Raw genomic sequence first — 541,523 nt, 5'->3', positions numbered from 1 at the left:
AGTTTCATCACACTGAATTTCAGCTAACAGACATACTGCCTGGAGCCCCACATATACTGTATCTATGAGAAACCACTTACTTCTTGTCCATTTAATTTTCAAAAAGGTCAATATGTGTGTCTTCTTATTTAATTAAACATTTAAACTGTTTAAATTAAACATTTAAAATGTTTTTTCTGTCTTACTGAGAAAACTGGGCTGGCTAGCGACCCCCTAAAAGTCAAGAAAACCCATTAAAAATCTGAAGAAAAAAGCAAAACTTACATATAGAATCAATCACAAAACAAAATACACAAGCAGCAACAACATGCAATGTCAGCCATTAATAAATAATTCAAAACAGTTGATGTCTATAGTCATTTTGTCCACTGAAATGGTGAGACACATAGCAGGTCATCAGCCAATTATCTTCCTTTGGTTCCTTTCTAATACGTGCAACTAAAGCTTAGTGTATAACTTCCCAGTGCATGGTTGTAGATACAACAAGCTTATCATCCATTCTTCCTGTTGTTCCAGCCAGTTGTTCTCAAAAAGAGGAGTCATTCAAATTATTGAGCTGAATGATTTATTTCCATTTGGAAATTCTCTCTTGGATATATTTCCACAAGCAATGAAGGAAAAACATTTCCAATGTTGTCTACAGGCTACCTGATTCAAGAAGTCTTGTGAACTCTTATGACCTATATCAGGGCTGTCAAACTCAAGGCCTGGGGGCTAGATCCGGCCTGTGGAGTACTTAGATCTGGCCCGCGGGGCCACCCTGGAAACAGTGAAGGACTGGCCTGTGGTGTTTCTGCAAGCAAAAAACGGGCTCCTGAGCTCCATTTTTGGCTGCCATGGCTTCCTGCAACCCTCTGCAAGTGGAAACAGAGCTTGGGAGGGCCAGTTGCGGCAGGCCGTGGCAGCTGAAATGGAGTTCAGGAGCCCGTTTTTTCTGGCAAAAGCACCACGGGCTACCACAGGTGCCCCCAACATGAGTGTCGTCGAGCTAGCCATGCTCACCTGGCCCCCAGAGGTCAAACACAACCCTGATGCGGCCCTCAATGAAATCAAGTTTGACACCCCTGACCTATATACTTTAGCTTCAGCCTCCTTTCTAGGAACTTTCAAATTACTTATTTCATTTTTGACCATTACTTCACTGGGTATGCTATATCTGTTCTGTTTAAGCATAAGCCTTAAAATCAGAGATATCTATATCCTTTGACTCTAGCTATGCCCCAGGCTCCACTGGTTTCTCCCTACCAGTAAAAGAACAGGATTCTTAATCTGAGTTTTATCACTGGGATTGAAAGAACTTCCTATGCTTCTGTTCCCATAGGTCAGGGAGGTCATCCATCTAAGCAGAATATTGCATAAGTCTTAGAACATCACCCTAAAATGTTCTACTCTGAATCTGGACTGCTTAGATGACCATATGAAAGATACTATATAAACATAAGAACTACCAACATGTGGAGGAGTTTATTTGTTTCCTTTTCAACTCTTCAAAAACAGGAAGTTTCTTCCTGTCTAGACTGGGCAAGTCTTCAAGACAAGACCGTTAAATAATTTGAAATTATATATGTATGCATGAATATACATTTACATTAGTTTAAAAGGCATTAACTCACCATAATCAACTATAAGAAATAAGATAATTAAACCTACTGAATCAAGTTGCATACAAAATCAGTATTAATCCAGAATCTGTAAGATAAGAAAGGATCTTGCTTAAAATACAGAAAATAAATGCCACGTTGCCACTGTACAGACACGAGGACAAAGCATTTGAAAGAAAAATCATAATCATCTCCTACTGTGCACACTTTTTTCATTCCTCTGACCTAATATCATGCAGCTTTTTAAAGCTCAGCTCTGTCTGCCACTGATAAATCAACAATCCCCTTAGCAGCAATTTAGTAGAGCTCAGAAACTGTAAAAATAATAAGAATAATAAAGAAAATAATAGGGGCCTGATAAGAACAAATTAGACTCTCTCAGATAAAACTCGTTCAAAAAGGAAGAGCTACCTACATTTTGCCTCTTTGGCTTAGGGATAATCATTGTCAGGGTTAGCATCAGCCTGAAGACACCTGTCCTCTCTCAAGCCATCCCCTAACCTTTCTCAGATACAAGTACAAAATTAGGTGAAATCTGGCTCAAAAACAGTAACAGTGAGAGGGACCTTGGAGTCCTAGGGAACAATCACTTAAACATGAGCCAGCAGCGTGCAGCAGCAGCCAAAAAAGCTAATACAATCCTTGGTTGCATAAACAGCAACATAGAATCAAAATAGTTAGTACCATTTTATAAAGCTTTAGTAAGACCACATCTGGAATACTGCATCCAGTTTTGGTCACCACATTACAAAGTTGAGACTTTGGAAAAAGGGCAAAGAAGATCAACTAAGATGATTAAGGACCTGGAGACAGCATGAAGAACGGTTACAGGAAGTGGGTATGGCCAGTCTAGAGAAAAAGGGATGGCTCAGTGGCTAAGACGCTGAGCTTGTCAATCAGAAAGGTCGGCAGGTTGGCAGTTCGAATCCCTAGCACCACATAATGGGGTGAGCTCCCGTTACTTGCCCCAGCTTCTGCCAACCTAGCAGTTCGAAAGCACGTAAAAAATGCAAGTAGAAAAATAGGGACCACCTTTGGTGGGAAGGTAACAGCATTCTGTGCACCTTTGCCGTTTAGTTATGCTGCCACATGACCATGGAGATGTCTTTGGACAGCGCTGGCTCTTTTGCTTTGAAACAGAGATAAGCACCACCCCCTAGAGTTGGGAACGACTAGCACATATGAGCAAGGGGAACCTTTACCTTTACTTTTACTTAGTCTAGAGAAAAGAAGGATTGGGAGTGACATGATAGCAGTATTCCAATATTTGATGGCTGCCAGAATGAAGAGGGGGTCAACTTATTTTCCAAAGCACCAAAAGGCAAGACAAGAAACAATGGATGAAAACTAATCAAGGAGAAAAGCAACCTGGAATTAAGGAGAAACTTCCTAAAATGAGGACAATTAACCAATGGAACAGCCTGCCTTCAGAAGCTGTAGGTGCTTCATCACTGGAGGTTTTTAAGAAAAGATTGGACAGTCACCTATCTGAAATGGTATAGGGTCTCCTGAGCAGGGAATTGGACTAGAAGACCTCAAAGGTCCCTTCCAAATCTATTCTGACTGATTGATATTTTTCCCAGGCAATGGGAACCTTGTTACCTTAGCCTTCAGAATGGGGATAGGATCAAGGCTGTGGACTCAGTCCTTCTCCTAGGACCTTTCTCAAATATCTAGAAGGCTTGAAAGCTTATAAAAATCTCCCAAGAACAAACTGAACATCCAGGCATTCTGATTACCTGCCTATGATCCTCCCTCCTACAGCAAATAATTTATGACAATAATGTAGCAAGGAGAATGAAGTGTGCAGCTGTGTTCAGAAATTAATATGACAGTTTTCCCAGGCTTGGTATGCATTTGGTGTTTGGTGCTTAATATTTATCTTAAATAAATAAAAACCAAGAGTAATATATTAATAATATATCTTTTCATGTTTATATATGTGTAACATTAATATATTGTATCAATATTGTGAGGATAAATGAATGCTCACTTTTTCATAAATACAAGATACATATTAGTGCTTATTTATATTTAATAGATAGGTGCCAATAGAAATCTATATTTGAATATATAATATATAATTATATTTTGATTGATCAAAAGTTGTATTAAATATAAATATTAAATATAGTGTGTGTGCGTGCATGTGTGTGTGTGCACGTGCCTTTCAAATTCCAACCTGGTTAATATATTGCAAAATAAGGCAAATCCCAAAGTCTATTTGACAGTATAGAAAGTTAGCACCCAGCCCCTGTCCTAGAAAAATGAAATATTCTAGGAAATATTTAAAAGGCAAAATATTATATTTTCCCTAAAGCAGAAACATGTTTCTAAAGACATAAAATCAGAACCTCAGCTCCCTGTAGGACTGTCAAATACCACCTCTGGCTGGCCCCAGGGTGGGGAGGGAATGGGGATTTTGCAATATTCTTCCCCTGCCACACCAGCCAAGCCACACCCACCAAACCACACCACGCCCACCAAGCCATGCCCACAGAACCGGTAGTAAAAAAAAATTGGATTTCACCACTGATATGTTTCCAGCCTTCATGTTTCCAGTGTTTTTCTCCCCACTTGGAACTGAACCCAGATGGACATTTCTTCCAACAACAGCATTGGGCCCATCTCCCAATAACCAGGACTGAGCAAAATGTTGGAGCCTACTATGTTGGGAAAAAGAGGAAACAGACGGTAGATACCATCCTGCCAGAGTGTTTGATTAAGACCTACCCATAATGTATGACTGTAACTTTGTTGCTGGCAATCCTTATGATTTATATTGATATATTGACCATCAATTGTGTTGTAAATGTTGTACCTTGATGAACGTATCTTTTCTTTTATGTACACTGAGAGCATATGCACCAAGACAAATTCTTTGTGTGTCCAATCACACTTGGCCAATAAAAATTCTATTCTATTCTATTCTATTTTAATCTTTTTTCCAGGATTACTGGCATAGGTACCTTTTATAAATGAACTTTTAAAAAAGTTTGCTTAACCTCTTTTTTTTTTTTTTTGCTGATATCTATCTCTATTTTTAATATATGTCTTAAGTTTGTATTCAACCCTTATAAAAGTTGGTCTAGTGATTGGCTCAGTTGATTGGGGTTCTTTCCTCTGCACGATCTGTTTCTTCATCTGAAAAGAAAAGGATGGAATAAAGCCATCCTATGGAATTGTTACTTGTTTTTCAGAATTGAAATTGGACACTACGAAGCTCTTGAATATGCTACTTGGCTTGAGTACAAGCTGAGCTCAATATTGAACTTAACTCAGATATTCGTTTTTTTTAAACTGAGGAATAAATTTCAGAAAAAGAATTCAGGATTGGTCTGTGAATGTTCCTATGTATTTCGTTCTTCTTGATCTGACTTTTTCAGTTTATTTTGGACTTTATTTTTTGTTTGTCCCCATTTTGTTGGACCCCAATCCCCCTCAGTCTTAAAAATTTACCACACTAGTGAGGTCATTCTAGTTCCAAAGCAACCGCTAAAGCATGCGTTCATAAAGATAAAATAATGTGAATTCTAGCAAAACAAGCAGCTGCTGAAATAAAATGAACAGTGCAGCCTGGCAGGAATGCAAGGCTGTAAAAAGCTTCAGTAATTTTAAGATGAAAAAAGTCTAAAAAGCTTAAGTGACTAAACATGGCTTCCCCTGGCTTCCCTCTCTCTCTGCTATAGAGGGAGCATTCTATTATGGACTGTCAGTCCAGGTAAGACTTGGGCTAATGTAATGTAGTTTAGGTAGGAAACTCTCTTGGTTTGTTATTTGTATTCCCATTTTAAGTATTTATTTCTCAATTATTAATTAATTGTAATTATGAAAACATCAGCCAGTTTCTTTTATGTACAGTGTAAAATCTTTTCTGTGTTGTTCTTATAGGCCAGTAATGGCTAACCTTTTTGCCATTGCGTGCCAGGAGCAGGAGGGGGTGGTCGCACACGTGCATACCCACACCCACAATTCTATGTGCCATGCTCCCGTGCACTTCTGGTGAAGTTGGCAAATGGGCTGCTTTTGGCCTCCAGGGTGGGGGAGACCATTTTCACTCTCCCCAGACTCCTAGAGGGGCTCTGGAGCCTGGGGCAGCAAAAAACAGCCCTTCCCCACCACCACCACCACCACTCCGAGGCCCTCTGGAGGCAGGAAGCAGCCTGTTTCCCTACTTCTGGTGCACCCAGAAGGGCTGAAAATTAGCTGGCTGGCGCACGCATGCGCACTGGAGCTGAGCTCACGTGCCCACCAATATGGCTATGTGTGCCACCTGTGGCACGCATGGCATAGGTTCGCCATCACGGTTATAAGCTGTCATTTTTAAATCCAATTTCAGCTCAGTCTCAGTCTTGTCTGGTGAAACTTGTTCCTCTTCCATAACATCTTTTAAACACAGACTATCTACAGAGTCAGATGCTCTTAAAAGTAACTAAATATTTTGAACTATATAATGAGTCCATTGTTCATAAATAACCTACAATATGCCCATTGTTAAAATATTTTGCTCCATTCTTTATTAGTAAATCAAAGTAAATGCTCTCCTTTAATTTTAATTTTTAGTTCCTTCTAGTTCCCTCTAGTGTCCAATCTTCAAAGTTCCTCCCTATGATGTTTTGCTAAAATAATGGAATTATTTCTACAATAATTCAAAATAAAAGCATTTTTATAGGAAGGATTCTTACAATTTATTCCAAAACTTTATTTCGAATCCATTTGGATCTTTAGTCAGTTTTCAACTTTCCAAAATCAGAATTCTAATCACCCTTTTGTTATTTATTTTTTAAAAAGCCTTTAAATTGTATTTAAAGCTTCTTTCACTAAGCATTACAAAAAAATCGCTTCGGTTTTCAGACTTGTTGATTCAAAGGTGCCTAGTAGCTGAAAAGCAGTCAACGAGCAATGTCTGAAACTGATTAAAAAAGGAAGGAGAGTTCACAAATTCCCTCTGAAGGCACCAACTGCGGTTGGACAAGGATGGCTATTCTCTCATCTCTCAGTCCCTTATTTCCCATTGCCTGGGAAATTACAAAGAGCTGGTCTACTTGACAGGTCTTCATTCTACTATAACTGTCAGCTGGAGTTCTGTTGAGTCATCTTTAGTTCATTTCTTTTTCACAGCTTCACAAAAACTTGCTGATGGTCTGGAAATCAACAAGGACATATATATAAGACAATGATGGCTAACCTTTTCCACACTGAGTGCCCAAAGCATGTGTGTGTGCGTGAATGCACGTGCGTGCCCCCAAACCCCCAAAATGCAATATATGTGTGTGGCCTCCCACATGCATCCCCTCCTATATATGCACACGCGGGGCCTCTTGCACGTGCCCCACCCCCTTGTGCATGCGTGGCAGAGATCTGATGACCAGCTGGCCTGCAGGACGTGCCCGCGTATGCGCAACAGAGTTGAACTGAGGTGACAGCTCATATACAGATAGAGAGGGCATTTCATGCCACCTGTGGCACGCGTGCCATAGGTTCGCCATTACAGATATAGGAGATAGAAAAGGAGTCAAGGCACCAATGAAAATGTATAGACAGGCATATAAGAATTGTAAGCTGTTGTCTAGAAAAGCTAAGCCTCAAACCAATTTGAGGTTAGTTAAAAAACAATAAAAGCATCACTATAGCAGCTGTTCAGTGAAAATAGTAAAATTTTAGCTGATAACAAAGAGGAAAGGGGTTAAACTCTTGTTTAATTAATCTTCTTCAACAAGAAATTATATAGTCCACCAAGGAACTATGACGAACAAAATGAAATGGTACGACTGAATCTTGAGAATACCATGGTCAACATGAAGAAGTATCTTTTTACTTTGCATACATTTAACTTTCCAGAACAGGGCTGTCAAACCTGAGGTCCACGGGCCAGATGTGTCACGCACTGGCCACGCCCACACCTGGTTTAGTGAAGGGGGGGGGAAATCACAATATGTGATGTGACAACTCTATGACAACGTGAGTTTGACACACCTGTTCTAGAACAATGTTTCTCAACCTTGGCAATTTGAAGATGTCCGGACTTCAACTTCCAGAATTTCCCAGCCAGCTCAGCTGGGGAATTCTGGGAGTTGAAGTCCGGACATCTTCAAGCTGCCATGGTTGAGAAACACCGTTGAAGAATAGCTTATATCCTATGTTATAGGGGAAAGAAACTGATGAGCTGATTGAATTGTCATATATTCTCTTTGAGGAACCTTGGAGAGGTGCAAATGTTCTTCAAAAAGGAAAGAAAGACCTAAGAACAACCTATCAGTCTAACATTTACAGGAATTCTAGAGTAGAGCATAATGAGATGAATCTGTAAATACCTGGAAAACAATTAAGCAATTACTAGAAGTCAGCATAGATTTGCCAGGAACAGGGCTTGTCAAATTGGGCTTATCTCTATTGTTTTTTAATTGCATAACTTCCTTATCAGATAGGTCTACTTTTTTCTTGCATAAATCAGACCTTCCCTAACACCTGCACACCCACACACATACAGAAACGCAAACACACAGAGAGACACTACTAAGTCCTGTTCCAAGCACCATATTTTAAGAAAGATTCAAAGAACCCGAAACAGCCCAAAATCACATGAAGAGATAGCAAAGGAACTGAGAATAATAATAATAAATAATAATAATTTAATTTGTATACCGCCCTTCTCCCGAAGGACTCAGGGCGGTTCACAGCCAAATAAAATCGACAATAAATAGGTACAATACAAGTAAAAACAGTAATAAAAAACTTATTAAATTTGGCCCATAATTAAAATAAAACCATAAAACCCCAATTAAAATACAAATGATAAAACTAATTCTATGCCAGTCCTGCGTGGAAGAATAGATACGTCTTCACCTCGCGGCAGAAGGTCCGGAGATCAGGAAGTTGACGAAGTCCTGGGGGAAGCTCGTTTCAGAGGGTAGAGGCCCCCACAGAGAAGGCCCTCCCCCTGGGGGCCGCCAGCCGACATTGTTTGGCTGATGGCACCCTGAGGAGGCCCTCTCTGTGGGAGTGCACGGGTTGGTGGGAGGCAAATGGTGGCAGAAGGCGATCCCATAAATACCCCGGTCCTAAGCCATGGAGTGCTTTAATGGTGGTAACCAGCACCTTGAAGTGCACCTGGAAGACCATAGGCAGCCAGTGCAGCCTGCGCAGGAGAGGTGTTATATGGGAGCCACGCGTGGATCCCTCTATCATCCGCGCAGCCGCATTCTGGACCAACTGAATCTTTAACCCTGAGAATAAAAGGCAGAAGTGGGATATGAAAGTACTCTTCTAATATCTTTAAAATATTATAGAGAAGAAAATCAAGGTCTGTTTTCCATCACTACAGAGTATAGGACATAAAATATTAGATTTATATTACAGGGAGGCAAAATCTGGTTCAAAGTTTAAAAACTTCCTATTAGTAAAAATAGCTTGCTAGACCAGTGGTGGATTTCCTCTTCCATGAGTATGGTCAAATCGCAGTTAATTATTCCTTTCTGGGACATTAATTATATTTATTAAACCAATCTATATAGCCGCCTATCTCACAAACAGGCAATTTTAGGCAGTGTACAAAAGAGCTAAAAACAGAATAAAGGCAGGATACAAATAAAAATAAATAAATACATTAAGAAGTATAAAATCTGAACTAAAACAAAGAATAGTAATAGGAGGGATGTTAAAAACCACACTAATTCATCCGTGCACTGGGGTCCCCAGGTCTGCTGGTTGAGAAACCTCCAAAAGTTCAATAGTGACAAGGCCAACCTCACTTCATGTGGAATATTCCACAGCAGGGGCACCATAGCAGAAAGCCACCCCTACCTAGGGCCTGCCTAACCTCGGGTTGGTTAGTTTCCAAGCAATGGAACATATAACATGCTCTGTCTGCTGGATCTGGCAAGACAGGCCAATGAAATCAGGGTGAGGTGCAGGGGTGAAATGTAAGATTTGTTACTACTGGTTCTGTGAGTGTGGCTTGGTGAGAGGATAATGTGACCGGGTGGGCGTGGCCAATTTTTTTTTTTTTACTTTTAGAAGCATTTTTTCTACAACCTCTTCAGCCGAAGAGGTTGTTAAAAATGCTTTTAAAATCCTGTGATGATCAGGCAACTCAGCTGGGATCACCAGAGGAACCTTTTAAAAGCTTTTTTTACAGCCTCTGTAGAAAAAATGCTTTGAAAGGGTTCTGATGATCCCAGCTGAGTTGCCTGATCGCCAGAACCCTTTAAAAGCTTTTTTTTACAGCCTCTTCAGCTGAAGAAGTTGTAGAAAAAATGCTTTGAAAAGGTTCTGACAATCCCAGCTGAGCCGCGCGATAATCAGAGGCTTTTTTTTACTTTTAAAAGCATTTTTTTGGCCAAAGATAAAATGCTTTTAAAAGTAAAAAAAAACCTCTGATGATCGCGTGGCTCAGCTGGGCATGCAGGGGGAAGTGGGGAAGGGATTTTTGCTACCTGTTCTCCGAACCACCCACCGCCATCGCTACTGGATTAGGCGATCCGGTCTGAACCGGGAGCATTTCACCCCTGGTGAGGTGGTGATGTCAGGATTCCATGCCATGAAGGCTCTTTAAAGCAGATTAACATATTTTAATTTGGGTTCCTACACTGAGCACTTTGGCCTAAACGTCTCCTTCCAACTCTATCATTCTGTGGTTCTAAATAGAGACCAGTTTTGAATGAGACAATAGTTGCTTTTGTCTGCTTCATGATGTAAGTTGTTTTCTGTGCTGCTAGTGGTTTGAGTTGATTGAGTTGAGTTGACTCTGCTATTATTTTAATTTTTGGAATAAGTATTGACTTGAATAATCAATTTTATTGATACTACTAACATTACTTGGAAATATTTCTTCCTCATAAGCCTAATATCCACTACCATCACTATCACCCTTATAGTTAAATCTACAAAAACAGAAAGGGACAATAACTGTCAATGAACTGCAAAGCTTTATGTTCCCACAGGTTTCTTACTACTTTCCTCCACTTGCAAGTACAGATTTGCAGCTAGCTAGAACTTTTAACAGCTGACCAAAATTGAACTGGATTAAAATTACTCAGATTATTTTCAAACTTTTAGATTTTTTTTAAATTGGGAGCTGTCCATAGTTATAAGACAAGTGGCTTTATAAATCTTCGGAATTAAGAAAAATAAACAAAATAAAATGTTCAACCCCCAGATGAGACATTTGCAGCCTGAAACAGGTTGAAGAATTTTATATATTGCTCTGGGTCCAAATTGGTATATTTTAATAGTGCAATGGGCATGATTCCTCTTCTTTCCTCCTCCCTTAGCCCATACCTACAACTATTGTATTGGAAACTGAAGTTGAGGCTGAATTAGGAAGCACAGCTTTTCAGGTGGGTCACAGCTTCAGTCTTCACAATCTAAAGGTGATTTCTAACCTTGGACAGCCTCTATCAGTCAGTGTTGGCAGTATAGACAGGAACAATCAAAGGTCTGATCTGGTCAGCTTTCATTCCATTTCTGTAGAGTTATATTCAGTACAGATACTATATAATTTCATTCAGTATTAATCAAGTCCAATGTTTTTCCAATGAGAATTTTCTTCCTATTTCCTTTCCCTTTCAAATTATTGAGACATTCTTTATTTTCATAGAGCAAATTAAGCAATATGCTGCCATATGTTTGCTCATCTTCAGATATAGTAATAATAGTTGAGAAGTCACATTTTTTTCTTCCAAATTGCCTCAAGTCAACACCTAGCTCACCACTGAGTACCGCTGACAAAAGATAGACTCTGAATAGTTCTTTCTTTCCATCTGATTTAAAGTCCACACTTCTCCCAACTCCAGCCTGGAATTAAAACTATACAATAAGCATGAAGAGGTAAGGCATGGTGGGGTTTTTTTTTAAAAAAAGGCAATCAACTGCTTCCTCCCAGCCCAATACTTGATTGACCTTCTTCATACAGTATATAGGTGATTATTTAGGACTAAATTCTTCATCTATAGTAAATTTTGTGTCACTCAGACTAAAAATGTTCAGAAAGGAGATCCTGAAGAGTATATAAAGAAGTAAACCTGAATTACATAAAGTGGATGAGGTGCTTATAAGGTACCCAGATCTATTGAAAACTTAGCTTTCTTTGTTGTTCAGTGCCAATACTTGACATAAACGTAGGTTTGGAGTGGTTTGCTTTGAGAAAATTTAGGACTGATGAGAGATTACAACTTGTTTTCTTTGCCTAGATTGCTAAGAACTTGAGTTGCTCAGAAGAACCCACTTTGTTTGTTTCAACATCTCTGCATTTTCATCTTTCATAAAATGGTTTTTCTCATGGCATAAAACTTTTATGAACAGAGCCAGAAATCACAAGTATTCAGCTCAGGGCCTCTTCAAATATTACCCATGTAAAGACCTGCTCTTACTTGTCTACAATACCTCTTTTCTCTTTATGAGCTTCATAACCTGTGCATCCTTGCAGCTGCCAGTCCTGAATTTATTAAAACTTTCTAGGAGTATGATCTTTTCTTCCCATGTTGTCAGATCTTTGAGGTTATCCAGAATAGGAAAGAGTTACCATGTATTATTGCCTTTATGTTATTAAAATATAAATGATGTTAGAATATAAAATAATCTCACTTGGGGGGGACGACTGGGATTCCCCTTAAGGACTACTGAAAAGTCATCTTGCATGCCTAGATAGTTTTACAGCCAAATCACAGTTAATTAGTGCTATCTAAGGGTGAAGCAGTCATAGCCTTCAGTAATATCTATTGGGTGTTGTGGTTTCAGGTTGTGAATTAAATAACTTGTTACTTTTGCACTATTAAATTTGGCTGTCTGACAAACTTTGTTGTATTCTAACTCTTTGCCTGGATTGAGATCCTTCTTCTCTGACTGATTGATTGACTGTCTTTCTTATTTATTTTACCTCATCCTGGTGCTTGAATGAAATAAGAAAACTACATAAATACTGCTTTTAAATTATTTGATATTCACCAGATGGATGGACTTGGGGAGAGATTATTCCATAAATAGAAGCCACATCCAAGAAACATTGCTTTTGAGCTCAGTCCAGCTAACCTCCTCAAATTGGAGGATTGCTAATATCTATCTATCTATCTATCTATCTATCTATCTATCTATCTATCTATCTATCTATCTATCTATCTATCTATATCTATCTATCTCTCTATCTAGAATAGAATAGAATAGAATAGAATAGAATAGAATAGAATAGAATAGAATAGAATAGAATAGAATAGAATAGAATTTTTTTATTGGCCAAGTGTGATTGGACATAAAAGGAATTTGTCTTGGTGCATATGCTCTCAGTGTACATAAAAGAAAAGATACCTTCATCAAGGTACAACATTGACACACGCTTCGCTGCCCACCCGATCCAAACTCCTCAGCTGGCCGTGCTTTAATCGCTGGCTAGAGAGATGCTTGGATGCAGGCAGGCTTCTGTCGGATCGGATCTATGCACCTTGTTGCCCACCCAATCCAAGTGTCACGTGATCCAAGCAGCCACCGACCGAAGCCTGCCTGCATCCAAGCGTCTCTCTAGCCAGCGACAGCGCCTCACTGGCCACGTGGCCAGCGAGGTGCTTTAATCGCTGGCTAGAGAGACGCTTGGATGCAGGCAGGCTTCAGTCAGTGGCCTCACTGCCCACCTGATCCAAGCGCCACGCGGCCGCCGACAGACACCAGTACGTAATGGTGGGGAGGGGAGGGGCAAGGGGTGGGGAGAACCAGCAATTTAACAAACGGTTCAGTCGAACCGCCTAGAACCAGCAGAATCCCACCACTGGATATAGGGAGTAGTGGTTGGTAAGATACTTTGTCAACCCAGCCCTGCTTCATAGTAAAGCAGAAGTCAAAATCCCCACCAGCTGTGAACTGGTCCCTGAAAGGTAGTTAAACCACTGCTGTAACCATCTGCCAAAACTTGCCTTCTCCCCCAAACTCACCCCACATTACTTGTTATGTCTTGCCCCACAGTAGACTGTTAGGTCAGTCCTATTTTGTTACTCAGACAGAATTTAAAGTGGTTATGGGGGCTGAACAAATCACTGCTGGCTTAATGTCTATGGAGATTCTCAGTCTTTCTTTCTTTCTTTCTTTCTTTCTTTCTTTCTTCTTCTTCTTCTTCTTCTTCTTCTTCTTCTTCTTCTTCTTCTTCTTCTTCTTCTTCTTCTTCTTCTTCTTCTTCTTCTTCCTGGAGAAGCTTCTTGGATGAGAAATGAAACATCTTCAAGAAAAAGCAAAGAAAGTCCTTTGGAAAAAGCACCTTTGGGACACTGCTGGCTTACTTTGTTGCCTGGTAGACTGGAGAAAAGGCATTAAATTGGCTGTCTGGAGAAGCCCTAAGACTTCAGAAGGTGCCTCCCAACCCTTTTCCACTTTCAGTTCTCATTTCCCATCATGACTCCTTCACCACTTTCTCTCCTCCTGAATATTACCTCCCCCTTCTTGTGCATTACTTGGCTGTACAATTATTAATTCCTTTCTCTGAGAGCTTTTACTGTTCACCTTTTATATTAACTGCTTAGTCACATCCTTGCATGATTTACACCCTTAACCTCCTAAAATAGTGGAAACGGTACATCAGTGCTATTTTACCCAGACGACGCTGTGTGCTTTATTACAGTCACCAATTGGTCTCAGGAGAATATTGAGTACTGTGCTGTTAAAAATAATCTTCTGATTAATTATCAAAAGACAAAGACTGTAATATTTGCAAAAGACCCTAGGACACTATCACTGAGTAAGTTAATTGCTTGAAATATCTGTGAGTAGCATTCATGATTCAGGCAAGGAGGCTAAAAAGGCCATGGAGGCAGCCTAGAGAAGGGCTACAGGTACCTTCAGACTCAAAGGAAGCCAGGTTCCTGCTTATTGTCATCAAACTGTTTCATGCCATTTTTAAAATCATCTCTTATGTGGAGTATAATTTGGTCCCTATCCAAATAATTCTTCTCTAGAAGCCGTACAATCCAAATGGCAGATTTCCAGGTGCATCTTTAATGTTGCCATTATATAAAAGGGAGACTTGGGAACAACTTTCATTTTTGATTGAAGCTGAACTGCTCTTCCATAGACCTGGCTCCTCTAATAATTTCTGCTGAAGTTCAATATTGCTGACTTAATTCTCACTTCAGTTGTTGTATTTTTTTTCTGTTTCTGTTAACTTTTTTCTCTCAAGACTCCATATTTTTAAAAGGTATGGAAGCCCCCAAAAGAATTACCGTATATACTCGAATATAAGCCGATCCGAGTATAAGCCGAGGCCCCCAATTTTACCCCAAAAAACTGGGGTAAACTGGGGACTCGAGTATAAGCCGAGGGAGGGAAATGAGGCAGCTACCGGTCAGGGAAAGCCTTCCTCCCTCAGCCGAGAAGGCTGGCGGCTCCCCCGCCCCGCCCTCTCACTGCACCGGCAGGGCTTCCCCGCGCTAATGCAAAAGCCCGCCAAGTTTGCACCATCCGGTATAATGTGAAAAAAAGAAGAAAAAAAACAACTCGAGTATAAGCCGTATATACTCGAGTATAAGCCGAGGGGACGTTTTTCAGCACAAAAAACATGCTGAAAAACTCGGCTTATACTCGAGTATATACGGTATTGTGTGTATTGGTTATATTTATCAATAGTTACCATGTTAAATTTTTAAATTGATTCAATTGCTTCTCACAATTAATTGAAAAGGTTTTAATATTAGAATAGAATAGAATAGAATAGAATAGAATAGAATAGAATAGAATAGAATAGAATAGAATAGAATAGAATAGAATAGAATAGAATAGAATTTTTTATTGGCCAAGTGTGATTGGACACACAAGGAATTTGTCCTGGTGCATATGCTCTCAGTGTACATAAAAGAAAAGATATGTTCATCAAGATATGTTCATATGTTCATCATATTATATCACTTTTCAACATAGGCTGGTAAATAATTTTGATTTTGAGACACACACACACACACACACACACACACACACATACACACACACCAGGATGGAAATCCTAGAGACACACTTTAAGAAACACTAGTTTCTTAAGAAGAAACACCAGAAACACTTTAAGAACACTATGATCGGGGCCAGGTACCCCTTAAATGATACATTCTGGACCCTGAATGGCAAAATACTGTAAGTGAAACCTTTTCGCTAATCCTGGAGACTGAATCTAAGCCTACTCCCAGCTAAATATCTTACTTCATTGATACTGTCTAATCATCAAAGAATCTTTTTTCAGTTTAATATTCTTTCATTTGCTCTGGTAGAGGGCAAATCTAATAGTACCTACCTCTGTGGCTTAATGGGGAATGAAAATGTTGGACATGCTCAGCTATAAAATGGAAGAGCCAGAGTGGCACCATGGTTAAAATGTGTTCGATCGTCACTGGCTCAAGGTTGACTCAGCCTTCCGTCCTTCCAAGGTTGGTAAAATTGAGGACCCAGATTGTTAGGGGTAATATTCTGACTCTGTGAACTGCTTGAGAGTGTCTGTAGCACAAGAGACTTTCTGTGCTCCTTTTAGTAAAGTTTCCAGCCACCAAGGTTGTTTCTCACTGATGTGAATGAGGACAGGCAGCCTGCTGTAATGTGACAAAATTGTGCACATACATACATACATACATACATGTAAGTTGTAATCACATGATTCTTATCTGGAAATAAATCCCATTACACTGAATAGACCTTATTTTTTTCACACTAACATCTATAGGAAATTGGGTCATTTTCCTGATTACGGATTACAAATTTTTGGGACCATGTTTTGCTTGCTTGCTTATTTATTTATTTATTTTACAGTATTTGTAATCACCACAATTGCAACCCACAAAACAACAAAGCAAATAATATAATAAAATATGTCTGATAAAAAGTGTCCCATGCTTTGATGGAGATCATCATCCATCTGTATATTTTACTGGCCCTAAACTGGTTTCAATTACAATATATTGTTGATAGGTTGACCTGCTATGGCAAGTGTAGAAATAGAATATTAAACCTGAAATCAAAATTGCAGATTAAGAATTGTTCTCACATCCATCAGATCCTTTTGTGGTTGAATGATGTAATTGTCTATGTCCTTTAAATATCTGGTTCTAATCAGAAGGGAGAAGCTTGAATTACTCCTTTTTAAAAAAATGCTCATGTAGGAATCCTTACAAAGGACTGCTTTAATAGTTTTCTATAGCAAACTTTTCCTATTATTAGATGCTTAAGCAAAATTGCATAATCAGGTTTAATCTCATTTTCACAGATAAAGTTGTTTATACATGATCCATCTGTAACAAACGACTGAATATGGTCACCTGCAAATCACCAGGCTATGCCATATTTCTAATAAAAAATAAACAATTGGAGGAGTGGGAGGAAACAAGAGTGTAGTTGATCTGTGAATAAAACAAGTAAAAATTAGTCACAAACATGACTAGAAAATAGATATAATTGTATTACAATATCCATTACTTCAATCTTCCAGGATTTCATGCAGTTCTTGAAAATCTTGGGTATGGTCTCCAAAGCTAAATTTTACTGTGACAGGAGGAAGAAATTATGTAAAACAGAGAAGAATCATCCATTAATTGAATGTAATTTTGCCATGGCTTTGCCTTGAATATTGTGCTTAAGTGTAATATTTAGCATGCTACTTATCAGCTGAATAAGGTTCTCAATACAAAACAGGAATTTACTTCCAAAAAAGATACTTCTTGATGAAGGAAAACAGAGCAGGTATCTGGGTATACTCTGAATCCCACCTTGGGAGAAGAAATGGGTAAAGCATTAAATGGGTAAAGGTTTTTCATGAATATGCATATAAGCACATATATTGTCTGGAATCCATTTAAAGTTGGGGCCTATTTCTGACAATCAGATACAAGTACATTAAACTCTCTGAGATGGCAAAGTCTTTCCTCTAAACACATTTGGAAGCTTAATGGCAGGCAGAAGCATGAGAATCTCTTTTTGAGATCATGACTTCAAGAACTTCCAAGATTCTTGGGATGAGTTGCACTCTGGATTTAAAACTCTTCTGATGGAGCGAGGGATCGAGACCTCATAGCCAGTGGTGGGTTGCCCCTGGTTCGGACCAGTTTTATAGAACCGGTAGTAAAACTGGCAGGACGCTTCGGCCACTGACCTGAATGTCATCAAAAGTGATCTGCGCATGCGCAGAAGAGTGTGTGTGCGGGTGAGTGGAGCAAGCGCACATGCACGGGCACGATGCCAACTGGTAGTAAAGATAAGTAGAACCCACCCCTGCTCATAGGTTAAGAGTCTCTCCACAGAATACAGTTCTTTCTCTCAAACCCAGACTTAGTGCTATGATTCCCTCTTTTGAAAGTGGGAGGTAATTATTTGATGTTTAGTTGAAGCTTTACTTGTAAATATTTGTAGAAAATGTGCCGGGCAAGCTGTGCAAAGAATTGGGGGGAAGCAACAATTAAAACAATTCAATCATTTTTTTAAAAAAATTGCATCACAAATATTATTAATATTTTTAAGTATGCATTACTTGGACCAATCATGTTGCTTGACTTTTATTGTTGACCGCCCAATGTATTTCGGGATCTAATTTATGAGATGATTTCTTCTGTCTAGAAAATGTTCAGCCGTAATGAGGGTATTTTACCTTGTCAAAAAATGATTTGGCTAAAACTGCTTTAAACTACTCAATAACATCAGAAATGGAAGAAGCGTAAAGTGATCCAGTTACTTGGAAAACTTCTGGATTTAGTAGTAAGTGTCTTATTTTATGCTTGAATGAGTAATCAAAACTGTCTCATTTTCTGCAGTATTGATAATAAGCATAAAGGCAGGCTCCAGCTGTATAAGAAAGGATAATAGTTTATTACTTCCCCCTTATTGTCAGAAAATCAACAGCATTGCACAGATTATCTAAGGGGATACCCTCCCTTAATTTGTTGTTTTAATACATGGTTCTTGAGCTCAGTGTTTAGGGGGGAAATTATGTAATTTCTCTTATGCACAGCTAGTTCTTGATAGAAGAAAAAGTGTCCGTTGACATTCTCTGAAATCACAACAGCTACATCCAAGCAGTCTAAGGTAATTCAGATGTTATCTCTCGTTCAATTATTTTTTTCCCTATTACATGTGCAAAGATAGTAACCTGCAAAAAAATATCTGACCTTAAGAATTGCAATCATGCCCATATTGTAACTCTGCTCTTAGAACTCCTCAGTTCCAGAATATATTAGCGCTGAATCATGTTGATTATGGGAGAAATTTCTAAGAAAACTTGGTTTTCTTTCCTGCCGTCTTTTGAAGACAAGACAACCATACCAAATATTCTCAACCCCAATCACACAACAGCAAGAAGACTTTGGTTCACCATTACTTCCAGGCTGGTAACAGCTAGTTTATTTGACTTCTGGACCTCCTTATCTGACATAATAACTATGAGAAAATCCTGTCATTGCCATACTGCTTCTCTAAAGTCACCAATCTGTTAAAAAAAAAAAAAGCAGTAGTAATGGTAAAAATGACACTTATCCTGATGAAACCTCCTAATTGTAATCAAGGAGTGAAAGTGATAGAATCAGGGAGAAATAGTTACTACATCAAGTCTGTATTTTAACTAAAGGCTCAGAAAAACATTACTTTTTTTTTTAGCTTTAATCCACCTTTATTTTTTTTCCTCTTCATTTTTTGGTCAACTGTAGATAAGTGAAGCTGTACTTCTTGCGATGTATTTCTTCTGAAGAGTCTGCCTTTGTTCTTTTCTCTTTTCTCCCTATGCAGTTCTCAGATATCTTTAGGGTATGAATAGCTTTTTTCAGTTTGTTAAATACGGTGCCAGTCCTCAATTTCACGAAGTGTTTTTATGGAGCACTTGGTGGTTCACACTCCTTCTGTGCCCCACCCCATCCTCAAGCTGTCCCTCTGTGAGCATATTTAATTAGTTTTTAAGAGCTGCTAAAAAAAGAAGCTAATGATATACTTTGGCAGAGGAGAGAAACAGGAGCAAATGCGAAAGGAAGAAGTGTCTCTTTTCTTCGCACTCTTCTTGCTTCTTGAAGTGATATTTTCTTCTTCGGTGTGCAAAACCTATTAGTATCCATCTGCAATATTTGTTGGAACTTTTTTCTCTATATTCAAAAAAGTTTTATTTTCAAATCAGCATAACCTGGATTTATTACGTGGCTGTTTATTGTAAATATTTATATGGTACCTCTTACTTTAAAATTTATGAAGCCGTTGATAAAACATTCTATATGTTTTAGATGCGTATGGTGGTTATATATATTTGGTGGTTGTGCCTGTTCTATGAACACCATATTTATTTATTTATTTAATTTTGTCATAACAATATACACAAGCATAACAAGCATAACACAAAGGATTATATAATATATAAACATATATATGAGGAGAAATAGGGTAGTATAAGCATATATATAGGGGAAGAAACAATAGGACAGGAACGGTAGGCACATTTGTGCTCTTATGCACGCCCCTTAGAGACCTCCTAGAAATGTGGTGAGGTCAACAGTGGATAGATTTTTAATAAAGCTTTTGAGGTTATGAGAAGAGACCACAAAGTCAGGTAATGCATTCCAAGCATAGACAATTCTGTTACAGAAATCGTGTTTTCTGCAATCTAAACTGGTGTGGTTGACATTAAGTTTAAATCTGTTGGTAGCTCTTGTGTTATTGTAGTTGAAACTGAAGTAGTCATTGGCAGGAAGGACATTACAACGGATGATTCTATGAGCTAAACCCAGGTCCTGTCGAAGGCAACGAAGTTCCAAGTTTTCTAGACCCAGGGTATCAAGTCTGGTGGAATAAGGTATTTTATTGGTTATTATATCACTGAATTTGGATAGCTCCAATTTACTGGCCTTGGCCAAGGCTTGAAAAGCAGGTTCTTCACCCAGACATTGGCCCAAGGTGTGGATGAACCCATCCTGTCAAGCTTTAAGAGAATAATTGTGGCTGGCCTCTGTTGTGACATGTCTTTTATTTGTGGTTTTGGTGATCTTTTGTTTACTTGTTTTTAATCTGATGTTAGCTGTCCAGAGTTGCAAATAAGATTTGGGCAGCATATAGATAGATTGATTGATTGATCAAACAAACAAACAATTAAATGCTTACCAAAGCAGAATTAAAATGAAATAAATAGAAATAAAAACAAAATGAATTCAAGTAGACTACAAACATATAATAAGATATTAAAGATTGGGGAAGGTCTCAAATGTGTAAAGGAACCTTTTCCTTGTTACGTTGCTTGTTGCTTGTTTATAACTTTCAGCTCCTAATACAAGTACTTGTAATTGTTATATATTTTTATTATTTTAAATACCATATTTGGCATTTAAGTTTTAAAGCATATAAAAAATGCAAGTAGAAAAATAGGGACCACAGCGTAACAGCGTTCCATGTGCCTTTGGTGTTTAGTCATGCTGGCCACATGACCATGGAGATGTCTTCGGACAGCCCTGGCTCTTCGGCTTTGAAACAGAGATTAGTACCGCCCCCTAGAGTCGGGAATGACTAGCACATATGTGCAAGGGGAACCTTCACCTTTACCTTTTTAAGTACTTGTAATTGCTATATATTTTTATTATTTTAAATGCCATATTTGAGTCATATAACTGAAAGATGGTTCTAAGATTTGATAGAGATAAAATAGATAAATAGTGTTCGGGTCTGGAATATCACATTTTCTATTTATGTTTCCAAGGATTCAATTTATTTACAATAGCTTACCAGCCTGATGCTTCTGAGTGGGAAAATCTCTATAATGGGAGCTTCAGTCCAACACATACAATGGAAAAATTGAATCTACAGCTTTGTTTTAAAAGGGTTGAAATATACCTTACCATTTCTGGATTTCAACCAATAGGGAATCTGTACTTCCAATGAAATAGAACAGCTTAAAGCAGTTATAAATGAGTAAATCACATTTTACCTCTATGAAGAACATTCATTATATTGTTGCTGTTTTTTATGTCACCTTTGCTTATAGGAAGAGATGTGAATTAAATTTGTGAAGATCTACCCTTGTAAATCTACCCGTATTGTATGGGGAACACTTGGTTAAGCAATTCACAAAGAAGCAAATGTTGTTTGTCCATAGGCCACCCTATTATGGCAATCCTTATGATTTATATTGATATATTGACCATCAATTGTGTTGTAAATGTTGTACCTTGATGAACGTATCTTTTCTTTTATGCATACTGAGAGCATATGCACCAAGACAAATTCCTTGTGTGTCCAATCACACTTGGCCAATAAAAAATTCTATTCTATTCTATTCTATTCTATTCTATTCTATTCTATTCTATTCTATTCTATTCTATTCTATTCTATTCTATTCTTTACCATATATTTTCCCACCCTATATTTTCCCTAATAGATTGTTGACATGGGTGTGTTCTTTTTTTGTTAGTGATGCCGTCTAGTTCATGAGTTTCATTTGTTAGCCTTTGACCCAGCTGGTTGGAGACTATGAGAGCTGTTCTTCATCATATCTGAAGCACATCACTTTGGGGAAGCTACCATACAGCTGTGTATTTGAAATTATTCAAGTTTGTTTTTAAAACTTATTTCCCCTTGTACCAGCTATGACTCCCACAGCTGAATGTGTAGGGATTGATAGACACAGTTGGCTGCATGTAGTCCAATCCTGAGTGCTCAAATCTATTGATTAGGTCACTAATCCAACAATGAACATCACTGGTTCCAAAATTGCAATGGGAAATAGAACAAGGCTTCTTCAGCCCATTTGGAAGGGCAAGGAAAATAAGAATGAGCCTGGTTTCAATCAGTGAAGAATCTTTCAAATCTAGGATCTTAGCTACAGGGAGAGGAAATTCTTCATCTGTTTCAGGATGCTGTATTTTCTTGGACCACTGCACTCCCCAGATGGTGTATAGATGGTAAACCAACTTCCTCCATGCTTTGATCTTGCATTAGTACTGTTCTGAGCAGTGAACTTTTTTAGATCTCTAAACAAACTGAAATAGATTTGGAGGAAAGGAATGAGAATATTTAGTGGTATGGAAACACAAATCTAATGAAAAAAAGGAAGTGATATGTTTAGCCATGAGAAGAGAACATTGCAGGAGAGAGATTAGTTTTCTTCAGGTGACATATATTCTATCTCTGTGTGGAAAAAAAAACTAATTTCAGGGGGTGGGTTTTGGATAGATAAGATTAAGTGATGTGTAATCCAAGCCAAACTGATGGTTATGACAATGAAAAAAAAATACTTTAGAAGCAAGTAATAGTTACAATTTTGGATTTAATTCTTTGTTAAATTAAACCATGACTTATTTAACCTTGATTTGTTGAATAAGCTACCACAGATGGGTTCACACATAAAGCTAATCCATAAACAATGGCTGACAAGCCCCAGATGCTTGATTTACAGATATACTGTAGTAAAACAAAGTGTAGTTTAGTTTTGGCTCGGGGTGTTAAATTAGCCACACCCATTGGATCAACAATCCAGTACTATACCACATATAAAGGAAAATGCTTGCAATGTAAATGTTCAGTTGTCTTTCCATGCCGGTAAAGAAAAAAGGAAAATAAAAGAATTATACCCAAGAATTTATTCAGATTGATTTAGACGTCCATCACTTCAAGAAACAACTAAAATGGCATAGCCATATTTCATACATAGTTCATTCTTGTATAAATTCACACAACACCCTATTTAAAACCACTACTATTCTAAAAGTTGCCTTTCCTGTTGAGTTTGCTTTGCATCCGTATATCTGTATAGGGGGGGAAGGGAATAGACATATTGAAAAGAACACCGAGGCAGAGCTTTGACCATTAAAATCTTAAATAAAACTGTTCTAATCAAATACTTCGTTCAGATTTCCTATTAGCCTGAATGGGATATAACTTCATTCTTCTGAGCCAACAGGAAAGAAAATTTGATGTTACTTGACATAAGTAAAGGCACATTTGCTTTATGACCACCAAAAGGTCAGGAACATTTTGTGATTGCAAGAAATTGCATCTATTACAAGCTGTAGATTCTCTAACTGCAAATGTGACATGCGCTCAGAAGATCACTAGAGATTTTTTTTTTTGATTTTTTTTTGCTACTGGGACTTTTTGAAGCTGGGAGCAGTAAGCTTTTCAACAGGTTTCAAGAAGTATTGAAGGACAATAATATTTGGTGAGAAAAACCATGAAGGTGCCTTTCAATGCCTCAATATATAGGAAAAAGGCTTGCCTTTTTAGTTTTCCCAAGAATTTGGGAGAGTAGGAGGCTAATAACAATATCAGAGTTGGAGACCTTGGAGGTCTTCTAGTCCAACCCCCTGCCCAGGCAGGAAACCCTACACCACTTCAGACAAATGGTTATCCAACATTTTCTTAAAAATTTCCAGTGTTGGAATATTCACAACTTCTGTAGGCAAGTTGTTCCACTTATTAATTGTTCTGTCAGGAAATTTCTCCTTAGTTCTAAGTTGCTTCTCTCCTTGATTAGTTTCCACCCATTGCTTCTTGTTCTACCCTCAGGTGCTTTGGAGAATAGTTTGACTCCCTTTTCTTTATGGCAGCCCCTGAGATATTGGAACACTGCTATCATGTCTCCCCTAGTCCTTCTTTTCATTAAACTAGGCATACTGAGTTCCCGCAACCATTCTTCATATGTTTTAGCTTCCAGTCCCCTAATCAACTTTGTTGCTTTTCTCTGCACTCTTTCTAGAGTCTCAACATCTTTTTTACATCATGGTGACCAAAACTGAATACTGTGCAGAGCTGTCCCTTTGTCCATTAAGTTTATCTCATCAGAGCAGTGCTTCTCGACCTTAGTGATTTGAAGACGTGTGGATTCCAACTCCCAGAATTCCCGCACCACTCATGCTAAACTGGGGAATTCTGGGAGCTGAAGTCCACCCATCTTCAGGTTGCCAAAATTGAGGAACACTGCAATAGGATTTAGTCTGACAATGTTGGTTTTCTATGATGTCTTCCATCATCTCCTACCAGAACATAAAGATTCCAGAGATTACACTTGGAACTTTCCGCATATTCACCTCTACCACTGAGGTGAAAGTTCTAATCCAGCGCAGAACCTAGGTTTTTTTTTTCAATATGTATCAAGCCACTAAGTACTCAAGGCTAACAAAAGTTTAAAAAATAGAATCCAAAAAAAAAAATCAATGTCAAAAACAATTAAGAATTAAAAAAAAAATTCTGATGAAAGAGATGTATTTTTCATTTTTTCATTATGTAGCACGGATAGTCCAAGTCAAAGGATTTACAATGGCTGAGAGAGGGTGTATCGAAGACATAATATAAAACTATTGGTAAAAAAGCAAGTATTGTAGTGTAATATATTGTTATATCATTATATCATTATATTATATTCACAGAACAGTGTATATTAATTGTAGAGTTTTCTAAAAGTTTGTTGAGTATTTAGCTACCATTTGCCTCCTATTCTTTACAGAACTACAATTTCCACATTTCTTAGAGGGAGAAAATTACTCTTGAATCAAGATGGACAGATCCTTGGTATGTATCTTTGGGACTGGCTCTCTTTTTCTGCCCAGATCACTTTAACAATTGCTTCCTTTCACAATTTTTGGAATAAGAAAATGGCCACCAGAAGATAAGTAGACCAGGTACATCAGCATGCCCTCCCCACCAAAGGGGCAGAGAACAGAATCAAAAATACCATTAAAAACCTCAACATTGCTAAACAATCAAATCAGACAGTCAAACCAGATAGTCATAAATTAAAAGGTAAGCCCCACAAACTCAAGAAAGAAAACCTACTGGTGGAGGGCAGGGACTAATCTTAAAAGTTAGTCCTTCATTATTGCATAATTTTCACATGCATCTGATGAGTGATCCATGAAAGTTTATGCAACAGTAAATTGATTGTTTTTTTCAAAAGACACATTCCCCATGAGGAACTTTCTAAAGTTAAGCGGGACACTTTTCTCTTCTCAAACATTTATTTCACTGTGGTACTTGGTGGAATCAAGTACTGAAGCTTTTTGGGGATTGCCCTAATTTAAACCACAGTGGGGAAATTAAATGTTGAAATTATTCCCTAAACAGAGTTTCTCATCCCAGAAAGTAAGATTTCTTTCACTTTATGTTCTATTTTCTTACATGTACAGTTCTATTTTGTCTCTATTTACAAAGGTTTCTTTTCACATTAAAATACATATCAATATGCAGCCTGAATTTATAACATCCCAGAAAGGTATTGCACTTGATTTGCAGAATATATAATCTGGTCTGTACATATTTCAATGAACCATCTGATTCAGTTTCCTTTGTCATATTACAGTATTTCATCTCTTTGCATCAGCAACTTTCAATTTAGCATCTAGGCCCAGCTCCCGTTCTCATGGAAACAGTTTTCAGCAATAGGGCTTCAAATCAAAGGCAGATATTTTTTAAAAAAGAAAAATGATTTAGACATTAGCACTGGTCATCTTTTCTTGGAAATCCAATCCCTGTCAGATGTTTTCCTGGCTCTCATTTATTTGCCCTCTTAATTAGTGATGCAAAATTTGATGAAAGAAGTGGGTGAGCAGAAAATAAACAGTGCAGTTCAGTATTCCTAACCTGGCAGATCCCAAGTATATTAAACTATAGTCATGTTAGCTGGGAATGATCATCCTTCTAGACCAGCACACTCAGAGTGCCCCCAGTTGAGGAAAGCTGTTCTCCTTCATAAAGATCTACTACTATCCTTAAGCCATTGTTTAAAGTGGTGGAGCGGTGAATGTGTTAGACAAGGATAGGAGTAAGCCAATTCGTCTTCAGCCACGGAGGTTGCCTTAGTGACTTGATGTCAACTCGTTGACTTGTTACTGTCTCAACCCAACCCACCTCACAAGATTGTGGCTGAACGGTTAGAACTGGAAGATGGAGTGCTGTGACCCTTATCTCTCAGAGGAATTTGGGACCATAAATGCTAAACTTTCTAAAATATGGAAGACATATGTAAAGAAAGGGTAACTGCAAAAAAAAAATCGTTCTGTATAATAATAAGGTATATATTTGAACATATGCATTGGGAAGCATACATTATGCTCTGTTTCATGTGATCAGAAGTGGGGCTTAGCATAGGACAGATAGACACACATACATACACACATAGATATGTGTATGTATAAGCAAACACACACATATTACACACATACATATATATGTATACACACATAATACATACACACAAAACACACAGAGACATAAATTGTTCCATTCAACATTGCCCAGGTAAAAATAATAATAATTAGTATATTGGTAGAACATATAGTTGTAAAAGTAGTAAAAAAAACCAAGCAGATTAAAATATTGTGGGATTTCCAAATACAAACTGATCAAGTCTTGGCTCATAAAACATTAGATTTAAGTTTCAGCTGAAAAGAAAAATGTGTGGATAATTGATGTGGCAATTTCATGGGATAGTAGTAGAGAAGACCATGAATTGGAGAAAATCAAAAAGTATCAAGATCTTAAAATTGAAGTTGAAAAATTATGGCAAAAATCAGCTCTGATGGTCCCAGTGGTTATCAGCACACTGGATGCCATAGCCAAAAAGCCTGAATGGCATTGAGAGAATCTGCACATTGAAAAACTTTTCATCAATCAATTGCAAACATTGCTTGGAACCTCAGATATACTACTCGGACCGGATCAGCCGAGCTGGTAGTGATGGCGGCGGGTGGTTCGGAGAACCAGTAGCAAAAATCCCTCCCCTCCAACCTGCCCATCCAATGACCGGTCACCCGCTTCCCTGCTTGGCGCTTCTTTTAAAAAATGCTTTTAAAAGGTAAAAAAATGGGCTCTGACGATCACAGCTGAGCCGTGCGATCATCCGAGCCTTTTTTTTTTTTTCTTTTAAAAGCATTTTTTTACAACCTATTTGGCCGAATAGGTTGTTAAAAAATGCTTTTAAAAATAAAAAAGATGATTGCGTGCCACAGCTGATCACACACACACCCCTCGCTGTTCTACTTACCCCATGCCTCCTTTTGGCATGCACTGCGTGCGTGCTTGCACCTTGCATTTGGTGCGTGATGTGCACTGCTTATGCGTGCATGCAGCGTGCATGCTGCAACCAACGAACTAAACCGGTTCAGATTTCACCACTTACTACAGGGATACATTAAGACATCCCAGGTTCTTGGGGATAATTTGATGCATAGAAACACCAACACCAAGCTAAAATATTGGCAGCTGTGGCTTCACATTGTTGTGATCCAATAATAACAATAACAATAATAATAACAATAACAACAACAACAACAACAACAACAACAATAACAATAATAATAATAATAATAATAATAATAATAATACCAAAGAACTGGTGGGATCATAAGCCTGAAAAAGTGATTGAAAAAGAGCATGCAAAACTACTGTGGGATTTCCGAATACAGACTGATAAAGTTTTGGAACACAATACCTCGGATATCACGATTGTGGAAAAGAAAAAAGTGTGGATAGTTGACATTGCTATAACTGGTGACAGCAGAATCGATGAGAAACAACTTGAAAAAGTCACCAGATATCAAGATTTGAGAATCGAATTGCAGAGACTCTGGCATAAACCAGTGCAGGTGGCTCCAGTCGTACTCGGCACACTGGGAGCTGTGCCTAAAGACCTAGGCAAGCACTTAAAAGCAATTGGCGCTGACAAGATCACCATTGGTCAATTGCAGAAGGCCACCTCACTGGGATCTGCCTGCATAATTCACCAGTACATCACACAGTGGGAACACTTGGGAAGTGTTCAGAAAATATGACTTCTGTAACAGAGTTGTTAATGCTTGGAATGCACTACCTGACTCTGTGGTCTCTTCTCAAAATCCCAAAAACTTCAACCAAAAACTGTCTACTATTGACCTCACCCCATTCCTAAGAGGACTATAAGGGCGTGCATAAGAGCACAAACGTGCCTACTGTTCCTGTCCTATTGTTCCCTTTCATTATATCAAATTAATATAGTTGTTGCATACTTTTGCTTATATATATGCTTATATATAATATACGAATCCGCATATAGACGAGAGGTCGAACGACTAACCTTGTGGTGCAACCAAAACAATCTGGAACTGAACACACTCAAAACCGTAGAAATGGTAGTGGACTTTAGGAGAAACCCTTCCATACTTCCACCTCTCACAATACTAGACAACACAGTATCAACAGTAGAAACCTTCAAATTTCTAGGTTCTATCATATCGCAAGATCTAAAATGGACAGCTAACATCAAAAACATCATTAAAAAAGGACAGCAAAGAATGTTCTTTCTGCGCCAACTCAGTAAGCTCAAACTGCCCAAGGAGCTGCTGATTCAGTTCTACAGAGGAATCATTGAGTCTGTCATTTGCACCTCTATAACTGTCTGGTTCGGTTCTGCAACCCAACAAGAAAAACACAGACTTCAGAGGATAATTAGAACTGCAGAAAAAATAATTGCTACCAACCTGCCTTCCATTGAGGACCTGTATACTGCACGAATCAAGAAGAGGGCCGTGAAAATATTTACAGACTCCTCGCATCCAGCACATAAACTGTTTCAACTCCTACCCTCAAAACGACACTATAGAGCACTGCACACCAGAACAACTAGACACAAGAACAGTTTTTCCCCGAAGGCCATCACTCTGCTAAACAAATAATTCCATCAACACTGTCAAACTATTTACTAAATCTGCACTACTATTAATCTTCTCATAGTTCCCATCACCAATCTCTTTCCATTTATGACTGTATGACTATAACTTGTTGCTGGCAATCCTTATGATTTATATTGATATATTGACCATCAATTGTGTTGTAAATGTTGTACCTTGATGAATGTATCTTTTTTTTTTTTATGTACACTGAGAGCATATGCACCAAGACAAATTCCTTGTGTGTCCAATCACACTTGGCCAATAAAAATTCTATTCTATTCTATTCTATATGATGTGTTGTTGTTTTATGTTGATGTTTGTGTATGCTGTTGTGACAAAATAAAATAAATAAATAAATAGTGATCTGTTATCCGAAATCCAGCATAGTTATCTCGTTTGCTGTGTATATTGTCATTTTGTGTAAATAAAATAATAATAATAATAATATATTCCAGGCAATACTAGGATTAAGAAAAAAAAAAACAATTGCATGACAAAGAAGCAACAAAAGTCCATCAGAATATCTGCAAGAAATTCCATTTGCCTGCAAGCAAATATTGGTGGGATCACAAATAGATAAAGTATTAAAAAACAAAGAAGCTAAAGTGGTTCTGGGACTTTAGAATTCAAACAGACAAACACCTGCCACATAACATCCCAGACTTAACAACTCTTGATAAGAAAGACAAAAAGATCTGGAATGGACATTGCAGTAACTGGAGACAGCAGAACAGACCTGGAAAAAAATCACAAAATATGAGGACCAGCAAATAGAAGAGAATGATTGTGTGAAAGATAACAGTAATAGGTCCTTTGGGTGCAATTGAGAATTACATGAAGTGCCACTTGAACTCCATTGACATTAATAAAATCACCATCAGTCAATTGAAAAAAGCAGCTTTATTTATTCCAAAGACCTGGGATAGGCAGATGTTGTTTGATGATATTAAAGATATTGTCACAATATGTAGCAGTTTGTCTTAATATCATCAAACAACATCTGCTTATCCCAAGTCCTTGGAAACTCGATGGATGGACAAAAATGGCAAATCCAGTCTAATCACCTGGCAGACTATACAACCAAACATGCTAATAATAATATTCAGAGAGATCTCCTTCAGGCAGACACACAAATGTTTTTTACAAAATTGCTTTTCAGTATTCTTTGGGCTGGAAAGAATAGTGTTCATGGTGCTTCTGGAAGTTCAGAATGTTCTCCATGCATTCTTTTAAAAATCCTGACTATAAAGCTGTAAAGAGTTATTAGCAGATGGCTACATGTGTAGACTCTGGGGGTAAGATTTTATGTGAATCCCTTGAAATGTGAACTGTCAACATTTGTATTTCATTTGGAATAAACCCTATTGTCTTTAGTGGCACTCCCTCTTATATGATCGTGCCCAGGAATGTGGTGTGAAACACTAGTATATCTATACCTATTCATCCAATACAGTCAGGTGTTACAAAAAAAGAAAAAGAAAAAGTACATGGGGGCTACAATGCTGGTATGATTCACTCCCTCCACTGAGCAATAGATGGCTAATCAGAGAACTGTTGCTTTTTTTTAATGTGATTTTTAAAAGCCCATGCAATCAATTGCTTATGACTGGACACCGATCTTAACATTTGCAGAGTATTTGCTCTGCGTTTGAAGATGTTAAATGGGGAAAAGCACAGTCATGCAGAGGAAATGCTAGACGTGAAAGGGTAATGTAACTTTTCCTTGGCATGGGTAGGCGAATTGCATGAAGCACTAGCCATACTGGGGGTGCATTCACGCTGCATTTCTAGTGTGCCTCTAGAGCTGCATTTAGAACTGGAAACTGTCCAAGTCCTGGAGAGCTTGCATGTGTCCAGTTTTGAGTGAGTTCAGTATTTAAACCCTTTCTGAAGTAGTCCTGGAAGACTATTTGCTGCTGGCTTTTTTGCTCTTTTAATTCTTATTATAATCAGTAAATCTATACTCTGAATGTAATCAATAAATAGTGAACTTTCCAAGAAAGATAAGTATTTGTAAGGAAAAAGAACCTGCAAGAAAACATTTGCATTTTTTTTTCTCTTAAGAATTTCAATCAAACCAACTCTCCCCTCCTTTCTTTCTTTCCTTCTTGACCGGCGTAATTTGTCCTCATTGACTGTTCCATGGTAGTTTCCTTCTCCTTTAGCTCTCTCCTCTTATATGGAGAGGCTTTAATAGTTCTGGAAAGCTTGCTCACTAATATATAATCAAAGATTGAATGAAAGGCAATTTTTAAAAGAGATTGGACAATCATTTACCTGAAGTGGTATAGGGTCTCCTGCTTAAGCAAGAGGTTGGATTAAAGCTCCCTTCCAACTCTGTGATTCTGTTTTTCTCTCATGAGATCCAACAGGATTTCTCAGTGTTTATAGCCCTCTCTCCTCCACTCCCAATATTAAAGTGAAATGAGGCAGGGATTTTAATCCGACAGTGCTTAACGCTCCTTTTATCTTGCTCTCACTATATCAAATTTCTAATTGCTGCCACTGGATATAGATGCTGAACTTTTGTTCCAGAATTCTCAGCTTTATTATTTTAGATTGTATTTCATGCAGTTGTTGTTTTTTTATTTGCATTTATATCCCGCCCTTCTCTGAAGACTCAGGGTGGCTTACACTATGTTAGCAATAGTCTTCATTCTATTTGTATATTTATATACAAAGTCAACTTATTGCCCCCAACAATCTGGGTCCTCATTTTACCTACCTTATAAAGGATGGAAGGCTGAGTCAACCTTGGGCCTGGTGGGACTAGAACCTGCAGTAATTGCAGGCAGCTGCTGTTAATAACAGACTGCATTAGCAGCCTGAGCCACAGAGGCCACGGAGCCACAGAGGCCCCTTTTTAGCCCTAAAAAGTTTAATGGCTTTGTGTAAGTTGCCTTGAAACCAAGTGAGGAAGAATACTACCGTGTTTCCCCCAAAATAGGACCCTGTCTTATATTTTTTTAACCCCGAAATAAGCGCTTGGCCTTATTTTCGAGGAGGTCTTATTATTTTGGGGCGCGTGGAGCAAGACGGGGCTCCCCTTGCCATCTTACCTGATTTCCAGCTCTGTCTCTCTAATCCTAATCAGAGGAAATGGTGAGGACCAGCTGCTCATGCATTTAAATATTTTCAGGGGAGGCTTATTTTGTGGGGGGCTTATTTTAGCGCATGCACTCAAAAGCCCAATTGGGCTTATTATCTGGGGAGGTCTTATTTTCAGGAAAACAGTATTTACATCTTAAAATAACATCAACTGTGGGGGTGAAATGCAGAAAATGCACAGATTAGTAGGTCGCAAATTAGTGGATTTCAGGAATACAAAGAATACATATCAAAGAATCCTTGATGCTCTCTACATTTGGTTGGTTGCTTGCAGATATTTCATTACTCAACTAGGTAACATCATCAGTGCTGCCATGTCTCTCGAAAATAAGTTCGGGTCTTATATTAATTTTTGCTCCAAATTAATTAGGGCTTATTTTCTGGTTAGGTCTTATTTGCAGGGAAATACGATACTAAATGTGGTCCATCTGACTGACAATCTTAGCGGACTTATTTTGGGGGTAGGGCTTATATTACAATTATCCTGAAAATCATGCTTAGGGCTTATTTTCCAGTTGGGTCTTATTTTAGGGGAAACATGGTAGTAAGTGTGGGATTGCTCCCTGTTTGCAGTATATACAATAGCCTGCCCTTGGTGATGGTGTAGTTTTCTCCTTGGTAGTTCCTTGATTAGGATATTGTTTTCTGTTTACATGTCTGGTGTTAATCTCTGCTTATGGAAAAATGGTGTGTTGAAGAGGATGTATTCTGGTCCTTTTTCTTTCCTTCCTTTATTCCCATAAATGAAAAAAAATAGTATCAAGCAACTGGAAAGAGCTTTCAGGTACTCAGGCAAATCAGCCATCAATAGACTCATAGAAGAAAAATCACATTTACGGACCATTCAACCCAGTTCAGAGAACATCAAGGATTCTGTAATGTATCTTTAAAGTTTTGGAGGGAAATTTGGGCGGGAACAAGCACGTTGCTGATTGGTTGAAGCCTCAGCCAAAACTGTATATAAAGAGGGGTTTTGCCGGATGTCTTTTGCTGGGTTCACTATAAACTAAAGAGCTGTTGTCACTCACTGGTCTCCTGCCTCTTTATTGCCCGAATCTAACATTGGCGACGAAGGTGGGATATTGAGGTAGTGAGATCGGAAAAAGAGCTGAAGGAGCAAAAGAAGGCGCGAACCCAGCCAGTCTCGAGGGCGGATAGTTAGCGATGTCCAGCTACACGCCGCCAGCGCCATTCGACCCAGCCAAGGAGAAATGGGGGTCGTACATGGCTCGCTTCGAGTGTTTCCTCGAAGCAAACGAACTACAAGGGGTTTCGGATAATAGGAAGCGAGCGTACTTCCTGAGGCACTGCGGTCCAGAGGTTTTCGATACCGTGGAGTCACTTTCAGAGCCAACGCCGGTACAGTCGGTACCGTGGCAAACACTACAAACGGCACTTCGAGCGCACTACGCACCGGTACCCTCAAAGTTCGTCCAACGGTTCGAGTTGAGGCAGCGGGTACAGCGTGAGGGCGAATCGATAAGTGTGTACATGGCGGGGTTGAGAAAAGCCGCGAACCACTGTGAGTACAGAGATTTGGAGGACTCCTTACTCGAACAACTCATTTGTGGGGTCAGGGACATCCGATTGCAAAGGCGGCTGCTGTCTAAAAGCAACCTGACTTTGGCAATAGCCTTGGACGAGGCCAGGGCTCACGAGATGTCTACCAAAGCGGCAGAAACCTTGCAAAAGCCAAACGCACCAGGGGCCGGAGCGAAAACAACACCGGTCCACAATGAGGAAGTCCAGGCCGAGTCGGAAGGTGAGGAAGAGGAAGAGATTTTCCACACCGGGAGGCCGGAGAGAGGGGACCGGAGCAAATGCGTGAGTTGCGGGGGCCAACACCAACGACAACACTGCAAGTTTAAGGACGCGATTTGTCGGTGGTGTGAAAAGAAAGGTCACATAGCGCAGGCCTGTCGAGCCCCCCAACCTTCCCGCCAAAAATTCAAACCGACCAATCAGAGCGCGGGAACAGTGAAGCGGCCCGGGATTGGTCCATTCAAAAAGGGCGCGAAGTTAAACCAGACCACTGTGAGAGTGGGCCTCGCATCGACGCGACTAGAAAAAAAGATTTTTACCAAGACATACATTGAAGGGGTGCCGTACAAAATGGAAGTGGACACCGGCTCATCAATCACAATTATGTCCTGGGACACCCTCGTGAGAGACTTGCCAGCCATCGCGAAGCGCCAGCTACAAACCCAGAAGCTGAGAGTGCAAGACTACCAAGGAAATCGAATCCCTGTTCGAGGGGTAACGTCAGTCCAAGTCAAGTATGGACAGTTCAAGAAAACCCTGCCAATCACCATAGTAGATGGAACTTTACCGAGTTTGCTAGGACTGGACTGGTTCCGAGCTTTGGGCATGGGAGTGACCGGGGTCTTCAGAAGTGAAGTCGACCTAAAGGGTGAACTGCTGAAGGAGTTTGAGGACGTTTTCAAAGATTGTCTGGGCAAGTACGAGGGGACCCCTATTTCTTTCAATCTAGACCCACAAGTTGCCCCTATCAGGTTAAAGGCTAGGAGGGTTCCATTCGCCCTAAAGCCCAAGATTGACCAGGAATTGGACAAACTAGTAAGCCAGGGAATACTAGTGCCCGTTGACCATGCAAAATGGGAGACACCTATAGTCACCCCAGTCAAACCGGACGGATCGGTCCGGATTTGCGCTGACTACAAGGCAACGCTCAACAAAGCATTGCAGAAGAGTGCATACCCCGTCCCAGTAGTGCAACACTTGCTGCACTCGTTAGGACAAGGGCAGGTTTTCGCCAAACTCGATTTGGCTCAAGCCTATCAGCAGTTACCCGTAGATAGCAGCACAGCCGAGGAGCAGACAATTGTCACGCACCGGGGTGCTTTTAAATGCACCCGGCTACAGTTCGGAGTTAGTGTGGCTCCGGGGTTATTTCAGAACCTAATGGAGCGACTATTGCAGGGTCTACCCGGGGTGGTACCATATTTCGACGATGTATTGGTATCAGCTGAAAATTTAGAGGAACTGGGGGTAAGACTAAGGAAGATTTTGGGCATTTTCAGGTCTGCCGGGCTTAAAGTTAAGCTGAACAAATGCCAAATCGGAGTAGGATCCGTAGAATTCCTGGGCTACCGAATAGACAGGGAAGGGATTCACCCCACTGAGAGCAAGGTACGGGCCATCGGGAAGGCCCCAGCTCCCAAAAATAAAACGGAGTTACAGGCATTCTTAGGTCTTGTCAACTTCTATGCGGTATTCTTAAAGAACAAGGCAACAATAGCCGAACCGCTACACAAATTGCTAGCAAAGAAAGCTGTGTGGTCCTGGGGGAAAGTGGAAACTAAGGCATTTGAAGGGGTAAAAAACCTTTTGTCCAGTGATAGCCTCCTTATTCAATACAATGGTACGTTGCCATTAGTACTAGTCTGTGATGCATCTCCCTACGGGGTGGGGGCTGTGCTCAGCCATAGGTTACCGAATGGAACAGAAGCCCCTATAGCGTATTACTCCCGAACAATGTCCTCGGCCGAAAGGAATTACAGCCAGCTGGATAGGGAGGCATTGGCTATAGTCTCAGGGGTAAAGAAATTTCACGAATATGTATTCGGACGAGATTTCGAGATAGTAATGGACCATAGACCCCTACTGGGACTCTTAGCGGGCGACCGCCCAACACCCGTTGCACTTTCACCCAGGCTGACCCGATGGACTATCTTCCTGGCGGCATATTCTTACAGATTGCTCCACCGCCCTGGAAAAGAACTGGGGCATGCGGACGCTCTGAGTAGATGCCCATTACCAGAGACTATCAAGACCCAACCCGGGACACCCGTCCTGCTAATTGACTCTTTGGACTCTGGCCCAGTCACATCCAAGGAAGTGGCTAGGCATCTTACAAGGACATTACAATAAGGACTGTAATTGGTTGGGTGCAAGGGATGGCCGCTGCGCGGGCGGCGTTCAAAGACTTTCTTGAAAAACGAGCGGAACTATCGGTTCAAGGGGGGTGTCTGTTATGGGGGGATAGGGTGGTTATCCCGGAGAAATTACGAAAAAATGTGTTGGAGCTTTTGCATGTGGGCCACCCGGGGATCGTGAGAATGAAGAGTTTAGCGAGGAGTTATGTGTGGTGGCCCTTGATGGACAAGGAAATTAGCGACAGGGTAGGGAAATGCCAATCCTGCCAAGAGTCAAGGCCACTACCCCCTACGGCCCCAATTAGAGAATGGGAGAAACCCCAGGGGCCATGGTCTAGGATTCACATAGCTTTTGCCAGGCCATTCCATGGGCAAACCTTTTTAATTGTAGTAGATGCCTACTCAAAATGGTTAGAAATCATCCTCATGAGAACCACGATGGCAGAGGCAGTTATCTCAGTCCTGAGGCACCTATTTGTAACCCATGGTTTGCCCGACACCGTAGTTTCCGACAACGGCCCGCAATTCACGGCAACCCAGTTTGAGGGGTACTTGGCGGAGGAGAGCATCAGACATGTCCTCTCGGCGCCTTTCCACCCAGCGACGAACGGACTTGCAGAACGTTTCGTGCGGAGCGGCAAAGAAGCGCTATCTAGGATAAGGCCAGGCGATTGGCAAACAAAAATCGATACCTTTTTAGCAGTCCAACATAGAACCCCCTGTGTGACCACTGGCTGCAGCCCGGCGGAACTATTGATGGGTAGGAAGCTGAGGTGCCCGTTAGACCGACTAAACCCAACCTACACCCCAGATGGGTACAAGGGGGCACACGGTAAAACTAGGGAAATGACAGTGGGTGACCCAGTGTGGGCGCACAACTATAGCGAGGGCCCAACATGGTTAAAAGGGACAATTCTTGGAATAACCGGGCCGAAATCATATCTAGTAGATATGGAGGATGGCCGGGTTTGGAGACGCCACATAGACCAAATAAGAAAACGAATATCAAGTAAAACAGAAACAAATCAGCCAGGCCCTGACTACCAAATGTTTGAATTCACAGCTGACTCAAACCCGGGGCGAACGGGGGACTTATCTGAGTCCGATGAAGTCCAGCGACACCAACCGGTTCCTCCTGAAGACAGCAGGGACGACTCTGCCAATAATCCAGGGCCGGATGGCCCAGAGGAGGAGCTGGGAGGAACTAACAGTCCCTCTGGCCAGCTCGACTCACTCCCAGAAAATGAATTACGCAGGTCCGAAAGAGTTAGGAGACGCCCTGTCTACCTGCGTGACTACGTAGAGAAATAAGATGCTAATTTTATGTAAATATGGGTACAATGCGTTCTGGGAGGGAAGGAGTGTAATGTATCTTTAAAGTTTTGGAGGAAAATTTGGGCGGGAACAAGCACGTTGCTGATTGGTTGAAGCCTCAGCCAAAACTGTATATAAAGAGGGGTTTTGCTGGATGTCTTTTGCTGGGTTCACTATAAACTAAAGAGCTGTTGTCACTCACTGGTCTCCTGCCTCTTTATTGCCCGAATCTAACAGATTCCATCAAAAAGAGATCCTCTTTGCCTGAAACCCAAGGCACCTTATCCCAACCTGGTATCCAATGGACATGTATCCAGCATATCTGCAGTGCATGGGGAAGGAAGTGTGTGTTGGCTAGTGGATATCAAGTAAAGCATCCGATCTGGATTTGTTTTCCAGATTCTTGCAAGATTATCTACGAAGCACTTGTAGAGTTATTTGAACTATCATCTCCAAAATGAAGGGAGGCTGCAGTTCTTCCACTGCAGCAGCCATCAACCTTGGATTTGTGATTTCCATGGATTTCCTATGCCTGAATGAATGAAGCTAGGTGTTTGTCAGGAGTAAAAGAAGTTTGTTTTCACACACACACACCCTTTCCCGCCCCTTCCACTGTTAGACAGAAGGCCAGGTGTCAGCTCGTATTTCAACCTATTTTCAGGTGCTCGGGATTTATCACAGGCCGTTCCCAAGGAGCTATTTCTTTTGCTTGATTATGTTCTAAAGATCAAGGGCAGGAGCCCAGCCTCACCAGCTGTCCCCCGATTTCTGTTCCATGGATTCTTTTGCTCAGCGCTATAACTATCCAAAGATGGTGCTTGTCTTTCTTATTACAAGAGCACCCTCTACTGTTATCACTTTGACAGATTAACATTATTCCAATATTTTTTTAAAAAAGCAAGATTAAGTATATTCCAAAGCAACTCTCAGTTATTGAACCATTGAAGAGGCAGGATAGAAGTTTGCCATGCCTGTCTAAAAGGTCCAAGATAATCCTAAAAGTTCTGGGAACAAGACAGGAGTCACAATTGTCCTGCATGTGCAGTAAAATATCATTTCTATATCATTCTGAAAATCAACCAACCATTTTTTTCATTATACTATCTGTTAGCATTCTGTCATTTTCACTGAACGTGTTTATAACTCCAGTTATCTGTATATATTTTTCTTTGATGGCCCCTCCCTCTTTCTATCTCCTATTATTATTTTTAAAAAAATACTGAGAAAAATGTAGGGAGCTGGACTAAGGATTCCCCAGATACCTTCCAATATATATGTTCCATCTGTCTATATTTCTCCTGTCCTTGATTATTTTTTCCTTCACTTGAATTGTTAATTTTATTATTTCCTCAGCTATTAGAGTTACTTGAACTCCTTTCCTCACTAGTTTCTCCTGCCATGGGTTCCTGCTTATGACTGCTCTGAGTTGATTAATGTCTGCTTTCTTGAAGTGCAGAATGTGCATTAGCTATATTCGCCTTGAATTTCTTTTAAAATCAAGGAAATGATATTGCCCTTTCCACCCAATGTTGTGCTAAATTCCACTTCTTTAAAACGGTTTTCCCTATTGTCTAGCATCTGTTTAAAAACAGTTAATCCAGAATATTACCAACAATACAAATTTGGAATTTTCTGGAAAGAAGATACTTTGCAGACATTTGTTTCTCTAGTGATATTAGAATCTCTAACATCCCTCCCCTCCGCCCACCAATCCAAATGACTTCATGCCTTTTTGGAAGATATGAAGTTTGGTTTTATTTATTTATTAAATTTTTATATTAAGTATTCAGTTTATATATTTTGGAAAACAAATCATTACTTACATTTTCACTTGGTTGGATATCCCAAAGGTACTTTTTCAGGAGGCAACCGGACTTTCTTTTTTTTTCTTTTGAATATTAGATTGGACGAGCATTAGTCACTAATTAGCATTAGAAAAACAGGACTATTTTTCTTCATTCTTCCGTTTACTCTATACCTTTCACAACTTCAGCAAATTTAAGATTGGTCGACTTCAGCTCCCAGAATTCCCTGAACCTCTCAAAATTTGTCTCGATATCAAATAGAAATACTATTAGCATATAGTACAACACTATTTCCTTTCTGTTTTATCTGTTCTTTTTGAATAAATGTATTCATTCAGATGTATTAAATGTATTCTTCAGTTGCTACACTCCAGTTGTAAAAACCATCCCATAAGTCTCCCTTATAGCTGTAAGTCAGAGGTGGGTTTCAGCAGGTTCTGACCAGTTCTGGAGAACCAGTAGCAGAAATTTTGAGTAGTTTGGAGAACCGGTAGTAAAAATTCTGACTGGCTCCACCCCATCTATTCTCTGCCTGTTAAGTCCCAGCTGATCGGGAGGAAATGGGGATTTTGCAGTAACCTTCCCCTGGAGTGGGGAGGGAATGGAGATTTTACAGTATCCTTCCCCTGCCATGCCCACCAAGCCACGCCCACCAAGCCACACCCACAGAACCGGTAGTAAAAAAATTTGGAACCCATCACTGGTGTAGGTGATGGAGCCTGTTTCCTAGTTGTATTAATGGCCGTTTTTACTATTTTTTCCCTGGCTGCTGAGGGCTTCATTTGTATTTTTTGTATACGTATACTGTGTCTTTTACTTATTAATCAATAGTCATAATGATCAAAGTCCGGGCATATTTATTCATATTTATTCATATTTTTTATTCATATTTTTATACCGCCCTATCTCCCTAGGGACTCAGGGCGGTGTACAGCCATCTAAAAACAACATAAATATACAAAGTAAAACATTAGTCTAAAAAACTTATTAAATAGGCCGAATATTTAAAATAGACATATAAATAATAAAACCCCAATTTAAAACCAAATCTAAAATTTAAACAATTAAAATTTAAAAAATCTAGCCCAGTCCTGCGCAGATAAATAGATGTGTCTTAAGCTCGCGGCGGAAGGTCCGAAGGTCGGGAAGTTGACGAAGTCCTGGGGGAAGCTCGTTCCAGAGGGTGGGAGCCCCCACAGAAAAGGCCCTTCCCCTGGGCGTCACCAGTCGGCACTGCCTAGCTGACGGCACCCTGAGGAGTCTCTCCCTGTGGGAGCGCATAGGTCGGTGGGAGGCATTCGGTGGCAGCAGACGGTCCCGTAAGTAACCCGGCCCTATGCCATGGAGCGCTTTAAAGATCATTACCAAAACCTTGAAGCGCACCCGGAAAACCACAGGCAGCCAGTGCAGTCTGCGCAGGAGAGGTTTTACATGGGAGCCACGAGGGGCTCCCTCTATCACCCGCGCAGCCGCATTCTGAACTACCTGGAGTCTCTGGGTGCTCCTCAAGGGGAGCCCCATGTAGAGAGCATTGCAGTAGTCCAGACGAGATGTCACGCGAGCATGAGTGACCGTGCATAAGGCATCCCGGTCTAGAAAGGGGCACAACTGGCGGACCAGGCGAACCTGGTAAAAAGCTCTCCTGGAGACGGCCGTCAAATGATCTTCGAAAGACAGCCGTCCATCCAGGAGAACGCCCAAGTTGCGTACCCTCTCCATTGGGGCCAATGACTCGCCCCCAACAGTCAGCCGAGGCTGCAGCTGACTGTACCGGGATGCCGGCATCCACAGCCACTCCGTCTTTGAGGGATTGAGCTTGACCCTGTTTCTCCCCATCCAGACCCGTACGGCTTCCAGACACCGGGACAACACCTCGATAGCTTCGCTGGGGTGGTCCGGTGTGGAAAAGTACAGCTGGGTGTCATCAGCGTACAGCTGGTACCTCACACCGAAACCACTGATGATCTCACCCAGCGGCTTCATATAGATGTTGAACAAGAGGGGCGAGAGGATCGACCCCTGAGGCACCCCACAAGTGAGGCGCCTTGGGGCCGACCTCTGCCCCCCCGTCAACACCGTCTGCGACCGATCGGAGAGATAGGAGGAGAACCACCGATAAACGGTGCCTCCCACTCCCAATCCCTCCAACCGGTGCAGCAGGATACCATGGTCGATGGTATCAAAAGCCGCTGAGAGGTCTAATAGGACCAAGGCAGAGGAACAACCCCTATCCCTGGCCCTCCAGAGATCATCCACCAACGCGACCAAAGCCGTCTCAGTGCTGTAACCGGGTCGGAAACCGGACTGGAACGGGTCTAGATAGACGGTTTCCTCCAGGTACCGGGGTAGCTGACATGCCACCACACTCTCTACAACCTTCGCGCGGGCGGGTTGGAGACCGACGATAGTTACCTAACACAGCTGGGTCCAGGGAAGGCTTCTTGAGGAGAGGCCTCACCACCGCCTCTTTCAAGGCGGCCGGAAAGACCCCCTCCTGCAAAGAAGCATTTGTAAGCCCCTGGAGCCAGCCTCGTGTCACATCCTGTGTGGCCAGCACCAACCAGGAGGGACACGGGTCCAGTAAACATGTGGTGGCATTCAACCTACCCAGTAACCTGTCCATGTCCTCGGGAGCCACAGGGTCAAACTCATCCCAAACAGTCTCAACAAGACGGGTCTCAGACATCCCACCCGGATCTACCCAATTTTGGTCCAGACCGTCCCGAAGCTGAACGATTTTGTCGTATAGATAACCACTAAACTCCTCAGCACATCCCTGCAACGGGTCATCCCGCTCTCCCTGTTGAAGGAGAGAGCGAGTTACCCGAAACAGGGCGGCCGGGCGGTTATCTGCCGACGCAATGAGGGAGGAGACGTAGCAACGTCTCGCTTCCCTCATTGCCACTAGGTAGGTCCTAGTATAGGACCTAACTGGTGTCCGATCAGCCTCTGAACGACTAGACCTCCTTAGGTTATCCTTCTAATTAATTAAATAAATAAGAAGGAAGAAGGAAGTGTGAAATGGCAAGTAAGAATGTCTCTTTTCCCTTTCTCAAGATTTATGCTACATTTGGATATCCCATTTTAAGCAGAGTAATTATTTATTATAAAAATTAGACATTAAATCATAAAAAATTATACCAACAAAAGCAATAGTCTTTAGGGAATTAAGCACATTTTCCTTGTTTAGAAGGTAGTCCTTGGCTTACAACAATTTGTTTAGTGACCCAAAGTCACTAAAGAGCATTGAAAAAAGTGACTTATGACCATTTTTCACATCTATGACCATTGCAGCATCCCCATGGTCACATGATTAAAATTATGCAATAGGCTTGGCAACTGACTCATATTTATGATGGTTGCAAGGTTTGGGGTCATGTGATCACCTTTTCCATCCTTCTGACAAGCAAAATCAATTCACTTAACAATCATGTACTAATTTAACAACTCCAGTGATTCACTTAACAACTGTGGCAAGAAAGGCCATAAAATGGGGCAAAATTTACTTAACAAATTTCTTGCTTAGCAACAGAAATTCAGGGCTCCATTGTGATCGTAAGTCGAGGACTACTTGTACAGGCTTTTATTCCTTCCATGATTGTAGAATCATACCCATCTTCTATGATATGGGAAGGTAACATGAATTCTCTCTGCCATCTTTATAAATTCTTGTAGTTTAAAAAATAGATTACAATAATCAAAATAATTCTAATTTATTTTATTTCACAATTAATAATTAAACACTGTCCTAATGTTAAATCAAGAAGCAAAAAGTTAACTACGATTGGAGCAATGCTTTTAAAAGACATGGAGCTCTGCCTCTGTTTTTCTTGGCTGTGTCCCCCTTCCCCTTTTGTGTTATGCAAAAACAAAACAAACGTTTCGAATGATTGCAACAGCCTGCTGATAATGTTGGTTATTGACCCAAAGGTATGCATTGATGGAAACTACTCAAAAATGTAACACGGTTGCATCAGGACATTACTTGATGACACAATATTAGATTCTAGTATCATGGTAGACTTTGGACTTGCTTTTTCATGAATAAAACATAACTTAAAGCTGAGGAATTTAGGGCAGTCGGACAATCAGCACCCTCGAATCAGCCTGAAATTTTGACCGAGCACACTACTTTCTCTACATGAGCACAGAAGAAGTAGGAGAGCTTATTGGGTGTGTCAGATCTTAAGTTCTTTCCTGAAGGCTAGAGGATCAAGGCCATACAGACTTTGAGGGTGATACTGTAGCATAGTTGGGTAACAAGTCAACATCTTACCTGAAATTGGACTCTTTTGAAAATAAAACCTGCTGTGGTTCATCTGAAATGGAATAACAACTTTTGAAGTAAACATCATGGAGTCTGCAGTGAAGGAGGAAGAATTTTGCTTGAGCTCATATCTGTAATATAAATTATGATTTAACACTCCACCTGAAATGGTCTGTAGAGATAATTGATTTGGTGAATGTTTGCCTATATCCATCCAGTGACAGATAATCACTGTCCTTCCACATACCCACACTTTTCAGTCAACTAATTCAGGTTGTATCAAAACTACCTAATGCTTCATTGAGAACTAGATTGCACACAAACTTCCATTTCAGCTGAAAACTTCTAATTATTCAAATACTCAAAGCTGCCTTTTAATCATTTAGCTGGATAAGATTGGACTAAATGTCCCTCATCTATCCAATCATCACTCTGAGAAAGATTAGAGTAAAATACTGTAATGCAGGTGTAAGTAACCAGCCTCACCTCAATTCAAATATAAGTACCCAACTCAAATCAAATCAAATCAAATCAAGTTTATTACAGTCAAAGACCAGCTACCCAACTGCTGATATTCCTTTTCTGTTGAAATGTCAATTTGTAAATTTACCTGCTCTTTTTGAATCATTTCCGGTCCTTTAAAAGAGTCAAGATGACCTCAAATTTAGTCTTTCCTGAGCTTGGCTCCTGAATTGTTAAAATGCATTTTATATTAATAGATAGCTTTGTTCATTCAGCTATCCTCAGATGCTCATCGGTAAAATAATTATACTTTACTGCATGCCTAGTCATTGTAAAGATAATTTGAGGGTGCAAAGTGGGAGAGGCAGATATGGATTTCTGACAAAGCATGGCATTTGTATCCATCTTTCATACACAATGAATATATTATATTCATGTAGGACTAATCCACAGAATTCAAACATTTTGGCCCAATATTTTTATCATAATCAAGCCTGGAATTCTTGCTTATTAAACTGTGATATGCACATAGATCATCTGTTTATTTTCTTTTATCTCCCTCTGATAAACAGATGAACAAATATAATGTGAATAACTCAACATAATATTTAAGCTTTAGTCCTTTCCCAAAGAAATAAAGCATTTTTATCAAACTTATATCAATACTTGAATTAGTTACTTATTTAGACCTTTCTAGCCATATGAAAACCAAGATTCTATGTATATCTGTTTTAGGCTACTCAACCTGATGTATTTCTCTGATCTTAATGAGAAGAAGCAAATAAAACAAATTCTCTGTCAGCTTTGGAAGTCTTATTAGGCCAGATGCTTCCGTGCTGTCACTTTCTCTTGTGTGGGAAAGTGTGGGGGGGGATTTAGTAGAGGGGTTGTCTTTAGACATAATAGCATTCTTCCTGTTGGTCAAGGTCAGGCCGATCCTGCATGTGGAGGAGGAGTGGTCGGAGTGCTGTCTCGAGATGGGACGGATGGTGATTGGAGCATGTGATGGACTGAGGAGTGAGGGGATGGTTTTGGGGGTTTTGATTTACTGTGGGAAAACCCCGACCTCTCAGATTCAGGTTTTCCCAGATGTGCCAGTTTACCTATTCTAGTAAATAGAACTTTGAAAAATGCTTGCTTCAGAGTTTTTACTTGGAGTTGGGGTTTTTTTAGCCTTTTTCTGGAATGCTGACATTCTTCCTCATACTAGTTTAATAAAGCAGACTTCTTAACTTAAATATGCAAACACGGATTTTAAGTGCAATTCTGCAATAATCATTGCTGTCTAGGAGCTTTCCCCAGATTACTGGTCTACAAGTGCTATCTTCATCATCCACGTGGTCAATGGTCATTCTACTTGGGGTAGACAGGAGTCTAGGAAAATTGTCTTTCCTCCCATATAGATAAGTTATTAATGCCTGGGGTTACACATTATGCTAAACGACTAGGCGGCTTGTAATTTTTTTAAAAATGTGTAGCATCATACTAGCCACAGTGGTTGGTAAAGTTTTATTAACATCTGTGTGGATACACTGGAGTTTATTTAATAAACCTGGATAAACCAATGGTTTATTATATTTATGGGCTAGCCTATTTCTCTGATCAGAGATAGGATACAATCTTCCAGTCAGAACCAAAAACAAAGTATCAGAGTGCCAAAAAAGAAAAGAAAAGGCAAAGAAAGCACAAGTATCAACCAAGTAAATTTTGTTTCATTATTTCCCCCCTCAAATACTGTTTGAAATATCCAAAATGCCATTTAGAAACTCTGTTCCTAAGGAGAAAGCTCACAAACTGAGTAACAGATTGTAGATCAAAGCTACAGGTCTGTCACCCTCAGAATAAATTATCCTCATTTGGTAGAATAACTCCACTTATGTTTACATATGATTAAAATCTGTTTGAAGGCCTTCCTGTAGAGTCATTATGGTGTTGTGGAAGATCCATAAAGATTCTGACTTTCAATATTAGAATTCTCAAAATACTTGTTTGCAGAAGAGAGAACATTTTACAAACCCTGTCTTATTAGGTTCAACTTAAGGAGTTTCAGCTTCAAACTAAACTAAAATGGAGCCTTCCCCATCTTGTATGTTGTCACTGCAAAAGATTTAGTTGTTACGTTTCTATTTGCGAACTCCTTAAAGCACAGGCTTCTAGCTCCCAGACCACTAATTAGTCCCAAACAAGGAAAACAGGCACATAGAAATGGGTACAAAACATTCAGGGGATGTAGATCATAAAACGAGCAGAACCAGTGTGATCCTTCTTTCAGCAACAGTTACAGCAATGAGCCCAACCAAGGACTGACAGTAGAAACCACTGAAAGGCCAAGAGTACATGTAGAGGTAGTCCTCAATTTACAACCGTTTGTTTAGTGACCATTTGAAGTTACAATTGCACTGAAAAAAGTGATTTATGTCCATTTTTCATACTTAGGATTGTTGCAGCATTCCCAAGGTCACTGTTGTGTCCCACTCCCACTCTGACACACGAGTCAAGGAAGTCCGTGGCAAACTTGGCAACAAAGCCTCTGCAGCTTGCCAAGTCCCTTCAAGGTTTATCAGGGCAGGCAGGAGTCCAAGTTGTGACTTCAGCGATAGGGTCCGGTATCAGCAAACTTTGCTTGACTCAAGGTTGGAATGCCAAAAGCAGGTCCTTTATATAGGCTGTGGGGTGTGGCTCCATGACTCAGCATTTATCCAGGCCTGCCCCACCCTTCCTTCTGCTGGCGTCGCCTCTCAGATCTTCGGAAGAGAGGGTCCTCACACTGAATTGTCTTCAGCTGGATCTGCTGTCAGTAATTCCAGCACCTGGCTGGCTTCCTCCAACGGCTGAGCCAAAGGAACACACACCGTATGAGTGAGGTTTATCGGGCTTGTTCGTTCACTCCTGGCATTCTCTCCAGGCATGGGGCCAGGGCCGGGGGCAGGAGGCATGACAGGCTGTTCATCTTCATTATCAGACTTGGAGTCTGATAACAGGCCCGGTTGGAGACGGGAGGGGCCCAGCTGAAGAGAGGAGAGAGGACGAGTCACAACACTCACATAATCAAAATTTGATTGTCACTTGGCAACTGGCACGTATTATGATGGTTGCAGTGTGCTGCCTAAGCAGGGGGTTGGACTAGAAGACCTTCAAGGTCCCTTCCAACTCTTATTTTATTTATTTATTTATTTTAATCTATTCTGTTCCTAGGGTAATATATCACCTTTTGTGTCCTTCTGAGAAGCAAAGTCAGCGAGGAAGCCAGATTCATTTAACAGCCACGCTACTAACTTAACAACTGCAGTGATTTGCTTAAGAACTATGACAGGAACGGTCATAAAAGGGGACAAAACTCACTGAACAACTGTCTTGCTTAGCTGAATTTGGACTCAATTGTAGTCATAAATTGAAGATTACCTGTATGTGTCCAGGCTTAATAGGGTTTTTTAAACATGGATTTTATTGGGGTTTATTTTTATATCTTGTATTGTATTTTAAATTTAGGCTTTATTGAATTAAGTTTTTTAAATAGTGTTTTTATTGTAATGTATTGTATTATTATTTTATCTGCCTGTTCACTGCCCTGAGTCCTTCGGGAGAAGGGCGGTATAAAAATTAAATAATAATAATAATAATAATAATAATAATAATAATAATTATTATTATTATTATTATTATTATTATTATTATTATTATTATTATTATTATCCACTGCAGCCTGATTGCTTTTAGGAAGAAACTTAACAGCCATCATCAAATCATGCTGCCGAGAGCAGTTCCCCCCCCCCTAAAATGTAGATAGACTTGACAACTGCCATGGGTGTTATTATCACATCTGGTTCATGCCCAGCACTTTCCTCTTGCTTGTACCCTGAAAAAATGTCAAGTAGATGCTTAAAGAAGCCTGTCTAAGTGACCCTGACTGATCATGAAACTCTGAGTAGGGTTCCACCTGCTTAATTGATTAATATCCTTATTCTCAAGAAGCTGAAAGTGATTTACACAGAGATCTATTCTTTTTCATTTATCCCCATAAAAGACTGGTGGTCAGCAGCAGGATGGGATGTGTGTTTCAGACAGACAAAATGGCAATAATCAATAAGGAAGCTTGCTCCTTTTGTACTTGTGTTGTTGCACACCTGTAGAAAGGAATGGGAGCTTCCATCTTGCCCAATTCACCCCCACTGATACTGCTGCCTGTGGTACAGGTTAGACGGACAGTGTGTTTGTTCAAAGTCACCCAGTGAAATTCCTTGGTTAAGTGCATTCAAATCTGGTTATGCCCAGTCCTGGTCCAACAACTTATCCATTACTAGAGCATAAAGTCCTGACTTTCCTTACTGCTTAAAATGGGAGACCACTAGGAAATCACAGGGCTGTAAACTAGGCTGGGTAATTAAAAATGACACTGTACTGTAACTGCAAAAGGCAGTATAATACCAAAACCTATGTTTGCCATTACAGTACCTCCTCCTGGGATATTGCCAAAGGAAGTTATATACAGAAATCAATACCAATCACCAGTAATTAAACCAATAATTAAACTCAAAGGAGGCTTTATTTTTTAAGTGAAGGTAAGTTTCCCCTAGTGTTTTCAAATATCGATTACACACACACACACACACACACAAGAGAGAGAGAGAGAAAGAAAGAGAGAGGGGGAGGGAGGAGAGAGACAGAGAGAGAGACAGAGACAGACAGACAGCATGAATTCTGGGAAATTCTAAAAGTCCTTTTTCTGCAAAACAAGTTGTGCAATTTGATTCCCCCCCCCCAAGTGGTGAATTTTATGCAATCTGCTCCTGAAGAACTGAATCCTGTCTGCTTTCAAATGATGCCCCCGAAGCATCTGCACCCAGCTCATTTACTTCTGTTAAAAAAAGGTGCACAAGAGACAAATAGACCCTATAGAATAGAATAGAATAGAATAGAATAGAATAGAATTTTTTATTGGCCAAATGTGACCGCACACACAAGGAATTTGTCTTGGTGCATATGCTCTCAGTGTACATAAAAGAAAAGATACCTTCATCAAGGTACAACACTTACACTTAATGATGGTCATAGGGTACAAATTTAACACTTAATGCTACAACACTTAATGATAGTCATAGGCTACAAATAAGCAATCAGGAAAATATCAGTATAAATCGTAAGGATACAAGCAACAAAGTTACAGTCATAAGTGGCAGGAGATGGGTACGATGAGAAGATTAATAGTAGAGCAGATTTAGTAAATAGTAAAATGTTGAGGGAATTATTTGTTTAGCAGAGTGATGGCTTGGGGTTCTTGTGTCTAGTTGTTCCGCTGTAAAGTGCTCTATAGCGTCGTTTTGAGAGTAGGAGTTGAAACACTTTATGTCCAGGATGTGAGGGGTCTGTAAATATTTTCACAGCCCTCTTTTTGATTCGTGCACTATACAGGTCCTCAATGGAAGGCAGGTTGGGAGCAATTGTTTTTTCTGCAGTTCTGTAGGGAAGAATCAAAGCTTTCTTCCCTGAGCGGTGCTTTTCTCAGCCCGCTTTTTCAACGAGGGGAAACGATCGCTCCACCTTCTCAGGAGGAGCGGGAGGCGGCGGGACGACGCCTCCTGGATCGCTCCTCGAAAGGGGTGGTCCGAGACCTTCGTGTGCGCGCGCGTCGAAAGAAGTGAGTTCCTGTTAGTCTGGGTCCATCGCCTCCTCCTCTTTCTCCTCACTCCCCCCCCCCGGCGGAAGGCGGGGAAGTGGGGGAGGGGAGAGACCGCGGAGGGCGGCCCGGGTTGGCTGTCCGAGGGAGCTCGCGCCCCGGGAGTGTCGTGCAAAGTTTGGAGCCACGTGGGTAGCACGCGGAAGGAGGAGGGTCCCGGGGGTTTTTGAACTCCTTCCTGACACCATCGGAGCCTCTCTTAGCGCAAGAGCTGCTGCTGTCCGGAGAGTCGCCATGCCTTCCGCGGAGATCATCAGTGGGAAAACCGTTTCTGCGTAAGTTCCCGCCATCGTCCCGGGGCGCGGATTTGAGGTTGGAGATTTCACGCTGCTATCTGTTATCTTTTTCTGCAAAGAAAAAAATAAAATAAAAATAAAAGATGAGGGGGTGGGCAGCTGGAGACTTTCCAGATTCGGGAGAGGGGCAACACCGTAAGCGCGTCATGTGGTATACGTGGGCTGTTATCTAGTACAGGGGTCTCCAACTTTGGCAACTTTAAGCCTGGTGGACTTCAACTCCCAGAATTCCCCCAGCCAGCAAAGCTGGCTGGGGAATCCTGGGAATTGAAGTCCGCCAGGCTTAAAGTTGCCAAGATTGGAGACTCCTGTACTAGTACATAGGTATAATGTGCTTATCAGAACAATCAAATAAATCCTAAGATTCCTAACATTACAGGCCAGTCTAATGGAGTGTGAATCTTATGTTGATCTCTAATTAAGAGGTAAATCCCACTGAATTCAATGAGATTGCCTGCAGATGGTTCTCAAAAAGAGGGATGTGGGGAGCAGCACTTGCTTGGAGCCCTTGCATTAACTCTGCTTTATCAAGTTGGCTTGTGTTTTGCTATGCTCATCCCAACAGCCAGCCTGTTTGCAATTTTATTTTGTGGATGGCTTTCTCGAAGGCACATTAAGAGATTTGTTTGTCCCTATGGAACAGTTTGTTGGGAGGAAGCTCAACTAGTCACATTGACTTTTTGTGCATATCATGTCACTGTTTGCTTAATTGTGGCCTGTTGAATAACTATTAGAGTTGTCACAGTGCTGTACACCAGCACCAAACCACATTACGGCTTACAACAATGAGTGACCCCAACCCACATTGCCTTTGGGAAAATGTGGGTCAGGCTTGGCTTCTTTTCCTACTGAGGCATACGCATATGGCACAGGAACATGAAAAGTTGTTTTTCTTACCTTAACCATCTTTAGCCTAGCATTAGCTCTTCCAACCTTAGTAAATTTGAATTATTCACTCTCTTGAGCTCAGACTCTAGAATGCTAGACAGCTCTTTTTTCTCACCTGCTCTTTGCAAACAGAATCATGCTGGATCTTTTATGTACAGAATTTGAGAAGGCAAAGTATTAGAGCACCCACCTATCTATGAAATTTGTTAGAGGACCCTCACATAGTTGGCTGTGTTCTCACAAAACACTGAACCATATAACTAGGCAACCACATTTAAGTTGACGTATCAACCTAGCCTGCTTTGAATTAATGATTCAGTATGTTGACATTTGATAAAATTGTGAGTGTGGAAAGGGGGGGTGTTGTGCATTACTCTAGTATATGGTCTTTCAAAATCACAGTATATCTCTTTGATTATACAAGTGATTTCTCTAAGAATTCCTCCTTTTTTTCCCTGTGTAAAAATGCCCTAGAAAGAAAGGTAACTGAAGCAGTATTGAAATTACAAGGTAGCTAATTTGCTACTCCTTTCTCTCCTTAGGGTAGAACTGTACCCCCTAACCACAGCAAGGGAGGCATGATTTCAACAGGCTCTTGAATATTGGTGTTTGGAACAGTTGCATCCAGTTTGTATTAAAGGCACACCACCTCTAATAAGAAAGGGGTGGAGTGAAAGTGTCATGGGATTAAAGGAAAAATTGGTAATAAATCAGGCCTAGATTTGCATATTAACTTATAGAGTTCTAATAAGAAAGCACTTAAGTATGTGTGTGTGTTTATGTGTGTGTGCGCAGTGTAATCGGGGCCATCTTGGAAGAGTTGTTTGGGAGCTGAGGTGGTTTCTTCTAGGATGGGACCTGTCATCGGCAGTAATTGGTTGTGCAAAAGGGTTTGATAGAAAATCACAGCACAAGATTTTAGTATTAAATTATCCCTAAATCCAGAAAAATTTGCACAGAAGATATGAACTGATAGATGACCTGCCAAGAAGTGGAAGCAGGCCTGTTTTTTCTGTCTCACCAGTTCCTGTGCTTTTAATGGTTGGGCAGTTAGTCATTGCCTACTGTCTGAGTCCAAATTGTGATTCTGCCCCTCCTCTGTTTCTTGGAAGAGAACTTCTAATTATTGTGCAAGTTTGTTCTATTACACTGATTTGGTTGGGAGGTTGCTTGCATAAGCAGCTTCTGGCAGGAGTTAACCTATATAGGTTTTGCTATGGTGCTAAACTGCCAGGTTCACAGAATTTTGATACTATAATTGCCAGAAAATGCAGAACAAGGCCCATTTTAAAAAAGAAAACTGCAGCTGTCCAAGTTGGATGTCAAGGATGCACAGCTTATTTCATCTGGATGCTACACTTGATCTTTGAATAACAAAATGAATATACCTGGTGGTAGATATCACATTGTAGGTGGCAATTCTTGGCAGACTTTAGTTGATCTCAAAAAAGCTAAACTAAACAAGTTAGTATATAGGTGGAAGAGTACCAGGAAGTCCCAGGACTATGGCCTGGATTGGAAGTTGGAAAACCATCTGGAAGAAGATAGTAGCAACTTCTCCTGCTTTCTTGCCAAAAAACAAAAGGGCATGTGACAGGGTTGTTGTTTTTTTCATCCAGTAGAGAGTATATGTTGCTATATGCATACAGGTTGTTTTGTTTTTGTGCCTTCAGTATCGATTCCTGGTTGAATGCCTGAACAAGTCCATGCAGTGTTCCTGGCAAGATCTTTCGGAAATAGTTTGCCATTGCCTCCTTCCTAGGGCTGAGAGAGGGGACTGGCTCAAGGATACCCAGCTGACCTCAGACTAAGGCAGGACTAGTTCGTTCAGATTCCTTCCTCAGTTATCCACTGCACAGAATGGCTCTCAGATATGTATATAAACAAACTGGACTTTTAAGAGAATGTTTTCTGCACTCTCTCAAAATGTCTCAACAGCACACTTCTAAATAAAGCTATGCATAGTAGGTATATAATTTTTTATTGTTTTCAGAAGGCTAATGGTAGCCTTTCCAAATCAATTCCCATAAAGATGGTGCTTAATTTCTAGATAGATGCCATATAATCATGGGCATCAAGAGAGGTCTCCATATGTGTTATCATACGGGTGCCGTTTTGAGGATACACCCACCCAACTTTGGTCTAAGTTTTAAAACCGTAGGAAGGGGGAGCCTATCAAGTCTTTTTCTGAATGTTATCTTTGTTTTGCTATCTTTCTTTATTGCTTATTAACTCAGAGTTCCATGATTGATTAACATTGTATATCTTGATCCTGAAATTATACATATGATGCAAAATGTTTGCTGTCTTTTGAAATCCATTCACTGTTTTAATGCAGAGGTAGGGAATCTTTACTACTTTATGTGATGTTCAACTCCCAAGTCTGTTGGCTGCATTGGCTTGGGCCAAGAGAATTCAGACCAGAAACATCAGGAAGGCTGCAAATTTCAGCTCACTGCTTTTAAAATCGTCTGTATAGGTGTCTGGTTGGCAAAGGTTCCAGTTTTGTTTTAAATAAATCACACTAAGAAACATATCAAGAGAAGCTTTATCACTTCAGGCAGCACATTTTGTGCACACAAACAGAAATAGTGTTAAGAAAACCGATTCTGCTACTTTAGGGCTTCTTGGATTTTAACTACTGATAGGATGACCAAGTTTTCGCAGTATTTTTCTGTCTGACAGAAGTATAAGGACTACAGTTTTGCACAATTGGGAAAAAAACTATAGTTATCTCATTTCAGTATAATTTAAAATGGAATCATCTTTATAATGTAAAGCCTACATGTCAATGTGATGTTGTTTGGTGATTTTATTTGTTTGTTTATATTCTGCCTTCATTATTTTTACAAATAATTAATACTCAATTATATTTCCTTTTCCTCACCTGGCTCTCTTGTAGATTCATTTATTTATTCAAAACTGGAAGCTAACATGCCCCACCAGCTGCATGCATACTGTCAGAGAAAACAAAAGATGATGGGTTGAGTGCAGTTCAGTGCTTTGTGTAGAAGCGTGCTTGCCTTTTCATTGAAAAAACAAAGATAAATTGAGCTAATAAAGAACATTCTCAGAGACCAGAAAAATGGTGCATTTTGCCTTCTGGTAAAATGGGCAACTCCAATCAGGTTGCCAATAACATATTCTCAGCATTCCAGATATGCTCACAATCCTATAAATTTGGGTCTGTTTTCCCACAATGCATAAATTATAGGAACTCCTATTGTTTTCCAATATTATATTACTGGAAAACTAAGACTGAGTCCACCTATTGTGCTAAACCAGTGGTGTCAAACTTAAGGCCCGGGGGCCAGATTTGGCCCACGGGATGTTTAGATCTGACCCGCAGGGGCCCCCTGGAAATAGCAGGGGGCCCCTGGAAATAGCAAACGACGGGCCCATGGTGCCTCTGCCAGCAAAAACAGAGCTCCATTTTCAATGGCAAAGGGTTGCAGGAGGCCATCACAGCTGAAAATGGAGCTCAGGAGCCCATTTTTGCTGGCAGAGCACTCATGCCACCACAGGCACCCTGACACAAGTGATGTCAAGATGGCCACACCCACCACGTCCCACGCCCCCGAGGTCAAACACAACCCTGATGCAGCCCTCAATGAAATCGAATTTGACATCCCTGTGCTAAACCATAATTTGTTTTTGATTTATTAAATAATATATTGTAATGGGCTAAAATCACATACCCAGCAAACCTTAAATTATTCTTTGCAATATTTTGATTAGTCCAAATCAGTCCATAGTCATATGAATAATATGAAGCCGTTAGTTCTGTTGCCTTATTTGTTTGAATGGCTTTCATTGATCAAACGTAGTCAATAGAACTTTACTATTGCCCCATGCTGCATCAAATCCAGCTGTTTTTCTCATAGGAATTGTAGGGTGAAAACATCACATGTGGTCCCCCGCGGGCCAGATGCATCACGTGCTGGCCCGCCCGGTTTGGCAAAGGGGGGGAAAGTCCCTATATGTCACATGACGACACTGTGATACTGCGAGTTTGACACCCCGGACTGCAGCTTCTTCATTCTAACTCACTGGTTCTGTTGCCTGAAGTTTAGTATATCTGGGGTCTTAAATGACCCATCCCTACTGTAGGAAAAAAGAGTGACCAGTAAATGATTGACAAATCCAAGAAATGCAGCTGTGTTAGTCTGTTGCAAGAAATGACTGGTTGCACCCCAAAGAGAAGCTGTTTTATTATGACAAACTTTTCTGAACTGTCTATGTTGCCAGGCTATAATTTAGTAGCTGTTTTTAAAGCTTCCAAATTGTGTTGATATGGGAGTTGAACCTAAAAGAGGAAGTTGGAGAACAAAAATAAATATTCTCCTTCTTTTAGGCCTCAAGAGGGTGTTGAAGAACAACAGAATTGGAAAAGTTACTGTATGAGCTTGTTTCAGATAGATTTCGTAAAGATATACCGGTATATCTATCCTTCCCAAGCTTTTGGGGGGAGGATATCACAAGTTTAGAATTCGAAAGGCTCATGTGCAACTGATTAAACAGCACTTAACATGTGACCAGGCTATCTGTGAAATTTAAGGGAAGTTTCTGTTCTTTACATCTTCCGTGGAATTTTCCTTTCTAGCTGAATTGGCACATGAAGCAACTACATGAATCTGCTCTCTCAATGACCTTTGGAATTGAAAGCTGTTGCCAACATTTAACATGGCCCATACTGGAAAAAACAGAATGAATTTCAGCTGAATTGTGGTATAGTGGATTGCTTTGTTCTTGGGCTTGGGATGAGTGAAGAACAAATCCTTTCTCAGCCCCAGAACTCACTGGGCAATCTTCAAGCAACATTGTCTTAAGTCACAGATTGTGCTAAATCATGATTTGTTTAGCCACAGATTTTTCAATAAGCCACATTTGGCTGCATTCTGGCATACTTTAACAAAAAAATGTATCTATGTTGCTCTTTATTATAGAAAACTACACAACTCAATGATTGTTGGGTCTTTGAGACCCATTACCTAAATAGAGAAACAGAATGACTATGGGTGAGCAAAAACCAATGAGAGTGGAAATGACTTCTGACTTCCTGCCAGCTTTTCCATTGATGTTGAGTGTAGGAAACTGGCAGAAAACACTAGAAATCACAAACGTGGCATGCAATGTGGCAATACTTGAAGCAGCCCCAAATTTGCTATGGGTTCCAAATTTGGGACACCTTTCTGTAAGTTACCCCATTTGAGGTATGTTGATTCAAAAATTGTTGCCCCGTGATACACCATTTTGTCCAATTGAAGATTGCAATCAAACAAGACAATAGTAGTAGTATACAGATTGCAAGATAGTGTAGTAACCTGAGCCCTGTCCCTACCGGGCTCCCTATCCCAGTTAGATTTTCTTTCTTTCCTTTTTATGTTAGGAAGGGAATCTGGCACTATTAGTGCCAGCCAACCTCTGTTTTCAAGATCTCTTATGGGCCAGGGGTCTCCAACCTTGGCAACTTTAAGACTTGTGGACTTCAACTCCCAAAATTCCTGAGCCAGCAAAACTGAGTCCACAAATCTTAAAGTTGCCAAGGTTGGAGATCCCTGTTATGGGCACCATAGGTTTTTTTTTTTAGGACATGAAAGTGATAAGTGGCTTGTAAGCATTGCTTAGTTTGGATGGGAACCTACCTGCCCAGGAAAAGAACAAAGGTAAGTGGAATCAGAAGAAATTGTCCTAAAAGAGGAGAACTGGAGAGAATGGCACCTCGAATTGTGATAATTTCTCACTTTTATTTATTTATTTATTTATTTATTAGATTTTTATACCGCCCTTCTCCCGAAGGACTCAGGGCGGTGTACAGCCAAAAAGATAAAAACTCAAAATATATATAATTAAAACAAAAAATTTAAAACAGAGCATATTAGAAAAAGGCCGACATTAAAAATTTAAAAACCCTAACACAATAAAACCCCAATTAAAATTAATAAAACTATTAAGCCAGTTTTAACTTCTTAGGAAAAGCCATGCAAGATCCACAGCAATTATTTGGAAGAGAATTCAAAATTCTAAAAGTGTCCAGTGGTCAGAAAGTTTGGGGTTCCCTGTCATCAATCATATTGGCGATGTTCTAGCAATTTGCTAAACTGAAATTAAACTAACCTATTGTGGCTTATTGTGATGTGTGAATCCCATCACTGAACTTGTTAACATTCTTGTAAGAAGAAAAGAGTAATTGCAGGTGGAATAAATTATTTAAATTAGGAGTTTAAGATGTAATAAACCCATTGGGCAAAATTGCATTAACTACATTTATTTCATTGTGAATCTGGGCTTCTTAAACTAAAGTCTATCTATTTAAATAACTAAACAGTTATTTTACTTGCCACTTAACAGGAATTCTGTGGCAAACATCTCATACCCTTTCCCTTTCTGTTCATTTGGGAATATAAATTAGGGATGTTAAATTAATTTTCCCACCTAAGATGGCACCGACGAAGGCTGCCTCGGTGAAATGCTCTCCATTTTCCTAACAAATATACGCTCACTTGCAAATAAGATGGATGAAATACTCCTCTTAAACAAATACTATTCTGATTTTCGCAATTCAGCAGTCCTATGCTTCTCTGAAACCTGGTTAAATGAATCCATTGAAAATAGCAGCCTGAACATTCCAGGATTTCAAATTGAACGATCAGACAGGGTTCCAGAAACATCTGGTAAAAAGAAAGGAGGAGGCTTATGCCTATATATTAATTCAACCTGGTGTCAAGATTTTAACATAATTTACAAATTCTGTGACAACAATTTAGAGACTCTAATTATCAATTGCAAACCTTACTATTCGCCTCGTGAATTTTCCTCATTTCTTCTAATTGCTGTTTATGTCCCACCACAAGCCTGTGTAAACGAGGCATTACGAACTCTAGCTGACCAAATCATGGAGGCTGAAGCCAAACACCCTGATTCACTGGCCATTGTTTTGGGAGATCTAAACAAGGCAAACTTAAGGAAAGAACTACCAAAATACTTTCAGCATGTCAATTGTCCCACCAGAGGCAAGAATACTCTAGACCACTGCTACACAACACTAAAAGATGCCTATCGGTCTTTACCACGTGCAGCTGTAGGACACTCTGATCATTGCATGATTCACCTTGTACCTGCTTACAGGCAAAGACTTAAAGCCATAAAACCAATAATTAAATCAGTGAAAACCTGGACGGAGGAATCAGAATTAAAGCTACAGGCATGTTTTGACTGCACTGATTGGAATATTTTAAAGATACCTCTGCAGACCTGGATGAACTCACAGATACTGTAACATCATATGTCAGCTTCTGTGAAGACCTATGTGTACCTACAAGGAACTTGCGAATACACAGTAATAACAAACCTTGGTTTACACCTAAACTTAAGCAGCTACGACATTCCAAAGAGGAAGCCTACAGAAAAGGTGATAAAATGCTGTACAATCAGGCCAGAAATGCACTAACAAGGGAGATAAGAGCAGCAAAAAGATGCTACTCTGAAAAGCTAAAGAATCAATTTTCAGCAAATGAACCAGCAAACATGTGGAAAACTCTTAAAAATATCACCGGCTATGGCAAACCTCCTTCCCAGGCTGAAGGTAATCAACAACTGGCAGATGACCTGAATGAGTTTTACTGCAGGTTTGAAAGGAAACTACAGCCACCTATCTCCACAACCCCCATCTCAGACACAGCAACAACAGCCAAGCCTCCTACAACTGACCCCATTTCATTGGGTTCACAACCCCTAGTGATCACAGAAAAGGAAGTGCAGGACCTATTTCACAGACAAAAGCCAGGAAAAGCTCCAGGTCCAGACAAGATAACTCCTTCTTGCTTAAAAGTCTGTGCTGACCAATTGGCCCCCATCTTCACCCATATTTTCAATAAATCACTAGAGATGTGCTATGTTCCTTCTTGCTTCAAACGCCTACCATCATCCCAGTGCCAAGAAGCCCACCATCAAGGAACTGAATGACTACAGACCAGTTGCTCTAACATCTGTAGTCATGAAAACCTTTGAAAGGCTAGTGCTTTCCTACCTGAAAACCATCACGAATCCGCTTTTAGACCCCTTGCAATTTGCATACCGAGCAAATAGATCAACAGATGATGCTGTTAATATGGCTCTGCACTACATCCTACAACATCTTGAGTCTCCAAAGACCTATGCAAGGGTCCTTTTGTAGACTTTAGTTCAGCATTCAATACCATCATTCCAGACATTCTTCTAACTAAGCTAAACCAGCTACAGGTACCGGAACAGACTTGTAAGTGGATCACAAGCTTCCTAACAAACAGGAAGCAGCAGGTGAAGCTAAGCAAGATCACATCAAATACCTGTACAATTAGCACAGGGGCCCCCAAGGCTGTGTGCTCTCCCCACTTCTCTTCTCTCTGTATACCAATGACTGCATCTCCAATGATCCATTTGTTAAGCTACTGAAGTTCGCAGATGACACAACAGTGATTGGTCTCATTCGAGACAATGACGAATCCGCATATAGACGAGAGGTCGAACGACTAGCCTTGTGGTGCAACCAAAACAATCTGGAACTGAACACACTCAAAACCGTAGAAATGGTGGTAGATTTTAGGAAAACCCTTCCATACTTCCACCTCTCACAATACTTGACAACACAGTATCAACAGTAGAAACCTTCAAATTTCTGGGTTCTATCATATCGCAAGATCTCAAATGGACAGCTAACATCAAAAACATCATTAAAAAGGACAACAAAGAATGTTCTTTCTGTGCCAACTCAGTAAGCTCAAACTGCCCAAGGAGCTGCTGATCCAGTTCTACAGAGGAATTATTGAGTCTGTCATTTGCACCTCTATAACTGTCTGGTTCGGTTCTGCAACCCAACAAGAAAAACACAGACTTCAGAGGATAATTAGAACTGCAGAAAAATAATTGCTACCAACTTGCCTTCCATTGAGGACCTGTATACTGCACGAATCAAGAAGAGGGCCGTGAAAATATTTACAGACCCTCGCATCCTGGACATAAACTGTTTCAACTCCTACCCTCAAAACGACGCTATAGAGCACTGCACACCAGAACAACTAGACACAAGAACAGTTTTTTCCCGAAGGCCATCACTCTGCTAAACAAATAATTCCCTCAACACTGTCAGACTATTTACTGAATCTGCACTACTATTAATCGTTTCATAGTTCCCATCACCAATCTCTTTCCACTTATGACTGTATGACTATAACTTGTTGCTGGCAATCCTTATGATTTATATTGATATATTGATCATCAATTGTGTTGTAAATGTTGTACCTTGATGAACGTATCTTTTCTTTTATGTACACTGAGAGCATATGCACCAAGACAAATTCCTTGTGTGTCCAATCACACTTGGCCAATAAAATTCTATTCTATTCTATTCTATTCCCTTTCCCTTTCTGTTCATTTGGGAATATAAATTAGGGATGTTAAATTAATTTGCTTGATTTGCAAATTAATTTCATCAGGCCCTTTTATAGCCAGTTTAGGATTTCAATTTAAAGTTGTCTTACATTTATGAAGCAGAAGCAGTAATATAAATTTTGTTATTTCGTACATATGAGAAAAAAACAGTTGGGTGGCAAAAAGTATTCTATAATCTGCAGTACAGGTAGTCCTCAACTTATGATCACAATGGAGGCCAAAATTTCAGTTGCTAAGCAAGACATTTGTTAAGTGAGTTTTGCCCCACTTTACGACCTTTCTTGCCATGGCTGTTAAGTGAATCATTGCAGTTGTTAAGTTAGTAACTTATTAAGTGAATTTGACTTTCCCATTGACTTCGCTTTTAGAAGGTCACAAAAGGTGATCACATGACACTGCAATAGTCATAAATATGAACCAGTTGCCAAACATCCAAAATTTGATTACTTGATCATGGGGATCCTGCAGTGGTCGTAAGTGTGAAAAATGGTTTCTTTTCTCAGTGATGTTGTAACTTTCAACAGTCACTAAATGAATGGTTGTGAGTCATGGACTACCAATGTTAGAAGTAGCTGGGAATTAGCTCTTGGCAAGGTGAAATGGATGTGATGGAATTAATAGAGTGGGATTTGGTGAAATATTAACTGATAGAAGAGATGTCCATGCCACTCAGCTCTTTTATCCAGTGGAAATTACTAAATCTATTTGGTCAGTAAGAGTTGAAACTGGTTTGATGACACATAATCAATAAACTAAATATTGTGACATTAAAGCTAACAGAGATGTTAATTTCTTATAGGGCTATCTCAAATGTTACCTTGAAAAACAAGTATTTGTAATATTAGGGAAGGTTTAAGGAGATCATAGGTAAAATACCTTCCTTTGGTTCACCCAAAATCACCCCTTCTGTCAGTTGATACTGCATTTTCTCCTTCTGACCTTTGTTCTCGGTTTATTTTACATACATACATACATACATACATATTAGCCTGTGACTTAATATTAGCCTGTGACTTTCATCAGTGAAAAGCAAGAGAAAATGCCACAGTATCATTATAGACTCACTGGAGAATAGCCTAATGCTGGGAAAGACTGAGGGTAAAAGAAGAATGGGACAACAGAGAATGAGGTGGCTGGATGGAGTCACTGAAGCAATAGGTGTGAGCTTAAATGGACTCCAGAGAATGGTAGAGGACAGGAAAGCCTGGAGGAACGTTGTCCATGGAGTCGCGATGGGTTGGACATGACTTCGCAACTAACAACAACAATAACAATCATTACAGACATTATGGGAGATTAGAAGGATGACTGGCATTGTTTTGAATGCCAGCCTGTAGAGAAAATTAAGACAAAGATAACTAAAAATCAAGTCCTTCCAGGAAAAAGTGAGGAAATTAGGTAAATTTAGCTTTGGGGAAAAAATCACCAAAGGAGTATCATGTGGAAAGATCAAGAATCAAGGAGATCTACTGTGTGAGCCCTGAACTGCTGCTTCTCACTCAAAGCTGAGAAAAGAATGGCCAAAAGTCCATTGACTCCAAAGAGTGAGGAGGAAAAGTATTAGGAATTCAAGCCCAGGCTATCGTTCATATTGGGTTTAATTTTTGTGTTCTCGAGCAGGTAAATATATGTATAAACAGGATTTATTTTGTGACTGTAATTATGCAGCTTCCTTTATTGTGTCAAGGCTCTGAAATTTCCGCTTTCTGGGTGCAGGATGCAATTTTACGAATGCAGATTTAACTTATTGTTGTACTTGTGTGAAGTCTGACATAAGCCTTGTTTAAGCAGCATCAACCATCTCAGAACTTTCTCGAATCCCTGTTAATAATATTTTATGATGTCTAGAAAGCTGCTTTCTCACATCTTGACAACTATTTAATCAAATAGTAACTTGTTTCGTGTGTTGTATTAATGCGAAGTGATTTTGGGGGGGATGATATTAGATACGATGCAGTCCTTGTATTTTGCAAAACATGGTTTATGATTTTGCATCACAAATAAACTCAGCCAATTCTAGTTCAGGAAAAAATAATGGTTAAGCAGAACCTGGCTTAATGCAATGTCTGTAGCAGGTAATTATTAAGTTCTACTGGTCTTTCAAACAATGTTAAGAAAAAAATGTCATTTGCAGTTGCACTCTGGGTTCACCAGGTGGCAATGCATGGTGCGATTGTTAATTTTACTAGAGTACAGTGTATAGTAGTAAATGATGTACAGTAGCAACTGGTTTGTCAATTTCATTTTCTTCTTCAATTTGACTTTTCTCTAAACCAGACCTGGGCATTTTACAGCACCTGGGTTATATCTGACCCTTTGGCTGTCCCTGTCCAGCCTGTTGGATGGCAATCAGAAATTAGAATAAGACATAACATTTATTCTTACCAGTAGCAGGTAATCAAAACCATATAGTTTACAATTTTTTATAATGCAATAAAATCAATATCGAGCAGAATTAAGTTTAGCATATAGGTTTGGCCTTTCACAACAATCCCAGTTTTTCATGTGGCCCCTTGGAAAAATCAGTTGCCCACCCCTGCTATAAACTAAATATTTCCACCTAATAATTAAACATAAGAAATACTGTTGCATAATATTTTGTACAAGAAAAATATTGATGGTTGGAGAGTGAAATGAGGCCTGCAAGGCATAGACTCAAATCCCAGTTTTTGTTAAAAGTTTAAAAGTCATTTGGGTCTGTCACTTACCACACTTACTTCGTATTGAATTCTTTGACAGTGACAAAATTAGTGGATCAGAGGAATGCTGTCAATAAAAGTTACTTGGACTTCAATAATAGCAATAGCACTTAGACTTATATAGTGCTTTACAGCCCTCTCTAAGCGGTTTATAGCATCAGCATATTGCTCCCAATACTCTGGGTCCTCATTTTACCGACCTGGGAAGGATGCAAGGCTGAGTCAACCTTGAGCCTGGTGAGATTCAACCTGTCAAACTGCTGGGAGCCAGTGATCAGCAGAAGTAGGCTGCCATACTGCACTCTAACCACTGTGCCACCGCAGCATTTAAGGCAGTAAGGTATTTGATGAAGTAGATCAGTGGTAGTCAACCTGGTCCCTACAGCCCACTAGTGGGCGTTCCAGCTTTCATGGTGGGCGGTAGGGGTTTTGTCCGATACTGAAGCACTTTCCTTTCTTTTAATTTAATTGACTTTTGAAAAAATTTTCATAGCATTATTTAAAAACATTTTCCCCCTAGGTCTTCATAAAATTCCTCGTGACAATTAAAATTTCTGAAAATATACTATTTGTATCGCCTGTGCATAAGTTTAGTTCACGTTATGTAAGTGAAACTAAATGGCGCTATAGTGCAACCGCAAACAAAAGAGCCTCGTCCCAGAATAGCTCGCGCATCTCCTCCCACACCACCCAGCTGTAACAGACAAGCAGAGCTGGTAGCCGGTGCCCCCCCCAACCCAATCCATGATGCGAGAGGCATGCGCAGACAACGATACACGGAGCATTACTGTGGAACCAGTGGGAGGTTAGAAAATTTTACTATTAACAGAGATACAAAAGTGGGCGGTAGGTATAAAAAGGTTGACTACTCCTGAAGTAGACCATAACCTACTACTAGATAAAATAGAAAAATCTGGGTTAGACAGCATTACCACCAGATGGATTCGCAACTGGCTGACCAACCGCACTCAACATGTAGTCCTCAATGGAACTTCATCTACATGGAGGGAGTATCCCAAGGCTCTGTTTTAGGCCCAGTACACTTCAACATCTTCATCAATGATTTGGATGAGGAGATAGATGGGGAGACATGATAGCAGAGTTCCAATATCTCAGGGGCTGCCACAAAGAAGAGGGAGTCAAACTATTCTCCAAAGCACCTGGGGGTAGATAAAAAAGCAATGGGTGGAAACTAATCAAGGAGAGAAGCAAGTTAGAACTAAGGAGAAATTTCCTGACAGACAGAACAATTAATCAGTGGAACAACTTGCCTCCAGAAGTTGTGAATGTTCCAACACTGGAAGTTTTAAAGAAGATATTGGAAAACCATTTGTCTGTAGTGCTGTAGGGTTTCCTGCCTAAGCAGGGGGTTGGACTAGAAGACCTCCAAGGTCCCTTCCAACTCTGTTATTCTGTGTTTTTTTTCCATAGGATATAACTTTGTAAAATCAACAGACATATTGTAAATCATAAATAGTGACAGTGACAGTTTGTTGATGTTTCTTGTCAAACTGTCTCAGATCCAGGTCATACATTGTTCATGAGAGGTCCTAGGTGCTCTCTGAACTTGTTTTTTTCTTGCAGATGTTTCATTACTCAAATTAGGTAACATCATCACTGCTAGTAAGGAGTGGGTTTTTCTTTCAGTTTATATTCTACTGGCTTGTCTGACAGTGTTGGTGGGGATGGTCTTAGAGATTTTTTGGGCTGTTTGCTTGTTTGCCAGGTCCTTGATTGGGGTATTGGTTACTTGATTGGTGTTACTCTTGAAATTAATCTATGCTGATCTGGGTGCTGATTGCTGGTGGGGAGGTTGTGTTCCCTTTTTGGCTTGTTAATTGTCTCTTTTGTAATATGTAGTTTACTACATACAACAAACCCCACTCCTTACTAGCACTGATGATGTTACCCATGTTGGGTAATTAAATATCTGCAAGAAAACAACCAAGCTCAGAGAACACCAAGGAATCCCTCATTTCAACCCTGAGCTACAAATATTATCCTTTATTGATACATTTGTCAGTTTGGTCGCTACACACATCAGTTTTTAAAACTGCCTTTAATAATTTTCCTTGTTAGACTTCACCTCATTTTAGGCACCTGCATACCTTCACAACTGCACTGTTGACTTACACCATTGATGAGTGACACTTCTTGACATTTTATGAGCAAAGAAAAGAAAGTTGTTCAATCATCTTTACTTGGGCAGTTGATGGATTTCTTCCCCTTTCTTCATTCTGGTCAGCAGCACAGTCTTCCACATTTCTGGAATTGGGAATTAGAAACGGGGAAAACTACATGGTGCAAATTTAAATCTTGGGGATGTCTTTGGAACTAGATCCCACTTTCAATTTTTTAATCTACTACAATTGTTAAATGTTTGCTTTCTCTTTCCCACCTGTTCTTTCTAGCCAAGTAAGGGAGCGACTGAAGAATCAAGTTGCAGAAATGAAAGCAAAAGTTCCTGGTTTTAGGCCAGGCCTTGCTATTCTGCAGGTAAGGACTATATATATATTATCACCCATAGAGTTAAGCCAGGCATATGCAAGTAATCTTTGACTTATGACCACAATTGGGAGTGCAACATCTGCCCCTAAGTGAGGTGGTTAAGTGAGTCATACCCAATATTGCAATCTTTTTGTTGGAGTTGTTAAGCAGATCACCAGGGTCGTTAAGCAAACCACATGGTTGTTAAGTGAGTCTGGTTTCCCCCATTGACTTTGTTTGCCAAACCCTGGCTAGGAAAGTCACAATTTGCAATCAAGTGAACCTAGGATACTGTAACCATTGCAAATACATGCCAAGCAGTGGTGGGTTTCAAAACTGTTTGCTATCAGTTTGGTGGATATGGCTAAGTGGGGCCATGTGATTGAGTGGGCATGGCCAACTTGACATCACTCACACCATGCCCACTCAATCACATGACCCCCTCCACCTAGTCACACCCACAGGAAAATTTTGATCATGTGATGGTGCAACAGTCATAACTGTGAGGACCAGTTATAAGTCACTTTTTTCCATTGTAACATGGACAGTAAGTGAATAGTTGTAAGTCAAGGACTATCTCTAATAGTTTTGGTGCATTGTTGTTTTATAGCACCTTAGTTAGAGCTGTCTCATTCATTTCCATAGTCCTTACAGTCAATAATAACTCAAATGAATCTTTTTTGTACTGTGAAGAGTTTACATAACAGCAAATTGTTGACAACACAATTCAATATGGCTGTGAACTATGAAAACTTTATAAGGAATGGCAGCTGCATCCAGAGAGAATTTTTCTGGAAGTATGCAAACTGGAAGAATTCAAAGGAAAAAAAGAAACTTCAGAGCACGCAGGGTTTTTCATGTAGTATCTGTCAGCAAGTGCTTAAATTTATGGGATTATACTGTAGACACAAAAATAGTGACATGATTCCAGAAAAAGCTGCATCTATTTTAAAAGTTGCCAAGAGATGCTACGTGAATGCTCCAAAGTGCCTTTTCCCCCTTTGAATTCAATGTTGTGCACAACCTTGGTGGCATCTCTTGAATTTTAGATGCCATTTAAAAAAGGAGAAAGTATCCAAAAAGCCTTTCATGATGCCAAACATTTTATTTCTGTTGCTTTTATCTTGTATTTATGCTACTTAGATGTGTCTGTAAAGTCAGTAAGCTCAGTTTGAGGAAGACATTGTGTTATACATTACTAGCACACTTGTAAAATTCCATATTAGCTTAAAAGGCAGATTAAATATGAATATATTCATATTTAGAGTGAAGGTTTTAAAGTCTGCCAGATTCCAGCTAAGCACACTAAAGTTCTCCCCTGTTGACTGGGAGGAATTATGTAAGAAAGAACTAAGTCTGTATCTTTGGAGGCAGATAGAAGATCCCAGTTGAGCTAGTGCAGCAGTGAAAATATAACTTGGCTTTACTCAAAAAGACTATTAATGTATTAAATCTGATTGACAGAAAACTTTAGGCTGTCAAACTCATGGCTCGCAGGCCGGATGTGTCATATGCTGGCCACGCCCACACCCGGTTTAGCGAAGGGGGGGATTCTCAATAGATCACGTGATGTCACCGTGACAACATGAGTTTGACACTCCTGCTTTAGGCAATAAGTGTAGTGGCTGAGGCACTGGCCTAGAAATCAGGAGACTGTGAGTTCTAGTCCCACTTTAGGCATGAAGACAACTGAGTGACTTTGGGCCACTCTTTTTCTCACTCTCTCAGCCCAATCCACCTTATAGGATTGTGGTTGTGTGAAAAATAGGAAGAAGGAGAAGTATTAGCTATGCTCACTGCCTTGTTACTGATAAAGGGTTAAAGGTAGAATAAAAATGTAATAAATCTTTTGTGTACACTGAGAGCATATGCACCAAGACAAATTCCTTGTGTGTCCAATCACACTTGGCCAATAAAAAATTCTGTTCTGTTCTGTTCTATTCTATTCTATTCTATTCTATTCTAAATAGATAACCAATAAATTTGCTTATGTAGAAACATTACCATTTTTATGAGATTAATAACACATGTTATTTGTTACATTGTACTGTACACAAAATTGCTTTCCAGTCGCCACTAAAGTAACAGATGAAGATGAAAAAGTACTTCAGAGCATTACAACATATTATTAGTATCATTTTGTTCTGTTTTGGCAATATCTAACTTCTTGGAAAAGTAAACAATTATCTAGGATAAAGAAATATATTTTAGAATTGTGCAAAAGATTTTGAAGTCATGATCAGAACCCTTCAACTTTGAAATGCTTTCTGTATATTTAGTCTTCAATAGCATGGATAAAAGGATGAAAGGCCGATAACAGTGTTCCCCAACCTTTGAGGCTTGGTGGCCCAGTGGAGGGGGGGGAAGAGTCGTGTGGCCCTATACCATACAGGCCATGGCCCGCTAGTGGGGCCAGGGGTTGGCGAACACTGGCCTATTAAATAATCTGATTTATTTCCCCCAAAGGTTGGTGACCGGGATGATTCAAATCTCTACATTAGCATGAAACTGAAGGCTGCTGCTGAGGTAATTCTGCTTTTCATAACTTTAGATTCAATGCAACATTTTGTTCCTATCGGTGAATTTAGCTTCAGATAGAGAAAAGGAGATGCATAGCGTTCCATGGCATCGGACCGGGATATTTACGGGACCGCCTGCTGCCGCCAGTTACCTCCCATTGTCCGGTGTGTCCAGTGCGCTCTCACAGGGAGGGCCTCCTTAGGGTGCCGTCAGCCAACCAATGTCGGCTGGCGACCCCCAGGGGAAGAGCGTTCTCTGTGGGGGCCCCGGCTCTGTGGAACGAGCTGCCGGTGGGACTCCGTCTTCTCCCTGATCTTAGGACCTTTAAACGCGAGCTCAAGACTTTCTTTTTTCACCAAGCGGGGCTGGCCTGATTGATTGATTTTAATATTTGGGGATTTTAGCAAGTTTCTTAACAGGGGTTTTTATCTTTTGTATTTTTACCTAATAGTTTTAAGCATAAAGCAGTCTAATTAGATTTTTAACTTTGTTATGATATTTTAAATGGTTTTGGATTATTGTCGTTTTACTTGCTGTACACCACCCTGAGTCTTCAGAGAAGGGCGGTATAAAAATGTGAATGAATAAATAAATAAATAAATAGTTTCCAATTGTAAAGTGTAATTGTAACCATAATTTTTCTTGTGAGGATTAATGGATATAGTCAATTACAAAACAGCAGTGGAAGATTAGTTTTATGTATGATTGCTGCTACCCACAATGGAGGAACGGTTGGCAAAGATGACGGAACTGGCAGAGATGGCAACATTGTTTGATTAGAGAAAGATCAATAACTACATTTATTAGTTTTGTTTTGTTTTTTGTTTACATTTATACCCCGCCCTTCTCCGAAGACTCAGGGCGGCTTACAATGTATAAGGCAATAGTCTCATTCTATTTGTATATATTTTTTTACAAAGTCAACTTATTGCCCCCCCAACAATCTGGGTCCTCATTTTACCTACCTTATAAAGGGTGGAAGGCTGAGTCAACCTTGGGCCGGGCTCGAACCTGCAGTAATTGCAGGCTCTGTGTTCTAATAACAGGCTTCTCTACTGCCTGAGCTATCCCGGCCCCTAATAAATCACATTTATTAGTGACTGGAAACCTTTTCTGCGGAAACAAAGGAGAAAAATTATGGATTTGAAGATTAGAAAGGGTAGTTTATAGAAAGAAGGAATATGTAATGTAAATTTAGATAGATGGTAAAATATAATTATAACCACTATCAAGGAGTTTGGAAACTGTTTCTGTGAAGTAGAAACTGCAGGATCTTCCCTTCTGGTGGAAAGACCTTGTGACAAAGGTCTTCTTCAGCTGTACAAAGTTAGGATAAGTAGCACGTTATGGAGGACTGTGGTGGTAACCAAGGATAATTTGCCAATTTGCACAGGGGCAATTGCTAAAACAAATGCTTAATTAAAGCTATAGTAAAGAAGTACACACACATATACAGATAGATATGGATGTACATATAAATATAAAAACTTGTTTTTTATTTCTGTTTCAAGAACAAAATTGAACATGTGATTAGTTCTTATTTTCCCACACTCTGCTGCAATGACAGATGATGAAACTCTTGCTTTGCAGTGTGACAAAGTTTTCTGGTTGCCTAGACAACCTAGGAATACATTTCCTGCCTTCGCCCAATGAACATTTTAACCTCCTGTTATATACTTTTTTCGAACTCTTTATGAGGAACGTTATAAAGCTTGCAAAATGAGACTGTTGAACCTTCATCTGAACACGTCTCAGTTCATAAACTCTGTCATTTATTTGGCATTTTGTTTTCTCAGATCGGGATCAATGCCAATCACATCAAGCTGCCAGGCACTGCTACAGAAGCTGAGGTAATCCAGTTCACTTTAAGACATGTATGCATTAGCTGTATGTGATCAGATCAGTCTCGCCTGATAGTATGTCTTCTGTTGCCCCTTGGAAATCGGTATCCTGAACCACTACTGAAGTAATTGTTTTCTTTCTCACATTAGCTACCTTTGGTGTCTATAATTTAACATTTTTAATTTGGGAACGTCTTTAAAAATTACCAGGCAGAAACAATGGCTAAAAATAGCATGTCATGTCAAATCATGATTTTTTTACTTATATACTCTTGAATAAACCATGGTTGGCTATGTGGACACATTGAACTCAGTCATGAAGCTTATGTGTGCTGCTTCATTTTTAAATGATTCAGTTAATTAAAAATAATAAATGAAAAGCATACAATACCAACCTAAAGAACTCTAATAGATTCCAGAATTATCATTAGGTGGATGGCTACAAGTCTGGATATTGTTCAGAAGTATACTCTTTTCTTTTTTAGGGAAAAAAGAAAAAGCTAACTAGCTAACTTTCTAGAACTTTTTAGAAAAAGCTAAAAAAGATAAGCTAAAATGACAGATTACATAATAGGCAAGAGCTGTTGGCAAGGAATAAGTCATTTATAATCTCATTAATGATTCTGCTCTCCATAACAACCATATTTCAAGAGATTCCAAATGTGAGCTGGGAAGGTTGGGATCACTATCATAAACTGTGAAATGTTTACACACCGTAGCTGGGTTGACATAAGCTACTAAGTTTTTGTTTGACTTTGGTTTAGTGCAGGAACATCCAACCCATGGTCCACAGGCTGCCTGTGACCCTGGACAGCTAGTAGTCTGGCCCCACAAAATCATAAATGTTTAAAATTATGTGATTTATATACATTAACTATGGTATATATTTTATAAGAGGCCCAAAACTATTCCTCTTCATCTAACGCAGCCCAGGTAAGCCTAAAGTTTGGACACCCATGGTTTAGCAGGTTGTATGATTAGTCCTAACATTGCATTTGGATCCATTCATAATTATGAGGTAACATTGAGAATAATTCCAGTTTGTTAGAGCTGGTAAGTATTTCTGTGCCCCCTACACAATCACTCATGCTTGATGCCTCCTGACAGCAGGAGTGGTTGAAGAAATCAGGAAGCCTTTTTTCTGGTTTGTCAGCATTGCCTCTGAACCGGCTGGTTGCCCTTCTTTTCACCATTCTTATTAACTTGCAGGTGCTCAAATGCATTAACAATTTGAATGAAGACCCTGCCATCCATGGGTTTATAGTGCAGTTGCCTCTGGATACAAACAAGCCCATCAACACAGAGAAAATTACCAATGCTGTGGCACCTGAGAAAGACGTTGATGGGTATGATTCTTATAAGATTTATTATATATTTATATAATAAATTTGATATTAAATTATTGTTAATTTATTTGGGGGTAAAACTCTCTTGTTGGGAATTATAGTCCCAAAACATCTGGAGAGCCAGTTGGGGAAGGAATATATTAAAGCAGTGTTTTTCAAACTTGGCAACTTTAAGATATGTGGACTTCAACATCAAAAGTCAGCTGGGAAATTGTGGGAGTTGAAGTCCACACATCTTAACGTTGTCAAGTCGGGAAAACATTATACTAAAGGAAAGCGAAATAATTTTCTTTAGAAGTGGCTGCTTTTAAAAGTGTCCAGTCGCTAGTATATATGTTAGGTTTCCATTTTGCTTTTATTCTCACATGAAGAAAATTTCACTAGTATAAGTAAATATTCAGGCAGAAGATCACCAAAAGTTAAGCTTTAATAATTTCTGTTTACCGTTGCCTTCTTCCTTGAGCTGAAAGAGAATGATTGACCCAATATGACTGGCTTTGTGCCTTTGTGCGTAAGGTGGGACTAGAAATATCTCCCCTAGTTTCTAGCCTGGTACCTTAATCACTACGGCAAACTGACTGTTATTAAATTGCAAGGAAGGTAGTTAAAAAAAATCACCATATTTTGATATAAATATGGAGCAAAAAAAGTTGCATTAAACTAAGTTAGACGATCAGTCTATCTAATTCAGTGATATGAGTATTTAGTATAGTTGACATACGACCACAAATGAGTGCACAATTTCTGTTGCTAAGTGATATGTTTGTTAAGTGAGTTTTGCCCCATTTTATGACCTTTCTTGCCCCTGTTGTTAAGTGAATCACTGCAGTTGTTAAGTTAGTAACGTGATTTTTAAGTGAATCTGGCTTCCCCATTGACTTTGCTTGCCAGAAGGTTGTAAAGGAGGATCATATGATCCCAAGACACAGCAACCGTTATAAATACAAGTCAGTTGCCAAGTGTCTGAATTTTGATCATGGCACCATAGTGATGCCACAATGGTTGTAAATGTGAAAAAGGGTCAAAAGTCACTTTTTTCATTGCCGTTGTAACTTTGAAAGTTCGCTAAGCAAACTATTTTAAGTCAAGGAAGATAAAATTTCCAGGATTGCTAATTCAGGTTTTTGTTTTCTTTTTGTTTTCTTTTTTTCTTTTTAGCTTGAGCAGTATAAACGCAGGGAAGCTGTCACGTGGGGACCTCAGCAACTGCTTCATTCCTTGCACACCCAAAGGATGCATGGAACTTATCAGGCAAACAGGTGAGCAAGGAAAGGGTGAGCCAGGGATACACGTTAGGTACCATGAGTGATTATGGGGAAGCTGGAAAAGGAATGAAAGAAAACACAGACATAAACACTTGAGTGGCAACTCAGTTGGTGCCTTATCATAAATGGCAACTTAGCTCAAGTTAAGAGAAATATTCCCTCTTTGAGGGGGGTAGACAGTTCAGAAATGTGAAAATTAAATAAAATGTTGGAAGAAGTACGTCAAAGCATTCAAAGACACACTGCCTTAATTAATTCATATAAACGGGGCTGGAAAAACTGTATTGCACTTTTCAAGGTTCTGTATTTACCCCAGAGTAGCGTCAAAGAGACCTTAGTGAAATCTCTGTAGTTCTTGTTTCTTTGATCTTGCCCAACTGCATGGAGCTTAACAGATAACAAGCCTTAATAAAAGCATGGTTTGGGGGCTTTGGGGTTGCCTTTTGCATGCCAGAAATGGGTCATAAACTGAACAGAGCACAGCTTTTGTGATTTGAATGCGAATTCTGCATTTCAGGTGTTCAAGTAGCAGGCAAAAAAGCAGTAGTGATTGGGCGCAGTAAGATCGTTGGGGCTCCTATGCATGACCTGCTGCTTTGGAACCATGCAACTGTGACCACTTGCCATTCCAAGACTGCATCGCTGGCTGACGAAGTAAGGCAGGGAAACTGTGGCTATAGTGATTCTGGGTTTAGCCTATGCAAAGTGTGTGTTCTGCCAGGAAATGCATCAGTCTTCTCTCCCCAATAGGTTCCTTTTGCCAGATGGTTATAGTTCAGCAAATTAATAGGATAGATGATCATGGGAAGTAAATGTATACTAAAGTATATGTCTCTATATGGAAAAATCCCAGGAAAATCTGTAATTTCCTCTTGGAAAGAATACTGGGAAGTAGGAGACCTCAGTTTGCAATATAGGATTCCTTCTTTAAGTCCATGTTCAAGTAGGCACTTGACCAAAACTAGTACTTTATATTTGGATAGTGATTTTCCGACTCGACATAGAAACAGGAAGAAGAGTCTGCAAAAACAAATACAACCATGTTGAGCCACTATTCGTTGATTCACAAGAAGTTTTTCATGAACAATTATTAAGATATCTAGTCAAAGACTATAGAATTGGGAGGGGGAGACATATGTACACTGTGTGCACAATTATTAGGCAAGTTGTATTTTGGAAAGTTAATTTTATTATTGAACAACTACAGTGCTTTCGGTCAATCCAAAATGTTAATAAACCTCAAACTTGGATATTTAAGAAAGTAAAGGTGATGTTTTGGCTTTTTTAGGAGAATATGTGTGCATAATTATTTGGCAACTATTAGTGTGCACAATTATTATGCGACTAAATGGAAAAAAATTGCCCATTTCACTTATTTATTTGCATCTATTTAAATGAGAATAATAAACAACTCAAAATGTATAAATAAACGTTTCTGACATTTCAAACAAAAAATTTTTATGGAAAGATAGCCTGTCAAAAACCAGTATTCAAGGTTATGCTATAATTTTTTTTAGACAGGGAGGGATAGGGTTGTTGATTTGGATGTGTGTTCCAAAAAGATGAACTCTTGCTGATAGGTGAAATATCTGATAATTGCAAAATGTTGGGGAAATGATTTTCATATTGATGTTTATGTCTAAGAAGGGATCCACATGTTGCTCAACACAAATATATATATTTACATGTATGTATATATGTATATATTCCTATTTTAATTAACCAAAAGAATTTATATTCATATTATACAAAATTGTTAAATAGATAAATCACTTTAAAGAAGGGGAGGCACAGCAGGAAAGAAAGAGACCAAATTTAATGACCAAAGTTTCTTTATGGAACGAGGTTAATACAAATTGTGTTTGCAGGTCAGTAAAGCAGATATCCTGGTGGTTGCAGCTGGCAAAGCTGAAATGGTAAAAGGTGAATGGATCAAACCAGGTTCAGTAGTGATCGACTGTGGAATCAATCACATTCCAGGTAACGTTGAAAAATGACTTCAAAAAACTTTAGTAAACATATGTTAATTAGCATAGAAGTTTATGTGGAGATAGGTTGGAGAAAATGGTTACATTCATTAGTGGTTCAGTCAGGCATATGATTATGTATGACAGAAAGATCTTAATTTGGAAGTAGATCCCACTGTCTCTGAAGTCTGGGTGGGGGGAGACAATGGAGAGATTAGGGATTAGAAAATGAAGAAGAGGAAATAAAATTATGCTATAGAAATTTGAATATAGTGATGTTTAATATATATAGCCATTTGATCTCTTACAAATGGAGATTGTTATATTGTCAATTTGTCCTGATAAATATCCCTGTAGTGTTTAATTTGTTGTCTCCCAGTCAAATACAGAAATACTAGGTCAGGCATAGCAATGGTGCCTTCCAGACTTTGGAAGTATTCTGAACTCCAGATGGATCAGATTTTATGTAAGATGTAATTGGAAACATCCAAAAGATACTAGGTTGCCAGACCCTTTGTTTCAGTGGTAGATAAAGCAGTTTACATACATACATACAGTAATATAATCTCTAAAGCAGGGGTGTCCAAACTTGGCCCTTTGGAGAGTGGTGGACTTCAACTCCCAGAATTCTCCAACTAGCAACTTGCTTAAATTTATAGCTCATGCTGGCTGGGGAATTCTGGGAGTTGAAGTCCACCACTCTCCAAAGGGCCAAGTTTGGACACCCCTGCTCTAAAGGAATTCCAGCATCAACGTACTAGCAACAATACAAGCAACTTGTATTGGCACTCTGCTTCTAAATGCCAGTTATTAAAAAAGATAAAAACTGCAGCACATCTCTTCCAGAAGAATACCTCTCCGTCTATCCATCTGTCTCCTGAAAGTCTGTTCAAAGTGTTTGTGTGTGTGTGGATGGATGGATGGATGGATGGATGGATAGATAGATAGATAGATAGATAGATAGATAGATAGATAGATAGATAGATAGATAGATATAGACAGACAGACAGACAGACAGACAGACAGACGGGAAGAAATGCAATGCTAGCAATAAATGTATATATTAATCTTTTCTGTATCATCGCAAAATGAGATCCAAGGAAGAACAAACAGCAACTTTTAGTGTGACTCTCATAGTATTTCTATTTATGTATGATTTTTATACCCTGCCATTTCTCCAAGGAACTCTACAACTGTATTCACAAATGGTTTATTGAAAAATTCATATTTAGACAATGCATTAAGCAAGCTAAAACCAAACAATGAATAACTTTTAGCCAAGGGTTTGTTCAGTTGGATAGACAATCTCGTTAGGATTTTGGATGAAATCATTACTTCCTTACTGAGAAATTAATTAATAAACCAGAGAGTGATTGCATAAGGTTCCTCTTTAGTAAAGTGGAGCTTCTCTACCCATCTGCTCTCCAGTTTAAGAAACTAAGAGAATTAGTCACACCTGTCAAACAATTGCTATCCTCCTACTTGCTGCATTTCTAGAAAGGTTGCTTTTATAAGTGATCTATCATTAATTGCACTTAACTAATCAAAGGGTTAAATAAAGATACTCATTTTCTTCATGTTTCTTAGCAATTGTGGCTCACTTCATCACCTGCCTTTGAGGATGAGGAAAAAGCCCATAAAGTACAACACTAGCTAGCTGAGTCATTTCTCAAGAAGAAGAGAAGAGCCCAGTTGGCTCATTGGGGGGGCGGGAAGATGTTGAATTTGAGTTTGCAGTAAGATAAGGCTCATAGGTCACACATGGCTCTTCATGATGATGAAGACCAGCCTGATAAAGAAAATGCTTAGGGAACATCAGGAACCCAGCAAGCCCAAAATGTTTTACCCATTTTTGAGGAGGAGGATGTGAGGTTTTAAGACAGTCTTTTTCAAACTTTAAGATGTATATCCCAAAGGTGCTTTTTTGAGAGGCAACTGGACTTTCTGGTTTTTCTTTGAAGATGTTTCATTTCTCATCCAAGAAGCTTCTTCAGCTCTGACTGGATCCTTCTGTTCCCCACCATCCAGTCAGAGCTGAAGAAGCTTCTTGGATGAGAAGCGAAACGTCTTCAAAGAAAAACTAGAAAGTCCAGTTGCTTCTTGGAAAAAAACACCTTTGGGATAACCATGCCCTGGATGACTAAGAATCTCCATAGACATTTAAGATGTCCCCTCCAAAACAGGTGTAGACCAGTTTTAGGGCCTTAAAAATGTACACGTTGGTTCCTCAGACCATTTTCAACCCCTCTCCCCCCCCCCCAAATAAATATGACTAAAGATGTAGGCTCCTCTCATTCCCTGGAGCACAAAACCTTTGCTTTGTCTGCTTCAGACTTCCCAACGACAGTTGCTGTATCTTGCAGCTCTCAATGTTCCCGCAATACCTTGATGTCAAAGGAAAATGTTTTGGTGGGAGTGATGGTGACAGGCAGAATGGCAATCACACCAGCCATTAGGGTATGATTCTTAAATATGTGGTAAGCAGCTAGCAACCTGGTTGTGAGAAAATTGAGGCTCCCATTAAATCCCTGCCATTAGTTTGATAACTGCTGCTATGGAGATCCAGGCTGCTTTTGTGAAGCTTCAAGAGGCAGCTATAATTATTTAGAGCCTTTTGTTTGGTGCCTTATTGCGGTAACCATATAAAAGAATCCCATGCCAGGACTAAAACCATAATTAAAAACAATAGAAAAAGTGCTTTGTGGTGAAGTCATTTATGTAGATCTGGTATGAAATTATGATAATATTAAAATCTATTTATTCTATGTGCTTGTGAATATTTTTTTAGAGTGCTTTAGCTCTCTGCTAACTATCTTCTAAGAAAGGAGAAAACCACCTCCAACATTTTAATTTGCCTTGCCTTGCCATTAGAGACTTGTTTCTAATTTGTATTCCTTTTCTTTCCTTAAATGAAATCTGAGAATCCTGTGGAATCCAGGATATTTCATTACATGTCTTTGTAATGTGCAGTGAAGAAATGCTGCTCTCTGCTGCACAATATTTTTTGCAGGATGCAATCTGGGTTTGTCACTGGGACCAAAAGTTTAGTCTTCCAAGTTTTTGGATTTCTACTGAAGCCCATCCTCAAGGAACTTCTATCTACTGGAATCTGTAAGGATGGGCTTCAGCATGAATACAAAAGCTCGGATGATTAAACCTCTGGTCCTAGTGACCGACCCATACTTGGATCCTGTAACATTATACTGGGACACACCTTCAGTCATATTTTTTTCTATTCTCATTCTTTTCTTTCTTATTCTTCTTTAGCAACTGAGGAGCAAGTAAAAGTGCCAAGAGTATCTCTTCCCATCTTAGTGCAATAACAAAACAGCTAATCTTCCAAACAATTGCCTCCAGTTGCCTGAAGCAGTAAGGATGTTTTTAATAAATGAAAAAGTTGCCTTCTGTACTGCTGAAACTAAAAAGTTCCTTTTAAAAACCTGCTGAAATCCTGAGTTAAACATTATTTTGAAATGCCAATTCCACCATGTTAGAGCATGATTATTGTTCCTCTCCCATCTTTTCCTTCCTTCAGTAATCTGGAAACTTTTAGTTTTCTGGCAGATACTTAAGTATCTCCATTTGCAATGATGAGACATGCATGACATTGAGAGCAAATCTTGCTTCTTGAAGAAAGCTACTGTTTTCCAGAATTCTGCCCTCAAGCCTTGGATCAGTCATGTTTATTCACAAGCATGCTAACAAAGCAGTTTTTAAACAAATCTGAAAGAGGAGGACTAGCTGAGAATGTGTTAACTCAGCAATGCCAAGAGGAATATTGGTGTAGATGAAGATTTTGTCATTATGAGCTAACCTAAAGATTTATTTTCTGTTTCCTCTCATAGGATTGATACGTTTTGATGGTATCCTTTTTCCTCCAATGTGTTCTTATCTCTCCTTCACAGATAACACAAAGGCCAGTGGGAAAAGGGTTGTTGGAGATGTAGCTTATGCTTCAGCAAAGGAGAGAGCAGCCTATATCACCCCTGTACCCGGTGGGGTTGGACCAATGACTGTTGCAATGCTGATGCAAGTGAGTACCTCACTTTGGGGAAGAGCCTTTTTTCATTTTCCACCGAGTTTCTGTGTAGTACAGATGCCTAGCAGTGCTCTCCGTTTCATCCCACACAGCTTTAAATCCTCTAATTTTCCCAGAATACCTTTAGATCATGGCCAATCTTTCTCATAGGGTTCTACATGCAGTATAATTAGGGATAATAATAATAATCCTCCAGTGAGACATTAACTTGGCATGGTGGAGTGGGGGCTTGCAAACTCCAAGGAGCATGAGAACTATGCCAGAGGTTTAACTAAATTGCATCATCAGAGGAGCTAGATGAAGAGTTTCTGTCCCATAAATGATACCGTGAGACATAATTTACAAAAATCTTATTGGATGAATCGTTACCCAGGTCAACAAGGACCACAATAGGTGTTTCTGGATATCTGGTGATAAATAAGCCCAGGCTGTTGCTGAACAACTAGTGCCAGCAGCAGCAGGATTAATTGAATAAAAGTTGTTACCCATCCCAAATATGCAAACACTGAAAACAAAGAAATAATGATCTCCTATTACAAATGAAATCCAGTGAGAAAGGATATTTGAAAAGAATCCACCAGTTCTGCAAAGAACAATAGCCAGAATCAGAAGTAAACAAACCAACTAATGTACAGCACTGCTGTGGTTATAATTGAATAGCTTTGATGCAAAATCAACAAACAAGAATAAAAGCCAAACAGTGCATCACCAAAATGAAAATCAGGCTGGAAAATAAGACAGCCTGCTAAAGATCAGATGCAAGCAAGCTAGAATGGATGAAAGAAAAGTTGAAGAACATGAAGAATAAGTCATACCTGATCAAGCAATATCACCTAGAAACAAGGACAATTGTGGCTCATTGCACAATCAGCCAGATGTTCAGACTGGATTTAGCATTTTTTGTCTCTATCAAGTCTCTCTCAGAGACCTGGGATAGGCAAATATGGATGTTTGTGATGTTAAAGGTATCATCTCAGGATGTAAAGCTGCCTTCTGCAATTGACTGTTGGTGATTTTGCCAATGCTGGTGGTGTTCAACTGGGTGATCCTATATGGAAAAACACACCTGAAATAGAATTGCTGCTCAACACTGTCCATATGTTCAGCCAAGATGAGTTTGGAAAATTGAAAGAGAAGGAAGACCAACTTGCATGTAGCTTGATTGATTACATTAAAGCAGAGGTCTTCAAACTTGGCAGCTTTAAGACTTGCAGACTTCAATTCCCAGAATTCTCCAGCCAGCGTAGCTGGAGAATTCTGGGAGTTGAAGTCCACAAGTCTTAAAGCTGCCAAGTTTGAAGACCTCTGCATTAAAGCATTCAGTTCCATGCCACATGATTGGATAAGGCACTTGATGCCTGGCTTGCAATAATGACATCACAGTAAACTGCAGCTTCAGAATCACAATTTCTGACATTCCCTGCTGGCTTCCCATAAACAAAATCAATGGAGAAGCCAGAAATTGCTCTCACTTCTGCCTTTTTTCCCCCTCTCGCCAGCACTTTTCTTGGAATGATTAAAAAAAAATACTCTCTATTTTCTGCTTTTTTAAAACAATAATTAAAGGCATCTCAATAAAACTTTAATAATTATTATTATTCTCTTTTTTCCCCCCAGGTTATAAGTAGAATGCAGAATATTTTTTCTGCTCATTTTATTTACAAGCCATCTTTTGAATATATTTGGTTTTTTGGATGAGTTTGACTGACCTGAAGTTAGTTAGGGAATTTTGAGACTGAGTAAGAATTTGAATCCAGAGGTTCAATGCAATAATATTAAAAGAAAATAAAAACAGTGAATAATATAACCCACTGTATCTCAGATAAACAATGAAAAGCATTTATATTACATTAAGCTGGTGCCTTCCAGATTTATTTATTTTCCAAATGTAAAACATATAGCAGCCCCACCTGCTAAAATGCCCAGCTAGCACAGGGCACCAAAAGTCTTCTTAAAACTTACCACTGTAACACATCTGGAGGACACAAACTGTGAAAGTTTGGGTTAAATTGAGAAAAAGAAGGTAACAAGGCCACTTTGCAGTGTGTATCACAGCAAATTAAAGCCCTGGACAAGGAACATAGATAGAATCTTGATGTGTATTGAAGTGTTTAGGAAGTTATGCAGAAGTAGGTCTCTGAAGAGTAAATATAAATTGTGCACCAAAAATGCAAATGAGGTACACATATTTACTTAATTCTGTATTTAAAGGTTATAGAGTGCTTCCTGCCTTTTGCAGATTATATTGTACAATTTAAATTTTCTAAACAAGACAAAGCAGATAGATTATTGGTTACAGTAATTAATTTTTATTTTGTTTTCTTTTTTAAAACACCAATTCAGAGTACAGTAGAAAGTGCTCAACGTTTTCTTGAGAAGTATCAACCTGGCAAGTGGAATATTCAGTATAAACTGCTCACTCCTGTAACTCCTGTTCCAAGGTAAGAAAGAAGTAATAAAAATTAGTCTAGAAAGGGTATGAATGGATGTCTATATTTGTGCCTTGCTATGTGCTGGTGAGACAGAGAGCAGGGGAAAACATTTATAGCCTCTATTTGAGTTTTAGAGAAAATGGACAGGAGGGAAAGGAAAAGCAATAAATAGTATGTTCGTTCAAGTGTTACAACATCGAATATTTCTTTTCATATCATGCCTTTCTTATGCCTCCTTTGGAGCACTCTATTCTGTGCTCATTTTCTTCTCTTTTATCCAACATACTCTCTCAACTACTGGAAAATTCTGGGAATGTCAGCTGTCTTTGGGTTTTTGTTTTGTTTTTTTGTGGCCTCGTGTTTTTCCTAAATGCATTTTTGTGCTTCAGTTGCCACTGCTGATTATACAGTTATTGATATTTGGAGGAAGAGTAGCTGTGGATTGCAGGGCTACAGAAGTAGGAGTAGCTGTGGGCTGCAGAAAGCTGGACTTGTTGGTTGAAATGCGTAGGAAAGCAAGCATATCCAGAAAAAAAATGTTCACCCATCCTTCTTCCTGCTATATTATTTTCCAAACTTTGGGAAAGTTTTCACATAGAAGAGCATTCAGAAAGCCTGCACTTTCAAGGTCCAATGAGAAAGGGCAAATTTAGGTGTGACTTGTTGTATATTCCCAATATTTAATGAGAGCTTAGAATGCTATCTTCTCCTTTCTTGATATAACTATTATTTTTCAGTGACATCAAAGTTTCACGGTCATGTACTCCTAAGCCCATTGGTGAGCTGGCCAGAGAAATTGGCTTGATTTCAGATGAAGTAGAGTTGTATGGTCAATGCAAAGCCAAAATCTCATTGTCAACACTGAAGCGTCTCAAAGATCAACCAGATGGAAAATACATTGTAGTAACAGGGTAAATTGCCTTAAATTATTTCTACACCCTGGTAAGCTAGCAAGTTTGGGTTGTTGTTTTTAACCAACTTGGGGAAAGAATAACTGGTCCCCATGAAAAGTCTATAAAAGCATTTACAATTATTGAAAGTCTTTAGCACTCAAAGGAAAATTTCCTAAATAGCTAACGTAGTTTTAAAATACTGTACACCAAAGCATAGCCCTGGTATATACCAAGGGTGAAACTGGGCCCCAAGGAGATAAATATAAAAAATATCAATTTGTCAACCCCAGAATACAATCTGAACATAAATCAACAAAAGTTTTCCCAAAATGTTGAGAAGGGCAAATTTAGGAGAACGCCCATCTGATGTTTAATTAAACATTCATAATTATACCATTACAGAAAATGTCCTGTCCCTTTAAACTGAGCAAGCATGTACAAAAAGAGCTTTTAATGTCCAAGTTGCTCTCTCTTAACATATTGCTACATATTGCAATTAAGTGAATTGTGCCTTTATCTGTTTTGTAAAAGTATTCTATTCTCTCTTTCTAGCATAACTCCCACGCCACTGGGGGAAGGGAAGAGTACTACAACTGTAGGTCTGGTTCAAGCTTTGGGTGCGCACCTTGGTCAGAATGCCTTTGCTTGTGTCCGTCAGCCTTCTCAAGGGCCTACTTTTGGAATTAAAGGTACGGATTGCAACATTCCATGCCAGAGGCAAAGCTGTAGCTTGCCAGTTGTACACAATTTATGTGCAGTGGATCCAAATTCAGTCCAAGGCATCTCCATTGAAGCAGCTAGCAGATGATAAGAAAAACTTGACTTGTGTTTTTGAATAGAATAGAATAGAATAGAATTTTATTGGCCAAGTGTGATTGGACACACAAGGAATTTGTCTTGGTGCATATGCTCTCAGTGTACATAAAAGAAAAGATACGTTCATCAAGGTACAACATTTACAACACAATTGATGATCAATATATCAATATAAATCATAAGGATTGCCAGCAACAAGTTATAGTCATACAGTCATAAGTGGAAGGAGATTGGTGATGGGAGCTATGAAACAATTAATAGTAGTGCAGATTCAGTAAATAGTCTGACAGTGTTGAGGGAATTATTTGTTTAGCAGAGTGATGGCCTTCGGGAAAAAACTGTTCTTGTGTCTAGTTGTTCTGGTGTGCAGTGCTCTATAGCGTCGTTTTGAGGGTAGGAGTTGAAACAGTTTATGTCCAGGATGCGAGGGATCTGCAAATATTTTCACGGCCCTCTTCTTGATTCGTGCAGTATACAGGTCCTCAATGGAAGGCAAGTTGGTAGCAATTATTTTTTCTGCAGTTCTAATTATCCTCTGAAGTCTGTGTTTTTCTTGTTGGGTTGCAGAACCGAACCAGACAGTTATAGAGGTGCAAATGACAGACTCAATAATTCCTCTGTAGAAGATAGCCATTGCAATATTGTGCTGTGAGGTTAATTGGTGGAATGAAGAAAGATCAAGTTGTTGTCCTACTCAGAAACAAACAGCAAATGTATTCAGCCTTGTCTCTCTGACATCCCGTGTTTCTACAGATTGGTAGACTTTGTTTGTTTACTCATCCCCATCGCCCCAAGAAGCATTTGACCTGGTAATCTCCAATCTTTGGTAAACTCCAACAAAAAGTTTGCCTACTTTTATTCTGCTGGTTCTATAAACTTTGGAAGGGTCACAGGGAAATATTGATAATCTTCATTGAATGACTGCCTCTTTTAGCAACCATTCAGTTACGATGTTGATAGAAAAAATAACTTTACATTTAAGACCTTTGCAGGTCTGTAAAGCCAAGGAAAGCTGAAGTAAGATCATAGGCGCAGTCATAGTTTCACTTAATGACCACTTCACATAACAGCTAAATGAGGACTACCTGTAAGGCATTGGCTAGAATACACAAGCAGAGGATACCAGCAGAAACATCTGTTAATACTGCTAATAGAATGCAAGAATGTACGATCACTTGACTTTGGTCCTTGATAATGCATAAATTTAAAAATAAGTAGGGTTTTTTCTTCCAATGAATAGCTGTTAAACTGTTTAATATTCACAATTTGATGCATGGCATTATGTTTTATATCCCCCATTATATAGGTGGTGCAGCTGGAGGTGGCTATTCTCAAGTTATTCCTATGGAAGAGGTAAACTTCAAATTTATTCCTTTATAATTACACTGGGTGTTTGTTTCTCATATGTGTATTCTAGGATGTCAAGACCTACTTGTTCAGAAATTTAGAGTGATGGGAGTTCTTTTCCCTGATATTAGATGGAGAGAATCTGTGTGATTTGATCCTGAGGTATGATTCGCAATAGTCATAGACATTCAGCTTGGGGATAGAAATTATTTCCAGTCCTTGTCAGTTCTGCACGCATTTAATCGTAAATCCATTCGACTATGAACATCATTTTTAAACTGATGCATTTTTGAACAGATTGCAAAATTTAGAGAAATGTGCAATCAGGATAATTGTTCCAGTCTCTGTGTGCATTCAGATATTAGAAATTAAATTAGTTTGTTTAAACATGTGGAACAAATTAAATTCTCATATATCAGCTTTGCTGTAGATGAACAATTTTGAGGCTTATTAGAGAAATGCTTTTTATATTATATGTATTGTGAATTATAATATTGAAGTTCTTTTTCCCCCAAACATTTGGACCACAAGTTAAGGAACTGCAGTAATCCTCACTTTATAAAGCACTAACACTTTTTTAACATTTACCACTTAAAGTATTGGCAAGTCAGGTAAAGTAGTCTGGCATATCTAAGGGAAAGTCATTCTTTGTATATTGAAACACACTTATAGAATTGGTTGTCACAAGGCACCTGACTTAGAAAACTGGCAGATTCAGGGAGTATCTGCAGGGTGTGATTTCAGAAGTCAAGATAGTAGCCATCGTGGTGTGATTGAAGTTCTCTGCCTGTTTTTATGTACTTTGGGAGATGCATCAACATCATCTTCACAATCATCTTAGATTAGATTAACGCAGTTGGAAGGGACCTTGTAGGTCATCTAGCCCAACCTCCCACCCAAGCAGAAGACCCTACACCATTTCTGACAAATGGCGGTCCAATCTCTTCTTGAAAGCCTCCAGTGATGAAGCTCCCAAAACTTCAGAAGGCAAGGTGTTCCATTGATTGATTGTTCTCACTGTCAGAAAATTTCTCCTTATTCCTAGGTTGAATCTCTCCTTGATCAGTTTCAAGCCATTATTCCTTGTCTGGCCTTTGGGTGCCTTGGAAAATAGCTTGACTCTTCCTCTTTGTGGCAGCCCCTCAAATATTGAAACACTGTTATCATGTCTCCCCCTGATCCTTCTCTTCACTAGACTAGCCATGCCCAGTTCCTGTAACCGTTCTTCATATCATATAAATATGATAAATATGATAAATAAATATGTTTTAGTCTCCAGTCCCCTAATTATCCCGGTTGCTCTTCTCTGCACTTTTTCTACATCTTTTTAGAGTGTGGTGACCAAAACTGGATGCAGTATTCTAGGTGTGGTCTTACTAAGGCTTGATAGAGTGGTATTAGTACCTCACTTGATCTTGATTGTATCCCTCTGTTAATGCAATTTAGGATTGCATTGGCTTTTTTGGCTGCCGCTGTTGGCTCATATTTAACTGGTTGTCCACTAACACTCCAAGATCCCTCTCACAGTTACTGCTATTAAGCCTGGTTTCACCCAATCTAAATGTGTATTTTTTGGATTTTCTTGCCTAAGTGTAAGACTTTATTTTTATCTATACTGAATTTCATTCTGTTAGATAGGGCCCAGTGTTCAAGTTTGTCAAGATCCATCTGGATCTTGAGCCTATCTTCTAGAGTGTTAGCTAATCCTGCCAGCTTAGTATCATCTGCAAATATGGTAAGTTCCCCTTCCATTTCATCATCTAACTCGTTAATGAAGATATTGAAGAGTATTGGGCCTAAGATGGAACCTTGTGGTACCCCACTGCTTATTTTCCTCCAAGTAGACGTAGACCCATTAAGGACTACTTGTTGAGTTCAGTTTGTCAGCCAGTTATGAATCCATCTGGTGGTGATGCTATCTATCCCACTTTTTTCTAGCTTACCAAGAAGTAGGTTGTGGTCTACTTTGTCAAATGCCTTTCTGAAGTCTAAATATATTATGTCCACAGTATTTTGCTGATCTACTAATTTAGTCACTATGTTGAAGAATGAAATAAGATTGGTTTGGCATGATCTGTTTTTAACAAACCCGTCTCAACTTCTTTGACCATACCTTGAGAACAACTCTGGAAAATTGAAGGGAAAAAAAGGCTTATCTGCCTCCTAGCTATGACAATAAAAAGAAGCCTTAGCATGTCTGCTGATTTAGGGAAGAAACCAAATTTATAACTAATTCTCTTAATGCTTTATCTGTTCCTAAATAATCAAACTCCAAATGTCTTAAATAACAACCACAAGAATTTCCTGCCAGGCGCTTGAGAGGTTGACAAGTTTTGGTGGCAACAATTTCATTGTGTATTATAATTTAAAATGTTTAGTCTCTTAATTGTAATATTTTTTTGAATTGTAAGCTGTTCAGATTCATTAATTGAGATAGGTGGCTATAAAAATTGAAGGAGTGAATGATTAAATCTCAGTAACTTAGAAGCAACTGAAGGTTGGATATCATGCTAGGGTGGAAAAAGTGTTCGGTGGGTGGGAGAAATTTATTTTTCTCCCTTCAGAAAGTTCTACAAAAAATTGCAGGAGAAGGCCTTGCTTTTTCTTTGAGAAGGCATTCACATATTGGAGAACTACCTTCTGTCATGCCTCTACAGACAGCACTGAATCTTGTAGTCTTGATCTGGGGACTTAATTAGATTTAGCCGAAGGTTTGAGATAATGGTTGGGATATTTTCCGTGCTTTCTTTTTGCCTGCAGTTTAATCTCCATCTCACGGGTGACATCCATGCTATTACTGCTGCCAATAACTTGGTTGCTGCTGCTATTGATGCCCGCATCTTCCATGAGGCTACACAGTCCGATCAGGTAATTTGATGCAATTAATGATTCTCTCTTCTAGTGTGCTTTGTGCACAGTCTGTTTAGCTGAGATTTGTTGTGTGCTGATAACTCCTTAATTACATGCTTTGTTCTTTTAGGCACTCTATTCACGATTGGTTCCTTCAGTTGATGGTGTTAGGAATTTCTCTGATGTCCAGATTCGGAGACTACAGGTGAGCTTGCTTGTAATTCCCAACCTGTTTGTACTCCTCAAACTATCCTTGATGTTCACAAGCATAGAATTTGATATATAGAGCAACTGTCAGTAGTCTGTCCCATTACCTTTTTGATCCTTACCAATTTTTGAATATACACAGGTATCTTTCTGTGTGAACCTTTTTAAATTTGACGTTCTATTGGTACCAGCTTTATTAAAAAGGGGGTTGTGAGCACTGCATACTGCAAAATACTCAGAATTTTAATACATTATTTTCTCGTAAAATATAAGCAAGTTAATATAAAAATATAATAAGTTAGAAAGGAATATGTATCATTTCCCAACACTTTTTGAATAATCATAGCAATATCTTCACTTCCTTTCCTTCAAAGGAATACTGCCGCCTCTGTCGAAATAATTCAGAGTTTTATGGTTTTGCATACAGAAAAATGTGCCCTAGTTTAATATGTCTTCTTTGAGGCAGAACAAGGTCTTCCCAAAGTATGAGGCAAAAGCAAAGTGATGTTAAACAATCATAATTCATATCAGACGGTAACATTGATTTCATAAGAAATCAAGCTTTACAAGGATTACACCATATTTTATCCTTCGGGTATTTCCAATTTCAGTTTTGCTCATATTGTAGTTGCCTGGGATCTATAATACTATTTTTCCCAGTATTGCTGATTTCTCCTTATAATGTTCCTCCAAGTTCTTCTTGATAAATTGATAATGATGACTTCCCCATTCCAGTTGCCCATCATAAGTGCCCAAAGATTGCTAGTATGATGGCCAATGCCTCTGGGCTTGAATATGGCATGATCTAAATAAGCTGTGATAGATGCATAGCTACAACCCTGACCTTTTCTGGATGCTTTACCCAGGGATACACATCCTTTCCTGATGTGTAAGGATGCATTTGGCCTTTAAATGGCATGCTGGGCATAGTTTTATAAAACACAATTGGTGGATAAAAACTAAAGCTGATTTAATTTAGTTTACATTTCATTAAAATAAATATAGTTAATTCAATTACTCTTCAGTCACCTATTTCATTCTTTTCTCCTTTTCTCTCATTTAAAAGCTACAATTTGATAACAATTTTGAAGGTTCTATGCAGGCGATACCCAAGCCTTTTGGATATTCAGGTTGGGTTCCATTGTTGTAGCTTTTCTTCTTTTAACTTTGCATTGTGTTATAGAAAGTGCAAGATACCTGGATTCATTAAAAGAATGTTAGAGGAGGGTGGGTTTTCTCTGCTTATGTATTTTGCTAATACTGAGGGAGCAAAATAAAAATTGAGAATTCTGTTCATTGATATCTTGAAGATAGTGCTGTTTTCTTAAAAAAATTTCTGGTTTTAGTGAATCATTGCACTAAAAATAATTATTGAATTCTACTTTTAAGACTATGAGATAGTTTTTTGCATTTCAGCTGCATCCCTTTATGTTACTTGTAAAAATTAGTATGATTTGATTGCTTATTTGTACCCTATGACTATCATTAAGTGTTGTACCTTACAATTCTTGACGAATGTATCTTGTCTTTTTATGTACACTGAGAGCATATGCACTGAAGACAAATTCCTTGTGTGTCCAATCACACTTGGCCAATAAAGAATTCTATTCTATTCTATTCTATTCTATTCTATTCTATTCTATTCTATTCCTATTTCTACTCTACTCTACTCTACTCTACTCTACTCTACTCTACTCTACTCTACTCTACTCTACTCTACTCTATTCTAAAAAGGGTTTTTTAACTACTTTGCTTAAAAATTAGTTTGTGTAATTTGTCAATTTCTTCCTCTCTCTTTCTCTTTCTCATTTCCTTCCTCAGAAATTACATATTATGAAAATGGACCCAGCAACGTTGACAAATGATGAAATAAGCAAATTCGTGAGATTGGATATCGATCCAGATAGCATAACATGGCAACGAGGTATTGAAGCACAAGTAACCTCCAGAAGAAAAAGAGAAAATCTGTTTGGAATAAAGATAATTCTGTCTATGTGGATACAAATTAAAGTCTAAGCAAGGAATAAATACCTTCACTCTTCATTTTTAGGATCCATTTAGTTTCAGACAATTTTAATAATTAAGAGGCAGGTACTGTGTTTGCCCTGGAAAAAGCTTTTGCAACTGTATTGCCAGCAGTAGGAATTTCTTTCTCCAGAGTAAAAGACTTCAGTCATTGTTTCCTACCCCATAGCTGATCTGTCAGTACCATTTTTCTCTTTCGGGCAGGAAATTCTGGTTTTTATGCATTAGTGGGAAGATTTGCATTTAACTTAATGCAGTCAGAATTTCCTTTTGAAAGAAGCCTGTGCTGAATATTCCAGCATAGAAACAGGAGTTATGCAGCTAGTTGCCTGTTTTCCTTCATTTTGTTATCCTCCTCTTATGAGTTCATGAGTTCATTGTGTTATCTATATTATTGTTAGAGTAGTTATCTAAATGTTCACTTGGTATGAATTATGTGTTGGCTATTTGGATTTTTGGTCGAAATGAACAACTTTTTTGTTCAAGGCATATAACTAAGGGGGTTGGTTATTTCATTTTTACTTATATATGTAATCAGCTTGGACAGCTTACATTATCAGATAGATTTTAAAAAATTAAAATATAATAAATTCCTTAACTTATTAATCATCAGAGAATTCATTTATAGACTTTCTCATAAGTTGAACTATTACAGCAGAATAGTTCAATTTATTTTGTGTATTTCTGTTCAGGTCCTCAGTGTACGGTCTTTGTTCTCTGAACATGTTGAGTTTTCATTGGGCTGTTTTTGGAATGTAAAATTATCTTTGACAGTCATTATGACTCAAATTCACCTTCCCTGACCAGAATTCTAGTACTGTTACACAATTCTACAAAGTGTAGAAAATTATGCAGGTAGAGGTCTTGGTGCTCCATGAGCTTGGCTGTTTGCTTGCAGATGTTTTATTACTTAACTAGGTAACATCATTAGTGCTGCACTGAACTATTAATAGTTTTAAATGTAGATGTATAAAAAGTTGCTAAGTTTCCCATGATCACCCTTTTGTCTTCCCACCTTCTTTTATGTAGTACTGGATACAAATGACAGGTTTCTGCGAACCATTACAATTGGGCAGTCTCCATCTGAGAAGGGATACACACGCACAGTAAGTGTTCTTTCTCTTTCAATCAGTGTGATGACCCAGGGCATGACACAAAGGCAACACAGCCAGAGAACTGATATGAGTCCCTTTATTATCACCAACTGTGCCCCCAATGTCCCTTTCAACTCTCCGGACTGGAGAGAGCTCTTCCACCAACCTGTAATAGTCTTTGGCTGGCAATACTTCAGTCCCAAACATTGTAAGCAGAAAACTTCTAACAAAAAATCCAAAGGCAAGACAAGGTAATTAATCTGGCAGGGCAAGCAAAATAACATTGTAAGCAGAAAACTTCTAACAAAAAATCCAAAGGCAAGACAAGGTAATTAATCTGGCAGGGCAAGCAAAATAAGGAATTCCACAAGTAAAGTAGCACAGCAATAAATCAAACCAGATGGGAAGATGCCAGGATTCAAAGAAACATCAGATAAACTCAGTGTTTGTTCCTGACACGCCCCTCCCATTTGCCTTTCCTTTTAAACTCCATCAGCACTTGTGCCTTGTAAAAAGGATCAGGTCCCTTTTCTTCCTTGTAAGCCACGCAACCCATGTTGCTCTCTTCTCCGTTCCTCCCTGCTCTGCCTAGGATGAAGAGGGGGTGGGCCTTGGTCTTCATCTGAACCCCCTTGTTCTACCTCTCCCCTGCTCTGCCCATCCTGACTTTGCACTTCACCAGTTTCTTTCACAGCCAGTGGATCCACTCTTTCACTCTCTGTCAGCTGTTCCTTCGGATTCAGACTCTGACAGGGGTATGAACACTCAGATTCTTTTAGAATAGCAGGCATTTTTATCCCAACCAAGAGCTGATTTTGAGATAAGGGTTTGTGCATCTTTCTCTGTTTTCCAGATGTACCCATCCCCAATTTGCTTCCATTTTGAGGGCTGCTACCACCAATGATAGTGATTGTGTGAAGAAACTTGGCATATTTGAGATTTTCTCTTTGAGTTTTTGCCGTCTTCTGTGTACAGAATGACACCATTCTTAAAATGCTCTAATCTGTCATTGCTCAAAAGGCTGCCATACAGCTGGTGCTGTTCAGATGACCAATGACTGCTAATTAGAAGATCCGGGAAATGTACTTCTGAGCATCCAGACAGCATCAGATTTGGAAAAGACTACCACAGATACTTAGAACTGATTCTGTTTCTAGATTATTGTGACTCCATAATTATAGGCGTTATGATCTGTCCAAGTCTTTTTAAATCAAATACTCCAGCTGTGTTCAGTTATGTCTATTTTTGACCTTGTTATCTTTTTGCCTTCCTTGCAGGCCCAGTTTGACATTACAGTAGCTAGTGAGATCATGGCAGTTTTAGCACTCACAAATAGCCTGGAGGAAATGAGAGAGCGCCTGGGCAAAATGGTGGTCGCCTCCAGCAAGAAAGGAGTTCCAATCACCACAGAAGATCTGGTAACTGAACATAATTCTGTTTGGAAGAAAATGCAACTCTGGAAGACTCGGTTCACTCATTTTCTGAGATTATATGTACTTTAACTATGACAGAAGAAGCCAGCTTCAGTCATATCAAGCAGTGTATGTTGATTCCTGCAAAGCTACATTCAGTGGTCCTTGTTTGATTCAGGATTTCTAAATGTGTATCTATTAAATAATTTTAAATATTGATTACCTTCTCCTAAATTTCTGGCAATAAAATTTGAAAGCATAGAGAAAACTGATTCTAAGTAAAGCTTAAGCATGGCCAGCTGAATTTGCCTTTCATGACCTACTTTTATACAAAAACAGAGAAAATGGCTTGTCATGATTATAAAAAGTAGGTTTATTAGCTTGAAATGCCACAACCTAAAAAATGTGCAAGAACTGCTACTTAAATATTTTTTTTCTACTTATTTCCTTAGGGAGTGAGTGGTGCCCTGGCAGTTTTGATGAAAGATGCTATTAAGCCCAATCTCATGCAGACTTTGGAAGTAAGTATAGTTTGTGCAGATGCTTTTTTACTGAAAATAGGAGCGTACATTAAAATACAGTATATTCCAGTGGTTTACATGGATTACTGTATCATCACCATTGTCATTAGATGTTTCTGCTGATTATCAGATAAAAGGGAAGACAGCAATATGATATCCATAGGAAGTATGACACATAAGATATCCCCAGCAGTATCCATAGGTTCCCAAAAGTAAATGTAAAATAAAGTTGAATATTTTGGGGGGGAATTAAATAGGCTTTTTTAGTGTTTTTACAGAAATGCATTTTTTTAAAAAAAACTAGTAAGTTTGTGACATTTCACATAATTCTTCCTCCAAATTTCAGATGCCAGCATCTCACAGGTTTTTTGAGACATTGAAGTTTATAAGATGGAGTGTTCTCTTGAGATTTGAGAATTTATTGTTAGAATTTTGGATTAAATCATTGGTTTATTTATAACCCCAGCTATATCGGCTTCTAGAATTCTGTGTAGCATAGGGAATGATGATTTGTATCTTGTGGCCTTCCTTTTGGAGTTTTCTTTGTAATTTAAGGGAATGATTTTTATTATTTATTATGAATGCTGTTCATTTTTAAAGAGTAAAAGAGGTCAATATTTTTTTTGATTTCTTTTTTTAAAAAAATCTTCTATATCTCATACAATTGGCTGCTCAGTCCTGTTTCTTCTCTACTCCTCCCACATTGCCATCCACTGTGGAATTCATTATCATTGATTACTTGAATGGATTTCAAAGGGATTAGATAAATTTATGGAGGGTGGGTTTTTCAAAGCTTGTTTGTCTTGAAGTGTTATCTCTGGATTGGGGCCTGCTTGCCTCCAAATACCAATTGCAGAGGGGAAATGAGATGAAAAACTTTCCTGCATTTTCTACTTGTGAGCACACTTGAGGCATTTGATTTGCCATTTTGAGAAAAGTGTGAACTAGGATTGGTGTTACTCTTTTCCTGCAGCATTGTTTTTATGTTGCTGTATTTGCTCCTCTCATAATTACTCCATTCTGCTTACTCACCATCTTTTAGTGGTTTTCTTTCTTTCACATAAACTACCTTGGGAAGCATTTATCTGAGGGGCTTACATAAAATGAGCCTGTTTTCTTCAAGCCTGCAAAAGTCACACTCTTGCACAGGTTTGTTTTTTTCTGACTTACTAGTTCTTTCACAAAGCTGTTGTCTTTGTGTGCCAAACAGACCACTTGTTTTCCATGGCAGTGCAGTCAGGGATTTTTCCCACTTCTGTTAGACTTTCTGCAGCTTTTTGCATCTCCTCCTAATTTCAGTGTCAGTGTCTTCTGTCTCTTGCGCCAATAAACCAAAAATATACATGCATGCACCAACATCTTTTGCTTGTCAATGAACTGCTACTCATTTTCATGCATCGGCGCCTCAGGGCTTTGCCCTCGTTCTTTCGCCCACCCCTCTAAAATTATTTATGGCACAACTCTAACATTTCATCCCTCTTTCATCACAAAAATAGTATTATTGTTTCTTCTGTCCTGCTCTCCCTTCTCTGTTTTTTCCTGTTGGCTTTTTAATATTTTGGATGAGTGAGACATGTATTAAAAAGAGACTGAGCGAGCAAGAGCTGCCTATTCCTGCAAAGAGCTGCAAAATTCAGATATGCTTCAACACTTTCTTTTAGATACCACTGGTCTCTTTTTTTTAAAAAGGAAGACCATATAAATGCAGAGGGTTTATAGACTTGCAAAGTAGGTATCATTTGGGGAGTCCCTGAAGACTTCCTCCCCAGAAACATTGGAGAACTTGTTGGAGAAATATTGGAGAAGATTTCACTAGCCTGAGTGTATTTTGCTGGAATGTCCACTTATAGTATTTCCTTGTGATACTTTTTTTTTTTTTGCCTTCCAGATGCTGAAAAACTTTATAGTGCTATGTATGCTTACCTATATGAGGAACTTTTACTGAGTGCAGCAATATGTCCTTCTAAATACTGGAAGGATATTTTGGTTTGGCGTGGTTTAGATGACAAGGTGCTAATTTTCCTTCCTTCCTTCCTTTCTTTCTTTTCCCTTTGTTTCTATTCATATCTCTCAGGGTAATCCAGTGTTTGTTCATGCTGGTCCATTTGCTAACATTGCTCATGGCAACTCATCTGTCCTGGCAGACAAGATTGCCCTGAAAGTCGTTGGCAAGGATGGGTATGTTGGTAAGTCTCTTTTCATCTTCAGGCCTGGGTTTTTTTATAAAATACATGGTATACAATGTAGTGAAGTGCTTTTAAAGATTGGGAAGGCAAATGCATGAAAAACCACTCTCTCAAGAGCCATTAGTCACAAGGGTTGTAGAGTTCTCCATGTTCAGAAGTTTCATGTCTATGAGGCACAGCAGGAAATTGTTACTCCTGTTATGCCTTGTTGGTGGACTCTCTAGGAGCTGACCACTAAGGGAGAAGGTGTTATTAAATCCAGCAGCCAGGCTCTTCTGATATTCTTACCACCTATTTTTAAAGAAAGAAATGGGATTGGATGTGCAAAATAACTGAATTAGAGATTTAAAAAGAGACATTAATTTCCTCAGCTAAAGAAATTACATGAACTACAATAGGTACTGTGAATAAAAGTAAAAGAACACTCATAAGTTAATTATGGGTTAACAAAAGATTTTCTGAGAGAAATAAAATGACATGAAGTCTGTCCTACCTTTTTTTTTTCTGGAACACCAGCTTTTTTTATTATTATTATTATTCCTTTGGCTGGAGAAAGTGTTATCTAATTATTGACATGTTTTGCACAATTATTACTTAGCATGGTATTGTTCAGTTACCATCTTGGAAGGATTCTTGCTATACTATTCACTCTAGATATACCCACAATTCAGACAAAAGGAAGTTATGACAGGAGATCTGCAGAGATGCAAACTTATCTATTAGCATTGCTGTTTCCTTAGCTGTTCCAATGCATAGATTGTTGCTAGACCTGTGCAATTAGGAGGAAGAAGAAGGAGAGACATTTTTGTTCCTAGACTTTCTTTGGTTCTCTTGAGCGTTTTGCTAATCTGCTGCTGCTCTTTGTTTTTAAATTGTAAACTTCCAGTCATGTCATATTAATCATTTAAGTAATTCCAAAAGTAATTTATAAGAATAATGCTATGCAAAAAAAAAAGAAAGCAGATTGTACTTAATAATGAATTTCATTATTCTGCATGCAGTGACTGAAGCTGGCTTCGGAGCTGATATTGGCATGGAAAAATTCTTTGACATCAAGTGTCGGTATTCCGGTTTGCAGCCTCATGTGGTAGTCTTGGTTGCCACCATCCGAGCTCTGAAAATGCATGGTGGAGGACCTACGGTAAGTGCTGAACCTGGTCTTAGAGAATTCAGGATGCCATGATTGATGCTGAGCTCAACTAATAGTACCAAATTCTATTGGCTAGATTTGCCATCAGCAACTTTGAAAGACTTACTCCCCATTATTTCTTTGATAGATGAGGATAATAACTGCCAGATTTCTTGGCATCTTGTCCTATTACTTGATAACCTGAGTGAGCCTTGCAGTCTATCTTCGGAGGCCCTTTGGAGGCACAGCCAAGTATCGCAGCCAAATGAAGTGGCTGGAATGGAGGAAAAAAAAATTAGTTTTAGGGATCTCCTTTGAAATGCTTTCTCCAATGATTTGTGGTGCCTGGATTTGTGCTGAGGGGGGGAATTATCTTTTCCAGATATTATAATTCTGCATTTAGTTGGAATTTTAACCCAGTTCTATATTGGAATATTTAATTTTATGTTTTCTGTGCTATGTGATTGTCCTATTAGTTATTTTTTTGTAGTAGTTTTAGAAACGTGTAATGGTTTAATAGTGTTGTCTTCACCCCAGAGAACTTCAGTTATTTTGGAGGATTAGAAGCCATAACCATTGCTTGATAGTGATAATGCTCCCAGATCATCTTAGTAATTTTTTAAACCCCATATTTTCACCCTCTTTCTTCTCACTGGTTATTTGTCATGTGTAAAATTAAAAAGCAGCTTTCACCAGTGTATTCTGATAATGGCAAATTGCACTTGTACTGCATATTTTGATCCCCATTTTTTCCATCCTCTTTCTGTTCTTGGAGCCTGCCAAACAGGCGGATTAAACTGCAGCAGGGGAGCGTATCATGATATGACAGAGGATACAACCATGGTCTTCTATTGCTGTGATGGGAAAGACTATGTACATGTGTATGCTTTTATTTGTAAGATAATTTCTATAGCCTAACAACTGGAATAAATTGTATTGGGGGGGCCAAAAAGCTATCTAGCATAATGTACAGAAACAGAAAGGAATCATAATGAAACTTGATGTCATGTGGTTCCTCCTCTTCCACAAGGAGATGCTTTCATGCTCTTCTCCAGACAGGATAGAACTTCAGAGTTGCTTACTCCTTTTCCAGTGTGACTTGCTTTGTGCATAAAAGAGAACTTGTGTTTAATACCAGCGATGGTTGGATGAAATAAGCATTTTTAAAATTTGACCAGAATAACTTTTCCATATCATGATTCCCAGTTCAAAAGATACTACACACTATTTTTAAGGGAAACAGAAAGTGACATTTTTTTCTAGCCCATAGCAAGAAGGAGGGAAAGATTTCATATAATGAATACTAAATTTGGGGATCCTGTGGTAGATTTGCTTAGAAAATGGTTGCCATGGGAGATTTGCCTATTCACAAAATGGCTGCCACAATCACAAAACACCCACTTACCAGAAGCAAATTAACCTCCTAGTATGCGCTCTACTGTCCCAGTGGGACCTTTTGCAGACCAGATGCATTCCTATAAATAATAGTAAGGCTGCAGCTGGTGTTTTGCTTTGCTCTTTATTCTCAATCGCTAGAAATGAAGCCTACAGGAAAAGTTTTCTGTCTCTTCTAAGTGGCAAATTAGCAATCAGTTTCAGAGACCAGATGGCCACAGACACCAGGCTAAAAGTGTAGTGTGTCATGCACAAATAACCAGGAACAGTATTTGAGTTCAAAGCATTAAGAGTTTATTCTGCCACCTATACACAAGAATCTGAGCAACTAACACCCAAGCTAAAATGGTGCTAGATGAGGGTCAGCAGGATTCAGTGGGCTGGACTTGGGTCTCTTGTGGCTATTATTCCAAAATAATGACACATTTAACCCCACCCTTCAGCTCAGTCTGCTCATTTCCTACAAGAGAGCCCACCAACTTCTGCAAAGAGCTGGCATTACAACAAAATCCATTTAAATTATTAGAACAGATTGAATGGCCTTCAGAGACCATAGCCTTCTGTTTATGTCAGCATAATATACCAAGCAGGATATACCAAGAAGGGCACTGAACAGTTGGTGTTCTGCTGTCCGAGTGATATAAGAGAGCAACACACCTGATCCTCCTGTCTTGAAGTTCAATACATACCAATCCAGAATTGCTATCAGTGTGGCCTAGAAATTGAATTGGGCAATTCCTGAATATGGATATTCCAGATTTGGCAGTAGAGATCAACTTGGACCCAAGGTGACCTGCCACATTAATATATATTAGTCAGTTTGAAGAAAAGAGAGAAACGTGTGACACCAACAATAGGGATCCCGGTACCCTCGAACTTCCAACAAGCAAGACTAAAGAGAGGGCTAGCAGTAAATATGACAGATAAACAGACAACTTCCTTAGTTTCCATTTGACTGAATAGACAAATGGCGCTATTTCCTTTGGAAAACTTCCTCTCAGATCTAGCAATTCACGATTTCCCTGCATGGGACTTATCATTAGCACTTAAGACTTTAATAGCTAACTCCTTCAAGCCCATTAGACAACTTTCCATTACTATTCTTATCTTGAAAACAGCCTTTTAGTAATCCTAACTTTTTATATGATGTTTGGGAATTAAGGTTGATCTCAGAAAGGATCTATATATTTTCTAACAAATCAAGATGGTTCTAAGACTAGTTCCCTGCTTCAGGCTCATAGTCATTTCATTTAGCATAATTTCTCAACTATTTCCTAGTCAGCCCAGGGAAGATATCTGGTTCCAGCTGGACATGTTCAGGACTTAGAGAATTTACCTCAAATTCATTAGAGAAGCAAAAGACAACAGTCTGTTTCTTCCACAAAGCAGAGAATCAGGCAAGATGAATTTCTGCTCCACAATATATGAATGGATTGAAGAACACTTTGCCTTGTCACATTGGCCCACTGTGGAAATACTGTTAGAGTGTTTCTGTTGGCTTTATCTATGGTGACTGAGAATGGTAATTTGTTTTAATTGTGAAATATCTTTCTGCTTATCAGAGGTGGATATAACATTCCATTTTTAGAAAGAGGGAAACAGATGGCCCTAGGGCTAAGATGAGAGTTAGTTAATTGTATTCTTATGCTAACTATTACACTCTGATGATTTTTAATTTGAGGGGAGAGGATTTTGCTACATCCAAACTCTTTTCTTGGCCATATATTGCATTGAAATTAGAGGTGGGTTTCAGCAGGTTCTGACCAATTCTGGAGAACTGGTAGCAGAAATGTTGAGTAGCTCGGAAAACCGGTAGTAAAAATTCTATTCTCTGCCTCCCAAGTCCCAGTTGATTGGGAGGAAATGGAGACTTTGCAGTAACTTTCCCCTGGAGTGGGGAGGGAATGGAGATTTTGCAGTATCCTTCCCCTGGAGTGGGGTGGGAATGGATCTTTCCCCTGCCATGCCCACCAAGCCACGCCACACCCACAGAACCCGTAGTAAAAAAATTTGAAACCTATCACTGATTTAAATTATACATTATAAATTGGTATATAAATTCAAACAAGAAACAATGGTAATTTGAATACATATAAAGCAAATGGGAAAGATATTCAGTTAGAATTATAGGTATGTGACGAATTTCATAATTCTTTCCCAAACTCCATTCATGAAAAAATCAGCTAATAGATTTAAGTCTGGAATACAAAAATATAAAATCGAGATACCAGGAGAATATCTTTTTGTTCCTTGATTGTCTTGTTCTTAATCTTTTCAGGTTATGGCTGGAGTCCCCTTGCCCAAAGAATACATTGTGGAGGTAATAATTGTGCTTTGATTGTGTTTTGAATGTATATTTTATTTTTTTAGTTTATTTTTCTAGATTCTTGTCTTCAGTTTCATTGTCAGATATTATTTCAATAACGATAACAAATCAATCTTTCAGATAGCTCCTGGCAAAAAAAAAAAATTGCAAACCAATCTCAATACAATCTCCTATTATTTGTTCTCTCTCTCTCCCCCTCTCCCTCCCCTCGGTCTCTCACACACACAAAATTCAGTTTGGTCTAGTTGTTAGGGCATCAGGCTAGAAACCAGAAGACCATGAGTTCCAGTCCCATGCTAGGCATAAAACCAGATGACTGACTTTGGACCAGTCATATTATGGGAATTAAGTTCTGTGCTTGCACAAATAAGTGTGCTAGCACAGAACTCATTATTTATTTATTTATTTATTTATTTATTTATTTGATTTTTATACCGCCCTTCTCCCGAAGGACTCAGGGCGGTGTACAGGCAAAATAAAACAAGCAATACAAAATACAATTAAAATGCAATTTAAAAAACTTATTAAATTAGCCTGAGGATTTAAAAAATTACCTTACTCTAAAAACCCCATTTAAAATTAATAAAAATTTACCATTTAAAATTCAATTCAAGCCAGCCCCGCGCGAATAAAAAGGTGTGTCTTCAGTTCGCGGCGGAAAGTCCGAAGGTCAGGTATTTGGCGTAAGCCTGGGGGAAGCTCGTTCCAGAGTGTGGGAGCCCCCACAGAGAAGGCCCTTCCCCTGGAGGCCGCCAGCCGACATTGTTTGGCGGACGGCACCCTGAGAAGTCCCTCTCTGTGAGAGCGTACGGGTCGGTGGGAGGCATGTGGTAACAGCAGGCGGTCCCGTAAGTACCCGGGCCCTAAGCCATGGAGCTTAGTTAGTTATACAACTAGCATGGCTTTTCTGACTGGTCTTTGGAGACTGGCATCTATATTTTACTTCCCATATAATCAATAGCAGGTGATTATTTATTTTAATTATTTGTGGTTTTTTTTAAAAAAAAACTTACTGTTTTGATTTGATTTGGAAAGCATCTTGAGATGTGCAGTTGTGGTGGTATAAAAAGTTGAACAACTTATTGATTCAATATATGGTTTACTGATGTGAAATTATGGCTCAGAATTGTCTATTTTGTAGTTTCCAGATCATCCCTCAATTGTGCTGGCAACATTCAGCAGCAAACTTTTTTCATAGGAGATGTTTGTAACTTTGACAGCCTGTTTCTTCTATCTTTCCATTCCCCTGAAACTGGATTCAGGTTATCTATGAAAGTTCATGCCACTGTAACCTATGTAGCACTAATCCAGATAGATAAGTATATGTGGCCTTTTCAGCTACCTAGATTTCCTTCCTGACTTGAACTGATAATTTGCATTTGCTTCATTTGTATAATAACCCTGTGATTTGATCAGCCTTTAAGTCTACTTTCCTTCCACATATTAGTTCAAGGGCTTCGTTTTTCATGCTAATATCTCTTCCTTTTGTAACCCCTTTCCTGCTGTATTTGTGCACTTAAAGTATTTGGAGAGGAATGAATTTCAAACAGTAGACTGAAACCAAGGCTAAAGCTTTATCCAGGGGTGAAATCTACTTACCTTTCCTACCAGTTCAGAAGTGCGTGCGCCACGCGTACATGTCACATGCACACGTGGGCCCTCTGCGCATGTGCAAACCCTTCTGCCCGTGCACGAAGGATAAGAAATAGGTTACTTCTTGGTTAAAAACAGGAAGTAATGATGACCGGGCAGGCAGGCGGAACCTCGCGCTGCCATTGCTACCAGTTCTCCAAACCACTTGCTGCCATTGCTACCGGTTCAGCTGAACCGGTCCGAACCGGTAGCATTTCACCCCTGGCTTTATCTCTCTACAGTTAAAATTTTGAGCAGGGAAAAAGACAACATAAACTAAGCTTTTCTTTTTTTTTGCAAAAACAATCATGCCATTGGTAGCATAGAAAAAGTAAGGCTTTGGCAAGTAGCCTTTGGTAGAGAAACTCAGGGAAGAAGGCTTAAATTGCAATAAGTATCACAATAAGGAATGAACTTGTCCAACTAGACCCCTGCCAGATTAGTGGGATTAAAGTCTCCACTGTTGTCAAGGTAGAATTTCTTAGCTAGTATCTACAGGTAATCCTTGACAAATATAATGGAGCCAAAAAGTTCTGTTCATATGTGAGACATCTATTAAGTGAGTTTTGCCCCATTTTATGACCTTTCTTGTCACAGTTGTTAAGTGACTCACTGCAGTTAAGTTACTAGTGTAATTTAACAACTGCAGTGCTAAGTGATTCTGGCTTCCCCATTGACTTTGCTTGTCAGAAAGTCACAAAAGGGGATCCCATAACCCTAGGACATTGCAACCATCACAAATATGAATCAGTTCCCAAGTGTCCAAATTTTGATCATGACATGGGGATGCTACAACAGTCATATGTGTGAAAAACAGTCATTCCTTTTCAGTGCTGTTGTAACTTTAAGCAGTCACTAAACAAGCTATTGTAAGTCAAGGACTATTTATACAAACACTTAGTGACTGTGGGGTGGAGAACAGAGTTTAAAATAGCAGTCCATGTATAAGTGGCTATTCTACAAAGCACTATAAGGAGCGCATGAAACAGGATGCATGGATCCTGATCCCAGCTTCTTGCTGCCCCCAAAACCCCCTCAGTTTGCCCCACTGATTTCTTGGAGGCATAGTTTTCTGCTATTTTGCCATTCAAAAGCAAAGAACCTAAGAATTACATACTTGTAATTACGTACTTGTAATGATGTTTTTCTTCATAGGAAGCTAAGTTATTATTAAAAGGCAGAAAAGGTTAAAAATACTAAGTCAGAAAAACAAAGATGAGATAAGGAAATATGGGGAATGGAATACAGCTAAATCTTGTTTACACTGAGAGCATTCACTCTGCCTCTCCATATGGTTCTATCTTTGCAAAACCATTCTTCTACCACATCTTTTTATAAAATATATATTAGACAGAAGAATTTTAAAACTGCTAAAGGCTTGTACATTTGATCATGGGCAATTTTTTATGTTATTTTTCAACATTTATTACATCAGCAGTACTCATCTGAAGATGCTTCTAGCTATTTTAAAGAAGGATGTTCAACAATCTATGGAGCAGTCTTTGTTAAATCTCCATCCTGCATCCTTCATCCTGCAACTCTCTTTAACAGAGAGTTGGATAATGTGCTGCCTTCTAGCTGAAAATGGAGAGTTGTCTTCACCTTTCCCCCTCTTCCTGTCATTCTTTTTCTTAAAAGATGCTTTCTTTCTTTTTTGTAATTTCTTAAATGAAACTACTTTGCAGTTGAATGCAAACAGTCTTTCATTAAAATTGATCCAATTTAGCCTTTTCAGTTCTCTTCAGTGTGTCTTTTTTTCCTTTTTTTATTCTGAATTGAAAAGTGAAGTTTGTAAAAGAATGTAGATTAAACCACACACACATTCCATTTTCATTCCAGCTTTCTTTAACATTCAACAGCTGATTGCCACAAGATACTTAGCATTTGTTCCTTCTCTGAACTAATCCCGTGAATTCTCTTTGTCATGTATAGAATATTCCACTTCTGGAAAAAGGTTGTAGTAACCTGCGCAAGCAAATCGAAAATGCCAGAATGTTTGGTGTTCCAGTAGTGGTGGCAGTCAATGTATTCAAGTAAGTACAGCATGGTCCATAGTACAACAAAGTTGAAAGTCCACGGTTTGCTGTGGATGTCATCTACCTATGTTCTTTAAAATGTTTTCAACAAGAAAGGGTTCAAGACATAAATTTTTGGATAAAGCTAGAACATTATATTTGATTAATTGAAGTTTGATTTAAATGTAAATCACAACAAATACATTTGACATGATTATTCTTCATGTATTCAGTAATTTTCTCCTTTGTTCACATTAAAAGTATAATTCACTGGCAACTTTTAGAGATGCTCTCGGTATTTCAAGAATGCATGAAAATGAGGTATTAAAATCTAAGATAGAAGAGATGGACTGTTATTACTCTACATTGCAGGAAGCAACAAGTTTCCTACACGTCCTTGTTTTTAAAAATTAATACAGATAAAATATTAACATATGTTAGTTTTGGGCAAACAGTACAATCTTTTCTAAGGTCTATTGAGCCAGGAAGCCTCATTACTGAAGTGTTTGCCTCAGATCAGATTTTCAGAAACCTGGTTCACACATACAGGTAGCTGAGTGGGTGGTGATTTGAAATGTGGTAAATATTCGCATGTCAGATCACTTGTAGGGGTAAATAGAATATATCTTCTACCTCCCTCCTAAGCCATCTGTTGGTCCTTCTTGCATATGTTTTTGTGTTATTTGTATACAAATGTAATATTCACATTTCATGGTTTTTATAGTTCAGGGTTTTTACTATTGTTGTGAGCTACCCAGAGTTGTGGGCAACCATACACTTTTTTTTTAATAAAGTAAATAAACTGCACACGTTTGGGTAACAAGATTTGCTGCAATGACCCTGTTCTCTTATGTTGCATTTCCATTTCAACCTTGAAAAAAATCAAAGTGCCCTGACTTATCAGGCAAGGCTTTTTCATGCTTGCCAGATGATTTGAGGGAAGTGATCTCAGAATATCATGAAGATGAAATGCTTAATGATTTGCAGCAAGTATTAATAGAATAAAAATGAAGCCTTCCCCAGCTTTTCTTACCTCGATTAAGGAATATTTCATCTGCTTAGTGTAGCTGAATTACTTCTATGGGATTTTTGCTCCAGAAATCCCATCATTCTAGAGTCAAGTCCTCAAGCCCAGCAACCCACCTCCTTGAGGTGGTGACCCCTTTGTGTAGAGAAGGGAGAAGCAGGCAAGCAATTGCATGTGTCGTTCTGCAACAAAAGAGAATAGGAGTTTATTCACTTGTTTTTCCTTCCCTTAAGGACAAATCTGGAATATCAGCCTCAGCTTAAGAAGCTTAAGCAGCCCTTTTCTTCTATAGGAAATAGTTTCTTTGTTTCCCAGCTGGCATCCCTGTTTAAGGGAATGGCTCAGTTATCTATCCCACCTTGAAGGGTTTGGGGAGTTTTACAGGGCTGAAAAGTACTGCAGGTGTCCCAGCCATATTTTGCTTTCTTTCTATAGCTTTTATACTCAGTCTGAAAGTACTCATTCCCTAATGTTGAGTATTTAATTCTCAAGGAGGTTGGTGTTTTTCTTTCACTATGATCTTCACCAAGATTAAACATTCTGCATAGTTGTTTTTCCCTTTGTCAAATTATTCTTTTATTTTGAATGTGTTTGTTTAACCAATTACCAGTAATATAACCACATGCAAGGGTTACAAATACCCAGTACAAAAATGATGGGATGGGATAGAATAGAATACAATTGAATTGAATTGAATTGAATTGAATTGAATTGAATTATTGTCCAAGTGTGATTGGACACACAAGGAATTTGTCTCTGGTGCACAGGTTCTCAGTGTATATATAAATAACAAGTGAGATATCATAGATAATAAATAAAAAATAAATATTCATAAATATAATAAAGTGCAATAAAATAAAATACGTTGCTCTTTCGACCAAATGAATGAAGTAAACCAAATCAGGAAACTGTAACAAAAAAACTACAGTTTATCAAGATAGACTCCAATAACAAAATCTTGCAAGTTTATCTGTAGCTTCTTTCCCTCCCTGCCACTTCTTTTTTCTTTCTTACTTTTTTAACTAAGTCTGAGTCTGTGCTCTACTTTCCTGCTTAACACAGGCTACTTCCAGATCTGTTATCTGTCTTTATGTCTTCTGCAATATTATCTCCATGGTTGTCTAGAGAAGTACACAATTCCTGTATAGCCACCTCGTCTATCTTTTTGGCTCAGTACCCGAGGAAGAGCCAGCATCTTCTTAAAGGACAACAGAGACAGGCCAACTGAATGTTAATGATGCATCAGCTATGGTTAGCCTTAACCATAATCATCACAATTTCAAAACTAACCATGGCTGGCGGGAATGTTAGTCCTTGTTCAGTAATGCTGAAACTGGAAAGATGCTTTGTACAGCACAGGAGGCAGGTCATTTCCAGTATATTAATTGTAGTCAGTGAAACATTTGAAAGGTTAAGTATTGGTATATTGGCATTCTAATAGAAAGTCTGGTAATGTTTCCCTTTGCAGATCAGATACAGAGGCAGAAATACAGCTGGTCATCCGGCTGGCTAAGGAAGCTGGTGCTTTGGATGCTGTCAAATGCACCCACTGGGCTGATGGAGGTAAAGGAGCTGTGGCATTAGCAGAAGCCGTGCAGAGGGCATCACAGGCCCCGAGCCATTTCCAGTTCTTGTACAACTTGGAGGTAAGGCTTTGTTTTGAATCTTATATCTTTTTAGGAGAAATCAAGTGCTAAGGAAGGAAATGCAAAACAAATAGATGGAAACTATGGCTTGTTTTCTAACTTTGTATAAAAAGGAATGGGCTCGCTATGAGATGGATTGGCTGGCTGATTGTATTAATGCATTAATACATGCAACTCAGCATTTGAAAGGAAGACAGTTTCTTTTACAAATGATTTACAATATGGAGAAAATGACAATACAGTAATAGAAGAAGATTTCTCTTTTTTTTTTCTTCCCTGCCTTCGGGGTGGATGTCATTTTAAATGCATCATTTCAAGTAATTACAGCAGTTGGCAGAAATCAGTGTTTTTGCCTTAAGATTATTCTGTTCTACAGTACCCGTCACTGAAAGATTTTCCCTTCAGCTGGAGTCAACTTTGGCTCCAAAATCATAATGAAGGCTAAGGAAAATGTGATAATCCTATTAAAAATAAGATTGTGAATAGCAAAGGAAATTGGAGGCTCACAGCTTAAAAACTGTGAAATATGTTAATAGATACTGAAAAAAATTAGCTGGGTAAAAACCTGGGATGAAGACAACTCCCTGGGGGAAAATCCTTTTACTTATCTATGTTCTACAGTGCCCTGTTTTATTTACTGGACTCCTCTGGAAGGAAATACCATATTTTAAATAAAAAAATTCAGAAAGTGAAGAATCTTGGATATTGAACAGAGTATTGGGATTATGACAATAGGACCAGATAGGTGGGATTATCACAGCTGGTTACAGAAATATTTGTCTTGGCTTCCATGGGGATATTAGCTGAACCAGATTTATAAATACAGACAAATATCCTGGCTCTCTTCAACTAAATCTAATAAAGATTTCATAGTCTTTGACTCAGCAGCACGATCAAATTATTTTCCAACGTCGTCTGCAGCTATTCCTGATAGCTAGAATTTGATTTTTATGTTCAAGAGGAAAATAATATAGTTTTAAAACTTAGTGTCTTGATGATGGATGATTTGAAAGAATACTTAAATTCACTAGAAACCAAGCTGTTTTAGTTGTCATTAAGTTTCCATCCAAATTTTTTCCTTCTTACTAGCACTGAATTTTAGTGTTCTGCACAAACTTGAAACTTTCTTGTCATTCTTGTCAAGTTTCTTGATATTTCCACTTATTTTATGAAGTGTTTTGAGAGACTTATTTGATGAAAAAGCACAGAGAAAGCACTATAATTTTAAAATGCTATGTGTTATTTTGACTTACAATTGTATGAAGCTACATTTTATGGAGTTTATACAGTGCAATGCATGGCTGTGAAAGTTGGACCATAAGAAAGGCTGAGTGCCAAAGAATTGAGGCCTTTGAATTCTGGTGCTGGAGAAGACTACTGCGAATCCCTTGGACTGCAAGGCAATCAAACTGGTCAGTCCTAGAGGAGATCAACCCTGACTGCTCTTTAGAAGGCCAGATCCTGAAGATGAAACTCAAATACTTTGGCCACCAATTGCAAAGGAAGGACTCACTGTAGAAGAGCCTAATGCTAGGAATGATTGAGGGCAAAAGAAGAAAGGGATGGCAGAGAATGAGGTGGCTGGATGGAGTCACTGAAGCAGTAGGCATGAGCTTAAATGGACTCCAGAGGATGGTAGATGACAGGAAAGCCTGGAGGAATGTTGTCCATGGGTTCGTGATGGGTCAGATATGACTTTGCAACTAACAACAACAACATTTTATATGTATTCATCTGCGTGGTTTAGAAATTCTTTGTCTTTCATATTGCATCCAACATGACCTGTGTATATAACATATGTATGTCACAGTGTACATTTTATTATTCCCCACCCTCTGGGAAAAAGGCAATCTCAATAAGTATGGAGAATTGCCGTCATTTAGTAGTAGTAGAGAAACGGATCCCAGAGGCCCTGGGGAGGAGAGATTAACTTCATCTTTCCTCCCAGATTCTATGTGCATCGTTTTGTGCTAAGCCAGGGGTGTCAAACTCAATTTTATTGAAGGCCGCATCAGGGTTGTGTTTGACCTTGAGGGGGGGTCAGGTTGGCATGGCCAGGATGGGTGTGGCCAGCACAATGTCATTCATGTTGGGGCGCCTGTAGTGGCCCGAGTGCTCTGCTAGCAAAAACGGAGCTCAGGAGCTCCGTTTTCGCTGGCAGAGTGCTGCGGGAGGCTGTTTTCACTCCGTTTTCGGTGGCAGAAGGTTGCAGAAGGTCATTTTTGCTTCTTTTTCTCTGGCAGAGGCACCAGGGGTCAGTCCTTCATTGTTTCCAAGGCGGTCTCACAGGCCAGATCTAAGCACCCCACAGGCCGGATCCAGCCCATGAGCCTTGAGTTTGACATCCCGGTGCTAAGCTATGATTATTTTAACTACAGATCGTTGAATAAGCTTTACCAAGTCCTAACCAGCACACCATGTTACAGCTTTGACTCTTGCTCAGTCAGGAAAGAGAAAGTACATTCATGTGTCATGCTCTCACGGGTTTATGTGGTAATTGTCACCCCACAATAACGCTGCTGAATTGGGCTACTCCTGGTTGGTTGTGCAGGAATCAATGTACAGCAATACAATACAGCAATGATATTCCTCTCTGCTAAAGTAGCAACATTTCCTCCCTATAGATGGTGATAGCAGAGATTATTTGTAGCTCAGAGGTAGTGGGGCCCTTAGTACTCTCTGAGCTTAGCTGTTTTCTTGTAGACATTTCATTATCCAACTAGGTAATATTATCAGTGCTAGAAGGGAGTGGGGTTTGCTCTCTTTGTATATATTAGTGGCTTTTCCTGTCAGTATAGTAGGAATGTTCTTGGTGGTTCCTTGATTAAGCTGTTGTTTATTGTTAGCTTGTTTATCTGAGTTGGCATCCCTTGGTTGGGATAATATTAATCTTGATGTTAATATCTGTTTATCAGACTGTTGATTGCTGGCAAGGAAGTGGTTGGGGTGGGTTGTTTCTTTTTGGCTTTTTAAATTATCTCTTTTGAATGATATGTAGTTGTTTATCTCTATGTGCCTGTTGATGGCTGATTTGTCTGAGTGCCAGCTTCCAGGAAAAGTCACTTCATGTGGCAGTGAAAAAAACAAAGCAAGGTGGGGATTCCATTGTGTGCGCTTCAAACATGTCACTCCTCCTACAATAACTTAGACCTATATAATTCACATTTCATTTTAAATCCTAGTTGGTGGTGATTGAGTGGGATGTCTGAATCAAGCCATAACTATTTATTCCCAGTAAGCCATAATGTTGTTGGTTTGGTTTTGGTTGAATGTGGTATTTCAGCCTAGTCTATGTCTATAGCTATAGGAGGAGGCATTTTCTAATAACTGTGGGAGTGGCCATAAGGGCTTCAGCCTCCATAAAATCCATATTATTTGTATATGCAGAATACACTCTGCTAAAAGGAAGCTTTTGTAAGGTGGCATCAGGCCTCTTGTAATTTGGATTACATTTTATCTGAAGAAATACCTAGAAATAGCTGTTTCTGTGAAATTGGACTGGTATACTCTGCTCCAGACTAAATGATTTTCCCCAAGCCAGTGACCCCTGATTGTGTTGAGAGTTTCATATCGATTTAGGAGTTTGAGGAACTGCAAATCTAAACATATCCGGGTAGTAGCTGATTGGAGGATTCTGGCCAAGTTTTTCTGCTTCCAAACTTCCCATTTTCCTGTTGCAATTATATTGCAGTACATTTTCTGATGAAAAAAGATGTTTGATGAAACTGCAGTGATTTTCTACAGTCCAGAGGGTTGCTGTGTCTTAATTAAACTCTGACATGTTTTCCCCCTTTTTTTGTGTTCCTAGCTGCCAGTTTTAGAGAAGATCAGAATTATTGCACAGAAGATCTATGGAGCAACTGACATTGAACTGCTGCCAGAAGCTGAGTTCAAAATCATTCAATATACCAAACAGGTACACCTACAGGCATCCTGTTTCTGGGCTAAATTTAATGCATCTTTTGATTTTATCTGGATATGCAAGGCAGAATTGGGCATAACTACATTTTTAAAGAAGTAAAACTAGTGCAAAATTCTTTAGAAATTTTTTTCTTTTGAAAGAGAAGACTTCTTTCAACATTTTGATATGACTTTAATACGGCACTTTCATGAGATGATAGTCAACATTTCTTGATATAAAAGTGTAGGAGAGATTTAACAGACAGATTAATAGAGTTGGATGGGACCTTGTAGATCATCTTCTAGTCCCATCCCCCACCCAAGCAGGAGACCCTACATCATTTCTGACAGATGGCAGTCCAGATTCTTTTGGTTAATTATGTATTACATATCTCACAGAAACAGATTTAGATGAATTTATACAGAAGCATTCTTTCTATGTGCTATACAAGGATTTTTCTTTTTAATTTCCTGTGGGTCCATTTAAAATGCATTTTGCACTTTTCAAATTTGGCAGTTTCACTGGATCTTTAGTTTACTGGATATCCCAGAGTGTGTATAGGGCCCTGTTTTTTGCTTAAATTGACATCTGTGATGGCATTTTTTCCTGGCTGCCATATATATTTAATGCTGGACTGATCTATCTGGAAAATGCTTTATGTATTCAGTACCAGAGGCACGCCTACAACATTAAATGGGGGCAGACAATGTTGAAATGAAAGAGTAAGAGTAGATCTGTGTCACTTCCTTGCAGAACCTCCCCTAAGCAGGGACCCTTCAAATAAATTGGAAATGCAACTTCAAAATGTCTACTCAACATTATTTTTTAATGTTAAAACTAAAGATCCTTGATAGTTAGAAAAGAGATGCATGTGATTGACAGAGATAATGTAACAGCTCAGATGAATCAATTTGTGATGCAATTGATCTGTTTAAACTAAGAAAGGCTAGAGCCAAATGAATGTGACTTTGTATAATTTGGTAAGTTTTTTTCTGGCACACTCTTCAAGTGATGTCCTTAAATCATTGTCTCTTCTCTGTTTGTCATCTAGGGATTTGGAAACCTGCCCATTTGCATGGCTAAAACCCATTTGTCATTGTCTCATGACCCAGAGGAGAAAGGAGTACCCACCGGATTCATCTTACCCATAAGAGATGTCCGAGCCAGCGTGGGTGCAGGATTCCTTTATCCCTTAGTAGGAACAGTAAGTGTCACAGTGTCAGGGTTCCAAGTAACACCCCCAACAAAATCAAACTCTGAGGCTTGAAGTTCCTCAAAGCTAACTTTTAGATGTCATATTGGCACATCTGGGAAAACCCGAATCTGAGAGCTTCTGGGTTTTCCACACCCAAAAGAAAGTTCAAGACCTTGCCCCTCACCCACATGTCCACCACACATCTGATCAGGTACTGTCCAAAACAGAAGATACCTCCTCATCCTTCTCAACACAGCTGCAGGGCACAATGACCTTGACTTTCTATAAAGAATTCTATTTTGACTACATATCTTCTTCACTCTATACAATCCCCCCCCCCAATTTCCCACAGTAGAATTTGTGGCAGGCCTGAAGGTACAAAAATAGATAGATGGCTTCCAGGTCTGACACATAGTTTGGAAGTCTTGAATTAATATAAATTGGATTCAATTGGGTTAGTATTGGATTATTTGGCTTCAAGATCCCTCTATTTTTAAAAAAACCTGCATGTAATTCTATACAATTACTCATATATATCAATTATAAACTAATATTTTAGGTCCAATAGGCAGTTTGGTACATGTAGGAGCTATGTTGGCCACCTCTGAATTAAATGACATTTATTTGCTGACTTTTTATTCATTGACTTGTTCTTGGAGTGTGTTCCTTATGATTTAGGAACTCTTTCTTTCCTTCAGCGTGTTTTGTATGATTTTTTTAAAAATAGATTTCTACTAAGCACAGTTCTGCTATAACATTTCTGAATCTAAATTAGTTTCTCATATGTTATGAGGAATATCACTGGCTTAGGGTCAAGAAAAGGAGGAAGGAAGGAGTGGAAAAAGAAACATTTTCTTTCCAAGTTATATTTTTCAGCCCCCAAAAATGTTCTTTGGTATAAATAGAAAAGCACATATTGCAGCAATGTTCAGAGGAGTAAAACATTTTGTCTTGTGTAGGCATCTTCAATTTGAATGACTTGAGTTTTAATTAAACCTTGAGTCTTCTATACAAGTCAATCCACAGTACTAGCTGATTTTTTAGCCTTCACTATGGGACCAAATAGGTTGAGAATTTAAGAAGCAGGTTACTTGACAAAATTGTGCTGCTCATGCTAATAAGATAAGCTGGAGCATAGTAGTAGGAAATCTCATTTGCCTTTAAAGCAGAAATGACTTAACTTACAGGCTTTATGTAGTCCTCAGCCCTTTTTGTATTTCTGTTTATATGGTCTTGAGAGTTTACTGGAATTTATTTAATTATTTGGTGCCTCTTGTCAGTGTTGACTCCTGAACAAGCCCATGCAGTTTTCTTAGCAAGATTTTTTGGAAGTGGTTTGCCATTGCCTGTTTCCTGGAGCTGAGAGAGAGTGACTGGCCCAGTGTCATTCAGTTGGTTTTATGGCTAGGGTAAGACACAATCTCTCAGTTTCTAGCCGGCTACCTTAACTACCACACCAGACTGACTGTAACTCCTGCTAATATTCAGAGGAGTCTTTGGGTGAAAAGAATATGTGTGCTGGAACAAAGAAAGACTGTTCCCCTTCCATCCAGAAACCTATTGCGCTTTGGAAGTAAAATGGACCATACAGTAGTGGCAGCAATCCTATAAAGTTAAAGTACCCAGGCCCGCACCATGATACTCTATAGCAGGGGTGTCAGATCCCGGCGGCTGGATATAGCCTGCAGGGTGCTTAGATCTGGCCTGTGGGGCTGCCCTGGAAACAGGAAAGGACCAGTCCACGGTGCCTCTGTCAGCAAAAACAGAGCTTAGGAGGGCTGCCCATGGCCCTTCCAAGCTCTGTTTTCTCTGACAGAGGGTTGCAGGAAGCTGTCACAGCTGAAAATGAAGCTCGGGAGCCTGTTTTTGCTGGTGCCCCCAACAGAAGTGATGTCGAGCTGGCCAGGCACACACACACACACACACACACACACCGAAGTCAAACATAACCCTGATGTGGCCCTTGAATACACCCCTGCTATACAACATTGTTGGTTCCACTTAGAAGTCTATGGGTGCAGCTAAAGAAGAATGCTAGTGCATCCAAAAGATATGGAATGAGTTTGTAATCTTGCCAAGATCCATAAGATATAGGTAGTTCTCAACTTAAACCACAGTTGGGACCAGAATTTCCGTTGCTAAAAAAGGCAGTTTTTTAGTGAGTCATGCCTGGTTTTATTACTGTTTTTGCCACGGTTGTTAAAATGAATCACTTAATAGTGGTGAAGTGAATCATATGGTCATTAAGCAAACCCAGCTTTCCCCATTGACTTTATTGGAAGCTGACCGGCAAGGTTGCAAATGATGATCATATGATACCAAGACACTGCAACCATCGTAAATACAGGCTGGTTGGTGCAAACCTGGATTTTGAACATCTGACTATAGGGATGTGATGACCAATTGTAAGCCACTTTTTTCAGTGCCGTTGTAGCTGAACAGTCACTAAATGAATGATTTTAAGTCGAGGGCCATCTGTACAAAGATCTGATGGCACCTAAAGTTGTACTTACAAAACTGCTGCCTCCTGTAACGGTCACTAAAATGTGTTTCTTGTATCCAGTGGAGAGATTGAAATAAGTATCCCCCCCTCGGATTTAAAATAGCTGAACAGGTTTCTAGAAAAAGTAAGAGTGAAAAATTACTGAATCTCCTTCTTGGTTTGCCTTTTTAAGAGAAAGGGGAAAGAGCAGGACGTACAGTAGAAGGTATCATGTTGCAAGGAAAAGATTTACGTAGGAAAACACCATAGTGCTCCTTCTCCAATAATTGCTCAGACCTTTAGGATGTCTATATTCTATTCACATGTCCTATATTCAGAGTGTACAAGATTGTAGCCTTAGCCAATGCAGAAATGATAATTTCAGGTTTAATGAAATGTTTGGTTGAGGTAGAGCAAATGTATCTTGAAAGTAAATGTTTTTCTTGTTGAAAGGATTAAGTAATCCTTCTCGGTATAGTCTGGAAGTTATAAATCCCTCCTCCCCCAAAAAAGATTTATGTGGAGGATTTGGTTCTGCAGCCTCTTTTTATACCTGTTTCTTTTACATGAATAAATTGCTAGGTCATTTGTCTGCCTAGTCTGTGATCGTATTATAGCAACTTTACACAGATTTATAGCCCTCTCAGTGACACACGCTGCTGCTGAGGTCTGCAAACAGTGATCATCCTAACCTTCTATTGATTATCACATTGGCTGCCTGCAAAAGCACCATTCAGGATTCAAGGGTCAAAATCCTGGCATTTATGGTCCTGTAAATGGAATTCTGGAAGCGATACGTCTAGATTCTGCTGGACAAAAAAAACTCAGGGTGGGAATAAGTGGTGTTCCCACCACAATCCTAGATTGCATTTACCACGTTTGTCTTCAATAGACAGAGGACTTGACCAAAAGCCAAAATGACTAAACATAGATTATTTGAAAATAATTCTTATGCTGTTGTAAAAACAAGTAGGAACAGTATTTATGGTGTAATGAGCAGGAGTAATAAAACTAATCGATTTCAATTCCTCACTTGAAGCACAAATAACCAGGCTCAAATTATCATATTTTGTACCCACTATGCAAAGACCTAGCCCTCTGGAAAAGGCTCTAACACTAGGAGAAGTGGAAAGAAAAAGGATGACCAGAAGCAACTTTTCAGAACAAGCCCAATTGTAGTTTGACCCTTCCCTGGAAAGTATTTCACTACTTGATGGATGGTGCTAATAAAATTTACAACTTTTTTGGGGGGGAGGGGTTGCACCAAAGCAAAATATACTGTCATGATGAAATAACTGCATAGACATAGATGTGCATTGTGTGTGGATAACATTTTCCAGATGCATTGAATCCCAAATCAAAGAAGTTAATTTTTCTGCTGGGCTTCCTTTTCAGTATAAAACAAGGGTTCCAGGGAGCTCAAAGTACAAGCCAGCAAGGAAGTGTTTAGATTCTTGGCTCCATGACCAAGTAATTTTGGAATATGTGTTTCAGACCAGTTGTTTTTTTCATTCTAGATGAGCACAATGCCAGGACTTCCTACTAGGCCTTGTTTCTATGACATTGATCTGGATCCTGTGACTGGAGAAGTAAATGGACTATTCTAAGACAAATCAACAACCAAAAGTGAGTATTTGAGAACATCAGTTGCTTTACTCTTAAGAGTTTGCAGATTTTTTAGAGGATTTGGGCTAATGAGTACTTTCACAAAACATCTGCCATGGCTAACCATCAGAGTCATTTATTAAAAGGCAATCAGTGACCTATAACAGGGGTCTCCAACCTTGGCAACTTTAAGCCTGGTGGACTTCAACTCCCAGAATTCCCCAGCCAGCTGGCTGGGGAATTCTGGGAGTTGAAGTCCACCAGGCTTAAAGTTGCCAAGGTTGGAGACCCCTGATCTATATTACCTTGTCTTTTGGGATAAGTGCAGACAGATGGAACACAAACAAAATACAAAACTAGCTAGCCCCTCATTTTGTTTCCAAGAATGGTGGTAAGATCAATGTTGGATCCAGAGGCATTGCTGGATATTATTGTTGAGTTTGAAGTTAATGCTTCATCCTAAATTCCTTCAGTTTCTCTTCACTAGACTTGCTTTGTAGTCTGATTATCAGCCTTGTTCCCCTTCAGTTTCAATGTTTTTTCGGAATCATTCTTAAGTTGTAGAGCCCAGAACTATATAGTACTCGAGATGTGCATAATTAAGCATTCTGTAAATTTTATCCTCTTTCTATAATTTTAATTTTGTCTTCTAAGATAAAACTTTTATTCAAGTCATTACTACTGAAGAGGACAGATATTTTTTTTTTGGGCATTCAATTCTGTCTCCTATCTGATGAGGCCAAACTGGCTGAGTATGACTTATATTGAATACTGTCTGAATACAGATTTCAAGCCAGCTATGTATCTATTAAACTATTATGCCATCCAGCCCGTAATTAACTACCTTGCTGATCATGAACTGCTTTCTGACAATCCAGATATACTATGTCTACAATATTCTTATAATTTAAAATAGGTTAATTTAAAAAAAGATACACATTGATATTGCAAAACTTGTTCTCGACAAATCCATGTAATTATGGTGCTTGCATAGCCCCTGTTTTTTAATGATCTGCTCTAAATATTGATGTAGGTTGACTGGTTTGTAGTTTACTGCCGCTTCTTTTTTTCTCTGACATTTGTTCTATTCCAGTCGTTCTGTCACTCCATCAGTTCTGTAAGATTTCTCAAAAGATTTCATTCAGACCATGATTTCATTCTTTCCCTGTTCTAGGATGCGGTTTATTTTTCCCTGGATATCATGTTTCTGTCAGACATAAATATCAGTGCTGCCATTCTAATTTTCCCAGTTTCTTAGTGGAATACATTTTTGTTAGGGTGGCAGTGTGCAGGGGACCTTGGGTCGAAGAAGACTGAACCAAAATAAAATTAAAATAGTTCTTCCATTTCTTTGTTATCTCTTAGCTCTTATCTTCCCTGAACAGTTTGATATATTAATTCTTTTCTTTTTATTTAGAATATATCTAAATGCACCTTGTAAAATTATTCCTTCCATTCTTCACTAATGTCAGTAAATTTTGAGTTTTTAACTTTTATGAAATCAGGTCTGCAATCTCAGACTACCTACTTCTATCCTTTCTTTGTGATTTGTTCTTCTTTCCATTTCCCATTATGTATTCTTTTTTTTTCAGGCCCTCACTAGTTGTTTTGTGCAGCCACATTTATTAGAATCATTTGCTATATTTGCTATTAGTATCCCCTTCTTTAGGAATTTGCATCCATCCTGAGTTCTTTTTCCCATTAGCTTCTGCTGATATGGAATGTTACTTAACATTGTTCTACATTTATTAAAAACAGGTTTTTTTAAGTCCAGGATACATGTTTGTCTCTTCTCAATTTTTATTTCTACTAGACTCAAGCATTCAAGCATCAGGGTCATCCTTCCAATATTCTGTTTCTTCCATTTCCTCAGCTAAGGGTTTTCTGTTTGCCAGCATCAAATCAAGACTAGCTCATTCTCCCATGCATTCCTCCAAGTTTTGAAGGAGAAAGTACATCAGGAATTTCTGAAAGGATTATGCTTGCCAAAAATGTGTCTCCCAACATATGTCAGGATAAGTTGAGTTGATAAGTTAGTTCAGCAGCAAAAGTAGTTCAAACAATGTGAAAAATTATTATTTTATGAAGTGGAAAAGAGAATTTCTGTTGGATTTTGGCAGCCTGGGACTTCCTCTTTGGGGGAGGAAGGTCCCAAAAATCACATTACTGAGCTTTGGTGACACCTTTTCAAGAAAAAGTATGTAATTTCCCATTTTTTCCAGTGACAAAATTACAGAAAAGTCAGTCTTCATTTAGGTCTAATCACACTCAGAATCTGCTTCTTTCAACAAAACACTGGAGGAAAAACAGTGGAAGTCTCAGCCATATCAACTCAATAGAAATAAAAATATTAGCCTTGGCTGTCAAAAGCTTGTCTGCCTCTCCATTATCATGATATATTGGTAATCTTTTCTTTGATATTCATTAGTTTAAAGATATGAGCTATTAATCAATGTGGATCCTCCAAGTTTTATATTAAGGGACACATAAAATAATTTATGGACAACATATGCAGAAGTGTTTTCCTTTTTTATTTCCAGATGTTGAATAAATTATGTTATCATTGATTTTTATAGCATAACAGATTATAACATGGCTCTTTATTTTGTATGATTCATTTATTATGACTTCCACTTTTGTTACGCAAGTAACTTAATTTCTTTCCTTCTTTTTTTTTGCAGATATTGGAGAAACTTATTTTGACAAAAGTTGAATAAGGTCTCTGTGGTTCCTAGAAGTCTTTGGAAAAAATTTAAACTCTTATGTTTTTTTGAACACATCTTAATACTGTAATTTTAAACAGTTGTATTCTTTTTAGTTGTGGCAAATGAAAGTCTATATTTTTAACATTGACAAGTTCACAACGCAAGCCTGTATTCCTTATAAAAAAAATTATGGCTTTAACTTTGGATCCAACCTGATTAAATAAAATTTAATTATGAATCATACAACTTTTATTAAGTCTATTACATTTACACATGAGTAAACAACTAAACAAAAACATAATTTTAGATGTTACATAGCTATTGCAACAGGCACTACCATGTAATATATGTACATGTATTGCATGTTGCCACATTAGGATAAAATCTAAAATTAATGCTCCTTGAATCCATGCACCGAAATAAGCAGAGTTAAGTCCCATCATTTTTAGTAGCTTTAACCTAAGTAGATCAAAGACTGGATTTCTCACAAAGAAAGTAAACTACATGTTTTAAATACACTTTTGTTTAAAAAATATTTTGTTCTGTTTAAAATCTGGTGGGTTAATGGAATCACCTTTTCTGATCAAAGACTTTAATTTTAGGTTCACTAATTAATCAGCTATACTTTTCTATTTTAGTTTATGCTACATACTAATTCCTATTTTTAAAAGGAATATTTTAACCAAACAAATTTGATCATTTTAATGCTTAATATTGGTAGTGTTATATGAGCGATTCAGGAGAGGACACCTCCTCTCTTTGCTACTTACAAAAAAATCTCTTTTATATTTTTTTCTGAGATTTTTCCTATTTATTCATTATTTAGATTTGCATAACCAGCACTTTAGAAGATAGGCTCAAGATCTAGAAGGGCCCTATCCAACAAAATGCAATTCAGTGGAGAGAAAAGTGAGGTGTTACACTTAGGCAAGAAAAACAAAATGCCCAGATGTAGAATGGGTGCTCCCTGGCTCAACAGCAGTAACTGTGAGAGGGATCTAGGAGTCTTAATGGACAATTACTTAAATATGAGCCAGCAGTGTCCTGCAACTGCCAAAAAAGCCAATGCAATCCTAGGCTGCATCAATGGGGGGGAATAGTATCAAGATCATGTGACATCTTAGTACCGCTTTATATTGCTTTGATAAGACCAGACTTGGAATACTGCATCCAGTCTTGATCACAAATAAGATGTTGAAGCTCTCGAAAGAGTGCAGAGAAGAGCAACAAAGAGTATTAGGGAACTGGAAGTTAAAGCATACGATGAATAGTTATAAGAACTGGGTATGCCTGGTTTAACAAACAGAAAGATTAGAAGTGACATGATAGCAATCTTCCAATATTTGATGGGTTCTCATAGAGAATAAGGATCAACCGATTCTCCAAAGCACCTGTGGGCAGGACAAGAAGTAACAGATGGAAGCTTATCAAAGAGAGATCTAACCTAGAATTAAGGAGAAATCTCCTGATGGTGAGAACAATTAATCATTGGAATGGCTTGCCTCCAGACGTTGTGACTGTTCCATCACTGGAGGCTTTAAAAGAAGAGATTGGAAAGCCATTATCTGGAATAATATAGAGTCTTCTGCTTGAACAGGAGGTTGGACTAGAAGATCTCCAGGGTCCCTTCCTTCCTCTATTATTCTGTTAACTTGATAGTGATTAGATAGCTACTTTGGATAAAGAAATCAACACCTGGCCTGTCCAGTTACATAGATTCTGATGGTGGGTCTGGAAAATTCTTGCTTTTAAGGCCCTGGAGGATTTTTGGCCTTCTACATATGTTCAGGAAGAGGTTTGATCATACTCAGCCAGAATAATAATGGCTGACTATGGTGGGAGCTGTAAGCCCACAGAAATAGCTGGCTGAGAATCATACACATTTTGATACTCTTGCTTTTGCTATTTTTATTCACTTACTATAGACAACTTTAGACAGGTCTGATTTAAAAAATAATCTGATATCAATCCAAAAACTTTGCATTGTTTGATGTGTTGGCATTGTTTATGTTTGTGGGGAAATGTGGAACACTCTCAAAAGACCTAGAAGATGGAGAGATTCCTCTGGATGGCGTTTGAATAGCCTCTCAGTAGCCCCAAAGAAATTGATGTTATTCTATTTTTGCATTTATTTTTCTAAATGAAATAGCAAAATATTTCACAGTTCTATGGAGATTCTCAGTCATTCCGGTCATGGTTGTCCCAAAAGTGCTTTTTCAAGAGGCAACTGGACTTTTTGGTTTTTCTTTGAAGACATTTTGTTTCTCATCCAAGAAGCTTCTTCAGCTCTGACTGGATGGTGGGGAATAAGAGGAGTATAAGCTAAAGAAGTATAAGTCAGAGCTGAAGAAGCTTCTTGGATGAGAAGTGAAACGTCTTCAGAGAAAAAACAGAAAGTCCACTTGCCTCTTGAAAAAGCACCTTTGGGACTTCCACAGTCCTGTTAGAACTGTGTGTGCTTCAGAATAAGCAATTTGGATGTTACATGAGTGTAGCATCTCTGCTATTCATTAAAAAAAAGAGACGTCCACAGCGGATGGTCAAAAAAGTCATAATAGTGGCCATGGTGCAATTGAGCCCTACCTTGTTTTTGCATTATACATAAATACTGGTTGTCAAAGCGTCATTTGCACCATCACAGATCATGGACTTTGGAATGTCCATTCTTTGGCCACTCCTGAAAGGAGGCCAGCCTTTGTTGCCTTAGCTTCAATGAGCAAATTCCTTAAAGCAGCAGCAACAGCACTTGGAGTATTGTTCTTCCAAGCTTGTGCAGAAACCTGAAGAAAGTAGCCTTCTTTTAACAAATAGGGGAACACTGCTAGGTTAGGCAAGATCCAAACCAATTCTTCTGAATCATTTTTGAAATATGGATAGCCATACCCACATGCCCATGTACATACAGATTACTTTCGAATGTGTAAATTAAAATATATTTGCTGCCAGATTTGTAATTAAGAGACATAAACTGGCGTCCTTGAAAAGCTCTTGAGCACACTTGTGATTAATGTAGAGGAACTTGGTGAGTTTCATTTCATTTCTGGGCAGAGCTTCTGGGTATTTGAGGGGGGGTGATAAGGGGAGAGATTTTATCTGCAAAGCACCACAATGGCTGGATTTAAAGTGAAATCCTTTGTTTTGAAGGAAGTCTTGGTGGAAAGGAAAGCAAAAGAACCAAATATGCCATATTTTGATGCCTATTTCAATTCATATTTATGGCACCACTCTTCCTTTAAAGAGATTGTTAAAAGAGACTGCACCTCTCTCTTTTTCTAAACTGTTCAAAACTCACTTCTATATACCTTAGCCTCTCTTTCCCCAAATTAGTGCTTCCTAGAGAAGTCTAACAAGTATCCCAAGGCCTAAGTAGACAGACAAGGCTAAGCCCATTTTGTATAATTTGAGCTCTTGGCATCACCAATGTAAAGTCTAAATAATGCATTATAGAAAAGCATTTTTGAATGGTTTCCCAGAGAATTGTTGCTTGACACAGCAAACAGTAGTGATTACATAGACAGCTAATGAGGTTTAAGATAGTTTTATACAGTACTGAACTCAAAACAGCCTTCCTTCACTTTTATCCTTCCATCTTTTGACACACTTTTCTGATAGTTTGATCTAGAATCTGATTTTAGGTAGGAAGCTTCCTTTTTTCTTTGATAGCTTGCAAAGTACTATTTGTTGCATATTATCTCACTTCCACATGGTATCTTAAACAGCCATATGGATTAGTAGCCGCACAGTTGCTTATTGAGTGGCAGCCATATAACTATTTTAAGAAGCAGATCTGTGAACCTTTTGCATGCTGTGTATTACAGTTGTACATGAATTGTATCCTAAACAACCCTGGGAGAACCAAGACTGGATACAGCGTCATGTCCAGTTGGTGGCCAAGCTTTTTGCCATGTACTTAATTTTGTAATTATGACAAAATAATACCAAAAAAGAGTACTGGCTGTCATAGGAAGGATAGGCTTACTATATATAACTAACTGTTGAGATGTCAGAAATTCCTGTAGCAATTATTTGATTGTCTAAGTATAAAGAGTTCTAAAGTGTTATATGTTCCCTTTGGATCTTTTAAAACATATTAAAATAATATAGTCAGTGCTTATAGAGAATTCAAGGCGAGGAAGCCAGCTAGTCTGATGGTTTCTTAACATAGTAATTCGTCATCCTGTAATAGAATGGCTCATGTGCCATGAGGAATAAATCATGGAAACTCTTGGCACACAGCCACCAGCAAGTTTCTTGTTCTATGTCTACGTGATTTATTGCTTTGCCTTTGGAAGTAGGCAAACACTCTCACTCACTGAAGTCTAGTCAGTGCCATTTTTTCCACGTCTCTGCATCAGCTGTGATCCAAATGATTCAGTCATGTCTTATACAAAGACTTAAAGCTGAATTCTGTCCTTACAGAAGCCTGTATAAAATCACAATTTGATGATATCCTAGAGGTCATCTGTCCAACACCCTGCTCAGGGCAGAATTCACACATATCTCTGACAGATAAACTCCCAGCCATTGTCTGAAGATCTCTAGGGAAGGAGAACTCACCGTTCGTACAGTCAAAAAGTTCTTGATGTCTAGGCTGATCTTTGTTCAATTTGCTTTTAAACATACTTTGTCTCTGCATGAGTCCTTGCTACATTTGAAAGAAGACACAAGGAACTGGGCTTCTCTTGGGGAAGGATGTCAGGCAGTTTGGCTTTCCCAGTTAAGATGTTGCAGCAGGTGATAGAAAGGTGGTTTTTTTTTTTTGGTTTTTTTTTTGTTTGTTTGTTTTGTTTTTTTTGTTTACATTTATACCCCGCCCTTCTCCGAAGACTCAGGGCGGCTTACAATGTATAAGGCAATAGTCTCATTCTATTTGTATATTTTTTTTACAAAGTCAACTTATTGCCCCCCCCAACAATCTGGGTCCTCATTTTACCTACCTTATAAAGGGTGGAAGGCTGAGTCAACCTTGGGCCGGGCTCGAACCTGTAGTAATTGCAGGCTCTGTGTTCTAATAACAGGCTTCTCTACTGCCTGAGCTATCCCGGCCCTTTTTGCAGTCATTAACCAGCACAAAGGCAATCTACTGAATATGCAAAGCTGAATTGTTAAAATCAGAATTTCTTGTTCAGTTGTTCATATATATATATATTTGTTTTCTGAGGTTTTCGCGGGTGTTTGTATGTAGGTCTTTGGTTATTCGGGTTTTCTCCTGCGTAAAATTGGAAGTGTCTTGGCAACATTTCGACGAAGTCTCATTCGTCATCTTCAGGCTTCAGCTTCATGCTTCTGGGAGCAAAAGCACGAAGCACCCAGAAGCACAAAGCTGAAGCCTGAAGATGACGAATGAAACTTCGTCGAAACGTCGCCAAGACTCTTCCAATTTTATGCAGGAGAAAACCCGAATAACCAAAGACCTACATATACATACATACATACACACACACACACACACACACACACACACACACACACACACACACACAAAGAATGTTAACTAAAACCAGTATTAAAAACAAAGAATACTAAGAAGCTTGCTTCAGCTACACATGAGTGACAAAAGAGGAATGGAATTAAAATTAATAATTAGAACAGAACTGTATAAACGCTAAAATAGTAACATAAAATCACTAGTTCTTAATTATCCTTTGCCTGATTTTGCATGCTACCACACAAAACCTGGCTACCTTGCAGGTTATTTCAGGATAAATGTCAGAGAACAGAAATTGCAAAGATTGTCAGTTGGGGAATCCTATTTTGCGGTTCAGGCATGTGATAATCGGGTGCTATGAAAAACCTACCCCAGAGAATTGCTACATGATCTGACATAAATTATCCCTTTAGAATTTTCAGTCAGAAGTAGTCTGCCACACTGTAAAAGGTCTGTGTGTTTGTGTGGGGGTGAGGGTGGTAGTAAGGGTGAAATTAAAAACAGAGAATGCTAAGGAAAATGGTGTTAACAAGGTCTAAGCAGGTTTTTTTTTTAAAAAAAGATGCATTCACAAAGTCATATCTCACCTACATTTTATTTGCTTAGCCAAGGCATATGGGTGCTGAACAATTGACATGATCTCTAAGATGGGCACCATCCATAGAGCTAACTTGTATTCAACTACTGTTTCCATGATTTTTTTTCTTAAGGATCATTATCAGACTCGCATCCTATATTTGTGTTTCTGATTCCTGTTTTGTCTTTGTATCTAATTCTTAAATTTCAAAGATTAAAATGAGAAAATTAGAATCTTGCTGTATCACTCTGTATTCAAAGACCCACTTGAATTCCATGCATATAGTTTTGTGCTTCAGGAGAGAAAGTTGTACTTAAGGTCTAAAAACTTGGACTCGTTTTACAACAAAAATTGGCTTTGCTGCAGTTATAGCCCTCACTTTATAACCAGTGAAAATCCACTGATTAGCAATGGACTTTATCATATATTGATAGAACAGAGCAGTCATGGGATTATCTTTGCTTCTCATATAAAGGTAGTCCTTGACTTCTGACGTAAGGGAGCCTGCCTATTACGGTCATATATTGTGATGTGTAAAGCACATTATCAGACCTTTTTTACAGTCTTTTTTGCAGTGGTCATTAAGCAAAGCCATGGTCCTAAAGTAAGCATGTTAGTTGTAAAGCAAACCCATTGTTCATTATGGGCTATTTTGCCAAAAACCAGAAAAAAATGCATTTTCGGCAGAAACATAAAAAAATGTGGAACACTGCTAATAGCCATAAATATGGGCTAGTTGCCAAGTACCCAACATGTGGTCATGTAAATCAGAGGTCCCCAGCTGCAGCTCACTACTGGGCCATGGCCTATTTATAGCCTGATTCATGCAAGCAACAGGCACCAACACTCACAGCCTCGCTTGCAAATGAAGCTGTGTGCAACTTCAAAACCATCCCCCCTTTCCTCTCCCCCTCCCTGTGTTACGGTACCACCCCAGAAAGGTTGGGGAACACTGATTTAACCATGGGGTATAAGGGGCTGGACATTGGAACTTCAGAACCAAGTTTATTGTAAGTATCTTTAAGGGGGTCTGTTGTAACTTTGAATGGCAGCTAAGTGACCAGTTGTAAGTTGAGAGCTACCCGTTTTGAGTTCGCATGATGCTCAGCTGGCTAAGAAACCCTGTATCAATAGGCAAGTCCTAATTTTGAACATACAAGGTGCCAGGTTTAAGTCTGGGCACCCCTCAGGAGATTTGTGCTTGTGACTCAGCAAAGCCATTGCCCAAAAGATCCAGCCTTCCTGCCACCCGCTGCTTCTCAGCGGTGGGGGGGTGGGGGGGTAGATTGCAATTCCCAAAACCTCAGTTAGTGTCCCTTGTGTCTCAGTGTGGCCACTGTAGTGGAGAGGTTTAAGATGCTGGAATAGGACTGATGCAAATGGCTCCGGACCAGGCACAAGGCCCTGGTGGTTAAGAAGAGAAATGGAGGGGGGGGCTTTGCTCTGAATGCCTCTTAAGGCTCTTGCAGTCGGCTGAACATCTAAGGGATAAAATGATAAAATTCGGCCAGCGCTGCTGGTGCAGGTCAGGGAGACCAGGCACACCTAGCGTGACAGGCAGCTTTTATTCCATTATCACCTGCGAAGGCGGCAAGTGAGCGGTGCCTACAAACATGCAAGCTACACGTGTGAAGAAAAGCCTGGCAGGCAGCCACCAGAAGCGCGCCTGCAGCGCCACAAAGCCTGCATTTTCACGTTCTTGAAAGCTTCCCGTCCATCCGCCGCAGGGCGATGACCCTGGAGGGCCAGCCGGCGGCCGGCGGCAACAAAGGGAGTCGCTGCTGCGCCTGAGCTCCGCCAGGACCCTCCTTCTCGGGGCGACTCCTTGGCATCGCCAGAGCGCCAGCGGCGGGCAGGAGGGCGGGCAGGCTCCGCTCCTTCCACCCTCCCCGGGAGTCAAGTGGGAGGATCTGCCGCGGCAAGCAAAGAAGGGACGGAAGCCGCCGCAGCCGCTCGGAGGCGAGCGCTGACTTCAACCGCTGAGGCAAGAGGCGCGGCGGAGGATCGGAGCCGAGAACGGCTGGAGAGGGAGCAGGTGAGCCCCGGCGGGGACCGGGCGGGCGGGGAGGAGGTAGCCAGCCTTCGCGGTGCCCTGGCCGGAGCCGAGGCGGGGAAATGCAAAGCCGAGAGCGCTGGTTGTGGGGAGAGGTTAAGGTGGTCGCCCCCGGAAGGAAGAGCGGGAAGGTGGGGGCTGAGGATGACCCCCATAAAAGGATGTGCGATCGTCGCTCCTTGCAGCCTTGGGAGCCGTGCATGTGGACCGGGAAAGGGCGAAGGGCGCTAAGCGGCGATCTTTGCAACGCGTGGCTGTATTGCTAATGCCCGCCCCATCTTCCCGGTGCACAAGGACATTTTAAGCGCGCGCAACACCAAGGACAGCTGCTCGGTGTGGGTGTGTGGAGAGGAGAAGAGACGGCGGTCTCTTTGCTCGGTTCCCCCAAACTGGAAGGAGCATCTCTTCCCCCCCCCCCCCGCTTTTGAGTACGCTTCAAGCTCAGGGAAGTTGAGGGAGCCTTTCTCTTGAACGGGAGAGGAACGAGTAGAAAAGTCCCCGCTGAGCTTGCTTCGGAGGAGGCTTCGTGTGGGCAAACGGGTTTCAAGGAGAAATAGCCGCCAACGCTCTTTAATGCCGGGTGGGGGTTAGAAACGATGCCCCGATGCTGGGCCTCCTCCTAGCAGGGCATCTCCCTTGAGTTATGTGCATCGTGCCTTGAGCAGACCAGAACCGCTGCTTGACATCCTCAATGTTTTTGGATTGTGAAACGGGAGCCATCATGGGACCATTATGCTGCCATGGGATGCTTGAAATAAATGAAGGTCCCAAGAAGACAACTGTTCACTTTAACTGCAATCACCAGGAACAGCATGGTAAGCTGGGCTGCACACTTTTGTGACTACAAGTAAGCACCCCGTTTTGGTTTTGGTTTTGGTTTTGGTTTTGGTTTCAAGATTCTGCATTATCATCCTTGGAACCAGGTGCAGAGGGCTAGGTTTTGAACCACAAGACCTCACCAATATATGCTTGAGTAGGACAACTCCACCCAGCCACCTTAATTAAACTGGTTGTCTCCTGTGCTGAAACCAGCTGGAAATGAAGCTGGCTTAAGAAGCTGCTGTCTGGATTTCAAGCTTTGGTAAAAATGAGGCCAGGAGTTCTGTCTGGACAGCAGCCACCATGGCCCCTGATTGGTGCGTCACCCTGCTTCTTTTTTTTTTATCCTTTCCACCCATGCCTGGAAGGCAAGCACCAATTGGGCAGACTTTTGAGGATATGAGCAAACAACATCCCTGGTCATAGACCCATGCAGTTTGAAGTATAATGTTTGTTGAGTTCAACCCCAAGCTGAGTGCAAGAGTTCTTGCTCATGATGAATGGATGAACTCCACAGGTGAACTGGTGGGAAAATAACCAGAGGCATCCCTGTTTCAGCTTCTTGCTGTCATTTGAGCTAGAAGAATAAATTCTTCTCAATTTCATCCAATTCTTGCTTTCTGCCAGGACGTGGCTTGGCAAAAAGCCGCAATTAAAAAAAGGTTCAACCATTAATATTATTGGATTCAATAAATTCCAGGAGAATTGAGAGGCACATCAGCACTGAGAGAGAAGAAAAAGGAATGATGTGTGTGTTTATATATGTGCGTGTGGGGAGTGTGTGTGCATATGCCTCTTCTTAATTAATTTAATTTAATTTAATTAATTTAATTAAATTAATTAAATAATTAAATAAATTTAATTAAATAAATTAATTTAATTTGATTAATTTGATTAATTATTTAATGTTGTACCTTGATGAACGTATCTTTTCTTTTATGTACACTGAGAGCATATGCACCAAGACAAATTCCTTGTGTGTCCAATCACACTTGGCCAATAAAAAATTCTATTCTATTCTATTCTATTTATGAGTGTTTAAGAAAAGTTTTGGTGTTCCCTTGCTCTTTTCTTTGCTTGCCCACACTCTCTTTTTCTCTGACACACAAAATCTTTAGCTGCCCTTCCCTTTCTCCTTCATGTAGCCTTCTCTTCCCCTCCACATCATTCGGACCCCAGCTTCCTGTCTCTCCATTGCTATTTCATTGCTTTTAGGATGCTTCCATGGGACTGATTAAAATACATATAGAGAGATACTGACATACACACAAACACACACACACATACAGAAAGAGTTAAAGCTCACAGTTTCACTGGTCCATCAGCAGACTGATTCAATAGTACCCTCCCCACCAAGCACCAAGAAAGATTCAAACATGAATGGTCCACCTGTGGACTGATCTAAGAGTCTAGGAAAAATGGCCAAGAGTGACCCTGATTAAAGGGATGGCGCATGCACAGCACAGCCAATTGATAGCACGGCTGGCACACTGCTTGGACCAGCAGAGACTGGAAAATTACTTTCGACCAAAAAACAAACAAACAACAACACCTGGGTGACCAGGGGCAGGTTGAGGATGATGTCATGCATTTGTAAGCAAGCTGCCCTGCACCACACCAAGGCAAGTGGGATATTCAAATTAGCGGTAGTGTCTCTATTATAAATCAGAATTGCGGATCAGATTAGGTGCAAAAAGAAGAAGAAGAAATGCGTAGATAATGTAGCTGTCATGCTGCAATGTTTAATATACAGTACTGTTGATATAAAATTAGATGTCATCTCATTACACATGCACACACACACCACACACACACACACACACACACACTCTCTCTATGCTGGTCTCCACACACACACACACACACACACACACACACACACACACACACACACACACACAAGACATAATGGTCTTGATGGCAAAAATGTACAATTTTTGTTGGCTAAGAATAATAAATCTGCTTAAATAAACAATCTTCAGTTGCTGCTTGCCTTTGAGAAAAAGGAAGTACAGTTTTGGCTGCTGCTGCTGCCATTCCTTCTGCTCAGTCCAAGGATTTGCAAAGTTGGAAGAAGCAGCAGTTTCTTTCCATGGCAGGTCTGGCGCAGAGCTTCATCTTTCAAGCTGCTGCTGTAGAAAATCCCTACTTCCAAGCGATGTCAAGAAGGTTTAGGCTTTTTTTTAAAATAATGCTAATTGCTTTGATGCATCAGGGACATGTGGACCCTCTCTGGCCCCTTCTATCCTATAGTGAACCCTACTGAAGGAGGACAGCAGAGTTACACCATCCATGTGTTGGGAGGAAGAGGCCTTAAAGACAAACGCCTGCCATGCAATGGGCCCTTGGTGAATGGGAACCCAGTCCTAGGATGGGTTTCAGTGCAGAGAAAGCTTTTGTCCATAGCCCAGGATAGACTTAGTGAAAACGCCTTCCCTGGGGAGGGGCATGGGTGAAATGGGAAAAGCCAGCCATGATCTCTTTTATGCAATTATCCATTGCAGGAAAAGGAAATCCCTGCAATGCTATAGATTTTCAATATTTGCTGATCACCTATAAAAATGAAAAAGTGATCACAGTCTTCAGATATAATCTCAGTTCTAATCAGAGGTTTCTACCAGTATGATAAAACAAAAAATCAAGAGAGTGGCCCGGACCCAGCAGTTAAAGCTCTGCCTGTTTGTTACATCTATTACACATGTTTATACAGGTAGTCCTCAAGTTACAACACTTCATTTAGTGACCATTCAAAGTTATAATGGCACTGAAAAAAATGACTTATGACCAGGGGTGAAATCCAGCAGGTTCTAACAGGTTCTGGAGAACCGGTAGCGGAAATTTTGAGTAGTTCAGACAACCGGTAGCAGAAATTGAGTAGTTCGGAGAACCAGCAAATACCACCTCTTGCTGGCCCCAGAGTGGGATGAGAATGGAGATTTTGCAGTATCTTCCCCTGCAATGCCCACCAAGCCATGCCCATAGAACCGGTAGTAAAAAAAATTGGATTTCACCACTGCTTATGACCATTTTTCACATTTATGACCATTGCAGCAATCCCCTTGGCCATGAGATCAAAATTCAGATGCTTGGCAACTGACTCATATTTATGACAGTTGCAGTGTCCTGGGGTCATGTGATCCCCTTTTGTGACCTTCTGACAAGCAAAGTCAATAGGGAAGCCAGATTCACTTAACAACTGTGATACTAACTTAATTAGCAATGATTCACTTAACCACTGTGGTAAGAACGGTCGTAAAATAGGGACAAACTCACTTGACAAATGTTTTTTGTTTTTGTTTACATTTATACCCCGCCCTTCTCCGAAGACTCAGGGAGGCTTACAGTGTAGAAGGCAATAGTCTCATTCTATTTGTATATTTTTACAAAGTCAACTTATTGCCCCCCCCCAACAATCTGGGTCCTCATTTTACCTACCTTATAAAGGATGGAAGGCTGAGTCAACCTTGGGCCGGGCTCGAACCTGCAGTAATTGCAGGCTACTGTGTTCTTAATAACAGGCTTTACCAGCGTGAGCTAAACCGGCCCTTAGCCGGTTTCACTTAGCAACATAAATCTTGGGCCCAGTTGTGGTCATAGGTCGAGGGCTACCTGTACATATAACAAATGGATGGAGCTTCAATCGCAGGTGTCATCTTGACTTTTTTTAACTACACCCTGCAGAAGCCCTAGCCTCTAATATATTAATCTTGTCTATTCAGAAGTAAAGGGAAAGAAATCAAATCAAATATCCATCTAAGAAGGAATGACCGAAGAAATACTCTACATGGATGCTACTTGTGCCTGCTGTTAAGGCTACCGCAGGAAGGCTGCCTGCAACCTAATAAAATTAAATGGAATCCATCTTGAATCTGATAAAATGTTAATCCTATTAAAAGCATATATAAATGAATGAGTAAAAGTAATTACCACAATGAAGCCAGGAGTATATTTTTAATATGATTAAGTGATAGATAATGTATGCCATAGCAGAGAGCCTTATATAACTGTTCTTCCCACCTGTGTGAAAAGTGAGAATGTCTCTTCCATATGGAGTTTTCTGTCTTTAATTTATATAAGCATTTATCGTAAAATTGTATCTTAACATAATCTGCTCTGCCATTACTTAGGATATTTGTTTGACATCTAACTGATTTCATGCTCTGATATCTTTGTATTTAAAAGTACTCAGTGGGAAGGTTCAAAAAATAGCCTAAGTAATAAGAAACACCTATTAACAAAAATATGGCTTAATTCACATTATCAGAGCAGGACACGCTTTGTACTAACAGATGTTAGTACAACCCAGAAACCACATTTTATGGTTGATTGCTCCTTATTTTCTCTTGCTTCAACTTTATAAATTAATTGTTATCTCAAAGTCCATCAGATTCTAGAAGGGAACCAATCCTCATATCTACTGTAACCCTTACATCATACCAAACCATATTTAGTATAAACTATTTCATTTACATCCTTGCTAGGTGTAAGCCTTGATTAATTACCATAACTAACCTATCACAATACTGTTGACCGAGTATGATATCTGACTCACAACTTGATGCTAGGACTAGGCCTTGATAAGTAATAGTAGTATTCCTATTTTTGTTGCTGAATTGCGTATGAAGATAGGTATGATGCACTGAACAGTATTGTTGTGACCTAGGCCCAAGTAGGTAGTAGGAAACTCAGTCAGTGTAAAAACAAACAAACTTTATTCAGACAGCTGAGAATTACTTCATTCTCAGCGTAGTTCAACTAAATTAAAGCAAATTCCTCCCAACACAAATTTCTCAGTCCTATCACCAACCTTGGTCCAATTAGGCAAACTACCAAAGGCCTTTCTTGGCAAAAGTTCAGAAGACACCAATACAAAACAAATGCAACAAGACGAAGCGTTGTTTTCTGGCAAAGCCCAAATGCTGTTGCTGGTCTTTTAAGCCTTATGGGAGGGGCTAATCATATCTTGGCCCTACTCCTGAGTTGTCCTCTTTGCTTGAGCTGCTCTTGCCTTCTGGCAGCTCTTCTCATGCGTGCATTAGGAACAGGCTCTTCCTTTTCCTCTGCCTCACTACTGTGAGAGAATCTCTAATCTATGCTCTCCAAGCAGAAATTAGGTACCCAATTCAGCTATTCCAGCTGCTGAGCCATCAGCCCCCTCTACCACAAAGATCCAGCAGGAAAAGGGCAGTATGGACAACCGTGGGATCTGGCAGGGTGAGAGCTGTGAACCATAAACACAAAGCTTTTACAGTGTCCCAGTATAACAGATATAGTGCCCTTGCTGACCTAAATAGGAACACTAAAGTGACAGATCAAGGTAGTTGTGATACTGATAACTCAAACAATCAAGGGATTATGGTTCAAGATGAAGAACTTACTTTGGAAAAGTGTGAACCTACTTTGGAAAAGTGTGTATCAAGTATTACAGATCGGTCACACAAGAAGAGCAAGGTATCCAAAAAGAGAAGCCACCTTCTGATTGGTGATTCAATTGTAAGGGATGTAAATTTAGGAAAGGATATGGAGGTTTTGAAAGACGTCAGGTGTCTACCTGGTGCTACTGCCAGCAGAGACAAGAGACGTATTCTTAAGATAGTCAAGAATGCCAGTAAGGATTCTGATGTTGATGCTATTATACACCTTGGCACAAATGATCTGTCCCAAAAGGATGTGCTTTCTGTGCAGAATGATTTCCAGAGCTTAGGGTATGAACTTAATAGCATAGGTTGTAGGCTTAACTTTTCAGAGGTTTTACCAGTACATAAGGAACAAAAAGGTAAAGGCCAGCGTGTAGTGGAGTTTAATGTGTGGCTAAAGGAGTGGTGTAAAAGGGAAGGCTTTGGTTTTATTAGTCATGATGTCTGCAACTGGTCCAATGAAAAATTGTACAAAAGAGATGGATTGCATCCATCAAAGAAAGGGACTGAGTTACTTAGCAATACATTCACAGATTTTCTGGATGAACATTTAAACTGAACAGTGGGGACAGAGAATTAACTGATATAGAAAATTTCTGTCCCCAGCAATCAAAAACTAAAAGGGTTATCAGTGCATGTAACATAGATGTCTGTATGGGTAAGACTATCAACCATGCTATCAAGCAAAACCAAGCATTTAACAGTGAGTGCCATACCATGTGCACTAAACCAACAGGTGGCATGAAAGTAGGGGCAGTCAACACAGGTTATGTAGACAGTAAACACAAGATCAATCCAAATGGACTCAAATGTCTATACACCAATGCACAGAGTATGAGGAATAAACAGGGTGAATTAGAAATCCAAGTAAATGAGGGTAGATATGATATTGTTGCCATTACGGAAACTTGGTGGGATGAAACTGACAAATGGAACATACAGCTAGAGGATATAAATTATTTAAAAGAAATAGACCAAATAAAAGAGGAGGTGGAGTTGCACTATATATAAGAAATAACTACATCTCTACAGAAATAGAGCACAACAATGATGAAAATCATCTTGAATGTATTTGGGTCAATATAAAAGGGTGAAAACGATATTGCCATAGGTCTATACTATAGGCCACCCAACCAAACAGAGGAAGTAGATGAACTTTTGCTAGTCAGCTAACTAAGGTATGTAGGAAGCACATCACAGTAGTAATGGGGATTTTAACTACCCTGACATCAACTGGGAAACAAACTCTGCACCAAGTGGAAGATCCAACAGGTTCCTAACAAACCTAGCAGACAACTTTGTTTCCCAAAAATAGAGAAGGCGACAAGGGGTCAGCCATATTGGACTTAATTCTCACTAACAGAGATGAAATGATAGAAGGTGTTGAAGCTACAGGAACCTTGGGGCAAGTGACCACGCAATATTGGAATTCAACATTAAGCAAATACAAGTAGTAGAACAAAGTCAAACTAGAGTCTTGGACTTTAAGAGAGCTAATTTCAATAAACTTAGAGATCTTGAGAAGGATTCAATGGATGAGAATCCTCAGGGGGAAACCAACTCAAGAAGCTTGGGAAATTTTGAAAAGTGAGATTATAAAAGCACAGTCTAACACAATACCAATGAAGAAGAAAAATAGTAGATCACAAAAGAAACCAGCATGGATGCATAAAGAACTATCTGACAAATTGAAAGACAAAAGGACAAATATAAAAAGTGGAAAGAGGGGCAAATAACTAAGGCAGAATATCAGCAAATAGCCGAGCCTGTAAAGATGAAGTGAGGAAAGCTAAGGCTCACAATGAACAAAGGCTAGCGACAAAAGTAAAAATAATAAAAAGCTTCTTCCAACATGTTAAAAACAAGAAAAAGTCAAGGAAACAATTGGCCCATTGCTGGGAGAAAGTGGCAAGAAGATGACAAGCAACAGGAGAAAGCAGATCTACTTAACTCATATTTTGCATCTGTCTTTACACAAAAGGAAAAACAATCCAACCTATCAAAAACAGCACTACAAAAAAAGATTAGAAACACAAGTTAAAATAGGGAAGAAAATGGTAAGTGAACACCTGTCTACCCTAGACGAGTTCAAATCACCAGGACCGGATGGATTACACCCCAAGGTTCTGAAGAAACTGGCAGACGTGATCTCAGAACCACTGAACTATATCTTTCAAAGATCCTGGAGCACAGGAGCTGCCAGAGGACTGGAAAAGAGCTGATGTAGTTCCCATCTTCAAAAAGGAAAAAAACAGATCCAGGAAACTACAGACCTATCAGTCTGACCTCAATACCGGGAAGATTCTGGAAAAGATAATCAAGCAACGAATCACGAACACCTAGAAGCAAACAAAGTAATAACCAAAAGCCAACATGGGTTTGTCAAAACAGATCATGCCAGACTAATCTTATCGCATTCTTTGACAAAATGACAAAATTAGTAGACCAGAGGAATGCTGTTGATATAATTTACTTGGACTTCAGTAAAGCATTTGATAAAGTAGACCATAACCTACTACTAGATAAAGTAGAAAAATGTGGGTTAGACAGCACCACCACCAGATGGATTCGTAACTGGCTGACCAACCGCACTCAACGTGTAGTCCTCAACGAAACTACATCCACATGGAGGAAGTATGCAGTGGAGTACCCCAAGGCTCTGTTTTAGGCCCAGTACTCTTCAACATCTTCATCAATGACTTGGACGAGGGATAGATGGGGAACTCATCAAATTTGCAGATGACACCAAGCTGGCAGGAATAGCCAACACTCCAGAAGATAGGCTCAAGTTACAGAAAGATCTTGACAGACTTGAACATTGGGCGCTATCTAACAAAATGAAATTCAACAGTGAAAAAGTAAGGTTCTACATTTAGGCCAAAAACAAAATGCACCAGTACCGTATATGTGGTACCTTGCTCAATAGTAGTACCTGTGAGAGGGATCTTGGAGTCCTAGTGGATAACCATCTAGATATGAGCCAGCAGTGTGCAGCAGCTGTTAAAAAGCCAACACAGTTCTGGGCTGCATAAACAGAGGATAGAATCAAGATCACGTGAAGTGCTAGTACCACTTTATAATGCCTTGGTAAGGCCACACTTGGAATATTGCATCCAGTTTTGGTGCCACGATGTAAAAAGATGTTGAGACTCTAGAAAGAGTGCAGAGAAGAGCAACAAAGATGATTAGGGACTGGAGGATAAAACATATGAAGAACGGTTGCAGGAACTGGGTATGTCTAGTTTAACAAAAGAAGGACTAGGGAGACATGATAGCAGTGTTCCAATATCTCAGGGGCTGCCACAGAGAAGTGGGAGTCGGGCTGTTCTCCAGAGCACCTGAGGGTAGAACAAGAAGCAATGGGTGGAAACTGATCAAGGAAAGAAGCAACTTAGAACTAAGGAGAAATTTCCTGACAGTTAGAACAATTAATAAGTGGAACAACTTGCCTTCAGAAGTTGTGAATGCTCCAACACTGGAAATTTTTAAGAAAATGTTGGATAACCATCTGACTGAGATGGTGTAGGGTTTCCTGCCTGGGCAGGGGGTTGGACTAGAAGGCCTCCAAGGTCCCTTCCAACTCTGATGTTATGTTATGTTATGTTATGTCAGGCTCTGGAGGCTCTGAAGTCCGCACCTCACTACTCGATGGCCCTGGCCCCACCTCAGCCTCCGACGCAGAGCCCTCATCTGGGCTTTCCCCAGCCTCCAGGGCTGGCCCATGTTCTTCCTCAGCCTCATTGCTGCCTGATTCCTTTGCTAGCTCCGCAGGCTGCTGGCGGACCACAACAAATATATAGAAACCAGTTACAGGCATTGAAAAGGAATACATAAGAATATTATTAGCTAAAGCTGAAACATCATTTACAAACATCAAATAGCCAATGGTTTTTTTAACAGGGCAAATAGATTTAAATACTCAAAGGGGAAAAAGGCTTAAGAATCCTTAGGGCTTCTTTGGGAGTTGGATGTTTCCTAGTGAACTTTGAAAATGGGCATTTATATTCACTTTTTTAAACATGAGATTTGTAGCAATTTTTATTCTACCTCTTATAATGATAAGGAAGACTGATTTAACTATGCAGTAATGTGATACCAGACTCCAAATGTTACACTGGAGCTACAAGGCATACATTGATGTCTATAACTATGATTTAGCTTTCATGTCTATTCGTTCAAGTTCCGGGTATGTACTGCGTTAGTAATAATAATTCTTTTGATGAGTAATATTAGAAGAGCTGATGATGGGAAAATTTTAATTTTCAAAATGAGGGTTATTAAGATTGCGCTTTACTGCATTTCTGTTGAAGAAGCACAATCTTGAATGCCGTTCATAGCATTAATATAAGTACTTAGTACTTGTTTCAAATTGTAATGGGTCAGTCAGTGGTCCTGGGATTTTCAAAATCATGTTAGCTAAGTGATTCATAGTTGCTTGGTTTTTAATGGATGGGTTCATTTATCAGGTTAACTCAAAGTAAACTTACCACATCATAGCTTAATGTAACAGTGACAATAATTCTGGGCTGCTAATAAATTGTGTGATGTGTTATAAAGCTTTCCCCATGTTTGAAGAAGGATTTTTCCATTCTTGACCATATTATTTTAGCTTGGCCAATTTCCCCAGTCTTTGTTTCTTTTTTCCTATTGTTTCCTATATTTGGTCCAAATATATAGTATATAGAAACCAATTACAGGCATTGAAAAGAAGTACATAAGAATATTATTAGCTAAAGCTGAAACATCATTTACAAACATCAAATAGCCAGTGTTTTTTTAACAGGGCAAATGTGAATGTGTTCACATATGTATTTTATTTATGTTGCTTGTTTTCTTTCTGTGCAACTGAATATTGAACTAGATACTTTGAAAAAAAGGTTGTTCTTGAATTGAAATTGTGCCTCCCTAGTTTTAAAATAAATTGCGACAATGAAGAACTTCAAAAAAGTCTTTCCAAGCATGAAGGGTAAAATTATGCACATAAGGTTTCCCACCTTCATTTTTATGCTGCTATCCTGACTGGGGATTTTCAGGTAAGATTTTGGATCCCCTGATCCTGATATATACTTATGGTATGAGAGGAAAGAGCAAATTCTGTATCTGAAAGAATCTGGATACTTTAAAAAATTATATAAATCTACAAGTTGCTATTTGGATTGGGTGTATAATAGCAATACTTCGACATATATCACTTCATAGTGCTTTACAGCCCTCTCTAACTGGTTTACAGAGATGTGGTGGCTCAGTGGCTAAGATGCTGAGCTTGTCGATCGAAAGGTCGGCAGTTCAGTGGTTTGAATCCCAGTGCCGTGTAAAGGGGTGAGCTCCTGTTACTTGTCCCAGCTTCTGCTAACCTAGCAGTTTGAAAGCATGTAAAAAATGCAAGTAGAAAAATAGGGACCACCTTTAATGGGAAGGTAACAGCATTCCATGCGCCTTTGGTGTTTAGTCATGCCGGCCACATGACCACGGAGATATCTTTGGACAGCGCTGGCTCTTCGGCTTTGAAACAGAAATGAGCACTGCCCCCTAGAGTCGGGAACGACTAGCATATATGTGCGAGGGGAACCTTTACCTTTAAGTGGTTTACAGAATCAGCATATTGCATCCAACAATCTGGGTCCTCATTTTACTGACCTTGGAAGGATGGAAGGCTGATGGTCTTTTTAGGTTAAGGACAAACAGGAGATATAATAGGAGTACATGAAGTAATACATGGCATTATAGAGTAGAAAAGTAAAAAAAAAAATCCTGTTAGTGGTAGAATTCTTCAGTGAAATTGAGGACTCAGAAATTTAGCACAGAACAAAGGTTTCTCTTCTTAGTAGTGTACAAAAAAACACAAAAATAGGTTTATCTATGAGAAAAATAATCCATTAGTGACATCTGAAATTGTACAAAAGAGACTGAAAACTTTCAGATAATAATTTAATGAGTGTTGAATTCTGTAATACCTCCTTTGATGCCCAACTTTTTTTCCTTTTTGCTAGAAGTGAAAACTTTGAGGTTGTGGACTAATTTTTTAATGGATCATCAGTAGCAGAATCCCAATGATAGTCTTTAGCACAGTTGGTAAGTGTGGCTAATAGCTACTCTTGAAAGCCATTGAGCAATCTTCTGCTAAACTTTAGTACTTACTACTTACTGAAGTCTTACTGAAACAAAAAACGGGGAAAAAAATGATAAAGGCATATACTTGGTTAATAGACTTCTGTATGTGCCTTTGTATCCTGGTGACTGCCGGGACAAATGCCTTGCGACTGCCTGTGTCCTAGGCATGAAAGAAAGTAACTGGCTCAAGGTCACCCAGCTGGATTTGTGTCTACTAATTTCTAGCCTGGTGCTTTAAACACTATACCAGACTGGCTGTCTTAATAGATAAAACAATAGATGTTTGCAAGCTGCTACCTTCCCTCATTGGAGCCAGTGCACAGTAATGGTTAGAATGGGTAGACCTGCTTTTATGGACTATGAGATAAAGAAGCATTAATTCAAATGTTTGCAGTATGGTACATTTCAGTGGTGGGTTTCAAAAAATTTTACTACCGGTTCTGTGGGGTGACATGGTGGGCGTGGCATGGCTTGGTGGGCATGGCTTGGTGAGTGTGGCAGAGGAAGGATACTGTAAAATCTCCATTCCCTCCCCAATCCAGGGGAAGGTTACTGCAAAATCCCCATTTCCTTCCGATCAGCTGGGACTTGGAAGGCAGAGAATAGATGGGGGTGAGGCCAGGCAGAATTTTTACTACCAGTTCTCCGAACTACTCAAAATTTCTGCTACTGGTTCTCCAGAACTGGTCAGAACCTGCTGAAACCCACCTCTGGTACCTTTACTTTGCAACTAAGTATTTTGCATAACCTTTTCTCACTACCTCATACCAATTGTAGTCTTCTTCCTGATTCTGTTCCCTTCCTAATACCATGCAACAAACTCTTCACAAGGCATATCTGGCAACTGAGATTTAAGGAGATTGTGAGGACGGGCATTTTTTGGGAACAAACAGTGAATTGGTAGAGTTTGGTGCTCCAGAACAAACATTTGGAGTTTGCAGGACTGCTTGCTTCTTCCTGACTTCATGGATTCAGTACCTTATTCCTTACTTTGTGGACTCATTGTTTGTTCCTTGTTTTGTGAACTCATTTCTCTGTTCCTTTGTTTTGATAGACTGGGCACAGCCAGAGGCTGTTGTGTGAGTGTGTGCGCACTTTGCTCTGGGACTTGCCAAGAATGTGGGAATGTTTGAGGGGAAAGTTGGAGCATTAAAGGGGAGTTTGAACTCTCAGCTGGCTGTGTGACCTTCGTGCCTTGTCCTGGATCATCACACAGGTAGTCTGGCCAGATCTTGTCTGGAATGCAAGTGTGAAAGCCCTTGTTTGAAGGGGGGTGTTTTATAGTCAGACCTTTTGGGCAGGGTGACCCTCCAATTTCCAGTTTCCAGCTGTCTTAGCTGTCATGGCCCACAGAGAAGGAAGCCACCAATTCACCCACCTATCCCAGATCGAATAATGGTTCTTCTTGGTCTTAGGTGGTAGTCTCCTTTAAAATGAGTACAGTACTACAGAGGTTTGTAATGGAGGATCTGAACTCAGACCTGGGCCCTTCTGCATGCTTTGCATGTACTGTATACCATCGCTGAGCCAGAGAACCTCCTGATGTTACCTGAGCAAGATGATGGATGGAAGGTTGGATGGATGGACAGTTAGATAATTAGATGACAGAAAAGATGATATTCAGAGCATAAATATACCAAGTGACAAATACATTTCTTTTACAATAAGTGCTTTATAATTGCTATAATTGCCTTGATATATTTTTAAATATATCATATAATAGCAGCAAATGCTGTTTGAAATACCCAACTGTTTGGCAATTTAAGTTTTCATCTATTTAAAAGCCAGCTGTGACTTTTGCTATAATATTGGTCTTTACCATTGGAAGCTGTTTTAGTCATTCATTTAGCCTATAGTTATCAGCAGTTCTGGCAGCAGTTCTTCTATATTTCAGAAAGAAGTTAAAGATGTGTGGGTGAGTGCAAATATAACCAATTTTCGGCTCATTTTTCTTATGACTACCATTCCTGCTGATTTTTTTTCTTAAAAAAAACCAATAAATATAGAAAAAGTACAAAAGAGGAATCCCTGCTGATTTTATCCCATTAGTTGTTGATGACTCTAGGGGGGGTTGCTGCTCTCCACTACAAGGCCATTGATTCAGTGTTGCCCAAAGACATTTCCACTGTCATGTTACCTTCCCACCAAAGTGGTATCTATTTATCTACTTGTATTTGCATGCTTTTGAACTGCTGGAGGTGAGGCAAGGACGGGAGCTCACCCCATGGCAAGGTGCTTGGGTCTTGAACCTGGGCTGCCAGCTTTCCAGCTGACAAGCTCAACATTTATAACCGCTGAGCCACCGTACCATCCCAATACAGAACAAGACAGGAGAAAAAATTGACAGAACTGTCAAGGAAAGTGTGGCTTACTTTTAAATACGGGTAGTCCTCGACTTACACAGTTCATTTAGTGACCATTCAAAGTTACAACAGCACTGAAAAACGTACTTATGATCATTTTTCACACTTACAACCGTTATGGCATCCCCATGGTCACGTGATTAAAATTCAGGCACTTGTCAACTGACAAGTTGCAACATCCTAGGGTCATGTGATCACCTTTTGCGACCTTCTGACAAGCAAAGCCAAATTCCCTTAACATCTGTATTACCAACTTACCAACAACTGTGGCAAGAAAGGTCAAAAAATGAGGCAAAACTCACTTAACAAATGTCTCACTTAACAACAGAAATATTGAGCTCAATTGTGGTCATAAGTCGAGGACTACCTGTATTGATTGATGGATTGGATTGGATTGATATGATTTGATTAATACACCCACCCATCTTGGTGGCTTGAATAGGAACTAGGATTCTTGGCTTTAATGGCAAAAATGTATTTACTTTTGGGGAGGGGGAATATGCTTCCTTAAACTATCTTGTGATGTTGATGCTGAATGATCACATGGAGTTTCTTCCATGAGGTACACAAGAGTGTCAAAAGAGAATCCCGCTTGCTGTCAACCTGTGGGGCATTTTTGTCTATAAGGGGCCTTTAAACTCTTGGCCGTATTTTTAAATTAGATTAGCAGTGTATTTTGGGAGAATTATAAATACTGTCCTGAGTTCATTCCTAGGAGCATTCATCTCTCCATGGATCCCTTGAGAGCAGAAAATTCAAATTCTTGACAGAATCATTTTACATTTCTAACACATGCACCTCAAAAAGCTGAGGATTTCAGAAAAAATACAACTGTTTAATTAAAAATTGATTGAGTAAGAGACCTGGATAATGTAAGACAGATGTATGAAAGAAATGTTTATTCTGAAACTGCACAAGAAGATATGTAAACACCCCACCAACACACTGTAATTGGTTTGACAAGATTTTTATGTTTATGTTTGTTGTTAAAAAATAAAAAAAAATTAAAAAAAAGCTGAGGATTGAATCTAGGACCTTTTAATAGGCCAGATATGTATCCTCCCACTAAATCTTGGGGCTCTTAATAGCTCTGGATGAAGAGTTTCAGGCAAAGGTATTGCCTAAGGAGGCATTGAATGGGCGTATTTCAGGGGCTTCATGATTCATGCTGCAGTTGCTATGGAAAGGCAACTGAGTCTATAAATAAGCATTCTTTCTAGAATTTGTATTGTCTTTTCTAAAGTGTAACACCCTCTGTGTTGAAGATTGGGTCAAACTATTTTGGTGTAAAGAGATTTTAGGGAAGCACCTTATGAAACTGTTGGCTTGCCATACTTTGGGTCATCCCACAATGAATCAGAAAGGCAGTTTAAATACAATTTGGTATGCAGTGAATATTCTTAGAAATTAGGGACTTCCAGGCTCTTTTGTATCTGCTACAGCATGGAGCTAGGAGTAGTGAATCGCTATCGAGGACAGAATAATTTCTTGATGCACTAAGTCAGCCATCCATAATTTGTGAATGAGTGAACCAGGAACTATGCAGTCAAGGGTAAGCAGTAAGCAGCAAGGCACCCTTGACGAATGCCCTAAGTTAGGGATGTCAAACTCAAGTCCAGCAGGCCGGATCTGGCCCACAGGGTGCTTAGATCTTTCCCGCGGGGCTGCCCTGGAAACAGCAAAGGACTGGCCCATGGTGCCTCTGTCAGCAAAAATGGAGCTTGGGAGGCTTGCCCGTGGCCTTCCTGAGCTTCGTTTTCACTGGCAGAGGGTTGTAGGAGGCCATTGTGGCTGAAAATGGAGCTTGGGAGCCCATTTTCAGAGGTAGAGCACTCGGGCCACTACAGGCGCCCCACACAAGTGACATCGAGCTGGCCATACCCTCCCTGACCACGCCCCCCCAGCCCCCTCCCCCAAGGTAGAACACAACCCTGATGCAGCCTTCAATGAAATTGAGTTTGACACCCCTGCTATACGTTCAAGCCAACAGCAGGATTGTTTATTTATTTTATTTACTTACAGGTAGTTGTCAACTTATAATCACAATTGACACCCAAATTTATGTTGTTATGTGAGACCATTGTTAAGTGAACTTTGCCCTGTTTTATGACCTTTATGACCCACAGTTGTCAAGTGAATCACTGTAGCTGATAAATTAGTAACATGGTTGTTAAGTGAAGCTGGTTTCCCATTTGACTTTGTTTGTCAGAAGGTCGCAGAAGATGATCACATGATCCCGGGACACTGCAACCGTCATAAATATGAACTAGTTGCCAGGCTTTGATCACATGACCATGGGGATGCTGCTACGGTTGTAAGTGTGAAAAATGGTCATAAGTCATAAGTCACTTTTTTTCAGTGATGTTGTAACTTCGAATGGTCACTAAATGAACTGTTGTAAGTCGACTACCTGTATTTACTTATTTCTGGGTCGGGCTTAGTAAAGGAAAACAACTAGTGCACCGATGAGATGCTTTGTCCTGGAGCTGCTGCATTGCCTCAATTTTTTATTCCTCAAACAGAGAATGGCTAAAATCAGATTTACCCAATTTCACAAGATTTTGGGGTTTCCAAACAAGGCAACGAGATCCAGGGTGATGTACTGTAATCATTAAGGTGTTAGACTAGACTTCAGGAGACACAAGTCCAAGCCCATCTTCATCCATAGAAACTTTGTCTTGGTGCATATGCTCTCAGTGTACATAAAAGAAAAGATACCTTCATCAAGAATTCTAAGGTATAACACTTAGTGGTAGTCATAGGGTACAAATAAGCAATCAGGAAACAATCAATATTATTTTATTTTATTTACTTACAGGTAGTTGTCAACTTATAATCACAATTGACACCCAAATTTATGTTGTTATGTGAGACCATTGTTAAGTGAACTTTGCCCTGTTTTATGACCTTTATGACCCACAGTTGTCAAGTGAATCACTGTAGCTGATAAATTAGTAACATGGTTGTTAAGTGAAGCTGGTTTCCCATTTGACTTTGTTTGTCAGAAGGTCGCAGAAGATGATCACATGATCCCGGGACACTGCAACCGTCATAAATATGAACTAGTTGCCAGGCTTTGATCACATGACCATGGGGATGCTGCTACGGTTGTAAGTGTGAAAAATGGTCATAAGTCATAAGTCACTTTTTTTCAGTGATGTTGTAACTTCGAATGGTCACTAAATGAACTGTTGTAAGTCGACTACCTGTATTTACTTATTTCTGGGTCGGGCTTAGTAAAGGAAAACAACTAGTGCACCGATGAGATGCTTTGTCCTGGAGCTGCTGCATTGCCTCAATTTTTTATTCCTCAAACAGAGAATGGCTAAAATCAGATTTACCCAATTTCACAAGATTTTGGGGTTTCCAAACAAGGCAACGAGATCCAGGGTGATGTACTGTAATCATTAAGGTGTTAGACTAGACTTCAGGAGACACAAGTCCAAGCCCATCTTCATCCATAGAAACTTTGTCTTGGTGCATATGCTCTCAGTGTACATAAAAGAAAAGATACCTTCATCAAGAATTCTAAGGTATAACACTTAGTGGTAGTCATAGGGTACAAATAAGCAATCAGGAAACAATCAATATTATTTTATTTTCATTGGGGTAACAGGCGCCTGAAAAGCTTGATGATCCAGCATTGCAGAATAAATGCAAAAAAATGCAAAAAAAAAAAAAAGTAAAAACTGAATGACGGGTAGCAAATGATAGGCATTGCAGGCTACAAATGTAATCCCAAACATTTCCAATCCAAAAGATTCTTTGTCTGAGTCCCTAGAGTGCCATTGCAGACTGTAATAGTGGATGCTATGAAAAAGCCGGACTTACTGACAGATTGTTCTATATGCATAATGTACAAACAAGGAATGGGAAATATGTGGCCTTCTAATGCATTTTATATTCCATTTTTATGCTAATCTGTATGCTCCCTAGACTCTTTGTATTCATTGATTTATAATTGTAAATAGAGTTGATTTGGGTCATGAGATGGGTGGCACATACATGTAATAAATACAGATAGTCCTTGACTTACAACAGTTCAATTAGTGGCAGTATGAAGTTACTATGGGACTGAAAAAAGTGACTTTTTAGGACCATTTTTCACATTTATGACCATTGCAGCATTCCCATGGTCATGTGATTTACATTCAGATGCTTGACAACTGGTTCATATTTATGATGTTTGCAATGTCCCTGGGTCATGTGATTCCCTTTTGTGACCTTCTGACAAGCAAAGTCAATGGGAAAGCCAGATTCACTTAACAACGGTATTGCTAATTTAACAACAGCAGTGATTCACTTCACAGATGTGGCCAGAAAAGTCGTAAAACAGGGCTAAAATCACTTTCAAATTTCTCACTTAACAACATAAATTTTGGGCTCGATTGTGGTTATAAGTCAAGGACTACCTGAAATAAATCAATATATTAATTCTGTTGGACAGCTAGTCTCATTATTCCTTACCATTGTCCATATTGTCTAGATTTGCCTGAAACAGGAGGCAATTTCAGCAACATATAAATTCTAAAGACACATTATTTATCCCGTCTGAAGTTCATAAGCTGGTGATGGTGCTACAACTGTTTTCTCTTCTTGTTTGCACATCTGGAAGCTTCAGTTTATCAACCCGGCTGTACAGAGTAATTCGAATTCGGGATCTTCCTGTATTCCACTTACTTGCATTCCTATAAAGAGGCGCCTGCTTTGTGGATATCATGCAGGGTGAGAAGCCATTTAGGCAAGATTGTAAACACTTCCTTAACAAAATAGCTTACTGGTTAATTCTTTGGAAGATTTGTTTGTGTGGGTGAATTTAGCATGCTGCTATTCATTTTCCCCCCCTTTCTTTTCCCTCCCCTCCTGCAGATGCCTGCAATGCCATCCCACTGAGGAAGAAAATGGTCACATTTACAACCAAAGAAGCACTAGCTGGAAAATGGATTGAAAGGCAGTAAAAAAGCAAATGTGGCAAGGTCCTTGGGAAATTTCATCCCATAATTGATTAGCAAAAAAAAAAAAAGCCTTTTCTGCTGCTGTGTTTTGAATGTGTTTCCAAACTAAATCTTTGACTGGGAAGCCATATGAAGATTTGCAAATGGTTGTTGTCTCTTGTGTCCCTCACTAATGGAATAGGAGGCACTTTGTGTGTTGATTTTCAACCTACTTAAAACATTTAAAATGTTGAACTTCTAATGGAATATCACCACCACATCAAAATACATGTGTAATTCCTTCAGGAAGAGAAGAACATTGTTACGAGTTAGCTGTTAAAAAACCTTTTGGTTTTTTTAGCTAACATCTTGAGACCAATTTTGAATTATAATAAATTGACTTTATTAATAACTTACTGACATACACCTGAACAGGATTCATAGTGGTTTCCTTTCTCTAATAACTATTGGGAATTGTGCTTCCAAATAAATGGTTTAACATATCACCTCCAAAATAAATTGCCAAAAAGGAACCATAACTGTTCAGTTGGTCTACAAGTGATATTCTTTTATTATAGATCAGCCTCAATTGTGTCTTTCCAATGAAACATTAGCAAAAGAACCAATTTTTTGGAAGTTAGAATGGAAGCCCCAAATATGGAACATTCAGCAAAAGGAATTCAGATGGACACTGAGCAACAATTGGAAACTTCAAATACAACTGATCCAATTATTGCCACCGACAGCCCAGCCAAAAAGGCTTCTATCTTTTGCTTTAAGAAAAGGAAAAAGTATTGTGGGAAGGGAGAAGAGAAGGATGAGGACCATGAATTCAATTCACTTAGCTTAAGGCCTGCTAACCAGTCTTCTGACATGGGGCACAATGAAACAGAGGTTTCAAATCCATTTTGGACTTCAGGAGGGGCCTGGCTGGCTTTCAAACGACTAGTGACATTAAGAAGAAGATCCAAATCCTCTCTGAAGAAACAAACACAGGCTTGTTCTCGCGTACATCTAGATATGGACATAAGAGATTCTGGCAGGATACGATTTCCTAAGGAGCATGCCAGCTCTAGTTCTAAAATTCCCTGCCTAAAACTCATCCGAAGCAAAAAAAGGACCAGCCACTCTGAAATAATAGAACAGCCTGATTGCGAGAAAAAGGGAAATGATACAGCAAGCATCCTGAATAACAAAAGTAACGAAGAGCCAGAGATGGTGGCTATGGAAGTTCCACTTGATACGAAACAATCTCCCAGCAGAGGTCTTCAGGAAGGAGAAAGTGACAGTGGAGCCATGACAAATACGGAAAATGCGGCACTCTCCAATAGAGAAAATGCATTTCCTGATCCAAATTGTTACATTGACTGTGGAGTTCCATCAGAAATAATCCATTCTGAAACTGCACTTGTAACTGAAGAAGAGAAGCAAATATTTCAGTTACATCATGGAACCCTCTATGGAAACTTTGAAGAGCTGGAAAATCAGAAATTCAGTTTTAATGTTGAGATCAGTCCTCCCAGTCCTCAGGACCTGCCTGAAAGCGAACAACAACTTATAGGAAGAGAGGGAACCAAAGAGACCAAGTCACAGCCATTTGTGGCAGGCATTGATGTTGTGGCCAAAAGTGAGGATGCTGCTGTTAAGGAAGGTCATTCCGTTGAAGTGATGTTGCATTGCAGCCCATCTGTAATGGAAGATGAGGCTTCAGACGTACCGGTTTGTTTTGATGAGGAAGAGACAAATGAAGAAAATCAATTTACCATTCCTGGGGCTGGCATTGTAATCATGATCACGGAAGCTGAAGATGATCAGGATGAGGAAGAGGAATCAGCCCCTACCTGTGAAATGTTTGCATTTCCCCAAGCCATCAAGCAAAAAGGGAAGAAAAAAACTAGCAAAAACAAAGCTTCTACTGCAGGGTGCAACTACACAAAGGAAGACCAGGCATGCTCCCAGGCCCCATCTTCCTTTGGCACCAACAGCCAGGAACACTGGACTTCAGAGCAATATGAAATGCTGTTGATTGAAACAGCTGCCTCGCTTGTGAAAACAGCCATTCAGTCATCTGTTGAGCAGCTTGTCAATGAAATGGCTTTGGAGCAAAATAAACAAAACAGTGTTTTATGATCACAAGAGCCTCTTTGTAAATTAGAGGCAGGCCTGCTGCTGTATCAGGCAAGGGGAGGCAAATGGAAGCATTTGAACAAATTGGCTTGTACTAGGAAAGAAAGTGCCATTTGGATTTTCTTTGTCCATTGCCAACACTGCTTGATCCATCCTTAATGACCAGTTCAGTATTAATGCTGCAAGGAAATGTTCCAGATGTTCTGAAGTATTTAAACTTAGCATGAGAGATTAGGGAGGGTCTTAATTCCTGAGATATTTGCAATATCTGTGATTAACTTAATTTTGCATGTTGGTATAATGGATGTATATTGTATAAACAGCTTGTAAAAACAAGGTGGCGAGGGTCTTTTACTGCATGGTGACATGTCTTAATGGTTTACTCTCTATAGTAGATCTAGGAAAGACATCCATTCTCTCCCTTTCCTTTCTTCTCAATTTATTTATTTCATTTGCAAATACCAAGTTATTCAAGTATTATTGTCAATGATTGAGCAGATTTTTTTAACCCATTGTCTTTCAGATAAGTTTGGCCTTTCTTAATTTTTAGCTGAAATTACAGGAACTGGTGTTCCACATCTGGAGGTGAGTAGATTGGAGAAATCTGGCTCAGGGTAAGAGAAACTCAACTTATTAAACAAGTGGCTCTAAATCAGAGGTCCCCAAATTTGGCAGCTTTAATACTTATGGACTTCAACTCCCAGAATTTTCCAGCCAGCATAGCATAGCTGGCTGGAGAATTTTGGGAGCTGAAGTCCACAAATCTTAAAGCTGCCAAGTTTGAAGACCTCTGCTCTAAATCAAGCTGTCAAAGGTTCCAAAAAAAGAGCTAAGGAAAGGAAAAGGAATTGGTGACACCCCCATCCAAAACAGAAATTAGATTGAGCAACAGTACCCGATAAGCAAATTTTCCATATAAAAGCTACCCATTTCTACTGGAGTAGATGACTTCAGTGTTTCTGAAGTCCTACCGATCACTTTATCAAAGAATCTCAGCCCCATCAAGAGAGAAGCAAACATTTCTTCAGAGAAATTTACAAACTCTATTCAGAGACATTTGTTATGATAAGTTTTAAAGACATAAAAGATACTACTGCCCACAATGATTTTATTAATATAATTTTACAATAATGACAAGGAGTTTAATCCTTGCCACTAAAAGTGGTTTCCACTGAGCACAAATTCTGAAATACTTTTAATTCAAATAATAAGAGCTAATTGGGGCTGAAACAGTGGGTTTGTATTGCAGTGTGAACTACCTTCCCCTAAATCCAATCTAAATAAAACAGAAGGAGAGAGGGAGAAGGAGAGGAGGAGGAGCGGAAGAGAGAACACATTAAGCCAAAATCTTTCAGAGGCCGCTCTAATTCCAGATCCTGGGGAACATTCATCTGAGTTGTTCAATTCCCTTTGCTTCAGGACAGTCAACTGGAGAGCTGGCTGTTCTGTCCTCCTTTACTCTCTGTCTCTCATGAGATCTTTCCCAAATTGGGTCAGTGACTCTTTTCCCATCTCCCCTGTTGGAGAAACTGAGGACTACAAAAGCCTTAAAATAGTTCTTGCCCTAGTTCCATGTAAGGATGGAAGATGGATAGAGTGATGGAAGAAGGCAAGTGATTTGTTCAGAGCTCTAGCGAGGGACTGCTTTCCCCACTGAGGTTGTACACATTTTGAAATAATTTGAAAGTCTTTGGGCTCTTATAAAAGCACCACATCTCTGTGATCCATTAAAGCAGCCGCTTTTTTCGATCTTCTTCACCAGCTTGAAGAAGGAAACTGATCCTTTCGTTAATGGAATGAATAATACAATTCTTTAAGCAGATACATTTTTTTCCAGACTTGCATGACAGCCTTAAGAGACATACATGACTTTTTGAATAGTAGATATTGGTATCCTTGCATGAGGTATGAAGTATTTCTCTGAATGGTAAAGAAGGAAGAGCAAAGAAGTTAATTGAATAAAAGGGTAGTAGAGAAAGAAGAAGAGATTCTGGTGCTTTTTTGGTTCTAATCTTCATTTTTCTTCAATTTACAACTGAGGCACCTCAACCTCTCTGAAATAAGCTGAGAATTTATAAAGAAAACATCAAGGAACCGTTTTAGCAAAAATCCACTCTAGGTTACAAAATTCAAGGGTTTTGTATCCTCTGGTGTGCATTGGGAGATATTTGGAGTACACTGAATTAAATAGGTTGTTTTCAGAAACTTAATTCCCACCTTATCATGCAAAGAAAACTCAGTGCAGCCAAATTCCATGAATATAAATTAAGAAATATCAGGCCATGTTTATAAAATGCAATAAATGAAAGAACAGAGAAGTATGAAAGTTGTCAACAATAAAGTACGGTAAAAGCAAAACTCCAACACTTTCTAAGCAAAATTACAGTAGTAGGGAAGGCCACTAGATGTTTATCCTCCAAATTCTCCAGGTCATCCAAGAAATTTTATCTATGTGATTATTAATAGTTGACACTGGCTTGACAGCATTTAATCAATCAATGAAAGCTTCTTAGAGCAGCCAGTTAATTCTTTATCAGGTACTTTCAAGGAAGGAACTTGGTGACATTCCATGACAGATAGTTCATAGCATTTCCATCATTTCCACATCAACATACTTTGTATAAGTACCTGTTTGCGATTGTTTTTTTAATACAAGTCTTAAAAATAAAAAGTATCTAGATCATCCTGAGTGGGCTATTTATGAAATTTACTTTCTTTACATGTCACTGTTGTATCAATTACCCAAGGAACCAAATAAATTGTATGAAGGCATCTCATGTTTTCGTCAGGAAGGTAAGGTACAGTCACTATTGAGATCTCTGAGGAATTAGATGTGTCTGAAGCTGGATGAGACAGCCAGTTTGGTGTACAGTTATGGCATTAGGATAGACACTGGGAGATGAGCTCTAATCTCACCTTAGGTACAAAACCAGCTTGGTGACATTGGGCCAAGCACTCTGTCTCAACCCTAGGAAGTAGGCAATGGCAAACCATCTCTATAATCTTGCCAAGAAAACTACTGGAACTAGTCCATGCTGTCGCCAAAAGTCAATACTGACTTTAAGGCACATGTGCACACACCCAAATCCATACATCATCATCATCATCATCATCATCATCATCATCATCATCATCATAATGTTTTAATTTGTATACCGCCCTTCTCCCGAAGGACTCAGGGCGGTGAACAGGCAAATAAAATACAAACAGAAACATACACCATAATTAAAACAACCCTTAAAAAACTGATTCAAATTTGCCAGAAAATTTAAAATAACATTACACCCCATAAAATTACAGAAATTTAAAACCCATCAAAATTCAATTAAAATTTAAAATTTAAAATCAGGCCAGTCCAGCCATACGAAATAAATAGGTTTTAAGTTCGCGGCGAAAGGTCCTAAGGTCAGGTAGTTGTTGAAGCCCTAGGGGAAGCTCATTCCACAGGGTAGGGGCCCCCACAGAGAAGGCCCTCCCCCTGGGGGCCGCCAGTCGACACTGTTTGGCTGACGGCACCCTGAGGAGTCCCTCTCTGTGGGAACGCACCGGACGCTGGGAGATAGAGGCTGGCAGTAGACGGTCCCGTAAATAGCCCGGTCCTAAGCCATGGAGCGCTTTAAAGGTGGTAACCAATACCTTGAAGCGCACCCGGAAAACAACAGGTAGCCAGTGCAGTCTGCGCAGGATAGGTGTTACGTGGGAGCTCTGAATTGCTCCCTCAATAACCCACGCAGCCGCATTCTGGACTAGCTGAAGTCTCCGGGTGCTCTTCAAGGGGAGCCCCATGTAGAGAGCATTGCAGTAGTCCAGACTAGAGGTAACGAGAGCATGAGTGACCGTGCATAGGGCATCCCGGTCCAGGAAGGGACGCAACTGGCGGATCAGGCGAACCTGATAAAAAGCTCTCCTGGAGACGGTCGTCAAATGATCTTCAAAGGACAACCGACCATCCAGGAGCACGCCCAAGTTGCGTACCTTCTCCATCGGGGCCAACAACTCGCCCCCGATAGACAGCCGCATCCGCAGCTGACTGTACCGAGGTGCCGGCATCCACAGCCACTCCGTCTTGGAGGGATTAAGTTTGAGCCTGTTCCTCCCCATCCAGACCCGTACGGCTTCCAAACACCGGGACAGCACTTCGACAGCTTCGCTGGGGTGGCCCGGGGTGGAAAAGTACAGCTGAGTATCATCAGCGTACAGTTGGTATCTCACCCCAAAGCCACTGATGATCTCACCCAGCGGCTTCATATAGATGTTGAACAGGAGGGGTGAGAGAATCGATCCCTGCGGCACCCCACACATGAGGCACCTCGGAGTCGATCTCTGCCCCCCTGTCAACACCGTCTGCGTCCGGTCAGAGAGGTAGGAGGAGAACCACCGATAAACGGTGCCTCCCACTCCCAACCCCTCCAACCGGCGCAGCAGGATACCATGGTCGATGGTATCAAAAGCCGCTGAGAGGTCTAATAGGACCAGGGCAGAGGAATAACCCCTATCCCTGGCCCTCCAGAGATCATCCACCAGCGCGACCAAAGCTGTCTCCGTACTGTATCCGGGCCGAAAGCCAGACTGGAACGGGTCTAGATAGACAGCTTCATCCAGGTACTGGGGTAGCTGACATGCCACCACACTCTCTACAACCTTCGCCGTAAAGCAAAGATTGGAGACTGGCCGGTAATTCCCTAAAACAGCTGGGTCCAGGGAAGGCTTCTTGAGGAGAGGTCTCACCACCGCCTCTTTCAAGGCAGCGGGAAAGACCCCCTCCCGCAAAGAAGCATTTGTAATCCCCCGGAGCCAGCCTCGTGTCACCTCCTGTGTAGCCAGTACCAACCAGGAGGGGCACGGATCCAGTAAACATGTGGTGGCATTCAGCCTACCCAGCAACCTGTCCATGTCCTCGGGAGCCACAGGGTCAAACTCATCCCAAATAGTCTCAACAAGACAGCTCTCTGACAACTCACCTGGATCCACCCAATTTTGATCCAGACCAGCCCCCGAAGCTGAACGATTTTATCGTATAGATAACCACTAAACTCCTCGGCACGTCCCTGCAACAGGTCATCCCGCTCCCCCTGTTAAAGGAGAGAACGGTCACCTGAAACAGGGCGGCCGGGCGGTTATCTGCCGACGCAATGAGGGAGGAAACGTAGGAACGTTTCGCATCCCTCAGTGCCACTAGGTAGGTCCTGCTATAGGACCTAACTAGTGTCCGGTCAGCCTCAGAACGGCTGGATCTCCAGACACTCTCTAGGCGTCTTCTCCGGCGTTTCATCTCCCTCAGCTCCTCGGAGAACCAAGGAGCTGGTTGAGACCGACGCCGGATCAGAGGCCGCAAAGGCACAACACGGTCCAAAGCTCCAGCCGCGGCCTGTTCCCAGGCCGCAACTAGTTCTTCAGTCATGTCGTGGGCCAGGCTCTCGGGAAACGGCCCAAGCTCTGTCAGGAACCTCTCCGGGTCCATCAGGCGCCTGGGCACGCATTGGTTCCGTCTCCCTGCGGTGGTGAGTAGCGGTCCGAAAGTCCAGACGAAGAAGAGAATGATCTGACCATGACAAAGGCTCAATAACTAAATCATTTAAAACCAGATCATTCGCCCACTGGCCAGAGACAAAAATCAGATCTAGAGTGCCTCCTCCGATGTGTGTAGGGCCGTCCACTAATTGAGTCAGGTCCATGGCCGTCATGGAAGCCATGAACTCCCGAGCCGTCGAGGATGCCACGCCAGTTGATGGCAAGTTGAAATCCCCCATGACCAACAGTCTAGGGGTCTCAACTGCCAACCCGGCCAACAGCTCGGGCAGGGCTGTTGTCACGCAGCAAGGAGCCAGGTACGTGATCAACAAGCCCACCTGAGTCCTACGACCCCACTTCACATAGAGGGATTCACAGCCAGCTATCTGAGGCACAGTGGTCTCCCTCGGTTCCAGGCTTTCATTAATAATAACCGCCACCCCGCCACCCCTACCTTGGGCCCTCGGCTGATGAGCCATATGAGTTAAGCAACTGGCTTTCAAGGGAAGTTTACTGTGGCTTGTAACCTACTCTGTACTCCCCTGGCCCTATTCCACTAAGGAAAAGCAGAGGAATGCTTGAGAAGAAATGCTGGGTTCAGAAATTACAAAATCCTTAGTAACGAACTGGCTGTACATCCACATGAAATATTTGTGTCTTGTGTATAGCCACGTGAGGCACAGCTCATTGGTGTATAGGACTATTATATTGCGGCCATTAGATGACCATGCCAGTTTTGAGAGGGTGGCTACAGAAATTGACAATATATCAAAGAAATACAGGAAGCTATTATTTCTTTGCTGCCATCTATTAATGATTGGATGACTACAGCACAAATGTGGCAGTTCTACTGTACATGAAGCTGGAAGAGGCTGCAACTATTTCTACCCTGACTCTAAAGTTGTTTGTAGTGTGACAGGAATAAGCACCATAAATGCAAGGTTGTGCATTTCGTTTCCTATTAAAGTAACAGTTGGAAAATTCCTGTGGGTAATTTCCAGCTTGGTTTGCACTCCGCACACTCACTGTAAATTCCTGTCTCTTGATTGCAATGAACACATGCATTTCTCAGTGCATCTAGCAAAAATATGGTTGTTTATTAAGATCAAAGCAGGGCTCAAAATCAGCTAATTGGCAAAATGGAGCAAAAGACAAATAAAAATAAGGAGGGAGAGAGATATGAACAACAAAAATAGTTTGCATGATGAATCCAGGTCTCAGAATTTTCCAGAGCTATTCCATGCTGCTTCAGCTAACTTTGCAACCTAACAGTGAAGTCTGCTTTAGTCTTTATTTGGAGTAAATTGCTCTTGAATTCCCCAAACTCCTCTGGATTCCTTCATTTCTTACCTTGTCATTTAGTAATGTAATAGTGAAGCATCGTATAAAAGCAGAGATCAAAATCCCAGTACTGGTTCATACAAAAATTAAGTGAAGTTGAACAAAACAGCTGCTTTTTATGTTGCATTGAGTCTGAGTCTAAAACAGTGAAGCAGCTGAATGCCGCTAGCTGGCAGGAGGAGGACAATTTAAACAATGTTCAAGCAATGCTCAGAACACATTAAAAGATTCCCTGATACTAGCATTTATTTTAAAAAAAAAAGAAAAAACCAATCTATCCATTTTGAAGTTTTTTTCCAATCTGCCAATGGCTGCAAGATGTATTTGTCTTCATTTATCTATGCAACAGGCACATTATTGGTGTTTTAGTAATTAATGGTCACCGATCTGTGATACTTTTTCAGTCGCCTCAGCAAAAGTACAAGCTTACCAGAGCAGAAAGGATAAATTACAAAAGCATAGTTTTGCCCAGCTAGAGGTGAAGTACACATTTCATAAACTATACAATTTGACTTTTGTGTGAACTTACTATAAAAAAGCTACTAGGGTGAGAAACTATCAGAGGCCTGGTTGTAGCATAAGGGGGGATGGGTGTAGTCATTTCTTGCCAACCTCAATACATTGGAGCTCTTCCCTCTACTTCGTTCGATTAAAATGAAGTAACCAATCCTGCCTCCCACCCACTCCCCTAACCCTGCTACAATTTGCAAACCAAAAATAGGAATAAATGCAGGAATAAAGTGCATTTAATATATGGTGTCATTTGAGTCAAGGGGGAAGCTCAGCAACACTATGGTGAAGGGCAACATTATTCCCGTTTTTCACAGTTGTAGTTCACTAGCTAGCAGAGTGAGATTGCCAATTCCATGGTTTGGGTTTAAATTATTTCCAAACAGCTTGCCCTTGGAACATCTTTTTTGGGGTCTCCCCAGAGACACACTGTTCTTTGTATCTGGGCCTAAAGCTCAATCCATCCTTGTTACAGGTTAGAAGCAAATTAAAAACCATATCCAGTCTTGTCTTCTGCTGTTTTTAAGCTGCTCAATTTTAATGGGTTTTAAAATGTTACTGATTGTTAAATGTAGTAAACTGCCTACAGCTGCAATATAGGAGTAAATGGGATATAGATTTTAAAATATTGAAATTGGGAAATGTAAATTAGGTTTATTTAACCTTCACCCACTGATATTCTTGTTTTGCAATCTGTAAGAAATGGTTCAGCGTTGTTTTAGGATGCACTGGAGAAATCTAAGCAGGCTACCACCTGGCTGTTAAAATTCCCTCTGTCCCATTTCCTTTCAGGTGTAAACAAGGCCATAGCTATTATTTTAATTTAGAAAACATGATCCTCTTGTGAGAGCTCATTGTTTTCCAAAGATTGGACACATCACATCATAGAAGATAATTGCACATAAGACTATTGTAGCAACACCTTTCCTGTTGCTCTGGATTAAGTTTCTTCTCTTAGGCCTGTGATAGAGAACCTATGGCATGTGTGCCACAGGTGGCACGCGGAGCCATATTTGTGGGTACGTGAGCATTGCCCTAGCTTAGCTCCAGCGCACTGGCCAGATAATTTTTGGGCTTTTTGGTCCCACCAGAATTTGGGAAACAGGCCATTTCCTGCCTCCGGAGGGCCTCTGTGGGGGGGGAGGCCGTTTTTGCCCTCCCCAGGCTCCTAGAAAGGCTCTGGAGCCTGGGAAGGTGAAAAACGGGCCTACTGGGCCCATTGGTAAACTTTTTGTCATTATGTGCCAAAAGGGGGGGGAGCGCGGGGGGTCCACACACACATGTGCGGGGGGCAGGACTTAGGGGCATTGAATTATGTGTGTGGGCATGCGCGCATGTGACCCCCTCCCGCGCTCCCCTCACTTTTAGCACGCGATGGCAAAAAGATTAGCCATCACTGTCTTAGGCTTTTCAAGTTGATGAAGCCATGTAAATAATTTTTTGATGATTAATTCATATAACAAGTAAAAGTCTTAAAGTTTGTAAAGTGACATTCAATCTTTGTCTCCCTCCAACGTTGTATTTATTCATCATATTTATATAGCCATTCATCTCACAAGATATTACTCTGGGCAGCGTAAGATAAAAAACATATACAATTAAAAACATCTGCACCAATTCTACACATACCAATAGTGAACACACTGTGATCGTCATAATATGAGCATTGGTCATTTCCTCACTGCCATAACTGTGGTCCTTAAACAAGACAATTGCTAAATGAGAACCACCTGTTTATTAAACTCCTAAAATAATATTTTCATACTACTACATCAGTGGCTTTTTTGCTTCTTATAAATCAATGGATTTTTTTTTTAAAGTAAGGGTTAGTGTTAGTGCAGGGGTCTGCAAACTTGGCTCTTTTAAGACTTGTGGACTTCAACTCCCAGAGTTCCTCAGCCAGCTTTGCTGGGTGAGGTACTCTGGGAGTTGAAGTCCACAAGTCTTAAAAGAGCCAAGTTTGCAGACCCCTGGATTAGTGTCAGTATCCATTACTAGATTAGCAGAGGAGATTTGAACTTATAGACAGTGCACCACTTCACTATTTCATCCTTACTTTGTGAACCTCAAACCTGTTGACACAATTATGTTTTGAGGGACTTGTAGAAGGGTATCAAAGATGGAGTCGATTCAACCTCGAGCAGGGTGGTGATATTCCACAGTGAGGATGCTATGGCAAAAATAGTCCATCTCTTGAGTCCCACCAGATGTAATTCCTCCAGAGACAGAATCTGCAACATACATTTTCTGCTGGACCATCACTGATGGTCCATATCAATTAGAAGTCAATATCAGCACCTTAAATTGGACCCAGAAGCAAATAAACAAGCAATGCAGCTAGCAGAGCAGAGATATAATGGGTGCCATTCTAGGGGCACACATAACTTTCCATGCCACCACATTTTGTACCAGCTGAAGCTTCCAGATATGCTTCAAGGGCACAGGCATAGAAAATAATGGTGGTGATTATTAAATGAAGCCATGTTTTTCAATCTGGTGCCCTCCACTAATATTAGGATCATTACCTCTTCCTGATTATCCAAGGACGAAAACCAGAGCCTCCAGGGTATTAATCTGCAAGGCTTATCCCATAATTGTGCATCTTGTCTCTCCTCTATCTCCAGGTAAGAAGCAGGTCTTGCATTTCCACAGAACAAGCAGTGAAGAACCTTGAGAATGTTTACTAAATCTGGGTTGCCAAAATTGTGGTGTTTGCTAGATGGACATTGGAGGTATTCTTTTGCTTCCATTTAGCAGTTTTCTGGATGTTTGCAGCCTCAGTATGATCACTCTGTTTAAAAACGGATGTACTGTATTTGTTTGTGGTAACAATTTCTCTGTACTAATTACTACCATATGAATGAAAAGAATAACAGTAATGGAAATCAGTGCAACGGAAGATATGAAGCTAAGCTCATTTACCAACACGCAGCACGATGATAATGAATAAAAGTTTAATACATGACCAAAGTACCTCGTAATTTTTATGATTGCACATGAAAATGCAGTTATTTGAAAGGAATATGTTCGCCCTGGTTTGAATCTAGCAACTTTGCTGCTTGTACATTCCTACATGTTTTTTTTAAAAAACTACATAACTATGCATTCAGAAAAGGTGCAATCTAGAAGTTATAGAACACGGGGAAGCTGCCTTTTTGGCGTTTGTAACTATTACAGGCAATAATTTGTTTTTCCGTTCAAATTGTTTCAAATGTCATAGGTACACATAGATACATAGACAGGCAGTCCAATATTTTCACTGGTTTTTGTATTTAAAGATAAAAAGGTGTTCAAGCTGTGTGTTAAGTTGTACGAAAGAGTTATTCCTGAAAATGAACTGAGCAATGGAAAAATTCACCCACCTTTCAGCTGTATTGTGGTAGCACAAAGAGCACAGTAGGAAAAAAGCAAACGCAGCTCTGCAGCCAGCTTTGCAAAATAGTTAATAAAGTTGCAAGCTAGAAGGAAGGCGAGAACTATTTGGAGAAAATAAGCTTTCAAAAACAAATAATCTTAGTTAAGTCTAATCTTAGACTTAACATGGACCATCGATGCTTGGCTTGGTACCTTTGAAGTAGGTTGGAATGACAGCTCTTGGAAATCTTAGCCACCAGCACCCACAAACCATAAGTAGACGAACACATCTGGAGGCCATCATGTTGAAGAAACATGCAGAAGAGATGCTTTAATTTGTGGGCTGCTTTGGAGAAGTTAGCAGCACTCAGATGATCTGGAGTAATATCAGAAGCTGCATGGAAGTATCCCTGGAGTTACCAAGAACTAAGCTGTAGTGAGATGCAGGTAATCCTCGGTTTCAAACCACTTTCTCAGTGAGGGATCCCTGGTGCTGTCTGAGCTTGGCTGTTTTCTTGTATATGCTTTGCTACCCAAATTAGGCAACATCGTCAGCGCTAGTAGGGAATGGGGTTTCTGTTAGAAGATAGGACTGAGCTGAATGGGTGGTATCATGTTTCCCTGAAAATAAGATCAGGTCTTATATTCATTTTTGCTCCTAAAGACGCATTAGGTCTTATTTTCTGGTTAGGTCTTATTTTGGCGGAAATACAGTACTAAATGCATCCATGTGGCTGACAATCTTAATTGGGGCTTATTTTGGGGGTAGAGCTTATATTACGAGCACCCTGAAAATCATGCTAGGACTTATTTTCCAGTTGGGTCGTATTTTTGGGGAAACAGGGTAGTTACAATCAGTCCTCAAAGTTCCAGTTGTCCCAGCATTCGTTGGTATGTGATCGCAGTCTGGGCACTTGGCAACCAGCTGCCACTTACAACAGTTGTAGTGTCCCGTGGTCAAGTGATCTCCATTTGCGATCTTCCCTGCTGACTTCCTACAAAGTCAATTGGGAAACCGGCATAGATCACAGATCACTCTGGTGTCTTCCACCAGCAGCAACTACACACACCCCACCATGCTTCTGCCAGATCCACCCCTTGCGCACCCTGTAGCAGCCACCCCAAGCCCTGCCATGTTTACACTGCACCTGTCCTTGTATCCCCTCCTGCATGCTGCAGCAACCACTTACCCATCAGCTTGTGAGCTGCTTAGGGCTTTGAACTTCCTGCTGTCTTCCCCACTGACTTTGGTTGTTGGAAGCTAGCAGAAATTTTGCAAGATTAATAACCTACAAACTTGCTTAACAATGGCAATGGAAACTGCTGGGATTGCCATTGTTAAGTGATGTGTCATATGACATTGTGCTTTACGACTGCATTGTTTAGTGAGGGAAATTCTGGTTCCAATTACCATTGTTAATCAAGGACAATTGATTAACCCACAATTATTTCTTTATAAATTTCAACATCTATTGTGCTGAAAAATAACATAGGAAGTGAGGGATAGGTTAATTTTTGGTGAAAGCGCATGATTCAATGAAGGACAAGGAGGAAAATACCACTTGTAAAGTTTAAAACTGTCAAGAACTAATTTTTCATAGCACAAGATAGCTCTCTTATTAGCACTTGGCTGCCATCTAATGGCCAACCAACTCCTATCATTCTGAGAAAGTCTGTGCTGAAATGAAACTGAAGGCAAGATTCAAAGTGACAGTATTTGCAGCTGTAGCCAGAGGATTGTCAGCGTTCCAGAAAACCCCCTCCTGCAAAAAAAGACTCCAAAGCAAACATCTTTCAAAGTTCTTTTACTAGCATAGGTAAACTGGCACAACTGGAGAAATTCCGAATCTGGGGATCCGGGTTTTTCCTCAGTAAGGGAAAATTCAAAATCACCCACCCCCCTTTGACTCCTCTGCCGATCACATGCAATCGCCAACCGTCCCAGCTCGAGGCATCACTCCGACCACTCCTTCTTTATTTATTTATTTATTTATTTATTTACATTTATATCCCGCCCTTCTCCGAAGACTCAGGGCGGCTTACAGTGTGTAAGGCAATAGTCTCATTCTATTTGTATATTTACAAAGTCAACTTATTCTTCTTCTTATTATTATTATTATTATTCTTCAGTTGCAGTCTTGGCCTGACCTTGACCGGCAGGAAGAATGTTATTATATCTAATGGCCCCTTCTACCAAATCCCACCTCCTATTTTCCCACACATGGGAAAATGGCAGCGCGGAAGCCTCTGGTCTAGTATGGCTTCCAAAGCTGACAAGGATAACTAGAATCAGAAGGATGCTCCCAGCACTCCTGCCTTCCTACTAGGCCAGTGCACAAAACATGATCTTGCATCCTCTAAAAAGGCCTTAATTCTAAAAAGTCTCTGCAATCAACTGAACTGCAATTTTATATTTTAAAAATTATATATTGCCTTGCAAAGATATCACTCTTTTGCATATATGAACTAATCAGGATATTTGTAGAAAATCTTAAAAGGTATGTATGGGGAAAATACTAATACCATGCTCTCATTAACAAAAAGATTTCTGTGATGATCATCTATGCTCCTGGTCACTGCAGGAAACACAGGTAGACTAATACATTGAAATCCTTGGATTACAATGATAATTGGAATTTCCATTGGAAAATGATGCAGTCATAATGTACAACATCATGTAACCATATCATTTAGCGACAGAAATCTCAGTATTCCCAGATGATGTTGTAACCCCAGGACCACTCGGGTTAAGTAGGTAGAGGCAGGAGTCCCAGATTTGAAGCAGCCGCTCAGCGAGTGTGTAAATGCTGCAGAGGGATGCTCTGGACAGGCTGTGCAGAGCACAGATGGGCAAAACAGCAGCAGGAGTGACTTCTGACTTCCTGCAAGCTTCTCCATTGGCTTTGCTTATGAACATTGGAAATCACATGACTGTGGCTAGCTGAAACACTATAACTACAAGCTGGGTACCAAATGCCCGTAATCCAGTCATGTGACTACAGGGATGCTACAACAGCCAGAATTCTAAGGACCAGTCATAAGTCCCCCTTGTTCAGCACTGTTGTAATTCTGAACGGTCACTAAATAGAATGACAGTAACAGAATGACAGAAAACAGGTGCTTGTAACCTGAGGACTACCTGTATGTGTCAGAACAAAAGATCACACTGGAAAAACAGTTCCTTTGTCAGTGTTCTACCTGTCTCTCCCACTACTTTTTACCAAATCTTTTAGCTGGGGAGTTTACGAACAGAACTTAGAAAAGGTCTGTATGCAAAATAAGTATATTCTATCACTAGTTATGTTGTTGAGCAATTAGTCAAATTTATACATTGTCAACTTTCCATAAATCCACCGTAACTTTCATTTCTATGTCAGAGTCTTCATCCAAACTAACCCTTAATTTTGCAGAAGGTGCTTGGGAAACCAGTCATACAAAGATCAAGTGCAAGCTGTTATAGAAAACTAACATGAGCATCCGCAATACAGAATTACTGAGTTTCTTTTCTTAATTTTTAATAATGAGTGAAGAATTTAAAACATAGAATTATTACCAGAATCAATTGGTGTATGCTCTAATGCTTTAGAAAGCAAGATGCCTTCAGTTAATGTCATAACCCACTCTATGGTTATCAACTTAACCAATAAACATAACAGCATTAAGTATCAATTACATCACATTGTACCAGAAAGAAAATGGAACACGCACTCTTTAGTATATGTGTCTATAGCAGACACAAGGAGGGCAAGTCATGGAATATCTTGTGGTATGAACCATGTGATTCACATATGTTCTTTGGTGGCCTTTCCTTTTACCCCTAACTCTTCCAAGCATAATTGCTTTCTCCAGTGAATTCCCCCACATGACATGGCCAAAATAAGTGGGACTCAGTTTTGTAATTTTGAGAGAATGCTAGCCAGCGTATTCAACCATTTTATTTCTATATAAGAAATAAGGATAGAATGTAAACTAGTACTTCCTAATCTCAACAATTTAAAGGAAATTGGTTGGGGAAATTCTGGGAGTTGGAAATCCTCACAAGTTAAATTGCTGTGTCTGATAAACATTGGTGTAAACATAAGAGTGCTCATATTTAGCTAATAATTTTGACCCAATTTTGACAGGTAACAAGGTAAACTTTTTCAGAAGTAGAAAGTACTTGTTCACATTAATAGAAATGTTTAGAATTATATACATTTGTTGATGTTGCTTTGCTTTATAGTATTTTTGTAGCTTCCTGGCTACTTATCAGTAAGTAAGGTGGGAATGGGGCAGAAAAGCAATTTAGTTTGTCTGGCTAAGCTGCTGCAATAAAACACTGAAACTGAAAATTTCCTTTGCTTTGTTGTGTTAATAATAATAATAAAAAAGAAGATTCCCAAAAGTTATCTTGAGTGCTGTGCCTTGGATCAACCTTACATGCTCATAACAAAGTCATTTTATTAAAATTACATTTCAGTGTGTAACAATTTCTAGCCTGGCACAGGAAATAATGCAACTGAACAGAAATTTTATTTTACAGTACATGAATTGTTTAATCTAATTTCATCATAACTAGTAAACTAATCAGTGACACACTATAATCCTTCTTTAAACTGAAGAACATTAAACAAAATATTAATTTAAAACATATTTAACTTAAATTATGATTTACAATAAACATTTTCTTTTAGGAGTACTGCAATTTCCCTTTGTTGTCCTCCCAACCTGATGTATCGTGGAAAGCTCTACAGGTGACATGCCAGCATTATATGGTTATTACTAAAAATATCTGTGACTACCACATCTTCCACAACAGTGGACTGAGCAGAACATGTACCGCAACCCAATGTTGACAAAGAATAGCATTCCATGGCCTTTTAAGTTCCAGCAATCAGTCTGAACCTAAAAGTTCCTGCATGTGAAATTTCCATTCTTTCGGTGGCTCTGATTGTATTTCTCAGCAATATTTTATGTACAAAATATTTTACATATTTTATGTACAAAAATATGTACAAAGATCTGGCTATATCATATGCTTTTTCCAAATGCATTCTTGATGGCATAAGGTACTGGGGATATTCTGGAAAACAGCTGACCCACCAACTAGGAACATACACAGGGTATCTGCCATGTTGTATTTCAGAAGAACAAAAAACTCTTTCAGCAGAATTCATACAATAGGGCTGAATGCAGGAATGCACAGGCTACAAACTTGCAGGTCAAAGAGAATGGAAAAGGAGAGAACTATTCCACAAGTATGGTATCAATGTTCTCTTGAGAGAGGTCAGGATCCAATGTGTTTTGTGACTCCACCTGAGCTTGTGAGAGAGTGCCGCTTTTCACCATACTTGGGATCCAATTGTCACCATATGGCTGAAACTTGACGGCTGCAGTGTTGCCAACCCGCTGGTATCGGGCAAATTTGAAGTGTTTACCTTTGTGCGTATACATGTGTTCAAGAAGCTGGTTTTTTCGGAGAAATTTGTGACCACAAACAGTGCAGCTGATCTTTCTTTTCCGTGAAAAGGAAAAGTTACAGTTTAATTCTACAGGTTCTGTGTCCTTGGACACCAGTGACAGCTGGCCAATTGGCAGTGCCTCTAAGCTGGAGTGGCTGGGATATTCATTTTCTTTCTGAAGGAAGGAACTGAGTCGGTGGCTTTCAGTAGCTTCACAGTTTTCACTGAGTGGCTGTAGTTGGCTAAGGTTATTGCTTTCCAAGATGGAGGTGGGAACCCTGAAGGGCAATGATTCTGACACATGAGTAAACAAGTGTTCACATAAATTGTTCCTGGACTCAAAATGTTCCCCGCAGTACTGGCATAAATGAACTTTGAGGTTTTCTTTGGAAAAGGATGGACCCCTGAGATTTGGGGAGGATGATGTGTGACTCTGAGACACAACTGGCTCTGCGTCAGTCTTCTCTTGCTTTATAGTCACAGGTGGATTTGCAGTCTCCTCTGGTGGTTTCCCAGCTGTCTTGGTAGAAGGATGGGAAACCTGCTGGTCCAAAGACCCATCATCCAGCCCAATTGCCAGAGATAGCTGGAGCTGAGGGTGATCTCCCTGATTAGTGGCTCTACTACCAATATTGGTTAAATTTTCCTTTGCTTGGAGATTCTCCTTCATAGCCTTGTGTGTGGTTGAGATCTGAATCCCATAAAGGTTTGAAGACTGCACCACCTCTGGAGAAAGCATCTGGTTCATTTCAATTGCCATGCGGGAAAGATAGTCAGCATGCAGGAAACGGATGCCTTCTTCTAGTCGCGTATGATTGACCATCTGTTTAGGTCCTTTGCCAGTGTACATTATATGAAGCAAGTAGCTGAATATGTCAGGTTGGATATCAGTGGGCTGAATCTTTATGCATTCACTGCTTGAAACAAATGTGAGAATTAAGTAAGAACACCATGGTTAAAGCTGTTTATAGAAGGATGAAGGCAAGCATATTCACTATGTCTCAAAGGAGCCTTAAGAACCAATATATTAATTAAGATATACAATTTCAGGGATTCGGAGGCCCTTCTATAAATGCATAAAATGGACTTCCAAAGTAACGGTCATATATAGGTGCATAAAGCATTAGGAAAAGTATTGGTCGTGAAAATATATTAAAATGTCACTGCATATCTAAGAAGAAAAGCTGCCGGATACTCTAGGCCAGGGGTCTGCAAACTTGGCTCTTTTAAGACTTGTAGACTTCAACTCCCAGAGTTCCTCAGCCAGCAAAGCAAAGCTGGCTGAGGAACTCTGGGAGTTGAAGTCCACAAGTCTTAAAAGAGCCAAGTTTGCAGATCCCTGCTCTAGGCTAACTTACATGCAAATGGTTGTTATGCTTTCCTCCTGGCTTGAGATTACAAGAACAGTGTCATCTGGAGACTGTGGCCACCATCCTGACTTCTCCCTGGTGACACCCATGAGGGAGGTGTGTTGTTTTGAAAACTGCTCCCCATTCCCGCATTGCTCTTAACAGCTGTCAGGAATGAAGCTAATAGAAGTGTTTCCCCCACTCAAGATTGGTGACTTGCTGCTGTTAGGAATGACAGCAATGCTGTCCTCTGAACATAACAGAGATGAGAAAGGAAAGCTTGGGAATTTTTTCTTGCCTCAAAAGCCAGACACCCCAACTCATAAAATTTAGCACCCAGAAAAGATTATTTGTAATTGTGAAGAAAATAAGGACGAAAAAAGGAGGAAGATTCACACCTAGTACACTGATGGACAGGAGGAAGCTTACATTTCTTAAAAGTTATAACTCCCTGCCTAACTTCTCTCATGGCCTCCTTGCCCTTTTTGCTGAGTTTCCTCCCAGATTAAATCAAAGATAATATCCCTATTTTCAGCTAAAGAAAAGGAGGGGAAAGTTCACAACAGTCTCTCAATTAGGAGCACTGAACTTGTGGAAGATTTTCCATGAAGTTCACAGTTTCCAAGCAATAAAAAAACACCAGATATGCTTCTGTTCTCACTGCAACCAAAACATAAATGGCCACAGAATCACACAGCCCTATGACTGGATGGGAGAAGAACCATCCAGCAGTGGGACCCTCCAGTAACTCTTCTGCTATGAAACAGAATCTTCTCATAATAAGTCTGTTTTCTGATATATAAATGTATCCTTTACACCAATATTTTTCAAACTTGGCAATTTTAAGACGTGTGGACTTTATTTCCCAGAATTTTCAGTCACGCATCTTAAAGTTGCCAAGTTCGAAAAATGCTCCTTTAAACCTATATAATAATTCAAATGAAGATCATCTTGTCCATCACTAAAATGATCCCTTTTATCTGAGCTCCTGATTTACTATCTTTATTTTGCAGGCCATTTGGAGATAAACAGATACATTATTTGAAGTCATGCCCACCAGAAATTTCCATGATATATGTAGAGGCTAGCAAATAAAATGCTAAAGATCACGTGAGAACTGTAATTTCTGAAGCTCCCATCAAAAAGTCAACGTGAGTCTTAAAATGTTCTTCAAAAAAGGACACTGACTTACCTTGTCTGATGAATGAATATCATCTTAAAATAGTTGGAAAAAGCAGCCAGGACAGCTCGATGAGCTTTGAAGTAGACATCTCCAATGGCAACTGTGCAGTCACAAAGGAAGCCAAACTCTCGCTGCATGTTGAGTTGTTGCAGGAGGATCAGGCTGTGGCTTGCGGTATCCATTGTGCTTCTAGGAGACAAAAGAAGTTCTCTCAAGGAACATGCTAACTTCAGTGCAGCCAACGGCAGGAAGGCCTGCAATCTACTGCAAAACACATTGCATCAGGTATGTCTTGCAAGAAAACAGAATCTCAGAGACTAAAAGGATGCTAATAGCAAAGCTGGCTGAGGAATTCTGGGAGTTGAAGTCCACAAGTTTTAAAGTGGCCAAGGTTGGAGATCCCTGTTCTAAGCAGCAGAATTGTTTTCAACTATGTCTTTTGAGGGACACAATGTCTTCTTGTCCTGTTTTATCTCTGTAATACTGTGTGGGAATGACCTTGGGAGAAGGGGGAAGAGCCACTGTAATTACTGGTAAGACTTATGTCAGCCTTGTGAGGTAGTACAAACGAGAAGCATGCCCAGATAAAGTAATACTACTTTACTATAAGCTTACATTAATAGAATATTGCAAATCTGAAATTTCTTCCACATCCATCCATCCATCCTCACCACCATCACCTGTACAGTCAAGAAACAAGGAAGGATCCCTCCTGATATGCTTGACACATCCACATTCCTGCTGAGGGCGAAGCTGCCTCTAATCCGATTATTCCCCTGGTGTGGCTCTTTCCCTCCTCTCCCAAGGTCATTCTCACAATCTCACATACAATTACAGTATCTCAGGACTCTTTACCAAGTTAGAGTTTCGATGCATCTATTTTGGGCCAGGCAATCTTTCAGAGGCCAAAGACAGGGTTAGGGTTATATTCACTGAAGCAATGAAGTAAACTGGGTGATACTGGTTTTGTACTTCCTTTTGAATGGGGAAATGTCTATGAAGAGTCTCAATCATCCAGGTCATAGTCAAGTCATAGTCATAGTCAAGCTATTTTCCAAGGCACCTGAAGGCCAGACAAGGAATAATGGATGGAAACTGATCACGGAGAGATTCAACCTAGAAATAAGGAGAAATTTTCTGACAGTGAGAACAATCAACCAATGGAACATCTTTGCCTTCAGAAGTTGTGGGAACTTCATCACTGGAGGCTTTCAGGAAGAGATTGGACAGACATTTGTCAGAAATGGTGTAGAGTATCCTGCTTGGATGGGGGGTTGGACTAAATGACCTACAAGGTCCCTTCCAACTTTATAATCTAATCTAATAGTTGTCTCGAAGATGGTTTTTTTTTAAAAGGCAACTGGATAGGATTTTGTGTGGTTTTTTTTTGGAGGAAGAAGATTTTTTGCTTTCCATCCTAGAATCTTCATTAGTTGTACTGGATGGTGGGGGAGTCACCAGTACAACAGGTATCCTTCCATCTCCCCCCCCCCCAATACAACTGATGAAGCTTCCTGGATGGGAAACGAAGTGCGTTTTTCTTCTTCTTCCTCAAAAAAAAAAATCACGCCAGTTGCATTTTCAAAACAACCACCTTAGAGACAACTATGACTTGGATGACTGAGAATCTTCACAGACATTTAACCATACACTTTGGGATGAATGTTCTTTTGAACAGGAACACTTTTAAAAATTTAAAAATAGAATAGAATAGAATAGAATAGAATAGAATAGAATAGAATAGAATAGAATAGAATAGAATAGAATAGAATAGAATAGAATAGAATAGAATAGAATAGAATTTTATTGGCCAAGTGTGATTGGACAAACAAGGAATTTGTCTTGGTGCATATGCTCTCAGTTTATTGAATGGGTGGAGTATTGAAGTGCTTAGTTTTCTTATTTCCTGTCTACCACTATTAAGGGAGGAGGAAGATTTGAGGACCACAAGGAAGGATATTAGGAGACCAGATGAAGCACTGGGGCCACAAATTGTCCACTTCTGCCCTAACTGGTGATGGTAGGATTTCAAGGGAAGAGATGGACTGGGTGACATCTTTTTTCATATAATGGTGGCCACTCATATGGAAGACTTAACCTGGATAACTGGACAACAGATTGTGTTTAAGATACCATTCAAGCTGTTTGCTGAGCTGTCCAACAGAGGACAAAAACAAGGATGTGGGCATTCCCTTCTGGCTGAGTAATTTTTTAATATTTCTTTCCTTTTGTTAAGTCAGGAGCTCAGAAAGAATGGGAGCCTTGTAATTTAGAGCTTTTTCTGGAACTCTCCCTGCCACCATTCCTTTATTTCCTTTCCCCCATTAGGAAAACTTATATTGGAGTCTGGAAAAGTTTTCCACTACTACATTTCCTATTCTGACAATGAGAGATCTTGAAAGAGGAAATGTATATATAAATTTGCTGGATTTCTGTGCTACTTTATTCCTGCACCCCTGGTATAAAGTCATAAAAAATTAAAATGGTGCATAATTCAATTGTGTAATCTCAAAAAAGAAACAGTGCCACCTACCAGGAGAAAGTCAGGCCTTAGCACCTGCCACATGCTCTCTCAAGGGACCATGTTTTCATGGATCTGCAATAGCTCAGTTGCAAGAGGATGTTTGGATGTGAAAAGGCAACTATTAAAATCAAACTCTACTGATGGAATCCCCTTGGGAGCAGGATCTCCGCAAGCCCTTTCTTCCTTATCTTACTGGATGGGCAGATTCATTTTGGAGTAGACACTCTTGAAGATATCCAAGTCAAATCATGTAGATGATAACCAGAACCTTGAATTGTTCCCCAGAAGTTAACTAGCAGTCAATGCTGCTCCATGAATAGAACTGTTCCATGGTTAAATTTAGATATGTCAATAACTACTGTATTTTTCAGAGTATAAAACACACCGGAGTATAAGATGCACCTTAGTTTTTGGGGAGGAAAATAAGAAAAAAGCTGATTGGCAGGTGGATTGGCCTCCACCTGCTGTTCCCAGAGGTGAATTTCAGCAAGGTATATACATTGTAACCAGTATGGTTTGCTGTTTTTTTTTAAATTCACTGGGTCTCCATTTATTCCAGGGGTGTCAAACTCACGTCGTCGTGTCGTCATCACGTGATGTATTGGGACCAGCACTTGACACATCTGGCCTGCGAACTGCAAGTTTGACACCCCTGATGTATTCTAAAGAACTGTTTGTGGATCAGCATTCAATTGAAGGTGATTTGAATGTATCTATTTTCTAGGGTTGTATGTGAGTAAATGACCATAAACCAAACACAGGAGCTCTCATGCAACAGTTGCAATAATGCATGAAATGACAAAAATATGAATGACCACATGTAATGACTACTGATCTATGGAAGGAACAATTGGCACACTGACTGTACTTGTACTTGCTCTAATGATTATGGCCTTCAGATACTATTCAAGCTACAGCGACTGCAAATTATCTTCAGTGCTACAGATGGAGCATCTCTATATTTGGAAGACCTGCAGATTCATAGCCACCATTAAGATTTAGCCTCTCCTTCTAATTGTCTAAAGAACCAGGTCAAGACTTTCACCATACCTCTAGTCTAGTTTAACATATTGAAAGAATAGGCAGGAAACTTAAAACCAGAGCCCAGAATTATGATTATGAATGTCTACACATTCAATGCTATTGCAGGGCATTGTTTTAAATATATTGTTGTGTTGGTTGTCTAATATTTGTTTACTGGGTTCAGACATAATTTAGTTGAATCACCTTGTAATTATTATGGGTTTTTTTGTTTGTACTGCATCTTGGTAAAGGTACGGTATATATTAAATGTATTAAATTCCTAGTACATTTCATGGAATAAACCCCAACAAATATGATGATACTTCTGAATAAGAATAAACAGGATGGCACACTTAAAATGATTCAGCCTGGAGTGTAAGAAACATCCTGGAGGGAAATAAAATCTACTCCCCTTGTTACCACCTTAACATTTGAGAGATTGGACCTGAAAAATGAGGTCAGCATTTAAATTTCACCCTTCAGAAGCTAAGCTGGCATGACACATTTACTTTTGACCAGCCAAACCATGGTTAAGTCACAACAATTTTCTGAAGTTATGCAAATGAGTTTACACAATATTTTTGCATTCTCTGAACCCACTCAGTATCTTTGGCAGCATAAATGTAACTTGCTTCTGAGTTACAGTAAAAAAGAAAAGAAATAATATATATTAAAAAAATCCTTTTATTTTTTCTTCTTTTCCCGCTTCTCCCTCTACTTTTTGCTTTTTGTACTTTTCAGCTTGTATTAGGTTTTTAGTTTTTGCATTTTAAAAGTTTAATAAAATTATTTTTAAAAAATAAAAGTAGTGACAAAACTTCACAAAACAAAATATGAATTATGAACTAAAAGAGAAGCAACCAAAGTACAGTACAACAAGAAAGCAATTCTTTATCCAATTCTGGGAGATAAATTCTTAAAAGGTAAAAAAAAATCTATCCCAGTATGGTACTTAAACAAAACAAAAAAGTATTCTCACTATTGCATAATAATCAGGGTAAAACCACTAGATTCCTACTGAAGGAATCTTTACAGACCTTTCCAAATCAAATTCATTTGCACTAAAAGGGTCATTCTCTTTCTCTCTCCCCAATACAATTATCTGGATCCTAGAGCTTCAATACAGTAAGTTTTATTTCAATACAATGCACAGATATTAAGGTAAACGTAAAAGTCAGAATCTAAGCGCAATTTTCCAATTAACGTCATAAAACTGCCGGTCAGAAAGCAATTTCCCCTTTTCCAGGATCCTAGCGGGAACATGGCGCGCTCCACCTTCCCTGGCAAGGACAGATGGGAGTCGCAGACCCCACACCTGGAGGGCGCCAAGTTGGCGAAGCCTCGGCCGCTAACAATCAAACAAGCTTCCGGGAGCAGAGACAGAGGTGGGTGGCGGAGAACTGCTCGTAACCAGCAGGTTGGCAGCTGCGCGGCCCCTAAATGGCTCGACTCGAACTCCTCCAAGGAGCCGCCGCCGCCGCCGCCTCTCAAAAAGCCGCCAAGGCAGGAGCGGGGTTGAACTCCCTGACTCCCTCGGGGAAAGCCCCGAGGGTGGGAGTCGGAGAAGCGACGCCCTCCTCCAGCAAGACGCCGCTCGGTTTTCCAGGCCGCCTTGCCGCCGCCCGCAAGAGCTGCAAACATCAAAGCCGCCGCCGCCGCCGCCGCCAAACGCACGAAAGTGTCTGCATGGACTGAGACAAGCCGGCGGTCGAGCCTGCAACCTCTCTTTGAGGATCCGTTTCCTATTTCTATGCTCCGCTAGCCCAGGGGTGGTCAGAGGCCGCCAGTGGCTCTCGGCTCGGCAAAGACCCTCTCCGGCCTCCCTGGGGAAAGCGAAGGCGGGAGAAGGAAGGGGAGGCGGAATGTTGACACAAAGAGAGGGCGCATCCGCCTCTCCTTGTGGACCCCCAAACGCACCCAGGCAAATCCGGCGCCAGCAATGCAACCAGCCGGTACCTCGGCCGGTTGATTCCTTACCCCGATCCGCCCTTGACACAGGAAAGCGGTAGGCGACGGCAGTACAACTGGGGGTGGCGTGCTCTCTCGCTACCGCGCGTGCGCGCGACCATCGCCTTCCACTACCACCACCATCACCCTTCCCCCACTCCCCACTTTCCTAAGCAGAAGGAAAAGAAGAGCCTCGCTTGGAAAGTGGAAGGTGGAAGTCGTGACCGCTGGCTGAAAAAAAAGGACAAGGGCTTAATTACACCATTCTAGGCTGATTGGGGTCTTTCTCCTGGGTAGTAGCTCTTTTTTTAAATGCTTTTGAAAGACAGCAAGAAGGGAGATATTGGGCATGTCTGATTTAATGTAAAGAAGGACCGGGTGTCAGTACCTGAAGGCAGGAGAAGCAGCAATGGATGGAAACTAATCAAGAAGAGATCCAACCTTGAAGTAAGGAGAAATTTCCTGACAAAACAACTAAATCAGGGAAATGACTTGCCTCCAGAGGTTTTGGGTACTCCCAACACTGGAGGCTTTTAAGAAGAGATTGGACAACCATTTGTCTGAAATGGTATAGGGTTTCCTGCTTGAGCAGAGGTTGGACTGGAAGATCTCCAAGGCCCCTTCCAAACTCTTGTTATTTTCCACTTTTCAGTGGGGGAGCTGGCAAAGGGCCTCTGGTGGTGGCTCAGCAGACTAAGTCTGTCTGTTATTAACACAGCTGCTTGCAATTACTGCAAGTTCAAGTCCCACCAGGCCCAAGCTTGACTCAGCCTTCCATCCTTTATAAGGTAGGTAAAATGAGGACCCAGATTGTTGGGGGCAATAAAAAGTTGACTTTGTATATAATATACAAATGGATGAAGACTATTGCTTAACACAGTGTAAGCTGCCCTGAGTCTTCGGAGAAGGGCGGGATATAAATTCAAATAAAAAAAATAAAATAAAAATGACCCTGGCCCAAGTGTTACATTCTAAGGAGGAACAGAAAAGAATCCCTCCATGCAGATGTAGTTTCATTAAGGGCTACATGTTGAGTGTGGGTTGAAAGCTCATAAGACAGAAGGCCTAGGCCCCAATGTCCACACTGAGCAAGAGAGCTCCCATACTCCACCTCCTAAACTTTTGGCTTATGGCATTTCAAAGGAAGTGAAGTAACATAGTTCCCATCTGAAGAGCTTCCTTGTCTCACTGTAACATAAAACAGGTTAACCTAATGCAATTGGCTGTCTACTTTTGAAAATGCCATGCAGCCTTACATTTCTGGACAATATCTGTAACCATAGGAAGAGCAAACACAGTAATGTTGGCTGTGTTGTTGTGTTTTATTTTTATTTGTTTCATGCCTTTATCATTTTTACAAATAAGGTGGTGAACATATCCAACACACTTGAGATGGGCGGAGAGAGTGGGTGGTCCAAAGTCACCAAGCTGGCGTTCATGGCTAAGATGGGGCTAGAACTCAGCCAGTCTCCTAGTTTCTAGCCTGGTGCCTTAACCACTAGAAATGCACAGTTCAATCTGAAGCTGTTGGAATTGCTGGACAAGGAAAAACAACTATTCAGTGGCCAGAAACCTCACTTAACTTGGGGATAGGGCAGACTGAATATAGTGGGGAATGTACTGTGACACACATCTGGGCCAAACCAAGAAGTGTTGGAGAAATTCTTCTTTGGTTTCAGAAGGAAGTCTTTTCAGCCTATTTTAATAATTATAATTTCCAAATGTTCTGAACCTTATGACGCAAATAGTTTCTTTATCAATTGTGTTTGGATGGAGTTTCAGATGTTGCATGAAAGGAGTTTAGCTCCAATGCATCATGTTGTACACTCTCGTTTAAAGAGAATCTTATTTTCCAATTATATGTTTAACCAAGAGTCAACTCCGTCTTGGCAGTGAAGAAATAGGTACTATAGACAAACAAAACACACACACCTAGCTTAAAACTTAAGCATTATAATATTGAACAATGGGATGAAACAAGGAATTGATTTGGACTCAGATTATACTTTGGCACATGATCCAAGGAAGACTGGCTTCTGCAATTAAAATATTTGGGAGGAAATGTCTTTGACTTTGAAGAGCTCCTGGCAAACAATATTAAAACAAACAACAAAAACCTTTCAAGTAATTTAGAATAGGTAACTGACTAAAAACATCTAATCTGAGGCTGGGGTTTTAAAAGAGTGCTACAGGAGGATAAGGAAACCGCAAAGGGAACTGATTTGAATTCTACACTTGTTTTCATTATTAAAGATTTAGGACAGATCTGTGCTAAACCTGAGAATCAGATCAAACTGATTGGGGATGAAATCGAAGGTAATAAAAGATTAAAAATTATAAGCCAAGTTAATCAACCAAAAATAAATAAATTTCCCAGTTCAGATAGTATTGGCTATTTTTTTCTAGAAAATATTTTTTTAATTTTGAGATTTGTTCCGGAGGACTGAAACCAATTTGATTCCAATATTCAAAAAGGAACCAGAATAATAAATATTCTTGTTAGTATAGTATCTTCTTTAGGAAAGTACTGTAGTGGTAAATATTAATGAATAGCAAAATCATAGCCTTCTTGAAAAGAAGCCACTATGGTTTCCATAAATGTGTATTTTCTCACTAGATTTTTTTTAAACAAGTAGACAAGATTTTTTAACAAATTGACAACTCAAGAGATGTTGTGTTTTCAAAAAGGTGAGATCCTGAGTTTGATGAGTTCCTTCATCAAAAGCTCCTGAGCAAACTTAGTGGTCAAGAGTAAAGGATCAGGTACATCATGGAGGCAGAAATGAGGTCCTATATGCATGCCAACAAATATATACATTTAAAATCATGCAATATAGGTCGAATGGAGGTAAGTTTTTCTTCCTCACTCAGAATGTTAACATTTTAGGTAATAGAAACTCAATGCAGTGAGACTCGAGGACAAAGCTTGTGAGCATCTCAAATGCATTCATTTAACTACTGCAACGCAAAATACTGGATTATATGAGCCTATGACCTGATCCAGCAAAACTCTTACGTTCTTATTGCTTGGCCTATATCACTTCAAGGTGGGGCGGCCTATAACACATTTAAACTGCTAATGGGACATAAAACTTTAGATTACAGCATTTCCTTTGAAGAAAATTAAGAGGACAAATTTTATCACTTGACTGCATTTTTATCTGATGACTGCAGAAATAGATTGCAAAGGGGGAAATGGTTAATTTATGTCTGTTACAGAGGAAGAAGACTTGTTTTGATATTCAGATAATATAATAACCAAAGTGCACATTGCATTCAGGCAGCACTGTTGGAAACAGTGGAGTGGAGGTAGGCTAGTCTTTCCAACTATGTGTTTTTTTATCATTTATTTTCCTCCTGTTGAAAGAATTGGAAAGATAAAGTACAGACTAGGGTAACTGCATTTTAGTCTAATAAATTGTGCAAAAACATCCCATATATTTATGTTATGTGAACCCAGAAAATTGTGATAACATTGTGGACAAAGAAAGAGATGGGAACCGGGACAATATGGGAATGTACACTCTGATTCAATCATAAATATTAAATACTGGAAAACTTAGTGTAAAACAATAAAACAGATTTCATAAAGTAAAAAGGACCCCCATCCTAATGCCTCCAAAACCCAAAAAAACCCTTTCACTTGACCTTGAGTGTTTTGTATCATTGTCCCTCTTCCTGTAGCCCTCCTCCAAAATGATTTGCTACTTGCTTCAAAATCTAATCTTTCCAGTGTCAGAAAAAGGCAGCTTTGGTGACTAGAGCAGGGGTCTACAAACTTGACAAATTTAAAACTTGGTTGGCTGAGGAATTCTGGGAATTGAAGTCCACAAGTGTTAAAGGGGGTCCTCTTAAAGGGGGTCTCCAAACTTGGTAATCCCTGGACTAGAGGAAAGGTGGGAGAGGGAGCTGTAAGGTTTTGGATTGGAAATGATTCTGTAGATTCCCTTTCTTTCAACATTTGCAATGTATTCATATATACATAGATATCCTGTTCAATCGTATCCGGGTTTTTTTGAGACAGCTGAATCAAGTCCCTGAAATTTTCTTAGCAAGGTTTTTCAGAAGTGGGTTGCCATTGCTTCTTTCCTAGGGCTGAGAGAAAGACTGGCCCAAGATCATCCAGCTGACTTCATGGCCAAAGCAGAACTAGAACTCTTAATCTCTTGGGATTCTAGTTTGATGCCTTAATCGTACATTCACCCAACTCTCCTGTCTGTCTCAAACCTGTATTGGGCAACATTAGTAGTAAAGTATCACACATTATTGGTGAGACCCATTTTCAGAGTTCTACGTCTATAGTTATGCCAAATATTTTTTTGTAAAAAATAAATTTTGCACATAGAATTATTTAGGAAGGTCAGTTACACTCAGGCCAGCTTTGTTCACATAGTGGTTGTGACGATAAAATCAAATGAAATTATTATGTATGCTGGCTTGATTTATAAGGAAAATAGAACGTTATATACAATAATTATTTGTGTTATTCTTCCTTTTAAAGGTGCCCATTGCAGTTACTATTCTCACAGGGGATGGAGGAAACCCCTCCCTCCCAAAAGCAACATCTTTAGAGAGCCAGAATATACATTTATTACAGAAAAGGAAAGAATGGGAGAGGCTCCTGAGCATTTTCAGTCTGAAAGAAATAAATTCAGGATCAATATGCCTAGTTCACACAGGCTAAAGAGTAAAGTTTTGCTTATTCTGTTAAAACTTAGTTAAGTACGATTAATACTATACCATTCTGCTTGATCCCAACCGATAGTGATTTATGAAGAGAACTATAGTTCAACGAATCGTTCAAAATGCAGACCCAATATTTTCGTGTAACTCAAAAGTAGGTTTTTAGTAAAATGGTGGGATTAGCGAAGTACCGTTGGAAGCGTCTCTTCGCTCTAACTGAATATGAATAATAGCCTTTCCTGGGAAAGACGCAAACGACGAAGCATCTTCTTTCCCTAATCCTGCCTGCCCGTCCAGGCGAAGAAGCATCATCCCGGGCGCCAGAAGCCACGCTCTCCTCCCGTCTTGGCGGCACGAATGCGAGCCTAGAGACAACGGGATGGCACCGGGCTGCTTTCTGCCGACATGCCGAGGGCCGGCCGATTGCTCCGTTGTCCCTAGGAAAGGGCAGAGAAAAAGAGCGACGGGCCGCGTCGTGCCTGTACATTGGCCACGACCGCACCAGCCGCAGCAAGCAGGGCCAGGCGCCGCTTGCTGGCCGCCAGCCGGGGGGAGGGGTCCGGCTCAGTGCGGTCGCGGCAAAGCCCTGAGTTTCTTCTGCAGTAAGAGAGCAGCGGCAGCAGGCGCGGCCGGGGGCGGAAGTCCTTTGTTGCTGCAGCAGAGGAGGCGGCGGCCGCGCCGGCAGAACAGCCGGGGCCCTTCTCCTCTGCGCTGAGACCTCCCCAGCGCTTTGGCCGCAGGTAAGAAGGGGACGCGGGGCCCGCCAGCGCAAGGAGCGGGGTAGGCCCCTGGAGGTGATCTCTGTTGCGGGGCAACGGGAGTCGAGAGCTGGGCGCTGCGACGGCTCCAGGCCTCGGGAGGCCGAGCCGAGGAGTGGCGGGAAGGGTCCCCGGCGAGAGCGGAGCAGCGTGGCCGATTGCTCGAAGAGGGAGTGGGGGGTGGGGAAGGACATGGCTGGGGATCTGCCTCCGCTGTCGCCCGCCTTGCAGAAAGCGAAGCGCCGCAGAATTTTTCCTCGTTCACGGCCCTCTGTTGCGCGCCGAGCGCCAGAGGGAAAGGCGGCGCCAGCCCGCCCGCTCGCCCGGCCTAGTGGTGGGGCTTTCCAGCGGAAGCCACTCCTAGCTGCGACTCTGGGCTGCTGTTGCTTCTCCTCCCCTGATTATTGCACCATGTGGCTGGCGCCTCGTACCGCCATCGGCTTTCTTAACGGAGAAGCGCAAAGCCGGACGGACCTTTTTTTCTTCCAGCGCTGACAAAAGTTGCGCTTGGCGGTCCGAAAGACTTGTGGGAGCACGTGGGAGCGTTGCTGTCGCCGGCTGCTTGACCGAAACGCTGCCATTTGTAAAACGCTATACTGGTCAGGTTCCCCAGAAGTTATTGGGGGGGAACTTAGGGGACCGCCTACTGCCACCGACGGCCTCCCACCGACCCGTACGCTCTCACAGAGAGGGACTCCTTACGGTGCCGTCCGCCAGGCAGTGCCGACTGGCGACACCCAGGGGAAGGGCTTTCTCTGTGGGGGCCTCCACCCTCTGGAACCACCTTCCCCCAGGTCTTCGTCAACTTCCGGACCTTCAAACCTTCCGCCGCGAGCTTAAGACACATCTATTTATTTGTGCCGGGCGGCCTAGAGTTTAGTTTTAAAGTTAGTTTTAAATGGGGGTTTGTATTATTTTAACGATAGTTTTAAATTTTGCCTAATGTAATAAGTTTTTTAATTGTTGTTTTAACTTGTATATATTCTTATGTTTTATAAGGCTGTGAACCGCCCTGAGTCCTTTGGGAGATAGGGCGGTATAAAAATTCGAATAATAAATAAAAAAATTGCATTTTGTTGGGGTTTAAAGAGAAATAGATAAGTGAGCAAAAATCGGAAGAAAGCTGCCTGGCACGCCAGTCTCACAGCGGTGTATACTGTATAACATTAATTGCAGGTTCAGCTTTTGTGTTCGTCGTATTGAGTAGTTTTTCTCTACTCAAGATATTTTATTTTTAATTTATTTTATTTATTTCGTCAAGCATGTATTTTATGACAGATACAAGTGTAAACTTAACTATAAATACATGAAAAGGATACGAATAAAAGAAAACATTTAGGACAGGGACGGTAGGCACGCATGCTGGTGCGCTTATGCCCCAGCTTTTTTGAAACTTTGGATATTTTTGAAACTGCTTTAGTTTTTTAATTGTCTTTGAATTTAAATGAAATCTTGGCATCATTTCATGGAGAATATCCCCCATCCCCAGTTGCTGGATCTTCAATACTGGATGAAGTTTTTCTATGGAAATGAAACTTAAGAAACGGTTCAATCATTTCAGTCGTCAAAAATTGAGGACATAAAGACATCATGCTAACATTTGACCAGATTGCCTGCCCTATGTATATACATCACTCCTGTACTGAGTTCATATGTAGAGGAAAGTGATGATAGCCTTGAAGGTAGGGTGCAACAGCTCAGTTCTGAAAGAGGAGGCAGTGAAAAAAAAAATCCTCAAGGATTTCCGTGCTTTGATGGCCTTGGTACTAGAACGGGGAGAAAGAAAAACAAAGGCTTCCAAAAATGTGAAATTATACCCTGCAAGAATAAAGTAGTGCTTCAGTTCTGTTTGTTTCCTGATCTTAAAAAGCTGACAAATGTATATTTTAAAATGTATATGCCTTAGTTTGCACAGTATTTGAATTTTTATGGAAATCTAAACATTCATTTCAGATAGAAAATACTTGATTGTATGATAAACATAAGATATGACTGGGAAGGAACCTTAATTCAGTAGCAAGTTACATGGGTTCAAGACTTTAGATTCAATTTCTGACAATTCTAACTGAAAAATCTGATGCAGGTCTAGTGAAAAGTTACCAATCTGCAAGGACAGATACCCTTGGTATCTGTCCTTGCACAGATACACTAACATGCTGTTAACTTACCTATAGGTTAGTGAATAAATCACAATTAGTTGTACCACAAATCACAATTACGTTACTCACCTACTGTACTAAATTATAATCCATGATAAATATTATGACCCACCGTTATCAAATGATTGGGAGCTACTGTGAAGCAATCTCATTGATTTTTTTTTATCAGTGGTATTCTTTCAAGTTAGCTCAGAGTCCTCAATCTATGTATCCAATGATTTTGACCTTGTTTAAACAAACTTTTTTGGATTGAAAAGAATGTCTTAGAAAGTTGTGACAATCTATGTTTGAATTACATTAGTATTAATGTATTTACTTTAATTTTTACTTCTGATTTCTGAAATAGATATCTGTGCAGTATTTAGTTTTCTAGCAAATTGTTTATAGACATTGTATTAAATACTGGATTTGCCAGTGCTGTTTTCTGCTGTATGTGTTTTTAACAGAAAATATATTTCTTGCATTCTTGCATTCATTCTTGCATTATCTATCTAGCTATCTATCAGATTTATTTGCCGCCCATCTTGTGGTCCAGTTGACTTTTTAACCTCCATTAGTCATCAAATCTAATTAGAACAGAGATGAATATGTGACCCTGTAAGGCCGTGATGGCGAACCTATGGCACGTGTGCCAGAGGTGGCAATCAGAGCCCTCTCCGGGCACGCGCGCTATCCCCAGCTGCTCTTCTGGTTCCCAGCATGGACATGTGTGCCAGCCAGCTGATCTTCATGGGTGCTGAAAACCGGCCAAAAAACAGGCTGGTTTTTTTGGGTATTTTCAGACTGTTTTCTGGGCCATTTTTAGGCACTGCATGCACGCGTGTTCTGGTTTGGGCACTTGATGCCGAAAAGGTTGCTCTAAGGCAGTGTGAAATCCAATTTTTTTTACTGCTGTTTCTGTGGGTGTGGGGTGACTTGGTGGCCATGGATACTCCAAAATCTCCATTCCCACCCCATTCCAGGGGAAGGATACTCCTAAATCTCCATTCCCACCTCACTCGGGGGCCAACCAGAGGTGGTATTTGCAACTACTCAAAATTTCTGCTACTGGTTCTCCAAACTGCTCAAAATTTCCACTACCGGTTCTCCAGAACCTGTCAGAACCTGCTGGATTTCACCCCTGCTCTAAGGGCTTTGAAATTTCAATAAGGTAGTATAGCCAATGATGAGGGATCCTGGGAGTTGCAATTTAACATCTGCAGGACCACTCATCTAGAGAACTACAGAATTGTCTGCAAAGCATAGGGACCTTATGAAATATCCAGAATTCACAATCATGCCATGTCACATTTCAGAAGATAGCAAGCTTTTGAGTTTCCATTGTTGCTCTTTCTCAGCCATTGACACACAGTGGTCAGAGATTATATATCTAGTTGCTGAAAAATATACTTTCCATACAATATCCAATTGTTCTAAAATAACTATCACCGTATATGTGACCTTCCACTCATATTTCATCAGTTGCTTAACTTAAATAGTTTGTGAACAGTGAATTAGTATTCCAAAAATTAATTCTGATTTGAATATTTATTGTCATAAGAAAGCTTGTTTAGTAGATGGAATAATGGAAAAGTAAATCATATGTTGATATTTGGAAAGTAACCAATAGTATTAAGTCTTGGTTGCTGTCCGTTAATGGTTTAGTGTGCCTTAGCATTAAACTAAGACCAGATGCTGAACTATCAAAAGTTTAACTATCAGAACTGAAGCATTAAAAACTTATATCCTCTATACTTTGGTCATTAAAAGTCACTGTCTTTTTTCAATATTTCTTTAGACTTCGTTTCTCATAAAAAGTTAGATCATTTGACTTCTAGTTGGATATGTAGTTTTGTGGGTTACTCAAGCCTGGGAAATATTTTCAGTGCCAAGGTAGCACAATAGTTTCCAGAGTTGTCACAATTAAGTAACTGCAAATATTCTGACCAGATCTCTGTTTTAAAAAAACAATAATAATTTCTCGCATGAATTGTTGGAAGGGAAGGGAGGATGAAGGAGATAAGGAAAGCCATCACAAAATACATTGCTGATAAAGGAGTAACACAAAGACCACTCATATCTCTCTGCATTATTTCTCAGAGGGAAAATTTATTTTTCTTTGTGACTTCCTTACCACATATAGCATGTATGTATGTGTATGACTTTGTCCATTTCTCCTCCACTGAATTTTTGGCAAACTGTAGTCTATGATGTCACCAGAAGTATATGAACTGAAACTACTGCTGCTGCTGCTGTTGCTGCTGCTGTTTAAGCAATTGACCCAGAAGGGGAAATAGGAAAGATGGGAATCTTTGTAAAAATCCACTATTTCAGACAGTTTTCTTTCTTGCCATTAATTTAAAATTTTGTATGTATGCATTAACAGAAGCCTCAGATAAAGTATCACAGCTCTTCCCCACCCATGCTTAAAAGGATGTTGACAGACTGGAAGAAGTGCAGAAGAGACCTACAAAGATGATAGCAAAGTTTAGACAGCAGATCAGATGAGACAGAGCTGCAGGAACAGGGTAGGTTGCTTGCTCAGAATATTTTATTAAGTGATTCATTGAATCCTACTGGTCTCTTTGCAGGACAAAGTATCTCTTGTCCCCTGTGCAATTTTAGGGAGATATGAAATCTTAAAATCGTTGTCTTGTGTAAATGTAATGTGGTGTGGGATAGACAAGCCGTTCAAGCTGAACTACTGTAGTAAATAGCTGAGGGCCAATAAGGACATGATGATGTGTCTTAATTGTAGCCACCATGGTTTATTGCAGAACAAAGACAGACACAGAACGCAAGTGAAATTGGAGTTAGGCAGTGGCATTGAAGGTAGGAAGTAGGACTTTACTCCCACTGTAATATTTTCAACATCAAAATGCATATTTCTCTCTTTCTGCTCTGCTATTAGACCTGTTGGAGAAAAAAGATAGGCACCATATAACAGCTGAGGTTGATTGATTTATCTCAGTTGTTTCCTATCTCATTGCCATTGATTTCTTTAAAATTGTTGGCAAATCTGATCATAGGTATTTCATATTCATCTTGAAGATCATAAAGTCAGTGGTGCTTTACTTCAACCACATTCTGTCCTGATTCTGGACTCACATGATACTCGTAAGTCAGCCTTTTCCCAATGGGATATCCTCTAAATATGTGAAACTCTTCCAAGAATTCATTTACCAATATAGCAATATACCAATATGAGAATTTTGATAGTTGAAGTTCACACACTTGGGGAACAAACAGGGGAAGGCTGCCCTATAACTTAAATGCTAAATTGCCACACCCACCAGCCAGTCTGCCCCCCCCCACACACACACACAGTCTGAGGGACCATGAATTGGTCCCCTGTTTAAAAAGTTTGAGGACCCCGGCCCTAAACCTTTGAAACCCCAATATTTTAAAAGAATAAATAAAAAGCAAAATAAAACCCCCAATCCTAAAATGTCTGCTTCTTTCCTTCTTGTGACATCATTATAATTCATTATAACTCAGCCATATTCTCTGCAACCCCCAATGCTTACATTAAAAACAATGCATCACAATTGCAAAAATGGGCTAATACATTAAAGTATACTATACCACACCCACTCTCTTTCTGTGTGTGTGTGACAATGTACACACACACACACAAACATTTTGAGTTTTGGAGAGGGGATGCATACACACGCAGAAACACACATTTAGTATAATATGAATTGTCCAACCAAAGCATTCAAAGTCTGTTCTAAGGACAACAAATACTTTAGTTATCAGGGTTATATAACACTAATTATAAATAACTCTGAAGAGAGAAGGGATGGAGAATTATGGGAAGAGAGAGGGGAAAGAGGGTGGGGAAAAACTGAGGAGATTGGAAAAACAAACTAAAATGTGTCTCCTGTGCTTAGAGATTGCAAATCCTGATATGCACTGACCCAGATAAAGAATTCATTATTGCCTATTGCAAAATGGCTTCTCCATTTGGAACCCGTAGAAATGTTTTGGTTACAATTACTATCAACCTCAGTCATCATGGTTTGAATTCCAATTTTAAATATAAACTTAGGTTAGGGAAAGCTGGTTTAATTAGAACCAGCAGGCCATCAGTGTAAATTGTGGAGCAAATCTTAAAATTGAGAAATTAAATAACCATTTCAGTAGATGCTCAGTTGAATATCACCAACATTGCTCTAAGGGAAAGATTCTTGAAGGTTTTTTTTTGCTTATTTTTAAATAATATATTTACATATAGCAGTTTACATTGCTTATAAACCACTTTGGAAGAACTTTTAAGAATTTAATACAGAGGTATCATCTGTATGTACATTTTTTATAATCTTTGGCAGAGGTGGAATGGGGGTGGTGCTTCTGTCTTTCTGTTCCTTCTGCTCCTCAGTGGCTTTTTACTACGGTATCCTTTTAGACTAGTTGCAATATTTGGGGAGTATTTTGGGAGCTGGGTGGGGGGTTAGGATTCATTGTTTTACAGTTGTTCTCTTTCCTTAATGGCCAGTTGTAGTTGATGCTGTTGGGGTAGGGGAATCGGGAGAGATTGCTGCTCAGTCTTTCCAGTGTGTGGTGCCACAGGGTTTGACATTCTCCAACTATGTAAAATGTGCATGAAGCTGCTAGATGAGTTCATCTGTTGGTTTGAGATTCAGTATCATTCATACACTACCCATTGACCTTGAGATATGTTGTGCAAGTCTTATAGGATGAAACTGACTCCAACTTAATCTTAATGAATCAGAGTATGGATTTTAAGGCCCCACAGATCTGGGAATTTTCCATTTTTAGTTTGGATGAAGTTATAATTTTCCATTCAAGACTGGTGCTCAATCAGGGATCTTGGACTCTCAGCTCCTGCTTCAACAGCAGATGGCAGCTGTGGTCAAAATGTCTTATATACATTTGTGTCCTTTTCATGATCAGGAGCCTTTGGCCTTCTTTGTTTTGTAATTAATACAGCATAATTTATATTTCTTTGGAAATGAGAGCTGTCTATATATTTAACTTAAATTTGAATCTAAACTTTGTTACTATAGATCTGAAGGCTTTCTGTAGAGGCAGAAAAAATCAGAAAATTGTAGGTAAAGTTGTTGTATCAGTTTCTTCTTCTAGATAAGACTCTCTTATCTCTCTGCTTATTGCTTAATCTTCCTTGGCATCCCTCCCCCATGCCTAAAGTGTAAGTTTAGCAAAGTATAGTTGCTAAAGAAAAAAAAAACAGAGGAAGGAATACAATTTAAAATATTTGAGACCTCGAGTACATATTTCTAGTTTTCTGAAATCTCTTCCAGCTTTCTTAATCAGTCTCTCAGGAAATTCTCAACAAGCAAAATGTGCACCTATGCATGGTTACTTTTTACATGCTGTCAATATAATGTGAAGTCCCAATAAAGGAGAATAGTTGAAGCTCAGGGTTAAAATGAGGGGTCCATGATGCTTTCTGAGTTTGGTTGTTTTCTGGCAGATGTTTCATTACCCAAAGTAGGTAACTGTCAACTCTGAAGCTAGCTTGACTGGGGCCATATTGGAGGCTTCAATGCTGCCGCAGTGGTGCTGAGGGATAGGGAGGGGGGAATAGAGATAGCTGGGGTTTTATAGCCAAAACAAAATAGTTTCCCCTGTGAATCAAGGACATTCCCACAGGTGGCTGAAGAGAGGAGGAGTGACGTTTCCAAGCAACCGGACAGCACCTTGATTGGACTATGTGACTGATTGTTTGGGAAAGGGGGGGAAACTTTTGTTTTTAATTAGGTGAAAACTGTGGGAACCTTTAGAGTTTGTTTTCACCAGCTTGTGCCAATACGATACCTCTAATAAACATGTTCTTTGAGGAAACTGCTTGCCTCAGAGGCCTGTTTGCTATGGGTGTATTACTTGGGACCCTGACAGTAACATCATAATGTGAAATATAATGTGTAGCTAGGTTCTACGTAAACATAGTAGGATTGCAATCTTATTTAATTCTTAATGATCTTTCCTTGAATGAGAAGTCAAAGGATTCTTCCAAACCATATTCCTAAAGGTCTTCTAGACTGAAATTCAAAATGGACGATCCTTTTGTTTGTTGTCATCTCTGGCAATGTGCTAAATAGTTAGGGTCATATGATATATGATGAAATCTGATTATGTCTGTTCTCTAAACATAACTAATGCTTGTCCTTTTCTCCCTTTCTATTGGCACAGGTTGTGATTCAAGCACAAGATGGCAAGGACTAGCCATAGCAATTATGTCCTTCAACAACTGAACAACCAAAGAGAATGGGGATTTCTCTGTGATTGCTGTATTGCAATTGATGATATCTACTTCCAGGCGCATAAGGCTGTCTTGGCTGCTTGCAGTTCTTATTTTAGGATGTTTTTCATGAGCCAGCAGCAAAGCACAGCTCAGTTGAACCTCAGCAACATGAAGATTACAGCTGAGTGCTTTGATCTCATTTTACAGTTTATGTATTTAGGGAAAATCATGACAGCCCCAGCTAACTTTGAGCAATTTAAAGTAGCCATGAACTCCCTACAGCTCTACAACGTGCCAGAATGTCTGGAAGATATACAAGATACAGACTCCTCTGGTTTACAGTGCTCTTCTTCTGCTTCCAGCACTCAAAATAGCAAAATGATTTTTGGTGTTCGGATGTATGAAGATACACAGACTAAAAACAAGAGCGAAGCAAACAAGTGGGGTGCAGAGCCATCAAGTTCTACTGTGAGTACTTCCCAAAGCAGAGAAGTTGATGATGAAGCTTTGCAATTAAACCATTTCTCTGAGCAATCTTTGGAGAGTTGCAAAAGGACCACTGTGTCAAAACTCTCAGGTGCCAAAGACAGAGTGCCCAATTCACGGCGCTTTGGGAGAAGTTTTACCTGTGATGGCTGTGGCTTCAGTTTCAGCTGTGAGAGGCTATTAGATGAGCATATCATGTCATGCACTAATAGGCATTCTTATCAGAATCCCAGGTATTTGGGGTCTGAGAAGGACAGCAGTGAAAGGGACTCTACTTCTAAAATGTCAGTTTCTCAATTGGAGAAATATCAAGCAAGTGCAAACCAATCTGCTGAGAGTTCTTCTTCCACAACATCAAATATAACAAGTGGAAAAAGCAGGGGTGCCTCATCAGAGCCATTAAATGAAGAGCGTAGTAGAGCCACAGAAAGAAAAAGGATTATCGTCAAAATGGAACCAGATGATAACCCTACAGATGACCTGAAAGAGTTTAATATTGTTAAAGTAACAAATGGCAATGATTCCACTGATAATGAAGAGCTAGATGATGATGAATCTGTTTATAGATACTACATTGAGGAAGATGTCAGTGAAAATAGAAGTGTTAGAAAGGCTCTTTTAAAACCCCACATGCTTATTGGTGAGCAAGCTAGGAAATATATTAAAAGTACCAGAGTCCTTGCAAGTAAAATCAGTGCAAATAAAGCCAAGGAGGTGACGGAAAATGCATCTTGTGAACTGTGTGGTCTGACAATCACAGAAGAAGATTTGTCTTCTCATTACTTATCCAAACACATAGAAAATATATGTGCCTGTGGAAAATGTGGCCAAATATTAGTAAAAGGACGGCAGTTACAGGATCATGCACAGACTTGTGGAGAGCCACAAGACTTAACCACCAATGGTTTAAGGAACATGGAGGAGAAAATTGACTTGGAAGAGAGTCCTGAAGAACAATCTGAAAACCAAGAAATGATGTACGTAGACATGTTAGATGAGTTTGGAGACAGCCATTTTCAGATGAACACACTTCCCAAAAAACAGCTGTACAGGGATTCAGCATGCCCCTTCCGATGTCCTAACTGTGGATTACGTTTTGAAACAGAGAATCTGGTAGTTGAACATATGTCCAGTTGTTTGGAACAAGATCTGTTTAAGAATGCAATTATGGAAGAGAACGAAAGGGATCACCGACGCAAGCATTTCTGTAATCTTTGTGGGAAAGGGTTTTATCAGCGTTGTCATTTGCGAGAACATTATACTGTGCACACCAAGGAAAAACAATTTGTTTGTCAGACATGTGGGAAGCAGTTTTTACGAGAGCGTCAGCTGCGCCTTCATAATGACATGCACAAAGGCATGGCCAGGTATATCTGCTCCATTTGTGACCAAGGGAACTTCCGAAAACATGATCATGTCCGGCATATGATATCCCATCTATCACCTGGAGAGACAATTTGTCAAGTCTGTTTCCAGATTTTTCCAAATAATGAACAACTTGAACAGCACATGGATGTTCATCTGTACACATGTGGGGTTTGTGGAGCCAAATTTAATCTGAGAAAAGATATGCGATCTCATTATAATGCTAAGCATTTGAAACGAACATGACCACATAATGCTTGTTTGACAAGACCTAGAACAAAAGCAAATGGAACACCAAAGCAAAACAAACAGTAGTGCATAAAAAAATTGATCAGCTGGTTTTTAAATGTCTGTTTTTATCTTCGTTATAGGGTCTTAAACTACAGTACATAGCATAAACAGTACCTAATGTTTCATTATTGCATTTTTATTTTTGTCTCATGTTAACTTTTTGTTGGTTTTTTTTTTCCACCAGAGTATTCAAGCTATTATTTTTAAACCCTCAAGTTTTAAAAGCACGCTGTAGTATTACCTTAGTCATTAGCTTCTATTAAACAGCATCTCAATTCTATCAACATAGGATGCCTGCTTATATTTCTATGTGTGTTTTATTTTTTTCCTTTTTTTCTTATGAACAATTTAAATTACATAGATTTAAAATATGCAAGGATAGTCTTAAGGCCAAGAAATAATTACTGGATACTATCTATAACAGAATCCACCATGTTTAGGTATATAGAAATTCATGGACATACTGAGTTGCAGGAGGTTTTTTGCTTGTTATAAGAATATAAGGTTATCTTTGATATTCTGTCATTTGCATTTCATGTACCCAGCATAATTAGTGCATTTTGTTACTTCTGCAACGGTATCTTGAGATGAGGAGGACTGCAAATGAGTTCCATACTTCAGAATCATTTTACATATTTGTATTTCCTGTATAATTTTACACTGTTGTAATCTGCTCTAAAGATGTGCTGCAGCTGAAAATATGTGAAGTTCCCATAAATATACCCATAAGATACTTCATAAAATATCTGGAATAGAACTTAAACCAAAAGTAAGCAACCTTTTGCCTTCCAGATATTTTAGGGTAGGCCAGAAGTGAATTTGAATGGATCAATTCAGTTTAATGGGAAAATGTGCAAGTTGGAATCATGTTTATCCTCATTTTTTAAAAAAATGTCATGTTTTCTTTTTTTTTTCTACTTGGCTTTACCTGGTAGTCTAGACGGTATTCTGAGGTGTTAAATTAATGTGCACATTCTCCATGAATCTCGTGTTTGTCCTACTCAGCAATCTTTTGAAGCAATTTTTTGGAGCCTTGGAATAGATACAAGGAAAGACAGTACAAAGAAAAGCAGACAACAATCTGAAAAGAAGTGGGATGCTTTTGTCAAGGAGTTCTCTTATCTATACATTTTAGGGGCTTTCTTATTTCTTCAATCCTTTCCAATTCTGGAAACTCCAGAATTGAAAGTTGGTTTGAATTGTTTACTGAGGATGGGCAGAAATAATTGAAATGTCAGTCTGCAGTGCTTGTCAGCTTTGAAAAATGATTCTGTAAATTTCATGTTAAGAGGGCAATATTGAAGCTGCTTTGGTTTCTTAGAGAAGCAACTATGCATTTTCCTTTTTTCTACAGTGCCCATCTTTTTTCCTGTATTTACTTTGAAACTAAGGATGATTGAATCATTGTTACGGGGATAAGGATCCTCCCTCTTCTGTAGCTTCACTTTTTAAAGCTAAAAACTCTTAGTTTAGAGATAGCTTGTGGGGTTCCAGATGTTGCTGAAGGACAATTCCACATTAGCCAATATGCTAATACTAAAAATACTGAGAATTGTGGTTCAGCATTTGGAGTGCCATGGATTGGCTTAACCTTCCTAGTGCTTGTTGCTTATAGTTTCTTAAGCATTAAGCTCCTTAATTTGAAAGCAGCAGAATGATTATTTTGTAAGCTAAATTCTGGACTATATTACTGAGGAATAAGCTGTGTGTGAAATGAAAAATGAAAACAACTGCCTGAACTATCCTGGACATTAAAAAAAATCTTTATAATTTACCTTATTTTTTAAGGGTAAGAACCATATAATTCCAAAACGCTCCCTTTTCCAGGCTGCAAGAATTAACAGTCCTACACTTGTTAATTTATGTTATAAGAATAGATTAAGAGTCCTTTGACTGGTAATTTGACTGCTACTCCTTCAACACCAACATATCCAGATCCTCCTACTGAGCAGGATGTGGTTTTCTCCACCCAACCCATTTTTATCTTCAGTAAAGACTGTAGAATCCAGGTCTCTACAATAGGCACAATTCCCATGAGGAGTTTGAGTCTAAGACTTTTTGGTCATATCACTTTTCCAGGGATAGGCACTCTTTTGGGCCAAATGATGTAAGTCTACATCATGCTTTAGGAGACATACATAAGCTAATGGCACGTGCATATATGGGATGATAGAGTTGCATGGAAACATTCCCAGATAGATACAAAGCCATCATTACCTGTCATTGATAGTGTCATGATCATTCAAGCCACTTGTTGCAAGAAAGAAAAAATTACCTCCATAGGCAGCAATAAAAGTCATGCTCTAAGGAAAAAGAATCTGTATTTTTATCCCTTTTTTAATCCAATAAAAGGGGAGCAAACCATTCCTGCTCCATCCTTGGCAGGACTGGTGCAATAATTACTCCATGTCCCTTCCATGTAAAAGAAAAAGTGGATAAGCAGAACCAAAGTGCAAGTGTAAGGGGCTGGTATGTAAGTATAGTGTGTATGCATGGAGTGTTGGGAACCTGGGAAGCTTGTCTGTCACATTGCTAATGCCTGTTGCAATCTACCAAAGAATCCCGTACCATTGCACTGCTTCCAGTATTTATGTACGGTATTGTTAAAGTTTGCTCTAGTTATGCTGCTTTGCATCAAATGTAAAAAAAAATGAGCTGCTGTGCCTGATGTAGAAACTAGTTTAGAAAGAAATAGCCCTGCAATCAATGTATATAACTTCAGGAATGTGCTATGTTGGCTCATGTGACAAACATTTACACTTTTTGCAATGTACAAAGCTCTTTATACAGTACATAGTTTTATTCATTTTTCAAAGATATTCTAGCTGCTGATTTTGAAGAAAATTAAGCAGGTTTTCATCTGATTACTACGATGAGAGATCACTAGGAAATCCCAAGGTTGTAGGCTAGACTGAAAGCACAAAAATATCTCAAAAGGGAATGGCAAATCTTTTCTGTATTGTTGCTAAACGAAACTACATGATGGTTTACATGTAATCAGTTTACAGAGTCATGGAAGTCTTCAATTTTATTCAAAATAAATCATCTGAGTTCAATGCATATTCTTCCAAATAATTGTGTTAGTTTAGAATTTATGTGTACGCCTACTTCTAATGACTGGTGGTAAAAGCTGGATTTTGGATTGTACACATAAAGATATCATAAAGATTTCTTTCAGGAATTAATGGGGAAGCTTCCAGAATACTCTACCCAAATGAATAGTATAGTATTTTTTTAAGAAATACCAAAATTTTGAAAGTATACAGCCTACACCACTTTTCTTCCTGGAAAAGATATATTTTAAAGACATCCTCATTTTCCTTGAAGCATCTTTATATCTGCAAAGCTTGCAGAGTTACAGTATTTATATACTAAAGATAAAACACCAGGCTGATTGATAGATAGCCACTGCAGTTGCTTCAGCATAGAATACAGAAACAAAGTTGGAAGGGAACTTGAAGGTCTCATAGTCCAACCCCCTGCTCAAGCAGGAGACTACCATTTCAGACAAATGGCTGTCCAGTTTCTTTTTAAAAGCCTCCAATGATGGAGCACCCACAACTTCTGAAGGCAAGCCATTCCACTGGTTTTCACTGTCAGGAAGTTTCTCATTTCTAGGTTAATCTCTCCTTGATTAGTTTTCATCTATTGCTTCTTATCCTGCTTTCTGGAGAATAGGTTTACCCCCTCTTCTTTGTGGCAGTCCCTGAGATATTGGAAGACTACTATCGTGTCACCCCAGTCCTAAGTACATAATCAGATATCCCATTCCAGAACCACGCCATTGCATTTTAAACCAGCTGCATCTCCCAAAACACTTCCAGGAGATGGAGCAGGCCTTTCCCTCGATCTACTATCCCTTGAACCCAGATACATGCCACCACCTGAGAGGCTGTAACTAACCAGGAAGGAAGGAGATCTAAACAGCTGTAAAATTTAATATTCCAAGGATCCTATCTGCTTCAACTGGTGGTAGTCAGATCAAATTCAGCCCTAATAACCAGACAAGACTGTCATAATCATCTCCACAGAACAGAGCAGCCAAGTCCAGATCCAGGAGACTATCCAACAGATGTTTAACATAATCCACAACAGCTCTGGAAGGAGCTGGAAGGATTTCCACAATTCCTCTATCCAGAAGGGATCACTCATCCAAAATTGGTTGCTAGGTGGCTGTCCAGCTGATATATTTCCTTACCTATAGAGAAGTGGAGAAAACACTGAAGATGGTATATAAAGTATCATCTATGTTAAATTGAAAAAGTAACCATGCACTGTTAATAAGACTCTTAAATGATAAATATCAGTGTAGATTGTCTACAGAGGTGGGAGGGAATTGTCAACCTTTTGATAGGCCTCATCACATAGTTTGTAAAGTGTATCTAGATTTGGCAGCAGAATCTAATTGTATATTTGATCAATATTCAATATTGAATATTAATAGTATGAGGAGTTAGTGGAATTATGAGAGATGGTAGGTTCTCCTTTGTTAGACAACCATTTGCCTGTTATGCTTTAATTTGGAATTCTGTCTAAGCAGAAGGTTAGTCTTGAAAGTTGTGCTTCACATTAAAAGCAGCAGCTACAGGCCTCTGGTTGAATCAATGCCATAGCACACTAATATACATCAGGATTTCTCCAAACGGATCTAACATAAGACCACAGATGGAAAAGAATGAAGCTTGACTTGGATTTTTTTTTTGACATTTCAACCAGCCTATGTAATATTAACTGCAATTTAAGGTGAAGACATTAACAAATGGTAATAGGTTTCACTAATTAAAAAAAACATTAGATAACTGTTGATGTAGTTGCTGCCAAGGACTTTTCTTATATTTTTAGAATTTCACTCAATAAATGGCTAGCCTCTTGTAATGCTGTGTCAAGCTTCAACCTACAGATAGGATTGGAAGCAATTAGGCAAGCTCCCAAGAATCCAAGATTTTCTGATAAGTAGTTTTTATTGAAGAAAATATTGGAAAAGACAAAAGAATTCCAGTGACTACTGTGTCTGAAGAATAAACCCTATTTATAAAATCAGTATGTTAAATCCTTTGGGGCTTCCTTTTCTTATTTATCCCACATACTGTAATGGACTTCTCAACTCCCACTTTTTGAGCAGGAGGCCCAGTTTCTATTTGTCTCTTGTTTTGGCAACAGATCTGTATTCATACTTTCTCTGACAACATGACAACTAACTCATATACTTTTTTTTTTCAAACTTTACAATGAACACTGGATTAGTTTAAAAGCTGACCAAATCCTAGGTGGCATAGAATACCTGAACCAAAGTTACCCAGATATTGGTTAATAAGCTTCCTGAAAACTTGATATTCATCACTGATTTTTCTCCGAGGAATTCATAAAATGATAAAACTCCCAGAATCCATTATATACACTAGATAAAAGACAGTAATATATATAGCTATCTATAGCATATATTAACTTGTTACATATCATGCAGTGTTTAGCCTATAACCAATTATGGAAGCCTTCTGGAAAGAATTTATTTTATTTAGTTTTTGGAGTTTTCGATAGAGATCATCTACATTCTGCTGAGCCTGCAGCAATATGAAATCATGGCTATTATTATAACCAGAAAATATGAACGGAGAAGAAACTGAAAATGGGTGGATACAACTATTTCAAAATATTTTTCCTCCGGGTTACAATCAAAAATCCTTCAGCAAAATTCTAAAGGCAATTTTTATTTAAAATGTCATATAATCCAATTAGCTTTAATAAATAAAATAAACCAAAGGAAAGACTCATGTATGAAATACAGTATATAACATTGTCTTATACTGTAGCTTGAAAATGATACAATAATTAAATTTATGGATACTATTCCTAATCAATTTTTTTTTCTTTGTAAAATTGAAAAAAATGCCATTAACAGTGGGGGTCAAGCTCAAATTAATCTGATGTGATTCTTTAATTACTTTAATTCATTTGTTGAGAAAAGTAGCACTGAGGTTTTCTTTCTTTTAGATTCTTGCCATCTACCTATTGCTACCACATGGTGTCATCCTTGCTCATAAAAACCAAAGCAATTCTTGTTGCAGTCTTATTTTTTCTAAATTTCAAGTATTAAACATCAGTCTTTAACAATTGCCATAGTCCTGGTCCCATTAATTAAACACAAAGGCTTGAGCGTACCCAATCATGGCCCAAGCAAAACAGACAGACATATTCAGCCTCAGAAATAGTCTCTCCTCCAAGTATTCAAACCTTCTTTGTTAATTTACAAAAAGTGCGTATTAGTTTACAGTACAGTGACCCATCACAAGACTTTATTAACGAAGGCCAGCACCGGCTTTTTTTAATTTATCCACTCTCATGTAGGTGGACGCAAGTTAGTATGACTAGCCTGAGTCTCTATATACTTTAAGAAAATAAGTGCTAGATTTTTTCTAAGGTTGATATTCTTCAACCCAGCACTAGTGCCCAGTATCACAGCAGAGCACAGCATGGCATGGCCAAATCTCAGTCTTTTTTCCCCCCTCTTATATATACTTGTTAGCACACTTATTAGTAAGTTTTGTTTCTTTACTTTGTCAGCTTAAAATTCTAACAGCATTGCCTATGATCAAGTTTACTGTATAACCAGTCAGTTATTAGGATAACTAATATAAATGAAATTACTTTGAAAATGATATTCAATAAGAAAATATTAAATTTGCTATCATTATTTGTGACAGAAAATAACTACATAAAGAAGAGTGGGCACAAAATGACATAAAATATATTCATAATTTATCGCAATCCCAAGAAAAGACAATATGCGAAGAAAATTGTCCAGATCAGGAGTGTTAAACTCACGACCCAGGGGCCAGATGCGTCACGTGCTGGCCACGGCCACCTGTTTTAGCGAAGGGGGAGAAAGTCGGGATATATTTTTTTTTATTTGAATTTATATCCCGCCCTTCTCCGAAGACTCAGGGCGGCTTACATTGTGTTAAGCAATAGTCTCATCCATTTGTATATTTTATACAAAGTCAACTTTTATTGCCCGCAACAATCTGGGTCCTCATTTTACCTACCTTGTAAAGGATGGAAGGCTGAGTCAACCTTGGGCCTGGTGGGACTTGAACTTGCAGTAATTGCAAGCAGCTGTGTTAATAACAGACTGCATTAGTCTATTGAGCCCCCAGAGGCCCCTATGTCACATGACAATGGGAGTTTGACACCCCTGGTCCAGATAATGAAAAATGAGCTTACTGAAATAGAAAACTTCACAGAATGTATCATGAAAAAAAATCTAGATGCTTGTTTGTTTGATGAAGCTAGTATTATAATTGTCATCAAATTAAAATAAATTGAAATGAAATAAAAACTGTTTCTGCTGTCTATTCTATATATTCTGCTGCATATATATCAGTATTCATCTAACCTAGTATAATAGGTTAGTATTATAAAAGTAAAAAAAAACCCCTCTGATGATCTTGCGGATTAGCTGGGGTGGAGTGGGGGGCCTCAGGGATTTTTGCTACCGGTTCTCCGAACCACCCACTGCCATAGTTACCGGATTAGGAAATCCGGTCCGAACCGGGAGCATTTCATCCCTGCTATGGAATATTCATGTTTAGAACTACTTCATTCCTTCCTCCTTCTTCTGAGTACTGTGCTGATTTTATCTAAATGATCAATAAACATTACAATATGTTGTCACTGGATATTACGTCCTTACTGGTTATTTTGAGAGACTATGATTTTTTTTCTGAAGATTTGTTATTCTTTTGCAAAGTTTAAGGTTCTTCTTTTGCTATTTATTTACATAAGAATCCGCAAAGAATGAGCTTGCTCTCAGTATTCAAAATGTTCTAAAAACTCTAAATATGCAGTCATCACCTTAGAAATTTTACAGTATATGCAAGATAGGGACTATATTTCTGCAAGACTGCTTCCAAAAGTTGCCTCTCCTACATGATTTGTCAATGTTGCATGCTCCAGGTTCCATTGATAAATTTTTAAAATTTATTAAATGTGTCTGCCATCTATCTTGCTGCGAGGTGACTCTTATAGCAGGAGTGGGGAATGATGGCCCTTTTGATTTGTGGTCTTCAACTCCCAGAATTCCTGAGTCAGTGATGCTGGCAAATTTTGGGAGTTGAAGTCCATAATTTTGGGAGTTAAAGTCACAAAAGGGCTTTTTTGATGGTTGCAGCACATTGTTGGCTTATATTTAAATGACTATCTATTTAATATAATATTTAATCATATTTAAATGACTGACTTCAGTGCCCAGAGGATTATAGGGTGCAGTATAAAATATAGGGTATATATATAGTATAATATAGGGTATATATATAGTATAGAGTGCAGTATAAAAGCAAGAAAACAACAGTTTATTGTTTATTCGTAGTATTTGTTAACTCAATCAAAGGCTTCCTCAAAAGACAGGTATTTATGTTTCACGATCATGTTATTACAATAACCTATAAAACATTCTTAATAGAATAGAATTTTATTGGCCAAGTGTGATTGGACACACAAGGAATTTGTCTTGGTGCATATGCTCTCAGTGTACATAAAAGAAAAGATACGTTCATCAAGGTACAACATTTACAACACAATTGATGATCAATATATCAATATAAATCATAAGGATTGCCAGCAACAAGTTATAGTCATACAGTCATAAGTGGAAAGAGATTGGTGATGGGAACTATGAAATGATTAATAGTAGTGCAGATTCTTACATGGTAATCTTACATGGTACAAGTTACTACTATATTGCCCTGATTTCTTTTATCTGCAGTGCTGCTACCTTTACCCTACACTTGCTGTAGCTTCAATCCTCCATTGACTTTAGGTCCTTGCTGCTCTCAAATTATTTTTAGAAAAAATACATGACTTGACCACATTTTAGCACTACATGCTGACATGGCTATTTATGGGCGGGGTATAAATGTAAACAAAAAAAAAAAAAAAAAAATCTAACCTGAGAGATTTCATTAACTCCAAAGGTTTTTCACTCAGGTACAAAATGGTTAAGGAACTTTGAAATTATGTTTCTGTGAAGGAAAATGGATTCTGTACATACCATTTTTCTAATTCTGGGGTTGAATAGTGGTTAAATAGATCTCGATTCTGAGTTTCAACTTTGCCGAGGCATTGAAATGCCAGACATAAACTCTTCCTTTTACCCTAATCAAAATGGTAATGGAGAGCAGATCTCAGTAACTGAAATAAAGGCACATTCCCACAGCAGTCTAAAATGATCAATGAGATCTAAGCAAGTTTCAGTCCCTGACCCCACTAACAACCACTTTGTTGATGAAACCTGTTAGAACTCTGTTGGTTAAAGAGGGGGAAATATTACTTTAAAACTACAGCAGCTAAAAAATTTTTTTTATTTTTTTTATTTATTTGCATTTATATCCTTTCCTTCTCCGAAGACTCAGGGCGGCTTACACTATGTCAAGCAATAGTCTTCATCCATTTGTATATTATATACAGTCAACTTACTGCCCCCAACAACCTGGGTCCTCATTTTACCTACCTTATAAAGGATGGAAGGCTGAGTCAACCTTGGGCCTAGTGGGGCTTGAACCTGCAGTAATTGCAAGCAGCTGCTGTTAATAACAGACTGTCTTACCAGTCTGAACCACAGAGGTCCTAGAGGCAGCCACAGAGGCCCCATAGGCATCTTAAAGCCTTAAAATGGCTTTAAGCTGCCTATGAAGAAGACAGAATCATAAATTCATGTCATTAAAATGGTTACCAGGATATGTTTGTGCCAGTTAGAAGACATGAGAGTGAATCCTCAGTTTAGAATGCGCAGAAAGCCCACCCCAGTGTCATAAAACCACTGTCCCTTTCTATGTAGTTCAGAAATATACACTCTCTGAGCAGCCAAGTTTTATTTAACTATCTTGGCTTACATCCAATATGCAAAATCCTCTCGTCTTTCATTTACTTATTCTCCTTGGTATCTTTTATGTTTTAAGCCAGCAGCCACACTTTGTAGTACAGAATTCAGTACATTTAATTGTGCATTGTGTGAAAAATCTTAATTATTTCTTTTGAAGATACGATCAGTAAACCTGAGATCTATTACTAGCATCATTATATACACTACAATGTGAAATCACAGCTGCCAATTCTACGGTTGGTGTTAGCCTTCATACACATTGAATTCTTCCCAAGAACACAGGATATCTTCATATAGTAATATTCATGCAGATCAAGCAGTATGGCATTTTATAATTGAAAGAAGTATTTTGCCAATGCAGATTTTCTAAACGCTGCCCAAATTTTTTGGGTATGGCACCCAGTGTGCCAATAACTACTATTATTATATTTGATCATTTTTTCAAAGTACATGTTTGGTCAACTAAATATTAAAATAATATTTTCTATTATTTCAAAACTAAATATCCCTGCCTATTTTCTCTACACAACTCTCTGGAGGGTTGGGCTGGGGGAGCTGCTCAGTCACCCAGCAAGGGAAGCCCAGAACAAACTATCCAGCCTTCTAGACCAGCACCTGAACAACTACACTTGCTCTCTCTATATATTCTGAAGAGGCTGAAAAATAATTTTCTATGCGAAAAAAACTTGCATGAAGCAATAAACTTGCTTTAAAATAAGACCTATGTGTGATACATTAGTTTAACGTAAAAGCCGCGTAACTTTTCAGTCAATAACAGCGCGCGGGAGGGGAAGCAAACTCAGTATATGCTCAGAAGCAATGTTGCGATTGGACCTCGACATGATGGCTCAAGTTTGCTTTGCGTAAAGATGATAGTCTGCGATAGTTCAGTCATTTTCCCGTTAGGGAGCTGATTTTTTCTTCAGAGAACATTTTTCTATCTCAACCGTCTCTTCCTGCTCCAGCCGGCAGACATCGCCCCCTTCCCCCTCCCCCCGTGCGCGCCCCGAATCTTCCAGGCGCCGCTAGAAGCGAAGGGAAGGACTAAACCCCGAAAGTAACTTAAACACACATAACGAGTTTAACCACTCGAGACACTGGAGGGAAGGGCGTAACGGCCACCCAAAAGGCGGTTCGGGACCGCCCAAGGAGAGCGTCCCGAATCTTTATTGGTCGCCGGTGACATCAATCCTTCTAGTCGGAGCGCGGCTCCTCTGGAAATTTCTAACTGTGACGGAAGAAGGGGCAGGGACATACCAAAGGGATTGGTTAGAGATCGGTAAAGAATGACGTGATTGGGCAATTGGCTTCTGGCAGATTCCAGAAGCCGGTGCACTACGAGTATAAAAGGAAGCTGAGGCGAGCGCAACGGCAGATTGCTAAGATTGGCGGTTGTTGGCGTGTAACGGCTGGTTCCTGAGAAGTTCCATTTTAATCCTCGAAGTTTTAGAGGGATATCTTGATCGCGTTCCTGCAACCATGTCGGGCAAAGCGCCTGCCATAGGCATTGACTTGGGCACCACGTACTCCTGCGTCGGAGTTTTTCAGCACGGGAAAGTGGAGATTATCGCCAACGACCAAGGCAACCGCACTACACCGAGCTACGTTGCCTTTACGGACACAGAACGCCTCATCGGAGATGCAGCCAAGAATCAAGTGGCTATGAATCCCAACAACACCATCTTCGATGCCAAGCGTCTCATTGGCCGCAAATTTGATGACCCTACGGTGCAGTCCGATATGAAGCACTGGCCGTTCCGTGTGGTGAGTGAAGCTGGGAAGCCCAAGGTGCAAGTCGAGTACAAGGGTGATACCAAGAGCTTCTTTCCTGAAGAAATTTCCTCTATGGTATTGACCAAAATGAAGGAAATAGCCGAGGCTTACCTGGGTCGCAAAGTCCAGAGTGCTGTAATTACTGTACCTGCATACTTCAATGACTCCCAACGCCAAGCCACCAAAGATGCAGGTACCATTACAGGTCTCAATGTATTGCGCATCATTAATGAGCCCACGGCCGCTGCCATTGCCTATGGTTTGGATAAAAAAGGGAGCAGAGCAGGTGAGAAGAATGTGCTGATCTTTGACTTGGGTGGCGGCACATTTGATGTTTCCATCTTGACCATTGAAGATGGCATCTTTGAAGTGAAATCTACTGCTGGAGATACCCACTTGGGTGGGGAGGACTTTGACAATCGCATGGTGAGTCACTTTGTGGAAGAATTCAAGCGCAAGCATAAGCGTGACATTGCTGGCAACAAGCGAGCAGTTCGACGGCTCCGCACAGCCTGTGAGAGAGCCAAACGTACCCTGAGCTCCTCCACCCAGGCTTCTATTGAGATTGACTCATTATTTGATGGCATTGATTTCTATACATCCATTACCCGTGCTCGTTTTGAGGAGCTCAATGCTGATCTCTTCCGTGGTACTCTTGAACCTGTGGAAAAGGCTCTTCGTGATGCTAAACTAGACAAAGGACAGATTAATGAAATTGTTCTGGTTGGTGGCTCAACTCGTATTCCCAAGATTCAAAAATTGCTCCAAGACTTCTTTAATGGAAAAGAGCTAAACAAAAGCATAAATCCTGATGAAGCTGTAGCGTATGGTGCTGCTGTGCAGGCTGCTATTCTGATGGGTGACAAATCAGAAAATGTGCAAGACCTCCTCCTGCTTGATGTAGCACCTCTTTCTCTGGGTATCGAGACTGCTGGTGGTGTGATGACTGCCTTAATCAAGCGCAACACAACTATTCCCACCAAGCAAACCCAGACCTTTACTACCTATTCAGACAACCAGAGTAGTGTGTTGGTACAAGTGTATGAGGGTGAGAGAGCCATGACCAAGGACAACAATCTGCTGGGCAAGTTTGACCTGACGGGTATTCCACCTGCACCTCGTGGTGTGCCCCAAATTGAAGTGACATTTGACATAGATGCAAATGGTATCCTCAATGTTACTGCAGTGGACAAGAGCACAGGAAAAGAGAACAAGATTACAATAACTAATGACAAAGGCCGCCTCAGCAAAGATGACATTGACCGCATGGTGCAAGAAGCAGAGCGTTACAAGGCAGAAGATGAGGCTAACCGAGAACGAGTCGTTTCCAAAAATGCCCTGGAATCATATGCATACAACATCAAGCAGACTGTGGAGGATGACAAGCTGAAAGGCAAGATTAGTGAGCAAGACAAGCAGAGGGTGCTTGAAAAGTGCCAAGAGGTGATCAACTGGCTCGATCGAAACCAGATGGCTGAGAAGGAGGAATTTGAGCATAAGCAAAAGGAGCTAGAGAAGCTTTGTAACCCCATCATTGCCAAATTGTACCAGGGTGCAGGAGCTGCAGGTGCTGGTGCTCCAGGTGGTGGTCCCACTATTGAAGAAGTAGATTAAGCTACCATGGACTAGACTGTATGAGCAATTGCCATCTGCTCTACTCTTTCCCCATGGAGCCTGTGGGTGTGTAAGGGAGGAGATATTATCTTGCTCTCTACTTTATTGGAAAGCATTGCCAGCTCATTTTGTTGCAGATAAAGTTTGTCTTAGTATTATCTATGCTAATTGGTGGATGTTTGGTTTTTATGTTCACTGTTGTAAATATCTACTTGAGCATTACGATTGAGGGAAGAACATTTCAGAAGAGTATGGAAAATGTTAAACATTAAAAAAGCCTTATGTTATTTTTTGGCAACTTTTGGGTCTGATTATTTCGAAATTTTGGTAATAAAAGTTATTTGAAGCATACATTTCCTTTTCCCCGTTTCTTTCTTAAGTGTAAGCTTTTAATAGGGAGTCCTGCATGCTGCTTTTACTTGACAGAGTTATAATGGCCAAGAGGTTAAATATTTTATCATGTACTGATGGCAAAAGATATTGCAGGTGGAATATTTTCATGGGGTTTTGAATTTTCAGAATGCATTGTCTGATAATAGTGACAGATAAGTTTACTACTAAGCAGAAATTTGGTAGGCAGAAGGGGATTTAGTATTATATTGCCATGCTCAGTCTGACACCACTTGTTAGTTAGCAGATGTATTCTGACATAAATGCCATCTTTTTCTTTGCCAATTAGCAGCAATTAAGTCTTGCTTTGCTTTAATTAAAATTATCCACTAGCCTGCTAAAGCCTGTAATAATCCAAATATCACTTGCTTTAAAGTTAAAAAAGCTTCAAAAGCAGAGACTGACTAGATTCATTAAGGTACAGAACCTTCTCTAATTAATTTTGCTGCCATAACCAGTTGAACAGCTAATGTCAGCATAAAAGTTACCAATTATATATGACAAAAACTTAAGCTGAGCTTTAGAAAGTGGATCTGAGTGGCTTCATAAAAGACAAGCTAAATGGATAACATTTTACAGGGAGATTAACACATGAGGTTAATAAAATCTTTGAAATATAGTCAAGTATTCCAGTTTTTGCATATACCTAAGAAAACATTGAAAAATATATGCATGCTTGGATATAATTCATGAGAAAATGTGCCCAGGGCTGCAGCTGCAGCTTAGGAACTATTAACAATTGGTGTCCATTGAGACCTTTGGTGTGATTGTTCTGATTATCATCAAATGGGAAAATCAAAATGCTATTTATTGAGGTCAACCCATATTTAATAATCTATTCAGGTTATTAATGTTCTGCTAGGATAGCCCAAATTGAATAAGAAACTTCGACTCTTTAGATGCAGAGCTACAACTCCCACAGCATTTGGTCAAAGAAGCTATTAGGAATTCAGTGTATAGAGAATTGCTAGTCCCCTTCCATGATTAATTTAACAATTTTCTATTGAAAACAGATGGCTGAATTTGGCTGTCACAGCTTAACACTTGATCACATCAGCTATCTTTTAAAACTTGGCAATTTAATATTTTTTTAAAATACCTGAAGCATCTGAGTAACTTGATCAGTGATATGTATGATAGAAAGAAAATAATGCAAGATCTTAAAATATTTGGGTTACCACAGTCATTTCCAATATCTTTTACAAATCACATAACAGTTTAAATTTGTTTGCTTGTGTGTGTGGATAATTACTTTTTTGGAACAATATAAATTTATGCATGGTATATTTATTGTACACACATGCGTAGTTTTTTTCTCTACATAATTAATATACTATCATAATTAAACTAATAGCTAGTTATAGATATTATTCATATAGTATGTTTAGACTGGCAAACAAAAGAATTAGTTAAGTCTAACCTACATTTAGTGTTAGTCATAGTTTTTTTGTGGGCTGACTTCTGTAAAAAAATCTTGCTGAGTTTCTGGTTCAGTGCATTTTGACACCCCCCACCCACCCCATGGGGTAATTCAGTACTCAGGTTAAAATGCATTCATTCACATAGGATAGTAAAGTTAATTTAAAGGACAGAACATTTTCAGAATATAGACTATTTAAACATGGATGTTAAATGCTTTTGTATCTTTACTGGTTTGGGTCTACTGTAAACAATAACATTCATCTGCCATTTAATATGGATACTAATAAGGGAATATTAATAAAAGGAAGTTTTTTATTTCAGTTGCAAGTGGCCCATGACTGAGAAAAGCATCTTCAACACTATTAAATGTACAAAAAATCTTATCTTTCCTTGGATTTAGTTATCTTATAAAAAGATCAAAAGAAATATATTTTTTAAAAAAATTAGATCAGTGATCCTCTGTAATGGTGCAGGAAGGTCTCACTTAAACCTGTAGAATAGATGTAGAATAGAATAGAATAGAATAGAATTTTATTGGCCAAGTGTGATTGGACACACAAGGAATTTGTCTTGGTGCATATGCTCTCAGTGTACGTTCATCAAGGTACAACATTTACAACACAATTGATGGTCAATATATCAATATAAATCATAAGGATTGCCAGCAACAAGTTATAGTTATACAGTCATAAGTGGAAAGAGATTGGTGATGGGAACTATGAAACGATTAATAGTAGTGCAGATTCAGTAAACAGTATTGCTGTTTTAGGTAATTTAAGGGCTAGACCTCATACTATCGAATCACTTGGAAGTAGCAAAATAGTTTCCCATAGGGAAATTAACATGAACATTTGAGACAGTTTCCCAATTTTGTATGTAATACAAGTTTGATTAAGTACTCACTCTTTATACCCTTTACAATATTTATGGTTTCTTTTAGTGAAAATACAGGGATAAGTCGGTCATATATCACCAACATTTGGCAGGTCAATGTCCTTTCCTGTGTACAGCATATCTGAATCTTCAGGTGCAGATTTTGTGTGTGTGTGTGTTCCTTCAAGTTGTTACTAATTCCTGGCAACTGCTGGGTCAAGTCCCCTTCAGTTTTCTTGGCAAGATTTCAGAAGTGGGCTGAGAATTGCCTTGGGCTGAGAGTGACTGGCCCAAGGTCACTTACCTGACTTTATACCAATGGTAGGACTAGAACTCACGACCTACCAGTTTGTAACCTGGTGCCTTAACCCTTAACCACTACTTCAAATTGGTTCTTCAGGTGCAATAGGTACACTTTGTCTTGGCTGGAATTTGGCATTTTCACTTGTTTTCTTTTATTAAATTGTATTGGGACTCCCAATTTCTTGGAATACTATAACATATGGAAACAGGATTATTCTTTTAAAAACTACCATGCAAATTATTACTGGCCCGGTTTGATTTGTTTTAGTTCAAAAGTGCCTAATTCTAACAGCTATGTGGGGTTGGCTAATACTTCAAGCTTGTCACAGAATATGCATTTACCATAACTAGTAGCCACAGCCATTTACATCCCTGACAAGCTGCACACCTCTGCCCTGTGTACTGTATATACAGTGTATATACAATAAGAATGAAATCAAATGTGTATTGATGCCAAAGTATTACTATACTTTTAGCCACCATTGGCAGTTTTACAATTAAAAAGATTAAAGTGCTTTTGGGGTGTTTTATATTAGAGAATTCCAAAATTCAATCAACCTGCTCCTGCATGTTTTTTTCTATCACAGCAGCCTCATAAGTTACCTTATCTTTGGAGCAACAAAACTAGAATGGTGTATTTTCACTAATGAGTATTAAATAAGCAGGATTTTTTCTTCAGATTTTTTTTGTAAAACTCTATGTCCACTTCCATGCAGAGCTGCAAGAAAAAAGAGAGACCTGTAGATATTGGCTTGAGCAACATATTTTGCTAAATCATAAGCCAATTGTGGCATATTCAAGATATTACTTATTGTGATAAGCCAGCTGTTTCCTCTACAGAGAAGCACACAGGAATATTGATCTATAACCTGCTAGTAGTAAGAAAATATCTGACTTTTATAGCCATCTTTTGCAAACTCTTCTACAATACTTCCTATTCCTACTTCATGAGCAGACATGTTTGTTACCCTAGATTATTTCCTTTTAGAAAAACCCCAATTGCACTGAATTCTTATACACATTTGCACTTTTGTATGCTAGGGTGTGTATGCATAGATCAGATCAGTTCTAGCAAAGAGGCTATGCAATATACTCTTGGATAAACAGGTTTGTTAAACTGTTTGCAAAAAGCAAACACAGGGTCCACCCTATTAATAGGAAACTTTAAATGTATGCATGCCTGGAAATTGCTGCTAGCCCCAGCTTGATCATATTTGCATGCCAGCAGTAAATGTTACTGTTTTTTTAAAACCTTTTCTGACCAGATCAAAAACTTGTGATTGCTGAAATAAAAATATTTGAAACTGAAACATACCAAAACAAATAAACCAGATGATGATTTTCAGTATCTTAAGATCATTATAGCATGTTATACAAATTTATCAGTCTGATTCTAGATTCCAGGTTCAAAATCCAATTAAGCCACTTGGACACAATTCTAAACTGACCATCTTAAAGTCTTAAGATGAAAGAGCTTCTTGGGTAAATATTCTCATAACATTCTTGGGTTTCTGATAGACTGAAGATTTGATTCCTCAGGATTTGTGGAAGCCAGTATTTCTGTTGGCGTATGAATTGTTCTGAAGCATTTTGGTTAAAGTATAAAGAATATTCTTAGCTATATTCTACACCATTTTTATTGTCTTTTTATTGATACGTTAGTTAGCTGCCCAGAATTAGCTGTTTAACATTTTAAGACAGGTGGCCATGTACATTTTTGTAAAATAGTGAGTAATTGTGTGCTGTTCTTTTATACATAATACATTGTTGAGAAAGCCAGAATCCTGCTCTTGGGTGCCTTTCTTATCTTGATCTTGTGGTTGAAATTTGGAAAACCTTTTTGTAAACAGTACAGAGAGTCCTCACTTGACTCTGTGTTGTTGACTTGGCAATTTGGACTGGCAACTACATCACTAATCAATGTGGTCATTAAGTGAAAAATTATGTGACTGTATCAGATTTCCAACATCAGTTCTGCTATGGTTATTAAACGATTCAGCTGCTGTAATTAAGCTGGCCTGCTGCCTTCTCCATTCACTTTGCTTGTCAGAAGCCAGCTGTGAAGCTCACAAGTGGTGATTTCATGATTGTGGGATGCTGTGACTGTTTAAATGTGCACTATTATGAAGCACCGAAATTGTAGTCAACTGACTTGTAGGGGTGCTGCAACAGTCATAAGTTTAAGGAAAGCTATTTTTTCAGCACCATGGTAAGTTCAAACAGTCACAAAACAGGACAGTTGTTAAGCAAGGACTACTTGTAATTTTTAAAGGAGTACATTTCACCTGACATTTGTGTTCCCTGCCACTATCTCCTCTTTACATTTTGCAAAAACTTGGATGTTATAGCAGTGTTTCTTGTTAACTTTTAAGAAGTGGGAATTTCAACTCAACAGCAGTGTTCCCTAGTTAACATAAGCTTTTGTGGTTCACATATGCATGATTGATAAATATTGTGATCAACAATACATTTGGCCAAAATAAATATTAGTTTTTAAGTTTCCAGACAATCTCTTGGTTTTGATACAAAAGACTATCATTGCAGTAAGTCTTGAATTTATTTTGGGTGTATGTTGACAAATGTAAGAAACAGTTCTCTTTCTTTTCTCAAATTCTCTGCTTCAATTGCCCTTCACTTTTGTATATCATTTTAACCTTTCCCTGTAAATAAAATGCCTACTAATACATTGCCATTTACATTTTACTATTCTAAAAGAAGCATTTTAACACATTTCTTAGCCATTCTGGCTGTTGGATATGAAAAGCATCTTAATTGAATAGGCATTTGCAGTTGGATTAATACATGCTTTATGCAAATATTAAAATCTTTCTTGTTGAGTAATTCTCAATAGAATTTCTACAGCAAATGCACAAACAGCTAAAATTATGGGCAGTGAGATATGGGCATTGAAATAAAACTAGATTTGAGATAAAATCTCATTTAAGTGATGTAGTTTTTTCTGTAATCTTGATTAATTTACTTTCTCTTATTTTTAGCTTTTTGTCTACAAAATGTGTACTTTTAATTATGGAAAGAGTGATGATCAAGGATTAATAAGGATTAGAAAGGCCCAAAGAACTCAGCATATGATAAACGGGAAGAGTTTGCAAAAGTCAAAATTTCAATTAGAGATACAATGCTAAGTAATTTGCTTGAACACAGTCTATTTTTGCAGTGTCTCCAAATGGCATGTTTAAGATTAAAGGTTATTTCTTGATAGACTAGTCCCAAAACAAATTCCCAGAGACATTAAAATGGATGGCAAACCTTTTACAAAGAAGAAAATAAAGACCAGCTGGTTATTCCAGTTTTTGTAAATTTAAGTTCTTTCTGAGGCTATTGAGCTGCAGACTTTGATACAAAACAAAGTTGTCATTCACCACTAAACTCAAAAATTCTTTAAAGCCCTTCCCATAGCCTGCAGGATTGAAGAGGGCTTGTCTTGTTAATCATGTAAAGCAGTATATAGTGTGAAATGGCTTATGTTATACTTTAAGATGCAAGCTAAACACTATTTGCTTCCCTAAATTTAAAATCTTTGGATATTTGTTGCAAGACACTAATGAGAGAAATGATTTGAAGAGAATACAAAATATGCTTTCATGTGTGACATACTTAAAAAACAGGCAAAACTTTGTTTGAACTATTGCAGTTGCCATTCTGGTTTTTGTTTTTTTTACCATAACCTATGATCATTCCAAATTATGTATTTGACCACAGTACAGTAAACCCTTGGCTTGCATCCTTAATCCAATTATGAGAATTTCTCTTCCTGACAAACCTTTCTCTTTTACTCTTCCTAACCAAAAAGCAAAGGGCATAGAAGATGATTCGATCAAAGGGAAAAGTACAAAGCAATAACTCAGAATGAATTTCGTAAGGGAAAATTCTTAGGTTCCATTCCTAAGGCTAAGAAGTGCTTTTAGAGAACAGAAGACAGCATTTGGCACGTAATCAGCTGGCACAGAAATAAATAAATGATAGCTGCTTTTATTTATTTTTATTTATTTATTTTGTCACAGTATATATAAGCGTAAGCATGAAATAACTATACAATATATAAGCATATATATAAGTATGGGTATGTAATAACTATATTAATTGGATATAATGAAAGGAAACAATAAGACAGGAACGGTAGGCACTCTTGTGCTCTTATGCACGCCCCTTACAGGCCTCTTAGGAATGGGGTAAGGTCAATAGTAGACAGTTTTTGGTTGAAGCTTTTGGGATTTTGGGAAGAGACCACAGACTCAGTTAGTGCATTCCAAGCATTAACAACTCTGTTACTGAAGTCATATTTTCTGCAATCAAGATTGGAGCGGTTAACATTAAGCTTAAATCTATTGTGTGCTCGTGTATTGTTGCAATTGAAGCTGAAGTAGTCTTTGACAGGAAGAGCATTGTAATAGATGATTCTATGAGTTAAACTCAAGTCATGCTGAAGACGGCATAGTTCTAAATTTTCTAAACCCAGGATTTCAAGTCTGGTGCATAAGGTATTTTGTTGTATTCAGAGGAGTGGAGAACTCTTCTTGTAAAATATTTCTGGATACGCTCAATTGTATTAATGTCCGAAATGAGATGTGGGTTCCATGCAGTCGAGCTGTATTCGAGAATTGGTCTAGCAAATGTTGTATATGCTCTGGTTAGTAGTGTAGTGTTTTTGGAGAAGAAGCTACGCAAGATTAGGTTTACAACTCTTAAAGCTTTTTTTGCGATGTAGTTGCAGTGGGCTTTGGCACTTAGATCATTTGATATGAAAACTCCAAGGTCTTTAACAGGGTGGGGGTCATCTGCAAGGTAATGTCCATCAATCTTGTACTTAGTGTTTAGGTTCTTTTTTTCCAATATGTAAGACTGAACATTTGTTGGTAGAGATTTGGAGTTGCCAAGTTTTAGACTATTCAGATTTACTGGGAATTAATTTAGCAGACGCAGTTCAGTGTAAAGGTAGTACTAAATGAATATTCTCTGGGAAGCCAGAGCTGACATCGTCTTATTAACCAGATATATAAAGTTATAAATGGTCCATCTATTCCTATCCTTTCTAATGTCTGTTGATAAGCAAGTATAATTTTGTTCAGCTGAATATGTACAAAGGTTGAAAGTTATAAGTCTCCAGCAGATGTACTGATATGCTAGAAACTGATGTCTTTAGAATGTGTTCTTTTGCTTCAGTTTATGGAAGCTGCTGTGACAAAGGGCAGGGCTTCAACTGAAATTTACTGCTGAATGCAAATAGTTTATGGTAATGACTGTTGACATGAATTCTGTGCATCATTGAGCCAAGAAATGAAAAGGAAGTAAACAGATAAGAACTTATTTGTTTGATCAAAAATAATGTAGATCACTTGTGTCAAGGACCAACACATTTTGCATGAAACAGGTTGATGAAGTGGTTAATAACAACTGATGGATTACTCAAAGGGAAACTGCTTTCAAGCTTGCCTTTTCACAAGAACATATGGGTCATGTTATTGATGTCTTCACTACTGGACTGTTTTGTGCAAGATAGGTTTCTTGCATGTGAATAGCAGAAATGAAAGTTCAAGAGTTGGAATTTTCCAACAGTTTTGTCCTGTTAGAAGACCAAGGCAAATAATTTATTCAAAACATTGTGTCAGGCAGAGAAACATGAGTTTATCATTATGATCCAACAATGAATATCCAATGAATATCATTACAAAAGTTCACCTGTGGAGTGGAGGGAGATAAAACCCAGGCTTTGGTAGGAAAAAAACAGCTTTTTGGCATGTAGGAGGTGTTATTCACTTGGATTTCTTTGAACCTGGCACCAGGATCAACGCAACACTGAAAACTTTGAAACAATTGTTAAGCACAGCTTGGAGCACAAAAAAGAATTTTTGCTGCAATTTGACAATGCTAGGTCTCACACTTCACAATCCATTCAAGAGGTAATTAAGAAGTTAGGACTCACCTTCTCTTATCCAAAATTGAGATATCTTCGTGGGCATCTGTTTGATTCAAATGAAGAGGTGTAAGGACTGTCAGCATGTGGTTAAAGAGACAAAGTTTGGATATATTTCATGATGGAAGCTTGTCAATCTTTGACAGAATAGCACATAGTGGCGATTATCTGGTGAAAGGTAAATACAGGTAACAGAAGAGCTAATTTTAAGAATTATTTCCCTGTTTCACTTATTAATATATCCCTGTTGAAACTGAAGTTAATCAGGTATTCCTTTTAATTTTCATAATAGATGGTTTATAGGTAGGCCAAAAAATCAAAATAGATTTTTATATCTTCTTTGCCAACAAGGGGAGCTGGTCATCTTTTACCATCTGGGTGTTGTGATAGGTTAAAACAAGTAGGTAAAAGACATCACTCTATTATGTATATGTATATATACACATACATACATATGATATATCACGTATTTGTAATGCCCATATGCCATTTTATTTTGTTACTTAAAAACTTTCCCAGTGTCAAACTGCCATAGCAAGTATATGACGGATAATGAATATTCTGCTAGACTTTTCTATAGCATTGATTTCATAATGGACAATCAGATAACAGAATAACAGATGGAAGGGATCTGTAACCCCCTGTAGAAGCTGGAGACACTATACTATTTCAGACAAGTGGCTGTCCAGTCTCTTCTTAAAAGCCTCCAGTGATGGAGCATCCACAACTTCTGAAGTCAATTGTTCTCACAGTTAGGAAATTTCTTCTTAATGCTAGGTTGCTTCTTTGTGTTTGTATTATATTGATATTAATATTGATAAAATATACAGTATTTCTCAGTTGCAACTGAGAAACCCAGAAACATGATAGAAAAGGGCAGCTAAAATATCTGAAGCATTATTAAGGGAGATACGATAAAGGTATATAAAATTATAAACAAGATAAATAAAATAACGATTAGTAGGTACTATTTAGGCCATTGAGTCCAACCTCTCTACTCCCCATCCCCCATCTTTGCTGCAAGAATCCAAGCAAAACCACCCCCATACAGACATCTAACCTCAGCATGAAGTCATTAAGTGAAAAAAAAGTCACCTACCTCTGGGTGATGCTATTATTGAACTGCTCTTAGGAGTTGGACTTTATAACGGTTTGCAGTGTATTGTCTGAGATACTTGAAAACAACCATCTTTATAAAAGCAATTTTAAAAACAGAAGTTTTCTACTGAGGATTGGTAGTTTCCAGGATGGAATAGTTTAAAAAGGGAATTAAATTTTGACAGATTAAACTATACTTGGCTACTAAACTATACTTGGCTATTGCCTCCAGAAGCAAAGTCAACAGCTTTCTCAAATCTAGCTTCTGGGAAATATGTGCAAGAGGCATCTAATTGGATACTGATTTAATTGGGATCACATTTTGATTCAATTTACCTTAACAGTTATTGATCTAATGAGTTGAACTGATGCTGTAGCCTTAACAAACAGAAGCAGATGAAGGAACATTTCTGTTTGGATTCTGCTTTCATTGCAGTTACAAGGCTTAACTTGTTTCCCTATCGGTTTCTCTGTCTGTTCTTAATAAATATGCATTGTTGCTGCCAAACGTCCAGAATCTCTTGGGCAATAGCAATAGCAACTGTAAACACAAAAGAACACTGTGCTCTTCTCAGGAAAGGTCAAAGAACCAAAACAAAGGAGCCATGAAAGCTTGAGCAAATTTTACAGATACTGCATAGTTGTACATGGTGAGGTATATTAAAAAGATGATTTAAATTTAGGAATAGAAATAGGCAAACTCTAAAGTCACTTTGCCTTCTTCTGATTGGAGCATTGTGCATTCCTTCAAACTCTTTACTGCAATCATAGATCCTAAGCATATGTAGCAAGGTCCATTTAAGGTTCATGATTATGAAGAAAATATGTTTTATACATTTTTAAAAAACTTGCTTTTTATCCAAGTGCTTTTAACTGATTGGCAAGAGAATGTGCTTTGATACATTGGTATGATTGTGAAACTACATTCTAATGACATTAAAAAACAACAACATGAAAATTCATTGAGGGCCTGGAATAATATTGTGGCTGTAATCGATTTGATGGCCTCAAAGATACTTCTTGTCAGGGGTTTCTCTCTGTTATCAGAATTGTGCCTGCAATTCTATGCTTTCTAACCTGTCCCTATTTTGTTTCCAGCTGGAAAAGATGTCTGGATAACACTAGTTGAGAATCAGATTTTTCTTTATTTAAAAAAGCCCAAGTTGGGTGGGTGGCTGCACAAAACCAGTGCCAACACCCCCTCCCTTTACTTGTATCTTTTTAGCATATGATAGCAGTGGGCACATTCTTGCTTGGCTTCATTACTTTTTAGACAACTACTTGCTTCTTTTATCTTATATCTACTACTCAAGTCTACATCATCCTCTGTTATGGTATGCATCCGGCACATCTAAAAACAGTATTTGGCGTCAAATCTATATTTGTTAAATCTCTAAAGCAATGAGCATCACATTTATTATATGAGGTTTACAAAAGGAAGAGAAAAACCTATGCACTGAAGGCAAAGTGAAAACAACAATCCAAAATACAACACAATCTACAAATTACAGTACCTAAAGATAAATTTATTTTGAAATAAACCAGCTGTCAAATGTATCCTGCTTTTTCCAACATATCCTTTATACTTTCTCTTCTCAATCAAGCTTGTTGCTGAATAGGTGCAGGATCTGTTGAAACAGTATCTTTCCAGACTATTGGATCACAGTTCTTAGAATAGCTGCTTGGGTATTCTGGGAGTCCAACTATTATTATAGCTGGTCACATAGTCAGCCAGATATTTAGATTAAATTAGGCCACTCCTTTCCAAAAACCTAAGACAGGCAGATGTTTAATTATATTAAGCTATTGTTAAAAATATTAAAGTTACCTATTATGGTTGGTCATAGAGTCTGACAGATGTTTTTGGCATTTTTATTCCATTGTAGAGTTTTTAAAGACCTGGGATAAGTGAATGTTTGGTGATGCTGTTCAAAGTAAAGCTACCTTTTGCAATTTACTAATGGCAATTCTGTTGATCACCACTGATGTTCAAATGGTGTTCCAGATATTTTGGGATTGCACTCAAAGCACCTATTACTATTAGTATTATCTTTGCTTTCTTTTATCACAGTCCTTCTGCGTTCGACTTCTACTTGCAGGTTTTTGTTTTCTGAGATTTTCTCCTGTCCTTTTTCTTCTTGCTGTCTCCATATAGAACATCGATTATTGTTCAGAATAATATTGCTTCATCGACATATGAATTATTGTTGTTAAATATAGAAACCTACTCCAGTGAATTCCGGAGGCATCGAACTGAGGAAAGCAGAGAATTACATGCACAAAAAAGTGCTTTGACTCAGCTAAGTAATATTAGGAAGGGTTGAATTAAAGCAGAGAACTAAGATTCGCCTTTTCTGAAGGAACTCAAGATGCCTCACGGCAGTGCTTCTTTTTCCAAGCTGATCCGCGCAGTGAGAGGGAGGTTGGCCTGAGAAACGATTGGCCCAAAGTTATCTAGTGCTTTTCCAGAATAAAACATGCAGTCCTGAAGTTCAGCATCTACACCAAGATGATTCAGCCACTAAGTTCTTTGTTACAGACGAATGTGTATATATGTGGGGTGGTAAGGGAAGCAAAAATCACAAATTGAAAGGAAAGGGCAACGTTCTATTTCATTCAGCCACCGCCATTTTCATAATTTTTCCCAGAATTCTGGGAGTTGAAGTCCTCCAGCTTAAAGTTGCCAAATTTGGAGACCCCTCCTCTAAAGCACCTAGGATGTCACTTTTTTGCTCCATAAATGTGGAGGCATTCACTGCCCATCAATCTCCTTAATGTGGCAGCTTGTACTGCTGCCAACTTATCATTCAAGCCTGTAGCTAAGGAATAATCTTCAAATTCTGCCCTGAACGTATCCCAATTGCTGCTGCAGTCTCCACTCACCCTCATGACATCAGGCAGAGGTATGCTGTTAGCAGCTGCCATGCTTCAACTGCTTGGCTTCCAGGAGTATGCCTCAAATGTATAAAGAAGACATGGATTCAGACCTCTGACACCATGTTTCAAAAAGTTTAATCAAAATGCAGTTAACAGTGATAAGCCATCATTAAGAGTACACATTAAGAGTACACATTAAGAGTATACCCTCACCCCATCAAAGACCTTGGAGTTTTCATATCAAACGATCTAAGTGCCAAAGCCCACTGCAACTACATCACCAAAAAGGTTTTAAGAGTTGTAAACTTAATCTTATGTAGCTTCTTCTCCAGAAAGATTACACTACTAACCAGAGCATACAAAACATTTGCTAGACCAATTTTTGAATACAGCTCGTCTGTCTGGAACCCACACCTCATTTCGGACTTTAATACAATTGAGCGTGTCCAGAAATATTTTACAAAAGAGTTCTCCACTCCTCTGATTACAACAAAATACCTTATGCCACCAGACTTGAAATCCTGAATTTAGAAAATTTAGAACTCCGCCGCCTTTGGCATGACCTGAGTTTAACTCATAGAATCATCTGCTACAATGTCCTTCCCGTTGAAGACTACTTCAGCTTCAATCACAACAATACACGAGCACAGAATAGATTTAAACTTAAAGTGAACCGCTCCAATCTTGATTGTTGAAAATATGACTTCAGTAACAGAGTTATTAATGCCTGGAATGCACTACCTGAGTCTGTAGTCTCTTCCAAAATCCCCAAATCTTTAACCAAAGACTATTGACCTCACCCCATTCCTAAGAGGTCTGTAAGGGGCGTGCATAAGAGCACCAGCGTGCCTACCGTTCCTGTCCTAATGTTCCCTTTGATTATTCAATTCGTATAGTTATTACATGCTTATACCTGCTGTTACCGCATGCCTCCCACCGACCCGTACGCTCTCACAGAGAGGGACTTCTCAGGGTGCCGTCCGCCAAGCAATGTCGGCTGGTGGCCCCCAGGGGAAGGTCCTTCTCTGTGGGGGCTCCCACACTCTGGAACGAGCTTCCCCCGGGTTTACGCCAAATACTTGACCTTCGGACCTTCCGCCGCGAACTGAAGACACATCTTTTCATTCGCGCGGGGCTGGCTTAAATTTTATCGATTTTAAATTTTATCGATTTTAAATTTTTTAATATTAACTTTAATGGGGTTTTAGTTTTATATATTTTAAAGTTTTTTAGGCCAATTATAAAATAAGTTTTTTAATTTGTATTTTAAATTGTATTGTCTGTTTTTACATTTGGCTGTACACCACCCTGAGTCCTTCGGGAGAAGGGCGGTATAAAAATCGAATAAATAATAAAATAATAATAATACCTATATATACTGTTGTGACAAAATAAATAAATAAATACATACATACATACATACAACAGGAATAGAATAGAATAGAATAGAATAGAATAGAATAGAATAGAATAGAATAGAATAGAATAGCATTTTTATTGGACACACAAGGAATTTGTCTTGGTGCATACGCTCTGAGTGTACATAAAAGAAAAGATACATTCATCAAGAATCATAAGGTACAACATTTAATGATAGTCAAGAGTACAAATAAGCAATCAAATCATATAAGGAAACAATATTCAAGCAGCAAAGTTACAGTCATATAGTCATAAGTGGAAGGAGATGGGTGTTGGGAACGATGAGAACTGGAAATACCTCAGAGGAGGAACTGAAGGCAACTCCTAGAGAGGCAGGAAATGCATCTCAGAATAAAGCTGCCTACACAGCTGACATAATCACTGTAACAGTGGGGGCAGCTGGCAAGCACTGAAAGAGTGGTTGCCAGGATACTCCAGTAAACAATCCCTGCAGCATGTCCCAGCTACAGTTTCTGGAGCTGCCCAAAGGAGTTTATTTACCGGTAAGTGAGCCTTTAGAATGGGGCTGCTTGGACCTGCACTTCTTAGGAGGAGGCTTTGGGATGAGAACACCCTGGGAAATGATTCCTTCATGTCCCAGGACTTTTAAAAAGGAGTCTGAGTTTGTTGGCAGTGGGGCCTTTTATTAAAAATATATGTATGTATAAATATGTATGACTGAGAATCTCCACAATCAATGGGACTTGCAACATCAAAGCGGCTTTTCCAAAAGGCAAACAAAAACCAGTCCAGTTCCCTTTTGAAAAAGCACCTTTGAGACAAGAACCATTGAAATTAAAAAGTTTTCCTTTGAACAGTCATTTTAAGAGTTACCTCCAGGCTGGTATTTTAAAAAAAATAGAAAATAGGCAAAATATAAAATGCTTTAGACAAGTGGAGCAGACTTTCCCATCCCTACTGATATGGAGAACTTTTTCTAATTCCGGATAGCTTACAGAACAGGATTTTAAAGATAACTGAAAGTCGTACCTCTTTGCTACTGTCTAATTTGTATAGCTCAAATAAAGAGCATTTGACAGTGAAACGTTTGTCCTCTGAATAGCCCCCCCCCCACCAAGCTAAATTAAGGGGCATTATAGTTGCATAATCTGAATAAAATTCAGGAGAAAGTTGTACTGTGCTGCCCATGTCCTCCTGAAGTGTAGACAGACTTTCTCTTCAAGGTAATTAGCACATAGGCAGCTTGCCCCTATAAGGTTTGGCACTTCAGGTGATTGCCTGAATCAACTTATAATACCTGATAAATAACAAAGGTGGAATATAAGTAAATAAAATAATCTAGCAACTGAATTCATTTGTGTTCCTGGCTGCAAATTTGACATCTTAGTGACTGAGTTTAACTGATTTCTAAACTAAGATCTATTTTAAATATTTTCAGTTGACCATAATTAACCCTGGCTTGTGGTACTGGAAAGAAGATACTAGAACGCTTGAATTTTCATGGTAAGGATTCAGTTGTCTCTCTGACTTTCACCTTTATTTTTTAATTTACCAAGTTTTATACTGCTTCTAATTTACAAACCATGTAAATCAGTGACAATTCAAATCAACAATGAGCAATACTGAAAGTATCAATCATTAATACTTCTATAAGTTATTTTCCAGTGACTGAAAGCAATAGAAATATTTTTAACCCAGCCTTTTCCAATTTGACCCAGCCTTTTCCGATTTGACAATGTGTTGAATTTCTCCTCTCATAAACCTTTCTATTATCTACTGAATGTACTGTATCTGCTATTGTAAGACAAGGCTCATATTTTCTCAGTTTTGGTAGGATTATATCTTTATCCCCAGATAAGCTGGTTGGTAAGTAAATTAGTAGTAGTGGCACAGGATATTTTAAATCAGTCAAGCAATTATTCCCACATAATACATAGCATCCAGTTTCATTGTCTAGCGCCCACTACTTTATCCCCAGCCACAATAGAGATCCCTGTGCTGTCTAGGAGTTATGAGTTCTCAATCCAATCCATCTGAGATACTAATATACAAAACAGTCTACTAATTTCAGTTTTTAGTTGCATGCATTACTCTAGTCATATGAATTTTCTGTTCATAATTATTTGACTTTTTATACTGCAGTGCCCAGCTTAAGGAAGAACCTAAGGACACTAAGGAGAAAAATAAGAAAGGCAAGACTATCCAATTTCAGGAACTTGGAGCAAAGCCACTAGAAAGGTGATATTGTTTCAAAACCAAGAAAAGTTTGGCTGTCTAGCAATGATTTGTGGGAATGGCAGTGGGTGAATCTCAGTTAGGATGTGAGAGGTCTTGGGTTCAAATACTGAGCAAGGACTGTCTGGTGACGTTGGTGCAGAAGATTGTACTTTTGGGGATGATTATTGCTTAGCATAGAAATATATGGAAAATATTTCTGATATCTCAAATAGATAGCAGATAAATTCAACTTTCTGTGCCTGGTATCTTGAGCTGGTCCAGGTTGTAACAGATGCAATTTGGGCAAATAATCTTGATATAGGGTGATCTATGTGATCGTGCTCCGAGTGGATTTATAGTGATTAAAAATGTTACGTTGGCTAATAAATAAAACTTGACAATAACTTTGGCTGCAAATTCAAATTATTTTTTTTTTTGGATTGGGACTGCTTTATTAAAGAACAGAGGATTGGTAGTCAACTATTATATTTCTATCATTTGAGGGCTGGGTGATGGAATCTGAAACTGTTGAAGTTTTTGCCTAAGGCTTTACAAGGTTATATGATACTGTATGCAGTATGTGTTTCTCCTCAGTCATGAATATGACATGTCTGAGCAAGATGCTAGCTTGCATCCATTTCTCAAAAGGAAAGCAATAGATCTCTGTTTCATATAGATAGTATGTACATGATTGTGATCCAGTGTATTCTTTTTTAGAACTTTACTGTCAGAGAAATTCTACTGAATTGAGACACAAGATGAAAAACCCCTGATGTTGGGCAGCCTTGATTGTGTGCCTTAATATATATAAAATGCTTCTAGCAATTCCAATCTTTGAATTGATTATTGATCATAGCCCCCTTAAATAGATCGGATATTTTAAACCCATGTTGTGGCCTTTGGAAAACATCCAAAAGTTAAAGCACCCATTTACAGTATCTCTCTCTTACCTCCACACAAACAGATGCAATTTCTTCAGATTTTTTAGGGGTGTGGGTGGGAAGGAGATTAAGAGGCAAAACAGGTGGCATAAGCTTCTGTGAAGGAAAGCACAAAAGCAATATGTGATCATCTAGGTTGAAAAACATTACCCTGATCTGGAGTAAACTAAATCTAGAAAAAGACACTGTTGGGTAGATAAAGAAGCAGGAAAATGTTTAAATTTTTGCATAATTTTTAGTGGTTCAAGACTTATCTATCTTTCCTTTTTATGCTAATTATCAGTAACTTTGTTTTACTCCATTTTCATTGATACAAAGAGTTCTACAACTAAATAATGAGACTTGGGCCATACAATATTGCACACCATGAGCATGTTTTGCATGAATAGGATATGAATTGAAACAGAGAAACTCAGACTTTCTTCACTTTATGTAATCTATTCCAATACTGCCTCAGTTTTTTATGTAGCTGAATTATGTAGAACTGTTGTGTGTGTTTTGCCTTTAAATAGGTACAACAACAAAGAGTTATTCTTTTTTTAACTGTAGGTCAGGTCCTCATTATTTTCGAAATCTGTTTACCTTGAGTGTTTCTTCTGGAGAAGACAAATCCCCTCGGCCAACCAAGAGAGCACTGTCTGAACTCATAACTCTAGAAGATGTTAAGTGTGAGTAAGGGAAGATGCTTACATTGAATGACTGGGCTTCGAAAATTGGTTAGGCTTGGAAACAAAGCCAGGCCAAGCCAGTTTGTATTTGGATGGAAACTGTTTAAAACAGGGGTCTCCAACCTTGGTCCCTTGAAGACTTGTGGACTTCAACTCCCAGAGTTCACCTTGGTCCCTTGAAGACTTGTGGACTTCAACTCCCAGCAAAGCTGGCTGAGGGACTCTGGGAGTTGAAGTCCACAAGTCTTCAAGGGACCAAGGTTGGAGACCCCTGGTTTAGAAATTCCAAGGCCATAAACTGAACTGACAAGTTGAAAAAAACATTCTAGTCTAGTTTAGTTTATTTAGATTTTTATACCGCCCTTCTCCCTGAACAAAGACAGTGACAAACCACTAGTTGCTAAGAAAACTCCATGGATATGACCATGTACACCTCAGAAGTTGAACCTATACTGAGGACAGGTTTTTTTCTTCTTCTTAATGCTATCCAGATTCCATGCATTTTGTTGTCATATCTGAAATGGTTTGAAAGATTTCTTATTTGTTTACATTACTTCCGTAGAAATGTTGCCCTCTATTAAAAAAGATAGTTGCCCATTTTTTGTGCAGGGCTGAAGGTGCAGAGAACAGGTGTTCAGCTGAAAGATGCCAACCCTGCAAATAATTATGATTAAAGAGCACAAAAATACCAGAGGATAAAAGAAAACTACTCTGTGTTACATCCTGCTTTAACTGCCTCTTCATAGACCTCTCAGTATTTTCTAAGTTTCACTTATTTTTATGATTGAGATAGAGCACATACTTTCATAAAGCAGATTCATGGGAAGCTTGGGATTAATAAATAGAATATGAACATTCCTTAATGATAATGCTTTCCTTAAATACTTTGTTGCTTTTCTCCTGCGAGGAATCAGGATAAGATTGAATTGTTACACGTATTTAACTTTCCTGATTTTTCTTAACGAAAGTTCATTTTAATTCTCAAATATCATATAAGGCAGGTCTTCCAGAATTGTCCATTTCAAAATGTTAGGGAAAACAGTGTGTCTTTATATTCCATATTGATGTATTTCATTTTTTTAAAAAATAGACCTGATAGTGGTACTATCTTATTATTTCATTACATATTTTCTCTTTTTTTAAAAGAAAGAATTGGACCTTTCATTATTATGCGTACCAGAAATAGGCATTTATAATAAAACTAGCTTGGTCCAAAGGATAGAAGTTCAGCCTAACAGACAGGAAGCAGCAGGTGAAGGAAGCTAAGTACATCAGATACCTGTACAATTAGCACAGGGGCCCCACAAGGCTGTGTGCTCTCTCCACTTCTTTCTATATACCAATGATGCATCTCAAATGATCCATCTCTTAAACTACTGAAGTTCGCAGATGACACAGCAGTGATCGGTCTCATTTGAGACAATGATGAATCCGCATTCAACAGACAGGAGGTTGAACAACTAGTCTTGTAGTGTGACCGGAACAATCTGGAACTGAACACACTCAAAACTGTATAAATGATGGCGGACTTTAGGAGAAAACCACCTATACTACCACATCTTACAATACTAGACAACACAGTATCAACAGTAGAGACCTTCAAATTTCTAGGTTCTACCATATCTCAAGACCTAAAATGGACAGCTAATATCAAAAAAGCACAACAAAGCACAACAAAGAATGTTCTTTCTGTGCCAACTCAGAAAGCTCTAACTGCCCAAGGAGCTGCTGATCCAGTTCTACAGAGGAATTATTGAGTCTGTCATTTGCACCTCTATAACAGTCTGGTTTGGTTCTGCAACCCAACAAGTCAGACACAGACTTCAGGGAATAATTAGAACTGCAGAAAAAACAATTACTACCAACCTGCCTTCCATTGATGACCTGTATGCTGCAAGAGCCAAAAAAAAGGGCTGTGAAAATATTTACAGACCCCTCGCATCCTGGACATAAATTGTTTCAACTCCTATCCTCAAAATGACGCTACAGAACACTGCACATCAGAATAATTAGACACAAGAACATTTTTTTCCTAAATGCCATCACTCTGATGAACAAATAATTTCCTCAACACTGTCAAACTATTTACTAAATCTGCACTACTATTAATCTTGTCATCGTTCCTATCACCCATCTCCTCCCACTTATGACTGTATGACTGTAACCTTGTTGCTGGTATCCTTATGATTTATATTGACTGTTTCCTAATATGATTTGATTGCTTATTTGCTCCCTATGACTATCATTAAGTGTTGTACCTTATGATTCTTGACGGATTTTCTTTATGTACACTGAGAGCGTATACACCAAGACAAATACCTTGTGTGTCCAATCACACTTGGCCAATAAAGAATTCTATTCTATTCTATTCTTAAACCTAGTTCAAATTGCAATTTACTTGTAAAGGTTTTTTGTTGATTTGGGAGCAGTAGTTATTTCTAGGATTGTCCACCTTGGAAAATAATTCAGAAATGCTTTGAAAATCATCCAAACAGACTCTTTATTTAGTAAAGCAGATGATTTTTTTTCAAGATTCCATGTGATTTTGAAAAAAAAAAAGATGCTGCTGTTTTAATGAGCTGACTTACTGCAGTTCATGCAAATCTTTAAGGAGCTGTGAAGTGTCATAGCTATGGTTTTTCGGAGCTTATTTTTTCAGTGTTTTGAGGAAGTAAAATAAGTAGACTGTCCTGAGTTATTATGAAGGAACAGTTGGATATAGTTTTAAAAAGTGATATAAGCCAGCTTTCTGTAAGATTTTAATTGCCCTGGTGGGTGGATATGATGATATGTGTAATTTCACATATCTGGAGGAGATGAGGTTCATTCCAGGTGCAGGTTTTGGGGGTGTTTGGGCAAGATACCAATCCCTGCCCTATAGATCACAGATTGTTCTTTATTGCTCTAAGACTAAGCTCTAAGCTAACTTTATCCTATAGATTTTATCACCTTTGTGTATGTATCTGTGTTGTTCTATAAAGGATGCAGCTTTCCGTCCCATTTACGTTTTTTTATTGGTTTAAAGAAGGCAGGGAAACAGTGACATTGTGCAAGAAAATAAGGTCCACGGTGCTCTGAGCATTAGATTGGGTTTCTTATAACATGGAGGGCCTTGGTAGGTGCTCCGAAATTTCTGCTTCTTGCAAAGTGAGGGCCTTGGCGGATGTTCCAAATTTCTGGAAAGGTTGGCTTAAGCAGACTGGCTCATTATACTTTTCTTTCTTTGTGAATATTTTCAGATGCTGCTTTATTTCTGGCACATGAAGATGATTCCATTCACGTTTCTTCTTTCTCCTTAGTTATGAGGTACATATTGAGTATTTCTGTTACATGATTAGTAGCTTGTGTGTTTTCATTTAAGAGTGAATCAAGAAGTTGTTAAGTTAAAGCAAATTGGTTAATTTACCAATGCTTGATCCAACCATACATCATCTCCCACAAGGTCTGGACCAGTCAGGAGGCACACAGATTTAATAATCGGATGGCAATACTTATAGCACCAAAGACCCTCTCAACTTTCTTAGGATCAGTAGAATTAAACATTCCCAGATAATCTACCCAGAATTTATCTCTCAATTCCACAGACTTACACTGCCAGGGTACATCTCAGAATGGATGTAAGCAACTTTATCGAACCGATGCCTTGAACATAGCTCACAGTGGTGCTGCAGATATTTCTCTGGTCTTTCTTTACCCAGGAAGAAGTGGGTGATCTTGAACAGGGCCACTTGTTGGCTACCTATAAGCATGATAAGAGTAGAAAAATAAGTGTTTTGTTTCCCTTATTTTGATAAACTCTCACTGATGCTTAGCAGTGGCAATAGCACTTAGACTTATATAACACTTCACAATGCTTTTATTTATTTATTTATTTATTTGATTTTTATACCGCCCTTCTCCCGAAGGACTCGGGGCGGTGTACAGGCAAAATAAAAACAGACAAGACAATATACAGTATAAAATGCCAGATTAAAAAACTTATTATAATTAGCCTAAAAATTTAAAATGTATAGAAAACTAAAACCCCATTTAAAATTAATAATAAAAATTATAAACTCAATAAAATTTAAGCCAGCCCCGCGCGAATGAAAAGATGTGTCTTCAGTTCGCGGCGAAAGGTCCGAAGGTCAGGTATTTGGCGTAAACCCGGGGGAAGTTCGTTCCAGAGTGTGGGAGCCCCCACAGAGAAGGACCTTCCCCTGGGGGCCGCCAGTCGACATTGCTTGGCGGACGGCACCCTGAGAAGTCCCTCTCTGTGAGAGCGTACGGGTCGGTGGGAGGCATGTGGTAACAGCAGGCGGTCCCGTAAGTACCCAGGCCCTAAGCCATGGAGCGCTTTAAAGGTCTCTAAGCAGTTTACAGAGTCAGCCCATTGCTCCCAACAATCTGGATCTTCATTTTACCTACCTTGGAAGGATGGAAGACTGAGTCAACCTTGAGCATAGTAAAAATCTGATCTGCCAAATTTCAGGCAGCCAACAGTCAGCAGAAGTACCTGCAGTACTGCATTCTAACCACTGTGTCACTGCGGTTCTTCCTTAGCTTTGTTTTTCATCTTTCTCCAACATGTCTTCAGGAGTTAATTTCCATTTTAATCTCCAGGTATTACTTTGAAAACCAGGAAGCTGCTAGGATCCCAAGACAAGAAACTGCCTAGAGGTGTTGGGAGTCAAGTGGCATACACATTTAACCAACAAATTAATAACACTTGATCAGGCACCACTGGATCCAAGACGAATGTTGCTTTTTTATTCTAAGATGATTAAGGTCTCATTTGAACCAAGCACCTTCTTCTACAGCTGTATCTTCTACAGCGGTGCACCATTGAACAACTGATTCCCAACACTTTGCTACGACCCCTCCAAACTACTCAATCAGCATCCCGCTCCAGTCTGGCCCCTACTGATAACATAGGGTATCCTGAATAGCTCAGGACAGGGGTCTCCAACCTTGGTCCCTTTAAGACTTGTGGACTTCAACTCCCAGAATTCCTCAGCCAGCTTTGCTGGCTGAGGGATTCTGGACTTGAAGTCCACAAGTCTTCAAGGGACCAAGGTTGGAGACCCCTGGCTCAGGAGATCACGGTGAAGGCTGTGCCTGTTGCTGTCTCTTGTAGCCATTAACCTCTGTTATATCCATTCATATCTTACAGGGGTCCAAAGACCCTTAAAATCTTTGTCCTTCACAACTTCCACCAACTATCATTGATGTACTTCACTAATAACTCCTATGGACAGTCCATTACATCCGACAATGCCATTACAAAAACAGAACCCAACCCCGTTTGGTTCATCAGCTCATTTCATTTCTGGACATTTTGTCTTCTGTCTTACCAGTTTCAGTTGTAATTAACTACCCAAAGAAAAAATAGAAAGAATAAGATGCTGGGATAAATAAGGGATCAGTATGGTGTTACTTTATTTGTATATGCTTTGACTCTATTATAAAGGTAGGGATACAGAATCTTTCTCCTGCTAGTCTGTGCTTTAAAGAGGCCAAACAAAGAAGTGGTGGAGGCAAGATAAAAGCTACATCTATATATATATAAAAGCGAAAACCACTCACGAATTAATCACGAAATCTCCAGAACTGTAAAGCCTACAAACTTGAAATTTGCCACGTATGCTCCTCTTGGCTTCTTGGTGCTCACTAACAAAGATTTTTCAAAATGATCATCAGAGCATTAGTATTTCCTATATTATTATAACATGCTCTGATGCTAATTAGTTAGACGTTCTACTCCCCTCCCAAGTTGAAAATAACTCTGGAGAGAATGGGATAGCATAGAACAGGGAAAGGGAGAGAAGGGAAGAGGAGACAACAGGAGAGGCTTCTGTGGGGGAAGCCTTGTGGAGAGAAAGGGCTAGAAAGCCTGAGGGAGAGAAAGGGATAGGATAGGAGATGTTTCTGTGGGGCAAGGCTGAGGGAGAGAAGGGGAGAGGAGAGGATCTATGGGGCCAGCCTCAGGGAGAGAAGGGGAAAGGATAAGAGAGGCTTCTGTGGAGCCAGCCTGAGGGAGAGGAGAGGAGAGGCTTCTGTGGGGCTAGCCTGAGGGAGAGAAAGGGAGAGAAGAGGCCAATTGTAATTACTCATTAATTTTCAAACTCTAAATGTCAATTTATCAAGCCCGATCACATAGTTTCGTAGTGGGTATCCAGCTAGTTTAAATATAAATTGAATTAAGATGAAATTAAATAAATGTAGGTAATCTAGTTGTTTCATATTTATTTAATAGTGTTCACTTTCTTTTTTTAATTAAGAATTATATTAAATAGACAAAACAAAGAAACCAAATACCCCCCCTCTCTCTGGATGGATGAATGGATGGATGGATAGATAGATAGATAGATAGATAGATAGATAGATAGATAGATAGATAGGAAAAATGGCCCTCCCTCAAAAAAGATAGTAAGAAAAATAAACTTTCCCCTTTATCATCAGCAAACATATCAATACTGAACAATTTATTGTTGTCTGTTAAATATAAACAGATCTTAATTCTATATCTCACCTCATTTTCTATAAAACCCTCTTTAAATCTTCAGTTCCCCTTATTGATCAACAGAGATCCAGAAAAAATCAATAAAATTGCTAACATTCTAAGTATATAAACCTCCTTTCCATTTATTCTAAATCCTCTTCATCCCTCTCTTAACAATTAAACATTACAAAAATAATGGAATTGAAAGCTATTAAACATTTATTGATTTATTCAATTTAAACATTACCAGAAATAACCCCTTATTTAAATATTCAAAAATCGATAGCATAAATGTTACAAACTAATCCATTATATCATTGAATATTTCTAAAGGAGAAATAATTCAATTCAGATATCCATTAAACATCACCAAAGATAGCAACTCATTATTTAATCACAGTCAAATAAACCAATTTTGTAGCTTTTTTCCTCCCAGCCATTCTTAAGTCCTATAGATACATTCTAACTTCTGTTTTTTATAGTCTCTTTGCCTTTTCTCCTGAAGTTCATCATATTTATCCAAAACCATTCATAATATCTATTAAGTAATTTCAATATATCTCTTATATTTTAATGTAAAAGGATAGTCCACATCACTTTTAAAGTACATTATTTGTATGTTCTTTTCGATTTTTAAATATTCATCCAGTTCCACTTGCAAATCCAGTATTTTGATCTCTTTGTTGTAATTTTTAAGTCCCTCTGAAAGACCATTTTGTCTTCAAAGGAATTTGTTCATCTTCAGGAGCAACTTTTAAGTTCCAGGAGAGAGTTGAAAAGCTGAAGCACTTCATATGCTCACAAATCAAACATTTCCTTTAAAGTTGGTGTCATATGCTTTAGTAATAGATCTTCAAAGTCTTGTTTGCAAAATGTAAACAAAACAGATTTTTCCCACAGGAGAGGATCTAATTAATTTCAAAGTCTGTCTTTAAATCAGTTTCACAAAGGCTTAGTTAGCATTTGAACTTTTTAAACTCTAAAGTACTTTGCTGTATATTGCCAGTTACAAAAAACATCTTACAAAGCTAATAAGACTTAGTTTCCTTTCTTTTGAAACAGATTGAAGGAAAACTCACCCAGCGACTTGTAGGCTTGCAGTTCTGAAGGTTTATCAATCTTAAAGAAGCTGTACAAAAAATAAATTCCAAAGTGATTAAAAAGATGAGATTTGATGAAACCTTAAAGTCCATGAAAAACTGCATTTATAGCTCAGAGCATGATGGAACTCAGGACTGGCTGCAGAGGCATCAATTTCTGCTGTGTGTTCACAAAAATCAGCTGTTGAGGAATACATATGAGCAATCTTCAGATATCTTCTCTCTGTTCTAGAGAGAATTCTGGCAGATTGCACTTCACATACAACTGCTTTTTGGCTGTAATGCCCCTGCAATCTGCATGGAGCCGGAAAATGTGCCTTGCCTCACTGCAAGAGAAAAAGATCTTTAAAGGTGTTTTAAAAAGTATTTTGACTGACCACATGCTTTGGACATGTAATAGCAAACTTGCTATCCAGGGTGATCTTGGAAAAAAAGACTCTCCTCTTGTTAACATGTGTTGAAACTAGGAGTGGGGAGGAAACAAATTAGACTGGTGGGTTTACTTTGGTTTGGCATCAGTATTTCGGGGGCATGTATATCAGCTGGCAGTTGAGCTTCTTTTGACATAAATGTAGCTTCATTCATTCATTCATTCATTCATTCACTTTAGATGACTGCCTACCTTAAATTCATTACTCTAGACAGCTAGTAGAAGTTAGAGATACAATCAAACGTAATACAAAGAACAGTCACATAACCAGCATAAATCACATGGATAAAAAACAGAATCAACATAACTATTGCGTAGCCTGTGTCCCACATCTAGATCCCAAGCATATTGACAAAACCAGTCCTTAAGGCCTTAGAAAAGGAGCAGGGCAAATCTAAACACTGACCTGTCAGGCAGGTGAGGTGTGATATAAAGGAAAGGGCTCTTCCATCTCACCTTTCTGCTGCCTCCTGGACCAATCAATACTAGCATTATTTTGAGACAAGAACCTTTAGCTCTTCTTAAAGATCAGTAAACCTGTACTTAAAAAGTTTTAAATATACAGGCAGGAGAAATGATACTATCTCTGCTTTACTGGGCACTCTCAACCCACACTGTGGGGGAGGCACTTTACTAAGAAGCTCTAACCTAACCACAGATCAGACCCAGCACTTGTATCTGGACCAGTGGGCAGTGAAGTCCAAAGTCTTCAAATCACCCAGCATACCTGTCAGATGCTCTGAGATGAGCCAACAGGCCTTACTAGGGTGGCACAGTAGAACAAAGAAAGTGCACTTCACTACAGGGCCCTTTTAGCAGCTGTCAAGTTTTTGGATTCTACTTTTGAACAAGGGCTTAGTGCTGTTTCAGAGCTGAACATACGATTAAAAACAGTTTTAGAAAAGATGATGGGGTAGGGCAGTTACAATGGGAAGATCCCCCTTTCTTGCAATTACTGCACCTGTCAGCTGTTTTTAAAACTATTATTTAATATTGATATTTTCCGTAAGAGTGCTAAACTCAGGTTTAAATGTACACACACACGGACTCTGGAGTGTGCTCCCCCTCCACAGCAGGTGTCAGCAATCTTTCAGACTGGCTGACAGATGCAGGCAATGGGAATCTGGTTCTTCCAATAGGCACCCAATTGCGCAGTTCAGTTCTACATGATCATTGACTTGATGGGGAAGTCAGCTTCTCCCTAACGTCTCTTGCCATTTCTCTGAGCCCTGGCAGCCTGAAGACCTGTTGTCAGATCTGGCAGCTGAGGCAGGAGAAGCATAGAGAGATATTTCTTTCTTCACTAGGTAATTAATTGCATGGAACTGCTCCATAGAACTTAGATGTGGTGGGAGGGAGAAGAGTGTATTTCAGAAGCCCAAAACATCCAGTGGGAGCTGGATATATCCCTCTGATAGTGTCATCAACCACATTGTCACAGAGGTGTCAAAGATTGTTTCAGGAGAAGAGGGAAAACACCCCTTTAACACTGGACCAACAAAAGACAAATGAAAGCTGCCTCCACATAGACTCAGGATGAATCAAAGGCTACAGATAAATTTAACAATGGTTAACAGGATATCTTTGTGCCATAGTTACCATAATGTAAACGTGAGCTCTTAATTTCACTGTTCATTATTCCTTTTACTATTCTCTTCTTGCATTCTGGGTTGCAGCTATCCATAGGCTATGGACATCACCAGGTGAGCTATAGATACAGCCTGCTGCTGCTCATTATGACCTTGGCATATTTTTCATAACTTTTCTAGTAAATGAGAATACCAGTCTCACTCATGGCCATACGACATACTGCTCATAGTGAGAATAGGCTGTATGCTGCAAGGGGAGCACAGGGCAGTTTTATCCCCAAATGTATTTAGGCTATTATGTGCAAGCTAGGAACTTTAATTTAGAGATTATTTTGCAAGCTAGCATATTTTTGCCTCTATTCTGTCAGCTAGGAGGCCTATGCAATATATAGCCACCTGCTTGGGACTGCTAAATTCAAAAGAATATTCTAAAAATTCCTTATTAATAATTGTAATTTGATATCAAATTTTGGAAAAGCTTTTAAGGTTGCATCTCAGTCTTCAGGTAAGGCAGATTTTTGATGAGCAGGAGTGGTGCTGGATGGAGAAACAGTACAGGCAGAGATGTATGGAGGGTACAAAGTTGAAAGTAAGGGTATGCTTATGCTGAATTTAGGAGCATGCGAGACCAACTATGGAGAGTTTAAGAACTGTCAAGTGATTTCAAAAGTGGTTTTGATATACACATTGGATGTTTTGTATCCTTTGCCCAAATAACTGAATTGGTGAGATTAAAGTGTATCATTGATATAAATGAGGATGGTAAAATCATTGCACCTGAAGTAAACATTATTTCCCAAATGCTAGTACCCTGTTCCAAGTAAAAGTCTCTTTTGCAATATGTGACTTTTAATTTTGTTCAAGGTGTAAGCAGTTGGATGGTTTCCTCATGGCTTTGTTGTACTATATTTCTTTTTATCTGGAGAAAATAACCCTGGAGATGAAACCCAAGTCTTTTATGGGGTGAGTAACTTTTATGTTTTCCTAAGCAGACTCCGATAACTACAGTATGTACATAATATTCTATGGTGAAGTCTTGGTACTAAGGCAAAGGTATTCTTTTTCTTTAGAGTTTGTGCACTCAGAGGATTGCCGGTTTGAACTTTACTAGACTGTGCAAAGAGCTTTCTCTATCAATGGGAGGTCTTGCATTTGGAGACCAGGTTGCTCAGAATACAATGCCCTTGTCCCATTTTACAAATCTGCACATATTTTTCAGTGTCAAAGATTCCAAATTCTGTAGCAAGAATGTAGATTTAGATTTAACTCAGTGAAAATTTAATCAATTCGTGGGAGAAAGAACTTTCTAAGTGTAAATTAGTTAATTCTACCCTGAGAAACTCAGCTTGAAAAACAAGTTTCTAGCCCTTTGTGAATCTGAAATACCTGCTGAAGTCAGAGAAGAGGCTAAGATAAATTTTACTCATCAAATTGGCTCCAGTGATATTGCTTTATGACCCGGGGAAATAGCAAGTAGTAAATAGTAATGTAGGTTACCGAATATACTCTTCTTAGCCCACAATTTGATAGTCTTGTAATTCATTTTTATTTTATTTAGCATGATGATAAAGACCTGCTTTGTTTAGGGAAGGATGGCTAGGGCTCAGTGCTTCAATGAATACCTGATATTAGGAAGCTCTCTACTTTAATTCTCTGTAGTGCCAATATCTCATTATGTGGGAAAGAGGTACTAATTGAAGAGAAGACAAAAGAATTACCGTATATACTCGAGTATAAGCCGAGTTTTTCAGCACGTTTTTTGTGCTGAAAAACGTCCCCTCGGCTTATACTCGGGTCTATACGGCTTATACTTGAGTTTGTTTGTTTTTTTAAGCCCCTCGGCTTATACTCGAGTATATACGGCTTATACTCGAGTTTTTTTTTTTTTTTTTTCACATTTTACCGGACGGCGCGGGGAAGCCCTGCTGGTGCAGTGAGAGGGCGGGGCGGGGGAGCCGCCAGCCTTCTCAGCTGAGGGAGGGAGGGTTTCCCCAACCGGTAGGTGCCTCATTTCCCACCCTCGGCTTATACTCGAGTCCCCAGTTTACCCCAGTTTTTGGGGTAAAATTGGGGACCTCGGCTTATACTCGGATCGGCTTATATTCGAGTATATACGGTAATTAATTCCAGTCAGAAAAGACACAAGAATCAAGCTATATGGACAACAGTGCTATGCAATAGGTCACCTTATATAATAGAGAGAATAGGTAAATTATGAAATGCTTTCAGGCTCTGTGTTCTCTTCTTAATGATCTTATGACAGAGTTGCTGGTTAAAGTCTATATTTTGATGTTCCACAATGCCTCTTGGAGTTCCATCCATATACTGTAGTTTTCATCCTCCCATTCATTCATGATCTCATTCTTTCTTCAGGTATTTGTAGTGTCCTCTTTAAGATATTTGATTCACCACCTCTTAATGGTCTATCTCTCCGATTCTCTATCCTTTAGTCCTTTTTAAGTTTCTTCTACCAGAACTTTGAAAATTGGTATGATTTATCCAATCCTGTTTTAAAAGTTGTCAAGCCAATATCTGGATCTGAATATGTATTTCTAGTGTACAAAAATGAAATAGCTACAGGTAGTCCTCGACTTACACCACAATTGAGCCCAACATTTCTGTTTCTAAGTGAGACATTTGTTAAGAGAGTTTTGCCCCATTTTGCAAGCGCAACTACATTTGTTAAGTTTGTACCATGGTTGTTAAGTGAATCTGACTTCCCATTGAGTTTGCTTGTCAGAAGGTCACAAAAGGTGATTACATGACCCTGGGACACTGCAACCATCATAAATATGAGTCAGTTGCCAAATGTCTGAATTTTGATCACCTGACCATGGAGATGCTCCAGCAGTCATAAGTATAAAAAATGGTCATAAGTCACTTTTTCAGTGCTCTTGTAACTTCGAACGGTCACTAAATGAACTGTTGTAAATCAAGGACTATCTGTAATGATGATCTGGCTGTTTTCCTGAAATATTCAATATTAAACTTAAAGCAAGGCTGAAAGTCCTCTAGCTCAGGGGGCTCTAACCTTGGTAACTTTAAGACTTGTGGACTTCAATTCCCAGAATTCTTTGCTGGCTGAGAAATTCTGGGAGTTGAAGTCCACCATTCTTAAAGTTACCAAGGTTGAAGACCCCTGCTATAAGTTATATAAACACAGAATTAATTATTGACAAAAAAGTGGTGAACACTGTTCTCTGAATGAGTTTGAGCAAAAGATGGCTCTCAAGGATGCTAGCTTGAATCCCTGCACTGAACAAGGGATTGAACAATCCCCTCCAGTTTTGACTTTCTATACAGAGTGTTGTGGGATGCATTCCAAAAAGGGGATGGGATTGAGACAAAAAAGAATGATTTTTTTTTTTCAGAATGAAAGAAGTTGACTTAATTAATTTTAAATTCAATTACAATTAATATGAACATTCATCGTGTATTTAACTATTTTTTCCTTTTATCATATTAAAATTACAATCTGATGGATACCTTATGGCAGGACTGACCCTGATTTAGTTTAAATTAAATTAGTTAATTTAGTTTAAACAATCCTGAAGGGAAGTTTTGCATGATGAATTCAGTCATAGGACAAACATTTACTTGCATCAGTAAATGTTTTATGCTGTGTTGGATCACAACTTCCAGCTTTTGCAATAACCCTGCTGGGATTTTTGAAAATGTCAGCATTAATGTTTTCTTCCTTCTCTTGACCTATGTAGGGCATTGTAATACTATCCTTTCTGCTTCTTGTTTGAGATGCATTGTAGTTCTACTATTAATGGTAATCTGATATATATATATATATATATATATAAACTATTTTAATCATTGGAGTCTTAATAAATTGGGTAGGTGACTTTTATGATGCAGTGTTTACAATGTTTTCTTTCATTAACTCAGAAATTCCCAATGTTGATAACATTTCTGATTTTCAAATTGGGATTAGAAATTGGAAATGCACTAAATGTGGGTTGAACAGCTAGACCACATCTGACTATGTCTTTATTTGATTTGAAAAAGTGTCTGCAAATGATCAGTTCAGAGCAATATATCTCTCCCTCTACAGTCTGCCACATGTGGAGAAAAAGAACAAAGTAGCAGGAAGTTAGGAATAGATGAAGAGAAAATGTGTCAAAAAAGAAGAGAATGGGTAGCTCAACTCACCTTTTGCTTGTTCTATCAGACCTATCAATAAGTATTCAGCTTTGTATAGATACTTTCAAGAAAATGTTCCTCAGAATAGAAATAAATTAAAAAATCCTTTAATTTTAATATATATATATTTTGTCAAACAGAAAGCCCAGCATCCTAGAAAAAAAAGAAATGAAGGAAAACCAAATAAAGCTAGCAGTGACCAAAAAGCACCTTGCTGAAATGTACTGTATCCTGATCCTTGGACTGGGAATGTCTGATCAGCATCACATGGCTTGTGGAAAGTAAGGAAATGGTTGGGCCTGGAAAATATTTTCTCTGAGTAATTCCAAATGGATGTTTCCTAATATTGCCCATCAGAAGACCTGCACCTATTCTGTCTTTTCTTCATGAATACTTTTTGTGTGGAAAGAATGAAAGAAGTGGTGAGACAATGCATAAGGGTTATAAATCAACCTCCACCACCATATTTCATGAATGTGTGTGGGTAATTACATGCTGAACTCTTTCCCTGGATATAACTTCTGAAATAATGTGGTTCTAAATGTGATGTCATGTTATGATCTAAATGTGATGTCAAGTCATATACATTATGTATAAATGGCTATAAGTAATAGAGAACTGAAGGCAGATAAACTATTTTCTGAGTGGAAGTAGGGATGGAAAAGAGAAATAACAGTTAACCAAGAACTGAAGTCCCAATGTTTGGGACCTTACTAGGAAGTATACACAGCCAACCAATGTGGATTGTCATCAATTTAATTCACTTATTTATTAATACCATAGGATACAAAAATACGAAAGAAAATAGTAGAAAAGGTAGGGGAGGAAAAAGGGAAGGGAAAAGTGTGGGAAAAAGAGGGAAATGAAAGAAAAGAAGGAGTGAAATCCAGAAGGTTCTAACAAGGTCTGGAGAACCAGTAGCGGAAATTTTGAGTAGTTGGGAAAACCGCCAAATACCACCTCTGGGAATGGACTTAACTAATTTAACAATTGCAGTGATTCACTTAACAAATGTGGCAAGAAAAGTCATAAAATGGGGCAAAACACAATTAACAAATTTCTCACTTAGCAACATAAATTTTGGAGTCAATTGCAGTTGTAAGTTGAGGACTACCTGTGTCTGCTTTAGCAAAAAAATAAAATAAAAAAAATAACCCAAGACAAAACTCTTTTGAAAATTTACATGGCCATCCATCTCAGTGAATCTGACTCTGGACAGCATACCACCAGCAACAATATGTTTAGAGCTATATCCTCATTTGCACTTAATTACAGCATAAATGTGGGTTTATCCCCTTAACACTGCTTTCACCTGGTCCCAACCCATGAATGAAATGTATACTTAAATAACCTCCTCCTTTTTTCTTCATACCATTCAAAAGCTGCTTCAGCATTTATGAAATCATTACCTTGGAGGAAAGATAGATGAGAGATTGCAAATAGCAAATCAAGTTAGGATAATTTTCCACCTGTCAAGGGTGTGGACTAGCACTTGGGCTTGGTAATAGGAAAGGGCCCTTTCATTAGTTTCCTTAACTTTTATGAATGTCTGGGAAATACTTAAGCTGAACTTAATTATTCAAGCCATTAAGTGCTATTTTAAATAATACACGATACGCATTACCTCTGAAAGAACATCTGTGTTAACTTTCAGCAACAATTTTGTGAAAGGTCACAATTAATGAGGAAAATATCACTGCCTATATATACTACATGTTATTTTTTCATAAATCTCACCATTTATAGTTCCTCCTCCTTCCTTCTCCTAGATTGGTTCGTGTATATATAACACATAATTCAGGCTAATCCTTTGTGACCATTTTGAAGGGGATTCCTTTCCATAAAAACTTATAGATGGGTTAATCTTTAAAGTACTAATAGTTGCTTCATTTTTACTAAAGGAGGATAAAAATGAAAACATACCCTGAACTAAGCTCCTTTCTAATGCATTAACATGCATTTTTCTGTCTTTAATGAAGATTTTTTTCTGCAAGATTGAATTTGGATTGGTCACCAGGACCTGAGATTTATTCTTCTGGGCTTTTGAACTAATGCTGGAGCTCAGCATGAGTCTGAAAGCTTGGAAGGGTAAATCTCTGATCCCAGTGATCGACTCAAATTCAATCTCGCATCATTATCCTGGGACATGAAAAATTGGCCTTCATTTGTGAGTATTTTTCCTTTATGTAAAAGAAATTCTACCCATTTCCTTACCTGGACCTTGTATTATTTATTCATAAAGGCTAGGATGGGCAACTTTATTATTTTTTACACAATGAGGACTCCCACATTACACATATGGGTATGGCTAGATTAGGGGAATTTGGTGGGGGGGTTCTTTGTTGTTTTACCCATGATTTGCTGACTTTAGATTTTAAAACGGCAGTATTCATAGGTTTCTCAGATGAAGTGGTATAAATCTATGTCGTTAGTTTTCAGTAATCATGGTTAAAGAGGCCTCTTTGGTCTGCAAACTTTGACTTTCAGGATTGCATATAACCCAAATTGCTCTTTGCTCATCTCATCTATGGTAGTGGTCAAAATTGTGGAAACCTTTTGGGAAAAGTGTATTTTTGAGGTTTGATGGCTAATAACATCACTTTTTTGGGAGTTTCAAGATAATCATATTCCACTGCTGGAATGGCCTGGGAATAGCCCAGACCTTAACCCAATTGAAAATCTATGGAGTCGACTAAAAAAACTTGTTAGTCAGATACGACCCAGCAATAAAACCCAGTTAATATAAGCAATCATTCAATTTTGGTTTCACATTATGACAGCTGCAGAACTAAAAGATTTGGTTCACTCCATGGGAAGACATTGTAAGGCTAAAGGTTACCCAACTAAGTATTAACTGATGTGATAATTTTTGTATATTTCATTTTTTCTACATGTTTCACTTTTCTTCTTTATATTGTAACTGCTATTCTAATAGCAAATTCTTCATAAAAGTTATTGCATTACATTCTTGATTAAATATACTTTCCATTGATATATAATTTTATGATACTACTCCCCCCCCAAAAAAGTGTTGTTATTAGCTAATTTTAGAAAATGCACTTTTCCCAAAAGGTTTCCACAATTTTGGCCACTACTGTATACATCTACTAAATATGTATGGATCTTTTCTGTCCTTTTGTCTAGGCTGCTATAAGAAATTTTTGGTGAACAGCTTTGCTGATCCTGACTTGTTGAATTGTCGAGGGACAAAATAAAAGTTAGAAGACTCATTTTAAGTGTTCAAGTTGCTTGTTGCACACAAACTGCAAGAAGAGATGGCAGAATGAACAGTTTTTAATTTTTTTATTTATTTGTCGAGTTGTACTAGATAATATATATAAGTATAAGCGTGAATTGAATATATAAAATAATACAATTAAAGGGAACATTAGGACAGGGATGGTAGGCATGCAGGTATTCTTATGCACGCCCCTCACAGACCTCTTAGAAATGGGGTGAGGTCAATAGTAGCCAGTCTAAGGTTAAAGGTATGGGGGTTTGGGGATGAAACCCCAGAGTCAGGTAGTACATTCCAGGCATTGACCACTCTGTTGCTGAAGTCATATTTTCTGCAATCGAGTTTGGTGTGGTTTACCTTAAGTTTGTATCTATTGTGTGCTTATGTATTGTTGTGGTTGAAGCTGAAGTATTCATTGACAGGTAGGACATTGTAGCAGATGATTTTATGAGCTATACTTAGGTCATACCGAAGGTGGAGTAGTTCTAACTTTTCTAAGCCCAAAATTTCAAGTCTGGTGGCATAAGGTATTTTGTTGCAAGCGGAGGAGTGGAGGACTCTTCTTGTGAAATATTTCTGGACACGTTCAATTGTATTAATGTCCAATAAGCAGTGCGGGTTCCAGACAGACGAGCTGTATTCGAGAATTGGTCTTTTTCATTTCAGATTTTAAAGAGGTGGTAGTGATGAGAAGAATAGACTTAGGTAGAGAAATAAACAAGTACTAACACCTCTTAGTATAGTACAATAAAATCATATCACAATAATAAGGAAGCTTTTAACCCTGTTCATCTCTAGTATGTTAGGATTCCCGTTCTGTTCTCCCAAAATATGTGGAGGTTAGTTCTTAGAATTCTTACCAATGGCGATGCCCTCTGGGGAATTCTGAGAGTTAAAGTCCATACCTTGGGAAAGTTGTGCTAGGATTCTTCAGTGTTTTTATCTGCAGGGAGGATATGTGAATGTGTATTTGGCATAAGAGGCTGAAGCAGTGCTATTTAGTTTTGTCACCTTAAGATTTCATTATCTCATTGCCCTATGGTTTGTGCTACATGTGTGAACTGGTCTAGAATGAGAAAGCCGCTTGGTTATTTGTGAGAGTCACCACAGCAGATTTGCAAAACCAAACTAGGTGTGGTGTTGAAAGCTTCCTAGAGAATAATTTCAGCTGTCAGAAACAATGAAGGAGTTGGATTTTAAACAACCATATTAATACATTTTCCACATCAAAATGTGGGAAACTTGGCGCTGGTTAGTGCTTATAATGAAGGTAATTGAATAGGAAATAATGTTGGTGAAAGGAACAGAACTTGTTCTTTTCAGCAACCTCCCTTCCCAATAATTTTATTCTAATCAGGGTCTTGTCCAATCAGAGTCTCATCTTGCCAGAGCATTCAGTGCACCTTTCCATGTATTGATTTTATTTTTAAAACCAGATCCCATTCTATCCCTTCCGTACATTGTATATCTAATTATTTGTAAATATACAGAATGGATGTCACACCTTTTACTGGAAGTATTATTCAGGTGCACATTCAGCAACGTTGGATTAAGCCAGCCTCATTGCTTGCGGTTGGGGAGTGTTCTTCCTTTTCTTGATTAGGCTGAAAGAACCAGGCTGACTCTGTTGTTAGTTTTAGCCGGAAGCCCATCCCGGTGCTATCCATGCAAGAAGCTACATGAGTAAGGTTGCTTAGTGACCCAGCTGGAAAGTCTAGCTTTGAAGAATGAATTTCAGGGATTTAATTTTTCCCCACCCCAATCTACTCCCACCACATAGTTACAGAAAGGGAAAAGTTAAAAGTGAAGGGTGACTTGAAATAAATCCCCTGAAGTAAGGGATCTTTGTAGTGGTCTGATGGGTAACACAAAAGTGCTGTTCAAAAGGCAATTGGACTTCCCTGATTTTTTTCCCCCTTGAAAAACATTTCACCTTCTCATCCAAGAAGCATCTTCAGTTCCTTGAATGAGAAGGTGAAATGTTATTAAGGAAAAAACCAAGAAAATCCAGTTGCCCTTTAGTCAGCACCTTTTGGATAACCATGATCTGGATCAGGGGTCTCCAACTTTGGCAACTTTAAGCCTGGTGGACTTCAACTCAAAGCTGGCTGGGGAATTCTGGGAGTTGAAGTCCACCAGGCTTAAAGTTGCCAAGGTTGGAAACCCCTGATCTGAATGATTGAGAACCTCCATAGATATCTGATGGGTAAAGGAAAAGGTACAGTATGTGAAGCCTTGAAACAATTTATAAAAATATTAAGAGATAAACAATATTTAAAAACAATTTTTCTCCTCTCCCCAAAGAAAAAACTTTGTTTTAGTATACTGCAGATATGAACATATGGAATAGGAAACAAGGGGCTGTTTATATTTGCATATGACTATCAAAACTGTCTCTTGCTTTCAGATGCAGTAGATACTGTAAGGTTTTTGAATGCAGCTCAGAATCTAATAAGTCCAATGAAACTCTGAACACGAGGCTACTGATAATCAGTTTTTATTTTCTGCAGAAAGCAAAACTTTTTAGTCTCCCGCCTAAAACAGAAGGCAGAGAGAAAAGCAGGCGCGTGCCGGGAAAAAAAAAACTTCTCCAAACTTCTTATAGTTCACACAGCTTGCACAAATCATCATTGCTATAGAAACATTATTTCATATCATGCAAACCTCATGAGGACCCAGATTGTTGGGAGGGGGGGGCAATAAGTTGACTTTGTAAATATACAAATAGAATGAGACTATTGCCTTATACATTGTAAGCCGCCCTGAGTCTTCGGAGAAGGGCGGGATATAAATGTAAATAAAAATAAAAAATAAATAAAAATAAAATGATTTTTCTCAGTGCTCTGAAAACAATGGACCTTAGAAGGGGAGAGAAATACATTTTCTGGCATATACTCAGAGCTATGTTAGCATTATTATCTCTCATTATGTTGCTGAGAGTACACATTTTAAGTTACAGCAAACAAACAGAATCCACATTTTGCATTTCACAAGAAGTTATTTTAGCTACTTGGCAATTGGCCTAAGAGGCTTTATCTCTGCAGTTGGCACATTAGGTTACAATGGAGCTCAACTTCTGCAGGGAATCAAAGGTCAGGTTAGGCACCCTCTGTATATGCTCTAATCCTTTCAGGGACCCTTTCATATCCTCCCTTTTTAAGGCGATAGGATGCTTCCTATTGCTGGAACAATTCCTCTCCCCAAGGAAAATCTTTATTTCAGTGTATTGAAGATATGAACATATGGAACAGGAAACAAGAGGCTGTTTATATTTGCATATGACTATCAAAACTTTCTCTTGCTTTCAGATGCAGTAGATGCCATATTACAGGTGGTCATTCTGTTGAATGACCCTTTGTACTTATGATGGTGCTGAATGAGAGGTAGCCATACCTCTACCTGGCCGTCATACTTATGGCCACTGCAGCATCCCAGTGGCCATTTGCGACCTTCTTTGCCAGCTTCCTTCAAGCAAAATCAATGGGAAAGCTGGGGGAAGGTCACAAATGGTGGCACAATGTCCTCGCTTAGTAATTCACAATGATTCGCTTAATGATGGCAACTGGGAGTGCCAGAATTTCCATCGCTAAGTAATTCAGTCATGTGACATCATGCTTTACAACTGTGTTGCTTAGCGATGGATATTCTGGTTCCAATTGCTGTTGTTGAAGATTTGTAAAAGAAGCACTTCTGTAATAGACAATTGCAAAAAAATTGAGAGAGGGTTTTATAATTAATACTTTTCTACTTCTTTTCCTTGTTTTAGAAAGAAAATATCATCATCTCGGAAAGACAGGGAATTCTTTGAAGTAAGTAGAGGCTAATATTTACCCTAAGATAAGATTAATTGTATCTAAATTTTGTGTGATTATAAAGGGGGAAAAAATCAGAAGGAGCAGGTTTTGAGCTGTAATCACATATGCCACTAGAAAGTCAATGAATAATAAAAGCCATTCATGACCAACATGTCTGTTGTGGCTCCAGCCCCTGAACCTGGCCCCATGCCCAAAGTGACTCTGAGAGTGAGGGGGAAGGGCCGGTAAGGCTTACCTCAGGAGCACCGATTAGCCAGAACCAGGCCAGTCGGAGGACGTAATGAGGCCGACATCCCGATTCCTCCCTTCCTCAGGCTACGCCTACAGATGCAGCTGATAACGATACTAATCAAGCCTGGACCGACCCGCACTTCAGAAGATTAGAGAGGCGGCATAATCAAAGGGAATGGGATATATAACAGGATATATAAGGATATATAAAGAGCTTTCGGACTACTCTCACTTCTACGGGAAGCAAATTAGCTGAACTGTGTCAAAGTGAGCTGAAGTCTTAATCTGTCTGAACTTTTGGGCAGGCAGCTGTGTTTTCTCGGCCAGTACTGATAGGAGCTGTGTAACCACTGGCTGTAGGCCAGCTCGTTACTCCAAAATGAGGACGGAGACAGAACAATGTCCTAAACTGAAAAAGAAGTTTTTATTAGTCTCTATATGCTGAAAAGACTAAAAATGCAATCCTCCCTATGTTCATTCAGTATAATTGTAATTTTTATTTGTAAATGTACTTTAAGTACAGAAAAAGAGTTATATTCCTGCTTGCTTTTAGTGCTTGTACAACTTCGCATCCTACGTAGCTTTTGTGACATTTAGACAGAAAAATCTCAAGGAAATCCAGCAAGAAGTTGGTAGATTGCTCCGGTCAAATATATTCAATTCTGCTTTAAGAGAGAGAACCAAATCTAGCAAGGAAATGAAAACAGATATTACCAAACAATTGATGAAAGCCACATTTGCCTTTCGCAAGTAAGTCTTAAATTCTCTTTCTCTCTGAACGAACCATTTTGTCAATTTTAATAGGGAAAGCTTATAACAGAAATTAAAGATGTTATAGTTAGAGTTTCATACATGCATACTTGCTCACACAAGCATAACAGTTCAAAACGCTGGAATAGGCTGCAGATTGCCTCTCCAATCCCTTCATATTTTAGATTGGTTTTTGTTTATTTGAAAAAAATTAGGCATATTTGCTTAAATATCATTTCTTTAACTTACACCTTCTTCAAAGTTGTCCAACTTCATCAGGGATTGGAAGGAGATATCATGTCCGCTAATCACTATATGCTCGCCACACCCAGTTTTTCCAAATTCATATTGAACTATGTTGAAATATATATGACAATTTGTTCCAGGATAGGAAAAGTATGCTTTGCTCTTGTTAGATGAATGTGACAATGTTACCATGTCTGGCTCCGCTGATCTTAGGAAAAAAAAAATATTTGCCTTCTTATTTGACAACTCCCATTATGACTTTTTTCTGATGTTGTTATTTTTTTAAAGGAGAACAGATGTTAAGCAGCCAGCCATAAGAAGTGTCATGGATCAGCGATCACCAGTGCTTAGTACTTTGCTGCCTCTGGCTAAAGATAGTGCTCAATATCTGTTTCAGGACCATTACCTTCGTCCCAGCAAAATTGCCCCACGTTATATCCCAGAAGACTTACCAGAGTTGTTTTCTATTGTGTCACGCACCAAGTAAGACATAACTTTAGTATCACACATTATGTAGTGTCAACCTGTTCATTTAATTGTATTTAGCATATTTATATAGCTACCTATGTCAGGGATCAGCCATCTGTGGCTCTGGAGCCGCATGTGGCTCTTTCATTCCTCTGCTGCAGCTCCCTGTCACTCAAAATATGCCTCACAACCGCCAATGTGCGACACCCGCCGGCACACGATTTATTGAGCTTTTCAACCCTGGTAGGCCGACCATGGATAAATCCAAGAAAAGAACAGTTTCAGAAGAAAACAGAACATTTAATTCAACTGCATATGCTAGTTTTATGGCTGCTCAAGAAATAGTCAGGCATGGGAACGGTTTTGCGGCTCCCGGTGTTTTCTGTAGGAAACAAGTCCAAATGGCTCTTTGAGTGTTTAAGGTTGCAGACCCCTGAGCTATGTCATGTGTTTTCGGATGACATACAACATAACAAAACTCCATACCATAACAATCTAAAAACAATCAAAACTAAATAAAATAAACATCTAAAGTAAACATGTAAAATAAACAAATAAAACCGAAGAAAGCAGGAAAAGAAACATCACTTAAACTCATACAGTCAACATGCAGGCTCTCTCGGGATCTCCAAGGCCGATGAAAAAAGCATGTTTAAATGGCTTTTCAGAGGGTTAAGGGGAAATCCAAGAGTACTTCAAGTTCCAGGATGCATTCAAAATTGCAGACCACACACCACGCTGTCCATCTTTGGCATAAGCCACATTGGCATCAACTACATCATTGTTTGTAGCCTTGCTTAGATCCCTTAGGTGGATATTTTTTTTTAATTCAATCCAGTTTTCAGTTGTGATGAAACAAATCTTACAAAGTTTTGCCAACCCCATGGGAGTGATGAGAAGATTACTGCCTCTCTGCTATCTAATTAACTTGCTTTATTTTCATATACTTCACTACATTTACAGTTGCTTTCCTACAATGACTTGAAGATTGCATATTGAACTCTTGAGTGTATTTAACATCCCTGTTTTTTCTCCTGAAACAGGATTGGCATTATTGGGTCTCAGCGCACCAAGTTTGTCCCTCATACACTTTTACCAATTGGAAGCACAGAGGATGAGAAGGAAAATGGGGAGAATCCTGACAGAAGTGTCTCTTCAGTATTGTCACAAGAAATAACCACAGGCTCTAGCAGGGCTGTTCAAAGCAGTGGCAGTCACCAATCTGTGGCAGTTTCACGGGCTACGACTGAAGGAGACTATATTGAAAATCCCCAGTAATACATACTAGTAAGAGAGATACAATGCCCATGTATTAAATCTCTTGGCAGCTTTCTAATTAGCTTTTGGTTTTATCCATTATTCATCCCTGAGAAAATATGGCCAGTTTAATACTATTAAATGTCACAGTACTGCCCAAAATAATAAATGAAAAATCCTCATGAGGACAAATACTATGTACACATGTTTGGTTTGTATCAGTTTAACTGCTATACGTATTCAGCCAAAAAATGCTGGGAACTAACTCTTAAGTATTTGTAATTTGAATATCTGAAGATATTTCTACTCATACACGAATTATTTATGACTAATAAAACAGTTTAAACTGGAACTTTGGATGCTCATATAGACTAAGTTTGTAAATTATGTCTGTTAAACCATGGTTTGCTTTAGTCCAACTCAATTGTGTTGTGTTGTATTGTGTTGTATTGAACTCAGTTTCTTGAGTTCAATACAACACAATCAGACACTTTTAAAGTTTCTGTTGACATACTGGTTTTGCAATTTTTAAAAATCTTTCAATGGAATGTATTGTATAATTAATCAAACGGTATGGTTTTCAAACAGGTAAAAGTATCTATATTAAAATCATAAGAGACATAGGCAAGAGTATACCTACTTTAGACAGAAGTGCTACTTAATGTGGAAGACAATGTGTAATGGCTTAAAGTGTAAGAAGAGACTGGACAGCCACTTGTCTGGAATAGTATAGGGCAGGGGTAGTCAACCTTTTTATACTTACCGCCCACTTTTGTGTCTCTGTTAGTAGTAAAATTTTCTAACCGCCCACTGGTTCCACAGTAATGCGCTGTGTATCGTCATCTGCGCATGCCTCTCGTGCATCGTGGATTGGGTTTGGGGGGAGGGCGCTGGCTACCAGCTCTGCTTGTCTGTTATAGCTGGGTGGTGTGGGGGGAGATGCGCAAGTTATTCTGGGACGAGGCTCTTTTGTTTGCGGTCACACTATAGTGCCATTTAGTTTCACTTACGTAATGTGAACTAAACTTATGCACGGCCGATATAAATAGTATATTTTCAGAAATTTAAATTGTCACAGGGAATTTTATGAAAACCTAATGAAAATGTTTTTAAATAATGCTATGAAAATTTTTTAAAAAGTCAATTAAATAAAAAAAAAAAAAGGAAAGTGCTTCCGTATCGGACAAAACCCCTACCACCCACCATGAAAGCTGGAACACTAGTGGGCAGTAGGGACCAGGTTGACTACCACTGGTATAGGCTCCTGCTTGAGCAGGGGGTTGAACTAGAATACCCCCAACATCCCTTCTAATTCTGTTATTCTGTTCTGTTGTGTTCAATATAAATGTAGCAAAACACTCTTGTTGAGTGGATGTTCAAAACCTATGATATTGTAACCAAAGCTTGCATCTTCATTTTACAAATCTCTCAAAGAAGTAAAACATGAATTTTCCAAAATAATCTTGGAAGATCAGCTGGAACATCATTTGCCGATATAGTGTTTCTTGTTGGTTCCTACCCGCAGATTTTGACATGCTGAAGGCAGCTGATCAGCAATTGTAGACATGATCTGACAGTCAGTGACTTTCAACTGATTAACAGAGTTCGAAGGGACCTTGTAGGTCATCTAGTCCGGGGGGGGGGGGAATGGACAGAGGGTGTGGCCAGGTCAATGTCACTTGTGTTGGGGATGCCTTTGGCCATGTGCGGCACTCTCAATCTCCGTTTTTGCTGGCAGATGGTTGCAGGAAGGCATCGCAGCCGGAAATGGAGCTTCAAAGGGTTGTGCGTGGCCCTTCCAATTCTGTTTTCGCTGGCAGAGGCACCACAGGCCGATCCTTCGCTGTTTCCAGGGCAGCCCTGTGGGCCAGAACTAAGCACTCCATAGGCTGGATCCAGCCTCCAGACCTTGAATTTGACACCCCTGATCTAGTCTAACCCCCGCCCAAGCAGGAGACCCTACACCATTTCTGACAAATGACAATCCAATCTCTTCTTGAAAGCCTCCAGTGACAAAGCTCCCACAAGGTTCGAAGGCAAGCTGTTCCATTGGTTGATTGTTCTCACTGTCAGAAAATTTATTCTTATTTCTAGATTGAATCTCTCCTTGATCAGTTTCTATCCATTATTTCTTGTCTGGCCTTTGGGTGTTCTGGAAAATAGCTTGACCCCTTCCTCTCTGTGGCAGCCCCTCAAATATTGAAACACTGTTATCATGTCTCCCCTGGTCCTTTTCTTCACCAGACTATCCATGCCCAGTTCCTGGAACCATTCTTCATATGTTTCAGTCTCCAGTCCCTTTATCATCCTGGTTGTTCTTCTCTGCACTTTTTCTAGAGTCTCAACATCTTTTTTATAGTGTGGTGATCAAAACTGGTATTCTAGGTGTGGTCTTACTAAGGCTTTATAGAGTGGTATTAGTACCTCACTTGATCTTGATTGTATCCCTCTTTTAATGCTCTACTCCTACATTACTCAGATTCTATGGATGGCACTTTTGTTTGTGTGCTTGCTTAATCCTGTAAAGTTAATTTTATCCTAGACTAGTTTCAAATCCCAGAGTTAGAAGGGGGCATTAAGTAATGACATTATAATCACCTTGTGAGTACAGGAATCTAAATTATCTGTACTGATCATTTTATAGATCAAAGTGTTGTATAAAAGCAGGGAAAGCCGGGAATAGTTTTAATTGCTTAACTATAGTTCAGCACAGCTATGGTTACATGAAAGTAGTATAATCCATCTTCAGACTGTCTGGGCTTATAAATATAAGGAACCTTGTGTTTGGTTTAGGCAATCAATAGTATACAGAATGCACGTTCCTACTCGGTATATATATAATCTTCTATTTCAATATAATTGCTTATTTTTAAAGCAAACCCTACCCGTGGTAAATGCTACCTTATTTACTTATCTCATTTACTGATTGATAATTTAAGGCTGTTTGACTCCAGAGTGACTTTACTTGGCTTACTGTCAGACACATGGCTATTCCTTCAGGTTGATTTCTTTGTTGTTCCACACTACAGACAGGATCTTGCCAAACTGAAGCACTCTACTAGCTAAATCAAACATATATTTTGAGAACTAGGGAGGAGTTGTCTTCACCCTGTTTGTCTCACACAAACTATCTGGACTGAGCTGCCTCTTATTCCTCTGGAACGCACCACTCCCTCCTGGAAATCCAGCCTACTACATTCCATCCCACACTATAGACTATAGATACATATTTAAAAGACAGTAATAAACAGAGAAGTATACATGTCTGGAAATATTCCAGAAAATACACCTGATGGGCTCAACAACTATTCTCTATTCCAGATCCTGGGAAAGAGTCAGGTTTTCTAGGAGACTGTTACAGTGGGAATTACAGACATATTCCCTTTTGTGTGAGGGAATTACATTTTTTCTAAGCCATCTGTGCTGTACATTTAATAGTTAATAGTTTTTAATGAACATAGAAAAAAGTACATTTAAATGAAACTTTGAGTATATATCTCAAATGTATTGCATCATTAATTTATGAAAGGAGCTACATTCTTCAAATTATATGTACAGAGATTTTTAAAAAAGACTATTTCCTATCTGTGGGCCCCAGTTTAATAGATGTGGTGCAGTGAAGAATACATGGGAAAGGGAAAGAAAAAGCAAATCCAGATCGCAATTTTGAAAATTTCATAAATTATAATGATAGCTGGAATCAATTGAGAGAAAGAAGGAGCTAAACTGGCCTTTGGCTTCAAATGGTCTAACAGAAAGATCTGCTTTCTATCCTCCATGGCACAATGTGGAAGAAATGCAGAATGAACTGATTAGTTATTTGACAAAATCTTACTTGGTTAATCAGCTAGCAAAGATTTAATTGATTAATAATCCTCTTTCATGTTTTTCAAAATCAGTCTGTGCTAGATGGATGTGTCAGCTCATTTTTCTCTGAAGAGATATAAAAACATTCTCTAGAATCACTATGCAGAATGTATCGGTTTTACAATATCTATACTAGGAAAATTAAGTCCTGATTGTCTTCCAGACATGAAGGATAGGGCAGATGTCCTTTGTGATTATGTTGAAATGTTAGTTTTTTTACAAGATGCATATAGAGATCAGGAGTGGGTTCTACTTACCTTTACTACCAGTTTGCATCGTGCCCATGCACGCTTCTGCACATGCGCAGAAGAGTTTTGATGATGTTTGGGTCACTGAGCAGAGCCTCCCACCGGTTTTACTACCGGTTCTATAGAACCGGTACGAACCAGGGGCAACCCACCACTGATAGAGATGTAGGAAGAATGATGCCTTTAGAATTATGAAGGACCAGTTAATGTTGGGACTGTATCAGTGCCAATGCAAGCTACTAAACAAACCTGTAATCCGGAGATATTAAGGGCCATGCTAGTTGGTTCTCAATTTAAGAATACTCACATCAAGTAAGAAAGGTATTTTTTGCTGAACACATTGTTTTTTTTCTGGGGTACTGTGTAGAGGCTGCCTGCTGGAGGTGGGTAGGACCAAAGAAAAGTGGATAGATCCACTCTCCCCTTCCTTTTTCCTCCTTGCTTTAGTGTCTGTGTAGATTTTCAACCATCCAGGTCATGGTTGTCCTGAAGGTGCTTTTTCAACAGGCAACTGGACTTTCTTTGTTCACATCTCATCTAAGAAGCTTCTTCACTTTTGACTTGCATTCCCCACCATTCAGTCAGAACTGAAGAAGCTTCTTGGATGAAAAGCAAAGTGTCTTCAAGAAAAAACAGAGTCCAATTGTCTCTTGAAAAAAACTACCTTTGGGACTCCTTGCTTTATGGTATCAAAGGAACAGATGATTACTATTGCCATAGTTAGGAAGGGCTTTAAACCAAGCAAGGCAAGACATCCGATTCAGGGATTCAAGTTGTCTATTCTGCCTTAAAGAGTTGATCTAAAAAATATGGACCAGATGATGTGTGAATTCTTACAAAGAGATGCATGGATGAAAAATTACTAAAAATAAGCAAGGAGTACTGATGCTTCCAAGAAAGGTTTTTTTTTCAACTGGCATCTGCTACAGAAAAGAGCAGAACATAATAATATTTGGGCTGCATTCTGTTACTGTTTGCCTATTACTTCTATTTTGTGTGAAACAATCGATCCTATCAGGAGATGGGAACAAAATCCAAGATGGAGTATTATGGTAAGTGTACTATCAGGATAGCATAAAAGCATGGTTAATTTAATCATTTTTTTTTTTTTTTTTTTTGTTTACATTTATACCCCGCCCTTCTCCGAAGACTCAGGGCGGCTTACAATGTATAGGGCAATCATGATTTACTCAACCTAATTTTCTGGGCCTTTAAGATGCAGTGAACTAAAAGCCAACTATACAGGTTGAGCTTGCACAACCTGCTAAATATAATGCAATAGGATACTCTGTAGCTCAGTATATTGTGCAAACTCAGCCAAACAGTTCCAGGCATTTTCCTCAGCCTCGAACAGGTCCTCAAGGCAGCTTTGGGCAATGCAGAAACGGAGGTCAAAAATCAGGACCGGAAGTGATAGTATATGTTGTGCTTTAACTGCATAAAACCTATTTTACAACAAATGGGAAATAACAAAGCAAATGCATCCCCACCCCCCAGTGGGATAGTTCTACAATGATGATCTACAGCTGCTAATTATGGAACCTAAGAAAATAAGTAGTAGAGAAGCTTTGAACAACACAGTGGACAATGAGATCAAGAATTAGTCATCTCGGAGATTAAATCAAATGCAGAAATTCGTTGCAGACCCAAATTTAAAGATGCCATTAAAGTAGCACAATTCCAAAATACATACATACATGTGTGATATGATACGATGTGCATGAAATCCATGTTACACATGGATGGCAATACATGGGCTCCAAAAGTTAAGGTGTTGATCTATAACGCTACGTACACCCAACATGAAATGGAGAGAGAGAGAAAATATGGAAATATGGAAAAACTGTGCCAGTTGGAATAATAGATAATGTATATAATAAAAACAACTTTTGGTATTGTCCCTTCAAGCTGTGAATCTACCCTAATGAATTCAATGATCAAAGTATTAAATAAATTAAAGCAATCCTGTTTATTCCAGAGGAAAAAATGATGAACATCTATAGTTCATCACTAATTTGACTGACATTAATGAAAATTGTGCAAGAGAGTGCAGTATCGTCGTGTTCTTCACAGTTGTGGGTCAAACAAGATGATGCAAAAAGAAACGGTTGAGGAAGATGCAAGAAAGTCCAAAATTTAGGCAATGTGTTTCAGTCATGCAATCTGTTTGTTTAAAGTCAGTCAAGGATGGAATCTATGGAATGAAACATTCATATTGGCTTAGTTAGAGTAATGCTAACATTTGGGGATAAAGAATAATGTCTGCTTCATTGTATATGTACAAATGCATTTAATCTACAACCTCTTAGAAAAGGATGTTTATAATATGCACAGCAAGCAGCTGTGGAAGAGTTGCTAATTAGGAGTTGCTCCTGAAATCAATATTAAATTGGCAAAATTTTAGCTTTCTTGTCTCTACCAAATCATTTAAAATTTGCTAGGCAGTATGGGCAGCTCGGAATATGGTCAAAAGTGGAAAAAGAGAAGCTTAAAATTTATAATTAAACTGTGGCTCCGTATATCTATAACGGCAAGAGTGGCTGTTTATCAAAGTTCCTCAGTTAAACTAAAGCTTTGCTCAGGGACAAACTTATGTTATCTTCAGGAAAGTGAAGTTTTGGCTCCTAACATGGGTATACTATTCTTGTAGAAGTATGTAACTTGCTGAGGTCAGGTTCCATCTGAGAATGAATCATCCTTCTAACAGGAGAAAATGAGTCAGGAGTAAAATTCTTTTCACAAACTTATTATAGGAGTCTCCTTCTGCTTTGTTCAGGAGTCATAAAATAAAAGAACAACTTTTGATAATGTTATAATATATATTACAATAAAAGCAATTAAAAAATATAAAAGATGGCTCCACCCTTCCTTGCATATTTTTGCACTGATCTTCAATGTTCGGGTTTAGAATGAATTGGTAGACCAAAAAGTGGCATTTTAAAATCTAATTACCAGTACTGTGCATAGACAGTTTAAAATATAGAATCAGCCAACCCAGTTAAATTTAACACACACATACACATACACATATGCAGACACCAGAAATAAAATAATATGGACTTTAGAGATTAAATGCAGAAATTCAAACTTCGCTAATACCTCCATTTAATATTTGATGCTTGTAGGGCACACTAGAGAAAAAAAATGGGAAGGCTGCCCATGTAACATGTATACCTTTCGTTATAAATTACACACATACCAATACAATATCCGTGCTTTGAATAACTTTACCTCCATGCAAAATTGCTACGTTTTTACACAGCAGAACAAGGGAGCTCTTCCCCAGTCATTGCTCTCATTTATCTTCAGAACAGAACTGGAAGTTTAAACACACAAGCAGTTCTCTGGGACTTAACATAAATCTATCAGGCATTCCATCTTTCATATTTTCTGAATTTCCGCAGACTCTGCAGATGCTTTTCCTATTTAGGTTGGAGAAACTTTTTTGCACCCCTCACCTCAAAAGGGTTTCTTTAAGGTCAGACCAGAACTCTCTTTGGGCATGCACTTATACAATTGGACTCAAATACGTGACAGATGGCAGGACTGCGCTTGCCAGACCCACCCAGATTGTGGAATCTTTGTTGCTCTCCCCTATGAAAATGGTTTGCTGTCTGGAAGATTCAGACGCCCGATTAGGACAGAATCTAAGATCTTTCCCGGCTTGCATTTCACCAGTGTAGAATCTTAACCTGGCATGCAATGTTTTCATCTCGTTCCCAGACTATTAAGTAAATCAGCTTACACTACCCTTTTCTTCTTAAGTAAACGTTAACCCACTGAAGTAACTTATTATCAGATGACACGTTGGCAGACACAGGCATACTCCACCCCAGTCACTCCACCTCAGCTACTTTTCTTTTAGCAACTGCCTATTCTATGAGCATTTTGCACTTTCCTTCTTCCCCAGTTTTGACATAAACAAGCCTTCATGGAATGGGATTTCATTACTTGAGGAACATCTCATCTTAATTACATTGTCCTGCCCTACCCGGTCAGGCAGGGAGGATACATTGTGGATTTTTAAAGAATTTCAAGAGAGAGAGCCTTCTCTGTCATTGCCCCCCCTCTTTACCCCCATAGACAGCAGCCCCCCCCCTTCTGGTCTGGCTTTACCAACTGGCATTGGTGTCAGAGAGTAATATGCAACCTTGGGGACAGTTGGTGTCACGAGGATGTTCTCACCACTTTTCAACTTGTTAACTGCTAATATTTTAACCATAATCACTTAAATTTTGTGTTGAATTTCCTATTTATACTTTCCTGTTATATGTTTTATTTATTTATTTATTTATTTATTTGATTTTTATACCGCCCTTCTCCCGAAGGACTCAGGCAAAATAAAACCATACAATATACAGATTAAAATACAATTTAAAAAACTTATTTAAATTAGCCTGAGATTAAAAATTTCCATACTAAAAAACCCCATTTAAAAATTAATAAAATTTCCCATTAAAACTAATTTAAGCCAGCCCCGCGCGGATAAAGAGATGTGTTTTTAGTTCGCGACGAAATGTCCGAAGGTCAGGTATTTGACGTAAACCCGGGGGAAGCTCATTCCAGAGTGTGGGCGCCCCCACAGAGAAGGCCCTTCCCCTGGGGGCCGCCAGCCGGCATTGTTTGGCGGACGGCACCCTGAGAAGTCCCTCTCTATGGGAGTGTACGGGTCGGTGGGAGGTGTGTGGTAGCAGCAGGCGGTCCCGTAAGTACCCAGGTCCTAAGCCATGGAGCGCTTTAAAGGTCATAACCAACACCTTAAAGTGCACTCGGAAAGCCACAGGCAGCCAGTGCAGCCTGCGCAGGATCGGTGTTACATGGGAGCTACGTGTAGCTCCCTCTATAACCCGCGCAGCTGTATTCTGGACTAACTGAAGCCTCCGAGCGCACTTTTTTTTTTTAATTACTTTTTTTGCAACAAACAAACAAAAAGAAAATACATTATTACACCCTTGTGCTATACATAAAAAAAAGGAAGATTTGGGTCTTCGGATATATCTTCACGATCGCCAAAATCCACGTTCTCGAGGTACAGGTACCGAAGCGTCCAATGTTGCAAGCGCAAAGTCCACAAATGGTTTCCAAGTCTTCCAGAAAATATCTTCTTTATACACACCACTTCTAATTTTAATATCACATGTCATTTTATCATTTAAAGCTAATTTCCACATTTCAGAATTCCACTCTTCTATTCTAAAAATCACATCTAGTTTCCAATATCTAGCTATTAAAATTCTACCTATTATAATCATAATTCTAATCAATTCTTTTTCATATTTTGTTAATTCTATTTCCTTAATTACCAACAATAATATAGTTTCCACTCTCAATGTTATTACTTTCCCCATCATTTCAAATATCATTTTCTCCAATTGTTGCCAAAACTCAGTTTCACATCTATTTATCGAATAATTTTCCCTTAGTTTTTTTGTCCATTTTTCTATCTGTATTTTTTCAAACCAACTTAACCCTAATTTTTCAATAATTTCTTTATTCCTCCTTTCATTTTCCATAATTTTTATCCAATCTCTAATAATTTCTATATTTTCCTCTTTAATCACTTCATTACGTTTTATATTATTTTTAATCGGCCAAATTCCAATTGTCTCCCCCAAAAAGATTATATCCGGAATTAAAATTTTAACAAATTTATTCCACATTTTACTTAATCCCTTTAACCAATAACTTCTACTTACACATTTTGAATTTGCTTTATCTAAAAACCACCTTGATCCAAATTTCTCTATATCCCTTAACTCTAAGTCTCTCCAATAGTTATCTTCACCTTTAAATATTTTTACCATTATCCGGATACCATACGCACAATAATAATTAAATAATTTGGGGATTCCTAATCCACCTTCCTTTTGATTTTGATACCACATTTTCTTCACTAATCTAGGTCTTTTGCCACCATTACAAAATTTATCCAGTTTTTTCTGATATCCTTCAATATCTTTCTCTGTCAAATTTAGTGGTAGCATCTCGAATAAAAAGTTGAACTTGGGTAGCAACATCATCTTACACATTGCAATTCTACCAAACCAAGACAACTTTAACATTTTATATTTATCTATCTTCTTCTCAAATTTCATTAATCACCACATCATAATTAAGTTTTTTCAATTCTTTAACCTTGAGTGAAAGCACTATACCCAAATATTTCAATGTGTTTTTAATCCTTATCCCAAATTGCTTTTGCATATTCTCAGACTCATTACCATTACTATCCATCAATAATTCTGACTTTGACCAGTTTACTTTCAATCCTGTCATTTCCTCAAATTCTATCAAATGCTTATATATCTTTTTCAGGTCTTTCTCTACATTTTTCAAAATAATTAAAGTATCATCCGCATACAAATTTATCTTATACCCCTTATATCCTTCTAATTGTTCAGCTTTTTCTATCATTTTTGTAAATATTTCCATAGCCAATAAAAATAATGTTGGGGACAAGGGACATCCTTGTCTCATACCAGCTTCTAATTTTATCTCTTCAGTTAATATTCCATTCACCTTCACTCTTGCACTGCTTTTTTGATACAATTTTGAAATAACATGTATAAACTTATTACCAAAGCCTAAAGCCTCCACAATTACTTTAATAGTTTCCCATTGTACAGAATCAAAAGCTTTAAAAATATCCAATGATACTATACCAATTTTATCACCATTATATTCAGCTACATCTATAATATTTAATACTCTTCTAACAATATCACTCATGTATCTACCCTTCACAAAACCTACTTGATTATAACTTATATATCTATCTATAAATCTATTTAATCTATTACTTATAATAGCAGTAAATATCTTTGCATCCTGATTAATTAAAGAAATGGGCCGATAGGACTCAATCCTTTCTAAATCTTTATCTGGTTTAGGAATTAGGGATATCACCGTTCTATTCCATGACGAAGGTACTTCCCACCATGTAATATTCCATTGAATAATTTTTGCAATCTTGGTATTATTAATTCTTTAAATTCTTTATAAAACTCAACAGGTAATCCATCCTCACCTGGAGCTTTCCTAATTTTAATTTTGTATTATTCCATTAATCTCATCTTGTGTTATATCTTCTTCCATCAATTCCTTATATGTTTGATCAATTTTCACCACATACTTTTCTAAATAGCTTTGCAATTTTCCCGATTAATTGGTTTCTTTGAATATAGATTCTGAAAAATTTCTAACCACTTCACATTTCTCTAATTTTATAACATCTTATACCTCTATCATCTATCAAAACTCCAATTTCTCTCTTCTCTCTTTTATCTTTCGCCATCTTTGCCAATAATTTAGAATTTCTATTACTAAATTCAAAAATTCCTATTTAAAATCTCAAATTTCTTTTACTAACTCTGTATCTTCTTCTATCATTTTATTTCTTAACATATTAAGCTCCTGAAGAATTTTTTTCTTTAGTAAGCAAAATTGATTTTCCAATTCTTTAATCTGATTTTTATCTCTTTCCATTTTAATTTTATAATTTTTATATTTCCTACTTGATAATTTAATACTCTCCTCTAAACACCGCTTTCATCGCATCCCAAACAATTTCAAATTTAACCTCCCGTTATCATTTAATCTCCAACTTTCCTCCAATTTTTAAGTATCCATTTTTATCCTTTTCATTTTTATACAATTTCTCGTCATATCTCCAATAGCTTCTTTTTCTCAAAATTAAAATCTAAGTCCACCATAACTTCTGCATGATCAGAATCTTTAAAATTCCACATCTACCTTATCCACATTATTCAACAAATCTTTAGAAAGAAAAATATAATCAATTCTAGAATATGTATTATATATCTTAGAGAAAAAGTGTATACTCTCTCAATTCCTTTAACCTCTCTCACACATCAACCACGCCATTTCAAGCATCCACATATTTAAAATCCCCATTTTATTTGCTCCTCCACAGCGGGTGGGATTAGTACTGTCTATTTTATCTCTGATTAATTAAAATCCCCAGCCACAATTACTTTCCCTACACTTTCATTCTCCAAAATTTTTGTTATTTTTCAAGAAATTCTCTTTGTTTTCATTCGTAAATATAAATTAACAAGTGTCACTTTTTCCTCATTAAGATTTCCAACAATTATTACATATCTTCCATCTTCATCCAAAATTACCTTATGTTTTCAAAGTACACCCTATCTGATATCAGTGTTGCAACTCCTCTAGCTTTTGAAGTTCCAAATGCTTTTCATATATTTGCATACCTTTTATATACATTCTATTTGAATCTTCAGATTTCTGATGGGTTTCTTGTAAAAATAAAATGTCTGGTAAATCCTTTTAATCTTAAGCTCCAATCTTCTTCTTTTAATCTGATTCCTGTACCCTTCACATTCCATGACATTATTTTTATAACTCCCATTTAAAATATAAATTTTTAATCCTATCCTCAGATCTTCCTTTCTGTGCCCACAACCCAACATTAAACTACCATATAACCTATATTTAACATATAAACAACAATAAGAAAACAGAAAAAAACAAAAACAAAAACAACAATAAAGTACAAACAATCTTCTTCCCCACATCCTCATCGGTTTCGCCTCTATAAAGAGAATGGGGAGAGGGACGTGCCAATGCCGGGCCACTTCTTTCGGGCTGTCTATTTAAATTCATCACTCAAAAAAAGATAGCGATGACCCGCATTCAGCTTCATATTTTCCAAGACTCTTATCTGCTTCTTCTCCTACTGTATCCTCACGACTCTTCTTCTGTTCAACCAACACAGGTGATATTTCTTTCCTCTTTAACCCTTTAGAGTCTTGCCCTCCAATAGCCCCTTTTTCTTCTTCTGGGATTGATGTTTCCGCGTATGTTCCACCCATCTTAAGCATTTGATCTTTTATCTCCATTAAATCCTCCATCTCAATCAGTCCAAGCTCCCGTAAATATAATAATGCATCTATATCTGGGGTGATTGTACGCATCCTTCCTTTATAAAAAAATTTCAATTGTTTTGGTGGCCTCCAATTATATTTAATTCCATTATCTCTCAAAACTTTTGTAATTGGTTTTTAAAAAAATCTCCATGCCCTTTCTTCTCTTGATATATCCGGGAAGACTTGAATAGTCTCCCCTTCAAACTTCAAAGCATCTCCCAACTCTCTCACCTTGGCCATAACTTCCAGCTTATCACCAAGATTTGCGAACCTGACAAGCACATTCCTGTTAGAGCCATTTTGCCTTCTATATCCAATTCTAAAAACACTTGCCAGGTCTGCTATTGTGAACGTAAGTTGCGTATCCAAATCATTAATCCATTTTAAAACCCGCTGTTTCAATTTATCCTCCTTTTCTTCCGAGATTCCTCTGATAACCAAATTATATTTCCTCATCTCTTCTTCCAAAAGACAAATTCTCTTATCTTGCTGCTCATTTTTATAAAATATTTTGCCAATTTGCCGATCTGCTTTTGCCTCATGTACATGCATCTGCTCCATTTCATCTTTAATCATTATCATTTCCTCTTTTGTTTGCAAAGTTTTCATTCATCTCTTGCTTTAACTTTTTCATTTCAGATGTCAGTTCCAATGTCATATTATCCATACGCTCTGAAAGTCCTGTTATTTTTTCCCCAATTTTATTTAAAGCTGCAGCAAGTTGCTGCTTTTCTGAGAGTTGTTGAGTCATTTTGAAAAAAACCAAAAAATTTTTTTTCCCCAAACTAGGATTCCAAACCAATTTTACAGAGGGTCTTAGATCAAAGGACGGCAGTCTTTTAATTGAAGCGAAGCGGCTTATTTGCACTGTTATCTCTCAAGTTTTCAAGGATAATTTCTCAGTAACTTATGACTCATAGTCACTCCCCAAAGAAACACAGAACCTCACAGCTAACATTAATCAGCACCATTTTTCCTCCACGTCAGCAAAGCAGAAAGGAAGAGAAACCAACTTAAACTTCGAAACGGAATCCTTTTTTTTTTTCCCCTGTAATATAGCAAGCTATCAATTTGCTCTCAAGAGAGGAAAAAAAAAATAAAGAAAAAATTATCCGCCCAGTAAAATCTTCTTGCTGCCAAACAATCCAACAAAAGGTCAGTTTCTCTTCAATTAAATTCTTCTCATTAACAGATTCAGTCCTTAATATTCACTCCTTAGCCTCAGCAATAGAAAAAAATTTTTTTTAACACAGAACACGATAATTATAATTGGAAAAACAAAACACAGCAATTTATTCCAACTTATCATGTCTGCCGGCCGGCTCGGTCATCCCACGCTGTAGAAACTCCTTAATTCAAGCTGTTTCAGATGACCTACCAGTTTTAAATTCAATCTGCTGGGCTGTTAACACTTTCACTTCATGATTTATTAACTTTCATCCATAACAGTGCATTCCAAACGGCATAAATTCTCATAAATCTTCATTAATAAGCCCTGTGAAGTGAAGGAAAGGTCCTTACCCCACCACGGTCATGGCCACGCCCGCCTCCGAGCGCACTTCAAGGGGAGCCCCATGTAGAGAGCATTACAGTAATCCAAGCGAGAGGTAACGACCGCATGAGTGACCGTGCATAAGGCATCCCGATCAAGGAAGGGGCGCAACTGCCGAACCAGGCGGACCTGGTGGAAGGCCCCCCTGGAGACGGCCGTCAAATGATCTTCAAACGACAGCCGATCGTCCAGGAGGACACCTAAGTTGCGCACCCTATCCTTTGGGGCCAATAACTCGCCTCCAACAGCCAGCCGCGGCTGCAGCTGACTGAATCAGGGTGCCGGCATCCACAGCCACTCCGTCTTGGAGGGATTAAGCTTGAGCCTGTTTCTCCCCATCCAGACCCGTACGGCTTCCAAGCACCGGGACAGCACTTCAACAACTTCATTGGGGTGGTCCGGGGTGGAAAAGTACAGCTGGGTGTCATCAGCGTACTGCTGGTATCTCACCCCGAAACCACTGATGATCTCACCCAACGGCTTCATGTAGATGTTGAACAGCAGGGGCGAGAGAATCGACCCCTGAGGGACCCCACAAGTGGGGCCCCTCGCGGGCGACCCCTGCCCCCTGTCAACACCGTCTGCGACCGGTCGGAGAGGTAGGAGGAGAACCACCGATACGGTGCCTCCACTCCCAATCCCCCAACCGGCGCAGCAAGATACCATGGTCGATGGTATCGAACGCTGAGAGGTCTAATAGGACCAGGGCAGAGGAATAACCCCTGTCCCGAGCCCTCCAGAGATCATCCACCAAAGCGACCAAAGCTGTCTCCGTGCTGTATCCGGGTCGGAAGCCGGACTGGAACGGGTCTAGATAGACGTCTTCATCCAGGTATTGGGGTACCTGTCGCGCCACGGCACTCTCTACAACCTTCGCAACAAAGCGAAGGTTGGAGACTGACGATAATTACCCAAAATAGCTGGGTCCAGGAGGGCTTCTTAAGGAGGGTCTCACCACCGCCTCTTTCAAGGCGGCAGGAAAACCCTTCCAACAAAGAAGCGTTGATAATCCTCTGAGCCAGCCTCGTGTCACCTCCTGAGTGGCCAGTACCAGCCAGGAAGGGCACGGGTCCAGTAAACATGTCGTGCCATGAAGCCTCCCCAACAACCTGTCCACGTCCTCGGAGCCACAGGGTCAAACTCATCCCAAATGGACTCAACAAGACGTGCCTCCTCTCCCTCGCTTGATCATCCCAAATTGATCCAGACCGTCCCTCAGCTGAGCGATTTTATCGTATAGATAACCGCTAAACTCCTCGGCTCGTCCTGCAAGGGTCATCCCGCACCTCCTGATGTAGGAGAGGCGGGTCACCAAACAGGGCGGCCGGGCGGTTATCTGCCGACGCAATGAGGGTGGAGGCGAGAGCGCCTCGCTTCCCTCATTGCCACTAGGTAGGTCCTAGAATAGGACCCAACTAGTGTCCGATCAGTTCGGGCGACTGGACCTCCAGGTGCTCCCCAGGCGTCTTCTCCGGCGTTTCATCTCCCTCAGCCCCTCGGAGAACCAAGGTCGAGATCTACGCCGGGTCAGAGGCCGCAAAGGCGCGACACGGTCCAAGGCCCCGGCCGCGGCCTGTTCCCAGGCCACGACCAGTTCCTCAGTCGTGCCGTGGGCCAGTTCCTCAGGGAATGGCCCAAGCTCCGTCAGGAACCTCTCGGGGTCCATCAGGCGCCTGGGACGGAACCACCGTGTAGGTTCCGTCTCCCTGCGGTGGTGAATGGCGGTTCGGAAGTCTAGGCGAAGGAGAAAATGATCCGACCATGACATTGGTTCTGTTACTAAGTCATCTAATACCAGATCATTTAACCACTGTCCAGAGATATAAAGCAGATCCAGTGTGCCTCCCCCCGTGTGCGTAGGGCCATCATTTACTCGAATCAGGTCCAAGGCCGTCATGGAAGCCAAGAACTCCCGAGCTGCCGTTGATGACAAGCCAGCTGATGGCAGGTTGAAATCCCCCATGACTATAAGTCTGGGGGTCTCAACCGCCACAGCAGCAAGTACCTCCAACAGCTCAGGCAGGGCTGTGGTCACGCAGCAAGGAGCCAGGTACGCGATCACCAAGCCCAACTGATTCCTATAGCCCCACCGCACATAGAGGGATTCACAACCGGCAATCTGAGGAATAGTGGTCTCCCTCGGCTCTAGATCCTCCTTGATAACAACCGCCACCCCCCCCACCCCTGCCTTGGACCCTCGGCTGATGAAATGCTCGGAAACCTGGAGGCACATCTCAACAAGGGGACCCCTCTGGGCCCAACCAGGTTTCCGTAATGCCCATAAGGTCCGGACTCCCCTGAATAAGATCGCAAATCAGGGAGCCTTATTAACCACGGACCGGCATTACATAACATCAGCCGAAGATCCAAGCTCTGAGGATCATGGCCACCCGAGGCAGGTAGGGACTGAGGGGCGAGCACGCGATCGCTTTCAGACATCGACGCGTGCTCCCACAACTCGTCCGGCCCCTCCCCACCATATCTGCCTCTCCCACTTACCGTACAGATCGAACATCCTCTAAACCTGGAACGTCCTCCCCTGCCTTCAGACAAGATGGAATAGTGTCGCGAACTAGCACAGGGCTGGATCCCTCCCGACGGGTTCTCACCCCACCCGTCAAATCCTCCCCTTAAAAAACCCTTATTTAAAAAACGATTTAAAAAACCCCATAGATTCTTCTTCCTCGCATGCCACCTCTCCGGGTCCCAAGACCCCTCGTTAAGGCAGGCCCTCGATAACCCAGAGGGCCATTCCTGCGAGGCGGGGGAACCTCGCAGTCGGAGAAGGTCAGCTGACGAATATTTCATGCTAAAAGATTACATAACAGTGGGGAAAAAAAGGTGTTCCTTAGCCACTTGATGTTATCGCAGCCTACGGACAAAGTCAGGACAGTCACAAACCAGGGCTAAATGCCCGGTAAGGGCAATAAATAAGATGGAAGTTCGGCTGATGGATTCCGCCATTCAGTACTGCCCATAATGGATACAGCACAAGTTTTTGCCCGCTGGTGCCGCCCATGATCAGGTCCGAGGCCGTCCAAGATTGATGCCATAAATAAATAAATACCGGGGACAGGAAAAAAGTTTTCAGCCGCAGATGTCAAATGATGGTATATATAAAAGTCAGCTAAAATTCTAAATTCCAAAATGTCCAAGCTACCTGTGTCCAATGTCTCTGGTGCCGCTGAAAATAGTCCGGCAAACAATCCAGCCGCCAGCCGCTGATAATAAGTGCGGCCATAACGCATGGAATCGTAGAAACCATGCCGCTGAGCCATGCCACTGAAGGATAGAGCGGCAGAACATCCAGCCGCCGATGACATGTGCGGCCGGCCGCAGCAAACCACGATCCAGCCCGGCCATTCCTAACGAGCGCCGCACTTTACTTTTATTGTAAACAGTCAGTGGCTTAGGTGAGATGTAGAAATTGATGAGTAAATAAATAGATGAATAAAAATTTCTCTCCAAGTGTCTAACTAGGAGCTCGTGTGGGATGTATGTTGGTGTATGCTCAAAGTCAAGATGGTGGCCTATGCTTAAAGCTCCCCCCCTCCCCCCTTGTCCATGTGTTACACAATATGCATAAAAAGGTGGATCTTCAATCACACAGTTGTAGCTGTCCAGTGTGGGTTTCAATTTTTTTTACTGCTGGTTCTGTGGGCGTGGCTTGGTGGGCATGGTTTGGTGGGCACGGCAGGGGAAGGATACTGTAAAATCTCCAATCCCACCCCACTCCAGGAGAAGGATACTGCAAAATCCCCATTTCCTCCCTATCAGCTGGGACTTGGGAGGCAGAGAATAGATTGGGGAGGGGCCAGTCAGAATTTTTACTATCAGTTCTCCAAACTACTCAAAATTTCCACTACCAGTTCTTCCGAATTGGTCAGAACCTGCTGAAACCCACCTCTGTAGATGTCCTCTTTACCTTTTTGATCTCTCCCCATAGAAACCCCTGCTTCCAAACAAAGGACATCAGAGTACCACTATTTTATTTGGGGAAGGCCAGGAATTTGATGTGCTCTTCTGTATTATGAATGGGATGTTTAGATGCAGAAGTTCTGCTTTTTCCTCACTTGGTATCTAGAGACAAGTGAGAGATGTTAAATTGCAGACTTGTTATTTGCCGGTTTTTCTGTATTTGTCATTTGCGGGCATTCCCCCATCCCAATAAGAGATCTTGTTTCCAGAAGCTGGTCAGTTTAAGTCGCCCCCTCCCCCAACACATATAACTATTTGCATAATCATGGCAGAATCTGCCTCCCTCTCTCTGTGATTCTTCCTGCTCTAATATCACCCTGTATCTGGCTATTTCATATTATTTCAAATTCTGGAGACTGGATGTGAGAAGAGAAGCAGATAAAACAGTCTAAGGGCCCTGCCTTGCCTTTTGTTGTGTCTCGCTCGCTCCCCCCGCTGCAGCCGGGCCCCTCTTATCTCCTGCCGGACGCTGATAGTTCGGAAGAATGTCCTGGAATGCCTCCAGCCCCCAGCCCTGGCACCATGCCCGGACAGGCCGAGCAAGACGAAGGGCCTGACGTGCCTTCAGCCCCCAGTCCTGGCACCATGCCCAGGCAAACGGAGCAACTAAACCCCTCCCCCACAGCATGTGAGCCTGAAGAATGAGAAGCCAGTCATGAGCTAAGATTACCAACAGCTGGAGACTAGAGAGATCCTCACTTCCGGAGAGTAGAGAGGCGACGTCAGCAAAGGGAAGGGAGGGGCAGGCCTGGATAAGTGCTGAGTCATGGAGCCATACCCCATGGCCTATATAAAGGATCTGCTTTCTGGCATTCTCTGAGTCAGGCAAAGTCTAACTTGGATTGCTGAAGTCACTTCCTGGTCTCCTGCCTGCCTTGAGAACTCTGATAGGACTTTGGCAGAGCTGCAGAGGCACGCTTGATACGGACTTCCCCGACCCGGCCATCAGCGGAGGAGTGGGACACGACACCTTTTGTCCTGGCAGTGGGAAGAAACCATGTTGCCCTGCCCCACTGCCAACCCCCACACAGCTTGGCAATGAGACATGTCACTACAGCTGACTGCATAGGGTTCAACATGAAGAGGCCTTGGGAGAGTGACAGGTGTGTTGCTATTCCTCTCCTACCTTGTTTCACCACTGACCGCTCTTAATACAAACAGAGTAGGGCTAAGCAGAAAACTCCTTAGATAGGAGTTGGGTTGACTTATCACAGGCTGCTTAATAAAAGTAATTATGACTTTTAGCGACCACATAGATTTTCTTCATGCAAATCGTACCCTAACATGGTTTTCCAAAGAGGTGCCCTTCATCACTGTAACTGAATCCCTCCATCTTACAGTAATTGCCTTCTTCTTCTCTTTCCTTTGACCGTTCTCAGCGTTAGAGCCTTCTCCAGAAAGTTGAGTCTTCACATAATGTGTCCAAAGTACAATAATTTGAGCCTGGTCATTTGTGCCTTAAGTGAGAACTATGAGTGGTTTGTTTGATGATCCATTTTTATACACAAAGAAATACTAAGATTCATAATCCATTTAAAAAAAACCACCTTTCTAGGATTATTTTCTTCCTGGTTTGAATGAATATGGGGTACTTTCTCTCTGCCTTCCCTTCCCTTCCCTTCCCTTTCCAGAGCCACCAATTACATAAAAATGGCTCTCTGCTCCACATTCCTCCAATCTACTTATATCAGGGGTCCCCAACCTTGGCAACTTTAAGCCTGGAGGACTTCAACTCCCAGAATACCCCAGCCAGCAAAGCTGGCTGGGGAATTCCAGGAGCTGAAATCCACCAGGCTTAAAGTTGCCAAGGTTGGGGACCCCTGACTTATATCACATTAACCTTAACCCTGACTGAACAGTTTGAATTCTAAGGATGAAATCCTAGATTCCTTTTATTTAACCTAATCCCCAGTTGCTCCCCGTTCCCACCCTGGAAGATGGGAAGCAAAACCTACCCTCCTCAATACTGACTGCTCGCTTGCTCTGTTGCAACTTCTAACCGGTCATACAATTGTCCTTTTCATGCCTTTCAAAAATATTTTTAGGGCTGTTTCATTAAAAAAGATGAGCAGTGTCTTCAGACAACACTGGCTCTGTGGGCTAAGAAATGGAGATGAGCACTGCCCTCTAGAGTCAGACACAGCTGGGTAAGAGAAAACTTTACTTAAAAAAAAAACAACATTGCTAATTCCAGTGCTTGGAGCTGCAGTTCTGTTCTCTCACTGTTTTTGGCATGGCATTTTCAGATGGGCAGGCAGTTGGGGGAGTGGAAATGATGATTCACCCCCATCCCAATTTTGATCCTTCTTTCCTCTTCCTTATTTCTATAGTAGTACTAACTAGTCTTGGATCTTAATTATAAATATAAGCAATTATTACAACTTGCTATTGCAGGACACCTCCCAGATCTGCTTCTGAAGCACAAGATGATGTCTGAGGTTTACTTAGCCTTTCTAAATTAATTTATCAATAGTTCAAAAGTTGGTTTTGTTTACAGAAGTTTTCTGAGCGAGAAAAAGTAAGGATTTAGCTCCCTCTGCTGTCTGCCTCCTATCATTACTGAGCACATGATATCTTAATAGCCTGGAGTGGACCACTTTTTGTTATCAATTAATTGCAAGGAATTCTCACTTGTACTTGAAAAGATGTCCTCAGCATAAAGGGCAAATTCGAAAATGTGAAAAAGTTTGTTATTAAGTAATATACTTTGTTACAGTGAGATAAAAAAATGAGGATGGCAATTCCTGAGAATGCGCAGAAGTATTGCTTGTTTCTTTCTTCAAGCAGCTGCTGAAGATAGAGAAGACCCAACTCACTTTTCCTGGTTAGTTAGCAATTTATTACTATAATATAACTGTATTGATTTTTGGTGCTTTAAATGAATACCTCTGTGAAAATCCTTTCCAGCTACAAACAGGCCAACTTGAATTTAAACAACTGAATATAAATTCCTTCCACTTATGACTGTAACTTTGCTGCTTGTATCCTTACTATTTATATTGATATTGTTTCCTGATTGCTTATTTGTACTCTATGACTATCATTAAGTATTATACCTTATGGGTCTTCATGAACGTATCTTTTCTTTTGTGTACACTGAGAGCATATGCACCAAGACAAAATCCTTGTGTGTCCAATCACACTTGGCCAATAAAAAATTCTATTCTATTCTATTCTATTCTATTCTATTCTATTCTATTCTATTCTATTCTATTCTATTCTATTCTATTCTATTCGAAATTCCTGGATAAAATTTTGCTGATTTCTTCTGGTCTGGGTCAAATTTCAAGAAGTGGAATTATTGCAGAATAATTTCCATAATTGCCATTGCCAAGAGGTTGGACTTGTTTTGTATAGCCTTGAGAATGGAGAAAGAAGAAAACCACATCTCTGCTTTAAAATCTCCCATTGCAATAAGTGTGTATAAATGCCAACCTATGATGGAATTAAGCAACCTGCCTCAAGTCAGCATATTTGGGTGAACATTCACAGTAGACAAAATAATCTGGAATATTTCGTACTAACAAGACTAAGCATATTGATTTTTGTTCCCCAAAAATGTTAACAATCACTTTCAAATTGATTTAGACTTTAAGTAGCCCATCGAGTACAAAATCAATCAAAACAGACTTCTTGCACTTGGTTATCAATCCTAGATATCATACGAAGTCCAAAAATATGCACTGAACGACCTCAAATGAAAACAATCCACATTCTCAAGGAGCACCATGCAGTACTGAAAAATAATGATGTAGGAGCTTGTGCATATTGAGATAATAGTTCAGCTTCTGTACTTCCTAGCGTTTTTAATGCGGTATGTCATTTTGAGACTGGTCTACATTTAAATTTGTCTTTAAATATTCTTATGCATGTTACCCTTGAACTTCTTACTTCTCAATCGTAGAGACTCTGAGATTCTGAGCAGAGGTGGGTTTCAGCAGGTTCTGACCAGTTCTGGAGAATCGATAGTGGAAATTTTGAGTAGTTTGGAGAACTGGTAAATACCACCTCTGGCTGCCCCCCCCCCATCTATTCTCTGCCTTCCGAGTCCTAGCTAAATGGGGATTTTGCAGTAACCTTCCCCTGGAGTGGGGAGGGAATGGAGATTTTACAGTATCCTTCCCCTGCCACGCCCACCAAGCCACACCACACCCACAGAACCGGTAGTAAAAAAATTTCAAACACACCGCTGATTCTGAGGCTGGAGAGCAGAATCTAATGGACTGTCAGTCTATCATCTTCATTTAATGACCCCATAATCCCTTGCAGGGTGGAGTCTGGGCAACTGAATGGAGCAAGCAGAGTGATTTAATGGCTGGATGCCCTTTCTGTCGCCAATGCAGAGTTTTGTTCAACACACACACACACACACACACACACACACACACATATGTTTTCTGAGGTTTTCGCGGGTGTTTGTATGTAGGTCTTTGGTTATTCGGGTTTTCTCCCGCGTAAAATTGGAAGTGTCTTGGCGACGTTTTGACGAAGTCTCATTCGTCATCTTCAGGCTAGGTGTTTACAGCTTCGTGCTTCTGGGAGCAATGTGTGATTGCAGCTGTTTCTTCCTTTTTAACTGCTAGTGGGGGTTTGAACTGATTGGGTGGGAGCTTGGCTGTGCTCTGATTGGATGGGTTTTTTTTTGTGCTCTGATTGGCTGGGGGTGTGTCCTGTTTGGGTGGGGGCTTGGTTGTGCTCAGATTAGTCTGAGTTGCAGGGGGATTTGAGCTGGTGAGCTGCACTGCTGCTGTTTGGCTTCGTGTTCGTGGTCGTGCTACATCTTCATAGTGGGTGTCAGTCTGCTGCATGTATGGATTGGAGGAGTTTGAAATGGCTAATGTTGCAGCTGCGGTCTGGCTTCTGGTCCTTGGTCGTGCTTCCTGATCAGTGTGGGTTTGGGTCTGCTTTCTGGGTGGATGTGTGGTGGTGACATCCTGTGTGGACCTCGTGAGTGTGGGTCTGGTGTCATTCCTCGTGTTAAGGACTCGTTTGTCAATAAGGGCGGGTTTCCAAATGGCTGGTAGGCGGGAGGTATCATCTCGTTTGTTCATGCTATGTGGGCGTTTTTCTATCTCGATGGCTTCTCTGATTATTCTGTTGTTAAAGTGTTCAGTTTGGTGATAGTTCTGGTCTTTTTAAAGTCAATATCGTGTCCTGTGGCTTTAAGGTGGTGGACCAGGGAAGAAGTTGGTTCTCTTTTGACTGAGTTCTTGTGTTCTTCAATGCACTTATTCTTCTGTTGGTTTGTCCGATGTATGTGGTGGGGCAGGCGGTGCATGGAATTTCATATACTCCTTGATTTTCTAACTCAATTTTGTCTTTGGGGTTTCTTAGGATGGTGGATATTTTTTGGTTTGTGCAGAATGCTGTCTTGATGTTATGTTTGTGGAGGATCTTGCTGATTCTGTCTGTGGTGCCTTTTATATATGGGAGGAGGGCTGTGCCGTTTTCTTGTTCTCTGTCTTGGGTTTTAGTGGGGGTTGTTTTTGGATTAGTTTGGTAATCTTATTTCTCTGGAATCCATTGGATTTAGTACGTTTGTGAGTGTGTAGTTCGGTTTTAGGTGTTGTTCGTCAGCTAAGCGTTTTGTTCTAGAGATGAGTGTCTTGGCTACGGAGTTGATCTGTGCTGGGTGGTGGTGTGAGAGTGCGTGCAGATAGCGGTTTGTGTGTGTTTTCTTCTGGTAGATGGTGTGTCCTAGGGAGCCATTGGGTTTCTTGTAGACTAAGACATCTAGGAAGGGAAGTTGGTTGTTAACTTCTGTTTCCATGGTGAACTGTATTTTGGGGTGTAGGCTATTGAGGTGTGTGAGGAAGTTGTCAAGTTTTTCTTTCCCGTGTGGCCAGATTATGAAGGTGTCATCTACGTAAAATACAAACAAATAGAAGGAGCACCCATGGGATCACCCCTCTCACCTGTCATTGCCAACCTCTACATGGAACACTTTGAAACCCAAGCACTAGAAAAATCTGATCACAAACCCAAACTCTGGCTCAGATACGTAGATCAAATTTGTATATCCATCATACAAATAATAAACATCATCTTTTTAGCTTATATAAATTTAACATTTACCTCATATTCTTTCCCCTATTCCCCACACTATAAATTTCTAAACATTTTACACCCCATTTATTATACAATCCATAACTAATTATATTTCTTATCCCTACACAATATTATACTATCAAAGGGTTTCAATATATCTTATATACCCTCAAATGTATATATCCATCATACCCTGAAAACTTTTATACTATGTAGTTTAACTATCCTTGCTAAAAGTAAATATGACTTATTTTATTCAAAAATATCCCTTATAATTTACCCTATCCCATGAAAGTTATTTCATTTGAAAATATTACTTCTTTACTCCTTGCCCTTTACGTTTAATAGTTACAATCATACTTTGATCCTCCCCTGCGGCTTTCTGTGTTTCTTCTCCCAAAATTACAGCCCCACTTTTAGATTGTATTTGCTTTGCTTCCTTTTCCCCTTTTTTAACCATTCCCGCCTCTCCTTCCATCTTAACTTCTAACAATGGCAAACTTCCAACCTAGTATAAAAATCTCTTGCTTTAAAAACTATATTAAGACAATATTTCCCTCCCTTATAGTTTACTGTTAATCCAGCGTACATTTAATCTATACTGTATCTGGAGATTTCTAAGCTGATCCACCAAAAAAGCATATTCTTTTCTATTTCTTAACATTTTAGAAGGAATTTCTTTCAATACCAATACCTCTTGTCCCAATATTTGAATTTTGTTTTTATAAGAAACTTGTGAAATTTCATTCCTAATCTTCCTAGATGTAAAATAAATTACTACATCTCTTGGCAAGTGTCTCTGCTTTGCAACCCATGAATTAACACGGTAAATTTTTTCAATTTGGATTTCAAAGTCCACTGGTTTCTGTCCAATCAGCTGTGCAAAAGCCTCTGCAAAAATCTTTTTTAGATCCTCTCATTTATTTTCTTTCAGACCTCTTACTCTCAATACAGATTCCATAACTCTGTATTGCAATAAAACACGCTCTTCTTCTGCTCTCTCTGCCTTGATCTGGAGCACCTCTTTTTTATTTTTTAAGTCCAAATTAACTTGATTAATTTCTTCTACTCTATCATTAACTGCTTTATATTCTCCGCCTTGGTCTGAAACTCTTCTATTTTGCTTTTTAAGTTCAAATTAACTTGATCAATCTCTTCCACTTTTTCATCCAATTGTTTTATATATTCAACCAGAGTCTTAAATGCTGCCACCACTTCTTCTCTTATCTCTTCATTTTCAGCTGCAACAGAATCTTTAATTTTCAATATTTTCTCCTCAATTTTTTTAATTTTTTTATCCTGAACAGAAATTTGAGCCTTCAGAAATTCCTTCAGCCCCTCTTGTAATTCATATAGTTGAACTAACAGCGCTCCAACTTCCTTGAAGACAACAGGCTGTATTTGTACAGAAGCCATCTTACTTTGATTTTATAATTTAAAACAAAGTCAAATCTTTTCGTAAACACAGTATTTAAGTTGAATAAATCAGTTGTATAATCCTTCCAGCTTTCACTTTATAGTTTCTTCATATAAACATAAAATCCAGCCAGTTTAAGCAAAGTTATAAATGGTAAGAGTGTTAATAAACACCTCTTTGACTTTCACTTTCACGCCCATTATACTCAGACGCCATTTCCTTTCTTCTCAAATGGAATCCACACACGGGGTTGAGGTCTGGTACTTACATCTACCTTGCCTCCTGATATTGCTCTGTCTGGTTATGTCAAAAATCCATTTAAACTCAATATTGATCGCAGATGTGGTTGCGGCGTTTTGCTCTGCCAAAAAAGACAGAGGCGTCCTGGATCTGGAGGTCTTCGGGTTACCAACGGAGCTCTTCCCTTCAAGCCTCCAGGATCATTCCTGGTGATTTTGGGGGAGCTCTACCTCCACCTGATCGCTCACCTTTCCCTCTTCACCCAGGGGAAAGGTTTCCAAGCTGCTAGACAGCTGATTTTCGCTGTCTTAGCGACTCTACGTGATCCAGGGCTGGCGGTCTAAAAAGACTATCCTCAACGACCAGCGGAGCCACAGGAAGTTCCCAGCAGATATATTCTCAGTGCGCTCAGAGAAATACCTGTCTCTAGCTAGGCTCAAACTCACAGCCTCCTGATTGTGAGGCAAGAGCTCCACCTCTAGGCTACCAGTCTATATTTGAGGAAAAAATGGACACTCAGCCACCTGTAACTGTTCTTGGGACAATAACTAGCCCTGAAAAAGTGGAGGCTGATTTGGATAATCGTAATTGAGTGCCAGGCACCCAAACATAGTGCCAATTGAGAGCTGCTAGGCAAGGCCAACAATTCTGGCTATATAGCAGCAAGAACCTGGTTTCATTCCTCCATTGCAAATGGATCTTCTGCTTATGACCTGGGACTGGGACTTGTGAACTGCCTTGACTCTTGGCTATCAGTCTGCCCTCTTAACAACAGCAGGCCTTTGGCTAGTCTCATCTTACTGATTTATTAAAATACCCTGCTACAATTTATGGTCAAGAACAGTGACTTTAACTGTATACATATCTGTGGAACATTTAGGACCCTCAATGTTATCGCTTTCCCAGCTCCCGTGTTTGCTGCCTTAGGAGTACGCTAATAAAAGTCAATAAAAGTTTTTCTTTGCCTATTACCAGGCTTGGCCTCAAACAGAATGTTTGCTTTTTCCTGTTTGAGAAAGTGGCATTACTATAGAATAGAATAGAATTTTTTTTTTATTGGCCAAGTGTGATTGGACACACAAGGAATTTGTCTTGGTGCATATGCTCTCAGTGTACATAAAAGAAAAGATACATTCATCAAGGTACAACATTTACAACACAATTGATGGTACAACATTTACAACACAATTGATGGTCAATATATCAATATAAATCATAAGGATTGCCAGCAACAAGTTATAGTCATACAGTCATAAATGGAAAGTCGTAAAAGTCATAAATGTCATAAATGGAAACTAGTAGTAGCATATAATATTGACAGGGAATATAGAATTACTATTATTATATTGCTATAATTACTGAATTTCTGAATAAATTACTGAATAAACTGATTTGGGATAAACTGAAGAAATATTCTGTATTGCTATCAGCTATCAAGTACTGCAGCGTAGTGTTTTGATGTTCTTGGTTTACAGTGCAATAATACTTTTACACTGGTCAGATTTACAAATTTTGTTATACAAAAGCAATGTTGAGAGTAGATATATAGTGTTAAGTGGGTTAATACAGGAAAATGTCAATAAAGGCCTTAAACATGGATGTGGGTATTATCAGTAAATAAGAAAATGTTAGTCTTAACAACATAAATCCTAGAAAATTTGACTCCTGTACAGAGAATCTGATGGTTATCTGGAATTGACTACACAAAGCAATAAACACAATATTGCCTATGTTCTGTAATTCATTGTAGCTAAAATTTTGTAGCCAAATTAAAAATGCCCTAATAACAAATGAATTATGTCTACTGTAACTGCAATTAATAGTTGAACAAATATTAGCAAAACCATTGTTATGTTCTGGAAGTAACGAGGCTGGAGACCAGGGTAGTGACAACAGCTCTTTAATATAGGGTGAACCCAGCGACAGGCTGGGGGAAAAACCTCTCCTTTTATACAGTTCTGCTGGAGGCTTCGACCAATCAGCAACGTGCTGATTTCCCGCTCAAATATTTAAAGGTACAAACATGAATACATAACACTCCTCCCCTCCCAGAAAACACTTTGCCTCTATTTACATATTTATTTACATGTTATTTTTCGACGTAGTCACGCAAATAACCTGGGCGTCTCCTAGTTCTTTCTGACCTGCGCGGTTCAGTTCTGGGTGGTGTTTTGAGCTGGTCGGAGGGCTGTTTCTCCTCCCAGCTCTTTCTCTGGGCCAACGGGCTCCGGATTATTGGCCGACTCTTTTCTTGGCCATCCGGCCTTGGATTAATTTTGGAACTTTCCTGCTGCTTCCTCGGGACCTGATGGCGTCGCTGGAACTCTGGGACCTCAGCTAAGTCTTGCGCCTCCCGGGTCATTGTCAGCTGTGGATTCAAATTGGTATTGGTCATGATCTGTTTCTTTGGTTCGGTTTGGTCAGTTATTCGTTTCCTTAACTGATCTATGTGGCGCCCACACTCGGTTGTCTGGTAGCTCTACCACGTACGATTTTGGGCGGTTATCTTTATTATTTGTCCTGCGAACCAACTAGGGCCGTCCCCATAGTTCGGGCCCACACCGGTCGCCTATGCTCATTTCCTTGTCTTTCTAGTTCCCCTTGTAACCCTCGGGTGTGTAATGGGGTTCAAGCGGTCAAGTGGGCACGGGTTTCCGTCCCATTAGCAATTCGGCTGGGCTTTTCCAGTGGCGTGCTTGGGGTTCTGTGCTGGACGGCTAGGAAAAAGTCTATTTTGTTTGCCAGTCACCTGGCTTGAGCCTGGACAATGCCTCCTTAGCGCTCCGGACGGAACGCTCTGCAAGGCCATTCGGCGCAGGGTGGAAAGGCGCAGAGAGGGCATGTCGGATGCCTTCCTCTGCCAGGTATTCTTCAAACTGGGCTGCCGTGGTGGGGCCCATTGTCGGACACCAGAGTGTCCGGCAACCCGTGAGTTGCGAATAGGTGGCGCAGGGTTGCGATTACTGCTTGCCGTGGTGGATTTCATGATTATGATCTCCAACCATTTAGAAAATGCATCCACAACCACTAGGAATGTTTGGCGTGGAAAGGGCCAGCAAAATCAATGTGGATTCTTGACCAGGGCCCTTGGGGCTTTTCCCATTCTCTGACTGGGGCCGTTGGGGTAGAGGTCTGGACTCTTGGCAAGCTTGGCATTTCCCTACCCTCTCAGCAATCTCGTCCATGAGTGGCCACCATACATAGCTTCTAGCTAACCCTTCATCCTTACGATCCCTGGGTGACCCTCGTGGAGGAGGTCCAATACCTTTCCCTTAACTTATCGAATTATTACACGATCACCCCATAACAGGCACCCCTTGAGCCGAGAGCTCATCTCGTTTTTAACAAATTCTTTGAACCTCGCCGCGCAGCGGGCCATCCTCTCTGTACCCAACCGAGTACAGTCCTTAATACAATGTCCCGGTATGATGCCCGAGCCACTTCCTTAGATGTGACTGGGCCAGAGTCCAACGAGTCAATAAGTAGGATGGGCGTCCCCGGAGTGGGGTCTTCGGTCGCCCCTGGTAGTGGGCATCGGCTTAACGCGTCTGCATGCCCCACTTCTTTTCCTGGTCGATGCTGCAGCTTGTACGAGTAAGCGGCTAGGAATATAGTCCATCGGGTCAAGCGTGGCGAAAGTGCCACAGGCGTTGGGCGGTCGCCAGCCAGTAACCCTAGTAGCGGTCTGTGGTCAGTCACGATTTCAAAATTCCGCCCAAAGACATACTCATGGAATTTTTGACCCTGACACAATGGCTAGTGCTTCTTTGTCTAATTGGCTGTAGTTCCTCTCTGGGGAGGACATCGTTCTAGAGTAGAACGCTATAGGGGCTTCTGTGCGTTTGGAAGTCTATGGCTGAGTACAGCCCCACCCCATAAGGCGAGGCATCACAAACCAGCACTAGGGGTAATGAGTCGTGATATTGGATGAGCAGGCTATCACTTGAGAGCAGGCTCTTTACTGCTTCAAAAGCCCTATTTTCTGACTTTCCCCAAGACCAAACAGTATTTTTTCCTAAGAGCCTATGCAGCGGTTCCATAGCAGTTGCTTTGTTCTTTAAAAAGACCGCGTAAAAATTAACCAATCCCAGGAATGCCTGCAGCTCTGCTTTATTTTTGGGCGCTGGAGCCTTCCTAATTGCCTTAACCTTGCTCTCAGTAGGGTGAATTCCTTTCTTGTCTATCCGGTAGCCCAAGAAATCGACGGATTCGACCCCGATCTGGCATTTGTTTGTCTTGACTTTTAACCCGGCTGTCCGGAAAATGCTCAAGACCTTTCTTAACCGCTCCCCCAATTCCTCCATGTTTTCCCCTGAAATTAGGACATCATCGAAGTAGGGAACTACCCCTGGGAGCCCCTGCAGTAGTCGTTCCATCAGGTTTTGGAACAGCCCTGGTGCCACACTGACCCCAAATTGCAATCGGGTGCACTTGAATGCCCCCCTGTGCGTCACAATCGTTTGGGCTTCGGCTGTGCGGGCGTCTACTGGCAGTTGTTGGTAGGCTTGGGCCAAATCTAACTTTGCAAAGACTTGCCCTTGCCCCAAAGAGTGCAATAAGTGTTGCACCACGGGAACCGGGTAAGCGCTTTTCTGTAAGGCTTTGTTAAGCGTCGCCTTGTAGTCAGCGCAAATTCTAATTGACCCGTCCGGTTTTATGGGGGTGACGATTGGCGTCTCCCACTTTGCGTGGTCGACTGGCACCAAAATCCCCTGATTAATGAGCTTATCCAGCTCCTTATCGATTTTTGGTTTTAGGGCAAAAGGGACTCTCCTCGCCTTAAACCTAATGGGGGCTACCTGGGGGTCTAAGTTGAAGGGAATAGGGGTCCCCTTGTACTTGCCCAGGCAATCCTTGAGCCGAGAGCTCATCTCGTTTTTAACAAATTCTTTGAACCGTTGGGCGCCACCTCTCTGTACCCAACCGAGTACAGTCCTTAACACAATGTCGGTATGATGCCGAGCCACTTCCTTAGATGTGACTGGGCCAGAGTCCAACGAGTCAATAAGTAGGATGGGCGTCCCGGTGGGGTCTTGATCGCCCCTGGTAGTGGGCATCGGCTCAGCGTCTGCATGCCCCACTTCTTTTCCTGGTCGATGCTGCAGCTTGTATGCAGTAAGCGGCTAAGAATATAGTCCATCGGGTCAAGCGTGGCGAAAGTGCCACAGGCGTTGGGCGATGTCGCCAGCCAGTATCCTAGTAGCGGTCTGTGGTCAGTCACGATTTCAAAATTCCGCCCAAAGACATACTCGTGGAATTTTTTGACCCTGACACAATGGCTAGTGCTTCTTTGTCTAATTGGCTGTAGTTCCTCTCTGGGAGGACATCGTTCTAGTAGAACGCTATGGGGCTTCTGTGCCGTTTGGAAGTCTATGGCTGAGTACAGCCCCACCCCATAAGGGAGGCATGCAAACCAGCACTAGGGGTAATGAGTCGTGATATTGGATGAGCAGGCTATCACTTGAGAGCAGGTTCTTTACTGCTTCAAAAGCCCTATTTTCTGACTTTCCCCAAGACCAAACAGTATTTTTCCTAAGAGCCTATGCAGCGGTTCCATAGCAGTTGCTTTGTTCTTTAAAAGACCGCGTAAAAATTAACCAATCCCAGGAATGCCTGCAGCTCTGCTTTGTTTTGGCGCTGGAGCCTTCCTAATTGCCTTAACCTTGCTCTCAGTAGGGTGAATTCCTTTCTTGTCTATCCGTAGCCCAAGAAATCGAGATTCGACCCCTATCTGGCATTTGTTTGTCTTGACTTTTAATCCGGCTGTCCGGAAAATGCTCAAGACCTTTCTTAACCGCTCCCCAATTCCTCCATGTTTTCCCTGAAATTAGGACATCATCGGGTAGGAACTACCCTGGGAGCCCCTGCAGTAGTCGTTCCATCAGGTTTTGGAACAGCCCTGGTGCCACTGACCCCAAATTGCAATCGGGTGCACTTGAATGCCCCCTGTGCGTCTGTCGTTTGGGCTTGACTGCAGGCGTCTACTGGCAGTTGTTGGTAGGCTTGGGCCAATCTAACTTTGCAAAGACTTGCCCTTGCCCCAAAGAGTGCAATAAGTGTTGCACACGGAACCGGGTACGCTTTTCTGTAAGCTTTGTTAGCGTCGCCTTGTAGTCAGCGCAAATTCTAATTGACCCGTCCGGTTTGATGGGGTGACGATTGGCGTCTCCCACTTTGCGTGATCGACTGGCACCAAAATCCCTGATTTATGAGCTTATCCAGCTCCTTATCGATTTTTGGTTTTAGGGCAAAAGGACTCTCCGCCTTAAAGCCTAATGGGGGCTACCTGGGGTCTAAGTTGAAGGAATAGGGGTCCCCTTGTACTTGCCCAGGCAGTCCTTGAAGACATCTTGAACTCGTTAAAGAGAATGTCTTTCAAATTGCAGTCACTTCTGTAGATGCCAGTCACTCCCATGCCCAGGGCACGAACCAGTCTAGTCCCAACAGACTGGGCAGAGTTCCTTCGGCGATCGTGATGGGCAGGGTCTTTATGTGGACCGTGCTCGACTCTGGACGGAGGTGGTCCCTCGAACAGGGATGCGATTCCCTGGTAGTCGTGCACTGTAGCCGTTGTGTTTGCAGGTGGCGCTTGCGACGGACGCAGCGACTTCGCCAAAGTGTCCCAGGACATGATGGTGATCGCTGATCCCGTGTCTACTTCAAGCCGGCACCGTACTCCCTCTATTTTTGGCTTGGTGAAGATCTTCTTCTCCACTTTGGTCGGCGCGGCCTATGACCACAGTTGTTTAGTTGGAATCCCGCCTTTTTGTTTGAGCCAATCGCGGGCCCTTGCGATTCAGCGCTCTGATTGGCGATTTGAATTTTCGGCGGAAGGTTGGGCGCTCGACAAACTTGAGCTAGGTGCCTTTCTTCTTCCCACACCGCCGGCGTCTTTAAACTTGCAGCGTTGGCGCTGGTGTTGACCGCAGCTTCCGCGTCGTCTCGGTCCCCTTTGTCGGCGTTTCTCGGTGCGGCAGACCTTCCTCACTCGTCTTCACCGTGTTCGGTCTGAACCTCCTCCTGGTGCACGGAGTTGCCTTTGCGCTCGCCTTTTGTGGGACCGGCTTCTGCAGTGTCTCTGCCGCTTGGGTGGACATTTCATGTGCTCTGGCTTCGTCCAGAGCGTTGGCCAGTGAGGTTGCTCTTTGCTGCAGCCGTGCGCAAACGGATATCTTTGACCCCTCGGATGAGTTGCTCGAGAGCACCTCGTCTAGGTCGTATCCGCAGTCCTTGGGCGCTTTTTAGGGCGGCCATGTAGTCACCGATGGATTCGCCCTCCATCTGCCTTCTCTCTCCGAATTCAAACCGCCGCACGTATTTGGACGGCGTTGGTGCGAAGTGATTTTTTAGCAAAGTCTGCAAAGTTGGCCATGACACCGACTGCAACGGTGTTGGCTCTGCCAGGGCTTCCGCGATGTCGATGACCTCCGGACCACAGTGGCTTAGGAAATAAGCCCTCTTTCGGTTATCTGGAACTCCGTGCAGTTCGTTGGCTTCTAGAAAGCTGTCGAAACGGGTCATATACGTTCCCCATTTCTCTTTAGCCGGGTCAAACGGTGCGGGCGGAGTGTAACTGGCCATCTCCGCTTTTCTGCCCTGGGTTTGCTGGGTTCGGGTCTATCGTGCTTCAGCTCGGTTCTGGTTCTCCTCAGCCTCGAGATCCCATCCTCGTCGCCAATGTTATGTTCTGGAAGTAACGAGGCTGGAGACCAGGGTAGTGACAACAGCTCTTTAATATAGGGTGAACCCAGCGACAGGCTGGGGGAAAAACCTCTCCTTTTATACAGTTCTGCTGGAGGCTTCGACCAATCAGCAACGTGCTGATTTCCCGCTCAAATATTTAAAGGTACAAACATGAATACATAACAACCATATTTGGCATTTATCAAAATTTTCAACTATTCTGAGCATGTTCTTTGTCTTACAATAATAGCAATAGCATAGCACTTATATGCCGCTTCACAGCGCTTTACAGCTCTAAGCAGTTTTTACAGATTGTTACAGCATAGACTTACAGCACTTAGACTTATGTACCGCTTCATAGTGCTTTACAGCACTCTTTAAGCAGTTTACAGTCAGCCTATTGCCCCCAACAATCTGGTTTTTCATTTTACTGACCCTGAAAGGATGGAAGGCTGAGTAAACCTGAGTAAAGCTGGTAAGACTTGACACTTGAACTGCCAAACTGCAGTCAGCAGAATTAGCCTGCAGTACTGCATTCTAACCACTGCGCTACCATGGCTCATGATCCTAAAATCTCTATGGGAATTGTTCAATCTACATGTAGTTCTCATTTAGTGACCTCAATTGGGACCAGCAACTCAGTTGTTAAATGAAATGGTTGCTAGGTGAAATTATAAGTGTGCTTATGATCTCATTTCAGCTCTGCTTTATAGACTTGTGAAGGTTGCAAATGTGAGGACTTATCATATTACTTTTTTATCACCACTGTAACAATAAATGATCATTAAACAAGGCAATTGCTAAATGAAGACTGTCTGCATTTCAAAGGGAAGCATAAGAGAAATACAAATTAAGAAAACAGTGACTTGCCTAAGCATTCTAGATGTTAGTGATTGAGAAATTTCATGTGTAAATATCCACTCATATAAAAATTTAAGTTTTAGGCCATTATTAGATATAAATAATGGTTCGCTGGTTCCGTCCCAGGCGCCTGATGGACCCAGAAAGGTTTCTGATGGAGCTTGGGCCGTTCCCTGAGGACCTAGCCCAGCTCGGCTGAAGAACTAGTCGTTGCCTGGGAACGGGCGGCGACGGGGGCTTTAGACCATGTCATGCCTTTGCGGCCTCTGACCCGGCGCCAATCTTGACCAGCTCCATGGTTTTCTGAGGAGCTGAGAGAGATGAAGCGCCGGAAAAGATGCCTAGAGAGTATCCGGAGGTCCAGCCGCACTGAAGCCGATCGAACACTGGTAAGGTCTTATATTCAGACCTACTTAGTGGCGATAAGAGCGGTAAAACATAATTATTTTTCTGCTCTTATTGCATCGGCAGATAATCGCTCAGCCGCCCTATTTAGGGTGACCCGCTCCCTACTTGAACAGGGAGCTCGGGAGGACCCCTTGCAGGGTCGTGCTGAGGATTTTGGACAGTATCTGTCCGATAAAATCGCTCGGATCCGGAACGGTCTGGATGCTGATTGGGTGGATCCAGGTGGGATGACAGAGGCAGTTCTTGAGAATGTTATCTGGGGAGAGTTTGATGCTGTGACTCCCGAGGACATGGACAGGATACTGAGGAGGCTGAGTGCGACCACATGTTTATTGGACCTGTGTCCCTCCTGGTTGGTACTGGCCACACAGGTTACGCGAAGCTGGCTCCTGGGAATTATCAACGCCTCTTTAATGGAGGGTGTCTTTCCTACTGCCTTGAAAGAGGCGGTGGTGAGGCCCCTCCTTAAGAAGCCCTCCCTGGACCCGGCTATTATGGCAAATTATCATCCTGTCTCCAACCTTCGCTTTGTGGCGAAGGTTGTTGAGAGTGTGGTGGCATGTCAGCTTCCCCAGTATCTGGATGAAACTGTCTATCTGGACCCGTTCCAGTCCGGCTTCAGGCCTGGGTACAGCACAGAGACAACTTTGGTCACGTTGGTTGATGATCTCTGGAGGTCTCGGGACAGGGGTTGTTCCTCTGTCCTGGTCCTATTAGATGTCTCAGCGGCTTTCGATACCATCGACCATGATATCCTGCTGCGGCGGTTGGGGGGTTTGGGAGTGGGGGGCACCGTTTTTCGGTGGTTCTCCTCCTATCTCTCCGACCGATTGCAGACGGTGTTGGCAGGGGGGCAGAGATCGACCTCAAGGCAACTCATATGTGGGGTGCCGCAGGGGTCGATTCTCTCGCCTCTCCTGTTCAACATCTATATGAAGCTGCTGGGAGAGATTATCCGTGGTTTTGGGGTGGAATACCATCTGTACGCTGATGACATTCAGCTGTACATTTCCACCCCTAACCACCCCAACGAAGCCGTCGAGGTGATGTCCTGGTGTCTGGAAGCCGTGCGGGTCTGGATGGGGAAGAACAAGCTTCAACTCAACCCATCCAAGACAGAGTAGCTGTGGATGCCGGCATCCTGGTACAGCCAGCTTACACCATCGCTGACTGTTGGGGGCGAATCATTGGCCCCCCGGAGGAGGGTTCGTAACTTAGGCGTTCTCCTGGACGATTGGCTGTCCTTAGAAGAACATATGTCGGCCGTCACCAGGGGAGCTTTTTATCAGGTCCGCCTGATTTGATAGTTGCGTCCCTTTCTTGACCGTGATTCCCTTCGCATGGTCACTCATGCTCGTCACTTCCCACCTGGACTACTGCAATGCTCTCTACATGGGGCTCCCCTTGAAGAGCACCAGGAGGCTCCAACTGGTCCAGAATGCGGCTGTGCGGGTAATAGAAGGGGCACCGTGATGCTCCCACATAACACCACTCCTGCGCAGCCTTCCCTGGTTGCCGGTGGTCTTCCGGGTGCAATTCAAGGTGCTGGTTATCACCTTTAAAGCGCTCCATGGCACAGGACCAGGTTATTTATGGGACCGCCTACTGCCACCTATAGCCTCCCATTGGCCTGTGCGCTTCCATAGGGAAGGCCTCCTCAGGGTGCCGTCAGTCAAACAATGCCGACTGGCGGCCCTCAGGGGGAGGGCCTTCTCTGTGGGGGCTCCAGCCCTATGGAATGAGTTGCCTCCGGGGTTGCATCAACTCCCCGACCTCCGGTCCTTTAAACGCGAACTCAAGACTTTCTTATTCCACCGTGCGGGTCTAGCTTGATGAAATTTTAAGTGGGGTTTTAGGATCGTTTTACTTAAATTTAAATTTTAATTGGCCATTTTATAATCAGTTTTTTAATATGCTTTTTAATTTTGTCTATGTGCATGTTGTTTTTACTTGGCTGTGCACCGCCCTGAGTCCTTTGGGAGAAGGGCGGTATAAAAATCTAATAAATAAATAAATAAATATACAATGCTGTTCTGTATGGAACAGAGGTTTAGTCTGCATAGCTATTAATTTTCCTGCTGTTAATAGACAATTTCAAAACCCTACCTATCCATTCTTACGGTTCTTATTTTTTAAGAACAAGAAACATAAAGGTGATAAAAGTGTTTGAATATTTAAAATGGAAAAATAATGTTCCAGGAAAGATACTATGTTATAAACTGCCCTGAGTTGCTTAATAGTGAGATGGGTGGTATATACATTTAATAAATAAATTATAAACATGGGGTCTTCCATATTTTTGTTTTTACTCTTCAATATCTGAAAAGCAGTTTGAAGATAATCTGTAAGTATCATCACTATCAACCTCACAAAGAACTAATCCCATCATGATTTCTCAACATATCCCGTAAAAACAAAATTTCCCTAATTAAAACATTCTATTAAAACAGAATAGAATGAATGAGTTGGAAGAGACTTTGGAGGTCTTCTAGTCCAGCCCCCTGCTCAAGCAGGAGAACCTATACTATTTCAGATAAGTGACTGTCTAGACCAGGGGTGTCAAACTTGTGGCCCATGGCCCAGATGCATCATATCCTAGAGAGTTCCTGGAGGTCCAGCCGTTCAGAGGCTGATCGGACACTAGTTAGATCCTATACTAGGACCTACCTAGTGGCACTGAGGGAAGCAAGGCGTTGCTACGCCTCCTCCCTCATTGCGTCGGCAGATAACCGCCCAGCTGCCCTGAGCGTGACCCGCCCTCCTTCACCAGGGGAGCGGGATGACCCGTGCAGGACGTGCTGAGGAGTTTAACTGATTATCTATCGATAAAATCGCTCAGCTTAAGGACGGTCTGGACCAAAATTGTGGCGATTCGGATGGGGCGTCCAGGCGGTCTTGGTGATGTTGTCTGGGATGAGTTTGACCCTGTGACTCCGAGGACATGGACAGGTTGCTGGGTAGACTGAATGCCACCACGTGTTTACTGGACCCGTGCCCTCCTGGCTGGTGCTGGCCACTCGGGAGGTGACACGAGGCTGGCTCCAGGGGATTACGAGTGCTTCCTTGTTGGAGGAGTCTTTCCGGCCGCTTGAAAGAGGTGGTGAGGCCCCTCCTCAAGAAGCCTTCCTGGACCCGGCTGTTTTAGGTAATTATCGTCCGGTCTCAACCTGGCTGGCGAAGGTTGTAGAGAGTATGGTGGCATATCAGTTTCCTGCACCTGGAGTGAAACTGTCTATCTAGACCGTTCCAGTCCGGTTTCCGGCCCGGTTACAGCACTGAGACGGCTTTGGTCGTTGGTGGATGATCTCTGGAGGGCCAGGGATGAGGTTGTTCCTCTGCCCTGGTCCTATTAGACCTCTCAGCGCTTTTGATACCATCGACCATGGTATCCTGCTGCGCCGGTTGGGGGATTGGGAGTGGAGGCACCGTTATCGGTGGTTCTCCTCCTATCTCTCCGACCGTCGCAGACGGTGTTGAGGGGGGGCCAGAGGTCGACCCCGCGGCGCCTCACTTGTGGGGTGCCGCAGGGGTCGATCCTCTCGCCCCTTCTGTTCAACATCTATATGAAGCCGCTGGGTGAGATCATCAGTGGTTTCGGTGTGAGGTACCAGCTGTACGCTGATGACACTCAGCTGTACTTTTCCACCGCCACCCCAATGAAGCTATCAAGTGCTGTCCCGGTGTTTGGAAGCCGACGGGTCTGGATGGGGAGCAACAGGCTCAAGCTCAATCCTCCAAGACAGAGTGGCTGTGGATGCCGGCATCCCGTACAGTCAGCTGAGTCCACGGCTGACTGGCGGGAGCGAGTCATTGGCCCCGATGGAGAGGGTGCGCAATTTGGGCGTTCTCCTGGATGAACGGCTGTCTTTTGATGAACACCTGACGGCCGTCTCCAGGAGAGCTTTCCACCAGGTTCGCCTGGTGCGCCAGTTGCGCCCCTTTCTAGACCGGGATGCCTATGCACGGTCACTCACGCCCTTGTGACGCCTCGCCTGGATTACTGCAATGCTCTCTACATGGGGCTCCTTGAGGGGCATCCGAGGCTACAGTTAGTCCAGAATGCAGCTGCGCTGGTGATAGAGGGAGCCCTCGCCCCGAATGACACCTATCCTGCGCAGGCTGCACTGGCTGCCTGTGGCTTTCGGGTGCGCTTCAAGTTTTGGTGAACGCCTTTAAAGCGCTCCATGGCATAGGGCCGGGCTATTTACGGACCGCCTGCTGCTACCGAATACCTCACCGACCCGTGCGCTCTCACAGAGAGGGACTCCTCAGGGTGCCGTCGGCGCGACAGTGTCGCCTGGCGACGCCCAGGAAGGGCCTTCTCTGTGGGGCTCCCGCCTCTGGAACGACCTCCCCAGGACTTCGTCAACTTCCGGACCTCCGAACCTTTCGCCATGAGCTTAAAACTTACCTATTTATCTCGCTGGCCTGGGTTAGTTTTAAATTTATGGGTTTTAAATGGGTTTTAGTTTTAATTTTAATTATGGCCAATTTTAATAAGTTTTTAAGTGTATTTTAAATTGTATTTATATATTGTCTATTTTACTTGGCTGTGAACCGCCTGAGTCCTTCGGGAGAAGGCGGTATAAAATCTAATAAATAAATAAATAAATATACAATGCTGTTCTGTATGGAACAGAGGTTTAGTCTGCATAGCTATTAATTTTCCTGCTGTTAATAGACAATTTCAAAACCCTACTTATCCATTCTTACGGTTCTTATTTTTTAAGAACAAGAAACATAAAGGTGATAAAAGTGTTTGAATATTTAAAATGGAAAAATAATGTTCCAGGAAAGATACTATGTTATAAACTGCCCTGAGTTGCTTAATAGTGAGATGGGTGGTATATACATTTAATAAATAAATTATAAACATGGGGTCTTCCATATTTTTGTTTTTACTCTTCAATATCTGAAAAGCAGTTTGAAGATAATCTGTAAGTATCATCACTATCAACCTCACAAAGAACTAATCCCATCATGATTTCTCAACATATCCCGTAAAAACAAAATTTCCCTAATTAAAACATTCTATTAAAACAGAATAGAATGAATGAGTTGGAAGAGACTTTGGAGGTCTTCTAGTCCAGCCCCCTGCTCAAGCAGGAGAACCTATACTATTTCAGATAAGTGACTGTCTAGACCAGGGGTGTCAAACTTGTGGCCCATGGCCCAGATGCATCATATGCTGGCCATGCCCATGCCCGATTTAACATGGGGGGGAAAGTCATGATACGTCATGTGATGACACGGTGATGTGAATTTGACACGCCTGGTCTAGACTCTTCTTAAAAACATTCAGTGATGGAGTACCCATGATTTCTGGAGGCAAGCTGAAAAATAATGGTTCATGAAAGATATTATGATGTTATAAACTGCTGAGTTGCTTAATAGTGACATGGGTGGCAGTCAGGGCAGTTTACAACATCATACCTTTCCTGAACCATTATTCCATTGGTTAATTATCCTCACTGTTAGGAAGTGTCTCCTTAATTCCATGTTGCTTCTCTCTTTGATTAGTTTCCAACCATTGTTTCTTGTCCTGCCCGCCGGTGCTTTGGCGAATAATATGACCCCCTCTTCTTTGTGGCAGCCCCTCAAGTACTGGAATGCTGCTATCATGTTACCCCTAATTCTTCTTTTCTTTAGACTAGCCAAACCCAAATCCTGCAGCCATTCTTTATATGTTTTAGTCTCCAGGCCTTTGATCATCTTAGTTGCTCTTCTCTGAATTTTTTCCAAAGTCTCAAAAAATTTTTGGTAGTATTTTTTTGTAGTATTAAAAATGGAAATAAGTAATGGCTGTACAAAAGAGTAGTTCTTATGAGGCGGAACAGCAAACCTAACTAACTACCTTCTTCTTTGAAAAACTGGGATGCAAGGAAGAGGATCTGGGAAAGCATGACAAGATAAGAGTTCTTGCAGATGGGGAAACAATCTACAAACTCCAAAGAGCACCAACATTAAACAAAATACTAGGTTGTTTTTTTTTTTTTGTGGGAATTCAAAAATATAAGTCCTGAGCTGGAAATAAATTAGCTTATTTCTCAAAGTCAGCCAATGCTGGGGAACCCCCAAAGTCCAGACTTCTTTCAAATTGAATAATTCTCGAGTGAAAGTGTCCAAATATTATATAAAGTGGCCCAAGTGAAAATAATTTCTTGAATATTATTTTGGCAGTCTATCAATATTATGTGTCAAGGGGTCATTTTCAACTCTTATAAACCTCAGAGGTATCTTTTCTCCATGAATTTTCAATCATTTTATATAAATAAAAAATGTTATACGTTATACTTGTATATTTTAGCAAAATATTTATATATTTTAATGTACCAGAGAAGTAAATAAATAGCTTCCGCATGTCTTTAAACAGAATGAGGTTCATTTACAGACCTCATCCGCTTTCTTTCATTTTTGTGCAATCAAAAAACCTGGCACATCCAGCATTATCGCACTGGAATATTACGACATGGACCATATCTTATTGGAAAAAACAAAGGGAAAATCTGAAAAAGGGACAAATCTGAAAGAATTTCATGAAGATAAAAAAAAATTATAAGAGTTATACAATACAGCAGTGTACTGTATTTCAAACTTGGCCACTTTTAAGATGTGTGGACTACAAGTTCCAAAATTCTTGCTCCTGGCTGGGGAACTCTGGGATTTGTAGTCCACATCTTAAAGGGCCTCTGGTGGCTCAGACTGCTAAGACAGCCTGTTATTAACACAGCTGCTTGCAATTATTGCAGGTTCAAGTCCCACCAGGCCCAAGGTTGACTCAGCCTTCCATCCTTTATAAGGTAGGTAAAATGAGGACCCAGACTATTGGGGCAATAAGTTGACTTTGTATATAATATACAAATGGATGAAGACTATTGCTTAACATAGTGTAAGCCGCCCTGAGTCTTCGGAGAAGGGCGGGATATAAATGCAAATAAAAAAAAAAGTTGCTAAAGTTTAGAAGCCTTGCAATATTAAATGTCAATAGGATTGCTAAGGATGGCTACAAAAGGCATATATATACCCATGTCTTAGTCTTCTCTACATACAAGTTCACGTGATCATTGATTAAAGAACCTGATCCTTTACCTGCTCAGGGTTCTCTGTTCTGGCTTTACTGAACTGAACCCTATAGTAAATGAGGAAATTCGTCGGTCACCCCGGCCCTTTGGATCAACAGAAAAAACCAAAAACTCTTGAACTCTCCGTAATTAAGCCTGCTGCTAGCAAATCACCCGTCGGCGGGGTGGGGGAGGCATTCTAAAGGCTAAGTAGGAGCAAGTAGTAGCGGCAGAAACTCTTGTGAATTGCAACGTTCGGAATTCTAGACGCCTTCGGGGAATCCCCAAACATCCAAGAGGCGGACCAGGATACACTGCCGCGGAAACTGGAGGCTCGCAGTAGCAGGCAGGCCGGCAGGCCTCGCGAGAAAAGGCGGTTTTTGAAGGCTGCGGCTCCTCCTCCTCCGGCAGCGAATGGGCGGCTGAGCCAGGCCTGCGTGGAGGAGGAATAGCGCGAGAAACCGCCGGCAGTCTGTGCTGAGCGAGGAGACCGGCTCGGCCCGCAGCAGGGAAGTCGCTCCAGCGTGCTTGCTTGCTTGCCGGCGGCCGGCGCCGCAACCCCCGTCAAGATGTCCGGCGGGCGGGTGTGCGCTGCCTGCGGCGGCTCCGACATCGAAGTGGACTCAGCCCGGGGCGATGCCGTCTGCACCGGATGCGGTTCGGTGCTGGAAGACAACATCATCGTCTCCGAGGTGCAGTTCGTGGAGAACAGTGGCGGAGGCTCCTCGGCGGTCGGACAGTTCGTCTCCCTCGACGGTGCGAGCCTGTGTGTGTGTGTGTGTGTGTGTGTGTGTGTGTGTGTGTGTGTGTGTGTGTGTGTGTGTATGTGTGTGTGGCGGGAATCGGGCCCGGGCTTGGCTCTTTTGGGTGGGGGGTGGCAGCCGAAGGAGAAGCAGCCCGATGCTGCCTCTGCTACGGCCAGCCGTGACGTTGCTCCCGTGAGCAGTGAATTGCACGTGGGTGCCGTGGGAGAATCACAACTCATCTGCTTCCTCCTCCTGTGTCTCCTACAGAATTTGCTTCGTTTAAAAGCAAAGCAGTGCAATGACAAAACCGCCTATGTCGACACTGTAAGAATACAGTGTATGTGCTACTGATCAGAACAGCTCTCACATCAAGGGACGCTTTGCATTGTAACTTCTGCAACCACAAACAAAGTACATTTGTCTCATCTTAATATTCTGGCCTCACTATTTGCAGACGGTCAATCCTCTGACGATTCCCGTTTTCCTCAAACTTATTTCCTTGAGCTCTTTCTCTGACTTGTTATACCAAATCTGGGGAAGGGGCTACTTTGTCCCATAAGAAATAGCCTCCGCAGAAAAATAAGCCGTGCTTCAGAAAGGAGTGAGAGGGAAATATTTATTTTCAGATGCCCATCTGTGTTGTTATAGATGCTTCTATAGATACTTCTATTAAGTATATCTATCAGTCTCTTGACATAAGATTTGTCCTTTGCCTAATCTTCGTCATAATAACTGTGGGTGCCCTCCTTGTTCCATTTGGCTTTCATTCATTCCTTTCTCTACCTGCTAGTTTTGTAGATTTTGTAGTTTTGTAGATTTTGACTTTAGTGTAGGACCCTGAAAGGTGTGTAGTTTGTGACATTAACTTAGCAGAGAAGTACAATTAAAATATAGTTATGACTTATCCCCAGTTGATATACATTTGATTTTTTTTTACACTTATTGGATCACCTACCTACATGAATGCAGCAGCTAAAGTTGTATGGCAGAGGGTAGTTTCTATGGCACTGAACATATTTTTCTAGTTTCACATGTTGCATATCTAGAGGACTATTTAAAAACTTTAGTGAGTTAAGTCCATGGAAAAAGAAACAGCTATTCAATCTAGGCTACAGTTTTAGACAAATTGAGCGTTGTAAATCTCAGGCATTATTATATAAATATCCCTGGTATTCTATTTTGGATCTAATCCGGAATATGGAAGGAATCATTGCATGTTTTGGAACAGGGATATCAATAGGCTGCTAAGTCTCAGCTATATTTCTCTGACACATCTGAACACCTGAAACCTCTGACACATCTGAGGTTTTGCTGACCCCTGACCAATAACTTGATGCAGAAGCGAGTTGCATCTGGAAAGACAAGGATCCTACAAGTAAGGAGTTTCTGGGTTCATGAAATAAGAGGCTTGCTCTGACGGAATTGCATTTTTCTGAAAAATGTATGTGACACCAGAGGCCCAAGTGTCAGTTATTAAGAACACAGTAGCCTGCAATTACTGCAGGTTCGAGCCCGGCCCAAGGTTGACTCAGCCTTCCATCCTTTATAAGGTAGGTAAAATGAGGACCCAGATTGTTGGGGGGGCAATAAGTTGACTTTGTAAAAATATACAAATAGAATGAGACTATTGCCTTATACACTGTAAGCCGCCCTGAGTCTTCGGAGAAGGGCGGGGTATAAATGTAAACAAAACAACAACAAAAAAAAAAGTAGCAAGGAGAGGCCATACCATAATAAAAGAAATGCACAGGCTGTTAATTCTAGATATCATTTAAGATTTTGATATTAACCTATAGACAATTTTGAACCACTTTATGAGAATATTTCTATTATACAGAAATGGTAAACAATTGCATTCACCATCAAAGGCTGCCTTGAGTCCACCACATGGAGTAGAAACTCATTTGAGTTCAGCTGGAAAGCCTTTTTTGTTACACCAGTTTTGGAATCCTTACCCTTTAGAAATTAACCATGGATTATGGAAAAATTTAGAGGCTACATTGGGTAGTTCATGATGGTATGATTAAATTGCTTATAATTATTATTACATTATTATAAGTTTTCTTATATTTTTTTGGTAGTATATGTTTTAAAGTCTGTACACTGGTTTTGAAGGAGTCAGTGACAAAAAAATACTTTGAATAAATCAAAAGGGAGAGATAATAAATACGAAGCAAAGTTATTGAGGGAAAGGATGACATCTTCCTTTTTTTCAGTGCATTGTATCTTTGGTAAAAACTGCATTTCTTTTAGCATCCAGTGGAATAGAATAGGAATAGGAATAGAATTGAATTCTTTATTGGCTAAGTGTGATTGGACACACAAGGAATTTGTCTTAGTGTATATGCTCTCAGTGTACATGAGGAGAATAAAATGCTCATCAAGAATAAAAAGATACAACACTTAGTGATAGTCAAGGTTACTAATAAGCTATCAAATTGTACTAGGAAACAAAAAACAATATAATTGAAAGATACAAGCAACATGGTTATAGTAATAAGTGAGAAGGGATAGATACTAAGAAGGAAGAGAAGAATAATAGTAATACAGTCTTAGTAAATTATTTGACAGTGTTGTGGAAATTAGTTGTTAAGCAGAGTGATGGCATTTGGGAAAAACTGTCCTTGTGTCTAGTTGTTTTTTGTATGTACAGGATTTGGCAAAAGTCAGGCCCCATACACAATGTAATATTTAGATCGTATTGAATGTTCAAATCAATTGCCATTTTCTTCCAAACACTTCCTCAATCATTTGAACTTTGAACATGCCTAAGTATAGAAATATTTTCTCTGAAAAAAATTAATGAAACGTATTGTAATTGGTCTAAAAGTAGTCTTCAAGTCAGAATTGTAATGCAGACTGCTGATTTTGTTTTTTTATTGTGGTTCTTAAGTAAAGATAGAGGTGGTAAGTGCGAACACCATGGTTGTTAACCAAGTTGTTAAGAAATAAGGGTAGGGTAGTGAGTGTGGCCTCTTAAATGGGATGAATTAGGTTTCTAGATCACAGATGTCAAACTGGATCGTGTCACATGCCATCATTACGTGACATATCACAACATTTACCTTTGTGAAGCTGGGGTGGGCATGGCCTGCACATGATGCATCCGGCCGGTGGATCACCAGTTTGACACTCCTGTTCTAGATAATTCAACTTCAGTAGTGAAAGGAAATAATTCTGTTAATTGGATTCTTGATTTGGTACAAGACATTCCTAGTTAATGCTAGCTTAAATACGATTGCTCAGTAGAGATGATCTTAATTGAAAGATGTAGCAATTATCATCATCATCTTGGTAAACGAAAAAAGTGTAAAGCCATGTTTAAATTATACGAAATATAATTATTAAATGTGGATGTATACAGATGTAAAATTTTATAAAATATAAAAAATTCCAATGATCCTTCTGTTATTTAGCAGATATATACCGTGTTTGCCTGAAAATAAGACCCTCTTTTATATTTTTTTGAACCGTTGGCCTTATTACCATGTGCTCAAAAGCCCGATTGGGGTTATTATCCGGGGATGTCTTATTTTGGGGGAAACAAGGTATCTGCCCCAAACTCTGGTAAGTGAAGATGTACATTGATGCATTATTGTCTCCCCACACCCGGAATGTTATTAACTGTGGGGAGATGCTCTTTGCTTTGTGGCCTGGGGGCTTCAAGATGCTTGATTACTTTAAGTCAGGGGTCGGCAAACTGCAGCTCTGGAGCCACAAGTGGCTCTTTGGGCCCTCTGCCGCAGCTCCGTCCCAGCACTGGTTCACCCCGCCCCTCTTTCTTTTTTGTACTCCAGCCCGAAGCGGCAGGAAGCAAAGGCCGCCTTATGCATAAATGTGGCATGAAGGCAGGAACAGGGCAGCTTCACTCCTGAACTTTCCTCCCCCCGTCCTCTCGTAACCCCCTGGCTGGCTGTGGCTGAGCTGGGAGCGTGCGCACGCATGGAGAGACCCTCCGTAAGCGAACCGCTGCCCATCCCGCATGCACCTTTCTTGAGCTTTGGCGCTCGCTTGAGGAGGGTCTGCCTGCACGTGTACACGCTCCCAGCTCAGCCACAGTTGTCCCAGGTGTCCTAAGAGGTGGAGGGGGAAGAGGGTCACCGGAGGGTGCAGGAGCGAAGTTGCCCTGTACCTGCCTTCGCGCCACATTTGTACGTACGGCAGCCTTCGTTTCCTGCCACTTTAGGCTGGAGTCTCCCTGTGCGTGCGAATGCTCCCGTCTCAGCCGGCCAGGGAGTTATGAGAGGAGGAGGGGGGGAGGAGGAGGACCGTCACCTGAAGGGAGGGAGGAGAGACACAGAGAGAGAGTGGGGGGGGAGTGGGAGAGATACAGAGGGAGAGAGACACAGAGGGGGAGATAGGGACAGAGACAAAGAGAATAGTTTTGTGGCTGGGTAGGCGTGGCTCCGTGGTCATGTGATTGAGTGGGAGTGAGAGACATCGAGTTGGTCATGTCCATTCAGCTTTCGTGGCTCCCAGTGTGGTTTTTTTCCTGTAGGAAACAGGTCCAAGTGACTCTTTTGAGTGTTTAAGGTTGCCGAATTTGCTCTAAGTTCTTCTTCTTGACCTCTTTTTTACTGCTTCAGGTATCAAGGAAGATTTTTTTTTTTAAATTTGAATTTATATCCCGCTCTTCTCCAAAGACTCAGGGCGGCTTACAATATGTTAAGCAATAGTCTTCATCCATTTGTATATTATATACGAAGTCAACTTATTGCCCCCCCAACAGTCTGGGTCCTCATTTTACCTACTTTATAAAGGATGGAAGGCTGAGTCAACCTTGGGCCTGGTGGGACTTGATAGAAAGTTCTGGTTCTTGCTCTTCTGGTCCCCACAATCATTGTTAATGTTGTTGTGTGTCAATTACTCTTAAGTTATAACTAATTTGTATTGGAGCAGTAGATCATTTTCTGCTGTTCCCCTTTTCCCCATTTTCAATATCCTCTTTTTCCCCCCTGCCTCCTGATTCTCAAGGTGCATCACTTAATAGTATTATTTGATGCTGGTTGGGAATGTTCTGATTTGTGGTTCCTCAAGTGGAGAGCTTTCTCATAGCAAGATACTCATAGCAATTATAAGTGTTCCCACTTACATGGACGTGTGCTGGTTCTGATTTGGTTGCCTTGCACCTTTCAATGGATAGCCAGAACTGGCTATTAGAGAACTTACTTGCAGCTGCTTCTATTTAGAATTACTTGCATTTATTGTACCAATGCTTTTCCTTTGCTATGGCAAAGGTAAGCAGTATAATTTTAGAGAAGGAAAGAGGTTGGTTTTTTGTCTTCCCAAAGTCCTTCCTATATAGCAGTGTTTCTCAACCTTGACAACTCTAAGAAGAGTAGATTTCAACTCCCAGAATTCCCTAGCCAGCAACTGGCAGGGGTGTTCTGGGAGTTGAAATCAACACGTCGTAAGAGTTGCCATGGTTTAGAAACACTGCTATATGAGATAATGCTCAGAGAAGTAGTTGACGTTTGCTTGGATTAGATTCACCTCTCCATCTCTAATTTTATGGCATATTTGGAATCATTCCTTTTAAATAATCTTTCCCATATGATATTGTATTTCAGAGTTCCAGGCTGACTGATTTCTGTAAGCTAGCACTGTTTATGTATTTACATATTTATGGGTGGGTGTAAGGAACAAAACCCTCCACAGTTGTTTATACATCAATCTATATACGTATATACTCAGTATAAGCCGAGTTTTCAGCACGTTTTGTGCTGAAAACGTCCTCTTATACTCGGGTCTATCTGACTTATACTCGAGGTTTTTTTTTTAAGCCTCGGCTTATACTCGAGTATATCGGCTTATACTCGAGTTTTTTTCTTCTTCTTGACCTCTTTTTTACTGCTTCAGGTATCAAGGAAGATTTTTTTTTTTTAAATTTGAATTTATATCCCGCTCTTCTCCAAAGACTCAGGGCGGCTTACAATATGTTAAGCAATAGTCTTCATCCATTTGTATATTATATACGAAGTCAACTTATTGCCCCCCCAACAATCTGGGTCCTCATTTTACCTACTTTATAAAGGATGGAAGGCTGAGTGAACCTTGGGCCTGGTGGGACTTGATAGAAAGTTCTGGTTCTTGCTCTTCTGGTCCCCACAATCATTGTTAATGTTGTTGTGTGTCAATTACTCTTAAGTTATAACTAATTTGTATTGGAGCAGTAGATCATTTTCTGCTGTTCCCCTTTTCCCCATTTTCAATATCCTCTTTTTCCCCCCTGCCTCCTGATTCTCAAGGTGCATCACTTAATAGTATTATTTGATGCTGGTTGGGAATGTTCTGATTTGTGGTTCCTCAAGTGGAGAGCTTTCTCATAGCAAGATACTCATAGCAATTATAAGTGTTCCCACTTACATGGACGTGTGCTGGTTCTGATTTGGTTGCCTTGCACCTTTCCAATGGATAGCCAGAACTGGCTATTAGAGAACTTACTTGCAGCTGCTTCTATTTAGAATTACTTGCATTTATTGTACCAATGCTTTTCCTTTGCTATGGCAAAGGTAAGCAGTATAATTTTAGAGAAGGGAAAGAGGTTGGTTTTTTTTTGTCTTCCCAAAGTCCTTCCTATATAGCAGTGTTTCTCAACCTTGACAACTCTAAGAAGAGTAGATTTCAACTCCCAGAATTCCCTAGCCAGCAACTGGCAGGGGTGTTCTGGGAGTTGAAGTCAACACGTCGTAAGAGTTGCCATGGTTTAGAAACACTGCTATATGAGATGTGCTCAGAGAAGTAGTTGACGTTTGCTTGGATTAGATTCAGCTCTCCATCTCTAATTTTATGGCATATTTGGAATCATTCCTTTTAAATAATCTTTCCCATATGATATTGTATTTCAGAGTTCCAGGCTGACTGATTTCTGTAAGCTAGCACTGTTTATGTATTTACATATTTATGGGTGGGTGTAAGGAACAAAACCCTCCACAGTTGTTTATACATCAATCTATATACCGTATATACTCGAGTATAAGCCGAGTTTTTCAGCACGTTTTTTGTGCTGAAAAACGTCCCCTCGGCTTATACTCGGGTCTATACGGCTTATACTCGAGGTTTTTTTTTTTTTAAGCCCCTCGGCTTATACTCGAGTATATACGGCTTATACTCGAGTTTTTTTTTCTTCTTTTTTTCACATTTTACCGGACGGAAGCCCTGCCGGTGCAGTGAGAGGGCGGGGCGGGGGAGCCGCCAGCCTTCTCAGCTGAGGGAGGGAGGCTTTCCCCAACCGGTAGGTGCCTCATTTCCCACCCTCGGCTTATACTCGAGTCCCCAGTTTACCCCAGTTTTTGGGGTAAAATTGGGGACCTCGGCTTATACTCGGATCGGCTTATATTCGAGTATATACGGTAGTTCTCATAGTTAAATCTAATTTATTTTAATTTCCTACTGCTTGGTAAATGCTAAAACTATGTTTGTGTCTTCTCCAAGTATTTGAGGGTGTTCCATTTCAAAACATGTAGTACATAAATAAATTATAAAATTAATCTATCATTATTAAGATAAAGATATTTTCCAGATGAACTTAACTTATAGTGACTACATCTATTTTTTTTTTTTGGCAACAGTATGGAAGTCGATTGCTACTGTCTTCCTAAATATCTTTTGTTGTCCAGTCTAAGTCTCCAAATGGGAGAAGGTTAGAAATGGTTATCACACTTTTTTATTGTAAGAAAATATAAAATTTTATTCCAGTGTCTGTTAGAAGTTTTTGATTAAGTCGATTGTTTATTTTTATTTATATATGTAATTTGCATGGCGATCATCATTAGCTGCCATTGATTGTTTGAATTGCTAATGGATGTCACTGTGATTGCAACCTAGGATAACCAGGTTGAGAGCACAAATTAACTTCTGGATCCTTTTTACTATAGTCCAGTATTAACACATGTGGGCAATGTTTGAAAATGAGGTGGAGATGATACTGAATAAAAAAAGTATTGTTCAGGGAAATCAAGTGTTTCTTTACCTCTTTTATCAGTAAAAACCACCTTTGCTAGCTGTTATAAAGCAAAATGTAATATTAATATCTTGTTAAGATAACTGTTAGTATTTCACATATTGCTCTGTTCTCAACAGCAGTATATTTGGAAAGAAAGTTCCCCACAATATAAGTAGAAATAAGTATTATTTGCAGAATTAAAGCCCTGTTTAAAAAAACACAATCTCTCCCCTGCTATAGCTGACAAAGTGAGGAGGGCCCGTGGCTTAGAGGTAATACATCTACCTAATATGTAAGTAACCTAGGTTCGCATCCCAGAAGGGTATGGCTAGCTGCCGAGAGCTAAATAGCTTGAAATAGATCTTCATTTCTTTGTCGGTAAATATAAATTTAACATGCAGAATTAAAAGTTGCAATTCAGTCTCCTGACCTTCTTAAAGGTATTGGAATGTGGGAATAGTGTGGGGATGATACAGGAAGGGATAAGGATGATTTTTTTTTTTACTTATTTTGAGCAGTATTAAGAATAGGCACAGGAACCAGAGGCATATGGGAGGAAAACCACTTCAGTTTCTACCCTTAAAATAACTCCCAATCCAAATATTGATTATTCAAGCATTAATAGTGGGGCTAGAAATTGTTTGCTTCCAAGAGGCAAGCTTTCTTTCAATCCTATCCTTAATTTTGTTTAAGAATTTTTTTTTTAAAAAATGTGCCATTTTTTGTGTTTGGGGGAAGGGCTGAGTTCCACATTGGCCACTTCTAATGTAGGACCAGGATTTAAACATTTCTCTTCATAGCATCTCTGCCCTAAAATTTTGTTTTTAAGAAAACTTGACAAACCACATCTGACATACTATAGTGGCTTAATCCGGCAAATTGATATTTCTGATGAAAAGGAAAAATGACTCTGATTATTGTTTTGATTATGCATTTTATTCAGAATTTAAATTACTTCTTTGCAGTTTTAGAAAGTTAGCTTTAAAAGTGATATAAATTGCTTGTATCATATATTAATAGCGATATTTTTGTAGATTGGTTAAGAGATCAAAGTAAAAGAGGTAGATTGGGAAAATGGGTATAAGAGAACGTTTGGTAAAGAAATATGTGTATATAGTGAAAAAATGGCAAAAAATGTAGAGAATGAGGAATGTGTTTAAAAGTGACAGAAAATGCAGAGAGCTTGTGGTGGATATAAAATTTGTTCTGAATTAGGGGAACCAGCAGAGTAAATGCAATTAAAAATAAAGCCTGGAAATGCTAGAAGGGATATTTTAGAGATTTGTATGGGAATAATAGTGGTATGTTGATGAGTAAAATTGAAATCAATGCTATAAATGCATGTGTCCAAGAAAAGACTGATGAAGTAATAAATGCTGTGGGAACGTTGAAAAATGCAACTATATGTGTTGATGGCATACCTGGAGAAATATTCAAGTATGCTTCTGGTTTGTTTTTGTTGTGATGGTGTGAATTCTTTAATTATTTTTTTGTAATTTGCTCCTGTGTACTATATTGTAATTTGTTGTTTTTATGCTGCTTTTTATTACTTTGAGTTGCCCAGAGATGGTTGGAGTCGAGAAGCATCAACATTGAGTAAATTATGCAAAAAATGCATCTGTGCCTGATAATTGGAAGAATGTTGTTATTGCGCTCCTGTACAAAGTTAACAAAAATGGGGTTAACTGGTCACTACCTAATTTTGAGATTGAATGACTTTTTTGTATAATCCAAAGATATAGCATGAAAATTTACTCACGCATTGGAAGTAAACATAGGTAGACATAGAATACTACACTTAAAATATGTTTGGGAATCAGATTTAGGTAAGTATTAGAAAGAGTTTGATAGATCAATACAACAAATTTATGGCAATCTGGAAAATTTTTACCTGCTTCACTGCAGGAATGCCAGTGATGTAATTCCTATAAGAATTTCACATACAATATGTAACCAGGAGATGCTGGAGATGATGGAATCAAAAAAGGGATTTTCCTTTATATTCAGTGGGAATATGATACAGTCTCACCATTAATGAAAAGATAGCAAGAATTGAATTCGCTCCACCTGTAGGCTTGTTACATATATTTGATGGAAGGAATAAAAAGCTATGAAGCAAACTATTTTGGCAGTAAGGCTGATTATTTCTCATTAATGAAAAATATGTAAACTTTCACTTGAAAATTAGTAAGATTGGTCTTATTAGGGTCCTATGTGAAAAGGTTTCTGATAAAATTCAAAATGGGAAATCATTTAACAATGATGGCAAGATTTCATGTTTTACAAATGACAAAATAACAATAGCAATAGCACTTAGACTTATAAACTGCTTCATAGTGTTTTACAGCCCTCTCTAAGCAGTTTACAGAGTCAGTATATTGCCCCCAACATTCTGGGTCCTCATTTTATCTTGGAAGGCTGAGTAAACTTAGAGCTGGTCAGGATTGAATTCCTGGCAGGGAGCTAAAATAGCCTGCAATACTGCATTCTAACCACTGTGCCACTACTGCTCTAATGCAGTTGTCACCAACCGGTGGTCCGCGGACCACTGGTGGTCCATGAGAAAATTTTGGTAGTCCGCAGCGCACCCGGGTGGAGGAGCTGTTCCAGGATGAGCAATGGCCAGTCCTGTGACTAGAGCTCTGGAATATGGGACTGGCCAGGCAGCTCATGTGGGGCTGTAAATCTCAGCCATAGAGGGAGGTTTGTACAACTTGCAACTTTGCAGCACAACCCTCACCGGCTGGAATGAGGTAATGGTGCAAGGGGGGGTGGCAGTGCAGGCGGGCTAAAGCAACAGGTGGCAGGAACCCCGGGTTGTTTCTTCCCCCTGCTATAGCTTCCTGTTGGCTGAACCCCCCCAGTGGCTGTCTCCGCCTCTTGCCCTCCCTTCCCAGTCACTCCTCGCCTGGCAAAGGAAGGGGAGGGGATGGAGATTCGCTCCATATTCCAGAGTGGGAGTGAAGCTTCGTCTCTTGCTGGATCTCGCCGGTTCTTGTTGGTGCTCCGTGCACCTTGGTCTATCAGGGAGATGCTTGACTTCCTCTCAGCCCCAAGACATTGGCTAGCCCATGAGATGAGAGAGAGAAAGAAAATGAGAAGGGGGGGGGAGAGAAAGAGAGAGAATGAGAGAGAGAAAGAGAGGGGGAGAGAAAGAGAGAATCAGAGATAAAGATAGAGAATCAGAGAGAATCAGAGAGAGAGAATCAGAGAGAATCAGAATGAGACAGAGAGAGAGAGAGAAAGAGACAGAATGAAAGAGAGAGAGAGAGAATGAGAAAGAGTGGGAGAGGAGGGAGAGAAAGAGAGAGAGAGAAAGAGACAGAAAGATAGAGAGACAGAGAGAATGTGAGAGAGGCAGAGAATGAAAGAAAAAGAGAGAGGAAGACAGAAGGAAAGAAAGAGAATGAGAGAGAGACAGAGACAGAGACAGAGAGGGAATCAGAGAGAATGAGAGAGAAAGAGTGGAGAGAGGGAGAGAGAGAGAGAGAGAGGGAGAGAGGGAGAGTGCCTGAAGGACCCCATCCCATCACTGGGAGTCCAGGCGCTTCAGCAAGTGGTGCACTGGATTCATATTAGTGGTCTGCGGGATTTAAAATTATGAACTTGGTGGTCCCTGAGGTCCAAAAGGTTGGGAATCCCTGTTCTAATGAGTATTCATTAGGGTGAACTGGCCTATTATGGGCTAGTTTAATATAGAAACTGACTATTTCTGAGGGATTATGGCTACACTAGCCCTAGGATTTTATAAAGGTAGTATTCATGTTTTATAATACTTGTTAAAAAAATAGTATGGCTAGGTGTGTGTTAGAAACAACACTGAGCACATTACTGGGTAGCTGTGAATGATGAAGTGAATAAGTTTGAACAATGGAGCTTTGCGCAAATTATGGAAATAGAGTTTGGTTATTGAATGGCATATGATGAAAGTAAAATAGGTGAGAGAATAAGTGGAGTGCTCACGGAATTTTTCAACAATCATCTAAGAGCAAGATAACTAAGTGTGATTTTTTTCTTGCCTGTTTACTGTGTTGATGGACAAATGTATAAGAAAACCATGTGATAACATTAGATGTGTGTTGATTGGGAACATGAATGTGCATGTGCTGTTGTATCAGAGCATATCTTGTTATTACCTAAGAACCCAAATGATTTGTAGCAAATATTAAATATATTATATAATGCAAAGAGGATAGGTCAGGATCTGAAAATTAATTTAATATTGAGGAAAATAGTTGTGCTTGATTAGGAAAATGGAATGAATATTTGCTAGTGATATTTTAATGGCAAAAACTTGGAATAAATAGACAAAATTTTACTAAAGATAGCAAAATACATGAAAATACTTTGATAGAAATATAGAGATAAAAAGTGTCAGTTGCGAGGGATGAATATTAGTTAAAGGAAGTAAAAATTGTTTTTTGTACAGTTTGTTTCTACTCACCTTATTATGTGGAAGTTCTTATTAGAACGGGTAACCATATATATATTTGTTTTCTGAGGTTTTCACGGGTGTTTGTATGTAGGTCTTTGGTTGTTCGGGTTTTCTCCCGTGTAAAATTGGAAATGTCTTGGCAACGTTTTGACGAAGTCTCATTCGTCATCTTCAGGCTTCAGCTTCGTGCTTCTGGGAGCAATGTGTGATCGCAGCTGTTTCTTCCTTTTAACTGCTAGTGGGGGTTTGAACTGATTGGGTGGGAGCTTGGCTGTGCTCTGATTGGATGGAGGTTTTTTTGTGCTCTGATTGGCTGGGGGTGTGTCCTGTTTGGGTGGGGGCTTGGTTGTGCTCAATTTAGTCTGTGTTGCAGGGGGATTTGAGCTGGTGAGCTGCATAGCTGTTGTTTGGCTTTGTGCTGGTGCTACATCTTCATAGTGGGTGTCAGTCTGCTGCATGTACACGAGGAATGACACCAGACCCACACTCACGAGGTCCACACAGGATGTCACCACCGCACATCCACCCAGAAAGCAGACCCAAACCCACACTGATCATGAAGCACAACCAAGGACCAGAAGCCAGACCGCAGCTGCAACATTAGCCATTTCAAACCCCTCCAATCCATACATGCAGCAGACTGACACCCACTATGAAGATGTAGCACCACCACAAAGCCAAACAACAGCTATGCAGCTCACCAGCTCAAATCCCCCTGCAACACAGACTAAATTGAGCACAACCAAGCCCCCACCCAAACAGGACACACCCCCAGCCAATCAGAGCACAAAAAAACCTCCATCCAATCAGAGCACAGCCAAGCTCCCACCCAATCAGTTCAAACCCCCACTAGCAGTTAAAAGGAAGAAACAGCTGCGATCACACATTGCTCCCAGAAGCACGAAGCTGAAGCCTGAAGATGACGAATGAGACTTTGTCGAAACGTTGCCAAGACATTTCCAATTTTACACGGGAGAAAACCCGAACAACCAAAGACCTATATATATATATATATATATATATATATATGTATATGTATATGTATATGTATATGTATATGTATATGTGTATATATATATATATATATATATATATATGTTTTCTGAGGTTTTCACGGGTGTTTGTATATAGGTCTTTGGTTGTTCGGGTTTTCTCCCGTGTAAAATCACACATTGCTCCCAGAAGCACGAAGCTGAAGCCTGAAGATGACGAATGAGACTTTGTCGAAACGTCGCCAAGACACTTCCAATTTTACGCGGGAGAAAACCCGAATAACCAAAGATCTACATATATATATATATATATATATATATATATATAAATAAAAATAAACAAGTTATATGGAAGTGAGAATTGACTGTTTCAGGAGAAAAATTAATGAATTAGGAATGGAATACTTAAAATATGCGGTTAAAACAAATTCAGATTAGGCATGATCAAGTGACAAATGGATACAAAAGTTAATTCACTACAGAACAAGGTCGTTGGTCATATGGAGAAAATAAGTATGAATTCAACTTTAAAATACATAAAGTAGAGCAAATGGGGAAGATGGAGAAAATTATAGCTGGGTAACATTGATTAAATCCTAAAAAGGAGAGAAGTGAGAAGTCTAAGGAACAAAAAATAAAATGTGAAATGTGTATGGATATGATAGAAGCAAGGATGATTTGAAAGGATAGAAAAATATGGAGAGAAAGGTATTATATAAACTAGATTTAGTTACATTTCTTTTTCTCTTTTCTCATTTAGTTTTAGTATATTTTGTGTACCTGTTTTTATTATTTATATCACTTCAAACTCTTTTCCAAGGTTTGCATTAATGTTGCTTGCTTTGAAATGGAGGAGGATGTATGTAAGAATATTGCTAGTGAAAATCCATAACAAATATTTAGAGCTCTTACTGTGCCTCTTATGGTTTCCTCCAGGTGTCAGTCTTGTATCATGCCTCAGGAGTAATCTCCTAATAACCTTCATGACAACAATACAGGCGTACTTAAAATCCTTCAGAAGATACTTTATGAAAATGCTGACTTCTGAATTAGGCCTGCATTGATCCCCTTTTATATTGTAAAGTTGATTTTATTAGATCAAGAATTTGAGCATCTTCCTTTTAATGGGACCGGAAGAAAGGTGTCATGTATGTTTTGTGTCTGTCTGTCTGTCAGGTCCTTGAGAAATTATGTAACATGAATTGAAAGTGTGTTGAACAGAAGACAGGCAAGAACAGTTTGTATGATGTTTGTATGATGTAAAGTTAATGTAAGAACTTTTTAAATAAGTTCTTACATTAACATCTGTAAGACCAACCTTCCTGCAAGCTACTGGATAGCCAGAGCAAGATGTGCTAAATGAATTGTCGAATCAACAAGTACAAGGCCTATAGAAACAAATCCCATTGAAGGGTTGAGATTGGAACAAGTAGCAAGGAGAGTACGCCTGAAGAGTCCTCAGCAAGAATGAAATTGGTCATGTAGGGCATTTTACTGATCAGTAGCTAGAATTTCAGTCTATCACAGTTTTATAACAGTAGGGTAGGTGTTTGAGTGAAGAAAGTATATTTACAGTTTATGTAAATTGCCAAGACTATTGCATTGTCCCATATTTTGATTTTTCACTGCTTCCCAGTGTAGCTACTGAAATCTATCGTTATTTTACAGTTGGATAAATACGTATTCTGATAGTCGTATGAACTAAAGACTGATTATTTTATTTTGTAAACATTAATAGATGAATATAGTAATCTTTAAAGTGTCAGAAAAGTGTTGCTTTTGTTGCAATAATGCTATTTCTCTGCAATCTTATCAGACTATATTAAGAATATGAAAAATATGAGGTGTAGTGTTTTATGTACCGATAGACTATGTACTGTCTTGCTTTTTTTCCTTCAAATGTTTACCATAGTTACTTTGACATATTCATTTTCCTCGGCTTAGTCTCAAAGGAAATTTATTTGATTGTAAAATGACAGAAATGTGAAACTTTATTTACAGTTTCTATTGCTGTCAGTGTCCATTCAGTATGATAAACAAATATAAATGAACTACACAAAAACCATAACAAATGAAACAAATAAAATGAAAGTCTTATTCATCTATATATATAAAAGCGAAAACCATTCACACCGTAATCATGAAATCTCCAGAACCATAAAGCCTACAAATTTGAAATTTACCACATATGTTCCTCTTAACTTCTAGGAGCTCACTAGGAAAGGATTTTTCGAAATGACCATCAGAGCATTAGTATTTCCTATATTATGATTAACACACTCTGATGCTAAGGAGTTCTACTCCCCCTCTCCACCTGAAAAGAAATCTGTTCCAAATGCAAAATATGAACAGAGGAGAGGAGTGGAGTTTCACTTTCAGTTTTACTTTCACAGCAGCAACCAGGGGATAGGATAGGGGAGGCTTCTGTGGGGCAAGGCTGAGTGAGAAGGAGATAGGGGAGGGGAGGCTTCTGTGGGGCAAGGCTGAGGGAGAGAAGGGGAGAGGAGAGGCTTCTGCGGAGCAAACCTAAGGGAGAGAAGAGGATTGAAGAGGAGAGGCCTCTGTGTGGTAAGCCTGAAGGAGAGGAGATAGGATAGGAGATGTTTCTGTGGGGCAAGGCTGAGGGAGAGAAGGGGAGAGGAGAGGCCGATTGTAACTACTCATTAATTTTCAAGCTCTAAGTGTTGATTTATCAAGCCCGATCACATAGTTTCATAGCAAAGCACGGGTATCCAGCTAATATTATCATCAAACAAAACAAAACAAAACGTTCCTTAGCATTGGAGTTTGTTTAGATGCTTGACCAAAAATGAATAAACTTATCTTTGATCATTAAAAGCAGTCAAAAACAGAACAATTTTCAGTCTATTGAATGTTATAGATTTGATAAGAGCCCCAGTGTGCTGGATGTCAGCTGAGACCAGATGTTCATAGCAGTGGAACACATTTTATCTTTTCAGTTGGGCAACTAATACAAGAAATAAGATGTATAACTCTTCTACTTTGTATTTCCTTTAGCACCGTGTTTTTCTATCGTGACAACTTTAAGACATGTGGATTTCAAATCCCAGAATTCCCAGCCAGCATGGAAAAGTTGAAGTCCACACATCCAAAGTTGCCAAGGTTGAAAAATACTGCTTTAGAAGACAAGAGAAAGAGAAACTTGCAGTATTATAAAATGAAAACCACATTCTGAATTGCCTGAGAGTCTGTGCTGATGAAAGTCTGGATTGACAGTTGTATGAGTAATTGCAAATGGCCTAGAAATTAGTAAAATATATTTGCATATTCACATACATATAGATGACCTGGAATAACCCTTGAAAGCAACCACACTAGCATTGAAAGAATGTGGCTGCTTCAGTACTTCAAGAAGGGGTACTTTGCTTCCTCTGATCTGCTTTGCAAAACATCTTTTTTAATCCTGTGCAGACCTTTATAGGTTCTATAGAAGATTTTAAAATTCTCTGGAATAACAGTGAGGGAACTACCCATCCTGACATATTTTTACGAAAAGCAATCTAAAGAAATACTTCAGGGACATTTGTTCATCTATGAATATATGTGCTTGAGTGCGTCAGTCTGTTAAATGCAGTATTGTAGTTTTTGGACCCAGTTTTTGATAGATGAGAATTTGTTGCCCGCAGCTAATTGATTATCTTCTTATTTCTGTCATAATTGTTCCTCCACTAACAGTGCTGGTTTCCTAATGGTACCATACCGACAAGATGGTTGAGCTGTATAAAGTGCCCTGCCTTTTTCTCTCATCAGGCATGTAGTTCATTCATGTAATATTCAGTATTTATGAACAAACTTAATGTCCAAACAATATAAGGTACTTCACATTATCTTTAATTCTTAAAATAAGGTAAACGGTAGAGTAGTTATTATAATATTCACTTTGGATGGGAGGACTTGCATTCTTTTCTAGATTTGTCAACAAATTAAGATAGCTTAATAATTCCAGCTCAACAGAAGGCTATAGATGCGATCACAGAAGTAACCAATCTTTAAGGCAACCCCTTGCAAGAACTATTCCCTTTGTTGTTACCGATTGTTGTGACCCAGGCCCAAATAGGTAGCAATAAACTTAGTCCATGGAAAAAACAAACTTTATTCAAACAGCTGGGAATTACTTCATTCCCAGCGTCGTTCAACTCAAAGTAAAACAAATGCCTCCCAAACACAAATTCTTCAGTTATCTCACAAACCTTAGTCCAATTAGGGAAACTGCCAAAGGCCCTTCCTGGCAAACGTCCAGAAGCCACAAAAACAAAGACGGATATGAAGCAGAAGATGCAGCTACAACGTTGTTTTCCGGCAAAGCTGAAACACTGGTGCTGGCCTATTTTAAGCCTTATGGGAGGGGCCAATCATCTCTTGGCCCTACTCCCAAGTTGTCCTCTCTGCTTGAGCTGCTCTTGCCTTCTGGCAGCTCTTCTCATGTGTGCATTAGGAACAGGCTGCTTCTGTTCCTCTGCCTCACTACTATCAGTCTCTGGAGGCTCTGGAGTCCGCACCTCACTTCCCGATGGCCCTGGCTTCACCTCAGCTTCATTGCTATCTGACTCCGTTGCCAGCTCCGTAGGCTGCTGACGGATCACAACACCGATAGAGAAAAAGACTGTCAGCTAGGGTTGCTCATGACTATTATCCAAAAAGAGTCCATGCTTTTCATGGTGATGAAAATAAGAGATTGGCACTAGTTTAAGATTAGAAAAGGATGTAATGGCCAAACAAAACTGTAGACCATTTGCATTGCTTTGATAATGTACAATACTTAGCTTCAAAGAATTTCTTAGACATCTTCCATGACATCTAAAATCAGAGGATAAACCCATCAGTGTCTCTTAATTATGTTGGAACTTTCCTTGCTTGAGAGGTAGTACACTAGTTGTTGGGAAGTATATATAGCTTTCATATACCACTTATTGGATTTCCAGGGATACCTGATCGGTCAGCGTAAGAAACAGGAATGCTGCACTTGATCAATCTGATCTGATTAGTAGGATTGATAAAAGCAAAATCAGAAATGGTAGAGATGAGGTATTGGGAGAAGAGAAAGATTAAGGTCAAATACAGAACATTGCTTGTTACATTTTGGAAAGGTGTTAAATCCTTAAACATTATAGTAATTTGTGTGTAGTATGCCTCTGAGAACTCTGATATAATATGAATCTGTGAAATTATTTTTGAGCAGCCTATGCACACGTTACATATGAATAATACATGCAGCTTATTTACAAAAAATATGTTGAGAACTTGAACTTTAGAGGCTGAGAAAGATGCCAAAAAGAAAAAGAAAAAAAAAGCTTCTGTAGCAGCTTGAGGTTCATAATCACATAAGAGGAGCCTCAGAGTCTAGGACTATTGATGTTTGTTAGGTTGAAATACTTAGCAAAAGAGAGTCTGGGCAAGATGTATTGAAATGTTGCCATTAATATGTTATATTTGACAGCTTTTTCTTTTCTTTTCCTTGTAGCAGCAGGAAAAACTCAAACTGTTGGAGGATTTCATGTCAACTTGGGAAAGGAGTCGCGGGCACAGACTTTGCAAAATGGTAACTTGTAATTCTTATTTTTATTTAGCCTTGCTAAAGAAAGCTATCCTAAAGCTAAATTTTATCCACTATGATTTTGGAGGGTGTATCAGAGAGGAAGCAGATATTTTTAGAGCATGGCTTTTGCAATTCCCTTTAAATTGTGAATTGAGTTGGAAGAAATTTGTACTGAAAACCATAGTTGGCGGCGGCAAATAGTAATTAATGCAAGGAGAAAAGCAAGGCATATTTGACATCTCTGTCCTCATAGCTTCCAAATAAATTGCTTTAAATGTCAGATGTACTTTAATTCTAGGATTGAAGCATTTTCCCCCCAATTCAGAATAGAACTAGTTTAGCTGAGTCATGAATCTCGATCTTTTGAATTCAAGTAGAATAATAACCCTTCAAGAGCAGATTGATGGAGGGCAGCTGCACTCAGTAGCTTCACAATAAGAGTGTCTTTCCCAGGTGGTGGAGTGGGCAGTCTGAGACCTTCCAGAAGTTTTGAACTAATTCTTTTTTTTTTATTGAAAAAGTTTTTACAAAAATTTTTACCCCCCTTTTCCCCCCTCCCCTCCCCTCCCTCCAAAACCACCCCCTTCCCCCGACTTCCCAGAGCAAACACAAGGTATAGTTCAAAAAAACAATAACAATCATACACTAAATTTTCCCTAACACAAATTATAGTCCTCCCCTTCTTCTCAAATCCTAACTTCCCCCGTTCAAATCAGAGATAAATACATTCTAATCATTCAAAGGCAATCTGATATCTCTTAATCTGATATCTATTTTGCGTATATTCAATTCATTTTTCCATTCAGTTAGATATTTTTCTTGTGTAGTGTCTTTCAAAAAGGCTGAGATTTTAGCCATCTCAGCCAAATTAGCAACTTTCAATATCCATTCTTCTATTGTGGGTAACTCTTTTTTCTTCCAGTATTGTCCTATCAATAGTCTTGCCGCTGTTATTAAATTTAGAATCAGCTTAGTCTCAATTACTGTACAGTCCGTAATAATTCCCAGTAAAAAAAGTTGCGGTAGGAACTTTATCTTCTTTTTCAAAACATTTTGTATGATCCATCAGATCCTTATCCAAAAAGCCTTAATCTTCTTACAAGTCCACCAAATATGAAAATATGTAGCATCATCACAATTACATCTCCAACATTTTGCTTGCATATCTGGATACATACATGATAATTTCTTAGGGTCTAAATGCCACCTATAAAACATTTTATAAAAATTTTCCCTTAAGTTCTGTGCTTGCGTAAACTTAACATTTCTAACCCAGATTTTTTCCCAAGTTTCCAGAAATATTGGTTCCTGAATATTTTGTGCCCATTTTATCATACAATCCTTTATTAAATCCCTTTCAGAGTCTATTTCTATCAACACATTATACAATCTCTTTATATGCGCCTGGGTGACTAATTCTTCATTCAATGTGGCAGAGAACAGGAAGAATGGAAAGTAAAATAAAAAAGAAATAGAGGGCATCAGCTTGTCTCTCCCATTAGAAGTGCAATGCTGAAGCTAAGTAAGCGTGGATCTGTTAAAGCTTTAATGAAAGACCATTTTTCCACTATAAACTAAAATAGCATGTGCGGTTCTAGTCTCAGAAGACCCGATGTGCTTGGTATTTTTGGTAGAATTGGTGAAGTTTCCAGATCAAAATTATAATTCACATTTTCTAATCAAGATTTCTGCAATGACAAGCAATATGCTGTAGAAAAGAACAAAAGCCGTTGGGTTAGATTGGATTTAGGCTGGAGAGCAATTTTCTTCAGTTCCTTTCTCTTCTTACATTTCAGAAGTTGGAGCTCTAAGCAGATGGCATTTGACTAGGCAGTCAGAAAGTCAGGCTTTTGTATTTAAACCAGATGCGGCTGATTCAGAGGCATTCCATTCCCATTCCCATTCCCATCCCATTCCCATTCCCATCCCATCCCATCCCATCCCATCCTGTGGCTTTACATTATATTACATTCCAGTCATTGTTCATATGCAATTAGTAAATGGATTCTCATATTTTTAATTTTGAATATGCCATGTATTATGTTTAAAAGAAAATCTCATTACAGAAAATGAATGCTAGCTTTAAAATACATAATTTGGTTTCAAATGTTTCATTTTACTGTGCATTTAATTTCAGTAAATAGCCTTTGCTGATACACTGTTCAGACCTCTGCCTTTTGCTTTTCTAATGTAACATTGATGTTCTCATTAATTATTTCTAATAAGACCTATACAGTAATTTTTCTCTCATAAAACTAGATATTTTTCATTAATTACTTAACACAAGCGAGAGGAACCTTTGAATGATAATTCAGCAAAACCCATGTTTATTAAGTATCTTTTTGAATGCCATCTCTGGACTTTTTTAAAAAAACAACAGATTTCAATTTGTACCACTGAATCTGTATTAATATCAAAACAAGGACGTAGCAACAATAACTTATCACTACCTGGTGGGACTACTACAGCATGGCATTGCTTTTAAATACCATTTGGACCGAAAATTCAAAAGCCCATTTGCTAATGGGTGCTAGACACCCAAAACATATTACATCTGTGCTGTGAGTCCTACATTAGCTATCAGTTGTTTTAAGAACAATTTAAATTGTTGATTTTATGACTTGGTACTAAGATACCTGCAGGACTGCCTCCTTCAACTGGAATTAATAAGTCTGGTACCATCCACACATTAAAAAACTGTTGGGAGTTCTCCACTATTAAATGATCAGAGGAGCCAAAGCTGGGAGAAGATGCTTCTCCATTAAGGCCCCTGTGTTGTAGAATAGCTTTTATCACCAAAGGCTGTTTGCCTTCTGGAAGCAGGTTAAAATGGAATTCTTGCAGAGAGCCTTTTTAATGAATGAAGAGAGCACTTTAGAAGTTATTTATGTGCTTCAGTTTTAAGGTAATTTTAAGTGTTATGATTGCATAATTGCATTTTGATGTTATGGATGTTTTCCATTGTAAATTGCTAAAAGTTACATGATTGCAGTGGTTTGAAAAATAAATCATATAAAACACAGAAAACATATTAAAGCATGTTAGCCATTGAAGAAGCAAAATGGATTAGTTCTAGTTTCATGTCTGTTACGTTGACCTATAATCTCTATCATTTGTGAAAATAAAGTAGATTTTTAGGACACATTAGTATATTATTTGGGAATTTTAAGGACTAACATAAATCTAGTTGAATTGGAAGTTTTCTTGTGGAACTCTTTGGGTGATGTTTATGGAGGATGTAAATTTTGATTTTGAGTCTTTGAATCTTTCCCTAGTGGCGTGAAAGTCCCCTGTCTTTCAGTTCTGTACTCAAGACACTGAAATATTACTCTTGCCATTTAGGCCAGGCTCATGAAAAAGCAACTTCACAGAAGATCCTTTGTTTCAAAAATATATTTTTCAGGACTCCCATCAAAGGCTTCTAACCTACCGGAATGAATCCTGGAGCCTTGTTGTTTAGCTCGCTCATCTCCATCAGCTTTTGCCCGACTCATCCGTGGCATTATTGAATGGGGTATTCTGGGTTTAATCCAATTTTGATTCACCAAAACCTTGCACTGTAAAGCAACAAGAAGAACAGCAACACTTTCTTCGTAAAACATTTGAAAATGTTGTGCTGACTTTTCTGAGAATTGGGCTTCTCTTTTGGGTAAATCAGCAGCTGCCTTACTGTCAGTGCACGATTGGTAAATCTCTTTCACTTGACGGAAAGGAATGCAGCCTTTTAACATGCAACAAACTCTCACTTCTGGCTCACTGCCACACAGTTTCTGAGAATTTTTTTCTAGGAATAAAAGATTTGTGCTAGTAGATTGTGCAGGTGCTGAAAATGTTTTCTATTACCATATACAATATTGGGGCATGTAAGGACATCCTTTTGGTTTCTGTGCACAATGTACTTGGCAGCCACATTTTTTTCCCACGTTTTGGCTAAGTCAACAACAGTTGGAACTCTGAAAACACCTTTGTAATTTTTCTCCTTATTAGCATTTGGTGATTTTTTTTAAAAAAAGGGTCATAATATGAGAATTTTGCATCCCACTGCTAGTGATATAGGTCCTGTATTGTCATGGGGAATTAAGGCCTTAAAAGAAAAAAGGGTGGGTATCGTTCACATAAAAATGATAGTTTAGAAACAATTCATTTTCTGAAGAATGAAGGCAAATCCTCTAGTGCACGATGTGGATGAGGACAATACACCGTTATTAGATACAGAGATAGTTGAGGATGTGATATGCATATACCTGACATGGCAGTCTGTTATATCGAGTATGAAGACAGTAGATCTCTTGTTTGCCAGTAAATTATTCTGTTAGTCTGTTAGCTAGTGCTGGTGGGAGTTAATTTTTTTAAAAATAATACTTTTTATTAACGCTTTTTACAGTGCTAAAAGATAATGCAAACTGAAGTCTCAAGGAGGTCATTGCTTAACAATCTGTGATTCTCTTTTAACAATGGCAAACGGGACCGCTAGGATTGTGATCACTAAGCCACACAGTCATGTGACATTGCATTTTACAGCTCATTGCTTAGGGATGGAAATTCTGGTCCCAGTTACTGTTGTTAACCAAGACCTACTTGTACATAGTTTACTTCTTTCCATACCCCTTCACCTCCATTCAAAACACCCAAATTGTTGTAATTTCTATCCAGATGTTGGCAAAAAATCCAAAAAGGCTTTCCAGATTTTTATAAAAATATTCCATATTTTAACCCTGATCAAACTAGTTGACTCTGAATTCTTTATTTTTGCTTTGAAAGATTAATATTTAGCCCATCAAATTGCTGTCATAGGATTGAATTTCCCTGTAGGCTTACCTTCTTCCATCTCAAAGATTGTTTCAAGGAGTTAAAAATCTTTCGTAAATTCAAAAATAAATCTTCACCCAAGTCCTTTTTCATCTCTTGATTCTTCATTTCTTTTTCCACTCTGACTTTAAACTCCATTTTATAATCCTTAATTTCTTTATTTTCTAATATTTCTCCATCAGCTAAGACTTGTATTCCCACTTCATGCTGTCTACCCATAAATTCTTCCATATTTTATCTGTCAAGAAATAAATCTACAGGTGCAGAGATTATTGCTGTCAGATTTGTTATAAGTTTCTTTCCCAGACAATTCCAGTTGGTGATTCTAGTTTGTAATGACTGGGGAGGAGAGGTCCCACTTTGGCTCCTACTATGTGGGGAATCATAGGGATTGGTATTTTCTCCTTTCCTTTTTAACATCTATATGAGGCTGCTGAGTGAGTCATGATACTCAATTACTCTGCCAAGCATCACAATTGCAAAAAATCACTCCCCCCCATTTTAATTATACTACAGCTGAAAAAAAAAATCTATTCAGTTGTCAAACCTAGTTGATGTTGTAATACCACAGAGGTCTGGCATTCTCATAGGGATGTGTTCTCAGGCAGATCAGTTTGATTAACTTATTTGAAAGTTATCAAAAAGTCAGCATACCAATATTCTGGGGAAAGGATGCACTTCTGTTTATTACTTGCATTACAGGTACTCCTCAACTTACAACACTTGTTTAGTGACTGTTCAAAGCTACAGCACTGAAAAAAGCAAATTATGACCACTTTTCACAACTGTTGCAGCATCCATGGTCACATGATCAAAATTCAGACGCTTGGCAACTGGCTCGTATTTATGACAGTTGCAGTCTCCTGGGGTCATGTGATCACACTTTGTAACCTTCTGACAAGCAAAGTCAGTGCAGAATCTAAGAATTTCTTACTAACAGCTGCAGTGATTCACTTAACAATTTTGGCAAAAAATGTAAAATGGGGCAAAATTTACTTAATAGCTATGGTTTAGCAACAGAAATTTTGGGCTTAATTGTGATCATGTCATGGTCTGCCTATATACTGTATTTCCATTTGACAGAATTTCTGTAAATAGATGCTTGTTTTCCTTTTAGAATTTGGATTGCGTGATTTCTGTTTTCTAAATTCTATAGGTCTTAGTTCATCTTTATGTTGTCATACTGTTTAAGGAGAAAGACATTTGAAGGGCAGATACCGTATATACTCGAGTATAAGCCGAGTTTTTCAGCACGTTTTTTGTGCTGAAAAACGTCCTAAACTTATACTCGAGTATATCTGACTTATACTCAGTTTTTTCTTCTTTTTTTCACATTATACCGGATGGCGCAAACTTGGCGGGCTTTTGCATTAGCGCGGGGAAGCCCTGCCGGTGCAGTGAGAGGGCGGGGCGGGGGAGCCGCCAGCCTTCTCGGCTGAGGGAGGGAGGGTTTCCCCGACCGGTAGCTGCCTCATTTCCCACCCTCGGCTTATACTCGAGTCCCCAGTTTACCCCAGTTTTTTTGGGTAAAATTGGGGACCTCGGCTTATACTCGGATCGGCTTATATTCGAGTATATACGGTAATTAAAAAGTAATCTTTAACTTATGTCTATTAGGCCAGTAATTTAACATTTAGTTTGATAGGTAATCCAACATAAAAAGATATTCCTCCCTCTTTCCTCTCTACTTTTTGTGCTGGAAATTATCAGAAATTCCAGTTTGTTTCTCATAACACATACCCACTAGCAGTTTTAATTCATATTATAATTTTTCTGCACTGTTTATTTTTTCTCTCCTGACATGACTCTGTGCTGCTTCAGGCCAGGAAATGTCTTTCTTACATCCAGAGATTTACAAACTTTACAATGTTTTCACAGAAATAGTAAGTGGCAAAGAAGAAAGGTGCATGCTGAAATACATAGAAATAAGAGAAATGAAGTCTCTCAAAGTCCAGTAAGCTTGCCTTGAGAGAGAGAGTCCAAATCCCAACCACAAGGCACAAGGGTCAAGCAAAATCTAAGGGACCAAGCATCATAGTTGAGTTGTCAGCCGGTCCAGGTCCAGAGTCACAGTCACAAGATTTCAAGACTCAAATAACATAAAATTTCAAGACAAAAGACAAGGCACATAGAATCTAGGCTAACAAACAATCAACCAAAGGCTTGAGCTTGCTTCTCTTTTTAAATAGAAGCAACCCCAGTTTTGCTCATTTGGAAGGGCGGGTTCCTTTCTTTACAGAGAAGCCTCACAGAGTGCTTTTGCTCTGCTCACCTCTCCACATGCGAGCCTTGTACTGAAAGAACTGGCAGCTCAGTTTCTCCCTTTTTTGAGATCTGCGGCACCTGTCACTCCTGGTTACTGGTCATTGCAGCCTCCTCTGCCTGCAGTTGCCCAGGGAGCAGTTTGGCAATTGTGGCTTTTCCTTATCTCATTAATCATGCTGAAGAACAAGTGTAACTAAGAAGGTTCATTTTCAAACTTTTATTACAGTGACCAGCATAATGTGGGGAGTTGATAGTATTTATTTTATTTATTTATTTAATCAAATTTGTATACCGCCCTATCTCCCGAGGGACTCAGGGCGGTTCACAGGCCAATAAAAACATATAAATACAAATTAAGATCACAATTAAAAAACTTATTCTAAATCAAATTAATTAAAAATGATATAAATACTAAAACCAATTAAAATCAATATAAATTTAAAACCTAGTCCAGTCCTGCGCAAATAAATAAATATGTTTTAAGCTCGCGGCGGAAGGTTCGAAGGTCCGGAAGTTGACGAAGTCCTGGGGGGAGTTCGTTCCAGAGGGTGGGAGCCCCCACAGAGAAGGCCCTTCCCCTGGGTGTCGCCAGACGACACTGCCTAGCTGACGGCACCCTGAGGAGTCCCTCTCTGTGAGAGCGCACGGGTCGGTGAGAGGTATTCGGTAGCAGCAGGCGGTCCCGTAAGTAACCCGGCCCTATGCCATGGAGCGCTTTAAAGATGGTTACCAAAACCTTGAAGCGCACCCGGAAGGCCACAGGTAGCCAGTGCAGTCTGCGCAGGATAGGTGTCACGCGGGAGCCACGGGGGGCTCCCTCTATCACCCGCGCAGCCGCATTCTGAACTAACTGCAGTCTCCGGATGCCCTTCAAGGGGAGCCCCATGTAGAGAGCATTGCAGTAATCCAGGCGAGACGTCACGAGGCGTGGTGACCGTGCATAGGGCATCCCGGTCTAGAAAGGCGCAACTGGCGCACCAGGCGAATCTGGTAAAAGCTCTCCTGGAGCAGGCCGTCAAATGATCTTCAAAAGACAGCCGTTCATCCAGGAGGACGCCCAAGTTGCGCACCCTCTCCATCGGGGCCAATGACTCGCCTCCGACAGTCAGCCGTGGACTCAGCTGACTGTACCGGGATGCCGGCATCCACAGCCACTCTGTCTTGGAGGGATTGAGCTTGAGCCTGTTTCTCCCCATCCAGACCCGTACGGCTTCCAGACACCGGGACAGTACTTCGATAGCTTCGTTGGGGTGGCCCGGTGTGGAAAAGTACAGCTGGGTGTCATCCGCGTACAGCTGGTACCTCACACCGAAGCCACTGATGATCTCACCCAGCGGCTTCATATAGATGTTGAACAGAAGGCGAGAGAATCGACCCTCGGCACCCCACAAGTGAGGCGCCTCGGAGCCGACCTCTGCCCCCCTGTCAACACCGTCTGCGACCGATCGGAGAGATAGGAGGAGAACCACCGGTAAACGGTGCCTCCCACTCCCAACCCCTCCAACCGGCGCAGCAGGATACCATGGTCGATGGTATCAAACGCCGCTGAGAGGTCTAATAGGACCAGGGCAGAGGAACAACCCCTATCCCTGGCCCTCCAGAGATCATCCACCAACACGACCAAAGCTGTCTCAGTGCTGTAACTGGGCCGGAAACCGGACTGGAACGGGTCTAGATAGACAGTTTCATCCAGGTGTAAGGGAAACTGATATGCCACCATACTCTCTACAACCTTCGCCGTGAAGCGAAGGTTGGAGACCGGACGATAATTACCTGAAACAGCTGGGTCCAGGGCAGGCTTCTTGAGGAGGGGTCTCACCACCGCCTCTTTCAAGGCGGCCGGGAAGACTCCCTCCACCAAAGAAGCGCTCGTAATTGCCTGGAGCCAGCCTCGTGTCACCTCCTGAGTGGCCAGCACCAACCAGGAGGGGCACGGGTCCAGTAAACATGTGGTGGCATTCAACCTACCCAACAACCTGTCCATGTCCTCGGGAGCCACAGGGTCAAACTCATCCCATACAATGTCACCAAGACCACCCTCAGACACCTCTCCTGAGTCACCGCAATTTTGATCCAGACCGTCCCGAAGCTGAACGATTTTGTCGTATAGATAACTGTTAAACTCCTCAGCACGTCCCTGTAACGAGTCATCTCGCTCCCCCTGATGAAGGAGGGAACGAGTCACCCGAAACAGGGCGGCTGGGCGGTTATCTGCCGACGCAATGAGGGAGGAGGCGTAGCAACGCCTCGCTTCCCTCAATGCCACTAGGTAAGTCCTATTATAGGACTTCACTAGTGTCCGATCAGCCTCCGAACGGCTAGACCTCCAGGAACTCTCTAGGCGTCTTCTCCGGCGCTTCATCCCCCTCAGCTCCTCGGAGAACCAAGGAGTCGGTTGGGACCTGCGCCGGGTCAGAGGCCGCAAAGGCACGACACGGTCTAAGGCCCCCGCCGCGGCCCGTTCCCAGGCCGCAACAAGTTCCTCAACCGTGCCGTGAGCCAGACCCTCAGGAAATGGCCCAAGCTCCGTCCGGAACCTCTCCGGGTCCATCAGGCGCCTGGGACGGAACCAACGTATTAGCTCTGTCTCCCTGCGGTGTTGAATGGCGGTCAGAAAGTCCAGGCGAAGGAGAGAGTGATCTGACCATGACAAAGGTTCAATGACTATTTCCTTCAAATCCAGATCTCTCAACCACTGACCAGAGATAAAAATCAGGTCCAGGGTGCCACCCCCAATGTGAGTAGGGCCATCAACTACTTGAGTCAGGTCCAAGGCTGTCATGGAAGCCGTGAACTCCCGAGCTGCTGTCGATGACGAGCCGGATTTCATAAGGCTGCAAAGAAAGAATCAATATACCTCTTCATCCAATTATATGGTTTCTAGGAAACCCAACACACAATATAGCTAAAGAACTTAGAAAAAAGCTTGGACATCTTACAGAAGGGAGCAAATGTTCTATCAACTCCCCACTACATTGCTTCCAGAAAATCAAATACCTACGTAATAATAGAAGAAGATGATATTATGCTTTCATTCAATGTCACAGCACTGTTTACATCAGTAGACCTGGAGCTAGTGAAAGAATCCATGGCAGCAGTACTACACAACATACCCAACCTAACCAAAATGCACTAAGATTAGATGCAGTAAGAATACCCAAAATGTACTAAGAATACCCAGAATCATGGATTCATCAACCTCTGCCTCACTACCTACTTTCATATTATTCCCTTGTGAGGGACTTTTTTTTAGCCAACCTTTTGGGGGCAAAATTGCTGGGACAGAATCTCTCCAGCAGGAGGGGAACTTCAGTGCTGGGCTGAGAAAAGAAACTTGCATTACAAAAATCCGAGCTTCTTTTCTTCAGCTCAGCGCTACAGTTCCCTTCTGCGCATGCAGGGGAACTATCTGCATCTCTTCAGCAGGCAGTTCTTTCCCTTCATTTATTTAATGACCGGTGTGGTTGCTTAAGTGACTGCATCTGGGAGAGCCAGGATGTGATCGTAAATTTGAGTTAAGTAATGTATGATCATAATTCCAGGTTTGGTTACAGTCATAAGTCGAGAACTACCTGTATCATCACAGAAACCCTAATTTTACTGTTTATTTCTTACATATGAACTAATCTCATTTCTTGTATTATGCATAAAATCAGTGCTTTTTTAAGTCTATTAACATAAGAGCTTTTTTCCCTGTGGAGAATTAGATGTGTAGCCTCTATATTGTCAAATTTAGTGGTAAATGGGGTTTGGTTGAAACAGTATTTAAAATCAGTTAACAGCAGTATAAATACCCTTGAGGAAACTGTGTTTTATGTGATCTTAAATTTCATGTATAAAATATTAACTCTGCAGGTGCCTGTTGCTGAGCTATAGTTCCTGAACTAAATTATAGGATAAGCAACCAAGTGGCCTCGATATATTGTGGATCTACAACTATCATTCCTGACCACTAGCTATGCAAATTATGACACAGCAGAACCCTGGTTACTAAGCTCTTAATTCTAGAGCAAATTAAGCAATTTAAATACTTAGATTCATTTGTCCAAGAATAGAAATTAACTGTTACAGGTGATACCAACAGTGGAATTGGCCGAGCTGTCCCATTGTTTGGAGCACTAACCTGATGCCTTTAGCAAAAAAAATAACATAGGCATTCCTACTCAGATACATTGTTCTGTTGATCATTATACTACCTATGCTGCTGAAATATGGTGCAACATTTTAGATTTTGCTTCAAGATGATTGAAAAACTCAGTGTTTTCAAAATGGGCTGCTTGTGCTGAATACGTGTCAGCTCTTTAATGTAGAAGAGACTAGGAAACCAAAGTCAAGCATGCTAATACTAGTTTTGTTATAAAATTACAATAACAGTATCTTGCAAGTCTGAATGCGCTTTCCTCTCCCTTCCTTTATTTTTGTGACAACTAAGTCTTGCTTGAGATGCTTATTCAATTTATAACTCTGTCTCAGACTGATTTCTTTTATCTGATTGTTGCCTTGGTTGCAGCTCCTTCTGCCCATTGCAATATTAGAGGATTTAATATATGGCAAAATAACAAAATGAAACAGTTAAAATAATGGTGCTGCAACCAATGTATGGTAGTTAATCAAACACCAAATATGGTGGTTTGGATACAGATGTCACTTGGCCTTATACCAACTTTCGTATTGCTAGCCCAGTCATGCCCTAGTTGGAAAGTGACCAGCTTTTTTTAAAAAAAAGACCTTGGATGAAATTTGTGGGAAAAGATCTAGTAAAATTTAACCTCCATCTGATAGAAGTGAAACAAGAGGGCCACAACAAACAAAATGGGAGAATATGCACATGATGTCAGTGAACCCATAGCATTTATACTGATTTCACTGTGGGTTGTTACCATAACTTTTTTTTCTTTTGTTCAATTGTGTTCGATTCTCAGAAACTGCCTGGACTAGTCCCTGCAGTTTTCTTGGCAAAGTTTTTCAGAAGTGGTTTGCCATTGCCTGCTTCCTAGGGCTGTGAGTAAGTGACTAGTCCAAGGTGACCCAGCTGATTTCTGCCTAAAGCGAGACTTAGAACTCTTGACCTCCTGGTTTCTAGCTTGATGCCTTTACCACTAAACCAAATTGGCTTTCTCTCTAAGCATGATAGGAATTAACTGCAGACAAGTAAACAGAATTCAGTGTAGGTGAATGAGAATATTGGTACTTTCTCCTTTATATTGAGAATACTCTATCCATACTTTGTCTGCCTGACACATTTTAGTAAGATTATAGGGTAATAACTTTTATAAGCATATTTACAAAGCTGAGTAGTTGAATATATTCCTAAAAATGTGCATGTAATTCTTCAGTGTAATGGTATGAAAATAAAGATACTAAATTTATAATATATTACATCTGGAATTTGCTCCATTATGTAAGTATTCATTGCTTGATTGCCTAGCATTCAAGTGCTGGAAATCAGTCACATTTTAGAAGCTTGCATATGACTAAAATATTTTGCAGAGTATCTACTTTCTGTAATATTTGCATAATGTTATTACTATTGCAAGAACAGCATCTTTTGAAAGGATTGTGGAATGGCACAAGTTTGCCATCTACAGTTTATGATCTTTCATATAAATCTTATGCAGTATCTTACTGATTTTTCAAAAGAGGGTACACCAACATGTTCTTAATGACATTACTTACAATACCCCCCCCCAAGAGCCATGGATTATTTAACAAGCGTATTTTATCACATGTCCCCAGACCATCAAAGGAACCAGGATGGATCTAAACCTTTCTAACCATTTCATTAGAGTCCATAAACTGAAAATAATCCCAGATGAGGGTATAAGGCTATTTCAGACTCTATCTTGGGCAGGTTTATCAGTAAAGTGTTGTGCAAAAACATCATGGTCTCTAGATGATAGCTGCTTCTGTTGTCCTTGTCAAGAAGGGTTTGCATAATTTTAAATAAAGATGTTGTTGGACAATACCCTGTTGTAGTAAGGGTGGAGAATTGCAAATGTTACATTGTCCTTAACTGCATGGTATAGCCTCAGACATGAGCTCTTACCCTCACATTCTGTTTTCAGGGATTGTTCTTCTCTATTTCCTGAAATTCTTCAGTAAGCCAAAGTGTCTCTGAATCCACAAAAAGGCTATTGAGGGCAATCTTATTAAATGCTTGACCGACCTTAACACTTGACAGAATTATCTGCCAGATTGCTGGGAAAAACTCTAAGCATCCTCTGGAACCTTTCTGGATTTATCAGGTGCCGAGAGAAAATAGCTTTTGCTATCCTGGAGAAGTTTTGGGTGATGACCAGGCTCACTTGAACCAGGAAATGTTCTAACCATGGAAAAGGGTTAATGTTCTCCCTCTTCATATTATATAGCAATTACTCCAAAGAAAAACTAGGTTATGAAAATCAGCTTATGAAAATCAGTCCTGAAACTAGCTGGGATGGGTCTATAGTTGTCATGGTGGCTATGAAATCCTTAACCAGACTGACAGATTTCAGGGTATAGAAATTGAAATTCCGCAGCAGTAATAACGGAGGGAACTTGACTATCAGTATGGTGACACTGCAAGCTCCAGAATGAGGACCTTGGTCAGAGCTAAGCTGTTGCTAAAGATCAGTGCAGTGACCCCTTTCCTTTGTTGGAAGAAATATCCATCTGGGTTCAGTTCCAAGTGGGGACAAAGACACTGGAAACATGGAGGCTGCTTGGAAAGATGGTTTAATGGTGGTCAGGATCACATGGCTTGAGTTCCTGAACAGAAAAGGGCTGAGATCCTGTGTGCTCCCTGGTTTTATGCTTTTTCTGAGCTTTGAATTTCCTGGGGCACAGGAAGAGTATCCTGATTGGTTGTCAGACTCCCAGTGGGTGGGGGTCTTAGCTAGCCTTGTAGGTTGTCTCTCAAGCTTGCTTGAGCCTTGCCATGTGGTGAGTTTCTGTTCTATTGTGTTGCAAAAGATGGTCCATTAACAAAGGTGGGGGGATTGAGTTTCTACCTCTGACCCATTGACAAAGGTGGGGGGAAATGAGTGAGCTTGGTTGAGGCTTTAATGGCCCATTGACAAAGGTGGGGGGGGGAGTCAGGAAGTTGCAGGGAGCTGCTTTGTTTTTAAAACATGTTTCTCCATTTCTCATCCAGGGAAATATATTCTGCCTTTTAAATATTTTCTAAAATATTTCATTCTTCTAGGAGGGGGATGGGTGCTAAATTCCTACACCTTCCTTGATGTCACAGGACCAGGAAGACAAGTATATTAAGTATTTAATATCTCCAAAATTACTGAGCCAGGTCTTGGGAACATACAGTATAGCAGATCCTCTTGTTCTTTTTTTAAGAGCTGTGGTGGCGCAGTGGTTAGAGTGCAGTATAGTAGGCTGCATCTGCTGACACCCGGCTGCCTGCAATTTAGCAGATCGAATCTCACCAGGCTCAAAGTTGACTCCGCCTTTCAGCCTTCTGAGGTGGGTAAAATGAGGACCCAAAATTGTTGGGGGCAATATGCTGACTCTGTAAACCGCTTAGAAAACAGAAAAGCAGAATCACAGTAGGAAGGGACGTTGGAGGTCTTCTAGTCCAACCCCCTGATTAGGCAGAAAACCATACACCACATCAGACAAATGGTTCTTTATCTTCTTTAAAATTTCCAGTGTTGGAGCATTCACAACTTCTGGAGGCAAGTTGTTCCACTAATTGTTCTAACGGTCAGGAAATTTCTCCTTATTTCTAAATTGCTTCTCTCCTTGATTAATTTCCACCCATTGTTTCTTGTCCTGTCCTCAGGTGCTTTGGAGAATAGCTTGACTCCCTCTTCTTTGTGGCAACCCCTGAGATATTGGAACATTGCGATCATGTCATCTGTAGTCCTTCTTTTCATTAAACCAGTTCCTGCAGCTGTTCTTCATATGTTTTAACCTCCTGTGCCATATCATATTTGTTGCTCTTCTCTGCACTCTTTCTAGAGTCTCCACATCTTTTTTACATCATGATGACCAAAACTGGATGCAATATTATAAAGTGGCATAATTCTTTGCATGATCTTGATTCTATCCTTCTCTTTATGCAGCCTAGAACTGTGTTGGCTTTTTTGGCTGCACTTTTTTGGCTCATATTTAAATGGTTGTACACTAGGACTCCAAGGTCCCTCTCACAGTTACTACTATTGAGCGAGGTACCATATATACTGTATCTGTGCATTTTGTTTTTCTTGCCTAAATGTAGAACCTTACTTTTTTCACCATTGAATTTCATTTTGTTAGTGCCCAATGCTTAAGTCTGTCAAGATCCTTCTGTACCTTAAGCCTATCTTCCGGAATGTTGGCTATTCCTGTTTGCTTGGTGTCATCTGCAAATTTGATGAATTCCCCATCTAGTCCATCATCCAAATCTTTGATGAAGATGTTGAAGAGTACTGGGTCTAAAACAGAGCCTTGGGGTACCCCATTGCATACTTCCGTTCATGTAGATGCAGTTCCATTGAGGACTACACGTTGACTGCGGTTGGTCAGCCAGTTATGAATCCATCTGGTGATGATGCTGTCTAATCCACATTTTTCTATTTTATCTAGTAGTAGGTTATGGTCTACTTTATCAAATGCTTTACTGAAGTCCAAATAAACTATATTGACAGCATTCCTCTCGTTCACTAATTTTGTCACTGTCAAAGAATGTAATAGGATTAGTCTGGCATGATCTGTTTTTGACAAACCCATGTTGGCTTTTGGTTATTACTTTGTTTGCTTCTAGGTGTTCGCTGATTCGTTGTTTGATTATCTTTTCCAGAATCTTCCCTGGTATTGAGGTCAGGCTGATAGGTCTGTAGTTTCCTTGATCTATTTTTTTTTCTTTTTTGAAGATGGGAATTACATCAGCTCTTTTCCAGCCCTCTGGAAATTTCCCGGTGCTCCAGGATCTTTGAAAGATATAGTTCAGTGGTACTGAGATTTCGTCTGCCAGCTTAGAGAGGGCTGGAAAGCACTGTGAAGTGATATATAAGTCTAAGTGCTATTGCTATTGCTATTTGTCTGTCCCCAAGTCATAGATGAATATGGTCTTATTGACAGGGAGACTCAGTGTTTAGTAGCAACAACTGGAGAACAAATAGTAGTTGTGGGAAAGTAATTTGAAGCTTAATATTTCCTTCTCTATAAACAAATGCAAGTTATATTTACATACATTTTTTGTGAGAGTTATTAGAATCTATCACAGAATTATTTAAAAAATAAAACACAAATTTTTATTTTAGTCTGGATTTTATATTTTTTACATTGTCTATTTTTATATTTGTTATTTGATTGCTGTGCATCTTCCAAAGTCACATGTTGTGAAATGGACAGCTATATAAATTCAATTAATAAAATAATAACAGTTATAGCGATATTTAGTTGTGATTATTTTTAGGTTCCATTGATTCTAATGGAAACAGTAAACTTGTCTAATGGCACAGCAAAGCTTGATAAACCAGTTACCTTATCAGTATGTAAAAATATTACTTGTTAAAGTTCATCTCATGAAAGAACTTGTGAGAATAAAAATGTTTCAAAGTGGTGGCTAAATGATAGTAAAATGGAGAATTAAGAAACTTCATTGTCGAGGGAGATTCAGAAAGCTATCTTTCCCCTTTTCTTTTTGAACTTTTCCCTATTTTTACTTGGAGGTATTTGAGCTTTTTAAAACTTGTTTCCATAACTGTTGTACATTTCCTGTAAATATGAACTGAAGCAAAGTTTTTGAGGTTGCAAGTTTAGGCAGCAGATGTGTCCTGAATGTGAGAATTAGAACTATTAACCCCCATTGACTTCACCACACTTTTGTTTCTTCCTGCATTGGACAGATGTACTTTATTTTAAGTTCTGGCTGGAAATAGGAATATAGGAAACTCCCTTGTACAGAAGAGTCACCTATTATTTTTATTTCTGAGGTGAAACCTATAGAGGTTCTGGAAGTTTTCTGCTACATAAAAATGATGCTATCCTATATATTAAGTATTTACTTCACAGTATGGTAGCTTCTAGTTAAAAGTAATAATCTAAATAAAGAAATGGAACAGGGAACTGGTGACCTTGAAGAAATGAACAGCATGTTGCCTGATAGTTATTTTCCTTAACCTGGCATTATCCAGATACAGGTAGTCCTTGAGATAAGACAGATCACCTAATGATCTGATCATTTAACATTGACTGCTGATCACAGATCACTGCTGACTGCTAATGAACATTGACCACAGATCACTTAATGAGAGGACCACTGGTTTGAAAGAGGTGTCAAAGAAGCCAAAATTGAACAGCTTTCTCAACAGAGGATACAACATCATCTATCTCCAGTCTAAATCACAGTCCTTTCAACAGTTCCAGAAGGCTCCACAGCCATTTGCACTACTCAGGTGACCCTGACAACACAGATAAATCTCCAAGTGGCCTTAATGACTTGCCAAAAGAATGCAAATGACCATCTGTCTGCAAGGAGTATAAATCCTTCCATTCCCCACCATCCAGTCAGAGCTGAAGAAGCTTCTTGGATGAGATGTGAAATGTCTTCAAAAGAAAACTAGAAAGTCCAGTTGCCTCTTAAAAAAAGCACCTTTTGGATAATGAACATTCAGTTACAATAGATAGCCCAAAATTACATACAACCCTGTTTGAAAGATAGAATGGCTGTAGCATCCCTGCTGTCATTCATCCTTATGACTGCCCACAGAGACTCTAGTACCCCCGCCTCTCTCCCCCCCATCCTACCCCGCCAGGATCCAACAGCACTTGGGCTTCCTCCCACATGTCCATCATCCATTGCACTTACCCTTTGAAGCTCTCTGGTGCTCCTGTTAGGGAAGGAGGGCAGGCCATATGTTCCTGGGCCACGTGGAGGTAGCATGAACATGGTCACCATTTTGTTATGCTTGCTTGTGGCTTGGGACAAAATGGCAGCCTCCAGACAAACTTAACAGTGTCCACACAGAGCTGCTAAAATGTCTGGATACTGCTGTCGTGTCCCACTCCTCCTCCGACGGCCGGGTCTGGGAAGTCTGTATCAAGCGTGGCCACGAAGCCTCTGCAGCTTTGCCAAATTCCTGACAGAGTTCTCAGGGCAGGCAGGAATCCAAGGTGTGACTTCAGCAACCCGATGAGACTTTGCTTGACTCAAGGAATGCCAAAAAGCAGATCCTTTATATAGGCCATGGGGTATGGCTCCATGACTCAGCACTTATCCAGGCCTGCCCTCCCTTCCTTTTGCTGACGTCGCCTCTCCATTCTCTGGAAGCGGGGATCCGTCCACTGTGTCTTTCCGTCCTCCTGGTCTGCTGCCGGCAATTCTAGCACGTGGCTGGCTTCGTGCTCACGCGCTGTAGGAGGGAGATTTGTTTGCTCATTCTGTACGGGCATGGTGCCAGGGCTGGGGGCTGGAGGCATGCCAGGCTGTTCTTCTTCTTTATCAGACTCTGGCTCAGATAGCAGGAGATGGGAGGGGCCCGGCTGCGGAGAGGAGGGTGGGCGAGGCACAACACCTGCAGAAAGGTTCTGCAGCGCTGTGTCGACCTCATTAAGGCAGCAAAATGAAGTGGTTTGTCCCTGGGCCACACCACAGCAACCTGAACTTAGCCGCCATTTTGTGAGTGGGACAAAATGCTGGCTGATTTTGGAACCATGCCATGCAGCTGCAGAAAAAAGCAAGTGCTCTGGAAGGCCTTGGGAGCTCTTCTAAAACTAGGTGAGGAGGAGGATATTTGGCCTGGTGGGGTGGGAATCGGGCCTAAAGCCTGGGTGGACAAGATGGGAATGGGAAAAGAACTGTGAGGGCTCAAGGGGGAGCACAGGGTGTCTTGGGTGTGTGGGGAAGACCTTGGGAGGGCCAGGGGAGTAAGGCCTGGGCCTATACTAGGCTTCCAAGCACCCCACCCCCCAATCCCAGAGGCATCCTGTGCTCCACTTTAAAGACCCTGGCATTTGTTTAACAATTAATTGGGAAGAACAGGAACGGGGTGGGTGGGTCATTAGGTGTGATGCTTCACTAACAACCATCACAACATGCGACTGGAATGGCAGTATTCCTTACAATCATATTTTGAGGACTATCTGTACAATGGAATACAAATCCCATAATCTTTAGTGAGCCCGGCTGGTAGGATAATGGGAATAGTGGTCCACGATATACCTGACGTTGTTTTACCAAACACTGGGCTTAACTATGGCCATATTATACCAAGCTTCATGGACTCCATATAAAATTTTTTTGTGCTGATGCAGATTTTCCTTTTGCAATGGAAGTATACAAAGGAAACAATATATGTTGTTGGCACTTTCCTAGAAGAATACATTTCTTGAAATTTTGGCTAGCATTGTCTTGTTCTACCAGATGTGTGCATATGTGAGAAAGTAAAAGCCACAGTGCTTATGACCTCTCCATTTGGTGAGTGAAGAGAGTTTTGCGTTTTTACCTTTGGCTTCATTCCATACAAGTGGAAAGATTTGTAGTTTTGTCCTGTTTAGTGGCTGTTTGGAACAGATAGGATAGATAGAACTGAAATCTATCTAGTGTATTGAAAATTTTTTAAAAAAGAAAATTGCTAGAGAACAATAAATTGCTATATCGTCTGCATTCTTTTAGATTTATTTATGGAAGAAAACCAGAAAGGGTATATAGTCCTGCTCCTTTAAAGGGCTATCTCTGTTTACATGAGATCAAAAAATTCTAGACCCAAAGATTATTTTTGAACAAGGTTAGAAGTTGCACACATTGCATACAGGTAAATATTAAGTGGTGTGTGTGTGTGTGTGTGTGTGTATAAATAAAATGGGGATGCACAAGGAATATTAAAAAAATCTTGGGCAGTACTGATTAAGAGATACTGCTTCATTCTGACACATAATATTTAGAGCACCACACTGTACTGAAGCTTCTGAATAAAAGGGACAATAGAGCAAAATATGGCCACCTTTCTGCAGATTTTTGGGGATTAGACTGCTAATCCCCATATCTGACCTACTTGGGTTGTTAGATAAGGAAGGGTATTAATAAATCAATGCTCTTGGTCAGGTAGGATGGTCTGTGGAATAAAATGTATGTGATTGACTCCCCAGCTAGGCAAGATCAAAGGTGATGTTAAATTAAGAGTTATTTATTTCACTTCAGCATAGATGGTGGTGAATCATTGAACCCTGCTAATGTGAAGGCTGTCCGATGTGGCATGAACAGTATTAGTAAAATACTTAGCTGGTATAAATGCTTTATAAATACTACTATTACTATTTTGGAAGATTAAATAGTCCATTTTTTCTGAATTTGCTTGACCTCTGCATTGGCATTTTGGATGCCAAGTGGGATCAAAAGTTCAACAGAGAAACCACAGTGAAACCAAGTCTCAAATATATGTCTTTTCCCCCCAGGATGATATACTCAGTGGGATAGGGATGCTGCATGGAAAGCCAATTTTAGCCATAGTTATCTTAGCAGTTTCATGCCTGGCTCTATGGAGACTGGCCCAGATTTCAGGCGCAGAGGAACTTCAGGCATCAGGGAAGAAGGCTGTTAGGAATTTTGATTGTATTTTTTTAGATGTTTTAGATCTTTGTAAATAGTAATCCGTGAGCAAAAAAGCATACAACCAAAAAGACTGTTTGAGTCTAGACCAGTGGTAGTCAACCTGGTCCCTACCGCCCACTAGTGGGCGTTCCAGCTTTAATGGTGGGCAGTAGGGGTTTTGTCCAATACTGAAGCACTTTCCTTTTTTTTTAATTTGACTTTTTAAAAAATGTTCATAGCATTATTTAAAAACATTTTCATTAGGTTTTCATAAAATTCCCTGTGACAATTGAAATTTCTGAAAATATACTATTTGTATCACCTGTGCATGTTTAGTTCACATTACGTAAGCGAAACTAAATGGTGCTATAGTGTGACCGCAAACAAAAGCTGTAACAGACAAGCAGAGCTGGTAGCCGGCGTCCCCCCCCCCCAAACCCAATCCACGATGTGCGAGAGGCATGCACAGACGACACATTACTTTGGAACCGGTGGGTGGTTAGAAAATTTTACTACTAACAGAGATACAAAAGTGGGCGGTAGGTATAAAAAGGTTGACTACCCCTGGACTAGACTTTCTTTCAGCTTGAAAATTCCTTATAAATAGTAGATCGGGTTAGCTCTCTGCTTATTAATGTTTTGATATCTAGAAAGCATAGATATTTCAGACAGATATTCCTTGCAGTTATCATTTTATCCTGCCATATTAACTTCTGTTTCTTTTTGTATTCCTATATCTGATTAGAAAAGATTGTACCATGGTTATATTAATTGAAGTTTATGTTCTATGTAAGTAACCGAGAATCTTAATTGTGGCAGGGTAGATATTCAAGAACAAAACTTTTTTTAAGCAGGAGTTTTATATTTAGCTTGATCCTCAAGTTTTGTGAAAAACTTTTGTGAAAATAAAAAGATAGCTGAAGGAGAAAAAAATAAACAGGAATGAAAAGATGGAAGGCAGAATTCCTGAGTTTCTTGCTACTTATGCAAAGTAAAAAAAAAGTATCTATTCTATTGTAGCAAGACTCATTAAATGCTAAATGTTTTCAAAATCTCAGTCTTTTGGAACATGTCATACCCTAGTATAAACAAATAATTAGACTTCGCTAGTAGAATATATTTATTGATAATTGTATTACAGTAGATACCATGCACAGGCATTGAGATTTATATATATATTCCTTGTGTCACATGTATGTATATAAAAATACATCTATGCCACTAGCTGAAGTGATCATTTAATGCAGTTTGCAAGGAGTTAAAAAAGCATAAAACTGCAAGAAAAATACATTGCTTTGCTTGCAGAGTTGAATGGAATGGCATTTCATTACAGTCAAGTGTTAAATTACAGTATTTCTCATATAAGGAAAATAAAGGTTTTACCATGCATTACAAAATTGGTGGAGAGAAAATATTTCTTCACAGGAATTAGTAAGCAGTCAGTATGTGGACTGTAACATAGCAATCATAGCATGTGTATTTTCTTTGTAAGTTCATGTAGTTGTTAGTTAACTAACTTTGTTAGTTTTGTGTGGGAAGCTCCAGCTCAGTGCAGCCTCCCAACACAGCTGTATGCAAGAATATATATATCTCTGCGATCACATTACAGTTTCTGTGCTAGTTTCATATTGTTTCATATTTGGAATAGGTTTTCATCTAGCAATTTGGAAATGTTAACAGTCCTAAGAGAAACAGCTGCTCTGTGGCCAGCAGGAACAATTTCTTGTTGGGCTTGACTTAAGATAAGAAACATATTATTTTTTTGAGTTTAAGATATATGAATGAGAAAAATTGTGGGTCTACTGGTCTATGTTATGTTATGATAGGGAAATTAACAACATTATTGCTTATTCACTCAGACAGCTTATTTAAATTACAGATTGACACAATTCAGAATAGCTGGTTTGTTGTTTATTTTAGAACCTACTGCAACTTTGGCACATGTTTAAGCAATGCTTAACTTAATTCAAAAAATAACGCTAGAATTTGGGAATAGGAAATTGCCATTTCTTATTGGTGTTGGTCTTATCTGGAAAATGGCACCAATGGAGCCTGGATTTCCTAAGGCCTCTTAAAAAGGGATTTGTATAGAGACAAATATACAGAGAATCTCCAGGTGATTCAGTTAAAGCTTGGTTGAATTAAATCAAAGTAATTAATTACCAAAGAAAGCAAATGAATTATTTCCCAGCAGTTGGCAGTAGTTTAGAATATGAATTGGAATGACTAAGCTGTTTTGTTGAGTATGTATTAAAATTATATCCATAGGCTCATAGGCAGCAATTGATTAAAAATAAGGTTTTGATAAGCAAGGTATTAAATGCAGTATGTATGTACCCCATACCAATCAAATGATGCTTAAAATAAAGAACCAATGAATTTTTTCCGTGGTATTAATTAATTTGAGCATAAGCAAATTATAATTCCCAGGACATAAGTCATTTTCTCTGCATAAAGCTACAAGAATAGTATTCTTGACAACAGAGACCAATATTTCAGCAAGCTGTTTGATTAGAATAGACAATAAAACATTGCTTATCTTCCACCTTATGCATTTTTAAGCCAGAGTTCGCCAGAAGGTTAGGTGGAATCAATTGATAACATCCTTGGATGGATAACTTGCAATGTGTAGCATTTCAAACTCAATACAGTTTAGCAACACGTAAAAGCCTCTCGCCCACCCCACCAATCATTAGGTGTCGGTCCTTAGAGGTAGGCAAGATCAAGAAGTAGAGGCAACAGATATTATAGGAATACCCTATATTATTATACAATAATAGTATCTTGAGAATTTGTCAGTTTCTCTCTGCCCCATCTTGTAATACCATCTGTATGAAGCAAAATCAAGGCAGAGTTACTTTGACCTTTTTTTTTCATGCTTTCCACTTTTCTAGGCCTGAGTTGTCTTACTTGTCTCCTCCCTTAATAGTTCATTGACCTCTAGGTCAGATCTATGGCGCTTCACAATATTTTACTAAGCTTGTCGATCGAAAGGTTAGCAGTTCAGCGGTTCGAATCCCTAGTGCTGCCATGTTACGGGGTGAGTTCCTGTTACTTGTCCCAGCGTCTGCCAACCTAGCAGTTTCGAAAGCACGTAAAAATGCAAGTAGAAAAGGTAACAGTCTTCCGTGAATCTTTGGCGTTGAGTCATGCCGGCCACATGACCACAGAGACTTCTTCGGACAGCGCTGGCTCTTCGGTTTTGAAACGGAGATGAGCACCACCCCCTAGAGTCGGCAATGACTAGCACGTATGTGCGAGGGGAACCTTTACTTTACCTTATTCATCTTTTTCTAGAAACCACAAATCTTCTATGTAATCTGGCAGATGAACTCTTCCCAAAATATGAATGTAGGGAGGGAACACTACCACTACAAGAAAAACTTGTAGAGAGCACAATTTTATATGGACAGATTCCCCCACTTGTGGTATTGTCCTACTTGTGGTTGGGGTTCTGCAATAGGAAAATGTGCTTTTCCAATGCATTATATCAAAACACTTACTTTGCATCCAAATAAACATGGGATGTTTTATTAGAGATTGTGAAGTATATTGCAGTCTGTTTAGTTATTTTCAAATGAAATGCTGTTGCTGCTGAACCTTTGTCTTGTTTTTAATCTCGTAGTGATTAAGATGTTGGCCTAGAAATCAGGAGACTGTGAGTTCTAGTTCTACCTTAGGCACAAATGGTAGTTTATCTCTCAACTCAATCACCTCACAGGGTTGTTGTGGAGAAAATAGGAAGAGTGTTATGTATGTTCACCACTTTGAGTTACTTATAAAGTAATAAGGGTGGGATAAAAATCAAATAGCAGTAGCACTTTGTGCTTTATAGTGCTTTACAGCCCACTAAGCAGTTTACAGAGTCAGCATATTGCCCCCAACGATCTGGGTCCTCATTTTACTGACCTTGGAAGGATGGAAGGCTGAATCAACCTTGAGCCTGGTGAGATTCGATCTGCCAAACTGCTGGCAGCCAGTGATCAGCAGAAGTAGCCTACAGTATTGCACTCTAACCACTGCGCCATCGCGGCTCATCTAAATAATAAATTAGTAATTTTTTTACATTACATTTCTAATCTTTAGAGTATATTGCTTCACAGTTAAGAATAAACTAAGCATATAGCTTTATTAGTTTTTAATTAATCATAAAAATGCTTTGCAAATGGTTTATAATTTTTGTTGTTGTTTCTTAAAGGAAAACGCCAGATCCATCATTTGGGGAACCAGCTGCAACTAAATCAACATTGTCTTGATACAGCCTTCAACTTTTTCAAAATGGCGGTGAGCAAGCATTTAACCCGTGGGAGGAAGATGACCCATGTCATAGCAGCATGCCTCTATTTGGTGTGTAGGACAGAAGGCACTCCACGTATCCTTTCACTGTTTGGCAATCAGATAATTTCAAATGTCTTGGATATTACTAGAACTTTATGAATAGATTATTTTCATATCTGTTAAATCAATGGGAAACCATCCCAAATTGGATAAATTAAACAATTGATGGAGATAATTCATTAGATTTAATGACAATTAGGAAAATATATGGGTCAGAGACAGGCTATCTGATTAGTTTATATCAGTGGTAGTCAATCTGGTCCCTACCGCCCACTAGTGGGCGTTCCAGCTTTCATGGTGGGTAGTAGGGGTTTTGTCTGATACTGAAGCACTTTCCTTTTTTTAATTTAATTGACTTTAAAAAAAATTTCATAGCATTATTTAAAAACATTTTAATTAGGTTTTCATAAAATTCCCTGTGACAATTGAAATTTCTGAAAATATACTATTTGTATCGCCCGCGCATAAGTTCAGTTCATGTTACGTAAGTGAAACTAAATGGCGCTATAGTGCAACCGCAAACAAAAGCGCCTCATCCCAGAATAGCTCACACATCTCCCCCCACACCACCCAGCTGTAACAGACAAGCATAGCTGGTAGCTGGCGCCCCCCCAAACCCAATCCACGATGCGCGAGAGGCATGCACAGATGACGATATACGCACATTACTGTGGAACTGGTGGGCGGTTAGAAAATTTTACTACTAACAGAGATACAAAAGTGGGCGGTAGGTATAAAAAGGTTGACTACCCCTGGTTTATATCATAATGTGATTATTTTTCAGGAGAATGTACATCTGTGACCAATATTAAAGTTCTAAATCCTGAGAGACACACAAGTTCTGTAGGAACTTGTTGACTAGGTAACATATGACCAGTTCTGATCCTGTATAGGTATACTTAAGAATGATTAAATAAAAGATGTAATTATGACAAATGCATTCTAATTATAAGAACTGTGTGATTGATCTGGAGTCTAGTCAAGAGTTTGTCCTTTGCGTTAAAACTCTGCTTCTGCTGAGCAAATGTTTATTGTTTGTACCTTATTCTGTTTTAATTTCATAAGCCTGCTTTTCATGTAGCATTATCTTGTTCTGTTCGATTTCTGGGTATGTTTCCATTTTCCCACATTATTCTTGTTAATAGTGAAATTAGATTCTGATATCCAGACAGATAAGACATCAGGGTAATTTGAGACAAATATAGAGACCATATTCTTTACAAATATATAATAAGCAAAAAATAATCCTGCAGAAATCTCATTGAGTTGAAGGTGAAACAAAATCAAACAGGAAAAGGAAATGGTAGATACAAAATTAATATAAAGAACTATAGGAAATATTATAGAAGACAAAATAATAATAAAAAGATGTGTTGTACCTAACACATCAGAAGTTGGGAAAAATAAAAAAAATATACCAAGGAAGGGAGAACAGAGAAACTAATGGTCGTTGCGTGGAGAAAGTGAATTTATTACATTATCCTTGATTTATCACATAATCCATGGAAAACATTATTTATTTATTTATTTATTTATTTATTTATTTATTTATTTATTTATTTATTTATTTATTTATTTATTTATTATTTAAATTTTTATACCGCCCTTCTCCCGAAGGACTCAGGGCGGTTCACAGCCAGATAAAAATACACAATAATATTACAATATAAATACAATTAAAATACAATTAAAAAACTTATTCAATTGGCCGAGATTAAAAAATTTAGGATAAATAATAAAAAACCCATTAAAAAACCCATAAATTTAAAAACTAATCCAGTCCTGCGCAGATGAATAAGTGAGTTTTAAGCTCGCGACGAAAGGTTCGGAGGTCCGGAAGTTGACGGAGTCCTGGGGGGAGTTCGTTCCAGAGGGCGGGAGCCCCCACAGAGAAGGCCCTTCCCCTGGGCGTCGCCAGACGACACTGTTGCGCCGACGGCACCCTGAGGAGTCCCTCTCTGTGAGAGCGCACGGGTCGGTGAGAGGTATTCGGTAGCAGTAGGCGGTCCCGTAAATAGCCCGGCCCTATGCCATTGATCATTTACTTGTAGAAAAATTTTAGGTGGTTTGGCTATTGGCAATATTTTCTGCTTTTTAAATTCTCCTTGATCCAACAAACCATTCAGAATATGGGGCCTTTTACCCTTCCTTATTTTCAGATAGGCCAGTGGTGGCGAACCTATGGCACACGTGCCAGAGGTGATACTCAGAGCCTTCTCTGTGGGTATGCAAGCTGTCGCCCAAGCTTAGCTCTGCAGTGCATGTGCGCTCACCTCCCACCAGCCAGCTGGTCTTCGGGTCTCTGCTGCGCATGCATGGGGGGGCAGGGTGCATGGGGGGGGAGTGCGCATGCACCAGGGGCAAATGTGGGAGTGCACACACAAGTGCGGGGGTGGGGTGCAAGCAGTGGGTGGGTGCATGTGCATTGCATTTTGGGGGTTCATGCACGCTTTGGGCACTCGGTCCGGAAAAGGTTAGCCATTACTGAGATGGGCTGTAGCTTAAAACTATTTCCCTCCCGTTGATTGCACCATTTCTGTGGTTAGATACCTTTTTCTCTCTACTTGAATTCTAAGGCATCCCAAAATACTTGAATTTGCACACATGTTCATGCATCCCAGAGTTGTTAGATATGGCTGTTAGGGCCACAGTCCCTCAGACTGGGAGGTCTCCAGAGGACTGCTGAAAAAGTAGGTGGTAATATGGCAAGAATGCCTGGACCACTATTGATAATTGGAGCTTGACAGAATCTTTCTTCTTCCCTCCCTCCCTCCTGTTGAAATAGACTTTCTAGTTTGTTACAGCAAATCTTATAAATTATTGTATCAGCTTTTCTGGAGAAAAACTCTATTCAGTACCAAATCAGATAGTGTTTTTCCTGCAGTAAATGCATTTCGCATTAGAAAGCAAACTTTGTTACAATTCATTTTTTTAACATTTATTTTAAAATGTGAACTACATTAATTTAAGATTCATTTTGCTGTTTTGCTTTAAAATGTTTGAAATATAGAAACATTTTAAAATATTCATTGCCAGTAGTGTTATAAAGAGTATTAAATGTGCACTTTCAGTATACAGATAGCCCCCTATATTATGTTGCAAGTTTGTTCTGTAAGGCTTCACATGGTTCTATTTACCTGCCATGTTGCCAGGTGTCTGGATTTATGTAGTGCCAGACATAATGTTAGCTGTGAGGAGAACTTCTTCTTCATGTGGCAGGTCAGCTTTTGATCTACCCAAGATAATTTTTGCAGGTGTGAGAGATTTTTCTTGCTTTTTTATTCTGTATTTTTGTCTATGGTTGACTGGTTTTTCTACTTTTATAATTTGGATAATAAATGGAAATGCCATATAAGTAGCAATTACCAGTTAGCTAGTATATTTTAGTTAGGGTTTCTAAGAGGGACAAACAACAAACTTTCCTCAGTTAAAAGAGAAATGTCTTATTTTAACAAGAGATAGCATTGCAGAAGTTGTCAGGGGGACTTTTCAAAAGAGAGCCATTCATCATTTTAAAAATATTTCCATATGTCTGGCAGTGCGGCAGTTATACATGCCCTCTTTTTTGACAGATGAAAATATTTAAAAAATATTTTATGCAATAATATTAGCATTTTAATATTATTTTATTGGCATAAACCGCTTCAGTTTTCCCGTTGCATTTATCTTGACATCTGGTCCTCAGAAAGAGGTAGTACATGAGAGAGGCCATCTGGCTTAGTGATTTATGTGATTCTGTTACATAAACTCGAACAGTTAGTGGAATTGATGATAATTTTGTGAACATGGGCAAGCTGGATATATTAGAATGACTTCACTTGTACAGAATTCCACTTAGTATTCCTGCTTCCTTGCTTTCCCCCAATATATTGGCTGCTTTTGTTATTGTGTATATGTCATTTAATTAGAATCAGATCTTATGTGGAATTAGGGAAGCAATCTCTCTTTCTGGATAGCTAGATACATGGAAGCATACCTATAGAGAGGGGAATAGTAGTTTAATGGGTTTCATGTTGAAAGGCTCCATGCCCAGCCACTAACACAGGGGTATCAAACTCGATTTCATTGAGGGCTGCATTAGGGTTGTGTTTGACCTAAGGGAGCCAGGGTGGGCATGGCCAGATTGGGAGTGACCAGCTCGACATAACTTGTGTTGGGGGTGCCTGTGGCAGCCCGAGTGCTCTGCCAGCGAAAAGGGAGCTCGGTAGGGTTATGCTACCAAGCTCCATTTTCACTAGCAAAGCCCCCGCGGGCCAGTTCTTCACTGTCTCCAGGGGCCAGATCTAAGCACCCAGCGGGCCGTATCCAGCCCGCAGCCCTTGAGTTTGACACCCTTGCTCTAGCATCTCCAATTAAACAGATCAGAGATCAAGTAGTGGACAAGATATTTGCAAAAGTTTTGGATAGCTGTTGCCAAGCAAAGTGGACTGTGATCCTGACAAAAGAGAATATTTGTAATGTACGGATGATCTTTGGAGTCCTTGGAGCTCTCTGAGCTTGGCTGTTTTCTTGCAAATGGTTCATTACCAAACTAGGTAACAAATCAGTGCTAGAAGAGAATGGAGTTTGTTTTATTTTTATATACTAGCGCCCTGTCAGTATTGGTGGGAGTGGTCTTGGTGCTTCCTTGATTAGGCTGTTGTTTACTGTTGCCTTGCTTGTTTGAGTTGGTATTTCTTTGATTAGGGTATGGTTTACTTCAAAATTGTTGGCCTTGTATTAATCTTGATGTAAATCAGCCTGATGATGGCTGATTTGTCTGTGTACCAGTTTCCAGGAACTCTGTAGTGGTTTTGGACTTGGTTTGGTCTAGGATGCTCACAGTTTCCCATTTGAAACTATGGTTAAGTCTGTTCATAGAGATAAACAACATCTACATACCATTCAAAAGAGACAAAGAGTCAAAAAAGGAATAAAAAGACCAAAGCACCTCTTCACCAGCAGTCAACACTAGACAAATGGTCTGGTCTGTTGAAAGGTTCCTATGATTCTTCTATCACCATGCTTGATAATGCATCTTACTGTGTGAAATGAGAAGTCATATGCTTATTCCATGTATGGTATTTTTTGGACTATAAGATGCTTCGAAGTATAAGACACACCTAACTTTTGGGGAGGAAAACAAGGGGAAAAAAATCTGCCTTTGCCTCCCAGCAATATACCTTCTTGCAGCAAACAGCCTGGTCAGCTTCAGCACATCCTAATTTAACACAAGCAGCTGATTGGCGGTTGGATTGACCTCCCGGAATACCACCTATCAGCTGTTCCAGGCTGAGGGAATTGCCACCGCCCATCATCACCGCCCATCGCTGCTGCCGCCTAGTGCCACCTCCATGCCCCCCATTTTCAGTCTCCGTGTGTCCTGTTTTCAGCCTCTGCATGCCCTGTTTTTGACTTCTGCGTGTCTTGTTTTTGGCTGTTCCAGACAGTGGGGATCACTGCCGCCACCGCCTATCCCTGCCACCTGGACCAGGCCAAAAATGAGTGAAATTGCTGGGAGGCAGAGGCTGAAGGGTAGGAGCCAGCGGGCGGATGGGGCTTCGGAAACATTTGCTGTATAAGACACACAAACATTTCCATCCACATTTTTTGGGGGGAAAGTGCATCTTATACATTGAAAAATATGGTATATCTATACTTCGTGCACTTAAAATATAACTTCTATGAATTTGTATATTTATTGAGTGCCTTCAGAGTATTTATCTTTCTCCTTAAACAATATTTTTTTTTATCCAAATGTTGCTTTCTTTCTTTTTTTTTGGTGACCATTCATGAATATTAAGAATAAGAGAAAAGTCTCAGATATGAAAGGTGGTTGGCCTAAGGGCTTGAAAGACTGTCATTAAGATGCTTGTACTACCAAAGGGACAATATTCCAGTGGATGAGTCTTTAGTATCTTGGGAATGAAATACTTTTAATTCTTTGCTAGACTTTTAGAAAGCAGGTTTATCCCTAACACTTTTCTTGTCTTAAGGTAAGGCTTTCGGAGGTGTCTTCCATTGATCAGTTGATCTGTTGATTTTGGATCCTGACTATCTTTGCAATGGATTTTGATGATACTCAACCTGTTCTGGGACTTGATCCTATTGGATTTCCCATCTACATGTTATTTGACTGTTCTGAATGTGGGGACTTCTGGCCTAAAATTCTGTACAGTCCTTTTGCTGACTTCAAAGGTTTCACTAGAAGCAGTCTTAATCATAGTAATATGGTGTAGAACATGCTGGATAAAGAATTCTAGGAGCCGAATCCATAAAACTTAGTTGCCAAGGTTGAGAAACACCTGTCTAGAAGAAGGCTGTCTGTGTATTATCCTGGAGCAAAGCTGAGTTTTTCTTTAAAGGAAGTTAAGTGTTGTTTTTATGTTTACATTTGCTCTCAACCTTCCATATAAGTTGAGGTGTTTCTTCCAGTACAGCAAAATAGAACCCTCAGATTTCATCTATACAGGTCTGTTTATCAATGAAACAATACATCTGTGAACCTTTATCTCTGGCAGAGTCTGCTGTGTAATGCTGAGGGACTCTTTGAAACAGATTTCAACAGACTGCATGACGCTATAGGGAAAAGAAAGAGGTAGAAGCTGTTATGTAAGCAGAAATGTGCTTACGCAACCACAGGTATCACTTTGTATGATATTTTGAATGCTGCTTCTTTTGGTATACCTTTAATTTCTTTTCATCATTCGCAAACGGAATATTTATTGCATTGTTCCCCAGGCACTGTGATATTTATTTAGAACATTCTTCATATTGGAACAAAAGAAAACTTACATGCTTCATCTCACTCAGAGCTGTCTAATGTGACAAGTCTCCATGATCTTAGGAGAAATCTTTTCTAATTCTGTGACTTTTATTTTCTTTGGAAATGGATTTTTGGACTATCACCTTGGGTTAAAAGGATATAGGAAATTGCTTTCTATTACTGAGAATCCTTTCCATGCCAGTGCTGTTTTTTAAATTTAGATTTTAACTAAAGAATGGCAATCTGACTTCTCCCTGACCCTGCAATTTCACTTCTGCATCATGTTGGGCGATTTACGTGCGGGAACATGTGCTATGATCTTGGCAGGAAAGTACTTGCTACTGCTTTCAGTGGTGTAACCAAATAAAGGAGGCAGCCGAGACCATTTGTTTTTAAAACTTTCAGTGGATGTTCAGACAGGATGAACTAATACTGTAGTTATTCTGCTAGGATAAGGTATAAAGTCTGTTGATAGAAGATTTTTGAGATGTGTGTCAGTGAGATTTTAATTGTGCTTGTCCTTTTGCCTTTCTTCTTGGGATTAATGATAGCGAGTAGTCTTTTTCTCGCTTATCCTCATGCAGCATTTTTTAAAAGTAAAAAATAAAAATATCTTGGAAGTTAGGGTCAATCTGTTAGTAAAATCATGGCCAGTGGCCAGGATCCTCCACCATTTTAAGGAAGATTAATAGTTGTGGATAAAGTTTATGGATGTTCAGGTTGGATTGTGTCCTGGGCTTAACTTTTTATTTATAAGTTGTTTGCTTCCTGGGCTCCTGCTCTACAAACAAGATCTGTAGGAAACAACAATACACAATAGTCCTATAAATGATCTAGCAGTGAGGACAGTTCAAAGTAACCAAGTGACATAGGGAGTAACAAGTTAAGCCAGAGCCCTCACTCATTGTCCTGATCTGGGCCACCCAACCTCTAGCAACTACTACTAACTGGGAACAAGTTTCATGATAGAAAAAGGATGAAATACTGATCCAAAAACTACCCTTCTTCCATTTTCCATGGAATAATGATATACAATGGAAAGTCAAATTGATCTCCCAGTGACTACATGGACAAAGTCATGCAGTTTACTTGGCACACTCATTGCTTTCTTCCAGGATGGTTTTTATAGTCTGCCAGTCCAAAGGCATCCTTTTGCTTGTTAAGTCTCACAATTTCTCATTGCTTAACTTCTAAAACCAGACAAAAAGTCAGAGAGAAGCTGCTATTTAACTGTCCTTAAAAGTAATATATTACAATTTATTTGCTTCTTCTTTGTGGCTTAAATAGGATTTGAATATATATGTAAGTTTCTCTGCTAAGGTCCAACATTCATTCTTGTGTTTAGTGTGTTTTCCAAATTTGGTCTTTCCAAATTTCTTACAGAGATAGTAGTCAATAGATTATAGGATTCATGGGTATTAATACAAATGTCTTGACCTTTTTTCTGTTTCTAAGCTTGATTAAAATCAAGGAGCAGTTTGGATATTGCCACAGATTCTAAGCAGTATTCGGTATCTGAAGGGCTATCTGAATTTTTTTTTAATAGTTTCACCAGTTACTTGACAATATGTGGCTAAAATAATAATTGGGTGTCATATTATTTTCCATGTGTAATGTTTGTTTTAGAAGGGAAATTGTATTGAATATGTGGATGGCAAGGGAGGGAACCATTAGGAAAATTGTTTTGAATAATGGAAGATTTGCACAATGGAAGGTATTTGGCTTTATTTCCCCCTCCCCCCCAACAACCTTTACATAAGAGCTGTAATAATGGGGCTAATATTTCCTACTTTCCTATGTTCATATCCTCACAAATTAGTGTAACCCCGCTCTTGCATCTACAATAGAATATTAATACCAAACTGTATAAATATTTTCAACATCCAGTTTATTAGTGTGTTAATTTGCTTATTGTATGTTCATGTCATAATTTTGTTGCTTCATGGATGGGGCTCATCAGGAGAAGAAAGGAAGCTAACTGCACCTCAGAAGTTCTACTTCTTTGACTTCAAAAATATTAGTAGGTGTTGGGCATAAATTCCAGTATGCTTGAAAAACTAAATCTTTTCTTTTTTATTTTAGGAAGAGGTAGGAATTGAGAAAAAGCACTAATATTTGAAAGGATTTAGTTTTGTTTTTGTGCTGATTTCATCAGTAGGCATTCTTTCCTGTGAATAAGGTGTAGCCCTTTAAAATTAAATCAGACCCTGTGAACTGGCTTGCAGACAAATCAGACCATGAAAGGGAGAAAAGGGAAAAAAAGATGAATTGAACAGGAGCCACTGAATCCAAAACGTTTGAATTATTATCAGCATTGAAACATGTTTTATATTATTTCAAAACTATATCACTTCTTTATAGACAATTAAAGAGTGTGGTTAAGAGATATGAACACTAAAATTCCAAGAACTTTAGAAAATGGGAATGCCTCATATTAACAAATCATAATTAAATAAATAATTATGTTTCTTATACTTGATGAGAATAATTCAGCAATTTTTAATGTTATTTGGAGACTTAGAGATTATTTTAAAAGGATTTCATTATGTTAGAAGTATAAAATAAAGGAAGAGACATAATGAAATTGATTTCCCCAATTGCTGCCATGTTTTGGCTGACTGTCATAATTTGTCAGTATGATTTTGGAAACAATAATATGGTTTAATGTTTTTCTCAGTTACATACCAAAATGTGTAATTTTTTATTATATTATATGGATTTATTTACAATGGGCTATAGCAAAAAATAATACTCTTTTATGAAGGAAGGACAGCGCCAGCTTAGTTTTATGATCTTGGACTGGTAATATATATTCATTCTCTGCTCATGAGAATTATTTTTCTGTTGACTTAGTGGAAATACTGATTAATGAGGTCAAGGTTTAATTTTGCTGTTAAAAGCTGACTTTTAAATAAGTGTTCTAATATGTGATTCCTTTCCATAACACACACACACACACACACACACACAAACGCACACACACACAGTATACAAATGTTTTAAAAATGTGCATTTGAAATTTATATCTCTATGCCGTAAAAAAGTGTTATTGATTTTTGCACTGATTATGTTATTTAGTTAATGAAATGTTTTAAAGCGAACACTCACGCTCAGAGAACACTAAGGTCTTCATAGGTTAAACCCTGAGCTACCTGTATTCTATTGGTGCAGATTTATTTAAAACATTTGCATAGTGACCCATTTTAAAGCAAACTTGCTTACAACGAAGAGTAAAAGAATATCTACACAGTAAAAGCAAGAAACAATAAAATAAACAACAGCCCCCCTCCCCCGAAGAACCTGGCACTGCAGCCATTTTTCTTTGATACAACCCAGACATTCCATTCCCACTCTGACTTCACCTTATCCCAACAATAAGGAGTATGATCATGTTAATGCTGAATCAGACTAGTGGATATAACTGCTTTTCTATAAAATTCACAAATATTGTCTTTAAAAACCCAATGCAAATATCCTTGTTGGCAGGTTTAGGAAGAAGTAAACTTTAACCTTACTAGTTCATTTGCATTGATATTGGACTAAGATAAGCTGCACAGTTTTCTGTGGTGTATGTATGGGCTTATGAATGTACGCACTTATAACATGGTTTTTATTGAAATGAAAATGTACAGTATTGTAATTACTAAAAGAATATTAAGCTAGTATTGAAAAGCAATTAAATCCAGTGGAATGAATGAATGAATGTTTTCCCCATTAGAACAATCAGAATTTCTGAAAACTTCTGGGGACCAGAGTCACCTTGTAGGTGGGATAGACAGTATCGAAATTTAATTAATAACATAAATAATCATCTATAAATAGAAAGTAGTGGAACACTTAACATGGTGTTAGAGTCTAGAATGTAAGTTTTTTAAAGGAAATAACCACATTTAATGAATAAGAGTCTTAATCCAAAGTGTTGAAGAGTAATCTGTTTTGGGCAAAAACAGTAATGAGAGAAATAGTTCATATGGATTCACAACCTCTAGTGTAGTATCTCTAGACACCGTTGTTCCCACAAATGCTCCCCTAGCCTGGATTCATGTTTGATCAGAATGCAATTGGATGCATATTGGTAAATCAACCAGCAAATGCTCAGTCTTACATATTGGAAAAAAGAACCCAAACACTAAGTACATGCTTGATGGACATTATCTTACAGATGTCAAAGACCTTGGAGTTTTCATATCTAATGATCTAAGTGCCAAAGCCACTGCAACTACATAGCAAAAAAGGCTCTAAGAGTTGTTAACCTAATCTTGCATAGCTTCTTTTCTAAACTACTGACCAGAGCATATAAAACATTTGCTAGGCCAATTCTTGATTACAGCTCGCCTGTCTGGAACCCATACCACATTTCTGACATCAATACAGTTGAGCATGTCCAGAGGTATTTTACGAGAAGAGTTCTCCACTCCTCTGTAACCAACAAAATACCTTATTCCACCAGACTTGAAATCCTGGGTTTAGAAAACTTGGAATTCCGTCGCCTTCGACAGGACCTGGGTTTATAGAATCATAGAATCATCCATTGTAATGTCCCTCCTGTTAATGACTACTTCAGTTTCAACTGCAATAATACAAGAGCTACCAATAGATTTAAACTTAATGTCAACCGCTCCAATTTGGATTGCAGAAAATATGATTTCTGTAACAGAATTATCTGTGCTTGGAATGCATTACCTGACTCTGTGGTCTCTTCTCATAACCCCAAAAGCTTTAACCAAAATCTATCCACTGTTGACCTCACCCCATTCCTAAGAGGACTTTAAGGGGCATGCAGAAAAGCACAAACGTGCCTACCGTTCCTGTCCTATTGTTTCTTTCCCTATATATATATATAAATGCTTATACTTCCTTGTTTCTCCTCATATATATGTTTATATATTATATAATCTTTTTGTGTAATGCTTGTGTATATTGTTATGACAAAATTAAATAAATAAATAAATAAAAATAAATAAAAACTCTTCTGTGGCAAAAGGGATTGCATTTAAGGTTACAGGCTGGAGCAACAATTTTTAAAATACATAGTTCTTCATTAGAAAAAAAAGTGGAAAACAGAAACCTATCAAAACTGGCAAAGCAGGATGATTTGAGCCAGAATCATGACTGCCTAGTTTACTGTGGTTTTTTCAAATGAATGTGTGTGTATATTTTATTTATGTTATTTTATGTAAAGAAACATCCAAAAGTATCAGGTATAGAATAAGTAGTACCTGATTCAGCAGTAGTAACTGTGAGAAGGATGATCATTTAAATATGAGCCTGCAGTGTGCTGCATTAACAGAGGGATAGAATCAAGAACACATGAAGTGTTAGTTGCACTCAAGGCCACAATTGGAATATAGCATCCAGTTTTGGTTGCCACAATACAAAAAAGATGTTGAGACTGTAGAAAGAACACAGAGAAAAGCAGCAAAAATGATTAGGGAACTGGATGGTTTGCAGGAATTGGTTATGTCTAGTGGTGGCTCAGTGGTTAAGATGCTGAGCTTGTCAATCGAAAGGTCGGCAGTTCAGCGGTTCGAATCCCTAGTGCCACGTAATGGGGTGAGCTCCTGTTATTTGTCCCAGCTTCTGCCAACCTAGCAGTTCAAAAGCACGTAAAAAATGCAAGTAGAAAAATAGGGACCACTTTGGGGGGAAGGTAACAGCGTTCCATGCAGTTTAGTCATGCCAGCCACATGACCATGGAGACGTCTTTGGACAGCGCTGGCTCTTCGGTTTTGAAATGGAGATGAGCACCGCCCCCTAGAGTTGGAAACAGCTAACACATATGTGCGAGGGGAATCTTTACCTTTAGTCTAATGAAAAGAAGGACTAGGGATGACATGATAGCAGTCTTCCAGTATTTGAGGGGCTACCATAAAGAAGAGGAGGTCAACCTATTCTCCAAAACATCTAAAGGGATAAAAAGAAGCAACAGATAGAAACAAATCAAGGAGAAAACCTACTTAGATCTAAGGTGAAATTTCCTGAAGTTAGAACAATTAATCAGTGGAATGACTTGCCTCCAGAAGTTGTGGATGTGGCTTTTAAGAAGAAATTGGATAACCATTTGTCAGGTATAGAGTTTCCTGCTTCAGCAGGGCTCGGATTAGAAGACCTCCAAAGTCCTTTCCAACTCTGTAGTTCTGTAATCTTCTCTTCCCTTCCGCATAAAAAAATACAGTTCATTTGAAATCCCTGGGATTTTACTACTTGCTCTGCTGTTTGTATAGTACCAGGAATAAAGATTATTTTCTTTGTTATTTTCTCAGGGAATTCAGGATGGCAATTCATATTCTTAATCCACTATTTTTTTCTACTTAACAATGAGGCACAAAAGAAATCAATGTAGGAAACAAGACAAATATAGCTGTATCCGAAATGACATTATCCACAGTAGTTTGCATAGTAACTATGACTAAAGAGGGTTTTTGAGCTACATTTTTTCCGTTTCTATGCCTTAAACCATGGCTAAGCAACAACAGCCTTCAAAGCTGATCCTGTAAGTTTGTCAGGAGGAATGGTAGGTTAAAGACTTTCCCCAGTGACTGAATCTGTATGAGAAGTGTAATATGTGAGAAATGTAAGATTTTGCTAAGCCAGAATCAGGCAAATCATATTATAGTTACTATAATATTTAAAGTAAAAGAAATCAAAAAAGGGGAAAGTAAAGTCTCTCTCTTAGGTTGATGAGATCCCTTTAAGGGCTCCAAAGAAGTCACTGCAACCTTTTTATTTAATTAATTTAATTTAATTTATTTATTTTTGTCAAACACAACAATATAAGTATAAGCATGAAATAACCATACAAAATGAATACAACCAAAGGGAACATTAGGACAGAAACGGTAGGCATGTTGGTGCTCTTATGCATGCTCCTTACAGACCTCTTAGGAATGGGGTGAGGTCAATAGTAGATAGTCTTTGGTTAAAGCTTTGGGGGTGAGACCACGGAGTCAGGTAGTGCATTCCAGGCATTAACAACTCTGTTACTGAAGTCATATTTTCTACAATCAAGATTGGAGCGGTTCACTTTAAGTTTAAATCTATTGTGTGCTCGTGTATTGTTTCCTTCCCCCCACTTTAAAGGTTGTCTATTCCCAGTGGTGGGATTCAGCCAGTCGCACCACTTCAGGAGAACCGGTTGTTAATTTTCTGAGCAGTTTGGTGAACTGGTTGTTGGAAGAAATCATTAAGGCAGAGAACCGGTTGTTAAATTATTAGAATCCCACCACTGTCTATTCCTATCCAAACTGTCGGATCATTCTCACAAAATAATAACATATGAAGGCAGAATGTTTGCCTTGGGCTAGGAGAGACACGTGGAGCTATTGTTACTTGTAACTGTTCTCTGGAGCAAGCTGCATCAAAATAAATTGCAGCCTTTGTGCTGGATCACAGTCAGATTTGCAACAGGACAGTATGCAGAAAAGATTTGACTGCCTTTTCCCCAGCATATTGCTGGCAGCTATTATTTTGCTAGAGGCAAATGTTATGTAGAGACTGTATTTTCTTTTGAAGAGCTTTAGTAAATGCATGCTTAAGTATCTCTTGATTTAAAAAAAACCTTGATCATGAACACATTTTATCTTGGAAATGAGACTGTTTGCCATCTTTGGAAAATTAAGTGGTCTAAAAGTTTGAAGCTATCTTTATTTTAGTAGAAATATATATTTGGTTGTCAGTCCAAAAAATATAGTCACCGCAGTTGGTTTTGTTGAGAAAATTAATCAAGTTCCTGGCCCTATAACACAGTAATGCATTGAACTGTAACATTTAATAGATATTTAAATTCAGCTACACTTTCGGTACATTAGTTTGAGTCTTCAAACTAGGAATGCTTTCTTTGGGAGATTCAGATACAGATATGAATGTCTGTGCTCAGGTACATTGGGATAAGTGTGATTGACATATATATAAGCTTCCTAATACTCACATTAAAAAAGTATTTCTGCTTATGCAACTATTACAGTGTAAATGGCCTTGCAGAAGGCATTCAGCAATCATTGGGTAAATACCAGTATAACCCTGAAAGGGAGTGAGGAGTGAGGTAGAAACTCGAGATTGCCTTGCCTTGATTCTCTTTTGTGTAAAAAGGGGGAGAGAAAATCTTTGTTAGGCTTTTAAGATTATGTAATTGTACCTTGTAACAATAAAATAGAGTTGCAATATTCCTTGTGGAGTCCATTTCCTGATTTTGCTTACCACTGCATAGAATAGCTTGCTCAAGCACTGTTACAACATCAGCAACAATTTTATATTTTCAGATAACAAACCTGCACAACTTGATTGTACAGTTAATGTAGCAGTTGGGACAAGACTTGCGTTAGCCAGGAGCAGTTCAAAAATCTACTGCCTTGCCAATACGTCTTTTCTCTCATGGAACTTTACTGGAGAAGTTTGGAGGAGCCCAATATCAATTTCTAACTTTTATAGTTCAGATGTGTAAATTGTTCACTGCAGGTGTGCTAGCAAAATTTCCTACAGATAACACTTGGTGAGATTTAGTTTTGAGTGTGCTAAAAGAAGAGGCAATCAACTATGCTGTGCCCCTCATTGAGCGCATGACATTGTTGGACAATAATTACAGAAATTCATGCAAAGAATTAGACTTGAGAGGTCTAATTGTTTATTCTTGATCAGAATGAAAAGGGGATATGCTACTGTCTTTGATACCAGGTAGGGCAAATTTGAATAATAGTGATGCTGTTAAAATTGGGTAATTGAAGTGAGGTCCTCTTTACATTAAAAAAATATTTCCTGATTTTTGGGGAGAGGGGAGTTAATTTGTAGAACTGTTTTTGGGTGACATGCTGATTTTTTTGAATCCATCTTTGCATTAAACTGATTCCTTTTAAAAGAGTCAGAGTAATTCTGCAGACACAAAGTTTTTGCCAAGATGGAAAAATGCATGTTTGGCCTTCTCCAATTGGATTATATGGATTACTAGTTCTCTACCAAATGTGTACAAATGGATCCTAGAAAAGTTCAGTCTGTGCTCTTAAGACAAACACTTAAAAAGTAAGTAATGTCATGCGTTTTCCCGGCTTTGCAAATTGTTACAGAAAGCAAACCTTAATTTTGCAGAGCAAACCAAATCTCTGTCACAACACCTAAAGAAAGGAATACTTTAAATATGTTTGTTTAAGAGCAAGCAACATTTCAAGATTTGAAAATTACAACCCTATCAGTTCTCGAAAGTGACAATTCTGGTGATGGGCTATGATCAAACAGAGCACCTAGGCATGTCTTCTGACAATGAGAACAATTAATCAATGAAATAACTTGCCTCCCAGAGATGTGGGTGTTCCATTATTGGAAATTTTCAAAAATTGATTGGAAAACCAATTGACAGGGATGGTGTAAGATCTCTAGCCTTAAGGGGAGAGGGTTGGACTAGAAGATCTCTGAGGTTCCTTCCAATCCAACTGGAACCAACATGTCCCTAAGTAGTCATGTTCCTTTTTTTAGGCCAACAAGATAGAACTCTCTGTGTGGAAAAATACTCTCACAATTCTGATTTATGTTATGTACATTTACTTTTGTCAGAACAATATGATTCTCCTTTCCTTGAATGTGAATAAATGTTACACTGTCTGTAAAATTAGACATTCTCTGATGAATTAACGACCTAATTGCAACTTTATGTTGTCTTATTTTGTTTGAAATTGAAAATGATTTTTCATTTGTAGACTTTTAGTCAGTGATTATAATAAGGATTAACAAAACATAAATTTAAGAGGTGTATTTACACTCCTTTTCCTGTTTACTATGTTTAAAAAATCTTGCAAGCTTGTGCTGGTTACGCCATAATTCTTCTTTTTTTTGGTCAAATGGGCATGAATGGGCTTGAGGAAGGAAAATTAATTTTTGTTATAAGTGGAGATTAACTGTTTTTTCTCTCCTGAACTATAATGCCCTTGAAGAGACAAAATTGTTTTTCGAATTTTGTGTTTATTTTTAAGCTTTGTTTTTGTTCTGAAGAGCAGAACAGAATTTGCTCAGTGGACTGTAGAACTATAGTTTATAGAACTGAGTTTATAGAAAAACAGACGGGCAATCTCAAACCTCCTCTCTCACAAATACTCTGAGTCTGCAAACATTGGCTCTGTCTCCTGCCTTGGCGTTTTAAGTACACTTTGGTGGTTCTACATTTAATGACCTTCTCCAGCCTACTGCTCTCCAAATGCTTTGGATTACCTCTTAAGGACTTTGCGTTTGAAAAGGCTTTGTCTAATCATATAAAGTGATATAGGGTGACCCTTGATGTTATTTCTACCACTTTACAAATGGATATAAAAAGTTTACACATCCCTGTTAAACTTCAACAAAGTATCAGTTTAAGGGTGTATACGTTTACACAATATACAACCATGTTATTTTAAGTTTTTTATTATTTCTACCACCCCAAAATACTTCAGTTTGTTTTTCAATTGAATTCTACAGCTTATATGTTGTATTAAATGTAGAAAAAAAATCTGAAATAATTTATCTTGGTCTGATTTTTTTACATCTCAAAAACTTGGCATTTTAATAGGAGTGTGTAGACATTCTAAAGCAGGGATGTCCAAACTTGGCCCCTTGAAGAGTGGTGGACTTGAAATCCCAGAATTCTCCAACTAGCAACTTGCTTAAATTTATAGCTCATGCTGGCTGGGGAATTCTGGGAGTTGAAGTCCACCACTCTCCAAAGGGCCAAGTTTGGACACCCTGTTCTAAAGTATATAACTTTGTGTTCTGGACCTGAGTAAAATCTAGGAGAAAACAGTGGAATTAGTTCTGTGGCAGAATTGCTCTGCCTTTGCAAGGTATCATAGTAATTCTGTTGTGTAATTGTTGGATTCTGTCTTGGCTATATTTCATTTTTTGAAGAGTTTGATGACAGATTTCAGTAGGTACCAGGATTTCTGATGTTTAGTAATCTATCTTGTAGCCTAAAAAATAATAATGTTCTGTGCAAATTGAATATACCCTTTTTATCTGTTGTATGAAGACTCAGAAGTTACAAAAGTGGAAAAGGTTAATGCAACATTCCCTCCTCAACTACTGGATTTCTCAGTTATAAAACATATTTTTAGTTTTATTGTTTCCCATAATGGATAGATATTGAATTGTACAAACGTAAACAGCTAGAGTGGTGAGTAGTTGTTATAAGGAGTCAAATTGATTAGGCAAAAACAAGAGGTTTCTAAGCTAGAGAAAACAGTTATGTCAAAATAGATTAGATGTCCCTCAAGAGCAGCAAGGAAATTATTTGTTGACACAAAATGGCAGGAGGAAAAGGTCTAGAATGTAAATCCCAGAATATTTTACCCAGAATGCTTTAAGAGAGGGCTGTAAAGCTCTATGGAAAGGTATATAAATCTAAGTGCTATTGCTATTGCTATTACCATATAACCAAACCATATAATAATTGTAAGGCAGCTTTCCTGACTTTTGATACCAGTGGGTTACGGCTTTTGGTTACATATTGGTTACTTTCAAATAAAAGCCATTATAAAAGATTGACTAAATGCAGTTTAAACATTTTTGGAATATTAGACTCTTGTTTAAGATAGCCAAGTAAACATTTAGATGTATAGAGTGGATGAAAAGTGGTAGGTGGAAATGTTGCACGCAGAGGTCTGTCTGTCTACATGCTTTTCAAGAATAATATACCTGAAACACTGCCTGAAGCTGAGCAGTAATCTGCCTTGAGCTCTGAAGCACTCTTCAGTATGCTTCATTCAACAACTTTTATCTTTTGACAGCTTAATTCTGTAGCTCTTAAACTGGAGCTTATCTTGTAAATAAAGAAACCATATTGCAGATCATCTTTTCAATTAACTAGGGCCCAGAATAAAATAAATTTAGCCATGAGTGGGGGATTTCTCACTAAAAGTATTATTTAGTACTAGCTCTTCTATCTCCCTCTGTACTTCCTATTCTTAAAAAAACTTTTTTTTCTTTAATCCCCTTATTTATTTATTTTTAATTCTTCTCATTTTCCTGTCCTTGTAGAGTTTCTGGTCCTTTTTCAACAATGTAGTTTATTCTTTCTATGACCTCAGAAAATCCTAGATAATGATTGTTTGACAATTTTCATAACAATAATATTTTCCTTAAATTATTGTAAAAACATAAAATTGCACCATATTCTAAATGCACTTTATTTGGTAGGATATGCATGTGTGTGGGGGGGAGGAAGGGGAAGAGGGAGGGAGCTCAGTTGTATATAATATGCCAGGCTATAGTTATCATATATTTTTGTCTATAGAAAATCTACATATTATTTAATATACTCTGATTATAATGGCTAATTTATGATCTGCGCAGTGGCTAGAATGCAATATTCCAGGCTAACTGCCCATAGCCAGGAGTTTGACTGGCTCAAAGTTGACTCAGCCTTCCATTCTTCTGGTAATATGAAGACCCAGATTGTTGGGGGCAATATGGTGTCATTTGTAAACTGCTCAGAGAGTGCTCTAAAGCACTATGGAGTGGTGTATAAGTCTAGTGCTATTGCTGTCTCTTTTTGTTGCATGTAATAAGGTTTTTCTCCTCAAGGATATTGTCCATCTACAGATTGTAAAAGCATAAAATTATTCATCTACTTGCCTTTTAAAATTTCAAAGTCATTAGAAAATTCCTGATTGGGGAAACAAATAACTGTATTGTTTAGGGTACATGAAATTATAAGTTGAAGTAAACATGCTATACATTTAGGTTTGATTTGTGATGACTTCATGGATTCATTTAATGTCATTTTTGTGCAATAAGATCTAAGTGATTCACTATTGCCTGGTTTTGGGTTGTTTTTCAACTTCCCAATATACCTTATAGTCCTGATGTTCCCTTTTGTTCTCTGTTGGTCTCTAATCGAACCCAACCCTACATAGGTTTCAGACTAGAATGGTCACTGCCACTTATCTGCCAAGAGTTTACAAGGATTTCAAAATAATAATATACAGCAAACTTTCTGAACACTTGCAAGTACTATTGCTTTGTAAATAACAGAGTTGCTGTCATAACTGACCCAATTTTGACCCAAACTTTGGCAAATGATAGTAAGCCCTCTGATTTCATCACATTTTCCATCTTTTATCATTATCCTTTGTGTTTTATTGATTTTATTGTAATTTCTTTGATTGTTCTGAGCAATCCAGAGTAACTGAGAATCATGTGGCATCCAAGTATTCTTATCTATTCACAAAAATGTGAAGTCACAGATGCCAGTTCTTTAACTGGTGTTGGCCTTCATACGCATCATATTCTTCCCAAGAACATAGGAGGTCATAATGTATCAGCATCAATTGTTTCCAAACATTTGATGATCCAACAATGTGATAATGAATTAAACATATTTTACAATCAATCAATAAATTACTTTTTAGCTTTGGTAATTGTGGAGAACCATTCTATCAATCAGAAGTTGATCTTTTGCCCTGTACTTTTCCTTTTATTTCCTGTGTGCTTTACTGGAAGAATATTGTTTTCTTCCAAATAATCTTGGATGCCGTCTGCTATTATGCCTGTGAGTAATTTAAACTTTGTACGAAGCATGTTATAGAACTGTAGTTCCCTGGTGTTATTCCTTTTGCTGGGTCTTTTTGAATCAGATAAGTTTTGCTAGTTATTAACTGAAACCTGATTTCTCTTTTATGCAATATTTCATTACACTGGTTAGCTATAATTAGATATAAGCTAGTCAGATATTTGAGTCAAAAGCCATGCAATTAATTATTTCCAGGATACATCTAGTTTTTAATAATGTTCATTCAGTTTTTAACCATTTCTATTGTTATATTAGTTCTTCCATTTGATTTTTACTAAGCTCATCTTCAATTTCTTTTATCATCTAGCATTTTTGTTACATTTTTTTTGAGTTTCCTATACATCTTTCCAAAAATAGATTGTTTTCTTTTTGTTTTGTTTTCCATTTTCAGAATTTATATTGCCATTTATACTTTGGTAGGATCCTATTATCTGATTAAAATAGCTGATTTTGCTTAAGTTGGATGATTCATGTCACATAGTGTTCACATTTTCCAGCTATTGATGTTATTTGTTGCTAAAGCTTCCAATTTTTGTGTTGCCAAACCAGTATTTTTTATTGAACTTGCCTTGATCTTTACATTTTCTTCAGTTTTTTACTCTTTTGTATTTTTTAAATTACTTGCATCTGAGTTTAATTTATTTTGGCTTCTAGCTGGCTCTTCTACATTGGGATTAAATATGATTTTGCTTTTGCTTTTCTAATTTTGACACTCATTTCTTTCGTAACCACCATTACTGCACTGCAGGCAAGCTGAATGGTCTGTTCAATAGATGCTACTTTAATCCTTCCCAGTGCCTTATTCACATCTTTCATTTTAGGTGCTAGGTCTTTCTGGACATTACTTTCAATGCTGGCAGCCTTTGCCTTTTCATCAGTAATTCTGGATATGCCACAATTTTATCTTTTAATTCTTCTTGTCAGGGTGGATTCATATGTTTTGCTGTTTGATTTTGGAATGGAATCTAGATTTGATCTGGTGCTGCAAAATGGGTGCTGGAAAGCTGCAATATGAATAGTGAATTGACCACCTTCAGAATAAAGGTTCAATGCTCTACTCTACCATTACACTTGTAGTGCATGCACTTTTTTGTGCCTAAATATTTTGCTATGTGAATGAGATGGCGCGGTCCCCAAATTTGATATATAAATGAAATAAAAATATCTAGTTTTGAACAATTCACCCAATATGAATCCTTTCTCCTTTCACTTACTACGCTTCTGTTTTCGATCCATTTGACTTACCAAAAATCATATTTGATTCTGGCATTGGCTGGGAATATTTTTATACTTGTAGATTAATTTTTCTTGGTCACAATTGACTTCATCAGGTTCATCAGTGCTATTTTAGTCACTCAGTTCTTTTTCAGATGTATCTGGTTAAATCAGAATTTAGGTCTGGAAAGAGCTTGAAAATTTTGCTATTGGTTTCTTTCCTTTCTGCCAGCTCCTAGTATTTTTATTTTGACATAATAATACCTTGCATGCTTTAATTTGAGTGCAGTTGGACACAGTAGCTTGTATTGAGGATCATTCCATTGTACAACCAATTGAACATTTGTAACTAGATCTAAATTTTGCTGTATTTAGTGTTCTTTTGTTCTTTATATAGTTTCTTTTGTCAGGGATATGAAATATCCATCTATAAATAGTTGCCAAATGGCTTTGCCCAAAGGAATAATATTGCAAACAAAAGGGGTTTGACTGCCTAAGGGGCTCTCAGTGCTGAATGGATAATATTGAACTGGATCCTATCAAGGGGGACAAATGTTGGTTTGTATTTTGCATTCCAGCCTGAGGAAAGACCTCAAATAAGCCTTGCTCCAGCCTTGTGACCTTTCCTTTTCCAGCAAGTTTTTGAGAATGAAATCACTATTTCTGTGATTCATAATTCTCCAACTTTTCATTCTCTCCTCCTCCCCAACACTAGAAAGCTTGCAAACAGAAAGAGTGTTTTTACAACTGCTTCCTACTGATAATTGCTCTCACTCAGGCCAGACCAGCAATAGCAGATCCCACATTTTCTCTTTGTTCCGTAGTTTGGCACCTAAACATTGCCAGATATTACTAGACATGATTAAATGTTTGTGGTCTGAACTTTTCTTGTTCTTATTTATTAATGGGCCTCTGAATCTCCTTCAAAGGAAGTTGATGACTGATAAGATTTTGCCGTGCTTCCAAAATGTGGAAGCTACTCACTTGGGAACTGCATTTTGTCTGTACTGTTTTTAATCTCAAGAATGGAGTTAAGCTTTCCACTTTAAGCCCTTTTGAGTTATAATAATAATTGTGGCTGTTTTTGTAGGTTTTTAAAAGTTTATATTTGAACATTTGGTTGTATTAAGTGTGGTGTGACAGGCATAACTGAAACCGTAAAATATAATGCAAAAAAAGCATAATTATAAATAATGCCAAATCCAGTCTAAACATCTGGCTGACTGTATGACTAATCATCATAATAAAAAGAATAAAAATAATCCTTTTGTGCTCTATATTTAATCAGACAGTACTGTGCTAAGCCATTATTCATTCTTAGGGTTTGCATATGTGCTAGGCAGTCTTTGCTGTGGCAGATTCGAGGTGTTTGAAATGTTTGGCTGTAGGATACATATCTTACTACAGAAAATTCTTAAAGTGTATATGAAGAGAAAACCAGATAATTTTCTTTTGGGTTTAATTAAAAAAGAGACCTGGAAATTTTTTTTGGGAACTTTGATATTATATACCGTGTTTCCCCCAAAATAAGACCCTGTCTTATACTTTTTTGAACCCTGAAATAACCCTTATTGCCATGCGCTCAAAAGCCCGATTGGGCTTATTATCAGGGGATGTCTTATTTTGGGGAAAACATGTTGATGGCAGCAAGACTGCGTTATGCACAGAAATGGAAGGTCACCTCGATCCTCACAATGGATGAATGGCTGCTAAAATTGATGGAGTTAGCGGAGATGGCGAAATGGACTGTTTTGATCAAAGAAAAAAATATTTCTACTTGGAAACCGCTTCTGGACTTTGTGCTTGAGATGGAACAAAATAAAACTTTGATTTTGGGTTTTACCTATTAGATTTGTTGTTACAGAAATGGCTAGTTTATACTATTATGTAAAAGTAAAAAGTTGAGGTTTGATGTTAATGCCTTGTTCTACTGCACCAAAGGAAGTTGGGAGCCAATGCCTTTTTTTCCCCCTTTTCTTTCCCCCACTTTTCCCTTCCCTTTTCCCTTCCCTATTTTTTCTATTTACTTTTGTATTTTCTTTGTGTGCTATATTATAAACTAATAAAAACTGTTTTTTAAAAAAATGAAATAGAAATGTTTGTCCAGCTATTGATATGCTGGTCTCTGCAACTGCTGGAATCTAGGCCTGGGAAGTCTGGTACTGGGTAATTAAGAAAGAATATATGAAATGTTTTAAATGCTATGCAACTCAAATTTAGTTGCTATGCAACTAAATGCAATCTGGTCACTTAATAAATATTTAAAATTACAGTGAGCTAGTTTTTACTAGTTTCTGGCAATAAATGCCCATTCAAAAGAATGGATCCACATTTATGACCGCAGCATTTGCTTAATAACTGCAGGCTTAAGGACCACTGCAAAAATATTGTAAAATTGGGTATGGTTCCATGGTTGTCTCAACTTACAACCAGGATGATTTATGTCCTGAAGTACCTAAAAATGACTACCTGTATAGATAATAATGCATTTTTATTCCACCCACCCACACTCAACTGAACCCAACGTTTTATTTGCTTTAGTAAAATAGATTATAGATAGTTCTCAACTTACAACCACAATTGGGAATGGAATCTCAATTGTTAAATGAAGCAAATGATAATAGCAATAACAATTGCAACAGCATTTAGGCTTATATACCACCCCATAGCACTTTACAGCACTCTCTGGACAGTTTACAATGTATTTGCATATTGACCCCAACAATCTGGGTCCTCATTGCTGACCTCAGAAGGATGGAAAACAGAGTCAACCTTGTTCCCAGGGTGCTTGGCAGCCAGTTTGGTCTAGTGGTTAAGGCTAGTGGTTAAGGCTAGAAAGCATCTTGGTGGCTTTGGACCACTCCCTGTTCCTTAGTCCAACTTACCTCACAGAATTGTTGTGTGGAGAAAATAGGGGGAGGAAGATGTGTTGGATATGTTTACTGCCTTGGGATACAAATAAATAAAATAAAACCAGTCGTACATGGCAAGCCAGTTGCTAAGTGTCCAAAATCGGATCACATGACCATGGGGTTTATTTAAGATATTTTACAATGGCCAGAAGTACTTTATGGACCATGAAACACCCTTTCTGGGTCCATCATAACTCTGTGTTGTCGTTAAATGACTAGTCATAAGTCAAGGACTATGCATATGAGTGAATGACTAATTTATAAGGAAACTAGAGAGTGACACCTTCAAAGAACATAAAAACCCAACCTTCTGACCTCAAAATTACAAACTAGACTATAAGTCCATTCTGGCTGTTTGCATAGCTTCATCCTTTGTTTCAAGGTCATTCATATTTGGAAACTGGCTTTTACATATACAGATTCTTCTTTATATAGTTTTTCTTTGAAGAGCTAGTAAGAACTGATTGGAGGCTGATAAAATTGTTTCTGAGTATTCTGGAACACTAATAAAGCCACACCTCTTCTTTTACTGGTAAAATAGTGGTCTAAGGGTGTGTCTATGTAAAAGATTTGCCTGAAGTTGGATATGCTTATGCAGGCCTTGTAAACTTGTGTAGTTTATGTAAGAAGAACCCAAAGAATCAATGCAGCCTCAATGCAGTGGTTTTGTTTTTTTATGTTAAGCTAAGTATGACTGATTTACAATACCAGTAGATCTTTGCATTTTGCTCTAACACAATCTAGCCATACTTTTAAAAAACCTGCATACCACACGTTTGTATTAAAACTGTACATCATATTCTTGTAGTGTAGTGTATTTTTATTGACAACTGAACAGTGAATTATGGAGTTTTTTCCTTAAAACTTACTTCTGTTATGGCAGTAAATAAATCACTGCTTCTGTTTCTTTATCTGCTGTATTAGAACAATTAAGATTTACTATATAAATTAATGTAAGTATCATTGATTTCTTTAAGGATTTGTTAGTTAAATGATCACGGATACCTCATTTCTATCTAATAAAATACAAGGATTTCAGCAATTTACTGAACTAAATCAAACTAATATTCAGTATGTTGCTTACTCAGTTGAATGATTTACATACATTTCTTTATTTAGCAAATTTATATGGCTGCCCATCTCAAAGAATGTGACTCTGAGTAGTGTACAGCCAGCAGCAATTGAAAACAATATAACAACTATTCATTAAAATAATGTGACTAAAATAAATATAAACAAAACCCAAGATTGCTGGAGGATAACAACCATCTAGGTACCAAATAATGTTGAAATTAAAAAAGGAAAATAAGCTTAGTACTTCATTCCAAAGGGACACGGTAGCTCAGTGGCTAAGACACTGAGCTTGTCAATTGAAAGGTCAGCAGTTCAGCAGTTCAAATCACTAGTGCTGCCTAATGGAGTGAGCTCCTGTTACTTGTCCCAGCTTCTGCCAACCTAGCAGTTCAAAAGCATGTAAAAAATGCAGGTAGAAAAATAGGGACCATCTTTGGTGGGAAGGTAACAGCCTTCCGTACGCCTTTGGTGTTTACTCATGCCAGCCACATGACCACCGAGACATCGTCAGACAGCGCTGGCTCTTCGGCTTTGAAACAGAGATAAGCGCCGCCCCCTAGAGTTGGGAACGATTAGCAAATATGTGCGAGGGGAACCTTTACCTTTACTTCGTTCCAAAATGCAGCATTCTGCTTTTGAAATGATTTTGAGAATAAAATGGACTGCAAGTGAACAGATGTGGGCAGAGGAAGAAAGAGCAGAGCTTCCCAGTGATAATTAAAATAGACATACAGTGGAAATTTGGCTTCCCACTTCTTTTGACAATATTTACTAGATAATGCTGCATGTGTTGAACTAAACATACATATACAATTTACTAGAACCTAGTAGAGACCAGAATTTGAATTGGAAGTTGGGTTCACAGAGCAATCCTGATCCTGATTTTGGGACAACCCATAACTATTTTTATAATTTTGACTTTGAGGAAAATCATGATTTAGTTAAAGATTGGAGAAAGGAACTTTGGGATTCTGGATTTTATTAAGATTTATTCTCCATTCCTTGTGACAGTTTCTATGTTAAGCACAGAGGCTGCTAAACTTTGGCAGAGGTTTTGTGCCTCTTCAGCTCTGTTTTGAAATCTGTATGTATTTTTGTCCGAGATAACTATTTAAACCTTAAGCAAAGTTTATAACATATAAAGCCAAGAATAAAATCCAACTTAAATACTTGTCTGCATCCTCCCTTCCCCCTCTTAAGTCCTCACCATTTCTTTGCTAAGAACTGGAATATTTAGATATCCTGTTTTGTGTGCTTCCAGAATAAAATATTTTTTATCTTTTTCTTGTTGACAGTCAAATATTATACATTAGGAATGTGTATGCTCTTAAGTTCCTTAACCTCAGGAATAGACATGCTGCTTGACCTCAGTGACCTCCTTCAGGTAATTGTAACTGCTTTTGTTTAAATATTCTGTTAAAATATTAACACATGCCAAAAACTGAAAGCAGAGAGATTATAATAGCAGCTTTATTCAAGCAACTTTTGTTGTCTTTTTCTCCCATTTAGCTGTATTGGTTCATTTAGTGCAATTAGAATCAGGTGTTTGGTATATATCACTCCATTTTACAAACAACAGATCAACAATATAATTGTGATGCTAATAATTAGGATGCTGTGGGCTTTATACTCTGTTCAGATTTATGTTTATGTATTCTACTTTAAAAGCAGATTCAAAAAATACTGGCAAAAGCAGGTGTTCAGTTCTGGAAAGCTGGAGGGAAATGATTTTAGCAGAAACTTCAGAAGTTGGCTTGAAAGAAGAATGCTGGCAAAATTATATATGTATTATTTCTTAAGTAACAATTTCCCAATTTGGGGCTCATCCGATATGTTGGGATGGAAAATCCAAGAATATAGCATCTGGAATGTTAGAGATGATTTTCCCACATATAATTATAATGATCAGCTTGTCATCTGCATGAGAATGATTTAACTGAAATATGCAGGGTGAAGCAAAAACCAGCGGTCCCCAACCTTTCTGGCTTCACGCACCGGTGGCAGTAGAAGCGGTGGGGTTTTTTTCCCCCCACATGTGCAATCTAGATCCTGAGCATGCTCAAACAAAGCTTCACGTGCTCACCCATTGCTTGAATGACCAACTTACCAAAAGGCTGGGACTGGTACCGATCAATGGACCAGGGGTTGGGGATTTTTGGCATAGACAAATACAGGTAGTCCTCGACTTACAACAGTTCATTTAGTGACTGTTCAAAGTTACAAGGGCACTGAAAAAGTGACATGACCATTTTTCGTACTTATGATCATTGCAGCATCCCCATGGTCACGTGATTATGTGACGCTTGGCAACTGACTCATATTTATGACAGTTGCTGTGTCCTTGCATCATGTGATCACCTTGTGTGACCTTCAGACAAGCAAGGTCAATCGGGGAGCCAGATTTACTTAACAATCATGCTACTAACTTAACTACTGCAATGACTAACTTCACAATGTGGCAAGAAAGGCTGTAAAATGGGGCAAAAGTCACTTAATAACTGTCTCGCTTAGCAACAGAAATTGTGGACTCAATTGTGACCGTTAGTCGAGGACTACCTGTGCATTGCCATTTTAATAACTATAAATGTATGTATTTATTCATTTACAAGTCTTATGGGACTGTTCATCTTGTATACCATAATCTTGGGCAGCTCACAAAACAATGACAAAACATCAAACCATAACAAAAACTCCTGCTATCTCAAAGAAAATTTTTCTCTACACATCGCCATTCCATTTTGCTGAGCCCCAATCTCACTCTATCTCAGTGCTTGTGGGGAAAGCCTGCTCTTTGAGGCTTTCCAAAAGGCTGGGAATGAAGAGGCCTGTTGGATCCCAGGGGAAAAGGTGCATTACCTGAGTCCCACCAGATGACAACATTTAAGGAATGAGACCTAGAGAGCGTGTACCATATCTGCTCTGATAGAATGAATACATATCTTCAGGAAGAGATGGTCTTGCAAATAGCCTGGCACTCTACGCTCAGGGCTTTGAAGATGATATCCAGCCCCTTAAATTTTACCTAGAAAGAAAGTAGAAATCAACACAGCCGCAGTGTAGTATGAACAAACAGTGGAGTTCAGCTCATCAATGGATGATCTCTGCCTGTGACCTCATATAGAGAAAGAGTGAGAGAACTGAGCCCTGAAGTAATCCACAGTGCAAGGACCTGGAGTTTCACACCGTACCCCCAGCACTGTCTGGAACCAACCAGAGAGGAAGGAAGAAAATCACCACAAAACTGTGTGCTGGAGCTGGTTTAGAAGAATGCCATGTAAATGCTATCAAATGCCTCTGACAGTTATAAGAGGGCCAGGACGGATTCATCTCCCCCCCCTCATCCTGAGCCCTCCAAAGATTATCCAGACACAGCCAGTGCTATATCAGTGATATCAGTGCTATAGCCCACCCTGAACCCTGCCTGAAAAGGGTCCAGATAATCTGCTTCATCCAGAGTCCCCTGAGTGCCTACTGGACAAAAATTGTCTTACCACAATCAGGTCCAAAGCAGTTGGCACCATCCAAATCCAGCCGCATGCCTCTGCCCAGGAGATCTTAACTGCCCAAGAAGGCCAGGTCCAAATGTATCCCATACATTTGAAATGACCATTCTGTTTATTGTATGTACAGTGCTGAGGATTCTTCTGTTACCTCATCCTAATTGTCTTTAAATAACTGGCATCCTCTGTTCCACCTTTTTCTTCCTAGCATTTTCGTGCAAGTGCAGGGTATGCTGTTTTTGGATCAATCAAGTATTGATCTGTTGGTTGCAACAGAAATTGACTGACTTGACTGGCTTATCTCCAGAGCCTGACTGGTCCAAAGTCACTCAGGCAGCTGTCATACCTAAGGCAGGACTAGAATTCACAATCTCCTGGTTTCTAACCTGGTGCTTTAACCAGTAGACCAAACTGATATTCACTCACTTAATAGGACTCTAAATTTACAATACTTTTAACACATTTCAAACTTATTTCTGCGTAGACATATATATGACTAGGTGGCTGCATTCTAAAAGTAACTTTAGATGGCAGTATATTGGGCTTATGGGGAAAGAGTGAAATATCCTTAAGGTCTTAGCTTATGATGTATTATAAGAAATCCTTATTAAACGGATAATTTGCAACATCATCAGATATCATTTATGATATCTGGTTTATCTCTTATGGTCTTAGATATATTGGATTAGAGTATATGTCACTTAGCAAGTGCCTTATTTAGCAACCATTCCTGGTTATAATGGTGATGAAAAAGTAACTGCACTAATTCTCACATTTACAATTTTACAAGTTTGAAAAACAAAGGAAAGCTTCATAACCACAGTTGTGGTTTCACTAAGTGACTTAGTGACTTAATGACAGAGTTGCCAGCTCCAATGTGGTTGCTAGACAATGACTGCTTGCACTGCTAAATCTTATCAAAAGTTTTCAACTTTTCTGATCTTTCTTTCAAAACGGTCTTCAGCACAGAACTGTATTAATAGCTACTATATAACTACATCATGTATTATAAACTATATATTATTTTATTTCTATTGTGGCCTCTTTCAATCGTATGCCTTTTCTGAAAATAAAATTGAAAACAAACAAACAAACTGAAGATTTGGATACCAAGCTGTCAATCTTTATAATGGAGAAATTATGTATTCTGTATTATCATACATATTATCAAAATACCTGCAGACAGAAAACAAATTAGGCAGATTTATGCCAGTTACAAACCTTTATTTTAATATATGTTAATATAATTTGTTTGAAGTGTCTATGTTTAAGAAACACTTTCTTTAAAAAATTATTTAATTTATGAAGTCAATATTAACTCAGTGGAATTTATTACAAGCCCAAAGCTGAATTCCAAAATAATTCCAAGAATTCTTAAAAAGAGCATTTTAGTTAGTACTTTCCAAAAGCAAATCACAACTCTTTCATATAGTAGTAAATGAGGGAATGTTGATTATCCCTACATGTGTTGGGTGTCCCACAGAGTCAATGATCTTTCCAGAATAATAAAAAAGGACAGCTTTTCTTTTTTCAGTAAGGAAATCAGCCTTTTCTGATGTAATCATAACCAACAAGGAAGGCACAGTAATCAGACTGGAATTAATTGGAGAATTAACTTTGGGTAAAAGTAATTGTGTAATACTCCGCTTCTTGATTTTATGGGGAAATTAAAAGGAAATGAAATCATACATCTACCTTGAAATTGAAGAAAATGGATTATATGGCAGGAGTAGTTAATGGAAAAAATGAGTCAAAACTTTCTGAAAAATGGAGAGGCTAAAAGCAAAACTGCCCACAAGTCCAACAAAGAAAAAAAATGGAAAACCGGAAGCTGATATTTAGTGAATTAAAAAAAAAACACCCCCAAATAGGAGACAGACAGAGGAATAGAAGGAATCTGTATTATTAGCTTAGATTTGTAGAGATATTATCAAGAAAATTAAAACTCAAAATGATCTGAAATTGGTAAACAAAATAACAGTTTTTTTCAAACATATTGGAAAATAAGAGAGAGAAAAAAACTGAGCTGTTGAGAGAAGATGGCATAAAGAATACCAGATAACAAAGGCAGAATTATTCAGTTCCCATTTTGATTAGTCTTCCCTAAGAGGATACCTCTTCCACTGGATGTTTATAAAAAACAGATTCAAGGAACACAGTTCCAGCTTGAGTCTTGAGAGAAATATAATCAAAGATCTATTTACTTTGAAAGAATTTAAATCTCAAGAGATAGATGAATTGCATTCTAGGATACCAAACCCTCTGACAGTCTGACTGAAGCTCTATTCTTATCTTTAAAAAGTCCTAAGAGAATGATTGAAGTACCAGATGTCTGGAAGAGATAAATATTCTTTTCTTCAGAAAGAGGGAAAAAGAATCTGATCAAATACTAAAGCAATTGTTCTGGAAACACCTTGAAAACAGTGATTCCTAAAGTTATCATGAATATGTTAAGAATATGTCATTGTTGGACTTCATTTATTTTTTAATTGGGAAACCTGAATGGGTAGGCCAGAGCCTTGGGGAAGCTGTTGAATGTTATGCAGAAACAGCTTCTAGAGTCTTCTGTGAAGTGGATGATGCTGATATGTGGCGACTTTGTGATACTGGTTTTATAGAGGCCTCAAAGCCTGGATATAGGTGGTTTGAGGTGGAGTTGTTAGAGCTGATAGGAGCCAATGCCATACGGTCAAGTATAACCAAGGTATTTGTTTTACTGTGTATCTTGACTTGCTGACCAAGTGATGCTCTAATGAGCTATCCTGATGCTTGATGGCTGTTAGGATCTGGTGTGAATAAACAGGCTTGGCTCCCTAACTAGTGTGTCTAATATATGGAATGGAATTATAGAGGTTTTTGTGAATTTGATATTTAATTTTTGATGGAAACTCTGTTACTGGTGAATAAATTCTGACTTGACTTCAAATGAATCATTAAAACTTGCCTTTCTAAGCTGTCTAAAGTTAATCACTTTAGCCATTAGAGCTTTTGAAGAATGGTGTACAACTATTTTTAAAGCAAAGAAATGTATTCAGTATTACATAACACTCTTTTTATTAAGCACAGCAGGTTCTCCCAAATTTTCCAAAGATGAAACTGACGAATCTAACTAGAATTGTTTGTGACATAGAACTCCTTTAAAATCTAACATCAAGAATTGATCAGGAAGATAATGTATAGGTGGCACCCCAATCCATTACATTTTAATGTTTTTAGGCTGCATTGGCAAAATTGCAAGAGACTGCTGGGCTGCAGTTGCTGCTGGATAGCATTGGTCTCCATGCGCTTGCTGCCTCTTGTGCGCACACCCCAGCCAGGCTGATTACCCCAAAATCATTTCCCCCCCAAAATAAGCCCTAGTATTTATTTTGGAGTCCCCAAAAATATAAGACTGCATCTTATTTTTGGGGAAACATGGTATTACATCTTTGGAGCAATGCTTGATTAGTCATTACTTATCAAAAGTGCAAAATAATCCAATAATCTTTGAAAATGAAATGTGCTTCATTGTCCATATTTCCTAAGGCATATAAATTGAAGGAACACATTAAATTGATTTAGTTCCTATTGTTAGCTGCCAGATTTGTATGCTGGAAAACTGGAGTGTACCTTTCATTGAATCAGAAATATTTTGAAGTAGTGGAACTTGCTTTGGCTGAAAAAAATAATATGGCAGTGCTTATTTGACTTCCAATATTTTATGATTTATTGCTTGTTCAAATCAATCAATCAATCAAATCAATCACAGTATTAGCTAACTAGTTATTACATAACACATAGTGTCATCAGATATGGTACAGTTTTTCCTGGCTTGCTTGTTTAAATTGCAGAGACAAATGATCTTTTTATATGATTACCCATTTTAAAATATTGATGTATATTTAAAAAGAAGTTAGCATAGCATTCAACGTAATTTTATGAGTTTGCATGTGTAGAATTAAAACAAAAGGTAATGGGAAAGCATTCAGACAAGAACTATCTCCCCATCTTTAGTAGTTCAACTTTTATCTGACCCACATCTCACCAGTTAGTTGTTCCTTGGCTCACTTGCTTTTGAATTATTAGGCCAAGTCCAGTGGCCATGTTTCCCAAGAATTTTCCATGGTCCTTGAACTGCAACATTGCTCAACCTCAGTGATTAGAAATAGTTCTAAAAACAGCTGGCAGTAGAAGGGGATGACAGTGGTGAAGTCAAGCAAGCAGGAAGATTCATGGGCAAGGGAGAGGACTGATCAGTGAAGTAGGAAATAAGTTGCAGTGTTTGATCCAGACGTAGATTGAATCTCCTACATCACCAGGTACCTCTTGCTTTCCTTATGGATCGGGAACACTAGGCTAGAAGATGGTACTTTATTGTGATTGTGAGAAGAACTCAATGCAAACAGCAATGGGGATAAATTTACTGGTTACCTGATCAGATGTGGAGCAGAGTTTAAAGCAAAATCAGCATTCAGATGATTAGAATTAGCCCACACTGATCTCTGTTTTAAAAATATGCATATTTTTCAAATGGTGTAACTTTTCTAGGTCTCTTTTTCTTTCCATCTGCCTGTGTATTCAGTAACAAAAAAAGTCTCAAGTAGGTGTTACAGTGGGTCTGTGGGGTATTGGTATTCTTCACTTGGACATACTGTTTTTTTGGTAAAGTTAATCTTGAACATTTGGTACAGTCAGATTTAAATCAAAAGGTCTCCTGGTGTCCTTTTTTCTAGTGTAACTGGTGTTTATTCTGTCTATTAGATAGATAGGATAGAGTAGAAGTTTTTGTTTGTAGCTTAACAAGTTTTGAAATAAAAAAAATGGAATATTTCCATTGTTTTTTGTCCAGCCACTGAAACTTGGGCAGTATTGAAGTACAGAACAAAATTGAGATATTCCTAGCTTCTGTTACATTGTCAGGTGCTCAGATTTAAATGCTGGCAAAATTGAGCATCTGATATTGTTGGGAATAGTAAATAGCAAATACAGTACCTAGGGCAGAAAAGCAGACCCTGAGCAGTCAGTCAGAAACTTATTAATATCTATCCTTGGGTCCAGAAATCCAAGTCTCTGGAATGGCAAAAGACACTGAAGTTTTATCATAAGTAGTATTAGGAGGTTGGCTCAAAGAGCATGAAGATTCTGGCCTATGGTTTTAAATAGCACCATGAACACAGTCTCCACTTTTTAAACTCCCAGCACACTAGTATTCATAGATAGTCTCCAAGTCTTCTAGTAATGTCAGATAAAATACATTCTAGCACTAAGTAAAACAAGTAAATTATCCTTTTGCTTCACCACTTGTGTGGGCTTTCACACATATATGGATAAGAAAGTGCTAGAGCACCTGCCCAGCCATGGCTGATTGCAAAAGCTTAGTCTGATTAATACTTGGCTAAGAAATCAGGAGTCTGGTAGTACCTTATCTGACTCACACAAGCATACGCCTTTTAATAACATAGGTTAGTTGAAAAAAAAATGCTAGCAGAGTCCTGAATTTTTTTGTCAGCCTGGACTAACAAATCATTCCCTCCTACAATATCTCCTTGAATAAAAATGAAAATCATCAGGAAATACCAGATCTGCATGCTGGCTGTGGAATTCTGGGAGTTGAAGTCCACGCACGTTAAAGTTGCCAAGGTTGAAAAATACAGGGATAGACTAAAAAAATAAGCACACACATAAACAAACCAATTTTGAAAGGAGTTGCAAACCATTACCACTTGCCAGCAGAATTACATGACTTTGTCCATGGAGTCACTAGGAGTCAGAGTTGATTCTAAGGAGAGTATCTAGTGTTGCAGATCAGCACTGTCAGATATCTATAATTGGCCACATTAGTGAAATGGTAGGCCTGCCCCACTGATAGCTAGTGGTATCTCTATTCCACTATGCATTCAAAGGGATGGCTTGGGTTTGCATATTCAGGGAGATTACTTCCAAGCTCTTCTGTTTCTGCTAGGCAGAAAATTGTTGATCCTTTTAGAACAAAGGTAGCAGTTGAGAATCAAAGCTAGTCAAAGAAGAAAACATTTTATTCTGAGTAAAGGTTTAAATCCATTACAAACTTTATAAAGCCCAGGCAAATAAGTAGGAGAGTTCAGGAATCTGTTTATCTCTAAGGTAAACAAACCTACACAGAAAATTTAGAATTTTAATCTATATTTTATTGTATATTGCTAAAGCTTAATACTTTGACCCTATATTTATTTTCTCGGCATAAGCTCTGTAATTGTGTTTTATCTAACTTGGAACATCTTTTTTTTAACATTTTAATATGAAATGTAAATACATAATAAAATGAACTACATTTGTTGTTATACAGTAGAACTTCCAAGTATTTTAAATATACTAATAAACAATAGAACCAAACAATACTTTCTTTTTACAGCAAAATTACCTCTAAATTAGAAACAGAGCAGCATCTTTTTGTGATCTGCCCGTAAGATTTTTCTGTGGAAGATTCAAATCTGTGATTTGAGCAGCTTTGTATATTTTATTTCTTTTGCTGTTGGATGTTTTGCATGTGACTAAGTTAAAAGGGATTTTTGCATTCCTACTTTTCCTTTTTTTAAACAAAGGTTGATTTTATTTATCTTTTTGTAAGATTGGTCTGCCTCCCAAAGGGAAGAGGAGAAAAAAGAGATGATTCCATTTATCCATGCTTCAACAGCAGAGGGATAGGCAGAAACACCACAGAGTTTGTTTCTTTGTTTCTTAGGTTTATTTTTCCTTTACATTTGACAGAAAAGCCAAACTGATGATAAAGACCTTCTCTCTCTCATAAGTGGGGAGTAAGGAGTAGAAAGCTAGGTGATATGCTTCCCAGAAGATAGGGGGTAGCAAATTTAGGGTGTGTGGATCCAAAAGACTTCAAAGAGAGGTTTGAGATTTTCAGATTTGATGGCAAACCTTTTGGGCTCAGTATATCAAAAATTTCAGAAAACATCTATCTTAACTCTGCTGGTGTCACTCCTTTTTTTTCTTGTTTCTGTCTGGGTTTGTTTTCTGTGCTATTTCTTTTACTTTCTTTTGGTTTTATATTTTTCCTTGTTTTAAAGTGTTTTTAACAATTTGTAAACTGCCTTGAGGGGACATGGTGGCTTAGTGGCTAAGATGCTGAGCTTGTCGATCGAAAAGTTGGCAGTTCAGCGGTTTGAATCCCTAGTGCTGTGTAAGGGGGTGAGCTTCCGTTACTTGTCCCAGCTTCTGCCAACCTAGCAGTTCGAAAACGTAAAAAATGCAAGTAGAAAAATAGGGACCACCTTTGGTGGGAAGGTAACAGCGTTCTGTGCGCCTTTGGCATTTAGTCATGCCAGCCACATGACCACATGTCTTTGGACAGCGCTGGCTCTTTGGCTTTGAAACGGAGATGAGCACTGCCCCCTAGAGTCAGGAACGAGTAGCACATACGTGCAAAGGGAACCTTTACCTTTTCCTTTTAAACTGCCCCAAGTGACTAGGAGTCAGGGAGCATCTAAAATTAATTTTGTTGTTGTTATTATTATTATTATTCCAGAAACAGACGGGTAGAAATAAATGCAGTTTTGTTTATTCCAGCAAACTGACATTGAGAGGTTTCCCAGTTCTCGAACTGGTTAATTTTATTACCACTTATAATCATTGATAGCCTTAATTATTTTGTTACAATGTTAAATTTGGAGATTTACTAAAAATGGCATCATGCGTTTTAATGAGTTTTGAGTTATACACATTTATATTATTAGATCTGTCACTTTTTATATTTCTTTGTAGAATACAATTGAAATACTCTTATTTTGAAGAAGAAAAAAAACCTCATTGCATTATAGATTTTTACAAGCGCAGGCTTGCAGATAGAATGTGGTGGTGGGGAGACTCTCAACAATCAAACATTGAAGAGTAGAAAATAGTCTCTTTGTGCAGAAACTGCTCTAAATTGACAGCTAAGGTTTGAAAAGAGAGAGCTGGAGAATGTATACAATTTTGAAGTGTGGCAGCCTGAATAAAGAGCAATCTAACTGCTCTTATTCAGTGGGTTGATTTCCCCACAAGGGCAACTCCCATTTTCTGGACAGCTTCATGATTTAGTATAGTATGAGCACATAATCTATAGTTGTATTAAAGAAATAATTCAAAAGATTTAACTGACAATGAGGTCAGAGAGCCTCAAATACATCTATAAATGCCTCCTTAAGAAACCAGTTTGACCCTCTCAATTGACTATCACTTGTTAATAATTATTTTTCCTCTGAAATATTTCTTTTGGCTGCTTCTGAATGAAACTGTCTGTTTAATAATATTTGAATGTTGTTTAGCTTGTTTTTATTAAAACAATTGAAAAAAGAAAGGTGGTGCTGTGAAGCAGGTGGTACGAAAAAGGCAATATTCGGTTGGTGTGTGGTGTCATTTTGCCTTATCAGTTTTATTTGATTATATTTGTATTATTTTATGTAATTAATCCAGTAGATTTATGAATTAATTAAAAGTATTTCTGTTTTGTTTTTAGATGCACATGTAAAATCCTTGTGTAGTTTACTAAAAGTGCAAAATATTGTAGAATAAACCAAAGTAAAAACAGATCTTGAATAAAAACTTTTTAAAAACCATTTATTAAAAGACAGATATTAGGAGTAGTTCATGATTGGGTCAGGCCAAATATAAAAAAACAGTTTAAAAGGTATCAAAATTACATCAGTGTTGTCATTTGGTACATATTAGACACTTACCATGTTCTTGCTTTGTTGCAAATGATAATCTTCCATTGGTTATTAGCTGGAATTAAGCCACTTAAGGTACAATAAATGGTAGATTGGGTTGTTCCTGCCTTTCCACTCACTCATCTGGCTGGTTACAGTCTGACAGTAGGAGAAAATAAAGGAGAAGATTATCTCTGAATTATATAGCCACAGACAACCAGGGAGAAGAAAATGGAAAGCCATATAAATTTTGAGGACTATTAATATTAGCACTGTAGGTAGATTTACTTTATTTAGTTAGTTATTTATACCCTTTTACATTTTACAAATAACACAAGGCAGCAAACATACTTAACAATCCTTTTATTTTCCCCACAACAATCTTGTGAGATGGGTTGGGCTGAGAAAGCACCACCCAGCTGGCTTTTATGCCTAAAGTGGAACTCATGGACTCTCTGTTTCTAGCCTGGTGCCTTAACCATTAAACTAAACTGGCTCTCTTAGAATAGAATAGAATAGAATAGAGTAGAGTAGAGTAGAATAGAATAGAATAGAATAGAATAGAATAGAATAGAATAGAATAGAATAGAATTTTTTATTGGCCAAGTGTGATTGGACACACAAGGAATTTGTCTTGGTGCATATGCTCTCAGTGTACATAAAAGAAAAGATACGTTCATCAAGGTACAACATTTACAACACAAATTTAGGTTGCTAAGGCTGCAAAAACAGAAGTAGAAATAAAAAGATCCATTGAAGTCTTTTCTTTTTAAGTTTATTTGACATCTACACAAGGCCACTAGGAGGTGTTATTCAATGGTTAGGGGTTTTATGCAGATAATACCCAATTGTGCATTTCTACCCCAGCCCAACTGTAAGTTAACCCAAACAAGGCAGAAATTGATTCTCCATCATAACTTTTGAAGGAGTTTTACTTATCAAGAAGCTGGTTATCTGTAGTCCAGTTCTCCTGGACTCATAACTCCTGCTGAAGACCACGTTAACGCTGTGGCCAGAAGAGACTTTTGCCTAGCTTTGTATTATAGTTTATATTTACCTGTGAATCCAGCCAATTTCTCCTTTGAATTTTTGAGATACTGGAATAATATGGTATGTCTTAAGAACATAGATGCTTTTAAAATATCTGGGGAGATGTAATATGGTACCTAAATTGAAATTGTATTTTACAGATACTGGGGCATAATAATTGTTAATCATTCCACCCGCATTTCCCTTTTCCATTTATTTTCTTTGCCTCTCTCTTTGCAATTTATTTGAAATTGGCTATGACAGACTTTTGCTTCCATTCTGCTGACTTAATACTGAAGCAACCTAGAGGATTGTTGTTGTTTTAACTTGCCACAAAGAAGGCTAGATAGAGAGTAGAGGATGATAGCTCTACTATTATCAGTGTTTGTTTGATTTTTACTTTATAAGTAACCAAGGCGCTGAATATGCCTAATACTCTTTCCTCCCCCTCCAATAACAACCTTGTGAGGTGGATTGGTCTTAGAGAGAGAGAGGCTGGTCAAAGTCTAGAATTCATAGTCTCCTGGTTTCTAGGCCAGCATTGTAATCACTACACAAAACTGATCGATTAATTAATATATGCATTACCCGTTTCTTTAAATGGAAAAATATGAGCATAAGTTTAATGAGAGAATAGGAAATTAGTACAGCTTTTGGCTCAGATGTCTGTTTGACTTCTCAAACAAAACATGGATTGTTGATCAGTTTTCCGTAGCTACTTAGTGAAAAAGGGTGAAATTACAACTTGGCAAAAGTGTTAAAGCTATAGGGTTTTTGATTTTAAAAATCTGCAGTAAAATTTCTTGAATGAGATGATTCATAGCCTGCTGTCCGCAGATGTATTAAGAAAGCCTACTTTGAAATTCTGAACATGTTGGAACAGTTTTGAGGATGTTGTTAGCATCCAATTTTTCTGGATGACACTGTGTACTGACCTTTTCTCTACACTTTCCGCTATTTGATTAATTATTATTTTTTCATTGTCCCAGTAAGAAAATAATATTGAGAATCACATGTATTGGTAGATTATGAGCTTTGGGTACTATAAGGGAAATACTAGTTGACTATTTTACACCTCCTGTCTTTGCCCTAGGAAGATGTTTATCTGCTTTGTACTTCTCTTTGACACCTCTGGGGATAAAGTGCAAGGCTGCTTGCTTCTTTGTTTTTATTTTTACTTTCGTTGCATGTGGCGTGGTGAAGAGATTTTTGAAACTGCAGAAACTACAGCAGCTTATGGCAGGATAGTTCTTGTTTAAGTTATAATTCACAGGGAATTTCACCTCCATCTGATCTCAGAAATTTACTTTTCATATATTGGAATAATGCAAGTGCTATGTTACAGTTTGTATATTGTCTGCAGGATTGATGTAGCTTCTTTCTCCCATATATTTTAAAGAGACAACCTGGAACTCGTACCACTGAAGTGGAAGAATCAAGACACGCTTTTCATATTTTACTTACTAGCAATCTTTCAATTAGGAGCCATGCTTCTTTAATTCCAGCAATATTAAACCAATATAAACTTTCAGTTATTTGAGGATTGGTTGTTTATGTCAGTAAATCATAACTGTTTTAATTTAGCTGGTACCCAGTCAGCTACATAACTGATCAAAATATGTATGTAAACCTGAATAAAAATGCTTAGGAAAAATGAAGGGCATTAAAAGAACATAGAAGTTCACATATGAAAAGAATCTTGGAAAATGACAAAGCATCTGTTTTTGTAGAATACAAAACTGTTTTTGTAGCTTTGCATTAGTACTGTAGAGGCTTTAAACTACTCCCATAGAAACTACTCCCATACAGTTTTCATGATTTCTTTTTACTGCAGAATTCTGTGCTGTATTCAATTTTGTTCTGGAAGGTCATCTAAGATTTAGAAGCAGCTTTTCAAAGGAAGGGACTGATGGCCAATGAGATCAGTGAAAATGGGTTACCCTACCTTATATAAACATAACCTGTTTTTCCCTCTGGTAGCACTAAGTCAGAATTACATGCAATCTATTAGGGTTTTTCCCCCCTGCTAAATAATTTGGTGAGTATTTGGCTGTGTCAGAGAAATTTGGGATTTATTTGAAAACATTTTGATGCTTATTTAAACATTAGATGATTATTTTCAGGCTGTTTCATCTAAAGACAGATTTATTCTTCTGCTTCTTAATTCAAAGAATCATTTTTTTCCTTTATACAGGTGAACGTCTATGTGCTGGGAAAAACGTTCCTTCTGTTGGCCCGAGAGCTCTGCATAAATGCTCCAGCTATAGGTATTTTTAAATAAGAGTTAGCTTTTGATATGTGGTTACATTGTGCCATCATTTCATGGCAGCTTTTCAAAAATACTTACATGGGCTGTTTAACTGGTATTTAAAGATACTTCAGAATTAAGACTGAAGGAATCTAGAAATGAAAGCTGTCTATGTAAGCTAAGAGTTTACCTTAAAACTGAAAAACAGTTACTTCTATTATCAGTGTGAGTTCTTCCAATTATATCCATCTTTTGAAGTAACTGTAACAAAACATATAGTATATTTGAACTAACATTCAACAGAAATAAAATAAGGATGGTAATAAGTGTTTTGGACTTAATGGCAAATAATGCTTCAGAGCATGCAGAGGCATGAACATGGAACATAGCCCAAGTATAAAATATTGCACTTGCCAACAGCTGCTCAAACAAAGTTTAGTCTTTCCCGGGATTATATATGATCAGGACTTCGAATATTAAAAACAGAAAAGGAAAAGTGAATGAATAATAAAGAGCTTGATTACTTTAGAGGGATTTGAGGCTTGTCTCCTTGAAGTTTGGGATTTGAGGCCTGTCTTCTTAAAAAAGGGCAGTGCTGCTTCTGCAATTTTGCAAAATCCAAAACATGATCCTTTCTACATTATGAATTGTGGACAGTAATTATAATAGTGATGTTATATATACCACTGACTCTGTGACCTGGTTCATGCATAATGCTTAGACATACTATACTGTTAGCTTTTCTAAGCTATTCATTATAACTTAAGACTTGTATGCAAACCAGGTCATTATGATTTGTTTTGAAAAAGATGATTTAAAAAAAATGAATTTTGTGTAAGAGCTCTATAGACAGAGTTTAAATGCACAAAAAACATTTCTGTGACAAAAGAAATGTGCTCGTGGTACTTTAGCAGAAAACACAGAGAAATACCCAACCATTGTCTTAGTATCATATTGTCTAGTGTGTGGTACTAATCCCTTTAAAAATGTTCTTAACAGCTTTGATGTATCAACAGTGGTAACAGCATTATACCATGGATGTCAGAAATGAACTCAACGTTTTCATTTCTGAAGATACTGGGAAAGTGGTGTTAGAAAATGCCAAAATTTACTGCTAACGAAACTAGAATAATTCATTTCTGACATTCTGAATAATTTATATACCATTTTAGAGTGTCTAAAGCACTTTGTGTATATGATCTGAATAATCTTAAAACAGACCATTATCCTTGAGAAAATGGCTTGCCTGTGACCATATGGAGCAGTAATGGCAGAGAAGACATTTGAACCAGGGATGTTTTTGACTAATGCTCCTAGCAACAGTGCTGGCAAGCTATGTGAGATGTTTCCCTAAATTAGCTTGTTGTGCATGCTGGTTAGATAATTATGCTGTTGGTTTCTCATAGTAGCATATGTATTTAGGATATAATTCAGAGATGCTCTTTCAGTCTACTTACTTAATAATACTATAGCTGCGTAAATGGACCTTCTAACTCTATCAGGAATTTTAAATTTTCAGAGATGGATCACAGACCCTATTAATAGTATCATATTAATATCATACATTTTAATACATGAATTTAGCACAACATTGAAATTGAAAAGGTATTTGCTTCTATCTCATAACTTTAGATTAATGTTTATTAAAAAGGTTACATGAGGAACTATATTGGGCATTATATATACCCATATTTCTGTTAAATATTTGTAGTTTCCTCCTACAGTAGAAATGTGTCATGGAAAACAAATCCGGAATCCCCTTGGTTACATAGCTCATAAGCTCCTTTAGATCTTGGCAGATACTACTTTTCTGACTTACCCTAATTCGTATATTGCCCAGTTAAGTGCCTGTGGCTTGATGAGCATACATCTCCATTGCTGGATGAACAGGAGTGGAAAGGACACTAAGTAAACCTCATTTTGTAAAGCGCAGTAGCTGCAAGATAAGACTTTGTGATAGCTTTGCTGCTTGCCTCTTGGGCTGTCTCTATAGTTACATATACAGATGGTTCACAGTCTCCTCCTGGGGGATTATTAAATTACAAATACTAAATTAAACAGCTTGATCCTCAGTTTACTTACTCAGAAGTAAATGCCAGGGTGTTCAAAGTAGATTCCTGTAGTACGATGTTGAAAATCAAGTGAATGTGCTTATTATTACATTTCATTACATGATCCGTGGCAAATCAGTTTGGACACATGGAACCTAGTAGTGAAAAATGTTTTGCGAGAGGAAATAGCTGCCTGCCCGTAGTTATTAGCTTACCATTCTGTAAACAAACATAGGAGTGAGTTTTTGAAAACACTTTCAGGCCTGTTTCCAAACAATATGGTTAAATAAGTCAAATAAGGGCCTGGCAGCTATATCAATACAAAGCTTGATTGGTGTGTGCTAGGTAGATTAATCATGATCTATGAACACAGCCATTGTGAGCTGGCTTTTGTTGGTTAAGAGGAAAGCACTGTATAACAATTTGATTATACTATAGATTCTGTCGCTGTGTTACAGAATTCTGAAATTTTAGATGTACATTTTCTTTGTACACATGTTTGTATCGAGAAATTCATCTCCTAGAAATTATATTTATTTTACTCAATATGTTTTAGGGACAAGCATTTCCACTAATGCTACATAAAAATAAATGTTTGTTCTGTAGTGCAATCTTAGTTTCAGATGTGTCTTCAGTCTTAGTAAGAGGTTTTGGTTACAGAAATAGATGTGGAATTATAGCACCTTAGGTTTCATCTTTAAAAAAAGTGTTACTATTTCTGCACATATTGATGTGGTTCAAGTACCAGAGGATTAATAATGAACAAAGCACATAAGGATTTAGGACAAGTAAAAATGTTTTATATTCAACAGGTTCTCAAACTGCTCTACTTTATAACATTCTAGTTGAGTCAGTCTCAGCCGTTAGTTGTCTATATACAAAATAAATGCACATCATGTGCAATTTTTAAAACATTTCTTGCTCTGCATACTGCAGTTTAATAATTAAGTCAAATAGCTTATGAATAAATAAAATAAGATTAAATTCAAGAGCATTCCTTCACTTAGTTTCATAGCCTGATGGTAAATAGATAAGTAGGTACTATAATACTCCGACCTGCTCTGCAGTCTTTCAGTCAGATCAGAGTATCTATTAATATGCAGAACAGCCCTGGAATACAATCTAAGTGAAATGCATCATGCGTAGAAAATGAGTTCAGGTATTTGTCCTCCTTGCACTCCTGTGCCATTGGTGCTGTCTGAGGAACACTGAAATTGGAATGTCACTTTTCCACACTGTACTTCAGTCATTCCCTCTTGTCCAAAATAGCTGAGTTCATTGCCATCTAGAATGGCACTTACATTGTAAAAGGTGTCTTGTTCAACTTGCACAGGGTGCTCAAACCATACTGAGAAAGTGTTACTAGATCCATCGGATGTAAACTTTGTCAGATTCTGGGCAAGTACAATGCCTAACCTCTTTAGTTCAATTTTGACACTGTATTCAGCTTTTCCACAACTTGACCCATAAAGTCCCAGTCCTGCTATAAATATCCTTTTATCTACAGCAAACTGGATACTGTCACATCGTCCCCGGTACCTCCATTGATTGCTGCGATATGCAGATGATTGAAATCGATGGCATCTTTGAGGTACAAGTCCTTTCCGCTTTGTTAGTGGAAATTCTAACTTCGGTTTATTTGCAGCAGTATACCACAAGAAAATATTATGTCTTTCCTCAAGGGTCAGGATATCAGACTGAGCAGCTCCATTGGCAAACTCTTCCAAAGTCATGGTTGGAATCCGAACCAAGTATAAAGCTTTCCCCAATACATTCCTCTTGTTCCTTGGCGTAATTGGCAGCCCTTGTCGCTTGCATTCAGCCTCAGCCCAGTTCAGGACTGCCTCGAACACCACAACCTCCTTGGTGTTTAGTGCTTCCCGCATCACAATGATCTCTAGTGTCTGTTGATCTATTTCACAGAAGCCCTCTGATTTCAGTGCCATTTCAGCTTGAGCATCAATGACTTCCCAGCAGCGTTGTGTCAGCTCTGGTTCCTCAAAGAGCCTGCTCTGAGACAGCAGAACGCAAGCATTCTTGGCCTCTAAGCTAGTCTCCAGAAAATTGACGCAAGCTTTTGCTAAGGCTGGGACAATGTATTTCTTGGCTGCGTACAGAGTAGCAAGCACAGTGTCTGCTTCCAGTTCGATTTCATCACTATACATGTACCTATGAATATAAAAAGATTCCCTTTTTAAAAAAGAAAAATACACAACTCTTAGTTACAACTTTCAATTTTTTTTTGATATTTTAAACTTTTACATTCATGTTCCTTAAATTTTTGCTTTAAAAAGCCATGCAATTAGTAACTTGTCTTAATTGCTACTTACTTTAATAAGATTAGGAAAGCAGCAGGTTCTACATCTGGTATATGGATTTCAGACTTGACCTCTGCAAGATCTCCATAAAACATTGCGTAGAAGACCGAACTGCCCACTGCCAATACATACTGCATTAAAAATTAAAATTTGAAATCAGGGATTGGTAGGCAGAGAATCAAATACATTAATTTTCCTATCTCCCACTTAGCTATAATGGTTTAGAATCAGAATATATCAGCACATTTTTTTTGAAACCCGCTATTAGAGTTTGGATCCCTCCCCACCCCCCTACTGCAATTCAACTGCAGATTAACTGAAAGGAAATACATAGCAATAGCAATAGCATTTAGTATTATATACTGCTTCACAGTTCTGTACAGCCCTCAGTGGTTTACAGAGTCAGCATATTGCCCCCACCAACCTGGGTCCTCATTTTATCGACCTCGGAAGGATGGAAGACTGAGTCAATCTTGAGCCGGTGAGACCCAAACTGCTGATAACAGCTGATATTCTGACATTTTTAGGCAATTGTTTTGTTGCATTTGTGCAACAATGTCCTCACTGAGTTAAGAGGACAAGGGAACAAGCATCTTTTAATATACAATTCAGTTACATGGCACAGATAGAAAAAATCCCACCAACCTTATGAGCAGGAACTTTCTTTGCTGCCCCCACTGGGCCCACAATGAAATGCACATCAGCCATAAGTTCACTGTTGAACATCAATGCGTTTCTGTAGATTTACAAAACGGAACCATAATTAACCCCATACCTCTACCCTTGCCATCCCATACTCTTTCTTCTTCTCCCCTCCCAATGGAGGCAGGCTACACCTTCCCCCTCTTTTTGAAACTGTTTCAATCATTACTGCAATACCTCTTTTCTGTGTTGGCTTGTGACCAGAACGGGACAAGTAGCACCGAGTAGCAAGGTTAATGAAAAATGCTCAAGTGACTACCATGGTTTCGTGGGCACCTATGCAGTTTCCTTAGGAGCGCCACAGAAATAGTTTGTTAACTGAGAGGTCTTCCAAGATGTTTTGGGCTTCCTAGATAGTCTACTGCCCTGGTGTTTGTTCCCTGAAGGGTCTCATCCAAATAGTAATGAGGTTATCCCTGCTTAGCTTCTGAGCCTAGGTGTGATCAGCTCCCATTTGCTGAACAAGACTGGATCAACCTCCCCTATTTCTGCAAACCCTTCAACTCCCCACGAGCACAAGAGGCACCCCTTGGTTATACCAGACAGGTGAATCCCATTGCCTGTTATTGCAATGGAAAGCATTGGCGCGGGAGAGCCCTTTCAGAAAGCCAGCACAAAGTTCACGCCCAGGTTCTTGCAGCAAAGTGCCGAAGCTTTTCGCTCCGAGTCTCTTTCGCTCCCAATCTCTGCCATTTCAGTTGCCCTCCCTTCCTCTCGCTCCTGCTCCTGCTGCCGCCGCCGCCTCAGCCTCACAACGCGTTTCCTTCTCTGGGCTGCTTGCCCGAGCGGGGCTTACCTCTCTCGCAGGGTGGGGTGGAAGGACTGCCAGTTAGCGCTCTCCACGTTGTTGTTGTTGAGGTTTTGCAGCGGCGGCGGCGGCGGGGGCTGCGCGCTCTGCTGGAACTGAAGGGCGTTTTTCTTGGTGTTGGCGGCGGCGGCGTTATTGCTGTTTGCGAGATTGGTATTGGCGCTGGCAGGGTAAAGTTCCGCAGCCATCTTCTTTTTGAGGCCCAGGGGCAATATCTCATAGCATGCTGCCCCTTTGCTGTTGGCCCGGACGCTCTTTTTGGACTTCTTTAAGGTCTCTGGAAGCAGAAGAAAGAAAGTCAAACACTTCATGATCCGTCCATGGAAGCAACCATGGTCCAGGGGCATCAGCGGGAGGGACCCCCCTCCGCGGCCATCAGTCGAGCGCACCCTCGCTTCGAAAGAATGAAAAAACAAAACAAAACAAAACACAACCACCCTTTGAAGGACAGCAAAAACAAACTACAGCGCCTTGTTTGAAGGATTGGTGCCTAAAGCATCTTTTGTGTTCCGGCTGGTGGCGCAGCGATGATGCTTTAATGACTCATCGCTCACCTGGCGGTGGGGAGGGAAGGACGCTGGGGATGGTGCAAGGCGCTCTCCGAAGCTCAAGCCGCGGGGCAGGATTTGTCCGGATCCCACTCCAGAAAGTCCCAAGGAGCCGTCACGATGCCGATTTTCCTTTAAGAGAAGAGAGCAGCCCTCGACCCCGGGCTAATGTAAACTTCTGCCAAGGTTCTTGGGGAAGCTGGAGGACACGCGAAAGCGGGAAACCCGGCTTTCGCCCGTTTTCCGGGCAAAGGGCGAACATCCGCGAAGCAACTGTAGATCTCCGCTTATGGGTTATTTATTAGGTTTATTCCACAATTCAGGTTGCAAGTCCTCCGTCTCCCGAGCGATAAAATCCCAGAGGCCGAGAGAGACGAAGGAGAGAGGCGGACGATTCTTTTTTTTTTTACGAGCGGAAGTTTTTTTCTGTCCCTTCCCGTCCCTTTTTTCGCTTTTAAAAGCGAGACTCGCCACGCCAAGCTGCAGGAGAGGGAAGCATCCTCTAACGCTGGAGTCCGGGTCCTGGTGCTCCCCAGCACCGGACTGGAGAGGCTTTTTTTTCCTCGCCTCCTGCCGAGGCTGCGTCGTCTCCTTTCTACCCTACTTGGGAAAGTCGCCAGGAGCCGCGTCTTCGCAGGACTGTGCGCCCGTGGCCGTCCGCGTGTGCGCTCCTCGCGTGTACGTGCTTCCTCCCCGTCTCCCCGCTGTTGTTAGCACCACCGCCACCTCTTCCCAATGTTGCTGCTGCCGCCGCCTCAAATAGTCAGCAGCGGCGCTGCGCATCATCGGCGGCTGCTCCAATGGCGAAAGGGCACAAGAGGGGAGGGCCGGCCTCTCTCGCTAGACAATATGTCATTCTTCGCTCGCTCTCTCGAACCGCCCACACGCCCTCCCTCCCTCTCCCCCCCCCCGCGCTTTCCTCTCCCATCAATCCAGTCCCCTCCTCCATTTGGGAAATTTACAGGAAACCCAAATTCACTCTCACTGTTGGATGGAGGGGAGATAAATGCACGCGCGAGCACACACGGAGAGGAAAAAAAAGCTGCTGTGGCAGAGCAGCGAGAGTGACGGCCAAACATAAAAAAAACCTTCCTTCCACGACCGCCCTTTCCCAAAAAAAGGAGTCGCAGAAACTCTTCCAGAAGTAAATCCCTTTAGAAAGGGTCGCTATTCCTTCGAGGAGAAGGAAAGTTTTATTATTATGCATTGTTTTAAATTGCTATGCCGGCTCATTCCCTTCTCCCCCACCCCCGCCGTCTTTCGGTTGCTTGGGAAGTTGCTCCCCCTCCCTTTCCACCCCGGGGGAAATCTCGTCTGAGCTTGCCTCTTAAGGTGGCTCGCTCCCAAGACGATCGGGGTTAGGCGTCAATAAACGCGGCCGGTGTGAATTCTGCCCTAGCGTCGGCTTCGATGCCATCTAGTCGGGGGCCGCTTTTAATTTTGGACCGTTTGCAAAATAGGAATGGATGGATGGATGGATGGAGGGGGGGGAGGGAGAGAAAGAGATCTTTAGGAAATCGCTCGAGGCAGCCTGCGTTGAGCGCCAGCCATCCTGCAGTTCAAAAACTCGGCTGCGGCGCCAATCTTAGCATCCCCCCCTTTTCCCCCACTCCCACTCCCCCAGTCGCGGACCCCCTCCCGGCAATCCCCCAGTAGGAAGCAGGTACCCGGTCGCTCTCTCACCAGGCGTCCCTTTGCCCGAACGCAGCTGGGAAAGTTTGCACTGCAAGCTTATCCGCGGAGTCAGAAGCCATGATTATGAAAACGGCAGGCACGGGCAGCATCAGTTAGGCGGGAGGGAGGCAGCGCCTCGCCGATCCCAGCTTAGCGCAGCAGTTAAGGAGCCTTTTCTGTGCGGCCTAGGGAGGGCGCCCATGCTCCTTCTGGCCGTCTCCCCCCGCACAATGCTCCTTTTCAGGCATTTTCTGGCTCCGTTTGAACTCCCTCCCCTTTGGGCAAAAGCTTGGGGGTGGGGATCTACCCAAACCAGTGCTTTCTCAAACTTTTATCAGCCTTGAAAGCAAGGCGGAGTTACCAAAGGTGCCGGCAAAAACTGGAGACTTTTCGCCCAAATTCTTCGAATGCTCAGAGTCCTGGGTCTCATTTCGTTCTTAACATCTTGAAATAGTTTGGAAACTGATGTGTTTTGTGTGTGTGTGTGTAAATGACGACCTTAAAACCTTATCCAGAAGAAATAAAAACAAAAAACTCCTGGAAGTTGCAGCCAAAATAAATGTTATTGTTTTTAAGTGCATAAGAGCACAAGCGTGCCTACCGTTCCTGTAGCATTGTTTCCTTTCGTTATATCCAATTAATATAGTTATTATATACTCATGCTTATATATATGCTTATATATTGTTTAGTTATTTCATGCTTATGCTTATATATACCGTGTGACAAAATAAATAAAATAAATAAAAATAGTTGTAGCTTTAGTACAAGAAACTTCACAAAGCTGGCTCCCCACAAGCATTTTTTTTAAAAAAAAATACTCAACTCTACTGCTAATAATTTGTTCCAGAATACACTTACTGACATTGAGCTGACTGGGTTTCAGTTATGAATATTCAAGATTTGCCCTTCTCCAATACTTTGGCATTTCATCTGCCCTCCATGAATTTGCAAAGATCACATAAAGTAGTGTTTGGCAACATTAAGATCTGTGGACATCAACTCCCAGAATTCCCCAGGCAGCCATGTTGACGTCCACACATCTTAACGGTGCTAAGTTGACAGACACAGAAAGGGGCTCCATAGCCTTCTAAGAAGAGAAGTTAACAAGGGAGTAGACTAAATTTTCTGATAGTCACTCCTGCATTGAGTAAATTCATCTCTCCCCGCCCCCTAGTTCATGATCTTAACACTTCTACTCTTTCAGAAGGTACTTATAAGTTGTCTCCACTTTCGTTCCCAGCAGGAATGGTGTATGACTGTACTCCCAAGTATCCTAATTTGAGAAATTCCCAATTCGCTTGCATTCCTTTTGGCCTCGGGATTTCTACCCAAAGAATCTTGATTAGTGCTTCTCCAAGACTTGATATGGCTCTCTTGAAATCTAATGCACCTGTATGCATGTGTTTATTTTTTTGTAGCTCTTTGAACGCCAATATGACATAATCACTTCCTCCTAAAGCTGTAATTGCTTTCATCTCATCAACCCATGCTTATTGGTTAGAACAAACTCTGAGAGACTCAACATTTTTATTCTTCTGAAAGATGAAACTACCAATAAAATAGAAACCATGTAGTTCTGACCCAGTTAGTTTTTATATAGATGCCTGGATACTTAAAATTTCTTCTTATTACTATTTCTTCCAGAAAGTTGGATAGTTTGTCCAAGATGATATTTTCTAAGATAATGTTTTTAAAATGTATGTGTTCATACTCTGAAAACTAAAAATGCTACTGAATTATTGTTTTTATTCATATACAGAATTGTGCAAATGTTAGGGATAGATTAATAAATTAACATTTATTAGAGTCAGTCATGGGTGTAATTTTCCTATTGTAGATTTTATTCTTAAAAAGTCTCTGTAATTGACATTGATTCCCGATAATTGCACAAAATTGTACATGTTGTTCTCCTAGCAAAAATACCATCTAGAGTCTTTTTTACTTGAGGCACTGGGATAATTCACATGAATAAGTACTTAAGTGATTTGCTGCTATCCTGGTGGTCTCCCATCCAAGAACTAAATTATCCAACCTGTTTAATTCTGTCAAGGTCAGCTAGCTGTTTCACATACCATAGCCTACCATTTTTATGTTTCTGGATTAAAGTGAACAACAAAACTTGCACCGCTTGTCTTGTTACATTATAGCCCACCAGTTTGTCCCTGACCTTCTTGCAGAAGGCAAAGTTATAAAAATGGGTGAGTTGTGAAAGAGGAAAAGCCTCCCTCTGCATAGTTCTGTCCCCAGACTAGTATTTTCCACAAAGGAAGGAAGCATTTGTTTTTGTTTTTGCTCTGCAAGGAGGAAGAAGTGTTATTCTGTCCAGGAGAATGCAGGAAATAATAATTCCCCATCATTTGCATGAAGAAAGGCACTTCACGCATAAAGAATGAAAACAAGTTTGAAGGCACAGTCCAACTCATGCTTGTAAAGATCTGGGAATCAGCCCTTTCAAGGGTTTGCTGTACCAGATTTATGCAGTTGGAAACTGTCTATTTCTTGTATCTGAACAGGGCCTTAGTGTTACATAACAGTCCTTTGTATATATCTGATTCTGATTCTCTCTCTTTGTAAGAATATTTACCTTCCTCTTCACCAGATTACCATCGCAGCTAAGAAATATAAATGGAGCAACAGGATCTCCTCTCAGACAAGCTTCTGGCATTACCATTTGGCTTGCTAAGTAACACACATATTATGCCAAAAATGTACAGAATTTGCTTTTAATCTGAATGCTAACTTTTTCCTAAACAGGTTAGCTTATAGCATTTGATTTGGTAGTATCTACAGTATATAGCTAACTATCATAGTTAACTGAATGTTTGAATTTTCTCTAAAAATATTAATGTATGCAACTCTCCTAGTTAATTATTTAGGTTTGTTTTTTTAAAATGTACTGCCTCTGGTTATCTGAAAACGTGTATGTTATGTAGGTGATAATGCATATGCATAATCTTTCTGAACACATGAAAATAAAAAATAGTACATAATGTTGATGCTTAACAGTGATTATTTAAGTTTAATTATAAGTCCATTTCAGACAAAGCCCCTTTATTTGTGGAATTGCTCAACAGAGCATCAGCTAAGAAAATGGGTTTCAATTTAATAGTTAACAATTGACATTAGAGGAAATGAGAAATTGGTATCTCCAGTGAAAAACCGGAGAACATAGAACAAAGCTTGGTCATTCGATTTGAGTTAGTTTCCTAAAAGACATACCTTTCTTAAAGTGGCACTGAGAACAGCCAGTGGGATGTTTTTTTTAAAAAACTGGATAATTGCTCAACATCATACTGCACTGCTCAATACATGAAATTGTTTACCTACATAAAACCTAAAAGCTCAAAATCTGACCAATTTTTTTTAATTTTTATTTTATTGTGTGCCCCAAATAGTAACTAACAGAAGACAACTAAGTAACTAAAAGAAGTAACTAACTGAAAGTATGAAAGTATGAAAACTGGTCATAAATCAGTTTTCCAGTGGTATTGTAATTTCAAATGGTCACTAAATGAATGGTTGTAAGTGGAGGACTATCTGTAGTCTAGCTAGAGCTTTTGGGCTGTAAAACATGAAATTATTATATACCCAACAGCAGCTATTATAGTGTTAGCCTTCATTCACATCAAATTCTTGGCAAAAACCTAGGATGTTATAATGTATCAGAGTAGTATTTGTGCAGATTCAAGGATGTGGCATTTTGTAAGGACAGATGGAAATTTTTGTTAATGTACAGATTTTGTAGTCCAAGGCTTTTCAGTATGGTACCCACTGGGACCACCACTCCAGTTTATGCCATAATCTTTTAACTTTGATTTTCAGAAATTGGTATTTTGTGATTTTCTCCGATTGTTTGTCTCTGTTTTATTCTCTACTCGTATTGCCACATTAATTATCCAGACTTCCTCCTTTTCAACCATAGTTAGGTTAGGTGTATTACATGCCAAGACTTTTATTAGTTTTTATTAAGAAGCCCCATAATATTTTAACCTGTTCCTTTTCAACTACTTTTTACCCAGTTTTCATTACTGGCACATGATAATTTTTATATATTTTTACAGTTAATTTTTACAATTTTAGCAGATGTCTTACAGTATTTGTCAATGACTGAATTTTGGTTTCTGATTTTCCATAAAGCTTCAGATCGTCTATAGAAAGCAAACATGTATTTTCTTAACATTTTTTGCTGTTTAGTAGCCAAAATTTGTTTTCTTCAAAATTACTGAAAGTGGGATCATAGCAATGACAAATGATGAGGATGATAATGAGTTTCCTTGGAAGATACATCTCCTAATATTGACAAGCCAATATATTTCATTTCCAACCACCTGTCTTCTATTATTTCATTATTTTTTTCTATATAAATTCTGATGTTTTTACTTACACCAGTTGTTTCTAAACATTTGCTGATAACAACTATGTGGTTATGAATCAAACTCCTTTTATAATCAATCTAAACCAGGGGTGAAATGCTCCCGATTCGGACCAGTAGCGATGGTGGCGGGTGGTTCAGAGAACCCGTAGCAAAAATCCCTCCCCCTCCCCACCCAGCTGAGCCGCACGATCATCAGAGGGTTTTTTTCCAAAATTTTAAAAGCATTTTTTGTTCAGCCGAAAAAATGCTTTTAAAAGTTAGCTGGAATCGTCAGAACCTTTTAAAAGCATTTTTTCTACAACCTCTTCGGCCGAAGAGGTTGTAAAAAAAAAGTTTTTAAAAGGCTCCTCTGGCGATCCCAGCTGAGTTGCCTGATCACCAGAATCTTTTAAAAACATTTTTTACAACCTCTTCGGCTGAACCATTTTCTCGATCAGCCCTTGATCTTTTGTCCTGCTGCTTTTCCTTTTATTGCCTTTGTGTTTAACTGGAAGGGTATTTTCTTCCAAATAATCTTGGGAGCTGTATGCTATTATTCCTGTAAGTAATTGAAACATTGTAGACAAGCAGGTTATTGGTTTATGGTTTCCTGATGTTTTCCCTTTAACCGGGGTGGTTGTTTTTTTTTAACTCAGATAAGTTTTGCCAGGTAGTAATCAGTTGCTGATATTTATGCAATAGTTCATTATGCTATTTAGTTATAATTAGATGCAAGATAGTCAGATATTTGAGCCAAAAGCCATTGTTCAGTGCCAGGAGATTACCCAGTTTTCAATCCTTTTCACTTGACTTTTCTGCTGTTATTATTAGGTCTTCCGTTTGATTTTTACTAAATTCATCTTCAACATTTTTATCCGGCAGCATTGGAAGGCTATAATGCTGGAATAGGAGGGTCCTCCCAAAACCCACTTTCATCTCTATAGTTTCAAGTGTGTTCAGCTCTAGATTGTTCTGGCTGCACCACAGGGCCAGGTGTTCAACCTCCCCTCTGTATGCAGAGTCATCACCATCTCGAATGAGACCACTGAAAAGGACTTTGCTATATCTCTTTTTTTCCACACTGAAGAGGACTTTGCTATATCTCTTTTTTTCCACTATTACCTCATACTGATTTTTTGCAACTCAGCTATTTTAGCCCTATTCATACCCTATGCCATGATACTACAAGACTGTAATCCTTATGATTTATATTGATATATTGATCATCAATTGTGTTGTAAATGTTGTACCTTGATGAACGTATCTTTTCTTTTATGTACACTGAGAGCATATGCACCAAGACAAATTCCTTGTGTGTCCAATCACACTTGGCCAATAAAAAAATTCTAATTCTAATTTTGCAGTGAGAAATTAATGTCTGAAATGCTGATAACTTATTTTCTCTTTTGCTTCATGCTTTGACATTTAGGTGGTAGTTCTTATTTTAGTTATTGTGTGCATTATTTTGGCAGATGGGCAGTATAAATTATTTTTAGAAGGCATGTTAACATTATGATTCAAATACATTATTTTAGGATTGTAAAATGGCTTAATTCCAAAGTGAAATTACAATACAGTAGCTTTAGCTATTTATGATGTGAAACTTAAGTTCAAGCACCCTTCCCCCAATAATAATATGACATCTACATGAGAGGACCCTTTGATATTGAAAACTGGCAGTGTTCCTCAGTGAAACACTTTGGAAACCATGATGGTTTCCTGTCATTTCATAAACATAGCCAAAGCTGTCTTCCAGTAACCTTGATAGCTTCTATCTTCTGGCACATGTTTTAATGTCTTGGTTATTGAATATAATTGTTACAATGGGGAATAATCATTATTTGTTATGCAAGTAATGAACTTAAAATCTTGTTTTTTTCTGTAATATTGAGGAACAATTATAGATTGGAGCCATGCTGTTAACTGCATAACAATGTAGCATAAAATCCTTTAAATTACAGGTAGCAGCTATATAGGCTAAGTAGACATTGATTGCACTATACCTGCAAATCATTCAGGAGACATTAATCCACATAATCAAAATGGAGCAATACATCACATAAAGTTGTATCTTTGAGATAAATAATCCATTGCATTTAAAATTGTCTTCAAATATTTCTGGTTTCAGGGACTAAAAATCAGTTATCACTAATGGTGTTAATTTCATGGCATAATATTAGTCATAATTTCATGACTAATAATTGTTAGTATAGAAGAACTCCCAACCAACAAAAAAAAAAACCAACTTGACTTTTTAAATGAAAATTTAAGTTGATTTTTGGAAGTTATTTTTTTGGCTTGGTTCTGTTGATTATTTTAAATTAATCTTCAACAAAGAGGGAGATATGAAAGCAGAATTAGCCTGTGTAGTAATAATTGGAGCTGGCTGAAACTTTCATCTATATACAATGGCTTTGGAGATGGGAAATTTAATTCTGTAGAAGCAAAATAATTTTCTCTGTTATTGTGGCATTTTTAACTAATGTGATATCTTCAAAGAAGTCTCAAGTAATATTAAATTGCATTTGGGATGATTTTCCTCTTGGTTGTTATCCTTCTGGATGAGAATATTAATCGTCAGTATTAGTCTCCTCATCCAGGTGCTTCCCAGGCAAGTTTGGGATTACAATTCCCAATTTTTCATGATATCATAATTTTATAGTATAGTTCTGTAGGTATGTAGGTGAGCTTTGGTCTCAACACATTTGGACAAGGAATGGTATTGATAAAACCTGTATGATTATACGTATTATTCATTGCTACAGTTGTTGCATTGATCTATGACAGATCTTAGATTTGGAAATATGGAGTCAAATAATAGTTTTAGGGATTACCCTTAAGGGCTATCAACACGGATTGATTGGACCTACACTATTTATTCTGTACTTCATAGTTTATGTGGAAATATACATTTAAATATCTCAAGTTTGATATATCTTTTTTAAATCGAGTGAATTTAAAATATGCAGCCTTTTTTCTAGCTAGTACGAATTCCTCCACTGCTGTTCTGTGTTGCAAGAACATGCAGGATTGACTTGACTAATGGCAATACAGCATTTGTATCTATTTCTACTGAAGTTTCAAAAAAAAAAAAAAGGTGGGCCGTTTTAAACAGACAATTAATAAAAAGAAACATGCAAAACATCTCTCCTTAATTTTTCTTGATCCAAAGTAATCACCTTCTACAGTTCATTTTTTAAAGAGAGGTTGCTTTGTGTGTGTGTGTCTCATGTGACATTTGTATCTTTCAGTTCACTGAAAACTGTTGTCAGACATGTCCTAATGAAAGGGGTGGTGAATTTTGAATAATACCCATTCTCCTAGTAGTCCTTGTATATCTGATTGGAGCAATGGGAAAAATGGTGCTGAGAGTTCCAGAGGGAAGAGATAATCAGCAAAACATCACCTTCCATTAGTAGAGGTTTCTGGCAGAACAAAGACCTTCCACAAGCACAACAATTCTTTTTGTTCCTAATAGTAAACATAATCTCATGTCTACAGCAGCTGGAGAAACAATAGGACAGTGAAGTGTTTTCTGTAAGTCGAGTAAATCTGAGAAGGCTCTGTATAGAAGAGGAAAAGTTATGGTTGGTAATAATTAACTTTTTTCCTCTTGTTTTGGGCAGATCCGTGTTTATATATTCCTCGTTTTGCACACATGCTCGAGTTTGGTGATAAGAACCATGAAGTCTCCATGACAGCTTTAAGGCTCCTGCAGCAGATGAAGAGAGACTGGATGCACACAGGTCGACGGCCATCAGGGCTTTGTGGTGCAGGTATTGCAGAACTCGTGAATTGGAGTGTGTGGAGTGGCAACAGCTAGTGGCAAAGAAATGTGTTACGTATATTTCATTTTGTAAGAAGCCGTTGCATATGTTCACCCTTAGAATATCGTGCTTTTAGGCGAATCTGTACATACAAGTTTAATGTCAAGATGAATCAAGTTAAATACAAACTTTAGGAACTAATCTAACCCTTGGCCATAAACCAGAGTATCACAGAGGTCATATTATCTCACAAGCAGAAAGTGTAGATTACCTACAAGGCATTGTATAAAAGTTGTATAAAAGAATATGAAAACAGTGGGTTACACTGAACCTAAATCTTATGGTTTAACTGAATAACTGATAGTTTAAGAACCCTAATTATATTTAGCAATATCTTGGCATAAATATATTAAGAGTGTATTTGTTAAATTTGTTTGCTGCCCAGTTCACCATGATCAGGGCAAGTAGGTCAAGCTACAGTACTTTCATGGCTTATATATAAGAACCTTTTAGAACCAAAGTATATACTATAGCAGATCCATGGGACAAAACCCTAATACAGATTTTTCTAAGGAAAAAATACTTTGGGAAGAGAATTCAATTGGTAAATTGCAAGAGCTGTTTTTGCTTTCTCCAATGTCCTGGAGAGGCAAGTATGTTGAAGCAAAAAAAAAGGGAGGGGAGGGGGGAAGTGGCTTACAGGGGGCACTTGGAACGCAGAACATATAAGTAGAAGAAGTATTTTTTCTACACTTCCATTTCTCTGTTATTTTGCACATGACATCCTGCTACAGCGGACAGAAAGACTGGACCTGTTGGACAACTCTGGCAGAACTTTGAGAGACTTGTTATATCAGACTTTTCTCCTTCAAACTAATTACCACAACAGACCACTTTAAGAACTTATCTCTGATTCTACTTTGGCTCTTCTTTCCTCTCTACCTTTTATTTATTTCTTTTGATTATAAGCTTGTGGGTCGTGGTCCTGTCTTGTTTGACACAGATATTAAATAAGCTATTACAGGTAGCCAGTGCTGGGATTCAAATAATTTAACAACCGGTTCTCTGCCCTAATGATTTCTTCCAACAACCAGTTCACCAAACTGCTCAGAAAGTTAACAACCGGTTCTCTCGAAGTGGTGAGAACTGGCTAAATCCCACCACTGCAGGTAGCCCTCGCTTATGACCATAAACTCATAAACTCATAAACCATAACCATAAAGCTCATAAACTGCTTGAAGTTACAACCGTGCTAAAAAAATGGAATTAATGCCAGTGCCTGAAGTTATAGCTGTTGCAACACTCCCCCTCATGTTCACATGATCAACATTTGGATATGTGGCAGCCAGCCTGCATTTTGGACCACAGCGACATTGCAAGTTCTCCCACCTGCCTATCTCTCTCCCCATTCTCCATTTATACCTTTTTGGCCCCCTGCTTTTCTGTGCTCTGCCGCCTCAGCTTATCCTTGCTTTTTCTTGCTCCCACTGCTGATGAGGCAGTCACGACCTGGTCTTTCATGCCAACAAGTCCCAATGCGAAGCCAGCAAAGGTACTGGTAAAATCAAACCCTTTTGCATAAAGCCAGTGAAAACAGTGCACCATGCTGCTGCACTGGGCTTCCTTCTGTACCACAAGAAGCAGAAGCAAGCAAGAAACAGCTATAGATCTGCAGCACCCTAGGAAACCCACCCCAACCCGACTCAGCAGTATGGTGCAAATGGGCTTGCTTTTGTCAACTGCGCACGAGGGGCTTCCTTTTGCTGGCTTGCTTTTTTTACCTGTGGGACAAGGTAGGCATGCCTCTCTCATCAGCAGTGAGAATAAGAAGATGGGGAAGATACGTTGGAGTGTTGAAGTGCAGAATGGTTTAGATTAGGTTGGGTACTCCCTTAATGATACATTAGTCTGTGAGTGCTAGGATTGCTGCCTTAAGACACCTGATACAATCATGCTGATTTGGCAATATCAGTCCCAATGGTGGTAATAAGTCAAGAACTAACTTAACCTGCTAAGGGGTGGGTGGGGAATAAAACTACTTTAAAATAGTACGTTAAATAAATAATATATTTAGGCTTCTGAATTTTTAAAGTGAAGAACACAGTATTTAATTAAACTATTAATGGTTTGAGTTAGAGAGAAAGGATGTCTAGCCATTTCTTTTCTTTTATTATTTCTTCCCAAGAAAAATATTTTTAGTTGGCAGCCACCAATTCATATTTCAATTGTGGCTTTCTTTCCTGCACCTAGTAGAAGATGAACAGAATTGTTGAGATATAGGAATAGCAAAAGACGTAGACTTATATACCGCTTCCTATGGTAGTGCTTTATAGCCCTGTCTTAGCAGTTTACAGAGTCAGCATATTGCCTCCAACAATCTGGGTCCTTATTTGGAAGGATGGAAGGCTGAGTCAACTTTGAGCCAGTCAGAATCAAACTCCTGGCAGTGGAATGCACAGTTAGCCTTCAATACTGCATTCTAACCACTGCACTACCACGGCTCTTATGAGCTTTTCTGTGTTGTGGAAAATATACAGACATACAGTATCTCCCAACTTTAGTGTAAAAACTCTGTTGAGGAGCTTTGAACTTTGAAGTGAAATACTGAAAGCACTGAATGATGTTATGCAATTACTTTTTATTGAGATAATTTTACTATGTAAATACGGCATGGTAAAAATGGAATATATGTACAAGTTTTGAAATAATGTGGGAACAAGCAAATGCATGTGCTATTGTGGTGTTAGGACATTTCATCCTAATTGTGTGTGCATGGATACATGTGTATGTGTGCAAGGAGGTGGTTTATCTAGATGAAATAATTTTTGAGGTTAAATATTATGCCATTCTGCTTTTCCCAAAATTTGTTTGGGCTGATGAAATATTTCTGCATGCAAAATAAATTTTTATAAAACTCCAGTTTAATCTTTCTGCCGTCCATCATTATTTTAAAATTAATATGAGAAATAGAATTTCCAATGCCACTTGTATGTATTCCTTTGCTTCCCTCCACCCCGGGTGCCTTTTTGATGTGATTCTTTTTTTATGTTCTAGCTCTTCTTGTTGCAGCAAGAATGCATGATTTTCGGCGCACTGTTAAAGAAGTAATCAGGGTGGTTAAGGTTGGTGAATCAACGTTAAGGAAAAGGTAAATCAAACTTGTAATTTGCTTTATATTTTACTTTCTGAAATTTATTATTTGCTGCATGGAAAATAGATCTGTTTTCCCTTTCTGGGAAGACATCTTTTACGAACAGAACCCCAATCCTTTGATTAAACTGTGTCTTATTTGGGGCCAAGGAAGTGTAATTTCTCTGTCACAGTGTTCTGGATGCTTCCCACCAGGATGGCCCTCTAGAACAGAGGTCTCCAACCTTGGTCCCTTTAAGACTTGTGGATTTCAACTCCAAGAGTTCCTCAGCCAGCTTTGCTGGCTGTGGGACTCTGGGAGTTGAAGTCCACAAGTCTTAAAGGGACCAAGGTTTGGAGACCCCTGTTCTAGAAGACTCTTTCTTAGGCTTTGGGTAGACTGGCTGGTGCTTCCACCGGGTTATATGATATCTGTTTTATGTGTTGACTGGATTTGCTATCTGCTTAGTGTTTTGTGTACATTTTAGTTTTATATTGTTTTATCCTATGAGCTGCTTAGAGTCAGTTTGGAGTTGGGCAGTATCTAAATGAAACAAACAAACAAATAAAATGTAGCAGATTTACATAGAATTTAATTTTTACATAATTTTTGTCAGAGAGTTACATAGAATGTCACAATGGAATGTGATCAATACTGCACATGAGAGTCTAACTGGAGCTGAATCCAAATATTGACGGCATATTGACGGCAGTTCTTCTGCCTCATATTTTGGAAATTGTATGAGCAGTTGCAGTTGCATTTCAGAAGCTGAAATTTGAGTAGATAGCGTTGAAATGACAGTTAAACATAAACATTTATATTGGAACTAGCCACCTGCAAGCAATTGATTTGTGGAACTGATGTGACTCATCCATGTTTCCTTCTATGTCTAAATCAGTTATTTATGTTGCAATCCTAGGACATAACATTCTGGTCTGTTATAGATAGGCTGTTTCCTTTCCTGTTAAAAGATACTTCTTCCCAGTCATAACTGTAATTAAAATACAGAGCAGAAGCTTGGTAAATCCAATTTTACGAGTTTAAGTTAGTCTTGTTCTGAATGTTTATGGGACCTGCAAAAGATCACATCTTAAGAAAAAAATATTAATTCAGTTGCTCCTAACCAGAGCCCATATATAGATGGTGCACCTGAACCTGCAGGTTTTCCCATAAATTATTTCTGAAAATGTATCTTTTCTATGTATAAAGTGTCTGCATATTTTGAAATAAATGGGGAGCTTCATGCAAATTTTTTGCAAAGTACTAATGGTTATGGCAGCTGTTCAAATGTCATGGTTTCTACAGGGATATTTTATTTTTAATTTTTAATTATTTAAAGTAATAAATTGAACATTAAAAAAAGGGAAACTTAGACTTTGGTGTTGTGAACTGTTTAAATAAAATCCATAGGACATATTTACTTTTTGCAGCTAGATAGATTGGAAGCTGATTCTCTATTCAGTTTCGCTGAGGATAAAAGGTTTGTATTAAGCTCCAGCACTGTTTAATTTCAAGAACACAGCTTATGCAAATGTATCAAATTTCTGAAATAATGTAATTTGGGTTTGTGTAATACAAATATTCTGTAAATAAAAATTTTGATACTCCATATTTAGGATTGTAAGATAGTGACATCAGATTATTCTTACTGTTTTATATACAAAATATAGTTCCTTACTGTTTTTCTTGTCAAACATAATTATTTTGTAACACTCTTTAATAATTTGCATTTACAGGAAACCCTAAGTTCCACTGTAACAGAAAACTTCCTGTTTTCCTGTTTATTAGAAAGTAAATAATTCCAGTATTAACTTATTCATTTTGAATTACTATGTTTACAAAGTAAAGTTTAAATTAATAGAAACGGTTTAGGCAAATGATTATTTATCAATATATTCCAATATTACTTTTGATAGCATTTTCTTAGCCTCACACAATGCAAAAATCACTGACTTAAAATACACATTAAAAATAACAAATAAGACCTCAAACGTAGTTTGTATAAATAAACTATGTAGGAGAGAATAAAAAAGCCTATAATAAACATGGCAAAAGGATCACAAAATTTCTGAAGTAAACAAATCTGCAAAATATAACCCTCATTACTTACATGAATCAAAAGTTGACATGGCTTTGAGCAGCTGCTCAAATAAAGACTGTCACAGCTGCGAAGGTCATACTATTCTTAGGAAACAAACTTTCTAGGGGGTTGGTCAAGCCCATTTCCTTTTTTGACATTGGAGCTAAATATTTCATAGTGGCTGCAAAAGAGGCATGATGAGCAAATAATGAGGAATATCACCTTTAATATCCCATGCAATGAAGTCATAGGCAAAGGTTGTAAGTAATTTGCCTATAATTTTTATCCACTATAGCTAAGGCACCTCCTGTATTCTGTTTTATCATGTAACTCTTGCCAACTAAAGAGGGATATGGATCAAATAATTTCATTTAAACTTGTGCTTCATAGCACATCATTGAGCAGTCTTTTTTTTTTTTGGATATATAAATTGGTGTAAACTGTTACAGTAGGCATCTTGGATTTTTATCTTTATCTTGCTGTAAAATGATGTATAATGATTAGCATTCTGAGCATATATCATTGATGGGATGCAGGCAATTGGAAGTTGACTTGCAGGTAGACTCTGGATTCGAACCCTACTTTGCCTAGAGTAATTGACATGCTTGGATTAAAACTTGACATTGGGTTTTTTTTTGTGCCATATCAGCCAACATGTGACAAAACTGGCTGATGTCCTTATTATTGGCTAAGAATGCTGCATTTGACATAGCTATCCTTATACTTTTTATATCATATTAAAATAATTTTATGTGAAAGTCTCAGTTGACCAAAATCATGATGGCAAGCAGAGCTCTATATCTTGAGTTCGTTTGGTGATGATCACAATATATGTATATGGAAGGTTATGACTTTGAATGTAAGAGGAATATGTGAAAAAGCATATGAACAATGAAAGTAAATAAAAGAAAGCAAAAATATTTGTTATGCACCTGTGAAACCAAGAGAAAGGAAAAGGATGGGAAAAATCTGAAATCCAAGTGATCTGATTTGTGGGGTGGAATTGATTCATACATGAAGGGAAGGGAAGGGAAGGTATATATTTAATTTGTACAAAATGGCTAAAATGTATGCCAGAAAGAATGAATTTGGGTCACCTAAGTTAATTCACATTAAAATAGGTAGCCAAAGGCTGGAAATACTTGCATGTTGTGCATTAATGAATAGTGATAATGGAATAATACGACACGAGTTTGAGGGAGAATTGTGCAACTTTCTAATATATGATTCCGACTGTCAAGATTATATTATTTCAGAAGATTTCTCAAACATACTCTCTTATCTGGAGTCCTACAATATACAATATACTTTAAAGGTAATCTCCACTTACAACCACAATTAGGACCAGAATTTCATTAATAATTCATGATAGTCATAAGTTGAGGAACCTATGCGATTGAACCTGTTTTTATGACTATGTTTACAGTGCAGTTCACCAAATCTTGTGGTTATAAGTCCAAATCCACTTTCCTAAATAGGAGTTTTTGGAGCTAGAAACCAGCAGAAAATGACACAAATCTCAGTCTTGTGATCACAAGACACTGCAAGCAGTTGTAAATGGGAGCTGCTTTCTAAGTGCCCTAAATCCAGTCATGTGACTGGGTGGGGGGGCAAGAGGTCATAAATCACTTTTTTTATTACTCTGAATGGTTATTAAGTGATAAGCCAAGGATTACCTATATATTTGACAGCCTTTAAAGATGACCTGAAACAATTGGTTCAAAATGCAGCAGCTAAAGTATTGGCTGGTTTACACATGATGTACAGTATGTTCCAAATCCAGCATAGACTTCTTATAAATTTCCAAGTGAAATTAAAGTGCAGATTTTAGCCTATAAAGGTTCTTTATGGCTTTGTAGTGAGGTATTTGTAGTATTGTCTTGCACCTGATTCCCTAGGAGAAATTGCATCATCAGCTTGTGAAGATGGGGATACTTTTCAATTGGTGCATCTGCATTACAGAATAGCCTCTTCTGAAAATATGATTGGCCCCCATACATCTAGTTTTTGGGTTATTAAAAACTGAACTATTCTGGAGAGGTTTGAAGTTTTAGGAGACCTGGATCCAGCTAATTCTGCATCCTACTTCTCCCAGTAGCTGGCCAGATATCTTTTGAAAACGCAGAATCAAGACAATAACTATCTCCCACTTCTTTATATTATTCTTGACTAGAAGCATGGTGCTCTGGACTTATCATGACATACAGCCATCGATAGACTGAAAGGCTTGTCATACTAATCGAATATTTTTTAGCTGATCAACCTACTGATTTGTGGACTTATCCTCTATGAATTTATAAGCCTCAGAGCAAGGTAAGGCATAGTAAAAACTTTCTTTGAAAACCACCATTATAATTTATTTAAGCTTAAAACCTGCTGATTTAAGGCAGTAATAAAGCTTATAGCTAGTAAGATATTTTGCGGTTTCCAAATGATTCAGAAGAATTATTGATATACAGTTTTCATTTTATTTGAGTGATAGCAAATGCATTGAATTGTAAAAGAAGCACATTCAGTTGAGCAGTTGTTTAAAACGAAGGAGCCTGAGTACAAAATTTGTGCTTTGAAATGTTTACTCAGGTCATGCACATCAACTAAATTGACAGTGTTATTTACTTTGACAAGGTAAACGTGACAGCTGAATTATTTTTCCAGGATCTGTAATTATAGCTGTATTTATCACAGATTCGTAAAACATGATTGATGTTTCTCAAATAACCTCACATTATATTGCATTTATCAAGGGCGCATTCAAAACAAATCTTTTTCACTAAGCTTCCCTGAGCTCAATATTTTTTTCTTGAAGCATTTAGATTCTTAAAATGTCATTAAGTAGCAGTCTGTTGAATTAATAAGTACTTGTTTCATGTAACTCTCTTAAATTGTGCAAGGTTCTGTTTATGGAACTGAGGGCCTCTGACAAGTTGCCTGAGATTTTATCGGGGAAAAATTCCACATAGACTTCTCATTTATTTTTTCTCAGCATAAACTACCAGACAGGAACGCTTGATCATATACTTTAAATCCACAATCTCCAGATTCAGTAATTGGCATCTCTATCGAAGGCAAAGAAGGACTCCTATTTGAACCAATACTGTTATAGTTCGATCAGTGGTTTTACTCTGTATATAGCAGCTTCCTATGTATTGGGCTTTGCACAGGCATACAAGAAATTACTAGATACTGATTCTTCATTGCGAAACTGGCTCACTCAGCAGAAAACTGATACAAATAGTTTAGTTTCTTACTTTCAGACAAGAATGAAACCACAAACAGATTTCCCTATCTTCCTACTTTGACTAGCGTCAAGGTTTGTGTGCACACACGTGCACACACACACACACACACATAAGTTGTGTTCCTAGGTGCTAATTGTAATCCCTTCTATCTTTCTGAATCAACAGATCATTGGCTGTTCCTTTCTTGGCATTTGAGGCATCTGATATATGTTATAACATAACGTAACGTAACGTAACGTAACGTAACGTAACATAACATAACATAACATAACATAACATAACATAACATAAACGTTATACAACACAACATAACAAGAAAACATAAAACACAACATAACATATAGCATAACAAAACATAATGCGATGCAATGCAATATAACATTCTCAGTAGCTAAGGAACTCTTAGTTCTTGTGCTAACAGCTTCATTCCTTACACCATTTCCATATCTGCTTTTTTTTGTTTCTCTTTAAATCTGGCATGTCAGCACTTCTTTCCTTCTGTCTGTCTGATTTTTGATGGCTAGAAGGTGTTTTTTCCCTTCTTCCATCTCCATTTCTTTGATGGAGCTGTTGAAATCTCTCTCTCGGAGCAATCCTGACTGGATAATAGAAAGGAAAATTCCCATTTCCTCTTCAGCTGGAGAGATCTGTCTAGTTTGGGATCTCTCCCTCCTTCCACTGAGTTTGGATAGAAGGAAAGAATGATACTTTTATCTTTACTATTTGTCAACAGGAGTTCCTCTCACTCGAACTCTTCCTCCCAACTTGGATTGGAGTAGTCTCCTTCATTACTTGTACAGATAACTCTTTCTGCATTCCCCCTTGGAGTCAAAATGTGCCCACTGACCTGGCACTGTGCGAGCTTGTGGGCAATTTGTAAGTGTTCCAATTTTTTGTGGCCAATCTGAACTTTTGTTGGATATTGAAGACCTTTGAGGATGTTATTTATACTATAACGCTTCTTTGTTAAATAACATAGTTCCTTTTGTTTGGAAGGAAGGGAGGAATAAGAACAAGTTGCCCTTACATTCTGGATTAGATCGTAAAAGGATGGCTCCTAAGGCAAAATAGAAAATGTATGGTTTGATAAGAAGATGGGAGAAGATGGTTGATAAGAAAGACTGCTGGGTATTAGACTCAGATTTGCAGTTATCCAACATGGTCAAATGAATCAACACAGCAATGATAGGAATAAATTTACACCTCCCACAATGAGAATCAAAAGTAGCTAAATATTGACAGGTCTCTTACATGTGAATCAAACGGTTAGCTCCTCTGAGATTAGTAAATCTCAGTTTAGTAAAAAAAATATGTGCCTTCTTCAAGCAGTTTAAGAGTTCTATCTCAATAAGGGAAAGGATAGTAATTCCTAATTATTACAGAGCTCATGAGTTGGCATTCATCTCTTGTTCATCTCTTGTTTTTAACCCCAAAAACGTACAAGTGCTGATAAGAGGAGGGGCATTTAATTTGTTTTGATGTGATCCTTGATTTCCATTCAGCATATAGTTTACCTTTAAATAATATAGTTAAATCAAGTGTGGGCAGTCATTGGAGAAGTCTGGGGCACATGGTCTCCCATCACACATGTGGGTATTAGGTTTTGAGAAATGTTCTAGAAACTCCCTGCAATTTTTTAATTGTGAAAGGCCTATTTTAGGGCTTGCATTTTAATTTTCATGTGTTTCCCCAGCGTGCCAGGAAAGTGTTGTCACTTTTAAGTATTCTTTACCAGAAGAGTCACAAAAAGGAGCTTCATATTTTAAATAGTGTCTCTAAGACAAATCTCTCTCAGAAATTTAGTGACATGGAGTCAAAAAAGTTTACAGTATATAAAGAAAATGAAAGATATGGGAATCCACTTTTGACCAATGGCAGGGTTGTGATAAAGGCAGTTGTGAAATGAGAGCCAGGAACTAGAAATAAGGTGTAGACTAGAGACATGCATTAGTCCTTGACTTTTGACCGGTTATTGAACAAAGTGGCTGTTAAATTGAGTGCTTCACTCAGTGACTGCAATCCTGTAATTCCTGGTTGCAATTGTTAAATAATTTTGTAAGATGTTAAGTGGACATATACCCAGCTAAGGAATGTGGGATGGCTGGGGACAGAGGCACTAGGAGGCTCAGGAGCAGAAAACCTTCCCTGCTGAAATCCATGTAAGATTTTCAGGGCCTGAGTAGAGAGACACTCATATATAGCCAGTGGGGGATTTCCTGGGGCTTCCTCCATCCTTCTGTGTGCTTGTTTCCTTATTGTTTCCTTATTGTGCTGCCTCTCTACTCATAAACTGAAAATCTCCTCCACTGAAATCCAAGCAGGATTTTCAATCCCTGAGCACAGAGACCCTTGGGTGGTGCCTGTAACAGGCCTCCCAGGGCATCCCCCCTCTGTCTGAGGCAGCCCATGTTCCTTATCTTAACTGCACTACTTCTCTGCTCTCTGATTGGATTTCAGGTCCCTCTTGTCTCTGGGGGATGGTTGAAAGAGTTGCCTGCTGAAGGAGTTCAGCTCCCCTTCTCCAATTTGTGGGAGGTGAGTCCTCCAGTGGAATAAAGGATCAGGTCTTCAGGATCTGAGTTAATTTTCTGCAACTCGCCGAAGGAGTTCAGCTTCCTTTGGTAGACAGCTCTTTCAGCCAGCTCCCAGAGACAAGAAGAAATCCTCTCAATAGACAGCAGCAGCTTGCAACCTTCCCTTTTGCAAGCTGCTTCGCTGACTTTGCCTTTCTGGGGAAGCCAGCAGAAAAGATTGCCAATGGTGATCACATCATTATGGAGTCCTTGGCAACCAGTCATAAGTGGGACCAGGTTGCCAAGTACCCAGATTGCAATCACATGACCACATGAGTGGTGGTACAGTGTTTTGCGATGGCTAGAAGTGCTTTACAGACCATGAATTACCCTTTCCAAGGCCATTGTAATTATAGACCATGGTTTAAACAAATGGTCATAACTCAAGGGCTACTTGTACTGTACTGTGACTATCCAGCCAAACTCTCAGCTTGATAAGGAAATTCCTATCTTGTGTCCTGCTTACAGGATACCAGTGACCAGGCTGGATGAGTAGAATCCATGTAGAGTTCCCTAACTTTTACTACATGGCAAGGGTTCCTGTCCATAGTTTGGGGGCTTGGAGCAGGAGGACAGCATGAACTCTCAATTCTAGATAAGGAGAGGAAGATGACACTCAAGAACATTCTGGTTTGGAATGTAGATGTGCTCCTTCATGCCTGAATTCTATTAGTGTCACTATGTTTCTGAAATATTGCTTAGGACGTAACTGTGTGGTTATTTCTACCTCCCAATCCTCTCAGCACAAGCCATGAATATTTTCTCAGCATAGTATGTAAGGGTGGGTACAATGAATAAAAGGCATGTGCTGTTGCATGAGCTTGTAGCCAAGAACTGAAGGCATTTTCAACCTCTAGTATTACTTTATAAGCTATACACATTCTTAGCCTGCATTGGTAGTCACTGGAGAATGCATAATGCATTTATATAAAATGACAATTGCTTCAGCTTTAGGCCTGTGAAGAGGTAAACGAGTTCATGTAAATTACAGATCCTAGCAAGCACTGTACAAAATAACAAAAGATGCTTTCAAGGATGGAAAAGAGTGCTGTTCAGTTTTCTATTGTGTAGTGTGCCAAGTTATCATGAGCTTTGTATTAAACAGAGCAAACAAGATAAGGTTATATTATATATCTGGGGGAAAAATCATGCAATATTGGTGGTTAGTAGATATGTGTCAGTTAAGATAGATCTTAAATCAGCTGTCAAGCAGATGGCTGACTTTGGAATTTGGGATGTTACCAAAAAGAAAAAAATGTTGGTTATGAATGGAAATAACTTGGCTTTATTTGGTATCTGGCTATGAATTTCATTGGGTACAGATCAAAATTATTTTGCTAAATTAAGTAGCGTCTTGAACTATGTAAAATGATTTTAAATTGTATCATTGGGTGAATCGTACACTTTTTGCCACTGTAATGGACAATGATCCAATTTATTGTAGGTACGCTCTTAATTTTCTTCTAGTAAGACATGAGAAGCAGTCTCTTTCTGTAGAGTAAGTGCCATTTTCCAATTTCCTTCAGAAATTTCTTTCCTTTTAGCAAACAATTAGTTACATTGATAATAAATATTTCAGGCAATACTCGATATTTTGATTTTCATGCTCATTCCTTTTAGGCAATAGTCCACATAACTTTTGGTTTTTAGAGTCACAAAGTCATTACATTTCATCTGATTCTGTTGCTTCATTTTTTTGCCCAATGAATAGTATTGATGTATAAATAAGAAAGGAAGAAGTGAGTTTCTCATGGCATGTAGCAGTGAATATTTATTATGCTCTTCAGTGCAAATCATGAATTTGCATGGTGAGTACTGCTGCCCTTTTAATAAAAAAATCTAGTAAATGCAGAACATATATTCTTTCATGTCCTATAAAGACATACTCTTCTTCCATAAATGGGGATCAACTATCCTTGGATTCAAAGTGAAGAGCATGCTTATTGCATTATTGGGATTTCTGAAAGACATTGTCTTCTCAGCAAAAGCTGCCCACTTGTTAAAATTATTGATGAAGGTCTTTTTAACATAACATAACATAGCATGACATGACATGACATGACATGACATGACATAACATAACATAACATAACATAACATAACATAACATAACATAACAACAGAGTTGGAAGGGACCTTGGAGGTCTTCTAGTCCAACCCCCGCCGAGGCAGGAAACCCTACACCATTTCAGACAAATGGCTATCCAACATTTTTTTTTAAATTTCCAGTGTTGGTGCATTCACAACTTCTGCAGGCAAGTTGTTCCACTTACTGGTTGTTCTATCTGTCAGGAAATTTTTCCTTAGTTCTAAGTTGCTTCTCTCCTTGATTAGTTTCCACCCATTGCTTCTTGTTTTTAGTTGTATAATCTTTTTATGCATTATCCATTTTACTTTTTGACATGTAAGGTCCTAACAGAAGGTATCACCCTTGCAATGGCAGATATGTATGATCACCAAAGTCTTCCAAAATGTCCACCTGTGTGTGTCAAGATTAGCAAAATCTGTAGCTACCCATTATATGCCTTTTGTGGGGTACTTTTCTCTGAAGTTTTCTCTGCTGAAGTTTGTGAAATGCCTAGTATTAGATCCTTTAGGAACCTGCTTGGACTATCTATCTGTCCCACCCTATCTTACTTATATGAATTTTGGATGTATGATACAACGTTGATTTCCTTTTTGGTAATTTGTATTCTTTATAGCTGCTTTTAATTTGTTTTAATTAGTTGATTAATTATTAAATTATTTTTTTCAAAAAGCACTTTAAGATGCAGTATAAGGAGCAGTATAGATTAATAGATTAACATATTGTTCCTTGCACTTTAAGCAGAAGTAGATGAGAAATGCTTATTGAAAATAACAAGATTATTGATCTACAGAATGGTATCAATGCTGACTAGCCCTGTGTAGGCTATATCTAACATTGTATCTGTGAACTTTCCGTTGTATAACCAGATATGTTTGCTGCACCCTCTAAATTAAAATGGACTTACTCTTAAAAAGTTTCCAGAAGTGCAGTTAATTATATCAAATAGAGAAATCAGATGACATCTGCCTAATTTCCAGTTGCTCACAAGGCACTGTATTGACTTAATGTTTAAACCCTACATGGCTTGCATTTCTGATATTACAAATTTATTTGGACATTAGGATCTACATGACAGGGTTTTTTTCCTGAAATTTCCTCTCTTCTGCATCAAAAGGGGTCCCCAATCCTCGGTCCATGGACTGGCACTGGTCTGTGGCATCCCAGAAACCAGGCTGCCCAAACAAGCGTAGCCCCATCAGCAGGATGCAGGCAGCGCACAAAACCACGCCACCTTCAGTCTATGGAAAAATTCAATAGAACTGGTCCCTGGTGCCCAAAAGGTTGCGGGTCCCTGGTCTATATAGCATACAGGAAATGACCTTCTCTTGAGCTGGTCCCAAGCTGGAAGCAATTGTGGATGAAGGCCAATAAATAAACAAATAAAGCAGATACAAGACCTTGGGTAATAAAGACATCTTGATATCAGCAATATGTCCCAGAAACAAAAATTGATGTCAACTTCATATTGAGATCACAAAATATAACTTTACATTACAATATGTAATTCAGTTTATTTAATCTAATTAATTTAGTGGACATTTGAATTCTCCATTTTGTAATTACTTACAATGCTTTATATTAATCATAAACATTAATTTAGGAGCTATGAGTTGTATATCTAAATGAACAAATATGGTGAAACTTATACCTCTCTTATTGAGAAATACTCTAAATTACAAAAATTATCTAAATCCAAAAAGAGATTTTATTGTGTAACTATTAAATGAGATTATTTTTCCCCATTTGATACTTATATACCAGTTGAAATAGATAGGGGCATCTATCTATTGGTCAAAAGCTTTTAATGTTTAATGTTAAAATGACTAGTGTATTCTTGGTGCATTTCTCATTAAAAATACAGTTTAAAATTCTAATAGACACTGCTACTTGTCCATCTTTAGTAAATCTACCTTGATCCAAATTTGTATAATCAGTAGTTAATTTGCTTGATTTTTTGATCAAATAAATTATAAAAGTCTTGTGATTTTATTCAAAGTACAGTTGGTTGATAGGATTCAGCTCTGTTAGTTTTTGGTATCATAACTAACCACTTGATAACATGAATCAGAGATGTGATTATCCTGTAGTACTGAGTCAAACAAAATAATGAAAATAGAGGGCAATTATTTTTGAAATAATTTGATAAACAGTTACAGTAATATTATCACTTTATTTAATTACCTGTTATATTTCTTTGGAAGATAGTTGGTTGCAATATGTTCTATGAGCTGCTTTGCTAGCAGTGACTGTAATTGAGTGTAGAAAATCATTTATTTTATTTAAATGTACATAACTCTGATGAATATAGTTTGCATAAAGCTGTATAATATATATATTATATTATATATAGGTCTTTGGTTATTCGGGTTTTCTCCCGCGTAAAATTGGAAGTGTCTTGGCAATGTTTCGACAAAGTCTCATTCGTCATCTTCAGGCTTCAGCTTCGTGCTTCTGGGAGCAATGTGTGATTGCAGCTGTTTCTTCCTTTTTAACTGCTAGTGGGGGTTTGAACTGATTGGGTGGGAGCTTGGCTGTGCTCTGATTGGATGGGGTTTTTTTTGTGCTCTGATTGGCTGGGGGTGTGTTCTGTTTGGGTGGGGGCTTGGTTGTGCTCAGATTAGTCTGAGTTACAGGGGGATTTGAGCTGGTGAGCTGCATTGCTGTTGTTTGGCTTCGTGTTTGTGGTCGTGCTACATCTTCATAGTGGGTGTCAGTCTGCTGCATGTATGGATTGGAGGGGTTTGAAATGGCTAATGTTGCAGCTGTGGTCTGGCTTCTGGTAACCAAAGACCTACATACAAACACCCGCGAAAACCTCAGAAAACAAATATATATATATATTTGATTGGGTGGAGCTTGGCTGTGCTCTGATTGGATGGAGGTTTTTTTTGTGCTATGATTGGCTGGGGGTGTGTCCTGTTTGGGTGGGGGCTTGGTTGTGCTCCCAGAAGCACGAAGCTGAAGCCTGAAGATGATGAATGAGACTTCGTTGAAACGTCGGCAAGACACTTCCAATTTTACGCGGATAACCCGAATAACCAAAGACCTACATACAAACACCCGCGAAAACCTCAGAAAACAAATATATATATATGTATGTATGTATGTATGTATGTATGTATGTATGTATGTATGTATGTATACATTTCTCTTTGAATATGCTTTAACTGGGTTATTTTAATCTATGAAGCTTTCTTTTTTAATTTATTTGCTAATCAGTCATATGCCTTATTGCCATGCTAAAATTTCTGTTAAATACATATCTACTTGGAGGCAATTTTATTACATTCCAAGACATCTAATCCTCTTCTCTTTCCTTCTAATCCTCTTCCCCTTTGAATCATTTTTATTAATGTCTTTATAACCTATATTTCAACTCTACTCTCTTCTTTTAAATAAACCAAAAAAGAACACACAATAATTAACATTATCATTAAAATTATAATTAACATTTCTTAATAAAACACGAATTTTTAATATGTGCATGTGTAAACATATGTGTTTGCATGTGTTAACAGAACAGCTATATAAATATTACTAAAGTATAGAAGGCTATATATTTTCTTAATGTAAAACCTATATTATGCCAATTGGTAGGAAGATTCCAGTGGTTGCGTAGAAAAGTAGGTATTATCTCCGGAAGCTATTAAATACATGAGAATTATATTTACTTTAGTAGGTGAGAACATTTAAAAATACATTATCCAAATGAAACATATTGAAGAGAACAATAAGAAATACCCCTTTTATGCAGAATAAGTAGTATTGTGAAAATGAATCTTTCTGGCAAGATAGGTACATATTTTTAAAATAATGCTTATGTTAGTTTAACATAAATATTTTAGACAAATTGATAAGCTAATGGTTAAATTCTCCTAGAAAGAGCAAACATTTCAGCCTCCGAGGTCTTCCAATGGCAGACCTCTCAGTGATTGAAACAGTAGCATTAAGTAAGATTTCTGGATTCCTATATATCAGTTTCAGGTAATCACATAAAGTCTTAATTAACATAATGAGTTTTTAACATATTATAGTTGTTAGATGATAGGGTTCTTATAATCTGTCTTGAATGTAATCTGCATCGGCATAAGCAAGAGTCTTTTTCTTCCCCACTTCATCCTAATTTAAATAATATATCAGCCTAGGCACTCTATGGATTTGATAAAGTGAAGTGTGGATCTTATGTCTTTAAATAAAATTAGTTGAAAAAGATACTACCAGAATTCTTCAGACTCGGAAAAGATTTAAAGCAGGGGTGTCAAACTCGTGTCGTCACAGCGATGTGACATGATGTATCAGGACTTTCTCCACACCCCCTTCACTAAACAGGGCGTGAGCGTGGCTAGTGCGTGATGCATCTGGCCCGTGGGCTGCGAATTTGACAAGACTGATTGAAAGTCTGGAGATTGATTGTCATTTCAGGCTTAGACAGTTCAACATAGGTTAAACTTGCTTGCAAAATTAGGTTATAGTGATTCTGAAGTAAAACTGTCTTAATGACAAGATGTTTACATTTTGAAAAAATGTGCAGTTTGTTCCTGCATTTTGATATACACTTCAAATGGAAGAAGATTTTGCTTGCCTATCTTGCCTATTAGTCATTAGTTTTGTTGGAATGGAATACAGAAATGAAATGGAATGATTAACAATGGCAACAGCATATAAAGAGAATTTGTATAAAATGTTTTATAGCTGGCATATGTCACCGGAAAGATTGGCAAAAATGTTTAAAGATAAATCAACTAAATGTTGGAAATGCCACCAGACACCAGGATTGTATTATCATTTGTGATGAACAGGTGCAGAAGCGAGAAACTATTGGGCAAAAATTCTATTATGGTTAGAAAAGATGATGCAACAACATATTGATTTAAAACTGGAGCTGTTTTTGTGGAGTGTTTTATCTGAGAAATTTAGTAAAGAAAATGTATATTTGATTATTCATGTAATTGTATTTGCACAAAATTGGAAAGTGTAAAAAATCCCTACAGAGGGAGAGGTAATTAAGAAAATAATAGAATGTGCAGAAACGAATAGATTAACATTGGCAATTAAAGGGAAGGAAGAATCAGAGTATTATAATATATGGGGGCAATTTTATCATTGGATGAAAAGTGAATATGGACAAAAAGTGGTATAAAATTAAATAAATTTGGAAGGAAAATGCTTTAACAGGCGATATAATAAATTGAAATGTAAAAGTAAAGATATGTACATATTAAGAAAATGGTGGTAAGCGTTAAATATGATGACACAAAGAAATTGTACCCAGATGATGCACTGATTGATCAATGATGTAATGTTTGTTATGAAGAGAAAAAATAAAAAACTTTTTATATAAAAAAAGAAGAAATGAAATGAAATATCTGCAAGTAAACAAGCTCAGAGAGCACCAAGGACTCCACAGTACAGAAATGGATTTATCTCATATTTGTATATAGTTTTTTAGAATAGAATAGAATTTTTTATTGGCCAAGTGTGATTGGACACACAAGGAATTTGTCTTGGTGCATATGCTGTCAGTGTACATAAAAGAAAAGATACCTTCATCAAGGTACAACACTTACAACACTTAGTGATGGTCATAGGATACAAATTTAACACTTAATGATACAACACTTAATGATAATCTTGGGGTACAAATAAGCAAGCAGGAAACAATCAGTATCAATATAAATCATAAGGATTACCAGCAACAAAGTTAATCATAAGTGGAAGGAGATGGGTGATGGGAACGATGAGAAGATTAATTTTGTTGTGAAAACTTTTGTATGCAAATTTTGGCTTGTATATTGTGATAATCATCCATTAATCTTTTAATATATGCTTTTAGACTTACAGAATTTGAAGATACACCTGCAAGTCAGCTAACAATAGATGAGTTCATGACCATTGACCTGGAAGAGGAATGTGATCCGCCTTCATTTACAGCTGGTCAACGAAAGATAAAGATTCAACAGGTGAAGCTTTCAGTTGTTCATTTCCCTAATTCTTAATTCTTTTTGTAATAGGAGTTATAAAACTCTGCCATGCTATCTTTGTAATTTTATCCTGCATTCTTTCACATCTGAAACCCAAAGTGACAAAAAAATCCATATATATAGTATAAGCATATGTAACACCAGTAAACTATGTAATAAGGTCTGTAGTTCCTCACTGCATCAGAGTCTAATGCAATAATAACATTCTGAAAAACAAAAAGTATCAGAATCTGCTTAAATTCTTTCCCACTTATCTTGATCATTAAAAAATATAATCTCTTCGTTAATTTACATTTTTTCCGAAAATTTCTCTTAAAGCACTTGAGACTTTTGCAAAACAGCTGTCAGATCTTTCTAGCAGCAATCAGAATTGAAAATGAACAATTGAAGTTCAATTCTCTTTGCACTCTGATCAGTAAACAATAGTACAAGAATTTCTTATACTTTTGCTTCAAATGTGAATACACACACACATACATGTGCATGCACACAAAGACACAGGCACACACATGGCATTCAAAGCAGTTAGCCGGTTGTTGTTTTTTCCTCCTGTGTCTGTGCCACATAGTGGAGGAAACTTCTCTTTTACACCTGGATATTGTTTATACAATGGCAACAAGATTCCTATCAGAATCCACTGTTACAGTATCACTCCCAATATATCATCTGATCCCATTTTGATGTTTCTTCCCTAATGTACCGAATATACAAGAAAGGCATTTCTTGGTCACATTAATGGGCTTGCATTATGTCAGTTCTGGGTCCTTGAGTCAAACGGGGATAATGTTTTTATGGGAGGGGAGTTGGCAGTGGCTGTTACAGGGAGGGGTGGTGTTTTTGCCTCTTAGAGGAATCATCCATGGGCTTGGAGGTTTCAGATAAGATCATCAGGTCTCCAACTTTCCCTTTATTTAGGGATTTTTATTTACTTTACTGAAATGATAGTAGTGGAAAAAACTACGACATAGCTTAGATGAAGCAGTTTACCTAATCCCTTTTCAATCATGATTCCAGTCTGGGAATGGGATGGAGAAAGCAATAGTTAATTTGGACCTGGTCCTATCATGCCCCTGTCAGAGTCTGAATCTGAAGTGGAAGAGGAACAGCTGACAGAGGGTGAGAGAGTGGATCCATTAGCTGTGGAAGAAACTGGGTAAGTGCAAAGTCAGGCTGGGCAGAGCAGGGGAGAGGTAGAACAAGGGAGAGTGGGTTCAGATGAAGACCAAGCCCCCCACCCCACTCCTTATCCTAGGCAGCACAGGTAGGAACGGAGAAGAGAGCAACGTGGGTTGTGTGGCTTATAAGGGACAAAAGGGACCTGATCCTCTTTACAAGGCACAGCTGCTGATGCAGTTTAAAGAAGAGGCAAATGGGAGGGACGGTTGTCGGGAATAAATACTGAGTTCATCTGGTGTTTATTTGAATCCTGGCATCCTCCCAACTGGTTTGATTTACTGCCGTGCTACTTTACTTGTGGAATTCCTTATTTTGCTTGGCCTGCTGGATTAATTACCTTGTCTTGCCTTTGGATTTTTTGTTAGAATTTTTCTGCTTACAATGTTTGGGACTGAAGTATTGCCAGCCAAAGACTAGTACAGGTTGGTGGAAGAGCTCTCTCCAGGCCAGAGAGTTGAAAGGGACATTGGGGGCACAGTTGGTGATAATAAAGGGATTCATATCTGTTCTCTGGCTGTGTTGCCTTTGTGTCATGCCCTGGGTCAATAAATGTCCTCTTAGATCTGTCAGTGGCTTTTTTTTTCACCATTGACTACAGTGCTGTTGTCAATATAGTATTGTACTTGATAATTTTGTGGGGTGAGGATTTGAGGCACTGTCTTGCCATGGTTCCTCTCCTTCCTCAATAACAGATTTAAGTTAGTGGAAGTAGAGGCTGAGAGTCAGCCCATTGATCTGACAGATTTCTGGAATTCCACAGTCCTTTCTTGCTTTTTAACATCTATGTGAAGCCACTGGGTGAGGCCATCCAACTATTTGAGGTGTGGTGTCATCAGTCTGAATTGGAAAAAAATCTTCACTCTGTCTGCAGAGCCAGTTTGGAGTACTAGGTAAGGCATCAGTCTAGAAACTGGGAGACCAGGAGTTCTAGTCCCACCTTAGGCACAAAGTTGGGTGACTTAGGACTAGTTACATTTTCTCAGTTTTAGGAAAGGAGGCAGTGACGTATCTCTTCTGAAAAATCTTGCTAAGAACATTGCAGGGATTTGACCAAGTAATCTCTGAGAATCATCCACAGTTGAATGAAATTAAAAATCATTAATCTGAATTGGGCAAAAGTGTTCACTCTGTCAGAAAAACTCTCACAATTGTTTACTGTGGTTTTACTGGAGTTTATTTGTGCTGCACAAATTCTCCTAAACAACGCATACTTCACCTCATAGTGTAGTGGCAAAATGTATTCTGACTTACAAGAGTTGGGTTTTTTCTTATGATACATGTAAGCTTGTTATATTGCATGTAGATTTCATCTCTTATGTATGCCACATTCATTCTTCTACCCCAATTAGCAAAGGCCACAGCTGGAAAGGTATTTGCTTGATAATTAGTTCCAACTCCCCCTCGCTTCCAAGTTCTGCTTTCATTAAAATTCTGTGTTTTAACTGGTCCAGTTTAAAATAAGCATTGCTATTAATTATGATCAAATTGCATTGGAGACGTTCCAAAATGCTGCTTGCCAAGACATGCAGACTGTCACTGAGTCAGTTTTCTAAGATAGATATTTGTGAACAATCATTAATTTTGCATACAAATTATTACAGCTGTTAAAAAAAATAAATCTTGGGGCTGGATTGAATTTCCCTCCCGAATATTTTCTATAGAACTCTGGGTATAGATATTCAAAAACTAGTGTTTATTTGTGACATATAGAAGGGTTTTTAAAAAGTCTCTATCAGACCTTCGCTGAACTTTATCCTGTTGAACGTTGTTGAATACACTTTGACATGGAATAATGCCATCATAAAGAATTGGAGCTCATTCAAAAGGATTTTTGCAAAATGAGCAAAGGAGGAGTACAAAATGTATTTATCATAAGGTAATTGCCACATTTGTAAAGCATTTTCTGATGAAAATATGTAGCAAGTGAAAGTGAATGGCAAACTCTTCTCAACTGTAGTCTTGCTCCTGGAAAGTAATACCCGCCTGGCAATTAAACTTAAGGGGGGAAATAATTGCCAACAATGGACTTTCAAGGCTCCAGGGGATAGATTTGGAGCTGAGGAAAATATTCAGAAGGCTGAAGCCCCAATGGCATAGACCTAGCAAGATCAGTAGACAATAATACCACCTTATACTTAGGACAAAAATTTCTAACATCTCTTTTCTCTTTTCCCTGTCCAGCTTGAGAAGGAATTGTCAAAAAAGCTTGAAGAATTAGAAGGTAGGGTATACATACTATCAGTATTTTTCCACCAAATTTTTATGATCGCTTATCTAATCAGTAGAAATCCGTCATATCCCTTGTTTTGATCTTTTTGACAGTTTTCTATTGTCCTAGAAGAAATGTATTGCAAGATATTATGAACTCTTAGCCCAATATCAGATCCCCCTTTAATAACAGTGAATCAAAATATTTAATGTTAATCATCGGAAAATCTGAGTACCATTGTCATATATTATGGTGTTAGTTTATCTGGAAGATTGTTCATTCCAACTAATTGTCTAGTTAATGTCATGTATTTGCCTCACTGGAGAGCCCTTTCTTTGGCCAGATTAACTGTTCTGCCATCCATGTTAATGGAAGGCAAAGCTAATAACATCTCAGTGCAGGAGCATTTATGCCTTTACTTGGTGGGGGAAATTGAGACAATTACACTTGTGCTGCTCATTCTATATGGCCTGGTGCACACTTAATACTACATGTCCTGGTAGGTGTTGCTTAGAAGGATTCTTAAAGTCTTTCTATAGATTTTGGGTTTTTAAATGAGCAGACATAAGACAGACAGACAGACATGCTTTTTAAATAGGCTAAAGAAATAGGCTAAATCTAAATTGATTTAATTGTTAGAGTTTTGTTTCTCTGTTCTTTGGTTTTTTATTGTCCTTTTTTATATGTAACTGACAGATGGTCTTTGACTATAACTAAAGTTTATTTTCTTTCCCTTCATTTCAATTATGTCCAATTTCCTTTGCACACTGGTGATTTTTCTGTTTCTGGCAGGTGAAATAACAAGCTATCAAGATGAAATAGAGAATGAATTAGAAAATAGCCGGCCCAAAGCAAAAGGAGTGTATGCAAATTATAGCAAGGATGGTAAGTTGATCTGAAATCTATTAATCAGGATTATTCTTAAATATGAAAATGATTGTATGGCAGTTTGGTAATAGAGGCATACATTCCACATGATTGATTTAAAATAAGGCAAGAGTGGGATAATGTAAAAAAAAAAAGAATGAATTCTTTAATATAGCCACCTGCAACCTAGAATCTCAAGCTTCATTGGACTAAAATTTTCGTCATTGCCAGCTATTGGAGAGGTGAGTTGGTTGAATGTTATTTCATGGGAAAAAGAGACTGAATTTGATCTATGCTAGTACTGGCTACCTGACCTGAGAACACTGATTTCCTTCCCAAGTATCTTGAAAATGGAATTCCAACAGCTGTTAGAGGAAGGGACAGGGAAGGCGTGTGAGTTGGTGAGGGCAGGGTACTGCAACTATGCAGCTATGGAATTATGCAAGTATGATATATAAATAGCTTCATTTTTGTCCTGAGCCTTTTGGCAGACTCTCTGCTTTGCAAATTAAAAAATACTTTTTAAAAATGTGATTGTGGCAACATAATGTTCGATTTCACGATTTAAAAATAAATAAAATAAGTGAATAAAAATCAAACGCCCAAAATTTTATTTTTTATAGTGCAACTGGTCAGATTATGGTATTATTCAGGAGACTTCTGGGTAAAAATATTTTGGATCAAGAAATTGCTATTGTCCCAACACAAAAAGTGAATTTTGGAAAGCTGAAAATGGTGGAGGCATATAGTGAGTTTTAAATGGCTGAATGCCAACTCCTTGAGCAGCTACTTGGGGAAATCACTTGAGCTATACTGGGCAAACACTTTTGAATGAAATTATAACATTTAAGAGAACAGTGTATGATTTTATTTATTTCAAAAGTACTTCAGTTTAACAGAACATTGCGGGAAAATATCTGTGCATTATTTTATTATAGGAGTCCTCGACTTAAAACTAGGGGTGAAATCCAGCAGGTTCTGACAGGTTCTGGAGAACTGGTAGCGGAAATTATGAGTAGTTCAGAGAACCAGCAAATACCACCTCTGGCTGGCCCCAGAGTGGGGTGGAAATGGAGATTTTGCAGTATCTTTCCCCTGCCACGTCCACCAAGCCACGTCAATCAAGCCACACCATGCCCACCAAGCTACACCCACAGAACTGATAATAAAAAAAATTGGATTTCACCACTGCTTAAAATCATTTAGTGACTGGTTGAAATTACGGCAGGCTAAATGAAAGGAACTCAGGGGTGAAATGCTCCCAGTTTGGACTGGATTGGCCAATCTGGTAGCGATGGCGGCGGTTGGTTCGGAAAACCAGTAGCAAAAATCCCTCCCCCCCCCCGCCCAATCCATGCCCACCCAATCGCTTGGTCACCCGTTTGCCAGCTTGCCGGTTCTTTTAAAAAATGCTTTTAAAAGGTAAAAAAAAGAGGCTCTGATGATCACAGCTGAGCCACATGATCGTCAGAACCTTTTTTTTTTTACTTTTAAAAGCATTTTTTTACAACCTATTCGGCCGAACAGGTTATTAAAAAAATGCTTTTAAAGGATTAAAAAAAGGCTCTAACGATCACAGCTGAGCTGCCTGATAATCAGAGCCTTTTTTTTCACTTTTAAAAGCATTTTTTACAACCTATCCGGCCGACTAGGTTGTAAAAATGCTTTAAAGGTAAAAAGAGGCTCTGATGATCACAGCTGAGCCACATGATCGTCAGAACCTTTTTTTTTTTACTTTTAAAAGCATTTTTTTACAACCTATTCGGCCGAACAGGTTATTAAAAAAATGCTTTTAAAGGATTAAAAAAAGGCTCTAACGATCACAGCTGAGCTGCCTGATAATCAGAGCCTTTTTTTTCACTTTTAAAAGCATTTTTTACAACCTATCCGGCCGAATAGGTTGTAAAAAAATGCTTTTAAAAGTAAAAAAAAAGAGAGATTGTGCACCAGAGCAGATCACCCCCCACCCCACGCACTGTTCTATTTACCTCATGCCTCCTTTTGGCTTGCACTGCACGCACATAAACCTCACATTTGAACCAGCAAACCAGTAGTAAACCGGTTCAGATTTCACCACTGAAGGATCTTATAGTCTTTTCCAGAGTTACAGCTATTGCAGTGCTCCTGCAGCCATTTGATTAAAATTTGGGCACTTGGCCGTTTTGCCTGCACTTATGATTGCAGGGACACTTCAACTCCTTTCCCCCATCTATCGCCTCTGCCATCTATGTTGGCTCCCTACACTCTGCATCACCTGTGGCTCTTTGCTGTCTCCTCATGCCCAGCCTGGCCCTTCGCATGAGGCTTTCTACCTCATTGTGCATGGCAGTTTCCTCATGAGTCCTGTGGAAGATTACTTCATATAGTCAGCAATTGTCTCATGAAGGGCCAACCTGGGCACACCTTGTTAGCAGCTGGAGCAAGAAGATAATCAGGTGGGAAGGGAGGGATGCAGGTGTCTTGGAGTGCAGGGTGGTGCCTGGGATTGGGCTGGGGTGGCTGTGGCTTTGCACCATGCTGCTGGGATCGCTGAGGCCTCCTGGGGTGGCAGCAACCTCATACCATATTACACCAGGGTATGTTATGCTGCTAGGCTAGTGTGACTGTGGCTGCAGCCGAGCAAGCTAAGAAGTCCCTGAGCTACAGCCTGGCAAGCCCCAGAACTGTGTAGTTCTAAGTCTGCTTGCCATCCTGCAAGGCAGGGTGCAGGACAGAGAAAAAGGTAGAGATAGAGTCAGAATTGACAGTTGGGAAGAGTTGAAGGGGAGGCAGGCTCAGAATTGGAAGAGACCAAGTCTAAAATGTCTTGGACTGAGGTGGGTAAATTGGCTAATGACCAGTGGAATCCAGTTAATGATGGCAATAGGAAGTGCTGAGATTTTTTTATTATTATTATTTACATTTATATCCCGCCCTTCTCCGAAGACTCAGGGCGGCTTACAGTGTATAAGGCAATAGTCTCATTCTATTTGTATATATTTACAAAGTCAACTTATTGGCCCCCCAACAATCTGGGTCCTCATTTTACCTACCTTTGCCATAGCTAAGTGGTGTGTCACATGACATCACACTTTATGATTGCATTGCTTAGGAATGGAAGTTCCAGTCCCAATTGCTATCATATCTCAAGATCTACTTTTAATTTTATTTGAATTGACCCTAACCCCTGAACCCAAACTGTACTTCAGCGGCTGTTCTAGTAATTGCCTGGCTGCCTCACTGCCTGCTGTTTGAAGATGCCTCCCTCAGCTCTGTTGCTGGTTTTAGGTTTATTGTATTTTAGGTTTATTCTATCTTTATGTACTTTCTCATCCTTGTTATGGCTTATAACATACAGTGACATAAAGATAGCCAGAGCATTGCCAGCAAAAACAAAATGCACAGGTACCGTATATGTGGTACCTTGCTCAATAGTAGTACCTATGAGAGGGATCTTGGAGTCCTAGTGGACAACCATTTAGATATGAGTCAGCAATGTGCAGCAGCTGCTAAAAAAGCCAACACAGTTCTGGGCTGCATAAACAGACGGATAGAATCAAGATCACGTGAAGTGTTAATATCACTTTATAATGCCTTGTTAAGGCCACACTTGGAATACTGCATTCAGTTTTGGTCGCCGCGATGTAAAAAAGATGCTGAGACTCTAGAAAGAGTGCAGAGAAGAGCAACAAAGGTGATTAGGGGACTGGAGGCTAAAACATATGAAAAACGGTTGCAGGAACTGGGTATGTCTAGTTTAATAAAAAGAAGGACTAGGGGAGACATGATAGCAGTGTTCCAATATCTCAGGGGTTGCCACAAAGAAGAGGGAGTCGGGCTGTTCTCCAAAGCACCTGAGGGTAGAACAAGAAGCAATGGGTGGAAACTGATCAAGGAAAGAAGCAACTTAGAACTAAGGAGAAATTTCCTGACAGTTAGAACAATTAATAAGTGGAACGACTTGCCTGCAGAAGTTGTGAATGCTCCAACACTGGAAATTTTTAAGAAAATGTTGGATAACCATCTGTCTGAGATGGTGTAGGGTTTTCCTGCCTGGGCAGGGGGTTGGACTAGAAGGCCTCCAAGGCAGAAGTGGGTTTCAGCGGTTCTGACCAGTTCTGCAGAACCGGTAGCGGAAATTTTGAGTAGTTTGGAGAACCGGTAGTAAAAATTCTGACTGGCCCCGCCTCTATCTATTCTCTGCCTCCCAAGTCCCAGCTGATTAGGAGGAAATGGGGATTTTGCAGTAACCTTCCCCTGGAGTGGGATGGGAATGGACATTTTACAGTATCCTTCTCCTGCCATGCCACCAAGCCACACCCATAGAACCGGTAGTAAAAATTTTTTGAAACCCACTACTGCTCCAAGGTCCCTTCCAACTCTGTTGTTGTTGTTGTTGTTGTTGTTGTTGTTGTTGTTGTTGTTGTTGTTATTATTATTATTATTATTATTATTATTATTATTATTTATTTATTTATTTATTTATTTTATTTTATTATTCAAACTTATATACCGCCCTATCTCCCAAAGGACTCAGGGCGGTTTACAGGCATATAAAAACATCAATATACAAATTAAAATAATCATTAAAAAACTTATTATAATGCCCAATTATTAAAAAACAGAAATATAAATATTAAAATCAATTTAAAACCCCTCTCAATTTAAAATCTAAGCCAGTCCTGCACAGATGAATAAATGTGTCTTGAGCTCGCGACGGAAGGTTCGAAGATCCGGAAGTTGACGGAGTCCTGGGGGGAGTTCGTTCCAGAGGACGGGAGCCCCCACAGAGAAGGCCCTTCCCCTGGGCGTCGCCAGACGACACTGCCTAGCTGACGGCACCCTGAGGAGTCCCTCTCTGAGAGCGCACGGGTCGGTGAGAGGTATCTGGTCGCAATAGGCGGTCCCGTAGATAACCCGGCCCTATGCCATGGAGCGCTTTAAAGGTGGTCACCAAAACCTTGAAGCGCACCCGAAGGCCACAGGTAGCCAGTGCAGCCTGCGCAGGATGGTGTTATGCGGAGCCACGAGGGCTCCATCTATCACCCGCGCAGCCGCATTCTGACTAACTGTAGCCTCCGGATGCCCTTCAAGGAAGCCCCATGTAGAGAGCGTTGCAGTAATCCAGGCGAGACGTCACGAGGCGTGAGTGACCGTGCATAGGGCCTCCCGGTCCAGAAAGGCGCAACTGGCGCACCAGGCGAACCTGGTAGAACGCTCTCCTGGAGCGGCCGTCAAATGATCTTCTAGAGACAGCCGTTCATCCAGGAGGACGCTAAGTTGCGCACCCTCTCCATCGGGGCCAATGACTCGCCACCGATGGTCAGCCGCGGATTTAGCTGACTGTACCGGGATGCCGCATCCACAGCCACTCTGTCTTGGAGGGATTGAGCTTGAGCCTGTTTCTCCCCATCCAGACCCGTCGGCCTCCAGACACCGGGACAGCACTTCGATAGCATCGTTGGGGTGGTCCGGTGTGAAAAGTACAGCTGGGTGTCATCCGCACAGCTGGTACCTCACACCGAACCCACTGATGATCTCACCCAGCGGCTTCATATAGATGTTGAACAGAAGGCGAGAGGATCGATCCCCGCGGCACCCCACAAGTGAGGCGCCTCGGGCCGACCTCTGCCCCCGTCAACACCGACTGCGACCGGTCGGAGAGATAGGAGGAGAACCACCGATAAACGGTGCCTCCCACTCCCAGTCCCTCCAACCGGCGCAGCAGGATACCATGGTCGATGGTATCGAAAGCCGCTGAGAGGTCTAATAGGACCAGGGCAGAGGAACAACCCCTATCCCTGGCCCTCCAGAGATCATCCACCAACGCGACCAAAGCCGTCTCCGTGCTGTAACCGGGCCGGAAACCGGACTGGAACGGGTCTAGATAGACAGTTTCATCCAGGTGCAAGGGAAACTGATATGCCACCATACTCTCTACAACCTTCGCCGTGAAGCGAAGGTTGGAGACCGGACGATAATTACCTAAAACAGCCGGGTCCAGGGAAGGCTTCTTGAGGAGGGGCCTCACCACCGCCTCTTTCAAGGCGGCCGGAAAGACACCCTCCACCAAGGAAGCGCTCGTAATCGCCTGGTGTCACCTCCTGCGTGGCCAGCACCAACCAGGAGGGGCACGGGTCCAGTAAACATGTGGTGGCATTCAGCCTCCCCAGCAACCTGTCCATGTCCTCGGGAGCGACAGGGTCAAACTCATCCCATAAAATGTCACCAAGACCACCCTCAGCCGTCTCACCCATATCACCGCAATCTTGGTCCAAACCATCCCGAAGCTGAACGATTTTATCGTATAGATAACCGTTAAACTCCTCAGCACGTCCCTGCAACGGGTCATCCCGCCCCCCCTGGTGTAAGAGGGAGCGGGTCACCCGAAACAGGGCGGCTGGGCGGTTATCTGCCGATGCAATGAGGGAGGAGGCGTAGCTACGCCTCGCTTCCCTCAATGCCACTAGGTAAGCCCTAGTATAGGACTTCACTAGTGTCCGATCAGCTTCTGGACGGCTGGTCCTCCAGGCACTCTCTAGGCGCCTTCTCCGCGCTTCATCCCCTCAGCTCCTCGGAGAACCAAGGAGCCGGTTGGGACCCGCGCCGGGTCAGAGGCCGCAAAGGCACGACCGGTCTAAGGCCCCGCCGCGCCCGCTCCCAGGCCGCAACAAGTTCCTCAGCCGAGCCGTGAGCCAGACCTCAGGAAATGGCCCAAGCTCCGTCCGGACCCCCTCCGGGTCCATCAGGCGCCTGGGACGGAACCACCGTGTCGGCTCCGTCTCCCTGCGGTGGTGAATGGCGGTCAGAAAGTCCAGACGAAGGAGAGAGTGATCTGACCATGACAAAGGTTCAGTGACTATTTCCTTTAAGTCCAGATCTCTCACCACTGACCAGAGACAAAATCAGGTCCAGAGTGCCACCCCAATGTGAGTAGGGCCATCAACTACTTGGGTCAGGTCCAAGGTCATGGAAGCCATGAACTCCCGAGCTGCCGTCGATGACGAGCCGGACGATGGCAAGTTAAAGTCCCCCATGACTAAAAGTCTGGGGGTCTCAACTGCCACCCCGGCCAGCATCTCCAGGAGCTCGGGCAGGGCGGCTGTCACGCAGCAAGGAGCCAGGTACGTGATCAGCAAACCCATCTGACACCTATGACCCCATCTCACAAAGAGGGGTTCGCACCCGCAATCTGAGGTACAGTGGTCTCCTCGGCTCTAGACTCTCTAATCACAACCGCCACCCCCCCACCCCTACCCTGAGCCCTCGGCTGATGGAATGCACGGGAAACCCGCGGGCACATCTCCACAAGGGGCACACCCCCTTCCGTGCCCAGCCAGGTTTCCGTAACGCCTATAAGGTCCGCAGCGCCCCCCTGAATAAGGTCATGTATTAGGGGGGCCTTATTAACTACGGACCGTGCGTTGCATAACATCAGCCGAAGGCCCAGGCTCTGGAGGTCTTGACCATCCGGGGAACGGGAAAAGGACGAGGGATCGGGGCGCGCGACCGCTTGCAAACATCGGGCGCGTGTCCCCCCAGAACGATATGATCCCCCCCTTCCGCCATATCTGCCCCTCCCACTTACCGTGAAAATCGGGCCACCCTCACCAACGGGAACGCAATCTCCCCCCCTAACCTCCGAACCTATTAAAGAACCGTCACGAGCACGCGCAAGGACTGGCTCCCCACCCGACGGGCTACCCCCAACGCCCGTCTTAACCCTCCCACCCCTTAAAAAAGCCCTATCTAAAAAACCCCACAGGCTCTTTTTTTTCGCATGCCACCTCTGTGGGTCCCAAGACCCGTCATTGAGGCCGGCCCTTGATAATGCGGCGGGCCATTCCTGCGAGGCGGGGGCACCTCGCAGGCGCAAGAGTTCTAAGGCAGAATATCGCATAAAAAGCTTAAAAGCATAAACAGGAGAAAGCAGACGACGTGAGGTAGTAATGTAATGTCTGGGGTGGCGAGATGTAATGCCAAGTCCAAGTGGATACCCATCTTCCAAATATCTTCAGATGGTGGCTGGCTTAAAGCTGATACAAGATGGTATAAATCGCAGATGCAATCTGGTAGTAAAAAGTTATTGTGACTCTGCGGAAAGCTCAGTCCTAAAATCCATCCTAATAGAGGTGGTATTCATCTCCCCCGTTTGTGGCGTCACCGATGTTTCCAAAATGGATGTTTCCTCATTGGATGTTGCAGAGTAGGGCCCCAATACACCATTCGGTCCCCAATCACCTTCCCGGACAGTCCCAAAAATGGCCATAACCCCTAAACTCCAGCCGGCCATATAAAGTATAAGATGTCAAAATGCAGCTGACCCATGTTGCAGATGACAATGCAACTCCTAGTCCGAGAAGAGACAGGCCCCGCTAGGCCTGACCAGGCCCAGCTAGGCCAGGACACCTCCGGTGGGGGCCACAAGAGGGATCTTTTCACAGCCCTTCACCCTAGGTCCCTCCACTAAGTCCAGAGAGGGTCAGGGAAAGTCAAGAAGGGCTGGGGAGCTGGAGAGCCCAGAAACCATCCGAAGACGCCAGATGTCAAAAAGCGACGAAAAAGCGACGAAAACGGGGGGGGGGAAAACCCAGCTGCGGCTGCCAACAGCCGAATCCAAGCCGCAGCCTCGTCCGTAGCCCAGTGGCAGCCATCCGCAGCTCGCCCATCCCCCGACCTCGTTCCCGGCAGTCGGGGGTCCAGAGAGGCTCCCAGACCTCTCCCCCGGCTGCCCGGAAGATGACATACCGGTTTGGGGGGGCGAAGCCGCTCGGCAGGCCACCTGGGTGCCGGCGTCTTTCCTCCATGCCCAGCTGTTCTTCGGCTCCCCGCCCGGCCGAGTAGTAAAATGGCCGCCGTTCGCAGCTCGCTCTTCCCCGGCTTCGGTCCCGGCAGCCGTGAGTCCAAGGAGGTCCCTAGACCCCTCTCACGGCTGCTCCGATGGTAATCCACCTAGCCGGGGGGCGTAGGCTGCTCGGCAGGCCGCCTGAGCGTCGCCATCCCCCACTCCATTAGATCATCGTCCTCCCGATCTCCCGGTTAAGCAGCCATCTTGCGCATGCGCAGAACCCTTATTATTATTATTATTATCTCCATGTGCCTTTGCACGTCAAGAAAGACTTAAAGCCAATCTCTTATTATTTAGGTTTAGAAGGTATTAGCAATTGTCTTTAAATGCTGTCTTAGTGTTGTTTTCATATTTTCATATATTGTAGCAACTAAATATATACTATAAATAAGATTTTCCCCAGTACATATTCTGTGCTGTTGATGTACATACTATACCCTTCCTTCGGAAGCTTTCTGAAATTTATGCTGACTTGCATATAATATGAAGTAACAATCCTTTTCTGATACTGTTAAATTTTCCAAAGTTCATATTTTTATATGGGGTGAGTCTTGGGAGCTGATCCTGGCTCAGTGGTGGGGCTGTTGCTCTTCCTTCTTTTTATTATTTTAGCAATAATGATAATCAGGGTGAGGGAGGCTGTCAGTCAGAACTAAAACTATGCACAATTAAGGAGTACTTGGCTGCTGAATCTTATTTCTTTAATGGCCCCTACTACATGGTTTAGATTTCAATTCTTGGAATAATACTTCATTATCGAAGAGCAATAATTCACCTACAAGATGTAGAAGAATTAATTCCTAATAACACCACTCATGATCATAAAGCAGGCTCCGCACCAGTTATCATGAGTTCATTCAACTCTGGAATTCTGTCTACATCTTCAAAGGAGAAGTGGTATTGCATCTCCTGGCACTAATTGCCATTTTGATGAAAGTGTCAGCTCTACAAATGACTCTTTCCTATTGCAAGGATAAGTTTAAATGTACCACCTTTCCAAACGCCCCAGCCCCCGGCCTTCTAGTCCTGTCACTGTAATTTTTTTTCTTGGATTTTCAGAGCTAAATTGAAAATGAGAAAAAGTTTGGTTGCCAGCCATAAAAAGTCCCCTGCCCATTTAATATTAAGTGATGACTAAGTGGTTAGTAGCATTTAGAAGCCTATTGAGGTGAATGGATATACTTCTGCAGAATGTAAAAGCAAGATCCTGAGCAAATAGATATATTTTGAGACCCCAACTTAATAAGCAGAAGCCAATGCAAACTAGTGGCAGTTCCAAAACAGAGATCTCACCAAAGAAAAATACTTAATTGTTACTTTTTTGGAGGAACTAAACATTGGCATGAAATATATCCATATTAATTACATTATTAGATAGTAAGCTAGATATCTGGATACCAGTTTAGTGTAGTGATTAAGGCATCAGGCTAGAAATCAGAAGCCTGTGCATTCTAGTCCTGCCTTAGGCATGAAAGCCAGCTGGGTAATTTTGGGTCAGATACTCTCTCTCGGCCCAACCCACTTCATAGATTTGTTGTGGGAAAAATAGAAGAAGAAATGAGTATGAATATGTTCTCTGCCCTGAATTATTTATAAAAAAATAAAGATGGGTTAAAAATCAATCAATCAAACAAACAGACAGACAGACAACTTAGGATATAGTATTGTTCAAGTGATGTCAAGCCTGGCTCATATCTCTGTGATTTTGCTTAAAATCCACTACATTGAACTCTCAGGAGATTTCACTATTTTACAGTTGTTATTCCGTATGTTTTTTTCCAACTGTAATTGGAAAATTGGTCTAATTTGAACACACTCCTAGACAAAGGAGTAAATGTAACACTCTAAGCTACATTAGGTAATGAACTGTCTGCAGCAAGGACATCATTTCTGAGATCCCCTCACATGGATTACTCTTTTCCAGCATGAAACTCCTCCTGACATTGTACAGTATGTGGTACTACACAGTCTGTTAAATATTATGAATATGTTGTACTTGATATTGAGTTTCATAAAAATGATTGTCAAACATTTTAAAGAGAAAATGATCTGTTTATAACTGGAATATGAAATAATATTAAAACATGGTTGGACATAATTTACCAATTTGGATGGGACCGCATTGGGAAAGATTCATACAGTATATGTTTGCTGATGTACTGCATAGAGATTGCACACATTAATCTGCAGAAGAAATAAGCTAGACCTTTTGGCTTTCCAAAGATATGACTGATCCTTTGACAAGCACAGATAATAAACTGTCGAAAGGTAGAAAAATAATCTTGGGAATCTTAAGAAACTCATATAATAGCATATCGAGCGCTTTTAATTTTATCATATCTGATAACATTTGATCCTCTGTCATAAAGATTGCATAGAAGATACTATTTCAAGTATATTTGGAGATGAGGATGGAGAAGATGAAGAACTGGCAGCAGCTGCAAATCATCTGAACATGGACTTTTATAATGAACTGCTTGATAAAGACAGATCAAAGGAAAAAGAAATTTCCGTAAGGCCATCTGCTCTGGAATCACTGCTTGGACCTCTTCCTACTGCAGCCAGTCTTGGGATAACAGAATCTATAAAAGAATGTATATTGACTAAAGACCGAGACCATAGTAAGTATAAATTTATTTATAAATTATTCATTTGAATAATCATGAATTATGATCTTGAAAAAGTTTGTGAACATTAAATGTGGGTTTTTCAGGGCACTAGTGTTCACATTTTGTAGCATCTAGAAATGTTGCAGTTTTTTAATTAGTTCCATAGATTTTCTTTTTATTTGACATGTTTTCATTAATTGCTGATGTTTATTCTTTTCAAAATAGATTTGTTGGCTTATACTGCACATCTGTGGTTTTCATATAATGAATAAAATGTGGTTTTCTTCGTCCCTGAAAACGATTAAAACCCTAGTAAGGAAAGAATTAGTTCTAACAGAAGAGAATATAAAGCATGTCACTCAGGATTGAACTGAGGAATTTTTGATGTTCTTTGAGCTTGGTTGTTTGCTTGCAGACTTTTTGTTGCCCAACTAGATAACATCACTGGTGCCTTATACTTCACATTTTCTGGGTTTTAGTGTTCCTTCTTAATAAATGCACTTACAGTCTGAAGACTCATGAATAGCTCTGGGATATTTGTAGGTTCTCATATGGCCTTGAGGTTGATTGGTAGAATATTTAGCACCCGCACTGTGACCCCATCTCTGTGGAACACTCTACCACTGGAGATGAGACCTGTTCCCATCCTTTTGACCTTCCTGAAGGGTATTAAAACTTGGTTTGGCCAGTTGGCTTGGGGCCACAAGGGAGGTGCTCACCACTGGTTGATCTCATCCCCATGCTGTATGTCTCTTGGTCCTGGTTCTATGTACAGTTTTAAAATTTTAATTTGCATAGTTATAATATTTTAATTGCTTTAACATTTATCTTTTTATGAGCTGTAAGCTACCCAGAATGGCCCAGTAGGGGAGATGGGTGGTATATACATGTAATAAATAAAAACAATAGTAATTTTATTGTCTGGTACTTTTATCATGACCTACTAGGGATTGCCTATAATTCATTATAGCTTTCCAGTTGTACACAGAGGTACCCTACACAGAGGTACACTACCTACAAAGAAACAGAAATCTGGGCCTCATTAAAGCAGTTGGTTGTCCAGGGAACAAAAACAGGATGCTAGAGTATATAGATTTGTATGCTGAGCCAAAAAGATGTCCCAGTATTTTTTGGAATCAGACACATTGAAACATAATATTTCTGGAAAATAAAGGGCAGCAGCAGACAAGCCAATGGTTTAAAGTAGATAAACCTGAGTCATACACAGGTTTTTCCTCCATTTAGAAGGAAATTATTTTCAGAGTGTGTTATGCCTCTTATAGAGTTTACACTCAGTTTTTATGTTTTTCCTCCTCTCAGAATTCTGAGAAGTTATATTTACAATTTTAGCAAAAGAGTTGTCAGGTTTCCTGCACATGCACACACAAACAGGGCTGAGGACTACATTGCTCACCTCTTTTTTATATATCTAATTTGAACCAGACAAATTAGCTGACTGCAGATGCAGAAATCCTGCCTTGTTTAATTAAGTGTGGAGTGTAATAGCTGTGCTTTTTTCTCGATTCCACTTTCAGAATCAGTATATGGTACTTGTTGTTTTCTTCAGCCATTAATTTCCTTCTCATTTTTGTGACTTTCCATGACAGTGTTGTGTCCTTTTATCATCATCACTTTTTACACTCCTATCCCTGCTCCAACCCTCACCCTTATTAAAAGTACCATTTGATCTTCAAAAGCTCCATATCTGGCTAAGGTAGGCTACATACCATCCATTATAAATGTTTAAGAGTAGTATAAATCTATAGAGAATTTTTTCGTGGTGTTTGTGTACTATAGAGCAACTTTCTTCATCTGGTGGCCTTTGGGTATGTTGGACAATTCTCGAAGTCATACTAGCTGAAAATTCTGGAGGCAGTGGTTCATTACACATGGACTGTACCCTAACAGACTAAAACAAGAGAACTCTTCCCCAATTCCTTTCAGAACTTTCAGCTACAGCTTCTATTAGTTTTAGCCTCATAGCCAGTAATCAAGAGTGATGGGGGTTGTTAATTCCAAGTACCTAGTTCCTAATTTTCCTATTCTCATTCTAAGGAATTTGGTAAGAAAAGGTAGTTCATTGTGTACTTCAGGTTGTCTTTTTATTTAAACATGTTCAGATTTGGCTTTATTTATCATATTTTTTCCTAACAGTACCCATAATCACATCACAACTTTCTTTACACTCACTGAGGTGTGCATTATTTTTGTGTTCCTCATTGCCACTTGTCAAAATCCTTTAATTTGTGCAGATTACTTTCAGCTTGCTGTAAATGTGTATTCCGTGTTCATACCATGTGAAAAGGTTTCTCTAACTGGGTGATGATAAATCTTGATAGGAGCAAATCTTTTGAATCAAACCTTGTATTTACAGCTCATAGATGCGAGTGTCTTTATAGACTATTGTATCTTTGATTGAGCCTTTATTATGCTGTTAATGAGATGTGAATTTTTGCAACCGGCATAATAATGCAGGAACCTTCTTTCATCTATCCTGTCTGCTTTATCCATAGTTTAGTTGGTATAAAGTGGAGTTGGTATAATTTTATTGTTTAATAAATGTATGGATTGTGTAATGTATGGATTGTGTAATGACAATGCATGTTCCTTTTCTACCTATGCTAATATAAGGTTCAAGTTGCAGTCCCAAAGGTGCTTTTTCCAAAAGGCAATTGGACTTTCTTAGTTTTTTTTCCCTTTGAGAGTGTTTCACTTCTCATCGAAGAAATTTCTTCAGCAATACTCCTTGACAGAGGTTTCATCATTACTGTCACTCTGCTTCAGCTCAAGCATCACCACTGCCACCAAGGAGTACCACCTCAAGCCTTGCAGCACAGCCAGCCAATCTGTATTCCACTGACATTTGCTATCCTCTTCCTCCCACTTGTGACAAGGCATGCCAAGCTTGGCACTAAGCAAGGCAGTTCTGATTGCCTTCTTCTTGAGACTGTGCATGCTGTTCTTCAGTTGCCATATACCATTCTTCAGATCCTTGGGAAGGCTTTAAGGGCTTTCAAAGCTTTGCAAGAAGGCTGCGATCTAAATTGTGAGAGAGATGCAAAAAGGGTACACACAATTTGGAGAACAGTGTGTGTAATTTTGGAGAAAGGCAGGAGATTTCAGAAAGTCTCGGCCTTTGAAGGGTTTTGAGTACAGTACACAACGATTTGGAGAAAGGCATGCATGGGCTTGGGAAGAAGGTGCCTCTCACAGGGCCAAGCTAGACGTGTCTGATCAACAGTGGGAGGAAGAAGACAGTGAAGGTCAGGTAGGTGTGGCTGAAGTAGAGGAGTGTTGCTCTGCAGAGGAGTCCAGCTTGCAGAGTAACCAAAAGGGCATAAATGGGGGAGTCCTTCACCTTACTGAGGCTCAGAGCTATGAGAGATCAACCTGGGAATGACTTGGATCGTGGTGGATTCTCACCTAATGACTGCTGGAATTTAATTAATGAGACTCCTCCCAAAGGTGAAGACATGTGCAGGCTGTTGGGGATGAGTCTGTATTGTCTCTCTTCAACAGTGAAGGGACACAGGGCAGAAAACATCCAGCCAAGAAGATGCCACACCCATTTGTACCACTCAGGTGACTCTGAGGACACAGATAAACCTCCAAGTGGCCTCAACGACTCTCTAAAAGGATGCAAATGACCAGCTGTCTTAAAGGAGCATAAATCCTTCCATTCCCCAGCATCCAGGCAGAGCTGAAGAAACTTCTTGGATGAGAAGTGAAACGTCTTCAAAGAAAAACCAGTTGCCTCTTGAGAAAGCACCTTTGGGACAACCCTGACCCAGATGACTGAGAATCTCCATAGACATTTAATTAATGAGACAACAGGGAATTCCAGGATTTCTGGATGCAGTCACGCTTCATGACTACATTGCTTAGTGACAAAAAGTCTGTTTCCAATTATCATTGTTAACCGAGGATTACTTGTAGAATGAACCCAGATTCCTAATTACTATGTATGCATGAATGCATGTATGTAATGTACTTATTTATTTTATTAGTTTATTTGCTGCCCATCTTGTTGGCAGCAAATTGATACATGATATGATATTTGGATAGGTGAACTATTGGGCCATTGGTTAGGCATATCAAAACTTTTTGATCCCGAGGTAGGTGGAATATAACAGCGATGCCAATGCCGTCTCACTTTTACTTAATGGTTTTAAGGCTACTATAATGCTTGGAGTTTGGGAATAACCTTCAAGATTGTAAACTGCAGCTAAGCTATCTATTAAGCCTGCCCAAAGCGATTATATAATTTCTATTCTTATATAATAACTGTAGTAGTTATTATTTGGCTTCTCAGCGCAAAATCAGAGTTGGTTTACATTTTATAGATTATACAGTTTTGGCCTTGGACTCTTGAGATATTATCTTTGCCATTAGGTTTTCATCTTGTAGATCAAAAAGAGATACTCGGAGAGTAATGCTGTTATGAAAGTTCATCTTTAGACTCAGTATATGTTTTGAGAGTTTTTGGGTTGGGAAATTCCAAACAGTTATGAAATTCACAGGATAATCTTGGACCAGTTGTTATGTCTTGAATTAACTCACCCCATTGGAATGGCCTAAGAACAAAAGGCCAATGGGATTATGTACTTGAACACAAGGCACAATGGTATTCAATATCTGGAGTTAACCTAGGCTATGGTAAGTATTCTTCTTTAAGAAATGGCCCTTTTAGAAGAATTTTCTCCTTCATGGAATAACATTTGACATAGGAAATTGAATTTACGTTTATGGCTTTTGATGGTATTTGACTTTTGCAATATAGGTTGATCATGTTTTATTATGCATTGTGTCTTATGTTTTAAAGCACTATGAAAGAGTAGCTAGGAAATGGAGAAGAAATGTGAGTTAATGATTATAAAAATAAGTGGCAGAATTTTGTACTATCCACACTAAAAAAGCTGAATTTAGTGGTTTCACACATGGCAACATCGGCAGTATGCCACCTTAAGGACACAGCTGTGTGTTTCTATTCCTTTTGCCAAAAATATTTAATGCAACATCATGATTGATGATGTCACTCATCAGTTTGGCAGAGTTCTATCTGATTTGATCAAACTGGGGGATGTTGGAACATAATGGTGCTATATTGACAACTGTAGTTGTTTTTTTTTATCGAGTATTTTTTCTTTATAGGCTCGTTTGTGGAACAGGTTCACATATTGGCTAACATAAAATAAAATTTTATAAAATAAAATTTTCTGGATTGCTTTTTTCCCCTTTTTTGGCATCTTTTGGGATTCAGAGGTTTCAGGGCCTTGGTGCCATCTGATGTACAAAGTCACAGTCTCCTGTCCTCTGTTCACTTTTTGTTGGAAGTTGAAATGTGTGTGTACGTACAATTGGCTTGTCCTTTTTCCCTTAAGTATGCAACAACCCCTGAAATTCATCTGTCTTCTTGATCGGCTACTTTATCATTGTATACAAAAGGTGTATAATCAAGGAGATGGAGATTGGAAGAACTTGACCTGTAAGTGATCAGGGGGGCAAGGGGAAAAGCTGTGGTTCAGAGGATGGATTGCTTCCTTTGTTCATAGCTTTGAAGCTTATAACAGTCAATTATTTGGATGAGCGGCCATCAGGAACAAGCAAAAAGAATTACTCCTTTGCCCATTTCTTCCTGTTTCCTTTACCTAGAAGCCTCTTATTACAATAACCATAAAAGGCAACCGTATTGCTTTTGATTATTACAGAAGCATTATAGAAAATGAAACCTTGGCAATCTAATGGAATTTCCAATGAATTCAAGCGAAAACAAAACCCATTGTAGTTATGTTACTTAAGTGATTATTGTTGTTTGAATGAAATATTGGGCTAACAGCCTTTCAAGACTACATCCGGCACAGAGAGGACTCATCATCACACTTTCCGTTGTAGATGAAGATTTATTAAGCCCTTTTCAGAAGCTGCGATCCTTGCCCTTGGCAAAAATGATAGGAGGGGACATAGACAGAATTTTACTGGAGTTAACTGCTTTGAAGTCAGCATAACAAATGATAGACCAATATCCAGAGCTATGAGGAGCCCTGAGCATGTCTTTGCTCAATTTACATTTTGCCCTAGATGACCCTTTTTATGACTTCTTTACGACTACTGAGTACATGATACTAAGCACTGCTAATGATATTTCTATATTATTTTACTTATATTCGCAACTCAATTCATTTAGAACCTTAATTTTCTAATTTTTGATTAGGAAGTAAAATATAATAGGATAAACAAGGTTATGAGGCATAGAATATAGGTTTTGGAACACTGACATTTTTATCAAATAAATGTTGTGAGGTTTTTAATTATGTATTGCCAGAATGCATATATATGTCTTTGCTGATATTGTGAAAATGTGATAGATTTTTGATTTGCGTTCTTTAAAGCCACATTCTCTTTATTCGTCAGACATTTTTCTAGCCAATCCTGAGATATCCATTTATTAATACTGGTGAAAAATGAGATACCTAAAGGCAGATGGTAGTGAGAGATTTGATATTTTCTGGAGTAATATATCAATCATAGAGTTTTTAGATGTGCCTCAAAATGTATTCAACTTTAATTGGAGATATAATTGTTTTACAGGCTTGATTTTTGTTTTATTAATGTGGTTGACAGGTGTTTAATTCATTCTTTTTTGCACCATGTTCTTGCCTCAAATAACTCCATCTTTTTTTCTGATGATTTTGTTTCTTTTTTCAAAAATTAAAATAATTTAGAAGAAAATATGATAAGAAAAGTTAGGAAAAACCTCTCCTGCAGTTGCTTCCCTCTTCACACTGAAACTCCCAGTGACTATCAACTTACAGATAGTATACTTTTTTACCTTTTAATCATTTTAATAATTCAGTTGATCAGTCAAGTTTTGATGGAATTAAGATAAATGCAAATTAATGTAAAACTCCATATAGATGTAAGGGAGAGCACGTTGAATATTTCCAAGTGTTACAGGGAACTATTTTAGCTAATATTCACAAGAAAAATAAGTGAATATACATTTTATTGACAGTAATAATAGCAATAGCATTTAAGCTTATATACTGCTTCATAGTGCTTTACAGCCCTCTCTTAAGTGTCAGTATATTGTCCCCAACAATCTTGGTCCTTATTTTATTGACCTCAGAAGGATGAAAGGCTGAGACATTCTTGAGCCGGTGAGAATCGAACTTCTGGCAGTCGGCAAAATTAGTCTGCCAATACTGCATTATAACCACTAACCACCACCATGGTTCAAAAACAGTAAAACATATTTTGAAACCAAGTAACTGTACTATCATTTATGATCTTCTAAAACTCTTATGTCTTTCCTCCTATCATAGGCAATTATGGTGACTAACTAAGGTTTGGCATAAAGAGATACAGGAATAATTAAGGAAAATAAATGCGCACAGCCTGGGGGCTACCAAATCTAGACACTTGAGTTGCTTTTCCAAACACCCTTTTCTTTTAGATACTTAAGACTGCAGAAATAGTAATGTAGCTGACTGAAACCCCCAGGAGTTCAGTATGGGAAAAGTAGAAAATTAGGGAAATGTGCCAGAGATGAGGAGAGATAAGGTTTCTTTTAATATAAGGTAATTTCCAGAAAATAATTTGTGTTGCCACTTATATAGAAAAATTATAATTCTAATTTCTGACTATCAAGGATCACTTGACCCATTTGACCATTTTACTGATTGTGTTTATATCATCCTTTTTCTCTGAAAAAGGAGTAAGGAGTTCATAGCACCTTAGCTGGGGTGGTCTCTCCCCTTATAGTATCTCTATACCAATACAGGTAGTCTTTGATTTATAACCATCACCTGATCACAGGGATGCTGCAACAGCTACAACTATGAGGATGGGTCATAGGTTTCCTCGTTCAGTGCCATTGTAATTTTGAATGGTTGCTGAACAAGTGATCATTAAATAAGGACTACTTGTACTTGTGTTTTGGAGTACAATTCCTGATTTGTTATTTAAAGTGGCCCTTAGTTTCAAAATCCTCGTGCCCTTGAGCTTTATATAAAAGTTGTTTAAATTGACATGTATCAGTCCTGGTGGCAGAGTGGTTAGAATGCAGTATTGCAGGCTTCTTCTGCTGACTGCCGGCTGACTGCAGTTTGGCAGTTTGAGTGTCAACAGCTCAAGGTTGACTCAGCCTTCTATCCTTCCGAGGTGGGTAAAATGAGGGCCCAGATTGTTGGGGGCAATATGTTAACTCTGTAAAATGCTTAAAGAGGGCTGTAAAAACACTGTGAAGCGGTATAGAAGTTGAAGTGTATTGCTATTGAAGGAATAGACTACAGTCTGCCACATTAGTCCAATGCGGGTTGGCAGATGATAAAAAGCATCCATAAAAGAGACCTAAAACAAGATGGAGCAATGACATCAGCAAGTATTGTGGGCCCAACTGGCAAAGGAAAGTTCAAAACCATATTGATTGGAAACATGCAGAAGAGGCCTTCATCCTCCAGTAGATATACAATGGCTAGAAAGATAATGAAATTTTATATCTATATAAAATATATATACACACACTAGGATTATACAAGTTATATAATCAATTCCTTGGGCAAAGCAAGCAAAGACTGTAAATTCATTATATCATTTCCATTATAGTCTTTGTAGTTCAGCCTAAACTGTAATTTAAATATGGAGAGCTAGCATATTGCTGGCACATAATTGCTAATTTCTCATTCTTAGTTTGTTCTTTCTGCAGCTGTCTTCAACTCCCCTTTCTTTTTACAGTGTTAACAATTGCTTGTCTGATTCAATCTCATGCTCTCTTAATGCAGTAGAATGTACTCTTGAAATGACTTCACTTAAATGAATAGTCTCAATTAGCTGGAATCTACCTATTTTGGCATTTTAAAATGTGACTTTTTACAGCTAGTATTTCAAGCATTTCCTTTTCTAAGAAGGCATTTAAGTTGTCAATTAACTTAAGATATTAAAGGAGAAATTCTGCATTGAAATGCAGATGTGCTGTGGACCCTGCCAGCCAAATATTTTTGAATTTTCTCTGACTGCATCCAGAAAAAGAGCCTTTTCCACTTTGCTCCCTGACCTCTGGAACATTGTGCTCTTCTCCAAGGTGAGAACCTCACCCACTTTTGAAAGGACTTGAAGACATTGCTCTGCCAATTGTCCCAGTGCCCCAATGGAGATGTAGCATTTTGGAAGTGGCTAATGGAGTAGATACCCCACTGCCTCACAGTGCACACTTTGCTCCCTCTCCTTGCATCTGGGTCAGTTTTATTTTAACCAAATTTTGAATTTAAGATCCTTATTTATTGTTTTAATGTTTTACAGTGTATTTTAATCATATGTCTATAAGCTCGAATCTAGAAGCTAGAATCGCCTCCAGTGAAATGGGTAGGCAGGCAGGCAGGCGTGGAAAAATGTATGTTATGTATGCAGTTATATGTCATGCCTTCAGGATACACCTAACTTTCTTACTTTCACTTAAGCAAAATAACAATGGTGACACTAAACAAGTATAGGGATTCTCAGATATTAAAACACATTTAATTTTCTAACATCAGAACAACTATCTATTAGTTATCCCAGTGAAATTACAAAGGAACAAAAATCTCCCTAAGCAGAAAATAGAAACCTATTCATTCAATTACAAATATATGGGGCAAGTGAATGAATTCATAGTCATGATGTCCATATGGTTAGTTATTTTTCACTGCTGGTAATTGTGAGCAAAGCTGAAGCTATGAAAAAATTCAGGTTCTGTAGCTGAAGCTAAGGGTCTGTTGTAAGTTAAGAAGAATAGCCTGATTTTAAAATTGCAATTGTGCTGATAATGAGGTCTCCACAGAATTATTAAGAAGGAAATAAGTTGATCAGAAAAAGGTCATTTACCACTGAGTTTAGCATTAATGTTGATAGCTACCAAATATCTAAAATTTGTATTTTTAATAATATGCTGGAGTCAAACATAAGTAAATACTTAACTTGTTTTTCGTTTTAAATTTGGATTATCTAGCTAAAGATATAAACTAGCTTTTTATATCACTCTTAAGATATGATAATAGAGTTATGGATTGTTAAGCAAGCCATGATGGTCTATTACTAACATAATAAATTCCACATATCATGCTTTATAAAAGCATGCAGACCATATTATGGGTTATTAGGGAGAACTGCTTCTTTCCATAACTGTGTTTAATTTTAAATGGGGAAGAAGATGAAAAGTATTAAGCATGTGATTGTAATATAATATTTAGCTACACTTAATTCTAATAATAACTAAATGTAGGTAAATAAATTAGAAACAAAGTTAAACTAATAATGTTTTAGGTACTGTGAAATGGCTTCATATGTGCAAAGAGCAGCGATAAAGACTAGACTAGAATGGAATGGAATAGAATAGAATAGAATAGAATAGAATAGAATAGAATAGAATAGAATAGAAAAACAGAATTGGAAGGAACCTCTTCTGCTTAGAACCAACCCCCCTCCTTAGGCAGGAAACCCTACACCACTTCAGGCATATCGTTATCCATTCTCTTCTTAAAAACTTCCAATGTTGGAGCATTTACAACTTCTGGAGGCAAATTATTAATTGTCCTAACTGTCAGGAAATTTCTCCTTAATTCTAGGTTGCTGCTCTCCTTGATTAGTTTCTACCCATTGCTTCTTGTCCTGCTCTCAGGTGCTTTGGAGAATAGCTTGAATCCCTCTTCTTTGTGGCAACTCCTGAGATATTGAAACATTGCTATCATGTCACCCTAGTCCTTCTTTTCATCAGACAGACATAGACAGTTCTAGCAACTGTTCTTTATATGTTTTAGCCTCCAATCCCCTAATCATCTTTGTTGTTCTTCTCTGCACTCTTTCTAGAGTCTCAACATCTTTTTTACATCGTGGTGACCAAAACTGGATGCAGTATTCCAAGTGTGGCCTTACCAAGGCATTATAAAGTAGTATTAACACTTCACAGGATCTTGATTCCATCTCTCTATTTATGCAACCTAGAACTGTGTTGGCTTTTTTGGCAGCTGCTGCACACTGCTGACTCATATTTAAGTGACTGGCCACTAAAGGACAGACTTGTATTTGAAATCATCCACTATTGATTATGTATCAAATCTAAGTAAAGTTTATTGATAAAAGGAGAACAGAAGAATATTTTTGAAATTCTTCATTTGTGGGTACTTGGACAACCAACTGAACGGATCTCAAGTTCTCTTATTACAATTTTCCCTACATTGTAGTTTTAATTAATTAATTAAAATAGTTAATATACAACTGTGTGTTGATTAGTATGCATACATTTATTCAAGCCCATTTTTTTCAGCAGGATTAAACAGCCACACATTTTGACCTAACTGGATCTTTTAGTTAAAGGAGAAGTAGAATTTGTGTACCATGGAGTCAAAGTCAGAAAGTGCAGAAATTACAGTAGTAGTGCCTAAATGTAATATTATTCATTTCATTAATGTTCTACATTTCCAAACTCCATTAGTAATATTGTTGCTGCTGCCACCAACAGATCCAGCTGTCTAGGCATGAGTATTTCTCTGTTTCTATGAAGAATGATTTTCTTTTCCATTGACCAAAATATTCTGCTACATTCTGCTGCATCCCAAATCAATACAGCTACCCCCCCTTTTTTTTTTTGCAAAGATGTTAAATAGTATTTGGACATGCTACAGAATGCCCTACAGAATTTGATGACACAAATACCATGGAGCAAAGCACAGTAACCCAAGCAACACAATCTCTGACTTAAATGGATTACTCTTTAATCAATCTCTGAGGTCATGGTTAAAGTTAGTGTGGTGAAGGATAAAGATACGGAAGCAGAACACATGTGCAACTGTAATGCTGTACTCTTGGAATAAAGCTTTTCTCCAACTGCACCCACTCAGTTAATGTAACCAGCTTGTGCCATCCTGGCCATGCTCATCATTTTTTTCATAGCAAAGTCAGCTATCTAGAAGTGATGTATTTCCAGAATGAAACCCGTCCTCAGCAGAGGTTCAGAGTTGTCCTTTTGTGGTATTACAAATAGATGCCTGTGTGTTTAGCAATTTCCGACTCTTTTATTTATGGCTCCTCTATGTTTCCTACCTCTCTTTTCCTTCCCAACCTTGGCTAGATAACAAAGTTCTGGTTTGGTTGTAGGATCTTGTGCTTTGACTTAAGGCATTTTTGGAACAAATGCCAACATTTTCGAGTCATTAATTTCCTGGCTTTCTTTATCATCAGAGGTCAGTTGACTCAATCCTGTCTTAATTCTTCTATGCCTAAATGCATCACCATTGGAGATGCTTTTGTGACAGCTTTGGAGTTTTCTACAGAGATTTTTGAGGTCTGACAATATTTACCTCTCTTGGTTTGCCTGAATGTGCTGACATCTTTAGGTCTGGAGGTCTGTACATCACAAAGCCTCAGAGTCAGAGTGGATTTCTACAGTAGAAGTACATATTTCTTTCCATTAAGCCAATGCTTTCCAAACCCGGGTAAATTATTTAAAATAGGGTAAAAGTAGTTTTTCTTTGCGTAACAATACACAAACCCAATGACAAGAAGAGACATTTAAATCAACTTAAAGTGTTACAATTGATGAAAAGGACTTTCTGGTAAGTGGCTTTGGGTACTGAAAAAAAAAGTGCAGAAAGTACTGCCTTAAGCCATCCTGGCACCAGGGAAGTAATAAAATCTTTTCTTCCTTTTTATGCATTTGAAGATTTTAAAATTAACTACAGTATGTTGCTGTTTTACAGTTGAGCTCTTTGTCTTTCTAAAAAATGCAACTGGAAGTGTTCCTTCATCCCTGCACAGCTAAGTCATAACCAGCTGGAACTTTGATGGTGGCCTTTTGTAGAACTGGCAACCCCACCCCCCCATTGTCGCCTACTTCTGCCTCCAGGCTGTTTGCCCTGTTGCTCCTAAAAAAGTTAATTTTCCCTCTCTTTTTGAGTGGAATCATATGTCTATTGAATAGGAAGTGGGATTTTAAAATATTTATCCACCTTAAGAGGATATCATTTGTGATTTAGTTCATGTTTTATTTATATTTATTTTGTTGCACTGCTTGTATATGATTTTCTTCAGTCTCTTTTCCAAAATACAGTCACTGTAACAGCTGCAGGAATGACCCTTGTGATTACCACTCCCCCACCCCACCAAATGCTCTAACATGGCATTTTTCTGAGGGCTCCTCCCTCCCAATTACCACTTTTTCCTTTTCTGAAAATGCCATCCCCCTCATATTTGCTGCTGCATCATCATCATCAACAACAAAAAAAGAAATCAGTTGCCACAGTCCAGCTTCCGCTATTGCTTGAAATGAAGTTTCAAATTTGTAAATGTCAGAAATTGACATGAATGGAAATAATTTTGGCTCAATTTTGTTCTCTTTATTTTTGCATCAGCTTAATTTGCTTCCATTTTTAAAAATGCATGATGAAAACAATTTTTGTAAAAGAGATAATTCTGATTTTTCTATATATTATATTAATCTGTTACATTGTTTTAAATTATTGGCAAAGAAAATTTACCATATTTTTTGCACTATAAGACGCACCAGACCATGAGATGCACATTAGCTTTAGAGGAGGAAAAGAAGAAAAAAAAATCTACTGTACCTCCCAGTATCCATCAGGTATTCATCTGCCTAGCATCCTTGCAGCAAACAGCCTGGTTAGCTTCAGCTATCACAGCCCCAGCACGTGGCTTATCAGGGCTCTGCTCCATTGTGCTCACCACCGGTCAACTGAGCTGAGGTGCTGCAGGGAACACTGGAGCCTTTGCTGCCGAGCATCTGATCGGCAGTTGGATCAGCCTCCTGGAATACCGCTAAATAACTCTTCTAGGCGGTGGGGATAGCTGCTGCCTATTGCTGCCGCTGCCATTCGCCGCTGACTATTGCTGCTGCCAAATGGCCATGGAACACTGGAGCCTTTGCTGCCGAGCAGCTGATTTGCGGTTGGATCAGCCTCTCAGAATACCATTGATCAGCTGTTCTAGGCAACGGGGATTGCTGCTGCCGCTTGCTGCTGCCATTCACCACTTCCCATTTGGCAGTGGCAATCAGCGGTGATTGGTGGCAATCCCCGTTGCCTAGAAGAGCTGATTGGTGGAATTCCAGGAGGCCGATCCAACTACCAATCAGCTGCTTGGCAGCAAAGGCTCCAGCAGCAGTGATTGACGGTGGTGGTGACAGGTGCTGCCACACCAACCCCCCTCCCCCTGCCACAATATTCTCTCTATAAGATGCACAGACATTTACTCCCACTTTTTTTTGGGGGGGGGAGTGTGTCTTATAGTATGAAAAATAATCATTGAAGTACAAGTAGCATTTTTTTTATTTTATTTATTTATTTATTGATTGATTGATTGATTGATTGATTGATTGTTTCAATTTCTATACCGCCCTTCTCCCAAAGGACTCAGGGCAGTTTATAGCCAAAGTAAAGACAGTTAGTACAATTTAGACCAGTTTAAAAGGAAAATTTAGAGTTGGTTGAAGAACTTAAAACCAATAAAACCCCTTATTAAAACCTCACTAGGCCAGTCCTGCACGGTGAAACAAAAATGTTTTCAGCTCGCGTTGAAAGGTCCGAAGATCAGGGAGTTGATACCTGGTGGTAACTTGTTCCAGAGGGTTGGTGCCCCCACAGAGAAGGCCCTCCCCCTGGGCGCCGCCAGCCGACATTGACTGGCCGACAGCACCCTGAGGAGAACCTCCCTATGGGAGCGCACTGGTCAATGGGAGGTCGCCGGTAGCAGCAGGCGGTCCCGTAAGTAACCCGGTCCTATGCCATGGAGCGCTTTGAAGGTGATAGCTAACACCTTGAATTGCACCCGAAAGACCACCGGAAGCCAGTGCAGCCTGCGCAGGAGAGGTGTTATATCAATCACCCGCGCGGTCGCATTCTGAACTAATTGGGGTCCTCGGGTGCTCTTCAAGGGAAGCCCCATGTAGAGAGCATTGCAATAGTCCAGACGAGAAGTGACGAGGGCGTGAGTGACTGTGCACAAGGAATCCCGGTGCAAGAAGCGACGCAATTGGCGTATCAGGCGGACCTGGTAAAAAGCTCCTCTGGCGACGGCCGTCAAATGCTCTTCCAACGACAGTCGTGCATCCAGAAGGACGCCCAGATTGCGGACCTTCTCTGTGGGGGCCAATGACTCGTCCCCCACAGACAGCGATGGCCTCAGCTGATTATACTGGCATACCGGCATCCACAGCCACTCAGTCTTGGCGGGGTTGAGTCGAAGCCTGTTTTTCCCCATCCAGACCTGCACGGCCTCCAGACAACGGGACATCACCTCAATGGCTTCGCTGGGGTGGTTGGGAGTGGAAATGTTCAACTGCGTATCATCAGCGTACAGATGACATCGCACCCCAAAACCATGGATGATCTCACCCAGCGGCTTCATATAGATATTGAACAGGAGAGGTGAGAGAACTGACCCCTGGGGCACCCCACATAAGAGGCACCTTGCGGTCGATCTCTCCCCCCCGTCAACACCGTCTGCGACCGAACAGAGAGGAAGGAGGAGAACCACCGAAAAACGGTGCCCCGCCACTCCCAGCCCCCCTAGCCGCCGCAGCAAGATACCATGGTCGATGGTATCAAAAGTCGCTGAAAGATCTAATAGGACCAGGACAGAAGAACAGCCTCTGTCCCGGGCCCTCCAGAGATCATCCACCAACGCGACCAAAGCCGTTTCAGTGCTGTACCCAGGCTGGAAGCCGGACTGGAACGGGTCCAGATAGACAGTTTCATCCAGGTACTGAGGGAGCTGATGCGCTACCACACTCTCACCACACTCGCCACAAAACGAAGGTTGGAGACTGGACGGTAGTTTGATAAAACAGCTGGATCCAGGGAAGGCTTCTTGAGGAGGGGTCTCACCACAGCCTCTTTCAAGGCTGTAGGGAAGACACCCCCTCTCAGAGAAGCATTAACAATTCCCTGGAGTCAGCCTCGTGTAACCTCCTGTGTGGCCAGTACCAGCCAGGAGGGACACGGGTCCAATAAACATGTGGTTGCATTCAGCCTCCTCAGTATCCTGTCCATGTCATCGGGAGCCACAGTATCAAACTCCTCCCAGATGACAGCCTCAAGAACCACCTCCATCATCCCATCTGAGACTACCCAATCTGTGTCCAGCCCATCCCGATTCTGAGTTATTTTATCGTGCAGATATTGTCCAAAGTCCTCAGCACGGCCTTGCAAGGGGTCTTCCCTAACTCCCTGAGTAAGAAGGGAGCGGGTCACCCTAAACAAAGCTGCTGGGCGGTTATCTGCCGAAGCAATAAGAGCGGAGAGATACGCACGTTTCGTCGATCCTATCGCCACTAGGTAGGTCTGAATATGAGACCTTACTAGTGTTCGATCAGGTTCAGAATGGCTGGCCCTCCAATTACTCTCTAGGCGTCTTTTCCGGTGCTTCATCTCTCTCAACTCCTCGGAATACCAAGGAGCTGGTCGAGACAGGCGCCGGGTCAGAGGCCGCAAAGGCACGACGCGGTCCAAGGCCCCCGCCACCGCCCTTTCCCAGGCGGCAACGTGTTCTTCAGCCGAGTCGTGGGCTAGGTCCTCAGGAAGTGGCCCAAGCTCCGTCAGAAACCTCTTCGGGTCCATCAGGCGCCTGGGACGGAACCAACGTGTCGGTTCCGTCTCCCTGCGGTGCGGGATAGCGGTTCGAACGTCCAACCGAAGTAGAGAATGATCCGACCATGACAAGGGTAGAGTGACTAAGTCCCTTGATTCTAGATCATTCAGCCACTGTCCAGAGATAAAAATTAAGTCCAGAGTGTTTCCCCCAATGTGAGTGGGACCATCAACTAACTGGGTCAGGTCCAAGGCCATCATGGAATCCATGAACTCCCAAGCTACAGTAGATGACTCACCGAGCGATGGTAGGTTGAAGTCCCCCATAACCATAAGTCTGGGGGTATCAACCGCCAACTCGGCTATTACCTCCAGCAGCTCGGGCAGGGCTGCTGTCATGCCACAGGGAGCCAGGTACGTAATCAGCAAACCCACCTGTATCCCCTGACCCCTCACAAAGAGGGACTCACATCCAGCTATCTGTGGAACAGTGACCTCCCTTGGTCGAAGACCTTCATTAATAATAACCGCCACCCCTACTCTGAGCCCTTGGCTGATGAAATGCATGGAAACCTGGTGGGCACATTTCAACCAGGGGCACCCCCCCCTTCCATGCCCAGCCAGGGCATTTTTGTACTTGTAGTAGCAGTATCATCAACCAAGAAGGCATGTTTGGTGATTTTTCCCTCTCTCTGCCTCATTTATACTTTCTTGGGGTATGTTCAATTTATTACATACTTGCATTCATTTCTTTTAAAAAGGTCTCAAAAGATTGGTATGTTGATAAGTAATCATTGTTTACTTTAAACTTTCTCTTAAAAATTCTCAAATGTTGCAGTAGACTTAACCAGCCAAATATGTTAGAACTACAATTTCCAGTAGTCCGTCTGGCATGCATGGTAGCAATTTTAAGAAGATGCCAGTTTTGGGGAGGACTGGAATCATGCAATGAAGCACTCTAAAGTTGCAGTTAGAATACCGTATGTGAAATCTTCAACAGTGGTGCTATTTAGATTTGCAAGTCTGTCTTGATTTGTTGCCATGGCAAAATTTCATTGGGAAAGACTCTTTATCAAAAAAATTAAAGAAGGTGGCCGGGGTGGGATGACAAATTTAGCTTTCTTGTATATTTCAAGATAAAATACATTCCTGAGACAGATATAACAGGACAGATTCTCATTTTCTCATTACACATTTGATGAGTTGTAGGTTTTTTTGACCTTCCCACTTGTCTTTTAACATTGGTATTAAGGAGCTGCCTAGTACATCAAAACTGTTTTCAAGATTTAATTCCATTTTGTGATGGGGAAAATGTTAAGTGGAGTAAAACTAAATCAACCAAAGTCTGTTCTTGCTCTGTAATGCTAAAAGTCCTGGTGGGTTTGATTTTTAATTGCTAGAATATAACTTCACCATGTGCAAAGAAGAAGAAGAAGAAAAGAATAGTACATAAGGGAAATAGGTTTTGTTGAATTAAGTCTTGTTTCATATGTTTGGGCTTTAAACAAACATAAATAGCAATGGTAACATAATAATTATGCAGCAAAAATAAGCTTTTTTGATGTTACATAACTAAGAAAAGCCCTATAGTTTAAATTGTCCACAAACAAATTTGCATTAAGATTAAACTTTCAGAAAATTCATGGAACATCTAAAATTTTATTATAGATCTCCAGGAATTTTGACACCCCCCCCCCCAATTGACCATATCAATAAAAGATTCTGGGAGGTTTACAAGTAGCTCAGAAATCAAACAAAGGAAGTACAACAACATAAATAGAGGAAGTAATTCTTCATATGGAAGAGAATCCAGAACTGGAGCAATTTTCTGTGATTTTCATGCCCATGGTGATATAATTGTACATCTTTTCTGCAATATGCTCCCACATGTATTAGCATGAAGAATTAATTATCCATGGAGTTGAAAACAGAGAGACATCCACAAACATGTTCTTTAGAAGATACTGTATAACACATGAATGCCAAAACAGTATTCAGGTCCTTGTCAATGAAACAGACTTTGAATGTTCAAAGGAAGAAAAAAAGACAAGATGATCAATCCCTAAAGGGCAGAGACGCTACAATTGTGCCTTATAAGAAGACAAAGAAGAATCATGGAAGTTGGTGATTTGTTAGTACGAGTTACTGACTGACCCCATTTGAAGATCAGCAGCAGCCAGGAGCAAGGATCAGGGACATGACAGAACATCTTCCATAAGTTTTCAACTCCATGGATAATTATTTCTTCATGCTAATACATGTGGGAGCAAATGATGCTGTAGAAAAGATATACAATTATATCACCATGGACACAAAAATCTCAGAAAATTTCAGAAAAGGGCTTGGGGCAGGGGTGAAATGCCACCTCTGGCTGGCTCCAGAGTGGAGTGGGAATGGAGATTTTGCAATATCCTTCCCGAAGGAGTGAGGAGGGAATGGAGATTTTGCAGTATCCTTCCCCTGCCATGCCCACCAAGCCACACCACACCTACCAAGCCACTCCCACAAAAGAGGTAGTAAAAAAATTTGGATTTCACCGCTGGCTTGGGGGATCAGTTGATATTCTCATCTATCCATTCTCTCATTCCACAAAAAAAGAATAGTATCCGGCATAAAAAACATCTGAAAAGAACAAGTAATGCATATAGGAAATGGAAAATGAAACAGTTCACAAGAGTATTGAGTGATAACTCAGAACCATAGAGCTGGGGTTCAAAAAATACATGCTCAGAATAAGTTACAGAAGGATTCTAACAATAACAAAAAATACTTCATTAGACACATTCAGAGTATAAAGCAAAGACTGAATAAACCAGCTGTTCAGTTGAAATTGCAAAATGCTAACATGTAACCAACTCTTCTCCTCACCAGAAAACTAAAAATAAAAAAATTCCAAGGAGCTATTCAATTCTATTTTGGTATGAGATTAAACTTCCATGATCAGGTTACTTTCATCCAAGGGTATCAACAAAATCTATCTGATCATTATGTGTTATTAGTTATATATTATCTTTGAGAAATCTTGGACAATTGTAAAGTGCCAGATGAGTGGAAGGGGCAAATTTTGTCTCTGTGTTAAAAAAAAAAGGTAGGGAAGGAGTATTCCAGGAACTATAGATAAATCAATTTATTACCCCTTATCTGGGAAAATTCTAGTGCAAATCATGAAAAGAACTGTGAGTACCCTGAAAACAATCTGATAATTATTTTAAGTCAATATGAACAACCTCATTTTTTGATAAAGTAATTTCTGTAGTGCTATAGATATAGTATATTGCAATTTTCTCTAGCTGAATCGGGGGGCACAAATAAATATCTCGATTTAAGGGAGATTGCTTGATAGTATTCCATGACATGCTGATTATATGGCCAATTGTTTTTATTAATTTATTAATCATAGAAGATGTGGCAGCTCACAATAATAGACAAAGTAAAATTAAGGAGTATCAAGATGCCACTACAGCAAAAGGATCCCTAAGATTGTCCACTCACACAATCACATAATATTTTTATGAATGTCTTGGATTAATTAAGCAATGGAATACTTATAAAATTTTCAGATAATGCAAAACTGGGCGGGGTAGCTAATGTATCAGAAGACTAAAATAAAATTGAAAGTGATCTTGAAAGGTTAAGGAAATAGACATAGTAAAATAATGAAATTTAAAAGAGACAACTGCAAAGTTACTCACTTAGGAAACAAAATACCCAGGTATAAAATGAGATGCATGATTTGATTGTAGTATTTATGAAAATATATATATTGGAATGCTGGTTGATTACAAGCTGATACGATAATGGCTGTAAAAGAGACAAAATACAATTAGGCTGTCATGGTCACAACAGCAATTTCCAAATCATAGAAAGTAATCATTTCACTTTAATCTGCTTTAGTTCTTTTAATGCTCAAGTGTGGTGCATAGAATAATAGATTTAAGTGATAGGAAGGCAGATGCCAATAATATAGCAATAGCACTTAGACATATACCACTTCATAGTGCTTTGCAGCCCTCTCTAAGTGGTTTAGAGAGTCAGCATATTGACCCAACAATAAGGGTCTTCAATTTACCAACCTCAGAAAGATGGAAGGCTGAGTCAACCTTGAGCTGGTCACGATTGAACTCCTGGCAGTAGACAGAATTAGCCTGCGATACTGCATTCTACCCACTGTGCCACCATGGCTCTTATGTACTATATGTTAGATTGTAAGATAATTGGAAAGTGGAAATTTTTTTTAGAGAGGTTGCTGTTTCCCCATTAACTATATGTATTCAAGCAGAGAATAGAAGTATATCTATCTTTTAATTTGGATTTATGTACCGGAGGTGGGTTTAATGGCCCAAGTGGCCCCTTCCATTTCTATAATTCTACATCTGGATCTTGCCCTTTTGTCAAGGAAGTGATTCAAATATTGATAAGCACATACCAGCAATCAAATGCTACAGATTAGTTTCAAATTTATTTTTTTAAATTGTATCATAGTCCCTTTGGTTACCACTTCCTCACCTCATGTTGGAACTGCCCTGTTTTCCCCAAAATAAGACATCCCCTGATAATAAGACATCCCACCTTACAGATGACCCCCACCCTGTCAAAGACCTTGGAGTTTTTATATCTGATGATCTAAGTCCCAAAGCCCACTGCAACTACATAGCAAAAAAGGCTCTAAGAGTTGTTAACCTAATCTTACGTAGCTTCTTTTCCAAAAACGCCACACTACTGACCAGAGCATATAAAACATTTGCTAGGCCAATTCTTGATTACAGCTGGCCTGTCTGGAACCCATACCACATTTCTGACATCAGTACAGTTGAGCGTGTCCAGAGATATTTTACGAGAAGAGTTCTCCACTCCTCCATAACCAACAAAATACCTTATCCCACCAGACTTGAAATCCTGGGTTTAGAAAACTTGGAACTCCGTCGCCTTCGACAGGACCTGGGTTTAGCTCATAGAATCATCTATTGTAATGTCCTCCCTGTTAAAGACTACTTCAGTTTCAACTGCAATAATACAAGAGCTACCAATAGATTTAAACTTAATGTCAACTGCTCCAATTTGGATTGCAGAAAATATGACTTCTGTAACAGAATTATCTGTGCTTGGAATGCATTACCTGACTCTGTGGTCTTTAACCAAAATCTATCCACTGTTGACCTCACCCCATTCCTAAAAGGACTTTAAGGGGCGTGCATAAGAGCAGAAACGTGCCTATTGTTTCTTTCCATATATATATGGAAAGTATATATATATATATATATATATATATAGGTCTTTGGTTGTTCGGGTTTTCTCCCGTGTAAAATTGGAAGTGTCTTGGCGACGTTTCGACGAAGTCTCATTCGTCATCTTCAGGCTTCAGCTTCGTGCTTCTGGGAGCAATGTGTTGCTCCCAGAAGCTCCCAGCATTGCTCCCAGAAGCACGAAGCTGAAGTCTGAAGATGACGAATGAGACTTCGTCGAAACGTCGCCAAGACACTTCCAATTTTACACGGGAGAAAACCCGAACAACCAAAGACCTATATACAAACACCCGTGAAAACCTCAGAAAACAAATATATATATATATATAAGTATATTTATTTATTTATTTATTATATTTGTATACCGCCCTTCTCCCGAAGGACTCAGGGCGGTTCACAGCCAATAAAAAACACAATACATAGAATACAAATTAAAAACTATATAAAAAACTGATTCAATAACGGCCTAAAAATTTAGATACAATTTAAAACCCCATTTAAAACCCCCAATTAAAACCCATAAATTTAAAAAACTAACCCAGTCCTGCGCAGATGAATAAATGCGTTTTAAGCTCGCGACGAAAGGTTCGGAGGTCCGGAAGTTGACGGAGTCCCGGGGGGAGTTCGTTCCAGAGGGCGAAGTATATATATACTTCCTTGTTTCTCCTCATATATATGTTTATATATTATATAATCTTTTTGTGTGATGCTTGTGTATATTTTTATGACAAAATTAAATTAATAAAAAAATAAAAATAAGCCCAATCAGGCTTTTGAGCACATGGCAATAAGGCCAAGTGCTTATTTCAGGGTTCAAAATAATATAAGACAAGATCTTATTTTCGGGGAAACACGGTATCTAATTCTTATATTTTTGTTACCTTGATAACAAAAGTCTTATTACATTGATAAAGTCTCTTTTGCATCCTGTAAAGTCATATGAAATAAACATCTTAACTGTAAGGATGTAACCGAAGACAGGATGGATTGGGCATCGCTTTTTTCAATGGCATAAAATTCACAATTCTGCTTTTAATAGCAGCTCTAAATACTATATTAGTCCTGATTTCTCCACTTAAAACCTCCTCTCCACAAAAGTTCAAAATTTTTGGAACTCTCATTTTGAGATAACTTTGGAGGCCTCAAAGAAATCTTGAGGGAAACATGATTTCCAACCCTCCTTTATCCATGTAGCAATAATCTGTTGAAATGATGTTTTAAGTAGAGAGAAACAATGTCCATAGGCACTTTAGTCATGAAATAGAATCCTTGATAGTCAGCCATATGTTAATCTTAATTAATAAACAAATATAGCATAATTTTTATTTTAATAGCAGAATTTGAACCTGGTTAGATATATTTGGCAATGCAAGCAATTATGTTCTGTTTTATAGTAGAAGAAACTCTACATGTGCATGAGTAACAGGGATTTTTGTCTAGAGTTTTCTTTTTTTCTGGATGGTTTAATATTCCCTTCCACAATTAGGGCCTATTATATCAGCTACCATCTGTTTGAAGCATCCAGAACTGAAAGAACTCTCTACAAATAAAAATATTGTTCACAACATCTGGAGAGATGGGTTAAGTAGACACACAAATGTACTTGAATCTCTGGCTAAGGGAAGACTTTTCTGTGCCACTATGATGTTTTGCAAGTCCCATTTAATACCCCAGTATGATCCCACTTAAGCCAAGTCGAAACTGTACAAGCACATTTGCAGTGTGTTAAACGCTGAGACAATTGTTTTGCTTTTTATTGCTTTCTGAGAAGCAACATATAGCAAAAAGAAAAAAAAGAAAAGAAAAAGAAAAAGCTGAATGGAAATTAGGAGAGTTCTAGGAAGACAAAGTAAGATAGAGTTTTGAAAGACATATCAAAACCTTGTTTTGTTTTTTAATGTTTGCTTTCCAGCAGTTTTTTCTTTGCATCTTGTTGACATTTTTCCCAGAAGTGTCCAGCTATGCTAATCTTCTGGTAGATCAGATTGTTTGTAAATCCAATTTACGTTATCTAATGTTGGACTAGTGGTTTGACTGACTAAGAGGTAAAAAGATTCATGTCATGCATATTGTACTTTTTCTTTGCAGACTAGGTTTCCTATGTAGTTTATTTGGATTTTTGATTTATACCACACTTTTGTAACCTGGAGACAACTCAAAGGATTTGACGGATGTTAAAAGAAAACACAGAATGAAAACATAGATTAAAAGTAATTTGAAAATTGAAAATAAAACCATTAACGTTTGGTGAAAAAATAATTTCTTGATGGTTTGTCCAAATGCTGAACCAGCAAAGGTTCAGACGTAATCCCTTGGGAGTATGTTTTATGATCAGGAAGTAATGCAGGACAGAGTCTCTCTCTCCCCCCACATCTCTCTCCCTCCCTCCCCTCCCCTCCCCTCTCCCTCCCCTCCCCTCTTCTCTCACACACACATACACACCAATAAAATAATTTCTTGGCAATTGAAAAATACTCAATAGAGCCTTTCTGGCAAATCTAAATATCAGAATAGGAAGTAGTCAAGATGAAATATAACCAAGACATGGATAACTGTTATCTAGTTTGAATGGTTCAGGAAGGAAGACAAAGATTCTTCTCACTACATTTACCACCTACACATTTGATGAAAGTTGAATCAAGGAACACTGGCAGATATATGATCTTGTGCCAATGGATGACCTCATCAGTGGTTTCATGTAGATGTGTTGTTTTTTAATGTTTGCTTTCCAGCAGTTTTTTCTTTGCATCTTGTTGACATTTTTCCCAGAAGTGTCCAGCTATGCTAATCTTCTGGTAGATCAGATTGTTTGTAAATCCAATTTACGTTATCTAATGTTGGACTAGTGGTTTGACTGACTAAGAGGTAAAAAGATTCATGTCATGCATATTGTACTTTTTCTTTGCAGACTAGGTTTCCTATGTAGTTTATTTGGATTTTTGATTTATACCACACTTTTGTAACCTGGAGACAACTCAAAGGATTTGACGGATGTTAAAAGAAAACACAGAATGAAAACATAGATTAAAAGTAATTTGAAAATTGAAAATAAAACCATTAACGTTTGGTGAAAAAATAATTTCTTGATGGTTTGTCCAAATGCTGAACCAGCAAAGGTTCAGACGTAATCCCTTGGGAGTATGTTTTATGATCAGGAAGTAATGCAGGACAGAGTCTCTCTCTCCCCCCACATCTCTCTCCCTCCCTCCCCCTCCCCCTCCCCCTCTCCCTCCCCCTCCCCCCCTCTTCTCTCACACACACACATACACACCAATAAAATAAATTTCTTGGCAATTGAAAAATACTCAATAGAGCCTTTCTGGCAAATCTAAATATCAGAATAGGAAGTAGTCAAGATGAAATATAACCAAGACATGGATAACTGTTATCTAGTTTGAATGGTTCAGGAAGGAAGACAAAGATTCTTCTCACTACATTTACCACCTACACATTTGATGAAAGTTGAATCAAGGAACACTGGCAGATATATGATCTTGTGCCAATGGATGACCTCATCAGTGGTTTCATGTAGATGTGTTGTTTTTTTTAATTTGAATTTATATCTCGTGCTTCTCTGAAGACTCAGGGCGGCTTACACAGTGTTAAGCAATAGTCTTCATCCATTTGTATATTATATACAAAGTCAACTTTTATTACCCCCAACAATCTGGGTCCTCATTTCACCTACTTTATAAAAGATGGAAGGCTGAGTCAATCTCATGCTAAAGAGAAGATTAGAGAGCCCGGGACAGTCCACAAAGCACATGTCTCTAGCAAACCTCTTCCTCCTCCCCAACCACTGGCAGAAACCGGTGTCATAGAAAAAAGGAGAACCATCCAAAAACAGCACCTCCCACTCCAATCTTTCAGAGCCAGACTAGAATGATACCATTATCAGTGTTGAAAGGCTGAGGACCAAGAAGTTGTGTTCCCCCAGTCCTGGTCATCCATAAGTTTACTTAGTGCAGTTTCTGGTCCAAAATCCAACTACAGTGGATAATAATTGGATCAATCAATGATTTCTGAGCATGTTGTGCACCGCAGCCTGTTTTAGAGGAAATGAAAACATTCCCTCACCAAAGAAACATTAACTGAATCCAGACTCTTATCACCTCATGGGAGGTTTTAACCAACCAAAAAGGGTAGCAATCCAAGTGAGAAATGACACTACCAGGAGCCCTATCCACTTCATCTGGAGTTGCAGACTAATAAACTGATCCCTGATGACTTCACAGGATAAAACCTCAGTTGTCTCTTGACCATCTAGGGTCCATCTCAGCTCAGGTTTTGAGCTTTCTGTCTGACGCTGTGATAATTCTCCATAACACCCTTCAGCTTGACCATTATCAAATTTAGGCAAGGTTCAAGGCTTATGAAAAATGCCTAATTATGATCAACTTATAATTGTTTTCCAGGCTAAAGTTAACACTTTGAAGAAATGTAGTATTCCATTCTTATTTGTTAACTTAATAATTTTTGTTATAGTGACTTCGTAACTTTCTTGCCAGTGTATTTTAAACATTATAACATTAGGGAATCAAATAGCAACACTATTTTATTTCATGGCACAATACAGGATTAAATATTACAAGAAAAAGGAATGGTTATAAATTGTACAAGCTCCAGAAGTTTCCGTGCAATTCATTTACTGCTTGGTTGTAAGGGAATAGTGTTTTAGTCTTTTAAATAGCTGTAGGCCTTTTAAATTGGTGACGTCAATGAAAGTTACAGGATGTAAGCAAAACATATTATATAATGAGGCACTATTGTTCTCTGGGTCTAAAAGGAAACTCTCTGCTCCTTACAAAATCAAGGTGGCAGCAAGGTAATCCCAAATATTACAAGAAAAGATGAATTTTGCAAATTTTCTGAAAAACAAATTTGCAATTTCTTTTTCCTTGTTTCTTATATGTGGCCAGAAGCATTAGAATATAATAAGTGCTGGGGAAATTAGGAGATTCAGGCAATTCAAATGAGTATAACGATTTATTACAAGCTTAAACTCTACAAGGGCCTCTGTGGCTCAGACTGGTAAGACGGTCTGTTATTAACAACAGCTGCCTGCAATTATTGCAGGTTCAAGTCCCACCAGGCCCAAGGCTGACTTAGCCTTCCATCCTTTATAAGGTAGGTAAAATGAGGAACCAGATTGTTGGGGGCAATAAGTTGACTTTGTATATAATATACAAATGGATGAAGACTATTGCTTAATACAATGTAAGCCGCCCTGAGTCTTTGGAGAAGGGTGGGATATAAATGCAATAAATAAATAAATAAATAAATAAATAAATAAATAAATAAATAAATAAATACAAGAATCTCACCAACCAAGGGAAATGAGCGGGAGATAAGAGAGACATTCAAAGTGGGCTGGACTTGGATCTCTTGCGGGTGTGCAGGGACTCATGACTTATGATATGCTTGATTCCTCCCTTGGACTCAGCCTGGTTATTGCCTATATCAAGTTCTTGGACTTGGATTTTAAAGGTTTCAGCAGGCATTGCCTGCAGTTTTTTAGTGGCGATTAAAACCATGCACTGAAGATACTTTGTTCATTCTCAGCCTTTGAACTGGTTCTTGATTCATCTAATGGAAGTACTGATTAATATCATTTCATGTGTGCAAGATCTAATTTACTGTGTAAAAATTAATAGTTGTTATATATATCTATTATTTGTTGATTTTAAAAATAGTTTGAAATTTTTCTCCTTGGTGGTTTGAGACTTTCATTTTTGGATTTTTAAAAAATATATGTTGAAATATTGTAGAAGTAATACTGTTTCAGTAATTTTATATTAGTTTTCTATATCCCACTCAGTATTTTTCTTGAATGTTTATAGCCAAATAATTTATACAAATAGCCTAGGTTTGTTTGTTTAAATAGAATAAAACACTGCATACCAAAAAAGAGAGAATCCGCCCACAAGTAAAATAACAGTATGTACCATTAAAAAATACTAAAACAATAAAATGACTATCACAACAAAATATAGTGAAATTCATGTATGTGTGTGTTATTATCAATCTTTTATGTGAGGTGCCTTCTATTCGACATCTACATAAAGCTGCTATGTATGCCTAGTTTAATGAAAAGAAGGACTAAGGGTGACATGATAGCAGTGTTCCAATATCACAGGAGCTGCCACAGAGAAGAGGGAGTCAAGTTATTCTCCAAAGCACCTGAGGGCAGGACAAGAAGCAATGGGTGGAAACTAATCAAGGAGAGAAGCAACTTAGAACTAAGGAGAAATTTCCTGACAGTTAGAAAAATTAATCAGTGGAACAACTTGCCTGCAGAAGTTGTGGGTGCTCCAACACTGGAAGTTTTTAAGATATTGGATAACCATTTGTCTGAAGTGGCGTAGGGTTTCCTGCCTAAGCAGGGAACTAGAAGACCTCCAAGGTCCCTTCTAACTCTGTTATTCTGTTTTCTGCTAGATAAGGTCACTCATCAACAGAGGGTACAGTATCATCAGTAGGTTTAGTTGTACATCTATATCTCAGGCTGGACAAATGATTCCATTCAGGTGATTACCCAGTAATAAAAATAAAATAGTAAATAATTATAACGTTCTGAAATACTAGTTTGGGTAACTTTTTCATGTCTGTCAAAGCTATTTGCCAGAGTTATTTACCAAAATGAGAAAATAAAATAACAGAGCAGAGTATTAGTAGGTCCCCCCCCATGCTCTTTCTTGGTAGGCCTCCTTTCTTGCCAGTACCAGTGAGATATAGAAGTATTAGAAAGTAGAAAGTTCTTCCAAATCTCTCTCCAGAAGTGCTTTCTTCTCTCTCTGTGGGCTGGTTTGTAGCAGATACATACTTTTCTTGTGTCTCTTTTATTGGTGCTGAGAAGAGTGCATGAATACAGAAAAGAAGCAAGAGGATCGGAAAATAGGAGATCATTCCCATGCTGTGCATTGTGCAGAGAGTTGGAAGGTCCCTTCCAGTTAATGCTACCTGTGATTCTGTGATTACCCAATAAGTATTTAAGGCTCCATGCAAGCCAGGATAGAAGACTGCATAAGTGAATAAATAGTGCTTTTCCCACCAGGAAATAAAAAATTGCCCAGGAACTGTCTCTGTCATTACAAGGACCTCTGGAAGGTTTCTCCCTTTCTGCTTCCCATTTTATTTTTTTGAAGCTTGCATCTCTACCTCTTCGAGTGGTGTGAGGCTTCTCCTGGGAAAGGAGTATGGTAGGCTAGTCTTCCATTAGGAGATAAAAGATATCCTAAGACCTCTCTGTTTGACAGCAAAATCTCTGCGGGAGGCTAGTTAGGCTTTAGGTTAATTAACATTAGGCTAATGCCAGGTCTGTCAAAGAACAGTAAAACATACCAGAAATCTATTTTAAACATTAGGTACTAAAACCCCAGGATGAATAGCAGCTGCTAGCCTAATTGCAGGTAGTACTTAATGTACAATCACAACTGGGACCAGAATGTCCATTGCTAAACGATGCAGTCATGGTGTGATGTCACCATGTGATGTCACAGAACTGCATTACTTAGCAGCTGCAGTTCCTGTTGCTGTGTAATTCTCTGCAGTGGAGATTGTTAAGTGGAAAACGGAAGGAGTGCCAGTAAGGAAGGCAGGGTACTGCAGGGGATGCAGTAGGTCCTGGGCAGATTGGCACAAGCTGCATGTACATGGGTGTATGTGTGCGCAGTATGGCACGAACACAGGCAGATTGGGGAAAGAATATACTGCTGCTCAGTGGCTTCTTGGTGTACTGCAGCTCTGGAGCTGCAAGACCTGTGAATTGCAGCAGAGTTCAAAGCCTTTCAGAGTGTGAAGCCCACTCCAGTCTGGCATAGTAGCACAGTGCAAAGGGGCATCTTGGTGTGCTCTGGACTGCAAGAAGCCCTTGAGCCTCAGTGCAGCATTGACAGGTGCAAAACAAAAAAATACAAAAGAAACAACAACCCAGGTCCACACATGAAGGTTCTAATTAAATGATTAATTAGAGTAATTTAAAATTAAAATTAATTTAATCTAATTAAATTAGATTTATTACCACAGTTTATGCACAGGAATCTCTTCTGACTAATGGTTAGCATCTGTACAGACCTAGATAAGCATTAATAGCATTTGTGGGGGTGGGTTTGGACTTTTCTGGTAATGATTCTAAACTGATGCTTCATTTAATTCTTCCCCCTGGCTTTGCCAGTCTCTCTCCTATATCCATGAACCCTAGCGCCAGCCCAGCCCTGTAGCAAGGTGCAAAGGGACTTCTTGTCACCCTTAGAAGCCACAGCTGCTTCAGTCCAGTTCTCAGTCACAGCTGTTCTCTCTACCATGCCCTCTGAGACCCCTGCTGCCTCAGGTTTTGCTTACCCCCTCCCTCTGCTGACAAGGTGTGCTGACCACATGAGATCATCTTGTACAGGTCTTGCAAGGAAACTGATGTGTATCCCCTGGGGAAGAAAGCCTTTTGAGGCCAGCAGTTGCCTTGGTTAGCAGTGGGAACAAGAAAGTCAGCTAGAGTGGTTGAAGTTGTGGAGGACAGGGAGCCAAAAGAGCGTAGATGAGGGAAGATGGGTGGGTTGAAGTGTCCCTGTGGACATAGGTGAGCTGTAACAGTTGTAAGTTTGAGGACAAGTTGTAACTCCCTTTTTCAGCACCACTGTAACTTTGGAAAGTTGCTGAATGAATGGTCATAAGTCAAAGATCACCTTTATAGACCTTCTGTAATTCAGCAAATGAATAGGATTTTCATTTTTTTCCCTTCCCAAGAGATCGTTTTCCTGAGACTTGGAACCGGAGGAAGCCTTGCTATGTACTGCCATCTTTCCATTAAGTGATTTTGAGTCTGTTTTGAACCAGTGTCACACAGGCAAAGACATAGGAGATGGAAGAATGAGGCTGCAGCAAAAACAGTAGTTAGCAGTGCAGCTTTTCCAGTCCAGGCATGAATGTGTGAAACTGCCTTTATATGGAGTGTGCGCTCCATGGCTTAGGACCCGGGTACTTACGAGACCGCCTGCTGTTACCCTTTGCCTCCCACCGACCCGTACGCTCGCACAGAGAGGGTCTCCTCAGGGTGCCGTCCGCCAAACAGTGTCGGCTGGCGGCCCCCAGGAGTAGGGCCTTCTCTGTGGGGGCAGTGACGCTCTGGAACGAACTTCCCCCCGGCCTGCGTCAAGTGCCTGATCTTCGGACCTTCCGTCGTGAGCTCAAAACATATTTATTCATTAAAGCGGGACTGGCATAATTAGTGATGTATTTTAATTGGGTTTTTTAATATTTTTAACTTTTTAACTTAAATTTTAATAATCAGCCTTTAAAATTTGCTCTTTTTAAATGTTGTTTTAAATTGTATACATCTTTGTTTTTATTCTGGCTGTACACCGCCCTGAGTCCTTTGGGAGAAGGGCGGTATAAAAATTTAATAAATAAATAAATAAATAAATAAATAAATAAATAAATAAATATTGAATTTGACCAGTGGTTCATTTAATAGGCTGGTATTAGGGTATCCTGAACAGGGTTGTCTGCAAGGTTACAGCAAAAATCTTTCCAAGGCCTGCATGAAACATGCAAAATACATAAAACCTGGAGCTTTGCTGAATAAAACTGCATACTCTGTCTTTGAGAAATGGATCCTTTCTTTTCTCGCTCAGCCTTAATGTTCAGTTTTTGTAGATTTTAGAACAGGGAGGCAGCAATAAGAGCATGAAGGGCCTGACAGACGCTTTCAAGGACTATAATTGAGTTGGAGACTTGATCGAAAGCTGCGGAAACTGCTGGTTCCACCAGAGAGATTAAAAGGGCAGAAAAGAGAGAGAGTTGCTCTTTAACTGTAAAGGCACTCTCTGATCTGCTTATAGGATAAATAGTTGAAAGCGGGGCCTCTTTTTTTAAAAAACCAACAGGCGAAACCCCCCAAATCCATAACTCTGTTGCAGGCTTTGGCTTCCTCTAGAAGAAGAAAAAAAAAGCAAAAGAAGAAAGCAAAACGTGTCATGATTTTCATCAAAACAATCCAGACTCTCTGCTGTTTTAAGATCACGGGCCAAAAGGATAGTAAGCATTGCATTTCATGGGAGTTATTGAAGAGAATATTATTTAGAATATTTGTTTAACTGGAAAGAGGATGCCATTGCATATTTCACTTGAAAAAGGAGCCAAGAACTGGGATCAACTTTCCCCTGTACTTCTAGAGCAAGGTGCTTTATGGACCATAGATGGCCCTCTTGGCAGTTTTCTTGATGATTGCAATGGAGTTTACTGTGGTGCATTAGAACAGCTGTTTTTCTTTCTCAGATTTGACCCTTATAGTGGATGTTGATTTAATAGTCCAACTTCTTTGTTTACAGGGGACAGAAAATTTGGGTATTTGAAAGCCCCATGTACTCTTTTCGCTTAATAAATGCCTGTCAGATGAAATGGAGTGGCTATTTGTAGACAGGACCAGTAGCCTTCAATTACTCCATGTCCTCCTCCCTCTCCTGAGTTAAGGTTGTGCTTATTTCGGATCAGTTCCTGTTCTGCAATTCATCAGTTGGTAAATGAGTTCTCTGTCTCTTGATGTTGACAGAGGAAACAATTAGCACAAATTCCAAGACAAGTTTAAATTAAAATGTTAACACAAAAATGCATCTGCTATTCATGGAAATAGTGTAGTTTACAGACCAGCTTTAAATTCTTATGCACCAGGTACTTTTCTTTTTAATGAAATTTCCAAAATATATTTGAGAGTATTTCATCACTGGTATTTATTCTATACCAGTGATGGCTAACCTTTTTGCCATCACATGCCAGGATGGAGGGCGGGAGGGTCATGCGTGTGCCTGCCCACACTTATAATTCTATGCGCCGCCCCGTGCATGTGCACGCGACCCCCTCCCCGCTCCTGGCATGCGATGGCCCAGTAGGCCTGTTTTTCTCTCTCACCTGGCTCCAGAGCCTCTCTATGAGTCTGGGGAGGGCGAAAACTGCCTTTCCCACCCCCACCCCTGGAGGCCCTCCGGAGGCCAGAAATGGCCCATTTACCAACTTTTGGTTGTTGTTGTTTTGTTCCTAGAGAGGCTCTGGAGGCTGGGGACAGCAACAAAATCACTTCCTGTCCAACCAGAAGTTGGTAAACAGGCTGTTCCTGGCCTCCGGAGGGCTTCCAGGGGGTGGTGGGAAAGGCAGTTTTTGCCTTCCCCAGACTCATAGAGAAGCTCTGGAGCCAGGTGAGAGAGAAAAACAGGCCTTCCCCACCACCACACGGGCCCTCTGGAGGCAGGAAACAGCTTGTTTCCCTACTTCTGGTGGACCCAGAAGGCCTGAAAATCAGCTGGCGAGCTAAGCTCACATGTCCACTGATACAGTTACGCGTGCCATCTGTGGCATGCATGCCATAGGTTCGCCTTCACGGTTCTATACAGTGGATCATGTTCACTATGGTTCAAAGCTGCATATGTGTGGGTAGGAATTTATCATATAATTTGTTCGTTTATGACAGAATAAGATAGAAAATGAAAAGATGAATCATTGTGGGCTCCCTCTCAGTTGTTGAGACTGCTGAAAACATGTTGGATCTCATCTCCCAACTTACTTCCTGTGTAATTAAAGATCTACAGGGAACCCAACTGAGACCACAGAGTCATGTGCAGTTTCTCTAGACTCTGGAGTACAGATTCCAGTCCCCTTTCAAAAGCTGCAGACAAAATGTAATTTATAATATGATCTGAACAGAAAATTATTAAATATATCAGGAATAATTGTATTAACAAAACATTTTGAATCCAAACTGCTTAATGCACTTCCAGGCTAAAGCCACCATTTGAAGTGTAAAACAGACTGTTCCAGTCAATTGGGTGATGTTTCAAACAGAAAAAAAGTTTTTTTAAATTTGACATAAGATTGTCCTCGACTTACAAGCATTTGTTTAATGAGTGTTTCAAAGTTAAAATGGTGCTAAAAGGTGACTGATGACTGGTCCTTGCACTTATATGACAGTCATGTGATGAAAATTTGAGCGCTTTGCACCAGCATGTGTTGATGATGGTTGCAGCATTCCAGAGTCACGTGATTGTCATTTGTGACCTTCCCAGGGGGCTTCCAACAAGCAAAGCTAGAAGCTGGATTCGCTTAATATCTTTGTGATATGATTAACAATGGTAGCCAACCCCCCTCCCTCGTAAAACTGGGCATGACTCATTTAATGCTTAGTGATGGAAGAGCCAGTCCCCACTGTAGTTGTAAATTGAGGACTATTTGTATTTCTATATATTGCATTCAAAATAGAGCATTTTAACTTTGAAACTGATCAAAGTTGAAACATTTTGCAGACCTTCCAGTACCTTCCTGTAATAGAATTAATTTTAATATTAAAATTATGGTTTTTGCTTGCTTGTTATTTTTTTAAAAATACAGACAGGTCATATGACAGATTGCTATGATTCTCTGTTAGAGTTGAGCCATCTATAATGTGTAAGTTTAAAATTGACACAAATCCCTTTTATGTACTTCCTTGAAGCTCCCTGGACAGCACCAACAAAAATTGGCAATAGATTGCTGTAAAATGGCATTTTAGAAACGTAATAATTACTAGCCAAGACCTCAACATTTTGTCCTCAGGCAACATCCACCAGTTGCTCACACAACACTGGAGTGGATGAACAAATAACCTGGCCTTGTAGGAGGAGTTACTGCTCTTGCCCAGTAGATGCATGAATTGATCTATGTTTTTTACAAAGACATTATTTAAAAGCTGCAATTTAAAGATTAAATGAAGAGATGATGTTTTTGATGTGTGTATCTGAGTCTAGACAACATCGGTTCAACTAAAAATAAACACTTACCTTTTAATGGGACCTCACCCATCTGCAAGCTCAAATTGCGTGGCATAAGAATAATGCAAAACATTCTGCCTGGAATGGCCTAATAGCACTGCCTGGAACAACACATGCTTAAGTATTCTGAAGGGCGAAGTACAGGTTGCATTTATGTGCTTACTAAATGCAAAGGCAATTTATGTGAAGTCAACAACAAAGCCATATTGACTAAAGTGCTGAAAGAGCATCATTGCATTTTTGAATGGATAACTGCTAGGATTTTTTAACTTCGACTCCTGTGTGAAAACCGTGAAGTAGAAAGCTGCAGATAACTGCAGTGCAAGACTTCATTTGCTGACTTGTCAATGAACTCATGGCTAAAATATGTCTTTTAATAACCTTTTCCAGAAGCATTTCAGTCAATATACTGTATGATCATAAAATTGCCCGCAGAAAATGTATATCATCCGTGTATATCCCAGGAGATAAGTGTGCAAAATGTTTCAAATAACATGAATATTAGAATATTATTGGGTAGTTGAAAACACAGTTACGGTATTTGAACCAAAAGTGCTATATTTAGATTAATTACTGAGAAGATTTATGGAGTCCTAAGCAAGTTGACCTCTTCCAGTTCTGGTACCCATTTCTTTCAGTATTTATTGTTACCTACGTGTTCTAATCCATCGCTTTAGTTTGCAGCCACTTCTTCAAACTGCATTGTGTATCCAGAGTTTCTGCTTCCTGTCCCTCAAGGCTAGGTTGTATCTGTACAGCATTATGATATTTCTTGACAGTAAAACTACTGTAGTGCACTTTTGAAACATGTCTTTCTCAAAATTAATAAGGCTCAGTAACAATAGGCAATGATGCAATAGGAGTTTTTTCTTCTTCATTCACTTGCCTGATTGGGGCATTTTCAGGACAGCTTGTAGATTGCAAGCTAGAGACTTAGCCTTCACAGAGTGGGAGAAGTGAGGTTTATATCCCTTCTCCAGATCAAACATCATCTTCCCCTTTGTGCTGTTCTTATTTACAGTAACAGCAGGTAAGAGAGAAGAGCAGACAGCAGGGCTTAGAAAGGAAAGACAGCTGGACATCTGTGCTGGGAAGCTGGTGCTTTTACACGCTATTGTGGAATGTAAATCTGGGCAACTGTAATTCATTTTCCTGGATTTTGGGTGGACTGCTTAGGCTAGCAGGGTGAGGAACACTCAGAGTGACCTCCCCAATTGCTAGCCTTTTACCTAGTTATCCCTCTAATTTCCCATGTGTACATTCATGCATACAAAACAGATGTTATGATGATTAGTGCAGCTACTCAATGGCATTCATCATTCACATGGATGAATGCAGCAACTATTTAGATATTGCCTGTCCTTGACTTTGGGCCATTTAAAAGTTCCTAACCTCTCATTTCTTCACTTTACATTTAATTGAGTGTTTATCACTGAATTATATTAACAACAATTCTTAAAGAGAGAAGGGGCAAGCCTTGTTTGTACCTATTTTTCACAATAATTAACTCCAGTGGCAGTTTGTATTCACACAAGAAACAATAACTAGAGGAAAGTGTGGTTAAGGGGGGGAAAAAAACTACCTTCCCTTTTTTTTTAAATATGGATAGGCCCCATATGCTGAATGATTGCTTTGTTAGCAAACGAGTTATCAGAAAGACTGTATTTCTGAGATGATTAAAACCAGAGATTGAATCGGAGTTGATTTGGAATGAATGCATACCATAATTAAAATTTGCCTTACTTCTGTTTAGATGAAAATACTGGAGATGGTGAATTAGATCTAAGTGGAATTGATGACAGTGAAATAGATATGGTAAGAATCTTTCCACCCCCAACTCTCATAGTTGTTTCTATACATGTGTGGATGTGTTCAAAATTATCAGAGGTTTTTTTTAAAGTAAGATTAGTGTTATTGTTTTTCCCTTGAGAAAAATAAATGTTATTCTATATTCTGTTCAGAAATTGCATGTGCTACACACACACACAAAAATACAAAATTCTATATTTAAATGAAACTGGTGATTGGTAGTAAATAAGCATGTGTATAGAGAGAAAAGTATAGGTATAGCAATAGAATAAGTAGAAATGAATTATTTTTTTCATTTCTAAAATCAGTGTCTATACTTTAAATATAAAAGAGAGTCTTTGGGAAAACATGAGTTGGTTTGGGTGAGAATGGTGTACACAATCAGGAAGGTGATTGTGCTAATTCCTATATATTTGCTGCAGAAATCTTAACACTTCTACTCTTTATCTCTAGTACATACTTAATGATTCAGAAGCCAGGATAAAAGCAGAACTGTGGATGAAGGAAAATGCAGATTATCTCAAGGAACAAAAGGGTAAGCAAAATAAATAAAAATCTTTCCGGTGAGTCTTGCTTGCTTTTTATTTACTTATGACAGTGTTTACAGATCATTTCTTAGGCTGGAAGGCATACAAAGGAAACAAAAGCAGTAAACAAACTTACAGGGCTCGAAACATTAACTGAAACTGATCAGTTTGAAGAAAACCATAGTTACATTTTTTATTTATTTATTTATTTTATTTTGTCACAACATCATACAAAAAGATTATATAGTATATAAACATATAAACATATATAGGAAGAAGAAAAGAAAAACAATAGGACAGGAATGGTAGGCACGTTTGTGCGCTTATGCATGCCCCTTATGGTCCTCTTAGGAATGGGGTGAGGTCAATAGTAGAAAGTTTTTGGTTAAAGCTTTTAGGATTATGGGAAGAGACCACAGAGTCAGGTAAAGTATTCCAAGCACTGATGATTCTGTTGCAGAAGTCATATTTTCTGCAATCTAGATTAAAGCGGTTAACATTAAGTTTAAATCTATTGGTTGCCCTTGTATTATTGCAATTAAAGCTGAAGTAGTCTTTGACAGGAAGGACATTACAATAGATGATTCTGTGAGTTAAACTTAGGTCTTGTCGGCGACGGAGTTCCAAGTTTTCTAAGCCTAGGATTTCAAGTCTGGTGGGATAAGGTATTTTGTTGTTTTCAGAGGAATGGAGAACTCTTCTTGTAAAATATTTCTGGACACGTTCAATTGTATTGATGTCAGAGATGTGGTGAGGGTTCCAAACAGGTGAGCTGTATTCTAGAATTGGTCTAGCAAATGTTTTATATGCTCTGGTTAGTAGTGTGGTGTTTTGGAAAAGAAGCTACAAAATTAGGTTTACAACTCTTAGAGCCTTTTTTGCTATGTAGTTGCAGTGGGCTTTGGCACTTAGATCATTTGACATGAAAACTCCAAGGTCTTTAACGGGATGGGGGTCATCTGTAAGGTAATGTCCATCTAGTATGTACTTAGTTTTTGGGTTCTTTTTTCCTATATGTAAGACTGAGCATTTGCTGGTTGAAATTTGGAGCTGCCAATTTTTAGACCAAGCGGTTAGATGGTCAAGGTCGTTTTGAATGATAGAAGTGTTGTCTGTGGTGTTAAATAGTTTGACATCGTCAGCAAAGAGAACACAATTACTTGAGATATGGTCACAAAGATCATTAATGTATAGTATAAAGAGTGTTGGTCCAAGGACGCTGCCTTGAGGAACGCCACTCTTGACAGGAACAGGATTTGATAAAGCATTGCCAATTTTGACCACTTGTTGTCTGTTAGACAGAAAAGCAGATATCCATTTGTGGAGGGGTCCTGAGATGCCATAGGATGTTAGTTTAAGGAGAAGTTTATCGTGTTATTTTACGAAGACTGAGCTCAGACTTAAATTCATTCTTTAATAGAAAGACACCAGCCATGTGTGTGCTATCTTGTAGTTAGCACAAGTACCTCACCTCTACCATATGATAAAATAAAAATACTGCAAACCTCAGGAAAGATCTCCTCAGAACTATGAATGCCGGGCATCCTTAGTTCCACCTTAGCTCCATTGTTTTCATTTGGGCAAGTCAGAGGTACCTGTGACACTGCATTACTGACCACTGTTCTAGATTTGACACTGCTACAGAAGGGAAAAAATCAAGTCTCTGTTTGCTTCTGTCTCCACCCTTACCTCCAACCCCCGATTCTTAAAAAAATTATTCTGCTTACACTTCTCTTTTATCCCCCCCCCCATTTTATTTTATTTTTTAGAAAAAGAAGCAAGGATAGCAAAGGAAAAAGAGCTTGGTATCTATAAAGAACATAAGGTAAATAATATTTTTGAAATCAACGATGTGAAAAGAAACATTTGAACAATGTTTAATTTTGTTGGATAAGACCTATAGAAAGTATTTCATTGTAAACACCAATGTTTTTAGAATAAGAACTCAACCTTACCAGTTTGTCTGGCTTCAAAAAATGGGCTGGGCCAGTAAATAATCTTGGGATTATAATCTTGATTGCTTGTGTGACTGCTTCGGAAGACCAGCTGCTGGGAAACTGGTGGGCTTCCTTGTGCAATTGGTTGGGTACTGTCAGAACAGACTACTTGTATTAAGATTGTAATATTACAATTTATTTTTCCTTTCTATATTTTTAAAATAAATATGAAGCATATCTTTTTGTGCATTCTATCTTATATATGTTTGTTAAACATATATAACAGGGCCGTGGATAGCTCAGGCTGTAAGGAGCCTGTTATTAGAACACAGTAGCCTGCAATTACTGCAGGTTCAAGCCTGGCCCAAGGTTGACTCAGCCTTCCATCCTTTATAAGGTAGGTAAAATGAGGACCCAGATTGTTGGGGGGGCAATAAGTTGACTTTGTAAATATACAAATAGAATGAGACTATTGCCTTACACACTGTAAGCCGCCCTGAGTCTTCGGAAAAGGGCGGGATATAAATGTAAAAAAATAAAATAAAAAAAATCCTCGTATTGCTAACATATATTATTAGTGTGTTTTATGTGTAGCGTATAAATATATACCAACTCCTAGTTAGATGTGGGGTGGTTTTTTTACTGCAGTAAAGCTTTTAATGTCATTAAAGCAAATCATGTGTAATCCAAACTTTCTTAATTATATATTTATTTTTAAAATAAGTATTCCAAAGCTTCTTTGTCCTACTTAACAACAACAACAACAACAAAAACCAGACATGTTAAGATAAGATTGCCCTCAAATTGAGCTCCATTTTTGTGGACGGTACCCATTCAGTTTTGCTGGCACTGTTAACAGGTGCTTAGTTTATTGAGATTAGTCAGTGGTGACTCAGTGCTGCCATAGGTAGAAAAAAGTAAATGCTTCTAACCAGTCCTGTGGCCTGTTGGGTCATTCTTTGAGAGAAAGTTAGTGCAGTCTGATTTGAATGCAATTAAATTTTAGGCTGATCATACTTTTTTTTTTACCCCAATGCTAGATAGTCCAATGATCATCTAAGAGGAAAAATAGAAAAATAACTGTAATGGCAAACCAACTTTTATAATAAATCAATATTTGCTTACCTTAAACAGATAAACGGAATGACTAAAGGCAGGCAAAAAGCAGTGGGAGCAGGACCAACTTCTGACTTCCTGCTGACTTCCTTATTTATTTTGCTTTTAAGGAAACTGACAAGGAATATTGGACATCGTGATCATGTGAACCTGGGGATCCTGCAACAGCCATACATTTGCAAATAAATTGATTTGAACATCATGGAAATTTCAATTCACAGGAGCAATAGCCCCTGGATTTTAAATGTTTTCTTTAAATTAGCAGATTTTAGGCACTCCAATTCAAAAATTATTGTGGCATAATGCACTGTTTGGGCTAACTTGAGGGTACAAACAGATAAACATAATAAGAACTTTAGTAGTTACCCATTAGGGCCTCTGGCGGCTCAACAGACTAATGCAGTCTGTTATTAATACAGCTGCTTGCAATTACTGCAGGTTCTAGTCCCACCAGGCCCAAGGCTGACTCAGCCTTCCATCCTTTATAAGGTAAGGTAAAATGAGGACCCAGATTGTTGGGGGCAATAAGTTGACTTTGTATATAAATATACAAATAGGATGAAGACTATTGCTAACATAGTGTAAGCCGCCCTGAGTCTTCGGAGAAGGGCGGGATATAAATGCAAATTTTAAAAAAAAATTCATACCAGTTTTCTCTTTGAAAAATTGAAGAAAATTTTTTATATATATGTTGAAGTTCTGTTAGACTTTTATACTTCAGAAAGTACCATATTTTTCGGTATATAAGACGCACCGGAGTATAAGACGCATCTTAATTTTGGGGGAGGAAAACAAGAAAAAAAGAATTCTGCCTCTGCCTATCAGCATCAGGATCAGCCATGTCCAGACTTCCACTTGATTTTGATAACGAGCAGCACAGTTGTCTGTTTAAAACAAATCCTATAACTCTGCATGAGTTTAACTGGAATGAGTGAGGTGGGGGATGATTTTCATGGGGGCAGAAAAGGGACTTGGCATCAAAGGCTCTGCTCCTGAGATGCCCCTGTCTTCCTACCTATAGCTCTGGGGAGAGGGTCAGAGCGCAGCCTGAGGAACAAACCTCTTCAGGATGGGGGGGGCGGGGCGGAATCTGCCCAGCAGCTTCGGCAGCGCTGTGATCCCCTCCTTGAATCTAAAACGGTTCCCGGTTCCTCGCTGCACATTGCAGGGGAACTGGCTGCTGCCTGAAATGCGACTCTGAAATTTGCCTTGGGGAATCAGGCCAATGGGCAGCGGTGACTGGAATGGAGGGACGTTTCACAGCTCCTGCTCGGCTCGGCTCAGCTCACCTTGGCTCGGCTCGGCTTGGCTCCTGGGCATAGAGAGGCTTACGCAGTGGTGGCAGCAGTGGCTCCTAACGGTCCTGGGGAGTGAAGTCATCGTGACCATTGCCTGGCCTGAGCTGCCCGCTGGGCGGCCAGAGGGGTGACCGGCTGCGAACCGTGGGGCCCCGCTTCTTCACCAAAGCCGCCGGGCAGATCCCCCCCCCAAAGTGTCCCGAAAAGGTTTGTTCCTTTTCAGGACAGGCTGTGCCCGGCCCAAATCCCCGTCGCCTGGAACTGCCAGAAAATATTCAAAGGGTGGGGGCTGGCGGGTGGGCAGGGCTACATTCGGCATATAAGATGCACCCAGATTTTCACCCTCTTTTTGGGGGTAAAAAGGTGCGTCTTACACACACAAAAATACAATACTCTTTAATCTGCATTAATAAGAGAGCAGGGAAGCCTGTGTTGTTCATTTGCTTCCTCATCCTATTAACGAAATTCCATTCCCTCGTTTGGACAGAAATTGTCAGGGAAGATTTTTCAGTTATTAAAGCAGTCCATTGTACTACATTCTGAAATTGCCCCACTCGTTTACCTGACATGCTGAGGTCCTCTTTCAAGATGGATCATTGCAGGTTCAGGGTTGCTGTCATTTATACAGTCGCTCCTTTCTTCAGTAGTGACAATATTATGTATCCAAACTCTGTCCCAATAATTATGAAAGAAAGGTTAGGAAGTAGATTTCCTTTTCTTGGCAGTAACTAAACATTCCAGTCTTCTTTTTCTAAGATATTACTTTATTCTATGTTAATCCACCATGAAATTAATCATGTTATCCCTTTGAATAAAACTTTTCTATACATCTAAATGTGAATATCTATGAGAGAGATGATGGTAGGGTATAAATTGCCAAAACTCAATGAAGACATAATGCACAGTTAGCGCAAACAGTAATTTGCTGCCTTAATTCTGATACCCTAATGTTCAGCAAATCCATAATTTGGCTTGCTAAATGGTGCTTCCATAGTCCTAGTATTATAGAGAGAGACATCACTAAGGTCTTGCAAATGACAAAGCTGGAGAGATGCAGAAATGATGTATTTTCTTTGAAAAACTGGGAGCATCATTTTGGCCAAGTAGTTGCTGTTTTTGCGTTTTGCATTTCCTCATAAAATCCTAGCAGCATCCCCATCACACCTGCAATTTTTGTATTCAGCAGCAGAGACTGGAGCTCAACAGCAGAGTACATGCTTTGCATGCAAAAAAATAAAAATAAAAAAATTCCAAGCTTGATTCCCAGTATCTTCAGATAGGGATAGAAATGATGCCTTTTGATAACTTAGAGGAACCTATAACTTAGAGAAACTGTCTGTCAGAGTACAGACAGTACTGAACCTGATGACTGATTTTTTGAAAGCGGCTTCCTCCATTTTTATTGCTGCATTTAAATTCAGTGCATTATGCATCTAGTTGACATTGCAGTTGCTTTGAGTATCACATATCATTTCTCAGGGGATTGCATTTATTCAGGCCCATTTTCCAGCAGATTTTCAACTTATGCATTCCTGGCAGCTTCCAGTGATCTACAGTATAGCACTCCCAGAGAGCCCCTGGACATAGTTCTTTGCTTTTACTTGATCTGTCTATGCATCCCTTGAGTCTCATGTTGCAGCAGTGGCTGCAGTGTGCTGTTTGATATTTCCATTGAGATCAGCAGAACAAAGATTTGCAGTAAGTTTTTCTTCTCTGCTTGTGTGTCTGTGGGTAGCAATAATGTGATTTATTTTGTACTGACATTTTATGAAAAGCACCACTTGAAAATAATTCTTCTGCAACTGGGACAAATCCAGATTCTAGAAATGAAGAAGCAGAGCCATGGGGAATTGTCAGCATTTAGAAGAACCAATGAGGAGTGTGTGGGCTTTCCTACTCGAGAATTGCAAACTAAAAGATATCACTTTTTAGCATGAAGAAGAGGAAGGAAGGATAGTCTGCAGACACAGGGCACATTTGACATAATTACTCTGTTTTTTACTAACATCCCAAGAAACACCAACTAAGAATATGTTGTGAAAATCATATATCTAGAAATATGATCTTTCTAAGTACATGGGATCCAAGAATTTGTTTATTACTAAGCTAAACTAAAATCACATTTTTCACTTACAAGTCCATATTGTATTTCAAGCGTACAGCCCAATTCATTGTGGGAATGCCAGTATTTATGTTTACAGTTTGTTGGTGTGAGTCAAAAAATTGCAGGTGACAAACCAGGTTCAGGTATATACCTTCACAACCAGATTGCAGCTCATGTGTTTTGTGTGGAGTTTCCTTTGAACATGGTGTTAGATACAACATAAGGCAGAAATGAGTTTGTTACATGGAACAACACAATAAAACAGCTTTCTTGACAATAGGACAAATTTCTGTACAAAGACATGCATTGTGGTGATCTGTCATTTTTATTTTCTAAATATCTGTAAGAGCTATATCAGGTCTGAAGACATTGAGAGATAAGTGATGCTGAAGGCTCAGTTTTGCAGGCTGTGGGCGTCTCATTCTATTTCATATTAAATTACAGGTATCTTAAAATGAAAATTAAGTCAAGTGAGAATTTGTTTAGTAAATGTTAAAGGAAGGATCCACAAATGTCACTTATTTTTTTTCCCCAAATTGTTTTCAGTTGATACAGTAAATGATTTGGCTATGTCTCTCTTGATGTTTTTAGATTCAAGGCAACTTAATGTTAGATAATATACACTGGATAATGGCCAAAGGGTAATGCCACAATTGACTAAATCTTTTGTTTTCTTGAACCCTTTAAATGGTCCTAATTTTTTGGGGAGAGACTGATTCATTATATATATATATATGCAAACCCAACCCATTTGGTTACTATTTAGTTCAGTGAATTAAGTGAACCCATTTAAAATGGATTAATTTCTTGGCAAAGTACTTGATTGCAAACTGAGTACAAGCAGCAGTATGATGTGGTGGCAAACAAAACAATAGAACTACAATTTTCAAATCATGGGAGATAAAGAATCTATTCTGCATGCATTGGCCACAACCCACCACAAATACTGTGACCGGTTCTGGGCACCATAGAACATAGAATAATAGAATTGGAAGGGATCTTAGAGGTCTTCTAGTCCAATCCCCTGCTTGAGCAGGAGACCCTATATCATTTCAGACAAATGGCTGTCCAGTCTCTTTTTAAAAACCTCCAGTGATGGAGCACTGACATCTTCTAGAGGCAAACTGTTCCATTGATTTATTGCTCTCACTGATAGGAAATTTCCTCTTAGTTCTAAATTGCTTCTCTCCTTAGTTAGTTTCCATCCATTATTTCTTGTCTTTCTTTCTAATGCTTTGGAAAATAGCTTTACCCCTTCATCTTTGTAGAGCCCCTCAAATATTGGAACACTGATATTGTGTCCTCCTAGTTCTTCTTTTCACCAGACTGTGTGGTTGTTAATTGCAAAGTCATATCTGACCCATTGTGACCCCATGGACAACATTCCTCCAGGCTTTGCTGTCCTCTACTATTCTCTGGAGTCCATTTAACTCACACCTTCTGCTTCAGTGATTCCATCCAGCCACCTCATTCTCTGTTGGCCCCTTCTTCTTTTGTCCTCAATCTTTCCCAGCATTAGGATCTTCTCCAGTGAGTTCTTCCTTCTCATTTAGTGGCCAAAGTATTTGAGTTTCATCTTCAGGATCTGGCCTTCTAAAGAGCAGTCAAGGTTGATCTCCTCTAGGACTGAGCGGTTTCATCGCCTTGCAGTCCAAGGGACTCGCAGGAGTCTTCTCCAGCACCATAATTCAAATGCCTCAATTCTTTGGCGCTTAGCCTTTCTTATGGTCCAACTTTCACAGCCATACATTGCAACTGGGAAAACCATAGCCTTAACTTTATTCACTTTTGTTGGCAGGGTGATGTCTCTGCTTTTTAGTACACTGTCTAGATTTGCCATAGCTTTCCTCCCCACGATCAAGCGTCTTTTAATTTCTTGGCTGCAGTCCCCATCTGCGGTAATCTTGGAGCCCAGGAAAATAAAATTTGTCACTACCTCCATTTCTTCCCCATCTATTTGCCAGGATTCACCAGACTAGACATAACCAATTTCTGCAACTGTTCATCATATGTTTTAGCCTCCATCCCCCCTAATCATCCTTGAGATGATTTTTTAAAGAATTTTTTTTAATCCTTTGAGAAGGATTCAAACAAGTCTTCAAAAAGGCTATAAAAATGATCAGGTGGTTAGAAACTAAGACATATGAAGACAGATTGAAGATGTTTGATATATTTCCTTGAAAAAAAATGTTTGAGAATGAGTATGATAGTACTCTTCAAATATCTTTGTCCTGTCCCAGTCCACACACACATACACCAAGGAGTTTTAATGCTTTATTTAAGCCGCTAGTGTGTCCCCCTTTACTAGAAATACAAGGTCCCAATGAGTCAGAGTCCGCACAGCAAAAGCATGAAGTCAACAGCCAAATACAAAGTCTGAGATCAAAGCATAAGTCCACCAATCCACACCAGTCCAAAATCCAAGCACAAGTCCAAAGTTCCAATACAGTATCCAAAATCCAAGGTCCAAGCACAAGATTAACAAGGCACAGTTCCCGAAGCACAAAATCAGAGCACACGCATGGCAGGAAGCGAATGGTTGTCTTCAACATAGCTCTGCTCTATGCCTGAGGCTAAGTAGTCACCATCTGGTGCAACTCAGATCTGGAGGGGTGAGGCTGCCTCCTCACAAGTAGCCTCATTGACCTCCTTTGTACCTCCCTCTGCTCCTATTTATGTGACCTGAGAACCCGTTCCTCCTTGTCTCCGCTAATTGGCTATATCTGTGCCCTTCTCTGCCCTGTGCCTCTGGCTGGCATTCATGCTTCCTGGTTGCAGCTGTGTCTGTTCTGTCTCCTTTTCAGACAGACTCTTGTCCAGTCACTCTTTCACCAGCCCTTCCGATGTTCCTAGTCTCTGCTTCTCTTGCCCATCTACTCCTGTCACAGAGTCTCCTGCATCATCCTGATGTTCTTCCACTCCTCTCTGAAGTTCCTGGACCTGGCTCTTCCTCATTGTCCAAGCTGGCATCTGAGGAAGCCACTACAATCTAAATTGATACCATACAGAAGAAAGCCAAAACCGCTTTCTCCTTTCTCTTTTCAATCTGGAAATCAATATTTTAGATACCCCCCTGGAAATGTTGGAGAAGCATTGAGGGAGACCTGTTTGATGGCTGGTCTGTTTCTGTAGAATTGACTCATCTCAGAAGTATGGACTACTTCTATTTTGATACCATGAAAGGAAGGAATTCTTTTATTCTGTGGAGTTTTTGAAATCTAAGTATCTGCTCATGTTGCTCAAGATGATAACAGGGGCAATAGAGGCATTGTTATTCTTTTATAGATTTTCTTTCCTTTAAGTGGAAAGAGCCTATTTTTATTAATAGTTTAAGAAGGCTTTATGTTCATTGTTTCCAAAAGGTTTTGTATGCTTTATTCTGTAAACCTCCTGATGTCTCTTGGAATAGAGTGGTAAATAAAATGAAGTTACAAATAAATAAATGTTTGTAATAGAATGTGTAGTTAAAAAGGTTGCAAAAACCTGACCTCTATGCCTCATATCTATTGTAACACTTTAGTTTTTCTTTACATGAACCCTTATAACAATGCAGGGAGAATTATAATAAATATAAATGACTAGAAACATTGAGGCTCAAAATATTTAAAGTTATTTATAGCATATAAATTTTCACATACTCTATTTTTTCAAGCTCATAGATATAAATTAGGCCCATCCTTTAAAAAAACAACTCAAAATATCAACCAACAAATGCTCTGTCTTACACGTTGGCAAAAAAAATCAGAACATCAAATACAAGCTGGGTGGAAACGTTCTCGTAGGCGACCCTCATTCTGTCGAGGACCTTGCAGTACTCATTTCAAATGATCCAAGTGCCAGAGCTCACTGCAACAACATTGCAAAAAGGCATTAAGAGTTGTTAACCTAATCTTGCGAAGCTTCTTCTCCAGTAATATTATACTGCAAACTAGGGCATACAAAACCTTTGCTAGACCAATTCTCGAATACAGCTCATCTGCCTGGAACCCGCACTGTATATCGGACATTAATACAATTGAGTGAGTCCAGAGATATTTCATGAGAAGAATTCTCCACCCCTCTGTTCACAACAGAATACCTTATGCCACCTTCAGTCTGATCTAAGTGTAGTACACAAAATTATCTGCTACAACATCCTATCTGTCAATGACTACTTCAGTTTCAACCGCAACAATACACGAGCACACAATAGATACAAATTTAAGGTAAACTGCTCCAAACTCGATTGCAGAAAATACGACTTCAGCAACAGAGTGGTCAGTGCCTGGAATGCACTACCTGACTGATACTTCCCTAACCCCCAAAATGTTAACCTTAGGCTGTCTACTGTTGACCTCACCCCATTCCTAAGAGGTCTGTAAGGGGCGTGCATAAGTGCACCAATATGCCTACTATCCCTGTTCTACAGTCCCCATTTATTCGTACCCTTATCCTGTATTCATAATCATGTTTATACTTTTATCTGTTATCTTACGTGTTTGACAAATAAAATAAATAAATAAAATAAATAAACTCCTTGGGGTAGGGATAGACTGCTTTAAAGAACAAGGCCACAGTTTTCAGGATACTGCTACCTGTATACTGGACTGATTAAGAATATGATTTGCATCACGCCATTAGATGAAGTGAAGATTTTGAGAGATTCTTCTATTTGCAGATGGAAAATGTATTTTCTTTCATTTCCAATTATTTTAGGCATACTTTACAGTTTACCTTGCAGTTCTTATACAATTACCACCTCAAAATGGTAGAAAACCACACTATTGATTTTTTGCCAGAGAGGTGTTGTTGTTGTTTTGTGTGAGTTGCAAAGAGAGCTTTGATGGTGACAGGATGCTGACTGCTGAGTTAGGACATTGAGAATTATGAGTATTAAGAATTATGTCTAGTCTGGTCTGACTTTTGGAGTAAAAGTTAAACTGACACAATGCTTAACATTGAAATTAATCCACGCTGTCATAATCAGATTGTTTGAATGGAATCACTTGGGAACTGCTATCCATCTCAAGACTTTAGCATGCAGGTTAGACAATAAATGCTAAATAGAATCAATTCAAGGCTGTGTAAATAATGCCTCTGGGGAAATAACTGGGTTTGCTTTAGATACAATAGGAGAATTGCAGCTGGAATCCCAGAAGGCCGATTCACACAACCAATAAAAAGTTTCCATAGCTCACATCAGCAGGTCCCCGTGTTTTTATATGCAGGAGTACCCCCTGCATTTAGGGATGCAGGGAATATAGATCAGCACATGAACTATTGAACAGCAAGGAGTATAGTATGAATTTGGCCGAGGCAGGTGGATCTATTATATGTGATACTCGTAGTTCCATTATCATGTCACCTTTTTTTAAAAAAACACCCTTTTTACAGGTGCAAAAATATTTGCAAAAGTAAAGGTTTTGTGGTTGTTTACATATAATAGCTAGTAAGTGTCAAATTATGCTATCTGTTTTTTTAATATAATTTTATTAGAGGTTTATAAATGAGTAAAAGATGAAAAAAGTACAGAAAATGAACGTGAAAAAGAAAAGAAAAGATATACAAAACTTTAAAAAGAAAACGTTATTTAAAGAAACAACTTCTGATTTTCTTTGTAAGAGTTACAAATTTAACATTGTGGAGTCAGTACTCCAGAGTCGCTCTTTCATAATTCAACCCTGATTCTTTTCTATTGAAACTTAGTTATCATTCCTCTCTCTTTATTGGAAGAGATCCAGTCAAAACATATAAGCTATATGATCATTATCATAACCAATTCAGGACTAAAACTGGAAGCCCTGTAGTACAAGCAGTAGTAATTTCTCACTTAGTTACTTCATTCTGATCTAAAATTAAAGGAAAATTAATTTACATTCCCAACTCTGCGCTCACACAGAGAGGGTCTCCTCAGGGTGCTGTCAGCCAAACAATGCCGGCTGGCGACCCCCAGGGGGAGGGCCTCCTCTGTGGGAGTACCTACCCTCTGGAACGAGCTTCCTTTGGGGTTACGATTACTCCCCGACCTCCGGACCTTTCGCCGTGAACTCAAGACCTTTCTGTTCTACCGCGCAGGGCTGGCCTAATACACTTCGGTTTTTAATTGGGTTTTTTTATCATTTTTATTATAGTTTTAAATGGGGTTAGCCAAATTGAATAAGATTTTTAAAATGTCTTTTTAAATCTATTTATAAAATTGTTTTTATGTTGGCTGTAAACCGCCTGAGTCCTTCGGGAGAAGGGCGGTATAAAAATCTAAATAAATAAATAAATAAATAAATAAATAAATAAATAAATAAATAAATAAATAAATAAATAAATAAATAAATTTGTCCCTTTCCATGGGCATAATTGTTCAAATTTGGATAACAATTAAATTTTATTTCCAGGGTCTAGTCTTAAAAATGGGGCCTGAGTTGTTGAAGGAAAACCTATTTTCCTTCAACATACCTTCTTACCACTGCCTACTTTTTAGCATTGGTTATATAGTATATACATTGTCAGCCATTCAAAACAAAATAAAACTTTTAAAAATGGGACTTGACATGTTGAAGGAAAATGTATTTTAAAGACCTACATTTTAGCATTCATACATGATATATATGTTGATGGCCATTCAAAACAAAACTTATTTCAGTGCATCATTTTTAAGGGAAGGAAAATTCACAAGAGCCTATTCAAGTATCCAGCTCTGGATCCATACAGCGTAGTGATATCATACTAAAATTTTGACAAACCATTATTATAACTAATCATTTACCCTTCCGGTTCACCATTATTTGTCATCAGAAAATGATATCGTTGTAGCCCTTTCTATTGATTTCAGAAAGATTATTCTGATTGCCCCCTAAAATGCCTATTCCTTATGTTTTAATTAAGCCCAAGAAGTCTGCAAAGAAACGGGAGCTGATCCAGGCCAGCACAGCAGGAGAGGCAATTGAAAAAATGTTGGAACAGAAGAAGATTTCAAGTAAAATTAATTATAATGTGTTAAGGGACCTCAATAGCAAAGGAGGTAGCACACCAAAGAAAGATGATGATACCACTGATGACAGCACCAGCACCAAGAAGTTATCAAGGAGAAAGTCTCTTGTGAATCGAAATGTGGCCAATTCAGTAAACCCCGTGGGGAAAAGGTACCACAGTCATTTATTGAAATTTGCATTGTAACCAATGCATCTAGAACTGATGCATTGTTAATTTTTCTTTGACATTGCAATAGTGTTCATTTTATTGTGGTATGTGAGCCAGAATGAATCTGTAGGTCACATCAGCTGGCAGTATCAGCATGGATTAATCATCACAGCCTGGAGGAATCTACCAGAAATGCATAATTCAGCTGCCAGTGGCTTCCTTGCTAGAATTGTCAGATGTGTTATGCTAGTTCCTTTTTCCTAAATTATCAGGTTTTATATTAAATGGTATGGCAAGCATGCTGAGATAGTGCATGTATGTATTCCTTTCCATGTTAATATGAGAAGTAAGTAGTTATTATCTGTTGTGACATTTTGCAAGATTTGATTTAGTTCTTAGATACACTTTTATACCAAATGTTGGTTGCTAATTACTGACTTGCACATAGAGCTTTTTAGTAAACATTGCTTGTATTTTCCTAAAATATGAGTGGAGGAAGAAGCTGTTGTGCTAGCAAGAAAATAATTCCAATGTGGACATTTATTGCATTTGAAATATATGGGCATTACAGACAATTTGCACATTTCTTATTCTCTTCTTGTGTCTGCTGGCTATAAAACTAATATCTGAGATCTGAGCTGATTTTGTTCGGTGCTCTTTCTCCCTGGCCATTGTGCAGTATTCTTTAAAAAGACAAAGTTAATTGGCCTTGGAGGCTCATCCAGGAGCATCTTAGTGATATCAGGTGCGTTTCCTGAAGAACATCTTGCCCCAGTAAAGAATCTGTTGCATTCTCTGTGGTTGAAGTCTGCTCATCTGTCTCTGCTTCCTATCTCTATCAAAGCTAAACCTTTACTGACTTCCTCTTCAGGGCAGGGCTATTGAGTAAATTGATGCAAAGGGAGAGCATGATGCAAACTGACAGTTAAGGCTCTAGGGGGCAGAGGTTACTTCTGGCTTAGAATTTGTTCCAGTGCCAGGATTCCAGGATTCATCCAGCGCTATCCAATTTCTGAATAGCTATCAGCAGCCCCAAATATGATCCATGGATCATATTGCATTGTTGCAGATAATAATGTATAATTCAGCAGCACTGATAGCACAGCTGCTATCATCACTATTGTTTATTCTTTATAAACTGGCTTGAAACTTTCAGTTGAATGATAATTTCACTGTATTTACAATAACAAAATTATACAAAGTGCTTACACACCTTAATTTGCTTTCTGTAATAGAAACTTCACTTTCTACCAAAGTCCTGCTCCTATTATTTCTGGATTCTGCAACTGACTCTTCTTCTTCCTGCTTATTGACTAAAGTTACATTTCCTTACAACCATAGCTATAGACCAGGGGTCAGCAACCCATGGCTCTGGAGCCACATGTGGCTCTTTCATCCCTCTGCTGCGGCTCCTTGTCGCTGGTCAGCGCCATAGTTTTGAGAGGAGCTTCCAGTTAGGGTGGAAAGCATGGTGTGGTTTTCTGTTCGGCTCCAAAATTGATAGGGCTTTTGGTTAGGACAGGTAGAGGAAAAAGGGCACCGCACTAGGAGGAGACTCTATAGTGGGGGAACAGGACTTCCGGTCGGCTCCAGAATTGTACAGGGGGCTTCCGGTTAGGACCTTTGTGGCTCTTTGAGTGTTTAAGGTTGCCGACCCCCTGCTATAGACAAACATAGCCTGCCTCTTTTTGAAAGCATTTTTTCCCGTCACAGGAAATTTCATATTACAATCAGAAATGGAATTTTTTTTCTCTATGGATGGATGAATGGACAGATTTTAATATTATGACATAATAAAACACATTCAGAGAAAATTGGGATTGTTTTTTGCATCAGAATGAGCAATTAGGAGTGATAGCAAACTGTTTCAGAGAAATCTGTATTGATGTATCAGTGAAGACATCCGGAGTTAGATTGTCTCAAAGGAGATTATGTCTTTATAGTTCAGAGTTTAAATACATGTTTATCAGCAAAGCACTCCAAATTCAGTCTCTAACATCACCATTGTCTGAGGACCCAGCTTGTTGGGGGCAATATGCTGACTCTGTAAAACGGCTTAGAGAGTGTTGTAAAAGCACTATGAAGTGATATATAAGTCTAAGTCAGTGGTAGTCAACCTGGTCCCTACCGCCCACTAGTGGGTGTTCCAGTTTTCATGATGGGCGGTAGGGGTCCGATACTGAAGCACTAGCATTATTTAAAAACATTTTCATTAGGTTTTCATAAAATTCCCCATGACAACTTAAATTTCCGGAAATATACTAGTTGTATCACCCGCGCATAAGTTTAGTTCATGTTACATAAGTGAAACTAAATGGCGCTATAGTGTGACCACAAACAAAAGAGCCTCGTCCCAGAATAGCTCGTGCATCTCTTACCACACCACCCAGCTATAACAGACAAGCAGAGCTGGTAGCCGGCGCCCCCCCAACCCCAATCCACGATGCGCTAGAGGCATGCGCAGACGAGGATACACGGCGCATTACTGTGGAACCAGTGGGCGGTTAGAAAATTTTACTACTAACAGAGATACAAAAGTGGGTGGTAGGTATAAAAAGGTTGACTACCCTTGGTCTAAGTGCTATTGCTATTGAAAAGGATATTTTTGTAGTATGATTAAGAAATATGTTTGGCTGAAAACCTGAACAGTCACTACCTGCCAAGAATGGACCATACTGAGTTAAACAAACCAGTGTTTTGATATGAGAGATGATAGCATCATAGCATCTTGAAAAAGATTGGATGTTTTTGCAATGAGGAAAAAGCTATTTCAAATCTAAAGGTTATTTTGATTTTCTTAGTATTAAAGATTTACAACAGTCTTTTTTTATTATTTTCCTCCATTATTGTAACTGCAATACCTTATGCACGGTACTAATTCATTCCTTTGTTCAGCATTATTTCAAGATGTAATACATAATTCCTTTGCTCAGTTTTGTTCTTTTGAGGTGTTAATAGATAAATGCATTTTAGCCATATAATAATCACAGTAATTTATGTGCAATTAAGAACAAAACGTGCCCCACTTCTCATTTGACAATGAAACTCCTCATGTGTCTCCATCCAGAAATTGTTAGCACAGATCGTTCTATCTAATTTGTAGTGATTAACAATCTTCTTGGATTTAGTTTAGGTACCTTAAATGTTGAGAAGAAGATGGCTGTCTAATAGTCAACTGTAAGTTGCAGATAGTTTAACTAAAAGTCAAACCTTCTCCATTAGCTAATATAGCAGATAAAATTGCTGTTTGCACACAACAGTAGAAAAGCAGAATTGTACTAATTTCTGACTTAGAGTTTGAGAAGTTGCAGACAAAAATTTGATGAACCTAAACCGAGATAAACATTTGTAATGTTTATTGCGCATGCGCAGGATGGCGGTGTTTTGAGAATCATGCGGACGGCGGGTCGGGTTTTTTCCTGACCGTGATGGTCACGGTCACGCGGAGGTGGATGCCGAGCTGCCTGGACCCACCGCCCCATAGATCATCCTTCCGACAGCCGAAGGGAGACCTTTGGGTCTTGTTAGACCCTCGGCTGCTGGGAACGGGGCTGGAAAGTCGGGCGGGCGGCGGACGTCGGTTGGCGGTGGCCATTTTGGCTGGGCGCGGAGCGGCGCCCGCTGAGAAGGGCCGGGCCGGATCGTGGTTTCGCTCCCAGGCGGCCGCACAAGACATCGCGGTTTCGCTCCCAGGCGGCCGCACGAGACATTGGCGGCTGTGCTTGACGTTTGGTTACCGGCAGTATCGCCCAGCGGCATTGATGCCATCAGCGGCCTTGATACCATCAGCGACAGTGATATTATCGGCAGCGAACGGCAGTGGCCATTTTGGCGCTCGCTAGGAATGGCCGGGATGGATCGTGGTCCCCTGCTGTTAGCCGTTCATGTCACCGGCGGCCGGGAGTGGGCCGCTTAGTCCTCTAGCAGCATTGTTTAGCAGCACTGACACCAACGATTCCATCGGATGGCAGATGGTGGCAGCCATTCTGGAGGGGCGCGGAGTGGCATGGAGTGGCGCTTTCTGGAAATGGCTGGGCCGGAGCGCGGTTTTGCTGCTGAACATATGCCCTTTTTGTCATCATTGGCATAGTTTAGCGGTATTTTACATCTGCAATTCCATCATCGTACCATCGGTAATATCTGGGACCGTTGGGTCGTGTTATGGTCGCGTTATGACCGCACTTGTCATCAGTGGCGGGCGGCTGGACTGTTTGCCGTATTATTTCTAGCAGCATCGATATCACCGGCGTAGGACACAGACAGCTCTGGCAAGCAGAACTTTGATTTTAGCTGACTTTGTATATGATATCGTGTGACATCTGCGGCTGAAGATCTCTTCTGCTTCTGGGTCTGGCGGCATCAATTTTGGTCGGCCTCGGTTTAGCCATGGGCGGCATGAGTGGGCAAAAACTTTTGCTGCTTTTATTATGGGCGGCATTATGGGCGGAATCCATCAGCCCAGGCTGCATCTTGACTGTTGCCCCTACCGGCCATTTGGTCCTGGTTTGTGACTGTCCTGGCTTTGTCCGTAGGCCGTGATATCATCTAGCGGCCAGGGAACTCCTCTTTTCTCGCTGTCATTTATTATTCTATGCATGAAATATACGTCTGCCGAACTTCTTTGACTGCGAGGTTCCCCCGCCTCGCAGAAATGGCCCTCTGAGTTATCGAGGGCCTGCCTTAACGAGGGGTCTTGGGACCCGGAGAGGTGGCATGCGAGGAAGAAGAATTTGTGGGGTTTTGTACATAGGTTTTTTAAAAAGGGTTTTTTAAAGGGGGGGAGGAAAGAGACGGGTGGGGGGAAAAACTCGTCGGGGAGGATAGGTCCAGTCCCAGGATTTGTCCACGGCGTTTCTTGATCCGGTCCGAAGGAGGGGGGTGAGGGGTGCGTTCCAGATACTGAGGTTGTTGCCATCTGTACGGTAAGTGGGAGGGGCAGATATGGCGGAAGCAAGGGGCCGTATCATTTTCCGGGAGCATGTGCTCGCTGTTTAAAAGCGATCACGTGCTCCGGCCCCTCAGTCTTTCCCCGTTCCCCGGAAGGTCAGGATCCTCAGAGCCCGGGCCTCCGGTTGATGTTGTGCAATGCCCGGTCTGTGGTTAATAAGGCCCCCCTGATTTGCGATCTTATTCAGGGGGAGTCCGCGGACTTTATGGGCATTACGGAGACCTGGTTGGGCACAGAGGGGGATGTGCCCCTAGTTGAACTGTGCCCTCCAGGTTTCCGAGCATTCCATCAACCAAGGGCCCAGGGCAGGGATGGAGGGGTGGCGGTAGTGATGAAAGAGGGTCTGGAGCCGAGAGAGTCCACTGTTCCTCAGATAGCCGGTTGTGAATCCCTTCTTGTGAAGTGGGGCCATAAGAATCAGATGGGTCTGTTGATCACGTACCTGGCTCCTTGCTACGTGACAACAGCCCTGCCTGAGCTGCTGGAGGTGCTTGCCGGGGTGGCGGTTGACATCCCCAGACTTTTGGTCATGGGAGATTTCAACCTGCCATCGGCCGGCTTGTCATCGACGGTGGTTCAGGAGTTCTAGGCTTCCATGACGGCCTTGGACCTGATTCAAGTAACTGGTGGCCCTACACATGGGGGGGTCCGCACTGGACCTGATTTATATCTCTGGACAGTGGTTTAATGATCTGGTATTAGGGGAGTTAGTGACGGTGCCGGTGTCATGGTCAGATCATTTTCTCCTCCGCCTAGACTTTCAGACCGCTACCCACCACTGCAGGGAGACGGAACCAATGCGTTGGTTCCGTCCCAGGTGCCTGATGGACCCCGAGAGGTTCCAGACGGAGCTTGGGCCGTTTCCTGAGGATCTTGCCCACGGCACGACTGAAGAACTAGTTGCGGCCTGGGAACAGGCCGCGACTGGGGCTTTGGACCGTGTCGTGCCTTTGCGGCCTCTGACCCGGCGCAGATCTCAATTGGCTCCTTGGTTCTCTGAGGAGCTGAGAGAGATGAAACGCCGGAGAAGACGCCTAGAGAGTACCTGGAGGTCCAGCCGTTCTGAGGCTGATCGGACACTAGTTAGTGTCCTTTTCAAAGACCTACCTAGTGGCACTGAGGGTGGCGAGGCGTTCCTTCGCCTCCTCCCTCATTGCGTCAGCAGATAACCGCCCGGCCGCCCTGTTTCGGGTGACCCGTTCCCTTCTACACCAGGGGGAATGGGATGACCCCTTGCAGGGACGTGCCGAGGAGTTTAGTGGTTATCTATACGATAAAATCGCTCAGCTTCGGGATAGTTTGGACCAAGATTGCGATGATCCGGATGAGATGACTGAGACGCGTCTTGTTGATGTTGTTTGGGATGAGTTTGATTCTGTGGCTCCCGAGGACATGGACAGGTTGCTGGGGAGGTTGCATGCCACTACATGTTTACTGGACCCGTGCCCCTCCTGGCTGGTGCTGGCCACCCAGGAGGTGACACGAGGCTGGCTCCGGGGAATTATAAATGCTTCTTTGTTGGAGGGGGTCTTCCCCGCCGCCCTGAAGGAGGCGGTGGTGAGACCCCTCCTCAAGAAGCCTTCCCTGGACCCAGCTATTTTGGGTAATTACCGTCCAGTCTCCAACCTTCGCTTTGTGACGAAGGTTGTAGAGAGTGTGGTGGCTTGGCAGCTCCCCCAGTACCTGGATGAAGCTGTCTATCTAGACCTGTTCCAGTCCGGCTTCCGGTCCGGGTATAGCACGGAGACAGCTTTGGTCGCGTTGGTGGATGACCTCTGGAGGGCCAGGGATAGGGATTGTTCCTCTGCCCTGGTCCTGTTAGAGCTCTCATCGGCTTTTGATACCATCGACCATGGTATCCTGCTGCACCGGTTGGAGGGGTTGGGAGTGGGAAGCACCGTTTATCGGTGGTTCTCCTCCTACCTCTCCGACCGGTCGCAGACGGTGTTGACAGGGGGGCAGAGATCGACCGCGAGGCGCCTCACTTGTGGGGTGCCTCAGGGGTCAATTCTCTCGCCTCTCCTGTTCAACATCTATATGAAGCCGTTGTGCAAGGTCATCAGTGGCTTCGGGGTGAGTTACCAACTGTACGCTGATGATACTCAGCTGTACGTTTCCACCCCGGGCCACCCCAACGAAGCTGTCGAAGTGCTGTCCCGTTGCCTGGAAGCCGTACGGGTCTGGATGGGGAGAAACAGACTCAGACTCAATCCATCCAAGACGGAGTGGCTGTGGATGCCGGCACCCCGGTACAGTCAGCTGCAACCGCGGCTGACTGTTGGGGGCGAGTCATTGGCCCCAACGGAAAGGGTACGCAACTTGGGCGTTCTCCTGGATGGACGGCTGTCGTTTGAAGACCATTTGACGGCCGTCTCCAGGAGAGCTTTTTACAAGGTCCGCCTGGTCCGCCAGTTGTGCCCCTTTCTTGACCAGGATGCCTTATGCACGGTCACTCATGCTCTCGTCACTTTTCGTCTGGATTATTGCAATGCTGTCTACATGGGGCTACCACTGAAGTACACTCGGAGATTCCAGTTAGTCCAGAATGCAGCTGCGGGGGTGATTGAGGGAGCATCACGTTGCTCCCGGGTAACACCACTCCTGCGCAGTCTGCACTGGCTACCTGTGGTCTTTCGGGTGTGCTTCAAGGTTTTGCTTACCACCTTTAAAGCGCTCCATGGCTTAGGGCCCGGGTACTTACGGGACCGCCTGCTGTTACCTCATGCCTCCCACCGACCCGTGCGCTCTCACAGAGGGTCTTCTCAGGGTGCCGTCCGCCAAGCAATGTTGGCTGGCGGCCCCCAGGGGAAGGGCCTTCTCTGTGGGAGCACCTACTCTCTGGAACGAACTTCCCCCCGGTTTACGCCAATTACCCGACCTTCGGACCTTTCGCCGGGAATTGAAAACCTATCTATTTATCCAAGCGGGACTGGCCTGAATTTTAAATTTTTAAATTTTAACAATTTTAGTGGGTATTTTATATGGTCAATTCGACAGTTTTTAATTTCGGCCTTTATTGAATAAGTTTTTTAATTGTGTTTTTAAGTTTGTATATTTAACTGTTTTAATATAGGCTGTACACCGCCCTGAGTCCTTCGGGAGAAGGGCGGTATAAAAGTTTAAATAAATAAATAAATAAATAAATAAATAAATAAATAAATAAATAAATAAATAAATAAATAAATAAATAAATAAATAATAAATAGTTTGTTTGTTTGTTTGTTTGTTTGTTTGCATTTATATCCCGCTCTTCTCCGAAGACTCAGGGCGGCTTACACTATGTTAGCAATAGTCTTCATCCTATTTGTATATTTATATACAAAGTCAACTTATTGCCCCCAACAATCTGGGTCCTCATTTTACCTACCTTATAAAGGATGGAAGGCTGAGTCAACCTTGGGCCTGGTGGGACTAGAACCTGCAGTAATTGCAAGCAGCTATGTTAATAATAGACTGTCTTAGCAGTCTGAGCCACATAGGCCCTTTGTACCTACCATTTGTAATGGTAGTCCAAATTATGCTTTAAGTATGATTGGTGATGGCCAAAGATTATTTCTAGGGAAGGTGGTTGAACTGCAACACTGCATTGCCCAGTCCCAAATCCCCGCCATAAAAAGACAGAGAATATTGTGCTTTGAATTTCAGATTTGCTAGTGGGTATAGAAAGCTAAGTGTAATTTGTACAATTTAACCTAATTGTCCTTGCTGCCACCATAGTCCCTCAGATTTAAATGCTATTGTGCAATATAATAATGAAATAATAAATGTTTTGGAAGATGTTTCCTGGTTTGGAAATACTTATGGGACTTCAGAAATGAGATTTTAAGGATCAAGGAAAACTTTTAATTCCATTGTGTTATCAAAAGCTAATTACATACAATATGATTTGTTTTATCACAAGTGGGATGCAGTTATCTGTTTATTTAAAAAAGGCAAATGACGGGAGATACTCTGGCAAAATACCAGATATACCCATCAATTTGGGTATTAATAAAGAGTGGTGTGCTTGTGTGGGGGGGATGGGTAAAGGGAGAATATGTTTATGCAGATTCAATTCTCTGTAAATGTGTTTTAATTATATTTTTTGTTTTATGTAATTGGAATCTGCCTGATAGAAAAAAGGTCAAATATAATTTTCACACACATTTCCCTTCTACTGTTTACTGTAGCTAAACATCAAAGTGTTTACTGTAGCTAAACATCAATTCATTCCCCATTATTTTTATTTTTGTCTTAACTCTCATCCAGGTTGTGAAGCATGGGATATTGTTGTTGGCTAAGTGTTATAAATATGTGGTTTAAAAGACATTTCTTTTATAAATGGGGCAAAATTAATATCTATTCTATGTTTAAATTTTCATGAGTTTTTTCCAAGCTGGTGGAAATGGACTGTGATGTCTAGTGAAATTTTTGCATATTATGTTTTTTGCTTAAACTGAATTCCTTATTACATTGTTTTTGATCTGTTATATCAAATAAATCTGTTAGCGAAGGATTGTTGAAGTCCCTATCGTATAAAAAGGGTTTCTCTATTTCATGGTACATAAAAATAGCAATATGTGAAGATAGGCAATATTATAAAAGGAATAAATGTTGAATAAATGCGTTAATCTTGTCAAAATCTAGGAAGAAAAGAAATAGATTTGCAAAAGACACTGGAAGCTTGTACCACAGAAACTTCTCTTTGTGTGTGGATTACAGGCTTTGAGACGCTTCATGTGGGAAAAGATCAGGAAATATTTTATTAGAAGACTGAATTTGAATATCAGGCTTATCCTAACATTGTTCTTGTTCTATTTATCAGAAAAAAGTTTATCTCTGATAAGTTTTAGACATGGATTTTAGGATGCTGTCCTTTGTATTTTCATAAATGTATTATTTATTTAGTTAGTTTGATTTTTACCCCATTTTTTTCACTTTATAAGTAACTCAAGATGATGAACATATATGAAGAGAAAACAATATTCTGGGAAATTTTAGGATTTCTGTACTTAGGGGAGCTGTAGAGTTCTGAAACGACATCCTGTCCTTTTCCATGCTAACTTTCATTTTGGTTTTATTTTTATTTTTAATTATGTTGGATAACCATTTGTCTGAAATGGTGTAGGGATTCCTTCCTGGACAGTGGGTTGGACTAGAAGACCTCCAAGGTCCCTTCCAACTCTGTTATTATTATTATTATTATTATGTTGGAGACTCTTCGTTGAGTCCTCTTCATCCATTTCTATTACCATTCCCATCAAAATCATCCTGTAATTTTTCCATGTCTTTTAATCTTTTCTCTTTTTCTCACATTCTTTGCAATTATCCTTTTTCTCACTATACATTTTATGCAGTATATTTCTGGAATGCTAATTTTTTTGCAGCAGTCATTCTGGTATATATTCATTTTTCTTATCCAAAGGCTCTTTTACTTTATAATTCTACCAAGCATCTTTTTCATACTTCACATTAATGTAAGTCTACACAGTTCTCACATTTATTACATAATTCTTTTCACTCTCTTTTAAGCAAGTACCATGGGCTTTCTTTCCATCCACATTATACCCTATGACTATCATTAAGCGTTGTAAGTGTTGTACCTTGATGAAGGTATCTTTTCTTTTATGTACACTGAGAGCATATGCACCAAGACAAATTCCTTGTGTGTCCAATCACATTTGGCCAATAAAAAATTCTATTCTATTATGTTGACTGTTGAAGATTAATATCTGATAATATTTTTATATAGGACATGTTTTTACTTTTCCTGAAATTGTTTTACGTAGTTTCATTTCTATTGCTTCTTTTTTAAACTAAAGTTCTTGACTAAACCAAAGACTTGACATTGTTAAAAATGTTCTGTTCAAAATAATTCATCGCCATTATATCCTTCACTAATTCTCTTAATCTGTCTTCATAAACAATCAAATAACTTATACTTTTAGAGTGATATTCTTTCCTTGGTTGTGTATTTAGCAGAATTGTGCTTAAGCCATATATTTCAAACAAACCTTTTCAAAATATTCACCACTCACCATTTTTTTCCCTTCCAAATTTTCCCATCCATCCATTTATGTTATACAGGTAGTCCTCAACTTACAACAGTTCATTTAGTGACTGTTTGAAGCTACAATGGCACTGAAAAAGTGACCTATGATCTTTTTTCACACTTATAACCATTGCAGCATCCCATGGTCATGTGATCAAAATTCAGCTGCTTGGCAACTGACTCATATTTATGACGGTTGCATTGTCCTGCAATCATGTGAACGCCTTTTGACAAGTAAGGTCAATGAGAAAGCCAGATTCACTTAACAACCTGTTACTCACTTAACAACTGCAGTGACTCAGTTAACAACTGTGGCAAGAAAGATCATAAAATGGGGCAACCTAGATGACACTAATTCATATATTCATATATTCTGAATTAAATCTATACCTTTAGCGTTCTGTGTGCATTTACCTCCATTCAGCCCCTACATACAATACTTCTCCTTGCAGATACACAATATAATCATTTTTCTTTATTTTCTTTTTTTGATTCATGCTTTTTACCATTTACTCATTACACATTCCAGGTTGAATTTTTCTTAATGTCATGATTATCACAAAATGGTCTATAGATAGTGACTTCTATTGCCCAATAAAAATAGAGAAGTCATAGACTAGGTTACTAGCTGTGATCAAAGCTAGGTCACGGACAATAATCTCTTCTAATGATCGGGAAATACTGGTCAATTTTAATATATTTGAGCCAGTATGCTACAAATGCAACTAACATCCACCTTTAACCCAAATCATTCAGCTGTTCCATGTAATTTAAGATCTCTCATGTGGAGACTGCTTTGAAAGCCAATATCCTTTTGTCTACATTCTACCAGATAGGAAGTATAAACAGTGTTTATACTTCCTATCTGGACATAAACTTAGGATGTGGGGCCAGTAAGAATATATCTTAGATATTCCAATAAAATGCTTGCCATTGTTGCCTTAATTCTTATAAAATGCTTATTTATTAGAAGCAAACTGATAACCCTAAGTTTCCACAACTCTGGATGATCTTTAATTTTTTTTTTGTAGCTACACTTACAAAATATGGGACCATTTTTTAAAAATTTTCTTTGAATGCCCCTGGGGTGACTCCAAACAAAACAAAATCAAATAAAACCAGCTGAGGCAGGGAGTCTTGCAGACACCAAAAGAGCTAATGCTCCATTGCCAACAGATGCCTTAGTGAGGATTAGTTTGCAGTTGTAGTCAAATCTAAATAAACTTTGTGTTTTTTCTTGTGTGCTTTTCTTGTACCAAAGCTGCTTTTTCAAAACTGGACTTTCTTTGTTTTTGTTTGAAGACATTTAGCTTCTCATCCAAGAAGCTTCTTCAGATCTGACTGAAACATGGAGAATGGAAGGATTTATATTCCTTGCAGTCATCTGGCCAATAGCACACAGAAAGAGTGGAGCCAAGAACTGGATACACAATTGTGATCCAACCAGGATTGAGTAGAGTAGAACAATTACTGATAGAGGAGAATGTTTGTAGTTTGGTGTTGAAATAAGGGGCCCTTGGTGCTCTCAGAAAAATTATTTCCTCTATTCTGGATTCATATTGGTGCTAATGCAACCCAAGACAGTACTTGACATCAAGCCAACCCAGCTATGGATTTATTTCAGAGTTTTAGATTAGTATCCAATATTAAATTCCAGTCCATCTGCTGTATTCATACTTATATTTAAGACCAGTGGATAAACCTGAATTATATATGAAAAATAAAATTCAATATATACCATATGTATAAATATGGGCTCAGTTCTTTGCAACAACTAGTATATCTTGTCCAAAGAGAAAGGGATGGTGAAAAGCCCTGAGCACTTCTAAAAGTTGAAAAATATTTGGCTCTTTTGCTTAGGAAGGTCAATTGTTCAGAATTAATTCTTCCTTTCATTATCTGTTTTAATAGTTTTTTGAAGGGGAGTTTGATTGATTTGAATCTTGCCCTCAAGCTTCTATCACTTTCTAGCCAAAGTGTGAAAAGACTTCTGCCTATAATTTAATGTGTTTGGTGTTCCTAGTTTCTTAATGGAGCTCCTATGAATATAGTGGCTCCCATAAATGACCTTGCATGAAGTTAGGACAAGCATTTTTCTTGTTCTCAGATAAATTGACAAGTAACTGATCTTCTAAACCTGCTAGCAATACTGTAGTCTGACAAATGCTTTTTAAAATTAGGAACAAGGATAACTTCATAGTAAGAGAAGAGACAGTGGAAGAAAAATTAAGAGAAATTCAACTTTAATTGAATACTTCAAAACCATATTCATTTTTGAGAGTAAGGAAAAAAAATATGGTTTCGGCTTTGGTAAAAAAAACCTTCAACAAAATTACACATTACTGGACATACTGTTAGAAAGGAAGTTTTTGATTGGTCTTCACCTTTCTTTCTCTTGTCTTATATAATCAAAGGTATGTTTTGGGCAGAAATGTCTCAGGTTTGTATTAGGTAGAAGATACAAGTATTTCAACTAGAGCATTAGGATTTAAAGCTTGCCCGAGTATATTTCATAGTTATTTGCCAAATTAAAAAAATGAGAGAGAGATATTTGTCATCAACCTTCATTGGACAATTAGATTAGTGTACTAGATTATATAATGTATGTGTCTATACATGTATATGTGTACACACAGACACACACACACACACACACACACATCCTATTTATATGGCCACTCAACTCATAAAAAACATGCCTCTTGAACAGGGCCAGAATAGCTCAGGCTGTAAGGAGCCTGTTATTAGAACACAGTAGTCTGCAATTACTGCAGGTTCAAGCCCGGCCCAAGGTTGACTCAGCCTTCCATCCTTTATAAGGTAGGTAAAATGAGGACCCAGATTGTTGGGGGGGCAATAAGTTGACTTTGTAAATATACAAATAGAATGAGACTATTGCCTTATACACTGTAAGCCGCCCTGAGTCTTCGGAGAAGGGCGGGATATAAATGTAAAAAAAAAAAAAGTATACAATAAAAACCATAAAATAATGATATAAAAAGTATTCCAGAAATACGAATAATTAAAAATTACTATTACAAGGCAAAGAATAGAATAGAATAGAATAGAATTTTATTGGCCAAGTATGATTGGACACACAAGGAATTTGTCTTGGTGCATATCCTCTCAGTGTACATAAAAGAAAAGATACGTTCATCAAGGTACAACATTTACAACACAATTGATGGTCAGTATATTAATATAAATCATAAGGATTGTCAGCAACAAGTTACAGTCATACAGTCATAAGTGGAAAGAGATTGGTGATGGGAACTATGAGAAGATTAATAGTAGTGCAGATTCAGTAAATAGTCTGACAGTGTTGATGGAATTATTTGTTTAGCAGAGTGATGGCCTTGGGAAAAACTGTTCTTGTGTCTAGTTGTTCTGATGTGCAGTGCTCTATAGCGTCGTTTTGAGGGTAGGAGTTGAAACAGTTTATGTCCAGGATGCGAGGGTCTGTAAATATTTTCACGGCCCTCTTCTTGATTCGTGCAGTATACAGGTCCTCAATGGAAGGCAGGTTGGTAGCAATTATTTTTTCTGCAGTTCTAATTATCCTCTGAAGTCTGTGTTTTTCTGGTTGGGTTGCAGAACCGAACCAGACAGTTATAGAGGTGCAAATGACAGACTCAATAATTCCTCTGTAGAACTGGATCAGCAGCTCCTTGGGCAGTTTGAGCTTACTGAGTTGGCGCAGAAAGAACATTCTTTGTTGTCCTTTTTAATGATGTTTTGATGTTAGCTGTCCATTTTAGATCTTGCGATATGATAGAACCTAGAAATTTAAAGGTTTCTACTGTTGATACTGTGTTGTTTAGTATTGTGAGAGGTGGAAGTATGGAAGGGTTTCTCCTAAAGTCTACCACCATTTCTACGGTTCTGAGTGTGTTCAGTTCCAGATTGTTTTGGTTGCACCACAAGGCTAGTCGTTCGACCTCTTGTCTATATGCGGATTCGTCATTGTCTCAATCATAATCACTGTTGTGTCATCTGCGAACCTCAGTAGCTTAACAGATGGATCGTTGGAGATGCAGTCATTGGTATACAGAGAGAAGAGAAGTGGGGAGAGCACACAGCCTTGGGTGGCCCTTGTGCTAATTGTACAGGTATTTGATGTGATCTTGCTTAGCTTCACCTGCTGCTTCCTGTTTGTTAGGAAGCTTGTGATCCACTTACAAGTCTGTTCCGGTACCTGTAGCTGGTTTAGCTTAGTTAGAAGAATATCTGGAATGATGGTATTGAATGCTGAACTAAAGTCTACAAAAAGGACCCTTGCATAGGTCTTTGGAGACTCAAGATGTTGTAGGATGTAGTGCAGAGCCATATTAACAGCATCATCTGTTGATCTATTTGCTCGGTATGCAAATTGCAAGGGGTCTAACAGCAGGTCCATGATGGTTTTCAAGTAGGAAAGCACTAGCCTTTCAAAGGTTTTCATGACTACAGATGTTAAAGCAACTGGTCTGTAGTCATTCAGTTCCTTGATGGTGGGCTTCTTCGGCACTGGGATGATGGTAGAGCGTTTGAAGCAAGAAGGAACATAGCACATCTCTAGTGATTTATTGAAAATATGGGTGAAGATGGGGGCCAATTGGTCAGCACAGACTTTTAAGCAAGAAGGAGTTATCTTGTCTGGGCCTGGAGCTTTTCCTGGCTTTTGTCTGTGAAATAGGTCTTGCGCTTCCTTTTCTGTGATCACTAGGGGTTGTGAACCCAATGAAATGGGGTCAGTTGTAGGAGGCTTGGCTGTTGTTGGTGTGTCTGAGATGGGGGTTGTGGAGATAGGTGGCTGTAGAGATATTAACTACAATAATACAAGAGATATTAACTACAATGGAGTCACCTCAGTAACTCAACAGTCCCTTGGGACCTCCAGCAAGATAACCATGCTTTGAGGGACTTCAGGAAAATCAAACGAGATGGAGCCAACCTGTCTTGGGGGTGGCGGGAGGTGTTCCATAAAGCGGGATTCACAGAATCTCGCTTTATGGGATCCTGCTTGGATCCTGCTAAATGTAGCTTTTTTGTAAGATGAGTCCTGAATGTGATGGGGCAGACAAATGTAATTGGGAAGAAGCGGTCCTTCAAATAACCTGGCCCATGCCATGAATAACTTTCAGTCTTCAGTAGATTGATTTGGATCTATCTACTTACCTACTGTCGTATCTAACTACTTATCTAGAATAAAAATAAAATCCCACTTGTAGCATAAAAATATTTATTTATCTGCCATTATATTCTTCTGTATTCCTGTATGACTTCTAACGGTTTCATAGAAGGGAATACATGTAGCTCAGGGTTGAATTGTAGAGTTTTTGGTGCTCTCTGAAGGATGTTTGCGGGTTTTTTTTTGCTTTTGCCAACTAGGTAACACCTAACCTAGGGATTTGCAAATGAAACATAAAATAGGACAGCAGATGTTAATTAGTAAGAGCAGCTGAATAACATGCTAATAACATACTAATAACAACATCAGCTGGGGCCTGTCCTAACTCTACTGGCAATTATTGCATGCCAGATATTTGTGGAGGAGGAGGAATACTTTTATTTATGACCTCCTGAATGACAACAGAATGGGCACCAACTGAACTCTTGGGATGGAGGATATTCCAAAGTGCAGAAACCACAGGAGAGAAATATTATCCCCATCCGTAACTTCTCCAGTAAAAGATCTTAAACATCTTTTCCCCAGATGATGAAATAGGGCAGGCCAGTTTTATTCTTTTAAGTACAACATAATTGTTTTCTGCATGTTGACACATAAACTTAGATGTCCCTGGGGAGGCTATTGAAGCCACTCTGCAAAGCCTTTAAAAAGAGACAATGCTTTTCAAAGAAAAAAGTTCCAAAGGATCACTCTGGCTGCCCTACAGAGAGTTTAGGCAAATGGTTGAAGCAGCACACTGGAAACTCTTATTATACTTGTGGGAAAGAAGACTGTTGCAGAATCAAGCAATTGCATACAGAGTTCATTTTAATAATAATCTAAACTATCCACAATTCATTTACAAATGAATTGTATAAATAACTATGAACATTTTTAAAAGCTCAAGAATTATTTCCAGATTTAGGGGATTTCCTACATTGTTCCTAAACAAAATTATTATGGTAAGTTTAAAACATAGAGCAATCCATCCCAATGAATTTGTCTTAAGGCCTTTATTTCTGTAGTATTAGCCGTTAGTATGCAGGTATTAAGTCTCATCAGTTTTGTTTCTAAGTTACCAAAGGCGTTTTTTCATAACTATGGAACTTTATTGATGACACGGTGGTTTATGATTGATTAAAAGTGGCAGATTTATTTTGCCTTCAACTCTTTCCATCAGCACTCTTACTGACTGTTTGGCAGTGGGAAGATTGATTGCAAAATAGGAGTAGATTTTTAAAATATTAATAAAATTATTATTTTAGTAAGCCTACTTCTTGGAAATTCTTTTGCTAAAGAAATAAACGATTGTGTGGAAGAACGTAGTAGCATTTATAAGGAAACAGTTTGACAGTGATAGAAGATTTAAGAACCTAAAAACCATTTTGCTGGAGCAGACAATATCTATTGCATTGTCTGACAGTGATCAACCAAACACCTGTGAAAAACCCATCTTTTAAATAACTAAATGTATAAATATCTCACCAACACTCTTGCCATTCCATTTGTACCAGATGTAGCTTCAAGGCTAGCTTCAAAGGCAGTTACACAGAAAGTGTACTGTAATAGTCCAGTTAGGTGATGATAAGGTCATGAATTATTGTGATCAGAGTATCCTGATCTAGGTGGTCATAACAAGCATGCCGGCAGAGCTGAAGAAGCTTCTTGGATGAGAAGTGAAACATCTTCAAATAAAAAAAAACAATAAAAAAGATGCCAGTTGCCTCCAGAAAAAGCACCTTTGGGACAACCGTGACCTGGATCTCTACAGACTGAGAATCTACAGACCTTTAGCTATACAATTCGGGATGAAGACCCTTTGAACGGTGTGGGAGTAGGAATGGATTTCCAGAGGGGAAAAAAATTGCAGACTACAGGAACCAGGAGCACTACTCAGGTGACCCTGAGGACACAGATAAACGTCCCAAGTCTTCAACGACCTTCTAAAAGGATGCAATAACTAGTTGTCTGCAAGGAATATAAATCCTTCCATTCCCCACTATCCTGTCAGAGCTGAAGAAGCTTCTAGGATGTGAAGCAAAATGTCTGCAAAGAAAAAACAAGAAAGTTCAGTTGCCTCCAGAAAAAGCACATTTGGGACAATCATGACCTGGATGACTGAGAATCTCTACAGACTCATGCCAGCTAACATTCACAAAAGATGCCTTTGGTTTGAGGAAGAGCTGAAATTTTAGAAAGACCTCCAAATCACAAGCTACATCTTTGGGAGTGGGGACAGACAACCCCTCCCAGAATAACTAATGGTACCAATGTTATTGAATGCTTATTATCATCTAGCTTGAATTTAATTTGCGTTTATTTTATCCAGTCCAGATCTTCACAGCATATAATTGCCTAGTTTATTATTCCATTATTTCTTCTAATGTTTCATGTAGTTTTTAAACAATATGCGGGGGGTGGGGGTGGGGGGGACACACACCACTAAGCCCTTTTGGATCACACACTGGATTTCCCATGGATTTCCCATAGATTCAACAATTTCTCCCAACCTTAATTTCCACCTCAAATGTCCCATTCAAGTAATAACAGAACCAGCATAAAATGATGCCTCCACTTTGAAGACTTGTAGATGGTTCATAAGAATGCCATGTTAATGGTACTGAAAGGTTTAACAGGATCTAGAGGGGTGTTCTTCTTCCCATTAAAGACCTAGCATACATCACATAAAAGAACAATCAATGCTATTTCTGTCCCACAAATGTGTCTGAGTCCCATGTGAAAAACAACATTTTAGAAATGGTTCTTAAAGTTGAATTTGAGGCAGTGAAAAAGTTATTGAGCTGTTAACATTTCTCTCCCATTGCTCCCTGTTTGTCCTACTTACATTTTCTCTGTTGCAATAAGGAGTTTTCTGGCAGCTTCTTCCATATCCTTGCTGCTTTTGGATGACTGACCAGACGTATGCTCAACATCTCTGTGGTTTTCTAAAAGCGAGTTTCCTGCTTGAGCACCATCTGTTCCACTGTCTGTACTGACAGTACCTACCTGTTTAATACAAACCAAAGCAAGCTCAAAGAGGCTAAGAAAAAAAGCTTAAAAATCTGCTACTGGTTGCAGTTGGATGTTACGTTTCCACCTGAAATCTGTATCTGATGGCATTTGGAAAAAAAAGCCTTGACTTCTTAAGCCAAATGAATTTTTTGTCATTCACCCCTCATCAGTTTTCTTGACTTTTGGGAGGTCTGGAAGCTTTTGCTAAAAATAGCACCTGGGGCTATCATGTAGAAGCAGGGAATTAATTCATGCCCTATAATTCATACCCCATAAATCACCCAGAATGATTTGCCAAGGCTAAACAATACTTTTATTGAGCTGTTACTCCTTCTCACCTTCCTAATTCTAAAATTAGGGAATAATGCTTGTGAGTGAGTATGTGCTTTAAACCTCAAAATTGTGATTCCAATTCTTAATGGAGACCTATAGAATGATCATGTGGAGTAAAAAATCAAAGCTGAAATTTAAATTTATGATGTGATTTATGAGGCTTAAGGAAATGTTTTTGTCTGGGGCATGATGACAAAAATAGCTATTTGTGTGGATCTGGCTGGGTGGGATGATTGTCTGAGGCTGGGATACCGTTACAAAGGAATCTTTCACCCTCCATTCCACAGACTTCAAATGAAGATCTCAAGGTCTAGGTAGGGAAGCAGCACGGGCTCTTCAAATACTGAGATTTCAAGCTCTGAAAAATTCAACACTGAAAAATAGTATTTTGAACTGGGGCCAAAAAAACAGAACAGGAGCCAACAAATACAACACAATGCTCGAGTAATATGCTGATAATAATATGTCCCAATTAGTAGTCTTGCAGCTGTATGCTGAACCAATTGCAGTTTCTGGATCATTTTCAAAGGCTGTTGCATCCACATAGCAACATTTTAGAGTATCCAAAACAAGAGATAATCGGAGCGTAGACCCATCAAAGCAAGCATAAGATTTAAGAATTTGCTACAATGCCTGAATTAGCTTATACAGCTTTTCTTCTCTTTTTAAGGAAACCTTGACACTAAGCTGATAGAAAGCTATCTTCACCTAGTTTAGAAGTTGGGAAATTCCAGATGGTGGAATTTTCTTTTTCCTTAGAAGGACTTGCTTCAGGTGTTCTGACTGCATTTCCTTTTTCTTCTAATGGTAATAAAATTACTGTGGGCTAGAATAGATGCTTTTTTTGTAAGGAGATTGTTTCTTGACTTTTTCTAAATTCTGCCTCTGGCTATGTTGACCCTCTTTTCCATCTCTAGTGAATTTTTCAATTAAAATGTATCATTTTTGTCCTTCATGCTATTTCCTTATCCTTTTTTTTAAGCTATTCAGCATAAAATAAAATATTAAGCAGATTTTCTGACATCTGACGGGGTTCACTTCCAAAAACAATTCATTACTTATGTATTGAGAAAAGTAATATAAACTATAGAATTTTAGAATCAGTATCGTTTTGGTAATACATAAGAAGACATTCCAAGTATTCAAAAAAAAAATAAGCACATATAATCGTATAAATAATACTATCAATGATCCCAAATGCTTGTATTTGGCTGTAATGATACTTGGCTTCATGATAATTTCATGTATGCCAAGTGCATTATATTAATTATCTTCTCATTGAAATAATCCAGTGATCTAGGTTAGTATTACTATTCCAGTATTGTTGATTTATGATGAAGATCAGTTCCTTATTATAAATTCAAGAGTTTTAAAAAATATTTTACACAGAGCATAGTTTGTGTGGAATTTATTGTCATCAGATGTAGTGACATCTATCAATTTAAGTGGTTCTAAAAAGGGGGGAAATGAGATTAATTAAAAATCGGACTATCTGCTACTGTATTAATTTCATAATCACATACTAATTGCAAGGAGACAACAGTTGTAATTGCTAGGGCTTTTATCTTGGGTGTGTTATCTTCCCTCATACAGCACTAAAATTTACCCTTTTGAACCTCGAATGTTACCAGGAGAAGCATGGAATATTTATATTCGGATTGAACCTGGGTATTTGTATGACTTTATCAGATAGAAGACAAGGAAAAACCTTCTGAATCAGAATGCTTAAAGTCTTGGAAAATGCATGGAAAGAGCAAATAAAAGTTTTTTCGCTATGTGCACAAAATACTTTCAGAGATGCAATTAGATTTGTAAACATTTTAAAAGTACTTACATCCTTGCTTAGGCCCAAGCAATCAAGTTTTAAGTCCACAAAAAGTCCAAGCTTGAAATCAATTTATTTATTGTTATTTGAAGGACTGTCTTTTACATCTGCCCAACCCACAAGAGCAGGGAGACACAGTATGTTGCGGATTGCCTCTCTTAAGGAGGTCCATATAGTGGGATCAAGAAAGGCCTTCTTCATGGTGGCTCCTGTGAAACATTATCCCCACAGAAATAAAATTGCCCCCCACCTTGGTACCCTTTTGAAAGTCACTGAAGACATGGTTTTGCCAGTGAGCTGGGAAAACCAGGGTGACATTGAGTGCATCAAGTGGCCTTTTGAGGACTGTTGGATCAGTCTTTGATATCTGACAAATCTGTACAAGAAGTTAAGCCATGTAACCTAGATTGATATTTTCGGAAGGACCAGAATAGAATCTCACAATTTTGGAATGGTGGTCTTTGAAATATGCCAATTTCTATTCTTAATTTCTTATAAAATATCACTGTTCCTCACAGAAGAGCATTTCAACTCCTACCCTCAAAACGATGCTACAGAGCACTGCACACCAGAACAACTAGACACAAGAACAGTTTTTCCCCGAACGCCATCACTCTGCTAAACAAATAATTCCCTCAACACTGTCAAACTATTACTAAATCTGCACTACTATTAATCTCGTTGTTCCCATCACCCATCTCCTTCCAGTTATGACTGTATGACTGTAACTTTGCTGCTTGTATCCTTACGATTTATATTGATATTGATTGTTTCCTGATTGCTTATCTGTACCCTATGACTATCATTAAGTGTTGTACCTTAGAATTCTTGATGAACGTATCTTTTCTTTTATGTACTCTGAGATCATATGCACCAAGACAAATTCCTTGTGTTTCCAATCACACTTGGCCAATAAAAATTTCTATTCTATTCTATTCTATTCTATTCTATTCTATTCTATTCTATTCTATTCTATTCTATTCTATTCTATTCTATTCTATTCTATTCTATTCCCTTCACTTGGCAGACATTAAGCTCATGAGTGTTTTTATTTATTGAAAAAGTTTTACAAAAAATTTTTCCCCATACATCCCCCCTCCACCCAACCCTAACCCTTTCCCTCCCTCCCTCCCCCATCCCCTCCCCCCCTTGACTTCCCAGAGCAAATACAGGGTATCGTATCTAACAATCATAAACTAAAATACGCTAATTAACCTAAACGCCCATCCATCTTCTTGAATCTCAACTCCCCTTTTCCATAAAAAAGAAGAAAAAGGATTAATACTAATACAATTATAATTACAATTACATTCTATTTATTTAAAAGCTATTTAGTATTTTGTTATTTCAGTCCAATTTTTTTAAAAAAAAATCCATTATATATATCTTCCGAAAGTAATCTTTCAAATACGCTGATAATTCTACCTTCTCATCTAAATCCATTAAGTTTAAAGTCCAATCTTCTGTAATAAACAATATCCCATCTTCCAATGTTGTAATATCAAAAATTATTCCTCAGTATACCTTATAATTCATCAATGTGTATCCATCATACATAATAATAAACATCATCTTTTTAGTTTATATAAATTTAACATTTACCTCATATTCTTCCCCATATTCCTCACATTATAAATTTCTAAACATTTCACATCCCATTTATCATACAATCCATAACTAATTACATTTCTTATCCCCACACAGTATTACACTATCAAAGGGTTTCAATATTTCTTATAGTCCCTCAAATTCATATATCCATCATACCCTAAAAACTTTTATACTATCTAGTTTAACTATCCTTGCTAAAAGTAAATATGACTTATTCTTTCTACTTTTTATATTCAAAAATATCCTTTATAATTACCCTATCCCATGAAAGGAAAGTCTTTTCATTTAAAAATATTACTTCTTTACTCCTTGCTCTTTATATTTAATAGTTACAATCATACTTTGATCCTCCCCTGCGGCTTTCTGTATTTCTTCTTCGAAAATTACAGCCCCAGTTTTAAATTGTATTTGCTTTACTTCCTTTTCCCCCTTTTTAACCATTCCCACCTCTCATAACATAACATAACATAACATCAGAGTTGGAAGGGACCTTGGAGGCCTTCTAGTCCAACCCCCTGCCCAGGCAGGAAATCCTACACCATCTCAGTCAGATGGTTATCCAACATTTTCTTAAAAATTTCCAGTGTTGGAGCATTCACAACTTCTGAAGGCAAGTCGTTCCACTTATTAATTGTTCTAACTGTCAGGAAATTTCTCCTTAGTTCTAAGTTGCTTCTTTCCTTGATCAGTTTCCACCCATTGCTTCTTGTTCTACCCTCAGGTGCTCTGGAGAACAGCCCAACTCCCACTTCTCTGTGGCAGCCCCTGAGATATTGGAACACTGCTATCATGTCTCCCCTGGTCCTTCTTTTTGTTAAACTAGACATACCCAGTTCCTGCAACCGTTCTTCATATGTTTTATCCTCCAGTCCCTAATCATCTTTGTTGCTCTTCTCTGCACTCTTTCTAGAGTCTCAACATCTTTTTACATCGTGGCGACCAAAACTGGATGCAATATTCCAAGTGTGGCCTTACCAAGGCATTATAAAGTGGTACTAACACTTCACGTGATCTTGATTCTATCCTCTGTTTATGCAGCCCAGAACTGTGTTGGCTTTTTAACAGCTGCTGCACACTGCTGGCTCATATCTAAATGGTTATCCACTAGGACTCCAAGATCCCTCTCACAGGTACTACTATTGAGCAAGGTACCACATATACGGTACTGGTGCATTTTGTTTTTGGCCTAAATGTAGAACCTTACTTTTTCACTGTTGAATTTCATTTTGTTAGATAGCCCAATGTTCAAGTCTGTCAAGATCTTTCTGTAACTTGAGCCTATCTTCTGGAGTGTTGGCTATTCCTGCCAGCTTGGTGTCATCTGCAAATTTGATGAGTTCCCCATCTATCCCCTCGTCCAAGTCATTGATGAAGATGTTGAAGAGTACTGGGCCTAAAACAGAGCCTTGGGGTACTCCACTGCATACTTCCCTCCATGTGGATGTAGTTCCATTGAGGACTACACGTTGAGTGCGGTTGGTCAGCCAGTTATGAATCCATCTGGTGGTGGTGCTGTCTAACCCACATTTTTCTACTTTATCTAGTAGTAGGTTATGGTCTACTTTATCAAATGCTTTACTGAAGTCCAAGTAAATTATATCAACAGCATTCCTCTGGTCTACTAATTTTGTCATTTTGTCAAAGAATGCGATAAGATTAGTCTGGCATGATCTGTTTTTGACAAACCCATGTTGGCTTTTGGTTATTACTTTGTTTGCTTCTAGGTGTTCGGTGATTCGTTGCTTGATTATCTTTTCCAGAATCTTCCCCGGTATTGAGGTCAGACTGATAGGTCTGTAGTTTCCTGGATCTGTTTTTTTTCCTTTTTTGAAGATGGGAACTACATCAGCTCTCCTTCCATCTTAACTTCTAACAATGGTAAACTTCCAACCTTCAATACTTTAGTATAAAAATCTCTTGCTTTAAAAACTGTATTAAGACAATATTTCCCTCCCTTATAGTTTACTGTTAATCCAGCTGGTACATTCCATCTGTACTGTATCTGGAGATTTCTAAGCTAATCTACCAAAAAAGCATATTCTTTTCTATTTCTTAACATTTCTTAACATTTTAGAAGGAATTTCTTTCAATACCAATACCTCTTGTCCCAATATTTGAATTTTGTTTTTATAAGAAACTTGTGAAATTTCATTCCTAATCTTCCTAGATGTAAAATAAATTACTACATCTCTTGGCAGGTGTCTCTGCTTTGCAACCCATGAATTAACACGGTAAATTTTTTCAATTTGGATTTCAAAGTCCACTGGTTTCTGTCCAATCAGCTGTGCAAAAGCCTCTGCAAAAATCTTTTTTAAATCCTTTCATTTATTTTGCTTACAGGCCTGTTACTCTCAGTGCAGATTCCATAACTCTGTTTTAAGTCCAAATTAACTTGATTAATTTCTTCAATTCTATCATCCAACATCCGCCTTGGTCTGAAACTCCTCTGTTTTACTTTTTAAGTTCAAATTAACTTGATCAGTCTCAACTTTTTCATCCAATTGTTTTATACATTTAGCCAGAGTCTTAATTGCTGCCACCACACCTTCTCTGATCTCTTCATTCTCAACTGCAACAGAATCTTTAATTTTCAATATTTTCTCCACAATTTCTTTAATTTTTTTATCCCGAGCAAAAATTTGAGCCTTCAGAAATTCCTTCGGCTCCTCTTGTAATTTATGTAGTTGAAGTAGCGGGGCTCCAACTTCCTTGAAAACAGCAGGCTATATTTGTACAGAAGCCATCGTACTTTTATTTTATAATTTGAAACAAAGTCCAATCTTTTCGTAAACACAGTATTTAAGTTGAGTGAATCAGTTGTATAATCTTTCCAGCTTTCACTTTATAGTTTCTTCATATAAACGTAAAATCCAGCAAGTTTAAGCAAGGTTATAAATGGTAACAATGTTAATAAGCACCTCTTTGACTTTCACTTTCACGCCCATTATACTCAGACGCCATTTCCTTTCTTCCCAAACGGAATCCACACACAGGGTTGAGGTCTGGTACTTACATCTACCTTGCCTCCTGACATTGCTCTGTCTGGTTCAGTCAAAAACCCATTTAAACTCAATATTGATCACAGATGTGGTCGCGGCGTTTTGCTCTGCCAAAAAAGACAGAGGCATCCTGGATCCGGAGCTCTTCGGGTTACCAAGGGAACTCTCCCCTTCAAGCCTCCAGGATCATTCCTGGTGCTTTTGGGGGAGCTCTACCTCCACCCGATCGCTCACCTTTCCCTCTTCACCTGGGGGAAAGGTTTCCAAGCCGCTAGACAGCTGATTTTCGCTGTCTTAGCGGCTCTACATGATCCCGGGCTGGCGGTCTAAAAAGACCGTCCTCAACAACCAGTGGAGCCACCGGAAGTCAAGCTCATGAGTATTGATGGGGTGGCAAGACATTATTTCCTGCCAAGATTATATCTGCCCTTATGTGGAAGATGTAGTGGAATTAATAATATATGTTGAGCTTCTCATTATACATGGTGCCATGTATTAATGTCATCTCCTTAATTGCTTGAGCTGCTGTATGGAAGGGAATACATGTAGTTTCTTAGTGGACAATTCTTCAATAATCCCTAAAAAGGCTGCAATATTTTGTTCAGGCATGATGGTCATAAAAAAAAAACCCTCTGGATTTATTAGAATGTGACTTCCTCTGGTCACTTCCATATTAGAAGTTTCCAACTGGCTCAGATTATTTCACAATATTACAGTTTTATTGTACATAACATGTATAAAATTAGTCTGGCATGATCTGTTTTTGACAAACCCATGTTGGCTTTTGGTTATTACTTTGTTTGCTTCTAGGTGTTCGGTGATTCGTTGCTTGATTATCTTTTCCAGAATCTTCCCCGGTATTGAGGTCAGACTGATAGGTCTGTAGTTTCCTGGATCTGTTTTTTTTCCTTTTTTGAAGATGGGAACTACATCAGCTCTCCTTCCATCTTAACTTCTAACAATGGTAAACTTCCAACCTTCAATACTTTAGTATAAAAATCTCTTGCTTTAAAAACTGTATTAAGACAATATTTCCCTCCCTTATAGTTTACTGTTAATCCAGCTGGTACATTCCATCTGTACTGTATCTGGAGATTTCTAAGCTAATCTACCAAAAAAGCATATTCTTTTCTATTTCTTAACATTTCTTAACATTTTAGAAGGAATTTCTTTCAATACCAATACCTCTTGTCCCAATATTTGAACTTTGTTTTTATAAGAAACTTGTGAAATTTCATTCCTAATCTTCCTAGATGTAAAATAAATTACTACATCTCTTGGCAGGTGTCTCTGCTTTGCAACCCATGAATTAACATGGTAAATTTTTTCAATTTGGATTTCAAAGTCCACTGGTTTCTGTCCAATCAGCTGTGCAAAAGCTTCTGCAAAAATCTTTTTTAAATTCTTTCATTTATTTTGCTTACAGGCCTGTTACTCTCAGTGCAGATTCCATAACTCTGTTTTAAGTCCAAATTAACTTGATTAATTTCTTCAATTCTATCATCCAACATCCGCCTTGGTCTGAAACTCCTCTGTTTTACTTTTTAAGTTCAAATTAACTTGATCAGTCTCAACTTTTTCATCCAATTGTTTTATACATTCAGCCAGAGTCTTAATTGCTGCCACCACACCTTCTCTGATCTCTTCATTCTCAACTGCAACAGAATCTTTAATTTTCAATATTTTCTCCACAATTTCTTTAATTTTTTTATCCCGAGCAAAAATTTGAGCCTTCAGAAATTCCTTCGGCTCCTCTTGTAATTTATGTAGTTGAAGTAGCGGGGCTCCAACTTCCTTGAAAACAGCAGGCTATATTTGTACAGAAGCCATCGTACTTTTATTTTATAATTTGAAACAAAGTCCAATCTTTTCATAAACACAGTATTTAAGTTGAGTGAATCAGTTGTATAATCTTTCCAGCTTTCACTTTATAGTTTCTTCATATAAACGTAAAATCCAGCAAGTTTAAGCAAGGTTATAAATGGTAACAATGTTAATAAGCACCTCTTTGACTTTCACTTTCACGCCCATTATACTCAGACGCCATTTTCTTTCTTCCCAAACGGAATCCACACACAGGGTTGAGGTCTGGTACTTACATCTACCTTGCCTCCTGACATTGCTCTGTCTGGTTCAGTCAAAAACCCATTTAAACTCAATATTGATCACAGATGTGGTTGCGGCGTTTTGCTCTGCCAAAAAAGACAGAGGCATCCTGGATCCGGAGCTCTTCGGGTTACCAAGGGAACTCTCCCCTTCAAGCCTCCAGGATCATTCCTGGTGCTTTTGGGGGAGCTCTACCTCCAGCCGATCGCTCACCTTTCCCTCTTCACCTGGGGGAAAGGTTTCCAAGCCGCTAGACAGCTGATTTTCGCTGTCTTAGCGGCTCTACATGATCCCGGGCTGGCGGTCTAAAAAGACCGTCCTCAACGACAAGTGGAGCCACCGGAAGTCAAGCTCATGAGTATTGATGGGGTGGCAAGACATTATTTCCTGCCAAGATTATATCTGCCCTTATGTGGAAGATGTAGTGGAATTAATAATATATGTTGAGCTTCTCATTATACATGGTGCCATGTATTAATGTCATCTCCTTAATTGCTTGAGCTGCTGTATGGAAGGGAATACATGTAGTTTCTTAGTGGACAATTCTTCAATAATCCCTAAAAAGGCTGCAATATTTTGTTCAGGCATGATGGTCATAAAAAAAAAACCCTCTGGATTTATTAGAATGTGACTTCCTCTGGTCACTTCCATATTAGAAGTTTCCAACTGGCTCAGATTATTTCACAATATTACAGTTTTATTGTACATAACATGTATAAAATTTTGATCTTTGATTTTAATTTCCTTGAGCAAAATGTGTCAATTTTGGGTGGGAGTTGTTCATTGTACATCAGAATTCAATATTGTATGAGAGCTACAAATTATTTGTTCCATTTTAATCTTTTTTCAGCAGTACAGGTTGTAGGTAAAAATCAAGCACTGCTGTAGGAAATCTTACCCTTCCATCTCCTCTTCTAGGGTGCCCCCCCCCCGACAATATGTGAAAAATACCCATGCATTCATAGGTAGTATATGATTAAAGACTTACTTAGTCTGACCATAATTTACAAATTTCTTCAGGGTATGCTGAATATCAACTGTGTGCTCAACTTTAGTCTGGCAGAATTACACCACCATTACATCATCTTTGGGGGGGGGTTAAAGGGGAAAAATGAACCCAAATTGTTTTATTTCTTACTGGCAAAAGTAGATAATTGTCTTTAAGAGCCTTAGGCCATTTAGAAAGGACTTTAATGATACAAGAGGCCATTTCCCACAATACAGCTATATTTCCCAATTCAGACAAGATCCTAGAGATAAAAATGGCACCCTTCCTGTCCTTTGGGCTACTACCTTATGGGTTGTAGTTAATGTGTGCATTATGCAGGTGGAATGCTCTTTGATGTAGCAGAATTTGTCATTAGAATGAAAAACCTTCTGGAAGGTTGGAAGAGCCTTCAGAACAGCAAAGACAGGCTTCAGAGAAAAGAGAGGAAGCTTGGAAATCACCTTTAGCCTTGGATCAAAGTGTTGTTGTTGTTGTTGTCTTGTCAGTGAAGTGATCCAGATTAGATAAAAGTCTTACGTTCATGATTTGGGATCAACAAATTCATTTAAGATTTACCAAATTTACCTGAACAGCAGATAGATTTAAAATGCCTCCACCCCCACCCACCGCAATCCCTTCCTGGGCAGATTAAACAGAAACAAATTATTTGCTCCGCACATTGGCATGTTCCAGGTTCCTTTAATTAAACAATGCTATTTATTGGGAATCCAAAAGTGCACCTTTTCTATGGCAGTCCCTGTCCTGTCCTCTAGATCAGGAGTCTCCAACCTTGGTCCCTTTAAGACTTGTGGACTTCAACTCCCAGAGTTCCTCAGCCAGCTTTGCCGGAGTTGAAGTCCACAAGTCTTAAAGGGACCAAGGTTGGAGACCCCTGCTCTAGATCCTCCCCACAAGATCCACCCAACTGGTGTTGCAAAGAGCCTTCAAGGTCTGGCTCTTCTCCCAAAGGTGAACTAACTTTTGGTTCTTATTAGCACTTGATTTGTTTTCCTGCCACCTTTACCCTTCTTACTATGTCTTGTCATTTTTAATGTCTTATTCTAATGTTTTAAATCATTTGTAAACTGCCCAGGGTCACTGGGAGTTAGGTGGCATATGCATTTAGTAAATAATAATTATACATCCTCCATTACCATATTCTCAATTAATCTAAAACGGCGTATCTGTTTTAAAGGTAAAGTAAAATTAGAGGGGCAGTAAAAGCCTTCTAAGGAAAATACAGAATTTTTAAATAAAGAAATACGAGCTGCAATGTCAGTGTTGCTTCATAATCTGTGTGCGGACTAAGACAAAGTAAAAAGAATGTGATCTCTGGTGAAGCCCAGAGATGCATAGTTTTAGTTATTAGGAGAGGGTTACCTACCAAAAAAAAAGTTCAAGTCCTTTGTAAAAGGGGGTAGGATTTTGTTCCTGGACCTGTGATTGTGGTGCCATTCCATGTGACTAAACAAGAATGCATGACAAAATGTCTCTTAGGGAAGAGGTCTCCAACCTTGGTCACTTTATGACTTGCGGACTTCAACTCCCAGAGTTCTGGGAGTTAAAGTCCACAAGTCTTAAAGTGGCCACTGTTGGAGACCTCTGTCTTAGGGCCTTGTTGATATTGCGATTTATCCTGAATAGATACGTCTTCTAGATGCTTATTAAATATATTGTGATTTTACTGATGTCACAGTATTATTACATTTAATAGTTTTTATTTGGTGAAATATTTAGCACAATTTGGCATTTTTAACAATGTATTTTGAAAGCGTTGTTTGCATCCTTTCACAACATCATACAGTAATATCTGATTATTATGAAATTGGTTTTTCACAGTGTTACTTTGTCTGATTAGACGACTATAGCCAGGAAATTTAGAGAACTCTCTTTGACTTTTAAACAAGAGAATTGCCTTAATCAGATGCAACTTAGATGCAAGAAGGAATGATTTATGCCTTATAGTTACGTGTGACTACAGGATAATCACAAAACAAATTTAAGATTTTGCTGACTTTCAGATGACTAAGGTGGATATAGTTGTTTAATGTGTTGCATAGCACACACAGGAGGAAATAGGTTTTTTAATTATTATTTTTTACTTTCTAACCATAATTTCTATGCCTGTATGAATACCAGCAACGGAAGCCTCATTCAAATTGATACCTGCTAGCCATAAGGATTATACCATCATTTTGCCATGTACTTTTAAAGATAAAACTGTAACTATGAATTTTGAATCACCTTTGGATAATTACACTCTCTGTGGAATGTTCCTGCAGACAGATGATTATTAGATGCCTTTTCCTTTTCCCCTCATTATCTTCCTTTTATGAGTCTTATCAAACACATACTTATTTGAAAAACAAATATTAACCTTGATCAGAGGAAGTACTAAGGTTAAACATGTTAATTTTGATTATTATGCATTTGAGAATCCACTATTGCAACTCTTAGTATAATTCAGGGCATATAGCTTGTTATTTGATTCTAAAATATTAAACAGTGTATAGAACTAATGCCAATTTTTTTCATTTCTCGATGTTTCAGGCAATCTTCTCTTTCCTCATAGGGATATTAGCTATGCTCCTCTGTTTTATGTTTAACTACCCCTCAGAGATCAGAATAACCCAGAGCTTGCTATGTTTTTAGAAGGTCATTAATATCTGGCTCTGCAGAAGGCTTTGTAGGATGGTCTTTCTTCCCTTCAAGAACAGTTTAAGATTTAACACACTATGACTGCTCATTCTTATGAAGATAGAAATAATAATAGGTAGGTGAGAAAATATCCCAACTTTTTTTCAATCATTAGGAAATTTCACTTTGGTATGGGACGGGTATCATCCCTGTTCAATCTCAAGACACCTATGACAGCACTACCACCATTTTCTTGAAATGTCATGCTGGGGAGATGAAGAGCATTGAAGCTGTGCTTCAATTTCAGAGGAAAAGAGAAATTGGTAGAATGTGAATTTTTACACATATTTTTATGAGATGGCCAGAAATATGTGTGCATATAGTTTTCGTTCAGCATAATAAAAAGCAGAGACATCACCCTGTCAACAAAAGTGCGTATAGTCAAGGCTATGGTTTTCCCAGTTGCAATGGATGGCTATGAAGATTGGACCATAAGAAAGGCTGAGCGCCAAAGAATTAAGGCCTTTAAACTATGGTGCTGGAGAAGACTCCTTCCTACGAGTCCCTTGGACTGCAAGGCGATGAAACTGATCAGTCCTAGAGGAGATCAACCCTGACTGCTCTTTAGAAGGCCAGATCCTGAAGATGAAACTCAAATACTTTGGCCACCTAAAGAGAAGGAAGGACCCATTGGAGAAGAGCCTAATGCAGGGAAAGATAGAGGGCAAAAGGAGAAGGGGATGACAGAGAACGAGGTGGCTGGATGGAGTCACTAAAGCAGTAGGTGTGATCTTAAATGGACTCCAGAGGATAGTAGAGGACAGGAAGGCCTGGAGGAATGTTGTCCATGGGGTCCCGATGGGTCGGATACAACTTCGCAACTAACAAAAACATAGTTTTCTTTATTATACAGTCAACTTTCTAATAGTCTGTTAATTTTTCCTTGGTTCCCTTATTTGATTCCAAGGAAGAAATAATGAGGAAATTTTTCTGACTTATTTTCAGATGGAAGAAAGGGTAGTCAGAGTGGTTTCCAAGTGACATAAATATATATAAACAATGTCACCATCATCAGGAAAGCCTTCTACCACTTCTAACAACAAAGTTGAAAAACACCCATCAAAAGAAGAAAGAGTATTATTATATGTCACCCTGAGTCACTTGTTTTGTGAGATGGGTGACAGCAAGCAAGCAAGCAAGCAGGCAAGCAAGAAAAAAAGGAAAGAAGGAAGGAAGGAAGGAAGGAAGGAAGGAAGGAAGGAAGGAAAGAAAGAAAGAAAGAAAGAAAGAAAGAAAGAAAGAAAGAAAGAAAGAAAGAAAGCTTTTGAAAAATGAAAAGCAGGTTTTAACACTAGTTGGAACTTGGAATTTTAATATATATTGCCAATTTTTAGAAACACATTTAACATGCATTATGTATATCACACTATCTCAAAGGGAATAAGCATGTTGAACATGACCTTTCTTTCCCTCCCCCCACAAGCTTCCCACTTCTTAACCATAGTATTATGAACTGTTGTAATTTCACTTCCTTGTCCTGCCTGATGGCTCCTATACTGTCTGTATGATCTAATTTTTAGTTATAAAATAAAAGCAAATGAAAACAGCTGTTTACTTTTTTCTTTCTTTTTTTTCTTCTCAGCTTTTGTTCATTTTGGCAATTCAATTTATGCGCTCTTCAGCCTTGTCAGACTCTGTTATATTGACTTGTCTTTTTAACTTGTTAAGCTAGAAGACAACTTAGATGTTATCTTGTACAACTCAATTGAAGTCAAAACATGAGCTAAACGGAATCAACTGTGAGTAGACAAGATGACAAAATTGGTACGATTATATTTTGTCAGGAGAATGTCAGGTTTGTCAGCTTTCAGAGTATAAAATAGCTTGGTTGATAAGTGGATTTACATTATAACACTTTCAGGCTGCTTCATCCAGTTTGTGTGGGTAAGTTTTTAAAAATCTAATCAGCTTATATTATAGACTATTATATTATAGCTTAAATTTAACGATAAATTGATGGTAGGCAAATGTTTAGTAGTGAAAAATGATTTTGGTTTCAAAGTTTTATTACATTAAAAAGGTGTTTTTCTGATTGATTTGTAAGTTTCTTATAAAAAAGCTGTATTTCATACAGTTTTGATGCTGGTGATTAATTTAAACTAAATGATGTATGGAATTGAAATGTTTTAATTTATTGATACAACTAGGTTTTTTTCCTAAATTTAATCAGTAACTTCTGTAATCTGTTTTATTTCGGGAAGGACATTGGTAAGTTGCGCTGATTTTGCATTTTAAATAATACAGTAACAGTAATAATGATTTTTAGCTTCAGTCCTGAATACATATGCTTTAGTAAACTTTGTTGGGTTCAGTGCAGGGGTGAAATGCTCCCGGTTCAGACCAGATCACGCGATCCGGTAGCGATGGGGGCAGGTAGTTCGGAGAACCGGTAGCAAAAATCCCTGCCCCTTCCCCCACTGCCCACGCCTCGCTGTTCCTCTTCTCTGTCCCTGAAGCTCTCGGTGGTGATATAGCTGCAAACAGCCTTAAATGACTGCCGCGGCACTTCAAAGGGCCGCACTACAGCTGATCAGCACTATAGGCAGCGAGTAGACCAGGGCCTGTCAGTAAAAGGCAATTGGTAGACTAGGGTCTGTTTTTAAAGAAGGTAGACCGGGGCCTGTCAGTAAAAGGCAATTGGTAGACTGGGGTCTGTTTTTATTTTTTTTATTTATTTTTTTTTTATTTTTTTTTAAAGAAGGTAGACCGGGGCCTGTCAGTGAAAACCAATTGGTAGACCGGGGTCTCTATTTTTAAAGAAGGTAGACCGGGGCCTCCCAAGTTTTGTATACTATTAATTTTTTTTTTTATTTTTTTTTAAAGAAGGTAGACCGGGGCCTGTCAGTGAAAACCAATTGGTAGACCGGGGTCTCTATTTTTAAAGAAGGTAGACCGGGGCCTCCCAAGTTTTGTATACTATTATTTTTATTATTTATTATTATTGACCATGCCCATTCAGTCACCTGACCACCAAGCCACACCCACCAATTAAGCCATGCCCACAGAACAGGTAGGGAAAAATTTTAGATTTCACCCGATTCAGTGATATTAACTTTCATTAAAAACCAGTGCTTTAAGTTCATTAAACAGCAGAAGTTTATTTAATAGTTAGGAATCATTCCTGAATATCTGTAGGTAATATATATCTTTAAATGTGAATTGTAGTTGGATACACATACAATTGCGAGCATTGCAAGATATCTTAAGTAAGGAAGTGGCATTAAAGAACAGGATGCAATAACACTTAATTTTTTAGTATACCTTGCTAAGTAGATAAAAGCTGAGATGGCAGAAGAAAATGTGCAATAGAACATAATAGGGATACTCTGCTTGCATTCTGAATTGACTTGAATGGCCTTTTCTGGCCTTGGGGAATAAGACAAATATATTATGTCAAATAGCTCTTTATGATACTCCATGGGGAAGTGCAAAATCTGATTAGGGTACTGAGCTCATCTTGCTTCTTTGCTCACTGGCGCTGAGAGTGAGGCAAGGCACTCAAAGAGCAGGGTCATCTTTTTCCTGCTCAATCCAACCAAAAAACAAGAAAATACGATCTGTAATAGGTCACATCAGAGGAGAAAGATTACCATCTATCTGGAAAGAATGGGTATTGCTTGTTTCTGCTGCTGTCAGGGAGGTATTATCAAAAGAATACATGGCTGCTCCTAACTATGTTAATGCCAGATTGACAAAACATGTATTGTGATGTCATTATACAAGTTCTGCCCATTTCTACACATATTGTGACATAGCATGCAAATATAATATGAATTTCCTTGTATGCATGGGGGAGGGTGGAGAAATAGAGTGTGGATTGTGATGTTTGAGCTCTGTTTCTGTACCCGGTTGAAGGAAATTCCTTCTGCGCATGGAGAAGTTATGACATTCTCCCACAGGATACCTAAACGGAGCTCAGATTGGGCAGGGGGAAGAGAGGACATCCTTTGGCAGCAGCTTTTTTCAGTCAACCTCTAGATACAAGAGGGAGCCTAAATCCAAGCAGAGAAGAGAGGCAGCATGGGTGCTTCAGACAGATTGGGAAGGCCTGGTGCAGGCCACACACGTGTCTGTCCCTCAGGAGCTGAAAATCTTGCTTGGATTTTGGCAAGAAGGATTTTTAACTCCTGAGCAGAGCTTCTCGGGGTTCTCCCCCCCCACCCAGCACCCCATACCTCTTACCTGAGACTCCATCCGCTTAATGACCTGTGTAATTACTTTAGGGCTGCAACTGGGAGTGCTAGGATTGTGGTCATTGAGTGAAGCAGTTATGTAGTCTGTCATGTGACATTTTGCTTAACAACCACTTCATTCAACAACTGAGATTCCGGGCTCAATTGTGGTTGTAAATCAAGGAATACTTATATATCCAAATACCAGAAGAAAAGCTAATGTCTCAAAGATCTAGAATGATCTAGAACCGTGATGGCAAACCTATGGCACGCGTGCCACAGGTGGCACATGGAGCCATATCTATGGGCATGCGGGCGTTGCCCTAGCTCAGCTCCAGCGTGCACGCGCATGCCGGGCAGCTGATTTTCAGGCCTTCCGAGCCTACCGGAAGTCTGGAAACAAGCTGCTTCCAGCCTCCAGAGGGCCTCTGGGGGGGTAGGGAAGGCCGTTTTCACCCTCCCCAGGCTCCTAGAAAGGCTCTGGAGCCTGGGGAGGGTGAAAAACAGGCCCACCATGCCATCACGTGCCAAAGAGGTGGAAGCGCAGGGGCACAAGCATGGGGGGGGCGGGGCACATTAAATTATGGGTGTGGGCAAACACATGCACGACCCCCCCACATGCTCCCCATGCTTTTGGCACACGACAGCAAAAAGGTTAGCCATCACTGATTTAGAATGACTTCTGGAAAATGCAGAAACTAGGAAATCATCATAAGACCGTTCACTTTTATTGCTAGACCATGTTTACTGTGGCTCAGAATTACTACATGGCTTCAGCCTTCCTGATTTCATCTTAGAGCCAAAACTAATGACTTTTGCCCAGTTTTGGCTCAAATTGTATAATTTAATTATGTATTGTAGACTTGCACAACATACTGCCTGCAGTGCCTCCAATTCCTCCAGTTTTCACCAACAACATCAGCAACACTGTTGCCAGCCCTCAACTAGCCATCAAACAGCTGATTGATGCACCAGTTGAAGCCCACAATTATTTCTAATTTAAAAACGTGGCCCTTTCCCCTCAGTGAGACATTCTTTTGTCAATGAGTTCAATAGGCACATCCCTTCCTCAAGCAGAATTCTGATTAACGAAGTGACTCTATATGGGGTTTGTGTCAACTGTGGGAACACATGCCTATTATAACATTGGATAAAAGGCTCTGAGTTTTGAATCATTAAGTGTCTCACCCCAATCTAAAAAATAACTGCATTTTCTTTTCAGTCATGGCGTATTATAGTATCTGAGCACTCACTAGTGAAATGAAACAGCAGAAGGTGCCAATATTTGTAGCCATGGCAGCCAGCAATTTACTATTTCATATGTCTGGTATGACAGAAGCTGCTCTCTTATAGAGGGGTCAGAGTATTAAAAAGGAACATGCCACCAGGAAAACTGTCCTGTATTTCATGTACAACAAAAGATGAGAATATATATATATATGCACAATGTAAGCCGCCCTGAGTCTTTGGAGAAGGGCGGGATATAAATTCAAATAAAAAGAAAAAATATATACATACATACATACAGAGAGAGAGAGAGAGAGAGAGAACTGTGGATAAAAAAGAAACATGATTCTATTGTGAACCGGTAGTAAAGTATTGCCTGACATAGTGTAAGCCGCCCTGAGTCTTCGGAGAGGGGGGGGATATAAATTCAAATAAAAAGAAAAAATATATACATACATACATACAGAGAGAGAGAGAGAGAGAGAGAACTGTGGATAAAAAAGAAACATGATTCTATTGTGAACCGGTAGTAAAGTATTGCCTGACATAGTGTAAGCCGCCCTGAGTCTTCGGAGAAGGGCGGGATATAAATGCAAATAAAATAAAATAAAAATAAATAAAAATAAAGGTAAGTAGAACCCACCGATTCACATGGACATTCACTTAAAAGTATACAGGCGTATAAAGCAAGAAGTTACCAATCACTTTTTATTCTGTCACTATTGTTGTATTCATTTATTAATCTATTTTTCAGAGTTCTGTATTCTAGATACTTTGTTTTTTAAAAAATAGCAATAGCACTTAGACCTTTAAAGCACTCTCTGAGCAGTTTACAAATGTCAGCATCTTGCCCCCAACAATCTGGGTCCTCATTTTACTGACCTCGGAAGGATGGAAGGTTGAGTCAACTTAGGGCCAGTCAGGCTCGAACTCCTGACAGTGGGAAGAGTTAGCCTGCAATATTACATTCTAACTAAAAATATAAAAAATTCCTTTCTTGACCCTACGGATGGTATATTATCTTTCTCAATCTTGGGTCCTATACCTGAGGCCTGGGAGCTTGAGGGTTCTCCGCAGCATTTTGCCAGTGGTGAAATCCTACCAGTTTGTGCAAACCGGTAGTGATAAAAGCTACCAGTTCAGCGAACCGGTAGTGATAAAAGCTACCAGTTCAGCGAACCGGTAGTAAAAAAAGCTACTAGTTGGTCCAAACTGGTATTTCCGATGATCAGCTGTGCCGCACGATTTAAAATCACTAGAAAGCAGGAAATCCTGCTTTCTAGTGAATCTAAATCACATACGGCACAGCTGTTCCTCCCCTCGCTATTCTACTTACCTTCCCAAGCCTCCTTTTTCCATGTGCAGCACACGTTTGGCATGTACTGTGCATGCGCGCACACGCAGCATGCATTTGGCGTGCACCACACATGTGCAGGCAGCAAACTGGTGGCAAACCAGGGAGGATTTCACCACTGATCTTGGCTGTTCCTTGCACTGCATTCCTCAGGACAGAGAATTCTTGATGTTGTTCCTGGGATCTGTTGGAGTCATTCCCCAGCTTAGGAGTCCAAGCCAGGACCACTCCTGCCACGACTGGAACTGCTTCCTTGCCCTTTACTTTCCACAACCCCTCTAGCTCCTCCTTTAGGCCTTGATATTTCTCCAGCTTCTCATACTCCTTTTTCATTTATTTAGTTGTCCTGAGGGCATGTTCAACACCTTACTCCTAATTGAAAGAAGAATAGTAACTTCAGGGTATTCTCAGGGGATGCCGTTTCTTCTGCCATGTCAGGACCAACATATTCTGATAATAACATGAATTAGTATAAGCATGACTGTTACTTTTGAAATGAAAATCCTTCAACATGTTTTTACTGTTGTGTAATGATGCGCAAATGCTACTGATAACCCATCAGCTATTTATGCTGGAACTGCCTTTTACAAATAGATTGTAAGTTTGCTCTCTAAAAGAGCTATACATCTTATACTGAGGTAAATGGTTCCATGGTAACCAGAGATAGCAAAGGTTGAATGTGAAAGAGAAGGTGTACCAGAATAGTCCTGAAAAATATTCTGAAATGCACTTTAAATCAGGTGTTAATTAGTACACGCTGAACTTAAAACACCAAGCTATGTAATGGCGGGTTACAGGCAAGTTAGAGAGAGAAGGCACCGGAGAGAGATTAACATGAAGCCAATATTAATACAGTATCCTGTATTTATATTACAGAACCAAGTTGTATAGTATCTTCAATTTTGAAAGACATTTAGCAGAGGGTTCTGGCCAGAATTCCGAATAGTAGCAATTTGTGGGGTCCTTAATGCCCTATGGTTGTTTCAAACTCTGCAAGCACCAATCCTGTTCAGTCCTGAGCTAGAAATATTCTCTACCATAGGTAGCAATTTAGTGGTTCTGATGAACAGTTTTGGCTGGCTGATTGGAAGGGAATAGGAACCTGTTTGGATTAGATTCTGAGTCACATTTGATTTAATGGAATCCATCACAGTCTTTTGGCAGAATTGGTTCAGTCCCTGACCGTGAGTTTCATGCTATTTTTAAAAGTACCTTTCTAGAATTGACCAAAATGCTATTGATGATGGTGATCGTTACTTTCAGTTCTATTTCAGCCCTATTTTTCTTTTCATGTGGGAATTCCTAGAACTTTAACAGTTTGACTTCTCAGTTCTGCTCCCCTATTGGCATTTCCAAAACTTTACAAATACTTTGGAAAGTGGACAGCGTAATCCATGGGATTTATGCCCAGTAAGATTGACATAAAAATACAATTTGTATTTTGAAATTATTTTAAAGAATACTAATGGACAAGTCAGTCTTACCTATATGATCACTAGCAGAACAGAAATAAGATGTTAGTGATTCTTGCATCTCATCTTCACCTCCTGGCCCATTTTGGGCAGGGTATATATTAGTGTGGGACAGGTGTCGGCAATCTTAAACACTCAAAGAGCCATTTAGACCTGTTTCCCACAGAAAAAAAAAACCATAGGGAGCCACAAAACCCTTCCCATGCCTGACTATTTCCTGAGCAGCCACAAAACTAGCATATGTAGTTGAATTAAATGTTCTGTTTTCTTCTGAAAACCTTGGATTTATCCATGGTTGGTGTACCGGGGTTGAAAAGCTCAATAAATTGCATGCCAGTGGGTGTCGCACATTGGTGGTTGTGACGCATATTTTGAGCGACAGGGAGCCACAGCAGAGGGATGAAAGAGCCACATGCAGCTCCAGAGCTGCGGGTTGCTGACTTCTGGTGTGGGAGATAGATTACTCTCCTGTTGAAAATGAACTATTATTAATTCTTTGATGTTTGCCTTTCTGACTTACAAAACAAAACTCTAATATCTAATGAGTGCAATACTATGCCAGTATTATAGATGTATAAGCAATTAAGGGAAGCTGTACATTTATCACTAAAATGGCAGTAAATCTAAAGGGGAAGAATTGGATAAAGTAGCTTGCTCCAACTTTTAAAAATTATTTTTTAATATATTGAATTCCTTGCCTTGTATGGTAAGGGTAGTTTACTGTCATTACAAGGCAGAAAAAATTCAGATGTAACCACTACCTACAAAATCATCCTATTACATGTTCACAGTTCCAAGATATCTCTGTATCTTAAACACTCACACATCCGTTGTCTAAATAAGCCTTTGGAATATCCAGGAGAGTTTTCTAGTGCATTTCAGATAAAGAAAGAATAAACAAAATTTATTTGATCACTCTAGAAGTGCAATCTCCAGCCTTTCTGGCTTTGTTGATCACTGGGATCGGGGGGGGGGGGGGAGAGGATGATTCCATATGAGTGGCTGGCGCATATGCATGTGCACAGTCCATTTGCACGAGCAATAGGCACGTGTGCCTGTCTCTTGTACAAGTGGACCTGAATTCACTCACTTGCCCCCCCCTCTTTTGCTCACAAATGGAGCTGTGTGCGCACGTGCCTGCCACTTCCGTGGCCTGGTTCTGACTGGGCTGCGGCCTGGTGGTTGGGGACCCCTGCTCTAGAATGAAGGTTACGGATCAGGAGTGAAGTCCAGTAGGTTCTGACAGGTTCTGGAGAACCGGTAGCGGAAATTTTGAGTAGTTTGGAGAACCGGCAAATACCACCTCTGGCTGGCCCCAGAGTGGGGAGGGAATGGAGATCTTGCAATATCCTTCCCGAGGAGTGGGGAGGGAATGGGGATTTTGCAGTATCCTTCCCCTGTAATGGGGTAGGAATGGGGATTTTGCTGTATCCTTCTCCTGCCACGCCCAGCAAGCCATGCCCACAGAAGTGGTAGTAAAAAAAATTGGATGTCACCACTGTTACGGATGTCATCTTCATTGGGTAATCTATAGTACTCCAGAAAAGAATGCTTCCTGTAAGATAGGAAACAAATATTCTTAAGAAAAGTAATTCCTTATATTTATAGCAAACACAAAAGCATAGCTTGTTTGGTTCCCTTAGGCAATCAATTCGTAAAGAATTTTAATACAGCTTTTATTCAAACTTCCTTGCAGGCCTACCAAATTTGGTACACAATGTGGCCCACAATGCAGGCCTACAATGTGGCTATGACTTGATTCCCCATAAGGTAGTGACTTCTTACAATTCACCATTAAAATGCTGAAGAATGACTTGGAAGGAAATCCAAGTGTGAAGAATTGGGATGGAAGAAGACTAACATTACTTTTAAAAATTATCTAGATGTGCCTTGGAAGTTTAACAGAAACTAGGCAGCCTTTCGTGTTTGAAGAAAACAAAAATAATCCAGACTTTCCATAAGAATTGGATTTTTTTTTTAAGAAAAGACAGTACAGCAGCCAATTTATTGACTCACCTGACTTCCTCTTGTCTGTTCTTGAACGTGGGAGGAAGCAAAGAAACTTGCAATCCTTAAGGAAGCAGCATGTAGCCAGACTGTTGAGAACTTTCTTTTCTAACTATTTTATTTTTTTCCATTTTCAAACACAAATATAATTTTGCTTTCAGATTTTGTGTATTTTACATGTAATATAGATTTGAAAGATGAAGACAGGTATAGCTGTATAATAAAGGCCACTTCACGCATTCAGGTTGCAGTTAGCCAAAGTTTGCACTGTGGAAATGTTCAGCTGTCATCTGCCACTCGTCTGGATGCCTAGAGCAGGGGTCTCCAACCTTGGCAACTTTAAGACTTGTGAACTTCAACTCCCAGAATTCCTCAGCCAGCAAAGCTCGTCTGGATGCCTAGAGCAGAGGTCTCCAACCTTGGCAACTTTAAGACTTGTGGACTTCAACTCCCAGAATTTGGAAATTGAAGTCCACAAGTCTTAAAGTTGCCAAGGTTGGAGACCCCTGGCCTAGAGGACCAAACTTAACTTGGCAAATTCATTTATGCTGTTCACATATAAAACACGGTGAGGATGGACTGAGAATATTGATGCTATCATTAGCCCTGGTTTGGATCAACTCCCATGGGTATTTATGTGGCATACATATTTGTCATATTCATGGTGTAGATTTTTAAAATGTACACTTTAAATACTTCTAAGTTGTATATAGGTTCATATTAATTTATTTATCACTTCTTGCAGTTTTTCCTCCCCATATTCTAAAGTTAGATGATTTAAATAATCTTGGCATTTTGTACATGGAATGGTCTCTCCATCCTTTTTTTATTTACATCCTTCCTTGTCTACTAAATGCAGTACTCGGAGTGGCTAACAATAACAATAATTATGCAGATAAAAAGAACTGTAATGAAAATATTAAACTCTATTAAAACGTAAACTAAAACACCTCAGTATAACTGAAAAATGATTCTAATGTCTTTTTGGTATCAAGTGAACACTTTTCTATTTCAGTCCTCTGCAAAATGTAGCACCGTGAAGAGCAATATATTTTTTGTGCCATCTACGTTTTTGTGAGCCAGTTACACTTAATCGAATGTACAAATTATTAATTCTCAGTAGTATGGCATTATGTAAAAAGAGAATAATTTTTGTTAGTAACATTCTGTATTTGAACTGGACTTGGTGTTTTTCTCTTTTGGTTTATATTTCTATTTGCTGGAATGTTATTTTTATTTATTGTAATGCCATTCTGAGACCATTTTTATTGAAAAACAGTTGTTATTTATGTTATAAATGAATAATGTAATCCTTTTGTCATTAAAACTAGAATTTTTCTGGGTGACATGCCAAGATTTTACTGTGAGGTAGTTGTTACTGAGCTGTAGTTATGTGACCTTTGTTCATAAATAATTCTTGTCAAAGTATCCTTTTGTTTTCTGTTCTCTGTTTTTCATTTTGTACAGGTTCTGCACGTAAAGCTAGTAGTTCAGCAAATTGTTTTATATTTGAGTTTTACATCCTTTGCTATTGGGCTTCATGCCAAAAAGTTCAGTATAGAAGCTGCATTAGTTGTGCTTGTGGATGACTCGTGGAGTACAGATTGCAATCCTGGTCCTCTTTGAACTCTCAGTGGCTTTCAGGATTATTGACCATGGTATCCTTCTGGACTGCCTCTGAGTGATTGAAGGGGGAGGGCATGGTTTCACATCAGTTCTCCTCCATTGTGAGAGGGCAGTTCTAGTTGGTGGTAGTGAGGGAATGATAGATCTGCCCGAAGACTTCTATTTTGTGAACTGCCTTTCAAGTTTGTTGTGTGTTTCTACATGAAAGCACCAGGAAGCTAATCAGTTTTCAGGAGGCCTGATTTGGTCAATATTGTCCTTGGGCCAATCAGACAAAATTTATTTATTTAGATTTATGTGGCTGTCCATCTCATAATGACACTAAGCAGCTAACAATGGCTGAACAAACACATGAAGTAAAAAAAGGATATCAACACACACACACACACACACACACACACCCTGGAGCACATGTAGGTAGGTCCTCACTGCTTTGTGAAAGGCCAGAAGGGCTAGCGCCAATATATTTTTGGAGGAAGCCAATATATTCTTGGAGGATATAGTCAGTGGTGGGATTCAGCCAGTTCGCACCACTTTGGGAGAACCAGTTGTAAACTGTCTGAGCAGTTTGGCAAACTGGTTGTTGGAAGAAATCATTAGGGCAGAGAACTGGTTGTTAAATTACTTGCATCCCACCACTGGATATAGTGTTCCAAGGGCCTGTTTTCTGGGTCTAGCAAAATAATTTTCTTAAATTGATAGATCCGTAGCATGCTTCTTCTTCTGGATCTGATGGGACAGATAGAAACAATTGGGGAGAAGTAGTCCTGTAGATGACTCAGTCCCATCCCATAAAGTGCTTTGGAAGTATCAACCAGCAGCAAGAATACCATCTGGAAGTATACCAGAAATCAGTGCAGCTCATGGAGAAGATATAATATGGACATGCTGATGTGCACCCATAGTTAATCACACTATCACATTTTCAGTTGTGATATTTTGGCCAAAATTGTTTTGTTTTGATTTGTTTTATATGGCCATCCATCTCACATAAGTGACTCTTGTAAGGCTGGATTAAATCAAATGCATGAGAGGTGATGAAGGTCAATATCTGCTGCCAGGTATGGCATATGGAAGATTGCAACTTGAAATGTAAAAAGAATAAAAAGAGCAGGAATTAAGAAGGGGGAAAATAAGGGAAAATAGATACATTGAAATGGGACTATGAAATTATGAAAGATGCAATAGAGCTAATCGCTCTGGTCTTGTGAATGAGATTGGTGAATATATGCAGGAATGAAAGTTGTAAATGTAATGATAAATATGTCAGAAAATATGAATTGGGGGCTTCTACATTTTGCAGTGAGTGCATATGAAGGCTTGAATTACTAGATAGTTAATATTTGCATCTTAAATTGCAGGAGGTGGAGGTAATGGAAGAACCAGAGTTGAATTTGGAGAAAAATATGGAAAATATTAATAAATGCAATCCAAATTACTGGTTTCAAAATATTTCATTCTTTATGGCTTCCCTTCCTTATAGAAGCCAAAGACTGCCCCATAGAATCATAAAATGTTGAAGGTGGAAAGGACCTTATAAATCATTTAGTTCATCCCCTTGCTCAGTGTAGGAGTCACTAAAACATCTCTGGCAGAAGACCATCCAATCTCTCCAATAGAAGAGAAGATCTCCAATAAAGGAGAATTTATAATTTCAACTAGTAGCCTATTTCACTGTTTGACAGCTTGCATATTTGTTAAGTTTCTGTTGACATTAACCTGACATTTATAGTTTTAACTCACTTATTTGTGCTCTTGTTTTCTGGGGCAGTAGAGAATAAGTCCACGCCAGTGGTGGGTTTCAAATTTTTTGACTACTGGTTCTGTGGGCGTGGCTTGGTGGGCGTGGTAGGGGAAGGATACAGTAAAATCTCTATTTCCTCCCAATCAGCTGGGACTTGGGAGGCAGAGAATAGATGGGGGTGGGGCCAGTCAGAATTTTTACTAACAGTTCTCCAAACTGCTCAAAATTTCCGCTACCAATTCTCCAAATCTAGTCAGAACCTGCTGAAACCCACCTCTGGTCCACGCCCTCTCTTAAATGACATCCCTTTAGATATTCTCCTCAGTCTCCCCCCATTCATTTCCTTCAAAATGGGCTGGCCTTTCCAGACTGCTTATACATGATCATGCACACACACACACACACATATGTTAGAAGTAAAACTACAGTATCTTTGCTTCTTTTTTTTGAAATAACCTTCCCCTGTTGATGTGAATGGTCCCCTTTCTGCTGCTGTAAAGGTAAAGGTTCCCCTCGCACATATGTGCTAGTCATTGCCAACTCTAGGGGGCGGTACTCATCTCCGTTTCAAAGCCGAAGAGCCAGCGCTGTCCGAAGACGTCTCCGTGGTCATGTGGCCGGCATGACTCAACGCCAAAGGTGTACGGAACGCTGTTACCTTCCCACCAAAGGTGGTCCCTATTTTTTCTATTTGCATTTTTACGTGCTTTCGAAACTGCTAGGTTGGCAGAAGCTGAGACAAGTAATGGGAGCTCACCCCGTTACACAGCAGCACTAGGGATTCGAACCGCTGAGCTGCCTACCTTTCGATTGACAAACTCAACGTCCTTGCCCCTGAGCCATCGTGCCCCTGTGCTGGTGTACAGGAATGCTATTAACACAGTAAAATGTTTTTATATGTCACATGAACTATGGATGCAGGAGTTGGTTCATAGTTTAATTAGTATTAATTTCATCTATTTGTCTTATGAATATTTTTATTCATAACAAATAAACAAACAAATAAAATTTGTGTCAGGAAGAAATTTTACCACACGTCATTGGAAGATCAGAATGTTTATTACACATTTCGTAACTCAAAAGCAAATGCTGATAATATAATAGGCTTGAATTATAGAATGTTTTGCATGAAAATGGGATTGAAGGCTGGGGGTTGAATGCTGTAAATGATACACAATTGAGCTGAGGCATTCCTGAAAATAAGTGGAATATTTATTGAGCTAGGAATCAGGAAGAATATGTGATGTCCACTTAGTAGTTCAGTACATTTTTAAACAAAATAAAATACAAACAGAATCATCAATTAAAAAAGATTTGGCCTGGGATGTTAATGTAGCAGTACATTCTCACATAGAAATCCATACTGAATCAGTTAAGAATCTGAATAATTTGCAGTTATTGTTAGATTATATGAAGTATGGATCTGAAAGTGATGTATTAAACACCAGGCTGGTTATGTTTGATAGTTGAACTGAAGGGAACAATTTTACATATTGAGAAACCAATACTTGTTCTAAAACATATAAATAAATGCTAGTAGGAGAATAGTGGATAATATACAGTATGTAGCAAGTTCATCAAAAAAAAAAGAGGAAAAAATGGATGAGTAACGAGCGTGCTTCTGCCTACTTTATAAAATACTAATGAAAATTTGATATATCAATCGAAAAATAAGAGTTCAATGCAGGGGTTGGAGTACTTATAAAGTGTGCGGTAAAACAAGAAGAGATAGAGTCAAGAATGAATGGACACTGGTTGAATATGGTTTGGAAACAGAAGTTGTTGACTAGTGAAGATAAAGTAGGTTGAGATGGTTTGACCTTAAAAAAGAATGAATGGGGAGTGAATTCCAACACGAATAAATGAAAGCAAATTGAATTGGTTAAAAGTAAGGAGAAATTAAGAAAACAGGCATTGGGTAAAATTGATGGGATTGTTAAAAAAAGAGAGGTAAGAAGTTTAAAGAGTAAAAGGCAATGTATGGATTCAATGAGACCAATGATAGAACAATACAGAGAGTTAATGTATTAAAACTGTTTCCTCCTTTTTCTTATATTTTGGCCTTCAATTTCTTTTTTATTACCATTTCTTATTCTTTTATCTGTGCTCTGCATAAAAATTGCTGATATCAAAAGACTATAGCAAGTTAGATCTGTATATTCACCTATATGTGTGGCATTTTCAAAATAAAAGGATTTAAGTTTCTTTCTGCTCTATATCAAGAACCTAACATTTTTTCACTCTTTTTGTTTGTTTGTTTTTGTGTAGGCTAAGACCCTTGATTTCAACCCAGCTAGCCAAAAAGCTGGCCACAGAAGAGGTATGGTATTGATCTGAACTTTATTTCATTCTCGGAATCTGGAGAGATTTCTCATCACGCTTCTCCTTTCAGAATCAGCTTCAGCTTTTATGCTAAGCATTTTCTAGAGCAGAAGGGCAGAGTTCACATTTCATTTTTAAATGGCTAGTGATATAATTACCCTGGATTTTGTTATACACAATCTTTTTTCCCTTTATATATCTATTTATAAACTGTATTTTGGGGCTAATGACATTAAACCAAAAATACAGCATAATCCAACAAATTACAACAGAGTAAAATCCAAATTAATTTAACTATGCAGCATTATACAGGCCAGCAAAGCAATTGCTCCAAAATAATCTCTGGAATTACACAGTTTTGGATGGAGAACATAATGGAAGTAACAGCAGAGCAAATGATCCAAGAAGAATGTGGATTCTTCTTGGAAAAGTCTTTGTCTTGAGTGAATCCCAGTCAGCAACAGCAGTCTGAGACTCATTCTCATGATATGATCTTTTCTGTAAAGAAAATCAATTAATAATCTCTAGGCTGACTAGGTCAGGGGTCTCCAACCCTGGCAACTTTAAGACTTGTGAAGTTCAACTCCCAGAGATCCTCAGCCAGCAAGGTTGGAGATCCCTGGATTAGGTGACATACTTCATTATAATTTAAAGGTAATTTCTTATGGTGACTTATATTAAATGTACACAATAGCCTTTGTCACATTTTGATTTAAATTCTGTGGTTGGAACATGGAACTACAATATTCATCATATTGTTGGCTGGAATTGAAGGCTAACACATTCTGCATTTTCTTTTACATTAGTTGATGCTTTGTTTCATCAAGTGGTTTGCCAGTTGGTTTCAATTGCCATTCTAATTGAAACATGGCTTTCCAAAATCCCAGGCAAAATTCTTTCCTAGTCCTATTTTCTAAGATCTTTTGATACCCGGGATTGCATTTGAGATGTTTTCCATTCAAAGCATGCATTGTTCCATTGAAAAGAGGCCCTTCTAACTAAACAGTTTGATGCAAAATTGCATAATGAGTTATTGATTCTCTTTCTAATTACAGCTGAATACTGTTTAATTCATTAGAAGTTATGCATACCATTTTTAATGTTCTGCTTAAATAAAGGAGATTTCTAGCATCAGATTGCTTTGGCTAAAGCTAAATTTTACAGAGGCTCGCTTTCTTGCATGTTTAGCTGTCTTCATACCATTGTAACCATGTTTTGAAATATCAGAATAACAAACAACAGTAATATTCCTCGAGAAACCTATAATAGCCTTGCTGCACTTGATGTCTCTCCAAATGTCTTGCATTACAGTTTCCATCATTTTCCAGCCATATGGCTGTAGCTATTCTGACTGAGTAGAATTGAGTTTATTATCCTCTACATTTACTTGGCACAAGCTTGGAGAAGACCAGGATATCACTTTCTTAGGCTGAAGCTTTGATAGAATGACAATTAAAGTGAGCAAAACAAGTTCTTAGGTGGATTTTTAGAATAGAATAGAATAGAATAGAATAGAATAGAATAGAATAGAATAGAATAGAATAGAATAGAATTTTTATTGGGCAAGTGTGATTCGACACACAAGGAATTTGTCTTGGTGCATATGTTCTCAGTGTACATAAAAGAAAAGATACCTTCATCAAGGTACAATACTTAAGGGAAAGGGTGAGGATTTTTTAAAAATAACTTTTCTTCCTTTATAGGCAGTTTTTCCAAGTACTCAGACAGAAACTGAAAAGGTTGAAAAATCAGGAACTGTGCTGGTGGAAACTGGGCCAGTATCTTATAATCATGAGGAGGATGTGGAAGAGGAAGAAATTGAAGAGGAGGAGGATCATTGCGTGAGCGCCCTTAAACTAATGGGAGGAAATGGTAGGCTGTTTTATATACTTTAAGACCCGTCCCCTAAAAAACCCAAAGAGGATCTCCACTCCCCAAAGAATATATAATGGTGTCTCAGATGAAAATATATGTGTGGCTGCTGCTTCTCAGTCTCTCACCAGCAAATTTAATAAAAGATCCCGTGGGACTGTTCAGGTCAACTTTATTTATTTTAGTTACATTTATCATATTTAACAACTGGGATGACAATAGAATGGAGGCAGGTTTTGTTGTAGAGGACTTGCTTGACATGAATGTAGAATATGAACCTTTGATTTCTATTCTTAACTCTGTACTCCAAATGACTTTTAAAAGTTAATTAAGTGAACAAGGATATAGATTATCAATTAACATTTAATGCTTTTTCATAAATGGATTATAGCCTCTGGTTTTCAAGCATAAATAACAATCATAAAAGTTCTTCCCAAAGTCAGTAAATAATATTCAGTAAGGAGAACTAGGGGTATACCTCTGTTTGACTATTACAATATGCTTGTGTATTAAAGCTTCCACTACAACGTAACTATGTACATATAGCCAGTCTTTGATGTGGAATATACTAATTGTGGGACCTGACAATGTCATGGGGAGATGGCTGGGTGGAGTGTTGATTATTTACTGTGTAAATTTCTCAATACCTTTAATTTAGCAATGGATGCTGATTTCAACTTTTGTGCAGGAACTATAGAATAATCGTAACACATTGGCTTGATTTGAGTGGAAAGTACATAAACTGTAGGGAAGTCTTTTTCCTGTGGCATATGCAATTATAATTGCATTACCAAAACACTGTGCCCTATATTTGCATGTCTGTATTTGCTGCAAGAAAGTAGTTTGGTTTCAAGTCCTGCAGCATGGCCAGTCACCCCAGTTTGGAGACCCTATCACCTTGAACTTTGCCAGCTCTGTAACTCCCAGCTGATCCCATATTTTTTCTCTCCGTGCTGCTCTTTGTGAGGCAGCTACTGGCTGTGCAAGGCCTTCCCCGGGTCATGTATGTCCTCCTCTAAAGTATGTGAGGCCTTCTGAAGCCTCACAGGATGGTCAAAGAGAAAGCCTTGCCTGGCCAGCATCAGCCTTGTGAAGGATCAGGCTGAGCGCACCTCATCAGCAGAAGAAAGAAGATGGCAAACTTCAGCTAGTGCAGGAGTGTCAAACTCGCGGCCTGTGGGCTGGATGCATCACACGCTGGCCACACCATGCCCGGTTTAGTGAAAGGGGGGAAAAATTGTAATATGTCATGTGACAACACAAGTCTGACACCCCTGAGTTAGTGGAATCAGGGTAGCAGAAGCAGCAGAGTGTAGGGTGGCCAAAAGGGCAGAGATGGGCTGGGGGAGGAGATGGGTAGGGGAGGTGAAGCATTTCTGTGGTTGTAAGGGTAGGTGGGATACCAAGTACCCAAATTTTGATCAGATAATTGCAGGGGCACTGCAACTGCTGTAATTTCAGGAAGTAATTTTATATAGAAGGTCAATTTGGTGTAGTCGTTAAAGGCACTGGATAAGTAACTGGGGGACTGTGAGGTTTGCTTAAGGCACAAATCCAACTGGATGATCTTGGCCAGTCACTCTCTGAGCTCTAGTAAGAAGGCAGTGGCAAACTGCTTCTGAAAATCTTGCCAAGAAAACTGTCAGAAGTAATTCAGGCCATTTCTAGAAGTATTAAGCATTAAAAAAAATAAGGAAGAAATATATTTGAACACCATAAAACTAAAAGACAGCACCCAATCAGATGGAATGAAATGAAACAGAGGTTTCATAAGAGCTTCTAAAGGAGGTTGGTAGGATTAGTTTTTGTAAGATTACATAGCTGGGTATAATAGAAAAATCTGTGAAGTAAATGACCAATATACTTAGGAATTAGTTAGCATAAATTTATTTATTTATTTATTTATTTATTCGTATTTCTATACCGCCCTATCTCCCTAAGGACTCAGGGCGGTGTACAGCCATATAAAAACACACAAATGTACAGAATAAAAACATTCAACTAAAAAACTTATTATAAAGGCCAAATATTTAAAATAAGATATAAATAATAAAACCCAATTTAAAACCCAAGCTAAAATTTAATCAGTTAAAAATTTAAAACCCTAGTCCAGTCCTGCGCAAATGAATAGATGTGTCTTAAGCTCGCGGTGGAAGGTCCGAAGGTCAGGAAGTTGACGAAGTCCTGGAGGAAGCTCGTTCCAGAGGGTGGGAGCCCCCACAGAAAAGGCCCTTCCCCTGGGTGTCGCCAGTCGGCACTGCCTAGCCGACGGCACCCTGAGGAGTCCCTCTCTGTGAGAGCGCACGGGTCGGTGGGAGGCATTCGGTGGCAGCAGACGGTCCCGTAAGTAACCCGGCCCTATGCCATGGAGCGCTTTGAAGATCATTACCAAAACCTTGAAGCGCACCCGGAAAACCACAGGCAGCCAGTGCAGTCTGCGCAGGAGAGGTGTTACATGGGAGCCACGAGGGGCTCCCTCTATCACCCGCGCAGCTGCATTCTGAACTACCTGGAGTCTCCGGGTGCTCCTCAAGGGGAGCCCCATGTAGAGAGCATTGCAGTAGTCCAGGCGAGATGTCACGAGAGCATGAGTGACCGTGCACAAGGCATTCCGGTCTAGAAAGGGGCGCAACTGGCGCACCAGGCGAACCTTGTGGAAGGCTCTCCTGGAGACGGCCGTCAAATGGTCTTCAAAAGACAGCCGTCCATCCAGGAGAACACCCAGATTGCGCACCCTCTCCATTGGGGCCAATGACTCGCCCCCAACAGTCAGCCGCGGCTGCAGCTGACTGTACCGGGATGTCGGCATCCACAGCCACTCCGTCTTGGAGGGATTGAGCTTGAGCCTGTTTCTCCCCATCCAGACCCGTCGGCCTCCAGACACCGGGACAACACCTCGATAGCTTCATTGGGGTGGTCCGGTGTGGAAAAATACAGCTGAGTGTCGTCAGCGTACAGCTGGTACCTCACACGAAACCACTGATGATCTCACCCAGCGGCTTCATATAGATGTTGAACAAGAGGCGAGAGAATCGACCCTGAGGCACCCACAAGTGAGGCGTCTGGGGCCGACCTCTGCCCCCGTCAACACCGTCTGCGACCGATCGGAGAGATAGGAGGAGAACCACCGATAAACGGTGCCTCCCACTCCCAATCCCTCCAACCGGTGCAGCAGGATACCATGGTCGATGGTATCAAAAGCCGCTGAGAGGTCTAATAGGACCAAGGCAGAGGAATAACCCCTGGCCCTGGCCCTCCAGAGATCATCCACCAACGCGACCAAAGCCGTCTCAGTGCTGCAACCGGGCCGGAAGCCGGACTGGAACGGGTCTAGATAGACGGTTTCCTCCAGGTACCGGGGCAGCTGACATGCCACCACACTCTCTACAACCTTCGCCGTGAAGCGAAGGTTGGAGACCGGACGATAATTACCTAACAGAGCTGGGTCCAGGGAAGGCTTCTTGAGGAGAGGCCTCACCACCGCCTCTTTCAAGGCGGCCGGAAAGACCCCCTCCAACAGAGAAGCATTTGTAAGCCCCTGGAGCCAGCCTCGTGTCACATCCTGTGCGGCCAGCACCAACCAGGAGGGACACGGGTCCAGTAAACATGTGGTGGCATTCAGCCTACCCAGCAACCTGTCCATGTCCTCGGGAGCCACAGGGTCAAACTCATCCCAAACAATCTCAACAAGACGGCTCTCAGACATCCCACCCGGATCTACCCAATTTTGGTCCAGACCATCCCGAAGCTGAACGATTTTGTCGTATAGATAACCACTAAACTCCTCAGCACGTCCCTGCAACGGGTCATCCCGCTCCCCCTGTTGAAGGAGGGAGCGAGTTACCCGAAACAGGGTGGCCGGGCGGTTATCTGCCGACGCAATGAGGGAGGAGACGTAGCAACGTCTCGCTTCCCCCATTGCCACTAGGTAAGTCCTAGTATAGGACCTAACTAGTGTCCGATCAGCCTCCGAACGACTGGACCTCCAAGAACTCTCTAGGTGTCTTCTCCGGCATTTCATCTCCCTCAGCTCCTCTGAATACCAGGGAGCTGGTTGAGACCTACGCCGGGTCAGAGGCCGCAAAGGCACGACACGATCCAAGGCCCCCGCCGCGGCTCGTTCCCAAGCCACGACAAGTTCCTCGGTCGTGCCGTGAGCCAGACCCTCAGGAAACGGCTCAAGCTCCGTCTGGAACCTCTCCTGGTCCATCAGGCGCCTGGGACGGAACCAGCGTATTGGTTCCGTCTCCCTGCGGTGTTGAGTGGCGGTCAGAAAGTCTAGGCGAAGGAGGAAGTGATCTGACCATGACAAAGGCTCAATGACTAAATCCCTCAAGTCCAGATCCTTCAACCACTGTCCAGAGATGAAAATCAAATCCAGAGTGCCACCCCCACTGTGAGTAGGGCCATCAACTACTTGAGTCAGGTCCAAGGCCGTCATGGAAGCCATGAACTCCCGAGCAACTGAAGATGACAGGCCGGTCGATGGCAAGTTAAAGTCCCCCATGACAATAAGTCTGGGGGTCTCCACCGCCACTCCAGCCAACACCTCCAGGAGCTCGGGCAGGGCTGCTGCCACGCCGCAAGGAGCCAGGTACGTGACAAACAAGCCCACCTGACATCTATGACCCCACCTCACAAAGAGGGATTCACACCCGGCAATCTGAGGTACAGTGGTCTCCCTCGGCTCCAGGCTCTCTCTAATCACAACCGCCACCCCTCCACCCCTACCCTGGGCCCTTGGCTGATGGAATGCTCGGAAACCCGGCGGGCACATTTGTACAAGGGCACGCCCCCTTCTGCGCCCAACCAGGTCTCCGTAACGCCCATAAAGTCTGCGGCACCCCCCTGAATAAGGTCATAAATTAGGGGGGCCTTATTGGCCACGGACCGTGCGTTGCACAGCATCAGCCGAAGGCCCGGGCTCTGAGGGTCTTGACCATCCGGGGAACGGGAGGAGTCTGAGGGCTCGGGGCGCGTGATCGCCTGCAAGCATCGAGGACGCGCCCCCATAGAACGATATGAGCCCCCACTCCCGCCATATCTGCCCCTCCCCCTTACCGTGAAAATATTCCTAATAAAACCTTTTGTTATAACCTTTTTACACCAGGGGTGTCAAACTGGATGTGGGCCTCCTATGCCTTGTTTTCACCTTCCATGGCCTCCTGCAGCACTCTGTTGGCTATTTTTGGCCCATTTTTCGGCCCTTTTCTGGCTGGCAGAGTGCTGCAGGAGGCCATGGAGGGGAAAACGAGGCATGGGGGGGGGCACACACAGCCCGTTTTAGCTGACAGAGGCACCGCAGGCTGGTCCTTTGATATTTCCACGCCAGCCCCATGGGCTGGATTTAAGCCTGTGGGCCTTGAGTTTGACACCCCTGCTTTACACCTTTAAGTTATTTGATACTTTACAAGTTATAGTCATTTATTCACTTTGTGACTTAGGTGACCCACTTTTGAGCTTTGATTCTTTTCAAGTGCTTTAGTTCACTACATTTATATTTTATTTATTTGTAGGTTTTATACTTCCCTGCTTATTTGTTTATTACACTGGTAGGGACTATATCTGTGCCCTGAGTGAACTGTCTAGCTTGTGATAGACTATCTTGTGATGAAGTTACCACATCTAATAATTTTCCTTCCTTGTTTTTAGATTATGGCTGCGATGTGGAAGATGACGATGGGTATTAAACTTTTCTGTCTTCAAATGGAAATCGTGGGAGAAGCCACTAGTAGTAAAAACAACTCTTCCTGCCTTGGAAACAAAGGTTATATTTGCTATGGATTCCTGTCAGTTTCCCTTGACCTACAGGCAGGCACTGGAGCTTGACTTTAGAATACTTGAAATGTTTCTGATTTGGATCATGACATAAGAAAAAGATTAACTGAAGCATCAGTTCCAGAGATGAAAGAAGAGCCAAGTGGCTACCCAAACGTCCTTTGGACTTTCCATGTCCTGGATTGAATAATATATATTGCTGTAAAAATATGTACAAAGAAGAAGAATTGTTACAGAATGCTCGACTTCCGTGTGAATATATTTGAGACTTGAACTTTTTTAAAAAATTGAACATTTTTGAGTTATACTGTTTACATCAATAGGATTCTCAAAGCAGAAGTTTGTTTCTGCTATAGCATTCATATTTTCATGCTTCAGAAGTGGTGAATCATATCAAAATGGGAAGACAGCTTCCTTTGGAAACAAGTTCAAATGTGTTCTTTGTTTGTTTGTTAATACTATCCTAGGATCAGACCATTGCTTGCCTATAATCTCTATGTCAGTGTAAGATAGCAGTTATATTTCTTGTTTTTAATTCCTTACAAAAAGTTGCTGTATTAGACTGGAGACCTCATGGGTGGTGTTGCTGTTGTTCAAAGCTGCTTTGCAAGGCGAGTTATTTTGTGTTCCAAGAAAATTAATCTAGGTCTTCCTTTACACTCACTGCTACTATTAGAGATGGGGCAAGCAAAGGCTAGGCTGACGACAGAAGGAAGGAAAGCTCAACAGATTAACATCTGACACCCCCCCCCTTTTTTTTTTTCTGACCGAGGACCATTTCACAAGCTTTCTGTCCCCCACCCCAGGTTTTATTTTTTTAATTTTAAAAACAAGATGATATCTCAGGGCAATTTCTGTCCTCTTGGCAGAAGTGTCAGATTTCTCTCCAAGGTAATGTCTTTGTTTTGTTTTTTTAAGCAAGTAGTTTGAACTATTTTTTTTACTCTTTGATGCAGAGTAATTTTATATTATGTAATGATGTCATTAAGGATGTATTTATAGCTCAACAGTGCAAGAGGCTCATCTATCACTATTTTATCAGTTGATCAGTTGGTATAATTAGCACCCTGAGGAATGTAAAACAGACTAGTAGTTTCCCCACTTAAATTGTGTAAGACAGATTTTAGCTCTGGTTCCTGGAACATTTTTGTACCACTACATTTATTTGTTATTAGAAGCAGAAGCATTAATGACAGTTTTCATCTTTTGTTGAACAAACGAAAGTAGCTTTATGGAAAATAGTTTTTCCTGTTTAAGTGAAAGACACCCAGTTTTCATGCTGATCTTTAGCCAAACTACCTCTTTTTGCCAATGCTTAACTATACCAACTCAAAGTGGGATGGTGCTTTTATTTCATCCGCTTGAAGAATGACATGGAAGCCATTTTTTTCCCTTTGTTTCCAAGACCAGGATCTCAAATGGCAAGCTGTGTCTTAATTATACTACTTCAGTTTGCAAATTGGAATTCCCATGAGGAAATGGCATTCCATGCAAATGACCCTTTCCAGATAGGCAACTTAGCATAGTAGAGGGAAATGCTGGCATTTTTTTTAATACAAAACAGCTTTCAATCAATGAACACTTCACACTTAGACTGGCAGACTTGGGCCAGGTACAGATTTATCACCTTATTAAACTCAAGGTGCTGGTTAAAGGTCAGCAATATGTACAATAAGAAAAAATATGGCTAGTCCAGTGAGCTATTCCTGTGTGAGGGACACTGAATTACTATATTAGTACTTGTAAAATTACAACTCTTTTTTCAATAATACTTTGTCCGGCTTTACTCTGAAAAAGATTGTTATGGTAACATAATTTATTCATTGCTAGAGGAACAAGCAAAACAAATGCTTTTTTGTAAGCACTGAATTAGGAGTTTGCCAACAATTAGCTTGAGCAGCTGCTGCTTTGCCTTATGGCTGGGATGAGAAACCTGTATCCCTCCAGAAGTTGCTGATCTACAACTTTTGGCAGCCCCAGCCAGCATGGCCAATGAGGAAGGATGCTGGAGGCTGACATCCAACACCATCTGGAGGGCCACAGGTTTTGCATCTCGGTCTCATGAGTTCATTTGTTTCAAGACCAGGATCTCAAATGGCAAGCTGTGTCTTAATTATACTACTTCAGTTTGCAAATTGGAATTCCCATGAGGAAATGGCATTCCATGCAAATGACCCTTTCCAGATAGGCAACTTAGCATAGTAGAAATGCTGGCATTTTTTTTAATACAAAACAGCTTTCAATCAATGAACACTTCACACTTAGACTGGCAGACTTGGGCCAGGTACAGATTTATCACCTTATTAAACTCAAGGTGCTGGTTAAAGGTCAGCAATATGTACAATAAGAAAAAATATGGCTAGTCCAGTGAGCTATTCCTGTGTGAGGGACACTGAATTACTATATTAGTACTTGTAAAATTACAACTCTTTTTTCAATAATACTTTGTCCGGCTTTACTCTGAAAAAGATTGTTATGGTAACATAATTTATTCATTGCTAGAGGAACAAGCAAAACAAATGCTTTTTTGTAAGCACTGAATTAGGAGTTTGCCAACAATTAGCTTGAGCAGCTGCTGCTTTGCCTTATGGCTGGGATGAGAAACCTGTATCCCTCCAGAAGTTGCTGATCTACAACTTTTGGCAGCCCCAGCCAGCATGGCCAATGAGGAAGGATGCTGGAGGCTGACATCCAACACCATCTGGAGGGCCACAGGTTTTGCATCTCGGTCTCATGAGTTCATTTGTTTCCAAAGAGAAGTTCCAAAAGAGGTAAAACCTCCGGTCGGTGACTTTACCTCCTCATTGCATTTGAGAAAATGAAAGTCTCTCTGTCAGACTTCTTAGAATAGAAATTGCTACTGCTTCAAAGAAAGTACTATGTTGGCAGAGGAAAAAACCACACACACACACACACACACACACACACATAGGAAATCCATAATTTCGGAATCAGATGTAACTTAATAATGTTTGTGTCCCAGGTCAGTTTCATAATAATCACATCAGATACCCAACTGTACCTATGTGGTTGGGTTCTCTATGCAGCCTGGCAAGTTTCTTTTTCTGGTGTAGTTCTTCATAGCACAGATTGACCCCATGGAGTTGGCTATGCGTTGTAACCAGTTCAATTTACAGATCTGGATTGCAAGTTACAAAACTGGAAGGGGTGGAGCAGGGGCATCATGGATAAACATGCAATAGACACTTCATAATCAGAGTCCAAGTGGATCAGGGTTGGCCATCACTATAACCTCACTTAAGCATTTTTATTCTTGTTGGGTTGCAAAATAAGCCACAAAAGAAGTAGAATTGGGAGTGAAATTGTTCTTGTAGGGGCTTGTAATATTAAACCTTTTATCCTATTTAATTTTCTAATAAAAATGCTGTTTCAAGGAATGTTTATATATGCTTGTTTGCAATTTGTTCTTGGAAGCCATATCTTCCTTTTGCATCACTGTTCTGTTCTCTATCTGTCTTAACTTCCAATCCTCCCATCCTATTTTTTGATAAAGAAATGAGAGAGCCAAGAATTGGTCTTAAATAGTTTTGCCCATTGCATACTAGCATAATTATAGCTGCATAATTTTCCTAAACTGAACCAATCAATAATATTTATTTAGTCAATGACCAGCAAAAATTTAAAAGAACAAAAACAATGAAGCAAATAAATACAATAATATAGTAACAACTCACAGAATAAATCTATAAAATTCTGACATGAGCATTCATTATCTCATGTTCTCACTCATCAGATTTAAATGTAATATGCAGTGCTGTTGTTGAAAAAAATGACAGAATAGATAAAAAGTATGTAGTTGAGAGAAAAAACATTTTTGTAACTTAACTATGTGTTTACAACAGATGCAACCGTATTCTGAATTTCATAGTGATAGTGATCCACTATTTGCCCACAAATAGTATTTTAATGTTGGGTCTAATAGAAGGAGTAGTGTTGCAGCTCCTACACTACAGAATTAAAAGTGAGAAGGTGGCTTTGGAAGCATTGCATTCCACTAGGCCATTCAATTTGGACTTGACATTGATTTCTATCCTTTCTATTTGTTCTATCCTTCCCTGTCAGGGGTGGAATGCTACTGGTTCACTCCGGTTCATGCAAACTGGTAGTTAAAAAAAGCTACCACTTCCCTTGAACCGGTATTTCTGATGATCAGCTGTGCCGCAGGGTTTAGCTTTGCTAAAAAGCAGGAAATCCTGCTTTTTAGCAAAGCTAAACCGCGTGGCACAGCTGATCCCCCTCTCACTGTTCTACTTACCATCCCAAGCCTCCTTTTGGTGCGTGCAGTGCACATGCGTGGCCAGAGAACCGGTAGCAAACTGGTTTGGATTTTACCACTGTTCCCAGTATATGCTTCACAAAGACTGAAGTTGTTGTAATACCTTCTTACCCCCTATCTCAAGCTTAGTTTTCCCAAGAAGAATGAAGAAAGGGAGAAACCGCACTGAGAATCCATTCATTTGAGTACGTGGCCTGATAACTTTTGTTTAAAGCATTTTTGTTGTGCTGGAACTACAGTCTTGCTGCCTTTTATATTACTTTCTGAATCGAGCTACCTGATATAGGATGCAAAAACTTGGACAAACGCCAGATGGCAGCAAAGGGTTGGAGGTTTTTTTATCTCTCTTTGCAACCACCTTTTGGTTATTCAGATATTTGCCCAGATAGGATAATTCTATACCTGTAGATGAAACGTTTGAGAGCCAGTTTGGCCTAGTGGTGAGGCTAGAAAGTGGGAGACTGTGAGTTCAAGTTTGGCCTTAGCGTGAAAGCCTACCAGGTGACTTTGGGCCAATCTCTCTCTCAGCCCAACCCACTTCACTTTGTTGTGGGGAAAATAGGAAGAGAAAGGTATTTTGGACATGTTCACCACCATGACTGATTTGTAAAATAATAAAGGTGAGATATAAGTAAATAAAATAATTAAAAAAACTAGACATTGCATTTGCTATTTGTATGCAATACATTGCACAAATTGCCTTATACACTGTAAGCCGCCCTGAGTCTTTGGAGAAGGGTGGGGTATAAATGTAAACAAACAAACAAAAAAATCATAGTTATGATGAGCCGTGGTGGCGCAGTGGTTAGAGTGCAGTATTGCAGGCTACTTCTGCTGATTACCGGCTGCCAGTAGTTTGGCAGATCGAATCTCACCAGGCTCAAGGCTGACTCAGCCTTCCATCCTTCCAAGATCAGTAAAATGAAGACCCAAGTTGTTGGGGGCAATATGCTGACTCTGAAAACCGCTTAGAGAGGGCTGTAAAGCACTATGAAGCCATAATATACGTAAGTCTAAGTGCTATTGCTATTGTGAAGTCAAATAGTTAATTATTGGTATTTTAGCAGGCAAGGAACAGAGCTGAACCTTTTCTTTCTTGTAGAGATCCTGATGCAAATCACTTCTTTGAAGCTCTTATTTCCATTCGAGAGAGACCTTCACTGACACTTTTAGGACTTTTCTTTCCAGTGTAAATAGCAGCTCTGGAATAGTGGATTTTCATCAAGATTGTAGCAAGGAATTAGCTTCCCCTTTCTTCCCCCTGCAATCTGAATCAGCTCTTTTTTAACCCCTTCCCGAGGGATTAAAAGTAGATCCCAAGATCTACTACTTTGTATTTTTAAAAAGTGACCAAAATTTCTTTAATCTCCTATCTAATTTTGTCTTGAATTCAGTTCTTTTTTTTTATAAACTGGAGATAATGAACAGGTCACAAGGAGGCTGCCAGTTCTACTCCCATTAGATCCATCCAGTCATATAACGGAAGATGTACTGTGTACTGAAGATCGGTGCTTCATGTGGCCATGCTGTTCTCTGTGTGTACCTGTGTGTGTTGTTTTTGCTTCCAACTACACATTTGGGGAACAGACCATTGTCTTGTGAGGGCAGAAAAATATTTGAATTTATCTTTATGTATTTAAGGCCTTTCCATCCTGCATCAAAGTTTACGATTCATTTAATTTCATAAGGTCTTTTTTCCATAATTTATTTTTCTTTGATATAATTAAGCTCGGGGAATACACATGGATAAGCAGGTGCCACTTTCTGACTCTGTGCTTGCTTAGGCAAAAAAAATAACAACACAGAAAGGCAAGTGGTACCATTAACCTTCATCTGCCACTGTTAATATTATGCTGAAACATTTTGTGGAATTCCCTTGAAGTAATTTGGATTACAGTCTCATTTCAGATGAAACGTAGGAGTTCAGGGACTGTTGGTTTTAAATTGTGAAATGTGTGTATCTTTCCTCCCTAATACACATGTTTAAAGCATTCAATTAAGCAAAATATCCCAGCTGTTGAGTTGTGCTTCTGCACCCTGTAACCTTCTTCATTCTTTTGTCACTGAGCCTCCTTAATTCTTCTGTCATCTGGCAGCTCAGCCAATAGGCAGGTGGTAAGCCAGGTGTTTGCTCTATATGCCTGTTTGTAGCAAGCCCCCCCCCCTTCAGCATTTTGAGAACGATGACTCCCTGGACCTTCACATGAGTGAAGTATACACAACCAATTGAAACTAAATTGTGTGTCATGCGGGTATCCCAGGCACCCCAGGAAAATGGAAATCTAAGGTTTAGCAAACAAATCTAGGTTATGGCTCAAACATTTGCAGGTATTTGATATTTTAATATATATTTAACATTCACATTTGGTATCTTATCTCCATCCTATGTGCTATTTTTCATGGAAGTTACATTCTTCAGTACAGGAAGCTTTAAGCAGGAGCACACAGCACTGGTATGAGCCACAGTGGCGCAATAGTTAGTGTGCAGTACCTCAGGCTACTTCTGCTGCCTGCCGGCTGCTTGCAATTTGGCAGTTCAAATCTCACCAGGCTCAAGGTTGACTCAGCCTTCCATCTTTCTGAGGTGGGTAAAATGAACACCCAAATTGTTGGGGGCAATATGCTGACTCCGAAAACCACTTAGAGAGTGGTTATAAAGCACTATAAAGCAGCATATAAGTCTAAGTGATATTGCTATTCCTACTGGTTTTAACTATATTGTTTGCATTCTCTTAAGACTGTGTGGGAGTTCATTATTTCATGCTGTTTAATGGATTGTTCATTGAAAAATATATGTATTGTGGTTGTATTTAGTATACACAAATTCCAAATAATTTACAAGGCCATTGCATTTAGTATACACAAATTCCAAACAATCAAAAAAGTAGAAATAAGCAACGTTATACTGAATGTAGAAAAGAAGTAAGAAATAGACAAAAGAAATTCAAGATGTACAATAAGCAAAATGAAACAGGTAAAAATAAGTTCCAATACATCAATACCATTAGTTATATCAACAAGCTATCTAGCTTTGAAAATTATCCTTATTTTCATCACTTTCATCAATACACCATTTCATAGAATTCCTTTTATCCTTTAAAAATTTTCAGTTCTCTGTTTTAAGAATCTCATAAGCTCCAGTCAGCCCCAAATTCATCTTTTGATTATTTCTATATGACAAAATCACTTCAATGTACTTTTTTTTTCCATACGGATTACTCGTATTACGTATCCATTCATTGGTAATGTTGTTCTTATTTTATAATGCATAATTCCATTCCCACAGTATTTAGCGTCTGTGTTTCTCTTGACATTCCCAATTCTTGCTTCCATAGATAAAGTAGGCAGTCGTGCCTAGGAAGATCTTTGCACAAATTTATTTTTAGGTTAATTATGTCTGTTGCTGGATCAGGAGACCACATTTCCAACCATTCATACCCTCTTTGGATTAATGCAACATGCTTTACATGGGGTTACCATTCAAGATCACTCAGAAGTTACAGATGGTGCAGAATATATCTCAATAGGCCCATGTAACATCTCTACTGCAAGAACTGCACTGGTTACTAGTAAGAATCCAGTTGCAATTCAAAATCATGACACCATACCTGGATATCTGTGGGATTGTCTTGTCTCCAGTTACCTCTATCTGTATTATAAAATCCAATAAATCTGGTGCACTCCAGGTCCCATCAATTCAACAGTGCCACTTTATAGGACTGAGGAAGCATTAAAGGTAAAGGTTCCCCTCGCACATACGTGCTAGTCATTGCCAACTCTAGGGGGTGGTGCTCATCTGTTTCAAAGCCGAAGAGCCAGCGCTGTCTGAAGACGTCTCCGTGATCATGTGGCCGGCATGACTCAATGCCAAAGGCGCATGGAACGCTGTTACCTTCCACTGAAGGTGGTCCCTGTTTTTTCTACTTGCATTTTTACGTGCTTTCGAAACTGCTAGGTTGGCAGAAGCTGGGACAAGGAACGGGAGCTCACCCCGTTACACGGCAGCACTAGGGATTCGAACCGCCGAGCTGCTGACCTTTCGATCGACAAGCTCAACGTCCTAGCCCCTGCGCCACCAAGTCCCTTGAGAAAGCATTATTCTGTACTAATACCTTTTCTATGGAAAAGTTTTCACCCCTGATAATACTTTGGCTGGTCTTTAAGACATCTCTAAAGATCTGCTTTCTTCTCCAAGCCAGGATATTTATGAGAGCCTGTTAGGGGTGTTAGTTAACATAACATAACATAATAACAGAGTTGGAAGAGACCTTGGAGGTCTTCTAGTCCAACCCCCTGCCCAGGCAGGAAACCCTACACCATTTCAGACAAATGGTTATCCAACATTTTCTTCAAAATTTCCAGTGTTGGAGCATTCGCAACTTCTGCAGGCAAGTTGTTCCACTTATTATTTGTCCTAACTGTCAGGAAATTTCTCCTTAGTTCTAAGTTGCTTCTCTCCTTGATTAATTTCCACCCATTGCTTCTTGTTCTACCCTCAGGTGCTTTGGAGAACAGCCTGACTCCCTCTTCTTTGTGGCAACCCCTGAGATATTGGAACACTGCTATTATGTCTCCCCTAGTCCTTCTTTTCATTAAACTAGACATACCGAGTTCCTGCAACCGTTCTTTTTGTCTCCCTTACAGTATATTTTACTTCAATTTCTTTTATTTTCCTGAATTTGATGGGTCTTGTCTTTTTCCCTGCCCAATATTGACCTGTTCACTAAGCATTCCACTTATTCTCATGCATGCTTTATTTCCATCATATATTGCTGTTCTTGCATTCAGTAACCAACCATACACTCTATGTACACACAACATTCTACAACTCAAATCCATTCACTTTATCTCATGATTTCTCTGAATGAACAAACATACAATAAAACATTTCATGTTCATATATTTCCAACTGATCAATGAACAGCAAACACCTGGTCTGCATATAATTACATTGCACTTTTACTCAAAGTTTACTCTATGCCACCTCTTACATCCTTTCAATAAGAGTTCTGCCAAACATGTTCCCAAACACATTTAGCATACTCCCCTCTTGTAATTTTTGCATTCACTCTGCAACCATTCTCTTTGTATAGAAGAATAATAGCAACATTCTTCCAACTTTTAATTCCATTCAATCTGCCAGAGACCCCCTTATTAGTCCTCTTCATTTACTTCCAAATGGGTTTTTTCCACCAAAATTACTTTTTCTTTGTATTAAAATCTTAACCATTCCTTGCTTTTTTATACTACATTCTTTGCATCATCTTTTTTTTTTTATCTTTCATCTATTTTTTTAAATCAAACATTCTCTTACATTCATCTTCCGGAATCCACAGCTTCCTTTATTTTAGCAACCACCAAACTGCCTTTATTATACTGTCTGTTGATGTAGCAGTTGATGTAGTTCTGCGGTGCTCTATAATTCTATATAACAGTGTTTCTCAACCTTGGTCACTTGAAGATAGGTGGACTTCAGTTCCCAGAATTCCCCAGTCAGCATGGCTGGTTGGAGAATTCTAGAAGTTGAAGTCCACCCATCCACAAGTGGCCAAGGTTGAGAAACACTTATATAATGTTTCAAGCAATCTTCCACATCCACTTTCCTTGTATATATTTTCTGTTCATTCTATTGTCAATTATGTGCTAATACTTTTTTCATACACAATTGATATAGCCTTTTCTTGTAGTCATTCTACTTTCATTTATTTCACTTTTTTATTTTCTTTCCTTTTCATTTTTCCATAACATTTACAATTAACTCCACCCCCATGCCTCCATGGATTAGCCCACGTCATCCTTGTACTCTTAATTGTTTCAATCTTTCATCATAAATGTTCAGATGAATCATGCTTCGAGTTTTATGTTGATTTTTTTTTGCAATGTGTACACGTAAATAGGTTTCCATTAAACCACATATCCAAAATAGAATATTGCTAAGCAGATACTCAAGAGACGTCATTTGTCTTCATTCCTGGCTTTCTGAACGGCCCAATCACTTTTTCTGTATTTTCTTGTCTCATTCTCACCCATCCATTCATGTCACCTAGCAAAATAATTTTGAATACATGCTTCTCATTTTTTTAAAGCAGTGATCCCCAACCTTTATGGCTTGGTGGCCCAATGAGGAGGGGCAAGGAAGAGGGGAACCAGCCCGCATGCGCATGTGCCAGCCTGCCATTTGTAGAATTTGAGCTCATGTGTGTGTGCTGACCTGCTATTTGTGCAATTTGAGCTGCGTGTATTGCATGCACTAGTCAACTGCTCATATGGCTCAGTTCCGAACGAGCCATGGCCTAGTAGTGAGCTGCAGGCCAGGGATTGGAGAGTCCTGTTTTAAAGAACAAAATCTAGCTTTCTTGATCTTTACCATTTTTTCATCTAAATTCCAAGGTGCATATCTCTCATATACCACAGTCATCACCAGATCATCCCATAGACATTGATTTCCACCACTCATTATGACTTAGGTCCATCAAGGCTTTCATGTAAACCGCTGGCCCCATGTCTGTGGTCCATGTTGCATTCTGTGCTAATGATAAAGACGTTCTCCAGAAACACTACACTACTTACCAGAGCTTATAAAACATTTGCTAGACCAATTCTTGAATACAGCTCGCCTGTCTGGAACCCATACCACATTTCTGACATCAATACAATTGAACGTGTCCAGAAATATTTTACAAGAAGAGTTCTCCACTCCTCTGAATACAACAAAATACCTTATGCCACCAGACTTAAAATCCTGGGTTTAGAAAACTTAGAACTCCGTCGCCTTCGACAGGACCTATGTTTAACTCATAGAATCATCTATTGCAATGTCCTTCCTGTTAAAGACTACTTCAGCTTCAATCACAACAATACAAGAGCAAACAATAGATTTAAACTTAATGTTAACCGCTTCAATCTTGATTGCAGAAAATATGACTTCTGTAACAGAGTTGTTAATGCTTGGAACACACTATCTAACTCTGTAGTCTCTTCTCAAAATCCCCAAAGCTTTAACCAAAAACTGTCTACTATTGACCTCACCCATTCCTAAGAGGTCCGTAAGGGGTGTGCATAAGAGCACAAACGTGCCTACCGTTCCTGTCCTATTGTTTTCTTTCATTATATCCAATTAATATAGTTATTGCATTCTTATGCTTATATATATATATGCTTATATATTATATAGTTACTTTCATGCTTATGCATATATATACTGTTGTGACAAAATAAATAAACAAACAAACAAACAAACATTTTGATCAGTATGCCACAAGAACCATCATGGAAGCTCACATGTTATTCTATGCTGCCCAGAATCACACTAATCATGCTAAATAAATACATAATTTCTATGTAGTACTGTATAGGATCTCTAGAGACAATTGTATAAGACACCAACTATTAGGGGATATGTGCAGAGTATTGATATATACTGGCTCATTTTTTTTCAATGGTTATTAACTTTTTTGTGACACAGTGATGTGCAACGATTCCTTGAATAGCTATTTTACTTCTATCAAGGAAGGCATGTCTAATCAGTGAAGAATGTTTGTATCTTTTTGGAGATTTTTTTTCTTCTTGAACAATACCCAAAGTCGCATTTTTCTAGTGAGTTGATTATACCAGCAAGCAGAGATTATGTTAAACATGATTGTCATCCTTTGTTAGATATACAAATGGAATCATTTTTCTTTAATATATTGTGGCTTCTATAAACTTCTAGCAGGATCAAAGCTTGTAAGTGGATAACTAAGAATAGCAGCCTCAAGGTCTCAGGCTGTGAAATTTAGTAATAATTCACGGACAGTTATTCTAGTATTACTACTCAAAATGTCTGTCTATCTATCTATCTCTCTATCTATCTATCATCTATCTATCTATCTATCTACTGTATCTATCTATCTCTCTCTCTCTCTCTCTCTCTCTCTCTCTCTCTCTCTCTCTCTCTCTCTATCTATCTATCTATCTATCTATCATCTATCTATCTATCTATCTATCTATCTACTGTATCTATCTATCTATCTATCTATCTATCTATCTATCTATCTATCTATCTATCTATCTATCTATCTATCAATCATCTTCAGTTTGCTTGTGAATAGGAATTGAATGATAAAGTATATACTTTACATGCAGAAGGTCTGAGGTTCAGTCTATGACAGATGTAAATAAGGTAAGAAAACCCCTTGCTTTGGGAGACATAAATATGCATAACAGTGGGCTCAGTGAACCAAAACTTTAATTAGGTATAAGGGTGGAGTAAAAGCACGTATTTTACCATATAGTTTCTATTGCAACAACTTTTCTATGTGTCAGGAGCCATGGGAAACTGAACTCCCTTATGGTTCTCAGTGCCTGTGAAAGAAGTAATCATAGCATAGTGAAAACCTTGGGGTAATGCTCTTCTTTTCCTAGGGGAGGAAGGAAGTACCAAGGTTTAGCATGACTAATAAAAATCTTCTAAACTATTATTGTGCGATGGTGATCTGATGTTCCGATATTTCACACACTATTCATCTGCGAATAATTTCTTCCATTCTGTTGTGATGGCCAGAGTGAGAGATAGAGTGAATTAAACATCTATCAAACTGCACAAAATGACTATATCAGCTATAAGGGTGTGGTGCCTCCAAATACCTTAATAGAACATATGCTGATGCTTCCTGTAAAGTCTTGCTCATGGAAAACATTAGTATTTTTAGCCATATGGAGAATAAATCTTCCAGGCATCTCATCTTTTATCTACAAAGCCACTTTCCAATAGCACTTCTCACCATAGAACAGTTAATGTTGATAATAATGATGACAAATTGCTTTGCCTTTAAAAAGAGAGGTGTTATCGTTTACACATGTGACCTAAAAAAAAAAAGGATCTGTGCATGAAGAGTCTGTAAAAGGAGATATGAACCTAATGGAAGTGTTCACGATCAGTGGTGGGTTTCACATTTTGTTGCTACCGGTTTGCCCCGCGCGTGCACGTTCACTTTGCACTGCGGGCACCTTACACACATATGCCTGGCCTTCCATGCATGTGCTTTGCTCACACGTGCACCTTCTGCACATGCGCCCACCCTCAAAACCATGCCTAAATAGGATGGCATAGAGCCAAGGCGGGTGAACAAGACCACCTGCAATCTCCGCTACCGGTTCGCCCGAACCGCTACGAACCGGCTCAATACCACCTCTGTTCACAATGAGTTGTCTTAAGGTTCCAAAATTCAATCCATGCACCTTCATGGCTTACCTAAAATTACCTAAAATGTGCTGTAGTTCCCTTCAAATATGTTGGTGTAAAACTCTCATCATTTCCACCTAATACACTACAACAGTGTGTCTCAACCTCAACATCCTGAGTAGGGAATTTGGGGAGTTTAAATCTATACATTTTAACACAGAAGTGCTTTTTCAAAAGAAAAAGGGTTTTTTCCCCCTTGAAAACATTTTGCTTCTCATCCAAGAAGCTTCTTCAGTTCCCCACCATTTAATCAGAAGCTTCTTGGATGAGAAGCGAAACGTTTTTAAGGTGGGGTGGAGGGAAACCCCAAGAAAGTCCAGTTGCCTTTTGAAAAGCATTTTTGAGACAAACACAACCTAGATGATTGAAACTCACACATTTTTTTAACATTGTTGAAATTGTAGAGCCAAGGTTGTAGAGCCAGTCATCTTGGTTGGTTAATAAGTGTAGGGCCAACACCAGATGAAGATAGGTTCCTCTGTCCTAATGATGCTGCAGAGATGGTCAAAGGATACTTTATTCTTTAAGGGCAATTGTTCAAAGTGCCTTTATACTTTTTCAGTAAGTAGCCGTTCTAGAAGGAAAAAGATAATTTTACCTGACACAATTGTGAACTGTTGAAATTAAAGTGCACTCCCATTCTTTTGTCTGATGAGATAAGATGCCTATAACATCCTGACTACCTCTTCTGCAGAAGTATGGAATCAATGTCAAATAAAAGTTATTAAACACATCCCTTAGAATATGTAGACAATAAGAGAAAATGAGATGCTGTGTATCAAGACAGCTGTCTAGACAAAATATAATACTTGTCAGTAGAAGCTGTTCAGGACCTTGGGCCAAACCACCCTTAGTCCTGCCAAACAGCCAGTAATGGAGCTAGGTGCTCTGTTCATATGTCATGGACCCATGTCTAATGCAGAAGTAGATCCCAGTAAATCCAGAGGAATTTACCCATAGAGCAGCAGTCCACATCTCTGGCCTAGATCAATATAAATTGCATAATTTTTGTAGTTCAT

The 541,523-nt window shown here is 39.4% G+C and overlaps 8 protein-coding genes and 2 long non-coding RNA genes across 22 annotated transcripts; 6 read left to right on the top strand and 4 right to left on the bottom strand.

Annotated features, from left to right (window-relative positions):
• The first annotated feature begins 49,670 nt into the window (after positions 1–49,670).
• Positions 49,671–117,593, top strand: MTHFD1 (methylenetetrahydrofolate dehydrogenase, cyclohydrolase and formyltetrahydrofolate synthetase 1). The gene is made up of 28 exons (XM_058162897.1): positions 49,671–50,004; positions 65,453–65,537; positions 67,995–68,054; positions 69,845–69,898; positions 71,099–71,235; positions 72,394–72,494; positions 73,018–73,154; positions 74,369–74,480; positions 78,373–78,500; positions 80,850–80,947; positions 81,676–81,849; positions 82,384–82,520; positions 83,954–84,000; positions 86,755–86,862; positions 86,975–87,049; positions 88,873–88,975; positions 90,106–90,182; positions 91,448–91,588; positions 92,035–92,103; positions 94,178–94,289; positions 95,291–95,430; positions 99,092–99,133; positions 102,704–102,804; positions 105,282–105,459; positions 109,268–109,375; positions 110,412–110,564; positions 114,555–114,663; positions 117,324–117,593. The coding sequence occupies exons 1-27, from the start codon at positions 49,964–49,966 to the stop codon at positions 114,642–114,644; spliced, it is 2,808 nt and encodes a 935-aa protein (XP_058018880.1). The 5' UTR covers positions 49,671–49,963; the 3' UTR covers positions 114,645–114,663; positions 117,324–117,593.
• A 7,662-nt stretch (positions 117,594–125,255) lies between these two features.
• Positions 125,256–157,489, top strand: AKAP5 (A-kinase anchoring protein 5). 2 transcript variants are annotated; one of them, XR_009152703.1, is made up of 3 exons: positions 125,256–125,387; positions 144,985–147,761; positions 157,163–157,489. XR_009152703.1 is itself a non-coding variant. In XM_058162896.1 (2 exons), the coding sequence occupies exon 2, from the start codon at positions 145,692–145,694 to the stop codon at positions 147,177–147,179; it is 1,488 nt and encodes a 495-aa protein (XP_058018879.1). In that variant the 5' UTR covers positions 125,256–125,387; positions 144,985–145,691; the 3' UTR covers positions 147,180–150,862. The 2 variants fall into 2 exon arrangements, 1 of the variants encoding a protein (XP_058018879.1); XM_058162896.1 differs by lacking the exon at positions 157,163–157,489 and having other exon boundaries at positions 144,985–150,862.
• A 4,893-nt stretch (positions 157,490–162,382) lies between these two features.
• On the bottom strand, positions 162,383–181,316 carry ZBTB25 (zinc finger and BTB domain containing 25). Of its 2 annotated transcripts, none has more exons than XM_058162889.1 (3): positions 176,234–181,316; positions 165,875–166,054; positions 162,383–164,250 (listed from the first exon to the last, which is right to left on the bottom strand). In XM_058162889.1, the coding sequence occupies exons 1-3, from the start codon at positions 176,992–176,994 to the stop codon at positions 163,119–163,121; spliced, it is 2,073 nt and encodes a 690-aa protein (XP_058018872.1). In that variant the 5' UTR covers positions 176,995–181,316; the 3' UTR covers positions 162,383–163,118. The 2 variants fall into 2 exon arrangements, with proteins under 2 accessions (XP_058018872.1, XP_058018873.1); XM_058162890.1 differs by having other exon boundaries at positions 162,383–164,247.
• On the top strand, positions 176,645–190,384 carry ZBTB1 (zinc finger and BTB domain containing 1). 2 transcript variants are annotated; one of them, XM_058162887.1, is made up of 3 exons: positions 176,648–176,782; positions 181,325–181,466; positions 185,116–190,384. In XM_058162887.1, the coding sequence occupies exon 3, from the start codon at positions 185,135–185,137 to the stop codon at positions 187,262–187,264; it is 2,130 nt and encodes a 709-aa protein (XP_058018870.1). In that variant the 5' UTR covers positions 176,648–176,782; positions 181,325–181,466; positions 185,116–185,134; the 3' UTR covers positions 187,265–190,384. The 2 variants fall into 2 exon arrangements, with proteins under 2 accessions (XP_058018871.1, XP_058018870.1); XM_058162888.1 differs by lacking the exon at positions 181,325–181,466 and having other exon boundaries at positions 176,645–176,782.
• Positions 190,385–198,547: 8,163 nt separating this feature from the next.
• Positions 198,548–200,926, top strand: HSPA2 (heat shock protein family A (Hsp70) member 2). Its single transcript, XM_058162891.1, has one exon. It carries the CDS (start codon positions 198,666–198,668, stop codon positions 200,571–200,573), a length of 1,908 nt encoding a protein of 635 aa, XP_058018874.1. The 5' UTR covers positions 198,548–198,665; the 3' UTR covers positions 200,574–200,926.
• A 2,029-nt stretch (positions 200,927–202,955) lies between these two features.
• On the bottom strand, positions 202,956–210,961 carry LOC131187995 (uncharacterized). The gene is made up of 3 exons (XR_009152702.1): positions 210,593–210,961; positions 209,503–209,661; positions 202,956–204,279 (listed from the first exon to the last, which is right to left on the bottom strand). It is a non-coding gene; the product is annotated as an uncharacterized LOC131187995 (long non-coding RNA).
• A 4,278-nt stretch (positions 210,962–215,239) lies between these two features.
• PPP1R36 (protein phosphatase 1 regulatory subunit 36) lies at positions 215,240–246,083 on the top strand. 3 transcript variants are annotated; one of them, XM_058162894.1, is made up of 12 exons: positions 215,240–215,390; positions 216,287–216,351; positions 216,991–217,086; positions 218,556–218,674; positions 221,914–221,980; positions 229,139–229,237; positions 232,567–232,707; positions 239,431–239,473; positions 240,264–240,460; positions 240,995–241,189; positions 242,218–242,461; positions 244,170–246,083. In XM_058162894.1, the coding sequence occupies exons 1-11, from the start codon at positions 215,343–215,345 to the stop codon at positions 242,450–242,452; spliced, it is 1,305 nt and encodes a 434-aa protein (XP_058018877.1). In that variant the 5' UTR covers positions 215,240–215,342; the 3' UTR covers positions 242,453–242,461; positions 244,170–246,083. The 3 variants fall into 3 exon arrangements, with proteins under 3 accessions (XP_058018877.1, XP_058018876.1, XP_058018878.1); XM_058162893.1 differs by lacking the exon at positions 244,170–246,083 and having other exon boundaries at positions 242,218–242,763; XM_058162895.1 differs by lacking the exons at positions 229,139–229,237; positions 244,170–246,083 and having other exon boundaries at positions 242,218–242,763.
• Positions 246,084–283,808: 37,725 nt separating this feature from the next.
• BRF1 (BRF1 RNA polymerase III transcription initiation factor subunit) lies at positions 283,809–529,055 on the top strand. Of its 3 annotated transcripts, none has more exons than XM_058162879.1 (18): positions 283,813–285,459; positions 304,307–304,381; positions 329,158–329,331; positions 356,121–356,152; positions 370,149–370,221; positions 386,285–386,434; positions 389,480–389,573; positions 405,370–405,496; positions 408,875–408,914; positions 409,695–409,787; positions 420,966–421,217; positions 457,561–457,622; positions 458,070–458,151; positions 459,913–459,968; positions 471,457–471,713; positions 519,281–519,332; positions 521,038–521,206; positions 526,859–529,055. In XM_058162879.1, the coding sequence occupies exons 1-18, from the start codon at positions 285,273–285,275 to the stop codon at positions 526,894–526,896; spliced, it is 2,013 nt and encodes a 670-aa protein (XP_058018862.1). In that variant the 5' UTR covers positions 283,813–285,272; the 3' UTR covers positions 526,897–529,055. The 3 variants fall into 3 exon arrangements, with proteins under 3 accessions (XP_058018864.1, XP_058018862.1, XP_058018861.1); XM_058162878.1 differs by having other exon boundaries at positions 304,304–304,381; XM_058162881.1 differs by lacking the exon at positions 356,121–356,152 and having other exon boundaries at positions 283,809–285,459; positions 304,304–304,381; positions 329,158–329,306.
• On the bottom strand, positions 373,032–378,482 carry BTBD6 (BTB domain containing 6). Of its 5 annotated transcripts, none has more exons than XM_058162884.1 (5): positions 378,313–378,482; positions 376,070–376,358; positions 375,217–375,307; positions 374,584–374,702; positions 373,032–374,422 (listed from the first exon to the last, which is right to left on the bottom strand). In XM_058162884.1, exons 2-5 carry the CDS (start codon positions 376,267–376,269, stop codon positions 373,390–373,392), a joined length of 1,443 nt encoding a protein of 480 aa, XP_058018867.1. In that variant the 5' UTR covers positions 376,270–376,358; positions 378,313–378,482; the 3' UTR covers positions 373,032–373,389. The 5 variants fall into 5 exon arrangements, with proteins under 5 accessions (XP_058018867.1, XP_058018866.1, XP_058018865.1 ...); XM_058162883.1 differs by lacking the exon at positions 378,313–378,482 and adding an exon at positions 376,636–377,492; XM_058162882.1 differs by lacking the exon at positions 378,313–378,482 and having other exon boundaries at positions 376,070–377,492.
• LOC131187989 (uncharacterized) lies at positions 390,131–393,924 on the bottom strand. Of its 2 annotated transcripts, none has more exons than XR_009152700.1 (2): positions 391,666–393,924; positions 390,131–390,546 (listed from the first exon to the last, which is right to left on the bottom strand). It is a non-coding gene; the product is annotated as an uncharacterized LOC131187989 (long non-coding RNA). The 2 variants fall into 2 exon arrangements; XR_009152701.1 differs by having other exon boundaries at positions 390,131–390,323.
• Positions 529,056–541,523: the final 12,468 nt, after the last annotated feature.

This window comes from Ahaetulla prasina, chromosome 1 (genome assembly GCF_028640845.1).
Source record: "Ahaetulla prasina isolate Xishuangbanna chromosome 1, ASM2864084v1, whole genome shotgun sequence".
NCBI classification, from domain to species: domain Eukaryota; kingdom Metazoa; phylum Chordata; class Lepidosauria; order Squamata; family Colubridae; genus Ahaetulla; species Ahaetulla prasina.
The sequence above is the reverse complement of the archived record's forward strand: the minus strand, read 5'-3'. Positions and strand labels throughout refer to the sequence as shown.

Bases quoted from the DNA above. Each gene is read 5' to 3' on its own strand.
- MTHFD1 (XM_058162897.1), top strand. From the start codon at position 49,964: ATGCCTTCCGCGGAGATCATCAGTGGGAAAACCGTTTCTGC. The intron at 50,005-65,452 runs GTAAGTTCCCGC...TGTTCTTTCTAG, and splicing joins AGTGGGAAAACCGTTTCTGC to CCAAGTAAGGGAGCGACTGA. The intron at 69,899-71,098 runs GTAATCCAGTTC...ATTAACTTGCAG, and splicing joins GCACTGCTACAGAAGCTGAG to GTGCTCAAATGCATTAACAA.
- AKAP5 (XM_058162896.1), top strand. From the start codon at position 145,692: ATGGAAGCCCCAAATATGGAACATTCAGCAAAAGGAATTCAGATGGAC.
- ZBTB25 (XM_058162889.1), bottom strand. From the start codon at position 176,994: ATGTCCTTCCCCACCCCCCACTCCCTCTTCGAGCAATCGGCCACGCTG. The intron at 166,055-176,233 runs GTACTTCGCTAA...TTTGTCTCCTAG, and splicing joins GCGAAGAGACGCTTCCAACG to AAGCACAATGGATACCGCAA. The intron at 164,251-165,874 runs GTAAGTCAGTGT...ATTTGTTTCAAG, and splicing joins ATATTCATTCATCAGACAAG to CAGTGAATGCATAAAGATTC.
- ZBTB1 (XM_058162888.1), top strand. From the start codon at position 185,135: ATGGCAAGGACTAGCCATAGCAATTATGTCCTTCAACAACTGAACAAC.
- HSPA2 (XM_058162891.1), top strand. From the start codon at position 198,666: ATGTCGGGCAAAGCGCCTGCCATAGGCATTGACTTGGGCACCACGTAC.
- PPP1R36 (XM_058162894.1), top strand. From the start codon at position 215,343: ATGTCCCAGCTACAGTTTCTGGAGCTGCCCAAAGGAGTTTATTTACCG. The intron at 216,352-216,990 runs GTAAGGATTCAG...TTTATACTGCAG, and splicing joins AGAACGCTTGAATTTTCATG to TGCCCAGCTTAAGGAAGAAC. The intron at 217,087-218,555 runs GTGATATTGTTT...TTTTAACTGTAG, and splicing joins GGAGCAAAGCCACTAGAAAG to GTCAGGTCCTCATTATTTTC.
- BRF1 (XM_058162878.1), top strand. From the start codon at position 285,273: ATGTCCGGCGGGCGGGTGTGCGCTGCCTGCGGCGGCTCCGACATCGAA. The intron at 304,382-329,157 runs GTAACTTGTAAT...TGTTTCTTAAAG, and splicing joins GGCACAGACTTTGCAAAATG to GAAAACGCCAGATCCATCAT. The intron at 356,153-370,148 runs GTAATTGTAACT...TCCTTTATACAG, and splicing joins ACCTCAGTGACCTCCTTCAG to GTGAACGTCTATGTGCTGGG.
- BTBD6 (XM_058162882.1), bottom strand. From the start codon at position 376,428: ATGCCCCTGGACCATGGTTGCTTCCATGGACGGATCATGAAGTGTTTG. The intron at 375,308-376,069 runs GTAAGCCCCGCT...GTAAATCTACAG, and splicing joins CACCCCACCCTGCGAGAGAG to AAACGCATTGATGTTCAACA. The intron at 374,703-375,216 runs GTTGGTGGGATT...TTTTTAATGCAG, and splicing joins AGAAAGTTCCTGCTCATAAG to TATGTATTGGCAGTGGGCAG.